The following is a 576716-nucleotide window of genomic DNA, read 5'->3' as shown; positions in this document are numbered from 1 at the left end:
TTTTTTTTCAAGCCTCCATTAATTATTGATTTAATTGACCTGACCTATTCTTATGGATCACTCTTCTATTTGCCCTCTTTTTCATCTTTTCTACATATACTTTTGGGGTTAAGGGTCTTCTTTGCACAACAATAATGTACCTTTTTAAAAAGTGAATCATACAACTTCCTAAGTGATATAATTCGGAAACTTTTTCTCTCCTCTCAAAATTACTTCATAATGCATATTGGCAACTTATATTGCTTTAAAACAGATGAAGCTTTCCTTTTGTAATTTTAGGATAGCCTCAGAAATGCATATACCCTTTAGAAAAACATATTGAGATTCAATATCCATCAAGTACTAATGGCTGATGAAGTTCTTTATGGAAATCAGGCTTTGCTATGAAGAAAAAGAAGGAAAAGCTCAACACTGTCTAAAATCACAGGACAACCAGGAAATTGTGTCCTTTATATACTTAAACATCTCTGTTTCTGGTACAATATTCCTTTCTGGAAGCCAGCGACGTCACCAACCCTGGGGCACGACAGTTTGATCTACAGAGCCTCACCAGCCACATCAGCTCCAGCCATGTCTCCATCCTGGATCTCTCAAAATTGACCTTCCCTTGTACTCCTTTTTTTGGGGGGGAGTCTAACTTTTATCATAAATTAAGATTCTTGAATTTATATCATGTCAATCAAGGAATCTCCCATATAGCATCTAACCAATAATTTACCTCAGATCTGTTTTCTCTGGAAGGTGGAGTGGTTGCAAAAGATAAATAATAAGAATAGTGCTTTGATTTTGCCTGGTTTTAGGGGATTCTCAGGTTGCCTTCATACCCCATACTTGGCTTGAAGTATAGGTGCTGAGCACTCCTTTTCATCACTATAACTTCCAGTTAAATGAGCTAAGATTTATCTTCCTGGTAATAATATATTTCTGACAGGTTTCAATAGGAGTATGAGAGTAACACTAACAAGGAAATTGGCTAAGGGCATGAACGTAAATCACTTTTATTTGGAAGTCTTTTGGCGAAGTGATGGCTGATGTGAAAGGGAGCCCTCCACAGATGCTTGTTCAGTGCCAGGGCCCAGGCAATACAAGGTGCCTTGAAACTGAGAGCTGGGCAGTGGATGGTAATGACAACTCCACCAACATTTCTGTGCAATTAAATAGTGCCCCTAAATTGTGGCCATTTGCTGCACTGTCATTCACTTCTAACTGGACATGCTGTTCAAGGGCCTTCCTGCTCCTCTAAGACTCTACTGATCTCTTCGTTTTTATTACTTTTCTTCTATTATGCTCGTATCTGTTTATCTGTAGGAATTTCTACAAGTCTAAATACAGATCCTCTTAACATTTTCAAATTCTAATCTCTCAAACATAACCTTCCATTCTCTAAGATTACCGGCTTTGAAAATGCAAAGATTAATGTTTGAATCTATTTATTCTTCATTTTGAAATGAACAAATAAATGCCTTATTGTCTTTGATTATATTCTATCACCAATGTCATTATGAATATGAAAATAAATATTCAGCAATTTTCAAGTGTCTGAATAAGTGTAATGAAACTGTTTCAATTTAAGAAAACAAATTTTCTTTTCAGAAAGGGTCAAAGATTACCTTACTTCATGCAAAATGTCACTCTGGTGCTGCTAGAAACAGACTGTATAACACTTTCTGTGGCAGAACGGCTTTTTTTTAGATCACTGATTCTCAATCTGTGTGCTTATAGGAATCACCTGGGGAGCTTTAAAAACACTGAGGCCTAAGTCCCACCCCAGGTTTCTATCTAAGCTGCACACTAGAGCTTATAAAACCTCACTTCAGTTCAATTGATTAATTGATGTTGGGTGAGTCTAGAATTTTTGAGTATTAAAATGCTCTAATGTAAAGCCAACATACAAACCACTGGTCTAGTCCCTTCTTACCCAACTTCCTTGAACGATGTAGAAAAAGCACTGTTCATACCATAACCTTTGTAGCCTGTATTTTAGGACAAACTCTACCCTATGGCATTGCTAATTTGATTTGATAATTTCAAACAACAAATTTTCAATGCCTTTTTGAATTTTTTAAAACAAATATTCATAGAAACGCTTGGGGGCATCAGATTTGTCTTAAGAAAAAAAATAAGAAGTACATACATGCTTCAGCATGTTTTCCCTTCTGCAGAACATAATAAAGTCAAAAGATAGCTGAGCTAATTCGTCCAGATAGTTCTCTAGAATAAATTAATTTATGCCCAGGTAGCAGAAAAATTGCTATAGAATGGACTCATTTACATACAAAATAATAATGCTGCTGCTAGCTATTTATGAAACATCTGTTTTAAAAATTAACTTTCATATGTTCAAAGAAACTAAATGGGAAATAATTTTTAGCACTGTAATTTCCATCTCCATGGGACCATCCTAACTCTATACTTCAAATTTGTTCTTCCAACAGTCTCTTATGAATATTCAGTAGCAGGATTTTTTTACTTTTTTCCTTGTAGTCATAGATCTTAAAATTATATCTTTGTCACAGATATACCACTCCTTCAACCTTTCGTCGCCTGGCAACATTTGTATCTACTGGAAACTTTTTAGAATTTCAAATTCTCAACACTGTCTCAGAACTACTAAATTAGAAACCTTGAATCTGGGGTCCAGCAAGCTATGTTTTAATGAACCCATAATTCGGATACGTACTAAGTTTAATAACCACTGATATACAAGATATAGTCATTTATATTTGTGCTCTGATCCAGATAACTCTTTAGTTTGATTAGGCCCTAAATAATACTTTGTAGATTAGTCTGTCTATTGCTGTCCCTAAACCAGGATCAATAATGACTTATTAAGAAAATCCCTTTGGAGAGCTCAGCCAGGACCACAAGACCTGCATAACTCTTTTAAGATACTTTGACTTCCATTATAGTCTTCACTTCTTATTTACTTTGTAAGTAAATGGCCAAGGTCACACTTATGTTTTTGTTTCGTCTTGGTCTTGACATGAATATCTGCATGCAGTTCTAAAAATCAATAAAAAATTTACAAAGGCAAGAAGGAAGACAGCTTCTTGACAGCCTGCTCTTTTCTGGGAGTCTATATGTGTTCTCTTTCTGTCAACAACACTCTACATTTATTATTCCAAATTCATTACCCTTTCTTGCCCCTAAGAAATATCTCAAGGGAAGCTTAATGCTTAACTCTGGTAATTGCCCTTCCTCATGCTGCTCACATTTCTCTTTTCTTCATCTTCTGTTTCATGTATCTCATGTAACCTCATTTCTCTCTGTGATTTTTCTTATAATTGACATCCTGTTCATCTTCATGACAAGAAATTTCCCTCATCTTCTCAGGATTCTCTCATATAGACAACCTACGACATGCATGCACAAAATTATTAAACACCCTTATCTTAGTACCAGTTCATTAGAAACAAAACAAAACAGACCTTGCAGCAAAACTTAACTTCTGTTTTATTGAGGAGGGTGGGTGTGAGATCCCAGGAAAGTAAGGGATTAGAGAGAGAAGGAACTGAGGGGAAAAAAAATACAAGAAAGAAAGTAAAGTCAATGTAAAGAAATAGTATTATCAAGCTTATCATAAGAAAAGGTAGCTGCTTAATTCATCACATTGGTCATTCCCTGAGAGGCTATATGGAATCATTGTACCTCAGAAGAATATGTGGAAAGAAGAAAGTGAATGGGATTTATCTAACAGAATCTTCTTGTTTACTGCATCACGCTGGTCTTAGTTTGACACACAAAACTTTATCTCCCCAAACCTCTAGGTTGTGTTACTTAGCTTCTTCAGGTAACCACTAGGAGAGTGAGATCCCCCATCCATTATGCAAGACATCATCTAAACCAAGAAGTGGTGCGGTTTGCAATAGCTTCTGTGGGTTGTAGGACTTGAGTGTCTGAGCTGTGATGACTACTGCTCTCAGACCATGTGGAAGCCCAGTATCACCCTTGAAGGCAGAGAGAGCTGGTAGTGTTAGGAGATGTGTCCATTAAAATGATTGATGAGTTTGGGAGGCTGAGGCGGGTGGATCACGAGGTCAGGAGATCGAGACCATCCTGGCTAACATGGTGAAACCCCATCTCTACTAAAAATAAGAAAAAAAATTAGCTGGGTGTGGTGGCACATGCCTGTAGTCCCAGCTACTCGGGAGGCTGAGGCAGGAGAATCGTTTGAGCCTGGGAGGCAGAGGTTGCAGTGAGCTGAGATCACGTCGCGCCACTGCACTCCAGCCTGGGCGACAGAGTGAGACTCCATCTCATATATATATATTTTGATCAGGCTCTTCATTAAGAAGCTGGTCAAATCTTTAGGTGGTTACAGAGAGGCATATAGGTACAAGAGAATCTGGGGGAGTACATAAACTGGGTTAACCAATTGTACTCCCCCAATCTACTTGCACCCTGAGACTGAAGGTGATGATTCAATCTTCGCCAGTTGAAATCTCCTAAAGTTCTAAATATTTGTATAACCGTTGCTTTTACTGGTCTTGAGGTTGTAATAGATATTCATCATCTTTTATTTTACCAGAAGTTCTGATTTCCATCATCATCAGCAAACATTTAGTTTCACATGGGTTTCTTGAATGGTAGGGTGAACTAGAGCTTCATTCCCTAGGAGTTTAATCCCTATTTAGCCTTGCCCCTGTTGACCTGGTGTTACAAGAATTGCCCATTTATACTAATCTCTTAGGTAGGAAGCATCAATGTATGACTCGGGAATTTCTGGCTGAAAGATGAACTCTCCTCTGCCCCTCATTGTGCCATAACATCCTTGCTCTTCATAATAATCAAATTATATTCCATCTCCCAGTCTAGTAACACTTTGCTTACTTTCTCACTGCTATAAGGAGTCCAAAATTGATAAGAGGTGGTTGCACCTTCCAATTCAGTTCCATAATGTACACCTGTCAGGTTATTCCCCTTCTGAGACCTAAGACATTTAATCTGCTGCAGCTAAAGATTCCATAAGTGGGTCAGTAAAACTGAAGATGAAATGGACATATCCTACATTATGTGCATTCTAGATGTTAAATACAAAGGACCATATGTCACCTGTTGATTTAGTGCCTATACTGCACTTGGGACTCCTCCTATCCATGTATTTGGTGACTCATAATGCTGCTATCCATGTATTTGATAACTCAAGTATTTGCTTTGAGTTTAGCTCATTTTGAGAGAGGGCTCTTTAGCATGTCTAGTTTGTGTCATATGTTGCACTGTCATTTGAGTCAAATGACTTAGATCTGATAATGCTAGAGATATCTGGTATGTGAATAATTCTGTGTGGAATCTCTGGCAAAGCCCAATAGAAGAGTTGTATAACAGACCCCTGGAGCTCTGAGAATAAGCTGTGGTCTACACAATGAAGAGCTATTCTTATTTCTAATAAAATAGATAAAAATAAAATGGCTCCTGGCATGCTACTGAACCCTTATAAATACTGAGCAACCTGATGTCAGGTGGCTAAGAGACCAGAGATACTTGCAATAAAGCAACTGCTATCAAGTCCATTGAGTTATAAATTTGAACTGGGTTTTAAAAGGGGAAAAAGGGGAAGAGGCTTATAAGCTGGGTTCAGAATATATCATGTAAGAGATTGTTATGTACTGAATGCTTGTGTTCCTGCAAAATTCATGTTGAAGCCCTCACCCTTAATGTGATGTTTGGAGGTGAGGCCTTTAGGAGATAATTAGGGTTAGATAAGGTTTGGTGATATTAGTGCCATTATGAGAAGAAACACTAGAGAGTTTTCTCTCTCTCCCCAAGTGAACAAAAAGGAGGTCTTATTAGCAAAAGCCAAGAGAAGAGGCATCAGAATGAAACCTACCTTGTAGGTACCTTGATATTAGATTAGCCACTAGAACTGTGAGAAATAAATCTATGTTGTTTAAGTCTGTGGTATTTTGTTATAGCATGCTGAGAAGACTAATACAGAGACCAAAACAAACACAAAAACTTAACAGGTACATTAAGCCTAGAATATTAGAAATAAAAGGGATCTTTGTGAACTTATCAGTTCACTTAATAGTTATTTTGCAGAGTTCTTAAAGGTTTGCAGAAATTAATAGGAAGAGGAAATATTTGATGTCCAAAGCTAAGTAATAACTGAATGGGACTAGCTTAAAGTCATTTACTTTAAAGCAGCTGGCTGCATTTAAAGGTAGAAAATGTAAATCACAGTCTAGAATGCTCCAGTTCATAAAACTTGCTAGGTGGATAAGGGCAATGTTGACAATTCAATTTAACACATCATCCAATACCTCAAAATTGTTACCAAGAGAGGTTTTAATGATGTCACAAAGCATACAACTTATATAAAATTGAATGCTATTTAACTTATACAACATTTTTGTGGAAGAATTGGTAGTTCCTTTTATTTCTAATGAATATGAGGAGCAAAACAAAAGAAAAAAGGAAGGAAGGAAGGAAGGTAGGAAGGAAGGAAGGAAGGAAAGAGGGAGGGAAGGAAGGAAGGAAGGAAGGAAGGAAGGAAGGAAAAATAAATCTGTTCCAGTTAGAAATTTGTTATTGAATAAAAAATTATAGAGATCTTACTCTACCAGTGCTTCATAAATGTTAACACATTAAAGTTCTTGACAGACTTATGAAATTTTACTATTATCCCATTTTTACAGTTGAGAAACTTTGTGACCTTGAACAATTTATTTAATATTTTTATGTGTCTTTTTTTATATGAAGTTGATAATTGCCTGTAGTTGTGCAATAAAATATCCTTATTCTTACAAAATCCAAGCAGGAAGTGGCAGTGGGAGATATTTTATTTTCATAGGTAATACTTAGTGACACAATTAAAAAGTCTTACAATTACACAAATAAGCAAAAATTATCACCAGAGTTTAGTCTTTCATAAGATTCGCAAATGATAAAGGAGGATTAGTGCTCCTGTCATGGCATAATAATTAACTGTTCTTTATTCATAAAATAATGCTAAAACTAAATTCATGTTTTAAGCAACTGAAATATCAGTAAACCTATTGTAAAAATGTGTGTGGTTCAAAAAATAAGTCTACAAACTACACAGAAAAAGAATTTACAGATACTGCAACATATTTACAGCAACAAGAACAAAGCATTTAATCTGAGTTGAAATTGTTAATATCACCACGGAGATCCATTTCTTAGAAAAAAGCTAAAACCTGTTTTCTCCAAAGTTCTAACTCTGATGGAAAATCAGCTTACAGAAACAATAACAATAATGTTGAGAAAGTATCTCATCTGAGAGACTCGGTGGGAAAGAAAACCATTCTTCTGGCTGTTGGCAGATTGTGTTAAGCAGTGGACCATAATATGGAGCAATAACCTTCTACTGTGCACTAAGTGCACAGCTCAGAAATTGCCATGAACTCAAAATTCCCAGTGAGATCAAGAGATGTCAGTGGGAAACTTAACAAGTAGCACATTTTCTAAATAGGCATGTGCCTGTCATTCAGTGTAGAAATGTCAGTACCTTCAGCAAAAGATAATATTTGACCTCCGTCTCCATTCCATGTGATATTTGCCACAGGGAGACAAAATTGGCATGCTGAATGGCCTTGCAGAAGAACAAAGGCTTTCAAAGATTCCTATCATGGCACTCTGGATTGTCCCAGGTGAGAAATGGAAATTTTGTGCTCTCAAATACCTTTGGCCTGGGATCCTTAACTGATGCTGTTGGTGCCATGCCCTTCTACCCTTGGCATTCACCTTAGCACACTAAAGGCAGCTTACTGCAAGCACTTGCTACTCTCTGCCTGAAGGCTTTGTTTGGAGCTAGCTCAGTCTCTGTAGTGGGCAGGACAAAGTGGCCAATAGAGTCAGTACCTCAAGAAGCAGTTTTCAATCAATAATGGGCAGGCCATAAGTCCCCATTGGGCTCAGTGCCAGTTGCTTGAAGTAGAAATTACCTTATAATGTACCATGTATGGCTTCCTCCCTTCCTTGTCTTACTTCCCTAGCCCCTCATGAGTTTCCAGGAAATAACGTCCAAAGAAAATATTTGACTCAGGTTCTGCCTTTGGGGGCCCCACAACACATACTATCATTGAGGTATTTTTAAAGCCTCAAGGAATGGAAGGAACATCCTTGTAGGCCATCTGGCCCAAAGTTAACCATATATAACTTTTCATGGTGACTTTCTTTAGTAAACATGAATTATGCCCTTTAAGGAGAAAAGATCTCACAAGATGAGCATTCAGCTTAAAAGATATTTGAAAGGAAGAGATTTTGCCTGCTTTGGCCTGCTGGCAGAATGGACTCCACATCTTATTACATGCCATATATGTTTACAAAGGCGAGCTCACATATTTTAAGTACCACTTGTAGAAAAATTTTATCCAATTTCTTGACCCTTGCATCTGTACTCCCTGAGTCATTGCTTTACCTAATTCATCAACAAACTCGGAAAAAGACAGGATTTTTGCCAGCTAACATTTTTTAAACCTTAGGATAACCTTTGAATGGATTCCCTTGAAAAGTTGGGAGTTGCATATTCAGGGAAAGGGGATGAGTCAAGAAAAAAGGAAGAAATACAGATTTGAGTTACAGAAATAGGGAAGTCAACCTTTCCAATGTTTTGTTTCCTTAGGATTTAAGTCATACCTCTTTCCACCAATTATCATTGCCCCTGATGAACCACAAGTCTTTTATATTTGGGTTGGTGTTTTGAGGGGAATATTTCATGGGAAATTTTGTCACAATTTTTAATTTTATCAACCTGATAAATATCCTCAGCTTCTCTTGGTAGCCAGGCAATCCTAAACAAAATTCTGGAATAGAAAAATAAATGCTGTGTGTGCTGAAGTCTATGATATTCCTATCCAATGTCTTTCACAACTCATGGCCCTCTCATTCAAGTACAGTCTTGCTTTCCTACTGTGCTCTTATTTAGACCTACTCTTAGGAAATATCTTAACTTCAATTATTTATAAATCTGTTGCATTAGGTCTTGTAAGAGTGTTTAAGTTCTTCTTAATTATGAAATGGAAATTTTTACTTCTCATTAATGATATTTTGGACCAAAGCATGGAAGTGAGTAATGGTTGTGGGGATGGGTAATTTTCTGCTTAGAAAGTATTAACTCACAATTATCTGTTTATCACCTATCACTAGAGTTTTCCACAGCCATTTCTCTATATAATTTATATCTTTAACGGAATCTTAGTAATAACATTCCTTCTGTAATTTTGGTTTAAAGTATCACCATTATTTAACTACGTGCAAACAGACATATTTATTGAACCACCAGAAATGAAAAGTGTAGCAAGGATTATCATTGCTTTAAAATTTACCATCTGATTCTTCATAGCCTTTTAAAAACTAATTTTACTTGAGAGTTCATATATTCATTTTTTGAACAATAAAAAGCATCATAAGTGTTGTCTTCCTGGCCTTTTAGGGGAAAGAATAAAATGGGGTTAGTAGGTCTGCAGGGAAATTAGGTAAACCTAGCAAAGGATATCCACCGCACACTACTATATTGAAAATCTAGGGATCTACATTGGCCCCATGTCTATCCTATGAGGCCAGATGCTAACTTATTTTGAATACAACTTAAGGGAAAAATTTCGAAGGCTGAGGTAGAATGTAGCAATAGAAAAGATTTGATTTCTTCATTGCCATTCTGTAGCATGTATGATTGTTTTTTGATATGTTTTCTTATGCATTATAAGAAAACATTATACTTTTTAATTGATTGTTTCACTAACCTATTTTATGTTTTATTTCTTAAATTTTAATTAAAATGATAATTAAAATATACTTTTTATTAAGTAACCATAAATGACACAAACAAAGGAAACACATCCCATGCTCATGTATGGGAAGTATTAATCATGTGAAAATGGCCATACTTCCTAAAGCAATCTAGAGATTCAATGCAATTTTCATCAAAATACCAAAATTATTTTTCACAGAACTAGAAAAAACAAACTTAAAATTGGGAACCAAATCCAATCCTAAAACATGGAACCAAAATACAGCCCAAATAGCCAAAGCAATCCTAGGCAAAAAGAACAAATCACAAAAAGAACAAATCAGGAAGCATCAGATTACCAGACTTCAAATTACAGTACAAGGATATAGTTACGTAACAACATGGCAATGGTATAAAAATAGACATTTAGACCAATGGAACAGAATTGAGAACCCAGAAATAAAGCCAAATACTTAGAGTCAACTGGCCTTTGGCAAACCATAAGAAAACACAAACTGGGGAAAGGGCAGCTTATTCAATAAACGGTGCTGGGAAAACTGGCAAGCCACATGTAGAAGAATAAAAATGGATCCCTATCTCTCACCTTACACAAAAATCAACTCAAGATGGATCAAAGACCTAAATCTCAGACCCGAAACCATAAAAATTCTAGAATATAACTTTGGAAAAACTGTTCAACTCTTCTGGACATTGGCCTAGGCAAAGAATTCATGAATAAAACCTCAAAAGCAAATGCAACAAAAACAAAGTAAATGGGACCTGAATAAGTGAAAAAGCTTCTGCACAACAAAAGAAATAATAATCAGAATAAACAGACAACCTACAGAATGGGAGAAAATATTTGCGAACTACACATCCAACAAAAGACTAGTATCTAGAATCTACAAGGAACTCAAAGAAATCAGCAAGAAAAAAAATAGTCCCAATTTGTTTAAGGGATACATTATACTTTTTAAATAACGCTAGTCATAGTCCTATTATATTAAATAATGTACACAGCTGCTTTGCATTTAAAAATAACACATGGTGTCAGTAGTTAGTTCAAGATTCCCATTATTCCCTTTGAACAGAAAAAAAAGACTGAAATTCTCTTTTAAAAAAGTAGTCCATAATGTTGCCTTTGAACACAGCAGTGTGACTATATGACAGAATTGCTAAACATAAGAAACACTGGTGGTGAATGACAAATAATAAAATCACAAAAAGTCATGACTAAAAGACAAACCACAGATAAAATGATATCCAATGTCTTCACTTTTTTTTAATTGATTCCTTGTTTTTTTTCACTTGTATTTTAGGTTTGGGGTGTATGTGCAGGTTTGTTATGTAGGTAAACTGCAAGTTATGGGGGTTTGGTGTATAGATTATTTCATCACATGGGTAATCAGCATAGTACCTGATAGTTTTTTGACCCTCACCTTCTTCCTATTGTCTACCCTCAAGTAGGTTCTGTTGTCTGTTTATCCCTTCTTTGTGTCCATATGTGCTCAATGTTTAGCTCCCACTTATAAGCAAGAAGAAGTAGTATTTGGTTTTCTGTTCCTGAGTTAGTTTGCTTAGGATAATGGCCTCCAGCTCTATCCATGTTGTTGGGGAGGATATAATCTCATTTTTTTTAAATGGCTGCATAGCATTCCATGGTGTATATTTACCACATTTTCTTTACCCAATCTACCACTGATGGACATATAGGTTGATTCCTTGTCTTTGCTGTTGTGAATAGTGCTGCAATAAACATATGTGTACAAACATCTTTATGGTAAAAGCAAATTATATTTCTTTGTGTATATACTCAATGATGGGATTTCAGAGACAAATTGTAATTCTGTATTAAGTTCTTTGAGAAATTACCAAAATGCTTTCCACAATGGCCGAGCTAATTTGATTTCCACCAGGAATGTGTAAGTATTGCCTTTTCTCCACAATATCAGCAACATCTCTTATTTTTTAACTTTTTATTAATAGCCATTCTGACTAGTGTGAGATAGTATATCATTGTGGTTTTGATTCACATTCCTCTAAGATTAGTGATGTTGAGCATTTTATCATATGCGTGTTGGCCGCATGTATGTCTTCCTTTGAAAAATGTCTGTTAATGTCCTTTGCCCACATTTTAATGGGGCAGTTTCTTTTTTGTTTGCAAATTTGTTTATGTTCCTTATAGATTCTTGATATTAGATATTTGTTGGATGGTAGTTGGCAAATATTTTCTCCCTTTCTGTAAGTTATCTGTTTACTCTACTGATAGTTTCTTTAATTAGTTGCCATTTGTCAATCTTTGTTTTCCTTGAAATTGCTTTTGGCATCTTCATCATGAAATCTTTGCCAGGTCTTATGTCCAGAATGGTATTTCATAGATTATCTTACAGGGCTTTTATAGCTTTAGGTTTTATAATTATTTAGCCCATGTTGATTTGATTTCTGTATATGTTGTAAGTAAGGAGTCCAGTTTCAATCTTCTATATATGGCTAGCCAGTTATCACAGCACCATTTATTGAATAGGGAGTCCTTTCCCTGTTGCTTGTTATTGTCAACTTTGTTGAAGACCAGATGATTGTAGGTGTGCAATGTTATTTCTGGGCTCTTTATTCTGTTCCATTCATCTAGGTGTCTGTTTTTATACCAGTACCATGCTTTTTTGGTTACTGTAGCCTTGTAGTATAGTTTGAAGTGGGGTAATGTAATGCCTCCAATTTTGTTCATTTTGCTTAGGATTTCTTGTCTATTCAGGCTCTTTTCTGGTTCCATATGAATTTTAAAATGTTTTATTTCTAATTCTGTGAAGAATGTCATTGGTAGTTTTATGGAAACAGCACTGAATCTGTAAATTTCCTTGGGCAGTATGGCCATTTTAAAAATATTGATTATCCTATTCATAAGCATGGAATATTATTCCATTTCTGTCGACTCTTGATTTTTTTGAGCAGTGTTTTGTAATTCTCATCATAGAGATAATTAACCTCCTGGTTAGTTTTTTTTCTAGGTATTTTATTTATTTTATGGCTATTGTGAAAGAGATTGCATAATTGATTTAGCTCTCAACTTGATGGTTGTTGGTGTTTAGTGCCAGTCTTCATTTGGGCCTTCACAGCAGCCATCTTCACTTTTGAATTGAGTGATCTGAGGCCCAGAGATAGGTGAAGTAATCCTGATCATCATCAAAAAGTTGCTTGACAATATATTAGCATTGGGTAATGTTCAGTTTTAATATCATAAAACAACATTTGTGCTCTTAAAGTTCTCTGTGGAGTTATTTTACAATTGGCACTGCCAATATATAGTCACAGAGTTTCACAGGTCAAGGTGTTGATATTACTTTTTGTGTTTAAAATGTCTTAAATTTAATAGTATCCCTTAAACTACAATTGTCCAGAGCACATATGAACATAAATAAATCTTTTACAGATCACATTATTTGTTTTTTTTTCTGACTACTTCCCCTTAAACAACAGTTAGTTGTGTGGGGGATTTCATTTCAGTTGTAAGCATGATGTTATTTCTGATAATTAATATTTCAGATTTTAGAGATTTAAGGGCTTTTTAAACAATGTTCAACAACCTGTTTGTTTTCAGCATTCCTGGTTAAAATATAGTGTTATTATCTGTGATATTCTATAATAAATGAAGTAAATTTTATGTTCTGTGTATCTTTAGATATAAGTAATCATTTGTCACTTTATAGCAGGGCACAGTAGCCTCTTATTGAAAGGGGTAGGTAATATCTCAGGCTTAGCATGCCATGGGGATTCTGTTGCAACTATTCAACTAACTCTGCATTATAGTGCAAAAGTAGTCATGAACATTATGTGAAACAATCACCTGGATTTGTTTTTATAAAATTTTATTTACAAAAACAAGGCAGAGTGAATTTACCCCATAAGTTGAACATTGCTAGCACTTTAGAAGGAAATGTATTTTTAGTAGGACAATCAGAATTCATTAATAAATGGAAAATCTCAGCATTGTCTTCCTAAAGTCTTCTGTAAAGATTTATGAATAGGGTAACCTGTCTACACTCTTCTTTATTCAGATATTACTATTGTACCCATATCTCCACCTCAAACTGGGTTCATAAATGAGGTTCGATTCCTTTGTCACGACCTCAATTTGGTGGGATTAATAATTTTTAATCTTATTTTTATCCACCCCAAACATGTTTCACCTACCATATAAGAATAATGGGAATCATAATTTTGGTGTAAGACATAATTTTTTCAACAATATTACTTTGCTGCTGATTTTCAGCATAAGATGCCTCAGGTTACAAATAAACTTGATTTTATTTGTAAACCATTATATGCTATCTTTTGAAAAACTATGTCTGTGACATATGCCTCTGAGATACATAATGTGAGTAATTGAAGATGTTATTTTACTATTGTTAAGCAAACAAAGAGTATAAATATAAACACCATATGTCATACCTGAATATTAAAGAAAGTAAAAAACATATTCATTGGCTAGATGTATCATTTATTGTAGCAGGATTAATTCCATTGTAAAGGTGTTAACTTGTAGGTATTATTCAATTGTTTATCTTAGGAAACAAATTGAAATTGCTAAAAACAAACTATTTTTATTACGTTCTTTACTGTCAAATAAACATAATTACTATTTAAAAGCCATTTTTTTCATAAATGTAGAACATTCTGATTAGGGCCATTTTATGTAGAAGCACAAATACATACTTGGTGAGGCGGAATCTAAAATATGTAAGATGAATTAATGCATATAGAGATCTGGGAACATAAACCCCAAACCTTGGAAGGTTATTTCTGTTTTCTAAATTAAAATTTATTACTTGTTCCATAATATAAAGACAGTTTTCTTGTAAGAATTTCCAAAATAAGATATTTTCCAGTGCTTAGAATGGGTATACTATTCTGGTCCCACGTGAAAGATGAAATGTGAAAAAAACACAGGTATCCCTGAGTCAGTGGTTATATTAAAACTGGGATGTGCCTCATAAAGTAGCTACAGTGGTTATTCAACTGACTTGGTCATGCACTAAGTGACAGTCTATGTATATTATATTCAATAATCAGATGCACAGAGAGGACTATATTAGAACCTTCTACCCTCAACCAATGTGTGATGCCTAATCTTTTGAATAGTTTGATGCCAACTGAATTCACTGGTGGCATAAGATGTCTGATTCCTACACAGCAGAAAAGACCTGAAAGACTTATGGATACTTTCTCCTTAAAAAGTAAGCCAACCTGAGCCAACCAACCAACAAAAAATGAATACATGAATATTCTGATTCTGAACTGTATACCTTTCTATGAAATTGTAAAGAGCGGTGCAGTAGATGACAGTGAGAATATGTAAAGCCTGTTGAAGTATTTGTTAATATTTCTGTCCATTTTGTAATTGTGTTTTTCTTTTCTTTTGCACTTTTAGTGTTCTTTGTCTAATGTCTTTTTCCATACCAGTGTTTCATACAATTACCAATATCACATGCCTCTCAATTGGAATATGTATGTTTCAATCCATTTTCTCGTTGCTATAAAAAACTACTGAGACTGGGTAATTTATAAAGAAGGGAGGTTTAATTGGCTCACAGTTCCAAAGGCTGTATGAGGAACATGGCTGGGGAGGACTCAGGAAACATACAATCATGGCAGCAGGTGAAGGGGAAGAAAGGCATGTCTGGAGCAGGAGGAAGAGAGTGAAAGGGGAGGTGCTACAAACTTTTAAACAACAAGATCTCATGAGAACTCCTTCATTATCATGAAAACAACAAGGGCAAAATCTGCTCCCATGATCCAATCACCTCCCACCAGGCCCCTCCTCCAACACTGGGGATTACAATTTGACATGAGATTTGGGTGGGGACACAAATCTAAACCATATCAATGTCTTCTGTTTGTCTCACAATTAGACTGGGATTTTGGGTTTGGGAGAGGAAAATCACAAAGATAAATTTTCATTTTATCACATCAGATCAACAACTGTTATGATTATTGATATTACTATGTTTCCCTTGTTTCTTTTATTGTATGTATTTATTGTGTATAATATGAATTTTAAAATATGTATACATTGTGAAATAACTAAGTCACACATACATTACCTCACATACTTACTATATTTTGTGGTGAGAACACTTAAGATCTCTCTTAGTGATTTTCAAGAATACAATGCATTGTCATCAACTACGGTCCCCATGTTTCACAAAAGAACTCTTGAACCTATGCCTCCTGTATAAGTGAAATTTTGTATACTTTGACTAACATCTCCTCAAAATCTGCTCCACCCCAGCCCCTAGTGACCACCATCTACCCTTTACTTCTATGAGTTCAACTTTTTTCGATTCCATACATAAGTGAAATCATACAATGTTTACCTTTCTGTACCTGGCCTTTAATGTCCTCCACGTTCATCTATGTTGTCAAGAATGACAGGATTGCGGCGGGGAGGAGCCAAGATGGCCGAATAGGAACAGCTCCAGTCTACAGCTCCCAGCGTGAGAGATGCAGAAGACGGGTGATTTCTGCATTTCCATCTGAGGTACCGGGTTCATCTCACTAGGGAGTGCCAGACAGTGGGCGCAGGTCAGTGGGTGCGCGCCCCGTGCGCGAGCCGAAGCAGGGCGAGGCATTGCCTCACTTGGGAAGCGCAAGGGGTCAGGGAGTTCCCTTTCTGAGTCAAAGAAAGGGGTGACGGACGGCACCTGGAAAATCGGGTCACTCCCACCTGAATACTGCGCTTTTCCGACGGGCTTAAAAAACGGTGCACCACGAGATTATATCGGGCACCTGGCTCGGAGGGTCCTACGCCCACAGAGTCTCGCTGATTGCTAGCACAGCAGTCTGAGATCAAACAGCAAGGCGGCAGCGAGGCTGGGGGAGGGGCGCCCGCCATTGCCCAGGCTTGATTAGGTAAACAAAGCAGCCTGGAAGCTCGAACTGGGTGGAGCCCACCACAGCTCAAGGAGGCCTGCCTGCCTCTGTAGGCTCCACCTCTGGGGGCAGGGCACAGACAAACAAAAAGACAGCAGTAACCGCTGCAGACTTAAATGTCCCTGTCTGACAGCTTTGAAGAGAGCAGTGGTTCTCCCAGCACGCAGCTGGAGATCTGAGAACAGGCAGACTGCCTCCTCAGGTGGGTTCCTGACCCCTGACCCCCGACCCCCGACCCCCGAGCAGCCTAACTGGAAGGCACCCCCAAGCAGGGGCACACTGACACCTCACACGGCAGGGTACTCCAACAGACCTGCAGCTGAGGGTCCTCTCTGTTAGAAGGAAAACTAACAAACAGAAAGGACATCCACACCAAAAACCCATCTGTACATCACCATCATCAAAGACCAAAAGTAGATAAAACCACAAAGATGGGGAAAAAACAGAACAGAAAAACTGGAAACTCTAAAAAGCAGAGCGCCTCTCCTCCTCCAAAGGAACGCAGTTCCTCACCAGCAACGGAACAAAGCTGGATGGAGAATGACTTTGACGAGCTGAGAGAAGAAGGCTTCAGACGATCAAATTACTCTGAGCTATGGGAGGACATTCAAACCAAAGGCAAAGAAGTTGAAAACTTTGAAAAAAATTTAGAGGAATGTATAACTAGAATAACCAGTACAGAGAAGTGCTTAAAGGAGCTGATGGAGCTGAAAACCAAGGCTCGAGAACTACGTGAAGAATGCAGAAGCCTCAGGAGCCGATGAGATCAACTAGAAGAAAGGGTATCAGCGATGGAAGATGAAATGAATGAAATGAAGCAAGAAGGGAAGTTTAGAGAAAAAAGAATAAAAAGAAATGAGCAAAGCCTTCAAGAAATATGGGACTATGTGAAAAGACCAAATCTACATCTGATTGGTGTACCTGAAAGTGATGGGGAGAATGGAACCAAGTTGGAAAACACTCTGCAGGATATTATCCAGGAGAACTTCCCCAATCTAGCAAGGCAGGCCAACATTCAGATTCAGGAAATACAGAGAACACCACAAAGATACTCCTCGAGAAGAGCAACTCCAAGACACATAATTGTCAGATGCACCAAAGTTGAAATGAAGGAAAAAATGTTAAGGGCAGCCAGAGAGAAAGGTCGGGTTACCCTCAAAGGGAAGCCCATTAGACTAACAGCAGATCTCTTGGCAGAAACCCTACAAGCCAGGAAGAGAGTGGGGGCCAATATTCAACATTCTTAAAGAAAAGAATTTTCAACCCAGAATTTTATATCCAGCCAAACTAAGCTTCATAAGTGAAGGAGAAATAAAATACTTTACAGACAAGCAAATGCTGAGAGATTTTGTCACCACCAGGCCTGCCTTACAAGAGCTCCTGAAGGAAGCACTAAACATGGAAAGGAACAACCGGTACCAGCCACTGCAAAATCATGCCAAAATGTAAAGACCATTGAGACTAGGAAGAAACTGCATCAACTAATGAGCAAAATAACCAGCTAACATCATAATGACAGGATCAAATTCACACATAACAATATTAACTTTAAATATAAGTGGACTAAATGCTCCAATTAAAAGACACAGACTGGCAAATTGGATAAAGAGTCAAGACCCATCAGTGTGCTGTATTCAGGAAACCCATCTCACATGCAGAGACACACATAGGCTCAAAATAAAAGGATGGAGGAAGATCTACCAAATAAATGGAAAACAAGAAAAGGCAGGGGTTGCAATCTTAGTCTCTGATAAAACAGACTTTAAACCAACAAAGATCAAAAGAGACAAAGAAGGCCATTACATAATGGTGAAGGGATCAATTCAACAAGAAGAGCTAACTATCCTAAATATATATGCACCCAATACAGGAGCACCAAGATTCATAAAGCAAGTCCTGAGTGACCTACAAAGAGACTTAGACTCCCACACATTAATAATGGGAGAATTTAACACCCCACTATCAACATTAGACAGATCAACGAGACAGAAAGTCAACAAGGATACCCAGGAATTGAACTCAGCTCTGCATCAAGCGGACCTAATAGACATCTACAGAACTCTCCACCCCAAATCAACAGAATATACATTTTTTTCAGCACCACACCACACCTATTCCAAAATTGACCACATACTGGGAAGTAAAGCTATCCTCAGCAAATGTAAAAGAACAGAAATTATAACAAACTATCTCTCAGACCACAGTGCAATCAAACTAGAACTCAGGATTAAGAATCTCACTCAAAACCGCTCAACTACATGGAAACTGAACAACCTGCTCCTGAATGACTACTGGGTACATAACGAAATGAAGGCAGAAATAAAGATGTTCTTTGAAACCAACGAGAACAAAGACACAACATACCAGAATCTCTGGGACGCATTCAAAGCAGTGTGTAGAGGGAAATTTACAGCACTAAATGCCCACAAGAGAAAGCAGAAAAGATCCAAAATTGACACCCTAACATCACAATTAAAAGAACTAGAAAAGCAAGAGCAAACACATTCAAAAGCTAGCAGAAGGCAAGAAATAACTAAAATCAGAGCAGAACTGAAGGAAATAGAGACACAAAAAACCCTTCAAAAAATTAATGAATCCAGGAGCTGGTTTTTTGAAAGGATCAACAAAATTGATAGACCACTAGCAAGACTAACAAAGAAAAAAAGAGAGAAGAATCAAATAGATGAAATAAAAAATGATAAAGGGGATGTCACCACCGATCCCACAGAAATACAAACTACCATCAGAGAATACTACAAACACCTCTACACAAATAAACTAGAAAATCTAGAAGAAATGGATAAATTCCTCGACACATACACTCTCCCAAGACTAAACCAGGAAGAAGTTGAATCTCTGAATACACCAATAACAGGAGCTGAAATTGTGGCAATAATCAATAGTTTACCAACCAAAAAGAGTCCAGGACCAGATGGATTCACAGCTGAATTCTACCAGAGGTACAAGGAGGAACTGGTACCATTCCTTCTGAAACTATTCCAATCAATAGAAAAAGAGGGAATCCTCCCTAACTCATTTTATGAGGCCAGCATCATTCTGATACCAAAGCCAGGCAGAGACACAACAAAAAAAGATAATTTTAGACTAATATCTTTGATGAACATTGATGCAAAAATCCTCAATAAAATACTGGCAAAATGAATCCAGCAGCACATCAAAAAGCTTATCCACCATGATCAAATGGGCTTCATCCCTGGGATGCAAGGCTGGTTCAATATACGCAAATCAATAAATGTAATCCAGCATATAAACAGAGCCAAAGACAAAAACCACATGATTATCTCAATAGATGCAGAAAAAGCCTTTGACAAAATTCAACAACGCTTCATGCTAAAAACTCTCAATAAATTAGGTATTGATGGGACGTATTTCAAAATAATAAGAGCTATCTATGACAAACCCACAGCCAATATCATACTGAATGGGCAAAAACTGGAAGCATTCCCTTTGAAAACTGGCACAAGACAGGGATGCCCTCTCTCACCACTCCTATTCAACATAGTGTTGGAAGTTCTGGCCAGGGCAATTAGGCAGGAGAAGGAAATAAAGGGTATTCAACTAGGAAAAGAGGAAGTCAAATTGTCCCTGTTTGCAGATGACATGATTGTATATCTAGAAAACCCCATTGTCTCAGCCCAAAATCTCCTTAAGCTGATAAGCAACTTCAGCAAAGTCTCAGGATACAAAATCAATGTACAAAAATCACAAGCATTCTTATACACCAACAACAGACAAACAGAGAGCCAAATCATGACTGAACTCCCATTCACAATTGCTTCAAAGAGAATAAAATACCTAGGAATCCAACTTACAAGGGATGTGAAGGACCTCTTCAAGGAGAACTACAAACCACTGCTCAAGGAAATAAAAGAGGATACAAACAAATGGAAGAACATTCCATGCTCATGGGTAGGAAGAATCAATATCATGAAAATGGCCATACTGCCCAAGGTAATTTATAGATTCAATGCCATCCCCATCAAGCTACCAATGACTTTCTTCACAGAATTGGAAAAAACTACTTTAAAGTTCATATGGAACCAAAAAAGAGCCCACATCACCAAGTCAATCCTAAGCCAAAAGAACAAAGCTGGAGGCATCATGCTACCTGACTTCAAACTATACTACAAGGCTACAGTAACCAAAACAACATGGTACTGGTACCAAAACAGATATATAGATCAATGGAACAGAACAGAGCCCTCAGAAATAACGCCGCATATCTACAACTATCTGATCTTTGACAAACCTGAGAAAAACAAGCAATGGGGAAAGGATTCCCTATTTAATAAATGGTGCTGGGAAAACTGGCTAGCCATATGTAGAAAGCTGAAACTGGATCCCTTCCTTATACCTTATACAAAAATCAATTCAAGATGGATTAAAGACTTAAACGTTAGACCTAAAACCATAAAAACCCTAGGAGAAAACCTAGGCATTACCATTCAGGACATAGGCATGGGCAAGGACTTCATGTCTAAAACACCAAAAGCAATGGCAACAAAAGCCAAAATTGACAAATGGGATCTAATTAAACTAAAGAGCTTCTGCACAGCAAAAGAAACTACCATCAGAGTGAACAGGCAACCTACAGAATGGGAGAAAATTTTCGCAACCTACTCATCTGACAAAGGGCTAATATCCAGAATCTACAATGAACTCAAACAAATTTACAAGAAAAAAACAAACAACCCCGTCAAAAAGTGGGCGAAGGACATGAACAGACACTTCTCAAAAGAAGACATTTATGCAGCCAGAAAACACATGAAAAAATGCTCACTATCACTGGCCATCAGAGAAATGCAAATCAAACCCACAATGAGATACCATCTCACACCAGTTAGAATGGCAATCATTAAAAAGTCAGGAAACAACAGGTGCTGGAGAGGATGTGGAGAAATAGGAACACTTTTACACTGTTGGTGGGACTGTAAACTAGTTCAACCATTGTGGAAGTCAGTGTGGCGATTCCTCAGGGATCTAGAACTGGAAATACCATTTGACCCAGCCATCCCATTACTGGGTATATACCCAAAGGACTACAAATCATGCTGCTATAAAGACACATGCACACGTATGTTTATTGCGGCATTATTCACAATAGCAAAGACTTGGAACCAACCCAAATGTCCAACAATGATAGACTGGATTAAGAAAATGTGGCACATATACACCATGGAATACTATGCAGCCATAGAAAATGATGAGTTCATGTCCTTTGTAGGGACATGGATGAAATTGGAAATCATCATTCTCAGTAAACTATTGCAAGAACAAAAAACCAAACACCGCATATTCTCACTCATAGGTGGGAATTGAACAATGAGATCACATGGACACAGGAAGGGGAATATCACACTCTGGGGACTGTTGTGGGGTGGGGGGAGGGGGGAGGGATAGCATGGGAGATATACCTAATGCTAGATGACGAGGTAGTGGGTGCAGCGTACCAGCATGGCACATGTATACATATGTAACTAACCTGCACAATGTGCACATGTACCCTAAAACTTACCATATAATTAAAAAAAAGACAAAAAAATAAAATAAAATAAAATAAAATTACTAAAAAAAAAAAAAGAATGACAGGATTGCTTCTTTTTTAAGGCTGAATACTATTCCATTGTAAATATATGTACCACATTTTCTTTATCAGTTCATCTATTGATGGACACCTAGTCTGATTCCATATCTTGGCTATTGTGAACAATGCTGCAATAAACATGGGAGTGCAGACATCTTTTTTACATGCTGACTTCATTTCTTTTGGTTATATGCCCAGTAGTGTGATTGCTAGATCATATTGTTAAAGTTAATTTGGATCACTTGATTGAAGTAATATTTGTCAGGATTCTTCACTGTAAAGTTACCCTTTTGTCCCCCTTCCCATACTGTACTCTTTGAAGGAAATCAATATGGGCAAGCCACACTTAAGAAATAGGAAGTTATGTTCTACCTCTTTGAGGATGGAGTGTCTACGTAAATAATTTGGAATTCTGCATGGAAGATTTATCTATTCTTCGATTCTCTTTGTAATTCACTCCTCCTGTAGCCAGCTGTGAAGTTCTCCTCTGTGGCAGGAAAGAATGGGCCCTTACTGTGCAGAGTGGACTCTGGGCAAAGAGGCCAGCTGAGGCACTGAGATCAAAAACTAGCCCAAACAGATATTTAGAGAAAATTATCTAATTCCAGGATCCAAGACTTCGAATCATCAAGTCTTCTTCTTTCTAATGTCACAATAGCCCAGTTCCTTAAAATTTGACCCCTGGAGAGTTTGTGTTTTCCCCCAGTGGAACCCCACAAACCATACTCTCATTTTTAAAAAGGAAACCTGCTTTATGTTACAGATTATTTCTCCTTAATTTGATAAAAATAATTTTCAGAATTCTGGGACAGAAGGTGGGTAATACCCCTGAATTTGTCTGTTTGCTGCGTCAAAAAAACAGAAATAGAATCCTATTATTTATAATATTTCATGTAACTTTGGGGCTAATAATATAGGTTTTCTCTGAAAATAGACCACTGCTCACTAAAATTATTCCCCAGTGCTGGAAAAATGTGACTCTTATCATTCCCATGGTACATCTCAATCTTTCTTTTCAAAAGTTTGGGAATCAACCCTTTCTGAAAAGAAAGTCAAGTCCCTAACATACTAAATAGATTTATTATTTGAAGCCAAATATGCCCTTCATCCCATTTAAACTACAGAGATAACTTTAGCAAGTGCCCTAAATAAAGGATTCTAAACTGTAACATCTATACAAATCTTCTGCATGTTTTGTTAACTTGTAGATTCTGATTCAGTGGGTCTGGTATGGGGATGGAAATTCTGCATTTCTAATAAGTTCCTAGGGGATGCTGGACCATGCACCACACTTTGACAAACAAGGGGCTAGATACCCTGAGTGGACAAATTTATTCTGGTCAAAGCCCTGGCAGGAATGAACTAGCTCAACCTTTATCCCCTTCCATTCTCTGTTTAGCTTGACGTGAGCAAAAGTGACCCATTTTGAGATTAAACTACACAGTTCTGCTATAGATTTAGGTGCTCTGAGGCAGAACCAAATAGAATAATTTTTTGTGAGCTTTGCAGAGAGTTTGGGCTAACTCTGCCTGTGGCCCAAATTGCCACATTTAGCTTTTTGCATGTAACTTGCTTTGAATTGGTCAACACCAGTGTGCTTTCCACCTCCTCCCTTTCCTGCTCCCAGATTCACAAACAACTCAAACATCTTACCCAGCACCCCAGGCCACACACTTTTGGAAAATCTAGCATACACACACAAATGGAGAAGCAAACTGCAAGTTGTGTTTGAGGCCTGTTACCTGCTTTTCTCCCATTTCAGTTGAATTTATTGGACACTTGTACAGGGAAGCCCAGGCTTTTTGATTGCTCTATTCTGAAAACAACAACAACAGCAACAACGACAAAAGACAACTAGGCTGGAGAGGCAACTGCCTGTACAAATAGTCTTCACTCTGATTGGGGTCTTTCTAGAGCATATTGTAGTTGCAACACTGTGCTGGTGAGCATGACAGTATCATGCTTAGTTGTAGCAAATAAAACAAAATAATGATGGAAAAAATTGAAAAGGCTGCTAAGACATTTCCCCCACCACTAGAAGAAGAGGGGCTATGCCATGAAAACTTAGTTGATGGGCCTTATAAAACATTTCATTAGAGGCCAAGTTGGTAGCTAATAGAACTCAGTTCCTCTAACATAGTGTGTCACCTTAAGGGACCTGCAGCACAGGTGATTACACCAAGACATGAGGAGAAGCAAGAGAAGAGGCAGGTATCATTTACAAAGGCTCCTACTAGAATGGCCCTACTTATAAATAAGCAATGATACCTGACTGACTTTCTCTGTGTACTCCGCAAGGGATGTCATGAGGAATGGTGCTTCGAGGTGACATAATCTACAGGATATACACTGCCCACAGCACCAAATTGCTGTTAAGAATGGACATTTCTAGCTACTATTGAAGGAAAACGCCAGAGCCTTTTAATTTCCTGAGCATTATTAGTGTGAGCCTGAAAATTACTGACAGCCAGTCAGAACATTGTTTGCGTTCTTTGCTCTCTGGGCACTTCTTAATTATGAATAATAATTCCATTAATTATGCACTTGAAACAAGTAAATTATCCAGAAGAATATCATAATCAGTTGTATAAAAGAGCCTTCCAGGAACCTCTATGCTGCTTTGTTTTTAACTTCTACATTTGCAGCTCTCCCAGGGAGCTTCAGAAAGTCAGGAGTTAAGAGGCTTGGCTCCTAGCACTGAAAGGCATCTATCAGTGAAAGGCTTTGCAAATGAAGCCACATCCTATAAAAGAATTGGTTGTTATTCACCTTTTTAGGTTTACTTTTAGCCTTCTGACTTGCCAGACTTACCCTTTGGGTTACCACCAGGGCATGCTACAGACTGACAGTGAGCATTTCCTCTCCTTTTCAGAGCTTGCAAAGGACATGTCCTTCCTTCCTTCCTTCCTTCCTTCCTCCCTTCCTTCCTTCCTTCCTTCCTTCCTTCCTTCCTTCCTTCCTTCCTTCCTTCCTTCCTTCCCTTCCTCCCTCCCTTACTTCCCTCCTTCCTTCTAGCTTTTCTTGACACATGAATACTTGATTCCATCAATTTGTAACACATCTTGCTCTCAGCATTTGCTGTGTTGTGCTGAAAAGCAGGTTATCTTTCTGGGGATGTCACTGGTGAGGCAAATCCCAGAAAATGGTCAATCTATTTTTTTTTAATTAAGGTAACATTTCTTCTTCTCAATTTTGTTTTATTTGTATTATCCTTTACCAATAGGAATTGTATTCCTTCTTTCATAAAAAATAGACAAATTAATTTATTTCAAAACCAGAGCCAGATCCATCAGCAAAAGCAAGTGATACAAAAGCTCTATATATTGACATTAAGTGAGGGGGAAAAGGTAAACCTCTGGATAATTAGTCATTCTACTAAATACATTTACTGTGATCCTCCATGGCAGCAGGTGCTACACTAGGCTCTTAATTTTGTGTGTGGGAGGTGAGATTACAATGAAAATATATAAATAGCTGGACAAAGTGGCTCACACCTGTAATCCCAACACTTTGCGAGGCCGAGGTGGACAGATCACTTGAGGCCAGGGGTTCAAGACAAGCCTGGCCAACACAGCAAAACCCCATCTCTACTGAAAATACAAAAATTAGCCAAGCATGGTGGCACATGCTTGTAATTCCAGCTCCTTGGGAGGCTGAGGCACGCGAATCAGTTGAACCCATGAGGCAGAGATTGCAGTGAGCCAAGGTCACGCCACTGCACTCCAGCCTGGCTGACAGAGTGAGACTCTGTCTTACAAAAATAAATAAAGAAAATATATAAATAAGAATAAAAGATAGTACTCTTTGCCAGGGAATCCACACTTCATTTTATCAAAATGAAACTGAAATGTGACACAGAATCTGGCCAAGTCCTACAGTGATTCTTGCTCCATTTGTACTAAATTGGCCCTTCTGAACAGTTGAGCATCCTGGATGTCCAGATGTTTGTCTATATAGAAGTGGTTGTTGAGTATATAATGAAGCACCACAAAAAAGTATCACACTTGTACAATTAAACGAAAAGCTATGAATACAAAATTGAATACACAATCAGTGATGGGAGCCAGGGATATGTGCAGTTAAGATCTCATTTCAAAACAAAACTCACTCTTCAGCTTCAAGGAGTGCAATTGGCTGACAGCGTCCAGCTGCATGACCTTCAAGATCTACTACAGTTTTCCAGCTGATGCCATGCTCTTCTTGGACAGTCTTCAGTCAATGACTATGCAACATGGGGTTACTAAGGCCTGGCACTTCTGCCCAATGCATGGGTACTCTAACAAGCAACCTAGCTCTTCAGCTCCTCTCTGGGTAAGCTGAGACTTTGTCAGATCTGAATTTTGAACTAAGCCCCTCTCTGCCCAATCCTGATCCCTCCTGCATTGTATCTTTTTCAGGAATCATCCCACAATGAACTTCTTGTAATAGCAAAATTTATTTGATTGGCCAAGCTTTGGTCAGGCTTCTGAAACTTCTGCTGAGCCCATCTGAGCACTTCTCTGTAAAATTCAGTTTTAAGGGTGATTCCTGCTAAGTCAAGAACTCCTATTGTTGATATCTGATCATCCTTGATATCTGATCAGGTTCATCTTTCTCCACTGTCCCCCAAGTGATGTTTTACCACTCTGGCCTGTCTTCAGCAGGGATCCTGTTAGATCAGTTTAGCCAGAATATCTTTTACCCCTGATGTTTCCTTTGTTTTTCTTTTCTGCTTATTATATTTGATTCAGGGAGTACATGTGAAGGTATATTCCATAATAGTGGGGTTTAGGCTTCTACTGAACCTACCACCTAAGTAGTGAACTTAGTACCCTCTAGGTAGTTTTTCAACCCTTTACCCACTCTCTCCTTCTTTGGAATCCCGTGTCTATTATTTCCATCTTTGTGTTCATGTGAATCCATTATTTAGATCCCATTTATAACTTAGTACATGTGGTATTTGATTTTTGTGTTTCTGTGTTATTTCTCTCAAGATAATGGCCTCCAGTTGCATCCATGTTGCTGCAAAAAAAAACATGATTTTGTTATTTTTATGGCTGCATATACTGCATGGTGTTTATGTATCACATTTTCTTTATTCAATCCACCATTGATGGACACATATGGTAATTCCATGACTTTTCTATTGTGAATAGTGCTACAATATACATGCAAATGCAAATGCCTTTTTGATAGAATGATTTATTTTTCCTTGGGTAGATACCCAGTTGTGAGATTGCTGGGTCAAATTGCAATTCTATTTTTAGTTTTTTGAGAATTCTCCAGAGTGTTTTCCATGGGGCTGAACTAATTTATATTCCCCCAAACAGTTTATAAGCATTCCCTTTTCTCTGCCTCCTCGCCAACATCTGTTATTTCTTGGCTTCTAAGTAATAGCCATTCTGACTGGTGAAGATGATATCTCATTGTGGTTTTAATTTGCATTTTCTGATAATTAGCAACGTTGAGCACTTTTTGTTTGTTGGCTACTTATATGTCTTATTTAAAAAGTGTCCATGTCCTTTGCCCACTTTTTAATGTGGTTTTTTTTTGTTTATTTCTTTAAGTTCTTCATGTATTCTAGGCATTATTCCTATGTCAGACACATAGTTTGCAAATATTTCCTCCTATTCTATAGGTTATCTATTACTCTGTTCATTGTTTCTTTTGCTGTGCAGAGCTCTTTAGTTTAAGTGGGTCTCATTTCTCAAATTTTATTTTTGTTGCATTTGCATTTGGGGTCTTAGTCATAAATTATTTGCTTAAACCAATGTCCATGAGAATTTTCCTAGGTTTTCTTCTAGGATTCTTAGTTTATGGTCTCATATTTATGTCTTTCATTCATCTTGAGTTACTTTCTGTATATGGTGACAGGTAGAGGTCCAGTTTCATCCTTCTGTATATAGCTAGCTAGTTATCCCAGCACCATTTTTTGAAAAGGGTTTGCTTTCCCTATTGTACATTTTTGTTGACTTTGTCAAAGATCAGTTGGCTGTGGGTGTGTGGCTTTATTTCTGGGTTCTTTATTCTGTTTCATTTATCTATGTATTTGTTTTTGTACCTGTACCATTTGGTTTTGGTTCCTATAGCCTTGTAGTACAGTTTGAAGTCAGGTAATGGGATGTCTCTGACTTTATTGTTTTCGCTTAGGATTGCTTTGGCTATTTGGGCTCTTTTTTGGTTTGACATTTAGAATTATTTTTTAGCATTATGTGAAGAATGGCATTGGTAATTTGATGGGAGTTGCATGAATCTGTAGATTGCTTTGAGCAGAATGGTTATTTTAGCTGTATTGATTTTTCCAATTCACGAGCATGGAATGTTTTTCCACTTGTTTTTGTAATTCATGATTTCTTTCAGTACTGTTTTGTGGTTCTTCTTGTAGACATTGTTCAACTCCCTGGCTAAATGTATTTGTAAGTACTTTATTTTATGTATGGCTATTGTAAATGATATTGCATTCTTGATTGGGTTCTCAACTTGAACTTTACTGACGTGTAGAAATTCTACTGGTTTTTGTATATTGATTTTAAATCCTCAAACTTTACTGAAGTCATTTATCAGGTCTAAGTGTATTTTGAAGGAATCTGTAGGGTTTTCTAGGTATAGGATTTTGCCATCAGTGAGGGGAGATAATGTGACTTCCTCTTTTCCTATTGGCATGCCTTCTATTTCTTTTTCTTGCCTGCTTGTTCTGGGTAGGCCTTCCAGTACCATGTTCAATAAAGGTGTGAGAGTGGAAATCTTTGTCTTGTTCCAGTTCTTAGGTGGCATGATTACAAGTTTTGCTCATTCAGTATGTTGGCTGTGGGTTTGTCATAGATCACTTATTATTTTGAGATATGTTCATTCAATGCCTAATTTGTTGTGAGTTTTTATCATAAAGAGATGTTGGATTTTATTGAATACTTTTTCTGCATCTATTCACAAGACCATATAATTTTTGTTTTTAATTCTATTTATGTGGTGAATCGCGTTTATTGTCTTGTGTATGTTGAACCATCATTGTATCCCAGTAATAAAGCCCACTTGATTGTGGTGAATTATCTTTTTGATGTGCTGCTGGATTAGGATTGCTAGCATTTCATTGAGGATTTTTGTGTCTATGCTCATTAGAGATATTTGCCTGTAGTTTTCTTTTTTGTTTTGTCCTTGCCAGATTTTGGTATCAAGATATACTGGTTTGTAGAATGAGTTAGGGTGGAATCTCTTCTCTTTGACTTTTTGGAATAGTTATAGTAGGATTGGTACCAGATCTTCTTTGTATGTCTTGTAGAATTCAGCTGTAAATCCATTTTTCCTTGATTTTTTTGGTTGGTAGATTATTTATTACTGATTCAATTTTGTAACTCATTTTTTGGTCTTTCCAGCACTTCAGTTTCCTCCTGGTTCAATCTTGGGAAGTTGCGTGTTTCCAGGAATTTATTAATCTCATCTAGGTTTTCTAGTTTGTTGGCGTAAAGATGTTTATAGTAGTCTCTGAAAATCTTTTATACATCTATGGTAGCTGTTGTCACTTCTGATTGTGCTTGTTTGGATCTTCTCTCTTTCGTGCTTGCTTGATCTAGCTAGTGGTCTATCAACCTTGTTTTCCTTTCCATTAACCAACTTTTTGTTTTGTTAATTTTGTGTATGACTTTTTAGTCTCAAGTTCATTTAGTTCCACTCTGGTATTACTTACTTCTTTTCTTTTATTATCTTTGGTTGTGGTTTGTTCTTATTTTTCTAGTTCCTTGAGGCGTGATGTCAGGTTTTTAATTTGCAATCTATCTACTTGATGTAGGCATTTAGTGCTATGAAGTTTTCTATTAACAGTGATTTTAGGCCAAGGTGGGCAGATCACCTGAGGTCAGGAGTTCACGAACAGCCTAGCCAACATCACGAAACCTCGCCTCTACTAAAAATACAAAAATTAGTTGGGCATGGTGGCACATGCCTGTAACTCCAGCTACTCAGGAGGCTGAGGCAGGAGAATCACTTGAAACCAGGAGGTTGAGGTTTCAGTGAGCTGAGATCGTGCCACTGCACTCCTGGGTGGCAGACTGAGACTCCATCTCAAATAAAAAAAGAAAGAGAAAAAAAACAGTGCTTTTGCTGTATCACAGATGTTTTGGTGTATTGTATCTCTATTTTCATTTATTTCAAATAATTTTTGGATTTTTGCCTTCATGTTGTTGTTTATCCAAAAGTTATTCAGAATCAAGTTGGTTAGTTTGTGTGTATTTGTGTGGGTTTGAGACCTTTGTATTGATATCTAATATTGATTTACTCTTTGTATTGTTTTCTAATTTTTTCGACTATGGTCTGAAAAAATGCTTGATATGATTTTTTTTTAATTTATTGAGACTTGTTTTATGACCAAACATGAAGTCAGTCTTACAATATGTTCCATGCTAGGATGCAAAGAACACATATTCTGTGGTTGTTGGATGGAATAATTATTACATCCATTTTGTCAAGAGACGAATTTAAGTCCAGAGATTTTTGTGAGCTTTCTGCCACAATGATATCTCTAATGTTGTCAGTGGAGTGTTAAATTCCCCCACTATTAATGCATGTCCATGTGTCTCTTTTTTCCTAGGTCTAGTAATATTTGTTTTATAAATCTTGGTGCTCCAATGTTGCATGCATATACATTTAGTACAGTTAATTCTTATTCTTGAATTCACCCATTTATCGCTGTATAATGCCCTCTTTGTCATTTTTTTTACTGTTGTTGGTTTAAAATCACTTCTGTCTGATACAAGAATAGCAACTTCTGCTCTTTTCTGTTTTATATTTGCATGACAGATCTTTTTCCATCCCTTTACTTTGAACCTGTGGGCATCATTACACCATGTGAGATTGTCTCTTGTGAGCAATGGTGTCATGTGACATGGGTCTCTTGATGGCAGCAGAAGGTTGGGTCCTTTTTTAAAAAATCTAATTTGTCACTCTATTTCTATTAAATGGAGGATTTAGGTCATTTACATTCAAAGTTAATATTGATATGTGAGGTTTTGTTACTGTCATAGTGTTAGCTAGTTTATTTGTAGTCTCAATTGCATAATTGCTTTATAAGGTCTGTGAGGTTTGTACTTGCATGTGCTTTTATGGTAGTAAGTACCTTTTGTTGTTGTTTTTGTTTGTTCCCATATTTAGAACTTCTTTGACTATTTTTTGTTTTGTAGTCTGGTCTGTTTGTGATGAAATCCTTTAGTGATTGCTTATCTGGGCTAGATTTTTTTTTCCTTTCTTTATGAAGCTAAGTTTGGCTCTATATAAAATTATTGGCTGGATTTTTTTTAAGATGGCAAAAATAGACCCCCATCTCTTCTTGCTTATAAGGTTTCTTCTGGGAAGTTTGTTGCTACTCTCATGAGATTCCCTTTATAGTTAATTTGGCCCTTTTCTCTGGCCACCTTTAAGATTGTTTTCATTTGCTTTGACCTTGGATAGTCAGATGACTATATGTCTTGGGAATGGTTGTCTTGTATAGTATTTTGCAAGACTTCTCTGAATTTCTTGTATCTGTATGACAATCCCTCTAGCAAGATTTGGGAAATTTTCCTGAATTATTAATTTAAATGTGTTTTCCAAGTTTCTTACTTTTTTTTTTCCTTCTCAGGGATGCCAATAAATCATTGATTCAGTTGCTTTACACAACCACATGTTTCAATAAGATTCAGTTTATTTTTTAAAAAATTATATTCGGGCCAGGCACAGTGGCTCACGCCTGTAATCCCAGCACTTTGGGAGGCCAAGGTGGGCAGATCACAAGGTCAAGAGATCAAGACCATCCTGGCCAACATGGTGAAACCCTGTCTCTACTAAAAATACAAAAAATTAACTGGACGTGGTGGTGCACACCTGTAGTCCCAGCTACTTGGGAGGCTGAGGCAAGAGAATCGCTTGAACCTGGGAGGTGGAGGTTGCAGTGAGCCGAGATCGCGCCACTGCACTGCAGCCTGGCAACAGAGCGAGACTCTGTCTCAAAAAGAAAAAAAAAAATTCTATTTGTTTTTTCCTTAATGTATCTATCTCATTGTTCATATCCTTGGTCTAGTCTGTTGTTAAAACTTCCAACTGTATTTTAAAATTTCTGTGGTAAAATTTTTACAATTCCAAAAATTTGATTTGGTTTTTCCTTAATGTAGTTATCTTGTTGTTCATATCCTGGATCATTTTTCTTTTCTTTATATCTAATTTAAAAATTTATCTTGCACCTTGTTGAGTTTCTTTGCAATCCATATTTTGAATTGTAGTCTGTCATATCAGACATTTCAATCTAGTTAAGATTCTTTGCTAGAGAGCTAACATGAACCTTTAACAGTATGAATCACTGACTTTTTGTACTGCTGAATTTCAGCATTGATTCCTTCTCACTTGAAGAAGCTGTTGTTTGTTATTTCTATATTTGCTATCATTCAGATGGGGCTTTTAAAATTATTTTATTCTTTTTCCCTTAAAAATATGACTAGGTGTATGTTGTTTATGATTGTTTAGCGCAATTTCAGGGTGCTTTCCATGGTCCAATGCTTTGTATGAGTTCCTTAGTTGTAGATATCTTTTGTGTGATGGCTTTCTGCTGCTTGTTGTAGCAGTGTATTGAACATAAGGGCCAACACACTATCTCTGGAAGGGTTGATGGTGTGGAAGACTCAGGAGTTTTATCTTGTGGACTAGCATTAAGCCCTTCAGGTTGAAGGTTTTTTATTTGGTGGTGCTTTTCAGGCTGCAGTCAAGTATATGTTGATTAAAGATAATAGCCTACAGGTAGGCTGGTGATTAGTGGACGCAGCTGCCCTGATGTGGGTTGCAGGAAGAGATTGTGATGAGCTGCACTGACGTCTTGGGAGGAGGTGCACCGGCTCCTCATTCTGAACCAGCAGGAATATTATCCACTTCCTTACTGTGCCCCTGTTTCAGGGCTCATGACCTTCAGTTTATAAAGACTTCATCATTTGCTTCCCTGCCTCAGTGAGGCTGTGGGCTGCTGGTAAGCTTTTCTGATGGCTACCACTAAAATAGGGCTTGGAGCGCAGCCATTTTTTCCCAGGCCAGGGCAGGCAACTCTGCGGTATGTCCCCTGTTGCTGGGGCACTGTCATTTTGTGTAGGGATGGGGAGCTGGGCCTCACCCTTCATGAAAGCCTGAGTGGGCACACATTCACATTCAGTTGAGGTGGAGTCACTGCAAGTGGCATGAAAAACACTTTTTTTTAGTTGCACTAGTTGTCTGTCCCCCAGTGGGAAGAACCACTGCTGTACCTGCAACAGTGTATGGGAATGCAGGAGATAACTCCCTCTCCACATCCACTCCTGGGCATAAGTGCTGCCCGCTTCAGTGGTTGGTGCCACACACACTTCTGATTGATTGGAGATCAATTGGTGAGACAGTCTTCTGGACCACTGTTCCAGAACAATGTCAGTTGAAGCTGGCAAAGTCACATTTTGATTCTTAAGGTAAGTGTGCACTTTCTGAAACTTGGTTAGAGTCCTAGGATTCCGTGGAAAAACATGTCCTGGGCTGGAAGGTTTTCTACCTGGGCCCTTGTTCTGTGTTGACATTATTCCCTGACTCTTTGGACTGGTAGTCTCTTCTTTCTGGCTCTTTTCCTGAGTGGGGATTATTCCCTGACTCACTGGTCCTTCTTCCTGGCTTTCTGTGGGGTTTTTCTATTCTCCCTATTCTCTCTGTTGTATCTATTGGATCCTGGTTTTTCGATGAGAAGCATTGTCAAATAAGAAATGCTAAAACTTAAGTTATATTTATGACTATATTATTGATATGAGTTTCCCCCAAATTTCGTAAGATTCCTAGAAATCTAATGTATCAATATAATTAAATAATGTATAATCATTATAATAGTGATTAAATGATATTTAATACTTCCTAGAAATCTATCAGTTTAAAAAATGATACTTTTGGTTATTATGTTAAAATGTTTTATGCCACAAAACTAAGGAAATTTTCTTTTCCTTTACTTCATTATTATAATGAATTCACATTATATTTTTACTGTGGCCATTTTAAGGACATTGTCCTCCATAGACAGTTATTGTTTTACATTAATTATAATGTAAAAGTATTTGCATTCAACTGGAGTCCAAAATTGCTTTTTCTTCAAGGAGATTCATGGAAAATACTCTGATAACTACTCTTGAATACAAATTTCTGGTAAATTTTAATTTTTAATTTTCATGGGTACATAGTAGGTATATATATTTATGGGGTATATGAGATGTTTTGATATAGGCATGCAATGTGAAATAAGCACATCATGGAGAATGGGGTATTCTTTCCCTCAAGCATTTATCCTTTGCGTTTCAAACAATTCAATTATACTCTAAGTTATTTTAAAATGTACAGTTAAGTTTTTATTCACCATAGTCACTCTGTTGTGCTATCAAATAGTAGGTATTATTCATTATTTAAAATTATTTTTGGACCCATTAACCATTCACACTTCACTACACAACTTCTCACTACCCTTACCATCCTCTGGTAACCATCCTTTTACTCTCTATGTCAATGAGTTCAACTGTCTTGATTATTAGATACCACAAATGAGTGAGAACATGGGATATTTGTCTTTCTGTGCCTGGCTTATTTTACTTAACGCAATGATTGCCAGTCCCATTTATGTTGCTGAAAATGACTGGATCTCATTCTTTAGTTATCACTAAGTAGTACTCCATTGTGTATATTTGCCACTTTTTTTTTATCCATCCACCTCTTGGTGGACATTTAGATTGCTTCCAAATCATAGCTATTGTAAACAGGGCTGCAAAAAACATAGATAACTCTTTGATATAATGACTTCCTTTCTTTGGGGTACATACCCAGCAGTGAGATTGCTGAATCATATGTAAAATCAATTTCTAGTTTTTTGAGGGACCTCCAAACTGTTCACTGGAGAGACTGTACTAATTTATATTCCCACCAACAGTGTACAAAGGTATCCTTTTCTTCACATCTTTGCTAGCAATTGTAATTGCCTACCTTTTGGGTATAAGCCATTTTGACTGCAGTGAGATGATATCTCATTGTAGGTTTGATTTGCATTTCTTTGATGATCAATTTTTGAGCACTTTTTTGTATGTCTGTTTGCCATTTATATGTCTTCTTTTGACAAATGTCTATTCAAATTTTTTGCCCATTTTTATTAGGTTATTACATTTTATTCCTGTAGAGTTGTTTAAGCTCCTAATATATTCTGGTTATTAATCCCTTGTCAGATGTGTAGTTTGCAAATATTTTCTCTCATTCTGTGGGTTATCTCTTCACTTTCTTGATTGTATCCTTTGCTTTGCAGAAGTTTTTTAGCTTGATGTGATTCCATTTGTCCATATTTGTTTTGGTTGCCTGTGCTTCTGGGATATTGCTCAAGAATTTTTTTTTCCCAGACCAATGTTCTGGAGATTTCCCTGATGTTTTCTTGTAGTTGTTTCATAGTTTGAGGTCATAGATTTAAGTCTTTAATACATTTTGATTTGAATTTTGTACATGGTGAGAGATAGAGGTCTAGTTTCATTCTTCTGCACATAGATATCCAGTTTTCCCAGCACCATTTATTGAAGAGACTGTATGTTCCCCAGTGCATGTCCATAGTAAGTTTGTCAAAAATGAGTTCACTGAAGGTGTGTGGATTTGTTTCTGGATTTTCTATTCTGCTCCATTGATCTATGTCTCTGTATTATGCCAGTACCATGCTGTTTTGGTTACTATATCTCTATAGTATAATTTGAAGTTAGTTAATGTAATTCCTCCAGTTTCATTATTTTTGCTTAGCATAAGCTTTGTGTAGTTTGTATACTTTGTGTACTAAGTATACTTTCCTTTGACTAGTCTGTGTCTTTTGCGGTTCCATATAAATTTTAAGATTCTGTTTTCTATTTCTGTGGAGAATGTCATTGGTATTTTGATAGATATTGCATTGAATCTGTAGATTGCTTTGGATAGTATGGGCATTTTAATAATATTGATTCTTCCAATCCATGCACATGGAATATTTTTCCATTTCTTGGTGTCCTCTTCAATTTCTTTCAGCAGTGCTTTATAGTTTTTATTATACAGATCATTCAGTTCTTTTTTTAAAATTCCTAGTTATTTAATTTTATGTCTGACTACTGTAAATGATGTGAATTTTTAAATTTATTTTTTATATTGTTCACTGATGGCATTTAGAAATGCTAATGATGTTTGTATGTTGATTGTGTATCCTGCAACTTTACTACGTTTGTTTATCAGTTCTTATAATATTCTTGTGGAGTCTTTAGTTTTTTTTCAAATATAGCATTGTATCATCTGTAAACAAGGATAATTTGACTTCTTCCTTTCCAGTTTGGAGGCTCTGTATATCTTTCTCTTGTCTGATTGCTCTAGCTAGGACTTCAGGTACTATGTTGAATAACAGTGGTAACAGTGGGCATCCTTGTTGTGTTCCAGACATTAGAGGAAAGGCTTTCGGCTTTTCTCTATTCTGTATGATACTAACTGTGGGTCTGATGTATATGGCTTTTATTATATTGAGGTGTGTTCCTTCTATCCCCATTTTTTGAAGGTTCTTATCATGCAGCGATATTGAATTTTATCAAATGCTCTGGGATACATCCTACTTGGTCATGATGAATGATCTTTCCAATGTATTGTTGAATTTGGTGTGCCAGTATTTTGTTGAGTATTTTTGCATAAATATTTCTATGTGTTATTGGCCTCTAGTTTTCTTTTCTTTTCTTTTTCTTTCTTTTCTTTTCCTTTCTTTTCTTTTATTTTTGTGTGTCCAGTTTTGGTATCAGTGTAATACTGGCCTTGTAGAATAAGTTTGGAAGTGTCTCCTCACTCTCTTGCTCCTGATTTTTTCATGTGACATGTCTACTCCCCCTTTCCTTTTGCCATGGTTGAAAGCTTCCTGAGGCCTCCCCAGAAGCAGATGCTGCTACTCTTCCCATAGAGCCCACAAAACCATGAGCCAATTAAAACTTTAAAAAATATAAGTTACCCAGTCTCAGGTATTTTTTCATAGCAGTGCGGGAATGACCTAATATAGAAAATTAGTACCAGGAGTGTGACATCATTATAAAGATACCTGAAAATGTGGAATTGGGTAACAGCATAGGTTGAAATAATTTAGAGAGCTCAGTAAATGACAGTAGGATGAAAGAAAGTTTGGAGTTTCTTAGAGATTAGTTAAATGGTTGTGATCAAAATGCTGATACTGATATGGACAATGAAGTCCAGACTGAGGAGGTCTCAGATGGAAATGAGCAACTTATTGGGAACTAGAGCAAAGGTCACACATGTTATTCATTAGCAAAGAACTTAGCTACATTGTACCCGTGCTTTGGGGAACTAAAAACTTTGAACTTGAGAATCATAATTTAGGGAATCTGGCATAAGAAAGTGCTAAACAGCAAAATGTTCAAGATGTAATCTAGCTGCTTCTGACAGCCTATGTTCAGAGATGGGTGCAAATAAATGACTTAAAGCTGGAAATTATATTTAAAGGGGAAGCGGAGCATAAAGTTTGGAATATTTGCACCCTGGCTGTGTGGTAGAAAAGAAAAGCCCATTTTCAGAAAAAGAATTCAAGTGGACCACTGAGCAACCACTTGCTAGAGAAATTTGCATAACTAAAATGGAGGAAAGTGCTAATAGCCAACACAATGGGGAAAAGCCCTTGAATATGTATCAGAGACATAAGAGGCAGCTCCTCCCATCACAGGTCCAGAGGCCTAGGGGGACAGAATTGTTTTGGTTGTCAGGCCCAGGTCCCCACTGCCCTGTGCAGCCTTGGGACATGGTTCTCTGCATCCTACCCACTCCAGTTCCAGCTGTATCACCAAGGAATCCAGGCACTGCTTGGGCAGGATCTTCAGAGATTGCAAGCCATAATCTTTGGTGGCTTCCATGTGGTGTTATGCCTGCATGTGCACAGAGTGCAAGAGTGAATGAGGCTTGGGAGCTTCCTCATAGATTTCAGAGGATGTATGGAAAAGCCTGGGTGTCCAGACAGAAGCCTTCTGCAGGGGAAGAACCCTCACAAAGAACCTATACTAGGGCAGTACAGAGAGGAATCATGGGGTCAAAACCCCTGCACAAAGTCTCCACAGGGGCACTGCCTAGTGGAGATGTGAAAAGAGGTCCACTATCCTCCAGACTCCAAAATGGTAGACCTACCAACAGCCTGTATTTTCAACTTAGAAAAGCCACAGGCACTCAACAACCTGAGTACAACATCTGGAACTGAACCCTGTAAAGCCACAAGGGCAGAGCTGTCCAAGGCCTTCAGAGTCCACCCATTGCATCAATGTGCCCTGGATGTGAGATATGAAGTCAAAGGAGATTAGTTTGGAGCTTTAAGATTTAATGACGGCCAGGCACAGTGGTTCATGCTTGTAATCCCAGTGCTTTGGGAGGTCAAGGCAGGCAGATCACCTGAAGTTGGGAGTTCGAGACCAGCCTGACCAATATGAAGAAACCCTGTCTCTACTTAAAAAATACAAAAGTAGCTGGCGTGGTGGCACATGCCTGTAATCCCAGAGAGGATGAGGCAGGAGAATTGCTTGAACCCCAAAGGTGGAGGTTGTGTTGAGCTGAGATCATGCCATTGCCTGACCAACAAGAGTGAATCTCCGTCTAAAAAAAATTAAAAAAAAAATTTAATGACTACCCTGTTAGGTTTAGTACTTGCCTGAGGCCTGTAGCCTGATTTGGTTTGGCTGTGTCCCCACCCAAATCTCACCTTGAATTGTAATAATTCCCATAGGTCCAAGGTGGGGCTAGGTGGAGATAATTGAATCATAGGGGTGGTTTCCCTCATACTATTCTCCTGATAGTGAATAAGTCTCACGAGATCTGATGTTTTTATAAGTAGGAGTTCCCCTGCACAAGCTCTGTTTGCCCACCACCATGTAAGACGTCCCTTTGCTCTTCGTCTTCTGCCATGATTGTGAGGCCTCCCCAGCCATGTGAAATTGTGAGTGCTCTTTCCTTTACAAATTACCCAGTCTCTGGTATGTCTTTATTAGCAGTGTGAGAACAGACTAATACAAGCCCCTTTCTTTTGTGCGATTTCTTCCTTTTGGAATGAGAGTGTTTATCCAATGCTTGGAAGTAACTAACTTATTTTTGATTTTACAGACTCATAGGTAGAAATGTCTTGCCTTGTCTCAAATGAGACTTCAAACTGTGGACTTTTGAGTTAACATTGGAATAATTTAAAGCTTTGGGAGATTCTTGTGAAGGCATAATAGTATTTTAAAATGTGAGAAGGACATGAGCTTTTGGAGGTTACAGCAGTGTAATGATATAGTTTGGATGTGTGTCACCGCCCAAATCTCATATTGAAATGTAATATTCAGTGTTGGAGGTGGGGTCTGGTGGGAGGTGATTGGATCATGAGGGCGGATTTCTCATGAATGGTTTAGCACTATCCACTTGGTACTGTCCTCATGATAATGAGTAAGTTCTCATGAGATCTGGTTGTTTAAAAGTGTGTAGCAGGTCTCCCATTGCTCTCTTGCTTCTACTTTCACCAGGTGACATGCCTGCTTCCTCTTAGCTTTCTGCCATGATTGGAAGCTTCCTGGGACCTCCCCAAAAGTAGATGCTGCTATGTTGCTATGTTTCCTGTACAGCCTGCAGAACCATGAGCCAATTAAACTTTTCTTTTTAAAGTAAATTACCCAGTCTCAGGTATTTCTTTGTAGCAATGCAAGAACGGCCTAATGCAATATATATGAGTATAATAATAAAATTTTCCTCATGGGGTCATTGTAAACATCAAATAAGTAAATACAACTAAAGAATATGAGTTGGCATTCAATTACCACAGTGTCACTGTCTGCTGTCCTTATTATTACCAAATATACCACATTTCTGAGATTGTGAAAACACTAACACATAATTTGTGATAATCTTAAGGGTATAAAAATCAGAGTCCTTGGCAGGAGTTGTACACACATATGCAAATGCACACACACACACACACACAGCTCATAATAACAGTGAAAATATGTGACAGACAATCTCGAGGTCTATGATGATTACTATGAAAGAGTCAGAGTGGTCATCAAATCCTTTTCAAATTTTTAATAACCAAGCTTTCTTGACAAGAATTTTTGAGACAAATAAGTGTAAATGAATTTTGCTTTTTATTGCTTGGCACTGTAATAAGTTTACGGGTTATGTGTCTTTTAAGTTAGAATTGAATATAGACACAATACAGATACTGTCAGTTTTAGTTATAGAGCAACTGTTACAAAACGATGCAATGTAACTTTTTTCTCATATCCCTAAGAGGCAACACTTGGGAAACAAAATGCATTTAGACATTCTACTGACCAGAGGTGGATTCCCAAGGAAGTAAATTATGCTTCAGCATCATCAGCACCCTTCAATTGCATGGACCCTTGAGTACATTGGAATTTTCTGGGAGTTGTAGAGTGTTCTAGGTAGAGAGACGAAGTAAATTTGCCAAAATGAAACCTGTCTTATAAGCATCGTTGGCAAATTTCCTGAAGTTTCTGGGAGAAAGGAATCTGGATTTCCAAGAGTATGCAAAAGTGTTGTTATTTATTTTCTTATTTTAAATATATATTCAATTTCCTATATTTTCATAATCTTGTATTATTTTCCTTAAAGGGACACACTCAAATTGTATAAACTTCAAATTCCACAATATCGGGACCTGCCCATGTGATTGACTTCTTATCTTTTGTGTTAACTTCTACTACTTGGTCTCAGACCCTTTCTTTACCCTACTTACCCTGTTTAATATTTGTTAGTCTCTTCAATCCTACTTAGTGTAAGAAAGGCAAATATTTCCAAATTTGTTTCTATTTCAAAATCAGTGAGAGCTGATGTAAACTAGTACTACAGATACGATTTGAAATGTCAGTGAAAAAATATATTGATCTATGTTTATAATTATATTCGAATTGGTGCTAAAGCATACATATATATAACAAATAATTATGTCTCCAAGGCCCCACCATGTGTTAATCAATGGGAGTCAATAATAGTCTTTCCTACTGATTTGAGAATTATCCTATACATTAGTTATTATCACACAGTCTTCATTAAGTTTTGTTACCGCAAAGTTAAGTATCTGTAAACATATTGATGCCAAGTACAGAATTAAATATACGACATGCATTGTGTGGTCAGAATCCTATAGAATAAATCCACTTTTGTCATTTATTTCCTAGATATTCCAAATCAGTCTTAGAATCATGATTATCTCTTTATTGAGTTAAGAAAATCGGTTTTTAGAATAGAGGAAGACAAACTTTTTAAGATTAGAGTCACATGACTGGCATAGGAAGAAATAAGAACCAGCCACTCAATGGCCTCCAGTGTGAATGGCACAGTGCAATTAGAGTTTGGCTGCCTTTCACTTTCAGGGAAAAGCCACTACTCAGAAATGCAGTGTAGGCAAAAATTGGGTCATCAAATGTCCTCCTTTTACTGAAAGTGTTCCAGAAGAATTCTTTTTTTAGACTGTAGCCCTGATTCTGCAGTTTCTAACCAGACTCAGCTGAAACTGTTTAAGGGAGGAAATAGTAAGCATTTTCAGCTATATTACAGTAGCTTAGCTCAGAGACAACAAAAGTCCAGATATACACTAACCTATACTTAGGAATACACATGTTTACACAAATTCTATTTATCTTAAGCAAGCATTGGAAGTATACTTACTTTTTCATTCTCAGAACACTAATGCAGGAGTGCCACAAATCTCTTTATTTACATTGATTTTCAACTGTACACTCCAAAATCATACTAGCTAAAATAGTCCTATCTAAGGAATAGGGGATTTTCACTCCTAAATTCAGAGCTTGTGCTGATATAATCATAGTAACTTTCATCCTTTCCTTGGACACTAACACACAGAAATAAAGGATTTCTCTCACCCTTTTTGATTACACAGCTTTTGACACTGATAGACTAATTTCTTAAGACAATCATCCTAAAATGTTTCCCATTCTATGCCCTAAGGAAGGCATATAGATAATTTAGCTGTTAACAAAAATGAGGATATTTGCTTTTATCATCCTCATCATCATAACCATCATCACCCATTATACATATAAAATAGCATGTATAGCATACAACACATTTAAAGAGCATTGAGGTGAGCAATACAATTGCTAGCCAATATGATGCCTTTGTGTGGCTAGAGGAAGCTCTGCTTCACGTTGCAAGTCAAATTCATCTCTTCCCATGTGCCTCATTCTGGGACACAGACTAAAGGGGCCCTAGCTACCTAGGGCATATTCTCATTATGGCAGAAATACAAATTGCCCGCAAAGGGTGGGTGTAAACACACAATGCCTCCTGACCTAGGTTTGAAACTGGCACACTGTCACTTCAATCCACTTTGTATTGCCAAAGCAACTCACATCGTCAAGTCCAGAATTAATGGGATGGAGATAAATAGACACACTCCTCTCAAGAAGATGGGGTGAGAGATAAATATTTGCTGAAAACTAATGTAATTTATCATTGGCATACTTTTGGTACTTTTCTTTATTTAAAAATATTAGACACGGGCCGGGCGCGGTGGCTCACGCCTGTAATCCCAGCACTTTGGGAGGCCGAGGCGGGCGGATCACGGGGTCAGGAGATCGAGACCATCCTGGCTAACACGGTGAAACCCCGTCTCTACTAAAAATACAAAAAATTAGCCAGGCGTGGTGGCCGGCACCTGTGGTCCCAGCTACTCGGGAGGGTGAGGCAGGAGAATGGTATGAACCCGGGAGGCGGAGCTTGCAGTGAGCCAAGATCGCGCCACTGCACTCCAGCCTGGGCGACAGAGCAAGACTCCGTCTCAAAAAAGAAAAAAAAAAAATTAGACACGTGTCTGATAATGCCAATATTCTTTGCGAAGTTGATATCATAGTTTAATATTTTTGTTGACATTTATTTATGATACTTTGTTTCTCTGTATATGTGTGTGTTACTGTAATATCTTATATTACAGAGCTTTAAGTGGAGTAATTGTTGGAATTTAAAGTACAATCTTTCAGATAGAATTTCCTTTACTTCTGCCAAGTAATTGATGATGTGTTCAGCTTCAGAGGTTGTATGAATTCAAGCTCCCACAGGTTTTGAAGAAAGAGTGAGTTTGTTAGGAAAGACATAGCAGTCAAATTGGCAAATGGGCCAAATATTCTCCTGAGAAAAGATATATATATAGTGTCTGACTTCTTTCCCTCTCAAGGTTCCACATTCTTGAAAATCTTTTATAAATGAACTGGTTCAGAGAGCGGTAGGAAGGAATTTGGAGTGATAATTAAGGCAATTAAGGCCTAAATCAGGCCTTAAACTAATAGGATGTATCATTCCAGGAAGGTTAACTGCCTAACTACCGACCCCTAAATCTTAGTTGCTTAATATGACACAAATCTAGTACTGGCTCATGAAATTGTTGTGTGTGTGTTTGGTGGATGATCTTGCATGGAGAGATACAGGACCCAGACTTTTACTTCTTATAGCACTGCTAACTTGTAGAGCCTCAAGGTCTCCTGCTAGGTTTTCATCTTCCAGGTACCAAAAAAAAAAAAAAAAGTGGAGAATTCAAGAGCACAGGGCCCTGAATAACCTTGACTGATACAGCTCTCCCCACTATCGCTTGCAGTTCTCAGATCAAATGTACCTAGAATGCAGCATCCTAAGATAAGGAGAAATGGGAACAACCCAGGCTTTTTCCTCATTCCTCCTAGAACAGGACTACCTGCAACACTTGATCTCAACAAGCCAAGTTATCTTTGGGGTATAAAACCCAGAGTGGAGTGCTTTTTGGGGTCCCTCAGCTGTGACATAAAGTGGAGTACCCACAGAAAAACTTTATTTGCCCTGGGAAGCTTTCCTGAGCCTTGGGGAACTGGCTCACTGTGGATCCTAGGCCTCTGTTTATTCTTGCTGCCCATTTGTGTATAATAAATTTGCTTTCTCTGATTCATGCAAGTGATGTGTCTCGCTAGACTCATACTCTGACAGCCAGGTTTGTGCAAAACCTCTGCTAGCTGAGTTTGTGCAAAGCTTCCTGCCAGATCTAGGAACTGGTGCAGAAATTGATGAGGCATTTAAAGTCCTTCCCTGGCATTGGTAACTTATGTATAGCGTTCCCCTCTCAAGGACTGGTACTGGTGCACAGTATTCTGTGTCACAAAGGATAGTTCAAGAGATTTATTGATGGGTTAGATCTGGAAGTGGTTTGTATCACTTCTATCTACGTGTCCTCATCTGCTGCAAGGAGGGTCAGGAAAGGTGTCCATGAAGAAAAGGAGGCATGTACAGTGGCTCACTCCTGTGATCCCAGCAATTTGGAAGGCAGGGATAGAAGTGTCGCTGGAGCCCAGAAGTTTGGGACAAGTTTGGGCAGCAGAGCAAGATCTTGTCTCTACAAATAATAAACAAATTAGCCAAGCATGGTGGTGTGTGTCTGTTGTAGCAGCTACTTGGGAAGCTGAGGTGGGAGAATCACTTGAGCCCAGGTGGTCAACGTTACAGTGATCTGTGACTGTGCCACCTCATGCCAGCCTCATATAAGAGTGAGACTCTGTCTCAAAAAGAAAAAAAAGAAAAGGAAATGGGTTTGCTAAATAGCAAACCAGTGTCTGTGATGCATGGAGTGCTAAGGAAAGCAGGTTGAACCTGAAAACTTCCTGTGGCTAAATAACTCAAATACCAGGATATGGTTTAGGGATTAATGGCTATACAGACAAACCCCAGCTTGTAATGATTCCATTTATTTATTTATTTATTTATTTATTTATTTTGAGATGGAGTCTCGGTCTGTCACCCAGGCTAGAGTGCAGTGGTGCGATCTCTGCTTACTGCAAGCTCTGCCTCCCAGGTTCCTGCCATTCTCCTGCCTCAGCCTCCCAAGTAGCTGGGACTACAGGCGCCCACCACCACGCTTGGCTAATTGTTTGTATTTTTAGTAGAGATGGGGTTTCATCGTGTTAGCCAGGATGATCTCGATCTCCTGACCTCGTGATCCACCCACCTTGGCCTCCCAAAGTGCTGGGATTACAGGCATGAGCCACCGCGCCCGGCCTGGTTCCACTTATATTTTGACTTCATGATGGTGAAAAGTGATACACATTCAGTACTTTGAAATTGAATTTTGATGTTTTCTTAGATTAACAATATGTGGTATGACACCTGCTCATGGGGTTGAGCAGCAGCAGCAAGCTGTGGCTCCCAGCCAGCCACACAATCAAAAACTGATACGCTACAGTGTACTGTGTTGCCAGATGATTTTGTCCAACTATAGGCTAATGTAAGTGAGCACATTTAGGTCAGGCTAGGCTAAGCTACGATAACTGTGATGTATTACCATAGGTTAGGTATATTCAATTTTCAACTTACCATATTTTCCACTTGGGATGAGTTTATTGGGAGGTAACCACATGGTAAGTAAAGGAGCATCTGTATATTAATAGTAAAATGACGGGTTATAATGTTGGGAGGCTATGATGGTATGCAGTAGTCACAGCTCACTGTAACAGTGGGAGAAAATAGATCATTTTATCTCCACATTCTCCCATTCCCTCCCCACCTCTTACCTCCAAAATCACCACAACAATAGGAACCAAAAAAAGCAAAAACAAAATCATAAAACCTGAGCAGCCACAACTCGACCAGGAGAGGTATTACTGTATTACAGAAATGATATGTGGCTATTGAAACCACTTTGTTTTTCTGTTTTATTTTGTTTTTTGTTTGTTTGTTTGTTTGTTCTGAGACAGAGTCTTGCTCTGTTGCCCAGGCAGGAGTGCAGTGGCGCGATCTCGGCTCACTGCAAGCTCTGCCTCCCGGGTTCACGCCATTCTCCTGCCTCAACCTCCTGAGTAGCTGGGACTACAAGCGCCTGCCACCTCGCCCGGCTAACTTTTTGTATTTTTATTAGAGGTGGGGTTTCACCATGTTAGCCAGGATGGTCTTGATCTCCTGACCTCCTGATCTGCCTGCCTCGGCCTCCCAAAGTGCTGGGATTACAGGCATGAGCCAACGCGCCCGGCCAAAACCACTTTGTTTTTAACAGTGACACCATAAGGTTGCAATAGCATTAGTCAAAACTGGTGGGTTCTGCTTACCTGATGACCTTGGCAGGGCAATGAAGATTTGGGAATTGTCTCCCTAGATTGCTAGGCACAGACATTGGTCTCTGGCTTCACAGCGAGTGGTGGTTGCAGAATCACTCAACTTCTAGTGGTGTTTCAACTCTAGACTGAAGTAATTTCCACAGCATGCAATATTCCAGTAAATATTCTCCATCCAAATACCAGGAGTGGGATGATCCTGGTGATGTGCCTATGAGGGGAGGGCTGGATAGTCTTGCAGTACTGATAGGGGAATTCATAGAAATGCTGAATTGATTATTGAAACTACTGTTACCATATTTACACCCCTAGCATGTGAAGTAGGCTTTTTTTCTGTTACTGTTAGAATGAGGAAACTTATGTTGCTGCCTGTTATGGAGAGAACAAAATGTATTATCAAAAAGCATACCCATATTGTAGTGCCAGGGTGATGTAGATGTGCACTTCTACAGTTTGCATGTCTGCTTGGCAGGACTGGGATTTCACCATAACTTATGAGTCCTCTGAAGCAGCACATGGACATCTGCAGGGACTCACTTTCCTTCACTCAGAAAGAAATTGACCTTGAACTCTACCATCAGCTGGCAAAGTAATGATCCCATTTCCTGTCAAAACAAGCTATCTATTTGCTCCAAAAATAACTGTTGTGTAAGAGAAAAAAATGCAAAAAAAAAAATACCCTGAATCAAGAATGCTTGAGTTTACAAATTGCATTGTTTGTACCCTGTGTGTTGGAGGTATTATTTCAGGTCAGTCATTCTTCTTTTGATTGTTTCACAAGGCTGCCAGGACAAAATAGTAGCACAGTGATGAGCCAATGGTCTCCTGGGGAAAATATAGTCAAATGACTTTTCATTTGTTTATCCTGCTTTCCCTTGTCCCTGATTTTTCTTCTTGTGTTTTTTTTCCACAGCATCATAGGATATTCTATCTGTTCTTAGTGTGCCTAAGGAATAACCTGACTTAAAGTGGGTTTTTCAACTCTGATGCTCATGTTCTAGGTTGCACATTCTGCAAACTGGATCAGGTTGTAAATCTTTGACTTTTGAGCATGAAAATCTCTATCCCCATAGCACAAAACCATGCTGCTCGCAAAACCACAGATGCTCAAGAGCTGACACAGTGACACTGTTTTATTATGATGCATTGTTCCTTGTCTCTGAGCTCTGAGGATTGTTGACGTTTACAGACATTGTATGTTGGGTAGTACTAGGAATTGGGATCTAGATATTGACCTCTAGACATCCTATATTGCACTTTGGAAGTATTCTGGGGCAAAGAAAGAACTAGGTGAATACATAACCAAGCAAGGGAGATTCACACCTTACATTTTCAGGATGAGATTATCAGTTGGTGCTATATTTAAATGCAGGATTTCGAAGATTAAGCACAAGAAGAGGCCTGCCATGTTTATACTCAGGAAGCAGCCCTGAGAGTAAGCCAAGTGAATGGGGTCCATCACTGAATTCTTAAGAAGAAAGGGCAGGAAGGGCCTTGCATTTGTCCACTCAAGGAGCTAGCCTGAGGATAGGTAAGTAAAAGGCATGCAGGTTGAATTCCCCCTTTTACCTTAAGTTTATATGAATCCTTACATGTTAGATGAGTATCTTGAAGACAGCAGATGTCTGGTTTGTGATTTTTCTTTTTTTGTAATCCATTCTGGCAATCTGCAATTTTGAAGTGGAGTATTTGGGACATTTATGTTGAATGTTAATATTGAGATATAAAGTACTGTTCCATTTATCATGTTAATTGTTACCTAGAAACTTTGTTATTTTTTTCATTCTGTTATTGTTTTATAGTCCCTGTGAATTTTATGCTTTTAAGAGGTTCATTTTGGTGCACATTGAGCTTTTAAGATTTAGAACTCCTTTTAGCATTTTTTTGTAGCATTTGTCTGATGGTAACAAATTTCCTCAGGTTTTGTTTGTCTGAAAATAACTTTTTTTCTCCTTCAATTATAAAACTTAGTTTTTCACTGGGCACAGTGGCTCATGCCTGTAATCCCAGCACTTTGGGAGGCCAAGGCAGGTAGATCACTTGAGGTCAGGAGTTTGAGACCGGCCTGACCAACATAGTGAAACCCTGTCTCTACTAAAAACACAAAAATTAGCTGGGTGTGTTGGTATGCACCTGTGGTCCCAGCTACTCAGGAGGCTGAGGCATGAGAATCGCTCGAACCTGGGAGGTGGCGGCTGCAGTGAGTCAAGATTGCGCCACTGCACTCCAGCCTGAGTGACAGAGTGAGACTCCATGTCAAAAAAAAAAAAAAATTAAAAGAAACTTAGTTTTTCTGGTTGCAACATTTTTGGCTGAGGGTTATTCTGTTTAAGGAGGCTAAAGATAGGACCCCATTCCCTTCTGGCATGTGAGGTTTTTTGCTGAGAAGTCTGCTATTACTCTGGTAGGTTTTCTTTTATAGGTTGCCTGATGCTTTTGTCGTACTGCTCTTAGGATTCTTTTCTTTGTGTTGACTTTAGGTAGCCTAATGACTGTATGCCTCGGTGACGACCTTTTTCCAGTGAATCTCCTTGTAGTTCTTTGAGCTTTTGTATTTGGATATCTAAATCTCTAGCAAGGCCAGGGAAATTTTTCTCAATTATTTCCTCAAATAAATTTTCTGAGCTTTTTGCTTTCTCTTTTCCATCAGGAACACCATTTCTTCTTAGATTTGGCCATTTTACATAATCCTATAGTTCTTGGAGACATAGTTCATTTCCTTTGATTGTTTCTTCTTTATTTATGTCTGATTGGGTTAATTCAAAAGCCTTGTCTTCAAGCTCTGAAATTCTGTATTCTACTTGTTCTAGTCCATTCTTTAAAGTTTCAACTGCATATTGTAATTCCTTAAATGTGTCTTTCATTTCCAGAAGTTCTGACTGGCTTTTCTTTAAGATGTCCATCTCTTCAGAAATGTTTTCACTCATATCCCGTATTTTTTTTAATGTTTTTATGTTATTTTCCCCCTTCCCCTGGTATCTCATTGAGTAGCTTAATAATCAACCTTTTGAATACTTTATCTGGTATTTCAAAGATTTCATCTTGGTGTGGATCCATTGCTTGAGAGCTAGTGTGATCTTTTGGGGTTGCTATAGAAATTTTTTTGTCATATTACCAGAATTATTTTTCTGGTTTCTTCTTATTTGGGTAAACTATTTTTTCAAATTGTTTTTGCATTTATCTTTGATTTGACTGTGTTTTCTTTTATTTCTTTTTCCCCCTTAGGGGATGTGACTTAATGATTATAGTTTATTATAGCCTAATTCAGCTCTTGGTGTTTTCAGGATGAAGACTTGTATGTGTTCCTTGGTTCTAGAGAGTCTTTGTATGATGGCTTTCTCAGATGCTGATTCTAGTGTTAATGTGCTTCATGTGAGCAAATTCACTGTCTTCTATAGGGTTGGAATGACAGAAGTCTCTTGAAACTTATCTCATTCCCCTGTGGTGTGCACTTTTTTATTTATTTATTTTTCCTCGGTATTTTATTTACTGAGTTGAATAGTTCAGGCTTCAGGACAATAGGGGAGGTGTCCACAGGTAAAAATTGCTGACGGTAAAGCAGGTGGGTAAATGTAATACCCAATGGTGGGCAGAAGTCCCAGCCTTGACAGAGGTGGCTGAAGGAGCTCTTAGTGAAAGCATTGAGGTCTTATCAGAGAGAAGAATTTGAGCTACCTCAGCTCCCTTGCCAGGCCAGCAGGAAAGCTGTCCACCTCCCAGACATACTCATGACCCAGTGTTGCATCTATTCAGATCAGACTGGCTCCTCTTTTCATCTCCAGGAACGGTTATATTCCAAGTATAGAGGAATTGTGACTCTAGCCCTCCTGCAAGCCTGCACCTGCAGGGTGCTCCTTCTGTGGGGATGCAGTCACCCTGAAGTGTTCCAGAGAGGCTGTTTATAGGTGCACCCATGCCAAGCTCCCATGGGAAAAGCCCCAACTTTGTCTGTGCTGGTGGATGAGAGGGAAAAGAAGTCCTCTTCTCCAAGACCCTTCACAAGCACTAGAGTTGCCTGACTGTTGGGAGAGAGCTACAGACTTTCCCTGCTGAGCCCAGCACTGCAACTGTGCTGCTGCTGAAAGACACTTCCCACCAGCAGAAATATCTGAGACTTAAGGTTTGTCATCCAGGTTCTTTTGTCCCACGGGGTGTTCCCTTGAGATGGTGCACTCCCTATTCCTCCAGGAGTAGAAGTCCCTGATAACCAGACTACTGTGAATGCTGTTGCAAATTTGGGTCTAGCTACCCAGTGTGGCTGCCATGCTCCAGCTTGGCACTGTGGAATGTCTGTAACAGATTCAGAAATGTGACCTGTCCTCATGTCTCCCAGCAGTGAGTACCAGAACCAGCTCTGATGGGGGTGGTAAGGGAATGATTAAGACTCTGTGAAATTCCTTGGTTATAGATAATGTTAGTGTGTCGGCTTTCTCAAATGTCAGTTATAGTAGTAATAAACAGGTCATGTGGACAGACTCAGCACCTCCTCCTTAGCCAGGGTGATGCACGCAATGTTTATAAGCTGAGGTCACATGCAAGTTTTCTTCTTTCTGGGTGCAGTGTTATTATACATGGAGATGCTGTGATGGACTGTATTTGTTGGCTTCCAGCCAGGAGATGGCATTTGCAAAAGCGCACCAGCTGCAGTAGTAGTGTGTGGATTTGTGCTTCTCTTATGTTACCCAGGGACAGTACTCTGGTTTCTTAGGCAATGAGCAGGGCCATAGAGCTCCCAAAAGTTTCTGTTCTTTGTTTTTAAGTACCAGGGTGGGTTGTGGGGCAGAGCCAGGTGGGTGCTGTTTCTGGCAGGTCTGTGCTCTGACTCTCTGCATGCAGGGCAAGCAGTAGCCCTTGTGGGAGCTGGGGGTGGTTTTCTGACCACTGGGATAATGTTCCAGAAAGGAGTATATCTGCCTCTGCTGCACAGAAGTGTTTGTGCAGGGAGTGGGGAGTAACAGCCTGCAGTAAGCCCTGCTCTGCTCCCACACCCTTGGCAAGACAGATCTCACATCCACAGTTTTTCACTAGCAGCAGCAAGCTAAGTTTCAGGCTATCTATGCTCAGAACTCAAAACTGCCCCAGGTCATAAGTCTTACCCACGAAGACATCAACCTTGACTTTCAACACCTGCCCCTCCCAGTCCACCCATACAACCGGGATGCCCAGCTCCCAGTGCTTGTGGCTGCAGCACACTTTCCACTCACCCCCAAATCTGGCCAAGGGAGTTCTTTCTCACTTGAGGTTATATCATGAAATTCAGCTGGGAGCTTTTCTCAACCTGCAACCATTGCCTGAGTTAGTTTGCAGACGTCTGCAATATCCCCTGTGAGGCAGAATAATGGAGGGCCTCCCTCGATCTGCACTGGAGACTGGGAATGCGCCCAAGGCTCTTCCTGCTGCTGTTCCTACATTTATATTCATCACTGCTCCCTAAATCAGTTCCAGCACTGGGTAGGGTTAAGGCCTTCCCCTGTGGTTTGTATTTCCAGTTTCCCTGGTTGGGGAGTATATCCTCGAGGCAGTCTCCCCTCATCTTACACTTTCGTCTGGCTCATGGCATAGACTGCAGCCTGCCAGTTCTTTCAAAGAATGTGTGTACTTCAGTTTTCCTATTAAGTGCCTGCATTGCCTCTTGGAAAAAATTCACAGTGTGAATATCTATACACAATTTTGCCTTTCCAAGTGGGAGAGGTGTGCTAACACAGTCTCCCATCTGCCATCTTGGAAAAAAGAAAAGTTTACATTTTTTAAGATTAATTTTCTATGACCCCTATTAGTTCCTATTGCTTGAAGGTTGGCTAGATGTATAAATGTCTTATAAAACTTATTTGTGTGTTTTAATGCATTTTTAGTAAGACCTCTAGGTTTCAAAGCTGACTGACCTGGGTTTGCATCTCAACTCCTCTACACACTGTCTGTAGGGTTAGCGGGGGAAGATTTTTAAGTTAATGTCACTAAGCCCCTATTGGTAAAATTAGGACAATAATATAGCTTATCTTGTAGGGTTGTTATGATGATTAATTATATTTTGTAAAGGTGTCTGGTAGACATGCTAAATAAAAATTAGCAATGATGATGAGGAGGAGGATCATGGGAGTGACGATGATGATGATGATGATGATGATGATGATGATGTTGATTACTGTGATGGGGAAGCTGATGGCAAATCATTAAGTGCCTGGTAGGTCAGACTAAAATATCTTATGTAGATGTAATGTGCAGTCAGATATTAGAGATAGAGATATTTAAAGTCACTCTAGCCTTTCAAATCCAGCAGAAGCAAACAGTGAGGAATCAGAATGATGTAATCATGACTTGGCCAGAGTGCCATGGATGTTGTCACTTCACCAGGGCTATTAGATAATTTAGATAGCTCTCAAGCAACAGGAGGTCCTGGTGCTTTCATAATCAACCAATTGTAACCAGATATCACTTCCTGTAATTTCCACTGAATTTCATCGCACAGAGCTACTTAAAATGTATAATTCATAGCAGGAAAAAACAATAGAATTTGTAACTCACAGACTGGGTATGTAACTGCAGCTGTCTTATTCACATAACTAATTTAATGATACATAAGACATTAATGTGTTTTGTTTATGTCAGAGAAGAAGCTCAGTTCTAGATGTATTGAAGGAGAAATTCTAGATCCCAAACGTATGCCAATGTACAAAACCCCAAGTGAAGAGGCCAAGCTGCGCACTTGGTTTCTCAAGTCGCCTGTGCGGCCCTCTTCCAATCTGCCCCTTCCCCTCCCTTCCCCTCCCTTCCCCTCCCTTCCCCTCCCTTCCCCTCCCTTCCCTTCCCTTCCCTTCCCTTCCCTTCCCTTCCCTTCCCTTCCCTTTCTTTCCTATTCTAAAGCTTTTTCATAAACTTCCACTCCTGCTCTGAAACTTACCTTGGTTTCTTCTTCTGCCTTGTGCTCCTCAGTCGAATTCTTTCTTCTGAGGAGGCAAGAATTTAGGTTTCTTCAGATCTGTAGCAACGGATCCTCACTTATATCTCAGACTATGTAATACCCTAGCATTCCATAGTAAAGTGGGGGTGGCTGGTACATGAAGTAGGGGAGATGGGGATTGCTGTAGCTTATGTGGAATCCATCCATCAAAGGGCATGCCTAGTTATTATCCCATCCAGCTGATACTAGGTACTAACCAAGAGCAACTCAGAAGAGGTTATAAAAGTTTTTACTGAAAAATTACACCTCTCTCTCTCTCTGTCTCTCTCTCTCTCTCTCACACACACACACACACACACGCATATATATACACACACACATAAAGAGAGAGAGGCTCCCATTATCATAAAATGGTTTCAGGGTCCTAAAATCTAACATGGACCTTATAATAGAAAGGTGTGGGCAGCAAGCCACCCAGGTGCCGAGGTAAGAGACTGAAGGCACAAGGTGTTCCAGTATAATAAAGAAAATATATACAATAAGAATAGTTATACTAGAAATAGATTATAGATATGATGATATATGAATATTATTAATCATTAGTTTGTAGCATTACTCTTTATTCCAATATTATAATAATATTTTTTCTACAATTATAACCTAGGAAAAACCAGGCCATACAGAGACAGGAGCTGAAGGGACACGGTGAGAAGTGACCAGAAGACAAGAGGGTGAGCCCTTTGTCACGCCCGGACAGGGCCGCTAGAGGGTTCCTTGGTCTAGTGGTAATGCCAGTGCCTGGGAAGGCACCCGTTGCTTAGCAGACCTTGGTCTAGCAGTAGCGCCAGTGCCTGGGAAGGCACCCGTTACTTAGCAGACTGGGAAAGGGAACCTCCCTTTCCCCCAGGGAGTTAGAGAAGACTCTGCTCCACCACCTCTTGTGGAAGGCCTGACATCAGTCAGGCCCACACGCAGCCATCCGGAGGCCTAAACGTGTCCCTGTGATGCTGTGCTTCAATGGTCACACTCCTGGTCCACTTTCATGTTCCACCCTGTACACCTGGCTCCACCTTCTAGATAGCAGTAGCAAAATTAATGAAAGTATTAAAGTCTTTGATCTCTCTGAGGAATACGTAGAAGAAATAATGATGTAAGCTGTCCCCTCTCTCTCTGCCTCGGCTACCAAATAGGGAAGGGCCCCCTGTCTGGTGGACACATGACTTGCGTGACCTTACCTATCAATGGAGATGACTCACACTCCTTAGCCTACCCCCTTGTCTTGTATACAATAAATAACAGCACGGTCAGGCATTCGGGGCCACTACTGGTCTCCACGCCTTGGTGGTAGTGGTCCCTTGGGCCCAGCTGTCTTTTCTTCTATCTCTTTGTCTTGTGTCTTTATTTCTACGATCTCTCGTCTCCGCACATGAAGAGAAAAACCCACAGGCCCTGTAGGGCTGGACCCTACAGAAAGGCATTTAGATGATATTTAAAATCTCAATAACAATAGCATTATTGGAGTAAAATGACAATGATTCACCATGACTTGTAATTCTATATATAGCGTTTAGGCTTTATTATTATTAGTTATAATTTTTGTATGGATTCTTACCTCTGAAATGAGACTCAAGGGCTTTTAACATCACCCACATTGCCCATACACATTTCCTCTCCCCCTCTTTGTTCTTCAGCCAGATCCGTATCTGAATAAACTTTTACCATTTAATTTTTATCAAGCAAGGCAACAACACTGAAACATCTCTCAAAGCCTGCCTAAAGAAAGAAAATAACAAATTGGTGGAATCAAACACTTCTGAAGGGAAAAACAAAACATGACTTTGCCCTGGTAAGTTATGTATTTTTCATAACTATTCTGACTTATGCAAAGCCACACTTGACACGTTTGTCTGTAACTGGGAGAATGAGGTAAGATTGTCTGCAAAGACATTTGTGTAGTAACTGCCACTTGTCTTTTTGCTTTCGACATTTATTATAAAACCAAGATATACGGGCTTCACAATGGAAATAAATGAAGTCCAGTTGCTTTAGTTCCACTAGGCTGTATAACCAACATGACCTCATTCTTGTGGTATTTGGTGATGTCCATACCCACACTACTAAATATTCTCCTTGGCTAGCAGTCGTCATGGTAACTATCTAAATTCATTCCAAGAATACATGACACATGATATGCGAAGTCTCTTCCTCCATATGTGCAGGTGTTTGGAGGAGCCTAGTCTCTTAGTCGAGCCATGCTAAAGACTAAGAAATGTCCTCCCCTCCCACATTTGTTAGAGTTGAGTCACTAAGACTGTAACAGTTGGTGATAATGTAGTTTTCTCAATTATTAAAAAGGGTAAGTTTTGAGATGTCATTTTAGATTGTTCCTTTGGCTGTTGGTATGATACCTTTCTGTTGTTATTTAATTTCCACTTCTGATAAAATACAAACTGTGGTTTTAATTTTTGTTATTTTATTCTCTCCAGTATAAAACTTTATTTTTTCTTATATTCTCTCTCTCTCTCTCCCTCCCTCCCTCTACCCACACACCCCCACATGCTGGGTCTTCAAAAAGTTCATGGAAAATGTACATTATGAAAAAACTATGCATGGATTTTAAAATATTTTTGCACCAAAATAAACTCATACTAACTTCTTATAACATGTATGAACAGGATCTAGTTGTCTGAGGCTCTAGATGAGAAGAAAGATTTCATCAGTGTGAAAAGACCCCCTATCAGGGCAACATGAATGCTGCTGAAATTGAAGCAAGAACAAACATCAAATTTATGGTGAAGCTTGAACGGAAGAATGGTGAAATTATTAATGCCTTATAAAAAGTTTATGGGAACAGTACTCCAAAGAAATCATCAATTTACAAGTGAATAACTCATTTTAAGAAGGGACGAGAAAATATTGAAAATGATGCCCCAGCAGCCCACCATCCACATCAATTTGCAAGGAAAAAATAGTCTTGTTTGTGTTCTAACTGAAGAGGACCTATGATTAAGAGGAGAAACAATAGCCAGCACCATAAACACTTAGTTCAGCTTACACAATTCTGACTGAAAAATTAAGTTGAACAAACTTTCCACTTAGTTATTTGTTAAGAGGTACAAAACTTCAGTCATGAGATATATAAGTACTGGAGACCTAATGTACAACATGGTGATTCTACTTAATAATGTATTACTATTATTATTATTATTACTGAAAATTTGCTACTAGAGTAGAGATCAAGTGTTCTCACCACAGAAAAGGTAACAATGTTAAGTGATTGCTATGTTAATTAGCTTGATTGTGGGAATCATTTTATAATGAATACATGTATCAAAATATAACATTTTATACACTAAATATATACAATTTTTATGTCAATTATATTTTAATAAAGTTATTTTTAAAAGGATAAATTTAGCCAAGTATGGGCAACAGATATATTACAATATTGGATAGATGCAATTTTTTTTTTTTTGAGACAGACTCTTGCTCTGTCGCCCAGGTTGAAGTGCATTGGTGCAATCTCAGCTCACTGCAACCTCTGCCTTCCAGGTTCAAGCAATTCTCGTGCCTCAGCCACCTGAGTAGATGGGATTACAGGCCTGTGCCAGCATGTCTGGCTACTTTTTGTGTTTTTAGTAGAGACGAGGTTTTACCATGTTGACCAGGCTGGTCTCAAACTCCTGACCTCAGATGATCCACCCGCCTCAGCCTCCCAAAGTGCTGGGATTACAGTCATGAGCCACCGTGCCCGGCTTAGACTCAATACTTTTAAGATTTTCAAGCTACTCAAATACATTTATACACGTAATACAAACACAATCAAAATATCAGCATGTTATTTTGTAACAATATACAAGTTTGTTCTAAAATCATGTGGAATTACAAAAGATATAGAATAGTCAAAAATTATGAAAAAAATCTGTAGTATCTGATTGAACTATTATACATTTTTAGTAAGCAAGACAGGGTAATATTGGCACAATATTGACAAATAGTTTAATGCAACAGTATATATAGTCCAGAAATGTATCCACACATATGTGATCAGCTGAATTTCGCAGGTTTCCAACTACTTTAGTGAGTAAAAGAGTATTTTTTCACAAATGCTCCTGGAGGAGTTGGACACTTGGAAAGAGAAACATCTTAACTCATTACATCATTCAAAAAATAGTTATTCATAATGGATCCAATTTAAACATAACTGTTAAAACTATAGCATTTTTATAATAAAATAAAAACTGTAATTAATTTTTAAACATCTTTGCGACCTTAAGATATTTTATATAAGATAAAAACATAAACCATACAATTTAAAAATATTAAACTACATCAAATTTGAAAACCTGCCCTCTTTATTGACCAGTTAAGAAAATTAATAGACAAATTGCAGCTTGGGGGAAAATATTTGCAAAGCACACATTTGAAAAGGGACTGGTATCTCAAAAATAAATGTAAATATTTAGATCTTATATTTTAAAGTAATATACATAATAAATCTATACATTCATTTAAAAATTCAATATTGAGGGAAAAAATGAACAATCATAAATTAGCAAAAAAATTGAAGATATCTTTCAAAAAAGAATATATAAGAATGGCCAGGAAGCACATGTGAATAAAATATCATTAGCAATGAGGGAAATGCCAGTTAAAACCACTATGTAATACCTGTACGTATCTCCTAGGTGACCGTGTCGATAAGGATATGGAGCAACTGGAATTCTCATCATGCTTTGCTGGAGGTAAGGGAGAATAGCAGAATGGCTTTAGATAGCATTTTGGCAAGTTTTTATAATGTTAAAAATATACTATTGCATGAGCCAATAATTTTACTCACAGGTATTTATTCAAGAGAAATGAAAGCATATGCACAGAGAAAATCTTGAATATGAATGTTCTTAGTACCCTATTCTTAATATTCGAAATCTGGAAACAATCCAGTTAAACAGAATATACTATATTCATATAATGGAAAACTACTCAACAATAAAAAAGGGATGAACTGCTGATACACACAATAATATGAGTGAATTCAAAAACATGTTAATTGAAATAAGTCAGCCACACACACACACACACACGTGCACACACACACATGCACACATAGAGAGGCTATCTAATTTTACTTATACATGTATTTATAAAGAGCAAAATTAATCTATAATTATAGGAATTACAGCAGCAGCTCTTCTCTCAGTCAGGAAGTCAGAAGATTGACTTCATGGAGCATAAGTAAATTTTTTGGAATAATGAAAAAGTTTTACATTTTGATTAGAGTGCTAGACAAATTGTACATAAAAATGCTCCAAACTCTGTAAACTGTATGCTTATAATCGGTGTGTATTTTGTATATTGTCAACGTAAAATAAAAGAACTGAGGCAAAATTAATGTAAGTAAACAGTTTATTTGAAACAAGTTTGAGAAGTGCAACGCAGGTGCATGTATTCACGTTGTGCTACAATACACACTCTAATTAATAGCAGTTACAAGTGGGTTTTTAAAGAAAAAGATCAGTTCCTAAGTTGTTTACCAAGAATTTACATTAAAATAGCAATCTATTGATCGGACATACATTATTCTTAGTGTCATAAATTCCGGAAACATGAAGATAATGAAAGAGACAGCCTTTAAACCATTGCTCCTAACATGGGGGCAGAAGTGTGAATGAAATCCCATAGTTTTGTCTTTTTAGGCCTGATAATTTTTGCATACCTCACATAGCTCAAACTTTTCTGAGCTATTTTCATTTTTTTCATTTACCCTCTTTTGATCAATAATCTTCCCATGGAAGCATTAATGATTATCTTTGCTGAGGCTACAGTGATAGACAGCCTTCATCCCTTAGTGCTCAGAAAGCTTATTCCTGAATAGTCGTGTCCTGTGTCAGTGGGTGGGAGGGAGATATGTCTCAGTCAAGAATTTTAAGAGCACTGAAATCTGAATTGGGATGGCTTCACAGGGGGATGGGGTGGCAAAAATAATACTTCGGTGAAGTCAATGATTTATAGAGCTAATTTTGCTTGTTGAATCATCATCTCTATTCCTCGGAATACCACAAGTTTACTTTTCTTGGAAGACGTAAAACAATGAGAGATAAATTAAAAAAATAATTTGTATGCCAAAACAAATTTTAAAAAGATACCTGTTCCATTGGGGAGTCAACTAAAAACATAATGAAGAAAAATAAATCCATATTCTTCTTTAGATACTTGTAGCCAGGAAATAATTGGGAATTCAGTCTAAATTGTAGGAAAATAATAACAAAAATAATTTCAAGACTAGAATCTGATAACAAGCATTCTATACTTGTAGCCAGGAAATAATTCAGAATTCCATCTAAATTGTAGGAAAATAATAACTTAAAAATAATTTCAAGACTAGAATCTGATAACAAGCATTCTATACTTTTCTTCTGAAACATATTTTCGCTCTCTAATTCTCCATTTCTACTGAAGATAAATCTCATTAAGACAAATTTATTTGAAAATAAGTTTTAGTATTATACTTGGCTTGATTATTTGCATGAGTGAAACAAGAATAGTGATTGGCGATGTAGGCTCTTTTAAGTTGGCTTTGATGAAACTTTTTCATAAGGAATCTCAATTAGACTTTCTAAATACATCTTATGGGTAGGAAGCCAAACCAAGTTTTTGCCATTAGACCGTTCTGATAATATCTGTACAAATTGGGTGAATCCCTCTCTTCTCAAGGTCCCCAAAATACCTTGAGTTTCATGGGCCTGTCAGAAAGTGACATTCTTTACTTACACAAATTCAGGAACCTTGTAAGAGAACCAAATAGACAAGGTATGAGGCCAGTTTTTTGTTTTGTTTTCTTTTTGTTTTTGTTTTTCCACATCTATTGGCTTTATCAAATCAACCTCAATTCCTCAAAGCAGTTTGGTTACATTTTAAACTATGACATTTCAGTCAAAGGCCTGATAAAATCATCAGTGTATCCAATATGTCCTATTACAAAAGAAAACAAATTTTTATTGAACATACTCAAATAACTACATTGCCAGAAAATAGCAAAATAAAAATAAAACAAAAAGTAGTTCTGAATTCTGGATAAATCAGGTATAGAGAAAGGAAAATGTTTGAATTTTTCTCACAAAAGTATACTTTACCCAATTGCCGTTAGCTACAGATAGCTCAAAGGAAAAAAGTTTTCTTGACCATAGAAAACTAAATATTTTTAAAAATCAACATTGTTTCACAATAAAGGTCATAAAAATCCTTTCAGTTTTCTATCAGTTCACCAACATGTAATTAATTATTGGTCTTCTTGATGTTGGGTTAGCAATCTTCATGGACAAATCATTTTTGTACTGAAGCTCTGAAAGATTTTACTTAGTCTAATGATACGAATTCCAAAGTTATCAGAAACCTGTATTGAATTGTACTTGTCAGGGTCATTTCTATTAATTTTCTTGAAGAAAAAGCAAATTTTGGACTCTAGCTGACTGTAAACTGTGTTCTGAGAAGAATCATAGTAAAATAAAAATTTTCTGTGGATAGCAAAAGATTTAGAGTAGCCCTGGTTAAGGACACAATTGACATGGAAATTTTCTTATTTCTGTGGCATACAACAATTTAACATAGTAATCATAATTATGACTGATAACATATACCACACATGTCAGAATTTTGGAATATCACAGAATTTTGAAACACGTATTAATAACACATTTATACAAATACAACTCAAAGAAAGTTAAATACCATTTCTTGTTTGACAATGCTTCTCATATAATTTTAACATACCAAATAAGCCTAATACATTTTTCCTGAATTTCCAGGGGTTCCTTTTGGAAAATACTTAATTTTAGAATTTGAAATTTGATTTGGAAACATCAAATATTAACTTTAGAACACTTGATATCAAAATAGGATCACAAATTACTGTAAAATAATGGTAATTCACTTAGCCAAAGTAATAATTCTTAGACTTCATTAAGCGAAGACCTTTACTTTTTGATAGAGAGGAAACTCAGTTCTCAAACAATAAAGAAACCTAGTAAAGATAGCATAAGGCAAACTCTCTCCTCTTTTTTATTTTGCAGTTTACTCAAAGGATAAAGAAAATATTTTATTATCTCTTTTTAATACTATATGAAAATCTTGTTCAAAAGAGAAAACTAAAGTTTACCTTTTCATTCGTGTATTGTTAACATTAAATCTATTTTTTTCTGTCTGAAAAAATAATCCACTTAATTGAAAAACCTGGAGGAGACTACTACACTCCCCCAGATGAGGAGGCTGAAGAGACCAGACCCCTACATCACCTCATAGCCACTTCTGATACACTTCACAAGGCAGCAGGCAAAGACAATTCCCAGGACATCATAAATCTTTTATAACCTCTTACAATTTTTTAAATTCTCCTTCATTTCAACTTCTCTATAGCCTTTCAATTTATTTATTTCATTGTATCCTTTTTTATCCATTCAACTTAAAAAAACTTTTAAATAACTTATACATTACTTTTCCTTTAACAAAAACCACATTCTCATATCTTTCTTATAACATTCATAACCAACAACTTATTTCCCTTTCCTTGTACATTCTGTATATAGAATCATTTCTCCTTTTTTTTTTTTTTTTTGACAGAGTCTCGCTCTGTCACCCAGGCTGGAGTACAGTGGCAAGATCTCAGCTCACTGCAACCTCCACCTCCTGGGTTCAAGCTATGCTTCTGCCTCAGCCTCCCCAGTAGCTGGGACTACAGGCACGCGCCACCATACCCCTCTAAATTTTGCATTTTTAGTAGAGATGGGGTTTCACCATCTTGGCCAGGCTGGTCTTGAACTCCTGACCTCATGATCTGCCCGCCTTGGCCTCTCAAAGTGCTGGGGTTACAGGTGTGAGCCACCACGCCCAACCTCATTTCCCTTCTTATGTCTAGTTTTAATTATTATATATTACTCAGAATTTTAACCCGTATTAACCCTAGTAAGTAATTTTTAACTATTAGTTGCATACTAACAATTTATGAATACACATTTTATAATATTTAGAAACATAGTCTTCCTAATGGAACAATTTTTAAAACGTGGAATAGAACATATTTATTTAAAGGTCTAAATATATTTGTTTCTCTGAAATAAAAAGCCAAAAATATATAAGCTTCAACTCATAATTAGTCATTAATGTCTTAGTATTACATCTTATCTATAAATGATTTAGGTATTCAATGAACATTTATAATTTAATTTAGCTTAGCAAAATCCCTAAAGGAAAAATTACCAAAAGGATTTGAAAAACGTTTTTAAGTAAACATGTTACCAGAAAGGGATCCCAATCCAGACCCCAAGAGAGGGTTCTTAGACCTCGTGGAAGAAAGAATTTGGGGCGAGTCCATACAGTAAAGTGAAAGCAAATTTATTAAGAAAGTAAAGGAATAAAAGAATGGCTACTCCATAGGCAGAGCAGCAGCATGACCTGCTCATCTGATTGATATTATACTTATAGTTACTTCTTGATTATATACTAAACAAGGGGTGGATTATTCATAAGTTTTCCGGGAAAGGGGTGGGCAATTCCAAGAACTGAGGGTTCCTCCCATTTTTAGACCATATAAGGTAATGTCCTGACATTGCCATGGCATTTATAAACTGTCATGATGCTGGTGGGAGTGTATTCTAGCATGCTAATACATTAAAATTAGCATATAATGAGCAGTGAGGATGACCAGAGTTCACTTTTGTGACCATCTTGGTTTTGGTGGGTTTTGGCCAGCTTCTTTACTGCACACTCTTTTATCAGCAAGGTCTTTGTGACCTGTATCTTGTTCCAACCTCCTATCTCATCCTGTAACTAAGAATGCCTAACCTCCTGGGAATGCAGCCCAGTAGGTCTCAAGTTTATTTTACCCAGCCCTATTCAAGACAGAGTCACTCTGGTTCAAACCCCTCTAACAAACACGTTATGATGCAAAATTATAATTAAAATATTTATTCCATTTACATTTACTTAGTTTATTCTTAACAATTATGTTTGGAAAATTTCAGGAGACATTGGACAATTGTAGCTATCATTTCAAGTTACATTTTCCACTATCCATTTTTATATTATTCTATGTCAGGCAAGTATCATAAAAGCATAAAACTTAAATACATGCCTTTTTTTGTTGATTACTCAGAAGGCAGTTGTTTTTATTAAACTGATAATATTAAATTAGTCTTATTGGTTAGAGACATACCTAAGTCATGTGAACTAAAAGATATTTTAGTTTCTGATTTTCTGATAAAATATTTGATTTCAGTGGTTACTTTTTTAAGTCAATCAAAGCACTTTCATATATTTTAGTAGTGAAATATTACATATACATGAAACATACAGATATACATACAGACAGACACACAGGTAGAAGCAGAGGCCTAATAGCTTTATAAGATTCTTCATTTTCCAATTTTCAAATACCTTTTCTCCCACTTTTAGACTATTGATCCCTTGATTAGCGGTTCAAGTGCAGTAAACAATTGTTAGTAAGACAATCCCACATTTGCACTTTCAAAGGCATGACTCAGGTAAAAATTTATATCCCCAAAGCACAGAACTTACATATAAACACTATTATTTGCTGAAGCAAAGAAGGGCATAGGTAAAAACCCAATCAAGACAAGTTTCCTAGGATAATTATCTTGAACAAAGGTAAGGTATTTTATGTACAATTTAAGGCAATGCCTTGCCCCATTATAAAATTTCTAGTAGTTTTGATGCAAAGAGGGAGATGCCCTTACTAATGAGAATTTTTTATAGATGTAAATTTCTTTTAAAAAAGTTCAAAGCAGCCATCTAAATATCAAAAAGTTGTAGGTTGGAGATGGATTCAGTTTAATAAGTGGTCTTTTCTGCTTAGCTTGTTTCTAAATTTGATTACTGACCTCAGCATTGAGCCCTTTAAAGAATAGGGCAAAGAAAGCATTTGTAGTTTTCAGGGCCTAAGATTTAAACATATGAAAAGCAGGCACAGTTCTAAGGCAGGGCATCTAGATCTGTACAAAATCAAGGATCTCACTTTTACACTGAATTCCAGGTCCCCCCCAAAAGGGAAGCACCATGAGAATAGGCCATATAATGCTTCCATAGTGCACCTTACTACAAAGACATTCCGCAAGGCTAATAGGTGACCCAACACCAATCAACCCACTCTGTGATCAACCCATCTCCTGCCAGAGTATTAGTTCTTGGTGGTGAGTGTTTCCATAGCCTCCAAGTCTTCAAACTGTGCCTTTCTTATGGAAATCTACAAAGAAACAAGTATTCCTCTGCAGTGATACCCATTCACTGTAACTGCTGTCAGCAATTTCTGAAACTGCAACTTTTGCCAGTGACTTTTTAGCCACTGCACACACAAAAGTCAAATTCTCTCTCACAGTATAATGTAGTCCCTGGCACCCTGAAAGCAAAAGACATCAGGTAACTCTATGCAAAAGAGAGCAAAGCTTTTGACTGGAGAAAAAAACCTGCCTATGACTGAACTCTGCAAGGAAAACAGAAGACCCCCAAAAGGGAGTAAGTGGCATTTTTTTCTGTACTCCACATAAAGTCTGAGTCACTTGAAGTCTCCTTTGCATTTCTTCATGTGTTATCAAACATGGCAAAGGGATGGAAAAGCATAAGTGGAAAAAAAAGAATACATAGAGAAGCCAATTTGAGGAGATTTTATGCTTTCTGAAAGGCCAAAGAAGTTTTACATTTTTCTCAGCAGTTATACCAACAAGACAGTAAGCAAACAGAGGTATGAAACATTTTTTTAAAAGCTTACCTGACTGAAAAAATTTCACAGAAATATGATCCAAGAGAAAAAAGCAGAACAGCTTTTTATTTTCCCAAAAAATTTGTAGCCTGAATATCCGAATTTTTTTTTTTTTTTTAGAGACAGTGTCTCACTCTGTTGCTCAGGCTGGAGTGCAGCGATGTAATTAAAAATCATTGCAGCCCCGATCTCCCAGGTTAAAGTGATCCTCCTGCTTTGACCTCCCAAGTAACTGGGACCACACGTGCTTGCCAGCATGCCTGATTAGTTTCTGTTGTTGTTGTTTTTTTAAATCTTTTTATGGAGACACGGTCTCACTATGTTATCTAGGCTGAGGTCAAACTCCTGGGCTCAGGTGAACCTCCCACCTTGACCTCCACAGTGTTGGGATTACAGGTGTGAGCCGGTGTGCCTGGCCTTGAATATAAGCTTTTAATTAAGCTAATTTATGACAATAGAGTTCTTAAACAATTATTTTCAAATCTCTTATTTCATCCAGAACAAACATGAAGTAGTTCTCCCATTCAATTTTCTTGTTCTAAAGGTAGCTTTTTCCAGTTATGTGCATTAATACATTATTTAAGCAAGTCAAAGGGCCCCCATTTTGGCCATTTCCGCATATGACCATCCCAGGTTAGGTGAGTCCTCTTTCCTAGATATTTAAAAGAGAATACCCAATAATTGTTGTACATAAAACCAACTGGTATTTAATTAGTTGATGACAAATAAAAAGCCAAGCCTAAATTTTAAGCAGTAGAAAGCAGCTGCAATTTTTAAAGCATGCTATTTAAAACAAGACCACTGTTGCCAAACTGCCAATCTCTTCATCCAAACCTTATGTTGTGAGACAGGTGGAAAAGCAAAATTTCTATGGAGAGCTCTTTGCCTGACCTTGACCCCAACCTCCAGTCCTGAGGCAAAAGCAGAGCAACTTTGACATGAACCAACTGCTGTGAGACAGAGGCAGAGAAAACGCAGTTTTTGTTTTGTTTTTTACTGTAATGCAAATCTGCCCACAGGGAAAACATTAAAAAATCTCTATTCTAGAAAGGAATGGTTTGTAAAAACAGCCCAAATAAAGTGTAGACCTTCCATCAAAGAGTGGGATAAAGTCCATATTTCAGTAAAACTTACCCACAACAACTAATGGGACTCTAGAAGAGAGAGAAGGCAATGGCTTCATGCTGCCATCAAGCACCCCTTTCAGACAGAAACACTGGATGATCTGGGAGAGTCACTTTGAAACATGTCGACTGTACCAGATACATCAACCCAAAGGGAAAAAACTGAGGCAAAAATTAATATGAATAGAGAGTTTATTTCGACCAAGTTTGAGAACTGCAAACTGGAAGCATAGATTCAAGTTGCCCTGAATATGTGCCCTGATTGGCAGTACTTACAAGTGGGCTTTTAAAGGAAAAGGCAGTTCCTAAGTTGTTTACCAAGAATTTACATTAAAATAGCATGAGCTATTGATTGGTTCTACAATGTTCTTTCTATCACCAATTCCAGGAACAGGTAGATAATGGGTGAGTCAGGAACAAAATACCTTTAAACAATTTCCCCCATCCCAGTCACAAGTGCAGCAGGCATGACTGAAGTCCCATAATCATGTCTTTTTGGGCCTGATAAATTTTGCATACCTCATATAGCTCAGACTTCTCTAAGTCATTTTTCTTTTTTCAATGTGAATTATACTTTAATAAAGCTTATTTTGTAAAATAAAATAATTGGACAGGTGAATAACCTTTCTGGTACAGTAACATTCATCTTATTGTCACTTTCAAAAGCAAAAAAGTGAAAAAATTAGAGACATATTAGTTTGCCATGGCTGCTGTAACAAAGTACCACAGAGTGACCTAAACAACAGAAATTTATTGTCACAAATTTCTAGAGACCAGAAATCTAAGATCAGTGTCAGCAGGGCCACATTCCCTCTGAAGGTGCTACAGAAGTATTTCTCTCAGGCCTCTCTCCAAGCTTCTGGTAGTCCCTTGGCTTGTGACAGCATAACTCTAATCTTCTTATGTTCTCTCAGTGTGAATGCATGTCTGTCTCTTCACATGACATTCTTTTCACGAAGAATCCAGTCATATTGGGTTAGGGGCCCACTCTACCCTAGTATGACTTCATCTTAACTAGTTACATCCCCAAAGCCCTATTTCGAAATAAAGTCACAATTTGAGGTACTGGGATTAGGATTTCAACATATAATTTTTTGATGGGGGTGATACAATTCATCTTATATTTAAAATTATGGTGTTTTTATAAATCAGAATGGTAATCAGCTTTAGAAATCATATTTCCAATTGTAGTTAAGGATGTTGTAAACTACTATGTTATATTAAGTATAATCAGATTAATGTCTACATATATAGATATTATATGTAAATATAGATACATAAATATATATGTGTATTGTATGATGTATTTACAGAATTTTTGTAAGTGCAATTTTGTACATAAAATAGGCACCACAATATTAATATTTCTTATCTGGTAGTGGTATAATTATAAATTCTTTGAATGTGAAGTGAACTATATGTATATATTTTCATCATTCATTCAACTTCACATGAAGTAACAATAGCAAATTACTTTAGATGACAGTTGGAAGATGTTCTATTATGTAGAAATAGTCTGTAACTCTTCTATCATGTAGAAATAGTCTGATTAATAGGCCTATTGTATTATTATTAGAAGGAAGTTTCTCTAAATGTCTCTAGGAGTTAGGAGTATAATAGAAACATTTGATTTCAGACAGAGAACATCAACTGATGAGAATTTGCATGATTTTTTCACTGAGTCTAAAAATTCAGATTCTATAAATGAGTCATTAAATTCTCTTAAAAATCAATTTAGCCTAGCTGTCTTTTATTCATAATATTATTTTCCACACAGACCAAAATGTAGCCAAGTTTGACAGGAAAGTAGTAACAAAGACAGAAAACTTTAAAAAAAAAAATAGAGCTCTGTTCCAAGATGGCCGAATAGGAACAGCCCCAGTATGCAGCTCCCAGTGTGATCGACACAGAAGATGGGTGATTTCTGCATTTCCAACTGAGGTACCTGGTTCATCTCACTGGGACTAGCTGGACAGTGGGTGCAGCCCACGGAGGGTGAGCTGAAGCAGGGTGGGGCATGCCTCACTTGCGAAGTGCAAGGGGTCAGGGGATTTCCCTTTCCTAAACAAGGGAAGCTGTGATAGACTGTACCTGGAAAAACGACACACTCCTGCCCAAATACTGCGCTTTTCTCAAGGTCTTAGCAACTGGTAGACAAGGAGATTCTCTCCCGTGCCTGGCTCGGTGGGTCCTATGCCCACAGAGCCTTGCTCACTGCTAGTGCAGCAGTCTGAGATCAAACTGTGAGGCAGCAGCCTGGCTGGGGGAGGGGCACCAGCCATTGCTGAGGCCTCAGTAGGTAAACAAAGTGGCCGGGAAGCTCGAACTGGGCAGAGCTCACCGCAGCTCAGCAAGGCCTACTGCCTCTAGACTCCACCTTTGTGGGCAGGGCATAGCTGAACAAAAGGCAGCAGACAACTCCTGCAGACTTAAACGTCCCTGTCTGACAGCTCTGAAGAGAGCAGTGGTTCTCCCAGCATGGCATTTGAGCTCTAAGAACAGACAGCCTACCTCCTCAAGTGGGTTCCTGACCCCCGTGTAGCCTAACTGGGAGACACCTCCCAGTAGGGGCCGACATACACTTCATATAGGCGGGTGCCCCTCTGGGACGAAGCTTCCAGAGGAAGGATCAGGCAGCAGTATTTGCTGTTCTGCAGCCTCCACTGGTGATATCCATGCAAACAGAGTCTGGAGGGGACCTCCAGCAAACTCCAACAGACCTGTAGCTGAGGGACCTGACTGTTAGAAGGAAAACTAACAAACAGAAAGGAACAGCATCAACATCAATAAAAAGGACATCTACACCAAAACCCCATCTGTAGGTCACCGACATCAAAGACCAAAGGTGGATAAAACCACAAAGATGGGGAGAAGCCAGAGCAGAAAAGCTGAAAATTCTAAAAATCAGAGTGCCTCTTCTCCTCCAAACGATCACAGCTCCTTGCCAGCAATGGAACAAAGCTGGATGGAGAATGACTTTGACGAGTTGACAGAAGTAGGCTTCAGAAGGTCGGTAACAACAAACTTCTACAAGCTAAAGGAGAATGTTTGAACCCATCACAAGGAAGCTGAAAACCTTGAAAAAAGGTTAGACGAATGGCTAACTAGAATAAACAGTGTAGAGAAGACCTTAAATGACCTGACGGAAATGAAAACCATGGCACGAGAACTTTGTAACGCATGCACAAGCTTCAATAGCTGATTCGATCAAGTGGAAGAAAGGGTATCAGTTACTGAAGATCAAATTAATGAAATAAAGTGAGAAAACAAGCTTAGAGAAAAAAGAGTAAAAAGAAACGAACAAAGCCTCCAAGAAATATGGGATTATGTGAAAAGACCAAATCTATGTTTGATTGGTGTACCTGAAAGTGACGGGGAGAATGGAACCAAGTTGGAAAACACTCTTCAGGATATTATCCAGGAGAACTTCCCCAACGCAAATCAATAAACATAATCCATCACATAAACAGAACCAATGACAAAAACCACATGATTATCTGAATAGATGACGAAAAGGCCTTCGACAAAATTCAACAGCCCTTCATGCTAAAAACTCTCAATTAACTAGGTATTGATGGAACGTATCTCAAAATAATAAGAGCTATTTATTAAAAACCCACAGCCAATATCATACTGAATGGGCAAAAACTGGAAGCATCCCCTTTGAAAACTGGCACAAGACAAGGATGCCCTCTCTCACCACTCCTATTCAACATAGTGTTGGAAGTGCTGGCCAGGGCAATCAGGCAGGAGAAAGAAATAAAGGGTATTCAATCAGTAAAAGAGGAAGTCAAATTGTCCCTGTTTGCAGATGACATGATTGTATATCTAGAAAACCCCATCGTCTCAGCCCAAAATCTCCTTAAGCTGATAAGCAACTTCAGCAAAGTCTCAGGATACAAAATCAATGTGCAAAAATCACAGGCATTCTTATACAACAATAATAGACAAACAGAGAGCTAATCATGAGTGAACTCCGATTCACAATTGCTACAAAGAGAATAAAATATCTAGGAATCCAACTTACAAGGGATGTGAAGAACCTCTTCAAGGAGAACCACAAACCACTGCTCAACAAAATAAAAGAGGACACAACAAATGGAAGAACTTTCCATGCTCATGGATAGGAAGAATCAATATCGTGAAAATGGCCATACTGTCCAAGGTAATGTATAGATTCAATGCCATCCCCATCAAGCTACCAATGACTTTCTTCACGGAATTGGAAAAAACCACTTTAAGTTCATATGGAACCAAAAAAGAGCCTGCATTGCCAAGACAATCCTAAGCCAAAAGAACAAAGCTGGAGGCATCATGCTACCTGACTTCAAACTATACTACAAGGCTATAGTAACCGAAACAGCATGTACTGGTACCAAAATAGAGATATAGACCAATGGAACAGAACAGAGAGCTCAGAAATAACACCGCACATCTACAACCATCTGATCTTTGACAAACCTGACAAAAAACAAGAAATGGGGAAAGGATTTCCTATTTAATAAATGGTGCTGGGAAAACTGGCTAGCCATATGTAGAAAGCTGAAACTGGATCCCTTCCTTACACTTATATAAAAATTAATTCAAGATGGATTAAAGACTTAAATGTTAGGCCTAAAACCATAAAAACCCTAGAAGAAAACCTAGGCAATACCATTCAGGCCATAGGCATGGGTAAGGACTTCATGACTAAAACACCAAAAGCAATGGCAACAAAAGCCAAAATAGGCAAATGGGATCTAATTAAACTAAAGAGCTTCTGCACGGCAAAAGAAACTACGATCAGAGTGAACAGGCAACCTACAGAATGGGAGAAAATTTTTGCAATCTACCCATCTGACAAAGGGCTAATATCCAGAATCTACAAAGAACTCAAACAAATTTACAAGAAAAAAAGAACAACCCGATCAAAAAGTGGGCAATGGATATGAACACACACTTCTCAGAAGAAGACATCTATGCAGCCAACAGGCACATGAAAAAATGCTCATCATCACTGGTCGTCAGAGAAATACTACAAATCAAAACCACAATGAGATACCATCTCACGCCAGTTAGAATGGGAATCATTAAAAGTCAGGAAACAACAGATGCTGGAGAGGATGTGGAGAAATACGAACACTTTTACACTGTTGATGGGAGGGCAAATTAGTTCAACCATTGTGGAAGACGGTGTGGCAATTCCTCAAGTATCTAGAACTAGAAATACCATTTGACCCAGCCATCCCATTACTGGGTATACACCCAAAAGATTGTAAATCATGCTACTATAAAGACACATGCACGTGTATGTTTATTGCGGCACTATTCACAAGAGCAGAGACTTGGAACCAACCCAAATGTCCATCAATGATAGACTGGATTAAGAAAATGTGGCACATATACACAATGGAATAAAGGATGAGTTCATGTCATTTCCAGGGACATAGATGAAGCTGGAAACCATCATTCTCAGCAAACTACCACAAGGTCAGAAAACCAAACACTGCATGTTCTCACTCATAGGTGGGAACTGAACAATGAGATCACTTGGACACAGGGCGGGGAACATCACACACTGGGGGGTGGGGAGCTGGGGGAGGGATAGCATTAGGAGAAGAACCTAATGTAAATGACGAGTTGATGTGTGCAGCAAACCAACATGGCACATATATACCTATGTATCAAACCTGTACTTTGTGCACATGTACCCTAGAACTTAAGGTATAATTTTTAAAAAACCACTTTCTGAGCATAACAATAGCAATTATTTGATCCTAAATGTATTTTAGATATTTCACATTTACACTTTGAGGCATGGTACGGAACTAAGACAAGGAAAATTCTGAGATGCACGTATACGTAATACAAAAAACACCCTCTTTTCTTTTAACATTTAAAGATCTGTAAGTGTACTTTTAGTAGACAATGGGCTTGTAAGCTACCTCCAGTACCACAACAAAACTGAGAAGAGAAAAGATTAAGAGAGGTAATGATTCCTGAAATTTTAATATTCATTTTTGTACTTTTTGGATTGGTAGAAGACAGATATCATGGACACTATGTTCACCAAATAGTGAACATACACTGTCATCCTCTACACAGACACCACTATTAAATATACCATGAATAACAAAAACTTCATAATTGTTAATAATTTTATTTCACTTAAAATTATATCCACACTTGCTCTGGAAAAAATATGTAGGGATACTTTTCCTTTTCATCTCCGACCCGACCAGTTAGTACCCCTTACTCATTGGCCCTCCTCACCCACCGCATTATCCTGAAAAACTCTGATGCGTGAATGCTAGGGGAGACTGATTTCAGTAATAATTAAACACTAGTCTCCCTCACAGCCAGCTCTGCATGAATTACTCTTTCTCTATGGCGATTCCCCTGTCTTGATAAATCAGCTCTGTCTAGGCAGCAGGCAAGGTGAACCCCTTGGACAGTTACAATACAGAAAGGAAATGTAGGTTTGAAGCCCCCACAGTTCCACTATGCAGAGTCTGGGGCACTGCGTAGTGGAACTATGTGAAGAGGATTGTCATCCTCCAGACCCCAGAATAGTAGATCGACGGACAACTTGCACTCTTAACCTGGAAAAGCCACAGGCATGCAATGCCAGCCTGTAAGAGCAGCCATGGAAGAAGAACACTGCAAAGCCACAGGAATGCAGCTACCCAAGGCCTTGGGAGCCCACCCTTCACACCAGTGTACCCTGGATGTGGGACATGAAGTCAAAGAAGATTGTTTTGGTGCTTTAAGATTTAATGACTGCTCTGAGGGTTTTAAACTTGCACAGGGCCTATAGTTCCTTTTTTGGCTGATTTCTTCCTTTTTGAAATGGGAATGTTTATCCAATGCCTATAGCTCCACTCTATCTTGGAAGTAACTAACTTGTTTTTTTTTAATTTTAGAGGCTCATAGGTGGAAAGGACTTGCCTCATCTCAGATGAGACTTTGGATTTTGTACTATTGAATTAACACTGGAATGAGTAAAGACTTTGGGGCACTATTGGTAAGGCAGGATAGTACTTTGAAATGTGAGAAGAGCATGAGATTTGGGAGGGTCCAGGGCCTAATGATATAGTTTAGATGTGTGTCACTGCCCAAATCTCCTGTTGAATTGTAATCCTCAACATTAGTGGAGGGGCCTAGTTGGGAGGTGATTGGATCATCAGGGCACATTTCCCATGAATGGTTTAGCACCATCCTGTTTGTGCTGTCCTGATGATAGTGAGTGAGATATCATAAGATCTGATCATTTAAAAGTGTGGTACCTACCTCCTCTCTCTGTCTTGCTCCTGCTGTGCTCATGTAATGTACCTGCTCCCCTTTCCCCTTCTGACATAATTGGAAGTTTCCTGAGGCCTCTCAGATACTGAGAAGATGCCAGCATCATGCTTCTTGTACAGCCTGCAAAGCCATAAGCCAGTTAAACCCCTTTTGTTTGCAAATTATCCAGTCTCAGGTATTTCTTTACAGCAATGCAAGAATGGACAACTACATCAGGGTTGAACTTCTTCCTGGAAATTTTCTGAAACAAAAACTCAAGGTGCAAAAGTTACCAGTGGGTAATTTTTCACTGTGTACCCCCAAACCTAGAGACAGGTTACCATTTCATCACCTTTTAAATTAAAGTAGGAGATGAAGGGGTAATGTAGAGTAAGAGAAGATATGCATGCATGAAACTTATTACAGTAAAATGCATTATAAATATTCTGTGCTTAGTTACATATGTAAAATGTATCATAGATCTCAATTGCTTTGTGTAAGTACCCACCAGCAGAAACTTTGATATGTTAAAGTGTATATAAGAAAGAAAATGTTCCCAAAATCTCTTAATACTATTTATTATTTTGTATCTCTTGTAAATAACAGTACCTTGTGAGGACAGTATTTTTCTAGTGAAAATGTTATAATGGGGAAACCAAGGGGTAAGACTACCTTCCTTTTCTTTAATGTTGTTTTAGAGGAGAGATTTCATAAAACCTTCTTAATATGTACAAACAAAAGTGATTTACTATTACCGTCAAATGGCAAAGACAGGGCTAGAAAGCCTAGGTTCAGGCCATTGGCACACTGTGTCTTAATTTCCTCCACTAATACCTAGCCATAAGTGGAAAGCGGAGTTTATATTTGTATGCCATGCATTTATAGAATGGAAAAGAGTAGTATTTTCCATCTTGTGTAGGTTCTCTGGCTAAAAGCACAAAATATCAAAGAGTAATAACCAAAGCTATATGATTAAAGGACATTAGTAGCTTGCAGGAATTTTTCATCAGTGCACTACTGATGAGTTTTACAAGAGCCCTATGGAGAACATTTCATCAAAGCTGACATCTTGGAGAGCGTAACTTCAAACAGATGAGAGTAATGCTGGGCTCATATGTTGGTTACTATGTTTTCTGACATTAACTATAACATTAAACACATTAGGTGAGCAGCTTAAAGCTGTACAGAGCCTGACAAAACAACCAGAAAACTACTTTAGCAAGTTCCTGGCAACACTGTTAACTATGAATTGAGATTTCAATAGGGTTCTCGGGCCAGAACTCTATTATATTTTCTGGTGTGCAAGCTCAGGCAATGGGTGTTACATTATCACTACTGACAAGAATGAGACACCCTCATTGCTCATGGCCTCATTTCGCTGTGACACAAGGTTTGTAGGCATAAGAGGTACACTTCCCAGAAACAGGGAAGACCAGTGGAGTTCATAGTCCAGTTCAGGTCTTAACACAGAAACTCATCCTGAAAAAAACAGCACATAAAACTACAGTTTTTATGGACAGACCATTGCTTATATTTATTTCGGCAAAATTCTGAATACATGGGAGGAAATTTTGAATGTTTATAATGTTATTTTTAGACTTTTATCATTAAGAAGAATAAGATGTTTAGCTAAATGAGTTGATCCATCAGAATAACTTTCAACTTATTAAAGCTTTGTTTTTGTTTTTTTTTCTTTACTGAACTTGTCTTCTGTGTTCATTTCATGTTATGCTGCTTTAACATTTTTGGAAACATTTTCTTTAGGAATTAGCATATTATTTTAACATACTTTTATAGAGTCAGAGAAGGAAATGAACTGAAGGAGATGGAAATATATGAGACAAATAGGAGCACAAAGGAGGGAGGCTAACCCTTTTGTGGAAAGACGATAAAACTTTTCATAGAGAATCTGAAGTTTGAGCTGATTTTAGAAGTCCTAGGTCATTAGAAAGACAAGAATAAAGGACATTTCTGGCATATGAAATGGCACTTTTGAAATCATTGCAGTGTATAAAGATATTTAAACACACTAAAAGTATTGTGGTACTTGTAGAGAAAAAGATATTGCAAGACCAATGGGTTAGTTAAAGCAATATAATTTGGGCCAAATTACAATATATCTTGAGTACAAAATAAAGGCATTTATCTTTATTAATCATCATATTTATAAACAAACATCATCTATTGCATTAGGCTGAGTAATGAAAAAAACCTGAATGTATACGAAAGAGAAGAACAACATATACTGAGCAACTATCATGTGCCAATCTTAACTTATGTAACAGAATATGTCATGAATTAAATCCCTATTCAGACTCCTACAGGTCAATCTCCATGCAAAAGCTTGAGGAGAAACAACATGGCAACAGGAAGCCATAATTATAGGCCACTGTTGCTGAAATCTGAGTTGTTTAAGAATATTGGCTCCATAGTAGAGCCAACATAAGGTGAATATACCAGGGTTTATGCCCCTAAAATGTTTTGCATTGGATAAGTCAACCTCTCTAGAAAGATTTCCACTAAAAAACATGAATCATTGTACCAGGTGATATCTGGTGTTGTTTCCTGGAAAAAAATGTGAAGAACATTCTAAAATTCATAAGGACTCTCAAGGGATCCAGAATAGCCAAAACAGTCTTGAAAAATAAAAAAGTTGAAGGCCTAACATTTTCTGATATCAAAACATACTACAAAACAACAGTAATCAAGATGGTGTGGTACTGGCCTAAAGACAAATGTATATAAACCACTGGAACAGAATACAGAGCCCAGAAAAATATCTTGCATATTTGTCCAAATAATTGTTGACAAGAATGCCAAGACTACACAGTGGAGAAAAGACAGTCTCTTCAACAAGTAGTGAAGGAAAATCTGGATATCCACAGGCAAAAAAAATGAAGTTACACCCTTACGTTACACCATATACAAAAATTAACTCAAACAGAAAAAATAAAATGATAAAAACCAGAGGGATAAAGTTACAGTATAGAATCTTTATTAATTTTCTTTTGCTTGTTTGTTTCTTTGTTTGGGCAAAGTGTTAAGTTGTTATCAGATAAAAATAATGGGTTATAAGATAGTATTTGCAATCCTCATGGTAACCTCAAATGAAAAATCGTGCAATGGATACACAAAAAATAAAAAGTAAGGAAATAAATCATATCACCAGAGAAAATCATCTTCATTAAAGGATGGCAAGAAGGAAAGAAAGAAGTAAGAGAAGACCACAAAACAACCAGAAAACAAATAAGAAAATGGCAGCAGTAAGTACTTACTTATCAAAAATAATATTGAATTTAAATAGACTAAACACTCCAATCAAAAGATATACATTGACTGAATGGATTAAAAAGAAACAAGTCCCATTGATCTGTTTCTTACAGGAAACACACTTCCCTTATAAATACACACATAGACTGAAAATAAAGTGATAAAAAAAAGATCTTACATGCCAACGGAAACCAAAAAGAGCAAGATTCCCTATACTTATGTCAGACAAAATAGATTTCAAGACAAAAACTGTAAGAAGAGATAAAACAAGGTCGTTATATATTGACAGAGGGGTCAGTTCAGCAAGAGGCTATAACAATTATATGTATATATTTGTTATGTCCTCTGTCTATATATATAGGGGTGTGTGTGTGTGTGTGTGTGTGTGTGTGTGTGTGTGTGTATACACCCAACACTGGAGCACCCAGATATATACATAAAGCAAATATTATTAGAGCTAAAGAGAGATATAGGCCCCAAAACAATCATAGTTGGAGACTTCACCACACCACTTCCGGCATTGGATACATCTTTTGTACAGAAAATCAACAAAGGAACATGAGACTTAATCTGCAGTATAGACCAAAATGGATCTAATAGATATTTACAGATCATTTTATGCAACAACTATAGAATACACATTATTTCCCTCAGCATATGAATTATTCCCAAGGATAGACCATCTGTTAGGTCACAAAACAAATCTTAAAACATTCAAGAAAGTAAAGTAATATCTAGCATCTTCTCTAAGTACAATGGAATAAAATTAGAAATTAATAACAAGAGGAATTTTGGAACTATAAAAATACATGGAAATTAAACGATATGCTCCTGAATGACCAGTGGGTTAATGAAGAAATTAAGAAGTAAATTGAAAAATTTCTTGAAACAAATGATAATGGAAACACAACATACCAAACCTATGAGATATAGCAAAAACAGTACTAATAGGGAGTTTATAACTGTAAGTGAGTACATCAAAAAGAGAAAAAATTCAAATAAACAATCTATGCATCTTAAAGAACTAGACAAGCAAGAGCAAATCAAGCCCAAAATTAGTAGAAGAAAAACATACTAAAGATCAGAAGCATAAATTAATAAAATTGAAATGAAGAAAACGGTACAAAGGGTTATTAAAACAAAAGGTTGTTTTTTTGAAAGGTTAAACAAAATTGACATACCATTAGCCAGACTAGGAAAAAAAATCAAAATAAATAAAATCAGATGTGAAGAAGGAGACATTACAACTTATACTACAGAAATTCAAAGGATCATTAATGGTGATATGGGCAACTCTTTGCCAATTAATTGAAAAACCTAGAAGAAATGGACAAATGCTGAGACACATAAAACTTACCAAGATTTAACCAGAAAGAAATCCAAAATGTGAGCAGAACAATAACAAGTAATAAGATCAGAGCCTTAATAAAACAATCTTCCAGTAAAGAAAAGCCCAGGAACTGACGGCTTCACTGCTGAATTCTACGCAACATTTAACAAAGAAGTCATACCAATTCTACTCAAACTTTTCAGAAAAATAGAGAATGGAATGCTTCCAAACTGATTCTAAAAGGCCAAAGTCACATCAAAAAAGAGACCAGACAAAGTCACATCAAAAAAGAAAACTACAGGTCAATATCTCTGATGGATATTGATGGAAAAATACTAAAGAAAATTGCCAAAAGATTTCTGTTCTTAGGTCTCCCATTTTCTTCAACTTTGGCTAGGAAAAAAGACATTCTTCTTTTGTCTGTGCTTGTCGGCATTTCTGGGATATGTGAAGTTGATTTAAAAAATGGGTTTTATTGACTGAATTGTGGCCTCCCCAATTTTATGCATTGAAGCGCTAACCTCCAATGTGACCATATTTGGAGGTAGGGCCCTTAAGGAGGTGACTGAGGTTAAATGAGGTCATAAGGCTTCATAAATTAAGCCCTAATCTTACACGACTAACGTTTTTATAATAAGAGGAATAGATACAAGAGTTTGCTCTCTCTCTCTCTTTTTACATGTATACAGAGAAAGTTCATGAGAAGGCATTTCCAGTAGTAAGTCTGTACAGCTGTGCAGCACTCTCATTTCTTGCCTCTTCTGAAGAAAGAATTCGACTGAGGGGCATAAGGCAGAATAAGAGACTGTGGCAAGTTTTAGAGCAGGAGTGAAAGTTTATTAAAAAGCTTTAGAGCAGGAATGAAAGGAAGTAAAGTACACTTGGAAGAGAGCCAAGTGGGCAACTTGAAAGATCAAGTGCGCGAGTTGACCTTTTGATTTGGAGTTTTATACATTGGCATGCTTCCAGGGTCTTGTGTTACTTCTCAGATTTCTCCCCTAGGGTGGGCTGTCCGCATGCACGGTGGCCTGCCAGCACTTGAGAGGGGCCGCATGTGCAGTGTGTTTGCCAAAATTGTGCATATGCTCACTTGAGACATTCTTCCCGTACCAGTCCTAATGTTTCTAGAAGGTTGTATACCAATTAAACCTCACCATTTTGCCTCTTAGTGTGCATGCTTGAGCCCACTGGCCCAACTCCTGAGATCTTATCTGGAAGCTGCTGATCACCAGTTTCAGGTTTTTTCTATCTATTGGGAGACGGCCTTTCCTTAGTGCCAGCTGGGACCAATTATTATTTTAGAGAAACAGTGTAGCAACCACCTGACCATCACTTGATGGTCCCCTGACATTCCTGATGGGGGTGGCAGGGATCCCTCTCCTGCCCTGCTCATGCCTGACTAGCTGCCTACTGTAACAGACACAGTACAAAGGTAGCCATGTGCAAGCCAAGGAGAGACGCCTCAGGAGAAATCAACCCTACTGGCACCTTGATCATGTACTTCCAATCTTCAGTTCTTTGAGAAAATAAATTTATGTTGTTTAAGCTACCTAGTAGGTGGTATTTTGTTGTGACACCCTAAGCTAACTAATATACCAGGGAATTCATTGCCATATTGTTCTTCAAGTCGCAAGGTCCCTAGGCAACCCACCTTCTTTCCATGTTTCAGAGTCTTCTCATGATTTTGTGTTGTATTATATCCAGAGTTTAAGTTGTAAGAGGGAGAACCTGGAAGGACAGGGGGGTCTTCTCAGTCTTGGTTGGAACTGAAAGTCTCTTACCGCCTTGTTTGAGAGCAAACAATTAAGGGTCACCAGGAAGAGTAGGGAGTAACTTTATTATGTAAAACCTTTCTAAATTATATGGGTCAAATAAAGCAGGCTGAACATAGATATGTGTCAGCATTAGATGTCTACCTTTACTGTGACACCCTCCCTGCTTTTCAATCTATATCTATACCCTCAGCTGAATGTGAGTAAAGTAAGCATCAAATTCTGTCCACACTTCATTGCTCTTATCTCTTTTAATTTATTCTCTAAATAATAATGTCCACCTAGAGACCTTGACCAGCTGAAACACTTGAATTGTTTCATCTTGGCTAGTGTATGCATCCAGGGAGATTCAACTTGCTTTAAGAAACAAATAAACACCTGTCTTTACCTTTGCTATAAATCTCCATAAATAGAGCATTGCAAGCCTCTTGCTTGCTCCATGTGCAGAATTATTCCAGCTTATTGCTGTAATTTCTTCAAGGATTAGTAAATAACAACAATGTTTTGGGTTTTAAAAAATCAGGTATCTTTGTTATCCACAAGACACTTTAAATCTGCACCAACAGACCATTTGGGATGGAAGGGGCTTCCTGTGGCTTTTTATTGAGGATGGACCCCTTTTTCTTAGCCCTACGCATTACATTCCCTGAACGTAGAGGGCCCAGAAGCATTACAACTTCCTGATCTCCCATTTAATTGCTCTTTAATAGTGACTGAAAGGAGTAAGCAGTGCCAGAAGCGTTATCAGAATCTACAGGGTTACACGGGATGACAATAAAGGAAGTTCTTGCTTGCCTTCTCATAGTTTAATCACATCTGATAAGAAAATGAGCTCCCAGTTTCTTATGTTTCTGAATGAGGCCTTTGCTCACACTCCTCCAGGTCCAACGTGCTTGACTGTCCTCATTATTTTGCTAATATTTGTAAGTGTTCAGCTGCAGAAAGGTCCTGCCAATTGATGGTAGAAATCTGTAGAAAGGATTCTTAATCTCTTCCCCTCACTTCATATTCTCTCTGTTCTCTCTAAACATAATTCAGAGTGGCCAAAATTTCATGACACTGTAAACTTTTTAACATCTTGTGTTGAACCAGAGGAGTGTGGCAGACTTACACAAACTCCTGACAAGTATTAGTGCTTAAAAGTACTTTGCAAATACTTTTTAGGTTCATAAGTTGCTATTTATAAATAGTTATAGTTAAGAACCTAAGTGTTAGTTCTCAAATGAGTTACAGTTATAGAAAATATAAGTCCCCATTCTGCATCAAACAAAAACACACAATTACAACAACACAAGCAAATCACCCCAAGTCATCTAGGCTTAATAGTAAAATCAGTGACTATTGTAATAAGAAACCTGAAACACTTTCTATTTGTAAAGGAAAATTTACATTTCAAATTGTATGTGGAGATGAAAATTCACACTCTCCCAGCTACATACAAAGAACCTATTAATTAAAGCCACAACTGGTTTAATTGTTAGCCCTTTGTATAGTCAACAAAGCTCCCAATTCATATAATTTACCAAATTCTAGATAGTAGTTTCTCAGAGATCATACTTCCTTACCTAATTTGTGTGTTTCAGGGTCATCCTAGAAGGCTAAGGTAGAAAAAGCCCAGGAAGTTATATGATCCAGACCTCATTTGGAGATGAGAGAACTGATATTCAGAGAAAGTATGTGGCTTGTCCAAGGTTGCCAAACCAATTGATCCTGAACTAAAATTCAGATCCCTTAACTTCCAGAATAATATTTTTGTTTCATCAGTGGTTCCCATTATTTAGTCTTGCATCCAAATCACCTGGAGGGCATGTTAAAAAAATAAATTGCTGAAACCCACCCTCAAAGTTTCTGATCTAGTTGATTTGGGATGGTACCCAATAATTTGCATTTTATACCAGATCCCATATAGCTGTTGATGCTGCTGGTCTCAGGGACACCTCTTTGAGAAATACTGCATTGCAATGTTTTCCTCTTATGACTTATAGTATTTTAATTTAAAGTGCTTCTTTTTGAATTTTACATTTTGGAAAATTTTGAATATAAACAAAAGTGGACAGAAGTATACAAGGAATCCTCACAGAAACATATCAAGCACCAACAACCATCCAACAATGGTCAATCTAAAAACTTCTAAATTTACCACCTTATTTTTATTTTTTGCACTTTCTTTGGGAAGACAAGAACTCTCATAAGTTGCAAAAGTTTAGTATAAACAACATTTTGTATTATTACCTTAGTCTGTTTCAATTTGCAGTTATTTAACATATACTATCTTTAAAACTCAATGAAAAGGTGGAGACAGTGGAAACTGGCTTCCATATTACAATGAGGGAAATGGAGATTCAGATCATTGTTAAGTTACTTACTCAAGACTCAAACTGAAGTCTGACTCCAAAGTTTGTCTTGTCAGCAAATGCTTCAATAAACTTCAAATATGTCCGATTTTAAGACAAAAGCAACTTAGCTCCATTTATTTCTGTGTATGTAGTCAGTAATGGTGACACAGCTATAGCACTTGTAGACAAATGTTAAATGATTGGTAGCCCAGGAATATTCAGATCAGTGGACTGGAGATGGCTGCATTTGCAGCCAAACTCCCAATATGATTAGTTGTTATAAGAATTTAAGACACCACCATCTGACTCCAATATTTACGCCAGAGTATGAGGTTATTCTTTCTTCTAAGACCTGAGACTCACTGGAATTCTGCCTTTTGCCTTCAGAAAAATGTATAATCTTTGTCATTTATGAGCCTCCAACAAATTATGAGGCTTAATGAACTATCAAGAGCTTTTTGGATGAGTATTTATTTATAGTAGCATGTGTCTCTACATAGTTTTATGTTATGCACATTCATATTCATATACATCATAAGTAATTTGTGCATAATTATGATTCAGTGTGCAGACCAAATTATAAAACACCCATGTGTGGCAAATAAAATGCCACTGATCATATCTTATAAAATCTTAATATAACTTCTTAATCCTTGTACTATTCTAACAGTTACCACTTTTGAGATGTAACTAATTTCATTAATGTTATCACATGTGATATGGTTTGGCTCTGTGTCCCTGCCTAAATCTCATCTGGAATTGTAATCCCCATGTGTTCAGGGTGGGACCTGTTGGGAAGTGATTTGATCATGGGTGCAGCTTCCCCCATGCTGTTCTCGTAATAGTGAATGAGTTCTCATGAGAGATCATGGTTTTTAAAGGGTTTGGCAGTTCCCCCTTCACTCTATAAATCTCTCCTGCCACCATGTAAGACGTGCCTTGCTTCCTCTTTGCCTTCCACCATGATTGTAAGTTTCCTGAGGCCTCCCCAATCATATGGAACTGTTAGTCAATTAAACCTCTTTCCTTTATAAATTACCCAGTCTCAGGTGATATTTTTTATAACAGTGTGAAAATAGACTAATACAATATGCCTCCCTGATTGTTTGTGACAGACAGCCTGCTCTGTATTTTTGATGATTAGCAGAGAACAAAAAGCAAAAGATCAGAGAAGCTCTGTTGAGCTAAAGCTTGGCAGTTACAGTACTTTCTTACCACTGATGTTTGGCTTTCTTATGTGATTCTGATTTCTTCTCTTCAAGTTTGGAATAATAGTGAATGGTTTTGGGGAATTTTGTGAAATGACAACTGTTTTTACCTAATATGTATGAAAAAAATAAAAACATTTAATTTCTCCCTTTTAAAATTAAACTAGTTCACTTCCAATTCAGATTGCTAACTAGTGTAGGAAAAGGTGTTCAACATCTTAAGTCATCAGGAAATGCAAGTTTAAACTTCAGTGAGGTATCAGTAGGCCACTTCCAGAATAGCTAAAATTAAAAGGACTGAGAATACCACGTGCTGAGATGAGTTCTTGCTGTTATAAAGTAACTGGAACTTTTACACATTGTTGACTGGTGGTTAGATTGGTAAGACGATTTTGGAAAAATTTGTACTAGCAAATGATAAAGCCAAAAACAAATACTCTAGCATCCAGAAAATGTACCCTCGGCTATATATATAATAGAAATGCGTACACATATGCACCAAAAAACATGAACAAGAATTTTTTCTTGGGAGTTTTATATATAATGACAAAAATCCTGGAACAACACAGAGATCCATCCACACATGAAAGGATAAATATACCTAATATGTACATACAATGGGAAATAACTCAGAAATAAAAAGGAATTGAAAACTGATATATTCAAAAATGTGAATGAATCTCACAGACAAAATATTGGGTGAAAGAAAGCCAAACAGAAAAGAGAACAAATTATGATTTCATTTCTAAGAAGTCCAAAACAACCAAAACAATTTCATAGTGATAGCATTTGAAATTGTTGCTACTTTCTGGGGAATATTAAACAGGCACAAACAAGCTATCTAGATAGGGGGATAAATTCTACATCTTGATCTGGTACATATGTAAAAATTCTTTGAGCTTTATATTTGAGACTTGTTTACTTACTAAAATATTTTTAATAGATGTGAAATTATTTATCCAATAGTGTAAAAGATCCTATTTGATACTTCGGGACTGATGATTTCCACATATTCTTTCTGAGTCACCAAGTCATATTTCTGGATCATCTATCTGCATAGGCAATAGAACTTATATGCTGCATTCAGGAGCAAGTGATGCTGAAATGTAGATTTGGTATCATAATTTTCTATTCCTAAATGTAGATGTTAACAACTTAAAAACAATTTACAGCCTGCATATACCTATGTAGCCACCACAATTTACACAACTTCTTGTAAGCTATTGTTTAAATAACTACTACAGGTATCCATTCTTGGAGGACTGTGATATGAGTCTAAGTGAAGAGTGTTATTTTAAATATTTATCTTTTTTGAAATTCATAAAAATACATTATAAATGTCACATTTTTCTTATACATATCTTATTTTCAAATTTACCATATTATTCTTTCAAAAAATGATAAATCATATGCATACCTGTAAGAAAAGCACAGCCCCATTTCCAAACCATGCTTCAGATGGAACTATTTTCTTCTTAGTTTGAACTGTCTTACAAAGGCATACAAAACAGGAAGGTGCTCTAGATGCTGAGGAAAACTGAGACATGAAGACATCTGCCTAGAGGGCCAGGCATGGTGGCTCATGTCTGCAGTTCCAATGCTTTGGGAGGCCAAGGTGGGAGGATCACTTAAGGCCAGGAGTTTGAAATGAGCCTGGGCCAAATAGCAAGAACTCATCTCAAAATAAATAAATAAATAAATAAATAAATAAATAAATAAATAAGTGTAGTGGCATGTGCTTATGGTCTTAGCTACTTGAGAGACTGTAGTCTTAGCTGGGAGACTGAGGCAGGAGAATTGCTTGAGCCCAAGAGTTTGAGGCTGCAGTGAGCTATAATCATGCCACTGCACTCCAGCCTGCGAGATAGAATGAGACCGTGTCTCAATTTTTTAAAAGAAGAAAAAAAAAATATCTGCTTAGGTGTTATGTTTTGCTTCTGTTAAAGTTTTGCATGGGCCTCTGTGAGTGGTTGTCCTAGATATAAAATCACGTAGGGATTCCCAGGGATGAAGCTAAAGTCATAGGGTTTTTTTTGTCTCTGAAAAGCTCATAATGCTCTTTCAGCACTGCTTTTCTGATCTTTGAAATGGAGCAAACCCTTGTTCCCTGGGGATTATTTTTACATGAAAGATATTCTTAAATACCATTTTTATTTTGAGCAGTGTCTGTCCCTTAAATAGTAGACTTGACATATTATTAAATGTGTCAACTCTCCCAGTTAAAAGATCTTGTTACAAGTCAGGTGCTACTCTCAATATTCCCATGACTGAAACAAGGATAATATGGAAGAAGGTGTTTTATGCCCATAGAAGTGGTAAGAGCCCCACCATGAATTGGATTTCCTTTACATGACTCTCTTATGAATCAGCAGATTTATCCAGTTGCTTAAAAAGCAGTTAATACTCCATTAGTGACACACTGTGATCTGTGTCAGCAATATAAGCTATTCTTCAGTCATTTATTTTATTGTAATATGTTATTGCAGAAAAATGCAATTATTGAGTATCTAAGACACAAATAAATACTGAGATAAAACTGGGACATTTTCTTACAGAATTATAGACATAATGTTTGAATCTTCATTTAATCAAAGCATTTGGCTGTTTTATTTTGGTCAGTAAGTTTACAATAAGGAGAGATGAAATGTTTTTTTAAAGAATTTGAAATTTAACTTATATTTACAAAATTTATAGCAATAATTTAAGTATCAATTGCCTGAAGCTATTGAATGAAAAAGATAGGAAATGATTGTTGGGATTTCTCAAGCCTGTATTTGGGGCAAGAGCACTACCAGACAAAAAGAGAGGCCTGGTCTCAAATGCTGGGGAGTCTTTGTGAGATCAGAGCATTCAGAAGCTCATCACTTCACAGTTCCATTCACCTTGACTGCATTGGGCTTAACTTTATGCCCCTAAATTTTAGAATTTCTCTTATGCATTCAGAGGACAGAGGCAAATAGCAGAAAAATTCAAAAGGTGTCTGTCAGGCCGGGCACTGTGGCTCACACCTGTAATCCCAGCACTTTGGGAGGCCGAGGTGGGCAGATCACCTGAGGTCAGGAGTTTGAGACCAGCCTGGCCAACGTGGTGAAACCCCGTCTCTACTAAAAAAAAAATACAAAAATTAGCTGGGTGTGATGGCACATGCCTGTAATCCCAGCTACTTGGGAGGCTGAGGCAGGAGAATTGCTTGAACCCTGCAGGCAGAGGTTGCAGTGAGCTGAGATCATGCCACTGCACTCAAGCCTGGGCGACAGAGCAAAACTCCATCTCAAAAAAAAAAAAAAAAAGAAAAGAAAAGAAAAGAAAAAGTTGTCTGTGAATCACATTGAAAATTGATTTACCATAGAATGGGACTGATAGGTGAATATCTCTGCACTCCTTTTGACTTTTGAAATAAATGGATGACAAAGATACTGGTGGAAATGAAAGCAGCCATGCTATTTTTTTTCTCTGAATTAAATAAATGTAAAGATGGATTTCCTCTTCTGTAAAGATGGAGTAGATAAACTTTTTTCTATTCCTCCCACTTAGTATAACTAAAATAACTTCTAAGTTATTTAAGTGTATAACTGAAATATGGAGAAAAGGGAATAAAGTAGATAAGAAGCTCTGAACTCAGGAAACAACACAGCGGTGAGTTTTCAAAAAAAAAAAAGCCTTCCCTCTTTAGAAAAAAGACTAAGAAAAGGTCAGCATAGCAGAACGAACATTTAGACAGTCTGCTATATTCCAACCAAACACTGTAAAATGTCACTAAGGGAGCCCTCCCCTTCACCTTCACCAATAAGAACAAATGGAGGCTGAGAATTTGACATTCCCACTCACACTTGTCAGACTGTAATGAAGTGCCACGACCCCTCACTGAGGTGGTGTCAGAGAAGCACAAGTAGGGAGCAGGGATTTCACATTCATTCCTGCTCGGTGGTAATAAGGCTCTGCCCCACTCACAGTGACAGAGAAGACAACATGGAGGGCAGGATATCCACTTATACCCTGCAGTAATAAGACACTCCTGCCCTCCTAATTAGGGTGTATTCAAAGGAAGAATAGTGAAGAAACAGGATTTTCATCACCTCTTAACTGTGATGACACCCTCTTTGTGGTGTCACTGAAGGTCATGTGAGTAGCAATAACCAAGTACTTCTGCCTCCCAACAGAAAAGTGTCACTTAAGGTCAAGTGGAGAGCTCAAACTTCTACCCTACCCAGCAACAACAAGAGGCGCATCCATGTTGAATATCAAAAGAGGCCAAGTAAAGAAACTGGACTTCTACTTCCACCTGGCTGTAAAACTGTGGTGTCTCCCTTTCCCTGTTGGACTGTTATTGTATGAAACCACCTAAAACAGAAAGTTTAAATAAGACACAGAGACTCATAACATGATATCTAAAATGTCCAGGTTTCAAATAAAAACAAAAGTATTCTTCATACCCCAAACCAAAAAGCCTTAATCTGAATGAAAAAAGTTGACCAATAGATCCCCACACCAGGATTGCAGAGGTGTTAGAGTGATCTGACAAGTATTTTAAAGCAGTTGCCTTCAACAAATGATAAAATAAAAGCTTCAACAAACATTATGAATATGTTTGAACCAAACAAAAATAAAAACTATCAGCAAAGATAGAATGTCCCAGCAAAGAAACAGGCAATATAAGAAAAAAAAATCAATGAACTGGAAGATGGAACAATAGAAACTATCAAAACTGAGTAACAGTGAGAAAGTAGAATTACAAACAGACTTAGGAACCTTTTAATCCATATCAAAATATCTAGTATTAATGCCATCAGAGTTCTGGAAATAGCAGAGAAAAAAAAAAGGTAGGGCTGAAAATGTAATTATAAAAATAATTAATGAAAAATTCCAAAATTTGGCAAAAGATATACATCTATAGATTTGAGAAGCTGAAAAAACCCAAACAAAAAAAGAAACACAAAAAATCCACACTTAACAGACAGCAAGGTCAAACTAATGAAAATTGAAAACAAAAAATTTTCAAAGTAGCTACAGTAATGTGTGACATCTTACATAAAGAGTAAATATATAAGACCACAAACCTACAACTATCTGATCTTCGACAAATCTGACAAAAACAAGCAATGAGGAAAGGATTCCCTATTCGATAAATGGTGCTGGGAAAACTGGCTAGCCATATGCAGAAGATTAAAACTGGACGTCTTCATTTCAACATATACAAAAATCAAATCTGGATGAATTAAAGACTTAAATGTAAAACTCAAAACTATAAAAACCTTAGAAGACAACCTAGGCGATACCATTCAGGACATAGGCACAGGTAAAGATTTCATGACAAAGACAGCAAAAGCAGTTGCAACAATAGCAAAAATTGACTAATGAGATCTAATTAAATTAAGATCTGCACAGCAAAAGAAACTCTCAACAGAGTAAACAGATAACCTACAGAGTGGGAGAAAATTTTTGCAATGGATTTATCTGACAAAGGTCTAATATCCAGAATCTACAAGGAATCTTAGCAAATTTACAAAACAAACAAACAAACCCAACCCCATTACAAAGTGGGCAAAAGACATGAACAGATACTTCTGAAAAGAAAACATACATGGGGTGAACAATCATATGAAAAGCTCACATCACTTATCATTAGAGAAATGCAAATCAAAACCACAATGAGATACCATTGCACACCAGTCAGAATGGCTATTATTAAAAAGTCAAAAAATAACAGATGCTGCTGAGGTTACAGAGAAAAAGAAATGTTTATACACTGTTGACGTGAGTGTAAATTAGTTCAACCATTTTGGAAGACAGTGAGGTGATTCTTCAAAGATCTAAAGACAGAGATACCATTCGACTCAGCAATCCCATTACTGGGTATATACCCAAAGGACTATAAATCATTCTGTTGTGAAGACACATGCACACGTGTGTTCACTGCAGCACTATTCACAATAGCAAAGCCATAAAATCGACCTAAATGCCCATCAATGGTAGACTGGATAAAGAAAATGTGGTCCATACACACCATGGAATACTATGTAACCATAAAAATGAATGAGACCATGGCCTTTGCAGGGACATGGATGGAGTTGGAGGTCATTATCCTTAGCAAACTAATGCAGAAACAGAAAAACAAATACTGAATGTTGTCACTTATAAGTGGGAGCTAAATGATGAGAACACATGGACACACAGAGGGAAACAAGACACACTGGGGCCTATCAAAGGGTGGAGTGTGGGAGGAGGGAGAGGATGTGGAATAATAACTAATGGGTACTAGGCTTAATATCTGGGTGATGAAATAATCTGTGCAACAACCCCCCATGACGCAACTTCACCTATATAGGAAACCTGCACATGTACTCCTGAACTTAAAATAAAAGTTAAATAAAAAAGAAAATACTTGCAAACTAAACTCTATGTATATCTGACAAATAAATACTATCTACAATGTATTAGAATTTTTTAAGACTCAGCAGTACCCAATAATGACAAAGCAATCTGACTATAAAATGAGACATAAACATAAATATACATTTCATGGAATAGGAATTGTATAGAGCAATTAACCTATTAAAACATATTCAACATTATCAGCCATTTTGGAAATGCAATTTAAATCACAATGAGGTATTATTATACACATATCAGGATGGCTAAGATTAAAAATATTGAAAAGACCAAATTTTTTAAAAATTCAATTTAATTTTAAGTTCCAGGGTACATGTGCAGGAGGTACAGGTTTGTTATATAGGTAAACATGTGCCATGGTGATTTGCTGCACCTATCAATCCATCACGTAGGTATTAAGCCCCGTGTGCATTAAGTATTTATCCTGATGCTCTCTGTCCCCTTGCCCCCTGACAGGCTGCAGTGTGTGTTGTTCCCCTCCCTGTGTCCAGGTGTTCTCATCATTCAGCTCCCACTTATAAGTGAGAACATGTGGTGTTTGGTTTTCTGTTCCTGTGTTAGTTTGCTGAGGTAAGCTCCATCCATGTCCCTGCAAAGGACATGATCTTGTTCCTTTTTATGGCTGCATAGTATTCCATGGTGTATATGTACCACATTTTCTTTATCCAGTCTATCATCTAGAAAAACCCATCATCTCAGCCCCAAATCTCCTTAAGCTGATAAGCAACTTCAGCAAAGTCTCAGGATTCAAAATCAATGTGCAAAAATCCCAAGCATTCCTATACACAAACAATAGAAAAGCAGAGAGCCAAATCATGAATGAGCTCCCATTCGCAATTGCTACAAAGATAATAAAATACCTAGGAATATAGCTAACAAAGGAAGTGAAGGACCTCTTCAAGGAGAATTTCAAACCACTGCTAAAGGAAATAAGAGAGTACACAAACAAATGGAAAAACATCCCGTGCTCATGAATAGGAAGAATCAATATCATGAAAATGGCCATACTGCCCAAAGTAATTTATAGATTCAATGTTATTCCCATTAAACTACCATTGACATCCTTCCCAGAATTAGAAAAAAACTACCTTAAAATTCATATGGAACCAAAAAAGGGCCGGTATAGAAAGACGATCCTAAGCAAAAAAGAATGAAGCTGGAGGCATCACACTACCAGACTTCAAACTATATGACAGGGGTACAGTAACCAACAAAAAAAACAAAACGAAAACAGACACATAGACCAATGGAACAGAATAAAGACCTCAGAAATAAGACCAAACATCTACAACCATCTGATCTTCGACAAACCTGACAAAAACAAGCAATGAGGAAAGGATTCTCTATTTAATAAATGGTGCTGGGAAAACTGGCTAGCCATGTGCAGAAAATAGAAACTGGACCCTTTCCTTATACCTTATATAAAAATTAACTCAAGAAGGACTAAAGACTTAAATGTAAAACCTAAAACTATAAAAACCCTAGAAGAAAATCTGGGAGTACCATTCAGGACATAGGCATGGGCAAAGATTTCATCACAAAAAAATCAAAAGCAATTGCAACAAAAGCCAAAATTGACAAACGGCATCTAATTAAACTATGGAGCATCTGCACAGCAAAAGTAACTATCATCAGAGTGATGAGACAACCTACATAACTGGAGAATATTTTTGCAATCTATTCACCTGACAAAGATCTAATATCCAGAATCTACACGGAACTTAAACAAATTTACAAGTAAACGACAAACAAACCCATTAAATGTGGGCAAAGGACATGAACAGACCAAATGCTTTTGAAGATGTGGAGAAACTGGATTTTACATACATTATTGGTGGGAATGGGAAGCAGCAAAACCACTCTGAAAACAATATGTCAGTTTTTAATAAAACTAAACATGCAACTGCCATATGACTCAGCAACTGCACTCTTGGGCATTCATCCCTAATAAATAAAGTACGTGTTCACACAAAAATCTGTACATGAAAGTTCATGGCAAATTTACTTTTTAGTAGCCAAAAAATGTGAACAATGTAGATATCTTTTAATAGTTAAATGGCTAAACATATTATGTTAGCCATGTGAATATTACAAAGATTCATGCTATGGAATACTACTCTGTGATATAAAGGAACATATTATTTAGGTACAACAACCTGGTTAAATCTCCAGAGAATTATGCTGAATGAAAAAATCCAATCCCTAAATGGAACATACTGGATGATCCCACTTATGTAATATTTTTGAAATGACAAAATTATAGAAATGGAGAACATACAAGTGGCTGCCAGGGGTAAAATAGGGGATTGGGATGGCATGGGAAGGAGCTTGGGTACGAAAGGACAATATTAAAGGAGCCTGGTAATGGCACTGTTGTGTATTTTGAGTATATATATCCATGTCAATATCTTTTTGGGCTATTATACTATAGTTTTGCAATATATTACTATTGGGGTAACTGGGTAAAGGATATATGAGATGTCACTTTTTTATCTTTACAACTGCATGTAAATTTAAAATTTTAATTTAAGAAAGAATATTAAAAACAAGTTTTTAAGTATAACTACTTCAAATTTCTGCCTAGGAGCTTTCTTTCACACATGTGTCAGTTAATGCCCTAAGAAAGTTAATTCTACTAGGGAGCAGTTCTTAGCAACAATGGTGACCAGAAAAATAAGAACGTGTAATTCTAAACCTCTCTTGGATGAAGATACTATAAATCTTTATTAAAAGTTATGTGACTCAGTTGGAAAGAATATGCAGAAATTGGAGCCCTTATACATCACTGGTGCTAATGTAAAATGGTGCAGGTGCTACAGAAAAGAGTATGGCAATTTCAAAAAATTAAAAATAGAGTTACCATACGACCCAGTAATTCACTTCAGGATATATATCCAAGAAATTGAAATCAAAGACTCAAAAAGATATTTGTATATCCATGTTCATAGCAGCATTATTTATAACAGCCAAAAGGAGGAAGCAACTTAAGTGTTCATCGATGGATGAATGCATAAACAAAATGTGGCATATACATACAGTGGAATATTACTCAGCATAAAAAGAAATTTAATCCCAACACATACTACAACATGAAAGAACCTTGAAGATATTATGCTAAGTGAAATAAGCCAGTCACAAAAGGACAAACACTGTATGCTTCCACTTACTGCCCAGGGGCTTTCTTTCACACATGTGTGCGTTAATAGTGTGAGTACCTAGATTAGTCAAAATCATAGAGACAGAAAATAATATGGTGTTTGCCTGGGGCTGTGGAATGGAGAAAGAGGGAATTATTGTTCACTGGGTACAGAGTTTCAGCTTGGAAAGATAAAAAAAGATAGATAATAGTGGAGATATTATATGGTGGATAGATAATAGTGGAGATAGATAATAGTGATGGTTGCACAGCAATGCGAATGCACTTAATGCTACTGAAGTGTGCACTTAAAAATGGTTAAAGGGTAAATTTTATGCTTTGTATATTTCACCATAATAAAAAAATGTTAAAATGAAAATGTACTTGACTCAGGTATAATAAGGTGCCTCATAGTATTTTTTTCTCTATATATCTGGTAATATACTTCATCTTCCTCACTCCAACTTGGTCTGACGTTGGTAAATTGTGGAGGCTGTCAACCTCCTATGTTTTTTTATCCATATACCAGTATTCTTGTGCATCTTCTTTAAATGGGTCTAGAAGGAAATTCATTTGCTAAGTTCATTCAGAGTATAGAATTTATGCTTGAAATTTAAGTGTGAAGGATAAACTTATAAAACTCAGGTATAATCCGTGAAACCCAAGGATAGGCAATACGGACAGACATCCCCAGAATATGAACAAGCCATTAGAATGTCATTAGTAAACAAACATCTCCAATTTGTCTCTCTATGTATATTTGCCTTATTTCTCTATCTGAAGTCAGGAATTATTGATGCTTTTCTTGCTGCATACAGCGCTACCTCTCAGCCCCCAAACTTACCTGAGTAGGTGAGACCAAATAGCTTCTTCAGTTCCAAAGAGAAATGCCTAGAAAGAGAATGTAATGATTTTTTTTCTAGGTCAATTCCATGCCCCTCATTCAATTAACTATGGGATCATGTGGGAGAATAAACATGGATATTGAGGATGAGTCCAGTGAACTGAGCGTTTCATCAGCTACTACTAGTACCTCCTCCATACTTTCTTAATATTCACTGCCTAGTACCTGACAACCTTGTCTAAGGCAAATTTCTGCCTGAAGGCTTTCTTTCACCCATGTGTAAGTTAATGTTCTAAGAAGGTTAGTGCTCTTAGGCAGCAGCCTTTTGAAATGACAAATGGGAATTAGAGGATAAATATTAGATCTGACATTCCCCTGGAAAAGGAAGGGGATAACTCTCAGGCATATATTGTTCCGGATTTCAGATGTCTCCAGTAGAAGTGAGCCCCAGTTGCCCATAGTACTAACCTTGTAATAGCATACCCTTTTCTGGCTTTATCCTCATTTGCATGTCAATTTCTAAATCCCCTGATGGTGGTTCCTTTGGTTAACTTCCAAGTAAACTATAATACCTCAAATTCCCATCTAAGGTTTTATGGCCTTCATTCAGTGCTGGCATGATGGAGGGAAACAGAAGAGGTCAATAATTGATAAAGATAAGAGACGTAAGCAAAAGCCATAAGAAAGCGTTGTCCACAGTGGACACCGCTGAGTCAGTGCACAGAAAGTAAATATGGCTTGAACACTGGAGGAAGACCTGATCTGTGCAGAACAAGAAAGAAGAATTGTTCCAGAATAGGGCTCAAAGTCTTCAATCAGATCATGGAGTAAAATAATTAAGAGGCAAGCCAAGTGAAATTCATCACTTTGGAATCTTAGCAGATTGAAACGTAAAGGGAGAAGGACCCTGCTGGATGTCTGGATACAGAGGATTCCCCACCTATGGTCAATGACTTGAAGCATACTAAGGATATTTCTCAGCTGAGGTCCAGTAGAGTGAATTAATCGATACATACATTCTTAGTTCACTTGAATAAAAATGTTAATCTGTCTATGCAGACTTTATAATATGGCAAACATGGGAAAACCATATAATATGGTATAATATGGTAAAATATACAGTCTATGTCTCAATTTAGATTAATGTAGTGCTTCTTATAAGAGGAAATGATTGTTTCCTTGTAGGTATAATTTTTAAAGATAAGACCTTCAGCTTAAAGCTCAACAAAACACAACATTTTAGGGCTTAAAAACAGAGTACTTCAGACCTTCACTCAGGTACATGTTAATGTACAAGCAAAGATATAAAGATTCAACAACCTGATATTCAGTGTAAATTTTTTCACTCTTGCAGAAAAGGGTATAAAAATTACTTAACCAACACTAAAATGTAGACACTGAGGCTCTTCTCAGTGATAGCTGATGAGGAGGAACCATTCCAATATCCTTAACTAGTTGATTGAATTGCAGTTTTAGATAACTCTTTAAATGCTAAGCACCTCTTGAAACAGAGCAGAAAGAATTTTAGTAATTGATTATCATCTATATTTTTAAATTACTGGATACTCCATAGTCATTTTTACTTCAAAGTGGTTGGATTTCCTTTATGAATTACACTGAAAATCACTAATGGAATGTGAGTTAAAAATGAACCCAGGGACACCAGCAAAAATGGCATGCTCTTTTTCTTCTTTGATGTAACCCCTTCTGCTCTACAAATTTGGCAAAGATGGATACAGTATAAAAATGAATAATCAAAGAGACTTGACAAGATAAACATTTTCATAGACCAGAGACAAAAATAGAAGGCTGAAGTGGTTAACGGAGCTGAAGTACCATATTCCAAAGCAGGCAATAGAAGCTACAACTTCATCTCCTAGGGGCTGGGAAGGACTACAGATCTGTGTAAAATGGAGAAATAAAGTTGGCCTCACTGCTTAAATCCAGGAGCGTATGATTAATAAAATTAGAGTGAAAATATACTGACAACTGGTGCCTGAGGCTACAATTTTTGTGGGGTTTCCAGGCAATGTAAGCCTGAAGATACTGGCAGAGCCTCAGGACAGCCCTGTCCTGAGGCTCACTAACCAGTCTTGTAAATGCTTCATATCCCTACCAGGGAGGAGGCACAACCCTTGATTATAAAATAGCCTCATAACTTCTTGTCAGGGAGGAGGGAGCCAAGGGAATTAAAGAAAAATAAAGCAATGCAAAGCAAAAAATACGTTCCCCTCAAATAAGCCTGTGATCCACAATTCTAAAATGCATGAAGAAATCTAAAGCTAAGAAATACAACCAACATTCTAAGTGTTCTTGCCATGAAAAATAAGTGTTTGAGAAAATGTATGTTAATTAGCTCAATGTAGCTGTTTTACAATGTATACATATTTCAAAACAACATGTTGTGCAGGATAAATATATAAAAATTTTGTCAATTAAAAAATAAGTTAACTTTTAAAAGTAAAAATACAACCAACTAAATACAGGACAGGAATTGCCTCTTGATGTTAATTGTATGAAATAATTTGACAAATATTTTATAATAAATTTGGTTGGTATACTCAAAGAGATTAAAACATACCATTCAGAAATGAACAAGAAAGTATTAAACAATAAGTTACATATATAAAATATGAATATTAAAAATAATCAGGTTGCCAGGGTTGAGTGCACCACTGAATAGATCGCTGAGGGAGCCTAGGGGATTGCTTAGGGATTCTGGCCAGCTGAGTGTTGCCTGGCCTGTTGCCACCCGTTGATGTCAAGATGACTAAGGCTGGATGGATTTTTGTGGTTGTCCTATGAGAAGGCAGAACACACTTCTGAAGCTTCTCATTATGTCAATGGCCACTATGTTATCTTTCTCCAGCTGTCTCTTTGCTGTCCTGAGATTTTAAAGTGTTATCTATGAGGTTAATCCACACTTTAATTATCAGACTACCAGGTTTCTGGCTAAGGAAGAGTTTTATAAATTCTATAGCTTATGTGATGAGAGAGCCTAGTCATCATTGGGATGAATCATTGGAGGAACAATTTACCCAGGCTTAATTAGCACCCCTGCTGCAATCTACCACATACTCCAATTTTTCCACATCACCGTGGACATTCAGAATGTCTGCGTGTCTCCTCCTTCATTATTATTGTCATTGCCACCTTACAAAAGAGCTCAAGGATGCAGGCACTGGGCTTCTTTTGGCTGCTGTGTTTGCTATGGTTCCCACATATATCTTCCAATCTGTGACTGGCTCATATGATAATGAAGGGATTGCCATCTTTTGCATCCTACTCACCTACAATATGTGGATCAAGGCAGTAAAGACTGGTTGCATCTATTGGGAGGCTAAGTGTGCCCTTGCTTGTTTATACATGGACTCTTCATGGTGAGGTGTTGTGTTCCTGATCAACTTGATCCCTCTCAGTCTTCTGGTGCTGATGCTCACAGGCTGTTTCTCCCACTGGATCTACATGGCCTGCTGTACTGTTTACTGCCTGGGCACTATTCTTTCTATGCAGACCTGTTCTGTGGCTTTCCAGCCCGTCTTTTCATCAGAGTGCATGGAAACCATTGGGGTTTTTGGTCTTGGCCTTATCCATGTCTTTCTGGATTACCTGTGCAACAAGTTGAATCCACAGCAAATTGAAGTTCTTTTCCAGAGTGTCCTCTCTCTAGCAGGCCTTATCCTTCTCGCTATGGGAGCTCTCTTCACGCTGACAGAAAAAAATCCCTCCCTGGACAGGGCATTTCTACTCACTGCTGTATCCTTCTTATGCTAAGATCAACATCCCCATCATTGCTTCTGTGTCTGAGCATCAGCCATGACTTGATCCTCATACTATTTTGACGTGCATTTCCTTGTCCTTATATTTCTAATTGGCCTCTACTCCTGCTTTAGCAACTTGTTTGATGCTCAGAGGTTTAATATCATGTATGGTGTGACCAGTGTGCACTTTTAAGCTGTAATGGTGCGTCTAATGCTAGTATTGGCACCTGTTGTGTACATTCTTTCCAGCACTGGAGTCTCCCAAATGTTGTCCACATATAGGAAGAGACTGGACATAAGTCATCTAGACAAGAAAAGCAACAGGATTCTACCTACCTGATTTAGAATGAAGCAGTAAGTGGGATGATATTAATGCCAAAATGGCCTTGGTCCATTTTGGCTTTCTTTCTCATCCCCTACACTTTTTACTCACTCCTGGGTGACCAGTAAGGCCTCCTCTTCTTCTTCCTTCATGCTATATGCCTGGGGTGGATATGGCAGTAGTAGCAAAATTTCTGATGACTACTGAGAAGCATATTATTGGCTTTGTCACAATACTCCAGAGGATGCAAAGGTCATATTATGTTGGGATCATAGCTACCAGATTATAGCTAAGGTGAACTGGACAATTTTTGTGGACAATAACACATGAAATAATACCAATATTTATTGAGTAGTTCAGGCAATGGTATCCACAGAGGAAAACTCTATGAGATTATTAGAAAGCATGAGGTCAGCTATGTGCTGTTCATTTTTGGAGACTTCACTAAGTATTGCTATGATGATATCAACAAGTTTCTTTGGGTGGTCCAGATTGGAGGTAGCACAAACACAGTAAAACATATCAAGGAGAATGACTATTATACTCCAGTTGGGGAATTCTGTGTGGGCCATGAGGGTTCTCCAGTGCTGCTCAACTGCCTCATATACGAGATGTGTTACTACCACTCTGGACAGGTTTACACAAAAGCCAACCATCCATCAGGCTTTGACCATGTCAGAAATGCTGAGATTGGGAATAAAGGCTTACTTTGAGCTTTATGTCCTGGAGAAAGCATATATCACAGAACATTGGCTGGTTAGGAAAGACAAGGTAAAGGACCTGGATAATCCAGGCCCATCAAGGACAAAAATGTCATGTCCAGCTCTGATTTGCTTCACACTGAGTGCATCATATTTAGGATGTTGAAGATTTTTTATATGCCTTTTATAAGAACAGATCTAGATGAGATTAGAATTGTATGCAACTTTTGTCTTAGGCAGTATGGCTGGGCCAAATAAAATAATTTTTACAATTCTAAGCAGGTTAACAATAAAATATCATGGCTTTACTGTGGTCAATTAAAGGGAGGAATAAAAAAATAAAAATAATCTAATCAAAATATGAGAAATAATAATATCAAAACAGAAAGTAATTAATAGGATAAACAGTGCCTTGGAAGATAGCACTGAACACTTCACTTACCACACAGCAAAGCAATGAAAGATGGAAAACATATGTGCAAGCATTTAAGATTCTCACAAGATTTATTGAGACAGTTTACACTAAAACTTCAGGTACTAATCTCCTGTAATCTCTGTTCCAGAATATAGAGAAGTAGACAATGGCAGGGAATAAGTATTTAATATAATATTAGCTAATTTTCAGACATTGAAAAGAAATGCAAGTACTACATGAATAGTGCATTTTAAGTAACAATCAGAATAAAATAATAATAAATATAATTAGATCAATTTCTGAATATGTAATAGAAAAATTTTAGGAAATCAAGAATAAATTAAAAAATCTTAAAAGTTAAAATGGTTACCTAAAAGTTAGTAATTTGGCATTCTAGATTTCTCACTGTCAACAGGAAAAACCACAGAAAATGGGGTAAAAGCTTGAAAGCATTGAGGTGAAAATTATTCATGAACCCAGAATTCTATATTCCAGCAAAAGTGTAATTTGAAAGGAAGGGCAAATGAAGACAGTTTTGGAAACAAAAAAAAAAAAGAAAAAAGAATTTGTTACGAACAAACCCTTACAATATTCACTTTGGTTAAAAGAAAGATGCTAAATGAATGCCATTTTTTAGTTTCCTGAAGGTAAAGTTCAATATTGTGCTTACTGGGAAGTTAGTTAGAACTCAAAACTTTCCTTAAGTTCCTTACAATACCCCTGGCTTTAGTTCATTTTGTGTTGCTATAACATAATACCACAGACCGAATATTTAAAGAAAGCTGGAGATTTATTTCTTACAGTTCTGGAAGGTGGGAAGTCCAAGATTGAGAGGTCAGATCTTGTGAGAGCCTTCTTGTTGCATCGTCCCATGGTGGAAGGTGGAAGGGTCAGAGAGAGAGGAAGGGGGCTGAACTCATCTATTTTTTCAGTAACCCATTCCCTCAATAACAAATCCACTCCTGCCATAGTGACATTAACCCATTTATGAGAGCAGAGCCCTCAGGGCCTAATCACCTCTTAAAGGTCTCATCTCTCAACACTGTTGCATTGGGGATTAATTTTATAACACATTAATTATAAGGGACACGATCAAACCATAGCATTTAGCCTATTGCCACCAAAAATTTATATTATTTTCCCAATGCAACATATATTCATTCTATCCCAATAGTCCTCAAAGCCTTGACTTGTTCCAGCATCAATTCAAAACACCAAAGACCAATCTCTCATTTAAGTAAGATATGGGTGAGACTCAAAACATGACTCATTCTAAGACTAATTCCTCTCCAGCAGTAAGCCTGTAAAACTAACAAGTGACATGCTTTAAAAATGCAATGGTGGGACAGGCGTAGGATAGACATTCGCATTCCAAAAGTAAGAAATAGGCAAGAAGAAAGAAGTAACTGGTCTCAAGTAAGTCCAAAACACCACAGAAAAAACAACATGAAGTCTTAAAGCTGGAGAATAATCTCCTTTGACTCCATGTTCCACATCTTTGGCATACTGGAGCCGGGATTGGGTCGCCAGTGTCTCAGCCAGCCCTGCCCCTATGACTTTGCTGGGCTCAGTTCATGCCACAGCTCTCACAAATTGGAGTTTCCCAGGCTTGAGTTGGATACTAGTGGCCCTACAGTTCTGGGATCTCTGGGTGGCCATTTTCTCTCAGCTCCACTAGGTATTGCTATAGTGTAGGCTCTCTGTGGCTACCCTGACTCCATATTGGTACTCAGCATTACCCTACTAGCGGGTCTCTGTGGTGGCTCCACCCCAGCAACAAGTCTCTGCCTTGATGTCAAGAGTGTCTGCTACATCACTTAAAATCTTGGTGCAAGTCACACGGCCTTACAGCTCATACACTCCACATGTCTTTGGAGTCAGCACCATGTGCATATCACCAAGGCTTACCCTTTGTGTCCTCTGGAGCAGCAGCATAAGCCACACATGGGACAACTTGAACCAAAGGTAGAGAAGTCAATGAACATTGCACTGGAATGCCGGGAGCAGAGACTTGAGGTGGCTAAGGGCAGTGAATGCTGAGGTCTTTTTTGTGCCTCCCTGGAACCTTGCCCTCAAGGTCCTAGCTTGCCTCAAGGATCTCTGAAATACCTTGAGGGTCATCCTCCCGTTCTCTTTGTGAATAACACCTGGATCCTTTTAATCCATATTAATCTCTTTAGAAAATGGTCTCTTGGCCACATCCTTGGTTTGCTTTCCTAAAGACACCTTTTTCACTCTTTACATGGTAAGGCGGTAAGGCTGTGAATTCTCCAAATTTTTCCATTCTTCCTCCTTTTTAGTTGTGAACTTCATCTTTAAATAATTTCTCTCTACTTGCATCTTTCCCTGTTACGTTAAAAGTATTCACATGGTCTTTCCGTATTTTACTTAGAATTTCTTCTGCCACCAGATATCATACTTCATTGCTCTTAAATTCTGCCTTCTATAAAGCCCTTGGACAGGGACAAATTCAGCCACGTTATTTGCAACATTATAAAAAGAATGGCCATAACTCAAATCTCCAATACTTCTTTCTCCTTTTCATCTGAGACTTCGTCAAAATGGCTTTTACTATCCATATGTCTACTAACATTCTGATCATGACACATTATGTAATCTCTAAGACATTTCAGACTTTCTCTACAGTTCTTCTCTTCTGAGCCCACACCAGAATCACCCTTCATGCTCTATTCACAGCAATCTAGGCTTTTTCTATCCTGGTCCTCCAAATTCTTCCAGCCTTGTCTTACTACATTGGTGTTGTAATAAAGAAATACCTGAGGCTGGGTATTTATTTATTAGTGTTTTGGATCATGGTTCTGCTGACTGTACAAAAATCATGACACCAGCATCTGCTTCTGGTGAGGCTTTTAAGCACTTCGACTCATGGTGAAAGGTAAAGGAGAGCCAACACGTGCAGATCACATGGCAACAGAGGAAGTGAGAGAGAGAGGGAAGGCAGGTGCCAGCTTCTTTTTAACAAGAAGTTCTCATGAGAACTAATAGAGAGTGAATTCACTGGTTACCACAAGGACTGCATGAAGCCATTCATGAGGCATCTGTCCCATGACCTAAACACCTCCCATTAGGCACCCATCGCCAATATTGAGATCAGATTTCAACATTTGGAGAGTCAAATATCCAAAGCATAGCATTCTGCCCCTGATACCCTAAATCTCATCTGTTTCTCACATACAAAATACAATCATTTCATCTCAGTGGTCTCCAATGGTCCCCAAAAGTCTTAACATGCTCCAGCATCGATTCAAAATTCCAAAGTCCAAAGTCCAAAGTCCTAAGACTCAAGGAAAGTTCCTTACAGCTATGAGCCTGTAAAATCAAAATCACATTGTTTACTTCCAAGATATGATTCTAAAAGGGAGAAATAGGCCAAAGGAAACTGGAAACAGGTCCCACATAAGTTGAAACCCAGAAAGATAGGCATTAAATCTTAAAGCTCTAAAATAACCACCATTAACACCATATCCTACATCTTGGGCACACTGGTATAAGGAGTGGGCTCCCAAGGCCAGAGGCAGCCCCTCCCTTTGCTGGGTGCAGTCCATGTGGCTGCTAACGTTAGTAGGAGTTGAATGCGTATCGCTTTTCCAGGCTGGGGTTGCATGCTACTGGTGGCTCTATAATTCTTGGGTCTGAAGGAGAGAAGACCTGCTTCCAAGGGTCTACTAGGTACTGTCTTAGGAGAGGCTTTCTGTGAAGTTTGTTCCTGTGTCAGGCTTCTGCCTGGGCACCCAAACTATCTGATACATCCTCTGAAATCTAGGCAGAAGTTGCCACGCACATTCAATCCATGGCTTCCCCTTAACCTTTTATTCCCAGTGGGTAATTATTCCACATCGTCCAGTCTTTTCTCCACGACCTATGCCTTGCTGTGGTTGGCTCAGTGAGGACAGCACCCTTGACTGGAGTACTCCCACCTCAGGAGGAAGATCCACACATATCTCTTTCTAACTAGTTTCTTCTCAGTGTATACCACCTCTTTTTCATTTCTATGCTTGTTGCTAATTCAAAAGTTTTCATTTTTCTGGGTTGTTTTTATGCCTTGCTTCTCTTACTCAATATTTTTTCTTAATGTGTGAACCTTGGAATCATCTGGAGCATGTGTTAAAACATACATTCTTGGATCTCACTTCAAAAATACTGAATCAGAATGAGAGAATGTGAATATTATAAATCTGCATTTTGTAATCAACTCAGATAATTATAATGCATACTAAAGTTTGAGAACTACTGTTTTTTTAATAAACTTTGTCTAAGCCTTGCCTTGTACAGATTGGTTTTTGACAAATAATTAATCAATGAGTCATAAAATTTACGTCAAAATCAAATTCCTGTTCTAAGTTCCATATATCTGTCTGTTAACTGGTCATTTCAATACAAATGCCATATCTTTAAATAAAAATAGCGTATTCAAATTTGAGCTCATCTTCTTACATTTTTATTTCATGTCGTCCCTGAACTAAGAATGTGAGTCACCTTAAGGTCAACTGTTCTCACTTACATTTGTTCCCACCTTTTTCGTCACCCCCTACACTACTTTTCTGAGCTTCAGCCACTTCTTCCTACTCTTGAGACTGGCCATGTTTTCACATGTTCCTCCTCCAAATTCAAGTTGTTTCTTCTTGTTACTCCTCTTCTATACTTGGAAGACTCCAATTTGAAGCCTTTTCTCTCTCCTCTGCCAGATTTCTACCTCTAGGCTTCCACACCAAGCTAATGACAGCACTTTCCACATGTATGGGAACTACCAGCTCATACCTGCTTTCTTTACCATTCAAGAAGCACTGTCAAGAAAGTTTTGATCAGGATTCTTTTCTCTTTTTATCTTAGGATGGAGTACAGAAACTAGTTCTGAGCGGTACTCAACATCTGTTTCTTAATAAAAGGCATAAACCCATGAGTAAATTGGTAAGTATTTAATCCAGGTTCAGAGATTATACAATCATCTTTCAAATTTGCATATGTATTTTGTGTAAGTACAATGTCAGATTTATGTGGAACTTTCAGATTCCCCCCCAAAAAATCTCATCTTCCCTTCTTTTTTTTTTTTTTTTTTTTTTTTGAGACGGAGTCTTTCTCTGTTGCCCACGCTGGAGTGGAGTACAGTGGCATGATCTCGGCTCACTACCACCTCTGCCTCCCGGGTTCGAGGGATTCTCCTGCCTCAGCCTCCTGAGCAGCTGGGATTATAGGCTCCTGCCACCATGCCCAGCTAATGTTTTTCGTATTTTTAATAGAGACAGGGTTTTGCCATGTTGGCCAGGCTGGTCTTGAACTCTTGACCTTAGGTGATCCACCCACCTCTGTCTCCCAAAGTGCTGGGATTACAGGTGTGGGCCACTGCGCCTGGCCTATCTTGCATTCTTCAGAGAATTCACATACTAAGGGGCAATTCGTGATCCCCAAATAAGAAACTCCAAGTAAAACATCTTAGAGTTTTTTATTTCCAGACTGCATTTTTAATATGAAACTATGAATAGCGACATAACATAGCATGTTCTTTGTTCTCTAAGAATTAGAGAAGAATTTTGAGGCTATTAGGACATTGTTAGATCTCTTTATAATCACTCTATGTTTCCCACGTAACTGCTTTAGTCTCTGAATCGGTTTGATGCCATTTAAGAGCCATTGATATTCACTAGTGCTGGACTAAGAAATATCTGAAAGTACACAATGCAAGTTTACTCTCACTGAATCCTTTCCCAATGCCTTTATACTATTAGAATAAAATAAAATAAAACAAAACTGGTCTTTCTTGCAGAATTTTAAGAGGTCTTATTGATTTTGCCCTAAAAGTTACCATAAGAGCTATAATCATAACTGTGTAAAGATGGACATTCTGAAAAAAAGCTTTTACAGGAAATTGAAAATGAAAAAGACTGCCAAAGGAAAAGTTTAATCTTCTGATCTAATTTCAAACCTTTTGAATGTAAAATAGTCCACAAATCGATGGGGCAGGAGAGGGGAGAGTTTGACACTATGACCTTGCCCCTTATGTCTTCTTGATAGCTTAAATAAAAAGAATAAATATCACCTTGAATAGCATGTACTTCTAATCTCTTCTTGTGAAGAAAGTAATCCAGGATCATCTTCTAAGTCCAATGGAAGATTCCATATTTTTGGAATTGTGTTATTCATTCAATTATTCTTTCCTTTACTGCCAGAATTATCAACTTGAACTTGGCCAAATTGTCCCACATCATTCGTTCCAATGGGCTGCTTCGGAATTCAAGAATAACTTGTTCATATTACCTTTATAAAAGAGCAAAGAAGTAAAAAAAAGTGTTTTGAACATGTAGCAACAGTGTAGGCATTGTTTATTCATCCTCTCAAGACTCTTAGTTATACATGTGATAAAGTCACTTTTAGAACATATACATAAACACCAATTAACTTACCTAAATTTCCTGTGCTCTCTTCAATGCAACATGACTGAAAATTCATCATCTATTATCTATATAATAATCATTTATTTTGTGTATTTATAGAAGGGTTCATTAGTGTTAGATAAAAATGGAACTACCACCAGGGATCATAAGAGCAAGCAGAATGTATTCCTATCTTGGCAAGAGTGAGCTGGGAAGATGACTCAAGACACAAGTTCACAGGGTATCACCAAGTTAGAAGAAGAAAGACCGGATACAGTAAAAAAAAGAGTGAGATTTTCCCAAATCCATGGATGTTAAATCCATGGAATATGGACTTCCACTCCCCTCTTTCTCAATTGCTACAGACAATACAAATTAATCCCAAAGATACGTTTCCAAACATTTTCTGTAAAGAGATAGAGAATAAATAGTTTAAGCTTTGCAGCCATGTGGTTTCTGTCTACTCAACTTTGCTGTTGTAGTGCAAAGCAATTACAGACAATATATAAGGAAGTGATTGTGCTGTACTCCAGTAAAACTTTATTTATAGGCAGTGAAATTTGAATGTTATATAATGTTCTGGTGTCACACAGTATTCTTCTATTTATTTTTTCAACCATTTAACAATGTAAAAGTTGTTCCTAGCTAATGTGCTATATAAAAATAGATGGCAGTCTACATTCGTCCCATGGACCATAGTATGCCAACCTCTGTCCTAGTATAGTCCCTTCATTTTGGAAACAAGAAAATAGGGTAAAAAAGGGTAAGCAACTTGCTTAAGAATACATGAATGTTTTGTGGCAGAGCCAGTTTGTGTCAAAATATCTTAAAGCTGGTCCATACTGGCTTCCCTTTAATGATAAGTACCAAGCAACATACTCCCCTTTACTTTGATTAATACATTACTGAAAAGGATCAGACACACATCGAAATGAACTTTCTCCTGGATCTTTTTGAGATATACCTATATTATTTAAATGCTGCAATATAGAAGTAGATGAACTACATACACATATCTACATGGAATTTTTAATTAATTACTTTTTAAATAGCACATAATATTCCAAATAGAAGATATAAGATATAAGCATATATTTTATAAAGCAGATATAAGAAATGGTCAATCCTTCTGTCTTCAGTGCTAATTTAATCATTAATGTTTTAAAGACTCACAAGCAACATCTACATGGGAAATTGAGCTTTAATAGCAATACTAGTATTTGAAATATATACACAATGAGATACCGTTCAGCCTTTAAAAAGAAGGAAATCCTACCATTTGTGACAACATGGATGAACCTGGAAGATATGACATTAAGTAAAACAAGCCAGGCACAGAAAAACAAATACTGCATGATCTCACTTATATGTGAAATCTAAAAATAGTGAACTCATACAAGAGTACAATGCTAATTACCAGGAGCTGGGTAGGGGGAATCAGGATGATAGGGAGATGCTGGTCAAAGTATACAAAATTTCAGTTAGATAGGAGGAATAAGAAGTTCAAGAGATCTGCTGTACAACATGGTGGCGATAGTTAATAATAATGTATTATATAGTTGAAAATGGCTAAGAAAGTATATTTTAAGTGTTCTTACTACAAAAAATAAGTATGTAAGGCAATGCATGTATTAATTAGCTCAGGCTAACCATGCTGCAATGTATGCATATTTCAAAATATGTTGTATACCATAAATATATACAATGTTTAGTTGTCAATTAAAACATAAAGACTAACAAGGAATATCTACATGAGACATTTAGCTTTATTAGCAACGCTGTTATTGGAAATACTGTTGTCATTTAAATTATATTTCGTTTTACCACAAATATACACCTGCACTTTAAAAGTGAACCAATTCCAATATTCGCAACCAAAATACATTCATAACTCACAAATGAAGTATAATATATTCAGAGAACAGACTGAATTTTAAAAGACAAGGAAATATAGAAGGCCTATTATAATTAAACCATTATTCCTCAGAAATATTCCAAAAGATGAAATAATAGTCATCAAAGTTCTACCTGAGACCAAGAAATATTTTGGAAAAAAATTTTATTGATTCTTCACCAAAGGAGCACCCTTGATGGTGGAAGACACCCCGGTTCTTATGAGTTTAGTATTTTCACGGACAAAATTACGTGGACGGACTGGCATGTTGTCATGTGTCTTGTGAGTAGCATCAATTTTGGCTTTTGCATTTTTCGGTGGCATGGTAGTTGGAGTTAATCCATTGATCTCATACTTCCAGTACATTTCTTCTGTCTGGATAGAAAGAGGGAGAAATTTTCATTTGAAATATCCAGGGACTTCAAAACATGTAGGGAAAAGTTCACTATAATTAACATCTTCTGTTCTCCATGTAGAGTATGGAAAAGGTACAAAACTGAAACCACTTAGAGTGACAATTAATGTGGAAAATAAAGAAAGTATTTCACTTTATGAATTAAGAATTATTTACTAAAAAATCTCTCAGAGATTCTCCCTGTAAACTACGCATCCATCTGATAATAAGGGAAAGCAATCTATTTGGCTTGCATAAGACTGTTGTACAGTATGAACCCCAACTAATGGAAATAGTACCTTCCAAGATAAACACATTCATGAGAATTTAAGTGTAACCATAGAAATGACTGGTAAAATAAATTTAGCTGCTTTGAAGATTATGAAAGTACATAGCATGTATAACTATTTATTTATTTATTTATTTTTATTTTTTATTTTTTAGACAGGGTCTCACTCTGTCACCCAGGCTGGAGTGCAGTGGCACGATCTTGGCTCACTGCAATCTCCACCTCCCGGGTTCAAGCAATTCTTGTGTCTCAGCCTCCCCAGTAGCTGGATTTACAGGCATGTGCCACGACACCCGGCTAATTTTTGTATTTTTAGTAGAGATGGAGTATCTCCACATTGGCCAGGATGGTCTCAAAATCCTGACCTCAGATCATCCACCCTCCTTGGCCTCCCAAAGTGCTCAGATTACAGGCATGAGCCACTGCACCCAGCCCATAGTACGTATAACCATTTTAATATACCACAAATGACGTAAGATCATTGCTGACAATCACCATCTAAATCCAAGTGAGTAGAATTTACACAGTGATTTATTTAAACATTCTTCATTTCTTCTGCATATATGTTTATGTTTATACTGAAGTCTCATTCCTTGTGCAGAACTTCCTGAAACCACCTGTGTTTATACTGGTGTCCTCCTAACACTAAGATTTACACCACGTATGCTCAGAAAACTCATTCAGAATAGGTCCAGACAAAGTGAATATTGCAATGCTCTGAGCTTTATATGTAGTGTGATACCTGTCAATTAATATTAAGTGCAAGAATGTCTTGCACAACAATACAAGAATGTATTGCACAACAATACATTCTTAATAGCCTCATCTTAATCATATCTGGACCATTTATCTAGTGTTTGTAATAATTATGTATTCAGAATCAGTGTGTCAAAAGTGGACCAAACCAAGGAGCATAATACGACTGGGTAAAAAAAAATTTTACTTCGTATAAGGATGTTTAATTTGAAAAACAAAGCTATATTTTAGTGATTGTGCATATACATATATTTTCCAGTACATTGACCCACTTGATGGGTAAAAATGAGTGAGCTAAATGAAGAGACCTACACCATGCCTGGCATTTGATACTAATGCCTGAGTTACTGAAGGGCCCTGCGCCCACGGCCAGCATTTAGTGGGTATACATGAGTAAGCTATATGAAGGGATCTATATCCTTATTCAGCACTTAGTGGGTACAAATGAGAGCTAAAAGTAGGGACTTGTACCTTCACCTTCGCCAAGACACTTTGAAAATAATTACTTTTAAAAAATTGTTTTAAAGTCCCAATTATATTTATTGAAATTCAATTAAGATTTAAATTTTACAATAAGTGATGCTGAGTGTGTGTGTGCTTGTGTGTGTGTGCTTCGTGTGTGTGTATGGAAGTTGTTCATACTCTTCATTCCAAACAGCTATACAACATTAATAGCCTTATTTTATGAAATAAAGATGGAACATTATAGTTGTTTTACATATAGCTAAATTTCTTCAGTCTAACCATAAATAAAAGCAACTATCCATGTATATTTTAAAAAATTTAAAGATATAACTTTATATCTTCTATCCCCAATCTCCCTTTGAAAATATAAATAGAAAACATAAGTTAAAATAATATAAGAATACATTAATACTTCCATATTACTAACATCTCATAGAATTACCACATTGATTTTTCACAAAAAATGCCAAATTGACAATTATACTTCTCAACTATTTATTTAAAGAAATTTAAAAAAATAAACAGATGAAACTTCCACATTCAGGTTGTGTCTCTCTGTGTTCTGAAAAGAGATCACCCAAAGTCCGTGATCTCATGGACTGAATAACCAAAGCTGTATATATATTTTTATTTCCCAAGTTTCCATTAAGAAAGCTATATATTTAAGGCATAGTTCTATGAATGGAAACAATTGATAATTATCCATTAGCAGATGTGGTCTGTGTCCACCCACAACCCTCAGGTGTTTTCATATCACTGCCTGCTTCAACTTTCAATTGTAAGATTGAAAGTTGTCTTTAGCCTAAAAGTCCTTACTATAAAATATGTGTGAAACTTCATAGATCAATTTTGTACCTCTTTGGCTCAAGATTGTTCAGAAACCCCAGAAGGCTTCTCTACTGGTGCTAGAGTTTGAACAATCCCTGAGAGCACTCTTCAATCAATGATTGGAATAGTGGCGGTTACTGTATATGTAACCAAACTTTTTTAACCTCTCAGGTGTGAAAACTCTGAGGTATGTGTTCCACGCCATTTCCCAGAGATCTTCCACGGGATTCCTTTCCAGTTGCTCACTGTGGCAGATGCCTGGATAAAGTACACTTTATCGATTTCTTCCCCTTCCCTATCTCACATCCTGTCTTCCCTACATCTGTTAATTGAGATCACATAGCAAATATGGTACTTGGATTTCAATCCTGATTTCAAGATCTGCATCTGAGGAAATACAAACCAAGATATTTACAATGCCATTTCCCACAATTTCATGCTAATGATCTATTCCTTTAAAAGCAAACACAAATTATCAATGTCTGGTTATGTCTCTAGTTATAACAGGTACATCTGTATATAAATATTACTTATATGAATACTATATTACTTATATATTATCAATGAAATCACTATCATATATAATCTTATGTATTATATATTACTGTGTAATATATATGAATAATTTATATAAGTATAAAGATAAAGCATCATATATTTTATGTTAGATAATTCTGATAATCCTCACATTTTCATAAACTAAGATTTATCATATCCACCAAGGGAAAGTTGAGCAGATTTACTACTCTCTTTGAGTAGCACCGCTTTTTGTAAAACAGACGAAATAAGTAAACTTTAGTCTCAAAGTCTCAAAACTAGCACTATATATCTTGTTTACCAGTGGGAAAAGACAGCTTTTAATAATTTTAAATTTGATTTAATGGAATGGGAAATTATGAAACTTGTGAACAAGATTACTGAGGTTTGTTTGGGCTAATACTTAATTAACACGTTCTTTAAAATCATCATTTTTATTTCCAAGTGAGGCAAAATGAAGATAATATAGTTGCAAATATTGACTTAATGTTTAAAATCATTCATTTAAAAAAGATGATAATGCAAATAATATTTTTTATTTGGATAATGCTTTAATGATTTAATGGTTCCATTTATATAATGTTCTAGAAATTACAAGATTAGTGGTTGTCAGGGGTAGGGCAAGAATTACAGTATTGGATATGTTTAGCACAAGGTAACCCTTTATACAGAAGGTGGGGAAGAGAGTAGGCATATAGGTGAAGCAGAATTGGCCATAAGTTGATGAATGTGCATACTGGATTATTAGTGCATGGTGATTAATTATGCTCTCTATTTCTACACATATTTGGAATTTTCAATAATAAAAGTAGAATTAAGAAAATCATGATTTCTTAAACATTTCAAACTCAATTTTCCCTACATAAACTGTATCAAATTGTACCACTTCAGGCTAAAAATGGCATATTCTCTGTTGTTCCCATGTAACAACTTGTTCTCTCACATAAAATCTTTAATTGCACTGCCAGTAATTTGTCAAATCAACACAGAGAAATCAGGCACAGGTTTTGTTGGTAAAGCCTTCTGTTAATTGCAGAACTGTCTACTGTATGCTAGATAAAATGAATATAATTTTAATTTGAAAATACTTTTAAAGATGCCATTTAATCCCCTTAAAGCAAACTGAAGCAAGTACAATATGATCACTTTAAATTATATATCAAGGCTGGGTGTGGTGGCTCACGCCTGTAATCCCAGGACTGTGGGAGGCTGAGGTGGGTGGATCACGAGGTCAGGAGATCGAGACCATCCTGGCTAACATGGTGAAACCACATCTCTACTAAAAATACAAAAAAGTAGCTGGGCGTGGTTGCAGGCGCCTGTAGTCCCTGCTACTCGGGAGGCTGAGGCAGGAGAAAGGCATGAACCCGTTAGGCGGAGCATGCAGTGAGCCGAGATCGTGCCACTGCACTCCAGCCTGGGCAACACAGCGAGACTCCGTCTCAGGAAAAAAAAATTATATATCAATGTAGGCAACAAGGTAGGTGCAAAATGTCAACAAATGCTTTTTCTTCTTACTACCTAGATTGTAAGGACTCTTAGAAAGATGAAAAGAATAGAAATAACTTCCTCAAACAATATTCAATATTTTCTCTCTGTTAAATAAAACAATAAATTTTTTCTGCCTATGGCACTGGCTAATTATTGCTTGACTGAGAAATCTAGAAATCACTTTTGTACCAGGAGTTGTGTGTATACGACAACATGCTTGTGTGCCAATGCTACTGAAAGTAGACAGTGGTAATAGATATCTTTTTAGAAATAGTTTGAAAGTTGTATTTAGCCTGAAAGCTCTTACTATAAAATATGTGTGAAACTTTATAGATCAACTTTGGTTACTGAATAAATGTTCAAAATTGTATTTACCTTAACTGTTAATAAAATGATGACTTTAACAGATGATTACTGGCTCACATCATTTTTTTTCAATTCAAAATAAATGTTATATATTATTCCATTTTTTTTATGTTAGACTTCAACATCTTGCCAATACTCTGCCTTAATTAAGGGCTCCAAAATCCCTATCTCAAATAACTTAAAGTTAATGAAGTCCTTGAATAGGTATGTTACAGAAAGTGACACATAACTATACAAATCACTTTACAGTCATTATTTGTCTCTTCTACAGTTCCTTAATATGGAAGGAAAGTATTTTTTTTAAACTTTCCTCTAGTGTTGACAACTGTTTGTTATATACCATACTTAAAATTCTGCTCTTTGACAAAAGAAAAGTAAACCAAGATGTAGCAGTTGAGATAAGTTGATTTTTGCACAGCAAAATTGTTATTCTTTATCTGTCACCATGTAGTAAAACCTTTTCTTGCTAGTTTATTTAGTGTCTTTAGTTGCATCAAACATCCTTGGCTATTGCCTTTATAGAACTCACCTGTATTACTAATGTTGCTTTATATTTCCTACAGTACATTTTAGGTTTAAATCCTACAGTGATGAGAGTTCCATTTGTGTTAAAAGGAAGAAGTTCTCCAGCCTGAGGTTTTACAAAAAACTCCAGATCACTGCCAGGTAGGAAGTGTGCGGTGAACGGCTCAGGATTTCTGGAACAGAAGTACAAAATTCAACTTAGTAAATTTCATCATTACTTCATTCTCTTTGTGAGAACTTGATGAGTAGAATTTGAATCCTGCTGCAATAGGCCTGGTTAACATTAATGCTGAATGCTTACCAAATAATAGTGAGGAGGCATTTTAAAAAAAATTACTGAAGTCATTCTTCTCAGGGTGACAAAATGAAATTCTAAAGATTCTTAAAATCACATCTTATAATGCACAAAGAGGCTGGGCGTGGTGGCTCACGCCTATAATCCCAGCACTTTGGGAGGCCGAGGCAGGTGGATCACCTGAGGTCAGGAGTTGGTGACCAGCCTGGCCAACACGGTGAAACCCCATCTCTACTAAAAATATAAAACTTAGCCAGGCACGGTGATGTGCGCCTGTAATCCCAGCTACTCAGGAGGCTGAGGCAGGAGAATCACTTGAACCTGGGAGGTAGAGGTTGCAGTGAGCTGAGATCATGCCATTGCACTCCAGCCTGGGCGACAGAGTAAGACACAGCGCAGTGGCTCACGTCTGTAATTCCAGCAATTTGGGAGGCCAAGGCGGGTGGTTCACCTGAGGTCATGAGTTCCAGACCAGCCTGGCCAACAGGGTGAAACCCCATCTGTACTAAAAATACAAAAAATTAGCCGGGCATGGTGGCTCACGCCTGTAATCCCAGTTACTAGGGAGGCTGAGACAGGAGAATCGCTTGAACCCGGGAGGCAGAGGTTGCAGTGAGCCGAGATAGCACCATTGCACTCCAGCTGGGGCAACATAAGCGAAACTCCATCTCAAAATAATAATAATAATGCACAAAGAAAAAAATGTTGAATCTATACAAATTGGAACTATTCAATGTCCTTAATGGAAATTTAGGCATTTGTAAATTAATCCATACATAAAATGACTGACCAGCAAAGCTATCATAATACCTTTTGTTTCTGTTTCTATTCCATGGCGATATTTACTCATCTTCCCTTTAGCTTTTCACTTGCTGAGTGAAATGAAAGCACTTTATAATTTCATTAAACATTCTTGGGCCTGAAAATGGGTTGTTATGATCTGAAGTGAATTGAGTGACATTTAAGATTCAAGTGACTATCTTTATGTCAAGGTTGACTATACTTGAGATAAGGACTGCAAAATAATTTGAAGAATTTCTTGGTAGAATACAGAAGAAGAGCGGAACACTGCATGGAAGTTTTGAGAAATTTAAAACTCAAATTGACAGGAGTGATACTCATAAAAGGCCAAGTTCAGCCTCCAAAAACAGATTCAACAGTGAGACATAGGAGAGGATGCAGAAAGGATTCAGGCTGGAACTCACTGATCTATTCAGCAAATATGTATTGAGTATCATAACAGAAGGTTTGAGAACATGGACTGTGGATTGGAACCATAGCTTTATTTAGATGGATGACTTCGGGCAATTTACTTAACTTTTCCCTACTTTAGTGTTGACATCTGTTAAACTGTTAATAGTCATGGCAAAGCGATTAGATTAGTGCCTGACACACAAAAAGTGCATTATAAGGACTAGCCAATAATACTTTAGTCATCAGTATCGCTGTTGTTCTTATTTGAAAATATTTTATTACCAGTGCTAGGCTATGATGAATGATACAATAAATGAGAATGAATAAGACAGGGCACCTAAGGGAATTACATCAATAAAATGGCACAACAGGAACTCCCAGACCTTCCTTCCACAAATGAAGACACAAATTCAACAACAGTCCCTTTTGTGAGAAATCCAGAAACCAGTTAAGAGGCTTTTGTAGCACAGTAGAGCATACATTTTGCAATCTACCCATCTGACAAAGGGCTAATATCCAGAATCTACAAATAACTTAAACAAATTTACAAGAAAAAATCAAATAACCCCATCAAAAGGTGGGCGAAGGATATGAACAGACACTTCTCAAAAGAAGACATTTATGCAGCCAACAGACACATGAAAAAATGCTCATCATCACTGGCCATCAGACAAATGCAAATCAAAACCATAATGAGATACCATCTCATACCAGTTAGAATGGCGATCATCAAAAAGTCAGGAAACAACAGGTGCTGGAGAGGATGTGGAGAAATAGGAACACTTTTACACTGTTGGTGGGAGTGTAAACTAGTTCAACCATTGTGGAAGACAGTGTGGTGATTCCTCAAGGATCTAGAACTAGAAATGCCATTTGACCCAGCCATCCCATTACTGGATATATACCCAAAGGATTATAAATCATGCTGCTATAAGGACACATGCACACTTATGTTTATTGCGGCACTATTCACAATAGCAAAGACTTGGAGCCAACCCAAATGTCCATCAATGATAGACTGGATTAAGAAAATGTGGCACATATACACCATGGAATACTATGCAGCCATAAAAAAGGATGAGTTCATGTCCTTTGTAGGGACACGGATGAAGCTAGAAACCATCATTCTCAGCAAACTATTGGAAGGACAGAAAACCAGACACCGCATGTTCTCACTCATAGGTGGGAATTTAACAATGAGAACACATGGACACAGGAAGGGGAACATCACACACCGCAGCCTGTCATGGGGTGGGGGGAGGGGGGAGGGATAGCATTAGGAGATATACCTAATGTTAAATGATGAGTTAATGGGTGCAGCACACCAGCATGGCACATGTATACATATGTAACAAACCTGCACGTTGTGCACATGTACCCTAGAACTTAAAGTATAACAATAATAATAATAAAACGAACTATATTGAAGCCAGTAGGAAAATTATTGGCACCCTCTTGCCATTATCCCTCCTCCTGGCACAGTGCCACATAAGTGGGAAGAAATGCTCAGCTTCTGGCTTCTCTGTAGGGAAAGAAAAAGAAGGCTGGACCAGACATCCAATGTTCTGACTTTACAGGAGAGTGAGGCTGCTCAAGGGGCTGGCTTCTGATTTGGCTGGCTCTAGATTTCTGAGGACTACTAAGAACAAAAAAAGGCTGAGTGGTGTGCTGCTGCTTCAGAGGACTAATGGTACAGCAGACAGACACCAGAAGGAACAAGAGACTATAACTTTCTGAAAAAAGAAATAAACCAATACATCTCTGTAAATAGAAATATACATGAACAAGTCCAGAAAAGACACATCCACATAAAAGGTTTGCAAGGCCTCCAGAATCTCTAGCCAGGATGATTGGTGAAAATCTTCCCAGTAGAAAGCCAGTCTGTGAAGACTAAGAGAGACACCACGAACAAGCCCACAGCTGGCCTCTGCCTCCACAGAAGTGTCCATAGTTGGCTCCTGCAGCTGAGTGTGTGTACATTGCTGGCTCTAGCCTCATTGCTGCCTGCCCTGGCCTCTTGCTTCTTGACCCAGAGTCAAGACTAAGGATCTCAAGGGTCTTCACAGGCACCATGGGCATCCCATATCTCTTGCAACCATGGATCATACAGTTGCTGATGTTACAGACTCTAGCTGCCTGAGCCAAAGCAATATTAATCTCTCACAGCCTGAAGCTACTGCATGCCACCACACTTAGAACACTACAGAACTAGACCCAGTGCCACAACACACCCCAATGTACCCTGTTACCCTAAAGGTGAAAGTTTTTATTTACTGAAGCCAATTCATAAAGTCTGGAAAAGATAACTTCTTTAAATGAGCAAACTTCTTAGCAAGGCTAGAAAGATCACGAAGAATCAGGGAAATATTACACCACCAAAGAAACAAAATACTGCACTTTCAACAATGGATAGATCATCCAGATTAGATATCAGTAAACAAACATTGGATTTGAACTACACTTTAGATAAATGTACATAACAGCTATATACAGAACATTCTATCCAACAGCAGCAGAATATACTCTTCTCAAGGGCCACATAATATTTTTCAGGGTGGATCATATGTTAAGCAACAAAACAAGTCAGCAAATTTTAGAACATTGAAGTTATATCAAGTATCCTTACTGATCACAGCGGTATGAAACTGAGAATCTATAACAGGAGAAATTTAGGAAAATTCACAAATACGTGGAAATTAACATGCACCTGAACAACCATTAGGTCAAACAGGAAATCAAAAGGCGTATTAGAAAATATCTTGTTCCCATAACTGCGTGCGCTCTCCCCTCCCATTCTCTTTCTGCCATCTTTCCGCATTGCCGCAATGGTGCTCATGAATGTCCTGGCTGATGCTCTCAAAAGTATCAACATGCAGAAAAGAGAGGCAAACGCCAGGTTCTTATTAGGTCATGCTCCAAAGTCATCATCCAGCTTCTCAGTGTGATGATAAAGTGTGGTTACATTGGCAAATTTGAAATCACTGATGATCACAGAGCTGGAAAAATTGTTGTGAACCTCACAGGCAGGCTAAACAAGTGTGGAGTGATCAGCCCAGATTTGATGTGCAACTCAAAGGTCTAGAAAAACGGCAGAATAATCTGATTCCATTGTGCCAGTTTGGTTTCATTATACTGACAACCTCAGCTGACATCATGGACCATGAATAAGCAAGACGAAAACACACAGGAGTGAAAATCCTGGGATTCTTTTTCTAGAGATGTAATACATATTTACAAATAAAATGCCTCATGGAAAAAAAAAGAAAATATATTGAGACAAATGGAAATGAAAACACAACAAAACAAAACTTAATGGGATGCAGCAAAAGTAGTATTAAGAGGAAATCTTATAATGATAAATATCTACATTTAAAAAAGGCAGGTCTCAAAATAAGCCACTTAAATTATATGAACTAGAAGAAGGACAAACTAAACCCAAAGTTAGCAGAAGGGAGAAAATAATAAAAAATAAGAGCAGAAATAAATAAAATAGAGAATAGAAAAGTCATAGAAATTTGACAAAACAAAGAGTCTTTTAAAAATAAATTTTAAATTGACAAACCATGAGTGAGATTAAGATAAAAAGAGAGAATACTCCAATAAATCAAATAAGAAATAAAGGGGGAGACATTTCAATTGATTTCTCAGAAATATAAAGGAACATAATGACAATTATGAACAATTATCTGTAAGCAAATTGGAAAACCAAGAAGGAAATGTATATATTTCTAGAAACATATAACCTACCAAGATTGAACTAATAAGGAATAGAATGCTTGAAGGGGCCAATTTTAAAAAAGATCGTAGCATTCATTAAAAGCTTCCCAACAAAGAAAAGTTCAGTACCAGATACCTTCATGGCTAAATTCTACTAAATATTCAAAGAAGATTTAATACCAGTCCTTATTAAACTCTTCCAAAAGATAAAATCTCATTTTATGAGGCCAGGATCACCCTGATACCAAAGCCATACAAAGACAACAAGAGAAAAAAAAACTACAGACCAATATATCTGATGAACATGGAAGCAAAAATCATCAATACAGTACTAGTAAACCATTTCTGCCAATACATTAAAAGGCTCTTCGCCATAATCAAGTGGGACTTATCCTTGAGATGCATGTTTTGTTTAGCATATGCAAATCAATCAACATGATATGCCAAATTAAAAGAAAAAAGCTACATGATCATCCCAACGGATGCTAAATAAGCATTTGGTAAAGTTTAACATCATTTCATGATAAACTCTCAACAAATTAAGTTTAGAAGGAAATTTCCTCTCCATGATAAAGGTCATTTATGAAAAGCCTACTGCTAACATCATAATCAATGGAGAAAAACTGAAAGCTTTTCCTCTAAGGTCTGGTACAAGGAGAAAATGCCCCCTCTTTGCATGTCTATGTAACATACTAGAAATATCAGCAAGAGCAATCAAGCAAGTAAAAGAAATAAAAGGCACCCAAATCAGAAAGGAAGAAATACTATCATCTATCCCTATCTGCAGAGGGTGTGTTCCTATATGTAGAAAACTGTAAAGATTACACACACACACACACACACACACACACGCACACATGAAAAAACCTGTTAGAACTAATACATAATCTCAGTAACACTGACATTGATGGATGAAAAATCAACATACAAAACACAGTAGCATTTATATATTCTAACAACAAACTCTCCCAAGAAGAAATCAAGAAAGTAATCCAATTTATATAGCATTAAAAAGAATAAAATTCTTAGAAATGAATTTAGCCAAGGAAATAAAATGTTTATACACTGAAAACTGTAAAATTTGATTTAAAATATTGACAAAAACACAAATGGGAAAATACCTTGTTTTCATGAGATTGAATAATTAACATTGTTAAAATGTCCATACTACCCAATGTGATCTACCAATTTAATGCTATCTATAAAAATTCTAGTGTTATATTTTAAATAAATAGTAATCTCTAAACACTTCAACTAGCCAGAGCAATTCTGAGCAAAAAGAGAAAACCTGGTAGCATCCCACTACCTGATATCAAAATATATTACAAACCTAAAATAATTAAAATAGCATATTACTGTCATAAAAACAGACACATAGGTCAATAGAACAGAATAGAAAGCCAAGAAATAAACCTAAGCATATGCCGTCAAGTAATTTTTGACAAGGGCATCAAGAACACACAATTTTAAAAGGTTAGTGTCTTCAATAAATGATGTTGGGAAACCTCAATATCTATACTGAAATAAATAAAATTTGACCTTTATCATCTATATTTTGGTCAATGATGAACTGTACATACAATGGTTGTTCCATATGATTTTAATACTGTAGGTTTACTGTACCTTTTCTGTGTTTAGGTATACAAATATTTACCATTGTGTTGTAGGTGCCTTCATTATTCAGTATAGTAACATCCTGTGCTGGTTTGTAGCCTAGAAGCAATAGGCAATGCCACACAGCCTAGGTGTGCAGTATGCTATACCATCTAGGTTTGTGTAAATGCACTCTATGATGTGTGCAAAATGATGGAATCACCCAAGGATGCATTTCTCAGAACATATCTTTGTCTTTAAGTGATGCATGACTGTACATACAAAAGAAGGAATCATAGTAAATGAATATATGCATATATGCACAAAATAGAATTACTATACTACGTCAGAATATCACACAACACTCGCAGAAATTTATCAATCATCAAAAAATGTTGCCCTAAGTTAGTTTCCCAAATATTCACCAAGATGTTCTAAATCCACAAAATTTTTAATGAGTATAAATTCATATCAAGTTTTCTTTATATGCCATCATTTTTTTAAAGAAAGTAGCTTTATTGTTATTGTTAGAAATAAATGGAGACTCAGCTGTGGTATAAAAGTGTTAATGAATTAGAGAGGGTTTAAACAATGTGGGCAGCATGATTCACTAAAGACTTCTTAAATTATATGTATTTAGCTGTGTGTTTATATATATATACACACACACATATATACATATACACATAGATACACACATATATACATATACATAGATACACATATATACACACATATATACATATATACACACATATATACACTTATGTGTATATATACACACATATACACACATATATACACATGTGTGTATATACACATATATTACACATATATACACATATGTATACACATATATATACACACATATATATACACATATATATACACACATATATATACACATATATATACACACACCCAGCCCTACAATTAGTTTTCTTAATGAAAATGCTCATCTACAGAAGATTTTCATTTTATAACAAGATAATTTCTATGTAGCATGATCCCAAATGACTATTTCAAAATATGATTAGCTTATATTACTAGGAAACCATTTGTCTCTAATTCCTATACTCTACCAGAATTGAGTTGGACTTAGTGATAGTGGCCAAGAGATGGTGGATTTCTCATTTCCTAAGATTTACATTATAGTTTTTTGTGTAATTCATAATGCTCATTTATATAAAAACAATTTTTAAATGTTATCACAAAGGGCAGACGTTAGTAAAAAGTAAGATATTCAGAAAAATAAGGATTTTATATTTCTCAAAAGTTTTACTTATTGCTAATCACTTATATGCACATAAAATATTTTAGGAATAGGTAACCTATTTTGATACCTTGAACTCTGTTATGTTTTTATACTGATTCTTCAGAATACTTTGTATTATTATGTTTAAAATTACCCCTGGATACACTAACGCTTTACATATTTAATTTAGGAAACAGAGTAGCTACCACCATGGGGTTTGTCATGCGCCTTCGTCCTTCTTTCCTCTCCTTGTATGCCCAGCACACAAGAAAAATGTATAGTCACTAGGACAGGGGGTCATTCCTTTTCAGAACTTATTTTACTCTTGATTCCTTAAAGAAAAAGGAAATATTACTGGGTTCATGAGGAACCAGTCAAATCCTGAATATAATTAGGTCTGCCTGTTTTCCTATCCTATTTTTTTTCATATACGCCCCTCCAGTTCCCTAGATCTTCAAGATAACTTGAAATTTCTAATACCTACCTAGGTGTAGCCTCCTAAGGGCTGGTAAATAAGCTAGAAATATTCAGTAGCTTATTTACATCACTGAATCCTCTAAAAAAAGTTTAAAACAGACTTAATGTAAGGAAGCAGGTAGTTTCCATTTGCTGTAGAAAATAAACCCATGCGAAGACTTGGAACCAACCCAAGTGTCCATCAATAATAGACTGGATAAAGAAAATGTGGCACATATAAACCATGGAATACTGCGCAGCCATAAAAAAGGATGAGTTCATGTCCTTTGCAGGGACATGGATGAAGCTAGAAACCATCATTCTTAGCAAAATACAAGGACAGAAAACCAAACATCTCATGTTCTCACTCATAAGTGGGAGGTGAACAATGAGAACACATGGACACAGGGAGGGGAACATCACACACTGGGGCCTGCTGGGGGGTGGGGGGCTGGGGGAGGGATAGCGTTAGGAGAAATACCTAATGTAAATGATGAGTTGATGGGTGCAGCAAACCAACATGGCACATGTATATCTATGTAACAAACCTGCACGTTGTGCACATGTACCCTAGAACTTTAAGTATAATTTTAAAAAAGAAAATAAACCATGAAGAGAAAGTAAATTCACCTTCTTCTGTAACTTGGTTATGTTACCCATCATGATCTGATCCTTGCCACCCAAAGACTTGCAGCTGGTGACAATACCCAGGAGGAATCTGGACAAAATTTTTTGACTTAGAAGAAGCTAAAAACATTCAAGTTAGCATACTCCACTGTGGCAAGCCTGCACATTCTTTAACAATTTTCCCATAGAAAGGTGGGATCTATGTTCCCTTTCTTAAATCCAGGCCAATATAGTGACCCCTTTGTAACCAATAAAAGGTGACTAGAGTGATTGTTGTTGAACTTGTGTGTGTAGGTCAGAAAATGCCATGCATCTTCTACGTGCTTCTCTCGGAATATGCTCTCTATGGAAAACCAATCACAATGTACAAATTCAACTATCCAGGGCATCCACTAAAGAGTGACTATGTGGAGGCTGTATCAGTCAACATCCAGAGTAAACATCTCCAGTTATAAAAGTAAGTTATTTTGATCATCCAGCTGTGTAAAACCTTCAGATGACTGTAGACATGGCCAACATGTGATTTTAACCACAGGAGTGACCCTATGTTATTAAAATATATCTCAAATCTGCACATTAGAAGCACTTATGGGGGATAATTCCATTTGCTATTGAATCTTTAAAAAAAATCACTCTCCAGCATCAATATTATAAAGGGTATATATAATTATGCCCTTAGAACAAAAATAGAAGAAAATCAAAATCTATACTTTAGAAAATACCCTATTGAGATTTTCAGATTTATCCCTAATTCTAAGTAGTTCATTCAATATAACAGGGTCATAAGGGTTCAATACAGAAGAGTCAGAGTTTGTTTTTTTTTATATTTTGAATGTGTTTTTCATACATAATTGTATATCTTAGAATTTCTGACAACTGCATTTATCCACTAGAAAAATGTTTATTGCAATCTAATGAACTAAGTCTACTGTATATTTCTGTAGAAACTGCCCTTGAACTTAATGCTTGCAGAAATATATCAGAATAGAAGAAACAGACTACTTCTAATTTTAAACCAAACATCTAACAGAATCTTAGTAATATTAATTAAAAATAAACCTGGACTAATCTGATTGTAGTACCACATCAGCAAGATGGCTGACTAGAGTTGCCTGGCTCTCAATCTCTGGGTTTTAAAACATAGGAGACTTAATATCAAAAACATTTACTCTCCCAATATTAGGTTTTGGATAACTGATCAGGTTGATCAAAGATATGAAAAAATACATAATAACAATACCATTTATTGAATATTTAAAAGTTCTTGGCATTGTGGTGAGTAATTTATATACATTGCATTATTTGTTCTCATGGCAACATTATGGGTTATATTTTATCTCCACTTTATAAATGAGGAAATGGAAGCTCAGAGGAACAAAAATATATAGCTAAAAGTCCCACAGGTATTTAGTGGTTGAGCAAAAAATTGTTTCTCATTCTGTTTGACTATGAAACCAATTTTTTTCACAAGAGTATCATATTTTCAAACTGTAAGAGAAATTCCAGGTCATATAGTCCAATATCCACCTGATGTTAGTTTCTTCTACATTACAGGTACTTCTCTGACTTAACATTTAAAACTCTCTAGCAAAGTGGAACATTCTGATCCCCAAAACTATCGCTAAATTTAACTGACTTTACCTCCTTAAAGCCTCTCCAATCTGTCTACTTTCCCTCTCCACTCGCCCTGCAAAAACCTCAAGCAACCTTCAGACAACAGCATTAGCCAACTAACTAATCTACCTCCATTCACTCTTACCATTTTTGCATTTGTTTTCTACACATTTCAGCTAAATATTCTTTTTCAAATATATCACTCTGCTGATTTAATGACTTTTTAGTCTTTTTTGGATAAACAGCAAACATCTTGCCACAGCCTATAAGAACAGTAACTGTTAGGTGCTGGTGTGCTCAGATCTGTCCCAGTTTACCTTGTTGCCAAGCCTAATTATTAATTATCCTCTTTCATTCTCAAAAGGTTCAAGTTTGGACAGTGAATTTTGTGGTTATCCTATCTATAAAGCCTTGCATCACCTGGCACAAGTGATTATACATTTAACTGTTCACCACTCATTTTGACCATAAAGCTGGACAACTGTTACAAACAACCATTTCAGCCCTCGAGAAATGGACCAAATATATACAAAGCTAACAGGTGCTTATTCATGAAAACTACTGAACTTCAGATAAGTATAGTGTAAAAAGTCACATGCAAAAGACTACATATTATGTAATTTCATTTATTTGAAATATCAGAAAGGGCAAAACTATAGAGACAAAGCAAATCAGTGGTTGACTGAGACTGGTAATGAGTATGGGAGTTGACTGCAAAAGGGTTTGAGGGAAATGTGGAGGTAAATGGAAAAGTTCTATATCTGGAATGTGGTTATGACTGCAAATCCTATAATTAAAAACTATTAAAATGTACATTTACAATAAATGAATTTTACGTTATGTATGCTGTACCTCAAAAAGCTGTAAAAGTATATTTTACATGTGAGATTTTAGGTAAAAGTATTGTCAGACTGCCTATGTTAGCACAAACGTAACAGACAGCTATGATAGAAACAAAATTAAACATAACATGGAATCAACGTGGGTTTACCCAATTATTTCTGCTTAGTTAAACCATTTGATGTACCAACACAATTGACATTTGCAGAAAAACACTGAAACATCCTTTGAAAACAAATGGAAATATTAATAGTATCCTATATTTCAATTTTTAATTATTTACTTTTGTTTTTCATTCTGGTCTTCACTTTGTATACCCTATTTTCCAATTGTTAAGTAAAAATTTATGTAGTATATGAAGCTTTGAGTCAGAGAACCAATGTTGCGCTGGCTTAACCAGCAAAAGATGAACTATAGAATTTTCCATCTTAAATTTCATTCCAAAGTTCAGCATATTCACTAAAACAGCTACATACTTTTGTTTAATATATTACCTTGTCTGACTTTTCAGCCTAAGTTCAAAAACAGATTCCTTAAATAAACCAACTCCTTCAATGTCAATGACAGCATCCGTATCAGGCTCAGTAGCGATCAACATTATGGGAAACTTCCAGATCCCTTCTGTTACGCACTCTATTTTCAGTGTTATGTGAGACCTTGAATATAAAAGGAGATTTTAAATGATACTACGTGAAAACAAGTAAAGAGAATAAATATAGCAAACTAAACTAAGGTAAAAATGTAAGTAAACTCTGTGGTTTCAGTGAAAACACTAGGACATTTAATTCTTAAAAATAATGTAAATGACTTTTAATTACATTTTATAAATAATTTTTGGGTCATAGATTATATTTTCATTCTCCCTTTGAAGTAATTATTTTTAGGGTGTCTTATCTACCCTCTAGTTATTTTCTAAGAACCAACAACATATGCAGAATGAACTCTGCAAATTTTCTGTAACCAGCATAGATTATCATAGTGCATAAGAAGGTAAGGGTGGATTTGGCAAAATAGACCCATGTTTTATACTAATAGGTATTCCATTCGGGGATTTTTTTCAAATATGAAACATTATGCGAAAGTATTTTCAACTCTTGTTTCACAAAGAAAAAATACATTTTCTGTGAAAACATGCAAAGCCCATACAATTGACTTAAATGGCAGTTTTAAAAAAATGAAATTGCAATTGGTAAAGACCACATACACCTTGCAGAATAAGATAAAATTGAGTGGCAGCTGAATTAAGGAAGAAAGTTAGTAGAGATAGACTTAAGACTTTCAAAGCATTTGACTATGACAAAGAGTGGAGAGATAGGGCAGTAGCCAGAGTTGATGAATGGTTATCTGTTTGCTTGTTTAGGGTAGAAATGATTCAAACATGTAACAGTGTGGTTTCAATATCATAAGTCAGGATTAGAAAAGGAATCTCATACCGCTTACTTAAAAGTGACAGAAAGAACATTTCTGGGAACTCTTACTCTTCTTAGGTGGGACTATAAAATTACTCAACCATTTTGTGAGCAACTGGATAGTATCTTAACAAATTTGTGTAAAGCAGTGTGGCAATTTCTCAAAGAGCTAAAAACAGAGCTACCACTGGACCCAGCAATCCCATTACTTGGTATAAACCAAAAGGAATATAAATCATTCTATCATAAAGACACATGTACTCATGTGTTCATTGCAGCACTATTCACAGTAGCAAAGACATGGAATCAGCTTAAATGCCTATCAAAGGAAGACTGGATAAAGAAAATGTGGTGCATATACACTGTGAAATACTATGCATTCATTTAAAAAAAGAAATCATGTCTTTTTCAGACACATGGATGCAGCTGGAGGCCATTATCCTTAGCAAACAACATAGGAACAGAAAACCAGAAAACCAAATACCACATGTTCTCACTTATAAGTGGGAAATGAATGATGAGAACACACGGACACAGAGAAGGGACCAATAGACACTGGGGCCTACCTGAGGGTGGAGGTTGGAAGGAGAAAGAGGAGAAGAAAAAATAACTATTGGGTACTAGTCTTCATACATGGGTGAAGAAATAATCTGTACAACAAACCCCCATGACACGAGTTTACCTATATAACAAACCTGCCCATGTACCCCTGAACCTAAAATAAAAGGTTTTAAAAAAGAAAAGAAAGCTTCACTCAGTAATTAGGAGTTCCACTATTGGTACTTTCCTCTGGAGAAATGCCTCTAAGATTTCAAGAAGTGATGTATATAAGGGTATTCATTACTGCATTGTTTATACTGTCAAAAAAAAAGGGAGTAAAATTTTAAAATGTTCTTTCAATAGGGTGCTGCTAAAATGAAGTGTGTTGCATAGAAACAATGGAATACTATGCAGCATAATTTAGTCAATGATGATTAATACATAAACTTAACACATTCAAATATACATTTTAAACCTATACCTCTTTCACATTCTCCTGTCTTTGTAAATGAAACTATATTCCTCTATTCCCACTATTTCAAGACCATTGTTTCAAGAACCAGTTTCTCCACTTCTGCTGTTACCATCTTACAAGAAGATTTCTACAATTTAGAGCTACTGTTTTCTTTTGGTTTTTCTTATTTAACTCCGTGTCTTCCAGTAAACCATTCCAAATTAATTTGGAACAAGGAATGGCAGAAGTAAATGAATATGTGCATATATATATATATATATATATATATGCACAAAATATAACTGTTAAGTTACACCAGGTATCACCTAACACTTACAAAATTTGATGAATCATGTACACACATTTTCCTAAACTAGTTCTCCAAATATTTATTCTTCAATAGTTTTCTATTGTTTCTAATATAAAAGGCCAATGCATATTGTCATGATCCTATGTGAACAAATCCCAGTAAAATTCTCCAAACTTATTTCCTCCTTTACTCGCTCCATTAGAGAAAGATTGGCTTTCTTACTATTCATTGTTTGTGCTAAACACTTCCTGTCTTACGACTTCTGCATTTATTATTTTCTCTGGCTCAAATGCTCTTTCCAACTTTTTTATGTCTGTAAGGTCTTGGCTTAGACATCATTTCATGGAAGCCTAACTATCCACTTTATCTGATGTGCATCCTTTAAAGTTCTCTGTCTCCATTTATTTATTTATTTATTTATTTATTTATTAGGACAATCTGAAATTTACTTTCTTGCTTATTCATTTATTTCTGTTATCTATCACTTTCACTAGATGATACACTCCTAAAGTGCAGGGATTTTGTCTCTTTTGTAGATGTTAAATGATTTTTGATAAATTAATGTACAGGTTCAAATGAACAATGCTGAATAATTCTATTCTGCGAGCGACTTCTTTGAGTTAATGAGAAGTTGCTGAGTCAAAATGTGGGACCCTTTGGGAGAAGACCACAGAATTTCATGGATGACATGGTGAGCCATTTTATGATCAATACTGTAGATTCATAACAATGCATATGTGTGATATTTCTTATTTTAAGTTGCCACCCACAAACTCTGAAATAGAACTTTGTTTCTCATTCTGTTCAGCTCTTGAACAGGTAAAAAGTTCTAGGAAAATGTCAAGCTAAGGTAATTAGCATTTCTGAAGATACCATAAGACAAATGATATCTGTTATTTCATTATTTTAAAAAAGTTACGACCTGTTAAATTAGGATCTTCAGACTGATTCATTACACTCTTAACCATTGTTCTCATATGCTTTTGTATTGGACCCTTGATTTTTATTGGAAAAAGGCCAATAGAAATAATTTTCCTGCATTTCTTTTGTAATACCATCATTTAGCATATTTATTATTATTTTTAGCATGCACAACACTGTATTCTGTGAAAAGATGAATGTCAGAATGACCTAGTATTCACTGCTGTGAAACATGATATATTTTCTTTTTATCAAAACACATAAATGTTCTTTTTAACCTTGCCCACAAAAAAGAACAGAATTGAATTTAGTACTAATTCATTAATCTAGGTAAAGCATGGTATAATTATTTTCCTGTTATTTTTCATAGCTCAATGCTATTGGTGTAATTTTGATTTTTCTTGTTTAATTGTTTCTCTTGCATTGACATTTTGGTCAATGATGAACTGTACATACAATGGTTGTTCCATATGATTATAATACTGTATGTTTACTGTACCTTTTCTGTGTTTAGGTACACAAATGTTTACCAATGTGTTACAGTTGCCTTCATTATTCAGTATAGTAACATCCTGTGCAGGTTTGTAGCCCAGAAGCAATAGGCTATACCATATAGCCTAGGTGAGCAGTAGGCTATACCATCTAGGTTTGTGTAAATGCACTCTACAATGATGGAATCACCTAAGGATGCATTTCTCAGAACATATCTTTGTTGTTAAGTGATGCATGACTGTATATACAAAAGAAGAAATCATAGTAAATGAATATATGCATATATACACAAAATAGAATTGCTATATCAGAACATCACACAACACTCACAGAAATTTATCAATCATCAAAAAATTTTGCCCTAAATTAGTCTCTCAAATATTCACCAAGATGTTCTAAATCCAAAAAATTTTCATGAGTATAAATTCACATTGGCTCTGCCCATTTTCACAAATAATAACATTGTTCCCTTTCTAGTGTTGCTGTAATTTCCATGTCATTATATTAATACATATGAAGCAAAATGTGAAAAAAATTAACAAACATAGAAAACTGTGAAAAATGAAAGAAAATACAAACATAGAAAATGTCAATATGTATGGTATACTTTCTTCTTGTAGCTTGATTTTATTGCTGCTTCCTGAAGATGACCCTGGTGTATTTTCATTATCAAACTACATATTCATAGCCAGTTTAGATGTATGACTACATCGAATACAAGGTTGAACTTTAGAAATTGACTCAGCAATCCCATTATTGGGTATATACCCAAAGAAAAATAGATCATTATATCAAAAAGCCACATGGACTCGTTATGTTCATTGTCACATTATTCACAATAGCAAAGACATGGAATCAACCTAGGTGGCCATCAATGGTGGATTGAATAAAGAAAATATGACATGTACACACTATGGAATAATATGCAGCCATGAAAAAGAATGAAACCATGTCCTTTGCATGCATCCATGTCCTCCTTCCATGGATGGGGCTGGAAGCCATAACCCTAAGCAAATTAATGCAGGAATGGGAAACCAAATACTGCATGTTCTCACTTACAAGTAAGAGCTAAACATTGAGCACCTGTGGGAACAACAGACGCTGCAAACTACTAGTTGGAAAGGGGATAGGTTAAAAAGCTACCTACTAGGTACTATGCCCACTGCCTGAGTGCAACATACCCATGTAAAAAACCTACAAATATACTTCCTGTATCTAAAACAAAAGTTGAGAGAAGAAAAAAGAAATCATTAAAAACACAAATAATATTTTCAATTGTTTTTTCATTGCCAGGCTGTACTTTGTGTATATCATGGTGCTTATCAGTGTCTCTGCATTTAGACACAATAAAGCCCTATTTCATAGTGAAATATCATATAGTGTTTGCAGATGCTGAGTAACAGGTGTCCAGAAAGCAAATATAATGACACTGGATGAAGTTTCCTAGAGGACAGACATCTAAAGGCCACCCTTCGCACAGATTCACTTATATCTTACTAAGGAATGTGTAATGTTATGTATTGAGTAGTAAAATGTAATGAAAGCAGTAGCAATGTAAAATATAGCTTAGGCATTTGCATCATTTGAACTGGTTCTGATAAGCAACATCAAGAAATATCATGTTGCTATTGCACAACGCTAAATCAGCTTTTTTAAAAAAAGATTTTACAGAAGAGACTATTCTATTTCATTAATGTGATACACTAATGACCTTAGGGAAGTCATAATTCTTGAGGGATATCTTAGATTTTCAACCATTTAGACTACATTCTTCTCATGAGAATATTTTTTGTAGCTAGATGTAATCCAGCCCAAAATATTTCTCAATAATATCAAATAAGTAATGCAATTCAAATATTGAGAAATAAAAAGAGAAATCAACATTAATACATTTAAAAGGGTAATACTATTGTTTAAATAAAAAAGAGGAAAGTAGATTTACCTTAATGGTTTCTTTGGTGTGAATACCAGATTGAAGATAAATGTTATCCTTTTAGCCATAATATCGTAAGATTTTTCAATCATATATAAAGCTACACAGGATTCCAACTTAGACTTCATAGCCTCAGATTCAAATTGAATTTCATACTCGAATTCATGTATTTTAGGAATTTCTAGGAAAGTCAAGATGAAAATATATTTCAATTTAATTATATATGCATAGATTTAATATCAATTACCTGTCAAGACTAACAATGCACAGGTATTTAGAGAAAGGGAGGGGGTATATATTATTTAGCTTAATGTCTATAAAGTCTAGCGCATTATCAGGCATATAATGATACTCAGTATATTTTTGTTAACAAGTTAATAAATAAATGAATGCATATAAAAATAAACATAGAAGACAACTCTCACCACTCTTAAATCTTTATAATTCAGGTCTATAAAACAAGAAAGGCCACATGGAAATTAATAATCATTAACAGTCTAATGAAAATAACGATATTTGCTCTATATAACAAATGTATTAAAAACCTATAGACTTAAAACTTATGAAGAAGTCATTTAAAACTTGCTTTGAATTAAGTTTAAACAATATTGAAACAGCATTTCAAACTATTAGATCAGGATTTTCAATTTCTGGTATATTTTGATTAACAAAAACTGCTCCTCATGTTTTAGTGTTGGAGTATACAGACAATATGATGAACAAATATTTTCTTAATGAGTAGGTTACCAAAGAAAAGTAGTGGTTTTTTGTCCCCTGCACATGAAAAATATCTTAAATCCAGAGCTAGCATGTAGATGAGAGGTACAAACATGTATTAAACTTACTCTCCAGTTATATGTAAGGAGCCCAACTCACAAATCAAGAAGTTTGTTGCATATGGAACTTGGAAGAGAGGTCAGAGAACCATGAATTGACTGGATCTACAGCTGTGCTAATCCAGAATCCAACCCTCTCAGCCCAGTGATGCGACATCCCCTTAGCCCAGGAGTTCTTAAACAGGGGAAGGGAATAGCAAAGGGAGAAGCCAACTCTGTCATATATCCTTGCACTAGGCCTGGCCTCATGGACCCTGGTTCCAGGCCTGTCCTTGTAGACACAGGCACCAGATGTGTCCCCAGTCATGGCCCCAGATCTGCCTACAAACCCAGGCAACAGGCCTACACCAAGATGCATTATAATTAAATTGTTGAAAGTCAAAGGCAAGCTACTCTGGGCCACTCTGCTTATGGGATGTCCCTTCTCTGTCTATGGAGCAGTCAAAAACAGTCGAAGACAAAAATAGAACTTTGAAAACAGCAGGAGAAAACTGTCTCATCACATACAAGGGAACTATTATTACACTATCAGTGGATTTCTCAACAGAAACATTGAAGGACAGGAAACAGTGAGATGACACATTCAAAGTGCTAAAAGAAAACAAAAGGCCAACCAAGAATACTACACTTGACAAATCTGTCCTTTAAAATAAAGAGATATTGGGAGGCTGAGGTGGGTGGATCACAAGGTCAGGAGATCGAGACCATCCTGGCTAACACAGTGAAACCCCGTCTCTACTCAAAATACAAAAAAAAAATTAGCTGGGCATGGTGGCGGGCACCTGTAGTCCCAACTACTCCGGAGGCTGAGGCACAAGAACGGTGTGAACCCGGGAGGCAGAGTTTGCAGTGAGCCGAGATTGTGCCATTACACTCCAGCCTGGGTGACAGAGCGAGATTCCGTCTCAAAAAATACAAATAAAAATAAAGAGATAAAAACCCTCAGATGAACAAAAGCTGAACGAGTTTGTCACTACTAGACCTGACTTATAAAATGTACTAATAGGGAGTTTTTCAAGGTGAAATGAAAGGGTGTTCAAAAGCAACATAAAAATATATAAAAGTATAAATCTCACTGGCAAAGTAAATGTATATACAAATGCAGAATAATGTAATACTGTAATAGTGGTGCACAAATAACTTTTAACCCTAGTAGAAATGTTAAAAGAAAGTATTTAGAAAAACTATAGCCACAAAAAATTAGTTAATGAATATACAATAAAAAATGGCTTTTAATATCCATAATATAAAGTGTATTTAGGGGGAGTAAAAGTATTTTTGTATGTGATTGAAGTTCTTATCAGCTGAAAATAGACTTTTCTATATTATGATATAAAATAGTTATCATGCTTGCCTTCTCAAAGCACCTCTATTGTCAGTTGCCTCCCCTTCTGTATACATTTTCATGAACTGCTGATGAAGACCTATAAATTTTTACCTCGGGGAAACTTTATAGCTATGGCTAAATTCATGAATAAGGGGCAAATAATTTTGTTTCCACAGCCAACACCTAAACATACATTAAAAACATAATGTTTTTCTTATCGTTATTTATATTTTCATTTCTTTATTCATTCAGCAAATATTAATTAAAGGTTTTCATTGACATGAGACGTCCAATTCTTGTCCTCATGGAGTTGATGATCAAGAGGAAGAAACTGACAATAACTACTAATGCCACAACTAGTTTTTAAATTACTACTGTGATAACTACTACCATGGAGAAGTAGAGGATCCCATGAGAGCACAGGTCCTGGGAACATCACTGCTAAGGATTCCAGAGGAAGAGACCAACACACCAAACTGAAGGATGAGTAAAGGTTAGCCGGATGTAGAGAGGGGGAAAACTCCTTCTACTCATCAAAGCAGCCTGCAGGAATTACTCAGACTGCAGGAATTGTTCATGGTGAAAACCAGCTGGGCCCACTTGAGAAAGAGCTTATGAGGGCAGAGCAGAGAGGGTGAGAGGAGTTTATCAAACCGTGAAGCAGGCAAAGTAGAAAAGAGCGAGACAATGCAGGGTGTGGTGAAGATGTGGGACTTCTAAGAATAACAGGAGACAACTAGACTACTAGTGATTAGCATCCAATTTCAGACTCTATTCAAGATTAATACTAAATAAAAGAACCCAAGCAGTCTGACTTAAGACTTTACAACTCAGTATAGCAGGTTTGTCATATGGCACAATTGCTGCAGAAGCACCATTAGCACCATTAGCATCATTGTCTGGAAGGGTGCAGGACATAATTTGTGCATAGGAATGTGGTGGCTCTCAGAGCAGAGCCCTAGGGCACTCAAAAAGTTAGGTCAGAAAAGAAAACAACAGAAATCAAGAAGGGGCAACCAGTGTGATAATAAATTAATAAGGTTAGTCATGAAAGCCAAGGGCAGAAAGTACTTCAACTTGATCAACTGGTAAATGCTGATGACATGTGGAACATAGATATGACTGCTGTATTAGGCACACTGGATAAGGTTGGCAGTCTTTTCAAGGGTAATCCTATTACAGTAAGCAGGACAAAGGCTGAATGAAGTAAATTGATCAGAAAAAAACAAAGTGAAGAGAAACAGAGCAAAGAATCAAGGACAGGAGGTCAATATGAGGTCACAGGAGGAACAATGACAGGTTTCTCAGGAGCTGTTTGTGATTACAGGCCAAACCTGACATGGGAGTTTACAAAAAACAGGCAAATACGACACAGGAAGATGACTGGCCTGGGATGAAATGAGACACATATGTCACATAAATCAGAACATCACACAGAAAAAAGACAACAGATTAATCAAAGAAAAACAGTATTGAGCTATAGAACAATTGGGAAATAAAATTAAGGGGCATGACTAAAACTACTTTCAGATAGAAAGCCCCGAGAAAGTCACTGAACTAATCCACAGAGAATTACAAAGAATGCATGGACCAGGAGGTACTTAGGAAGAAGAAATACACTTATAGGAGAAATCTTGCCCACAGAGTAATTTGTAATCTTACAGAAGTGACATTGCAAAACAGTCTAAAAATCCAAGAATAATAATATTTCAATAGGACAATACCAATTGATGTAAATAGTACAGGTGCATAGATTTATCATGTTGAATAAATATTTTTGAAAACCTTAACAACAGAGTACGTGTTTTGCTAATTTTGGCATCTCTGGAGCTGAATGTAGTATCTGGCAGAAAAGATGCTTGCTGGATTGTTGCTGAATGATAAAGATATGAAGGCAATCAATCCCAGTTTACTTAAAGGTATGTGTGATGAGTAAGGATGAAGAGAGCACAGTGGTCCTTGTATTTTCATTTAATGAAGCTTGATAGTTTTATGTGACTCAGAAATTCTATGATGAATATAATGGGAAGGGAATGCTGGGAATTCTTATCTCCTACTTATCAGGTTTACATAAAGAGGCCTATTCACTCTCAAGAAGGGAAAAAGTATAGGAGAAAAATATCTCAGCCTCAATCTGCCTCCTTCATGATGACTTGCCACGGGTGGAAAAGCAACATATCTGATCAGTGAATTTGAGTGAAGGAATGGAACATGAGCAGGTGAGCATACCCTTCTCTTTCTTCCCCAATGTCTTGATTCCAGGATTCACACTTTCTTCTACTCGCTCATGTGTAAGTTGTTTGTTCCTGCAAGGAGTTCACAACTGGCCAGTTTGGCATGAATGCACTCAATTTTGGTGGAAGGTATTTAAAAGCCCAAATTTCTCCACAGTTCCAAGTCATTTTCCAATTCATTTGTATAATTAATAAAGCTAACACTTTGATTTCCATCTGCTTTATTTTTATATCTGCCTCTCAGTTAGTTTCAAACTCAGATGAGAGAAGACAAGTATGTGATTAATTATCACTCTTAAAATCCTATCAGAGTCCATGCCACTCAGTGTAGTGCTTTCATTTCCACTAGAAGGGACTTAGGAGACAACAGGAAGTACAAGACTGCATGGTCAACATGACTCTTATTCTTAATGTGCTGAGTAAACTGTAATTAAATTGCACAGGAGTGAGAAAGGAGCTAGTCTGCTTTTGCATATACTAAAGACTAAAGTAGTATTCAGACTTTCTGGTAAGATTTGTCCTTTCATAAAGAAAAAGGTGTCAAAGGAGGGTCAAGCAGAGAGAATTACAGATTGTGTAGAGAGTTGGCTACACCTTTGGAATAAGGGCAGGGGAAAGGAACCAAGTTATTGCCATATGTCTTTAAGGAGACAATGAGGTCGATACCTTTTTTTAAATATTTAGGCACTATATAGAAAGAACTATGTTAAATTTGAGAAGAGACTGGTCTATTCTTCTATATAGCAGGACATACATCAGGAGAACAAAAAAGATTCACAAGTTAGCCAAAATATGAATGAGCTTGTTGAGTGTGGTGGTATTGAGCAGAGAGCAGAGAAAACAAAAGCTGTTTTAGAGAGAATGACGGGTGGAGATGAGACTGCAAACCTTCCCGACAGTTATTTTCAATAGTAAATATTGTTTTTCATCATGAAAAATAAGGAAGCAGTAAAATAAGAGCCATATCAAAAGGTATATTTTCAAGAGCTATTTTGAGAGAGATTGCTCTCCTAATATGACTTTCAAAGTTCCCAAAATGATGTTGGTAGCTTCTTTCAAGACCCTGATTATCTAGGAGTTAAGTGGATTTTTTAGGTCATAAGTATAATCAATGTATATGATCAGAATTGCAATTTCTTTAGTTTACAACCTGACAAGAGTACAACTTAAGCAATTTAAAGTAGCAAGAACATGTTAAAATGGTTTATATGTATAAGCATTTATTTACCTTCCTTTACAGTTACTGTAACATGAGTTCTGCCCTCTTAATATTTTTAAAGTGCATTTTAAGTGCACCACACAATATTGTTAACTCTAAGCACTATGTTTTACAACAGATCCCTAGAACTTATGCATTTAGTACAATGGAAACTTTATACCCAATGTTCAACTCCCCATTTCTTCTCCCTTCCAGATCCTAGCAACTATTATTCCATATTATTCTGCTTCTATGAGATTGAGTATTTCAAATTTATCATATTAAGTGGTATCATGTAGTTTTGTCTTTCTGTGACTGGCTTATTTCACTTAGGTCCATCCATGATATTGCATATTATAGAATTTCCTCCTTTTTAGGGCTGAATATTATTTCAAGATAGTATATGCTATATTTTCTTTATCCATTCATCTGAGGACATAAATTTAGGTTGTTTCTATATCTTGGCTATTGTTAATAATGTTACAATGAACATTGGAATACAGACCTCTCTTGGAACTCCCGATTTCAATTTTTTTGAATAAATGCCCAGAAGAGGGATTGCTAGATAATAGATGATAATTCTCTTTGTAATTTTTTGAGGAGCTTTCATACTGTTAGACTGTTTTCCATAGCAGATGAACCATTTTGCATTCCTACCAACAATGTTCAAGGGTTCAAATTTCTCCACATCTTTACCAACACTTTTTTTTTTTTGACGTTAGCCATGGTGATAGGTGTGAGGTGATATCTCATTGTGGTTTTGATTTGTATTTCCCTAATTAGTGATATTGAACTTTTTTTCATATAGTTTTCACCATTCATATGTCTTTTCTAGAGAAATGTCTATTCAAGTATTTTGCTTATTTAAAAAATCAGATTGTTTTTTTTTAATTGAGTTGTAGGAGCTCCTTAAGATTAACCACTTATCAGATATATGGGTTGCAAATGTTTTCTACCATTCCACGTGTTATCTTTTTACCCTGTTGATTGTTTCCTTTGTTGTGAGGAAGCTTTTCAGTTTAATGTAGTCCTACTTATTTTATTTTATTTTTGTCTGTACTTTTGGTGTTATATCCATGAAATCATTGCCAAGACCAATGTGTCATGAGAAGACCCTTTGCCAAGCACAGGGTCTTTGGCAAGACGGTGTCCTAAATCTCCCTTAAAGGCTTTGGTAAGTCTGGCTCCTCCTGAAGTGCAAGAAACTTTCAATTAGTTTCTGTTGTCTTACGAAGGGAATTATTGCTGAATTGGTGTGTTTGTGGGTGTTTGGAGGGTCCAGCACTCTCTACTTTCCCTTGTTGCTTATATCACTCAGTTTCATATATTTACCTCAAGTAAAACACCACATATTTGAAGAATTAGATAACCTATTTTAAATTATTTTGATTTTTTTTTAAATTGAGATAGTAAATCTTTTTTTTTTTTTTTTTGAGACAGAGTCTGTCACTGTTGCCCAGGCTGGAGTGCAGTGGCACGATCTCGGCTCACTGCAACCTCCGCCTCCCAGGTTCAAGTGATTCTCCTGCCTCAGCCTCCCAAGTAGCTGAGATTACAGGTGTCTGCCACCACACCTGGCTAATTTTTTATATTGTTAGTAGAGACTGGGTTTCTCAATGTTGGTAAGGCTGGTCTCAAACTCCTGACCTCGTGATCCTCCCGCCTTGACCTCCCAAAGTGCTGGGATTACAGGCGTGAGCCACCGCACCTGGCCCGAGATAGTAAATTCTTATATACAAATCTGGAATATACAGTAAATACGTGAAGCATTATTATTATTATACAAACTTTATTTGGATATTATATCTAATTTATGTTCATTTTCTATTTCTTTACATTAGAAAATAATTTACTCAAGGTTTTGTTTCTAAATTTAAAGCTGCATTTTATGGCATTATCATAATCCTTAAATCAGAAAGAAAGAGTAAAAGAAAAAAACAAAGTTGAGGGAAGTGGAAATTATAGTTACTACAGTTTTCTCTCTTCTCACTATTGATGGAATCACAATCTACATCTTATAAATCTAGTGATAACTGTAACTTGTTATTTTTGAGCTACGTGAAAATAACACACATAACAACGGAACACTCCTTAAGCACTATGTGAATAAGTAGTGAAATGAAAAGTAAATGGACATGGATCTTAATGTAACTGCACAATCAGCAACCTGCAATTCATGGAAACTAAGTTTCTTTTTTCATTTTATTTTTTCTATAACCGTAGTTCTCTTACCATTGGGATCCTCACAAAAATTATGTGAATTTCTTTTTGGAATCACTAAAACTTCTGTCAGATCTGGAGTAAGACTATATCCGAAAAAACCAGCATTCAGTATGATTTCTACCTTCTCTTCTGCCCGCTTCCTGGACTGACATTGTATGACAACTGCAGGAGAGAAATATTTCCAGTTAACTTGACTTGTAGGTGATATGATCATTCTTGAGATAGAAGAAAATGAACTATGTCATAAAAATAAAACTTCCTTTGATATACTTTGACTTGTCATTGTCTCTGGCCACATACACACATATACACACACATTCATGCAATATCTACATCAGTTAACATTTGGGAAGAAAATATGAATATTAAAGACTATGTAAAAATAGCACAGGAAAATAAATCTGTAAGATATATACTAGATTATAAAACATTATATTAGGATATAGAAATTTGATTCGGGAACTGATGTAGTTAGATCCATAACTCAAGGGGCAATTGTAAATGCATGAATTTTTCCCCTTTTGAAATATATGTTCATTGTGATAATACTAAACTTTACTTTTATAACAGTACTATAGAAAATGCCTTCAAATAGTTTAAAAAAATAAGTTCTGTAACACTTATTTTGCAATATTTTAAAAATATTTCCTATTAGATTCATTACGTTTTTACATGTACCATGAAATTCATATTCAAATTAAATAAAATATTTAAAATTATTTTTGATTTACTTTTAAGTTTATAAAAATTACCTTTTAAACACATAAAAGTAAAATTGTAATGATTTAAAATTCAAGTTAAATGTGATTACATATTAATTTAATGTACAGAATTAAATATATATATAAATATATTTCATATGTATTAAATTCCAATATTTTATCATCTCCAGTGGTGAAAAACTTTGTCAGCAATGTTGTGAGAAATCAAAATAGTCTGTTTATGTACAACTACCAATTATATCAAGGAGGAATATCAATGTATTATTTTGACATTAGCTCTGTAACCATGTGTACTGGAGTCCACATAAATAAGAATATTATTTCTCCCAAACATATAAAATGCTCTACTACTATCAAGTCAAATACACATTGAATATAGGGGAAAAAGGAGAATCATAATATAAAAAAGCTTGTGAAATGTATTATGCTATGATTCTGTGGCATCAATAATAATATATTCACACAAACTACAAAATTAGATGATGTCCTCAGATGTATGTGTTTTCACAATACATATATTTGTAGTTTAAAATACTATAACAAATGTAAATTTTATTCTAAAATTTAAAAATTTATATTGAACATTCTGGATTTAGAATGAGTATGTGAAATGTACAATAAGAATACAATGATATATATAAATTAAAGGGTTTAAAATGGCTAGGAAAAACTGTACAAGCTTTTCTGGTTATAACTATCTTCAGTATCAAGGCATTAAATCAGAAATTAATGTTATCAAAGTTACAATTAGTATCATGTCACTGGTTGTGTCCTAGAGGTCCTTAGGAAATTAGTGCTCTGGCAATGTATGGATCACTCAATCACAATGAATTCTCATTTCATTGTCTTTACAGTGTGACAGATAGTAGAGTGTTTTTCCAATTATCTGGCCCAATAGACAGTAGTAGATAAAAATGCACAAAGAGAAAATGTGGCTTAAAGAACAAAAAAGTATCCTGGGTTTGAGAATAACTTGAGTGACAGATACATAAAAAAGAAAAGAATTAATAAACTTTGCTAATGATATAGGTGAGCAGGGAAAGCAGTAGGTTATATCCGATGTTACTAAGAACAAAAAATGGACTACACAGAAAGTAAATGATATGTATTTATAAAATTATACCCACTTGCCTTTCGAGGGCATGTGTAGATAAAAATAATCACCAGCATAGATTTTAGATTTTGGGGAAAATGATTTAATAACTAATACACACTCTATTTCAGAACATTAATGTTACGATAGGTTGTGCTAATCTAACACAAGCTATTTACAGAACTCAGGTTTAATTTAAAATTCAAGTAATTACCGAGAAAAATGACTCAAACAAAAATGCTCTAGACGATGTTTAACTGTCTTTGAAGAAAAATTTGCAAGAAATCTATGTTTTTGTGTTCTCATAAGCATGGTTTTTGACTAAAAATTTGGCTTTAGACCTTTAATCTGGATAAAATGAATCTGTCTGCAGTAGACATGAGCAACAGTATTATTAGCATTCCAACAGAGTACTGTCTAGGGCTTATTATATCACTTTGATCAGATGACTGTGTATTATAAATTTTAAGCAGTTCAGCTATATCAGAAGTATACAATCAACTATCTTCTGGAAGGAAATAAAATAAATTTTATGACAAGTTTGTGAAATATTCTGAAGATAATTTATAATATTTAAAATATTTATCTATGTGTTGATTTTTTAAAGTCAAGAATAAAAATGCTTCAAGGAAAATAAATGACATTTGTGGTCAAAGGTATTACTATATTTGTGGATTTTTACTCCAGTTCAAATTAAACTACATAAGGAAACATGTAGTCTTGATCTTTCTTTACAACCAGTGTATCTGGGGAAATGCTTTACTTACTTACAAGCAAAACTTACTACTGTCTCTTCTTTCTAAGTGTGGTGATATAATTACATCAGTGGAAGTCTAACTCTTTTTTTATTTACAAAGATTGGTATTGGAGGGAGAAAGAAAAAGCAAAATTTCAAGACTTATTTTAACTCATCTGTGTTGCTAAAGGGGGAGATTCAAAATAAATATTCGTTTGCTTTGCAGAGCAATTCAGTGCATCTTAGTGATGCAGAATGCCATCTAGAGCCTGGTAAGAGGTCTGGATACTAAATATCACTGGTTATATAAGAGAAATTTTGTTTCTTAGGCTGATCCTGGGAAGGCAATGGGAAAATCAAGGAATGCAAAAGAACTGAGAAGAGTATTGAGGAAAGAGAACACACAGAAACGTTAGAGAAGTCTAGGGTATGCCAAGGCAAAATAATAATAATAATAATAATAATAATAATAATAATAATAAAAAAGGTCAAAGAGAACAAGAAAGGCATTTAAGGGCAGAGATTTTATATTGTGTTTATTGTGGCAAAGTTAACCTTCCTGAAAACTTCAGTACATTCTGACTGGTTTGGGGGAACACCATAAAGTTTTATGCTTGAGACAATAATAAAGGGATCCACATCTCCACAGCATAGTTCTTAGATGAGATCGAGAGTTACACAGAAGCCGAAAAAGGATGACTAAAAGTGACCTGAGAGCAAGTATACCTGAGAATCTTACAAATCTAGTGCAGAGCTCTGTGGAATAAAGGAGTCTGAAGTTAATTTGATTTTAATTTTAGCCGATATCTGCATTTCACCAACAGGAAGGCAACAAAAAATAGTGTGGTTTTGTGGAAAACTCATTGGACACATTGGGAGAGCATGTTTATGTCATAGAATTCCCACCAGTAGGACTGTTCGCATTACTACCTACTTTCTCTGGACTTCAAACAAAAAAGATGGGAATAGAGAATATCTAAGGTCTCTAAGAATTCTGGCATTCTCTGACCCTAATGTATACCTACCTGGGGGAGATTTAGGAGGTGGTGCTTGTGGGAGTCCAACAATAGGGTATATCCAGTGTATTGCTTGGATTTCTTCGCTGTCAATTCCCACAATACTAATTAGAAATTAAAATATTAAGAGGGAACAAAAGGAGAAACTCCATATTAACAAAAAGCTTATTATTTATTAACTTTATGGTATTTTAGTAAAGCTTGTAAATTCAGACTTTGGTAGAGAGAAACTGATGAAAGAAAGAACATTTTCTGCAAATACTGATTTTATAAACGTTTCAAAGCAAACCCTGGAAAATCATCACAAAGCAAACTGTAATGAAACCATCATGAAATATAAGTTAAAATTGAAGAGCTTTTTTCCCTACTTTAATGAGAGGTACTATAGCCCTCTTGGGATCTATTCTATATCGGATGGGCAAAGCAGAAAACAAAAACTGCCATGAAGTACAGTACTTCAGAATTTTGTGAGGCATTTACTTTTGGAGGATACTACTTAAAAGAAAGGGGGCATTTGTCCAAATATTTTAGGTGCATCATACAACATTAGGAGCACAGCAATATTAGAAAATGTTTATAGGCCAGGTATGGTGGCTCATGCCCGTAATCCTAGCACTTTGGAAGGCTGAGGCAGGCGGATCACTTGAGGTCAGGAGTTCAAGACCAGCCTGGCAAACATGGTGAAAACCCATCTCTACTAAAAATACAAAAATTAGCCAGGCGTGGTGGCACACACCTGTAATCTTGGCTACTTAGGAGGCTAGGCAGGAGAATTGCTTGAACCTGGGAGGCGAACGTTGCAGTGAGTCAAGATCATGCCACTGCACTCCACCCTGGGCAACAGAGTGCAACTCCATCTCAAAATATTAATCAATTAATTAAAAAAATTTATGATCATTTTTGAAGTTGGGATTTTTTTCATTAAAATGAAAGACAAGACATTGCAGGCAAGACAGGTTGAGCATGGGGCTTATGCAAAAGAATAAGATCCCATCCTTAGAAGGCCTTCAAGCTTCTTTAATGCATTCCTGTAACTGTTTTGAAATTCTTAATAGTTTCTGAGCAAAATATTAAGTTTGCTCATTCTCATTTTTCACTGAGACTTACAATTTATGTAGCCAATCTTGACTATAAGAGTGGTGAAAATGCATGGTAGAATGGATAGTAATGGGCCCACAGTAAAGAACTGGCAAAAAATGAAGGAAAGAAATATGCACATGTAGGACAAAGTAAAAATTTATTTTTAACTAAGATTTCCAGATTATCATTTAATTAAACTATAAGAATAGAGAACACATTTAGATTTTGCACCATTATTGAATTTTGCTTAACTTCCAGCTAAGCAAGAAAGATACAAGTAACTTGCATTCTGGCAATGGCAGAATACCTCTAGCCATGGCAGTTTCATATGATGGATGTCATATCCACCTGGCACAGTGTGAATTCCAGTATCATGAATTCACTTCACTCAGACAAGCTGTTTTAGGTTGTCCTCTGTATACTGATTATTTATTATGTTAGCAGTCACTATTTTCCATGTCAGAAAGGAGTCCCTTTGCATGTCTCTGACTTTGATTCACTGATAATGATACTTAAGATTAAAGTTGTTCATCACTCTGAGCTTCAAATCAACCATTAGATATATAAATGTATATATTATTTTCCATACGTTATATATATCCATATGACAAATATATTTCCTCCTCTGAACATATGAATTTCAACAGTTCAGAGAATATAAAATCATGAGCTTGACATTATATATGTATAACATGTAAAAGAAACCTAGCATGTCAGTGGCTGTCAAAATAAAATTATTTTCCTTCAATGTCTTTATTTAAATGTTACCTTTTAAATTTTATATCCAACTCATCAAAATTGTCAATAGGCCAATATTTTCCATTTGCTTTCGTCATCTCAATAATAACCATTGTTTTGTGTAATTTCATAATTTGAGGTATAAATAACAATGAGATATCTATATTTCCTTTAGGAGGCAGTGCAATTCCTGTAAAACACACAAAAATAATTTTTAATATGGTAAATATTAACAGACTATAATTTTAACAGGAGAAAGTAATCACCTAATTTGATTACTGATTATCAATTTTTAAAAACTGCTTCTGAACAAAAAATGCATTATGCAAAATTATAAGTTCGCTTCACTATTTTACCTTAGATGCCATCAACCTTATTTTTTAATTATTATTATACTTTAAGTTCTGAGTTACATGTGCATAACATGCAGTTTTGTTACATAGGTATACACATGCCATGGTGGTTTGCTGCACCCATCAACCCATCACTTACATTAGGTATTTCTCCTAATGTTATCCCTCCCCTAGCCCCCCACCCCACAACAGGCCATGGTGTGTGATGTTCCCTGCCCTGTGTCCATGTGTTCTCATTGTCCAACTCCCACTTATGAGTGAGAACATGCAGTGTTTGGTTTTCTGACCCTGTGATAGTTTGCTGAGAATGATGGCTTCCAGCTTCATCCATGTCCCCGCAAAGGACATGAACTCATCCTTTTTTATAGCTGCATAGTATTCCGTGGTGTACATGTGTCACATTTTCTTAATCTAGTCTATCATTGATGGACATTTGGGTTGGTTCCAAGACTTTGCTTTGTGAATAGTGCCACAATAAACATACGTGTGCATGTGTCTTTATCATAGAAAGATTTATAATCCTTTGGATATATACCCAGTAATGGGATTGCTGGGTCAAATGGTATTTCTAGTTCTACATCCTTGAGGAATCTTCACACTGTCATCCACAATGGTTGAGCTAATTTATACTCCCAACAGTGTAAAAGTGTTCCTATTTTTCCACAACATCTCCAGCATCTGTTGTTTCCTGACTTTTTAATGATCGCCATTCTAACTGGTGTGAGATGGTATCTCATTGTGGTTTTGATTTGCATTTCTCTGATGACCAGTGATGATGAGCATTTTTACGTATGTCTGTTGGCTGCATAAATGTCTTCTTTTGAGAAGTGTCTGTTCATATCCTTTGCCCATTTTTTGATGAGGTGGTTTGTTTTTTTCTTATAAATTTGAGTTCTTTGTAGATTCTGGATATTAGCCCTTTGTCAGCTGGATAGATTGCAAACATTTTCTCCCATTCTGCAGGTTGCCTGTTCACTCTGATGATAGTTTCTTTTGCTGTACAGAAGCTCTTTAGTTTAACTACAACCCATTTGTCAATTTTGGCTTTTGTTGCCATTGCTTTTGGTGTTTTAGGCATGAAGTCTTTGCCCATGCCTGTGTCCTGAATGGTATTGCCCAGGTTTTCTTCTAGGATTTTTATGGTCCTACGTCTTACGTCTAAGTCTTTTTAAAAGACACATTTTCCTGAAGTAAGAAGTTTCTCCTGAAGATGCCACTAGAACTGAGGAAATGTTGAAAGTGATGGCTGAGGTTTCCCAGAGTGATAAAAGAGCCACAAAACCCATGAGTCTTTTCATATCTTAACACATTTTGCAGAGGATAAAGTACAGCAATTTTTGATTCTTTATTTTCTCGTATATGTTTCTCTAGACTATAACAGGTGCAAGTCTCTGCTTAGAGCCCCCAAATTGCTGCCACTAAAAGCTGTTAATTTATTTAGCTGATCCATGAGGAAAGCCAAAGCTTATCTGCGAAAGGGGCATCTGCTCCTAGTTGTGAAAACCAGAAGACAGAAACACTGACAACATTTTCTTGTGGTCCAATGGATTAGAATTTTTCAACATTTACTATGCATGAGTCACCTGAGAGACCTGATAGACATGGAACCTGCAGAGCCTCATTCCAAGAGATTCTGATTTATTTAGGCTGAGCTAAGGCCCAGGAAGCTGCATGATTAAGTAGCACCTTATAGGATCCAAAGACAGGTGGTCATGAGAACTTATTAAAACACACACACACACACACACACACACACACAGAAACAAACAAACAAACAAAAAAAAACCAAATTAACTCTTGGACAAGTTTCCAGAGGTTTGAAGAATGTTAAGCTTCAGGGCGTTTGTATCAGTGAGGGTTTCCAAGCCTATGAATGTCTACATTTAAAGTAACACGGCTTTACAAGATAATAGAGGATTATTGACTACACTCATTTTTTATTCTGTTGTAAGACTGATGATAATCAAGTCATTTTTTCTCAAATAAAATTTTTATTAAACTATTTAAAACATCACAAATGGAAATTAAAAATGGCCCCTTTGCAAAACTGTCCAACTCAAAATTCTTGTAAATTTTCAAATTTTAAATGTTATTCCTTGAGGAAATTAAAACATTCTAAGGCCTAGTAACATTGTTAATAATAATCAATAATTAGTATAATTAACAGTTAATATTTGTTGAGTATTGACTATATTCAGGCTCCGTGCTAAGTATTTTTATACAACAATTTATTTAATTCTCAGAAAACCAGCATAAATTAAATGCTTTTACGTTTCTCATTTTAGAAATGAAAACATTGACACAATTTAGTTAAATAACTTGCCCAAAGTCCCCTTGAAAGATTATGTTGTTTACTAAGATATCTAAACCAGGGGTCCCCAACCCCCAGGCGGTGGACCAGTAAGAGTCTGTGGCCTGTTAGGAACTGGGTTGCACAGCAGGAGGTGAGCAGCAGGTGGGTGAGCATTACCACCTGAGCTCTGCCTCCTGTTAGATCAGTGGCTACATTAGATTCTCATAAGCGAGACCTGTTGTGAACTGCACATGTGAGGGATCTAGGTTGCAGGCTGCTTATGAGAATCTAACTAATGCCTGATGATCTGAGGCAGAACAGTCTCATGCCAAAAATCTCCCCCGACCCTGTACCGCATCTCTGGAAAAATTGCCTTTCATGAAACCGATCCCTGGTGCCACAGAGATTGGGGACTGCTGATCTAAACAAACTCAATTATCTTCAACTTTGTTTTTATGAATTCTATATTTTCATGAATCATTGTTGTATGAAATAGATAAAGTTAATTAATATAAACACATTTCCTAAAAAAAGTTATACATTATGAAGGTCATTACATTTTGTATACACAGAGATATTTGCAAGAACTTGTAAAATATATTTGAACCCAACCTACTCCTTTGCTTTTGACTAATATTTTTATTGTGGTTCTCAATTATTCTTAGTACAATAACATAGATTTTCTATTGTGACTTTAAATCTATAAACCTCCCTTCAAGGTAATGAAAGAGTAAGCTAGATGACTATATATTTCACAGGTCATAAGTGCAAATGTTATTAAGAGCATAGTTTATGGAGATTTCATTATGTTTAATTTCAGGGAAACTATAGATTAATTCATTTTAAAATATGTTCAGATAAAAACAGCAAAGGCTAACTCAAATAAACCATGCATGCATCCCCAAGGAGATAAAGTTTAGAAATTATAACTTAGCCTTACAAAGATTACATTATTACTAAAAAAAATATATTACCACTAAAAATAAACCTAGGCTTTTAGATAGTGAAGATAGTGTAAGAAGTCAAGACAGATAAAAAAAGAGTAGCTCACTACTTATACCATGATTTCTTTTAACGTTTAAATTGAAAGTATAGAAAGATGATGTCATGACAAACATGCCCATTTTATTAAAAATCTAGTACCCCATTTGTGGTTGTAACTTTTTTACCAAGCCTACAAGTAGAACTGAAGTTCATTATTGAATTCACCACAGGTTTCTTTAGCTATTATTATACCTTTGGATGGATAAGAACCACTCTGTAATGCTGTTAACTTCCAAGAAATCACTGAAAATTAACATTGAAAAGAACTTTGAGAATGTATCAAGTTCATTTTTCATCTCACAAATTAGTTTTATTTTCTATGGTTTTCCCATTGCCCTTCACAATACTTTGACTATGGACAGGAAAGCTGTTCTTCCTTCTAATTAAAAATCTATCATTGATGGGCATTTGGGTTGGTTCCAAGTTTTTGCTACTGTAAATAATGCTGCAATAAACATATGTGTGCATGTGTCTTTAGAGTAGAATGATTTATAATCATTTGGGTATATACCCAGTAATGGGATTGCTAGGTCAAATGGTACTTCTGGTTCTAGATCCTTGAGGAATCACCACATTCTTCCACAATGGTTGAACTAATTTACACTCCCACCAGCAGTGTAAAAGTGTTCCTATTTCTCCACATCCTCGCCAGCATCTGTTGTTTCCTGACTTTTTAATGATCGCCATTCTAACTGGCATAAGATGGTATCTCATTGTGGTATTGATTGGCATTTTTCTAATGACCAGTGATGATGAACTTTTTTTTCACATTTGTTGGCTGCATAAATGTCTTCTTTTGAGAAGTGTCTGTTCATATCCTTCACCCACTTTTTGATGGAGTTGTTTTTTTCTTGTAAACTTATTTAAGTTCCTTGTAGATTCTGGATATTAGACCTTTGTTGGATAGAATACTGACCATGGAATACTATGCAGCCATAAAAAATGAGTTCATGTCTTTTGCAGGGACGTGGATGAAGCTGGAAACCATTATTCTAAGCAAACTAACACAGGAACAGAAAGCCAAACACTGCATCTTCTCCCTCATAAGTGGGAGTTGAACAATGAGAACATATGGACACAGGGAGGAGAGCATCACACACCAGGGCCTGTCAGGGGGTGGGGGAAAAGGAGAGGGAGATCATTAGGACAAATATCTAATACATGTGGGGCTTAAAACCTAGATGACAGTTGATAGGTGCAGCAAACCACCACATCACGGCACATGTATACCTATGTAACAAACCTGCACATTCAGCACATGTATCCCAGAACTTAAATTTAAAAAAAGAAACACCATGAATTACGTATCAACAACAAAAAAATCTACCCATGTTTTTTTCTAATACTTGTATGTTTTCATTTTTATAGTTAAATATTTGATCCATCTGTAATTTACAAATGTATGAAGTGAAGAATTTATCTAATGTTAATGATGTTTTAATATGGAACTAATTATCAAAAAAACACACTTATTTAAAAGAGTATGAATTTGAAATGCTAGGTTCATAGCATTTCCATATATATTTGGGTTTATTTCAGGATTTCCTAGAAGTTTGCTTTGGTCTTTCTGTCACTTCATGTGTAAGTATTACATTGTGTCAATTACAGATGCTCTATTTTCTAGTAAGACTAACTGCTTTCTTTTCCAGCTCATTTTTAAAAATAATATTTAAAACTTGCAATGATCTGTTAGCTCCAGGGAGCAGACTGGGGTGGGGGAACAAACGGTATTTTTAATGCCATCACCCTACATTTATACATCAGTTTAGGGATATTCGAAATTTTTGTTCATCCATACCTACCCAAGAACAAAAACATACCATTTATTTTTCTTATTTGAGTGCCAACCTCATTACATAAAGTGTTTCTAGGTTCTTGGAATAGGTTTTCAGCTAGTCTTAGTTTTCAGTGTTACTAGTAGTTAAACACATCTTCATATGTGTTTACCAGGAAGCTGGAAGTAATTACATCAGTTGTTTGTATCTTCTGACTGGGAAATCTAGCTAGTATAATGATTATATTTATTAGATTAAGTAATCTAATAAAACATATTATAAACTCAAAATGTTTGAGCTTTTTTCTTTCTTTTTTTATCCATTTCCATACAGTAACTACATAATTTAACTACAGATAGATTTATTATTTTCTATTACAGTCATCATTCTTAAAGTTCAACTCTACTAAGCATCTTGGGAAAATATGCATATTTAATTTACATAATTTATTTTACACATGTATATATATTTTAAAAGTTATACATTTTTTTTTGAATTTTAGAAACCCTGATAATAAATCATGTTTAGTATCTCAGGAATACTAAAAATAATGACATTATTATTATCATTATTTGTGCTTTGCTTTTAAAATCTACTATAGCCCAATTACAATTAGCATTCAAATTTTATTTGGTGTATATTTAAAACTGCTATTTTGATTGTTCTTTTGATTAAAGGTGTTAGAAATTTTTACTCTTTGATCTCCTATTTGAAATATGGAAATTGTACAGTGTTTTAATAGCTATGAGGTCTTCTGTCTTTCAAGAAAATTTTCTCAAGATAGTAAAGTGAACATAACCCTAATTTTAGTAATAAAATTATTTCAACTTGGGCAATTCATTTTTCATCACTTTAGTTGTATTACATTTCTGCTCCCATTTTTTAATAAACTGTGCACAATTTCTAATAATTACTATGGCATTAGAAATGGCCCATGTCAGATAATCCAAGAGACACTAAGAAATATTCTAGCACCGGCCAGGCGCGGTGGCTCACGCCTGTAATCCCAGCTCTTTGGGAGGCCAAGGCGGGCATATCACAAGGTCAGGATATCGAGACCATCCTGGCCAACATGGGGAAACTCTGTCTCTACTAAAAATACAAAAAATTATCTGGGTGTGGTGATGCACGCCTGTAGTCCCAGCTACTCGGGAAGCTGAGGCAGGAGAATCGCTTGAACCTGGGAGGCAGAGGTTGCAGTGAGCGGAGATCACACCACTGCACTCCAGCCTGGTGACAGGACAAGACTTTGCCTCAAAAAAAAAAAAAAAAAAAAAAAAGAAAGAAAAGCAAAGAAATACACTAGCACCATAAGTAGTACTATTATTTTTGCTTTAAATACAAATTCAAGTTTTCTATTTTTAATTAAGAATACTTGTTTTTATTTTTGAAACATAAAGTGATCAAGAATGTGACTTTTCATTAACCATTTTCAAACATAAAATTGATGTATTTTTCCATTTGAATACTTTGTGTTTCCAGTAGTTAATTTTTTTAAATAAAAATAGAACATAATTACTCTATTGGTGGTTTGAAGGAGAGTCGCATCCTGTAATTTGTTCTTCCTAGATGTTAGGGGCTGAATTGTGCCCCCAACATAAAAATGTTGAAACCTTATCCCCAGTACCTCTTAATGTGATTGTATTTGGAGGTTAGGCCTTTAAAGAGTTGATTAAGTGAAAATTAGGTTATTAGTGTGGGCTCTAATCCAATATTACTGGTGACCTTATAAGAAGATATAATTTGAACACAGAGAGACACTGGGGGCAAATGCACTGAGAAAAGACCACGTGAAGACACAGCTTGCCCAGGAAAGAGGCCTCAGAAGAAATCAAACCTGCCGACACTTTGACATTGGACTTGTAGCCTCTAGAACTGTGAGAAAGTAAATTTCATTTAAGTCACTCAGTCTGCAGCATTTTGTTATGGCAGCCCTAGCAAACTAATTCATGAGACTATCTTTTCTTTTTATATATTATCCCTGAGTCTGTGGCATGGCTGTCATTAAATTTCCTTACAGAGATTCTAACTCCTTGCAGTCAAAACATAGAGCAGATAGAAAAACATCATCTGACTGCCATTTGGTTGCTCTGATGATGGAAAAGCTAGGGATGAATCATTCTCCCTTTCCTACCTATACTCCCTTGACTGAATGGGAGTATCTACTGAATAGTGAGAAGGGCATTTAAGGGATTACATTTTTCTCCTAAAGAATTAGAGACTGTTGCTGTTTTACCTTGTTAACCTTTTGTAGAGCTAGCTAATGTTTGAGATTTAATAGAAGGTTATCCGAAGAAGACACTGTCAAAGGAAATAGTATAGAAAAAGGAAGCATAAGCAGAAGGTCACATTACTCATGCATGCAACTGGGGAATAAACACAAATCCATGCTTCTTAGAAAAATGTTCAGTTTGAGACATGACATAATGCTTTTTAAGTAGGTTTTGGGGTTATTCAGTGCAAATATGATTGCTAAGGTAAACTTTACAACATGGGCTAAGTACCTGTAAGTTAAAGTTTTATGTTTTCTTTTTAAGAATACATTAGCACAAATAACAAAATTATACTTAAAGCAAAAACTGCTTTTACTGTGAACACTTCATTACTGGCTCAAAATGAGTGAATAATCCATTATCAGAGACTGTTGATAGGAGGCACAATGAAGGAGAAAGTTTCCTGACATTGAGGACTGTCAAGCACACGTTGCATAACCACTGACATGTATAACAGGGAAGGGTTTCTGGCTTTACACGTGTGTTTAGAATCTCTTAATGCTTCTTCCATCCCTATTACTCTATGATAACATTTTTCTTTATATGTTGAAAAAACAACTAAGATTTAAAACATCGTTAAGAAACTGTATATTTTTCTAGGCAAGTGGCTGGTTTTAATTTTAATTAAATTACCCACAGATAATTTTAAGATAAAATAATGTCTCCTACTACTACTACTATAACTAACATACCTTATTGATCAATCATCATGTCTTCCTCTTCCTCTGCACTATACTAAGAGGAGTTTAATTCTGTGCTCAGTTACTCACTATTTCTGGGAAACTAGGAAAGTTATTTATATTTATAAGTGAGATTTTCTTCATATAAAAAAGGAAGCTAATATAATATACACACCAAGGTTTTGTTATGGAAAAGGTACAACCCCAGACCTGTCTAGATAATTCCATTTTGTGCAATATGCTTTTTATTCTACATTATTTTATTCTTCTGTTTAATCATTTAGAAAATACTTATGTGTTGTGCATTATAATAAGCACTGAGGATAAAATATTAAAGAAAACACATCTCCTATTTTCTTGAGTCAGAGATTCCAGAATGTGTTGGCAAGTGACAGTAGACATTAACAAATAAATACAATGTATAGCACTTATGGTGTTACGTAAAACAGTTAAAGGTTAGAGAGTGAAATCAATATTAATACAGGGTGTTCCAGGAAGGTCTCTGTGATAAGGTGTCACTTGAGCAGAGCACCTAAAGAAATTTGAGAAGCCTCATAGATATCTGTAGGTGGAATATTGAGATAGCTGGTGGACATATGAGTCTGGATTTAAAGGAGAGGCTGAGGCTGGGGCTATCAATTTAGAACTTGACATTTTATGTGTGAATAAATGAGATCCCATTAGAAATGAATGTGGATAGAAATGAAAAGAGAAGATAGCCTCCAGGAAGTTAGCGGGGCAGGAACAGCAAAGGAGAATGAGCAGGGCTCACTAAAGAAACAGAAGAAGAATAAAGGGAGAATTGATTCCTGGGGATCAACTGTTTCCAAAACAGTGAGAGATCAAGTGCTTCAAGCAGTGCTCATGGATTGAGCAAGATGAGAACTGCATATGATGGATAATTAGATCTGGCAATGTTAGGTTATTAGTTAATTAAAAGAACTGTATCAGAGAGTAAAAGAGAATGATGGTGTATAAAACTGGATTAGCTTGGGTGAGATAATGATATAAGAAGTGAGGGCAGTAAATACAGTCAGGCTTTCAAATAGTTTTGCTATCAAGGAGGATCAGAGAAATGGGATGACAGCTGGTAGGGTCAGGGGATAAAGAGCCGTGTGACTTTTAAACTGAGAGCTATTGTAACATGGGTATGCTGATAAGAATAATCCATTAAAAATGTATTATGGAAGGCTGGGCATGGTGGCTCACGCCTGTAATCCCAGCACTTTGGGAGGCCGATGTGGGCGGATCACAAGGTCAGGAGATCGAGACCATCCTGGCTAACACGGTGAAACCCCGTGTCTACTAGAAATACAAAAAAAAAAAAAAAAAAATAGCCGGGCGTGGTGGCGGGCGCCTGTAGTCCCAGCTACTCGGGAGGCTGCGGCAGGAGAATGGCGTGAACCCAGGAGGCGGAGCTTGCAGTGAGCCGAGATCGCGCCACACCGCACTCCAGCCTGGGCGACAGAGCGAGACTCCGTCTCAGAAAAAAAAAAAAAAAAAAAAAAGGATTATGGAAAACAGAGGAGAAAATTGGACAGCTTCACATGATTGAGTAGGTATGGGATTCAGTAAACTGGTGGAGGACTGGCCAATATGAGCACAGAGTCCTTTTCTGATGTAATGTGAGGGAAGGCAAGGCACATGGATGCAAATAAAATTAAGCTAATCTATTAATATGTAATGACAGAAACAGATAATTTGCCTCTGTTTTGCCTCTATATTCTTAATAAAATAGGACGAATATCAGTGAGAAAAGGGGCAGAAGTGTTACATGTCACTAGTAGTCTTCAGGTTTCAATTCACTGTAGGAAATTTGACTATAGCAAATTTTAATAAAGGAAAATGATGTCCCATCACAAGTTCATCACTCACACACATTTTACCTATTTCTCTACCTCCCTTTCTCTCTACTATCTATATATATCCACCTACTAATCTACCTCTTGTAAAGGCCTGGTATTCATAACTCCTAAGCAGGTATTAGTCCTCTTTTTGTTATAATATTTACCTGTATTTCTGAATTGAAGAAAACTGCATAAAATGACAGAAAAATGACACTGTGCTTTGTATTCCATTTAATAAAACCAGACACTTACAAGTGATTTTAATAGATGCAGTTTCTGCTCTCTTCATAGAAATATTCTGGTGGTATAAATAGGTCTACATTTCAGGTTACAGAGATTTTTTTGAAGGGCAAGCTCCCAGGCATCTTTGCATAATGAGAGTTACGGCCTTGTGTTTTTCAATAAAATCAGCAGCTTCACTGACTAGCTCGGAAACTCACATGATTTAGGCTATAAATCATAATTACAAATCTATATAATTGAAACCTGAGCTAAGTTGGGTGGAAAATTGAATATTTGACATAATAGGGAAGAAGGTTTATTTTAAAATGTGAAACCATGCTTAGCTGCCAATGTAATTTGATAAACTTCCATGACAATTATCTGGAGATCTGGGCATGCTTTATGTAAAGCAGCAGTAAACATCATCATATGTCACTAAACACTGGGTCCTTGAAGACCTTTTCCAATTTATAAATAGTTGCCTTTTATTTCAAAAACATATTATTTTTCAAATAATATTTTTCTTATTTATTGTCAAACTAAATTATACATGTCAACTAAAATCAACATGACATGAGTCACAGCAATTATATCTCCTAAGGAAAGAAAACATAAATGTTTCTTTTCTAAATGCTGATGCTAGAACTCTGACAGTTGAGCTCTGTTTATTAGCAATCATATAAATATAAATGATGAATATTTTATCTTTTAAAAATTAGATATGTTATAATTTTTATTGTTATGGCTCTTTCAAATTTGGTCTTGAGAGCTGTCTATTGCTAGTAGACATTAGCCAAAATAGTCAGTGTAGGAGAGCCCTGATGGGTGATGAGTTAGATTCAGGTGTATGTATCAGGTGAGACACAATGAGGAGGTGAAACCAAATGCAAGAAACAGAAGAAATTTATTATTCACAGGTCCCAGAGAAGTTAGGCTTGAAGGCAGAGGACCAATGGGAAGTTCCTTGGAGCTCAACCAGCTGGTGGAGAATATGAGTGTGTGTGTGTGTGTGTGTGTGTGTGTGTGTGTGTGTGTGTGTGTCTGTGTGTCTGTGACAGAGAGAGAGAGACAGACAGAGAGACAGACAGAGAGAGAGAGAGAGAATGTGTTGGGTTTAGGTTTTGGGTCAGTGGAGATGAGAAACAAGTGGGTTATAATAGCAAACAAACATAAGGGGAGGGGAAGTCTTAACTAGGCCACCTGTATGACTGGGTTTCAAATAACTTATGTCAGGCACAAAAATGGATGCCAAGGCAGCAACTATATTAAACAAATTTATGATAAGATATTACAAACGCCAAGTATAGTGTATGTCTTTATCCTTTACAGTTTTCTCATTATGATATCTTTTTCTAATACAAAAATAGTTGAGATAATTATAGATTCACATACAATTGTAAGAATGAAAGATTCCATGCACTCTTTACCCAATTATCTCCAATGATGACATCTTGTAATATTATAGTGAAGAAAAATCAGAATACTTATATTAATATAGTCAAGATACAGGAAAGTTCCAGCACCACAGGAATCTCTCAGGTTGGCTTTTTATAGCCACCACCAACTCCTACCCCATTCCATTCCTGAATTACTACAACCACTAATCCATTTTCCATTTTTATAATTTTGTCACATCAAGAATGTTATTTTAACAACCAGCTGTCATGGGAACCAACAGAGTGGAAACTCACTACACCCTCCAAAAGAGGGCATTAATCTATTTATGAGTTTAAAAGCTTCCTAGAAGAAACCTTCAGGCCCAGATAGCTTCACTGGTAAATTATAACATTATTTATAAGGTGATTTTTGCCATATAAGGTAATATTCATAGTTCTTGGGATTAGAAAGTTGATATATTTTTGAGGCGGGGGGTATTTGTTAGCTTATCAAACTAGGTGACAGATAAGATGACAATTTAAAGTAGCTTGGTAGAGGTAGATGTCATGTTAAGAAGAGGAATATTCAGGATGCATTTTTAAAAAACGTTGGTAGGGCTTGTTGACACGTTGATTGGGGGATGTGAGAGAAAGGTGAGAGCAAGGATGACACCATATCTCGTCTTAGTATCTATCATGGCAGAGTTGCAATTAATGAGACAAGTAAAACTGAAGGACAAAGTATTTTGGAGAGAGAGAGTTATTTTGTTTTGAGACATGTAAAATTTACAGATTTATATTAGATATTTAAATATAGATAATGTGTAGGCCATTGAATTTTTAAGCCCAAATTTTAAAATGTTTGTGGGTTGGAAAAAAAATTAAAAACTTGAGAATGACTAACATACACATGGCATCTAAAACCATGAGTCTGGATGAGATCACCTATGGTATGAGCACAGATAGAGATCCATAAAATTCATCATAGATTGCCATAAAAGAAACAAACACCATGTTTTGTAATACTCCAACATTTTTAGAGTATTTGAGATCAAAAGGCACAAGCAAAAGAAAGCAACACTTTGCAGGATGTGAGATAGGAAAACAGCTAGGATAGTGTGATATCCTAGAAGGCAAGTGAAAAACTATTTCAGGCTGGAGGGGTTGAGGTGAGGTAAGATTAGGAGAATGAGTTCATAGTTAAATTTGGCAACACAGAGATCATATAAACCTTGATAAGTGTTGCTTTGATACAGTGTTAAGAGATAGCCTGATTGAACTGGCTCAAGAAAAAAAAAGTGGGAGGTTTGGAATCGGAGTACTCAACTCTTCAGGTGTCATCAATTTTTAGGAGCTTTAATATAAAGGAGAGACATAAAATTGGGTGATAACTTGTAGGAGATGATGTGAGGATAAGCATTAATTTTTAATACAAGTAAAATTGTATAACTTTATATAAAAATTAGAATAATTTAGAAGACAAAAACATTTATGAAGCTACTGATAAAAAAGGATATCTGGAGTCATCACAGATGGAATCAGTGGACAATTATATACAGACCTAAAGAAAAGGGTAACAGGAATTCATCCACTGTAACAGGAGGGAAGGCAGACCATATGGTGGCAAGTAGTCGTCTGTTTCATTGAGATTGTGGAAGCTTTTGGAGGTTCTCATTTGATTGCCTGTAGCCTGTATTTTTCTCAATGAATTAGTACTCTAGGTCATTAGTCAAAATTGAGAATGTAGGAGATTTTGGAGGTATGAGGAAGGAGTTAGGTGGATGAAACTGTCAAGAGTGAGAGGGCTCAGGAAATGTAGTATGATCGCAAGAATTCCTTAGGGAACAATTTGTATTTAGTGGTCATGGATTTAATGTGATCCCTTTCAGCACATTTGTATATTTTTATTCAGCTACATTTATCTGAACAGAGACAGGCATAAATGAGGTCGCCATTCACAATTACAAGTATTAGATAAGGTAGGGGAAAGGGATACTGAGGAAGCAAGGAAGATGAGACTATATGCAACAGATTTATTGTACCTATGGACCATGAAATTGATTTGGTGAGTTGAAGGCATGAGAAAGGGCAAGTTGTGAGCTTGTTCCAGAATTGCAGTACTAGAGGTAATGAACTGGAGAAAGAGGAGGTGGGAGTAAGAGAATGAGACACTTGAAATGGAGATTATGGAGGGATTGAAGTTATTGGGAATGAGAGTACAGAATCTGAACATACGCATGGCTAAGTTGGGTAAAGAGCAGGTAATTGAGGGAAAGTACAAGAGTTATAGAAGAGATCAACTATGTGGATATTGACGTCAACAAGGATTTTAAGAAATATAGTGTTGGAGCTAGAGACATTTTCTTTGATGGCTGAAAAATCAAAACTAGAGATTTTTAGGAGACAGGGAGAATGGTCTAGAAGCAGAAACGTAGAAGAAGGAGGACAGCTTCCCTACCTCCATGCCCAGGATTGTGAGTGTGTGGGAAAAAGCCACAACTTAGAAAGGCTGTAGGGAAAGAAGTATCTTCTCAGGGAAGAGTCAGGTTCCAAGAAAGTATAGAGAAAGTTCAGATAAGTTGATGTAGAGAATAGAGGGTATTTTTCTGATGATAGAATATGAGTTTGAATTAATGGTATGGTAAAGTTTTAGGATTAGGAAAGGAGTGAGAATTATGGTAAAAAAAAGGTAGATGTATACTGCTGTACTTTGGGATAGATATGAATGCAAAGATGAAGGATGACCCAAAAGAATTAGTATTCACATGGTGACAGATATAAAGAGAGATAAATGTATAATAAGATGCTTCCACATGGAAGAAAGATAGATAGTGGTAGGAAAATCTCACACCCCCAACTACCTTTTGGAGATGCGACATTGGAGATGGGACAGAATTGATAGCTTTGAAAATAAACATTACATATAAAGATTGCTGATGGCCTGAAAATAATCCACTAATTATTCAACACACTCTAATTACCTAAACCTATGTATATACTTTGCTGCATATGGGCTTGGCATTCCCAAAATTTAGCCCTCACTAATAACACACTAATGTGATATGTGGAGAGTTTGCTAATGTACCCAGGAATTGAGTACTCGGTTGCAAAATAATTGTCTCATCATTTGCCATTTTACCCCTACTAGCTTTCTTTCTGATAGAAGTTGTGACAAATATCACAGCACCATTTATATGCAATAATAAAATGAACAATAGTCAATGATGGCTTCTTCCTCTCCTTGATAGGGGCAGGGATTCCAGTATATGCCCAGTGCTTCAGAAAGGATACCCATTATAGCTACCAGAAGTCAGGAAGAATAACAGTGACAAAAAGTAATGTGTGGTTGTGCCCAGTTAGAATAGGAAAATTCTAAAATGAATGTTTTCATAGAATGCATTCATCATTTTCCTTTTTTGAGATAACCGAAAAAACATAAATCTAATCCTTTCTGTAAGAATTAATTTTGACTTGCCCACAAAGCTGATGACAGTAGAGAGTTTCATTTGTGTACTTATTTCCTACTCATGGAGACGTGACAACTTATATCCATTTAATATTACATTTAGACTTAAATATACATAGGAATGTCAGCTAAAAGAAAAAAAGATAATTTTAGTTCAGTTGTAATTAAATTTTTGACATATCAGATAGGGCTCCAACTACATTTGATGGATTGATTTTCATTTTAAATTCTTCTTATCCAATATATTTTGTTATTTCCAGAAATTTTACTTTAAATTAAATAAAGGTTTGAAGTAATCAAATATTTTAATTAACCTTACTGGTTGAATATAATATCTACATGGAATTGGAATTTGATATATTTTTCCAATCAAAAGTAAATATAATGAGCAACTTAATATTTGTTTATCATAAAACAGAACTTCTCATATTTAAAGTGTACCAGATAGCCCCTAATGCATGGCTTAGAACATATTTTAGCTTATAAGAGTCTGAGAATTAAAACAAAAATGCTAAGCCTACAAAATCACATTACAAGGAGGTTTTAAACAACATGTTGATATGAACCAATTTATTTTTTGTTACAAAATATTACTCCGGGTTCTGTTTGAATAGACTGCTTGGTGCAAGACTGAAATAAAGGAAGCTGTTGCAGCAGCTTAGGTTGGCGTAGATGAGGGTGTAAGTGGTGGAGGTAGTAAGAAGTGGTCAGAAATGTGATACATCTTGATGGCTTTACTATCAGTATTTAATTGTGTTGGAAATTTGCAGTGAGACAAAAATAAATTAAGTATGACTCCTAAGTTTTTGGCAAGATAAAACCAGATAAATAATGGTGCCATTAACTGATATGGAGAAATCTTTGGGGAGTAAATTAGGAAGAGAATGAGGGGGCAAATATATCAAGAATAATATTTAGTTTGATAAGTGTACTGGATATCCACGTGAAGAAGAAAATGTGCTATTATAACTCAGGAGAGAATTTGTAGTTGGAAATATAAATTAGGAAGTCACAATGTATAGATGGTATCCACCAGCCTGCAATAAATGACCAGGAAGATAATATAACTAAAGAAGAGGCAGGAGTGAGTCCACAATCAAGCCAAAATTTAGAGTTATGATGGCATATAAGAGCAGAAAAGAAGACTTAGGAAGAGTGAACAACGACAGATTAGAAAAAAAAATAGTCAAGCGAATATAACATTTCAAGAAGGAGAGAAAAATCAATTATATTAAATGCTATTGAGAGAGAACGTAAGATAAAGAGATTAACCTTTAAATTTTGCAGCATGGAAGCCCTGATTTTTTTAACAAAAGCAATTTCAGTAAAGTTGACAGGATTAAGTCTTCAATGAAGTAAGTTAGAAAATTGGTGGTAAAGAAGTACAGACAGTTAATACGGACAACTCTTTCTAAGAATTTTGATTCGTAAGAGAAGTAACTGGATGATGGGATCAAAGTGTTTATTTATATATATTGATATTGTAACTTGCTGGTATATACTGTAGGAATAATCTAAAAGAGGGAAACATTGATATAGGTAGATATAGGTGACATGAGGGATAATTGAGGGGTATGATCATTGAAAAATTAGAAAAGGCAGAATCTAGGGTTCGAGTAGAGGGGCTGGCTTTAGATGGCGGCACAGACAATTTAGTCTTAGTAACGGAAGTAAAGTCAGAGCTTTCTTTTTTGCTTTCTTTGTCCTCCAGCCACGTTCAGCTATTTGTGTGCAAGTGTAGAAAGGGCAGAGAGCTGGCTTGTGCCTTATGTAGTAGACTGGGTTACTGTTCCAGATATTTCACTCCTCTTTATTATTATGTAATCATGGCCCTTGCTTTGATTTTGATTTGACATTGATGCATCCCATGTTAAGGTAGGCAGAGTATATTTCCCATCTTCATTGATAATGAGTATAACCATGTGACTTAATTTGGCCAATGGAATGTGGATTTAGGTGATAATATACAAGTTGAGAACTTAAGAGGTATATCGGATTTCCACTTGCCCTCTTGTGCATCTTCTAACTACAATGAGAAAAACATGTTCTAGCTATGTCTCAGAATGTGTAAATATATAGAGCAGTCGTTAATCTGATGCAAAAATCTAAAATGCCCAGCTGATAAGCAGATCCATGAGCAAAAAAATAAATAAATGTTTCTGGTTGTAAGACACAGATTATAGGGTTGTTTGCTACTCAGTATTAATGCAGCAATCACTGACTAATTTATCATGGTTCTAGTTTTGCCTAGTGAATATTAATAGAAGCTGGAAGATAGATAATAAAATTGAAAGCATAAGGAAGCGAGTGACTGTAATTATTGAAAATCTGTAAAGATCATTTAACAGAAGTTTGGGATATAAGTGTTCAATGTACTAAAATACACATACTTGTACAAAAAGATATTATGATAGATTTATCCAATGCTTTGTTGAAAATAAAGAATATAATTATCACACATTTTCAAAAATATAAGAATTTAGCAAAATAAAATTAGATTATCATGTCAGAACTTGCTCTTAATTTATCTGTGCTATTGCTACTTGTCATGTTTGCTTTTATTTTAAGCATTTTACATTATTCTAATGGTATATCAAGGATTTTTCCAGGAATGAACATAAGCTGTCCAGTTTTGATATCCTCCTTGTTCTGCTTTTTGTAAAGTAGCAAACAAAACTCATCAAATTACTTACCCAAATTTACCTTAAATTAAAAATAAAACCCTTGATCTTATAGAAATTATATACTATGCAATAGATTTTTAATAACAAAACCAAACAAAAATGATGTCTGAAATAATGCCAGAAATGATATTTTTCAACTGACTTATTTTTTATAACTTATTATTGAAAATGTACACTTATCAGAATGAGGAAATAAACATTGGAACAAGATAATTAAATTATATATTGTATTCAAATTTGTTAATTATTCCACTGCTGTTCTTTCATTTCACAGAATACACTCCAAGATTTCACATTGCATTTAGATGCTGCCATTATCTCTTACTCTCCTTCAATCTGTGACAAGTCCTTACCTTTCTTTGTCTTTTCACGACTTTGTCACCTTTGAAGAGTACAAGTCAATTATTTTATAGAATGTCCCTCAATTTGAGTTTGTCTGATTATTTTATGATAAGATTGAGAATATATATTTTGGAGAATATTATCAGAGAGACTATTTTCCCTTTTCAGTGCCTCTTTATCATGGGATATATGATGTTGATATATTTTATTACCAGTGATGATAATCTTTATCATAGGATCGAGGTGGTATCCTCCAGGTTTCATCACTGTAATATTAGTATTTTCTGTTTGTATTTAATAAACATTTCACGGAAATACACTGAGCCAATGCAAATATTCTCTTTGTCTTTCAGCTTTCACCATCTAATTTGATCATCCATAAGTGGATCTTGCTTGTATGAATTATATATTTTGTATTTCTTGAGAACACAAAACCTCAGTTGATTATATTTGTGTGTCTAAAACTGGGCTTTCCCTTGTGCTCATTTGATTCATATGTCTATCTTTAGCCAATACAAATTTAGGTAGGTTTTAAGTTTATCCTTAACTCTGTTAGTGTACATCTTCCAATTTTGCTCTTCTTTTACAAAATTTTTTGGACATTACTGCTCTTTTGTCTTTTCATATATATTTTATAACAAGCTTGTCAATATCTACAAAAAAGCATATTGGGACATAGATTGGAAATTCATTTGATCTATATGTCAAGTTAGAGAACATTGCCATTTTAACAATATTAGGTGTTCCAATCAATAAACATAATACACTTCCTATTTATTTGGGCTTACTGGATTTTGTTCATCAGATTTTTTAGTATTTAGTATAAAGATCTTGCATGTGTTTTGTTAAATTTTTATTTAACAATTTCAGGGTTTTTGTTGTATTTTAAATGACATTTTTAATGTCAATTCCAATTATCTATTACTAGTATATTCAAATTGAATTGATTTTTGTATATTCAACATAAGGAGTCTTTTTAAAAATAATTTCACCTTTTATATTCTCTACAGAGGGGACATGTGTGGGTTTGTTACATGGGTATATTGCATGATGCTGAGGTTTGGGGTATGAATCCCATCATGCATGTAGTGAGCATGGTACACAATGAGTTGTTTTTCAACTCAATCCCCCTTCCCTCCCACCCTCACAGTGTTTATTGTTTCCCATAATTATGTCCATGTGTACTCAATGTTTCTCTCCCACTTACAAGTGAGAGCATATGGTATTTCATTTTCTGTTCCTGCATTAACTTACTTAGGATTATTGCCTTCAGCTGCATTCATGTTGCTGCAGAGGACAGGATGTCATTGTTTTTTATTGCTACATGATATATATGTACCACATTTTCTTTATTCAGTCCACGGTTGATGGGCACCTAGATTGATTGCATATCTTTGCTATTGTGAATAATGTTATGATGAACATATGCATGCTTGAGTCTTTTTTGGTAGAATGATTTATTTTCTTTTGAGTATATACCCAGTAATGGAATTGCTGGGTCAAATGGACGCTCTGTTTTAAGTTCTTTGAGAAATCTCCAAATAGCTTTCCACAGAAGTTGAACCAATTTACATTCACACCAACAGCGTAGAAGAGTTTGGTTTTCTCCACAACCATGCCAGCATCAGATATTATTTGATTTTTTAATAATAGCCATTCTGACTAGCGTGAGATGGTACGGCCTTGTGGTTTTGATTTGCATTTCTCTAATGATTAGTGATGTTTAGCATTTTTTCATATGTTTGTTGGCTACTTTTACATCTTCTTTTGAAAAGTGTTTTTTCGTGTCCTTTGTCCATTTTTAATGAGATTATTTGTTTTTGGCTTGTTGATTTGTTGAAGTTCCTTATAGATTCTGGATACTAGACCTTTGTCAGATGTAAAGTTTGTGACTATTTTCTCCCAATGTGTTTACTGTGTCTACAGGTTTTTGTATGTTTGTTGGTCTGTTTGTTTCTGTGCAGAAAACTTTAGTTTAATTAGGTCCCACTTGTCAATTTTTTGTTTTTTTGCAATGGATTCTGGTGATTTAGCTGAAAATTCTTTACCAAGGCCAATGTAGAGAAAGATATTCTCTAGATTTTCTTGTAGGATTTTTACAGTTTGAGGTCTTACATATACATCTCTAATATACCCTGCGTTAATTTTTGTATATGGTGAAAGGAAGGGTCCAGTTTCATACTTTTGTATATGGCTAGCCAGTTATCCCCACACCATTTATAGAAGAGAGTGTCCTTCCCCCAGTTGCATTGTCAGGCTGAAAATTTTCCCAAGTTTTATGCTATGCTTCCCTTTTAAATATAAGTTCCAATTCCAAACCATCTCTTTGTGAATTCCTAAAACTGAACACTCTTAAGAGCTCCCAGGTCACATCTTGAACACTTTGCTGCTTAGAAATTTTTTCTGCAGGTACGCTAAATCATCTCTCTCAAGTTCAAAGTTCCGCAAATCTCTAGGGCAGGGGCAAAATGCCGCCAGTCTCTTTGCTAAAGCATAGCAAGAATCACCTTTATTCCAGTTCCTAATAAGTTCCTCATCTCCATCTGAGACCACCTCAGCCTGGACTGCATTGTCCATATCACTATGAGCATTTTGATCAAAGCCATTCAACAAGTTTCTAGGAAGTTCCAAACTTTCCCACATCTTCTTGTCTTCTAAGCCCTCCAAACTGTTCAACTCTCTACCTATTACCCAGTTTCAAAGTCGCTTCTAAATTTTTGGGTATCTTTATAGCACAATTCAAATCAAAATCCTAGCACGTTTGTGTGTGTGTGTGTGTGTGTTTGGAAATTGGCTAGCTGATTCCAAAATTCTTATGTAAGTGCAAAGGATCTAGAATAACTATAAAAATCCTGAACAAGAGAAAAAGTTTGAAGTATTGATGTTACCAAATATCAAGACTTACTATATAGCTGTAGTAGTGGACAGTATGGTATTACTGCAAGGATAGATGAATAGAATATTTGAACTAAATAAAGTCTAGAAACAGGCTCATACATATACTGTTACCTGATTTGGGAGAAAAATCGCACAAAAAATCAATGAAAAAATGTATGGCTTTACCCATAAATGCTGCTAGGAAAATTTGGTATACATAATGACTAAATGGAACTTTGAGTCCTATATCTTACCATACTTGAAATTATGGAGAGTAACGAAATTATGAAAAGTAAACAACAAAGCTTCTAGGTAAAAGAGAACTATATCTTCATGACTTTTTTATGCCCCAGATTATTGAGATTATTGCCAGTATATAGTACCTAAATTTCAGCTGAAGAGAGTCACCTGACCAAGGTAAAACTCCTTTCCTGAGGGCAGAGTGCATTCAATGATGAATTGATGTGGAAGGTGAGGGAGGGATGTGTAAAATCCTGGCATCTTCATCCCAAATTGGGGCAACTCTGAGGAGCTATCCTAGCTTCAGTGCTAGCCATTGTGTGAGCTGACACCTTTGTCCCCACCTTCTCCCCCTACTCAATCCTGCTTCATCCTCTTCCCTCAGTTGTGTTGATCCTCAGAGCACTCCCTAATACACTTCCTACCCACTACCCTCCTTTCAGAGTCTTCTTCCCAGGAAAACTATTCCGTAACAGTGATGTTTAAGATACTTTCGAGTGATACTGGGATCTATATGTTTACATTTTTAAAGTTATTTATTGGTGTTTTATAGAAGTACTGTGTAGAGGGTAAGAGTCCAAGCCCCAAATTCAAACCTAAATTCCAGCATGTACTGTCTGTGAGTTCTTGGGCATAACTCCTATATATCTCAGCATATTCATCTCTAACATAGGAATATTAATGGAATTTATCTTATAGTGTTGTAAGGACTAAATCAATTAATATTTGTAAAGTGATTAAAATAGCTCCTGGCACATTGTATATTGCTATTGTTCATGGTAAATGACACCGTTTTCCATTAGAATGCCTTTAAATTATTATATAGGTGATACAAAGGTATGCCAAAAATTGCGAACGTAACATACGAATAACTGAAATATGGAGAGTCTTTTCTAACAGAAATGTTGAGGAAAAGTAAAATATATGAAGGATTAGGAATGTCAAAAGGAATAAGGCTGGATAATTTTTTATATCTATTTAAATCTAGATATAGATGTAACTGTAGATATAGATATCAACTGTCCCATAAGAAGTTATTTTCTAGAAAACTGGTATTCACCAAGATACCAAAATTATTTAATCAATTAGTAATTTTAGTTTATAAAATTAAAACCATTTGTTTAGGAATTATTTCATCTAGAAAAAAATGGATTTCATAAGAAAAATAACTATTTCTTTCTTTTCCAGTAATGTATTTCCTGGCATGTAACAGCAGGTGAAAGATCTTGTTTCCTATAAAATTGAGGAAAAGTAGAAGTCCATTTTGAAGTTAACCTATTTTCATCTATAATAATCCCAATAACATATATTTGTACATAGTTTTAGTGTTTAGAAATGTCTTCACATACACAATTGTGTATGTTTATCAAAAAGTCTTACTAGGTAAAACTGATTTTTAAATAATGTCCAAAATAGGGTTCTTACAGGATAGAAACTAGCCCAAGCTAATACAGCTTATCCATGTTACAGTCAAAAGAAGAACACAGATTATTTGACCATAATGCTCAATCCCCATACCTTGGCTGCCTTCCTAACATTCTAGGTCTAATTTTACATCTATGTGTAGATTTGTAAAGTAGTACTTTATTCTCTAGTGCTACAGTATGTAACACTAGAGATGTAATAATGCTAAACCTCCAACTTTTTTTAAATGTTAGTCAGATGACCCAGTACGATGTTACAGCTAATGTATTTCCACAAGTTTAATCTTGTTTCAGTAACATTTGATTATTTCCTATTAAAAGAGAAAAAAGAATACTGCAAGTCCTATAACTTTATTAGCTTTGTAGAAGGATGTCCTTTGAAATCACAATTCACCTACACTCTTGTGTCGTTCTTGGTTATTTGACCTAATTAAATCTGTAGACAAGATAACATTTCAAAGTGAAAACCTGGCAGGTTAAGATTCTTCACTGACAGAAAGACCCTTTTCTTCTTCCTGTCTAGTCCTTGTCACCAGTTTTGAATGATAACGAAAAGAACAGTGAACTTTCTAAAAACAAAATGAAGTACTTCACTATCTATAGTATAGTATGAAGCTCATTCCAAGGAAATAATTTCTAGAAATATATATTTGCTTAAAGGAATAAAAGGGCTGTGAACCCTTTTTCCAATGGGAAAAATATAGTGTCAGTGGCTAGAGCTCCAATCTAGGTCAACATATAACTACATCTAGATCTAATTTTACTAAACAACTTTATAAGCACAAGGAATTGTAAACTTTCTGAAAGAAAGTAATATGAGAAATAATTACAGAAATTATTTTTATCCATGTCCTTTTGTAATACAGAGACTAAAATTTTTGTAAAGTCAGATTGACTGGGATGATGAATAGAATGGCTGCTATTATGAAATGAAGCAGTAGCATTCATACTTGAGGAACATATGTTAGTCGTAACAGTTGTCACTCAGTCTCCCTTACTGCCTAATATTGAATAAAATTGAATAGAATGCATTGACACATCATATGGCAAATTAGAAGGTGCAAGTTTAGAACTTCCGTGCTGAATCAGTTTATGAGAAAATAACATTTACAAAAGTATATTTCTTGGCCAAATACATTTTGAAATACATATCACTTCCTGTACCTAAAAATACACATAGCATTAGAGAGAGAGAGAGAAAAAAAAAAGGCCTAGGAAACCCTGCCATAAAGAAACTTTGTTTAGCCAAGTATTTCTCAAATTCATTTAAGCATAGAACTTAAGGTTTTTATTTGTTTTTAATTCTATTTTTGTAGCTACATAGTAGGTGTATATAACTTAGTCGTTTCTGTTTCTTTGTGTTCTTGTTTTTACAAAATACTTAGGTAAACACTGGTCAAGGATAAGGTAATCTTTTCAGTTCTCAAATATTCACCAAGAAAATGTTCTATGTTAATGTAGGAACACTTAGTTTTAAGGGTATAAATGCTTTTTCTGTTACATGATAGTGTCCCTAGAGGTAATTTTTATAATACCAATAGTGCCCCAATGTCTTATGCCAATAGTGATATAAGAAGCCAAACTCCCATTTCTGTTGTAGTCTTAATGTTTTATGTTCCTCAAATAAGCAGAAAAACTCCTACAACTAGTATTATAGCATGTAAAATATCAGAGCAAACAAAAAGTTTCTATAAAATAAACAAGCCCCTTTGGAGATCTTATTATATAGAGCAGCAGGGAGCACATCATGAACTGTCAAAAACACTACATAGGCCAGTGTGCATTGTTCATCTTAGAAAGCAAGTCATGGCAGAAACTAGAGAAGACAATAAGAAATTCACCAAGAAACTGGTTTAAATTTGAAAAAATATTTTATGACAATAAGAAAAATAAAAATTATAATTAATAAACTACATTTAATTTCTATTTTTCAAGCTAAAATTCTTAAAATGGAACACAAATGTTGGTCTCTTTGTTGCATAAAAATTGCATTATATATAACTACTAATTGTAGTATTTAAAATAAAAGTAGTTATTAGAAGGTTTATATTTTTGTTTTGTAAATATAGATTTTATCGGCAGTCATAAATACTGTGTTTCAAAATAGTGAGGAAATGAATGGCCCTGAAAAAGAAGTTTCAATACTATAAAGATGTAGTTGTCCCCAAATGTAATTGCCATTAAATAATTATTGGGATTTGGGGGGGACTTGATAAAAATTTATTATAATTTTTACTAGAAGAATAAGTAGGTAAGAGAAAATAAATCATTTAAAGACACCAGAGAGAAAGAAATAAAATAAGAAAACAAAACCATGGGGTTTAAACTGTATGGCACTGGCATTAGATCTGAAATACAGATGCAGGGAAAAGTATATATATGATCTGAATATCAGATAAGTCACATTGCAAACATAAATAGCAACAAAATAATAATTATTATTCAAGAAAAAATGGAAAAGTGGCTAATTAAGTGAGGGGCAATCAAATTAGGTTTTCATTACACAGCAAAAAAGCACAATATAGATAAATTGAAGGAGTAAAAGTTGCCTACCTACCTGTAACCATTTCCTCATTAAAAACAAAGGAGAAGAAAAAGAAAATGTAGGTGAATTTTCAATTGATTTCAAAATGTGGAATGACATTGATAGTGTAGAATCAATGGAAGAAATGTTAAAAACAGAAAATGGCTCACGTATTCAATGAATCAGTAAAATTAAGTATAAGCAGACGTATAAATAGTTGCCACAAATATAACAATATTATTTGACATGAAGGCAGTTTTCAATTTTTTGCTATTATAAAAAATGCAATATCGAGTATATTTATTCATACATTAACCATACTTTGAATATATCTTTGTTTCAATTTTTAATTTTTGTGGGTATCTGGTAGGTATATATATTCATAGGGTATATGGGATATTTTGATACAGGCATAGAATGTGTGATAATCACATCAGGGTAAATGAGATATCCATCACCTCAAGCATTTACGCTTTGTGTTACAAATAGTCCAATTATACCCTTTCAGTTATTTTTAAATGTACAATTAAATTATTTTTTACTATAGTCACTTTGTTGTGTTATGAAATACCAGAACTTATTCATTCTTTCTATTTTTTGGTACCCATTAACCCTCCCCTCTTCCCCTCATGGCCCCACCGCCACCCATTACTCTTCCCAATCTCTGGTAACCATCATTCTACTCTCCATCTCCATGAGTTCAATTGTTTTAGTTTTAGATCCCACAAATAAGTGAGAACATGAGAAGTCTGTCTTTCACTTAACATAATGACCTACAGTTCTATCCACATTGTTGCAAATGGCAGTATCTCTCTCTCTCTCTTTTATGGCTGAATACTACTACACTGTATATATGTACCATATTTACTTCATCCATTCATCTGTTGATGGACACTTAGGTTACTTCCAAATCTGGGCTATTGTGAATAGTGCTGCAATAAACATGGAAGTACAGATATCTCTTCAATGTACTGATTTCCTTTCTTAAGGTTATATACCTAGCAGTGGGATTGCTGGATCATGTGCTAGGTCTAGTTTTAGTTTTCTGAGGAACCTCCAAACTGATCTCCATAGCAGTTGTACTACTTTACATTGCAACCAACAGAATTGGCATTACTAGGTCAAAAGAATGACAGTTGCAAAGTTTCTTTTTATACATTACAAAGAGTGCTTTCCAAAAACTATGTAGTAATTTGTATTCCCACAAGTATTGTTTGATTATTCCAGTTTCACTATAGAAACATTAGCATTTGTAGTTCCATTAAAAGACAAAAACAAACTTAAAAAAAGGGAAAAAATCTAGATGGTCATTTTTAAAAATCAGTATCTGATTATTAGTGACATTGAACATATTTTAAACCATTTTTTGCCCATTTGTACTTTATCTTTTGTGAACTGTTGTTCATACTCTTTTTAATGCATTGCAAAGAAATAGAAAGAAAAATTTTGAAACACAAAAAGATTCAAGTATGCCATTAAGCAATTATTTTGATTCTGTGTAAGTTAATTTTTCTGAATTGCACTCTCCATAATTCAGTGAGAATAATAATAACATCCACCTGTCCCTTGAAGTTGTAGCAAATGAATTCAATTAATGACATTTAGGATGTTTTTATAAATGGCTATGGCTACAGAAAATTTAAGAGAAATTAATTAACCCATTCTTACTGAAATGTTAGTAGTGGTTATTTATTTCAGTCAGTATTTTTGTATTAATTGTGTTAAGATAATTCATATTTACCAAAACAATTATGTTTTATATTTTTAAAATATTGTTATTGTTAAGCAAATTCATAATTTTTTAGCGTTAGATTTTTAAGAAACTTCATTAGTTCTTAGAATTTTTCCTATTCATCAATACACAGGTGGGGTGGTTAATATATAGAAGAAATAGATATTGGCTGGGCGTGGTGGCTCACCCCTGTAAGCCCAGCACTTTGGGAGGCCAAGGCAGGTGGATCACCTGAGGTCAGGAGTTCGAGACTAGCCTGACCAATATGGTGAAACCCAATCTCTACTAAAAATACAAAAATTAGCCATGCGGGATGGTGTGCGCCTGTAGTCCCAGCTACTTGGGAGGCTGAGACAGGAGAATTGCTCGAACCTGGGAGGCAGAGGTTGCAGTGAGCCGAGATTGTGCCACTGCACTCCAGCCTGGGTGACAAGAGTGAGACTCTGTCTCAAAACAAAACTAAACAACAACAACAACAAAAATAGTCTCAAAAACAAAACAAAACCAAACAACAACAAAAATTTATACCCTGTAATAAATTCGCAGTAAAACAGTAGTTGAAACTACTGATACTTTTTATTAGTATTAAAACTACTGATACTACTTTTTATTAGTATCAATATACTACTTTTTATTAGTACCAGTAGTTTTAACACACTATTTATAATTTTCTGAAATCTTTCTTGACTCATATAACCATGTGTTAAGTGGTATGCTATTCAACCATGGAAAATTTCAAAGTTAAAATACTTGGCAAATCTTACTTATGTCCTGAGGAATTAAAAATAATACAAATGTAATATATATATATATATATGTTTTACCATCCATGTTTTTCTATCAACTTACTAAAATTTGTTCCAAAATTTAAAATTATATTTTTAATTTGTGTTAAATATTTACTAAGGCAACAGACATATATTTCATTATCTCTGAAATGCAACAACAAACAGAATGATAGAATATAAGGTAGAAATCCTGTACCTTTTATTTCACTCGGAGAACTAAATCTGAAGGCAGAACTCTCATAGATGAAGCTATCCCAGCAATGGTCAATGACAAGATTCCTGGGATGTTCCACACCTAATTAAAAAATAAAGAGATATTACACTTCAATGTCACATTCAAGAAGAAAAACAGCGGTGGAGATGGAAATAGAATAAAAATTATCCTGTAATAGGAAACTTATAAGATGAATATCTTTCAAAGTATATTTTAAAATGAGATTTAAATGGCATTTTTGAAGAACATATTTAATAATATAAATGGTTTTATCTATGATGTTTAAAAAATAAACTCATAAATTCTTGGAACTTTCAGGTGGACACAGTGGCATGTGCCTAAAATTCCAGCTACTGGGGAGTCTGAGGCAGGAAGATTGCTTGAGGCCAAGAGTTCAAGGCCAGTCTGGGCAACATAGCAAGACCACATCTCTATATTTTAAAAATCTTGGAATTTTAATTTGAACTACTCAACAAGCAGATATTAAGAGTGAACTACTCAACAAGTAGATATTAAGAGTCTATTTGAGCCTGCTGTTTAAAAATAGATTGTATTGATGAATACAGTTGGCCTTCTGTATCCATGGGTTCCATATCCATGGATTCAACCAAAGGCAGATTGAAAATCTTCAAAAAGATAATGGATGGTTTCATCTACATTGAATATGTACAGACTCTTTTCCTGGTCTTTATTCCCTACATCATACACTATGACAACTATTTACATAGCATTTACATTGTATTAGGTGTTCTAAGTAATCTAGAGATGATTAAAATATATGAGAGTATATGTGTAGGTTACATGCACACACTGTGCCATTTTGTATCAGGGACATGGGGATTTGTGGATTGTGATATCCTTTGGGGTTCTGAAATCTATCCCCTATGGATACAGAAGGATGGCCTGTATATAAATATGCACAAATAAACAACATTTATCCAATGTTAACAATGTTAACAAGTTCAAACCAATAGATACAAAATATGTTTATTAATTCTCTATTAAAAAGATAAGCTCTACTTACATTAAAAATATGAGTTGATAGTGCTAACTGGTTATTTTTCAAATGTAAATATATATACATTGAAGGAAATGCCAAAAGATATTTACTAACAGTGGTATACGATAAAAGGGAAACATGTTTTGAGATCATTGTATATAGATCAGTGTTTCTAAACATGTAGTCTTCTGAAAACCTGCATTGGAATAGCTTGTGATGGCAGGGCCTCACCCTAGCCCCTATGAATCAGAATAAATGAATGTGGACCTGGGAATATGAATTTTTATAAGCTCTCAAATATTGTTTACTGAATTTGGAGTGTTGTTAATCAAGAATCAGATAAAACAAGTTCCAAATGTTAAGATATCTTATCAGCATCTAAAAATAAAATAATTGTAAGCAAGTAGAGTCTCAGATTACTCACTTCAAAAATGGTTATAATTATTCTACATTTACTCTTTATTAGTACAATAATATATTTTTATTAGTACAATAATATTAACAATATGTTAATATGAGCAAAATAAACTAAGACAAATAACCCAATTAAACTAAGTTATAAAGACTTACTATAGGCCAGGCACGGCGGCTCACGCCTGTAATCCCAGCACTTTGGGAGGCTGAGGTGGGCGGATCACGAGGTCAGGAGATCGAGACCATCCTGGCTAACACGGTGAAACCCCGTCTCTACTAAAAATACAAAATACAAAAAAAATAGCTGGGTGTGGTGGTGGGCGCCTGTAGTCCCAGCTACTCGGGAGGCTGAGGCAGGAGAATGGCATGAACCTAGGAGGCGGAGCTTGCAGTGAGCTGAGATCACACCACTGCACTCCAGTCTGGGCGACAGAGTGAGACTCCGTCTCAAAAAGAAAGAAAAAAAAAAACACAAAACTTAATATATTTGATACCCCAACTTCCCTGCCAAAAAGTCTCAAATTTCTCAATACTATTTATTTCTTAATTCAAATATTTTAAAAGTTGCATGTCTGAATTTGGGAGGGATTTTTAGGTTCTGGGAGATTTTCTTACACCAATTTGTCTCTCTTCTTAAGTATAAAACCATGCTTATCCTGATTGGCTATTTGCAATGATTACTACATATATTACATAAATATTTGTTCAACTCTGGATGTACTTTAGATAAGATTCAGAGGACCTCCAGGGATTTTCATAACTAATTCTACCATGTGAATTCCAACATTCACTCTGAGGGCTGGGCGTGGTGGCTCATAAGCCCAGAAATTTGGGAGGCCAAGGAAGGTGGATCACTAGAGGTCAGGAGTTCCAGACCAGCCTAGGCAACATGGCAAAACTTCGTCCCTATAAAAAATACAAAAAATTAGCTGGGCATGCTGGCACATGCCTGTGGTCCCAGCTACTGGGAAGGGTGGAGTGGGAGAATCTTCTGAGCCCGGGAGGTGGAGGCTGTAGTAAGCTGAGATCGTGCCACTGCACTCTAGCCTACGGGACCAAGTGAGACCATGTCTCAAAACAAAAAATTACCCTGTTCCTGTTACAGGTTGAATGTCTCCTTGCGTGAAGAGTTCTATTCCTAAGTTGGGTATGTCACAAAAATATAAAACACAAAAAAGAGGAATTAGAATAATTTTTTAGAAAGTTGAAACAAGATTAGGGACACCATCTGCAGTCACGGATGAGACACAGTATGGTCATGTCACTTACTTGGAATAAGCCAAAATGTTTTCTTAGAAACTAATATACTGAGGAAAAATGTAGCGACATAATCAGGCTCCACAGTACAAAAACCAGACAATTGCTCAAAAGAGGCAACCATTCTTCCTGATACTAACAGCTGATTCTTAAAAAGATTTCATTTAAAAAAGATTGCAATGTAATAAGAAAGCCTTTGATAACATCTCCACCAACATCATGATGACCTCCTTAGAATATTTCTATGCAATCTGGTGTTACGGGTAAATGACATCACAACACAGTGAAATTCACTGAACACAATTCTTAATGTGGTTGGGGGAGGGTGTAGTTGATTTCAAGTACTGGGCTTTTGGCTCCTTCTATTTAATCTGTTAAGTAGATTTCAGACCACTCACAGAAACAGATTGCAAGTCTTTCCTGTAATCCTTTACTATCTCTCCATTTGAGCTTTTCAGTTTTATATATAACCAGGTGAACAGTTAGTGAGAAATTGTTCTGCCTGCTTACTGAGAAGCCATGTGCAAAGGTACACAGAAACCTGGCTTTGCAGAGTTGGGTTTTTAATCTTACTTCCTTCACTTAATAGCTCCATGATCGTGAACAAGTTGTTAAGCCTCTCCATTAATCAATTTTATCCTCCTTAAAACAGATATAACGCCAATTTCAGAGGGTTCCTGTCTTAGTTGGGGTTTCCTCAGAAGCTGTTATTTGGGAAGCGACCTCAGGAAATGCCAGTAGGGAAGAGCAAAAGTGAGACAAAGATTAGAAGGACTCCAATGAATGGTGTATTATAAAGGAAGTTACTACTGTGGATACATGAGGCTCAAGGCAGCTAGGGAACTCTGAGAGCCAGTGCAGAACACACATCTCAAAGGTATACTGCTCAGGGGAATGGGAACTGTAATATTTTTCCACCACTTCCTGTCATCCATAGGTTGAGGAAAAATTAACTCACTAGGGCAGCCAGAGGAAATATCCAAGAGTTACAGGTGTTGGTAGCTGGACAATGGCCCAGATAAATACTAGTTGAATATTTGTTGTCCTGAGATAACTTAAAGAATCACACACATGAAGTGCTCAGTATAGTCTTTATAATTGATAACTATTATGTGTCCCCAGATTCAATCACAACTGTGTATCACCTGTTAAATTACAAGGGCGCCATATGCCGTAACTGAAAGTTAAGTTAAAGGTTGGGTTCACACCCTCATGTGCAAATTGTGGAGCATAACAAGTATTTATGCTTGAGTGAAGGGCAAGCCACTCCACTAAGTAATTCCCTGTGAATGGTGCCAAAATTCTCCTTAGGAAATAATGGTAAGTTTGTTGTAATGCACAGACCAGTGTGTGCCCAAGGTGCTCAATTTCTTCTCCAAATAGCACAACCACATAATATTTAGCATCGGACTATTTTAAGATGGATATAACAAAACACTCATCTCGAGTATTAAAAATATCAGGAATACAGGTAAGCCTTTAGAAACATATTTTTAGGCAACATAGTATAGTTGTCTGAAGAAAAAGTAGTCTGGACACATGAAACATTAAATATGTTTGCTAAAGAAACAGATTCTCAGGCTTTTGGGAAAATTCTAGGTATATACCGTGAGCTTTTCTGCTACCTGTGGTCATGGACTTTTCCACTGTTACTGGCTTAAATCTTCTGAGCTTTGCTTCTCAATTCCAGTTTTCCCCCAACCCATCCATATCAGTCATCCACAAATAATTCTACAGTTAGCGTTCAAATGCGGGTTATAAAGTACAGGTAATCTTTTGAAAACTCTCATTATCTAAAGGATAAAAGTTGGAATCCTTATGATAGTATTTAAGACTTTTTCAATATCGTAACATATCTCCACTCTCTTTTGCCTCTCTCTCTCTCTCTCAGATAGGTAGGTAGATAGATGATAGATAGATAAATAGATAGTTGATAGATAGATAGGCAGATAGATAGATAGCATTAAAAAGTTTAGCCTAAAACTGCCTCCTTACATATTTTAAGTTCAGCCTAAAGGTTTCTCTGTACATAGAGAACCATAAGCTATATGGAACTGTAAACAGACTGTAAGCCTACTCTTGTGCCAATCATTGAGGTTTGGCCAATCAGAGGTTGCCAAGTGTTCAAACCATGTTCAAATAAGGCAAACTCAGAGCTGTAACCAATCGGCTGTTTTTGTACCTCCCTTCTGTTTTCTGTATGTCACTTTCCTTTTGCTGTCCATAAATCTTACACCTCGTGGCTACGCTGGTTTCTGGGCCTACTCTGGCTTTGGAGGCTGCCTGATTTCGTGAATCATTATTTGCTCAATTAAACTCTGTTAAACTTAATACAGCTAAAATTTTTCTTCTATCACTACACAGACAGAGTTAGAAATATATAAAATATATAAAGATCTTCAAATTCACTACTTTTTCCAAGAAGGCAGCATTTTTAGAATTTCAAACTCACTATCAAACTTCTGGATTGCCCAATTCTCTGTCTTTTCTCCTGCTAATGTCTTGGCTATTTCTATTTTTATTACTTCTCCCAGAAATAATGTCTTTTGATATTCCAAAGATCTTTGGTACTTAATTTCTACTGTATTATCTCTAAGTTTTAGAAATTTGGGTATTTTATTTATGGTCCAGTCATTCAGCAGACAAGCATCAAAAGCCTCTTCTGTCTCATTTGCTCAAGTTACTAATAGATCATGTCTGCAAAGATCTCACAAATATTGTGGGATTAACAAATATTAGCTACAATGAGTGTGACAGATATTTAAATCAAGCTATGCACAAGTTGCCATGCTATCCATAAGGGGAAGAAATCATTCCAGGATTTGCAGCTAATGAGGAGAGAGAGAGAGAGAGAAATGAGGAATGCAGGATGCAGGATCTGAAAAGCTGTGAGATTCCTCACACCAGCAAGGAACCATTTGGTGAGATGAGTCTTGTTATCAACTTGCCTAAGAATTTTTTTTTAATTCTGTAGAATCTGTAAGAAAATTTACATCTTCTTTTAAAAGACAAAATGAGATTGCCTACTCCTATCATGAAATAATCTAAAGACATTTCCAAATATTTAAATGAGAAGGTATTTGATATGGTTTAGCTTTGTGTCCCCACCACCCAAATTTCATCTGAAATTGTAATCCCCAGGTGTTAAGGGAGGAATCTTGTGGGAACTGATTGGATTATGGGGCGGTTTATCCTATGCTGTTCTGATGAGAGTGAGTGAATTTTAACGAGATCTGCTGGTTTTATAAGTGTTTGATATTTCCTCCTACACACTTGATCTCTCTTCCCTGCCGTCATGTAACACATGCCTGTTTTTTTTCCACCATGATTGTAAGTTTCCTAAGGCCTCCCCAGCCATGAAGAACTGTGAGTCAATTAAACCTCTTTCCTTTATAAATTACCAAGTCTCGGGTATTTCTTTATAGCAGTGCAAAAATGAACTAATATAGTATTAATCTCTATTTTTAATGAGTATATTTTGCATATATATTAAATCTTTTAATTCTTCTCATCAGCCATGTTTTTCTGTAGACCATGTTTTTCTGTAGATCAAATTGTGAGGCTTAGCCACCAAGGACTATAAGCACAAGTAGATACGTAGATAATGCCTAAAAAAGATACCACAAAAGGGAGAAGGATAGGAATATAACAGAAAGGGAGATGCCATCAGCAACAAAGGGGAAAGAGGTTCTTTTTCACATAGGATAGGGAGACAGAGAAAGAGAAACAAGATATTAAAGGTCTGTGAATCTTCCTTTGTCTCATATCGCCTCAGGTTTAAGGAAGAAGGGGGAGAAAACAAAGCCTGAACATTTGCCCAAGAGCAAGTGAGTTTACTTAAAAGAGACTGTTTTGAACTGCAAAAGACTGATCAATTTTTAATTGTCAAGCTATGTTTTATTGTTACATAGCAGAAAGAAATGTACAGCAATGTTAGAAAACTAGAAAGTCACACATTATTTTAAAATTTATTTTTAATGTTAAAATCTTAATCCAAATTTGTTTTTATAACATGCTCATAGTTATAAAGTCATTTGGCTGCACCTATCCTGAAAATTTCATTCCCTGGAAAGATCCATTGATACGCCTTGTATGCTGACATTCTAAAAATTCTGTGCCCTACAATTGGTATAAACGTCACAAACACATATTTTTTTTGGTGCATATCTAAATTTATGATTTAAATCCCAGCCAAACACAATAACTTTTATATTTAATTTTGTCGGCTCCATGTTCCCTTTTCTCCAACAGTTATTTCAAACCACCACTCCACTCTTCAAATTCTCTACTATATCTCTCTTCCTCAGCAAATAAAAATGTAAATATATGACTGATCCTAATTCCAAAGCCCTTCCACTACCTACCAATTTATTGACACCCATATTTGTTTTATTTTACCCCCACCTAAGGAAGAAATCCTCTCCTGTTCAGCTCTTCCTTTACCTCTGTTCTGATCCCAACCCTCCTAGACCCTTAGTCTATCAGTTAAACCTTACCTCGTTTATATCTTTAACTCCTGTTCAACCCTGGCTTCTCCCTTCTGCTTATACATATGCTCAAGTCTTTTCCATCTTAAAATGCTAATTTCCTTGAGCTTGCAATCAACATTTATTAAACACCACATGCCTCTCCTGATCGCAGCCAAAATTCTTATAAGGGAATTTTACATGAGATGACATTACTTTCTTAATATTTAAAATTATTTCATTCCAAGAAGATGAAGAAATGATGGAAAAGCACCAAAGTGCAACAGGTAAATGACATGTTCAGCTTCAACATTATATAAAAAATTTGCAACGATGATACAATATAATGTTCTTTCAATCAGATTGATGGAGACTAAAGACAATGTTATTACTCAGGGCTTACACAGTTCTGGAAAATAGGTAATGTCTATATTATACTTCTAATTGCAGCATGAATTGCAAAAGTATAAACATTCTGGAGAGTGAGTTGGTCATTTATATAAAAAACCATAAAATATATAACTTTAACCCAATAATTGCACTAATAATAGTTTTAGTAGAAGTAGTAATAATAGTTGAAAAGATAAATTGGTACTGCTCAATATTAGATTGAAAATGTGTTTCAAAAAACTCATGCTGAGTTAATTTTTAATTCAGACTCACATTATTTATTTGTTTAATATAAAGTGATCAAACTCTTCAAATAATCTAATTAAAAACATACACCCTCAATATGGCATAAAAAAGGGACAAGGCTGATTGAAGCCACAATTTATTCCAAATATGTTGTCTCTTTATTAAGAAAATGCAAAAAGGAAACAAAATCACCATATCAGAATTTCTATAAAGTTTTGAGGAATAAGCATTGGCATATTTGAATAATATCATAAGAATCTTACAAATCTACTAATTTACATATTTGGGTTTATAGATCAAATTGGAAGAACTTGATTTGTTATATAGTTATCTAATTCTGATTCTGTACCATTATGAGCTGTGATTTCAGCCAAAATACTGCATCTCTCAAATCTTGTTTTCTCTTTTATAAGATAATTTTCTTTACAGATTTCTAAAGTATTCATTTGTTCTAAAATGTTTTGATTCTATGATAAAATAAGTCTGATAAATACCTATAAAATAACATGTAAAATATAAGAAAAACAACTTACTTGTCAGTATTATATCAATGAGGACATCTTCCATTGTGGGATTTTTGAAAGGTATAACAATAGTTGACTGAAGACCAATGCGTGTGGTTATTCTTTCCATGTCTAGAGGCTGGGGAAATAGTCCTACTCCAGATAAGTAGAATTTCCATTCTGTAAACTGTTTGAAGATAAGTATTCGTAACTTATGTGTCCTAACTGCATATATTTTATTTGCAATACTTAATAAGTATAATGCATATAAAAATTTGGACAGATAAGAAAAGTTTTGTTGTTAAAAAGCATTGTTTTATTTTTCCTTTCTTTTCCAAATTCCTTTTAATTTTATGGAAAAATAATTCTATGTATTTTTACTTTGAGGCAGAAGAGGGCAAAAGTGCAATATTCAAATATCAAACATATTTCAATGCACATAAAGTTATTATAGCAACATAAAAGAGAAAGTTTAATGGAAAACCTGGCACTTCTGTTCAAGTTTTTTTTTTTTAACAAACTTGATACCAAACACTGCATGTAGTTTCCAAACTCTTTGGGTGAATTTCAAATGAAATTCAGATAGCTGCCACATTAAGGCAAAGAAGATGAGGCACAGATTGAAGCTCCAATAAAAGGAAGTATGTACAATTGCATGCCATATTATTTATCTCCATCATCGAGTCCAGTGCATTATCTGTTATCACATGATATGGATAAATGAATCAAAAATTATGTGAAGGAGATTGAATGTGGCTATTATTTTTATCTAAGTTTCATTAGCATGTAAAGCTCTGTTTGAAAATCTCTTTGTATTTTAGGATAAAAGTCCCTTCAGAGTACAGTACACTGTGACTCAGTTCCAGGGTCTCTTAAACTTCTGCAACAAACACTTTGCTAATGTTGCAGATGAATAAAGGGATCACAAACAATGTCCTACTTTATAATCTCTCAAACTATATAGACGTTTTCAAGCTTAAATTCTGATAAAAAGAGGGAAACTTGCTTGAAGATTACTTCAAATAAGGAGAAGTAGTGAAAGAAAACTCATAAAAATCCTGCCTCCTTAGTAGAGAGAATTAAAGGCATATTTCATCTGGATATTATCTTCAAATGACTATATTACTATTAGTCACAGATTTGACTAGCATAATACAAATTAACTATATTTTCAATAATAACGTCCTAACTTGATTCACAAAATTGACTGTTTAAAGTCAAGCATCAGAGTTCAATTAAATTAAAAAGTGGTTTAAGTAAATTATTTACTATTTGGATATTTTATAAAAGAAATCTTAAATGGGAGAACTCGTGTTACTTTAAACCATTGTAAATGAGCCAAGTGACAAAAAGAAGGTCATGGTTTCATGTTTTCTCAAGTCGCATAGAGTACTGGAGTTTCTATGTTAAACCACATCCCACGATTATTGAACACTGACATCCAACACTTTTCCTAGCATTGATTACATTATTCACTTGGGTTCAGAATGGCAAATTAAAAAGTAACCCAGCAAACATATGCACTCAACAATTAATATATTCAGCCCACATTTTTCTCAATCTTCTTCTAAAGGAGAGACATTAAAACTTTTAAAGATACAATTTTGATATTTCTGAAAGAGAAAACAAGTGGATATAAAGGATAGCAAATCTAGTTTGCACACTGAGCTCCAGAGAATTAAAACTTGTTAAGAAGAATCAGAACTTTCCATAGGCATAGGCTACAAAGATCACAGACTCATGCTGGATTGTAAAACCACTGATTTTATAACTTCTTCCTTAATTTTTGCTATTCTGACCTTTAGATGAAACAAATCATACAATCAAATATGAATGAAATAAACAAGGCACCTATCTGAAAATAAAAAGGAAGCATCTGAAAACCAAGAAAGAAAATCTCAGAACATAATCTTTGAAACCAAAGAGAAGTTATAATTTACCACATTTGCTGCTTACTACTGCTCCTCTTATTCTGTTATGTAGTAACGTAATTTAATTTAGAGACTCTGGTTGCGTAAAATATAAGTTTATGATATTTGCAGTTGTGATGTCCTGACCAAATTAATCACAGGATTCAAAATCTGCACAAACAATTTGAACTTAACCCAAACCCTAATCATAACTGAATGGTTAGATTTTTTACATTGCAGAGTTTTTCACATGAATTGAAACCAGAAACAAATGAAGCAGATAATGAACCATAGCCATTTCCCTCAATCCAGCAAAGAGGTACCATCAGAAATAAAGTTTACCCTATAAGAACAGCCATTAGTTGGCTTTAGATTCATCAGCTTATCAGCTGTGTGTGTCAGTTTAGATAGATTTAATCAGTTAAATCAAGAGAGGGATGGAAATCTATATGGCTATTTCCCTAATGGTAAATGTTATTCCAAACTCAGACTTAGAAAAATAAACTCTAAAGTTTATTTTAAAAAATATTTTCTTTAGATGCCTGTTCATACATAATGCATACCATATTTTCAAAAGTTCATTCAATTAATACTTTATGATGAACTAGTTTTTCTTGCAAAAGATGTCAACTGGATGAATTAAATAAAAGAGGAAGACCTAAATGATTCAATGATAAATATGGCAAGAAAAATCACAAAGGTTACAGCAATATATTAAGAAGGTTGAGGAGGTCTAGACCTGATAGCTGAAAGCATGAATTATTGATTGAAGTCTAATCATGGCTGAATCCTTATAGATTTGCTACAAGTTGGAAGGAGATACTCAGAGTGACTGAAATTAACCATCAGTGTTCAACTGACTCATAGAAGGTTTGAATTGATAATATTTTCTTGTTTGAGCCTTTTTGTGTTTGATAAAGAATTTAACATTCAACTTCTAGGCTAGGATTTTTTAAAGCTATTAAGATACAGAACTGATTATCTCCCTGCTGAGTTCTAAGACTGTCCTTGAATAGATATGCTTTCCACCAGAAATGCAAGCAAAAAAATTGCCCCCGATAATTATGATGAAGGGGTTCTAATCCTGCTACGCAGCAATCGCTTAAAAGAACAGCCTTGTTAAAATTACTTGTCTGAAAGAAAATAATCTCCATTATATATTTCCTTCTGTATGAGAAGGATCACTGTTTGTCTCCTTTAATATTTTTGAAAAAGAAGCATATTTCTATAGCATTTGTCTCAGGTAAAGTGTTAGTCATTACCATATTTAGACAAGTTAACAGCCTCAAAACAAATTTTCTAAAAATAAATTACAAATTTTTTGGAAATGAAGATACTTCAGTTACCCATAGGCCCTGTACTGACATGGAGACCCCTGTATTATATTTGATTCCACTGCCCCTCAGATGTCAGGGTTTTGTAAGCTCCTTGATGTCTTCTAAGATATAAAGTACATTCCTCCATTTGCATTCCTCCCCATGAACATTTGAAGAAGTAAAAATAATATAAATGGCAAAATTTTACATAAAATTTTAATTGGTAGTAAGAGAGTTAACAATCACTTGGCTAACTAAGTAGCTGTGAAAAGTAGACATGAAGATGAGTTGAAACCAGATTATCCTGGATTCAGGTCACACCTCAACCTTTTACTGGCTGCCTGATTTTAATTTCTCTGTGTCTCAGATTCCTGATGCATAAAGTAGGATTGATAACAGTACTTCCATTATAGGACTATGGTGAGAATGAATTGGGATAATTCTTAGAATGATATGGGACATATTTAGAGATTGTCAAAAGCGAAAAACTATTGTTTTTAAAAATTAATATTTAGGAAGACTGTTCAGATGAAATGCAGTGGAAAAAATAACAAATATTTACAAATTGCACTCTATATTTTATATTTAAGTTTATGGAAAGTTGAGTAGTAAAACTCAAGTCAGAAAATTAACATAAATGCCAGTGATTTGATATGTACATTGAAATATCTGTGTTTTAAATCTGGGTATACATTTGTCTTTATTCCACTGATCTATGTATTTAAAAATACCTTCTTCAGATGTCTGCATGTACATAATGCATATTTTATTTTACAAAAATCATTTAATTAACTTATAATTAACTTGTTTTACTTGTAAAATATGATAATTGAGTGAATGATGAATTATATTTATTTATATATTGATTTAAAATTTAATTAACTTGGTTTGGTCCAAGAATACTCTATCATACCTGAGTACAGTAGAAGTTGATGGAAGCTTGATGATCAGCCCTTCCAAGTGCAGAAGGATAAAAGAGAACAGGTAATTCTGTGGTGGAGTGAGGAGATATGATCAGCTGTGTAAATGGAAAAAGCAAAGGGGGAACAAAAATTAATACCCAATTGGCTTGAGTTGGTATCTTTTGTGTACTAGCTATATGCAGGGTCGATGTTTGTGTGATTAATGTGTTGTCTTGCACACATTATCTCTTCTCAGTATGCCTGCTCCTTGAATATTGTTCAAAGAGCCCATGTTAAACCGTGTTTGGGGGTGATCACATCATGTTCTTATCCAAGATAATCACCACTTGGAGGACTCATTCTGTACAAGGAAGTCAGGGTTAATTTTTAAAGCTCAGTTCGAACCTTCAATAAAAGACATATACACTTTATGTAAGATCCCATAGCATATTGCCCATCCCAAGGTACATGTCAAACCACCAGTAACTTAATTTGTTACTTTTGTTCATTTCAAAAGAAATGAACTGTTTCTAAGCAAAGGTGTAAGACACGCTTCTTTAATGTGCAAGGAAATTTTCCTCTTCCTCCTACACATTCAAGGTGTGACCTGCTAGGATAACTTGAGTCTGTACAGTATTAGTTTAAGTTACTTCTTTAGAGACTGTGAAAGAAGCCAGTGACTCCATCACAATATAATAAGGGCTTGAGTATATTATGTAATCAAAATGCTACACTGGAAATAATTTAATTTGAAGATAAACACTTACAAAATGATAGCATGAGTGGCACATGTATGAAAAGGAAGTCTATTATTTTACACTAATATATTTTGCCAGAAAAACTTTGAAAAGGCAAAATTACAATTAAGCAGTATCTTTCAATCCTTCTTGAATACAGCAGTTGATGCCCAATAAACTGTGATAATTATTTATGAAATGCAAATGCAAACTAAATTTTATATTTAGAACAGAGTCACCTGTTTATTACACAATTGTAGTTTATCTACATCTAATATGTTTATCTCAGGCTGGCTTGCTCTCTGATATCTTGAATGTTTCAGGATTATCAGTTAATATACACTTTAGGATTATTAATTAATTTCACTGTCAGACTTAGCAAAAATAATAAGTAAAATTGCATTTTATATAGTCTTTCAACTTAGAAAATTTGGAAAAATAGTTTATTCTCTCCATGGATATAAATAGATGGATATTTCTCTCTATATATTTTTCATTTATTATCATTACAATTAATGTGTGCTCCTATTTGTTTTCTAAAATGTGATAGTATTTTTCTCATAAATAGCTTTTTGAGTTGTCTTCTAATATTAGAGTTAATTGCATATTCAGTGCTCAATAATGTTTGATAAATGAATAGAAGAATTAATGGACTAGAAAGCCATGGTTGGAAATGTTAAAACAGAGTTTATATTCTTGATTATGTAATGTAACTTTGGATGTGCAAAATATTACATTTATTTTCCCTTGGACCACAGATTAGACTGTTCTCTAAAAGTAGAGATATAAAGGATACAAAAACACCACTTTCTAATGAGGAATTTCAGTAATATATAAATTATATCCTGAATATCAGACTTCATATAATTTATGGAAAAATGTGGTATTGAATGATATAATAATGTGTGTACACTTTAATATACGCTTTCTAAGATTAAAGCATATACATCAATTTTAGCAATATAGTAATTAGTGATTTCTTTTTTTTTATTTTTTATTTTTTATTATACTTTAAGTTTTAGGGTACATGTGCACATTGTGCAGGTTAGTTACATATGTATACATGTGCCATGCTGGTGCGCTGCACCCACTAACTCGTCATCTAGCATTAGGTATATCTCCCAATGCTATCCCTCCCCCCTCCCCCCTCCCCACCACAGTCCCCAGAGTATGATATTCCCCTTCCTGTGTCCATGTGATCTCATTGTTCAATTCCCACCTATGAGTGAGAATATGCGGTGTTTGGTTTTTTGTTCTTGCGATAGTTTACTGAGAATGATGGTTTCCAATTTCATCCATGTCCCTACAAAGGATATGAACTCATCATTTTTTATGGCTGCATAGTATTCTAATTTGACATATTATGATAGCTAAGAACTACTTTTATATCATTACATAAGTTGGCAACCAGTAACTGACAAGAGACAGATGTTAAGATATAAATAAATCAAAGTGTAGATTTGTTAAACAATCGTTAAACAACAAATAGTAAAAGCCTTTATTTAAATACTACATCTACTAGCAGGGCTTCATGATTTACTTTGAAGTCCCTTGATAAAAACAGTCTATTGTAATTATCATTTTGATGGTTACCTGAAAGTAGGACACTCACTGCAAATAAATGGTGTCCTATGCTTTAGAAACAGAGATAGTCATGCTAAACCTTAGGATCTTATTTTGTAACTTGCAGGAAGGAGAAGAGTGATTTAGTATCGGAAGGAGAAGAGTGATTTAGTATCATTGACTGGACCTAGCCTCTGCCAGGATCTAAGAATGAGAAAGTTGGGCAGAGAAAGAAGCAGAGAGGGCTAGAGTTGTCAGCATTGTCTCAAAGTGTGTGTCTGTGTCAGGGGTGAGGAATGGGGGATGGGCAAGAACTCAGGAAAGGCTAGAAAACAACTGGTCCCTTGGAACCCTGGTAACATATAATGACAATAGAGTTAATAATCATAATACTGGAAACTATTACAAAAACCGATTACTAAAATGGTGAGAAAGAAAACGCAACCAATTTATTAGAATGAAGTAATCATGAGCATGACTCTAGCATATATAATTTTAAAAATTTATATTAACATGATATTGTTTTGTCAATAAATTAAAATTCAAGGGGAGAAGTATATAAAAGAAAATCCTTTTTTTTTTTTTTGATTACTTTTGGAGACAGAGTCTCGCTCTATCGCCCAGGATGGAGGGCAGTGGCACGATCTCAGCTCACTGCAACCGCTGCAACCTGGGTTCAAGTGATTCTCATTCCTCAGCCTCCCGAGTAGCTGGGATTTCAGGCACGTGACACCATGTCTGGCTAATTTTTGTATTTTTAGTAGAGACGGGGTTTCACCATGTTGGCCAGGCTGGTCTCAAACTCCTGGCCTCAAGTGATCTGCCCGCCTCAGCCTCCCAAAGTGCTGGGATTACAGGCATGAGCCACCCCGCTGGGCCTATAAAATTCAATTCTTAAATTTTAGAAATTTAAATCCTTAGTAATAATTCAAGTGATAATACTCCACCAGTGTCCCAAAATCAGAATTGGAAAATGATCTAGCAGCAGTAAATTTCATGGCTCTCTGAATTTACTTACTTGTGATTTTCTGTTAATATCCAGGACAAAATTTTCAGGATTACTGTTTGTTGCTTGCAATTTTAAGGTTTCATGCGTACAATTAACTAAAGGAATGATCTGAGTGACATGCCTAGGAGAAAAAAAAAGCTAGTAAAGTTGCTGGTATTCATAAACTTATTTAGTGTTAATTCCATAAACTTGATGACCCCTAGGATTAAAATATGTCACCCCATAAGATATATTGAAGTCTTAATTCCTAGTACTTCAGAATGTGATATTATCTGGAAATAGAGTCACTGCATATGTAACTAGTTAAGATAACGTCTTACTGGAGTAAGACAGGCCCTTAATCCAGTATGACTGGTGTCTTTGTAAATAGAATCATGTGAAGATACACAGAAGATGGCCATATAACAGTGGAAGTAGAGATGAGAGTGATATATCTCAAGTCACAGAAAGCCAAACGTTGCTGGCAAGCAGAAGAAGCTAAAAAAGACCAGGCACAGTGGCTCATGACTGTAATCCCAGTGCTTTGGGAAGCTGAGTCTGGAGGGTCACTTGAGGCCAGGAGTTTAAGACAAGCCTGAGCAATACAGTAAGAACCTGTCTCTACAAAAAATTTAAAAAATAGCCAGGCATGGTGGCTTGCCTGTAGTCCTACATACTTGGGAGGCTGAGGCAGGAGGATCGCTCTAGCCCAGGTGTTTGAGGCTGCAGTGAGCCATGATTGCACCACTGCACTCCAGCCTCAGTGACAGAGCAAGACCCTGTCTCTAAAACATAGAAAAAAAGAAGAAGAAGAAGTAGAAGCTAAAAGAGGCAAGGAATTATCCCTTACAGGTTTCAGAAGGAGCATGGTCATGGTGAACCCTTGATTTTAAACTTCTAGCCTCAGAACTGTGAGACAATACATTTTTGTGGTCTTAAGCCACCCAGTTTATGATGCCTGTAATGGCAACCCTAGGAAGCTAATATAATGACTTCTTTTAGTTTCAAACTCAAAATAATTATGTATGAACTAATGACATTTTAATCCTTGGTTCTCTATTTTTGAGACCTAATGTTATCCCATATTAGATATTAGAATATATTCCAGTTTTAGGAATAATGTTTACTTATTGTTTTATAATGCTAAATCCAGCCAAAAAAGCTAACACAGTCTAGTCGTAATAACAGAGTGATAAATGCACGAAGTTTTCATTGAGAACATTAACAAGATCCAAATTGATGATGAGTAAATGCCCAAAATATGTGACTATTTATGCTCTAAACAAACAATAAATGAGTGTTCATAATTCTCAACTATCAATTCTAATGGTTTTTAATGTACAGCATCCAGCTTGTCATCTTCATTCTTTCTGTAAAGTATAACATAATAACATAATTTTATCTATGTACGTTTTTCATATCTCTTTACTGTTTCTTGCTTACAATATAGAGTAATTAAGATTAAAATATTTAGGTAGCAAATCTGTAATAAAAAGAATGGAATCATCACCATACATATATTGTTTTTCACAATGTCATGGCCCTGTGACAGAGGAAAATTAGGTAATATGTGCTGAGCAGAATTCAGTTCATAAATTCAAATTATATAATTCAAATAAAGCACCATTTTCTTGTTTTTATATAAAGTATATGTATAAAATGATTCACCTTAAAAAGAACATTATATGTCAGTTTTGTGATTCTAGACTACAAATTTAACAAGTCTCTGTAAATCATGAATTTGTTCTTTCACCAGGGACATATGAAGAAATTCAATGAAAATAACCAAAACTTCATTAATTATAGTGAATAAAATACACTAAAAATCATGACAGATTTCCCATCATTTTTTGGTAAGCATCTGCTTCGTATATTACCAATTTCCCAAGTTTTCTCATACACAATACCTTAGAAAAATAGGAATAAAATATTTTCATACTAGATATCTATGCTACTGTAAGAAAAAAAATTTCAAATGTCATTGTTTTGGCTAAAGAGCTGGTACTGGAAGAATGCAACACTCTTTTGATGTGATAAGGGAGAGAAATTAGTTAAAAGGCACTAATTAGCTCACTACGGTGTATACTCTTTAAAAGTAGGGATTATGCCTTGTTTACCCCTATTTACCAGCACCAAACTTGATAAATAGTAGGAACTCAACTACCTAAATAGGAATGGTCATATCTCAAGGGATCACGGCATTAACCCACTGACCAAATGTTCACAGTTGTTCATTGCTTACCTCTGCTTCACCTTGAGGAAAGTTTGCCAGGTTTCTCTCCTTCCCACCAGCCCCTGAACTCTGCTTGTCCCTAAGCCTAAACAAGCATGCAGACACACAAAGTAACATGACCCTTTGTCAGCTTCTCCTGGGAGTTAGCTGACCACAGTAAAACTCTTTTCCTGTTAGACATCACTGGCCATTTTCCCTTGCTTGTCCAGCTTTCCCTCCAAAGATTCTGTCTATATCTGCTTGACCTTCCTTTACTTTATAAAAGACGATCTTTTTTCTGTTTGATTTTGTAAACCCTTGTAGACTTCTAAGATGGGAGTCTTTCCCTATTGCAATGGTCCCTTTTTATCCCTTGTAATAATCCTTTTGAATAACACTCTTTCCTTGCTAAGTCCTGATTTGTTTTTATTTGACAAGTTTTCCACAGGGTAGTTTACATATCAAACCTTCCCTAGGGGAAAAAAAAATCAATGACTAAAGATATATTTATTCTTTATTTTAGAAACTGAATGCATTATAACAACATTGTAATAGATTAACTATTTTTCTTGCAAGCAGTAACTTTATCTATTAAGTAGAACTTACTTGCCAAGGTCGCACTGTATTTCTGGCATTGTGGTTGGTTTTGGTAATTCAATAGTTAACTTCAGTAAATACCAGAACTCTTCAGCCATTTCAGGCTGAAAAATAATGCTGGTGGAGAGAAATACACAAAATTTTGTCAGCAGTTTTAGTTTGTGTAATAAATTGGGCAGAAGTAGTATACCCCAAACTAGTATAAACAGTTGGTTTTAAATACAACATTTGACAACTACTCTGTAACACATACTACTCTTTTTGTAGATGTATTTTTAATTCTTCGTTTTTGGTTGAGAAAATCACTTCATTATTCAAGAAAAGCAGTGTTGTTGTCATTAATATTTGTTTAATAAATGCCTGTTGGATCAATAAAAATGTTTAAACATGAGTATTTTAAATATCTTGCAGAAGGTGGAACAGTAAAAGCCCTGCTTTTTAACTGTGACTAAGTCAAATTTAGTTTTAGTTGAATGCATGTGCATTTTCATGTGAATGCTATCAAGTGACATATAGCTCTAGAGAACTTCCTTTATGATCAGCACATCCTCAACTCCCAGAGAAGCAGAGCTTGTGACAGTCTAAACAAGTATAACTGGGGACCGGGCGTGGTGGCTCATGCCTGTAATCCCAGCACTTTGGGAGGCCGAGGCAGGCGGATCACGAGGTCAGGAGTTCGAGACCAGCCTGGCCAATATGGTGGAACCCCCGTCTCCATTAAAACACAGAAAATTAGCTGGGTGTAGTGGCGGTCACCTGTAATCCCGGCTATTTGGGAGGCTGAGGCAGGAGAATCGCTTGAATCTGGGAGGCAGAGGTTGCAGTGAGCTGAGATCACGCCACTGCACTCCAGCCTGGGCGACAGAGTGAGACTCTGTCTCAAAGAAAAAAAAAAAATAAGTATAACTGGGATGGTATCTCAGCTCTGTCATCTTTTATTTGTGCAGTCTTGAAAAAGTCACTTAACTTTTTGAGCTTCAATTTTCTCATTTATAAAATAGGAGGAATCAATCTTACCTCTTACAGTTACTATGAGAATTTTATGTTTATATATGTAAAATACACGCCCCAATGATGATAACAGAGTAGGCAGACAGTAAGTATTGGCCAAAAATTTTTTTAATGTATGCTGATAAAGAAAATTCAAGATTCAGTATATGTTCACAAAGCTTGTGCAGTCATATTGGGGCAAAAAGACCAGCCCATATTTCTAATAATAATTTTTTCAGAATAGTATCTTTCATGTTATATTCTTATTTTCATGCTTCACAGAATAATAATTTTTGTCCTTTAAAATTTCACAGATGTATTCATTTATTTACTGACTCATTAAAATAACAATTACTGGTTTCTATTGTAGGATACTGTACTTGAAGCACCAATAAGAGTTATTCTGAAGGATGTTACATTAAATAAAATATGCCAGGCACAGAAAGACAAATTTCACTTATATGTAGAATTTTTAAAAATTGAACTCAGAAGCAGAAAGTATAATGATTATTGTTACCAGGCGCTGGGAGGTGGAGGGGACACAAACTTTGGGGAGAGACTGGTCAACGGATGCAAAATTTCAGTTAGCAGAAATAAGTTCAAGATATTTATTGTAGGACATTATGACTGTAATTAATTACTTTAATTCCTTTATGTCCTCCAAGTGAATTATTTGTATTTAAGAAGAAAAATATATAAGTTAATTTTCATCAAGAAAATTGAAAGTTTAATCCCTAGTCCTCATGCAACTGTTTTCATTTGTTCAGTTTTTGCATCCATAAAGATTTACTTAGTAAAAAGTGAAGTGAAAGGGGATAAAAGGAGAAATGTAGAAATTATTTAATTTGATATTCTGATAAATACTATTTTTGCACTGAAGCAAGCAAAAGCTAACTCTAAGTCAGTACATTTTTTCAGGGACTAGTATTAAACAAAGTTAAAACTATGAGCAAGTGTAATTTTAATGATTATAGTATAAGAAAAAATAAATTTTAAAGGTTAATTTCTAAGGATCAACAATGAAATATAATGCCACACTCAAACCATACCTTTCATCGCTGTAGCCTGTAGTTGCTGGAGAATACCATACAATATATTTGGTGCACTGTAGTGGACTCAGGATAATTTCATTATCCCCATTAAGGGCAGCACTCGTTAACTGCACCTCTAAGTGAAGACCTCTATCTTTTGGATTAGAGAGAGGTATTTCAATGCAAGTGCTGTCCTAGAATTATACAACAAATATGTAATCAACTTTTAGTGTCAGCATGGAGTCATTATACTATGAAAGGAAATGTAAAGGAAATTATTACATAATATAAGGCCATTTGTTTTATTTTTTTACCTTGATACACTATTGAATATATCTCACTAGCTTTGAATCTCTTATATGTTTTCTTTCATTAGCCTTGATAAATTGTAACCTTATTTTTTTTCAACAGCAAATACCACACAGAGATCCATGTAACTAAATGGATGAAAACTATTTGTAAAATTACATTTAAAATATATTTTTCACTGGTATCATTATTTCTATGAGGTCCATTTTTCAGTGTTTACTCTAGGAATGGTACTCAAACTTTATTGCACATAAGAATCACCAGCAGAGTCTGCTAAAAGACAGATTTTTTTTTCTTTTATTATTATACTTTAAGTTTTAGGGTACATGTGCACATTGTGCAGGTTAGTTACATATGTATACATGTGCCACGCTGGTGCGCTGCCCCCACTAACTGGTCATCTAGCATTAGGTATATCTCCCAATGCTATCCCTCCCCCCTCCCTCCACCCCACAACAGTCCCCAGAGTGTGATGTTCCCCTTCCTGTGTCCATGTGATCTCATTGTTCAATTCCCACCTATGAGTGAGAATATGCGGTGTTTGGTTTTTTGTTCTTGGGATAGTTTACTGAGAATGATGATTTCCAATTTCATCCATGTCCCTACAAAGGACATGAACTCATCCTTTTTTATGGCTGCATAGTATTCCATGGTGTATATGTGCCACATTTTCTTAATCCAGTCTATCATTGTTGGACATTTGGGTTGGTTCCAAGTCTTTGCTATTGTGAATAGTGCTGCAATAAACATACGTGTGCATGTGTCTTTATAGCAGCATGATTTATAGTCCTTTGGGTATATACCCAGTAATGGGATGGCTGGGTCAAATGGTATTTCTAGTTCTAGATCCCTGAGGAATCGCCACACTGACTTCCACAATGGTTGAACTAGTTTACAGTCCCACCAACAGTGGAAAAGACAGATTTTTATCCATCTCTCCCCCACAGCCTTTCTTCATCCCAGAGATTCAGTAGCTCTGGGATGGGGTCTGAAATTTATATTTCTAAAAAGTTTCCACATGATGCTGCTGCTGCTGCTGATCCAAAGGAAACACTTAAAGTAGCAACGTATCTTAGCATCAAGTAGCAGGGACAATCTAAACTAAAAAGTCAAATTATGTTGATGATACATCTTTCTGTTTAGATTTCTTCCTTCTGTTCTTGTTCGTCCTGTCCTTCCCCCAAGGTACATTGTCTTAGCCCTGGAAGGCACTCTTTAAGTTCTAAGATATTTCCTGATCCTCATACTGACCCATCCTGGCTAATGACTTATAAAGCATCCCATTTCAGCCATGATCTCCACTACGTCAAAAGCTATAATTGAAGCAAATGTAGTAAAGATAATTAGTAGACAGGACACATCTCAATTTTAACAAATTCCAGTTGCCTAAATGTTTTAACCTAAAGAAATGGAGAAGGTTGAGCATTTCAATTATAAATCAAAGCTTGGTAATAAACGTACTTTAGAACATGGAGCTGTTATGAAACTTATCAAATCATGTTACAGGGGTGACAAAAAATTCTTACTAAGCTTCTGGGAACATATCTTCAAGGCAGACATTACAGCTTTGTCTATGGCTGTTTCAGAGGACCTAGCTCAGAATATTTGCCTGATCACCTCTAATAAATAAATGAGTTGGAAGGATGCTACATTTTAGAGGAATGGAAACAACATTTAGTGTGGTGAACAACATCTGGTGAAGAAAGATGGAAACTAAGAATATATACAAATTAACAATTAGATTAGAGCAGATATCACTTATTAGAAATCAGTGTTGATTATAAATGCAATGAAAAATAGTCTTCTACAATGGTTTCAGGAGACATTAGAATTATGAATTCTTAAAATAAGTGGGCATTTAAACTTCTACAGCAAAATATTCAACGCTCATAATTATAAAGAAGGAAAAATAAAAGTGTAAAATGTAAAATACTGAACAGTGACTAATTTCCTGGGTAACCTGGCATATTTTATAAAGTTGATAGAGGACTTGGCCTCTAAATAATTTCCAATGGTCAAAAATAACAACAACTAGAAAAAAGGGTATGCCAAGGTAACACATACTATCAACCCAATATGAGCCTAGAGATTTTACTCAGGGCATAAGACAGAAGATGGAAATGACACATGTGGCCTAGACATTTGTCCTGGTCTACTACTCAGACATTATTCAGAGAAGATCAGTGTCCGTTCAACAGAATGCTATAGCCTGTCATAGAAGTAAAAATGCTAGAATCTAAACCACTGAGTTTCAAAATGTTTTAACCACAACCCACAATAATTTGTTTTATATCACAATATGGTTCACATACGCATATCACAAAAGTTTTACAAAACAATCCCTGCATTTACCACATGTAATATTTTCTGATACTTTCTACTACATTTTATTCTATTCTATTTCCCACTCACATGTTGAGCCACTCACATGTTGTGACCTACACATTAAATTTAGATTTAGACTCTGGTCTAAAGAGGAATAAATATTGAAATATAGAACGACTTGAAGTCTTATTACATATATAAGTCTTGAAAACAAAATGAAACAAAATCACATTAAACCTACTATTTTCTCTGTAAACTACAACCTATCTAACAAGACCATGCTCTCGTGGTACAAAAGTGTCATAATATTCTACAGTTGGCCAGATCTTAAGAGTGGGAGATACGGATGGTGTCTATGGAGTACTTAAATCACAGCTCCTCCTTGGCATCCTTGCAATATCCATGGCAAATACTATTAACTGATCATTTCACTCTTATTCAGTAGATCTGGACACATCCTCAAAATCCTTTACAGAGCAGCCTTCCAGAGAGCAATTGTTGAATGCTTAGTGCTACCAGTACTGCAATCTCTTGAAAATCTCTGGAATCAAATTATTCAGAGTTTTGAAAATAGCAAGACTCAATAGAAATAAATGTTTCACTATAGTCAAAAGCTTTAAGTTTCTAATTAACTGTACTATATTTCTAGGATGGTAGAAAGTATCTCAAATGTAACTATAATATTACAAAAATGATTTCTAAATTACATTATTGTTTGGATATTATTTTCTTCTAGGTTTAAACAGAAAAAAATCTTAAATGACACCTTTAACATAATGAATAATTTGTATTTTAAATATCCACCTGCCAAAATATCTTCAAAATTTTAGGGAAGATTACTTTTCTAAATATCAATATTTCTTAAGGTTGTAAAATTACATTTTTAAAGTATTTGATATGTTCACTAAGTTAAAGAGAAGAAACTTACGTTATCCATCATTTTATAAGAGGATCAAAATTCATGTTTATTCTTGAAACAACTTTCTTAGGTTAGCTATATGATTACAGAAATGCATAACCATTTTGAGAAAATAACATACAAAATAAAACATTAAGATTATATTTAAAACAAGATTAATTGTTTTGGCTAAGTTATCCTGCCACCTCCCATTCCATTTTATTTTATAAAGAACTCTTACTAAATGAGAAGTACACAGTCCACTGAATTCTGTGAATACGCTATAAAAACGTTTGAAATACTTGGTTGGTGTCTGTTTTGCAAATGGCATATTTCTCCACTTTCATGAGTAGGCTTTTAAAGTTAATTTGTGTTCAGAATTAAACATAAATCAGTTTTGACTGATTTTTTCTTGAAACTCAAGTAAAACAGTAATGGCTGAACATTACATGATGACTTCTAAAGCCTTCTTTCATCTTCACATGCGCTCTTTTAGGTTTAATGATGGAAAGCATTATTTTATAAGGTATCCCAATATTTTTTCTGGCTGGTACTTAGAAATATTGTGGCAAACATAATGGCTGTTTAAAGAAATTGCTTCCATTTCTCAGACTCCTTTACAAGAGGACTAAACAATGCATATTTAATCCCGTGAAATACAAGTAAAAATTTTAAAACAGAAAAGACATTCACAGGATGCTGAAATTGAAAATAATTAAAACATTTAACCACTCATGTAGAAGTGGAATACTCTTTTAAAATATATAAAAACAGTTGTATTGAATTTTGCAAATTATAAAGCTTTTCAGAGGAAGTTTGAATACCTACACACTTTTAAAACAAATATTAGATATTTTCAGCATTTATATATATATTTATACACATACATATTTATTTATTTTTTATTTTCATTTTTATTTTTTTAGATGGAGTCTCGCTCTGTCGCCCAGGCTGGAGTGCAGTGGCATGATCTCGGCTCACTGCAAGCTCCGCCTCCTGGGTTCAGGCCATTCTCCTGCCTCAGCCTCCCAAGTAGCTGGGACTACAGGCGCCTGCCACCACGCCTGGCTAATTTTTTTTGTATTTTTAGTAGAGACGGGGTTTCACCGTGTTAGCCAGGATGGTCTCGACCTCCTGACCTCCTGATCGGCCTGCCTCGGCCTCCCAAACTGCTGGCTCCCAGTGCCAGAAGAGTCTAATTTTGAGGTATTTATAGAAATCTCAAATCAATCAACACTTTCTTCTCACATGCAATTGAAGTCTTCTCCTGATTCTTTCTGGCACCTCATCCTCACCCTCAGGCCTGTCTGGGAATTTTGCACACTGCCTGTGAGGAAGGAGGTAAACATGGCCTGCTCTTTTCAACCCTCTGCTCCAGCTTCCTCTCTTATGATCATGGTGCTGATGTGGCTGGCTCTTTCAGGTTGCAGGATGAAATGAGATGACAGGTAGAAGAACAATACCCACTTACTTAATTGGTGCTACCTGATCTTATCCAGGTGACTATATAAGTTCCTTTTGCCTTCTTCTATCTTGAATTACCCTCATGTAGACTCTCCTGGAGTCTTCTCACCCTAGAAGAATGTTTCTTGCACTGGGTCCTTTCAAATAAGCTCAAGCCTAGCCTTATTTCATTATGTCAAATTCACTTTGGCCCACTACATCTTGACTTGTGCCGATGAAAGTGCATCTTGCTCTCACTCTAACCACCTTCCCTCCCTCTGTGGTCCATTCTGTTGGTAGGAACTCACCAAGAGCCAGGGGCATTAAACTATCAGCTTCCCCTCCTTAAAGAAGACACTCCCACTGTCTGTTTGTTCTGGCCATCACAGATATGAGCTGTAAATGGGTGATGGGCTAAAGATTCCTCCCCTCCCTTGATGTGCCAGAAACATAATGTCTCCATTAAAATCCTATGTTCTCCTTTCTTGGCATGAAGATGTCACTTGGCAGTGGCTGTCCAACTAGAGATTCCATTTCCCAGACCCTCTTTCACCTGGGCATAGCTGTGTCACTAGTTTTCTCCAATTGTATGTGAGTGAAAGTGATGTGTCACCTGTGTGTCAAGGCCATTAAAACTATTGGAAATTCTCTTCTCTCTGCTTTCTCTTTCTCCAGCTATATGTAGGAACCTCTGAGTCCCTAAAAAGGAAGGAATCACAAGATGGAACGAGCCTTGCTCCCTGAATCACAACACAGAGTATGCCACCCACCAACCAGGGACACATTCACTAGAATGTTACAATTGTTAAAAACTTTTACTGTGTTTAGCCATTGCAAATTTAGGGTTTATTTGCTGTATCAGCTAGATATACTCTGAATACTATATTTAGAGAGTCTTAAATAAACAGGACAGCAACCACTTTCATAATATGGAAATATAATTATCTACAGTTCCCAGGTTTGTGACTTCATTTGAAAATCCAGGATAAAAGGAGAACTTCCCAGGAAACATCCTATTTCAGTTATTTTATTTGTTTTCTAACTCCACTAGAATGGTAGCTCCATGCAAATAGGGGCCTTGCTTGTATTGTTCATCACTGTTCCTTAGCATTTAGAACAGTGGCAGGAATATCAGAGATACCCAGTAAATATTCATTAGAAAATAAAATGTGCAATTTATGAGACGATTTAGTGTTTGTGTGTATGTATATACATATTATACATTATATATTATGTATTACATATTGTACATTACATATTACATATTATATATAATTATTGATATGTCTGATATTTTGGATAATCACAACTTTTAACTAAATAATAAAGCAACTTTGTAAAAATCTAACTCCAAAGGAATTTAAAAGTCTCCAGTTAATTCAGCCTGCCTCCTTACTTGAAAGTTACTGGGTGAAGACAGCAGTTTCAGATGGGAGAAAGACTTTATTGCCTTGTCACTTTGTCACTTGGTTGCCAGTTCATACCTACTCTAAGAGGAAAAATGTAATTCACTGAGTGCAATAAACACTTCATCATTTCCTGCTTGGTCAGAATAAATAAAGATTATTTACTTCCACATAACCACTTAATTGAGTCAATGACAATTCAATATGCGCTAGCATGAAGTATTTTCACCATACCATCTCACAGAAGATAATCACAAGTTCATTATAAAAGAATTATTTCTGAGGAGAAAACACACAATAATATTAAGTAAGGCATATTATTGAGGAAATCTTCAATTTTAATTTTATTCAATTTGAAAACATTATCAAGTCAGTAAACAAACAACTAATGGGTATTTTGAAAGTATCATGTAATTGAGAGGAAGTGATCATTATAATCTGGGTCAATAATTTTCCTAAATTGAAAAGTCAGAACTCACATAAACCATGTAGACAGCTATATTTAGAAACACCATTGTCATTCCTTTGCTATTTCCATCTGTACAACACTGTATCTAATGATGTCATGCCTTATACCCACCCCAATCCCCAATCCTCCACCATATGACTTGAAATGTATAGAATGCTGAGATGCAATCAAGGTGGTTTGCTAATGCCAGACTGGGGGACATGTATGTTGAATATGCATTAATAGGCACCTGGGAGTTGTGAAAAAGCCAGAAAACACTGGAAGAGCCTAAAGTTTATTAATTTGTATCCAGACACACCCCATAACCTTGAGAGAGAAAAGAAAACTATTAAAAATAGAAATATTTCTAATTGCAAGGACCGATCCCTAGGAAGTAACCTCCTGCTTAACTGTTTAAGATAGTATTCCACCTCCCCCGCCGTATATGTGTGTATGTATTCTCTATGTATTTATTCTCTACATATATATAAGTATACATATATATGTATATGCATATGTGTGAATTATTAAAATGCTAACTCTGAATGACCATGTAGGCCAGCCATTTTGAAGAGTGTTTGTCATGAGTTAAGCAAACAGTGCTTAGGTACATTACACATAATTTAATAATCGTGGGGTATGGGGTACCCCAGGGGGTAATTCTTGACACAGTGAGTGGGTATTTGCCATGTTTTTTTTTTTTTTTTTGCATGTCAGGTGTTTGAACTTGCATAAATGAATCCAATGTCATGTTCAGTCAATTCTTCTTCATCTGCATTTATGGAAGAAGGCAGAGGCATGAATAGTTCATAATGACAGAGTAGCCAAAAATTGTTTTATTTTGGAATGTTTTGTGAACTTTAATTGAAATAATGGTCTTTCAGATAGCTGTGATGTTGATTTCAACTAATTAATATACTCCTGACTTAAAGACCTACACGAGAAGGAAGGACAATTATGATTTTCTTACCTGACTCATTCCTTTCTATCCCCTAAACACTACTTCACTCAGAAATACAGAGATATCTCAAAACAATTATAATTTTTCATCTCAAAATTTCCAAGGTACAATATGAGTTTTAGAACAACTTCTTAACTCATTATGTAAAATTTGAACTTGCCCACAAAATCACAAATTAGATTGTTTCCATCAGAGCTAATGCTAGCTTTTCCTCATCAGGTACAATAGGCTGATAGTTTGCCATATTAACCCAGGTCACCTCACTCCATTACCTTCACCTAATTTCCAATGCTAAAGCTTTCTAAGCTCACTGCACACTGGGTGGGGTTGCTATACCCTGAATGCAAGGAAAAGAAAGTTCATCTATTTTTTCCAACATACTCTTGTTTTAGATATTTTATTTTATTTTGTTTTGATTCTATTGTTCTGATACAAACCATAGTTTTTGGAGAAAATCTGCCTAGCCAGTGTTAATAACCAATAAAGAATAAATTCAGTTTTCCTCAGCTGGTGGTGGCGACAGACAGAAAACACACACTTTACTCAAGACTTAAACTTCCTCCTAAATTCCTGTCCTATCTCAGCTACTTTAGTGACTTTTCACTGGAATTTAGAAAGCCTTAAGGATGTTCTGCTGTGTCCTTTTGGGGCTACATGAAATTTGATGGGGAGAGCCCCTTGATATTCAATGACTAGCCAGTAAGACTTTTATATTGCTGATGTCAGGACAAGATGGTAAGGACCAAATTCCCTCCGTCTCTGAACTTGGAGTCAGGATGCCCTCTAAGTTTCCTTTTAACCCCTCCATAACACCCAGGAGAACGGAGCATGAGAACACTGAGAAGGAGTTGAATCTGACCTGAGAGGAAACTGAAGCTGACTGAGTTTACCAGAAAGTAAAGACAAACCTAAGTTCAGCTTCTAAAATCAGCTGTTTATCCCACTCTCTGTTTTTAAGAGTAAATAGCTAAATCTCTATTTCCATGTCATTTCTGCAAATCACACTGGTTAACATCGTATCTAACCAGAACAGCATTGTTGGTAATTATGAACAAAGAGTGTCAGTAGAATTCATTATGACTACCTAGATACTCTGTAAATACAGGTCAGCATTCTTGCTTTAACTTGGAATAAAAATTTCCCGAAAAGCTTTGTTTGTTGAAATTCTATACAGAGTCATTACTGGAAAAGTTGTATGTGTGAAAACTAGAAAAGGAATCAGCCTTCAGAGCACAGAGCTTGGCCAGCATAGATGACTTTGATGAAAAAATAAAAAGAACTAAGGTGCGGGGCGAGGGGCGGGGAGGAGGAAGAGAAGAGGGAGGGAGGAAGAGAGGGTGTGGAGGGAGAATGGGACGACTAGGGGAGACTGAGAGAGAAAGAGAGAATAAAGGCACCCTTCCTTTTGGCAGAGCACCTTATTTGGACAGCAGACCCTCCCCCACACACAACCTTTTCCCTTTAATTAGGCACTTCAGTGAAGCACAGACAGTTGGCAATTTAACTCTAGGCACGGCCTTGAGTCCACTCTTAGTTGAAGTGAAAGTGGCTAATTATTGCTGATCTTTAAAGCCACAGACATTATGTACAAAATCAATTCAGAATTTAGAAATAAGTAAATGAATCAGAAAATATTCTGGCAATTAATGTAGATATTAAATCCAAGTATATTAGCTCTATAATTTTAGGAAGAACATTATATCTTTTGGGAGCCAACAAGTGCTTTAAAATTTTTAAAAATAGAGTATAGGCAGATTAAAGATGAGATTTTATCATAATTCTAACTTTTATAGAATATTTTTATATGAGTGTTTTCAACATTAATCAAAATAGCCTCCATAGCTACATCTTCATTTTTTGTATTTAACTCAAATTAGACAATGAGATATTTTTTCCGGATTAAAAAATAGTATTTAAGAATTTTTTACAACTTGTCAGGATAAATTAAAAGCAGAATGCTAATTTTGCTTCCTCAACATTTCATGAGGAAGAAAAATTTCAATGTCATGGACAACACTTACGATATATGATCTTTCCTATAGAAAAATAAAGTATACAAAGTATGAAAGAGGCCCGGGTGTGGTGGCTCACGCTTGTAATCCCAGCACTTTGGGAGGCTGAGGCGGGGGGCAGATGATCTGAGGTCGGGAGTTCAAGACCAGCCTGACCGACATGGAGCAACCCCATCTCTACTAAAAACACAAAATTAGCTGGCCATGATGGCACATGCCTGTAATCCCAGCTACTCAGGAGGCCGAGGCAGGAGAATCACTTGAACCCGGGAGGCGGAGGTTGTGGTGAGCCAAGATCATGCCATTACACTCCAGCCTGGGCAACAAGAGCAAAACCCCATCAAAAAAAAAAAAAAAAAAAAGGATGAAAGAAGAAAATACATTGAAAACAGTAACTCGAAATATATTTTTGAATTTATGGAGGCTAAAACTAAAAACTTTTTAAAAATGGTTGGCAACTCACATGTGTTTTTTAAATTTTTATTTTTTTTACTAGAGACAAAGTCTCACTATGTTGCCCAGGCTGGTCTCAAACTCCCGAGCTCAAGCAAGCCTACCACCTTGGCTTCCCAAAGTGCTGGGATTACAGGCATAAGCCACCGCACCTGGTCTCACTTGTGTTGTTTTGTATGGATGCTTTTATGTTTGACACCAAGAGGATTAATGGTGTTTTTAACTGTGCTTCTCTTTTGCTAGTTTGTGGAGAGATTTCTGGATCTCTTTATTAACAATATAGTGAATTTCATTGAAGGTTGTTTATAAATTAAAAGCTCAGAAAGAAATAAATGATCATGCAATTTTCACTGACAACGAAGTAAGTATTTTGAAGGCTATGGCTGTTTAAAATGTAAATTATATAAAGAGTTGCTCACACACTTAAGTTTTGTTTCCACAAAATATTTATAGCTCAGTGCTATATATTAGAGTTATTGAGTGTCAGTGGAAAGACAGCGGGTTATTGTCATCATTCTCCCATAGCCAAACTATATGACATACAAGAGATTTTTGAGATCAAACAAAATGGAACAGCAGCTATTACATGTTAAAATTTCCAAAGGAAATCCTAAATACTTTATACAAACAGAGAATGGACTACTAACAAGCAAGTATTATTTACTGAGAATGTAATCTGGTTTTGGAACCTGCAGCAAGAAGTAACCAAATATATGTGTTTCAAGATTGTAAGTATTTCTTACATGAACCCTATTTTAGAGAGATTCTGATCAATCATTCATCTGTAGAAAAAATGAGGAAATTGAGTTGAATGTAATAAAAACTGAGATGCAGATAAAAAAATAAGAGATGGCTTAGTATCTTGAGTGTACCATTGCCACATCTGGAGGTATAAAGTTTAAATAAAGTATTTCTCAAATGATTCATCTGAACAGAATATGCAGTCAATAATATTAGGAAATAATATACAAGTGAGGACCACAATTTTAGTATACTTCTGAAAGTAGTCAGAAAGCATCTTCTTCAAAGAATGGACAAAGGTTTCATTTGATGGCATTATTTAAAAGAGATCATACTATCTCTAGTAAATAAATCTTCATGTCTGAAAGTTAAAGAGGGAATAGATTTTTACCTTCGACAATTACGACTAGAAACGTGAGAAAACTTAATAATTTGGCAACATCACTAGCCACGATAGCCTAAGTTGGTAAACTTAGTTGAAAAAGATGTCCCTTCTCAACAAATCGCAGTTAAATGTGAACATTTAATTAAAACAGCAAACCTGCCTATGGTAACAAGGAAACTATCTAGCAGCTGTCATGTGTTAAGAAGTTTCATTCCTGCCTTATAATGTAAAACTACTCAATGAAAAGGGGACTCGATAATTGTGTTTTAATCTAAGTAGACCATGAAAAAATATCATTTAAGTATATTTATGAAATAACTATGCTAACTGTTCATAACGAATAATAAAAGCAAAAATGATAGCAATTAGAAATATATATGTGCATAAGACGAGTTACACATATCCCACTGTGGTGCCAAAACAAAAAGAGGTTTAAATTGAAAACTTATAGGAAATCAGTACAAACTGAATTAGGATTACATTATAATATACATGGGGAGGGGCAAGTCCTTGATGAAAAATGAACAAGGGCCATTATTCAAAAGTACATTATTTATTAAAATAATATATTCCTGAAAGGGTATATGCAAATTTAATTTCATAAATGAAAACATATTTGAAATTTCTCATTCAAAGAGATAAGTAGTGGTTTTTTGGTTTCGGTTTTGGTTTTTTGTTTGTTTGTTTTTGCTTTTTGCTCAATCTTCTTACATATGCACATAAAGTACCCTGATGGTGTGTATTTCTCAGCCTGTGTGACAGTCTTCACCTTTTAAGGTTGAGAGCTATAGAAATCTCAATTTCTATCAGTATTTTCTTGAAGGACTAATAGCTCTTGCAGAAAAAAAAGGCACTTTATACACCATTTAATGAGAAAATGCAACAATTGACCATCTATAATTTATTTTAAAATTGTATTTATTTCTGTTTGTTTTGCATATTTTGTCATGTCTATTCCTATTTTAAGCATATAGTTAATAAGAAAGCCAATTTCTCCTTTTCTGAGGTGCTACATCATGCACTCAATTTTTTCAAAGCCTATTTAAATGTTTTTCTCTACATCTTGATAAAGGGATACATTTTAATGTATATTTTAAAGTAACCTTTAAGGAAGATTTTACACTGCAGTGGTAACCAATTCACAGAAATAAGACATTTTCATTGAGTGAAATGATCCTACTGTCATATTAAATAGTTTTCCACTTAGAAGATAATGATTTTGCAATCTATACTTGAGCACATTTCAAAATTTTAATCATTCATCTTCTATGCCTAAATGGAGATTTACCCAGAAATCAGGTGGGCAAATAATCAATTTGTAAACTTATAGTATTTTAAATCTTTTTTTTTTTACTTTCTATTTATTGGAACCAAAGTTCAAGATTCTAAGTAATCAATTCTATAAAGAAATCTATCCACATATTTAAAAATAAAAATAACATTTATTATTATCAATTTAAATATTTGAGTACTAACAATAAGGAAACTAAATTTAACTAAAACATTGTTAATAGCAATATTGTCCTCATGTTTCATTTAAAATAAGACTCTTAATATTTAACTTTATTAAATAATTTTTGACACAAATTTAGTAACATTTTAGTAATTCACATCAGACAAAATCTATTCCGAGTATTAATGGAAACCCCAAATGTATGCCAGTTGCTCCAAATATGTTTCCAAGTGAAAGGTCTGCTGTAGAAACCAGGAAAAAGCAATGCTGAAAGAGTCTAGTAGCACAATCCTGTTTTTATCATCTATGTGTGAACAAACATGTAGGCTAAGGTTAAGTCTGCTCTAGTAACTCTTGAAACAGATAGAATGCTAATCAATGCAGTCACTATAAGATAACATATAACTAAAAGATGTTTTCCAAAAGCATTTAAAGTCCGTAGTACTAGATTTAAAAATAAAATTGCTATGATTGACTAATTTATCTTAATACAATCATCTGATACAGACCTTTTAAGGGATAGTAAATAATTAACTATACAACAAAAGGTCTGAGTGCTCACAAAATGACAGAGTCTATGAACATGCAATGGGCACTTACCAGAGCAATACATGTCATTTCCATAATCTCTATGGGTGGTCCAGGAGTGCTATGGATCTCAAGATTATACCAGAATCTTAAATTGTTAAAATTATCATCTGAAAAACAAAACAAAACACTTTTTAATATAGACTTCAGAATACCATACTTAACATACACATTTGAGAATCATGAACAGACATCATTTTCAACCTTTTTTTTTAATGGACTTTTTGTCAAGACAGCTGAAGAAAGGGTGAGAAGCTGTTTTTATCACAGTTAGTGAGGAATAAGAGAAGCTCCATCCTTGCATGGCCAAGAGAATGTCCTGTACAAGTTCCTGGCCCTATACCTATGCCAGTAACTCATTAAGTTCTTCCATAAAATGAATTTCGGAATGTTTTACTTTTAAGTTAAGGATTAATGTTTCAAAAAGAAATAACCAATCTTTTTTCTCATTGACAAACTATTCATGTATTTGTACATAGATATATCTAAATAAGTCATTACAATTTACAATGCTACATTTCCAGGACCATAAGAATCTAGTATAAGGAGAAAGTCAGGAAAATGAGATTGCATGTTTCCTGAAAATGTGAAAAAGGATCCTAAGAATTTAGCCCAAGGAAATTCTGAAAGGGACATAGACTAAGTCGTGAGACAATTATTTTTATATCTTGCTTCCCTAATATTTTTAAAAAGCAGGCAATTCTGCCCCTGATGGTAATCAAAACCATCCTCCCTCACGCTAAAACTGGAATCCTCATCAACCAGGCCCTTCATAAAAAGGTTTTTTACGTCTGTCAAATTCACTTTTGTTTTGTTTTGTTTTTCCTCTCTGTTCAGCTTCCCATTTTGATATTCTTTTGTTTTCCTGTGTTGAACTAGGTCATGGCTTAAGATTGTCCTCCAATTTCAGTAAATTGTATACATATTCACATCAGTATTGTCATGTTTAAAAGATTTCAAGAACTGTTATGCTAGATTAACTTATTTAGGTAAATTGCTAACCTCTTTGGGCCTCAGTTTCCTCATCTATGAAATAAGAAGCACAAACTAGTGGAATTCTCAGTGTTTCTCTCTACTGAAAAGGTTTTTCATGAGTCTATGTTTTGCATTGCATTGTACTGTATTGTATGGCACTGTATGACAGTGAATAGCATCGTATTGTGTTGTATTGTATTGCACTGTATGGCATTCGTAGCTTTGTATGGGATGGTATTGCATGACATTGTATTTTACTGCACTGCACTGTTCTGTACCATACTGTATTGTACTATTTTGCATCCTGTTTCAACACTTTAGGTATCTAAAATACTTATAAGATTGGTGGACCTGAGAACAATCCAGATATTTAACATAAACAGCTAGTAAGAGGGAGAAAGAGAAAAAAATAGTTACAATTAATAAGACCCAGTTGAATTCTTATTCCAAATAACTATGAGGAGTTCTTGAGGGCAAATTTATTTCCACATTTTGAACTGACTCCTGTACTTGTTTATTTTTCAGACATCAGTTCATTCCCTTAAAAGCAGAAATGTGCAGAAAATAAGGTTACCAAATTTATACTGATGAGAGATTATTAAGGAAGGCTCTGCTCACATTTGCTCCTTCAATTTTATAAAAGCACTTTAAGTGCTTTTATGACATTTAAATGTGACTTCTCCCAAAATAAATCAAAGTTCTTAAAATGAAAAGTGTTTTCCCTTCTAGGTAGCTTATGCATATTTTATCTGGGCCTTTCCAATATTTTAACCCACACTGAACTCACAGAGAAAATAATTCTGGAAATAAACAGTAGCTATGACTGAGGAGATGCTTCATGACTCTGGGTTAGTGCAAAGATCAGTGGAACGACTCAGAGTTATAAGGCCAGGGTTCAAATCCCAATGTGACCACCATTAGTTGGTGATTTTTGGCAAAGAATCTCAAGAGTCTGCCCATTTGTGGAACAGGGACTATATTTGTCATGGTTCTTCAGAGAGATGGAACTAGCAGGATGTGTAAAGAAGAGCGAGAAAGAGAGACATTTTAAGAAATTGGCTCACAGAACTGTGGAGGCTTGGTAAATCCAAAATCTGAAGTATATTGGGGTAGGTCAGATTTTATTTTACTAAGGTTTTCAACTGATTGGATGAAGCTCAACCACATTATGGAGGGTAATCTGCTTTATTCAGAGTCCATGGATTCAAATGTTAATCTCATCCAAAAAACACTTTCTCAGAAACATTAAAAATAAAGTTGACCAAGTATCTGGGCCCTGTGGCCTGGCTAAGTTGACACATAAAATTAACCATCGCAGGGACAATAACACCTATTATTTATAATTACTGTGACTATCACACGTGGCAGTGTTGTGATGTAGCTGATTTAGTTCCTACAGTACTAGACATGTACATTGAGTATGAATTTATTGATTAGAGTGGGATTGGTGAATGATTTATTGATGAAAACAACAACAAAATAGTGCTTGTTTTTTAACTCTGAGCCTTAAATTAAAATATTTTTCTAATTATAAAATCAATAGCATTCACTATAATGATTTTAGAAATTCCTGAATAGTATGAAAATGAAAGTTCTTCATAATTTCATGACTAAATGACAGCTACTTAATATATTTGTACAAAATTCCAGGCTCAAAATATCAAGAAAGATATGGATATATAGACATAGACACATAAATATACTGGGGTGTATACAATATACATAATTGATACATTCATATGTACATAAAAATATACACATTTATATTATTCAGAAAATACTATTAAAACTTTAGTTTCAATTATTCAATATATCACAAAAGAAACATTCTTAAATGTCATATGTTTTGTATATCTTTGAATATTCTAACAAATTCATTAGACTGAATCATTGGATTGAAGGAGATAAAAAATAATTAAAAGTTTAAATATACTATAAATGTTCTCTTAAAAAAGTTTTTATCAATTTAAATTTCTGTTGTAATGCATGCGATTGCATCTTTTGATCTGATTCTCATTAAAAATGGGTATTACCATTATCTTTCATATTTCCCTATTCGGAAGGTTAAAACATTCTGATTTAGGTGTTGCTTTCATTTCTTTGATGAGAGGAAAGCTAGAAGATTTCTCTAATTGAAAATAAATATACTGTGGAGCAGTCTTTAAAAAAGGATCCATGTTATTATAGGGGAAAAGTTAATTCTGTCTGAGAGTAAGGATATGAAAAGACCTGTCTGAAGAATTAGGGATACCTTTAATGTTGTCAGGTACATTTTTCCTAGCTTTTAATCTATCTTTCAACCTGTTAATATGTAGGTTAGTATGTTTATTAGAGATCAGTCTTTTTTAGCCTATTAACATAAAATCATAATATTTTGATTTTCCTTCAAATTCTTCTGAACACTTTAACCCTCATGAAGGTTTTCCTTCATGGTTCTTCTGCCCTAGATATTAATGAGGATTTAACTTTTAACATAACACATCTACAGCAATTATCTATTCCTTTGTCTCACCTGCATGATTTCACTGAAAGAGACCCTAAACCTTTACAACTCATGTTAATATTGTTTTTTATTCCTAGTTTCAGCTACAAAGATTCAATTGGCAACTGGATATTGCTATGTAAATATCTTGATGTCAGATCAACACCATGAAGTACAAAACTTTGCTAAGTGTTACAATCTCCAAAACTTTTTTCTTTCCTTCTGAATTTCTTTTTTTTTCTATTGACCAAAATACAAACAAACTCTTATTATTATTTTTTAGAATCAATGCCCTTTTTCATTATCTTCTATAAGGACAGTCATCCAATGCTAGTCTCTGAAATATTTCTCATCTTTAGTGATATTTCTATATTTCCATCACCACCACCACCATAAAATACCTGGTTGTCTTCACTTTAAACTCAATTTGCTGTTGTAGTAGTCTAACTGGCCCAACTTCTCTTCCCAAATCATTTTGAATATTCCTAAATACCACTCTTTAGTCCATGGATTCTGTGATGCTTAATTTCATGTGTCAACTTTGCTGGGCTATACTGCCCAGTTGTATGAACAAACACTAGTCTAGATGTTCCTGTGAAGCTATTTTAGAAATGTGATTAACATTTATGTTAGTATAATTTGAGTAGAGCAAATTATCTTCCATTGAGTAGGCCTCCTCCAATGAGTTGAAGGCCTTAAGTGCAACCACTGATGTTCCTCCAAAAAGAAGCAATTATTTCTCAAGACTGTAACATAGAAAGACTGCCTGAATTTCCAGCCTGCCTGTCCTATCCTGGGGAATTTGGACTCAAGGCTGCAACATTGACATTGACTTTTTAGCCTGCTGGCTTGCCTTGCAGATTTTAGATTTACCAGCTCCCACAATGGTGTCAATTGCAAATCTTTCTCTCTCAATACACACAGACACACAAATACAGACACACACACTCCATCATTTCTGTTTCTGTGAAGAATGCTATCTAATACAAATTCATTCAATAAAGATTTCTTCTTTTGTATAACATTTAAAATGTCTCCACAAGTTTGTCCCTGTTGAACCACTTTTCTTTACTAAGGCCTTGCATCCCTGCTACTCACCCATAAAAGAAAAACTCATTCACCCATTTCCAGGAAACCTGCCCTGAGTATTCCAACTTCTCATCACCTTATTTTACTTGGAACTTGTACTAAAAAGACATGATGTTTAACAACATTCAAATAAAGCTTTATAATTTAGGGGGAAAAATAGTGTTTAGTTTCTTTGGCATATGAGGAAGATTGCTAGTATCTCTTATATTGAAGTAAGCAATGCATATTACATTATTAAAACAATATACTCATTAACATTTTATTAGAAATTTGCTGTATGCTTTTGTATAGTGACAGAAAAATACGTAAAGCTTTTCAATTATGAAAGAGTGGGCACCCTTCTAGCTGAAGTATTTTGATACTATTGACATTAATAGCAGTGGAACTCCAGAATATATGCTACATATAGTTAATACTGAAATAATAAAATTCTTACATAAACATGCAATACAAATTTGGATATGTATTATGCGTGTAAACTATTTCATTCAAAAGTGAATGACGATTTGGATTTATGCAAACTAATAGTGAAACTCTGTCATAATAAACTTACATGTGTCTGCATCATCCAAAATGCTAGATTGTTCTGTTATTGAATCAAGACAGGAGAGGGCTTGATCTTGATCTGTGTCTTCCTCATAATCATCATGTTTCCTTCTTGTAGTACATCTTCTTGTAGTAGAAAATGTAATTGTACCTACAACACATAAGTACAAGATGCCCTATTAATCAGGGTTTAGTTTTCTGAAACAAAAGGTAAGCTACAGATATTAAAGTTACTCTAGCTTAAAACATATAAATATAAAGTGAAAATTAATTCTAGATGTCAGTGTTAGAATTAAACCTGATACCTATTCAGAACATTTTAAGGAAAAGCTCAAGGAAAGAGTTTAAGGAAATGTTTTAAAAATCTCCATTAAAATGGTAATTTTTCAACAACTTTTCTAAGATAATTTTAGAAAGTGGAAAATAATATAAACGCATCAACTTTCAGAATACTTATTGCCCCTGGGTAACTGTTCTTATTTTCTTCCTAAGTCATTTTAATGCTCTATTTATTACCCCATTAAAATAATATTTATTTTATTTTATATAATATCACAATATCCCAAGCATGAAATTTCTTGAAAATATTTAATATATAAAATGTTAAACATTTTGTTATAAAAGTTATTAGTGAGGCCAGGCACAGTGGCTCATGCCTGTAATCCCAGCACTTTGGGAGGCTGAGGAGGGTGGACTGCTTGAGGTCAGGAGTTCGAGACCAGCCTGGCCAACATGATGAAACTTGTTTCTACTAAAAATACAAAAATTAGCCAGGCATGGTGGCACACATCTGTAATCCCAGCTACTTGGGAGGCTGAGGCAGGAGAATTACTTGAACCCGGGAGGCAGAAGTTGCAGTGAGCTGAGATGGCACCACTGCACTCCATCCTGGGCGAAAGAGCAAAACTGTCTCAAAAACAAAACAAAACAAAAAAACAAAAGTTATTACTATAAAAAATCATCACTCTGGAATTTTTTTATACTAAAATTGACCTATATAAGTTGGTATTAATTTTTAAATTAAAGTTTATATTCTTATGGAAATGATTCAGAAATGGTCCCTGACCTCTAAATACCAGCTTGACATAAACAAACCTTTGCACACAAAACTGTATGTTTCTAGCCATGCATCAAAATCAAATAGTTTACAGCAATGCCTATAAATACTGTTTAGTTGAATTATGGTAGTATCCACACTTCATTAATTGTAAAGACAAGAGAACTACAATTAAACACCAATATTTTCTTAGTTTTTACTTGAGAGTAACAAACTCTTCCTGAATTTTTTTTAATAAATTCTATTTTTTTTGGAGTGTGGTCTCCTTAGAGAGAGAGCTTGAAGTAAAATCATCTTGAAATAAGACATAATAATGTGTGTATGTAAAACCAACTTGAAATGAAACGCATATGGAAAACAATTAGCCAAAAGCACAGAGCAAATACCCAATAAATGACATCTTTATTTATGTTCTTATTATTCCTGGTTAGGAGATGGTCCCAAACAGTAAGATACTGTTGGTCACATTGCTCTTGAAGAGGACAGATATCTAAAAGAAAGAAATGCCTAATTTGGAAAAAAAATAATATTTTAACTTGTTTCTGGGGGGAGGTGAGAAATACAGGTGTTTCGTGTGTTGACGGGCAATACAGATGTTTCACGTGTTTCATATTTTTACAGAGTTAGACAGGTGACCAAAAGTCCTGAAAGTTGTAACTTTAGACATGTCCTGTACAATATGACAGCCATTAGTCACATGTGACTACTGAGCAATTAAAATGTTGGTAGTCCTAAATAAGATGTGCTGTGTGAAATATACATTATATTCCACAGACTGTGTAAAACAGAATGTAAAACATACTACTAATAACTGTATGTTAGCTATGTTGTGAAATCATACATTTGGGGTCTGTTCCAAGGTGGCCAAATAGGAACAGCTCCGGTCTGCAGCTCCCAGCATGATCGACGCCGAAGATGGGCGATTTCTGCATTTCCAACTGAAGTACCTGGTTCATCTCACTGGGACTGGTTGGAGAGTGAGTGCAGCCCACAGAGGGTGAGCCTAAGCAGGGCAGGGCATCACCTCACCTAGGAAGCACAAGGGGTTTGGGGATTTGCTTTTCCTAGCCAAGGGAAGCTATGATAGACTCTACCTGGAAAAACGGGAAACTCCTGCCCAAATACTGTGCTTTTCCAACGGTTTTAGCAAATGGCACACCAGGAGATTATATCCCACGACTGGCTTGGCGGGTCCCACGCCCACGGAGCCTTGCTCACTGCTAGTGCAGCAGTCTGAGATCGACCTGCAAGGCAGCAGCCTGGCAGGGGGAGGGGAGTCTGCCATTGCTGAGGCTCGAGTAGGTAAAGAAAGAAGCTGGGGTAGCTTGAACTGGGTGGAGCCCACCGCAGCTCAACAAGGCCTGATGCCTCTGTAGACTCCACCTCTGTGGGCAGGGCATAGCTGAACAAAAGGCATTAGAAACTTCTGCAGACTTACACGTCCCTGTCTGACAGCTCTGAAGAGAGCAGTGGTTCTCCTAGCACGGTGTTTGAGCTCTGAGAACAGACAGACTGCCTCCTCAAGTGGTTCCCTGACCCCCGTGTAGCCTAACTGGGAGACACCTCCCAGTAGGGGCCGACTGACACCTCATACAGGCTGGTGCCCATTTGGGACGAAGCTTCCAGAGGAAGGATCAGGCAGCAATATTTGCTGTTCTGCAATACTTGCTGTTCTGCAGCCTCTACTGGTGATACTCAGGCAAACAGGGTCTGGAGTGGACCTCCAGCAAACTCCAACAGACCTGCAGCTGAGGATAGAGACTTGACAAGATGGTAATATTCTATATTTGTGCTATCCAATATGGTAGCCACTAGCCACATATGGCTAATGTAATATTATTTGGTTTTAATTAACTGAAATTGAAATAGCCACATGTTTCCAGTATCTTTAATACTGGACAGGACAGACATTAAACTGAAAACACATTCTACATAGTAAAGAAAGTATTGCTTCATACAAATTTTGTTTCTGTTTTATTTGTAGCTGTGCATATAATAGAGAATATGTATATGTTTGTGTTTATTGAGTCACAATGTAAAATCAATATTTTTTTAAATTCTAGGCCTTAGACAAAAAAGTTTGAAATCCACTTCTTTTTAAAAATGCATTGTCCTCAGGTACATATATGTCCTCACTGTCCAATGCAGTGACAGCAAGCCACAGGAACAGGCCATGAATTTCTCCAGGCACAGATCATGCCTGTTATGGGCTTTGAATACTTGTAAGACATAACATTTACTATCATCAACAGAACATTTGCTGCTTTTGTTTTCCATTTTAAAAGACAGAGGATAGAGACTTGACAAGACAATGTGACATCTTATATTCACTATCAGCTTCATTTTTCCATTATTGGATCACTTTTATGTTTACATGGAATATAACTGCTATTATGAAACTAAATGTGAATAATTTACTGTACATGTCCATGAAATTAAATAATTTCTTCTATAGTTGCAAAATAAATTAAATCAGAATAAGAATATACTGTAAGAAATTGTATGCAAAGAAGCCACTGGAAGGTTCTCACCGCAGTCCTCTCATTGTCCCACAGTCATGGAACTCTGGGAAGTATTCTTTCTCTGTATTGCTTCCGCTAGAAGATTTCTCCTCCCAACTCCCGCAAAATTCCAGGCTTCTTTGAAAAGCATGACATTAGACTATGCTGCCTGCTATCATCCGTGGGTAGTCATGTACTAGACTCAAGATCACCATCCTATATTTAATAATTTTGCACATGGTGTATTGTTCTTTCTCAGTTACTTCTGGACATTAATCTAGTTGTTCAACTCTCACATAAATCTGAGAACCAATTCTTTCTAATGGGTGTGTAGATATGTATTTGTATATTTGTATATTTTTATGTTTATTTACACACACATACTAATATTATTCTAGGCTTAGTTCTAAAATCTGGATGGAATGTGCAACATAAATTACCAAAAATGACTCAAAACATACCTGACACTGACCTAAGCAAATCTGTAAATAACAGAAGATTGTCATGCTACTTAAAATTTTAGAACGCATTAAAGGTAGAGAGTAAAAGTTGTAGTTTAATATTTAAAGCTAAAATAACACATACTAAAATTTAATAAGCACATTATATGGAAATATAGATTCAAATTACTTATACTCCCCTCCAAAAATAAAAAAAGATATTTTTCTTTCAAATTGGCAATTCTTAACACCTTTGGTAACATTCACCTTAGATAAAAATGTTGAGTGACAGCCCTGATCTCAAACACTGGTAGTGAGAGAGAAAACGGGTATTTTTTTGGAGAGTTATTTTGCAAAATCCACAAACTTCAAAGTGCGTATCACCTTTGACATATCAATTTTGTTATTTATCCTATAAATAACTTGTATATTAAATGTTATCCCTACAGGTAAACTAGCACAGTCAGTGAAGAGTTATATACAAAGATGCTGTTGAAATATTATTCATAAATGCAAAACAACAGGGACTTGATTTCAATCTTGGTATGCATGACTAGTGACATGAATTAAGATTATATATATATATAAAATATATAAATATGCTTTTATGCTATGAATTTTACCAAAATAAAAATGATTATAAGAGAATATTATGAATAATTATACACCAAAAAAATGGATTACTTTAGATTAAATGGAAAATTTCTTAGAAACACATAATCTATGAAAACTGTCTCTTGAAGAACTAGAAGATCTGCATAGATACAAAACTGTGAGGATATTGAATCAGTAATAAAAAACCTTCCAACAAAGTAAAGCCCAAGACCAGATGTCTTCCCTGCTGAATTCTACCAAACATTTAAAGAGGAATTAACATCAATCTTTCTCAAACACCTCCAAACATTTGAAGAGGAGGAAATACTTACTAACTCATTCTAGAAGGGTAGCATTGCCCTGATACCAAACCAGACAAAGACACTACAAGAAAAGAAAACTAAAGTCCAGTATCTCTTGTGAACATTCATGCAGAAATCCTCAACAAAACACTGGCATACTGAATTCAGCAACATAGTAAAAGGATTATACACTATGATCAAATGAAATTAATTTCCAGAATGAATGAATGGTCATTCAACATACAAAAATCAATCAATTTAATATACCACAGTAATAGAATGTAGGAAAACACACACACACACACACACACACACACACACACGACGATCTCACTTAATGCATAGAAAACTTTTGACATAATTCAGGTCAGTTGTGGTGGTTCATGCCTGTAGTCCCAGCACTTTGGGAGGCTGAGGTGGGTGGATAGCTTAAGCCCAGGAGTTCAAGACCAGCCTGAGCAACATGGCAAAATCCCGTTCCTACAAAAAATACAAAAATTAGCCTGGTGTGGTGGCACCCGCCTGTAGTCCCAGCTACTCAGTAGAATCACTTGAGCCTGGGAGGTGAAGGTTGCAGTGAGCCAGGATGGTGCCACTGCACTCCAGCCTGAGGACAGAGTGAGACCCTGTCTCAAAGAAAGAAAGAAAAAAAAGAAAAGAAAAAAGAAAGCACTTGACAGAATTCAACACCCTTTTATGATTAAAAAGAAACATTCAATAAACTAGGAATAGAAGGAAACATCCAAAACACAATAATGGCAATGTAGGATAAACTCACACGTAACATCATATGTAAGGTATAAGACAGAAAGCTCTTCCTCTAAGATCAGAAACAAGACAAGGATGCCTGTATTTTTTCCACTTCTATCCAATATAGTACTGGGTGTTCTAGGCAAAGGAGTTATGAAAAAAGTAATAGAGGCATCCAAATTAGAAAGAAAAAATATTTTTTCTTTTTATATGACATGCTGTATACAGAAAACCTTAAGGATTCCACATAAAAACTTGTTAAAGCATTCAGCAAATGTTCATGAACAAAATCAACATGCAAAATCAGTTACATTTTTATACACTAGCAATGAACAATTTGACTAGGAAATTAAGAAAACAATTTAGTCAGATAAAGCCAATATTTAGATAAACCTACATATGTTACACAATATGCTTGGCTTAAAAAGGAAATCTAATCAGTATTTCAAATACTATCAAGTATAGATGTCCCTCAATTTGCAAAGAGGCTTATATCCTGGTAAAATGATCATAAGTTGAAAATATCATAAGTTGACAATGCACTTTAAACTTACCATATTTTATAAATATACAATGGGTTTATACAGCCATAACCCCCATCATAAGTCAAGGAGTGTCCTAAATGTGTATTGCTTTTGCACCATCATAAAGTTGAAAAGTCATAAGTAGAAACATTATAACTCCAGGACCATCTGTACTCTCACAAATTAAAAGTACATATTTTCCATTCTCACTCATTTCAGTCCATTATAGACTCAGCATATTTTTCTTTCCCCTAACTCACTCATTTAAATTTTATTATGTTTTATTATCCCTTAACAAATAGAAATTGGGCATTCATTTGTAAAATAATTTAAAAGCCCTATATGAGTATTACAAGACTGTATATTATAGAACAGAATGAGAAATCGTTAACTATCACAAAAAATAAAAATTGGTGAAGAGAACTACAGAAGCAATTATGTGTTTACTCAGTAGTTCATGTTTTAATTGAAGGAACATTTTTAAACAATATATCTTAGAAGTATGCCATTAATTTGCCCAGATATTTTTCTCATGAAAAACCTTTTTCTTGACAATGTCAATTTAATTTTGTTTCTAAACATTTTTTTCTTTTCCTTTTACGTATATTTTTTATTGTTAATTAGCTACTGTGGAAGAGACACTCAAATTCTTGTCACATATTATAATGAATAATATTATACTTAGCAACCTGATTGTCAGCAGTAAATCTTCAAATGAAATGCAGCAAATAATGATTACGAGAATAATATATTTTCCAAAACATGATAACTTTTTTTCACAACATATGTACATGCTATGTTTTTGGCCTATATTCCACTCTTCAGGGTAAGGTCAATTGTTCCAACAGGAAACAGAAATAAATATAAAACTTGGTTTGCTGGTGCTTGAGTTTGTCAAAGTAATAGGAAAATTATTAGACTGCTTTGGTAAAACTATAAATATGACAGTAATAATACTGGTATCTAAAAGCAACTCCCCACATTAAGATAACAGCATCATTGAATTAATGGAGATTTTCAGTTTGTCTCAATAGACTATGAGGGGGAAAAAATCTAATAGGAATAGCAATTAAACCCATTATGTTTTTAATAGCACAAGTTTTAATTTTGAAAAACAGACTTGTTTCTTTGCTAAACATTAAGTGGTTGATTTTTCAAAATCATTTTTTCACAGTCAGTAAAACATTTTCTAGTATACAAGTCTTTTTTAATCAAGTTTTTTCCAAGTATATATTATCATATAAAAGCCTGAAGTTTAAAGGCTGAAAAACATAATTTTATATTAATGGGTTTTCCTTTGAAAATAATTTTTAAAATATTTATTGAATGCTTACTGTGTGCTAGGCATATGCTAAATGCTTCCTGTTCATCATCTTAGTTAACTCTTGCAAGAAACATAGGAGTTAATTACTCACTGGGCCCATTTTAAAGCTGAAGAACCTGGGCTTAGGGAAGGTTGTCTTTTTGCCTAGGTCACACAGTTAGTAAGTGGCAAAGGCATATATATTTCCCTGGCATATAATATGAGAAATTATAAATTAAATTGTGCTTGAATATCACAAAATATATTACAGAATAACTAGAATTTTGATTGGAAAAATATAAAAATCACTCACATATGAGGGAACTTCAAAAAGTTTATGGAAAAATGGAATTAAAACATAAGAATAAAAATTATATAAATTTTATTTCTCAACATAAGCTATATCAAGTTCAAGACACTTTTGTAAGTGTTGGTATCAGCCATTTAGTTCATCCCTAAGAAAACTGAGGGTCCTGGAAATTTAACCATGTCAAAGCAGTCTTTATTACATTATTAACTGAAGAAAAATACTGCCCTTTAAAGATTTTTTTAAGATGAGGAAAAAAAAGCAGAAGTCAGAAAGAGTCAAATCCAGACTGTAAGGTAGATGCCTAATGATTTCCCATTGAAAGTCTCACAAAAGTGCCCTTGTCTGATGAGAGGAATGAGCAGGAGCATTGTCATGGTGCAGAAGAACCATCTGGATAAGCTTACCTGGGCATTTTTTTTGCTGAAGCTCTGGATAACTTATTCAAAATACTCTCTTAATAAGCAAATGTTATTGTTCTTTGGCCTTGCAGAAAATCAACAAGCTAAATGCCTTGAGCATCCTAAAAAACTGTTGCCATGACCTTTGCTATCATATTTTGCTTTAACTGGCGCACTTCTACCTCTTGCTTTAATTTACTTTGTATTCGAGATTTTGCCGGTAAAGCCATGTTTTACCTGTTACAACTACTTGAAGAAACGCTTCAGAATCTTGATCTCATTTGTTTAAAATTTCCATTGAAAGCTCTGCTTTTGTTCGCAGTTGATCTGGGTGTGACAGTTTTGGCACTCATCAAGTACAAAGTTTGCTCAACTTTAACTTTTCAGTCACAATTCTGTAAGCTAAACAAATTAAGATGTCTATAGTGTTGGCTATTGTTTTTGCCAGTAACTGTAGGTCCTATTGAATTAGGACTCAAACAGGATGAATTTTTACTCTCAACTTGATGTGCCTGCCACTGTGAACTTCATTTTCAACATAACTTGTACATTCTTAAAATGAGTTACCCATTTGTAAACTGCTGACTTCTTTGGTGTATTGTTCCCATAAACTTTCTGTAAAGCATCAATGATTTCACCATTTTTTCCGCTAAAGCTTCACTGTAAATTTGGTGTTTGCTCTTATTTTAATATCAGCAGAATTCATATTGCTTTCATTGGGTCTCTTTCAAATGATGTCTCATCCTACTTAGAATCTCAAACTAGGTCCTGTTTAGATATGTTATGTCAAGTTAGCATGAGTTTATTTTGGTGCAAAAAGTATTTTGAAACCCATGAATAGATTTTTTTCATAATATGCATTTTCATAAATGTTTTGAAGTATACTTGTCCTTACATAACATTTAATTTGACCTAAAGAGATAGAGCTCAGATACTGCACATTAATCACCTAAACTCTCATCCCTCAGAAAACTGCCGAAAGCCAGTTTCCATAGTAATGGGTAAATCTGGCAAAGCATTTTCTGTCTTTGCAATTGGTCCCCTCACACCCACCTTGCATCATCCTTTGACTCCATGCTTCATTGCCTCCAACTGCTAAGGAGACGTACTGTAAGGAAAATCTCTGTATGACTGGGATTTCATCAATTTGTGAACCATGGAAGCAAATTAGTTCAGTCAAGAAGTTTTGGTATAAGTATCTTCTCTGTGAACATTGTATTACATATGATCAAATAAATTTGAATAAAGTTTTGTTTCTCTAATATCATACTACCCTACAAAATCTATAAAATCATTGAAGCAAGACTATAATGGCCTAAAAAATCTTCCACTAATTTTTCTCTTCCTTCTGTCCCTTTCTTTTTTCCACCCTTCATTTTAAGCTTACTTTTAACCCACTTTCTTTTGTTTTATTGCCCCTTCATTAGGGGACCAAAACAGCAAGGTGGGAAAAAGAAAATTACATGGCTGATGAAAAACAGAGGCTGGGGCAAAATGTTAAAGCAGTGATGGTTCAGATAGCTATTAAAACCACATGCTTCTTTCTGATTCATGTAAGAAAAAAGTAATTCATTACATTTCATCAAAATAAAAAACTGCTCTTCAATAGACATCATGAAGAAAAAAAGGCAAGTTGCAGACCGGGGAAAAGTTTATAAAAACATGTATCTGATAAAGGGTTTGTGTCCAGAATATGTATATAAGTATATATATTCATTATATCATATATATACTATATATAAAAACATGTATCTGATAAAGGATTTGTGTCCAGAATATGTATATAATATATAATTATATATATTCACTATATTATATATATACTATATATAATATATACATACTAGACACAAATCCTTTATCAAATACATGTTTAGGGTATCATATATATATATATATATATACAAATTTTAAAACTCTCAAAATTCAACAATAAAAAAAACCCAATGGGGGAGCAATAGGTAAAGGATTTTAAAAGGCATTTTAGTAAACAAGATACATAGATGACAAATAAAGACATGTAAAGATGCTCAATGTCATTATTCATTATGGAAATGAAAATTTAAACTACACTGTGATCGCAGTATCTACAAATTTAAATAGTTAAAATTAGAATGAGTAACCCTATTAAGTATGGTCAAGAATGTGGAGGAACTGGATTTCTCATACACTGTTGGGAGAAATGGGAAAAGAAACACTCTATTTGGGAAACTATCAGGCAGTTTCTTTAAACAGTATAAACTCAATTACCATGTGATCTAAACATTGCATTCATAAGTTATTTCCCTCAGAGGTATAAAAGCATATGTCCATACAAAGACTTATACTTGAATGTTCATAGCAGCTATATTTTTAATTGCCAAAAAATAGGGAAAAAAAACAAATGTTTATCAACAGGTAAATGGATAAACAAAGTATTGTGGTATATCCTCCATTAAATACTACTCAGCATTAAAAGGAATAAACTATTGATTTAGGCACCATGTAGACTGATCTTAGAATAATTATTTTGCACAAAATAAAACAGCATAAAACTGTGCACACTGTATGATTTCATTTATATACAATGTTTGAAATGCATATAAACTGATTGAAAACAGGTAACTGGTTGCCTAAGGCAAGGGTAGTCTAGCATATGAGGGGGAGGGGAAAAGGGATTAAAAATGGGCACAAAAAACTTTTTGGAGTGACAGTTATACTTATTATCTCAATGGCTTCATAGGCATATACATGCGTTAAAATTTCTCAAAATCTATACATTAAGTATCCACAATTTATTGTATGTCAATTATACAGGAATAAAACTGTTAAAATATACACTGCATGTTTCAGAAATTATACCCATCCCTTCCAGCAAGCACTGCTCAGCAGTATGATAGGAATTGATAAATGTCACCCCAAATCGGAAGTATTGTACAAAGTGCAGAAGTGTAGTTAACAGTCACTTATATGGATCTTTCCAACACGAAGCAATGTCATGTGCGAGAAAATTAATGAAGAATAATGACTGAAGCCACCATATTTATACATCCAGGAGAACTGTAATCTATCTGTCTATCACCTGTGTTTGTTTGTATCTATCTATCTAAAATCTCTGTTAGTTGACCTCTCCTCTTAGGTCCTTAAAGTCAAGTATGTCTCATTGGTATCAAATTGAATTGTCTGACCATTTGTTTAGATTCACTACACTTAGGAGGGTGGCTTTCTAAGCCTCTGTGTAAAGTTTTCATTTATTTTTCTTTCACTTTAGTGTAACCTTTTTCTATGAGTTATTTTTACATTAGCTATAAAAGGAATTTTAGTATTAAAAGTATCTTTCGCTCCTTATCCATGCAATAACAACAGGGAGATCACTTTTCACAAAAGCGTGAAGAGTGGCCAGAGTCAAAGGTTTATCAGTATTTGCAAACCTTTTTGAAATACTGACATATTTTAAAAGATTTAAGAGCCAATTCTTCTAAAGGTTCAGAATTTCTGAAAAATTATCTAACCAAATTAGTAAATTCAATAGGTTATGCTTAAATCCTGACATTTAGAAAATTATCATTGAAGGGTATTTTAAACTTGAAAAGTTTCTAATTGAAAAAAATATATAATGAAATACTTTACAATAAACACTTGTATCTGTGATTCTTATGTAACTGCTATATCTGAGATTCTTATGTCTTACATGAGAAAAACCAACAACCTGCCAAATCACATTTTCATTTGACTGTAAATAACTTTCCACAACATACACAAATTCTTTTGATTGAGCAAGCAGGACAGACAGAGAGACAGACAGACATACAGACACACATACACACACAAAGAAAGAGAGAAGTTTAATTTTTTAAATAAAAATGCTAAGCATATCTTAGTAGCTCAAAATTCAACGAAAAATACTTTCTGTAGAATATAATGGGTGGATTCATCAGCCACTAGAACCTTCTTCCTAAAGTAACCCAAATTTATATTCAATAGAGCATCTATAGCCTTCACTTCCAGTGAGAACTATTTATCTAATATATAATCAAAAATTACAAGTGAGTGTTGGACCTCGTGGCAAACAATTAAGTTGCAGGAATGTCTTTCCTTCAGCATGACAGAGTATAGGCAGTTTCAAATTTACTTTTCTTCAAGCAGGTAAATCTTCCTTGTTCTCATATTTTATTGTACTCTTATTATCGCAATACTAAGTAACTTTTAAAATATATTGGGAGCAACTTTATTTTTGAAAATGCATTGCTTCTTCTATTCATTGTTGACTGGACACCTGCAGCTGTATGCCAGAAATTGGCCTGGAGGCCAAGGCCAGGCTAGCAATTAGAGGACAGATCATCTTATGTAGAGGCAGAAAATGCCGTATGTGACATCACTTGTAGATCTATTTACACAAATGAATTCATGTCTAGACAATCATGTGAGTACAACTTGGGGATAGAATTAATACTCATCTTGATTTTGGTATCAAGAGTCAGAAAGAAAAAGTCTAGTACTCACAAACCCTCTAGGGTAATACCATCATGAGACATCAGAGCATAGGCTACCTGGGAAAGCTAAAATTGTAAACAAAAAGAAAAATGTCCAAAGGACCATGAGAGCATCCAATAATACCAAATATACGATCTCCACAATGCCTCAAGGTCTTGCTTTTAAAAATCACTCCTGTCACCTAAAAGAACATGAACCACTTTGCTGGGCGCGGTGGCTCACGCCTGTAATCCCAGCACTTTGGGAGGCCAAGGCGGGTGGATCATGAGGTCAGGAGATCAAAACCATCCTGGCTAACATGGTGAAACCCCGTCTCTACTAAAAATACAAAAAATTAGCTGAGTGTGGTGGCAGGTGCCTGTAGCCCCAGCTACTCGCGAGGCTGAGGCAGGAGAATGGCGTGAACCCGGGAGGCGGAGCTTGCAGTGAGCCGAGATCATGCCACTGTACTCCAACCTGGGCAACAGAGCAAGACTCTGTCTCAAAAAAAAAAGAACATGAACCACTTTATAGCAAACAATAATTATTTTTTCAAAGACCAATGACACCTGATTGGTTTTGTGTCTACAAGTATGGCAGTCAATATTGCTGATGGCAAAAAACCAAAAAGATCCAAATTCAGTTTCAGCCAAGATATTGATAGCACTCTACCTAGTTTTTTTCACTGAAATAAGCTAGGATAGAGAGGGGACAAAAGAAGTTCCAAATCCCCCATATGCCCATATCATATTTGGAAGTTGTCAAGAGAGGTGTATATAATCATCTGGCATTTTTGGCTTTTGCAAATCAAATTAAGAAGGGAACAGTGAGGAGAAAGAAAAACACAGAAAAAAGCAAAATTTACATTAGATAATATCTCAACTGTTCCTGTGGTACTATGGTCAATAAGTTTCTTTCAATGTCAAAGACTTGGACAAGATGGCTAACTAGACACAGCCAGGAAGAACTTCTCTCACCAAGACAGATCAGAATATTGACGAATATGGCATGCGTCAAGCAGACTGTCTGAAAGAATGCACTGAGAGAGGTTGAAGAGAGGGCCCAGATGTTGGGATTGAAGGAGGAGGAAGCTGGGAACCATGCATGGGATTGCTGAGTGGCAGGATGCGTTCCAGGCCCTGAACAGCTCCTGAGGAAAGGGGTGGGTCTGACATATGTAAGCTGCTAGACCTGGAGAGAAAAGGACTGTCTTTTCCATAGGACCAGGGCGAATCTGATCTGCATGCCCCACTGACCTCCCAGCCCCTCCCAGAGTTCCTGCCGGGCCATGCCTACACGCGGTGCAGCCTCAGCTACCCCACCAAAAGGTTTTTTGCCAGCATCTACCATCATAGCACTTTAACCATATCCTCCTGTCACCCCACTGGAGCACTTTTGCTGACATCCTCCCACCAGAAGGCATTTGTCTGCAACCTCACCACTGTCCCTATGGGTCACAATCAGCTGCGGCATCACCACTGTCCCACCGAAGTACTTTCTGACCATGGCATCCCCTGCCAGAAGGGTTCCCACCCACAGTGCCCCTGCCAGAGCACCTCCTACAAATAGTGCCCATGCTGTGCCCACTGGAGCACTTCCAGCCCATGGCCCCCCACCTCCCCAAGTACTTCCTTCTGGTGTCACCCTTGCTGGAGTGCATCCCACCTGTGGCACCCCTGCCACCCCGTCACAGTGTGTCCCATCAGTGGTGCCACCATCAACCCAGCCCGAGTGCATCCCACCCATGGCACCCCTGCTGAAGAGCCTGTCACCTGTGGTGCTCCCAAGTCCCCCACCAGAGCACTTCCCACCCATAGTGCTGTCACCACCCCCACTGGAGCATTTACACCCACCGTGCCCCCATCATTCCCTATGGAGCGCTGTTGCCAATAATCTGGCAGTGCCTCAGCTCCTCCATCCCAGCTTGGGCTTAACCTCAAGGGAACAGTGGACAAAGCCATGGACCCAGTACCAGTCACTCATGGATAGAGTACATAGCCCAGCAATGTGGAATTGAGCACTGGCCCTCTGAAAGCATCCAGAAACCAAGTCATTCAACTATACACAACTTGTACCACAGTCACACCTTCAAGGGCAATAATGACCATAAAAATATAAAGCCCATCCAAATGACAGCAATTTCAAATGATAAAGGAACATCAGCCCTCACAGATGGAAAGAACCAGCACAGAACTCTGGAAACTCTAAAAGTCACAGTATCTTTTTACCCCCCAAAAAAATCACACTATCTTCCCAGAAATGGTTCTTAATCAGATTGAAATGGCTGAAATGTCAGACATAGAATTCAAAATCTGGATGGCAAGAAAGCACATTAAGATATGAGACACAGAAAAGGTCTTCAATAAAATTTATCATCACTTCACATTCAAAACCCTCAACAAATTACTTACCGAAGGAACAAACCTCAAAATAATAAGAACCATGTACAACAAATCTATAGCCAATATCATACTGAATGGGCAAAAGCTGGAAATATCCACCTTGAGAATTGAAACAAGACAAGGACGTCCACTCACACTACTCCTCTTCAACATAATACTAGAAGTCCTAGCCAGAGCAATCAAACAAGATAAAGAAATAAAGGGCATTCAAATCAGAAGAGAGGATGTCAAACAATCTCTTCACAGACAATATGATTCTATACTCAGAAAACTCACAGACACCACCAGAAGGCTTCCAGAACTGATAAATGACTTCAGTAAATTTTCAGGATACAAAATCAACGCAGAAAAAAATCAGTAGCATTTCTACACATGGAAAATGTCCTAATTCACAGCCAAATCAAGAACACAGTCCTTTTTATAATAGGCACAAAAAGTATAAACTACCTAGAAATACAGCTTACCAAGGAGGTGAAAAATGACTACAATGAGAATTACAAAACACAGCTGAAAGAAATCACAAGACACCACAAATGAAAAAACATTCCATGCTCATGCACAGGAAGAAGAAGTCTTATTAAAATGGCCAAATGCCCCAAAGAAATTTACAGATTCAATGTTATTTCTGTGAAACTCTCAACAACATTTTTCACAGAATTAGAAATAAAAATTGTTTTAAAATTCATATGGAGCCAAAAAAGTGCCCAAATAGTCAAAGCAATCCTAAGCAAAAAGAAGAAAGTCAAAGGTGGGAGAGATGGAGCAAGACGGCAGAATAGAAGGCTCCACTGATTATCTCCCCTGCAACAATAGCATTTTAACACTTATCTGCACAGAAAAAATACCTTCATAAGAACCAAAAATCAGGTGTGCCCTCTTAGAACTTGGCTTTATATCTGTGTCACTGAAAGAGGCACTGAAGAAATAGAAAAAAAAGTCTTGAGTCTCCAATGTCACCCGTCACCCACCCCACAGCAATGGTGGCAGTGAGCGGAGAGCATCTCTGGGTGCTGGAGGAGGAGAAGCACAGCAATTGTGGGGCATTTAACTCAGTGCTTTCCTGTTAGAGCAGAAAGGAAAACCAGACCAAAATCAGCTGATGCCCACCCACAGAGGGAGCATTTAAACCAGTCCTTGCCAGAGGGGAATTGTCAATCCCAGTGGTCTGAACTTGAGTTCCTACAAACCTTGCAACCAAGGGCTAAACTGTGCTGGGTCTATAAATATACTGGAAAGGCAGTATAGTCTATAAAGACTGCAATCATTAAGCAAACCCTAGATCTAGCCCAGAGACAACGGACTGGGGGGTGTACGTGATCTACTGAGACACCAGCTGGGTGAGGGAGAGCTGGCATCACCAAAGTCCTAACCCCAGGCTGCAAGGCTCGTAGCTCCAGAAGAGACCCCTTCCTTCCCCTTGAGGAAAGGAGAGGGAAGAATGGGGAGTACTTTGTCTTGCATTTTGGATAGCAGCTCAGCCACAGCAGGATAAGCGTCAGTCAATGTTGTGAGGACCCCATTCTAGGCCCTAGCTCGCAGACGACATTTCTAGACACACACTTGGTCAGAAGGGAACCAGATACATTGGAGGGAAGGACACAGTCCTAGCAGCATTCATCACGTGCTAACTGAAGAGTCCTCGGGCCCTGAATAACCAGCAGTAATACCCAGGTACTACATCAAGGGCCTTGGGTGAGCCTCTGAGACTTGCTGGCTTCAGGTGAGACTCAGCACATCACCAGTTGTGATGGCTATAGGGTGGCTGCTTGAGAAAAGCAGAGTGAAAAGTAAAAGGGACATCAACTTGCACCTTAGGTACCAGCATGGCCACAGGGGCTCTTGGCATCCTTGATTTCAGGACTTGTCTATTGGATGACGTTTCTGGACTCACCCTGGGCAAGAGGAGAGCCCAGTGCCCTGAAGGGTGAGTCCCAGCTCAGGCAGCATTCACCACAAGCTGACTTGAGAGCCCTTGGGCCTTAAAGGAACATTGACTGTCATTTGGCAGTATTCCTTATGGCCTGCAGTGGTTTTAGCTACAGGTGGGGCTCCTCTGTCTTTGGAAAGATAGTTATTGGCCTTAAAGGGAAGGTAAGCAAATAACTATGGGTAGAAAGTTTATTCCAAGGGATAAAAATGGAGAACTTCCCAAACCTAGAGAAAGATATGACTATCCACATTCAAGAATGTTACAGAAACCAAGCACTTTTAACTCAAAGAAGACTATCTCAAGGCATTTAATAATCAAACTCCCAAAGGTCAAGGATAAAGGAAGGATCCTAAAAGCAGCAGGAGAAAAGAAACAAATAACATACGATGGAGCTCCCATGTGTCTGACAGCAGACATTTCAGGGGAAATTATATAGGCCAGAAGTCAATGGCAAATTAAAAATATTCTGCACAGTAAAAGAAACTATCAACAAAGTGAAGTGACAACCCACAGATTGAGAGAACACATTTGCAAACTACCCATCAGACAAGGGATTAATGACCAGAATATATAAGGAGCTCAAACAACTCTATAAAAAACTAATAATCTGATAAAAATGGGAGAAATATTTGAATAAATATATCTCAAAAGAAGACATACAAATGGCAAACAGGCATGTAAAAAGGTTCTCAACATTATTGATCATCAGAGAAATGCAAATCAAAACTATAATGAGATATCATCTCACCCCAGGCAACATGGCTTATATCCAAAAGGCAGGCAATAACAAATGCTGCTGAGGATGTGGAGAAAGGGGAACCCTCATATACTGTTGTTGGGAATATAAATTAGTACAACCATCATGAAGAACAGTTTAGAGGTTCCTTAAAAAATGAAAAATAGATATACTGTATGATCCAGTAATCCCATTGCTGAGTATATATCCCAAAGAAAGGAAATCAATATATCAAAGAGATAACTACACCCCCATGTTTGTTGTAGCACTGTTCACAATATTTAAGATTTGGAAGCAATGTTAGCATACATCAACAGATGAATAAATAAAGAAAATGTGTATATACACACAATGGAGTATGATTTAGCCATAAAAAAGAATGAGATCCTGTTATTTGTAATAACATAGATGCAATTGGAGATCGTTATGTTAAGTGAAATGAGCCAGGCACAGAAAGACAAACATTGTATTTTCTTATTTGTGGATCTAAAACTCAAAACAAATGAATTTATGGTGATAGAGAGTAGAAGGATGGTTACCAGAGGCTGGGAAGGGTAGTGGGGGGTTGGTGGGAGGTAGGAATGGTTAATTGGTACAATAAAATAGAAGAAATGAATAAGACCTACTATTTGATACCAAAACAGGGTGACTATAGACAATAATAACTTAATTGTACATTTTAAAATAACTAAAAGATTGTAATTGGATTGTTTGTAACACAAATAATAGATGCTTGAGGGAATGGATATCCCATTCTCCATGATTTATTTCATATTGCATGCCTTTATCAAAACATCTCATGTACCCCACAAATACATACAACTACTATGTACCCACAATAATTAAAAATAAAAAAATTTAAAAGAAACGCAAAGCCAAAGGCATCACACTACCTGACTTGAAACTATACTACAGGAGGTGGGGGGTCAGCCCCCGCCCGGCCAGCCGCCCCGTCCAGGAGGGAGGTGGGGGGGTCAGCCCCCGCCCGGCCAGCCGCCCCGTCTGGGAGGGAGTGGAGGGTCAGCCCCCGCCCGGCCAGCCGCCCCATCCGGGAGGGAGGTGGGGGGTCAGCCCCCGCCCGGCCAGCCGACCCGTCCAGGAGGTGGGGGGTGCCTCTGCCCGGCCACCCCTTCTGGGAAGTGAGGAGCCCCTCTGCCCAGCCACCACCACGTCTGGGAGGTGTACCCAACAGCTCATTGAGAATGGGCCATGATAACGATGGCGGTTTTGTGGAATAGAAAACGGAGAAAGGTGGGGAAAAGATAGAGAAATCAGATTGTTGCTGTGTCTGTGTAGAAAGAAGTAGACATGGGAGACTTCACTTTGTTCTATACTAAGAAAAATTCTTCTGCCTTGGGATGCTGTTGATCTATGACCTTACCCCCAACCATGTGCTCTCTGAAACATGTGCTGTGTCCACTCAGGGTTAAATGGATTAAGGGCGGTGCAAGATGTGCTTTGTTAAACAGATGCTTGAAGGCAGCATGCTCGTTAAGAGTCATCACCACTCCCTAATCTCAAGTACCCAGGGACACAAACACTGCGGAAGGCCGCAGGGTCCTCTGCCTAGGAAAACCAGAGACCTTTGTTCACTTGTTTATCTGCTGACCTTCCCTCCGCTGTTGTCCTATGACCCTGCCAAGTCCCCCTCTCCGAGAAACACCCAAGAATGATCAATAAAAGAAAAAAAAAAGAATAGTATCTAACTGATAGGGTGGCCTTAAGGGTTCAACCAAATATGAAATATAAAGCATTTGCTCCCAGCACATAGCAGGTGTTTAATAAGCACTAACTATTCCTCTACATCAGTGAAAATGAGCCACAGCTACACTGTCAGTAACCTGAAGGGGAAATAAATTACTTGCAAAAGGAAAAAAAAAAAAAAAGAAACTATACTACAAGGTTAAAGTAACCAAAATGGCAAGGTACTTGTACAGAAATAGACACATAGACCAATCCAACACGTTAGAGAGACCAGAAATAAAGCTGAACACCTACAGCCATCTGATCTTTGACAAAGTCAACAATAACAAGCAATGAGTAATGGACTCCCTATTCAATAAATAGTACTGGGATAATTGTCTAGCCATATGCAGAAGACTGAAACTGTACTCCTTCCTTTCACCATACACAAAAAGGACTCAAGATTGATTAAAGACTTAAATGTAAGACCCTGAACTATAAAAAAACCCTAGAACAAAACCTAAGACATACCATTCTGGACATAGACCTTGGCAAAGATGTCTTGTTGAATATACCAAAAGCAATTGCAACAAAAACAAAAACAGACAAGCAGGACCTAATTAAAGTAAAAAGTTTCTGCACAGCAAGAGAAACAGACAACTTACAGAATGGGAGAAAATATTTGCAAAGTATGCATTCAACAAAGGTCTAATATCCAAAATCTATAAGTAACTTAATACACAAAAAGCAAACAACCCCATTAAAAATGTAGCTAAACACATGAACAGACAGTTCTTAAAAGAAGACAAACATGTAACCAACAAATATATGAAAAAATGCTGATCATAACTAAATATTAGATAAATGTAAATCAAAAACTCTATGAGATACCATCTCACACCAATCTGAATGGTTATTATTAAAAAGTCAGAAAATAATAGATGCTAGCGAGGTTGTGAAGAAAAGGGAACACTTACACATTGTTTGTGGGAATGTAAGTTAGTTCAGCCACTGTGGAAAGCAGTTTGGATACTTCTTAAAGAATTCTGAACTATCATTTGACCCAGCAATCCCACTATTTGGCATATATCCAAAGGGAAATAAATAGTTCTACCAAAAGAATTTATGTACTCATATTGTTTATCGCAGGGCTATTCACAATAACAAAGACATGGAACCAACCAAGATGACCATCAAGAGTGTACTGAATAAAGAAAATGTTACACACACACACACACACACACCATGGAACACTATGTAGCCATAAAAATGAATGAAATTGTGTCATTTGAAGCAACATGGATGCATCTGGAGGCCATTATCCTGAGCAAACTAACACAGGAACAGAAAACCAAATATCACATGTTCTCACTTACAAATGAGAGCTAAAGATTGAATAGACATGGGCACAAAGATGGGAGCAATAGACACTGGGAACTGCTTGAGGGGGAAAAGTGGGAGAAGGGCATTGGTTGGAAGGCTACTTATCAGGTACTATGCTAAATACCTTGGTGACAAAGTCATTTGCACACCAAGCCTCAGCAACATGCAATTTACCCATGTAACAAACTTGCACATGTACTCCCTGAATCTAAAATAAAAGTAGAAAAGGCAAAAAAAAATTAATAAAGAGACAATGTGGTAGAGTGATGCAGAGCAAATACTTTGGAGTCAAACTTCCCAGGTTCTAATTCCAGCTCTGCCATTGACAAATGATGTGCCTAAAAAATTAAGCTGTCTGTGACTTAGTTTCCTTCTTGGTACAACAAAGAAAATAATAGTACCTATATCAAATACTGTTAGAGGATTAGAGAAGTATATGCAGTTGCTGTTAATAGTTATTATTAATAAAGAAATCATGGATTTTTCAATAGTTACTAGGAGACTAAAAATGAAACTGACAATCATAAGCAAAATTCTAATAAGCCTCAAATACTACATATATACATATATATTTATATATTTTGCAAATCTATATGTAAATGGTATATTTTTACATTTGTATCATGCATGCCCTAAGCCAGTTTCTCACACAGATTTTTTTCTAGGACTTGCTACATTTAAAGAATAAAAGATAAATTTTAATAAACACAGCGATTTTGTGCAAATTATGCCCCTAAATGATCTTTTTCAATGTTGGAAATGACTTTTTCCAAATGTGAGGAGCAGATGGGTAGAGTTGAGAGTTAGTGTTTTAAATAAGAGCAATCGACATTAATTGAACACCTACTAAATTAACAGTTTTCATATATTTCCATTTAATCCCCATAGCCACCCTGAAAGTCTAAATATTATCTATATTTCACAAACAAAAAAACCCGACATTCAGGGAGGTTAAGTAAATTACCCAAGATTACACAGTTAGAGAAGGATAATATTGGTAGTTGAAGTGATGTGTGTCAAATTGCAAAAAATAATAAGAATATTTATTTACTGCCTTCTGCATGTTCTATGTTAGGGGCTTCACAGTGCTATCACCCATTGATGACACAGCAACAGGTGATAGAGAAAGTATTTATATTGCATTTCTGTGGATAAAGAAATGGATGCTCTGGGGATGGAATAACCTGGCTGAGGTTCTACAGCCTGAAAGTGGTATCAGGTACATAACCAGAGTCTTTTATTTATGCAACATGGAAATATAGAAAAATAATTATATGTCGATGGTGGCCTTTCATTTTTAAAAAGCTGCATTTATTTGAGAAAATATTACATATTCCTAAGATACATAAACTCACACTGAAACTACATTTTATGTAAAGTTATCCTCAATTGCTACAATATTCTTGTTTGAAGCCCTGAAAATAGTTGTGCATCAATTAAATGTCAAAAATCAAAGATGGCTTATTCAGGATATGTAAATGTAGCTTGGCTTATATTCCAGAATAAAAATAATAAATATTAAAGAGCTCTCATTGTAAAGAAAATTATTTCTTTATATTCTAGAAAGTAATATCTAAAAATTGTTTTATAAAAGTAAAGACAAAATAAGCCTACTATGGATATATTTAGTGTTGAATAAAAACAAAACTTCATATTTCTCAAGCTAACTCTATTGGTTTGGGGATCTTTTACAAAAGCGAAATAAAAGCTTGTTTGCAATTTGAATGAAGCTTTCTTATGCCAGTGTCATAAAAAGATCCCATTCCAGTGTAGCAAGTTCCAAATTGCAAATTTTTAGAAATGAATGTTCTCTATACATAAACAAGCACAAAGTTTACAGTTGTGTTAAGGAACACAATAATTTTTCAGCAAGTAAGAAAGCACTTTTCGGTGCTATTAAACAAAATACAAGCTGAATTTTGACAAAATCAAAATTGATCATTCTTACTTATTTGCTGGAGCTACCAGGCTACTAACGGTCATGGATAATAAGAGAATTTCACACTACTATAGCATGAATGTTGAAGGTAGAAATGAAGACTACTAATATGACTGGAAACCCTTTGGTCCTTTGTATTTAGTTTTTTAGTATGGAGTAAAAATATTTAAAGTACCTTGGTGACTACAGTGAACTGAGTCCATGTAGGGTTATATAAAATCCAAAGACTTGCCACTGTAAGTGCACAAAGTACATACTGTGTGCAAATATTCTTGCTGGCCAGGTGCAGTGGCTCACGCCTATAATCTCAGCACTTTGGGAACCCAAGGCAGGTAAATTGCTTGAGCCCAGCAGTTCAAGAGCAGCCTGAGCAACATGGTCAGGCTCCATATGTTAAAAAAATTCAAAAACAGCCAGGCATGGTGGTACACAACTGTTGTCCCAACTACATGGGAGGCTGAGGTGGGAGGATCGCTGAGTCCAGGAGGTCGAAGCTACAGTAAGCCATGTTCACACCACTGAACTCTACCTGGGCAACAGGGTGAGACCCTGTCTCAATTTAAAAAAAAAAAAAAAAGAAAGAAAAAAGAAAAGAAAATATTCTTGTTGTGTAATGTTTGGAGATAGTTTTAGGCCACCAGGCCATGATCAACATACTAAAGTCTTCTAGCCTGGTTTTGTTCGTATGCTTAAATGGCTCATAATTCAATAAATTATTCTTGTTATATCCTTTCTCTGTTGCCCTTTCATCAATCCTGCGGGCAAAGGGAAGATACTCGATTACTGAGTTCTACCCCCTCTTTTTATGTCCTTCAGGTTCACAAATAAAACATCATTGATGACTGTAAGAAATTCTAAAAACTTTTTCCTTGGAGATGAAACTGTATTTGTTGCTTACATGTAGAAGTTCACAAGAGATAATTATGAAGTCCTATACTAAGGCTTTAAAAAAATCAACTACACTAGTTAACAATAAAATAAAAGCCTTTAAAAATATTCATGGGTTTCTATTTTTATAATATGTTGGAAAGATATTCAGAGAATCCTCTCTCAACTGAAAATTTTGAGTTAAACACACAGAAACTAAAACAGCATGAATCTACTGTAGTGGGTCATCATTGGAGATGACATTTGTTCTGGAATATGTGCTGCTCAGTAGTGGCTGGAATCTTGGCTTTAGGGACCATAAGAGCAAAATCATTAGTTAAAGAGCTCACATTTGCATGGTTTTGGGTACAGTTTTCACATACTTTTGGATCACCAAGCCCCAAATTAATTATTTAGCTTCCTAGCTCTAGACATAGAAAGGGGTCCGTAGAAGTATCTTTACAAGTTTACACAGTTCCCTGTTTGTTGTTTGTAAAACATGTTTTTTAAAGTTGTAGTTTAACCCTGATGTTCACAGGCTGAAAAAAAGCTAAGCTGATTGATGACATCTTCATACAGAGCTCAGAAAAGTCATGCCAGAGACATGAGGTCTATGTAGATTATTAAAGAACAACTGGAGCAAATTATTAGGAAAATGATATGTAAGCTATACCAAATGATACAGTCTTAACTCTTACACTTACAAGTTATTTTGATAGTGCTACACTACAAATTAGTTGCTTTATGTTGTGAACATGCATCTTTATAGCCATCTCTAAATCATATTTCTGAATCATATTATGTTGTTGCAATCAAAATAAAATTGAGAATTACTACTAATAAAGTATATAATCACCACTAAGGCCTACTCATCTTCACCTATATACTAGTCTTGTGCAAAACAAAACAGCTTCTAGCTAAGATAAATGAAAATTTATTTGCATATTTCACCACTGCAAATAAGTAACAGGCCATTACTCTGTGTCTACAGTTGGTTACACACTAATCCTGTAATAATGAACAGTAATAATAGCTTTTTGCATTCTCATATTTATCTATACCAGATAGGTCATTTTACAGTTACAAAAGAAAGAATTAAGCAATCGTGTTTTATTGCTTTCAGTCATTAACACATTATCTCTCTCACACCTGCAAACATGGTGATTTTTGCTTGGATTTGTTTGTTTCTCCTTAAGGTTATATGTTTTTATATCTAGGTTTACTTATTCTATATTGTCATTTTTTTCCAAAATTTAACGACATAAAAAGATAACTCTGAAGTCGAGATAGAACTAGGCTTTCATTCCTAAGCAGTAAACTTACCCTTCTGATTACTTTCCCCTCACAGTTATTGGTTTCACTTTGGTTAGAGTTGCTTACTGTCCGAAGTACATTTGACTCTACTTTCTCCTTTCTTTTTCATATTCAATTTTCATCAAATACAACTGTGGAAGACACTACAATGCACTAATGATATATCTTTTCAGGAATGAGGAACTTACTCCCATAGCTACTGGATATAATGCTGGAAGATGGCCATCAGGTCAGCCCTCTTTATGCATTGCCTTGCTTGAAAAAAAAAATAAAAGCTTCACTCAAGGTCAAACCTCCTTCCACATGTAGCCCACTTTCAATGACTGATCAACACAGTACTGTGAAGGTCTAGTCTCTTTCTCCCAACTCGGGACAACTCTGAAGGGCCATCCCAGCTTCAGGAGCCTTAATGAGTTGGCTGAAACCTTCAGTGGGCCTTCGCCAAAGCTCAGTTTCTACCTCTGCTAAACATACTTTCTTACCTTTTTTTCCCACAAGTGTTGCTCATAACACTTTCCCTAATAAATGTCCTGCATTCTAACTTCCTCTCTCAGAATCTGATTTCCTGGAAACTCAACCTGTTACAGCATCATTTTCCCTCTTTATTTCTCTTGAAGCTGTCCCTCTGTTTCTTAATTCATTATCATTGCCTAGTTTGTTCTGCCCTAACTCTGATTTACAATGGTCCATCTTCACTTTTGGTTCCATGACCAAACAGGCATTTAAAACAAACCTCCACACAGGCACACTTGGAACATGATCGTAGATCACTGCAGGCTGCCTTGAAAATTCCAAATCCGTCCAGTTCCCAACATTTCTTTCTACCAACAAACATACCAAATATAATATTGGTATAACATTAGTACATGCTGTCAGTGCCCTCACAAAAATCCCCCCTGCAGAGAGTTCCTATACACACCAGTGGTTTCCTACAACTCTGCCTGTGGGAACTCACTGTTACAGATCTCTGACCTAAGAGAAAACTTTAATCAATTAGGGGTTAACAGATAAATACTCCAACTCCCTTGCCCTTCAGTATGACAATTCTTTCTGAAGGTCCCAGTGAGGTCCCTCAGTTTTCAGCAGTAACCTGATAACTAGCTTGCTTACTTATTGGCTTTCTCCCTCCAGCATCTCACTTCCCCATTTACTTAGTGTGATTCTCCTGATCACCTCTCAGATTAACTACTTGCAATTAAACTCTTGCCTTAGGGTTTGCTTTTGGGAGTGGGTACACAGAACTGATTACCTTGGATATTGTCAAAGACCCCTAAATGATCTCCCAGATCTTACTGGCCTATCTCACCCCTCCTGTCTGTTTTTTATATTACCTCCAGATTTCCCTTTTTCAAACTCAGTTGACTCATACCTCTTGCCTCCTCAGCAATCTTCAATGGCTCCCAGTGCAATAAGTAAAACAAAACTCTGCCCTAAAATGTCTACCTGCATTGCTAATTATATGTCACTCTGCATTCCCTACCTCACACATGCACTCCAAACACACCCATCTACTTTTTAATTTACAGAAACTGTCTGCTCTGTGTTTTCAATAAGGTTATTTCTCCTGCTGGAAAGTTTCCCCAACCCCCTGCCATATCCTTCAAGGTTCAGATCAAACCCACCATACCCTGTGAAGCCCTCTCAGACCCCCATTGTTGGGATTAATATTTCCTTCCATCAGGCTCCCCAGTGCTATAATTAAACTTTAGATATATCAAAGCATACCTTCATTGAGATGATTTATAGATACCTGTTTCCACCACCAGATGTGAATTCTCGGGAAGAAGGAGCTACGTGATATTCATATTTAGATACAGTGGTAATATTCAAAATAATTAACAAAACTTTATCCCAATACTGACCAACCAGAAAGGACACCTGATCTAGGTCCTGCCTGATCTAGGTCCTGAGGCATCCTGATGCTTTATGTGTTAACACTTTAGGAGCTGCTAAATTGTTGGGAGGTTCCAAGAGTTCTGGGTGAGGGGCTGTGGTATCTGGACTGGCAAAAGTTATTTGATAGTGGAGCTCAAACAACTGAATATTTGCCAACATATAAGAAAAGATCAGTTGTTACAATATTTCAATAAGCAAAGCATAATTAGTTGAATGTCAGCTTTGTTCATAACTACTATGTTTATAAAGGCTTTCCAAATTATAGGTCTTTAGTAAATAATTATTATATAATCAATAACAGAATTGAAAATGAACACAAAATTTTAAAAAAGTATCTGATACATATACACGTGTGTACACATGCATGCACCCATACGTGGATACAGTTCTTTAACCAGCAAAAGCAGGAAAATTCTCATATGTGTGAAATTTTTATAATCTAGTTTTCTTTATATCACTTCAGATTAGTTAGCAGCTGTTCAGAAGCAATTGTATTTATACTGTTTAATCTATAGTTTAAGTCTTCCAATAGTAATATCAATAAAAATTAGAGCTAGGCTCCCTTTTACAGGCTGTTTTTTCCAAAGCATAATGGGACAACTAATTTAACTCTAAGGCACTGCCCTGGGAAGAGCTAACATGATCACGTCTTGTAAATATTTTGCAAAATTATGAAGCCTGTAAAATGGTTTGTATAGCCAGAAACATTAACCTAATTCATTCTCACTTAACAATGTATCCTGCGCTGCATTTAACTTCACCAAATATGTTCCAAATTTTTTCAAACCAACATGTTAATAGTCCATATCAAAATAGTAAAAATATGTATTGAAATATTGTGGTGCCACAAAAGCTGCTAAAACCAACAACAACAAAAAAGATTACACAAAGGAAAGGCCTGCCAAATCTAATTATTTAATTTTTCGTCAGTCTATTCCAATAACTTTAAGAGTTTGATTCACAGACCAGGGGCTTTGTGGTAGCTATAAACATTCCGAATTCAACAATGTTTCACAGTTTGTGGTTTCTTATGTGTTTCTTCTCATAAGTAGTAGAACTCACTGCTTCCTACAGAACAGGAAACTGAAATTGACTATGTTTTATCAAAACTAATTATACCAATTCTGAATGACTTGCTGCCTTTTACAAAAGACGAGTTAAAACTCTAAAATTAAGGAAAATATACCAACTACTAGGACTGTCAATGACAATTAAAATGAAAACTAAAATTTAAATTTCTTTAAATCAATTCACTTCTTATGGATTACCTAAAAAATAGTAAAATATGTTACTTTATTGAAATGTTTGGACTAGAGACATTATAGCTCAAATCTACCTATCAAATGAGGACTTATTAATGGGGTTTGTAAATCTAAACATCTCAAAAACAAGGGGAAGATTTCAGAAGATGCTAACAATTTTTGCTGTGTTGGCATTTGAGGTTAAGCACACTAGAAGCAGGGAATGGGGATTGGCAGCTGTTTCTTCCTACATAAATTCTATTACAGTAGTAATAATTGGATCATTGTGGTTGGCACTCTGAAATTTCCCTTCTGCTTTTTAATAGCATAGGCATCCAGTATGCTCTCTGCACTTTCTTCTTTGCAGCAGCTCTCTATCACTTCTATACTAGATATAACCCTTCCCTCAAACACTTTGTTGAGGTAAGCAGGGATGTGAGGCTAGTACATCCAAGGAGCAGTAGATACCACTACATATGTAAGTGTAGAAAGAATATGTGTATATGTATATGCTTTCTACACTTCTAAAGTTGTATCCACTTATCTACATTATAATAATTTCCTCAACAGTATCCAACTACCATAGGGAATTTAATTTTCTCTCAAATAGGACAACTTATTCCTTTGATGAATCATAATCACTCAGTACTAGCTGTTACTCTTCTATCACTTCTTACCCCTCTCCCTTCAAAAAGTAACAGGAACACCTCTCCCTCCGATTCCCATGTAAGTAATTCTGTTCTGGGACCACTGCGGAAATCTGCATAAATAAATACTTTATTACAGACAAGGGAAGATAAAGGAAAAAATTCACATATATCAAACCTTTAACTTATTTTTCATATATCAAGTAAGCGCATGTGAATGTTTTTATAATATCCAGTCCTGTAAATAAACACTCTCTTAAAATGTCATTGGGTTGATACGCGGGTATAAGTATTTGAAAGTATTTATCACATTTTAAATGTAAATACCCTTAATTAAATATTTTCATTTATAGAAATTTGTTCCACAAATAAATTTGAATAAATGGCCAAGATAATATAGCACTAGACATAAAATGTATGCATCAAAGCCCTGATTACTTAGAAAGCTAATGACTGAAATATAAAATTAAACTTTCTTCTGAGTCATTTAATAGAAAGTGGAAATACAAATTGCATTTCTATTTGTCTCATCATATTTCCATCCTAGCGTAGTAGGAAAATGACTAATATTTTATTAATGGATTTTATACCTTTCAATATACCACGTTTCCAAGGGCGCACATGAATCAGGTACAGAATTTCTTTATAAGGGTATACTGTAATTTGTGGATTTCCCCACACTATTGGAAGATCTGCAGTTACCTATAAGAGATAATTCAAAAACAAGAATTATGTAGTATCAACATAAAATAAGTACACTACACTACATGAAATTACTGTAACAAGTTAAAGCATAGAACAAACTGAAATTTAATTTAAATACTCCCAATAAAATCATTCACTTTTTTAAAAAACAGCAAGCCAGAAAAATTCTACATCCAGTAGAAGAGAAATCTAAGAACAAACCTATTTAAAAATGGAACAAAGGAAATTATTCTTACAAAACAAATAATGCTTATATTCTGTTGCTACTTATATCAAGATCATTGATGCTTAGAAAGTCTGAAGAGCTCTCATCAACCATGCACAATTGTCTTTAGGCAGTTTGATATACAAAAGAGATGAATCATTTCAATAAATTTCTACATCAATATTAATAAAACAAATAAAAAATATTTAAGCAGCATTTGACCACACCCTGGCTAAACCCAACTTTCAGTTTACTGCGTGCTTATATCTTCCTACTCCCCACTGCTCAGGGAAACAATAATCTACTTTGTGTCTCTACATATGAGCCTATTATGAACAATTATTAGTAATGAAATTAAACAGCATGATGTGGACTTTTGTCACTGACTTTTTTATTTAGCATACTTTTAAAAACTTTTTCATACTTTTAATGGATGAGAAATTGTATATAATGTACAACATGATGTTTTGATATATATATACATTGTGAAATGGCTAAATCAAACTAATTAATCTATGCATTATCTCACATAGTTATCATTTTTGTGGTGAACAAAAAATCTATTCTCTCAGCTCTTTTCAAGAATACAATACGTTGTTATAATTATCATAACCATGTTGTACACAAGCTCTAATAATTCTCTTGAACTTATTTCTTCTATCAAACTGAAATTTTGTGTCCTTTCATTCACATCTCTCCAACAACTCCCCCCATCAGCTCCTGATAACCACCATTCTACTCTCCACTTCCATGAACTGAACTTTTTTAGATTCCACATATAATTGAGATCATGCAATATTTGCTTTTCTGTGCCTGGCTTACTTCACTCAACATAATGGCTTCCAGGTTCATCCATGTCACAAATGACAGGATTTCCTTCTGTTTTAAGACTGAATAGTATTTCATTGTGTACATATCACATTTTCTTTATCCATTCATTTGTTGATGGACACAGGTTCAGTCCATATCTTGGCTATTGTGAATAATGCTGCAATGAACAACAAAGTGCAGATATTTCTTTGACATAGAGATTTCAAGTCTTTTGAATATATACCCAGCAGTGGAATTACAGAATCATATGATAGTTCTATTTTTAATTTTTCGAAGAAACTTCATAATGTTTATTGTAATGGCTGTACTAATTTACACTCCCACCAACAGTTTAAAAGAGTTTTCCTTTATCCACATCCTCACCAACACTTGTTTTTGAATTTTCTTTTCTAGGAATTTTCAAACACTCCAGTAATGTAGGGAAAGTCCATATATCGCCATGGACTCTGGTAATACAATTCCATATATTCTATGTTGGTGTATAATCATTTTTAAATGTTGTTGAATTCAGTTTTCTAATATTTTGTTGAGAGTATTTCGGCTATAATCCTAAGGAAAACTGATCTGTAGTTTTCATTTTCCATGATGCCTCTGTCTGGATTTATTATCTAGGTAATAATATTGGTCTCAAAGTGGAAGTTAGAATATGTTTACTTATCTTTTATTTTTTAGAAGTGTTTGTGAAACATTAATATTAGTTCTTCAACTGTGAGTAAAATCCACTATTAAAGCCATCCAAGACTGTGTTTTCTTTGTGGGAAGTCTTACAAATGCTAATTCTCTACTTGTTGTAGGTGCATCATATTTCTATTCCTTCTTGAGTCAGCTCAGTAGTTTTTGTAACTCTATATATTGGTCAGTTTTTTTCCAAATTATCAAATTTATGGGCATACAGGTTTTCTTAGTATTTATCTCTAATTATTATTTCTTCAGGTAGATAGTGGTGTCTCCGTATTCATTTCTTAATTCAGTAGTTTGAGTATTCTCTCTTTTTCTGTCAGTCAAGGTAAATTAGCTTATTTACTGACCTTTTCAAATAACTAACTTTTGTTTTTATTGGTTTTCTCTATTGATTTATTTTCCATATCATTTTATTTCACTCTACTCTCTCTTACTGCCTCTTTGTGCTTGCCTTGTCTTTCATTTGCTTGTTTTTCTAGTTACTTAAGATACAAAGTTAGGTAACTGACTTAACATCTTTCTTCTTTTTTTACTACAGGTATGCACATCTACAAATTTCCCTTTAAGCACTGCTTTAGGTGCACCTCCTAAATTTTGGTCAATTATGTCTTCATTTTCACTCATCTCATATCATTTTCTAATTTCCCTTGTGATTTCTTCTTTGACTTATTGGTTATTTAGGAGTATGTTGTTTTAAATTCCACATATTCAAGGATTTCCCAAATTTATTTCCATTTTTGACTTCTAATTTAATTCCGTGGTTGTCAAAAATCATACTGTACATGATTACCTCACTTTTAAATTTATTAAGGTTTATTTTATGCTATAAGACATAGTCTATCTGGGAGAATATTCCATGTATGCTTGAGAAGAATATTTATTCTGCTGTTATTACATGGAATGTTCCACAGATGTCTATTAGATCTCATTGATTTTTGCAAGTCTTCTATATCTATGTTGTTCTACTGGCTAGTTAATTACCCATTATTGACAGTGGGATATTTAAACCTCCAACTAACATTGTTGTTTCTGACTTCTTAAATTCTGTTGGTTTTGCTTCATGTCTTTTCAGGCTCTGTTGTTGTGTATGTGTGTGTGTGTGTGTGTGTGTGTGATATAATATGTGATATTTTAAAAATACTTCTCTATGCTTTCTTTATATTATAATAAAATTATATTATATATATCAAATATATTATAATATATAATATAATATATAATATGTTATTATATATACACACATATTATAAAGAAAGCATAGAAAAATATTTTTTCTAAAGCATAGAAAAATATTTTATGTTAATACTACATAATTCTTGTTTTTGAATTATCTTTTATAGGTAACTGCAGATCTTCTGATAGTGTGTATAATATAATACATAATACATATATGATATATAATACATAATAAATATAATACATAATACATATATGATATGTGTATATGATAATATATATACACACATACATATACATGTATATACTTATAATTGGTATATATTCCGGATAGATTGACACTTTTATCTTTATAAAATGTCTCTTCATATGCAGTAATAATTTTAGGTCTCAAGTCATTTGATTTCTGAAATACTCCAGCCACCTCGGCTCTATTTTAGAAACTATGTTCATGGTATATGTTTTACTTTCAAACTATTTTTGTCATTTTATTTAAAATGGGTCTAATATAAGCAGCCTAAAGTTGAACTTTTCTTTAAAAATACACTCTTCCAATTTCTGACATTTGAGTGTTTAGACAATTTATATATAATGCAGACAAGAAAACTGAAATCTGCCTTTTTCCTATTATCTATATATCTTATGTCACCTTTGTTCCTGTAATCTTCCATTACTGTCAGATTTTGAGTAAAATATTTTCTAATGTGTCACTTAAATTCCTTTTTGTATATTTTACTCTATTTTTGAGTTATTTTCTAAGATGTCTTGGGTTTTATAACTAGCATCTTATTTTGAAACAATTTGCTTTGTAACAATTCTAACTTAATTTCAGTAGCATACAGAAATATTTTTCCAGTATGCGCCTATCCTTCTAGTCTTCCTGTATGTTACTACTTTCATACCAATTACATCTCTATACATTTTAAGCCTGCCAAGATATTTATATAATTATTAATTTTTAAGTTTTTTAATAATTTCAATTTTTATTTTAGATACGGGGTTACTTGTACAGGTTTGTTACATGGGTATATCGCATGATGCTGAGGTTTAGGTTATGGATCTTGTCACTCAAGTAGTAGGCACAGCACCTAATAGGTAGCTTTTCAACACACCTCCTTCCCTTCCTCATCTAATAGTTTGTGTATCTATTGTTCCTATCTCTATGTCCATGTGTATTCAAAGTTTAGCTGCCACCTGTAACTGACAAATTGCAGTATTTGGTTTTCTGTTACTGCATTACTTTGTTTGGAATTCTAGACTCCAGCTACAACCACATTGCTGCAAAGAACATGATGCTGTTCCTTTTTATGAATGTGTAGTATTCCATGGTATATATGTACTACATTTTCTCTATCCAATCCACCACTGATGGGCACCTGGGTAGCTTCCAAGTCTTTTCTACTGTGAATAGTACTGCAATGAACATATGAGTTCATGTGTCTTTTTGGTAGAGTGATTTGTTTTCTTTTGGGTATATACCTAATAATGAAATTGCTGGGTTGAATGGTAGCTCAGTTTAAGTTATTTTAAAAATCTCCAAAATGCTACCCAAAGTGGCTGAACCAATTTACATTCCCAACAACAGTGTATAAGCATTCCCTTTTCTCTCAGCCACTCCAACATCTGTTATTATTTGACTTTTTAATAACAGCCATTCTGACTAGTGTGAGATGGTGATATGGTTTTGCTGTGTCCCCACCCAAAATCTCATCTTCAGTTGTAATCCCCATAATCCCCACGTATCAAAACCGGGACCAGGTGGAGATAACTGGATCACGAGGGTGGTTTCCCATGCTGTTCTCATGACAGTAAGTGAATTCTCATGAGATCTTATGGTTTTATAAGCATCTGGCATTTCCCCTGCTTGTTCCTCTCCCTCCTACCACCCTGTGAAGAGGTGTCTTCTGCCATGACTGTAAGCTTCCTGAGGCCTCTCAAGCCATGCAGAACTGTGAGTCAATTAAACTTATTTCATTTATAAATTACGCAGCCTTGGGCAGTTCTTTATAGGGGTGGACTAATACAGACGGTATGCCATTTTGGTTTTGGTTTGTGTTTCTCTGATGATTAGTGATGATGAGCATTTTTTCATATGTTTGTTGAACATTTGTATGTCTTCTTTTCAGAAGTGTTTATTCACGTCCTGTGCAAATTTTTAACAGGCTTATTTCTTTTAAGCTTGCTGATTTAAGTTCCTTATAGATTCTGGGTTTTAGACCTTTGTTGGATGAACAGATTGTGAATATTTTCTACCATTCTGTGGGATGTCTTTGTTTTGTTGATAATTTATTTTGCTATGCAGATACTCTTTAATTTAATTAGATCCTTAATAAAATTTTTTATTTGTTGCAATTTACTTTTGGGTACTTAGTCATAATTTCCTTGCCAAGGCTGATGTTGAGAAAGGTGCTCAAGCTAATAAAATCCAGGATTTTAATAGTTTGAGGTCCTACCTTTAAATTGTTAATCAATCTTGAGTTAATTTTTGTATACAGTGAAAGATAGGGATCCAGTTTCATTCTTCTGCATATGGATAGACAGTTATCTCAGCACCATTTATTGAATAGGAAGTCCTTTTACTATTGCTTGTTTTTGTAGGGTTTTTTGAAGATCAGATGATCATAGGTGTGTGGCTTTATTTCTGGGTTTTCTACTCTGTTCCATTGGTCTATGTGTTTGTTTTTGCATCAGTACTATGCTGTTTTGGTTACTGTACCCTTAGAGCGTGTTTCACATTTTCCTTTGCAGAGATCTTCTACCTCCTTGCTTAGCTGTCTTCCTGGATATTTTAACTTTGTGTGGCTATGGTAAATTGGAATGTGTTCTTGATTTGGGTCTCAGCTTGAACATTGCTGGTGGATAGAAATGCTACTGATGTTCATACTTCTATTTGTTTATCCTAAAACTCTATTAAAGTTTTTTATCATTTCTTGGAGCCATTTGGCAGTCTTTAGAGTTTTCTAGGTGTAGAACCATATTGTCTGCAAAAAGACATAGTTTAAGTTCTTCTTTTGTCATTTGGATGCCTTTTATTTCTTTCTTTTGCCTGATAGCTCTGTTTAGATCTTCCACTACTATGTTAAACAGGAGTGGTGAAATTTGGCATCCTTGGCTTTTTCTAGTACTCAAGGTGAATGCTTCCAGCTTTTGCTCTTTCATTATGATTTTGGCTGTGGGTCTGTCATAGATGGATTTTTTGATACCTAGTCTCTTGAAGGTGTTTCCCATGAAGAGATGCTGGATTTTATCAAAAGCTTTTTCTGCATCTATTAAGATGACCAAATGATTTTTGCTTTCAATTCTTATAATGAGTGAATGACATTTATTGATTTGTGTATGTTGAACCAGACTTACATGCCAGGAGTAATGCTTACTTGATCCTGGTGTATTGACTTTTTAATGTGCTTCTGCATTTGGTTTGCTATTATTTTTTTGAGGATTTTTGTGTGTACTTTCATCAGGGATATTGGCCTCAAGTTATCCTTTTTTGTTGTGTCTCTGCCAGATTTTGGCATCAGGTTAATGCTGGATTTATATAATGAGTTAGGGAGAAGCCCCTCCTCAATTTTTTGGAATAGTTTCAGTAGGATTGGTACTAGTTCTTTGTCTGATATAATTCGGCTGTGAATCTATCTGGTCCAGGGCTTTTTTGGTTGGTAGGGGTTTTTATTACTGATTCAATTTTGGAACATGTTATTAGTCTGTTCAGGTCTTCACATTCTGGTTTTATCTTGGGAGGTTGTGTGTTTCCAGTAATGTATCAATTTCCTTTAGATTTTTAAATCTGTATGCATAGAGTTGATGACAATAGTCTCTGAGGATCTTTTGTATTTCCGTGGGATCCACTGCAATGTCTTCATCATTTCCAATTGTTCTTATTTGCATCTTCTTTTCTTTACTCCTGTGTTAATCTAGCTAGTGCACTTTCTATCTTGTTTATTTTTTTAAGAGCCAACACTTGATTTTATTGATCCTTTATATGGATTTATGTGTCTCAATATCATTTAGTTCTTCTCTAATTTTAATTCTTTCTTTTATAATACTAGCTTTGGGGTTGGTCTGTTATTTTTTTCTAGTTTCACTGGGTGCAAAGTTAAATTGATAATTTGAGCTTTTTCTAACTTCTTTATGAAGGCTTTTAGTGCTGTAAACTTTTCTCTTAACATCGCTTTAGCTGTATCCCAGAGATTTTTATAAGTTATGCCTCAAGTTTTATTAGTTTCAAATAATGTTTGATTTCTGGTTTAATTTTTAAGTTTACCCAGCAGTTATTCAGGCGCAAGTTATTTAATTTTCATGTATGTGTGTGGTTTTGAGAAATCTTCTTGATATTAATTTTTATTACTATTGCACTGTGATCTGAGAATGTGCTGGGCATGAGTTTTGTTTTGTTTTTTAACGTATTGAGTCTTGCTTTAATTACTGAACATGTGGTCAATCTTAAAATATGTTCTATGCACAGATGAAAAGAAAGTATTTTCTGTGATTGTTTGGTGGACCATTGTATAGCTTTCTATTAGGTCCAATTAGACAAGTGTGAAGTTTAAGTTCAGGACTTCTTTTAAGTTCAGGACTTCTTTCTAAATTTTCTGACTTGATGATCTGTCTAATGCTGTCAGTGGGGCGTTGAAGTCTCCCACTATTATTATGTGGCTGTCTATGTCTTTGGAACATCAAGAACTTGTTTCATGAATCTGGATGCTCAAATATTGAATATATATATATATATATATATATATATATATATATATATACACACATATAATAGTTAAGTTTTTTGTTGACTTGCACCCTTTATCATAATGTAATGCCTTTTTTTGTTCTTCTTAATTGTTGTTGGTTTAAACTCTATTTTATCTGATATAAGAATAGAGACTTGTACTCTTTTTTCTTTTTGTTTTGCATGTAAATCCTTTTCCATCCTTTTTACTTTGAGCCTGTGGGTATTGTTACATGTGAGACGGGTCTCTTGAAGACAGCAGTCAGTTGGGTCTTGTCATTTAATCTAGCTTTCCATTCTGTGTTTTCTAAGTGGGGTTTTTAGTCCAATTACATTTAGGGTCAGTACTGATATGTGAAATTTTGATACTATCATCATGTTGTTAGCTGGTAATTATGAAGCCTTGGTTGCACAGTTGTTTTATAATGTCTATGGGCTATGTGCTTAAGTGTGTTTTTGTGGAAGCAGGTGTCCTTTCAATTCTATGTTTAGCACTCCCTAAAGGACTTCTTGTCAGTCTCATCTAGTAGTAACAAATTCCCTCAGCATTTGATTATCTGAGAAAGATTTTATCTCTCCACTTATGAAGCTTTGTTGGGTGGGACATAAAATTCTTGGTTGGAATTTCTTTTCATTAAGGATGTAGAAAATAGCCCACCACTACCACCAATTTCTTCTGGTTTGTAAGGTTTCTGCTGAAGGATCTATTGGTAGACGATCAGGTGTCCTTTCTATGTGCCCTAACCTTTCACTTTACCTGCCTTTAGGACTTTTTCTTCCACATTGACCTTGGTGAATGTGATGAGCATGTGCCTTTGGGATAGTTGTCTTGTATAGTATCTAGCCAGGGTTCTCTGTATTTCTTTAATTTGCTTGTCAACCTCTCTAGCAAGATTAGGGAAATTTTCATGGACTATATCCTCAAATATATTTTCCATGTTGCTTACTTTCTCTCCTTCTCTCACGAATGCCAATGAGTCACAAGCTTTGTCTCTTTATATAATCTAATTTTTATCAGAGGTTTTGTTCAACTTTTAAAATTCTTTTTTCTTTATTTTTGTCTGACTGAGTTGACTCAAAGAACATCTTTGAGCTATGAACTTCTTTCCTCAGCTTGGTCTATTCTGCTGTTAATACCTCCATTTGCATTATGAAATTCTTGTAGTAAATTTCTCAGTTCCAGATGTTCAGTTTGGTTTTTTTCTTAAAATGGTTATTTCACTTTTCAGCTCCTTGGATCATTTTATTGGGTCATTTTATTGGATTCCTTGCATTGGGTTTCAACTTTCTCCTGAATGTCGTCAAGTTTCCTTGCCCTCCAGATTCTGAATTCTATTTCTGTAATTTCAGTCATTTCAGTCTGGTTAAGAACCATTCCTGGAGACCTAGTGGGCTCATTTGGAGGTAAGAAGACACTCTGGTTTTTGAATTGCCAAAGTTCTTGCATTGATTCTTTCTTATCTGGGAGGGTTGGTTTTCCTTTAACTGTGGTGTAATTTGGGTATAGTCAGTTTGCTTTGTTTGTGGATGTTTTCAGAAACAATATTTATTTGAGGCTGAATTCTTGCCCTTGGTTTCACAGGGGTGTATGTTAGCAGAATATTTTGGGGGCTGTCTTTTGGGCTGTGATCCAGTAGATGGTGCTTACGAATAATGACTGGTAGATAAGCTCTTACACAGCCACGTGACTCTTTTTCTCATGTTTGCATGTGTGCTCTGTGGTGGGAGAGGGTGGGGAAGAGATGACACTCTCACCAGGTCGATTTCTGGGCCCTAGAGGAGCCCCATTTGATTATTGGCACTGCACCCACATTTCTTTTGTTAGGCGTTCCAGGCCAGGGGGCTCACTTGGGCAGAGGCTGCAGCAGGCAGGTAGGCCACACTGTTTCTAGACTGGCCTTGCAGAGAAAGGAATGTCCCACTCCCACACCAGCTGATGGACTAATGTGTCTCACTGTTCTCAGTGCTCTAAGACTGGGGGCTCCTCTTCAACTTGAGTGCTGGCCAAAGATATTGGCTCAGTACTCCTGAGCTGCATGATGCAACCCTAAGGCATCATGACAGGCCCACAGCTAGGGGTCAGGCTCCAGCTGCTCTCAGGGATCTGAAGTGCTCCCAGGTTGCCAGGAAAGTACTCAGTTGGAGCAAAGCACTCAGCCTGGAGAGTGGAGGCTGTATTGTGCACACACTTCTGTGGGGCAGCCAGGCAGGTGCCCTGGGAGATGCTGGCTAGCAGTAGGGCGTACAGAATAAATGTGCCCCAGTTCCATCTGGAAGCTGCCCTTGCTCTCTCTTGGCCTGGCAGTCAGCTGGGGCTAGAGCTTCTAGAAGGGAGATGGGGATCCCTGGGGCCTGGACACTTACGGCTGCACTCCAACAGAGCTGCTTCATGCAGGAAAGCCCCCGGCTCCATGTTAGCTGAAGTCCTGTCTCTGCCTACTTTCTGAAAACATCTCTTTCTCAGCTCAAACATCCATGGGGACATGGAGTCCTCTGTAGCTGGTATCCTAAAGGTCTGCAGTGAGAATAAGCTGTACCTTAGTCTCTTCACTCTCCCCTTCCCCAGAAGTTGTTTGGGGCCAGGAACTATCTCTAGCACTCAGGTACCCCATGTAGGGTTTCCAGCTTCCTCCTCCTTCAGCCTCAGAGTCTGAGTTGCCTCTCAATCCACTCTCGGTGTTTTCCCTCTGAAGATCTGCTCTAATTATGTTGGCTTACTGGATATTTTTGTCTCTATCAATGGGAACAGCAGTTCTTGGCTGTGTCTATTTGGCTGTATTGTCTCCCTCCCCATTTTTTCTTTTAAATGACCTAGAAGAAAAAGCAGTTACATCTAGCATATATTTATGTTGTATATTCTATTCACCTATACAGTTATTTTTATTGATGCTGTTTTTAAGTTGGTTGAGCTTTTTGGATATGTAGTTTAAAGTTTAATAAAATCTGGGGCTTTTTTGGCCTTTATTTCTTTGAAAACCATTTCTTTTCCATTATATTTCTCTTCTGTAGAACTACTGTAAGTCATACATTGGTATGCTTGATGCTGTTCCATGTATATCTAAAGTTCTGTTCATTTTTCTTTATTTTTTCCTCTTCCCCAGACTAGACAATCTGTATTGACTCATATTAAAGTCTGATGATTACTTCTTCTGCCAGCTTACATCTACTGTTGAGGCTGTATAATTAATAATTCTCATTGTACTTGTCAACACCAGAATGTTGGTCTTTTTCATTATTTTTATAACTATATTTATATGATCTATTTATTGAAACATCATTGTCATACTTTTCATTAATTCTTTAGATGGGATTTTTTTAGTTGCATATACTTACAAAGGCTTATTTAAAGTCTTAGTCTAGTAATTCAACGTGTAGGTCCCCTTAGAGACAGCTTCTAACAATTGCTTATTTTTTGTGCATTGGTCATACTTTCCTGTTTCTTTGCTTCCTTGTCCTTTTGCTTCATCTCATAATTAATTTCTTATTGAAAACTACTTTTTATGTAAGGTAATATAGCCACTTTGGAAATCAGATCATCCCCTCCTAATGGTTTGTTTTCATTGTTCTTGTTTTTGTTGTTTTGTTCTTTTATGGTTTAGTGACTTTTCTGAACTAATTCTGTAAAGTCTGTATTCATTATAGTATGTGCCCACTGAAGCTCTGTTTAGTTGGCTTAGCGGTCAGCAGTAATTTGCCACAGGTTTCCATAAACGGTGAAAGAACCAATAAATCTTCTATCCTTTGACAAGGAGTCCTGTATATGTGTTGTTGTATACTTTAAGTACTCAAGTAGTTTAAAACTCTGATTTAGCCTTAATTTTCAGCTCTCACAGTGTCTGTATCAGCCAGAGGTGAAAAATTAGGACTCTCTCAGGCATGTACACAATCTTGAACATCCGTGCGACCTGCTTGTTTCCCAGGAATATACCAGAGATTCTAAAATCCCCTAAGGGCATCTTATATTCCAGATCTTCCTTTCAAGTTTTTAGCCAATCTCTTATTAGCTGCTATTGTTATTGCAGCCTCAGACAACTGCAATGTTAAACCATTGCTGCTAAATAATTTTGACAAATGCTCTAAGGATAGGACCTATCCATCAGAGCAAACTCTGAGACAAGTCAAATAATGATAATGCCTTCCTAGTGGGATGCTGCTAGCAAACTTGGAAAAAGGTCAAATAGTAATCCATACACTGTCTCTTCTTTTGACTGCAAAGCTGCTGGTTTTCATAGTTACTACAGTTGCAAGACTGCAGAGCTAAAGAGAGAGGGATAAGAATAATTCAAGTTAAAATGCCACAAACCATCCTGCTCTTTCCAGAATTCCAAGTTTTTCTTAAATATATACTTCTTAGATTATTTCAAGTCTTTAATTTCAAGATCACTGAAAAATTCGATTTTGACAATTTTTGCCAGTGTTTTCATTGCTTTTCTTTAAAAAATGAATTTACAAACCTTCTTGCTTCACCTTCGTGGAAGTCCCACATCTCTTGTCTTCTTTATTATATAATTATTTTCTACTACTTTGTTAATTTGATAAAATTCTATAGCATTTTACCTATATCTCATTTATGTTCTCTAGTTTTTAGTTTCTCTTTCATGTTAAAGAGGTCTCAACCTTCAGCAATCAAATGAAATATATATTAAAAAGCTTTTTAAAAATACAAAGCATCATAAAAATAGTTACTAGCACCAATGAAAAATTGAACAAGGAAAACATTTAAAAGAATATGCTGAGTCTAGTCTATAGTAACAGATTATCAAAGTGGAGTGGTATAGCAAGGAGTTGAAAATGAAGGGCTGGAGCTAACATGTACATCTTGAATAAAAGTATGAATTTGGTATTTGTATTTAGATGATAGCCTGAAGCCAGGAAACTGCCAAGTGGGAGGTCATACAGAAATAAGGATGCTTTTGATGCGTGAAACTTGAAATCAGAAGGTTAGAGGAATAAACAGACCAGATAAGTAATAATCAAGGTTTGATTATCACTTGATAATCCAATGTTAAGGAATTAATGTCAAGGAAACAAGAAATGTAGAATAATATAAAATAAAGGGTGAATAACATTAAGAAGGTAGGTCAACAGTGTCAAACTTCACATGTTACTGGCCCTTGAGTTCACAGAGGTCACAGCAAAGGAAACAATCAATGAAATGTAAGGCAACCTAAGGAAAGGACAAAATATTTGCAAATTACATAGGTGATATGAGGATAATAGCTAAAATGTATTAGTCTATTTTCATGCTGCTGATAAAGACACACCCAAGACTGGGTAATTTATAAAGAAAAAGATTTTTAATGGACACACAGCTCCATGTGGCTGGGGAGGCGTCACTATCATGGTGGAAGGCAAAAGACATGTCTTACATGGCAATAAGCCAGAGAGAACATGTGCAGGGGAACTTCCCTTTATAAAACCATCAGATCTCATGAGACTTATTCATTATCACGAGAACAGCATGGGAAAAATCCACCCACATGATTCAATTACCTCCCACCATGTCCCACCCATGACACATGGGAATTATGGGAGCTACAATTCAAGATGAGATTTGGGTGGGGACACAACCAAACCATATCATAAAATATAAGGAAAACACAACTCAACAGAAAAAAAAAGACATTAAAATCCAGATATCCCTATAAAAAAATGGGCAAAGGACTAGGTTTTGATTTTGAAGGTAAGAGATGGCACTGAATAATTTTACTCGGACATGAGAAGATAAGAGTTTCATTTAGAATATTAATTCCATTTGCAATCTAGCAAAAAAAAAGAAGAGGAAAACCAAGGCACATATTTATCAGGGTTACAAAAAAAGCAAAGAGTAAACCCAGAGAATTTACAAACTTCTGTAGTCCCCTCTAAAATTGAATTCAGGCACCTATAATGGGAAGATATTTGAAGCTTCTTTTGAGGATCCTATTGAGCAAATAACTATTTGTGGGTAATTGTAGGAGTGAGTGGAAAATGTTATTTAAAGATTGGTTTAAACAAACCAAGTGAGGATGACAGAGTATAATGCTTCATAAAAAATAAGGATATAGGCCAGGCGCAGTGGCTCATGCCTGTAATCCCAGCACTTTGGGAGGCCAAGGTGGGTGGATAACTTGAGCCCAGGAGTTTGATACCAGCCTGGCCAACATGGTAAAACCCCATCTCTACAAAAAATATAGAAAGTAGCTGGGCGTGGTGGCACATGCCTATAATCCCAGCTACTTGGGAGGCTGAGACACAAGAAACACTTGAACCCAGGAGGTGGAGGTTGCAGTGAGCCGAGATCATACCACTGGCCTCCAACCTGAGCAACAGACAAAAAATAAAATAAAATAAAATAAATAAAACCTAAAACAAAAAATAAATAAGTAAAAGGATGTAAACAATTATGTATTCCTTAATATTTCCACTATTATTTACACTGGTAAATGATAAGCTACACTTCTGAAATTTAGTTTTGCTTACAGATTTCACATTAAAATTTTAAAAGATGTTTCTAAATATTTTTGAAAACATCATTTATTATCATGTACAATTTTTTCAATGAAAAGCACATGACTCAAATAAGTAGATTTTAATGTGCTTTATAGTTATATACAAATAAGACTTATTTCATCCTAATTCAACTTTATAATTGAAATGATATTTAAAAGCTGTTGGACTAATAATAGGTAGGATTGTAGACATCTTATGTGACATTGCTTCATCTGATTAAGTAAAACTAAATGTTTAAAAAATTGTTTGTAATTATTATATTTCATGTGATTCACTATATTCAGAAAAAAACACTTTCACACTAAAAATAAATTCTTACCTTAAATGTTAGGGCAGTATTTGTGAAATGAGGCAATGTTATATGCTTTTGTGTCACATTCCCCACTTGACATTCCACAGTGATGTGTTCCAAGGCCGAAGGTTTTTTCCCAACCCCTTTTATGTCAAAGATGTGCTCCCTACCATCTACTTCATTTTGTAGAATAAGTTTACCCTATGAGAAACCAGACAAATTTCAGGTCTATAGGAGTCATAGTTAAATGTTAAACAACCTCTGCTATCTTATTCTTCTTGTGTCTGATTAATAAAATGAGCTTGTAGAGAGGTGTTAGCCATTGACTTTTTCAGTACACAAATAACTGCTTCTACCGAACACATAAAGACAAATTTCTGGTGAAAAGTCATTTATTTCTGATTACCCTCGCTAAATTACAGAGTGTATAAAGGTATTTTCATACACAGCAATTATATGCATGTCTACTTCCATGTAAAAGAAATATTGTCTTAAGAAAGTATTTTCTGATACACCAATTTCTTTAATGAATAGGAAGGAAAAGTAATTATCTTACTTTGTTCAGCATGTTGTACAAAACTAATTTGAATGCTAGTATTCACAGACAAAAATATTGTTATGTTCATGATGTTTATGCCTCAAATTAAAACATGTATTAAAGTTTTAAGTAAAAATAGTCAAATTCATGGAAAATATTAACTTTTCTGCTAAACAGTTGTACAATCAATTAAAAGACTAATGTCATACATTAGTTTATTAACTAATGATACTATTAATTAATACTGGGGAAAATATCAATGAGTTCATACCGTAATGACACATTCAAAAATAGGTTTGAATGTGAGAGGATACTCCACAATTTCATCTGGTCCAACATGTAAATCAACAGGTCCATAAAACCATTCTCCTTCTATAGTAACTTGAAAGGTCCATTTATCGTTTGTTTGATTTTTCTAAAGCATGAAAAAGGTACAGAAATATCAGAGGGATGATATTGATGAAATTGAATTACATATGAATTCTTGGTAATTTTTATAGCATTATATATTGTATTTTTAATTGTATTTCCTAGGAATCACCAGTGGAAAGTCATATTTGTTAAGAATAAATATCAATGTGCTGGAGCCAAGACGGCCGAATAGGAACAGCTCTGGTCTACAGCTCCCAGCGTGAGCGATGCAGAAGACGGGTGATTTCTGCATTTCCATCTGAGGTACCGGGTTCATCTCACTAGGGAGTGCCAGACAGTGGGCACAGGACAGTGGGTGTAGTGCACCGTGTGCGAGCCAAAGCAGGGCGAGGCATTGCCTCACTCGGGAAGCACAAGGGGTCAGGGAGTTCCCTTTCCTAGTCAAAGAAAGGGGTGACAGACGGCACCTGGAAAATCGGGTCACTCCCACCTCAATACTGCGCTTTTCCACAGGCTTAAAAAAATGGCGCACCAGGAGATTATATCCCGCACCTGGCTCAGAGGGTCCTACGCCCACGGAGTCTCGCTGATTGCTACCACAGCAATCTGAGATCAGACTGCAAGGCAGCAGTGAGGCTGGGGGAGCGGCGCCTGCCATTGCCCAGGCTTGTTTAGGTAAACAAAGCAGCTGAGAAGCTTGAACTGGGTGGAGCCCACCGCAGCTCAAGGGGGCCTGCCTGCTTCTGTAGGCTCCACCTCTGGGGGCAGGGCACAGACAAACAAAAAGACAGCAGTAACCTCTGCAGACTTATATGTCCCTGTCTGACAGCTTTGAAGAGAGCAGTGGTTCTCCCAGCACACACCTGGAGATCTGAGAACGGGCAGACTACCTCCTCAAGTGCATCCCTGACCCCTGACCCCCGAGCAGCCTAACTTGGAGGCACCCCTCAGTAGGGGCAGACTGACACCTCACACAGCCGGGTACTCCTCTGAGGCAAAACTTCCAGGGGAACGATCAGACAGCAGCATTTGCGGTACACGAAAATCTGCTGTTCTGCAGCCACTGCTGCTGGTACCCAGGCAAACAGGGTCTGGAGTGGACCTCTAGCAAATTCCAACAGACCTGCAGCTGAGGGTCCTGTCTCTTAGAAGGAAAACTAACAAACAGAAAGGACATCCACACCAAAAACCCATCTGTACCTCACCATCATCAAAGGCCAAAAGTAGATAAAACCACAAAGATGGGGAAAAAACAGAGCAGAAAAACTGGAAACTCTAAAAAGCAGAGCACCTCTCCTCCTCCAAAGGAACGCAGTTCCTCACCAGCAACGGAACAAAGCTGGATGGAGAATGACTTTGACGAGTTGAGAGAAGAAGGCCTCAGACGATCAAACTATTCCGAGCTACAGGAGGAAATTCAAACCAAAGGCAAAGAAGTTGAAAACTTTGAAAAAAATTTAAACGAATGTAAAACTAGAAAAACCAATAAAGAGAAGTGCTTAAAGGAGCTGATGGAGCTGAAAGCCAAGGCTTGAGAACTATGTGAAGAATGGAGAAGCCTCAGGAGCTGATGCGATCAACTGGAAGAAAGGGTGTCAGTGATGGAAGATGAAATGAATGAAATGAAGCGAGAAGGGAAGTTTAGAGAAAAAAGAATAAAAAGAAATGAACAAAGCCTCCAAGAAATATGGGACTATGTGAAAAGACCAAATCTACATCTGATTGGTGTACCTGAAAGTGACGGGGAGAATGGAACCAAGTTGGAAAACACTCTGCAGGATATTATCCAGGAGAACTTCCCCAATCTAGCAAGGCAGGCCAAAATTCAGATTCAGGAAATACAGAGAATGCCACAAAGATACTGCTCGAGAAAAGCAACTCCAAGACATAATTGTCAGATTCACCAAAGTTGAAATGAAGGAAAAAATGTTAAGGGCAGCCAGAGAGAAAGGTCGGTTACCCACAAAGGGAAACCCATCAGACTAACAGTGGATCTCTCGGTAGAAACTCTACAAGCCAGAAGAGAGTGGGGGCCAATATTCAACATTCTTAAAGAAAAAGAATTTTCAACCCCAAATTTCATATCCAGCCAAACTAAGCTTCATAAGTGAAGGAGAAATAAAATACTTTACAGACAAGCAAATGCTGAGAGATTTTGTCACCACCAGGCCTGCCCTAAAAGAGCTCCTGAAGGAAGCGCTAAACATGGAAAGGAACAACCGGTACCAGCCACTGCAAAATCATGCCAAATTGTAAAGATTGTCAAGGCTAGGAAGAAACTGCATCAACTAACCAGCAAAATAACCAGCTAACATCATAATGACAGGATCAAATTCACACATAACAATATTAACCTTAAATGTAAATGGGCTAAATGCTCCAATTAAAACACATTGACTGGCAAATTGGATGAAGAGTCAAGACCCATCAGTGTGCTGTATTCAGGAAACCCATCTCACGGGCAGAGACACACATAGGCTCAAAATAAAAGGATGGAGGAAGATCTACCAAGCAAATGGAAAACAAAAAAAGGCAGGGCTTGCAATCCTAGTCTCTGATAAAACAGACTTTAAACGAACAAAGATCAAAAGAGACAAAGAAGGCCATTACATAATGGTAAAGGGATCAATTCAACAAGAAGAGCTAACTATCCTAAATATATATGCACCCAATACAGGAGCACCCAGATTCATAAAGCAAGTCCTGAGTGACCTACAAAGAGAATTAGACTCCCACACAATAATAATGGGAGACTTTAACACCCCACTATCAACATTAGACAGATCAACGAGACAGAAAGTCAACAAGGATACCTAGGAATTGAACTCAGCTCTGCACCAAGCAGACCTAATAGACATCTACAGAACTCTCCACCCCAAATCAACAGAATATACATTTTTTTCAGCACCACACAACACCTATTCCAAAATTGACCACATACTGGGAAGTAAAGCTCTCCTCAGCAAATGTAAAAGAACAGAAATTATAACAAACTGTCTCTCAGACCACAGTGCAATCAAACTAGAACTCAGGATTAAGAAACTCACTCAAAACCACTCACCTACATGGAAACTGAACAACCTGCTCCTGAATGACTACTGGATACATAACGAAATGAAGGCAGAAATAAAGATTTTCTTTGAAACCAACAAGAACAAAGACACAACATACCAGAATCTCTGGGACACATTCAAAGCAGTGTGTAGAGGGAAATTTATAGCACTAAATGCCCACAAGAGAAAGCAGGAAAGATCCAAAATTGACACACTAACATCACAATTAAAAGAACTAGAAAAGCAAGAGCAAACACATTCAAAAGCTAGCAGAAGGCAAGAAATAACTAAACTCAGAGCAGAACTGAAGGAAATAGAGACACAGAAAACCCTTCAAAAAATTAATGAATCCAGGAGCTGGTTTTTTTAAAGGATCAACAAAATTGATAGACCGCTAGTAAGACTAATAAAGAAGAAAAGAGAGAAGAATCAAATAGACGCAATAAAAAATGATAAAGGGGATATCACCACCAATCCCACAGAAATACAAACTACCATCAGAGAATACTACAAACACCTCTACGCAAATAAACTAGAAAGTCTAGAAGAAATGGATAAATTCCTCGACACATACACCCTCCCAAGACTAAACCAGGAAGAAGTTGAATCCCTGAATAGACCAATAACAGGCTCTGAAATTGTGGCAATAATCAATAGCTTACCAACCAAAAAGAGTCCAGGACCAGATGGATTCACAGCCGAATTCTACCAGAGGTACAAGGAGGAACTGGTACCATTCCTACTAAAACTATTCCAATCAATAGAAAAAGAGGGAATCCTCCCTAACTCATTTTATGAGGCCAGCATCATCCTGATACCAAAGCCGGGCAGAGACACAACCAAAAAAGACAATTTTAGACCAATATCCTTGATGAACATTGATGCAAAAATCCTCAATAAAATACTAGCAAACCGAATCCAGCAGCACATCAAAAAGCCTATCCACCATGATCAAGTGGGCTTCATCCCTGGGATGCAAGGCTGGTTCAATATACGCAAATCAATAAATGTAATCCAGCATATAAACAGAACCAAAGACAAAAACCACATGATTATCTCAATAGATGCAGAAAAGGCCTTTGACAAAATTCAACAATCCTTCATGCTAAAAACTCTCAATAAATTAAGTATTGATGGGACGTATCTCAAAATAATAAGAGCTATCTATGACAAACCCACAGCCAATATCATACTGAATGGGCAAAAACTGGAAGCATTCCTTTTGAAAACTGGCACAAGACAGGGATGCCCTCTGTCACCACTCCTATTCAACATAGTGATGGAAGTTCTGGCCAGGGCAATCAGGCAGGAGAAGGAAATAAAGGGTATTCAATTAGGAAAAGAGGAAGTCAAATTGTCCCTGTTTGCAGATGACATGATTGTATATGTAGAAAACTCCATTGTCTCAGCCCAAAATCTCCTTAAGCTGATAAGCAACTTCAGCAAAGTCTCAGGATACAAAATCAACGTACAAAAATCACAAGCATTCTTATACACCAATAACAGACAAACAGAGAGCCAAATCATGAGTGAACTCCCATTCACAATTGCTTCAAAGAGAATAAAATACCTAGGAATCCAACTTACAAGGGATGTGAAGGACCTCTTCAAGGAGAACTACAAACCACTGCTCAAGGAAATAAAAGAGGATACAAACAAATGGAAGAACATTCCATGCTCATGGGTAGGAAGAATCAATATCATGAAAATGGCCATACTGCCCAAGGTAATTTATAGATTCAATGCCATCCCCATCAAGCTACCAATGACTTTCTTCACAGAATTGGAAAAAACTACTTTAAAGTTCATATGGAACCAAAAAAGAGCCCGCATTGCCAAGTCAATCCTAAGCCAAAAGAACAAAGCTGGAGGCATCATGCTACCTGACTTCAAACTATACTACAAGGCTACAGTAACCAAAATAGCATGGTACTGGTACCAAAACAGAGATATAGATCAATGGAACAGAACAGAGCCCTCAGAAATAACGCCGCATATCTACAACTATCTGATCTTTGACAAACCTGAGAAAAACAAGCAATGGGGAAAGGATTCCCTCTTTAATAAATGGTGCTGGGAAAACTGGCTAGCCATATGTAGAAAGCTGAAACTGGATCCCTTCCTTACACCTTATACAAAAATTAATTCAAGATGGATTAAAGACTTAAACGTTAGACCTAAAACCATAAAAACCCTAGAAGAAAACCTAGGCATTACCATTCAGGACACAGGCGTGGGCAAGGACTTCATGTCTAAAACACCAAAAGCAATGGCAACAAAAGACAAAATTGACAAATGGGATCTAATTAAACTAAAGAGCTTCTGCACAGCAAAAGAAACTACCATCAGAGTGAACAGGCAACCTACAAAATGGGAGAAAATTTTCCCAACCTACTCATCTGACAAAGGGCTAATATCCAGAATCTACAATGAACTCAAACAAATTTACAAGAAAAAAACAAACAACCCCATCAAAAAGTGGGTGAAGGACGTGAAGAGACACTTCTCAAAAGAAGACATTTATGCAGCCAAAAAACACATGAAAAAATGCTCACCATCACTGGCCATCAGAGAAATGCACATCAAAACCACAATGAGATACCATCTCACACCAGTTACAATGGCAATCATTAAAAAGTCAGGAAACAACAGGTGCTGGAGAGGATGTGGAGAAATAGGAACACTTTTACACTGTTGGTGGGACTGTAAACTAGTTCAACCATTGTGGAAGTCAGTGTGGCGATTCCTCAGGGATCTAGAACTAGAAACACCATTTGACCCAGCCATCCCATTACTGGGTATATACCCAAAGGACTATAAATCATGCTGCTATAAAGACACATGCACACGTATGTTTATTGCGGCACTATTCACAGTAGCAAAGACTTGGAACCAACCCAAATGCCCAACAATGATAGACTGGATTAAGAAAATGTGGCACATATACACCATGGAATACTATGCAGCCATAAAAAATGATGAGTTCATGTCCTTTGTAGGGACATGGATGAAATTGGAAATCATCATTCTCAGTAAACTATCGCAAGAACAAAAAACCAAACACTGCATATTCTCACTCATAGGTGGGAATTGAACAATGAGAACACATGGACAAAGGAAGGGGAACATCACACTCTGGGGACTGTTGTGGGGTGGGGGGACGGGGGAGGGATAGCTTTAGGAGATATACCTAATGCTAAATGACGAATTAATGGGTGCAGCACACCAGCATGGCACATGTATACATATGTAACTAACCTGCAGATTGTGCACATGTACCCTAAAACCTAAAGTATAATAATAATAAAATAAAAAAAGAATAAATATCAAAAATGTAAACATAAGGCATAATGATGACTACATGTTCTTTCTATGTCACATAAGAGCATTGCCTAATAGATCTATCGAAGGATTATTTAATATCTAAAGAAATTCCCTTTGTCTCACTTACTAATTACCATTAAGATGATAAAATGGCCTTAGAGGACACACTTTACTTCTAATTCAAGGTCATTCTAACTGGTAGGTTGCTCACATAGCAAAGATTATATATCTCATCAGAACAAAATTTTGTGCTTCAGATTGACTTTTGTCATGTCTTTAATAATTAGACAAATAAACCAAAAAAGGCAATTTATCCCTCTAAAAAGCCAAAGTTCTTTACAATTATCTTACCTTCTTTTACACTATATTGTCACTTTGACTAATAGGTAGCCAAGCTACAGGCAATCATTGTTCTCAGTGCCTATGAACCCATCTTAACCAAGTGTTAGATCACAACAGAATTTAGAGTAGAGTGACCTGAGAGTCCATAACTCTGCTTGTTGAAGCAAGAAGGAATTTAATGATACATTAAGGACATTGGAGTTAATTGTTTTAAGCAAAGAGCCAGCAGAAGTGATAAATGAGATGAGTAACATAATAACATTTATATTTAGGAAGAGATTCTGACATAAATATGAAGAAATAATTGACAGCAGATAAGACAGTCAGAAATTTGTAATAGTCCAAGATGAGAGGTCTGGAGGACTTTAATTGACACAGTGGCAATATGAATAAAGAAAGGTACCAAAAAAGTTTATACATACTATTGGAATATTCTGAGTAAGGGCTTCAAATGCTGGCGTTTCAAACTCAAATTTGGCCTCCGGTTGTTCTTCATTCACAATACCTTCAACATAATAGGCACGCACATCATACCTTGATTTCAATATAATTTTACAAGGGTAGCGTCCAGGTTGGAGAGGAAGAAATTGCAAAGGAAGTGGAACAGATCCATCTGAAGCTATCAAAATAATTTTAAGACAGTTCATTTAAAATCATATAAAACCTAAAATTCATCTTGGTAAGCAATATTTAATATTATTGTATTAAATTGTACTGCATAACCTAGAATAGGTTTCACTGGGATAACACAATACCTCTAAATCTCCAGGGCTTACCATGCAAGCTTATTTATCAATTAGAGTATATATACTGCACTGGTCAGAGAACAGTCTGCTCCTCAAAGTCACTCAGGACTCCATACTGTGAAAGATACCACCATCTTGCATTTGTACCATAAGAAATGTCTCTGCTCTTTGGCTGAGAGGTCAGGGGAAAAGGAATGGCTGGAAGTTTGCTCAAGGACTTTTCAGTTTTCAGCTCAAAATTAATATACACATTACATTTAACCGGCCAGACCCAGCTATGTGACTCTACCTAATTGAAAGGGGGCTGAGATAGAAGGAAATACATGCAATATTAGATGGGCTTTACTGTCAGCCACATTTCTATGACTTAGAGGTGCTCTGTCTCACAGCAATCAAAATAATTTGCAACTTGGCCAGCAGATAGAAATAATTTTTTCATAGCTAATAACCAAGGGAACCAGAAAAGTGCATGTGTAATTAATACTTCTCATTACACCCCGTTACAACATTTACCTTAAGCTACTAGCTAATTTTACTTCTTACGCTAGGTTGAGCTATCTATTCTCATTCTTTCCTTTCAAGCAACACCACTTTTTCTCTGAAGGTCACCATTTCCTTAGCATCCATAAAATGAGAAAATAGTTATAAAAATTTGGCAACCCTAAAGTAGAATGCAGTATAAGAACATAATAAAAATTTCATAGTTAATGCCAAACTATTTAAATAGTCAACAAACAACAAATGATTTTAAAAACATCTGACGCCTAATTCTGTACAAGGAAGTTCTCTGAAACCAAGAAAACAAATCAAGCATATCAATCAATTGGCCAGACACATATTATGACATTAAATGGCTACAATTTTAATTCTCCCGAAGTGAACACTTCAAATGTGAAAGGTGGCATGTTGTTTTCAAATACAATGAAATGTATATGCCAAGATATGCAAGAACATTTATACGCAAGAACATTCTATGCAAGAACATTAACTACCCTAAATCCTTTATCAAACAAGAGTTTATGTGTGTGTTATAAATTATACATTATGTAATGTTACATATCTTATATTAATTGAATATTATATAGCATATATTCCATGTCTATGTTGCTATATGTAATACAATATATATAATGTATAATGCTACATTGAATAGTACATATTAAAACATGCTGATAATGGATAATATTTGAAATTTGTATTACATCCAACAAGTTCAAGACTATCAGCTGGTCTGAGGAGAAAACAGTTACTCTCAAAGGCTCTCAGAATGTTATTTTTGTTCCATCCTATTCAAGCATAAACCTAATTTTAGAACACATTTTTTTCTTGGCAAAAAGGACTCCAGGCACATTTTATCATCTGTTGTTAATTGATTACTTTTATCCTGAGAGAGGTATTTGTGTTGTGGCAATCTCAATAGAACAAATCAGCACAGAAAATTATTTGTTGTTTTAATAACAGGCATAAAGAGAACTCATTTTTTTTTCTTGGATGAAGAGAATGAAATAAAAATATTTAGAATATGTAATTTAAATAGAATTCTATTAATTTACATTTATTTTATTTATATAAGAATTAAACTGTTCAGACAATTTTAAGAATTGCAGAATATCTATTGTTTTCATCAAAGATAAAAACCTCTTGCTATTTAATGTTACACAATCATTGCAACGCACAAGTTCAAGTATAAAATTTCTGTCAAAAGCTTTATGTTATACATTTCTTTTTCCAAAAAAAAGTTCATTTCCTAATGATTGCTGAGTCTGAAAGTTAAAGCCAAAGACATTCTTAAGTGTACATTTTCCAACTCATGAAATGTTTATGAGCAAGGACTTTAAGGGCTACACAATGTCAGCCCCTCTCTCTTACAAATCCAAAAAGAAAATCATTATAATAGTGGAATTTGTGGAAATTATAATTTTAATTTTGATGATGTATTTATAAATCAATATCTGTTTCATTTTTAAATATCCAAAATAATTTTATTAAGTTGTATAAGAAACATAAGTAGGGGTGATATATATTATAAATAAGAGATTTAAAAACTTCTGGGTTAAGATATTTATTTGACAGTATTTGCATCCCCATCAGATGTAAACTAGCAGAGGTAGAAACCATTTTGATCTTCAGAAATTTGGAAATTTTACTGGACACATTGTGCCATCATATAATAATGGGATATGTTTTCTTAAATCTATTTCCAATTCTGGACTGTAGCAAATGCTGTCCATGCCTTGACATGTCCCCTTCAAGTATACCTTAAAGGGCATGGATTTATGGATATCTGTGACTTCCTCCTTGAAAGTTCTCTCTAGACAAAGAATGGTGCTCAGTTCTCACATAGATCATCCAGAAGTGGTAGTAAAAGCCTGCAGGAGCAGTACCAAACCAAAAATTGATCAAAATTGCTAAAAAACAAACGAACAAAAAAACCTGTTTTCTTGCCCTTTGGTTAGAAGAACTCTGAGGTGAATTTGACACCAACTTCCAGAGGCCCCCAGTGGGACTGAGTCCCAATTGCCTGCAATGATAACCTGTTAATTAAAATCCCCGGAATTGGTTTCTTCTCTTTGCAGTCTCCTACTCCCCTACCTATGCTTTGAGATCACCTCTCAAACTACTTGCTCTCAAGACCAGATCTCAGGGTCTGCTTTGGAATTACCTAGCTTAACACATGCCCTAAATCCCAGGATAGAGAGGTTCCTGTCCTGGTCTCATGCTTTCTAGGGCCTTACTCTGATCCTCCTCTGGCATTGCCTCTCTGCATGTGGAAGAAGTACATGGGCCCAATGGGACAGATCTATACGGATCCCAGCCCCACCCATGGTTCATGTTCATGAGACATTATAATTCACAATCCATAGTTCCTTGATCCTGTTTACAGTGCTTTCACAAGACTCTTCCCTAGGTCAGTCCTCTTGGTAGAAGACTCCTAGAACTATGCAGTAACTAAGAGGTCACTATTAGGAGGGTATGGACCAAGAGTAAGTGTGTGGGCTGACATATCCACATGTTTAAACATAAGAACCATTAGAGTGCATGTAAGAGTTGAAACAAGACAATGGTGTGGGCACCTGACTAGCACCCAGCTACCCTGTGCTGTCATTTTCTAGTGCAAAACTCTGAGGAGTCCAAAAATTCTAAATTCAAACTTGGTCTTCAAGGTTCTTATAAAGTTAGATTTGTTAAAATGGAATAATAGAATGTATTCTATTTTGAAATGTGTTAGTTTGATTTGTAAGTTTTTAAAATTTAGACATATGTTATGTGGGTTTCCATTTGTACTCTTGACTTGGGCATAACAAGTGTTAGGGACTATCTGGATCTGTCCCTTCCATCCCTACTCAACTCAGATGTAGTTAACCTGTATCTTTTCTTTACAAGTGTGGCAATTGTCAAGATTCTATATTTAAAGATAACCGAATATATGTAAATTTACAGAAAAATTACAATTACTGAAGAAAATAAACATAAAGAATTTCTTGAAGTAAAGACTACATCATTTCATTTAACTTTGGTTATTGGAAGAAATCAGTGCTATCTACAGTTTTTCAAATAACCCATAAAAATATACTATGTTCAGATCCTAGAATAGGTCATAGTTGTAACAAAAAATCAATACCATTGTTTTGTTCAGCTACAACTGCATAACAAACTACCCAAAAACTTAGTGATTTAAAGCAACAACCATTCATTTGCTCATAATTCTGTGGCCTGAGCTCATTTGGGACAGCTTATTATCTCCACATGGTACTACCTGGGTATTTTGACCTGTGTATATATTGGGTATTGACTGTGGTCTTTGGATCTCAGCTGGGAATTCTGTCCATGAGCACTCTAATCCTGTATGAGATGAGCCCAATCATTTTTCATAGAGTACAGAAGAATTACAAGCAGCAAAAAAGAGACTAATGTAAAAGAAGCTATCAAATATCTGCCTCTTTCCCATTCCTAAATGATCCTTTGTCCAAAGCAAGTCACGTGGCCACAACCAGGTCAACGAGGAAAGGGAGACTATACAAAACCTGTGTAAAGGCAGATATGATCCACTTGGACTTTTACTGTAATAATCTACAATTCCCTAACTGCAGAGAAACATACATGTATAAAACTTGTGACCTGAAAAAGATAAAATCAACTGAGAGTTAAAACACTTTTTTTCAGTTTTGGTTCCAATTCTACATTGTGTGACCTTAAGCAAACAACTTAAGGTTTTTTTTAAACTCAAGTTCTTTTTTTTTCCTTTCATTTTTCAACCACAAGTTTATTTTCTAAATGTACTCTATATATTTTTAATACCAGAAAAGGGTTTATTTCCCCCCATGGATAGAAGGTAGTCCCTCCCAGATATTTTTGGCATGTGATTTTAAAACTGAAAGCCATCTAAAAATAGTTGTGAAAGTTAAGACATAAGCATTATTTTAATATCCTCCCAACTATTTAAGAACATCGATTTTTAAAACAATTTTTAACTTTATAATTTTTTTAATTTTAGCTTTTATTTTAGATACAGGGAGGTACATGTATTGAATTTTTACATGGGTATATTGGACCAAGGTAGTGGGTATAATACCCAATAAGTAGTTTTTCAACCCACACGTCCCTCCAAACTTCTTAACCTCTTTCAATGAGTGGGATTTGATTAATAGCTTTCAAAAATTTTTATTTTCTGGCTAAGACGTACTGTGTATGAACAATATTTAAAATTGAATTAACATATAAAACAAAGGAAACTGGAGTTAATCTGGTTGAAGTAGAATGAGGAGCTAGAAGTCCCCATTTACTTCCATGGCCTCACTATAGATAAGCCAAAGCACTTCAGAAGAATTTTGGGGCTTCATAGAATATAATTTGATTAACTAATTTATTAGACTTGTTTGTGCCTTAATAGGTCATAATTGTATAAAAACACATCAAACATATGGAAGAGATTAAGTAATATAGTAAGTTGAACACTGCCTTCTATAGTTGTTTTTGGTATATTATTAACAAACAATAGTCAGAGCTTTTAATTCAGAAAATGAATAATTAAGAATGAATAATTATATTTACATGTATATACATAATTGTATAATATTTATTATAAGAAAACATGAATAATTATATTTTAGAGAATTTTTTGGCCTATTTGTTAATCACACTGCCATCTACTACTAAAAACTCAATGTAGGCTTTTTTTCTATTGTATAAGTCAAAAGACTAACTCACCTGCTCTCTTAGGCCATTCTTGCATTGCTATAAAGAAATACCTGAGACTGGGAAATTTATTTAACTAAAAAAAAAGTTTAATTTGCTCACGGTTCTGTAAGCTGTAAAGGAAGCAAGGAAGTATCTGCTTGGCTTCTGGGGAGGACTCAGGAAACTTACAATCATGGCAGAAGACAAAGCAGGAGCAGGCATCTTACATGGCAGGAACACAAGTAAGAGAAGAGAGTGGGGGGAGGTACTATACACTTTTCAACAACCAGACCCTACTAGAACTCACTCACTATCCTGAGTACAGCATCAAGAGTATGGTGCTAAACCATTCATGTGAAACCACCCCTAAGATCTAATCACCTCCTACTAGTTCCCACTTCCAACATGGTGATTACAATTTGAAATGAGATTTGAGCAGGGACACAGATCCAAACCATATCACAAGTAAAGTGAAATTTTTCCCATTTTGGTTATATTATTATATTTTTGTAGGCACATGAGTATCTGAATCACAAATACTCTGGAAAAGTAAGTGATTTTGCGCTAAAAACTGTTCATTACTATTTCCTCTTTAATAAAAATATGAAATGTAGCCATAGACATTAAAAAAAGAATTCAGCAGTTAAAAAATTTACAGTGTTTATTTTGTAAAAAATTTGTATTAGTAGAAATTTTGTAATATGGTCCACTCAGGAAAAAAAACCATTTTCTAAAATGGACTAACTGCTTAAATTGTTATATTTATTATAATATTCAATAAAATAATAATTTAAAATAATAAAGACCTATACTTATTATTGACAAATTCAATTTTTAAAATATTGGTTAAAATTCATTTTATTATTTAAAAAGAGGTTGAACTACTTTTCCTTTTCTATTACCAGGGAGATTTAAAATAATATAATACTTAGGGGATAAAAGACAAAGAGTGATAGGAAGAGAGAGGGGAAAGGAAAAGGAAAGAAAGGAAGAAAAGAAAAAAAGAGGATAAATATAAAGGAGAGGGGAAGTAGGAATTGAGGAAGGAAAATGAAAAGTATTTGGAATGCTAAGAGAATGTCATGTGATCCTTTCTGCCGGACCAACCTCAAATGTCTGAAAGCACTGGACTTGCCTTCCCATGAAGTTTGTAAGTATCTGCCAGCAGGGCAGACTGGTATGCAGTTCCCTGTTACTGAAAAGTTGTTAAGTGCACATTCTCCCAGGTGCCCTAAAGCACAGGGAAAGAAGGTCATAGACAGATACCAGAGTGCTGTAGTATGTAAATGGCAAGGATGGCCAATCATTACCAGCACAGTCAAGCTAGCCTTAAGAGCTATAGAAAAACTTATTAATTTTGTTGTTCAAGTCTAGCAGGGCTTTATTAACCTTCTGTCTGCTTGATCTGTCAATTATTGAGAGAGGTCTAATAAGATCTTCCACTGTAATTTAGGATTTGTTCATTTCTCTTTTCACATTAATTGATTTTGGCTTTATACATTTTGAGAATATGTGTTCAGGTATAAATAATTTCAAAGTTTCTTCTCTAAGTTGGATTTTTCCCTTTTTGAATTAAGTAATACTTTATTTACCACAAAGTCTACTTGTTTTAATATTAATATATCTATGCCAACTATTTTATGATTAGTAAATACCTGGTATAGGTTTTTTGATATTTTACCAGGAAATTTTATAAACAGTATAAAGCTACATTTTAGTTTTCATTGTGAAAATATCACCTTTTATAGTTTAGTCTGTTCATATTTATTGTGATTAATGATATATTTGTGTTTATTTTAACATCTCATTTTTTGCCACACTTTATCCCATTTTATTTTGTTCTTTTCTATTCTTGAATTCTATTGAATTCATCAAGTTTTGTTTATTTTCATTTATGCCTCTACTGGTTTAGAAATTATACATTCTATCCCTATACTTTTCATTGCCCCAAATATTCAACATCTAATACTTCACATAAAAATATCTTACAGTAATTCAACCCTGGTCCCTAAAATGTAAGAACTTTACATGCCTATAATGGCAAACCCTTCCTTATAAAGTTGCTATCTAGTAATTGAGCTCACTTTGTTTTGGTAACACCCGAATTATTTATTCTTATCATTATTTCTACAGTCAAATCCTCATGGGAGTTACCCACATTTACTGATTATTTTAGTAACCATTGTTCTTGGATCCCAATTCTCTCTTCTGAATTCAATTTCCTTCACCAATAAGAGGCCTTCTACTTGTTCTTTTACCAAAATCTCTGAGTTTTAAATGGTCTCAAGTTCATTATTGAATTACAAATGTTTTTATTTCATCTTTACTCATGAGTGATAGTTCACTAGGACATAAAATTCTAGACTGGTAGTTAATTTTCATCAGCACTATAATGCTATTGTCTTTTGGCTTCTAATGTTACTGTTGGTAATTCTGCCTTCAGTATAACTTTTGTTCCTTTAAAAATAATCTGCCTTTTTTCTCCCATTGCTTTTTGGAATTTCTCTTATCTTTGCCATTCTATGGTTTCACTATGACCTATCTATCTACGTGTAAATTTAGGTATTCTTCTATTGTCTTCTGGAATTGTAGACATTTTATTTCTGCTTTTCCTTATTCTTATTTGCTCCTAGTAAGATAAGAAATTTATCTGTCTTAGGTGGTCACTTGTAGAGGACCTCATTCCATATTTACTTTACAGCAATCTCTTAGTTCTAACTATGGAGGTAACTCAATATGCAGCCCTTGGGCCCATTTCCTGTATCAAACAAGCATCTACCTATTAAATGTAGATAGGGTACTTGTTTGTTTGTTTGGTTTTTCATGCCCTGGCAGTTTTGTAATGATCTAAAGAAAAATTTACATCTTAAAAATATATATATAACATATATATGTATACATATACAAACAGGATATATATATATCTTTGTGTTAACAGGTTGAGTATTCCTTATCTGAAATGCCTGGGGCCAGAAGTATTTTAGATTTCAGAATTTTTCAGATTTCGGAATACACGCATATGCATAATGAGATAACTTAGGGATAGGACCCAAGTCTAAACAGGAAATTCATTTACGTTTCATATACACATTATATACATAGCCTGAAGGTAATTTTACATGACATTTTAAGTAATTTTGTTCATGAAACAAGTTTTGACTACCTTTTGACTGTGACCTAATATGAGATCAAATGTGAAATTTTCCACCTGTGGCACATGTTGGTGATCAAAACGTTTCTGATTTTGAGCATTTGGGGTTTTGGAGCATTCAAGTTTTGGATTTCCACGTTGGTTTTACTCAACCTATAATCAATAATGTGAACCCTGAAAATCTGAGACAGGTCTCAGTTAATTTAGAAAGTTTATTTTGCCAAGGTTGAGGATGCACACCCGTGATGTGACACAGTCTCAAGAGGTCCTGACAACATGTGCTCAAGGTGGTCAGGGCACAACTTGGTTTTATACATTTTAGAGAGACATGAGACATCAATCAATATGTGTAAGATGTGCATTGGTTCAGTCCGAAAAGGTGGGCAAAGGTGGGACAACTCGAAGAGGGGAGGGGGCTTCTAGGTCATAGGTAGATAAGAGACAAATGGTTGTATTTTTCTGGGTTTCTGATTAGCCTCTCCAAAGGAGGCAATTAGATATGCATTTATCTCAGTGAGCAGAGGGGTTACTTTGAATAGAATGAGAGGCAGGTTTGCCCTAAGCAGTTCCCAGCTTGACTTTTCCCTTTAGCATAGTGATTTTGGGACCTCAAGATTTAGTTTCCTTTCACAATAAACTCTTGTCCCACCAATAATATTACAGCCAAAAATATAACCCCAACCACTTAGGCAAGTGAACGGACCCCTCTGGGCCAAGGGAAACCTGAAACATTGAATTACCAGCCATGATGGAAAGGGAGGTTGGACATGCTTTGTTATACCCTCTCCCTTTTGGAGTTTAGACACAATTGACCATCATTAAGATTAAATAGATATCATAAGACTGATGAAACAGACTCTTTTTGTCAATAAGATACCATATTCCAAACTGACTCTGGTATAGCATCACATGGCAAATAACAAACCCTGAATGAAATAAAATCATTTTACCCCCAAATACATGTCTTTGACATATTTTGAAATGGCCCTGCAAATCTTCTGTCTTTTGTGGGAGTAATTTTGTATCTGTAGAGAATCTTCATTAATGCATCTAGGCCTTTCCTGATCCAGGAGAGATTAACTAAGCATCTGATACCTTCTAAGGTCTGAAAAAAAGACATTTAGCATCTATTGTCTCTGATGCTTGCTATCCGGAGGCTTCATCTACATAACAAGAACCTTGGCTTCCACAACTCCATTTATCTTAACTCAAGCATTTCTTTCCAAGCAGATTTCCAGGACTGCAAGTCTTCAGCTTAACTCTTTAACCCAATTGCCAATGAGAATACCTTTGAATCCTTCTATAACTGTAATAAGCCCTCCCTGTCCTCACATTGAGATGTTTGACTTTTCTAGGCCAAACCAATGTACACATTACATGTATTGCCTTATGTCTTTCCCTGTAACTTGTCTCCCTAAAATGTATAAAACCAAACTGTAACTCGACCATCTCAGGCACTTTCTCAAGACCTCCTGAGATTGTTCTCCTGTCTATGGTCACTCATATTGGCTCAGAATAAACCTCTTTAAATATTTCACAGAGTTTGGCTTTTTCATCAACAAAATGCACCACAACTCACGTAGACTCTTCCCATCTCTGCCACCACTACTACCAGATCTCATGTGAGATTCTATACATTATTGATAGATTGATGTTCCTCCACATAATCCCCTACAGTTGTGGTCATTTTTGGGAATTCCTCATAGGATACATGTAAATGGCTAGCTGCTGTTGAATTCGGATTTCTGTAGGCCTTCATGGGTCATTTAATGAAAAATTAGGAGGGGACCTTTCAAGGAGTTCTAGCTTGATAGCATTTTAAATAGTAAGTTTTCTATAATTTTCTAAGAAAACAAAATTACCCAAAGAGAACAACTGATGTAAGATTTCACTTTCTAATTAACCCCTCCACACGGAAAGAAGCAAGGGATTGCTGACAGCAAATTAACTTTGTATTTTGCATTTTCATTTCTGAATACCATAAACTTTCTCTAATTGTCCTGTATTAAATATAAACTCTGTTTTGAACAGAGTTTATTTTTAATTTCTTGCAGACTGATTTACTAAGTGTGCAAATTAGTATGAATGTGCTGCTAGCAAGCCAATAAACAGCATGTTTTCTAGGACTTAAAATAATGGAAAAGACTACTGAAATTTCTGATTAAATGCCTCCCTAAATATATAATTGTAGAGCATATGTTTACCACTGAAGACCTAACAGAAAGAACAAGAAACTTTTTTAAAGTTCACTTTTTTTAACTTACCAGCTCTGTCTATAAATATAAAGCAATGAAAGGCAAAGTGAGTCATTTATCAAACTGAAAATAAATTAAAACTATAAGGACAAAGAATATATGCAGTCTTGGATATTACAATTATGTTGAATTGGTTATGTTACATTATTTGACTTAAAGTGTATTTTTTTAAATAACATAGAACACAATCAAATCTCATTGTAGTTTGGTGCATGCAGAGTAGGAGGAAAGAATTTGGATTGGGCAGAAAACCAAAATGTTAGTAGGACATATATTTGTAACTAAACAAAGTACACAGGGCATATATTTGCAACTAAACAAAGTACAGACTCTGACTATAAGAAGATAGGTATGGGAGGGCAGCAGGAGAAAGGCATATCCATCAAGTAACAGTTATCACTGGGGTTATCTAAAGTAAGAAGCAAGCTTAAAATAAGGGGAGTCGCATAGAGAAAAGAAGAAATGGGTAAGGCTGGTATAAAAGAGGCCAATTCCACAGTTAAAGACCCAGGATCCCAAGTTGAGGGAAAGATTCCTATTTGAGGGGCCTAGGGCTATCCAGAACAATGATGGATGGCAGGAAGAGTGTACCAGTACCCAGGGAGGGAGCTGGCAGAAACAAACTAGGCTGTTAAGAAATAAAGTAGAAATCTATGCCTGAGTGCTGGGACAGACATGACAGAAATAAATGTATCACAAAGAAGGATCATGCTGAAACCACCTTTGCAAAAATTACGACTGAGAAAATAATGACAGTGAAAGAAATCTTATCCAATGGAGTCCATCTTTCTTCTAACCTCCAAGCCATTGTTGTTTATTCCTGGGTATGAGCCAAAGTAACTTTGGGAGGAACTCTGTTTATAGTTTAACTTTGAAACAAAGATGGTAACAGCTCTTTCCCAAAACAAATCCCCTTCCTATCTGGGGACGAGACTGCCTTTACAGAACTAACACATTAAACAAAAGATTAGAAATTATGGCTTAGGAGTCATGCAGCTGGAGGCTGCAAGAGTCTGAACCTCCCCAAATTGCTCCTGGAGATAACATCACTATTGTAAAGCCCAAGATCAGTGCTTGAGATATTTTGTAGACCCTGTATCCTGGATGGATCAGCTGCCAGGAGCCAGATGATAAACTGGCTCATCTGGTCTTGTGGCCTCCACCCAGGAACTGACTCAGTTCAAGAGGATGGCTTTTACCCTCTGTGATTTCATCTCCAACCTGACCAATAAGCAATCCCCACTTCTCCAGCCCCTACCTGAAAAATTATCCTTAAAAACTCTGATCCTTGAATTCTTGGGGAGACTGATTTAAGTAATAATAAAACTCGAGTCTCCCATACAGCCAGCTCTGCATAAATTAAACTCTATTACAATTCCCCTGTTTTGATAAATTGGCTCTGTCTAGGCAGCAGGCAAGGAGAACCCACTGGGTGGTTACAATGTAAATGAGGAGCCAGGGCTAACAGATCCAGCATCAGACTGGTACTCACTAGACTGCAAGTAGGACATGGGAGACTGGTGGTCAGCACAGATGGGCCTCTGGAACCCACTCCTGAGATAGAAATTGGCTGAGGACCTGGGATGGAACATGTCAACAGGGATGGTAGGGGGAAGAGAAAGAAATCAGAAATTTTCTACATTTAATGCTACTGACAATGTAACTAGTAGACTTCTTTAAAATAACAATACTACAACTGAGGTATTGCTTCTCACAAGAGGGCATTAGCTGCGGGGCTCTGCCCGCAGACCCTGACCCAAATGATGGATGAATAAAACGTACACTGACACACAGATATTCTATTTTGCCAGTCCTGCTGAGTGTCTGACCGCCTGCCCACCAAGAGAGGTTTGTCACTGCGGCCAGCCCTGAGCAGCTTGCACTCCAGGCATTTATTTCATATACAATTAACAACAGAAGCTCTCAGTCAACACACTTGTGGATAATTAACATGGTTAAGAGAGTAGTTCTCAGAATGATTAAAACTCAGGTACCATGGTCTAAAATAAATACCATTAGGGGGCAACATCCCTAGTTGACCTCCCCCGGAGAGGGCCATCTGGCTCAAAGGTTAGTTAATGGAGGTAGGGTAAACAGACTTAACTGGGGAAGCCTCTATTGTCCCTAGTATTTACCCTATGACCTAATGCTCTAAGGTAAGCACCAGCTGCCTTCAGCCTGTTCAATTATTACAAGCTATGTAACCTTTCGGCCTTCCAAAAGGTTTGTGACTATTCCCTATAACTTTCCCTAATATTTCTGCCACCATTCTGATTGAATCCCAACAGACAACATTTCTGTATGTGATACATTTTATGTGCCTCCTCCAATTTTTTTATGTGCTTACTCCAATTCCTTCGCTGCCACCACCTCCATCAACCTCAGCCACTTGTCTTTTTTTCCAGGTTCCTCTGCTTGGGGGTGACCTATATCTTGCATCAGAAGCAATAGAGCCAACCCCTTGACTGCTCCTTTACAACCAAGCAGACCTGCCCCCATGCTCAGTTTCAGGCTCCTTTTGCCTTGGTAGAGCATGGAATTTGACATCTTAGCTAGAGAATGCCACCTTAAATGCTAGGGCCATGGAGTAAAGTTTAGCAAACAGGAACAGGAGACAAGGAAGTAAATATGCAGATAAAATTCCTTTTCTTTTCTCTCTCACATTGATTGCTCAAGGGTACTTTGCAGAGACACCTGCTGAGCAATCTGATGCATATACAGTCATGCACTATCTGGTCAACCACTGAGTGCCTATATGATGGTGGTCCCATAAGATTATAATGGAGATGAAGAATTCCTATTGCCTAGTGACGTCATAATGTCCTGCTGCAATGCATATTATGTGGTGATGCTGGTGTAAACAAACCTACTGAGCTGCCAAGTGGTATAAAAGCCTAGCACATACAATTATGTACAGTTCATAAAACTTTATGGTAATAAATTACCAGAATTTATTTGCCATGGCAAATAATTACCAGCCTGTGTTGTTGATTTATGTATTTATTATACTATACTTTTTCTTGTTATTTTAGGGTGTACTGCTAAAAATTAACTGTAAAATAGTCTCAGGCAGTTACTTCAGGAGGTATTCCAAAATAAAATATTGTTATTATAGTTATTATAGGAGATGACAGCTCCATGCATGCTATTGTTCCTAAAGAACTTCCAGTGTGGGACAAGATGTGGAGGTGGAAGATAGTGATATTGATGATCCTGACTCTGTGTAGGCCTAGGGTAATGTGTGTGCTTGTGTCTTAGTTTTTAACAAAGAAGTTTAAGAAGTAAAATAAATAAATAAATAAACTTTAAAGTAAAAAAGTTTATAGAATAAGGATATAAAGAAAGAAAATATTTTTGTACAGCTACATATGTTTTAGCTAAGTTTTATTACAAGAGTCAACAAGTTTAAAAATACTAAGAAGTTTATAAAGCAAAAAAGTTATAGTAAGCCAAGATTAATTTATTATATAAAATTAAAAAAATAAATTTAGTGTAGCCTAAGTATCAGTGTTTATAAAGTCTACAGGAATGTACAGTAATCTTCTAGGACTTCACATTCACTCACCACTCATTCACTGACTCTCCTAGAGCAATTTCCAGTCCTATAAGTTCCATATATGGTAAGTATCCTGTACAGGTATATCTTTTTTAAAATATTTTATACCCCATTTGTACTGTACCTTTTCTAGGTTTAGATATGTTTAGCTACACAAATACTTAGCAGTGTGTTACAATTGCTTACAGTATTTGGTACAGTAACTTGGTGTGCAGGTTTGTAGCCTCAGAGCAACAGGTTGTACCATATAGCCTAGGTGATTAGTAGGCTATACCATCTAGGTTGGTGTAAGTACACTGTGATGTTCGTACAAAGATGAAACCACCTAACAAGGTATTTCTCAGAATGTATCCCCTTTGTTAAGCCATGCATGATTGTATTCACAGAGGTAAGTTGTGGATACTGAGGCAACGGCTCATGTATCATGCATTGCTTTACCTCCCATCCTTCCCTTCCTTGTTTCTATTTTTATTTTTCCACTCTCAGTGCCCTGAATTTGCATCTCCCAAATAAAGTATTCGTATTTAATTATTGCTTAAGGTTTTATTTTCTAGGGGACTCAAACTAAGACAATTACTAGAGTAAGAATAAACAGCATTGTGATTTCACATTTTGTGCAGCATAACATAATGGAAACAGAATAGAGGAAGACTTAGCAGGCTTACTCAGTGTACTTACTCTAATTACTTAGTAGACTTGAATGCTTACTCAGGAGACTTGATGTGATCTCCTACATGGTCTGTGAAGACACTTAAATTTCCTGGGCCTAACATTCTCCCTTTTACAAATGGAGATGTTGTACCATGGTGGCATTATGCTGTGCAAGTGGTGGTTCCCCAATTTATTCTAATACATGGATTAACTACACAAGTGATCTGGGCAGGGAGAATTTTGATAATATAGGTTTCTAGACTCCTTCCAAACTGAGGATAATTCAGTAGGCCTAGAGTTGGGCCTGGAATATGTATTTTGTTGCAGGTACCCAGGTACCACTGATGTACATCCAGGGTTGGTGACCACTGGCAAACAACAACCAAAAGTGAGCTGGAGTGGCTATACTACAATTATAAATGGGCTTTAAGTCAAAAAATGTTAAAAGAGCCAAAGGACATCATTATAGAATGATGAAAGTTCCATTATTTAAGAAGATACAGCAATTAGAAACATATATAACCATAAAATGTAATCCTCAAATATATAAAACACATTGACAGAATTAAAGAGAGAAATAGGCTTTTTAATAATAATATATAATAATAATAGTTGGAGGTTTCCATACCTCACTTTCGATGCGGTGGCATGATCCTGGCTCATTGCAACCTCTGCCTCCCAGGTTCAAGCAATTCTCGTGTTTCAGCCTCCGGAGTAGCCGGGATCACAGGCTTGTGCCACCACGCCCAGCTAATTTTTGTGTTTTCAGTAGAGACGGGGTTTCGCCATGTTGGCCAGGCTGGTCTTGAACTCCTGGCCTCAAGCAATCCGCCCACCTTGGCCTCCCAAAGTGCTGAGATTACAAGCATGATGAGCCACTGCTCCTGGCTGTGTATAGTTTTTAAATTGGTGTCCTTGCAGAGGGGATGATCAATGGAGGCTTGTATTCTGCCATCTCGCTCTGCTTATCTCTGATACACTTTCAATATACAAAAATATTGTGTTTCTATATATTTGTAATGAATAATTTAGCATGAAATTAAGAAAGCAATTACTTTTAAGATATTATCAAAAAGAATAAAATAGGAATATATTTAACTAAAAAAAGTGTAAAACTTATACTCTGAGAAATATAAAACCCATTTAAAAAAATAAAGAATTTCTAAAGACATAAAAAAAAATTCCAAATTTCTGATTCAAGACAATATTGTTAAGATAACAATCCTCCTCAAATTGATCTACAGAATCAATGCAATACTTATCAGAAGGCCCGTAGGCTTCTTCTTATAAATCAACAAGCAGATTCTAAAATCCATTTGTGGTTGGGAAGGGTCTGGAATAAGCAAAATAATCTTGTTAAAAAGAAAAATATTGAAGGACTCACACTTTCTGATTTCAAAACTTACTACAAAGCAATAGTAATTAGACCAGTTTGGGACTGGCATGAGGACAGACATGTAGACCAATGGGATAAAATAAAGAATACAGAAAAAAACTATGTATCTATGGTCAATTGATTTTTTTATTTCAAAAATTGTTTTTACTTAGAAGCATTCAGAATGTCAACAAAACAGCTGAAACTGTTTCTTTTTTGCAATTAGAGAGATATTCAGTTAACAGAACAATTATTTTGTGTTAGATGCATCACAGACAATTGAAGAAGAAAAAACTACCATCCCTATATATAACTAATTTGTGCTGTGCACTAACGAGAATCTGATTTAAATTTCCACGCCAATTTACAACCCCCATATTCTACCTGGCAAGGTTAGTGGCTATTGTAAATACCACCAGAACAGGGCTTTCTAAAGACACATTCAGTAGTGTGTTAACTATACAAAAAAAAAGACACTGTACAGTTAAAAAACAAATCTTACACAGCCTTACATTTCAATTTTTTTTCTTTAAAAGAAGGGAGCTGTGTACAGGGGGATTAAATGCTTTATAGACAAGAAAAAAAGACTACACTAGAACCAACTTATTCATCATCATCATCTTCATCTTCTTCCTCCCCTTGATCTTCATCTTCTTCATCTTCCTCCTCTTCTTTCTTTTTCTTACTTTTTTCAACCTTTACAACTCCCTTTTTTTGCTGCATCAGGCTTTCCTTTAGCTTGATATGCAGCAATATCCTTTCTGTATTTTTCCTTCAGCTTCACAGCCTTCTTTTCATGAGGCTGCTTTTCATCTGCAGCAGTGTTATTCCACATCCCTCCCAGTTTCTTTACAATATCACTAGTGGACTGGACAGGATGTTCTCCTTTGATTTTTGGGTGATACTCAGAACAGAACAGAAAAAAGGCCGAAGGAGGCATCTTAGGTGCATTGAGATCCTTGAACTTCTTTTTTGTCTCCCGTTTAAGTAGGGATATATTTTCATTTCTCTTTCATAACAGGCCTTGTCTGCCTTTGCCATGTCTTCAAATTTTCCTTTCTCTTTAACAGACATGGTCTTCCACCTCTCTGAGCAGTTCTTAGAAAACTCTGAGAAACTGACTGAAGCATCTAGTTGTTTCTTCTTGTGCTCCTCCTGATAAGTTTGCACAAAAAATGCATATGATGACATTTTGCCTCTTGGCTTCTTAGGGTCTCTTTTGCCCATGTTTAGTTACTTTTCTTCAGTGAGGCACAGAATTGCCCAGTGCCCTTCTGGCTCTCACTTGCCCTGGCACTGTCTCTATGGAGATCAATGTACTGCAATGGCTGTGAGAGGGTCAACTGATTTTCAACAAAGGTGCCAAGATCATTCAATGTGGAAAGAGTAGTGTTTTCAACAAATGCTGCTAAGACGACTTGGTAGCCACATGCAAAGGAATGAAGTTCTCACAGGATATACAGATATTAACATAAAATGGATAAAACACCTAAATGTGAGAACTAAAGCTATAAAAGTCTTACAAGAAAGATAAGGATAAATCTTCATGACCTCACATTTGGCAATGGATTCTTAGATATGATCAAAAGCAAGAGCAACAAGAACAACAAAAACAGTTAAACTGGACTTCATTGAAATAAAAAACTCCTGTGCTTCAAAGGATACTATCAAGAGAGTAAAAGGACAACTCACAGAATGGGAGAAAATACTTGCAAATCATATGTCTATCTGATAAGATATTGTATATGAAATATAGAAAGAACACTTGCAACTCAATGATAAAAAGACAACTCAATTTTTAAAGTGGGTAAAAAATCCGAATAGACATTTATACAAATAAGGTATACAAATGGCAAATAAGCACATGGGAAGGTGCTCAACATCATTATTCATCAGGAAAATGCCAATGAAAACCTCAATGAGACACTACTTCTGCTCACTAGGATGGCTAGAATCAAGAAGTCAGACAATAACAAGTGTTGCCTATGATGTGGAATAATTAGAATCCTCATACACTGTTGGTGGGAATGTAAGATGGTTCAGCCACTTTGGAAAAAATTTTGGCAGTTTCTCAAATGGTTAAACATAGAGTTACCCATATGATTCAACCCTTCTACTCACAGATGTATACCCAAGATAAATAGAAACATATGTCTGCATAAAACCTTGTACACAAATGTTGACAGCAGCATTATTCATGGTAGCTAAAAGGTAGAAACAACCCAAATGTCCATTAACTGATGAATGGATAAACAAAGTAGGGCATAGTCACAAAATGGAATATTATTTGATCATTACTAGAAATGGCATACTGCTACGTGAAGAAGCCAGTCAGAAAATGTAACATACGATTCATTTTACATGAGATCTCCAAAATAGGCACTTCTATAGAGATAGACATTAGATTAGTGACTGCTTAAGGCTGATGGGATGGTGGAGGATGGAGGGGCATGGTATCTAAAGAGTACTGGGTTTTTTTTGAGACCATAAAAGTGTTCTAAAATTGACTTTGTTAATGACTACACATATTTATAAATATACTGAAAACTATTGAATTGTACACTTTAAATTTGTGAATTGTATGGTATGTGAAAGATATCTCAACAAACCTTAAAATCAAAACACATAAATAGAGGATTAGAGATCTGAGTGTGAGCACAGGTGAATATCCTTTTATTTTTTACTTGATGTAAATTCAAATGACAAGTATCCTTTATGGTTATTTTTGCAACTCTTCTAGGAAGATAGACTATAATAAAATTTATTATATTTATAATTAAATTTACATTTAAAGACCAAAAACAGAGTTGTCATTTCCTTGCTCTTGCCAATTTGGGTTTGCTAAAAAATTTATTTTTTGATCTTATAAGATTTAAATGTAGTATATGGGTTACTGATTTTCTTCCAGAATCTAATCACATTCTTATATAGACTACAATTGGACAGGATGCTTTACAATTGTGGCAATCCTCTCTGAAAGATACATATAAATTATATTTCTAAGTGAGTTAAAGAAATTCAATTTTAAATTTGTTTTGCAAATTTGAAGAGTTTTTGCCAAAAACTAATGTGATGAATATAATAACACAAGCTTAACCCTTGTTATTTTGAGAAAAATTAACTGACTCATACTTTTAATATTAGGTAAGTTTTGGCAATGCTAACAATAAAGTATAATAGATTTGTTCCAATTAAAGTCAGCTTACATCACTAAAACTAGCATTTAATTTGATATTCTGTTAAATAAAATTTATTTTTTATCCTGTTTGAAATGTATTTGTGGTTATTCCATATAACACAGAGATGTAGAGTTTATTTACAAAGTATATTTCATAAGTTTTTTGGTTTTTTTGTTTGTTTGTTTTTATTTTTGGGGGGACAGAGTTTCTCTCGTCGCCCAGGCTGAAGTGCAATGGTGTGATCTCGGCTCACTGCAAACTCCGCCTCCCAGGTTCCAGCAATTCTCCTGCCTCAGCCTCCCAAGTTGCTGGGATTACAGGCACCCGCCATCATGCCAGGCTAATTTTTGTATTTTTAGTAGAGACGGGGTTTCACCATGTTGGCCACACTGGTCTCAAACTCCTGACTTCAGGTGATCCACCCATCTCGGCCTCCCAAAGTGCTGGGATTACAGGCATGAGTCACCGCACCTCGCCTATTTTATAAGTTTTAAGGATTAATTTAGTTTCATTTTTTCACAATTTTTCAATTATATTTTGAGGCTGAAGAGTAATTTAGCTATTAATGTATTTAATCTTCGTAAAATGAGAACTGCAGTTGACCATTGAACAACACGTATTTGAACTGTATGGGTGCACTTACATGCAGATTTTTTTTCAACCAAATGTAGACAGAAAATACAGTGTCTGTGGGCCGTGAACCCGTGTATACCCAGGGCTGAGTTTTCTTATCAGTGAGTTCCCCGAGATCCATTGTGGGACTTGAGTATGAGTGGATTTGAGTATACACGGGTGGTTCTGGAACAAATCCCCTGTGCATACTGAGGGATGACTGTACATATAGTATTAGTTATTGATAATAAATATTTTCTACATATTTACAATTACGTTACACATTAAAAGTTGTCATGGATGATTTACTGGTATTTCAGCCACCAATTTAACTGCTAATTATTAGTGAATATTTTAAAATTAGGGAAATTAGAATTAGGTGGGAGAAGGGACAGAAGGATAACAGTGCTCCTACAATATGCTCTTCTAACATGTCTGTCACATTAGAAGATCAATATTTAGATCAATATTTTGAATTAATCTAATTTCTTCTTCTTCTCCCAAGAGAGAAGGAGCAGAAGAAATTACAGCGATACAAAATACTAGAAACTGAAGTCATTAACACTTAGGAATGAGGGTTTTGAGCTCCATATTAATTGATCAGCAAAACCAGCCCGGAGCATTTTGTTTGAGTGCTTTGGCAAATATTGCTCATATAGGACTCTGTATATTGGGGAAGTGATTTGGATAATTGCTAGTGGAAACATAGCAGGTCTCCTGCTTAGCTATGCTAGCAATTTAAGGCCAATAAAGCTCTGCCTGTCCATAAATTTCAACATCCCAGGAACCACATGTAGAAGGGATTGTAAGTCAATATCTACACCCAGGTTCAATTCTGAGTTTTGTGATGCATGAGGTTGTCACAATTTGTGGGAGGGGCCTTCCAAAAGAGCAATAATGTAAAATTAGAAATATAAAAGTAGGTACAGGGACTAGGAAAGGGGGTCAAAAAAGTAAAAAATCATAAAGCTTCTGCTCCTTTGGTATCACAGTAAATCCGTCCCTAAAATCACTAAATGTTTCAGTAAAGACTGATTGACAACATTAATGTGAGAGGAAAGAAAGCCACTTTTTTAATACCTTAAAACTAGCTTCTTTTGATGAGTTTAGAACTTCAAGTGATCATAAATATGGCCCTACTTCTACCTGTCTTCTGCAGTTAGGGGAACACTGGGCTATCCCTGGTTCTCCAGATAAATTCTTGTCATTTGTTTCTTTCTCCATGACACCAAAAGAAAAAAAAAAAGTTTTGTTTCAATATTGCCATATTTATTATCAGAAATTTGCTTGTTTATTCTCCTAAAATCAGTTTATACCATAAAAATATGTTTTCTAAACACATAACTCTAATCTTCTAAGGCACAAATTCTAATAGAATTCCATTTATTAAAATTACAATGCTTGCATCCCATTCCTTTTCATTATTCAAGTCCACCTCTGAACAGCAGAATGCACAGAGTTTAGGGCATGCCTTTTATTTCATTTGTTACTATCCTGAGTTATAATATCCTATTTTTGAAAGTTTCCTAATATCTTTCTTCTTAAACTTACTTCATTTAAGTGCCTGTTTAAGGCAGTGAAAACAGAAACATAGGATGAAAAGATCCCTTTATAATCTCAGCTGCACAGAAAATCGAGTTCACATAAACCATGATAGCCCAACTACATTTAAAACGTTTTATTAATGATAATTCAAAATTGTTTGCCATTTTATTTTTTCATATTTTGACAGTAATCATCTTACCAAAATGGATAATTAATAATTGATATGAAAGAAAAAATCAGCCTTAGAAAAATATCTGAACAGATTTTTAAATGTAGATAACTTAAAAACTATTTAAATATGACACAGTCTTCATGAGTGTTTAATAAGGCTATACTTCGAGTTTTAAGTCAATTCTATGCTGTGTATCCTTGGTTATACATTTTCTCAAAGTGAAATGCTTTAACATTTGAATTATCCTATATAGTCACCTGAATTAATTCTTAATTTTATTTATAAACACATTCTATATGTGTCTATATATAACACTTATCTCATTGTATTATAAGAGCTACTTATCTGTGAGTCCACCAAAGGAAAGAATAAGGCAATTTTTATCTTTTTGCCTAGGGGAATTGATGCTCAACATTGTCGATGAACGAATGGCTGAATAAATACATTCACAATCCTCTCTGTGTTTTAAAGTAGATGCAGCTTTATCCAGTTATCTCAAAAGGGATTAAAAAGTTACTAAAACAAGTTATCCATTTAAAATTCTAATAGCACATTGAAAAGCTGAGTTAATAAAGATTTTAATAAGATAAAGACTTACGATGAAGGGTTTCAAACTTATTGCTGGTAAGCCAAATATCCCTCCGTAGTTGTTTGGCTGGCTCAGGTTATTTTTATTTTTACTTTTTGAATGTGAATGTTTAGACAGGGCATCTACTCTCTAGTTCACCATAGGATCTATCATCCCTATTACCTTAGACCAGACCTAACTCTTAATTCCTTGTTATTTGCATGGCCACTTAGCATTTGAGTCTGGGATCTCAGTTCTCCTAGGGAGGGAAAGTAAACAGACTATCTTGTAATTTATAAGTTGTAATCACCCTTTCAGGCTTACAAATATTTTGTAGCCAACACAAATCCATACTAGAATGACAAATGAAGATTTAACAAAACCAAATTTAGCAAAAGCATAAGTGAGAATCCATGATACTGGAATTGTGGAACATTCTAGGAATAGCCTTAGTGAATAAATTACATTCTTACTATTATCCAGTTGTTTGAAAAGAACTGAAATGAAAAAGAAAGGTAATTTTGAATAGTTAAAAATATTTAGTCACTTGTTTATGTCTTATCACTTGTATTTAGTAATGCTAGTATATCAATATTCATATTAAATTTGGATTAAACCTTATTGATAATGGCAACAGAATAAAGGGGCACCAGGAGATCAAAAATAAGTACAGTATTCAATAAAAATCCTGCTCCAGATCAAAGATAAGTTACTCACAAATAACACATTCTTCTCCTCTGATAACCTCTAGCCATCAACATTTTTCCTTTCTTTTAGAGCCAGCCTAAGCCTCAACTTCAGCACAACTTCCATAACCAAGTTCACTCTCAAAGCAAGAGCTCACCTTCCTCAAAGTGCACTTATTATCTTTATCAGATTACCACTCTTTAACAAATTTATAAGCCTGTAAGTTTCAGTACCAGTAATTTAGCACCCAAATTCAGTACATAATTTCGATTACTGTGATGTAATATGTTGATTATATGTAATGCAAAGCATCATTCAATAATTGGAATTTACTTCACTGAAACTCTTCAATTATATTATGAACACTTTGTCAGTAAAAGTGTAATCTCTTTTTGCCTCAACTGTGAAGTGAATACATCATCATTCCTGGAACACTTAGATTTTTAGGCCACACATCACTGATTACCTTTTGCTTTTGACAGTTTAATTACTTGAGGTTCTGGAATCCAAGGAATGGAGATTTTCTCAGGGATATAAAAATACTCTGGAAGGCTCACTTCTGTTGTGTATGAAACGGTCTTAGGCTTCCTCAACTTTGAGATACGAAAGAGCATAAGAGTCTGTGAACAAACAGTAAAATTAGAATGTAATTTTCTTAACTTTCACCCCCAAAACACAAAAGACAGCATTATGTATTTAGACTATACCTTTGGGAAAAAAAATCCATCAAGGATAGAATTTGATTATTTCATTATTTTTATTTAATTGGTGGAAAACAGTACAAACACATTTCAGAAAACCAGTGGAGTCCTCTTTTATTGAGAGATGACCAATGTCCCCCGTGCTAATGCTTTCAGTGTTGAGAAATTCATTGCCTTAAGAGGAAACTATTCCACCGCTGACCAGCATTTGAGAAAGTGCTTTTCTCCTTTAGTTGAAACCTGTACTCCTTCATATCTACCCATCAGATATATCAGATACATTCTTTTGTTTTTATTATTATACTTTAAGTTTTAGGGTACATGTGCACAACATGCAGGTTTGTTACATATGTATACATGTGCCATGTTGGTGTGCTGCACCCATTAACTCGTCATTTAGCATTAGGTATGTCTCCTAATGCTATCCCTCCCCCTCCCCCAACCCCACAACAGTCCCTGGTGTGTGATGTTCCCCTTCCTGTGTCCATGTGTTCTCATTGTTCAATTCCCACCTATGAGTGAGAACATGCGGTGTTTGGTTTTTTGTCCTTGCGATAGTTTGCTGAGAATGATGGTTTCCAAGCAATGGCAACAAAAGCCAAAATTGACAAATGGGATCTAATTAAACTCAAGAGCTTCTGCACAGCAAAAGAAACCACCGTCAGAGTGAACAGGCAACCTACAGAATGGGAGAAAATTTTTGCAACCTACTCATCTGACAAAGGGCTAATATCCAGAATCTACAATGAACTCAAACAAATTTACAAGAAAAAACAAACAACCCCATCAAAAAGTGGGCGAAGGATATGAACAGACACTTCTCAAAAGAAGACATTTATGCAGCCAAAAAACACATGAAAAAATGCTCATCATCAGATACATTCTCATTAGTAGCACAGACTGAGGCCTCCTATTTCACTAAAGACAATTTTGTGAATTTATAAAAATAACTGGGTCCCACCTCTCCACAGATGTTCAAAAACTCTCTTACCTAGGTTTGTTATTTTTAGTTCCTCAATGATTACTCATATAATGGGGGTTACAACAACTCACCTCCATGCATATGCTCCTCTAGACAAAATGTAGTTCAATACTATTCTTCGTAAAGTGGACACTTAATATAAGCCCAGGTCTCTAAGTGTAAGTGAAGCAAGTTAAAAGTGACTTTTGTTTCTTTAGGCATATTTTCAATTCAATTAAACAACGACAAGGCTCATATCATGCATAAGATGTCAAAGGATAGACCAAAACACGTGAGAAAAGTTCTTAAGATTCTAGGATTTCACAATCTGACAGGAGAAACAGTTAAACATAAAAGTAAATCCAATAAAAACATAATTTATTAAATGTAATAATAAACACATATGCTGAGTTCCAAGGAAAAAGCTAAAGGAAGAAGGAGAAAGAAACTATATATATGCACACACAATGAAAAGGCTAGTCATGGACAAAATAACACCCCTCTCAACCATTTGTAATTTAAATAAAATGTTTTGACAAGAGGTAATAATGAAGAAAATGAATTGAAAAAGAAAATGGGAGGGCATTATGACAGGCTTAAATTTTGAAATAGCCACTAATTGAAAAATTTTAATGTAATAGTGTACTGAAAGTTGAACATAAACCTTCTGAAATCTATTGTTCTATATCAGAAAGAAGTGGTTTGGTTTGAGCTAAAGAAAACCATCAACTTCTTAGAAGCACGGTACAGTCAAGAAAGTATCAAAGCCTCAGGATTTAACATTTTTTGAGCCAATCAGAAATTCAAAATCCAGGTCATTTAAAAATATCATCACCAATTGTTAGAAATCTGGGATTAGGCTGTATTGATTCTAGCATTCTGACAAATAAAAAAATAAATAATTTCTACAATGCCAAGTATTTTGATATATATAACTGAAGATAAATCTTAAGAAAGAAAAATGTATATAAAAATGTGTGTAAGTTGCTAAAACAAAACCTCATTTATAGCTTTTTTTCTTTCTCTTTTTTTTTTTTGAGAAGGAGTTTCACTCTTGTTGCCAGGGCTGGAGTGCAATGGTGTGATCTCAGCTCACTGCAACCTCCACCTCCCAAGTTCAAGCAATTCTCCTGTCTCGGCCTCCCAAGTAGCTGGGATTACAGGTGCATGCCTCCACACTAGGCTAAGTTTTTTGTATTTTTAGTGAAGACCAGGTTTCATATTGGTCAGGCTGGTCTTGAACTCCTGACCTCAGGTAATCCACCTGCCTTGGCCTCCCAAAGTGCTGGGATTACAGGCGTGAGACACCACGCCTGGCCAGTAAGAGCACTTTAACAGACACCTGAAGTAACTGAGAGAGGTAGCCCACTAATGTGTAGGGAAAAGTAACAGAGAAAGTTCAAAGGCCATGGGGAAGACACCTGGCATGTTTGAAGCAAAGCAACTAGGCATGTGCTGAGGGAGTGGCCTTAGAGAATGGACTCCAGTAGAAAAGGTGAGATGAGGGAAGGAAGAGGAACTGATGGACTCCTACATGACGGGTCATGCAGATCATCCAAAGGATATGGGCTTTTAACAAACATTAGCTGGAAAGCCAGTAGAAGAATATGCACACAGGAGCAACATGAGCAGGCTTGCGTTTACAACAATCGCTTTGGTTGCTCTGTGAGAATAGATTGTACCTAATTCCAATCATAAAAATAGATTGTACCTTATTTTAAGCTGTAATGATAGAGTCTATAGCAATAGTTAATAGTAATAGTAGTGTACTATTACTATAGGGTAGTAATAAGTACCTCAATATCATGCATAAAGAGTGCACTTATTATATATACGAGGTAAGCATTTTATGCATACTTATTTCAGTTTTTACAAATTACCAATATCTCCATATAAAAAAATATAAAAATTTAGGCTTGAGGAGGTTTAAATAACCAGCCTACAGTCACACAGCTAGACAGTGTTAGAGTCTGAATTCTCAGCCTGGCTATCTGACACCAGAGATGATTCTACCTGGCTACACAGCAAAATACCCTGGGCAACTTTTAGAACATATTCCTACCCACCCCCTCCTAGTGATTCATATTTAATTTTTCTTGAGTGGGGCCTGGGTATGGGCATTATTTTAAGTTCTCCAGGGCACTCTAATGTGCAAATAGAAGTGAAAACTACTGTGAATTAATGACTACATTGTAATGCCTTAAATTACATAGTAGAATGCTTTGTTTCAGATTCATTATTTAACGAGGTATAAAGGAAAAAATGACAACTGAGCTGTCCTTCAGTACTCACTACTTTTCCTTCTAAAAATGTTATTTAATCAAAATAATATTTTAAATAGTAACAGCTCTGTAACTCTGTGTACTTTTAAAGAGAGAGTAATTGAAGTGAATCATCTATTACTCCATTCCCACCTCGATCTTCGTCAGTCCCAGGAGGGCGATGGCCACACGGATACTACTGCTCTCTAGAGTGCCTGTGATCAACCTTCGCTCATACTCAATACTCGACATCTGTTGCTGTGCTGCAAAAGCCAAAGCCTTTTCCTTGGCTTCATTAGTCATTGGCAATTTAAGGTCCACATACAGGATTTGATAGGGTTTGCATTTCAAATACAGAACTGGATATTTCTTATTAGGCCCTGGAGGAAGAAAAAAAATATTAATGAATACAATGAACATTTATGCCCTTGACATTGTCATCCAGGATGGACTTGGGAGGTTTGAAATATAAAATTGCAGTTATGGTCATTATGAAACAGAGTAAAAATAAATGCATAGCACATGTCTATTAGTTCTAATTCAGTAATTAAAGAGCAAGTTTTCAGGAATTAAAGATTATTGGTATTCTCTAAGAGATCTAGTCAAATGACTGGTCCATATAAACATCATCAACATGCTCAAAAATTCAGTGACCATTGTGCTCCTATCAGTGATAGGTAGGGGGAGAGTAGACATAAATGTGAAAAAAAAAGACACCTGTCAAAAACTCCCAAGAACTGCCATTTTCTTTCACTGACAACATTTTAATGCTTAGTTCCTTAAGGAAAAATAATCAAGAACTGGAGGCCAGGGTAAAATTCCAGGTTATATAACATTATGTAGATTTTTTGAGAGTAAAATAATTTCCAGATTATTTGAGAAATGGAAAGTGTTGCCAAGTAAATATTTTGTATGCCAAATTCCAATATTTAGCTTAAGACTGGAAAAGGAAGACTTAAAAAATCACCATTGAAATTTTTTAATCGGTAAAATGGTGCTCTATTTCATGGATACTGATATAATAAAGTTAAAAGAAGCCCTTTCGAAATCTAAACACACAGAAGAGAAGCTTGCTATGAGTATGCTTAGGTAACTATATGAGGAAAAGTCCATTCTTCAACATTATAAATGAAATAAAACACATGTGTACTCTACCTTCTTCTCGTGTACTGCTGTAATAAACTGGACTTGAAGAAGTATTCATTGGAAGGCAACTGGAAGGCAAGGGGGTCATACCTTTTCCTTCCGCAACATATATTAATTGTCCAATCTAAAACACAAGACATTATAGTATTAAATTTCAAAATCTCTCATAAAAATATAACTTTTTCTGCTACAAGGGAAATCTGCATACTATAAGAACTACCATGCATTGTGCTTTTATAAGCAACACAGCCTATAAATGGGTAAACAAAGGTAAGGCACAAATATAGTTCAACCATAGTATGGGAGAAACTTTGCCTGCAACCAGAGCACAGGGATTGCTTAAGAAGGTCCCAGGATTGCATTGATAGCAGTTGATCTTCCCAAATATCCTCAGGCAAATGCTGTCTTAAAATGAACAAATGAGGAAGCAAGAAATTTTTTTCCTTTAGTCTGTAACTTATTATTGGACAGGAGCGACATCAGTTTTGCCAGGCATCTGAGTCCCCAAAACTCTACATTTTAAAGTGCAGGCTTTCAAAATGAACATGGAAAAGTCTAAATTTTTTTTAGAAAAAATAATTAGACCAGAAGTAGAAAAGGCTTAAGAAAGAAAAGAATCTTTTATTTGATTAATAAAAGCCCTCTTTAATTATCCGTCCCAGAGAGGCATTAAAATGTGACAGCAGTTGAGTTTCACATCCCCTTGAGCTAAATAATTACTTCTTGAGGCCACTTGATATGTGGTCTCTACGCTAACTGAAGCCAAGTAGCCATAAAATGCCATATGCTAGAAACCACAACTCATACTCTATAGTTCAAACAATGTATAGCCAATCATTAGCCAATATTATTTCTATAAATCAGGGAGGATTCCTGTCAAACAACTTTGTATCAGCCACCCTTGTCCCTTTTTGCCTTTAAAAATCTGTTTGTAACAAAGAATGAAGGGAGCACTACCCAAGGCAACCTGGAAGTAAGTCATTTGCAGCCATCCTGAACCTTGGCCCAAATAACCTCTCTATATTAATGTTGCCTCAATTTCTTTCTTTAGACCAACAGGCTAAAGAGATAAGGCAAAAACAAAAGCAGGAATAATGCAAGGGCAGCAACATGATATAGTGAAAGATCAGCAGAGGTGGACATTTCTGGTTTTAATTGGCACTGCCATTTCTTAGCTACTAGGCTTCAAGCAAGTTTACTAAACCTCTGAAATCCAATTTCCTCCTCTGTAATATGGGATGATCAATACCTTAATTTTAGGAACCTAGAGTTTTAATAAAAAGGAATAGGAGAGAGGGAGTCTCAAAAGACATATGCAATCACAATGGTTGAACCTTATTTAGATCCTGATTCAAAGAATCTTAAAACAAAGTGACAGAAAAAACATACAAATAAGTATAAGACAATTGGAGAAATCTGAAAACAGCTTGGATGTTTGGATGATATTAAGAAAAATTTTACCATATTTTTATAGCAAGGATATCTTTGGCAGTGTCAAAAAAACGCTTTTGTTGTAGAAACACTTACTGAATTGCTTATGAATAAAATTCTGTGATCACTGGGATTTGCTTCATTATAATCATGAAACATCTAGATAAATGATGTAAACCAAAAATAAAATTCTAAGATCCCAACTAACTAAATGGATCCCTGCCCAGCCAAAGGCATTCCAAAGTTAACCTGAAAAACTAGTTCAAGCCATGACAGGAAGTGGGGGAGTCCAGACATGCCTCATTATACCTTCCTCCTGTTGGAATTCAGGCACAGCTTACCAGCATTAACATTACAACAGAGACCTTAAGACTGAAAAACAGACTCTAGCAGGAAGGTATCAACATGAAATAGCAGGCCCTGAAAGAAATCAAAGTATTTTATCTCAAAATAGATTTCCTTGACATTTTGAAATGGCCCTGCAAAGCTGTCACTTACGGGGATAACCTACATTCTGTAGAGAATCCCCTTTCCTTTTCCGGGTCTTTTTCCTGATCCAGGAGAGAATTAACTAAAGAGTTTGACATCTTTTTAAGGAATTTGCTATCTATTCCTTCTGAAGCCTGCTATCTGAAGACTTCATCTGTATAAGAAGAATCTTGGTCTCCACAACCCAGTATCTTAACCAACATTCTCCCTTCCATGTATTCCAGATCTTTAGATATACTCTTTCAACCAATTGCCAATCAGAAAATCATTGAATTCTATGACCTAGAAGTCTCCACTTTGTGTTATCCTGCTTTCTGGACAGAACCAATGTATATCTTACATGTATTGATTGATGTCTTATGCCTCCCTAAAATGTATAAGACCAAGCTGCATCCTGACTACCTAGGGCACATGTTCTCAGGATCTCCTGGGGCTGGGTCACAGGCCATGGTCATTCATATTAGGCTCAGAATAAATCTCCCCAAATATTTTAGAGTTTGACTCTTTTTGTCAACAATGATATAAAGGTAAACTGATCATGCCAAAAATACATATTCTAAAATATTACAAATCTAGATAACAAATGAAACAGAAATTAAAAATCTATAAACAATATAAGAATGAAAAATTTCTCACTGTGAGGTCTATTATTTATAGCTTTGTTATCTCCCATTAGGATTTGTTTATAATTCATTTGGTGGTCTATTGCTGTATGATAATGTTCCCTAAAATTTTATTAATTAAGACCCACAGTTATCTATAGTTCATGCTGGAAAAAAGAATATGAAAAACTTTGAATGCTTTATATTATTTATCATTTAAGTCTATACACTCCTGGCAATAAATACTACACAATACACAATTTTCATATAGTATATTTTCTTAAGCAGCCACGTACTTTACAAGCAAAAATCCAAGCTAGCCATTTGAAATGTGATTTGTGTGTTTGTGTGTTTGTATGTGTTTCCACACAAATACAACTGAATGATCAACAATTAAAGATGTAAAATATTCAGTAATTCAAGTAGAGGAAAAATGCATCAGTTAAAGACTGAAGATCTTTAGATAAAACAAAGAAATTAGATAACTAATTACCTAAAAATTCGATGTTTTACCAAAAATAAAATATGCATAAGCAATTAGACTCATTGAGTGTAGAGTTATTATAACTATCTGTTTCCTTTAATGTGTGCCCAAATTAAACCTGAACTAGGGCTTGTCTACCATGTGAAAATGAATACCAACCTATGGGAGTCAATTTAAAAGGAGTAAATGGCTATTTGCCAGAATATTTTCCTCAAATATAAATTATAACACCTTCTCAGCCATTGATTCATCAATTAAAATATTATTAACTAGGACTCCACTCAATTTCCACTAAATTCTACATCTTACACACACAGTATATTACCATATCTCAAAAAATTATTTTGACTAACATGTTCAATATCAATATATTCTTTGTATTAAAAAATCACTTAATATAATTGAAAATAATGCTTATCTTGCCTGTGTCAGAACATTATTCAGAAGAGCCATAATCTCTACTATAGTTTGATTATTTGCTTCCACTTTTTCTTGGAATAAAATTAGACCATGAAAGGCACAGAAATGCAATAAATAAAAAGCTGTTTTAAAGTAGAAAATCCTCTCATATTCCAAATCTAGAAGCTTTGACAAGGGAAATGAAATTAGTTGACACTTCGCAGACGCTTGTCATCATGAGCTGTTCTAATAATCACCTATACAAGTTTTTCCTGCTTTTAATTTCATAACTTCCGTTTGGCATGCTTAATTAGAAATATATTGTATTTTCCAGAAAGATGCCAAAGCTCATTGTCAATTATAAGAAACTTTTACAGAAGATATTTTGTTCCTCTTGTGTATCTAGTTAAATGCAGTCCTCAAATAGCACAGTTACATGCAAATTTGCAAGAAGACCAGCTGTTAATTACCCAGAAAAGAGGGATACAAACACTGAATTGGCACAAAAGTTTTAATCCCAGCTCTGCCACTAATTAGCTGGGTAACCTTTGACAAGTCACGGATGCCCTCTAGATACAAATAACCTCAATCTTCCCCCAAAAAAGTGCATTTACCTAGACAGAAAATCTCCATGATTTTTCATAGGTATTAAATCGTATTTATTCTCTTATTTTGGGTTCGGATCTTTCCCGTTTTGTGATTTATTTGTTTGAGAAGGCTGAGCAATATTATAGTATTTTGATGGCTAAACAGGCACATGGAAGTTAAGCTAAAATTCTAAATGTTAAATTCCATATGCTAAAGAGAGATCATTAATCATTATAGGTCACTATTTGGCTATCAAAATTATAATATAAACCTGATTAGTAAGAATAATCACTGTTATTTAAAATTATATTTTTATAGAACAATTTATAATAATTAAGGCAGTGAGCTAGGAGCTAGGAAACTCAGTGAGGGTGAGAAGACTCATGAAAAGATTTGTATACCTGCACTTAAAAGTTCAATTTTCTTAACAAAATTTTGACACAACATTAATTGCATGCCTTACAGATTATTCCACAGACATTTTGAGAAGATAAAATATATTTAAATGACATAAACTATTAATGGATTGTTTAATAATAATTGGTGGTATGTTTTAGGACATTATTTCCTCAAAAACCTGGAAGCTGTCCTTAGACTTTAGAAGTCATGGTGGCAATGAAATCTACAGTCTCTCTTTCCTTTTATCACCACATTTTTCAGAACTATTTCACTCAAATGTGTCACCAATTTGCTCTGCAAGTGAATGAAAACTTCCTTCCCTTCAAATGCGAACATCACTCAAACTGTCATTAAGTTTGATCTTTATAGCAATATAAACTGTGGTCCTTGGAATCCCTTGCTAGAATTACAGAGGGAATAGCCAAGGGCAGTATAGAAAGGGAGTATGTGAAGCAGTGTAACACAATACAAAAGTCACCTAGCCAGTCTCCCTATCTCCAGTTCCTTTCTCCAACCTGTAATCTACTATCTGTTTTGGCACCAAAGATGCTTTCTAAAACAAAGATGAAATCAGGCCCTGCCTATTCTTCCACTGGATTCCTGCTTCAATAATAATTATAATGATTATAAATAATTCAACTTAAAATTAACTGTCCTACTCAATATCAGTCTGATTTATCCATCCAACCCATTTTCTATCACTTCCAAGAAACCATTCTCAGAATCATTAATCCATGTGTACATGAGATTTCATACTTAGCTGTTTTGCTGTGTTCATAGAATCTTCTTGGGAGTACCCATCTCTCCTGCCCAGTCTCTTTGTTTTATTGGCAACTCATCCTTGATCAAACTCCTGTATTAATCAATTATCCCTGTCTTCACTATCATATAGAAATGAATTCTTCTTTCTATTCTAGAAATTGTCACAATCTGTCTAACTGTTTTATAGAAATTAGTGGACATGTTTCAGGACACTGTGTATACTAGCAAAGAGTATGCCTTGCATGGGGGCATTTTGTCAAGGACAAGGATGTCCCATCACAAAGCAGCATCCACTGAGTAAGAGATGCATTTTTCTAATTCATTTGACTGTGTCATATGTTCAGTAAGCTTCTCTAATTCACCAGGAGGAGGCACTTATATTTCAAATCCATGCAAAGTTTCTGTGTGAGGTAGGCCAGCCCTATGCAAGTTTGCCTTCTCCACTGGTGATATAGTTTGGCTCTGTGTCTCCACCCAAATATCATCTTGAATTGTATTTCCCAAAGTTGGAGGTGGGGTCTGGTAGGAAGTGATTAGATCATGGGGGTGGTTTCTAATGGTTTGGAACCATTCCTCTAGTGCTGTCTCATGATAGAGTTCTCACAAGATCTGGTTGTTTCAAAGTGTGTAGCACCGCCCCTTCACTCTTTTTCTTTCTCTCTCTCCTGCCAGCCATGTGAAGACATGCTTGTTTCTCCTTCTCCTTCTGCCACAATTGTAAGTTTCCTGTGGCCTCCCCAGAAGCAGAAGGCTATACAGCCCGCAGAACCATGAGCCAATTAAATCTCCATTCATTACACATGACCCAGTCCAGGTAGTTCTTTATAGTAGTATGAGAATGAAGTAATACAGAAAATTGGTACCAGAATTGGGGTATTGCCATAAAGACACCTGAAAATGTGGAAGGGACTTTGGAACTGGGTAAGAGGCAGAGGTTGGAGCCATTTGGAGGGCTCAGAAGGAGATAGAAAGATGAGGGAAAGTCTGGAACTTCATAGAGACTTGTTGAATGGTTGGGACCAAGCGCTGACCAGTGCAAGAATGGACTAATACAACTGGAATGTGAGTCCCTTGAGTGCAGGGATCATGGATTTTGCATATGTTCACTCTCTCTCTGCCTAGAAAATTGGCTGTATACTGTTGGTGAACTAAACTATGTTGGGAAGAGTGAGCAGAATAATAAAATGAAATTATTAAAATCCAGCTTGAAGGATACAAACTTTTTAAAATGTGATATAGTCATTCTCTATATTCTACAACTTCTTTGTAGAATGTGAGGGTCCATAAAAATAGTATTGATTTTGGAAAATAGCAATTACTGTTTCCTCAGCTGTGCCATGTTATGTGAGGTGATATTCCCTAGAGCTAAAATGTTGGTACCTCAGGCATGTGGACTCTTTACAGTCTATCTGATAGTACCATTGATAAGGAACCAAGAGAGTAGCCCAAAAAGAAATAACTGACAATTAGGTACAAAATTCTAATTTTCAGATTTTTCTCTTCATGTTTATCTTGAAAAAGTCTGCACTGCTTATTGTAGGATGAGGGTTTTCTGGTTAATAGGAGAAAGGAGGGTGGCTGAAGAGCAAAAAGGCCTTGCACTATGAAGGGAGCTGAGAACCTTTGTAACTTTGTGAGTATATGCCACATTGACAGAGACTTCAAGGTTGACATAACCTGCCCCCATATTGGCAGCAGGCTTTATGAGGTTAACAAATGCTTCAAAGCAATTATAGGCCAAATGGGATTTCATCTTGCCTATGTTTCCCCAGGAATTCAGGGGTGTTACCTGTAGGGAGGTGTGTAGTTATCCTCATTCCCCAAAAAAAGAAAAAAGTTGTGATAAATTGAATAAAAAAATCAAAGGACAAATGAAATAGGGCTTGCCATTATAAATCATGAAAAATAAAAAAGAAAGCATCCTCAAATAATACTCAGTTCCTCAAGCTATAAATATATCTCTAATAAAACAAAAGTTAGTCTGCTTAAATATAAAATCACATAAAGATTTTAGCATAATATAGTTTAATGTTTTTACCTTCACATTCAATAAACAAGCAAAATCAATACTGTTAAATTCTGTATTAATGTTATAAACATTCATTATAATTGAAAAAAGTTGCACATTCTTGGAAAATATTTAAATATATGCATATTAGAGACTGCCAACTTAATCTCTGCATCACCAGACACAGGAAGACACAAAAGACTGAGAGAGAATGAAATGACTGAGAGTGGAAAGAATCAGAGGAGTGGCCCTATTGATTTATGCAAATATATGGGAGATGGCCAAAGTGACATTTAATATACTTAAGAACTGGTGCTTAATACCCTTAGGCTAAATTATTATAGACCATAAATCAACAAGAAAGCCTTGCAGGGTCTTCTACCTGGGAGTGGGCATGCTTTCTCTGTTAACCTCCAACTTGACTTGGCAAGGCTGAAACTCACTTTGGTATATGGCACCCTGGTGTGGGCCTGACCAATTCACATAAGTTATTCTGGGATGCTGACCTCCCTTCTGGCTTCTTCAATTCAGCAATGCCTGGACTTTGGTCTCAATTTGTTCTAAGCAAGGTTTGTAGACAGAGAACAAAAAAGGCCAGAAGATAAATCTACCAGGTGGAAGGGAGGCTCTGGGTCAAGTCAATAAAAAACACTGAAGGTTTGTTGGGAGGGGGCTGGCTATATCACAGCAAATGGCTGTAACTGGAACCCGCTGTTAACTCAGCCCCCAGGTCAGGCATCCTCTTTTATACCCTTGCCTCCCTTACACAGGTCAGCTCAGCAATGCCAAGTGGTTTACTGCATAAAAACCCAGGATCACACAGAGTGGGTGTTCACATGCTAGACACTACAGACACTACAGTGAAGACAGAACCCCAAGGTTTTATCAATACATAATTGTGTGTTTTGCAACGTCTGTGTGCTTTGTAAAGGGGTCTGTCAACCCCTCCTCCTAAAAGGTACAATTCATCAGGGACTGGACACTGATTCTGCTTGAAATTCCTCCACCTAATTTGCTTCATTCCATGTTGGAGCAAAACATTTTTGGCTCTGTAGCATTTGATAGCATGAATTTTCAGGGCTTTCATAGGTTTCTCCCTTAGTTAAGAATTTCTATGAACACTAATGTAAGATTTGTAAAACTATTCTGTTTTTAAATAGTTGTTCCTTAAATCTTTTCAACTTTATTTGAAAATTCAAACAGAAGAGCCAGAATGAAAGAAATAGTCTTTGCTTGATAACAGTGTTGGTAGCAATGTTTCAATTTTATACATGGAAAACTATCAAGTAGAGGTCTAATTTCAGTTTTCGATAGGTGGTTTTTGTTGTTGTTGTTGTTGTTGTTTGAGACAGTGTCTCACTCTGTTGCCCAGGCTTACAGTGCAGTGGCATGATCTCGGCTCACTGCAGCCTCCACCTTCCAGGTTCAAGCAATTCTCCTGCCTCAGCCTCCTGAGTAGCTGGGACTACAGGTGTGTGCCACTATGCCCAGCTGATTTTTGTATTGATAGTAGAGAAGGGGTTTCACCATGTGGCCAGGGTGGTCTCAAACCCCTGACCTCAGGTATTCTGCCCACCTTGGCTTCCCAAAGTGCTGGAATTACAGGCTTGAGTCACTGTGCCCGGCCAACAGGTGGTTCTTAATGGTAAAGCAGTTACGGCCCGTTTAAAAAGAACAGTAGCTAACTAGGTGAGCTTGCATGTTTGATTAACTATTATATTTTTAATATCATTAGCAATGTGTAAAACAATAGATCTTCTTCATGTAAGAAACATTAGTTCAATGCAATACTTTGTACTGAGGGCATTGTTTCTCAATTGATAGCAGTATAATTTCAAGATTGTTGTTTTATTTTAATGTTTTCTCTGACAAGGAGAAAACATACGTAAGCAAGATTTAGTTTTTAGTAAATTGAGATAACATGTTAATTATATTTTGATTAATTATATTAAATTTGTGTAAGCTAATATTAATATTCCAATAGACTAAGTCAAAGAATAAAATCAACCTTGTTACTATGCTATTGAGAATTAACTCTAGTATTTTGTTGGGTCATATTACAAATTAATATACAAAAGTGACTGTGAAGTATTTGATCAAACTACTGGTCACAATATAGTTATTACATTTCACAAATTATATATGCAGGAATTTACTTAAATCCTGATCTCCTTTAAAAGAATTTAACAAACAAGTTTCAGCATTACTATAAAAGGCATTTTTTTCCTTCTAAGTGGTAATTTTAAGTGTAAAATTAAACTATATTTTACATTTCTGATAGGTATATTATTTTTCACATGTAAATACTGCCATAGACACCAGGTAAGTACAATACTTCTTTCCAATTACCATTTTTCACTGTATATGTATTCAATTTAGTGTACATATAACTGATGATAAATTTGGGACTACATCCTGGGGGTTAAAAATTTCTTCCTAAGGTCAACACATGGCAGTATCTCTCTGGAAGCAGGTAATGCTATAAACCTTCCCTCAGTGGTGGCTCTAACTCTCTCTCTCTTTCTCTCTCACATCTGTCTCTCTCCCCCTCTCTAACCCTCTCTGTCTCTCTCCCCCTCTCTAACTCTCTCTGTCTCTCTCCCTTGCTAGTTTTGAAAATGTAGGTGGCATGGATCCCAGAGCCATAAGGAAATGAATTTTGCCAACAAGTTGAGGGAGTTTGGAAGCAGATCCTTCCTCAGTTGAACCTCTGAAGAGAATCCAGCTCTGGTCAATCCCTTGAATGGAGACTTGATAGACTGTCCTCAGAATATCTATCTAGGTCATATCTGGACCTGTGACATACAGTAACTGTGAGATAATAAGCATGTCTTGTTTTAAGCCACCTGGTGTGTGATAATTTGTTACAAAGCTATGGATAACTAATACAAACAGAGCCACAAAAAGGTCACTCTGCTCCCATGGGACTGCTTTATGCAGCTATTAATAAATTTACCCACAACTAGTGTAACTGTGGATATTCTTGAGGATAAGCTCTTTGCTTAGTAACTTGAGAGCCGAAATCATCCACATTTCTAGAGTCTCCAGTTGCCTTCAAGTCACCTGCTGTTCGTTACTCCATTAAAGTGGCAGCTCGTGATAAACACACAGATCACAATTCTGTTCTCACCTTTTTGTTGCTCAAGATGATGACACAGTAGCGCACGTGCATGTTAAAGGGAAGAAAGCGGAGCTCTAGGCTTGAAGTTCCTTTCACTCCCAGGTGAACAGTATGCATGGAGCAGAAGAACTCTCTGATAAAAGTGGACTTAATTGCTAGCAAAACATAAACAGAGCTTGTTGACATATAATTTTGTAAGTGCTGTTCATTTAGTGATTAAAGTTTTGGTATCAAAAAATGTTCATAACATTAGCATGTAAGATTAGAAGATGATACATACATTTGTTAATGAAAATACAGTGACCCTAGATCAACCTTGTTATGAAACAATGCTTAATTATGACCCTCTATAAAGATTCCTTAATATATAATTTCATTACGAAGAATTTCACTAATGTGTAAAATTAGCCAGGATATGTGAAACAAAGTGGTCATCCAAGAATCTTCAAATTTGTGTGGACTATGCAATGTTTCACAGGGTACAATGGATAACTTAAACTGGAAACAAAGGATGTATTATCTATATGTTTATCTATCTAAGTATGGCACACTAACTTATTGTGCCATGGAGCTTCATTTATCTATCTAGCAGTTTTAAAACATGTCCACACATTATCTGATATTGCCTTAAATATGATGATGTAGTGGGCCAGCCTTAGTGACTTGATCCTTACAAATTGTATGCTAGAATGCAGCAAAAGTGAAGCAGTGTGATTTTTGACACTAGATCAAATAATGTAACTGAATTCTGCCAACTCTTTCTTTTTTGGTTCACCTCACTTTAGAACTTAATGAGGTCCCATAAAGAAGCCTGGGCCACATAGAGAAGCCATGAGTAAGTGTTCAGGCCAAGAGCCCCAGCAGATGTCCCAAACAAAAGGCAGCATTAACAGCCAGACATGTGAGTGAAGAAGACTTTGAAAGGACTCAAGCTCCAGCCTCCATTTGACCGCGAGCTAGAGTCACACAGCTAAGCCCAGTCACCCCAGATGTATGAGAGATAACCATTATTATTAATTTTTGTTGTTTTATGCCAGTATATTTGGGGTGGTTTGTTCTCCAGCTCTAGATAACCAGAACATTCCTATGTCCATTTGTTCTACCGATCATTATATCCTTCTTTTCTAGACCTATAGTTATATCATAAAGTAATTTTATGAAATAAAATGCTCCCCTTACAACTCTAAACTTGGTGATACCTGTCCCCAAAATAAGTTTAAACAATTTGGAATAAGCCAGAAGAGACATATAGGCCATATATCTAAACACATTATTTGTACATTGGAGGGAAGTAGACTGGCAGTGAAAGGAGAGATGTGTGCAGAGTTGTCCAAAGGGTCATCAAGGGAAAAGACTCAGGACCTATGCTTCAGCCTCAAATCAGCCAGCAATCCCCAGGGCTTACTACTCTCTATTCTTGTAACCATCCCTGTTGAATATTTCATTTCATATTAAGCTTTGCATATAAAAATCAGACATGAAAACAAACAAAAACTTTTATTTAGGTACTCACAGGTATGTAAGACATGTGGGGAATCGCAACAGCCCTGATCAGTGTCACTCCCACTGCTACTCATATCATCACTGACACAAGAAAATAGGAAAACAACATCAACAACACAAACAAAACTCAAAAACAATTCTTCATATTAGTTAAATCATATAGAGCCTTGAAAGTTATGGCTAAGTACAAATGATATGAAAAGACCATAGACATATTTCAAATATTATTTGATGTTCACATTGTTTTAGAAATTAAAAAACATAAAAATACAAAAAGAAAACTAACAAACAACCATATTTCCACAACTCTTTTCAAAAAAATTGATAAAATAATTATTTTCACTTTAAAATACAGTACCATAGAGAAGTGCAAATTTGATAATAATAGAAACCCTAATCCAAAGACTCAAAATGTGGATGATCTCAATTTAGGACTAAATAGGTACTTTTTCCAAAAGTGGTTCTAGAAATTGCTTTCTTGATAAAATTTCCTTCTCTAAGTTTATTATTTCCACATTTGCTTGTTTCTTAGGTATAAGAAGACTTCAGAATTTGATTAATTTCTGATTGCATTTCTAAAAACAAACTAGTAGATCACAGCCTGAAGCAACTGCCTCCCTTGAAAGGTTCCAGGTCTTCCAGAACCCAACAATTTCACCCATAACACTCTTCTTGTAGTATTCATGATTATTTTGCTCAATAAGCTGTCAATTACTATTTTGGTTTAGAGATATTGATTACGTGATTTTTTTCTGAGAACACAAAACCCCATATTTGCTCACTTTGACATCTGCTTTTCCCTGAATTTGATGCTGTAAAATATTTTGACTCTTTACATGAAAAGTTATTCTAAAGTTATCCATTCCTTTTCACCATTTGATTTTGATGAGTAACACTGTACTGTATTTTCTTTACACCACATTTGTAATGAGGTTACTTACCACTTCTTACAGTTATTCTGTGGCTTAATTATACTCACAGGTATTCTGGTTAGCACAGTAAATTATATCTTTTTTAAAAAAAGGTAATACCTTTTTAAAATAAAAACATTTATTATTTTACATAATTTGCACATTTGATAAACATTTTAACACTGCTATAGACACAATAAATGGATATCTTAGCATTTATAAGGGAGACCACACAGAATAGAAAGAATAACAAAGACTGCTTATTATTTCTCCATATTTGGCTCCATTGCTATTTCTTTGATATTGGGGCTCTGGGTAGAAAGCCTGATTAAAATATACAGATAATTTCCAAACCTCATTTTGTTCAATCCTTGTAATCTCTAGTTCAATCATTTTTATTATAGTGAGTAGAAAAGCAGACCAATTTGGGCTTCATATCTTTTTCCTTGTCTTTACCTATTTTGTTGGAAACAAGTAAGGAAAGTACCTTTTGAAGAAATCAGAGTTGCCTCATCCCCAAAAAGAGACTCTCAAACCCAGAACAATTGATTGACTGTTTAAGCTAAAGATAGACAGAACACATTGCAGACCTAGATATTTGTTTTGACTTGCTAATGAATCCAATGGTTATCATGATTACAAAAGACATCAGAAAATAATTTGATGAAATAATTTGACTGGAAAAATTCTATTTTACCTGATGAATGTTTCTGAGTCTAGAAAGCCAGTGATAAATCTAACATTTTTACAAAACTTCAGGGTCCCAAAGACAGAATGGAAAAGAACTTTATTTACCTTTTTGTTAATCCTTGCACCTCAGTCCACACTACCACTTTCTAAATGCTCATAAACTATTCTTGAATTAAAAGAAGAGTAAGTCTTTAATCTTAGGGAAAAAATAAGAATCAAAAGAGGCTAAAATTATTTAAAAAAATACTGTAGAACAACCAATGAAATATTTCCTGCTAACCCAGTAGTGGCCCAGAGTCAGGGAGTGGAAACTACTTTTGAGGTGTGAAGGGCTAATATTTCTTTTTCCTCTGCAGTAGTGGTATGCATCACTTTTCAAGCTAAAATGATAAAAATGGCATTGGATTGATTTGCTTAAGGGTATGACTAAATCAACCCAAAAAGTGATTTCCTACTCAAACCTCTACCAAAAGGGTTAGGAAGATGTTTATCATAAGCCTTCATGAAGTTAATTCAGGACAGACATTCAAGGCTGTATCTCAACCAAATAGCAAAATGTCTGGTTCAAGTCGAGTTTTGATGTATCATGCCCTTTGAATGCCACATGCATCATGAAAACTAGAGAGCATTAAGTTTCAGATTCATTCTATCTTGATATACATAGGTGTTTTTCAATAAAAGGCCCAGTGGATATCTAGAGGCAAGTAAAAATGAAATATTTGCTGTTTTTTGCACCACCTTGACCCCTGAGCAGTTGAGAAGTGTCTAAAGCAAGGAGTCCTAAGATAGAAGGGCAGAGCTGATCTACAAATTTCAATGGGGAAAAAATTTCAGCTTGACTTCCACTAACTTAACAACAATTTAAATCAAACCACAGTAGTATTAAGCATATCTATGATTTGGTCACCAAATAATCACAGATATGTTTATACCACATCTCAGTTCATATCTTAAGATATTATTTATGTTCATCACTGCTTTTAAAGTATAGTAGGCATTAACTTCACCATTATGTCTATTAATAAAGAAGTATATATTTTATATACTACACTCTTAAAATATTTTGATAATCTATTGTAATATTCATTTCCTTTGTGCCATGGACTGCATGGTGCCCTTCACCCCCAAATTTATATGTTAAAATCCTAACCACCAATGTGACTGTATTTGGAAATGAGAAATATAAGGGGGTAATTAAGCTTTACTGAGATCACAACGGCCTTGATCCAATAGAATTAGTGTTCTTATAAGTAGTGATACATGAGAGCTCTCTCTCTTTGCCCATTCTCACATGTAGAAGAGGTCATATGAGCACATAATAAGATGGCAGCCATCTACAAGCCACCAGAAGAGGACACAGAATAAAATCTATCTTGCAGCACCCAGATAATGGACTTCCCAGCCTCCAAAACCATGAGAAATAAATTTGTGTTATTTAAACCATCCAGTCCATAGTATTTTGTTATGGCAGCCCATGCAGACTAAGATAGTCTTAATCCTTATATCTTATCTTATGTGTTTAGAAAACACTATTCTTCAAAGTGCAATTGCCTTCATGAGAACCAAAGAGCCTGATAACATTTTCAAAAGTTAAGAAATCCTAATCTGGAAGAATAGGATCATGGAAGATAACTACCATACTTGGCCTTCAATTCACTCTGCTTTCTTTAGAGACTAGCTACTACAGACTGAATGTGCTTCCCCTGCCCTGACCCCCTCAATTCATTTGTTGAAATCTAATCCCCAGTTTCATGGTATTAAGAGGTGGGGTCTTTGAGAGGTGAAGACCTCTCAAAGGTCAGAAAAGTAGAGTCTTCATGGATGAGATAAGTGTCCTTATAAAAAAGACTCCAGAAAACTCCCTCACCCCTTCTGCCATGGGAGGATGCAGCAAGAAGACTGTCTTCTATGAACCAGGAATTTGGCCCTTACCAGACACCGAATCTGCCAGTGCCTTTATCTTGGACTCACCAGCCTCCCAGCCTCCAGAACTGTGCAAAATAAATATTTGTTGTTTAAGCCCCTCAATCGATAGTATTTTTTATAGCACCCTAACAGACTAAGACCCTTGCCTAATTCTAATTGTTCCTAATTATTCAGTATAGTAAAAAGAAATATTTTAAAATCATGAGTCTCCAGAATCCAGCTTTCTTTTTTTTTTTTTCTGAGACGAAGTTTTGCTCTTGTTGCCCAGGCTGGAGTGCAATGGCACAATCGTGGCTCACTGCAACCTCCGCCTCCCAGGTCCAAGCGATTCTCCTGCCTCAGCCTCCTGAGTAGCTGGGATTACAGGCATGAGCCACCACACCCAGCTAATTTTGTATTTTTAATAGAGAGAGGGCGTCACCATATTGGTCAGGCTGGTCTCGAACTCCCGACCTCAGGTGATCCTCCCGCCCCAGCCTCCCAAAGTGCTGGGATTACAGGCGTGAGCCACTGCAACCAGTCTTTTCTTTTTTTTTTTTTTTTTTAACAAAAATCAAGACCCAGAAAATTATCTCTATCAGGGCCTTCTTTCATTTTTGGTTGCAATTCTGAACCAAGGTCTTCTGAGACATAGAGATTAATGATGAAGCCCCTAAGCTCATGGAGCATACAGTCTACAGTAAAACATAGGTTTGTGAGAAATACTTTCAAAGCAGAATGATAAACACTTTGTTACCTTCTCAACATTAATTCCTATGCTCCTATATTGGCCCTGCAGTTTGTATGTCTTTTATTTCCCCTTGCATGCCCCTACCCATTGCTTCTGGAATTCCCTCCACCCATGTTCCTATGCTCATAAGAAAGTTCTCCTCCTTCTCTAGATTCTGGCCATCAAGATCTTACTCATATTTCAGGCCACAATTTGTTTATAATAAGAGAAAATACCAAAATACTTTTTTTAAAATGTCTTCTCTTCCATGAAATTCTCCATAACATCTAGATAGTAATATTCTTAAGCAATCAGATCATAGAGTATTTTTGTCATCTAATACTTTCATCTAATACTAACAAATACTTTCTTCACTGTAAAACTTCCTCCACTGGTAGGGATTTTTGTTTTCTGCTTGATGATTTGTTCCTCGAGGGCCAGATAGGTGACTTATTTATCTTTATGTTTTTCCAGTGCCTGAGTTGCCACTTAATAAGAATATGTTGAATGATTAAATAACTCAATATTGCTGGAAAAAAAAACACAGCAGGTCTTATAACCATTAGAAATAATTGCCAAAGTACTCATTTCTGAGCCCAGCTGTTCCATTCATTAATTTCAAGGTTTGGCTAAAATCAGTTGCCTACACTGATACGTTCCTGATAATTCCTTTGGGTTTCATTAGAATAAGAACTTACTAAATGCTCTCATTATGCTCATGGATCATGTCCCCACAAAGTAAAATGTGTGATGAATATAAAGTTTTATCATTCATGTGGTTCCAAATGGGTTATTTTATAATATATGTATCTGATTGCTTACAAAGAGCAGCTCATGGAGGCTTTTTAAGTAGACGAGTCTATCATTATTTTAAAGCCAGTTTAACAATGTTTACTATTTCATACTTTACTACTCACTTAAGAAGAGAAAATGTAATATTTGGAGAGATATTAGCTTATGTGAATCTGAGGAAGAGTATCAGTTAATAGTATAGGCTAGGTCATGCTGCAATAACATACAACCTCATGTATCAATGGATTAGCACAATAGTTTATTTTTGCTAATGCTACATGTCTATCATGGTGGAGGGTACACTCAGGGATCCTTGGTGAAGGAGGCTCCTTTCTTCTTTATTTTTATTTTTTGAAATAGGGTCTCACTCTGTCACCTAGGCTGGAGTGCAGTGGCGCAATCTCATCTCACTGCAACCTCTGCCACCCAGGCATAAATGATTCTCATGCCTCAGCCTACCAAGTAGCTGAGATGACTACCAGTAGTGGCACCCGCCACTATGTCCAGCTAATTTTTGTATTTTTAGTAGAGACAGGGTTTCACCATGTTGCCCAGGCTGGTCTTGAACTCCTGAGCTCAAGTGATCTGTCCACCTCAGCCTCCCAAAGTGCTGGGATTACAGGCGTGAGCCAGCATGCCTGATCAGGAGGCTCCTTTCTATATTTGTTTCAACAATAGTTGTGGCAGGAGAAGGGAACATGAAAAATTTCTCACTGGTTCTTAAAGCTACCATTTGGAAATAACATACAGCACTTCTCCTCACATACCATTGGCCAAATAGGCTATATGTTGACACATAAATTCCACATTGGTGGAGAAGTGCAATATTACCATGAGCCTAAGTAGAGGAAAACAGGAACATTTGAGAAAACCTCTTTAAAAAATCCAGTTTATTTATGGAGTTTTTTAAAAAACATTTTCTTGTTTTACTTGCTACCATGCTGGTTAAACATAGAGATTATACTAGGATTTTATTGAGACAATATAATGATTATTATATGGTGGACTGCATAAGAAAATTAATCATAGAGGCTTTCATTCTGGTCGTGATTTAAAATACATGTTATTAAATTTCAGTTTGTATATGGAAATCTCTTCAAGATAAACAATAAAAAGCTTTTAAAAGTAATGTGTAACATTACTAAGTATTATTTTATTAAGACATATTTAAAGATAGAAATGCCTCATTATGCCAAAGAAGCCAGATTGATGAAATATTAGATCGTTTTGTGCTACTTGAGGATAAAAGTCTTTGTGTCCCTTCATGGTGGAGACTTGGTTAATTACCCCAATAATCATTTTCCTTTTCTCCTCACTGACAAAACCCTAATTTTATTTAGATGTGTATGGAGAAAGGAGGTTTCCCAGTCTTTCCTCCAGCTAGGTTTGGTCATTTAATTAAAATCTGGCCAATGGGCTACAAACAGAAGTGCTGTGTGGTATTTCTGGCAAACTTCCCTAATAGAAAAAGGGCACACTCTTATCCTTGTGCATCTTCCTTTCCATTGCCTAAGAAGTGGATTTGATTGTCGGAGCTCTGGATAGTTTAATCAATCCCTCAGAAACTGAATACAGATTTTCGTGCTACATGATCTAGAGTCTGGAGGTGTTATACAGGAAGCAGGCAGAATTCCAGATGAAGGAGCCATAGTAACTTCTTCTCTTTAGAACTGTCAGAAAAACAACCTTTTGCATGAACTTAAGACTACTTTATCTCAATTCAACATACGGACTTGGGCCTCAGCCATCATCTCATGCTAGTCCCTAAATGATAAACCAAGAGCTTGCATTAATTGACAAGCCCTCTTCCTTGAGAAACTTTGTGGCTTTTGCCTTTATAAGAATTGCCTTTGCCTTTGATTTAGGAGACAGTCTTCACAGGGGTACACATGAGTAAATCCGCAGTATTTTAAATGTATGGCTCTGAGTTATTCTTGCAGAGTTAATCTGCGTGAGCCTGACTGCTCTATTTGGGATCAATGTTCTCTCTGACCCAACACTCAATGTCTCAGCATCTTTAAGTTTTTCTTGGCTGTTATTTTGTTTTGTTTTTCATCACAGAAAGGCTTGAGAGAAGAACTAAGGAAGTATAGCATTACAAATAAAATGTATGACACTAATTAGAAAGAATGATCAATAATGCTTGGGACCATGACAGGCACACTTCTTAAGCTATATTTCATGCTGAATTGGTAATTATTTGGGATGAGTACTTCCAAGGTTTCCTTTCCTGGAAAAATTAAATTGTAAATGCTTTTATAATTGCTTGCTCTATTTTCTTTTTGATTTGGGGAGCAATACCACAAAAAAGATAACCTTACTTGTAGCTTTAGATTCCATGGCTTCAATAATCCAAGAACTCTGGATCTAATCAAACCCATTCCAGAGTATTATATAAAGAAAAACATGATAAATTTGAGATGCAGAAATCATATTTTGTATTCTAAATCCTGAAAGTATACTCAATTTTTCTGTTCATTACACTGATTCAATTTTGAGTTATTTATACTCACAGATATCTACAGTGTTACTTCAAGATCTGATTCTAATTTACCATATACTATAAATTTTACACAATTAAAGTGAAGAAGTTATTTGAAGTCCATTCAGGCAAAATCTACAATCACAAAGCAGCCACTTAATCAAGAAGAATCAAGGGGGTGAAAAGATAAAAATCTAGGAGAACTGTTTACAGAAGTGTTTTTAGCAATACTTCAGTAAAACTTGAATTTCACATCTACAAAGAAATTAACATAAAATACCTACAATCCTCTTATTCTTTTGGTATCTTTAATGCTACCTTATAGCTCAATACATCAATTCATATTTTATTGTTCACTAAAGCAAAATGTGAAAGCAAGACTTCAAAAGCCCTAGGTAAGCATGACATTGGCATTCAATAAAATAAATTCAGTGAGACAAAAATGGTTTCTTCTTTAATAACTTTTCTCACAGAATAACCATTGAAGGAATCAAACATCTCATAATAGATGCAACTCATATAATCTCCCAAAAGTGTTAAGTTAAATACAAGTCACTTTTGAAAAAAAAAAAAAACTATACTCATTTTAATCTTAGCAAGATCTATACAAGCACTTTAACGTTTTCTAATGACACTGGGAATTCCTGTCATCTAAGTTGACAAATTCTTGCCCCTTGATACATTTTTGGATCTAAAAGGATGATACTGATGCTGTCAAGCACTATACAAAGACAAACAAGGGTGTGAAATAAACTAAAAACATAGTAGTAATGGTCAACATAGGCATGCATTTCATTAATAGACATCTACATTATTTTCTCTCTACTGAACTTTCTTTAACCTTGATAACATTGTTTTTAATTGTACTTAACTTTATATAGTGATTCTATAGTGTAAAACAGAGGAGCAACATAAAACAATCAATTTTTAAAAAATCCTGTTTCATTATTCAGCAAATTTCTTTATAAACTAAATAAATATAGCCCTCATAAAGTAGGTAGAATAAATTTAAATACTGTCAATCCTCATTATCCACGAATTCCATATTTGCAAATCCACCTACTTCCTAAAATGTATTTGCAACCCCAAAATCAATACTCGTGGTGCGTTCATGGTGTTAAAGGACATGCACAGAGTGGTGAAAAGTTCTCATCACCGGTTGCACCAATTCGCAGCTGAGGTCAAACAAGGTGACAAGGGGCCTTCTTATTTCAATCCTTATAAAAGTATAGAGATGACAAGAGGTAGAGACAATAGTGGGCAGTGCAGAGTAATGCAAGACACTCAGGCCTAGTGGACAGGGTTTGAATACCTTCTCTGATGCCTTTTATTGGGGCAGTGTCAGGAAAGTCATCTGATACTTCTGAACTTTGTTTTCATTTTGTAAAAAAAAAAAAAGAAAATAGAGTCTTCCATGACGGGTTATTTTTAGAGTTTACTATTGTAATCTGTATGATTATATGTGTTTCTTCTTGGAATAATGGTTCAGTATTCACAAACATAATATGTGCAGCAATTTTATAGAACATAACTACCACAAATAATGAAAATCTACTATATTTAATCAAGTTCAGATTTATTCAGTTTTTATGCACATGAATCTAGTAACATATAAATATATATTTGGATACGAGTGTGAATTAGGTAAATTAAACATTTTGAATAAATGAAAACTATTGTGTAATTATATAACTAGTTTCCTTGAGTACTTATTTCTCAAAACTTTTTCTCAGATACTTATGAGTACAAAATATAGACACTTACTCATGTTTCGGGTATTGCCTGGATTCAGTTAACTTTGTTGGCGAAGAGACAAATGTTGAGGATTCCACCAAAATGACACTGGAATAAATGAAGAAATAATTATTTTTAATTGATTGCAACAAAATTCCGATAACCACAAAACATTCTTCTTTTATTTTTTCCTATCATTCACAAAATATCCTTAGAATCAGAATAAACTACAGTTTAAAAAAATCCATGTGCTTTCATTCTGCAACTCAAAAGATATATGTTACAAAGAAGGGAAAGATCGGGAATGGAAATATGTGAAACATAGTATCTTTTTATATGGAATGGCAGCACTGAATTCTCATAGCAAGGACATTTAGAAGATAAGTGACTGGTCAAATTATATTCCAGAAACAAACAGGAAATATCACACTGGTCTTACACATCACCAGAGCTGTACACGTTTCATAATTTCTAAACCTATTTCCATAAAAGAAAAATGTTTCTTTCAGGAGTGGACATGAGATGTGGGTAGCTAGTCAATCAGTATGTTAATAATTATGCCATCTTCTGAAATCACACAGCAATGGAAAGTCTTCCTATATGACAATGCTCATATATTCAAGAAATAGTTATAGAGACGCATTTGTTTCTTACTTGCAGGACATGAGGTTCTGGAAACACAAACATTTTTGCCTCAGGCTGCTCACATCATAGGGTAGGAATAGCATACAAATGATGCCCTAGCAGTACATTAAAGATGTCATGAAAATTCATGTCACGAATGGCTAATTCTACCTTCAGAAGTGAACAGATTGTGTCAAATATTGTTAAGAATAAAATATCCAAACTTGATTTATCAAAAGAAACCCCTTTTATTATGTAACAGTTATTGAGATCCCAAAATGCTAGCTTTTTGACAAAAACTAGGCTAGTAATAAATTAATCAAAAGTTTTAGTCTTGATACACACACACACACACAAACACACACACAACTCTGCACATATATATAAACTAAAACACATTTTCCTACATCCTAAAATTTATTATTTTTCTTATTCTATTTTTTTCTTTAGTCAAATTTTTATTTTTTATTTTATTATTTTTAAAACTTTCAACTTTTATTTTAGATGCAGAGAGTTCATGTGCAGGGTTGGTACACAGGTATATTGCATGATGCTGAGGTTAGGGGTATAATTGATCTCATTACCCAGATAGTGAGCATAGTACCCAATAGGTAGTATTGCAGTCCTTGCCCCTCCATCCCTCTGCCCTCTAGTAGTTGCCAGTGTGTATTGTTCCCATCTTTATGTCCATGTGTACCCAATGTTTGGCTTCCACTTATAAATAAGGACATGTGGTAATTGGTTTTTAGTTTCTGCATCAATTCTCTTAGGATGATGGCCTCCAGCTGCTTTCATGTTTTTGCAAAGAACATGATCTCTTTCATTTTTATGGCTGCAGAGTATTCCATGGTGCATATGTACCACGTTTTCTTTATCCAATCCACCATTGATGGGCACCTAAGTTGATTCCATGTCTTTCTTACTGTGAATAGTGCTGCAATGAACATACGAGTGCATGTGTATTTCTGGTAGAATGATTTGCTTATCTTTGGGTATATACCCACTATTACGATTGCTGGATGAAATGGTAACTCTATTTTAAGTTCTTTGAGAAATCTCCAAACTGCTTTCCACAGTGGCTGAACTAATGCCAACATCAGATTCTGTAATATTGTTTTAAATTGATATTTCTGATGCTTTCATATAAGAATTGTAAAGAATTATGTGAATATTAAATACTAAAAATTTTTCAACAGACAAAATTAAATATAGTAAAATGTAAACTGTGAACTTTGTGAAACATCTGACAGACTACCAGATTCACCTATATTATTATTAAGTCACAATTAGGCAAATACATAAAGAAGAATTCCTCTCCAGAGAGTAATTTACATTTAAAGTCAGCTACTAAATTCTAAATTCTCATCTAAATTTCATAAAATTATGAGGCAGAAGAATATTCCAACATTTATTTATATTTCTATAAATCCAAGGTAACTAATTGGAGAAATTTATTTTGGTGATAATCTGTTCTGGCTAAAAAGTGGTCACAAGGATCATAAAATTTGACACACAAATAAAATGACTAGCCCAACGCAATAAATATCATATTTTTATACACTGTACATATACCATTTTGAGACAAAATAGCAATCTACATGTGTCTGAATCATCCCTGCTTAAATACAAAGAACACGTTTTCCTAAAATATATAGAAATATTAACTGTAAAAATGCAATATGAACTACCTGTTAAAAGAAAAAAATAATCCTACTTGATAACTGCAGTTTCTAAATCAGCAGCTCTCACACTTCAATCTGCATAATAATTACTTAAAGTTTGTTCAAAATGCAGATTTCCAAAGCTCTACCTATATGAATTCTAAGCAGGTCTGGAATGAGTTCCAGAAATCTTTATTTAAAACAAGTTCTTAAGATGCTTTTAATATAGTTTGCCCATTTATTTAATTTTTTTATTTTGACTTTTTTAGACGGAGTCTCACTCTGTCACCCAGGCTGGAATGCAATGGCACAATCTCGGCTCACTGCAACCTCAGCCTCCAGGTTCAAGTAATTCTTCCACCTCAGCCTCCCAAGTAGCTGGGATTACAGGTGCATGCCACCATGCCCAGCTAATTTTTTTGAATTTTTGTAGAGACTGAGTTTCACCATGTTGGCCAGGCTGGTCTTGAACTCCTGACCTCATGATCCCTCCGCCTTGGCCTCCCAAAGTGCTGGGATTACAGGCATGAGCCACCAAGCCTGGCCTCACCCATTTATTAAACTTTGAAACCTGCTGACCTAGAACAACATGATTCTAATATTAATGTAAAAACAAATCTTCTGGAGATGTTATTAAATGCAGATTCTGACTCAATTGGATTGAAGTGGGCCTCAAATTTTGTCTTTCTAGCAAGCTCCCAGGTGATGCTGGTGCTACTGATCCAAGGATAACACTTTGAGAAGCAAGAGCCTAAGCTAAAACATAAAATAATTTTCAAATTACAAAACTAGACAACCAGTGAAAGAAAAGCAGAGAATTACAGACTTAGAACCACCATACAGTTGGAGGAGCCAAGATGGCCGAATAGGAACAGCTCCAGTCTACAGCTCCCAGTGTGAGTGACGCAAAAGACGGGTGATTTCTGCATTTCCATCTGAGGTACGGGGTTCATCTCACTAGGGAGTGCCAGACAGTGGGCGCAGGTCAGTGGGTGTGTGCACCATGCGAGAGCCGAAGCAGGGCGAGGCATTGCCTCACTCGGGAAGCACAAGGGGTAAGGGAGTTCCCTTTCCTAGTCAAAGAAAGGGGTGACAGACGGCACCTGGAAAATCGCGTCACTCCCACCCGAATACTGCGCTTTTCCGATGGGCTTAAAAAAGGGTGTGCCAGGAGATTATATCCCACACCTGGCTCGGAGGGTCCTACGCCCACGGAGTCTCGATGATTGCTAGCACAGCAGTCTGAGATCAAACTGCAAGGTGGCAGCGAGGCTGGTGGAGGGGCACCCGCCATTGCCCAGGATTCCTTAGGTAAACAAAGCAGCCTGGAAGGTCTAACTGGGTGGAGCCCACCACAGCTCAAGGAGGCCTGCCTGCCTCTATAGGCTCCACCTCTGGGGGCAGGGCACAGACAAACAAAAACACAGCAGTAACCTCTGCAGACTTAAATGTCCCTGTCTGACAGCTTTGAAGAGAGCAGTGGTTCTCCCAGCACGCAGCTGGAGATCTGAGAACGGGCACACTGCCTCCATAAGTGGGTCCCTGACCACTGACCCCTGAGCAGCCTAACTGGGAGGCACCACCCCAGCAGGGGCAGACTGACACCTCACATGGCCGGTTACTCCAACAGACCTGCAGCTGAGGGTCCTGCCTGTTAGAAGGAAAACTAACAAACAGAAAGGACATCCACACCAAAAACCCATCTGTACATCACCATCATCAAAGATCAAAAGTAGATAAAACCACAAAGATGGGGAAAAAACAGAGCAGAAAAACTGGAAACTCTAAAAAGCAGAGTGCCTCTCCTCCTCCAAAGGAACGCAATTCCTCACCAGCAACGGAAGAAAGCTGGACGGAGAATGACCTTGACAAGCTGAGAGAAGAAGGCTTCAGACAATCAAATTGCTCCGAGCTACGGGAGGACATTGAAACCAAAGGCAAAGAAGTTGAAAGCTTTGAAAAAAATTTAGAAGAATGTATAACTAGAATAACCAATACAGAGAAGTGCTTAAAGGAGCTGATAGAGCTGAAAACCAAGGCTCGAGAACTACGTGAAGAATGCAGAAGCCTCAGGAGCTGATGCGATCAACTGGAAGAAAGGGTATCAGCGATGGAAGATGAAATGAATGAAATGAAGTGAGAAGGGAATTTTAGAGAAAAAAGAATAAAAGGAAACGAGCAAAGCCTCCAAGAAATATGGGACTATGTGAAAAGACGAAATCTATGTCTGAGTGGTGTACCTGAAAGTGACGGGGAGAATGGAACCAAGTTGGAAAACACTCTGCAGGATATTATCCAGGAGAACTTCCCCAATCTAGCAAGGCAGGCCAACATTCAGATTCAGGAAATACAGAGAACGCCACAAAGATACTCCTCGAGAAGAGCAACTCCAAGACACATAATTGTCAGATGCACCAAAGTTGAAATGAAGGAAAAAATGTTAAGGGCAGCCACAGAGAAAGGTCAGGTTACCCTCAAAGGGAAGCCCATCAGACTAACAGCTGATCTCTCGGCAGAAACTCTACAAGCCAGAAGAGAGAGGGGACCAATATTCAACATTCTTAAAGAAAAGAATTTTCAACCCAGAATTTCATATCCAGCCAAACTAAGCTTCATAAGTGAAGGAGAAATAAAATACTTTACAGACAAGCAAATGCTGAGAGATTTTGTCACCACCAGGCCTGCCCTAAAAGAGCTCCTGAAGGAAGCGCTAAACATGGAAAGGAACAACCGGTACCAGCTGCTGCAAAATCGTGCCAAAATGTAAAGACCATCGAGACTAGGAAGAAACTGCATCAACTAACGAGCAAAATAACCAGCTAACATCATAATGACAGGATCAAATTCACACATAACAATATTAACCTTAAATGTAAATGGACTATATGCTCCAATTAAAAGACACAGACTAGCAAATTGGATAAAGAGTCAAGACCCATCAGTGTGCTGTATTCAGGAAACCCATCTCACGGGCAGAGACACACATAGGCTCAAAATAAAAGGATGGAGGAAGATCTACCAAGCAAATGGAAAACAAAAGGCAGGGGTTGCAATCCTAGTCTCTGATAAAACAGACTTTAAACCAACAAAGATCAAAAGAGACAAAGAAGGCCATTACATAATGGTAAAGGGATCAATTCAACACGAAGAGCTAACTATCCTAAATATATATGCACCCAATACAGGAGCACCCAGATTCATAAAGCAAGTCCTGAGTGACCTACAAAGAGACTGAGACTCACACACAATAATAATGGGAGACTTTAACACCCCACTGTCATTATCAGACAGATCAACGAGACAGAAAGTCAACAAGGATACCTAGGAATTGAACTCAGCTTTGCACCAAGTGGACCTAATAGACATCTACAGAACTCTCCACCCCAAATCAACAGAATATACATTTTTTTCAGCACCACACCTATTTCAAAATTGACCACATACTTGGAAGTAAAGCTCTCCTCAGCAAATGTAAAAGAACAGAAATTATAACAAACAATCTCTCAGACCACAGTGCAATCAAACTAGAACTCAGGATTAAGAAACTCACTCAAAACCACTCAACTACATGGAAACTGAACAACCTGCTCGTGAATGACTACTGGGTACATAACAAAATGAAGGCAGAAATAAAGATGTTCTTTGAAACCGACGAGAACAAAGACACAACATACCAGAATCTCTGGGACACATTCAAAGCAGTGTGTAGAGGGAAACTTATAGCACTAAATGCCCACAAGAGAAAGCAGGAAAGATCCAAAATTGACACACTAACATCACAATTAAAAGAAGTAGAAAAGCAAGAGCAAACACAACCAAAAGCTAGCAGAAGGCAAGAAATAACTAAAATCAGAGCAGAACTGAAGGAAATAGAGACATAAAAAACCCTTCAAAAAATTAACGAATCCAGGAGCTGGTTTTTTGAAAGGATCAACAAAATTGATAGACCGCTAGCAAGTCTAATAAAGAAAAAAAGAGAGAAGAATCAAATAGACACAATAAAAAATGATAAAGGGAATATCACCACTGATCCCAGAGAAATACAAACTACCATCAGAGAATACTACAAACACCTCTACGCAAATAAACTAGAAAATCTAGAAGAAATGGATAAATTCCTCGACACATACACCCTCCCAAGACTAAACCAGGAAGAAGTTGAATCTCTGAATAGACCAATAACAGGAGCTGAAATTGTGGCAATAATCAATAGCTTACCAACCAAAAAGAGTCCAGGACCAGATGGATTCACAGCCGAATTCTACCAGAGGTACAAGGAGGAACTGGTACCATTCCTTCTGAAACTATTCCAATCAATAGAAAAAGAGGGAATCCTCCCTAACTCATTTTATGAGGCCAGCATCATCCTGATACCAAAGCCGGGCAGAGACACAACAAAAAAAGACAATTTTAGACCAATATCCTTGATGAACATTGATGCAAAAATCCTCAATGAAATACCAGCAAACCGAATCCAGCAGCACATCAAAAAGCTTATCCACCATGATCAAGTGGGCTTCATCCCTGGGATGCAAGGCTGGTTCAATATATGCAAATCAATAAATGTAATCCAGCATATAAACAGAACCAAAGACAAAAACCACATGATTATCTCAATAGATGCAGAAAAGGCCTTTGACAAAATTCAACAACCCTTCATGCTAAAAACTCTCAATAAATTAGGTATTGATGGGACGTATCTCAAAATAATAAGAGCTATCTATGACAAACCCACAGCCAATATCATACTGAATGGGCAAAAACTGGAAGCATTCCCTTTGAAAACTGGCACAAGACAGAGATGCCCTCTCTCACCACTCCTATTCAACATAGTGTTGGAAGTTCTGGCCAGGGCAATTAGGCAGGAGAAGGAAATAAAGGGTATTCAATTAGGAAAAGAGGAAGTCAAATTGTCCCTGTTTGCAGACGACATGATTGTATAGCTAGAAAACCCCATTGTCTCAGCCCAAAATCTCCTTAAGCTGATAAGCAACTGCAGCAAAGTCTCAGGATACAAAATCAATGTACAAAAATCACAAGCATTCTTATACCTCAACAACAGACAAACAGAGAGCCAAATCATGAGTGAACTCCCATTCACAATTGCTTCAAAGAGAATAAAATACCTAGGAATCCAACTTACAAGGGATGTGAAGGACCTCTTCAAGGAGAACTACAAACCACTGCTCAAGGAAATAAAAGAGGATATAAACAAATGGAAGAACATTCCATGCTCATGGGTAGGAAGAATCAATATCATGAAAATGGCCATACTGCCCAAGGTAATTTATAGATTCAATGCCATCCCCATCAAGCTACCAATGACTTTCTTCACAGAATTGGAAAAAACTACTTTAAAGTTCATATGGAACCAAAAAAGAGCCCACATCGCCAAGTCAATCCTGAGCCAAAAGAACAAAGCTGGAGGCATCACACTACCTGACTTCAAACTATACCACAAGGCTACAGTAACTAAAACAGCATGGTACTGGTACCAAAACAGAGATATTGATCAATGGAACAGAACAGAGCCCTCAGAAATAATGCCACATATCTACAACTATCTGATCTTTGACAAACCTGAGAAAAACAAGCAATGGGGAAAGGATTCCCTCTTTAATAAATGGTGCTGGGAAAACTGGCTAGCCATATGTAGAAAGCTGAAACTGGATCCCTTCCTTACACCTTATACAAAAATCAATTCAAGATGGATTAAAGACTTAAACGTTAGACCTAAAACTATAAAAACCCTAGAAGAAAACCTAGGCATTACCATTCAGGACATAGGCATGGGCAAGGACTTCACGTCTAAAACACCAAAAGCAATGGCAACAACAGCCAAAATTGACAAATGGGATCTAATTAAACTCAAGAGCTTCTGCACAGCAAAAGAAACTACCATCAGAGTGAACAGGCAACCTACAAAATGGGAGAAAATTTTTGCAACCTACTCATCTGACAAAGGGCTAATATCCAGAATCTACAATGAACTCAAACAAATTTACAAGAGAAAAACAAACAACCCCATCAAAAAGTGGGTGAAGGACATGAACAGACACTTCTCAAAAGAAGACATTTATGCAGCCAAAAAACACATGAAAAAATGCTCACCATCACTGGCCATCAAAGAAATGCAAATCAAAACCACAATGATACCATTTCACACCAGTTAGAATGGCAATCATTAAAAAGTCAGGAAACAACAGGTGCTGGAGAGGATGTGGAGAAATAGGAACACTTTTACACTGTTGGTGGGACTGTAAACTAGTTCAACCATTGTGGAAGTCAGTGTGGCGATTCCTCAGGGATCTAGAACTAGAAATACCATTTCACCCAGCCATCCCATCACTGGGTATATACCCAAAGGACTATAAATCATGCTGCTATAAAGACACATGTACACGTATGTTTATTGCGGCATTATTCACAATAGCAAAGACTTGGAACCAACCCAAATGTCCAACAATGATAGACTGGATTAAGAAAATGTGGCACATATACACCATGGAATACTATGCAGCCATAAAAAATGATGTGTTCATGTCCTTTGTAGGGACATGGATGAAATTGGAAATCATCATTCTCAGTAAACTATGGCAAGAAGAAAAAACCAAACACCACATAGTCTCACTCATAGGTGGGAATTGAACAATGAGAACACATGGACACAGGAGGGGGAACATCACACTCTGGGGACTGTTGTGTGGTGGGGGGAGGGGGGAGGGATAGCATTGGGAGATATACCTAATGCTAGATGACGAGGTAGTGGGTGCAGCACACCAGCATGGCACACGTATACATATGTAACTAACCTGCACATTGTGCACATGTACCCTAAAACTAAAAGTATAATAATAAATAAATAAATAAATAAATAAATAAATAAAAAGAACCACCATACATTTATCCCTGTATATAAGCAACAAAAACCACTGGTAAGTGTTGTGAAAATTAACTTTTTCAGAACAGTGGTAAATACAGAGAGGCATGCAACAATCTCAGGAGTAGTGTTTATCCAAGAAAAACTCCAAACTTTGGTAAGATCAGTGGAGTTTGTTGCATTGGAACTTGTGTGTTGTAACTCCCATCCTCCTTTTGACAGCTCTGCAGCAGCCTTGCATCCACGGAAGTTGTAAAACTCTGTAGCTTACAACCTGAAGAAGGGAAAGAATGAGATTGGACTTCTTCAAAAAAAATCTTATTCTTGAGCACTGTTTTTATCTAACCTGTCTTGCTGCTTCCTGGAAAACTTCAAGCCTTAATTTGTAATGCATTTGTCTTTATTTGACCTGACTTAAGGGAGAACACCTACCACACCAGGATGTTTGCTGAAATCAATCCACAGCAATTATGTGTGAGATTGCTGCAGCAGTTGGGTCAAACAAAAGCCTGATGAAACATGAGAGGAACATATGGGGGAAAAGATGCCCATGTGTTGGATTAAACTAACTTGCCTGATCCCCAAAATATGTCAAAGATCTTTAATGCTGCATATGAGATACAATGATGTGTCACCAAATAGACAACATCAATCAAATAGATAGAAATGATACAAAAGAACCAATTAGAAATTCTAGAATTGAAAAATAACATCCCTGAAACTAAAAATTACTAGAGGGGCTCAACAGCAGGTTTGGTATGGCAAAAGAAAAAAAGAAGCAGTGCATTTAAAAATACGTCAATTGATATTATTTATTTTGAGGAACAGGGAGAAAAATAATAAAGAAAAACTAACAGAGCTCCAGATGCCTGTGGGACACCAACATAAGTCTAATGAGAATTTCCAAAAGGCAAGAGAGAGAGAAAGAGGTAAAAAAAAAAATTTTTAAAATAAAGAATGAATACTTCTAAAATTTGATGAAAAACATTAATTTCCACATCCAAGAAGCACAAAGAACACTTTGTAGGATAAACTTAAGGCAATACACATATAGATAATAATAATCAAACAATGGAAAGGCTAAGATATAGACAATCTTGTAAGTAGCAATACAAAATTGACTCAGTGTCTACAGTGGCTCCTTAATATGATTAACAGCTGACTTTCCATCTGAAATGCTGGAAGATAGAAGACAATAGGATTATGTATTCAGTACACTGCAAGAAATAGAGTTGATGAAGTACAATGTACACAGAAAAAACTCTCCTTCAAAAAAATTTTTAAAAAAAGAGAAGAAAACAAAAAAACTGTCCTTCAAAAATGAAGGAGAAAAGATATTCTAAAGTAAAGAAAAACTAAAACAATTCATTACTAGCAGAACTGTGGCACAAGAAATATTTCAGCTGAGATAAAAGGACACAAGAAATTAATCAAAACCACAGGAGGTAATAAAAGGCATGAAGAAAGGTGACTACACTGGTAAATATATATTTAAAAACAAGCTATAAATTTTCATTTTCTTTGCAACTCTTTATATTTGCCTTTCTCATTTAAAATAAGCAGGAGTGCTGGGTGTGGTGGCTCATGCCTGTAATCCCAGCTCTCATGGAGGCAGAGGCAGCAGGATAGCTTAAGCCCAGGAGTTCGAGACCTGCCTGGGCAATATGGCGAGACCCTGTTCTCCACAAAAAGGAAGAAAAAGAAAAAGACACACAAAAAAAATAAGCATAAAATAAGCAGGAGTAGGACAATAAGTATAAAACTGCTTTATGGGCTTATAATGCATTAAGATGAAATTGGTATAATAACACTAGGGAAAGGCTAGGAAAAAGAGATACATTGCAGATACAAAGTTTCTGAGTTATATTGAAATTCAGTTGGTATTAATCTGAGTTAGATTGTTTCACATTAGATGCTGATTGTAATCCTCAGGGTAACTATTAAGAAAACAATTAGAAAATCATGAAGTAAAAGGAACTAAAAGGAATTAAAATGGTATACAAAATAACTATTAAAAAACTCAGGCAGTAACAGAAATAGATGAACAAAGACATTAGTCATATATAAAGGAAATATAAAAGTGACATATAAAATCTACTAGATTACAGATTGACTTAAATTTAACAGACTAAACACTTCAATCAAACAGGAAAGATTGACAAGATGGGTAAAATAAAAGAGACAAACTTTGGGTTCAAAAACACAAACCACTTGGGATTAAAAAGATTTAAAAAGGAATACCATGAAAATAGTAATAAAAAAGGAGCTGGAGTGGCTATCTTAATAACAGATAAAATACAATTTAAGACAAACATTAAGCCTGACACCATGAGAGATCCTTGGACTCTCACCCCAAGCAAATGAGTAAAAACAAAACAAACAAACAAGGAAACCCCAAAAAACACTTTGAAATTCTCTGGAGATGGTTCTAAGGGCATACAGCAAATTAAGAAAAATCTTTAAACAAAATAAACTAAAATATAATAAGAAAACCAGTAGTCTGTGATATTTGAACCAAGAACTCTATCTCCTTCTTCCTTTCAAGCTCAACAAAAAAGAAATTTTGTTTCAGACTGTTTTTGCCAAGAACATAGGGCTCTTCCTTCCCCTGGCTCCCATTTGGAGGCCTATGTTTCTGGGAGGCATGGGATATCAACATCTTCACCTCAGTACATGTTGCTAAGGCTAGGTTCTGGGCAAGCGCAGTTGAGAGACCGTGAGAAGCTCTTTTCTTCTACCCAGCACCCACTCATGGACTGAAGCTCTCACGAGTGTGGCACTACTGAAAATACTGAAACCCCAACTGCCTTTGCCCAGTTTGTAAGGTGGTAGTTCCACATTGGGAGAAGCAAGTCAAAAAATCCTGAGGCTATTTTGCCGCCTTGCCCACCTAGCACTCAGCTCCTAAAATGGAGGGTTTGCTGAAGAAAAAGTGCACCATTGTCCCCACCCCTAGCTCTAGAGTCATGGATCAGATATTTTCCCTGAGGAGAGAAGCGGGCTTCAAAATGAATAGCTCCTAATCGCTTCCCAAAGTACTGATTTCATTTTCAATAATGTGTGGAGAAATTCAAGCGAAAGTTGAATTTCTCAGAAACAGTGCCAGTTATGGTGAAATACAATTGGATGGAGATTGGTAGATCAACAAAGATGCAAGCTGAACTACAGGCCGGTTAGTTTGCTGGAGAGAACTGGTGAAGGAGACTGCTAGAAGTCCTCCTGGAGTCAGAAAAAATCTTAAACAATGATTTATAGAACTGTTTTTTCAAAGAGGTCTGAAGTTGACTGAATTAGCTTGAAGAGTAACTTATCCACCCCCACCCCACGCAGGGAATTTAACAGAAGGGTGTGGTCAGGAAAACACACAGGGAGCCCTGCCAAAACCACTGTAATCCCAGGGTAATTGTGGGCATGCCAAAGACGGTGGCCTTTGACAAGCAACATCAGAGCCTTAACACTATGTGTGTGTAGGTTTGAGCAGGGGGAGATAGACATCACCAAAATAACCCAGCCAGTCAGTAAAAAAATTAGAAGTGCAAAGAACATTAGCAAGCCTGGGGCAGATAGAACACATATGTAGAATTGGCATAATACATTGTCTACAATGTCTACTGTATTTCATAAACATGAAACACACACACACAAAAAGAAGAAAAGTAACAGACAGTAGAAACTGCCTGTTAGAGTAACCCAGGTATCAGATTGAACAGAAATCAAATTTAAAATAGCCATTATAAATATCTTCAAAGAAATAAAGGAAACTATAATTAAAGAAGTAAAGGAAAGCATGATGACAATGTGGCATCAAATAGAGAATATCAACAAAGAAACTGAAATTATAAAAAAAAGAAACAAATGGAAATTTTGGAGATGGAAGCTACAATAAGAGAGAGAAAAATTCACTCGAGGGCTTAATAATAGATTTGAATTGGGGGAAGAAAGAACTAACAAACTTGAAGATTGGTAGAGATTACACATTCTGAAGAACAGAGAAAAAAATGAAAAAAAGTAAATAGAATCTGACATATGTATGGTAGGCACACCATTAAGAATAAAATGTGGGCAATGAAATTATCTGAATAAAAAAAGGAGAGAGGAAAAAGAAGAGAAAAAATGTTCAAAAAATAAAGTGGGTGAGATGAAAGCTGGATCAGGTCACAGAAATTATTCTATATGGTAGCACCAATCCATGCGAACAAATGAAGAGAAATGGAAATAATAAATAGGAAGGTTAAAATATAAAAAACTATAGATATATACTTGCTGTTTGTTATGGGCTGAATTTTGTCCCCTCCAACTTCATATGTTGAAGCCCTAACCCCGGTATCTCCAAATGTGACTGTATTTGGAGAAAGAGCCTTTAAGTAGATAATTAAGTTAAGGCCCTCAGGGTGGGTCCTAATCCAATCTGAATTATGTCCTTATAAGAAGAAGGAAATTTGAAAACACAAAGAGATATCAGGGATATACATTCACAGAAAAAAGACCAAATGAGGAGACAACTATCTGTAGGCCAAGGAGAAAAGTTTCAGAATAAAGAAAAAATGACGGTGTTTTAATCTTGGACTTCTAACTGCCAGAACTCTAAGAACATAAATTTCTGTAGTTTATTCCATCTGATCTGTGGTGTTTTGTTATGGAAACCCTAGTAAACCAATACACTTTCTCCCAGCTTTCTCAAAGTCATACAAATTATATAAAGTAATAATTATAGCAATATATTGTTGGGTATGTAATATTGATGTAATATGTATGACAATAACACCAGGAAAAGAATGGAAAGGGAATAGAGCTATATAAGAGTAACACGTTGTGAATCTTACTGGAATTAAGTTAGTATATATCTGAAGTTGATTATGATAAGTAAAAATGTCTATGGTAAACTCTGGTGCAATCATTAAGAAAACAAATTCAAAAATATTTTGAAAAAGCCTTTAAAAATTAAAATCCTGCATTGAAAAATATTCACTATTATTAAAAAAAGAATTCATGGACTAATAGAGAAACAAACAAAAAGACATACAATATAGCAAACTAAATGGAAATTGGCAAAAGTAAAATCAACTGTGTCAATAATAACAAATTTATGAATTGATTAAATAATGCAATCTAAAGCAGTGATTAATATACACATACAATAGAAAATTATTCTGACTAAAAAAAGAGGAAGTCTTGCATCTGTAACAACGTGGATGAACCTGGAGGACATTATGCTAAGTGAAATAAGTCAGTCACAGAATTATAAATAAGCATAACTCCATTGATACGAAGTGTTTACAGTAGTCAAACTCATAGAAGCGAAGAAGGCCATCATGACTGACAGTAGCTGTGGGTTTACGGAAATGGAGAGTTGTTGTTCAATGGGTATAAAGTTTCAATTATACTTTTAGATGAGTAAGTTATAGACATCCACTATAAAATATAGTGCCAATAGTTAACAATATCATGCACTTCAAAATGTAAGAGGGTAGATATCATGCTAAGTGTTTTTACCAAAAAACAAACAAACAAACAAACCAGAAAACCAAAGGGACACAAGAGAACTTTGGGAGGTGTTGGAAATTTCTGTTCCTTTGATTATGGTAATGGTATCATGGGTGTTTGCACATGTCTAAACTCATCAAAATGTACACAGTAAATACCTGCAGTTCTTTCATATAAATGTTATCTTAATGAAGCTATTAAAACAAAACAAAACCCCCAAATCTGACCATATGCTATATAAAGGAGACATACTTTAGATTGAAAGATAAAAAATAGATTGAAAGTAAAAGGATGAAAAATTATATATCATACATACAACCACAAGAATGTTGAAGTAGCTATACTAATACAAGACATGATAGAATTTGAAACAAAAATTGTAACTATAGATAGAGACATTTTATATGAACAATCAGGAAGATAAAATTACTATAAATATATATTCACTGAATTTTAGAGCACCAAAAGACAGAAAGTAAAACTGACATAAGTGAAGGGAGAAACGAACAGATCAACATTAATAGTTAGATAGTTAAATACTGCCCTTTTAATTATGAATAGAAAAATTTAGGCAGAAAATATGTCTTATACAATATTATAAACCAACTAAAATTAAGAGACACCTATAGAACACTTTACTCAACAACAGCAAAATATAGATTCTTCTCATGAGCATTCCGCAGTATGGACCTTATGATATGCCATAAAACAAATCTTCATAAATTTAAAATGATTTAAATAATACAAAGTATGCTCTCTAACTTGAATGGAATAAAATTAGTGACAGAAAAGTTGAAAATTAACAAACATGGGGAAATTAAACAACATACTCCGAAATAACTGGTGGGTTAGCAAGAAATAAAAAAGAAATTAAAAATAATTTAAGATTACTGGGCATGGTGGCTCATGCCTGTAATTCCAGCACTTTGGGAGGCCAAGGTGGGTGGATCACCTGAGGTCAAGAGTTCGAGACCAGCCTGGCCAATATGGTGAAACCCCATCTCTACTACAAATACAAAAATTTGCTGGGTGTGGTGGTAGGCGCCTGTAATCCCAGCTACTCGGGAGGCTGAGGCAAGAGAATCACTTGAACCCGGGAGGCAGACGTTACAGTGAGCCGAGATCACGCCATTGCACTTCAGCCTGGGGGCAAGAACATAACTCTGTCTCAAAAGTAATAATAATAATTTAAGATTAATGAAGATAAAAATAACACATTCCAAAACATATGAGATGAAGCTCAAGCAGTCCTTAGAGAGAAATATGTAGATAAAAATGCCTATATGAAAAAAATCTCATAATAATAATCTAAATTTTCACCTTAAGAAGTGAGAAAAAAAAGAGACATCTAAACACAAAGCAAATAGAAGGAAATAATTAATATCCAAAAAAGTTAGCACAGAAATAAAATAGAGGATAGTAAAACAATAGAGAACATCAAGGAAAGCAGACGGAATTTTTTTAAAAGATCAGTGAAATGACAAATTATTACCTAGACTGATCAAGAATATAAATGAGAAGAATTAAATTACTAAAATAAGGGATAGAAGGAGGAACATCACTATTTGCCTTTCAGAAATTAAAAAAGGATTATAAGGGAATACTCTGAAAGCCTCTGTGCCAACAAATTAGATAACTTAGAAGAAATGCAGACATTTCTGGAATAAAATAAACTAGCAAAACTGATTTGAGAAGAAACAGAAAATCTGAACAGGCTCATAACAAAGAGATGGAATTAGTAATTATATAAACTTCCACAAAGCAAAGCTCAGAACCAGATGGCTTCACCTGTGAATTATATCAAACATTCAAATAACTAATACCAATCCTTCACAAAGTATTCCAAACAATAGAATAGAAGGTAACATTTCAGAAATAATTCTATAAGGTTAATATTAATCATACAAAAACAGACAAATCACTGAAAAAGGCAATTACACTATTAAATATTATAATTGTATAGGCAAAATCCTCAATAAAATACTGTACTAGCAAACTAAATCTTATCAAATATAAAATTAAAAAATAGCATTATAGAGCATGAAATAGTGGTGTTCTGCAAAAGAAGAATTTGAGAATCGCCAGTCTGGGAGCAAGGCATGGGAATTAACAACCTGGTCAGCTAATCCTATCTCTGTTAAATATAGACTGGATTGCCTTATTTGTTCAAAGTAATGTGAAATTTTGATAAAACATGATCAATTCTTGTCACTTATGCATACAATATTGGGGAATATATGGGGATATTTTTATTTTATTTTAAAGTATGTTTAATATGAGACTGCTAATAATAACCAAGTCAATCATTTATTAACTGTAATATTAAAAACTGGGTCACTTGTTATATTGGTTATAACTTAAAAATAGTTTCTATATTAATTAATTGGTCAAATTCCTTCTTATTCAATCTATTTTATTATGTTAAAATTTCAAACATAATATATGTCTCTTACACAATATTGGTTTTACACATTTTGAAACTGGTTTTACATTTTTGAGTTTATTTGTCCATTGCCTAAGTTTGAGGGACATATTCATATAAGGAAGGATATAGTTAAAATCACTTGATTAACAATTTTGCTTCCTATCAAACCACAAACCCCTTATAAGCATTAACCATTTTAATTAAATCTGAGATACAACATAAAGACATGTTAAAATATTACTGTTATTTGAGAAATATGTATCTGTAATATTCTCCCAATTTCTGGAATATCCAGATTTTCTTTCTGCTTTAACAATAGAATGTAAGACTAAATTTGTTTGATCCTGTTTTTCTCTGAGGAACTGCAGTCAGTCATTTGGTCTACTTAAGGGCATACTTTAGTACTGTGTTAACACACCATATATTCTAAAATTTTGTGTTTCTTATACTCCAATATATCACTTTAATAAAATTGCACTAAATCATATTGTCTCTCACATGCACGTAGGAACCAGGTATTTACCAATCACTGTTTCAAAACAATATTTTTTAAAACAAAATGACCAAAATTATTAGAGAAAGATAAGAAATTACAAAAATCCTTTACATACAGTGATTAAAAGAACTGGAAATTATCAAATAGTAAAATAATAAGCATATTATAACTTCCGGTTTCAATATAAGTATCATAAGAATATGATAGCTGAAGCTGGAAAAAAACAGAGTTCCTAGTTTAATCAGCACAGAAGGTATCACCTTCCGTCGTCTTCCTCAACGTGGTGTACATTTCCAGGAAGTTACTTTTCTATTGTGTCATTAAATAATACTTGAAAATTTTATTGTCTTTTTATCACAAATATGTATTTTTGTTATTATTATTAAATCTTAAGATGAACACATGCACATTGATTGTGCAGTATAAATTAGTTATGATGCTCTAAGTAAAAATGTTTTTTTCTGCTTAAATTGATATTTCAATTTTGGACATGTACAGAATAAAATTAGAAGTAAAAAATCTATTAATTATACATATTTTTTAATAATTGAAAGAACACTGAATTTCAACAAACAACTTGCAGACAAAACTCATAAATTTAGTATGATCATTTCAGGAAAACTGATTTACTTTAATTAGTTGTTTAATTTTTTCTGATGGTGCTTAGAAGTTTATAGGAATTTGAACACATATAATTTCTGCTCGAAATGGTTCATGTTGAAGAGATGAAGAAAATTATGGCCAGGCGCGGTGGTTCATGCCTGTAATCCCAGAACTTTGGGAGGCCAAGGCGGGTGGCTCACGAGGTCAAGAGATCGAGATCATCCTGGCCAACATGGTGAAACCCCATCTCTACTAAAAATACAAAAATTAGCTGGGTGTGGTGGGGCACCCCTGTAGTCCCAGCTACTTGGGAGGCTGAGGCAGGAGAATCGCTTGACCTGGAAGGTGGAGGCTGCAGTGAGCCAAGATGGTGCTACTGCACTCCAGCCTGACCACAGAGCGAGACTGTCTCAAAAAAAAAAAAAAAAAAGAAAGAAAGAAAATCACATATGTCTCTTCAGAGTGGAGATAGAGCTAATTGCAATGAATTTACACCAAAACAATAACTTACCTGAAGTCCCCAGCCGTATGGAAGGGGTTTTTCACATTTACAGTGACTTCCTGAAATTGATAACATGGGCTTTCGCATTTTATCATGTCCTAAAGTAAAAAAATAAAATCTTACCACATGATAATAACAAAAAATGAACTTTCTGAATTATAAAATATAATCTTAAAAATCTATAAACCGTCCATTTAATATTACACTGACAGTACTTCCCACTATCAAAAGAAATTCCATGGAGAAAAACTTTCTAGCTATTCTATAGTTTCAGAAAGATTATTTTACTGTTTTATTTTATTTTGTTTTTATTATCTAATCTGCTTCCCAGTGACTTAAGACCATATAGGGGCAGATGGGGAAGTAAACAGTTGCATGTCTACCCCCAGAACCACCAATGACAGGCTAAGCCCAGCCATATCTCTTAGCCACATGTGACAAAACAATGTCTTGTTTCAGATAATTTGTGTGAGAGGGTTGGGAAAAGTATATGTTCATTATTCAGGAGGAAATAAGATTACACATAGGAAGTGACAAATGCCCACTTCCTGTTCTGAGCATCATTGTCTCAAAAGACAGTCTGTCCATATGAGCATCTCAGTGCCCTCCTCAACAACAGGCCATCACTCAACCATCCTACAGTCATTTTCTCTGCTTACCACTCTTGCCCTGCACACCTAAATTTCTTTATAATCCATTTGGAAATCTGGCAATCTAATGAATTTACTTATTCTGTACCATACATCCATTGTAGAAATTAATATTTAGAAGAGATAATGGCTACAAAAAGTCAATCACAATAATGTCACAACCATTTTATAAAGATTTAAAAATCTCTCTTCCCCACCCTTTGAAAAAGAAATACTTAGAACTCTGTCTGGAACATCGTCACCTCTCAATAAATGCCAGCATTAGTCTTATCTTTATAATAGATTTGATCTACAGGACACACAAGATAAACTGATGAAAGTTCCTGCCAGAGAACAGGAAAGTCCTTTTTTACTGCATAAACTATCAACCCTTAGTCCAGCAAAAACATAGACACAGGCCCAGAACTGCTTTAACTTAAATCACAAGTATCCATGGCACAGGGATGACTCAAGAAACAGCTGCCTAGAGATAAAATGTATAACAATAACATGCTTTTGATACTTCATGGTCTGATAAGAGAAGCAAAGACAGCGTAGGTAAAATTTACTTACAATGGCTTTAAAATCGAGGACTTTGCCTTTAAGAGCAAAAGTCATTGTAATTCCTCTTACTGCATTCTTGGGTTTTGAAATTAATAGTAGTGAAGCTTCAGCAGGACGAATAAAGCGACTGGTGAATTTCAGAGTGACATTAATTTCATTTCTATTTAGTAAAAGATAAAAGAGAAAACGTTTTAACAAAAAAGACAACTTACAAGCATTTGTTTAATGTAGACCATGTGTCTAGTGCCTACATCCCCCTGCAAGGTACTCACTTCAGCTGCAGTTATCAAGAAGCCTACAATCTAGTTATTGTCATCAGTTAAGCTATCGTAATATATTTTGTAAAATCTGAAGTTAACTTTCAAATATATAATCTCTCAAATAAAGGATTTTCTAACAGCAAGCCACAGGAAACCATGTATGAATTGTTTTGAGGGAAATTCATAGGACATTCTGTGCTACTGTTTAGGCAAATACTTTGTCATGTCACTGGTCTCTGGTAACATGTGGAAACATTAAGAAAGTAAAAATTCAAAAAATGCATAAAATCATTAGTGAAAATAACATTCAAAACTCATAACCAAATAATGGCAGATAATAATAACATTTAATTAATTACAAAAAGGAATAAGGAAAATATTTTCATCCTCCTTAATCTTCAATTTGGCAGTCTAAGACATAGTATAATGGTGAAGAGGCTACGGATTTGGAGATTCCATTCACCAGTCTGTAGGAAAATGACCGCACCATGGTACCCCAGCAACCTTGCATGAGTCCACATAGGCCACATATGCACTGTAAAAATGCAGCTGACAAAAGTCTTGGCAGAAACCCCATGATCCTCCTGCAATATAAGAGCATGGAGGCTCACGAATTGCTGCTCTAGGAACATTTCTCACTTGCCTCCCTAATCTCCCCTGAGAGACTGTCACCAGACAGTTTATCATTGCTTCCTGGATTGTGATGAGGTGTGAGGCTTGCTTCCTTACTCCTTTTAGGATAGAGTTACAGGCCATGAAGCTTAATGACAGCGAATTTAGCTCCTCAGCAAGAGGGTGTCTTACCATCCATGAGGCAGTGATCTGACCCCTTTTATTTTGATATTGCCCTGTACAAGGGACATGTGAATCTGGTACATTTGATTACTCATGCTTTCACTGTTTAAATAAGTTATACACTCTAAATTAAACAATGGACTCTCTATTTTGTTACTGGATCAATCTTTCAATCTTGCCTTGCCTTGATACAGCTGTAGGTGATAAAACTTGCGGAAATTTTATCTCTGCTTTTCCTCTGGTTTTTAGCATGGTTACCATTATACATCCCATAACAGTTATTCTTTTGTACCAACTACTACCTATTGTCTTCGCTTAGAATACACATATTTAAGAATGGAGATGGGAATAGATTCCCTTGGTGTCAAACCTTGACCTAATTGCGCCAGAACTTTTGTGCAGTTGCTGTTGAATGGGTGAGACTAGGAAGAAACGAGGAGTGAGATGAATGAGGGGTTTTCAAAAGCAATAGAAATGTTCTCAAAATAGTTTTGTAGGGAAAATTACAGCTCACATCTTGCAGGAGTGGGGGTGATTTTAATTTAGATATGTGTCCTCAACAATTTCAATTGTGTGCAAAAGGACTCTTATGAAAACTCATGGGCATGAATTTAACTGAGAACAAAGAACATTTGACCTTGAGGTCTTTTTCCAGGTATATAGGCTCAAATTATTTATTAAGATAACAGTGAGTGATTTAGAGTATTTCCAGTTATTCTAAAGTACATCACTATATAAGATCATTTATCCATTAATTCTTTCATGCAATTGATATTTTTAGATAATTTATAATGTTCCAGGCACTCTTTTAGGTTTCTGAGATACAGTAATTAGAAAAAAAAAACACCACTATTCCTGCTCTCCTGGATAGTACAAACGGTAGGACATGGCCAACATTCTACCATCACAAAATAAATGTGAAAATTACAAATTATATATGTGCTGTGAGAGCATACAATGGGGAGTGTGACATAGTCTGAAAGGTCAGAGAAAGTGATATATTAGGTGGAATGTGAAGGATCAGAATGAGTTAACTAGATTGAACAGGGGATGAAAGAAGGCATCCAAGGCCTCTGGTATGGGGAATTAAAATGTGTTTGAATAACTAATCAAAGGCCAGTAATGCTAAGTCTTAGCAAGCAATAGGGGTAATGATGCAAAATATAGCCAAGAGCAAGCTGCGAAATCATAGTGACTGTCACAAAAGTGAAAGTGTACTTTGGACCATGTTAAGCATATTCAATCTATATCCAAATGTTGATGGGAAGCTGAAATATTTTAAGCACCTTTTTAAGTTTCTGTTAAAGGTTTAAATTTCTGTTAAAAATTAGCTGTCATTCTAATATAGAGGATAGATTTCAGACAAGATTTTTAGGAGACTATTGTGGCAGTCTAGTATAAAGATGATGTTACATTAAATCGGGGTGGAACAGTTGAAGAAGGGAAAAAGAAACAAGGCTTATGACACAATTGGTAAAATCGATAGGATCTGGTAACGGATTGGATCTCGATGGAAGCTGATGAAAAGAGAAGCATTCAAGAATGACCATCATCTAAAGAACATGAATTTAATGAAAGATTTTATGAACCTATACTTAAGTCTTATGGAATACATTTCAAAATAGAGTATCCTTTTTATGAGATAAATAGCTGGTTCCATGAACAGCCTTCTCTTAAGTATAGGTAATTATTTTTTAAATTTTGTAGTTATGCTGAAGCATGTAAATGACCAGCACTCTTTTCTGAATTTGTTAGAAACTTCAGAATCAAATGTGTAGTCTACTTAGAGTAAGTTTCCTAAGTCTCCAGGCATTTCTATCATAACTATAGGTTTCATTTTAATTATTTTACCTTTTATTTTCTTTTTGCTCCAATTGCCTTTCTCTGATTTTTTTTTTAAAAAACCTCCTTGATATTACATATACATTGTAAGCTACTTCAATTTAGCCTTTGGAATAGATGGAGAATAAATATACAACACATCAATGTCAGTGCACATATGGCTCAATGAAAATAATGAGAAAAAAAAGAATGGTTTGCTAAATTTATACTTTCACTTTTATGACAGTCACTCTATGGTTATAGCTAAATGTAGTCATAAAGTTAGATGCAGAAGTAAATATGTTTGTTTATATGCTGGTGTAGCTGTTTAACATTTTCTATATAAGTAATATGTCTGAGAATTTAAATCCATAGCTGGCAGAAAGAGACATTATTAACTGTGATCTAGACAGTATCTAACAAAGAATGTGGCACACATAAATATATAATTATATAATATCTTATAATGATAAAATTACTCATTTTTTTGTTTAGGAAAACAAAATGTTTTCTGAGTCGTATTTGTAAAAACCAAATCCTATGAAATTATTTAGCCTAACTAAAGAGAGCCACCTAAAATAACAGCTACCTAAAATAATTTTATTTCAAGCCTACAAAATAAAATGCATTTAGATAAGTGAGTAGTTGTTTTTTATATGTGTTCAGAATTAAGCATTACTTCTTCTGGGAACCCTTCCTTGGTTTCCTCAAGAGTAGGCAGGCACTTCTTTTTCAGTTTTCATCTAGTTCTATACACACATAATAAATAAAATAATTATTGATTTATATCTTCGTTATGTATTTGCTTGCCTGGCATTGGGATAGATTGTAAGCATTTGCGAGTAGTGTTGATATATTTTAATTTGTGAGTCACCAGTACTCCAAATTGAGGCGGTCATCCTTATTAATTGCTTCCTATAAGTTCCATTATGGTACAAGGTGTTTTGCCTACATAATCATATTTATTACTGACAGCACTGTGGGTAAATAGCCTTATCCACATTTTTCAAATAAGGAAACTGAGGCTGGATCATAGAGCCTTTACATGTCAAGACTGAAACATAACATTTAATTGTTAAATAATATAAGAGGAGTTCTAAACCACAATGGCATCTGAAACCCAGATTCATCATTTCTTTTCCTAAGAAAAATCTCATGAAAATTATAATAAAGAGATTTTCAAAACACAGCTGGTTAGAGGAAACCATCACCACATAAAGGGCAAGATGGGGTTCAGACAACCCTACTCCCTTCAATGCCATTATAAAATGTCAGACAATTGGGCATAAAAGCAGAATGGTTTTTCACCCTAATGTGAAGCCTACCAATTGACACACCTGTGCACATACAGTACAGAAATTTACTTTTCTATTGCCATGTTATTACATATGAATGAATAACCATGTGTCAGGAGGCATTTGAGCGAATCTTTTAACAGGGAACACTAAGATCAAGGTAAATAAAGCAACTGACTTTAGAGAAAATTCAAGGATAGATGAGAACATAAAAGTCAGAGACAATTATGAAGATATGGTACCTCAATTTAAGAACAGGATGTCATGAGATAGAAATAGTCAGAGAACAAGTGCTCTTAGCAATTTATATATATAAAAATTCATACATATATGAACCAGAACTCAGACCCTTGCCAGACACTGAATCTGCGAGCACCTGGATCCCTTGGACTTCCCAGACTCTAGAACTGTGAGAAATAAATTTCTGTTGTCTGTAAGCTACCTATTTTATGGTTTATTGTTATAGCAGCCTGAATGGACTAAGACGGCAAATTAGTATTGAGAAGTGGGTGGGGGTGCTGCTGTAACAAATACCTAAAATGTCAAAGTGGCTTTGGAACTGGGTAATAGGTAGGGGCTGGAAGAATTATGAGGTGCATGCTGAAAAAAAAAAAAAAGCCAACATTACTATATAAAGGCCATAAAGGGTGATTATGGTGCAGGCTCAAAATAACACAGCTGTACAGAAAGCTTGAACATTCTTAGAAATTACCTAAAAGGGTGATTCTGGTAAAGCCTCAAAAGAATAAAGCTGTAGAGAAAGCTTGAATATTCTTAGAAATTACCTAAAAGGGTGATTCTGGAAAAGGCTCAAAAGAATAAAGCTGTAGAGAAAGCTTGAACATTCTCAGAAATTACCTAAAAGGGTGATTCTGGTGAAGGCTCAAAAGAATAAAGCTGTAGAGAAAGGTTTAACATTCTTAGAAATTACCTAAAAGTTCGTGAAAAGAATACTGGTAGAACTATGGACAGTAAAGGCCATCCTGATGAGGTCGCAGACAGAAATGAGGAGCAAGTTACTAGACAACAGAGGAAGAAAACCCATGTTAAAAAGTGACAAAGAAGTTGGCTAAATGGTGTTTGTGTCCTGGTGTTTCCTGGAAGGTAGAACTTGTGAGTGATTAAATAGAATGTCTGACTAAAGAATTTTTCAAGAAAGTGTTAAAGGTGTGGATTGGCTTCTATTGAATGCATATAGTAAAATGGAAGAAGAAAGAAATGATTTAAAAACAGAATTTTTAACCAAAAGGGAAGCAGAACTTAAAAGTTTGGAAAATTCTTAGCTTATCCATATTGAAAAGAATGAGAGAACAAACATGTTTAGGGGAGAACAAGGGTGTGGGCAAGGAACTGTTTGATAAGGAGATTAATATGGATCAGGAATCTCCATGAAAACCAGATGATATTCATTAAAACTATGGAGAATTACCCCAAAACATTTCAGAGATCATCCTTGCTGCCTCTCCCATCATAGGCCCAGAATGCCAGGGCCTGAGAGACAGAATAATTTTAAGGAGAAGGGAGTATGAACAGCTGTGAGACCCTGGCGTTTGCTGCCCACCAATGCCTCAAGGCTCTACTGTCCACATTCCAGTATCATGCTCCTTGGTTGCCCCAGGTGCTGCTTCAGCAGACCCAGGTGTGGCTTGGAATGTGGTAGCTGCCCCTCTGATGGGCACAGACAATAAATTTGGGAGGCATCCATGTAGTACCATTTCCACTGGTGCAGAAAGCACAGAAAGTGCATGCCTTCACCTATATTTCAAAGGGTACCCTGGAGAGTCTTGGGGTTCAGTTAGAGAATTGCCATGGGGAAGGGCCACTGCAGAGTTCCCACTAAAGCAATGCCCAGTAGAGCTCTGGAGGCAGGCCTCCCTGAAGACCTCACACCAGTAGAGACATTGGAGCAAGATTCCAGCTCAGGGTAACCACAACCACAAGACCCAGGCATAGAATGACCACAGCAGTGAGGCTACTGCAGAGAACTGACATGTTCTCAGACACAGAGCTGTGGCAGGCACTGGGCTGCCTCAAAGCCATCGGGGGCAGGACCACCAGTGGGCCTGGAGAACAGAGTTTCAAGTCAAAGAAGATTATTCTGGTGCCTTAAGATTTAATGTTATTTGTCCTGTTTAGTTTTGGACACACTTAGGACCTGTTATCACTTTCTTCTTTCCTATTTCCCCCATTTGGAATAGGGTAGAAGTGTCTACCCTACGCCTGTTCCATCATTGTATTTTGGAAGCATATAACTTATTTGACTTCACAGAATCACAGCTGGAAAGTAATTTGCCTTAGGAAGAATCATACCTTGAATCTCACCCATATCAGACTTATACTTTTATTTATTTTTCTAGGCAAACCCTAAATACAAGACTTATATGATAGGTGAGAATTAAGACTTCAGACTTTTGAGTTGATGTTGAAGTGAGCTAAGATTTTGGGGGGCTATTGGGATGGAATGAATATATTCTTCAGGCAAGAAGACATAAATTCTGGGGCTACAGGGTAGAAAGCTAAGGTCTAAATGTTTGTGTCCCCCCCACCAAGTTCACATGTTTAAACCTAATTACAAGAGGAGTGACATCATCAGAACAGCAGAGTAGGAGATACTAATCTTCATTCTCTCCACATAAAAACAATAATTAAACAGCTATCTATGAAAGAAAATAGCTTAGAGAGGGCTCAAGGTTCCAGTTAAGACCCTGAAGTAACACAATGGAGCAATAACCTGACGAAAACCACACAGAAAGATCATTAGAGAGACAGGCATACTTGAGCTGTCTAGAGGTGGCTAGGAACAAGGAAGGGCAGGGCTTATCATTATCAGCCACACAGTGGGTGCTACTTAGGTCCCCAGTAAACTGCTCTACAGAGTATGCCAGCAGCTTTCACTCCTGTCATAACCAATAGGCATTCCTGTTGTGAATCCCTTGGAAAGGGAAATGCTGTTGGGTCCTGTACCCCATCAAGGAAGGAGCCACTGTTGGGTCAGGTGGTGGAGAAAATGAGGAGATACTAATCAAAGGGTACGAACATGAAGATATAACTTGAGTAAGTTCTGGATACCTAGTTTATATCAAAGTGACTATAATGTCATTTACACTTGACAGGTGTAAAGAAAGTATATTTTAAGTATTCTCATAAGACATATACAAAAGGCAACCTTTTGAGGTAATGAATATGTCAATACCTTGATTGCTGTAATCATTTGACAATGTATATGTATACCAAAACATGATACTCTATACCTTGAATATTTATAATTTTTATTTACCAATTTACCTCAATAAAGCTAAAAAAAAAAGAGAGAAGAAAACCTAATCACCATTGTGATGGTATTAGGAGTTGGGGACTTTGGGGAGTGATTAGATCATGAGAGCAGAGCTCTCATTAATAGGATTATTACACTTAGAAAAGAAGCCCCACAGAGCTGCCTCGATCCCACCACCACGTGAAGACACAGAAAGAAAGTACCATCTATGAACTAGAAAGCAAGCCTTCACAAGACACTAAATCAATCTGTGGGTGCTTTGATCTTGAGCTTCTCAGCCTCCAGAACTGTGAATAATACATTTCTGTTGTTTGTAAGCTGCCTAGTTTTTGGTGTTTTGTTATAGCAGCCCAAACAGACTAAGACACAATTATATCACGGATCTTCAGGATTGCTTAGAAATAGTCAAAGTAACATTATATTGAATGCAAAGGGCTTTGTTGAATGTGACACAGACACACAGACAGACAGACACACACACACATACACATGCACAAGATATGTGCAAGTGTCAGTTTAATAAAAGTGCCAGCTCTGAATTTGTATTGACTGGTCTTGAATCTCTACTTTGGCATTTAATAGCAGGGAACATTGGGTAATTTAATGTCTCTGTGTCCAATATCTTCTTCTGTAATATGAGAACACTAATAGGGTATTAGGAAGATTAAATATGAAGTGCATACTATATAGATATTGACATATGAAACAAAGTTCATATGATATAGATATTTTTATATAGCAAATGTTTAATAAATATTAAGTATGTTAATATTTACATATAATGCCTGTATTATGTAAATACATAAGTATGCATATGTTATAATAAACCTATGTGTGCCTATGAAAAGACTGGAAAGAAACGAACTAACAAACTGTGTTTGATGTAACTCTAGGTGATTTTTGTTATCCTGTTTATTTTTCTATAACTCAAATTTTCTACCGTGCACATTTATAATAAAAATAACAAATATGAACTTCTTTAACAGGAAAAGTAATCTTAAACTAAATTATCAGAGGTTTATTGTGGTTATTAGGAAGAATTTCCACATAGTGAAAGCTTTGAAATACTGGAATAGGCTTATCAGGTTTATGAGTGGAAAAAATGCAGGAGAAACTTCATCCTTTTCACTTGTATCACCCTATTGGAAGAGTGGAGTATAGATCTCAAGTTTTAAAATCTTTGACAACAAAATAAATGGTTATGTGACAATGTCCAAATGAACTTGTGTTATTATCATTATGTTTTTTAATAGACATATTAGAAATTTAACTATTTTATTATGATCTTGGAAAATGGGTAGGTTCTTTTTATTATACAAGGAATTTTATTCTAATATTTTATTTATAATAAAGAAGCAGGCAACTATAGATTTTTTCCTCAGGTTTACTTTAGGTTGAATTAAGATCTTTTATATGCCCCTTTAGCATGGAGTAATAACTGAAGAAAGCTAACATAGGCTAATGACACGAAACAAGGGCACTGTTGAAAATGGGTTACAGGATATTTTAAGTACAATTTAAAATGGCCCTTTTTTATTATTATTTCTGTGTTTGATATACTAGTACAGAAATAAAGACTACAGCTTGAAAAGTTACTCAATTTAATGTATAGTTAAAATCCAAAGAGATAATCAAGCAAAGTAACTTTAGTAGTTATCTATCACATTTCATTGGAGAAAAATAATTGAATGCAAAGGCAATGACTAAAATTCAAGACTAGTTAAAGTTCATTAGTAGTTATCAAATTTGTCAACTGCTATGGTACTGACACAGCTGTTCTCATATCATCTTTGTATTATTTAATAAACAAGAGTATTTATGTCATTAGCATGTGTTGGCATATCCAACATGATTTGTTGATCTGGGAAGACTCACATTATGCTCAGATTTAATTTCCCAAAACTATTCTCTGGAGGTTTCAATTATACTTTATTTTTGTGAGTGGGATAGTAGTAGAAACATTAAATAAGTATGAGAACACAATTAGATAAAAATGACACATATAACATTATCAAAATTTGGGAGTATATTTACATGTATATATATCATCTATCTGTCTATCCATCATTTACACACACATACACAATGACTATGAGGGCACAGAGGAAAATGGCAACATTGGGACTTCTTTGAGGTAGGATTATGAACCTTTTATTTTCTGGTTCTTCATACTTTCATAGTCTCTAAATTTCCTATAATTAGTACATGCTGCCTTTATAATCAGCAAAAACTATATATAAAATATATATAGGCCGGGCACAGTGGCTCATGCCTGTAATCCCAGCACTTTGGGAGGCTGAGGTGAGTGAATCACATGAGGTCAGGAGTTCGAGACCAGCCTGGCCAACGTGGTGAAACCCTGCCTCTACTAAAAATACAAAAATTAGCCAGGCGTGGTGGCAGGCGCCCGTAATCCCAGCTACTTGGGAGGCTGAGGCAGGAGAATTGCTTGAACCCAGGAGGCAGAGGTTGCAGTTAGCCAAGATCGTGCCACTGCACTCCAGCCTGGGCGACAGAGGGAAACTCAGCCTCAAAAAAAAATAAATAAATAAATAAATAAATAAATAAAATAAAAAATATATATCTTTAAATTATATACATGCATACTTTTAGAATGCACTGGTTTCAGTTTCCTGCAGGAAACAGAATGGCAGTACACAACAAACCAACTTATAGTCTTGTTTCTATGACCCGTATGCATAAAAAACAAATTAAAATTAAATGCATATATAAAACAGCTGTTTTATGTTGTTAGAATTGTTTCAACAACTTTGGTGAGGAATTGTAGAAACATACGAATATTTGTCTGACTGTGAGTGACAATCGTTTCATTAAATATCTATCAATATTAAAATCAAAGTCACATTTTATAATTATAACATTAAATCTTTGGGGTTGATATGTCTGATAATGTAAAATTTAAAAAAATACTTACCTTGGAGAAATTGTCACAACATTCCCTTTTTGGGAAAGGGAGAATTCAGCAGCATCTCTTCCAACAATTCTAGCATTATACACTAAGTTTCGCGAGCTGGAATTTTTCAGTAGAATCTATGTAGAAGTAGAAGAGGATATAAGTAAGATTATAAAATTAAAAACTATGCAACTATATCATTTCTTATTTTTATCAAAGATAGCAATAGATTTTAGTCATAAATATACTTATTTATAATGTACACCAACTGGACAAAGCCAGAATTTGTATTTTAAAATAACAACTACACACACACACACACACACACACACACACACACACATACAGTTTAGCTGAAGTGGGCAAAGAGAAGGAACCTTCAACAAAGGGAATTACAAATGCAAAAGCATCTTATCACCAGTGATTTGAAGATCAACATTTGCAGCTTGGATTTTATTTTTATTGCAAAGGAAAACCATTGGGGAATTTTAAAAAGGGAACTTATATGTCCAATTTACAAAAAGGATACTCTGGCTGCTCAGTGTAGAAGGTATTATAAGGAGTATAGATTTAAAAACAGTTTCAGGCTGAATATAATGGTGGCCCAGTCTAGATGTGGTAGTTCAACGAAGGGTTGGCTGTCTCTTTCCTCCTGATCCAGAGACATGGGGAGCATTAGAAAATGAGTTGCTTTATTACAAAAGAGTACTTCTTGAAAAACGTGAGTACACAAAGTGTTTATGTAAAATATAATGGAGATTCAAAAAACAATCTTTAGGAAGACTGACAAAGATTTTCTTCTCAACCACACTCCAGTAAGGCTTGTCTGAACTCTTTTTTAACTAGGCCCCACCTTTGGGCATGTCCTCAAGAGCCCAATTTTAGCAAGAATCCTGCTAAATCAGTTTAACCAGAATTCCACACCTTCAGTATCTAATCACCCTTGATATCTAACCAAATTCCTCATCTCCTGCCATTGCTCAGGTAATGTATGATCACCCTGGCCTTCCTTTAGCAAAAATCTTATATTGGTTTAGCCAGAATCCCCCCTTACCCATATGTTTCCTCTTAGTCATTTCCCACCCACTGATCTCCATCCTGCTCCTTGGCTATAAATTCCTGCTTTTCCTTGTTTTATTTCGAGTTGAGCTCAATCTCTCTCCCCCACTGCAAAACTGCTTTGCAGTGGTCCCTATAACTATCATAATAGTCCTGAATAAAGTCTGCCTTACCGTTTTAACAAGTGTCATGAATATTTTTTTTTTATTTAACAAGATGCCAAGGTATCACCAAAAGTTCTGACCCAGAGAATGGTGAGGATGGGGGAAAAGGATAATTGGTCAAATTAGAGTGAATAAAAGGTCACTGCAAATTATGAAGTTCAGGACCTATAGTCATAGATATTCGAAGAGTGAAAAAGTAGCAGTAGGTATGGTTATAGTGAGTCATAAGGAATATGATGAAAATCTGGTGAAAGATTAATTATTTTCTTAGTTCAATGGAAACTTTGGTAACCAATAGAACAAGTGTGTTGTTGATAAAGCGTTTCCAACTTTAGTTTCTTTAAGGATTTGGAGGCCTCATGTTCTCAAATACTTAAAGACATCAATAATGGGGGCAAGACCCCCACTATAGTGTGGTACCCCACTGTGGTGTGGTAATCTTTTTTTATGTACATACATTCATACAAATGTATGTATTTCAAATATTCATTAACAGACCAAGTGATTTTAAGTCCCAGAGAGCTAATTCCTATTGTTTTGGAAGGAAATGTTGAAAATTATAGTAGATTTGTTGTGAACTGTTTAGATCATAAGGAAGCCATTCATTGTCACTATATCATACATATCACACATATGACAAAATGGTATTGGACTCATCTGTGGTCAGACAGTCATACCACCCAACTCCAGGATTTCGTGTAGGGGTGATGAGGAGTAGATAGGAAGAAGAGCTAGCTGTTTAAGGGAACAAAAGAAAGTTTTAAAGTCTCAATTCCTTTTTTGCAATGACAGACATTCTTTATTCTGCTTCTGTGTAAATTTTGTTTCAAAAGGAAAACAAAATTCAACTGCTTTTTGAATGTCTCGGAAAATCACTGCACTCTATGTTTTTTCACTGACCACTACTTTTTTGTACTTGTTCTAGCAGTCTATGTTTCTATTATTTGCCCATAGCTACAGAAATACTTTTTTACACTTTGGAAGGCCGAGGGGGGTGGATCACCTGAGGTCAGGAGTTCAAGACCAGCCTGGCCAACATGATGAAACTCCGTCTCTACTAAAAATACAAAAAATTAGCTGGGCATGGTGGCAGGCACCTGTAATCCCAGCTACTCAGGAGTCTGAGGCAGGAGAATCGCTTGAACCTGGGAAGGCAGAGGTTGCAGTGAGCCGAGATCGTGCCACTGCACTCCAGCCTGGGCAACAAGAGTGAAACTCCGTCTCAAAAAAAAAAAAAAAAAAAGAAAAGAAATACTTTCTCAATTTTGTAGCCATTTCTGGAGATTTTGCTATATTCTGTAACATTGATAGGGTTGGTGGTAAGAACGACTTTCTATGACTTAATGCACTGCCATTCATCGTGTTGATTCACAGGAGCAAAATACATAAAAGATTCTCAGCAATTTCCAAATCACTAATTTTCTTAAATAAAAGTTAAAATCAAGCTTGTTGTAATTTGTTTTATCTTGCATATAAATTTTATTTATTTCTTCTTTCAAAAATTTTTCTTACATTGTGAAAAATGAAGGGTATATTTGTATAATTTTATCTATAATCTTAGGTATGAGCATTATTTCTAGCAAAATAATAAAATGAGAAAATAAATCATGTTCTATTTAAACATGATTTAATTTGGTTTTTAACATCATAATTTAAATTTATTTTTAAACGTTAGCTAGCATTAACATTAACTACTTAAAAACATCAATAACAATTAAGTGATATGAAGGAATACAATCATGTAGACAGAAATAGAGAATTGGTAATAATAGTTAACAGTAATAAATTATACTGAAATCAAATTTACACTCTTGTCTCCTGCAGGCCTAAGCAAAAAACTTTTAACTCTTCTGAAATGTTATTTTGAAGTCAAAAATTCAATATAATTATAGCTCAAGGCTTGTTATTTATCCAAAGCCCTTGGATATCATTGCAATTAGCGAATTATCACAGTAAATACTGAATTCTATGGAGTTTTATGTCTTTTTTTTGACAAAAAAGGAAAGAAATAAAGTAAATAAAAGAGATTGAACCTCAGTATTTACTAACACAAACCAAACACAAAGAAGAGGAGGCTTTCTTTTCACTAAATTCAGCCCTCTACATTTTGAGATAAGAACCTGGGTTTTGTTTTTTTTTTTTCAATTTTTAACTAAATCCTTATCAACTGATGCTCACACCATCATGGAGGCTACAGTTATTTTCTCAAAGAAGTTACAATTACAGATCAAAGATCACCGTGGCATATCTTTTGAAGACCACACATGGATGAGTTTTGCATCAAAAATATAAAATTATCCTCCTTCCCAATCATATATTAAGAGAGACACACATAAAAGAGCCTGAAAAAAGGAATAAACATGAATCTTATCAAAGCAGTAAATTAACTTGTATACAGAATAATATTATTTTAAATCAAATGAAAATGAGTAAGAAAAGAGTCATCATTTCATTGCAAGTGGTGATTACTCTTAAGCAAAAATTGCACCTTTCGCTCATCTAGACCTTTGGCTTAGAAGAAGCAACATTTGATAAGGCTTATTCACTTTTAATAAAATTATTCCTACAGACGCTTGGTGTTAATTTTGGGTTGGGAAAGAAATATCTAAAACCTCTCTTAATTGTGTAACTCCTTATGCATTTTGACCCCAAAATTATCCTTACCTTATTCAGCACTGTGTCATGTAGAGTACATTCAAAGGACACCACCTTCTTAGGGAGATATGTAGGGAGTCTTTCATACATGTAGACACAAAGCATGAGCATCAGGATTGGATTTGGGTCACAGATGTCTGTGGCCTGGTTTCAAAGAAGATAAATCGAAATTAGAGGATGCATTAGTTAGAGTTCTACATAGGTAGAGAACCAATAGGATATATATCTGTATATATGCACATACACACACATACACACACACACACACACACACACACACACACACATATATATATATATATAAATGGGAATTTATTAGGAAGAATTGGCTGAACAATCACAAAGGCGAAGTCCCACAGTAGGCTGGCTACAAACTGCAGAATGACAGAAGCCAATAGGGGCTCCCAGGGAAGCCAGAAGCATGGCTCAGGCCAAGTCCCAAATCCCCCAAACCAGGGAAGCTACAGTGCAGGCCCCATTCTGAGGCCGAAGGCTGAAAGCCCAAAGGAGGCTGCTGGTGCAAGTCCTAGAGTCCAAAGGCTGAAAAACCTGGAATCAGATGTCCAAGGGCAGAAGGAGAAAAAAATGCATCCTGCTCCAAAGGGAGAAAGAGATCACGACAAAAATAAAAAAGAACAAACAAACAAAAAAACAAGCAAACTGAATATCCCCCTTCTTCTGTCTCTTTGTTCTGGCCACTGCCACAGCCAATCGGATGGTAACAACCCACACTGAGGGCATATCTTCCTTTCTCAGGCCACTGACTCCTGCATCCATCTCCTTTGGAAACACCCTCACAGACACACCTAGAAACAAAACTTTGCCAGTCATCTTGGCATCTTTCAATCCAGTCAAGTTGACACCTAATATTAACCATCAAATAAGATAATAGATAAAAATATAAAAAGAGGAAAAGCATAGTAAATCAATTATTGAATTACTTTAAAACATTTAAAATATTTGTGATTGACAATGATACTGAAATATAGATACAGCAATAATACCGCTCTGAATCAGAAGAGCTTGACCTAAGTGTTAAAAAATAAATGTGTCCTAAGTAGAACACTGATCTAGTAACCTCAGACTCCGTAAAAGCTAGTCGGAACTCAGAAGAACACTACACTCTAGAAATTATGACTAATGTGACTATTACTCCTGAAGTTAAAGATGGCAAGAGATTTTCAAGCAAAGGCCCACAGAACCAATGGCACATTAAATGGGCCTTATAGAATGCTTGAACTTCAAATATGTATTGGATGTGAGGAAAAGAGTGTATTTTTTCAGAAAAGCAAATCACTATAGGATGAGGAGATAGAGAAGCATAGTGTTTGTTCAGTAAAGAACTACCATTTGGGTCACGCATAAGAAAAGATGGGACAATTAGTGAGAAAAAAGACTAAGGAGTGCCAGGCTACATTGTGGAGGTCTTAGATGGCAGGGTGAGGGACTTGATTTCTGAACAAGAAATAACATAATAAGAGCAACAATTCAGGCAGATCAGGTAGGGGGCAGTTGAAGAAGTACTTTTCCCAGAACAGATAAACAATAAGGCAGAGGATGTAATTACTCTGATAAACAAAATACATTAGTAATGATTACTGGAGTATATTTGAGATAAAATCCAAAATTACAGCGCAATGATATCAGGACAATAAACATAGCCAGAACGTAAGCTGAAGCCAAAAAGTAATGTCAGGAACAGAAGAAGATAGAAGCAGTGGGGAAAAGTTATTCACAGCACAAAAGTATTGGGGTTGGTGTGAGGGATTCGAAGACATAAAAAACACCATTAATAGACAAACAACTCTGTCAGTGTCAATATACAGGGAGCTCTCTGTACTTCCACAAAATGGAAATGAAGGTCTGCTATGACTTAATGGCACATATTCAAGTTAGCAACTGAACACGATCTGAGCCCGGCCTAGAAATGCAAATAGTGTGAAAGCCAAGGACACCCAATGTGCTTGGTGGAACTAAGGCACTTGATTCTGAAATTTGGCAGCAGTTTTTAGAGAATGATGACAACCCCACTGGTGATCTGCTAGTCCACATTTCCTCATGCTCTCTTATTCTTCTCGGGAAAATAGAAGAGTTTGTTCTTTCTTATTTTGTTAATTAGAAGTAAGGCTTACCAACGAAGGTGCCTGGGCAAAAGACTGACAGAAAGAAAACTGGCCTGCCTTAGCAGGGTAGAAAGCTAACTGTGAGTATAATTTGAGGAAAACTTGGAAATATACCAGGACCATAAAGTTTCTCATCAGTATTTTGTGGTCTCACATTCTTTAAAGACGACATTAGTAAATAGATGTAGAAAAATGATTTAAGATAAGAACAAAATAAAAAAATGCAGAGTTTAATTGTCACATCCACTTTTGAAGCCTAAGAAGGTAAATTTTTAAGTGAAGAATGTGTGGCTCTGCTGGGCCCTGTGTTTGGAATCAACATATAGGGTATGATCCGAAGAGGGCTATCTAGGGTGACGGGAGGTGTGTTTACTGGGGAAAAGAGGAGTACTAATGGCAGAACACTCTGGGCTCAAGTCTGGGATGAATCAAAGTCTTTTGAACCATGTTTTAGTAAGTACCCCATAAAATGATATAAATAGCAATATAAAAATTATTTCAAAAGCTAAACTTTGAAAAATCCAGCAATTTGGCAAATTAAAAAATACATTTTTAATGGGAAACTATATTTAATAAGACATTATACTGAGAAACCAAATAAAAGAGCATTCTTACCTTTCCTTATACATTTAAACAAAAGTGACCTAAAGCAATCAGACTTCTGTCAACCTTAGGCTAGAAAGCCAAATGTTAAATAAAATAAGTTAGGTTTATTTAAAACTAAAATTTCATGTGAAAGTACTTTTAAGGACATAATCATTATTTTCGCTATATAGATCTAACCAAAAATAACTTCAATTGCATTGGTCCTTTTTTTCCCCTTGATGACTATGTTTTCCTACTAGATTAACAAAATGCAGGAATGTAAACAAACAAAAAAATCATAAAAATCATAACAAAAAAATCAATAAATCTGGTAAATTAATTCAAGTCCTGCTATGACACAGTGCCATGCCCTTGATTAAGACAATTGAATTTCCTGGGCCTCAGTTTCATCATCAGTAAATAGAAGGGGTGATAAGATCTTGAGTTTTATGCTGGATTTAATGTGCCATATCTTTTAAGGTATCACTAACTTTCAAATAAGACACCAAATATAATTAGCAGTACATAATGATATACTATAATCCTACAAAGACAGCTATTGAATGCCTTCCCAACAATCATTTTCCCCTTTCTTCTTTACTAAGAACCTAACTTTTTGTGAATATTCTTTTTTTTTTATTTTTAATCAACCACTGGTTAGCCACAAGAATAGGATTCAATTCCGGTCAATGATATGCAATGGGGAATATGCCATGGGGCCGCTGGGAAAGGTTTACCTTCTGGAAAAAGAGAAGCACAAGAAAAGACGCCACTCAGCCAGCCCCAGACAGAACTGTATGAAGGTGTTATGTGAGACTTCTGCAGAAATTTGGGAGTTATTTGTGCAGAGTCCTAAAACAAAGCTAGTAGGTCAAGAATGGCTGAGCAAAACTGAATCTCTGATAACTTTGTTAAAAAACTGAACAATTATCCTTATAATCTTTGATTGTCTGGCTTTATCTTTTTATAAAATATTAAATTTCCTTATTTTTAAACCACTTTTACTCAAGAATTCTGTTCTTTAAAGCTGAAAATTTCCTAGTGATTGTGAAGGTTAATTTTAGGTGTCAATTTGACTGGATTGAGGGATACCTAAATGGCTGGTGAAGCATTGTTTCTGGGTATCTGTGAGAGTGTTTTCAGAGGAGGTTGAAGCTGAGTCAGTGGACTGAGAGAGAAACATCTGCCCTCAATGTGGGCAGACACCATCCAATCAGCTGGGGCTGGGACAAACAGGCAAGAAGAAGGAGGACTCTCTGCTTTCTCTCCCTTCCAGAGTGAGACACCCTTTCTCCTCCTGTCCTTGGACATCAGACTAGGTTCTTCAATTTTTAGACTCTGAAACTTGCACCAGTGCTCTCTGGGGGCTATCTGGCTTTTAGATTTGGACTAGGGGCTGCACCATTGGCTTCCCTGATTCTGAGGCTTCTGGACTGAGCGATGCCACCAGCTCTTCTGTGTTCCAGCTTGCAGGCAGCCTATCATGAGACTTCTCTGACTCTGTGTTCATGTGAGCCAATTCCCCCTAATAAATCCCCTCTCATATATCCTATTGTTTCTGTGTCTCTAGAGAACCCTAACAAGTGATTAAAAAAAAAAGAAACAAAAAAATTTAAGGACAAAATTAGAATATCTATTCACCCTTAGCTCCAATCACTACTCATTAAATTATGTGTACTAAAGCTCCATAAATGCTTATTATATGTATTTTGTTATCTATCTTTGCATGAGGGAACAAAACATGCATTCTACGCTGTGGTCAAACAATTCCATAGTATTTTTGCTTCAAATAAAAATCATGTCATGAAAAGGAGAATATGTAATATGTAATAACTGTATATTCCTACTGGCAGGATTCTCCAAAAAGACATAACATTACCCCAGCAACTTATGAAGCTAATTTTCAGGCTGCAATTAAGAACATAATAAAGAAGAAACTTAAGCATTAATAATTAAGTCCGTTGCTGAATTTTACAGGATTCAAGGGTGGACCAGTACAAGCACCAGCATTAATTCATTATGTATAAGTTCATTAGAGGGTGATGGTTTTAAATCTGCCATTTAGTGTGGTTGGTAAATCTGGGCTAATAAACAGTTAGGGCATTGGAATTGGCTGATAAAGTTTTGGTCATTTTCTGCTAAGCCTACTTTCAATTACTTCATTCATCAAATCTTGGACAACTTTTCTGCATTTTTATCTAGTAGATACTTATTTTTAAATTATTTTTGACTATACAATAAAATAAATATATTGAGCCAACATATGTGAGGAAATCAAAAAGCAAAGGAGAGAGTCACAATGTATGGTTTTTCTAAACAAAGGTATTTTAAATTTCTTATGAACTCCTACCACACTCTCAAGGGTCAGCTTAAACTCTAAGTGTTCTGTGCAAATTTTCCTGGTATCCTTTTTAGAGTGACTTCTCGTCTCCTTTGAGTCTCATAGCATATTATTTCTATGTCTATTGTGACATTCACTGTCGCTTTGCATCAGCCTTGTTTCATGTAACTTGTGATGATTAGTCTGCAACACCTTTGAAGGCATGAGTGTAGTTTTGTCACATCTGCACCCCTGAAGGATGTATCCAGTGTCTTTCATGAGGGAGGTTAAATAATTTGTTGAATTTATGGGAATTGTAATATTTTTATTCTTCAAAACCAAAGACTTTTATTAGAGTTTGTCCTTAAAATTCTACTATTAGAACTCTCTGACTAAAATTATTGATTGCAGTTTCCCTTTACAATTGTACCAAAAAAAAAATGAAAAGAAAATGAAATAAAAAGAATACAAATGTCAGGAATGGTACAAAGTGACATTAACATGCAAGTGACTTCAATACAAAGAAAAAAGTGAGCAATTATAAAACTCATTTCTCCAGCAGGTGTAAGATATCATTTTGGGCACTAGTGTCATCAGTCTTTCTGGATCACAGAATGAAAAACTCAGAGTTAGTTATAATAGTCTTTCTCCAATGCCCTTCTTTTGTGGCTGGTCACCAACTCTAGCAAACCTCATGATTTTTCCTACATCAGCTTATTATGTTTTAATCCTAATTAAAATGATAACAGTAGAGAAAGTAATTACTGTACTCCTTGACCAGTTCAAATTGCATTGCGACTGGTCTGCGTTCCCTGTCACCAGTTCCTCTCCTCTCGGTCCATCCTGACGATTGTTGTTGCAAGAGTAAAGGCCTTTTATCCCCCATAATGCCCACAGGATAAACTCCCGATTTTTTTATGCTGATATTCAGTATCCTAGTATATGCCTATGTCTCTGTTTCCAATACCAAACTTCAACTGGGGAAACCTATTCACACAATTTCCTTAACGTATGTCACTTTTTCACACTCTACATTCTGTTCATGTTACTTCCTCTGAGCAAACAACTTTCTTACCACTACCAATGCAAATCCAATTCACCCTTCCAGATGCCAATTAAATTCTGTCTCTTCCACACTGTCTTTGATGTATCAGTCTGCATCACATTGATCTCTTCCTTCATCTGAATTCTATACTTCATTTTTTTCATAGACCATTATTAACAATTAAATAAGTAGAGCATTATCTTTTAACAGGCAAATATCTTGATAATTTAATGAATTTATATATTCAAAGTCAGGAATCATTTATTTTACCATTTTATTGCCCCTAAGTAACAAACAAAAGGCTCATAAAATAGTAAGAATCCAATATATTTTTGATTATTGCTATTGAGGTCTTCATGTGAAAAGCCAAAAGGAATTACAACTTGAAGGTCAACATACAATTAAAACGTATATTGCCATTATGACCTCTACACAAACATTTATTTTAATACTAAAGTGAAAATTTATTTTTGCTACTAAATTAGAAGATAATAATATGACATCTATATTTAAATAAATATGCTCTTTTAGTTCATTCTTAGATTTTGAGTAATGATTATAATTCACTCAATGTTTATTTTTGGGGTTTCAGGCACTTGGACTGGAAGTACTTTCCTATTATGCACAGCTGGATGTATATAATTATACAAATTTTAAAATATCCAGTCGATTTCTGTGGAGTCATATTTCGATTTCTACATTTTAGCAATGTCTCATCAAAAGCCTGTTTCAATTTAAATTTCAAAAATATGAACAAAGCAATATTATAAATGAGCAAGCTATCAAAAGAAATTTATAAAATGTTTGTAGAATGTTTAATATAAAGGCACCCACCTGTATTTCCATGTCAAAGTCAATTTCATAAAGAGTATTTACAATAATCAGGCAATTGTGCAGATACTCTTCAGGACTTTTTGGTTGCGTGTACATATTAATAAAATGAGACTCAATCTGTAAAAAAAAGAAATCAAACCTTTTGGTAATGGAATAAAAAATTCTGTTTTTTAAGTGTTCTCTATAGTTAGGCAAAGAATCATTTAAATATTAATATTTGTCAGTAATAAATTATTGCAATCAAAATGCAAGAATAAACAAAAAGGTAGTGCTGGCCATGCAGATTCAGGCGTTTGACTTGAATGTAAGACATTCGAAATAATCTGTTTACAGAAAATACACTTCAAATTTTAATCACTAAGTTTTTATAAATAATAGAAGATCATTATGCATAAAAACGACTCTTACCAAGAATGGGCAATAGGCTCCCAACTGTGTTGCAAAAACAAGACCATCTGAAAGGTCTTTGTCAAAATTTACTATCCATCTCTCAGAAGGGATAACATCTGTTTCAAAAAAGAGGGAGAGTAAATACAACAATAGTTTTACTTTATTAAAAGATACCTATGGAAATTTGAGCAATAGTAAAAGAAAATTTTGCTTCTTCTTGGAAAACAAAAAGTATATTATATTGGAAATAAAAACAAATTTTAAGCCTCAGAAGATTAATACTATGAGAGTTACCTGTAAGGCTTTATAAACAATTGCAAGCTGTCTTCTTTATTTCTATATGAGCTGCTTTGAAAAATACACTACAGTGTCGTAATGGAATAGAAATTCAATGTTTCAAAATTATCCATTCTGTTGAGAACCTTGAGGTTCAAATGTTTAATCAATGATCATCAACATGGGTAAGGAGACTGAAAAGGCATGGAGTTACTTGTAACTTTAGAGTGCTAGTGCCAGTTTCTTTATTTCTTGCAGAAATTCATCCACATGGCAGGAAAGTATGTGAAAGGAATTCAAGATTTATGGCTTAAAGAAACCAAAATTGACCTATAAAAGGCAATACAGGATGGAGGAGTAGTAAAAGGAATTTTCAATTACAGACATGATTACTATGCTGAGTCTGGAACAAAAAGAGGAAGTATCTGAATTTTAAGTGAATATCTGAAATACTGACCTATATTGGGTGGAGGTTAATTTTAAACAGTGGAAATAATCCCTATGTTGAATGTGACATTTTCTTTTTCAATAAGTTTCCAAATAGCCTAGATTCTTCATGGTGTGAGACAATTTCTTGTCTGAAAACAAGGGGCAAATGGTGATCTTTATAAATTCCCTCAAATCTCTCTACTCCCATTTTCTGTGAAGAAGAAAAACCATGACATGATACACCCATGACATGTATATTAGCTTCAAAACCAGGATTGCTTTACACCTGGAATTGGAAGACTTAATTTTCTCTTGAATCACAGATGTCCTGGACACTTCACAGACAATGTCCAGTACTTTTTCATCTGAGAAGCTATGACATTGAACATTTCTATAGGATTTCTATAGCATATTGTCACAAAATCAGTCTAGCAAACACAGATCACTAAGGATTTTCAACTAATGCATAGCAAACAACCTCTGTATTTTTCAAAGTATTATTTCCTGATCGAAACTTATAAGTAACATTTTTGATATAAGATTCAATGTAATCGAATTAATGATTTTAAATACACATTGCCAGTTGGCTGAATAATGATAACCTACATGTGCTTCTCTTTTTTGTCCAGCTTTGATGTATAATTGGCAAATAAAGAGTATATGTATATAGAACATAAATTGTGTTTTGATATAAGTATACCTTGTGTAGTGATTCCCAAAATCAAGCTAATTAACATATTCATCACTTCACATAGTCACTATTTTGTGTATATGTATGTGGTGAGAACCTAAGATGTACTCTCTTAGCTAAGTAAAATGTGCTTCTCTGAATGTATATTTGCCACCCATAGCTATCAATAAAAGCAAAATATTTCACTTTTGTAGTTAATATTTATTTTTCTCTGGACTGGAAGCAATGATAACTTTTGATCTGAAAAAGATAATTTACTAGCCTTTTACATTGATAGAGAATCAGTCAGTTAGCAGTGGACATAGACTGTATCCACCAGATAGCACATCCTTGTCTTGTACAGACATTAGAGGAGGGACAGAAATTGTCTTGAAGGAGCTTAATATCTTGTTGCAGGAAAATCACATCCATAACAGGAAAACAATGAATTAAAAAAAAATCCTCCAAGCAGAAGTCAATGAATACATAACAATACAGCAACAACTAATTGTTATCCTGTTATTTCCCACTCCACCAATCACAACTCAGGACCACAGAATTCATTATGACACCCGCCCCACCTTATTTTGTCAACAGTGAAAAATCTCAATCTCATTATCTACAATATTTTTATGTGTTGGTTAAACTCTAGTATGTATATAAAGTGCTTTCAGAATTGCAAAGCCATACCCCTGTGAGAAACTAGAGTAAGGTGTGTATGTATAGATAGTTCTTTACACCTTTAGTCTTAGACTACACAGTCATATTTCTTTACAATTAAATAAGCTCATTTCTTTTTCATTACCATCAGTGAGGTTGTCCAACATTTGTAACCCAGTTATATTCATTTGCCACAGCCTGCATTTTGTCCTTAAATACTTACATATGTTGGTTGATTTTATAAAATTACTTACGCTAGCATTCACTCTTTGTGGTACACACCTATAGGAACTTGAGGAATACATTTTCACGTACCTGCCATCACATTTCCATAAAGAAAAGTGTGATCACCCCCAAAATTCCAACGTGCTGCACCTTTGTAGTCAATCCCTACCCTCATCTGTTAGCACCTGGCAAACACTGATGTGTTTTTAATCTCAATAACTTCACCTTTACCAAAATGCCATAAAAGTTGAATCACACAATATCAATATGTAGTCTTGTGGGGTCTTGTTGTTTTGGCTTCTTTTACTGAGTGAAATTCATTTAAGATGCACCTATGCTGTGTGAATCAATAGTCGTTGTTGTTTTCATTGTTGAGTAGTACTGTATTTGATAGATGTCACAGAGATGAGGTATTCATTCACCAATTGAAGGGCATTTGGTTTGTCTTCAGTTTAGAGGCAATTATGAAAATCTGCTACAAATTATCTCATGTAGTGCTTATTGTGATCAGCAATTCTTTTTTTTAAAAAAGTTTTATTTCCATAGGTTTTGGGGGGAACTGGTGGTACTTGATTACATGAGTAAGTTCTTTAGTGGTGATTTGTGAGATTTTGGTGCACCCAGCACCCAAGTAGTATTCACCGAACCCAGTTGGTAGCGTTTTATCCCTCACTCCCTTCTCACCCTTTCCCTGCGAGTCCCCAAAGTCCATTGTATCATTCTTACGCCTTTGCATCCTCAGAGCTTAGCTCCCACTTATGAGTGAGAACATACGATGCTTGGTAATTCTAATGTATTTTGGTGAAACAGCTGGAAAAGAGATTTCTGGATTATATAGTAATTGTATTGGGCAACTTATATATGTCTTTTTTCTATCTTTCTATCTTTTTTTGGTGATGTATCTTTTCAGAACTTTTGACTATTTTTCAAATTTGGTTGTTTATTTTCTTGTTGTTGAGTTTGGAGAGTTCTTTATGTATCCTGCATACAAGAAATTTGTGGAATATGTTATTCAAAAATACTTTCCCCCAGTCTGTAGCTTGTCTTTTCTTTCTCTTAATAGTGTCTTTCATAAAGCAGAAATTTTAATATGGTAAAGTCCAATACATATAGATATGTGTATACATGTATATATGTGTATATATGTATGTATATAAAAGTTGTGTGGGTTTACATTTAGATCTATGATCTACTTTGAGATAATTTTAGTACAAGATGTGAGGTATAGGTCAATGCTCATTTTTTACATATGCACTTCCAATTATTCAAGTAATATTTGTTGAAAACACTAGCCTTACTTGATTTAATTGCTTTTGCACTTTTGTAAGCAAAAACACCCAGTTGATTATATTTGTGTAGATATATTCCTTGTCGCTCAATTCTTTTCTTTTGATCTACACATCTATTCTTTTGTCAATACCACCCAGTCTTAATTATTGTAGTTTCAAAATTTCTTCCGCCTTTTCAAAATTGTTTTGGCTATTTTAATGGCAATGCCTTTATATATATATTTTAGAGTCAACTTACTTATATTGATCTATAAGAATATGTGATGGTATTTTCACTGGAATTGAATTGAATCTATAGATCAATTTGATAGCCTAACAACATTTAGTTTTCCAACGTCATGTGCATGCTATATTTCTCTATTTAGTTCTCACTGATTGCTTTCATCAGTGTTTTGTAGTTTATAGCATATATATCTCTAATTTATTTTGTTATACATACTTATACTAAGTACTTAATATTAGATACTTAAGTATTTCTTCTATGTTAAATGGTATATTTTTATTTTAAATTCCAATTGTTTACTGCCAATATATAGAAATATAATTTAATTTAATTGTATAGTGATCATATATCCTCTGACTTTGATAAATGCATATAGTATTTCTAGGAGCTTTTTATAGATTGTTTGGGATTTTCTACTTGACAGAAATGTTGAATTCCAGCCCCTTTCTCGGGGCAAGAGGTGGTTTGTTATTTTCTTTTTTTTCCTTTTTCTTTCTTTTTCTTTTTTTTTTGAAACTGCAATGAGTATTCACCAGAGCCCTTTGGGGGACAGTATCTGTTGTCCTTAAATTAACATAGATGAACACATCTGTTCTATAAGGTATTGCTATGGTTTGAATGTCCCCTCTAAATCTCATGTTCAAATTTCATTGCCATTTCAATGGTTAATACCAACCGATAGAAGTGGGACTTTTAGGAGGTAATTAGATCATGAGAGCTCTGGCTTCATGAATGGATTAATGGTGTTATCTCAGGAGTGTGTTAGTTACATTGGGAGTCTGGCCCTCTTTTTCTCTCTTTCTTGCATGCTCTTACTTTTTATCATCTTCTCTAGCTATGGGATGCCTACCATAATGTAATAATGCAGCAAGAAGGCCCTCATCAAATGCAACCTAATTATCTTGGACTTTCCAGCCTCCAGAGTCATGACCCAAATAAACTTCTATTGTTTATAAATTACCCAATCTGTAGTATTCTGTTACAGCAACACTAAATGGACTAAGACAGATATACAGAAGTCGGAGTGAATTGCCTGCCCCTACACTAGGTACTAAGGAGTACACATTCTCCAGACTCACTTTAGTCATTTCTGTGAGCAACATGTGAAGTTTGTGGAGTAAACACCTACAAGAACATGCAGAGTCTATAACTGCGGCCACTAGGAGTTTCATGATCTCTCACTAGTGTATACTTGGCCTCTACCAATACGCCAATCACCCTAACTCAACTATTCTTAATGGCGTCTAGCTCTATCTACAAGTAGACCATTGCTATCATCTCATTTCTTCCAGTAAAAACCAAGTCTCTCTTTGTTGCCCTGCAATCTCAGCTTTATGTTAAGGTTCAAGAAAAACAGAGAATTTGCTGCTTGTCTGACTTTCATTGTTGTTATAAGGGTGGGAGAAAACAGTTTCCAGTTCTCTATCTCCCTGAGTAGAAACCAGGGCACCTATTTTTGTTCAACCCATCACAACTTTGAATCTGCTTTGATATTCTTACTTGTTGAATACCAGTAGGCATGGGCTGTAGCTGTTCAAACAAGGCTCTCAGTAAGAATAGGATGACAATGATTCTTCCAAGGCGATGATGTGAAAAAGTAAAGACAAAACTTCAAAGCTCTTCTCTAATCTCTGATCGTATGCCTGTATCTTGTCTTTTATACTCAAGGCTGCTGCCAAGCCCTCATCACAGTTTATCACAGCTTTGATACATCAAGGATTTTCTCTACTTTTATGATAGTTCCTTTGATACAAGCTACTCTCTCTTCTATACTCCCTCTAAGGATTTGCTACCCAAAGTGAGCTAAGTGAATCAGCAGCACCTACATCAAATGGAAGCTTGTTGAAAATGCAGAATTTCTGGCCTCACCCAACACCTAGCAAAATATAAAAACATATTAGCAAAATCTCCAAGTATTCACATTATCTTCTGAGACGTGTTGGTCAATGGTTGTCTTTTTTTGGAGACAGAACCAGCAGTCTAATGTAGTTGTCATTTGTCAGAAACCAGAAAATTCAAGTGATGCTCCACACATTTTTAAAATTTTTAATTGGGAAGTTATGTTTTTATCCAGTTTTATATTACATCACTTCTGATATTCAGGTATATTTAAGTAGCAATAAAAATACTGGTCTTTATAGTATTATGAATTAGAGATGTGTTTGTTAAACACAAAATTTAATCAGAAATTTTAGAAAAAATTAGTCAATTTACTTATTCTGAATATAATAATTGTCACATGAATTTTATGTTAGATGACTATAACAGTACATTTTTATAAAAGTTATATTGAGATATAATTCACATAACACAAATTTCATGCAATTCAATTGTTCAATTCATTGTTGTTTAGTATAGTCATATAGCTGTGCAATCATTACTACTATCTGCTTTTAAAATATTTTTATCAACACATAAATAAACTTGATACTCATTAATTGTCACTTCTCGTTTCTCTCTTCCCTCATACCATGGACATAAATGAATGTACATTCCGTCACTATGGATTTGTCTATTATGGACATGTCATAGAAATAAAATTATAAAATATGTGCCCTTTTGTGTTCTGTTGTCTTTTATTTAGCATAATATTTTCAAGGTTCATTCATGTTGCAGCGTGTATAAGTATTTCATTTCTTTTTATTGCTGAATAACATTCCACTTTGGGAATATACCACATTTTCTTTATGGATATTTGTGTTTCTAATTTTTGGCTATTGTGAATAATGCTGCTATGAGCATTTATGTAAAAGTTTTTTGTAATCATATATTTTCAATTATCTTGAGTATAAACCAATGAGTGGAACTGTTGAATCATATTGCTAATCTATTTCTCAAGAGACTTCTTTTTTATAGCAGTTTTACATTCACAGCAAAATTGTGCAAAAAGTGCAGAGATTTCCCATATGCTCCCTGCCCCCATGCATGCATAACCTCTCTCATTAGTTAATCTAATTTTAACATTTTGAGAAACTACCAGTTTTGCAAAGTGGTTGCACCATTTTACAATCCCTCTAGCAACACATGAGGTTTCCGATTTCTATGAATCCTTGCCAACACTTGTTATAGTCTTTATTTTTTAAATTCAAAAAATTTAATTTCTGTGGCTACATAGTAGATGCATATATTTATGGGGTACATGAGATGTTTTGATACAGGCATTCAATGTGAAATAAGCACATCTTGAAGAATAGGGCATCCATCTCCTCAAGCATTTATCCATTGAGTTGCAAACAATCTGATAACACCATTTTAACAAGTACAGTTGTTATTGACTATAATCACCCTGCTGTGCTATCAAATAGTAGGTCTCATTCTTTCTAACTATTCTTTTTTGTACCCATTAACTATCCCCACCTCCCCCAGCCTCTCACTACCCTTCCCAGTCCATGGTAACCATTCTTCTACTCTCTGTCCATGACTTTAGTTGTTCTGATATTTAGATTCCACAAATAAATGAGAACACGCAATGTTTGTTTATCTGTGCATGGCTTATTTCACTTAACATAATGATTTCCAGTTCCATTCATCTTGTTGTAAATGACAGGATATCGTTCTTTTTTATGGCTGAATAGTACCCCATTGTGTGTATGTACCACATTTTTTTTTATCTGTTCAACTGCTGATGGACACTTAGGTTGCTTCCAAATCTTGGCTATGGTGAACAGTGCTGCAACAAACTGTTAAGTGCAAATATCTGTTCAATATACTGGTTTCCTGTCTTTTGAATATATACCCAGCAGTGGGATTCCTGGATTATACTGCAGCTCAATTTTTAGTTTTTTGAGGAACCTCCAAACTGTTCTCTATAGTGATTGTACTAATTTACATTCCCCCCAACAGTGTACAAGGACTCTCTTTTCTCCACATCCTCACCAGCATTTTTTATTGCCTGTCTTTTGGATATAAGCCATTCTAACTGTGGTTAAATGATATCTCACTGTAGTTTTGATTTGCATTTCTCTGATGATCAATGATGTTGAGCACCTTTTCATGTGCCTATTTACCATTTGTATGTCTTCTTTTGAGAAATATCTATTCAAATTTTTTGCCCATTTTTTATCAGATTATTAAATTTTTTGTTCCTATGGAGTTGTTTGAGCTCCTTATATATTCTGGTCATTAATCCCTTATCAGATGAATATTTTGCAAATGTTTTCTCCCATTTCTGTGGGTTGTCTCTTTACTTTGTCGATTGTATCCATTGCTGTGCAGAAGATTTTACATTTGACTTTTTAAAAATTTTAGTTACAGAAGTTGGTGCCAAATGCTAAATTACTGTGATTTTGCTGTGCATTTCCCAAATTACTAATTATGCTGAACATCTTTTAATGTGCTTGTGGGTCATTTACTTATTTTCCTTTTAGAAATGTCTATTCAAATATTTTGCACATTTTTAAATTGGGTTGTCTTTTTATCACTGACTTGTAAGTGTTTTTTATATATTCTTCATACAAGTCTCTTGCTAGATACATAATTTTGCTGTTACTGTGTCCATTGAAATATTCCTTTTTCCTCATTTTTATTTCATTAATATGATGTACTACTTGGACTGGCATTTATGTTAAAACAACTTTGTACTCCTAAGATAGATTTCATCTCCTGATTATATTTTATTCTTTTTCTGTATTGCTGGATTCCATTTGCTAGTAATTTCAGATTTCCATGTCTATCTTCATAAAATATAATAGGGCATTTTCGAATTTTGTTTTGAAACACTTCTGAAATGCAATGAGGTATATTCTTTAATGCAGACATAGATAATCTTGCTTGTAAAGGTAGTTGAGTTATGAAGATATGTGAACTCTAAATCATTATAAGATCAGTCACATATAATAGTTATGAGTCACATGAAATGTGATATAAAGTAATGCATATAATACTTGATATAACTTCTACATAAGTGAACAATAATCTGGAAATTAAGTAAAATATTTTCAGTATCAAGATAAAAATTGCTATGGAGAAAGACTGAATTAAAACAGAAGATGCTATAAGAAAAAAATTGAAAATAAAAAGAAAACAATTACAGAAGTTGCATATAATAGAATAGATACAATAATTTATGAATAATTTTGTGCTAGTATTATAAAAATTTAGATAAAGCTCATTAATTTCACAAAAATATGTTACAAAATCTCATTCAAGGAACAACAGAAAATAAGAATAATCCTATAACGATTAAACAATTAACTTGTTATTTAAAATCATCCTACAAAGAAAAAAATCTAGATGGTCTTATCAGTGAATACCATAAAATTCAAAAAACAAGAAATATCACTAACACAGAAACTCTTTCAATGTCTCCAAAAAAAGAATGTTCTCCAGGCAATTGTTTAAGGTTTGCATTAACTGTATTAAAAAAAATAAAATGGTAGAAAAAAATTACAGATTAATTATCATTCAAGTAAGTTAAAGCAATCAACTAAAATAACAGTAAATATTCTTTCTGGTAAGTTAAATAAAAATAATTTAACTATCATGGAAAATTTGAGTTTGTGCCAGGATGCAAGGTTAATTCACATTTTTAAATAAATTTAATTTGACAAATTAATATATATATATTCAATATTATTCATCATAAAATTCCTAGAAAAACTAAGGAGAGGAGATAACTTTCAGGATGTAATGAAAATAATCTGCAAAATAATCATATAGTAAATACCATAGTTAATAATTAAATGTTAAATATGCTCTGTTTAAGATTATACAAAAATATCAGGTATAATACAAGAGCATTTATGTTAATAGAATATTCTAAAAAGCATCTTCATATCTGAGTTTCAAGCAATATTGTAGAATTTAAATGAGCACCAAAAATATCTTATATGCCAAATTTACAAAGAAATGTATATTTTAGAATAGGTTTTAAATCCTTCAAAACCTCACTCATTTTGAGAATATAAAAAAGTGCAGAACAACGCAAAGCAATTCACTTACAGTGTAGGAGTTATCAGGCTGATCTCAGTTTTTCACAGCTACTTTATAGGCATAACATAGTGAGGGCACTGTGCACAGTGTTCAGAGAAAAATAATAACCCCCAAATTTTATACTTAGTAAGATACTATTCACATATAAATCACACTAAGATAGTTACAAAGAGAACTAAGAGAATAGAGATTCTTGAAGTGGTTAGAAAAATAAAATTATTATGCCCTCTCTCACCACTCCTATTCAACATAGTATTGGAAGTTCTGGCCAGGGAAATCAGACAAGAGAAAGAAATAAAGGGTACTCAAATAGGAAGAGAGGAAGGCAAATTGTCTCTGTTTGCAGATGACGTGATTCTACATTTAGAAAACCCCATCGTCTCAGACCAAAATATCCTTAAGCTGATAAGCAAATTCAGCAAAGTCTCAGGATACAAAATCACTGTGCAAAAATCACAAGCATTCCTATACACCAATAATAGACAAAGAACCAAATCATGAGTGAACTGCCATTCACAATTGCTACTAAGAGAATAAAATACCTAGGAATCCAACTTACAAGGGATGTGAAGGACCTCTTCAAGGAGAACTACAAACCACTGCTCAATGAAATAAGAGAGGACACAAACAAATGGAAAAACATTCCATGCTTATGGATAGGAAGAATCAGTATCATGAAAACGGCCATACTGCCCAAAGTAATTTACAGATTCGATGCCACCCCATCAAGCTACCACTGACTTTCTTCACAGAATTGGAAACAACTACTTTAAACTTCATATGGAACCAAAAAAGAGACCGCATAGCCAAGGCAATCCTGGGCAAGAAGAACAAAGCTAGAGGCATCACGTTACCTGACTTCAAACTATACTACAAGGCTGCAGTAACCAAAACAGCATGGTACTGGTACCAAAACAGATATATAGACCCATGGAACAGAACAGAGGCTTCAGAAACAATACCACACATCTACAACCATCTGATCTTCAACAAACCTGACACAAACAAGCAATGGGGAAAAGATTCCCTATTTAATAAATGTTGTTGGGAAAACTGGCTAGCCATATGCAGAAAACTGAAACTGGACCCCTTCCTTATACCTTATACAAAAATTAACTGAAGTTGGATTAAAGACTTAAACCTAAAACCTAAAACCATAAAAACCCTCAAAGAAAACCTGGGCAATACCATTCAGGACATAGGCATGGGCAAAGACTTCATGTCTAAAACACCAAAAGCAATAGCAACAAAAACCAAAATTGACAAATGGTATCTAATTAAACTAAAAAACTTCTGCACAGCAAAAGAAACTATCATCAGAGTGAACAGGCAACCAACAGAATGGGAGAAAATATTTGCAATCTATCCATCTGACAAAGGTCTAAAATCCAGAATCTACAAAGAACTTAAACAAATTTACAAGAAAAAAACAACCCCATCAGAAAGTGGGCAAAGGATATGAACAGACACTTCTCAAAAGAAGACATTTATGCAGCCAACAGTCATATGAAAAAATGCTCATCATCACTGGTCATTAGAGAAATGCAAGTCAAAACCACAATGAGATACCATCTCATGCCAGTTAGAATGGCGATCATTAAAAAGTCAGGAAAAAACAGATGCTGGAGAGGATGTGGAGAAATAACACTTACACACTGTTGGTGGGAGTGTAAATTAGTTCAACCATTGTGGAAGACAGTGTGGTGATTCCTCAAGGATCTAGAACTAGAAATACCATTTGACCCAGCATTCCCATTACTGGGTATATACCCAAAGGATTATAAATCATTCTACTATAAAGACACATGCACATGTATGTTTATTGCAGCACTATTCACAATAGCAAAGACTTGGAACCAACCCAAATGTCCATCAATAATAGACTGGATAAAGAAAATGTGGCACATATACATATGTGGAATACTATGCAGCCATAAAAAGGATGAGTTCATGTCCTTTGCAGGGACATGGATGGAACTGGAAACCATCATTCTCAGCAAACTATCACGTGAACAGAAAACCAAACACTGCATGTTCTCACACATAAGTGGGACTTGAACAGTGAGAACACATTGACATAGGGAGGGAAACATCACACACCGGGGCCTGTCAGGGGGTGGGAGCCTAGGGGAGGGATAACATATAGGAGAAATACCTAATGTTAGGTATTGGGTGATGGGTAGATGGGTGCAGCAAACCACCATGGCACGTGTATACCTATGTAACAAAACTGCACGTTCTGCACATGTACCCCAGTACTTAAAGTATAATAAAATAATAATAATAATAATAATTTTGAAGGGAAAAATGAAACAAAAGCAAAAAAAAAGAAAAAGAAAATTATTATGGTATTTATCCATCTAATAGTGAAATGCAGTAAAAATGGAAGTTCCAGGTAACATTACGCATGGTTGAATAGTAGTAACAGAATATAAGTGTTACACATATTTATAACGCAGGCATAATAAATGTAGCAAAAATGATGACACTGAGGGAGGAAGGTGAGAGGAAATGAGAGTACTATTTAGCCAATACATTAAAAGGTAAGATTTCTTCAAAAATGAATTATCTACACAATAACTCTCAACATTATGGAATATGATAGTTGCTTGTCTCTCATAGTTCTTAACTTTCTATTTACAATGATATCACAAACACTGTTGTTTCTCTGACCATTACAAAGGGTGACAGTTAGTCCTGATAATGGGATTAAGGACAGAAGACAGCTAAATTGGAAATCACTGGAGTCAGGCATGGAAACATTGATAAAACAGTTGGCGAATAAACATATATTTACTTACGTATTTTTCTATATTAAAAAATGCTAAATTATATGTGGATGTGTATATGTATATTTATGTAATATTTATAATTCTTTTGATTTTTTGTAGTTCAATAAGCAACCAAGAATTCCAATTATAAATATAATAAAAATTTTATTTAATCAGCTTGTGAATGTATTGTGAGTGATAAACATTTCCACCTGCTACTCAAGAGACTAGACTAATTTCCAGGGCCGATGCAGCTGACTTGCTTCTTTTTACTAGAATTTATCTGACATGATAGAAGGGATTTGGGCTCTTTTGTTCACTACTACATCTCTAATCCCTAGAACAGTGCTAAACATATAAATTGGTGATTAATAGATATTTGTTAACCAAATAATAGTTTTAGTGGCTTCTGTCCTTGTGAGGATTATTTTAAATAAATTATCATACAACAATCAGATAATGATTCACTTATTTTTCCTTCAAGTTATTTACAATCTTGGCATTTATTTATTCATTTTCGGTATATGGTATGTAATACAGAGATAATTTTACCTGTATTCCAAAGTATCAGCCAATTGATCTAGCTCTATTTAATGACTGAAGTAATATTTATTATGGATTTTGAAATGTCACTCTCATTATACTAAATTCTATTATATACATTCATTGTTCTGAGTTCCCTATTGTGTTCAATTCAATTGTGAATATTCCTAAAATTTTAAAATATATATTTTTTATGAATCGAGGGTGGAACAAGATAGCAGAATAAATGGCTCTACTGATCATCCCCCAGCAAAGACACAAATTTAACAACTATCTACACAAAAGAAACATCTTCATAAGAAGCAAAAATGAGGTGAACACTCACAGAACCTGGCTTTAAATTCATATCACTAAAAGAGGCAATAAAGAGGTAGGAAAAACAGTCTTAAATTGTGGACACCATCCCTCCCCTAAGCCTTGGCAGTTGCAGTGTGGGGCAGAGAGCATTTCTGTGCACTGGGGAGAGGGATATTGCAGCAATTGTGAAGCACTGAACTCAGTGCTGCCCTGTTATAATAGAAAACAAAACTGGACTGAACTCAGTTGATGACCAGCCACAGAGGGAACATATAAACCAAGCATAGCCAGAAGGGAATCACCAATCACAGTGGTCAAAACTTGAGCTTGCACAAGGCTCACCATCACAGACTAAAGTCCTCTTGGACCCTAGGTGAACTTGAAAGGCAATATAGGCCACAAGGACGGCAACTCCCAGGCAAGTCCTAGTGCTGAACTGTACTCAGAGCCAGAAGACTTGGGGGCTGCAACCTATCGAGACACCACTGTAGGCATCACCTCTTCCCTACCCCCATGCTGCACAGCTTTTGTGGCTCCAAAGGAGATTCTTTCCCTCCACCTGAGAAGAGAGGGAAGAGTTGGGAGAACCCTGTCTTGCATCTTCAATACCAGTTCAGGCACAGCAGGATAAGGAACTTTTCAGAGTTGTGAGGTCCTCTTTCTAGAACTCAGCTCCTGGACACTACTTCTAGACACATCCAGAGCCAGAAGGGAACCCACTGCCATGAAAGGAAGGTCCTAGACTTAGCAGGATTCATCAACCACTAACCAAAGAGGCCTTGGGCCCTGAATAACCAGCAGTGATACCCAGGTACAATGTTGAGGAATTTGGATGAGACTCTGAGACTTGCTGGATTCAGGTGAGACTCAGCACATCCCCAGGTGTGGTGGCTATGGGGTAAGACTACTTTCACCTAAGAAAAGCAGAGGAAACAAAGAGAACTTTGTCTTGCACCTTAGACAGTAGCATGACCACAGTGGATAGAGCACCAAGTGGGCTCCTGGAGTCCCCGATTCCAGAACTTGACTTTTGGATGGCATTTCTCAACCTGCTCTGGGACAAAAGGGCACCCACAGTTCTGAAGGGGAAGTCCCAGTCCATGCAGAAGTTACTACAAGCTTACTGAAGAGCCCTTGGGCTCAGTGGTCTGGCAGTACTCACTGTGAGCCTGTGGTGGTTGTGGCCACAGGGTAAGGCTCCTCTGCCTTCGGAGAGGGGAGGGAAGAGTAGGAAGGACTGTGTCTCATAGTTTTAGTGCCAGCTTAGCTGCAATACAATAGGACACCAGGTAGACTATAAAGGTTTTTGACTTTAGTCCCTGGCTGTTGAACAGCACCCCTGGACACACTTGGGACCTGGGGGAACTCACCACCCTGAAAAGAAGGGAATAAGCCTAGATGGCTTTGCCACCTGATGATTGTAGAGACCCAGGACCTTGAGCAAACATAAGCAGTAGCTAGGGAGTGGTTACAGCAGGCCTTGGGTAAGACCCAGTGCTGTGCTCACCACAGTCCTAAGACTGGTAACTACAGAGGTGTCTGTGTCACTACACCCTTAGCTTCAGGTATCTCAGAAAAGAGAACAAGACTTCATTTGCTTGGGAGAAAGTAAAGAAAGAGAACAAGAGTCTCTGCCTGATAATCCAGAAAATTCCTCTGGATTTTGTCCAAGACCATCAAGGCAATACCTCTATGAGTCTGCAAGAACCATAACATTGCTGGGCTTGGGTGCCCCCTAAAGCAGATACAGCTTAGAACATGACATTGAAGTCCTTTTGAGTATCAGGAAAGCTAATCCAAGAAGTATGGGTACAAACAAGCCCAGACTGAGAATAGTACAATAAATGTTAAGAGTTCTTCAACTCCCAGTCACCGAAGAACATATACAAGCATCAACACTATTCAGAAAAACATGACTTCACCAAATGAACTAAATGAATCACCAAGTACAAATCACAGAGAAACACAGATAGGTGACCATTTAGACAGATAATTCAAAATAGATGCTTTGAGAAAACTCAAAGAAATTCAAGATAATATGGAGAAGGAATTCAGAATTATATCAGGTAAGTTTAACAAATATTAAAATAATTAAAAAGAATCAAGCAGAATTCTGGAGCTGAAACATACAGTTGGCATACTAAAAAATACATCAAAGTCCTTTAATAGCAGAATTGATCAGCAAAAGAAAGAATTACTGAGCTTGAAGGTAGCCTATTTGAATATAAACAGTCAGCAGAGACAAAAGAAAAATGAAAAAAAAGTAGCATGTCTACAAAACGTAGAGAATAACCTCAAAAGGGCAAATCTAAGAGTTGCTGACATTAGAGAGGAGGTAGAGAAAGAGATACGGGTATAAAGATTATGCAAAGGGATAATAACAGAGAACTTCCCAAACCTAGAGATAGATATCAATATCCAAGTACAAGAAGGCTATAGAACAGCAAACAAATTTAACCCAAAGAAGACTACCCCCAGCAATTTAAAAATCAAACTTCGAAAGATCAAGGATATAGACAGAATCCTAAAAGCAGTAAGAGAAAAGAAACAAATAACATACAATTGTGCTCCAATAAATCAGGCAGTGGACTTTTCAGCAGAAACCTTATAGGCCAGGACAGAGTGGCATGACATATTTAAAGTAATAAAGGGAAAAAGGAAGAAAAACAAAAAAAAACCTTCTGCTCTAGAATAGTATATTCAGCAAAAATGTCCATCAAACATGTAGGAGTAATAGAGTTTATCAGACAAACAAAACTTTAGGGATTTCATTAACACCATACATGTTCTACAAGAAATGCTAAAAGGAGTAACTCAATCAGAAAGAAGAGGATGTTAATGAGCAATAAAAAAATCATCTGATGGTACTAAACAAATTAGTAATAATAAGTATACAGAGAAATGCAGAGTATAATAACATTGTAAGTGGTGTGTAAACTCCACTTTCAATGTATCAAGACTGAATGATGAGCCAATTAAAACTAATAACTACAAAAACATTACAAGACATAGACAGTACTATACAATATAAAAAGAAACAATAAAAAGTTCAGAAGATGGGGAGGGATGAAGTTAAGACATAGAGTTCTTAAGGGCTTTCTTTTGGCTTGTTTGTTTGTTTAGGCAACCAGTGTTAAGTTGTTATCAAGTTAAATAATGGGTTATAAGACAATATTTGCAAGCCTAATGGTAACTTCAAACCAAAAAACATGCAATGGATACACAAAAAATATAAAGCAAAACACTAAATCATATAATCAGAGAAAATCACCCTTGCTAAAAGAAGACCAAAAGGAAAGAAAGAAGAAAGAGAAGACCAAAAAACAACCAGAAAACAAGCAACAAAACGGCAGGAGTAAGTACTTACTTATCAATAATAATATTGAATGTAAATGAATTAAACTCTCCAATCAATACATACAGTGTGGCTGAAAAGATAATAAAAAACAATACTCAATTATTTGATGATGAAAAAAACACACTTCACCTATAAAGGTACACATAGACTAAAATTATAAAGGGGTGGAAAAAATATTCCATGCCAATGGAAACCAAAAATGAGCAAGAGTCCCTATACTTACATCAGACAAAATAGATTTCAAGACAAAAACTATCAGAAGACAAAAAAGGTCACTATATAATGATAAATTGGTCAATTCAGCAAGAGGCAAAAAAATTTTAAGTATATATGCACCAAACACTAGAGCACCCAGATATGTAAAGCCAATGTTATTAGAGCTTAAGAGAGAGATATAACCCAATATAATAACAGCTGGAGACTTCAACACCCCACTTTCAAGCTTTGACAGCTCTTCCAGACAGAAAATCAACAAAGAAACATCAGACTTCATCTGCACTATAGACAAAATGGACCTAATAGACAGTTACAGAACATTTACTCTGAAGGCTACAGAATACACATTGTTTTCCTCAGCACATGGATCATTCTCAAAAGCAGATTATATGTTAGGGCACAAAAAGCCTTCAAACTTTAAAAAAAAAATGAATCATATCAAGCATCTTCCCTGAACACAACGGAATAAAATGAGAAAGGAATAATGAGATAAATTTTGGAAACTATACAAATACATAGAAATTAAACAATATGTTTTCAATGACCAGTGGATTAATGGAGAAATTACAAAGGAAATTGAAAAATTTCTTGAAATAAATTATAATGGAAACAACATACCAAACCTAGGGGATACATCAAAAATAGTAGTAAGGCCAGGCGCGGTGGCTCATGCCTGTAATCCCAGCACTTTGGGAGGCCAAGGTGGATGGATCATGAGGTCAGGAGATTGAGACCATCCTGGCTAACATGATGAAACCCCGTCTCTACTAAAAATACAAAAAAAAAAAATTACCTGGGTGTGGTGGCAGGCACCTGTAGTCCCAGATACTCGGGAGGCTAAGGCAGGAGAATGGTATGAACCTGAACCTGGGAGGCGGAGCTTGCAGTGAGCCAAGATCATGCCACTGCACTCCAGCCTGGGCAACAGAGCGAGATTCCATATAAAAAAAAAAAAAGTTGATGTGTTGAAAAGGTAAACAAAATTGACAAACCTTTAGACAGACCATCTAAGAAAAAGAGAAGAAGGAAAGAAGAGATGAAAAAGTAGACATTACAACTGATACCACAACAACTCAAAAGATCATTAGAAGACACTATGAGCAACTATATGCCAATAAATTGGAAAATCTAGAAGGAATGGACAAATTCCTAGACACATATAACCTACCAACTTTAAACCGTGAAGATATCCAAAACTTAAATAGACCAATAACAAGTAACATGAATGAAGCCATAATAAAAAGTCTCCCAGTATTGAAAAGCCCGGAACCTGATGGATTCACTGTTGCATTCTACCAAACACTTAAAGAACTAATATCCATCCTATTTAAATTATTCTGAAAAACTGAGGAGGATGGAATAATTCCAAACTCATCCTACAAGGCCAATATTACCCTGATATCAAAACCAGAGAAAGACACATCAAGAAAAGGAAACTACAGGCCAATAAATCTCATGAATATTGATACAAAAATCTTCAACAAAATGCTAGCAAACTGAATTCAAGAATACATTAAAAACAGCATTAATCATGACCAAGGAGGATTTATCCCTGGGATGTAAGGATGGTTCAACATAGGCAAATCAACAAATGTGATACACCATATCAACAGAATAAAGAATTAAAAAAATACCATTTCAATTGATGCTGAAAAAGCATTTGATAAAATTCAACATCCCTTATAAAAACCCTCAAAAAGCTGAGTATAGAAGGGACATAACATAATAACAGCTACATATGACAGACCCGAAGCTAGTATCATACCAAATGGGGAATAACTGAAAGCCTTTCCTCTGATGTATGGAACACAACAAGGATACTCACTTTTAGCACTGTCATTCAACAAAGTACTGTAAATCCTAGCTAGGGTAATCAGACAAGAAAATAAAGTAATAAGCATCCAAATTGGTAAAGAAAAAGTCAAATTATCCTTGTTTGAAGATGATATGATCTTACATTTGGAGAAACCTAAAGATTCCTCAAAAAAACTATTAGAATGAAAAACAAATTCAGTAAACTTGCAGACTACAAAATCAACATGTACAAATCAGTAGCATTTCTACATGCCAATAGCAAACAATCTGAAGGAGAAATAAAAACAGTAATATCATTTACAATAGCCACAAATAAAATTAAATACCTAGGAATTTCCTTAACTAAAGATGTAAAATGTTTCTAGCATGGGCGCGGTGGCTCACGCCTGTAATCCCAGCACTTTGGGAGGCCAAGGCAGGTGGATCACAAGGTCAGGAGATCGAGACCATCCTGGCTAACACGGTGAAACCCCATCTCTACTAAAAATACAAAAAAATTAGCCGGGCATGGTGGCGGGTGCCTGCAGTCCCAGCTACTGAGGAGGGAGGCTGAGGCAGGAGAATGGTGTAAACCCGGGAGGCAGAGCTTGCAGTGAACCAAGATCGCCCCACGGCACTCCAGCCTGGGTGACAGAGCAAGACTCCATCTCAAAAAAATAAATTAATTAATTAATTAAAAGATGTAAAATGTCTCTATAATGAAAATGATAAAGCATTTTTGAAAGAAATTGAAGATGACATAAAAAAATGGAAAGATATTCCATGTTCATGGGTTGGGGAAATAAATATCTTTTAAATGTCCATACTACCCAAAGCAAACTACAGATTCCATGCAACCCCTATGAAAATACCAAGGGCATTCTCCAAATAAAAAGAAAAAACAATTCTAAAATTTCTAAAATTTCTAAAAGACCCAGAATAGCCAAAGTTATACTAAACAAAATGAACAAAACTGGAAGAATCACATTATCTGACTTCAAATTATACTACAGAGCTATAGTAACCAAAATGGCATGGTATTGGCATAAAAACTGACACATAGTCCAAGGGAACAGAATAGAGAACCCAGAAACAAATCCACACATCTACAGTGAGCTCATTTTTGAGAAAGGTGTTAAGAAGATACACTGGGGAAAAGAGAGTCTCTTCAATAAATGGTTCTGAAAAAAGTGGATATCTATATGCAGAAGAATGAAACTTGGACCAATCTCTTTTCGTATATAAATATCAAATCAAAATGGATTAAAGACTTAAATCTAAGACCTCAAACTATTAAATTACTACAAAAAAACTTAAGGAAAACTGTAGAATGCTGATCTGTGTCAAAATTTCTTTATTAATACCCCACAATCACAGGCAACCGAAGCATAATGGACAAATAGAATCATATTAAGTAAAAAAGCTTCTGCACAGCAAAGAAAATAATTCACAAAGTGAAGAGACAACCCACAGGATGAGAGAAAATGTTTGAAAAATACCCATCTGTTAAGGGATTAATAACCAGAATATATAAGAAGCTCAAACAACTCTATAAGAAAAATGGAATAATCCAATCAAAAAATGGGCAAAAGGTTTGAATAGGCATTTCTCAAAAGAAAGCATACAAATGGCAAACAGAAAATGTGTTCAATATCATTGATCATCAGAGAAATGCAAATCAAAACTATGAGACATCATCTCACCCCAGTTAAAATGGCTTTTATCCAAAAGTCAGACTCTAACAAATGTTGGCGAGGATGTGGAGTAAAGGGAATCCACCTACACTGCTGGTGGGAACGTAAATTAGTACAATCACTATGGAGAACAGTTTGGAAGTTCATTAAAACCCTAAATATTGAGCTACCATATGATCCAGCAATCCCGCTGCTGGATATATACCCAAAAGAAAGAAAACCAATATATCAAAGAGATATCCGCACTCCCAGGTGTGTTTTAGCTCTGTTCGCAACAGCCAAGATTTGGAAGCAAATTAAGTGCTCATCAAGAGATGAATGAATAAAGAAAATGTGATACATATACACAATGGAGAACCATTCAGTCATAAAAAGAACAAAGTCTTGTGATTTACTAAAACATAGATGGAACTGGAGGTCACTATGTTAAGTGAAATAAGCCAGGCACAGAAAGACAGACTTTGCATGATCTCAGTTATTTGTGGGAGTTGCAATCTGAAACAATTGAACTCATGGAACTATAGAGTATAAGGATAGTTACCAGAGGCTAGGGAGGGTAGTGGAGGAGTGGGAGGGAAGTGGGGAGTGTTAATGGGTACAAAAATAGTTAGAAAAAATTAATAAGACCTAGTATTTACTAGCACAACAGGGTGACTATAGTCAAAAATAATTTAGTTGTACATTTAGAAATAACTCTAAGAATATAATTGGATTGTTTGTGACACAATGGATAAATGCTTGAGGTGATGGATACCCCATTATGTAATTCACACATATTGCATGCCTGTATCAAAATATCTTATGTAACCCATAAATATATACACCTACTGTGCACTCACAAAAACTAAAAATAAGAAAAAGGCTAATTTAATGCTATTCCACACTGCTTTAAAATGTCCACTAAACAAAAAATTCTAAACTAGCTAATCAGTTTATTCTCTGACTAATTCTTGGTATGCCCAACTGGCATCTCACCAAAACACCTAAGCTCGTTAACTATTATATATTTAAATGTATTGTAAGGAAATGTATATTGAAATTCGAACCACACCCAGCAATAAAAAGAATGAAATCATGTCCTTTGCAGGAACGTGGATGGAGCTGGAGGCCATTATGCTAAGTGAACTAACTTAGAAACAGAAAACCAAATACCACGTGTTCTCACTTGTAGTGGGAGCTAAACAATGGGTGCACATGGATATAAAGATAGAGATAACAGACACTGGAGACTCAAAAAGGGTTGAGAGTGGGAGGAGGTCAAGGATTGAAAAATTACCTATTGGATACAATGTTCACTATTTGGGTAATAAGCACACCAGAAGCCCAATCCCCACTGGTATGCAATATATTCATGTCACAAAAATGCACAAGTCCCCTCTGAATCTAAAGTAAAATTAAATTTAACTCAAAAAAGAAACTGCAACGGTTACAGTGTGAAAAAATGTCTAACATACTACTTGGTCTATTTCAAAACAAATAACTTGATAGGAGAGAGAAAGAGATGGGTTGATTTATTCAAACTATAAAGAAAAGTTGAGAGTTCAGAGTTATTTACTCTTTATCTCCAGATGAAAAACTACAGATTTATGTCCTATTAGATGCAGTTATTCTTCTGAAATATCTGCGATGAATCAATTTTTGTGAGGAGAGATGTATTTTCAGTGCACAGGCATGCTATGGAAATGGCTCTAGTAAAGGTAATAAACATTCCAATTTTATATCTGTTAGCTATTTTCATATATAAATCCACAGTTTAAATATCAGCTTTTAAAAAAACCTAATTTTGTCCATAACTGTATCCTGTTCCTCCCTCCATACATAGGAAACTTCAAAATAAATAAATGATGAAGTTCATAATGGTCATGCCACCCTCCAGTTTCACCTGTCTGAATCTCTGGAAGGTCCCAGTGCTTGATTAGCATAGTACATATTATGTCAAATTTTAATACAATAACTTCTCATCACAGACACTATGGTGGTGTAGTACCTTGCCAAACAATATTGACTTGTTTGATTTTTATTATCCTCATAAATATTTTTAACATTAGAAATAAAAACTCTCTACAGATGTTTATTTGACAATAATGTTCCAAGTGTTGTGATAAATAATATGAGTAAAGAGCTTACCATAGAACCACTTAGTAAATATTCAATATTTTTGTGATTATGATTTTTTATTTTTGCTAATAATAAACTAGAAAAACCTCTGCAATAAAGGACTTAAATTCTTATGGGAGAGAGAAACAAGTAGAAACAAATGTGAAAACCATATGACAAACACTTTAATAAGCTTACATAAAGTATGCTACAAGACAAGGAAGATGTATTCCATCTAGTCTTGGGGAGATTGTGGGAAGGTTTCCTAGAAGAGCTGATGTCTATAATGAGACTTGAATTGTGAGGATAAAGAGACACTGAAAAGAGATTCCAGACAAAGCAAAAAGTACTATAAAATTTAAATGCAGAAAGAAGCAGACAGAGTCACCAGTAGCGGCCTCCTTGCACTCCAAAGCCAACTTGCCTCCACCACTGGAGTGAACACCTGCATGAAGGCAGGAATCCCAGCACCCACTAGCACCCTAATGCAGCTGATATGCATGCACCCCATCATGCTGCTGCTGGCACGTATAAATTAGGAAGGATCCTGTTGCCACTGCAGTATGAAAGGCTTCAGCCGACACTACTCACCAGAGTGTAGTGACCAGCAGTCTGGGAGCACCTAACCCTCCACCCCCACCCAGTGCAGTCCATTCCTAAACTCGAGGAGCCAGAGAACAAAGTCAGGGCCTGGCACATATTCCCCAGAGTTAGAGCACGCAGTCTAGGAGTAGAGAGCTGAGTGCTGGCCTTCTAAAATCTTCCAGAAATGAAGCCAATCAGCTGAATCCACCTTATACCACAATCAAACTCTCAAGGTCATAAAATAAGATAAAAGAAAAAAGAAAAAACACCCAAAGGTGAGCCACTCTAAAGGCTGAAGAAACATCAGCCCACAAAAATTTGAAAGAACCAGTTCAAGAACTCTGACAACTCAAAAAGCCAGAGTGCCTTCTTTCCCCAAACTACTGCATCACTTCTCAAGGATTATGAACCAGGCTGAGTTGGCTGAAATGACAGAAATAGAATTCAGAGATGGATAGGAATAAGGATCATGGAGATGCAGGAGTATGTTGAAACACAATCCAAGGAAACTAGGACTCATAATAAAATAATACAGGAGCTGACTGACAAAATAGCCAGTATAGAAAAGAATGTAATCGAGGTCATAGAGCTTAAAAACACACTACAAAAATTTCATAATGCAGTCACAAGTATTAATAGCAGAATAGACAATGCTGTAAAGAAAATCTCAGAGTTTGAAGACTGGCTTTCTGAACTAAGACAGTCAGACTCGGGAGGCCAAGGCGGGCAGATCACGAGGTCAGGAGATCGAGACCATCCTGGCTAATGCGGTGAAACTCCATTTCTACTAAAAATACAAAAAAATTAGCTGGGCGTGGTGGTGGGTGCCTGTAGTCCCAGCTACTCAGGAGTCTGAGGCAGGAGAATGGTGTGACCCCAGGAGGCGGAGCTTGCAGTGAGCCGAGATCGTGCCACTGCATTCCAGCCTGGGCGACAGAGTGAGACTCCAAAAAAAAAAAAAGACAGACAAGAATAGAGGAAAACATATTTCAAGGAAGGAACAAAACATTCAAGAAATATGGGATTATATAAAAAGACCAAATCTATGATTCACTGGTGTCCCTGAAAGAGACAGGGAGAATGTAAACAACTTGGAAAACATATTTCAGGGTATCATCTATGAGAACTTCTCCAACCTAGCTAGAGAGGCCAACATTCAAATTTAGGGAAGGCAGAGAACTTCAGTAAGGTACTTCACAAGAAGATAATCCACAAAACACATAATTGTCAGATTCTCCAAGGTCAAAATGAAAGAAAAATTGTTAAAGGCAGCTAGTGAGAAAGGTCAGGTCACCTACAAAGGGAAGCCCATTACACTAACAACAGACATCTCAGCAGAAACCCCACAAACCAGAAAAGATTGGGGGCCAATATTCAATGTTCATAAAGAGAAGAAATTCTAACCCAGGATTTCATATCTGGCCAAATTAACTTTATAAGCAAAGGAGAAATAAGATCCTATTCAGACAAGCAAATGTTGGAATTTGTTACCACCAGACCTGCCTTACAAGAGCTCCTGAAAGAAGCACTAAATATAGAAAGAAAAGACCTTTACCAGCCATTACAAAAGCACATGTAAGTACACAGACCAGTGACACTATAAAGCAACCACACAAACAAGTCTGCATAATAACCAGCTAACATCATGATGACAGGATCAAAGCCACACATATCAATACTAACCTTGAATGTAAGAGGGCTATACGCCCCAATTAAAAGGCACAGAGTGGCAAGCTGGATAAAGAACCAAGACCCATTGGTATACTGTCATCAAGAGACTCATCTCATATGCAATGACACCCATAGTCTCAAAATACATGGATGGAGAAAAATCTACCAAGCAAATGGAAAACAAAAATAAAAGTAGGGGTTGCAATCTACATCTCAGACAAAACCAAAGCAGATCAAAAGAGACAAGGAAGGGCATTACATAATGGTAAAGGGTTCAATTCAACATGAATGCCTAACTATCCTAAATTAATATATACCCAACACAGGAGCACCTAGATTAATAAAGCAAGTTCTTAGAGACCTTCAAAAAGACAAACTCCCACACAATAATAGTGGGAGATGTTAACAACTTACTAGTAGTATTAAACAGATCATCAAGACACAAGATTAACAAAGATATTCAGGACCTGAACTCAGCACTGGATCAAATGAACCTGACAGACATCTACAGAACTATCCACCCAAAAGCAACAGGGTATACATTCTTCTAATTGCCACATGACACATACTCTAAATCGATCACATAATTGGACACAAAACACGCTTCAGCAAGTGCAAAATAGCTGAAATCATAACAACCACTTCTTGGACCACAGAGTAATAAAATTAGAAATCAAGACTTAAAAATTCACTCAAAACCATATAATTACATGGAAATTGAATAACCTGATCCTGAATAACTTTGGGGTGAATAATGAAATTAAGGCAGAAATCAAGAAGTCCTTTGAAACTAATGAGAAAAAAGATACAACATACCAGAATCTCTGGGAAACATCTAAGGCAATGTTAAAAAGAAAATTTATAGCACTAAATGCCCACATGAAAAGTTAGAAACATCTTGATTTAACCACCTAACATGACAATTAAAAGTACTAGAGAGTCAAGAGCAAACAAACCCCAAAACTATCAGAAGACAAGAAATAACCAAAATCAGAACTGAACTGAAGGAAGGAGATTGAGGCACGAAAAACCATTCAAAAGATGAACAAATCCAGGAGTTGAGTTTGTGAAAAAACAATGAAATAGACCATTAGCTAGAATAATAAAGAAGACAAGAGAGAAGATCTGAATAAACACAATTAGAAATTACAAAGGGTATCAGTCACCCCATAGAAATACAAATAATTATCAGAGAATATTATGAACACCTCTAAGCACATAAACTAGAAAATCTAGAATACATGGATAAATTCCTGGACACAGACACCCTCCAAAGACTGAGCTAGGAAGAAATTGAATCCCTGAGCAAACCGATAATGAGCTCCAATACTGAATCAGAAATAAATAACCTACCAGCCACAAAAAGCCCAGGACCAAATGGATTCACAGCCAAATTCTACCAGATGTACGAATAAGAGCTGGTATCATTTCTACTGAACTTATTCCCCAAAATTGAGAAGGAAGCCCTCCTCCCTAACTCATTCTATGAGTCCAGCATCATCCTGATACCAAGCCTGGCAGAGACACAACAACAACAAAAAAATGAAATCTTCAGGCCAATATCCTTGATGAACATCGATGCAAGAATCCTCAACAAAATACTGGCAAACTGAATTCAGCAGCATGTCAAAAAGCTAATCTACCATGATCAAGTAGTCTTTATCCCTGCAACATAAGATTAATTCAATGTATGCAAATAAAAATATGTGATGAATCACATAAACAGAACTAAATAGAAAAAGTGCATGATTATCTTAATAGATGCAGAAATGGCTTTCAATAAAACTCAGCATGACTTCATGTCAAAAACTCTCAATAAACTGGGTATGGAAGGAACATACCTCAAAATAGTAAGAGCTCTCTATATTAAACCCACAGCCAATATCATACTGAATGGGCAAAGGTGGAAGCATTCCTTTTGAAAACCAGCACAGATCACGTATGCCCTCTCACTAGTCCTATTCAACATAGTATTGGAAGTCCTAGCCAGAGCAATTGGGCAAGAGAAAGAAATAAAGGATATCCAAATAGGAGGAAAGGAAGTCAAATCTTTCCTGTTTCCAGACAACACGATTCTATATGTAAAAAACTCCTTAGTCTCAACCCAAAAACTCCTTATGCTGATAAACAACTTCAGCAAAGTCTCAAGACACAAAAGGAACATACAGAAAAATCACTAGCATTTCTAAACACCAACAACAGTCAAGCAAGAGCCAAATCAGGAATGTAATCACATTCACAATTGTCACAAAAAGTATAAAACACCTAGGAATAACAAGGAAGGTGAAAGATCTCTACAAGGAGAATTACAAAACACTGCTCAAAGAAATCAGAGATGACACCAACAGATGGAAGAATCATTCCATCATGGATAGGAAGAATCAATATTGTGAAAATGACCATATGACCCAAAGCAATTTATACAATCAATGCTATTTCTATAAAACTACCAATGGCATTCTTCACAGAACTAGAAATAACTATTTTAAAATTCATATGGAACCAAAAAAGAGCCCAAATTGCCAAGGCAATCCTAAACAAAAAGAACAAAGCTGGAGGCTTCACTGTATCCAACTTCAAACTATACAAAGGGGCTACAGTAACAAAAAGGGGATGACTGGTACAAAAACAGATACATAAACCAATGGAACAGAATAGAGGTCAGACATAAGGTCGCACACCTACAACTATCTGATCTTTGACAAAATTGACAAAAAAAGCAATGGGGAAAGGACTCCCCATTCAATAAATACTGACAGAATAACTGGCTAACCATATGCAGAAGATTGAAACTGGACCCCTTCCTTACACTATATACAAAAATTAATCCAAATTGTATTAAAAAGTTAAATGTAAAACCCAAAAGTATAAAAACCCTGGAGGACAACTTTGGCACTACCATTCTTCATGTAGAAATGAGAAAAAATTTCATGACAAAGACACCAGAAGCAATTGCAACCAAAGAAAAAATTGACAAATGGGATCTGTTTAAGCTAATAAGCTTTTTTTGCACAGCAAAAGAAACTACCAACAGAGTAAACGGACAACCTACAGAATGGGAGAAAAGTTTTGCAATCTATGCACCTGACAAAGGTCTAATATAAGGAATATAAGGTCATCTATAAGGAACTTAAATTTACAAGCCAAAAAGAAACAACCCATTAAAAAGTAGGCAAAGGACATGAACAGACACTTTTCAAAAGACATACATGCAGCCTAGAAGCATATGAATAAAAGCTTAACATCACTGATCATTAGAGAAATGCAAATAAAGACCACAGTGCAATACCATCTCACACCAGTCAGAATGGCTCTTATTAAAAAGTCAAAGAGTAGGCTGGGCGCGGTGGCTCAGGCCTGCAATCCCAGCACTGTGGGAGGCCGATGTGGGTGGATCACGAGGTCAGGAGATCGAGACCATCCTGGCCAACATGGTAAAACCCCGTCTCTACTAAAAATACAAAAATTAGCTGGGCGTGGTAGCGTGTGCCTGTAATCCCAGCTACTCAGGAAGCTGAGGCAGGAGAATCGCTTGAACCCGGGAGATGGAGGTTGCAGTGAGCCAAGATTGTGCCACTGCACTCCAGCCTGGTGACAGAGCTAGACTCCATCTCAAAAAAATAAAAAATAAAAAAAAAAGTTGAAAAGTAACAGGGGCTTGAGAGGTTGCGGAGAAAAAGGTACACTTATAAACTGTCGCTGGGAGTGTAAATTAGTTCAACCATTGTGGAAGACAGTGTGGCGATTCCCCAAAGACCTAAAAATGGAACTACCATTCAACCCAGCAATCTCATTTTTGGGTATATACCCAAGGAATATGATTTGTTCTATCATAAAGACACATGCAGGTATATATTCATTGCAGCACTGTTCACAATAGCAATGACATGCAATCAACCTACTGCCCATCAACGGCAGACTGCATAAACAAAACATGGCACATACACACCATGGAATAATATGCAGCCAGAAGAAAGAATGAGATCATGTCCTTTGCAGGAACATGGATGGAACTGGAGGCCATTAACCTTAGCAAACTAATGAAGGAACAAATATGACATGTTCTCACTTAAAAGTGGGAGCTAAATGATGAGAACACACAGACACATAGAGGGGAAGAGCAGACACTGGGGCCTACAGGAGGGTGGAGGATGGGAGGAGGGAGAGCATCAGAAGAAATAACTAATAGGTACTAGGCTTAATACCTGGATGATGAAATAATCTATACAACAAACCCCCGTGACATGAGTTTACCTATATACTCATGTCAAACCTGAACATGTACCCATGAACTTAAAATAAAAGTAAAAAAAAAAAAAGGAAGCAGCAGCCAATCAATAGTTTACAGCGCTGAAGTATAATGTGCAAAAGTGAATGTAAAGAGTTATGGTTATAAGGTATGGTAGATATTGAAGTGAATAAAATACCATTAAAGGATTTTAGGCAGGAGTCTGATGCTAAAATTTGTGTTTTATGAAGAACTAAGTATGGCTGTGTGAGCAACAGATGGGCAAATGGCAGGACTGGATGTGGTAAATATGAGAGGGTGACATCGATTGAAATGATAAATTACAAGAGTGACAGAAGAGCTAGAAAAAAGTAGGTAGATTCAGAAGATAATTTGTGGATAGAATCAAAATAAATTGTTCGTTGGTGATTAATTAGATGTAAGAAGGAGGGATGCCTAGATTTTTGACCAGTGAAATTTGAGGTGCTTATGGGACATTTTAATGAAGGTGTTCATAAGGAGTAAGATATACAGAACTGGAGGTGAGGAGGTAGGTCTGAGGTAGATTTGGATCTGGGAGGCATTGGAAGAGTAACTTAAAACCACAAGAGGATATAGATGGCCAAAATGTGGAGGAGGTTTGGAGCAAAGACAGAAGAAGGAAAATATCAATGTGATGAAGGAAAGAGACCTTGAACAGAGAATGCTAAGGAGGGTCTTGAGAGCCACAAAGAAAGCCAAAATGTTTTAGCTAGCATACAAGGGCAAGACAGGAAATCTGAGGGAAAATGGTGTCTGTATATCAGAGGGTAGAGGAAATGCCTCCCTTTGAATCTGAACAACTCTAATGCTCAAAAAGCTTGTAATTTTTAAGCAGAAGCCACAGTGAGCAGTATCTTCTGGAAACACTCATAGTTAAAATTCAAGTGTTTATTCCCTGAATGGTCAAGGTAAAAATAAATAAATAGAGATTGAAGGAGAGGTGTAAGGCACGTAAAGGAAGATATTGAAAAGAAAAGAGACGTAAGAAAAAGGTAATATAGAAATAAGAATCTTAGGTAAATAGCAAGATTGAGGAAAGTAATGTGGGAAAAAGAAAGAATGTTATATATGGTAATAAATGAAGGAAAATAGTAACAGAGGAAAAGAGAGAATGTATAAGATGAGAAGAACAAAGCCAAGACAAGAGTGCACATCAGCACATCAACACAAAATAAGTCTGTATAGAACACTGTTTATAGGTTAATTATATCCTCAAGGGAAAAAGTATAGTATTTGATACAATAATAAGCTGTTGGCTTGTCTCTGTTCCTGTCAGATGTTCAGCTTTTCAACTAGTTTTAAATACTTGAACATCTTTTCAACTTCTTTTGGCTTTATCTATATAACCATCCATTTAGCCATTGATTTATTTAAGAGATATTTATTCAGCACCTTCAACGTGCTCACATAGGATTTAAAGCTTGGTGCGGAGTTTACAGATATTTGCTATATTAATATTTTAGAAAATATGAGTTGTATCTAACATTATTAAAGACTTAAAATTTAGATCAATGATTACCTAAAACACACAAATAATTTTACATAAATTGCAATGTACTGAAGTTTATGAATTTTCTGAAGGACTTTTATACTGTACAGGTCATCAGAGCAATGGATTCATATTTATTAGACATATTGCTTAATGAGTCTAACAATGGAATTGTTATTTTTTGCTTTAAAAAATGTATTACTAAATTATTTTTAAATAGACAGTTTTTTTAAGCATTTTCAGGTTTGTAGCAAAATGAATCAGAAGTTACAAAGAGTTACCACACACACAATCCTCCCCCACTATCAACCTTTTGCACTGCAGTGGTGCATTTATTACAACTGATGAACCTACATTAACAAACCATTATCACCCAAAGTTCACAGTTTACATCAGGGCCCACTCTTCATATTATACATTCTATGGGTTTTAACAAATGTATAATGACATGTATTCATAATTATAGTATCAAACAGAGTAGTTTCACTACCTTAAACGTCCTGTGTACTCTACCTATTCATCACTCCTTCCCCACTAACCCCTAGTATCCACTGATCTTTTTCCTGTCTCTATGGTTTTACATTTTCCAGAAAGTCATATAGTTGAAACCGCACAGTATGTGGCCTTTTCAACTTGGCTCCTTTTACCTAGTAATACATCTATAAGTTTACTCCATGTCTTTTCATGCCTTGATAGCTCACTTCATTTTACTGCTGAATAATACATTGTTCTTTGATGGAGGGAGTTTATCTCTTTTGTGCCTTCTGCCACGTGAGGACACAGTGTTCCTCTTGTTTGGAGTGTGCATCATCTAGGCACCATCTTGGAAACAGACAGCAGCCCTTATCAGACATAGAACCTGCCAGTACCTTAATTTTGGACTTCTCAGCCTTTAGATCTGTGAAAGATAAATTTCTGATCTTTATAAATTACCCAGTCTATGGTATTCTGTTATACCAGGACAAAGCTAAGACAGTATGTGTCTGTTATTTTGTTAGGCACAGTTCTAGGCTCTGGGAATAAATGAGACAAGATTGTTCCTTGGCTAATTAAGAAGGTCACATTCCTAATTAGTCAAAGAGCAATCTTGTCTAATTTATTCAGAAGGTCACATTCTACCGGAAGAGACAGACGATAAACAAATACATTTATGTTTACAATTACATTTATATTTAAAAAGTGCTGTTGAGAATAAAAATAGAGCAGGAAAGAGTAGGACTGAAGGATATCCTGTTTTAGAGAAGATATTGATAAACCTTCTCAGATAAGGTGACATTTAATCAATGACTCGAATGAAATGAGAAAGGGAACCATGAAGATATCTGGTCTAGTCAAAGGGAACAGGAAGCACAAAATAGTCAAAGGGAACAGGAAGCACAAAAGCTTTGTAAAGGCATTGGACTCAGTGTGCTAAAAAACAGCAAGGAGGTAAATGTCCATAATATATTATTTGGGAAAAATGTGGCAAAATCTTTGAAATTAACTGGCATAGGCCACTGTTTTGGTAAAATTAGAACCATAATACTTTTATAACAAATTAACACGTTAATTTTTAATACACGCACATATTTTATGACACCCTGGTCAAAGTGTTACTCTGCAATAATCAAACTAATTTTTACGTGTTTTTGTGTAGTTCACCTTAGCATTATTTATTTGTACTTTGTTTTGTATTTTAATGGGGCAAATATATTTTTATAAGATATAAATTTTGATATTTTCAGCATGTCAATTAGAAGGTAATAAAGTATTCTATGTTTGCTGTTCTCAAATACCAACATGTCAATATATCTTTTTCAATCTTGGTGTTTTCTTGAATGTTTTCTAAAATAACACCTTCAATTTAAGGGCAATCATAATTCAAAGTCTCATTTTTAAACTGAACTCTTAATCTTCCCCTTACTTGTAAAGTTTGAACTAAATTCTGCATATTGGATATTAAAAAGTTATTTCATGTTAAAAAACAGTCTACTTTGAACACAACAGGCTTGTATGTACTTGGAAGAAAGGAGTTGAATTGAAGCTAAAGGAACAATGACCGTGCGCACTGTCCTTAGTACTATCTGTGAACACCAACATGTCTCAGCACCACACTGTATAATTTACAAGAGGCTTATGACTCGGTTAAAAAAACTGCATTTTAAGGACAGTTCTGTTAGAATGTAAATTCATCTAAAACACAAGGATGTGAAATGACTTTATTTCATTGTGAAATACCTAATATGACCTACCCTCCAAAGAATTCATGAAGCATTATTACTCTTAGTGATTTCCAACATGATCCTCATATGACATGTGAGATTTTTTCTAGGAGATTTTACTTGATCTCGACTAGTTATATACTAAGTTTGAGCAGTGTCACCTATATATTTAATACTCTATACAGTTGAAAATGTCAGCAATGATTAATGCTTTCATTCTAGAGTTCCTCCATATGCTTTTAAAATCAGTTATTCTTCAAAATAAGTTAAAGAAGCACCTTTTATTATTTCCACTTTATATGTGAGGAAACATATCCTGAAGATGTTAAGGAGGCATCATTTTTGTAGAACAGAAAGTAAATGTTGGAGAGGGGTCTAGAATCCATGGATTCTGAGTCGATTGTGTATCCATGGCTCCTTCTCCATCATCACACTACAATTTGCAATAATTTGTTTAAAGAAAAATATCACTTCTCACCTTTGTGACAGTTTTTCCATATCACATGTCGAGTATTCTCATAATTTATGTTCATCCAACTAAGCAAAATTCTTTCAGAATCAGAATATATGTTGCTGGATGCAAAACAAGGATTGACTTTTGGTGTATTTTGCACACATATGGGGGGCATATTATTGCTGCAGTATGGTACTACACGGGATAGAACCAAAACCTGAAATTGGGAGAGATAACTTTTATTAGATGCAAATGGAAAAATAGCAAATTAATATTTGAAGAGAAAATTTTAAAAAACATGACAGGAGATTAAAGAGGGCACTAGTATTTTCTGGTTAAATGGATTCAATCAGAAGTAAAAGAGTAGAACAGATGTGTTCCAATAATGCTCATTTTAAATTGACAACTTTTTGCTTCTGTGGTATTTAGTCTTAAGGAACTACACTTTATAATTTACAAGAGGCTTATTGTACATTTAAAACATAACTGCATTTAAGAACATTTCTGTTAGGATGTAAATTCATTTAAAACACAAGGATGTAAGATGCCTTTCTTATTTCCTTACCAGCTCATGCAGCTTAGAAAAGCCAAAGTAAAAGTAAATAAGTTAACAAGTCAAAAATTATTTTCTTACATTTATTTAAGAGGTCTGTTTTAAGATGATAAAAGTGTACAAAATTTGTCATTTGACATATTGTTACCCTATAACTTAAAGTGTGGTATATTCACATCATATTACCATTCACTACATGTACACCACATGTTTTATTAGGTAGCAATGCAACTGGATTTAAAAATAATTTTAGTGATATTAAGATGAAGTAAAGAACTCTGTGTCTGTCAGTAAAGTACTATAGTACAGAGCTACTCAAAGTAACACTCTACTAACCATTGTCTACAAGTTCTAGATGAGATGAACAGCTTGTGATCTGCTACCTCACTATATATATCTCAAGAGTTTCTGAATGGAGCATTGGTTCATATTAAAGTACATAGTGTAAGCTCAGCTCCTTGATTTATCCCAAACCTTTAATAGATGGTTTTCCAATGGTATGGGTATGAATACAACAATTTGAGTCATATGTGCTATAAAGATACTCTTGATACCCTGCTCATATCTCCTTAGTTCCACCTTTACATTCTGAAGCTTGCTTATTGTGAAAACCTGTAAGTCTCTGCTTGAGGGATTTTTTTTTTTTTTCTGGCATATGAGAGCACACTCAGCTCACAGAGGGCAAGGTAGGAGCGCCAGAAGATAATGACCCCAGCAACGGCCCCTTACCAAAGATGGTCAGGGAATTGGTAGTTAATTACTCCAGATTCCTCACTAGTCAGTTGAGATAAGTCTGAGACATGTTCTAAAATGTATCCTATTGGTCCCCAGTGGCACTGAGCTTCAGTTGCCCACAGCGAAACCTGATTGAAACCACAACTGTTACTGACTTCATTATATTATCTGCTTTAATTCCCTACTCTACTACTGATGATTCTTGGGAGCACTTCTGAAATAAACGATTTGCACTCAAATACTTGTCTCAGTGTCTGCTTTTAGGGGAATCTAACCTAAGACAAGCACTCTTACAGTCAAGTACATGTGAATAGTAACTGAAAAAGTGCTCTTTTTCTAAGTAGTGCATATTTATGCCATGCAGTGTTTCAAATAACTACAGTATACAGATTGTTAAAATACCTATGAGCATCCAAAACTGTTCTTTTGTTTGCCACTATAAGAAGTACTTTAAAATTTGATTTAAAAAAATCCATTTCTGAATGTTAGCTATTTATCTAGCATATGTGAATTGTATCATTTTAGCATTTTGTATAGATGTTTAATGGAACTGCCTTCTTTCATTCTGGCAGTTTTGTGGTCTAGAAGTCCTACATTTCAAATCTCACGTATTATAAAAATGCAATTTAAAGCCTTTGAAAAGGACCCCCATCAATTTCTGTTTATTTCTGGGAAATACCAAATGATAAATTACTTGAGTACAGCTGATGAGATATATGTTTGGGACTAATGACCTGAACTGGCTCAGGATTCATCTGTCATCTGTCACTTCTACTCTGCAAATAAGACAAGATCTGCAAGTGACCCTTGACTAAGAATACAGATTTAATGATGGACCCATATGGAGCATGGTTGTAACCTTTAGTATTGGAAGAGCCATTACACTGAGTGCTTAATTCTACAGCAGTGTTTCTGAAATTATCGGTGGTAAAAAAAAACTTATTAATTTTCTCTTTACCACAGAATGATAGTTTTGTAAAATACTCTGAAAATAAATTGCTAGAAAAATAAAATGAAGAATTAAAATGTACGCAAAGTCCAAGACTCCATCACTTGCAAATCCAAATACACCTGGGGCAATAAGTGTTACTATTTATCCGTTAACATGCAAACCACACCAAGCATGAGTTGAAGGAATGGAGTAAGAATTACAGAGGCAAGAACGTGCTGTGAGCCGTGCCAGCTAAGATGAAATTTGGGTAAACCATATTTCGTGATCCATACTCAGGAAATTCTTTCATGACCTCAGAAAACATTGTTTCGAATTATCTTTCATTTTTGTTAAAGATTTGATTCAAGAAATGTAATAGCACCCTTTAAAGTCAATACATTGGCCACAAAATAGAACATAGTCCTGGGCTATCCCACTATGTCACTATGGGACATTTAAAAGACTTCAGAACAACAATGACAAAACTACTACTAATAGTATACATTTACATATATTGAGCGCTATCCCACCCCTATCATATGCACTTTCAGGTTCACATGAACTTTGCTATTATATTTGGCTTATTGTTTATTAATGACAACTTTTTAAATTATGTGTTCTTTTAACCCACTGGCTTAGAAAACATAATGTTCACTTTTACTTGTCCATAAAAATCTCTGTATTTTTGAGACTAATGAGATATTTGGATTTGTTCTGAAGAATCATCTTGACCAGGCTTATGTTGACCCAAAAAAAGAATCAATTGTCAGTTTATGTATGATCTTTCCTTTAGATTTAGAGATGCCTGATGGTTTAACACTTATTTGGAGTCTCTTTAAACCCCCTTAACTAAAGAAATGTATAGCAATACATTTATAGGACATCCAAGTTACTTGAGAATCCAGATGAGGATAGTGTACCAGATCAAGCACTCATACCTCATTGTCAGTGTTTTGTATTGAGTAATGAGAAATTGCTCATTACTCTGAGGGTGCTGCATGACTAGAAAACTGAAAAGATTTCTCAGACTTGAAGGCTTTCCTGTATTGAAATGGTCCTTGCCCACCATATTCCACTTCCTGTAACCATTTCTGACGTGAGTGTGAAGTGAGTGGGACACTGGAAGCTATGCTTTGAGTCACAGCTCTTGGCTTCGATGTTGGTGTGCATTCTGTGTTATAACTATCTTTTGTACTTCCTTAAAACTAAGTTAACATGTTGCTGTGTAAAATCTACTGTATTTCACAGTTTTGATTATCAAACCAAACCCAAGACCATGCTTCTGGTGAAGCAGAGTAGGCCCTATATGACTAACAGTGCAAAGGATCATATTTCCAGCATTAACAACCAGTCACCAATGAAATGAATTTTTGCACAAGAATTCTCTTCTTACATTCAGCAAGAAAGATAGTTCAGGTTGATGGTGAAAAAGAGAAGCACAGGAGGAGCAAGTCAGGAATCATGCAGAAGAAGGAACTCTCCAGAGGGTGATCTGGGTGGCTGACTCCAAAAGAGACTTCAGACTGCCAGGGGGCAACATGAGGGCCCTGGACTCCTGGGCCCCAGCAGAGAACAACATGGAAGAAATAAGCACTACCTGCATCAAATTGTTGCATATGGTCAAATTCATGTGATCTTGACAGAAAGAATGTGTGCCTGTGACACTCAGTTTCTTCATTGCTAAATTGAGGATTTCAGTTGTGAGGATTTAATATTAAAAAATTTATTGACAGAGTCTTACACATACTACTCACTATTCAGCTCTTAATTTTGCCCTTTCCTTTGAGTCACTAATTCCTGATTCTATTCAATTCCTCCCTTGTTCTAACTCTCAGTCCTACAGCTCACCCGTCTGGGGTTGCAAGGTGTGAAGACAGAACAAAAGCCTCCATTGGTCCTAGTGGACAAGACCTATAGTGCTATATTTGAAAACCTAGGGAATTATTCAAGCACTGAAACCAGGACTTGTTTATGCAATAAGGGTATAGAGTATAGAGGTATAATTTACGCTATGTTAATCTACCCACAAATGCAATTTGGCAGGAAGTAAGTTCGAGAATCTCATAAAAACCTTTTGCCTATAGTTGTATGAATCTTAGTGAATATAGTTTTATAGCAAGAGACTACCGTGTATTAGATGTGGAGACAATAATTTTCACCAGTACTCATTCTTTAATTCTCCCTTTTAGTACTAGAATATTCCTGTAGCTACTCATTCTAGAGACTGTATTTCTCAACTTTTTTTGCAGTTAGATGTGACTGTATGACTGAATTCTGCCTAATGAAATCTGAAATGAAAAAGACATATTTCACAGGTCACATCCTTAAAAGGTAACTCCTTGCCTCCAGTACTCCTTTACCTGCTCTTCCTTCTTCAGAGAAATCAGACCCATACATGAAAGCCTAGTACTGAGGAGGAAAGAGATACTCCAGAAGCTTTGACCCTCTCACATCTCAGCAGTTCCATGAGAAAGCAATAAAAAAAAAATCTCTCGTTTAAGGCACTGTGTTTTTGAATCTTTCATAGCAGCATTGTCTATACTTTAATTAATATATGATTCATATTAATCAACAGAGAAGCAGCGAACAATAATGGAAATGTTACCTTGTATATTTGTAGAAATACATCTGTCCATGCCCGTTTACTCCAGGCTTCAAATTTAGACATTTCTATAACAATAGAACATTTTTTCTTAGGTGTACAGGAACTCACAGGCATCGTATTAGTGGAAGACTTTAAGAAATAAAATAGTACAACATTAATTAAAATTTAAGGCAAATTTAGCATATGAGTTTTTTTTTTCAAAACATGTGGATGCCTTTTCTATACTTTAATCAAGAGCTCTAATTTGCAATGTGCCAATAATAGAAGATATCAACACAGGTAACTTTATGGAGCACACAGTCTCTTATTTAGATCGTACATTTATTCATTCAATGCACGTACTAGATCACTCTGCAGAATAAGTGGCCGAACACGATACGAAGTTCTTCTGATTGCTGAGCCAAGAAAGAATCACACCCTTTGGATAAGGCAACAGGACCTCAGCATAGTGCCAAAGAACAGGCAGGCACCTGGTTCTCTACGATTGTCACATGGCAAGCATAGTGAGAGTCCTACAACCATAGTTGCCTCAAAGCCTGCAGACTCCTCAAAGACCACTCCCCTCTCAGTAGGTTACCACAAAGTAAACTATATATTATGACAAAACTATATATTTCTTGCTTCATTTCTATTTTCCCCTGAAAACGAAGAAGAAAAGTGGCACATGGTGGTGAAATAAAACCAGTATTTTATTTGGAAAATATATATTCTAAAAGTTTAAAAATAAAATTTACATAACCCCACCTTATTCTTCATTTATAAATTCTCCAAAGTAGGAATTGTTTATATATTTAAGAAAGCCATGTAATCATTTTTGCATAGGAACTCCATAGAGATTTTTAGACAAATGTACAAAAACATATGGGTTATCCAAAAATTATGATCCTAATAATATTTTGTATATAAAACTCAACAGTCTGAAGTAGAATATTCTAACATAGGCCAAATACCAGTACATACAATAATAACTGTGTGGTTTGTTCCAAGAAATTATATTTTCTTACCATAATTTCAATCCACCTCTTATAATCTTCTGGTTCAAGCAAAAATTCCGGCAGAACATGTGAAATACATCCTCCTTGAGCACTAAAATTAAAAAAGAAAAACTCAAATTATAATATAATATACATGTTCTATATATGATTTGCATTGACCATCAATTAAATATTTCAAGTCACATTTGTATATATGCTAGATTTTATTTTTCAAATTTAAAAGTTATATAATTAGCCAGAGGTGGCAGTGGCCACTGGGTGAAGCTTCTCTGCCTTTGGAAAGGGGAGGGAAGAGTGAAAAGAAAGTGTCCTATGGTTTGAGTGCCAGCTCAGCCCCAGTACAATATAACACCAGGTGGAATTCTAGTTTTTTTTAACTCTAGTCCGTTGCTCTGAACAGCACCTCTGGACCCACCTGGGGTCTGGGGGAACTCTAAGCCTTAAAGGAAAGATATAGGCCTGGCTGGCTTTGCCACCAGCTAATTGTAACTCTTCAATGCCCAAATACAGATACATATTTCCAAGAATCAAGATGATACAGGAAAACATGAGCTCACCAAATAAATAAGGCATCAAGGACCATTCCTGGAAAAACAGAGATATGTGACCTTTCAGAGAGAGAATTCAAAATAGGTGTGTTGAGGAAACTCAAAGAAATTCAACATAACGTGGAGAAGGAATTCAGAATTCTATCAGATAAGTTTAACAAACAGATTAAAATAATTTAAAAAATCAAGTAGGAATTCTGGAGTTGAAAAATGTAATTGGCATACTAAAGAATGCATCAGTCTTTTAATAGCAGAATTGATTAAGCAGAAGAAAAAGTGAGCTTGAAGAAAGGCTATTTAAAAATAGATAGAGGACACAAAAAAAGAAAGAATAAAAACAATGAGGCACACCTACATGATCTAGAGGATGGCCCCAAAAGGGCAAACCTAAGAGTTACTGGCCTTACAGAGGAGGTAGAGAAAGAGCCGGGGGAAAAGAGTTTATTCAAAAGATAATAGCAGAGAACTTCCCAAACCTAGAGAAATATATCAATATCCCAAATCAATATCCAAATATCCAATATCCGAATGAATGTTAGAACACCAAGCAGAGTTAACCCACAGAAGACTACCTCAAGGCATTTAATAATAAAACTCCCAAAGCAGGCTACCTCAACACATTAAATAACCAATCTCCCAAATATAAAAATTTTAAGAAATGATCCTAAAGGCAGCAAGAGAAAAGAAATAAATAACATATAATGGACCTCCGATATGTCTGGCAGTAGACTTTTTAGTGGAAACATTACAGGCCAGGAGAGAGTGGTATGACATATTTAAAGTGCTGAAGAAAACAAAAAACAAAAAACACTTTTACACTAAAATAGAATATCTAGTAAAATTATCCTTCAAATATGAAAAAGTAATAAAGACTTTACTAGACCCCTAACAGTAGTTGAGAGATTTCATCAACACAAGACATGCCAACAGGAATACTTCAAACAGAAGGAAAAGGACAATAATAAACCATAAGTAATTATCTGAAGGTACAAAACTCAAAGGCAATAGTAAGTACACAAAAAAACCCACAGATTATTACAACACTGTAACTGTGGTGTGTAAACTACTCTTATCTTAAATAGAAAGACTAAGTAATCAATCAATCAAAAATAATAACTACAAAGCCATAGAGTACAATATGATATAAATAGAAACAACAAAAGTTAAAAAGCGAGGGGTTGAAGTTAAGGTGTAGAGTCTTTATTAGTTTTCTTTTCGCTTGTTTCTTTTTTGTTTGCTTGTTTATGCAAACTGTGTTAAGTTGTTATCAGCTTAAAATAATGGGTTATAAGATACTATTTGCAAGCCTCATGGTAACCACAAACCACAAAACATATGACAGATACACAAAAAATAAAAAGCAAGAAGCAAAATCACATTACCAGAGAAAATCATCTCATTAAAGTTAAACAGGAAGAAAAGAAAGAAGAAAGAGGAGACAATGAGAAAAGAAATTTTAAAAAGGCAGAAGTAAATCCTTACTTATCAATAATAGCATTGAATGTAAATGGACTAAAGTATTAAATCAAAATATATAGAGTGGTTGAATGGATGAACAAAGATCCCATGATCTGTTGCCACAAGAAACACACTTCACCTATAAAGATGCACATAGACTGAACATACACGGATGGAAAAAGATACCCCATACTAATGGAAATTTAAAAAAAAGCAGGAGTAGCTATACTTGTATCAAAAAAAAGTAGATTTCAATACAAAAACTATAAGAAGAAACAAAGAAGGTCATTATATAATGATAAAAGGGTCAATTAAGCAAGAGGATATAACAATTGTAAATATATTTGCACTAAACACTGTAACACCCAGATATATAAAGCAAATATTAGAAATAAAGAGCGAGATAGGCCAATAGATAATAATAGCTGGAGAGTTCAACCCCACTTTCAGCATTTGACAGATATTCCGGACAGAAAATGAAAAAAACATCAGACTTCATCTGCACTATACACCTAATGGATCTAATAGATATTTCCAAAAGTTTTCATCTAATGGCTATGGAATACCTACTGTTTTCCTCAGCACATGGATCATTCTGAAGGACAGACCACATGTTAGGTCACAAAACAAGTCTTAAAACATTCAATTATATATAAACATTCAATTATATCAAGCATCTTCTGACTACAATGGAATAAAACAAGAAATAACAAGAGGTATTTGGAAACTATACAAATATGTGAAAACTTAAAAATGTGCTCCTGAGTGACCAGTGGTTCAATGAATAAATTAAGGAAATTGAAAAAATTCTCGAGATAAATGATATTGGAAACACAACATATCAAAACCTATCAAATATACCAAAAGCAGTACTAAGAGGGAAGTTTATAGCTGTAAGTACATACTTCAAAAAGAAGAAAATCTTCACACCAACAACCTAACGTTCCATCTTAAGGAAAGAGAAAAGCAAGAGCAAGGGAAATCCCAAAGTAATAGAAGAAAAGAAATTATCAACATCAGAGCAGAAATACATGAAATTGAAATAAATAAATCAATAAAACAAAGGTTGCTTTTTTGACAAGATAAACAAAGTTGACAAACCTTTAGCCAGACTAAGATAAAAAGAAAGAAGATACAATAAATAAAATCAGAGGTGATAAAGAAGGCATTACAACTGATACTGCAGAAATTCAAATGATCACAAGTAGCTACGATGACCTATAAATTGGAAAATCTAGAAGAAATGGACAAAGTCCTAGACACATACAGCTGACCAAGACTGTAACAGGAAGAAACCCCAAACCTGAACAGACCAATAACAAATAACAAGATCACAACCGTAAGAGTCACCCAATAAAGAAAAGCCCAGGACCAAATGGCGTTACTGCTGAATTCTACCAAATATTTAAAGAAGAACTAATACCAACCCTACTCAAACTATTTTATAAAATAGAGGAGGAGGGAATGCTTCCAAAATCATTATATGAGGCCACTATTACCCTAATGCTGAAAGCAAAGAAATATAAAAAAGGAATGCTACAGTCCAATATCCCTGATGAATATTGATGCAGAAATCCTCAACAAAATATTAGCAAACCAAATTCAGCAATACAGTAAAAAGATCATTAATCATGACCAGGTGAGATTTATCCCTGTTGAGTCAAGAATGGTTTAATGTATGCAATGTATGTAATACAATCAATCAAGTAGAACACATCATCAACAGAATAAAGGACAAAAATCATATGATAATTTCAACCAATAGTGAAAAAGTATTTGATAAAATTTAACATCACTTTAAGATAAAATACTCTAAAAAAACTGGATATGGAAGTAATATACCTCAAAAGAATAAAATCCATATATGACAGACCCACAGCTAGTATCATACTGAATGGGGAAAAACTAAAAGCCTTTCCTGTAAAATCTGCAACACAACAAGGATGCCCACTTTCATCACTGTCATTGAACATAGTACAGGAAGTCCCAGCTAGAGCAATCAGACAAGATAAAAAATAAGGAGCATACAAATTAGAATAAAAAAGTCAAATTATCCTTGTTTGCAAATGATATGATCTCATATTTAGAAAAACCTAAAGACTCCACAAAAAAACCTATTAGAAATAATAAACAAATTCAGTAAAGTTGCAGGGTACAAAATCAACATACAAAATTCAATAGCATTTCTATATGCCAACAGTGAAAAAACTGAAACAAGACATTTTAAAACAGGAGTCCCATTTACAATAGCCACAAATAAAATTAAGTACCAAGGAATTAACTTAACCAAAGAAGTAAAATAGCTCTATAAAGAAAACCATAAATCACTGATGAAATATGTTGAAGAGGACACCAAAAAATGGAGAGCTATTCCATGTTCATGAATTGGAATTATCATTATTATTAAGATGTCTATGCTACCCAAAGCAATTTACAGATTCAATGCAATTTCTGTCAAAATACAAATGATATTCCATACAGAAAGAGAAACAAAATCCTTACATTTATATGGAACCACAAAAGACCCAGAATAGCCAAAGCTATCTTAAGCAAAAAGAACAAAACTTGAGGAATCACTTTACCTGATTTCAAATTATACTACAGAGCCATAGTAACCAAAACAGTGTGTTACTGGTCTAAAAACATACACATCGACCAATGGAACAGAATACAGAAACCAAAATCAAATGCACAGGCCTACAATGAACTCATTTTCAACAAAGGTGCCAGGAACACACACTGGGGAAAAGACAGTATTGTCAACAAATGGTACTGGGAAAACTGCATATCCATATGCAGAAGAATGAAACTAGACATCTGTCTCCCACCATATACAAAAATAAAATCAAAATATAATAAAGGCTTAAAGCTATATCCTCAAACTATGAAACTACTACAAGAAAACTTCAAAGAAACTCTGAACGATACAGGTCTGGGCAAAGATTTCTTGAGTAATATCCCACAAGAACAGGCAATTAAAGCATAAATGAATACATGGCTTCTGCACAGCAAAGGAAACAATCAACAAAGAAAATAGACAAATCCTATAATGGGACAAAATATTTGCATACTACCCATCTGTCAAGGGTTAATAACCAGAATATATAAGGCGCTCAAACAACTCTGTAGAAAAATATCTAAAAATCCAATTTTAAAATGGGCATAATATTTGTTTCTTTTTAAAATTTTTATATTTATTTTGTTTCTTTTTTTACCTTCAATCAACTCACACCATTTTTTGTTTTGTTTTTTCATTTTTGTAGTTTTCTATTTCTCATTTCATTTTTTAAATGGGCAAAATATTTGAAAAGGCATTTATCAAAAGAAAACATACAAATGGCAAATGGCCACATGAAAATGTACTTAACATCATTGATCATCAGATAAATGCAAATCAAAAGTATAAAGAGATATCATCTCATCCCAGTTAAAATGACATTTATCCAAAAGACAGGCAGTAACAAATGCTGCTGAGGATATAGAGAAAAGGGAGCCTTTGTACACTGTGGTGGTAATGTAAATTAGTACAACCATTCCAGAGAAAAGTTTGGAGTTTCTTCAGAAAACTAAACACAGAGCTACCTCAAAATCCAGCAATCCCCTTGCTGGGTATATAGCCAAAAGAAACGAAATCAATATTTTGAAGAGATAATCTTCACTCCCACATTTGTGCAGGTTTGTTCACAATAGCCAAGATTTGGAAGCCACCGTAGGTCCATCAACAGATGAATAGATAAAGACAATGTCATACAAATACACAATGGAGTACTATTCAGCCATCAAAAAGAAAAAGATTCAGTCATTTGCAAGAACATGTATTAACCTGGAGGTAATTATATTAAGTGAAATAAGCCAAGCACAGAAAGACCAAAGTCAGATGTTCTCAATTATTTGTGGGATCTAAAAATCAAAACAATTGAAGACATGGAGATAGAGAAGAGAAGGATAGTTACCAGAGTCTGGGAAGGGTAGTCAGGGGGTGAGGGGGAAGTGGGGATAATTAATGGATATGAAAAATCATTATAATTAATGAATAAAGTGTAGTATTGGATAACACAACAGAGTGACTCTAGTCAATAATAATTTAATTTTTCATTTTAAAATAATGATAGTATACATAGATTATTTGTAACACAAAGGATAAAGGGATTAATACCCTATCTTCCATGATAAGATTATTATGCATTGCATGCCTGTATCAAAATATCTCATGCACATACTATGTACCCCCAAAATTTAAAATAAAAAGTAAAAATAAAAATAAAAGTTACATAGTTAACTTTTAAAACCTCCCTTAATTCTAAAATGTGCCTACGATGTTTTCTTTAGAGAACTTGATAAATGAGAAAGAACTTACTTAGACCTATAATCAGCTACATCAATCCCTACATGGTAACAAAACACAAAGAGTTTTATGAATTGGATTTGTAGTCAATGCAGTAATCATTTTATTCCTGTTATAATATTATAAAATTGAATAAAACATCTGGAAATGTTTGAATACAATAAAACATCTAACAGAGAGATCACTAGTCATCCAATGTTTATTGAGTACCTATAACCACAAATACCTAAATATAGAAAGCTTGTGTAAGGTAATTCATTATCTATTTATTCTAAAGAGAATATCCAAAAATTGCAGACTCTGATTATATTCTTGTGGTAGCATATTTGAAGCAGTAAATATTTATTTATATCATTTAATACATTTTAAAGCCTATGTATGTACATATTTATATGCCTATAATTTACCACATTTATGTTTTTATATATACTTTTTTCATTGTCAAATTCATTGAAATAATTTTAGCCAAACTCTTCATATGAATATCCATCCCCATCAGAGCCACTGTGTAGAAATCTAGTATTTTGTGGCAAATATTTCCTAATGGAGATTCAGATATTCAGGTCTAACTCAGTTAGTGAACCTAGAACACCACTCACCAATTAACATTTAATAGGAAAGAATCCTACATCTAGTTCTCAATTCTGGAAATGCCCTCAGAATTTGCAGTCTTGTGATTACAGAGAAGTTAGAAAAAGAAAAATGGAGGCTTAAGATGATTCTGAAAACTCAAACCTTGAAGATGGTGCAGATGACTGAGAAAATAGAAGTGAGGAAGGGAACTCTTCTTGGGTGGAGGCAGTGTCCCCTATTCTAGAGTTAAGTTTGACATGGCCCTGGGTCAGTCTAAGCTAGTAGAAGAAATCATACTGCCTACATAAAGTTCCTTTGTTGGGAAATAAAACATAAAACTTTCTTTTTGATTTTCACACAATTCCTGTCCTCATGCACATTACTTCTGTGAATCTTCATTACAGTCAAATTGGTATAGATTTAAATAAGATCTAATTTTACGTAACACCACTCCTCAGCAAGATTAGCCAACCTACAGCCTATGTAGAAATGCAATGAGATGATGTCTCCATTAAGTTGAAATCCTCTAGAGTAAAACAAAACATACAACTCAGAGGCATATGAAGAAACTGGAATATTTTCTTGTGCCCAAAGCCAAGACAGAATTTCAGTGTGTAAGTGGTCACTTATATCAAACGTTACTGAGAACTGGAGGAAAATATCAGGGAACCATTAAAATGGGAGCTTCTTGAGGAGGGAGCCTACATGTTATTTATTTGAGTATTCCAAAGTGTCCACCAGATAGTAAACCCTAGGTAAAATTGAGGACAAGAAAAATGCATTTTTTTCATTTTAAAGGCTGAGACTGTTATGAAGACTTGTTTTATGCTTTTCATTTTGAATCTACCTCAAGGCCTAACTTCATCAGTGCATAAGACAATATTTACCTTTATGTCTTATCAATAGATTTTACGTCTTGTCAGTAGTTTTATAAAGAGTTGACTTTCCTAATTGATTTCATTAAACTTTTACATAGTAGGTTTTTTATTTGAATATTTTTTCCAAGTTCGCATTGGGTGGATCAAAACATAATTAGGTGCAATTAGTTAATAAATGCTAAACTTAATCTTCAAAAAATTTGTTTCTTAAAAAATCCTAGCTTAATCCCTAAACATAAGTTGCTCATTTATTGCAGAGTAGATATTTCATGTGTATAAAAGTTCTTACCTATTGTATTATCAAATTTAAATGGGGAAGCTGATAACATTTATGATTATTTTATATTTGAATACATATATTTCCATGATGAAACATATGCACATATCTTGAATTAATGACCCAATTTTATTAACCATACTGTCACTTTCTAAATGTTAAGTCATTTTATCACAGTCAACATATCCTGATAGGCATGTATTTGCAGATAAAGAGCAAATAAATCTGAATGGCGTGGCTTTAATGTCAAAATTATTCTTCCATACCTGCATCCTCACATCATAAAATGTCATAACACAAATGACCCATGTTAATGTCAACACTACTGGGAGCTGTGCCAAAAAGAATTCTACAAGAATAACACAACGATTGCAAGTTCCATAGAGTTTAATGATGCTGTCACAAAGTTGTTTGATTTCCATTATATGCATACAATCAGGATTGACTTAAGTATGTAAGCCTCCTTCTTTTGCTCACAGTTAATATTTATTATATTTTCAGAGTAAAACTAACTTTCTGAAAAAAATGCATTCAGGTTTTGGACTTATTGAATTAGAGCACTTACCTTATTGAATCAATTATTGAGGACCAAAAGTAGGAAGTGGTAAAATTAAAAGCTATGTGCTTTCTGTTATAAACTTATTAAAATTTAAATAAAGTTTCCATTCAGTCTAATAAATGTGAGGCTATAATTGATAAATACTGGCTTTCTGACATTTTTATGTCAACAAGACATTTATTACTCATAAAATGGATTTTTAAAATAAATATTCCATTTCAGTGATAGTGATATCACAAGAATCAGTTTCAGTATGTCACTAGTGGTTACTATATTGGAATAGTTTCAGGAAATATCTAAGCAGGTGAAAGCCTTAGGCCATAATTCATTTCATTTAACAACAATAACAATAACAATCTACTATATGTCATGTGATTCACATTATATTATTTCTAATTCTTTTTTTATTTAAATTTTAAGTTCAATAGTACATATGCAGGTTTGTTATATAGGCAAACTTGTATCACGGGGGTTTGTTGTAGAGATTATTCTGCCACTCCAATATTAAGCCTAGCATCCGTTAGTTATTTCCCTGATGTAATTCTTCTAACAACCAAGTTAGTTATGGAATTATCACCCTTAATTTTACATATTGAACTTAGAGCTAAAACGGGTGAAGTAACTTGTGCAAGGAAGGTCACAGGAGTACAGAAGAGTTGGAATATAAGCCTATATCTGCATGATTCAAAAGCCATGTTCCTTCAACCCAGTTCAGTGCACCCTTCCAGGATTACTTCTTGGATTGTTTCTTTGAAATATTTTCATTCTTAGATGCAATTCCATTAAATAAGATACTATAATGGTCATGCATAAGTGAGAAGGATATAACACTTTAATTTTTTATTTTCTTTTTTTCCTTTTTTTTATTTTTTGAGATGGAGTTTCGCTCTTGTTGCCCAGGCTGGAGTACAGTGGTGCGATCTTGGCTCACTGCAACCTCCGCCTCCCGGATTCAAGTGATTCTCCTGCCTCAGCCTCCCGAGTAGTTGGGATTACTGGCGCCCACCACAGCGCTCAGCTAATTTTTTGTGTTTTTAGTAGAGACAGGGTTTCTCCATGTTGGCCAGGCTGGACTCAAACTCCTGACCTTGTGTGATCCACTCACCTCGGCCTCCCAAAGTGCTGGGATTATACGCGTGAGCCACCGCACCCAGCCCAGGATATAAAATTTTTAAGGATAAAAGTGAAAATCACAAGTGGAACTACATTTACATATAAGGGGATGTGAGTTGCTTTTTCTAAGTGTATTTATTTTGGTGAATTAACTATCTATTTAAAAACTTAGTGGAATTTAAAAATAAGAGTTATAATAGCTTTATATTCTTCTGATGGTCTACTTTTTAGTTACAATGTACGGCAGAAGATGTTGATATTCTGTGTCGGTTTTAGTTTTATACTACACAAATTATAAATTTTTAAAAATTTTATTATTTTCAATGAAAATTAATCATAAAATGATAATAACTATAAACAAGTGAAATTGTATCAAAGGATGTTAGATATGATATTGGTAAGCTCAAGCTGCCATAAGAAAATACCACAGGATAAGTGGCTCAAACAAGACATTTATTCTTTCACCATTCTGGATGCTATAAGTTCAAGATGAAGGTGCCAAAAATTTGGTTTTAGGTGAGGCCTCTTTTCCTGGCTTGTAGATGGCCATCTGCCCACTGTGTACTCACATAACATTTTCTCTATAATGAGAAAGAGAGAGAGAGAGAGAGAGAAGAGAAGAGAGAGAGATCTGGCATCTCTTCCTCTTCTTTAAAGGACATCCATCCTATTGGATTAGGGCCCTACATTTAACCTTAATAACATCCTTAAAGGCCTTATCTCCAAATAAAATCACATTGGGGGTTAGGGTTTCAACATATGAATTTGGGATGGGGCACAATTCAGTCCATACCAGACACAAATGACAAGAAATATATTACTGCAAATATATCCATACAAAATTTATTATAAAATATAACATCCAATTACAGAATATTGTTTCATAATATAACATATATGGTATTGCTATGGTCTACATTATACCCCTCCACAAAGTTCATATGTTGAAACCATAAATTTCAGGACTTCAGAATGTGACTGTATTTGGAGTTAGGGTCTTTAAAAAGATAACTAATGTAAAATGATGTAATTAGAGTGGTACCAAATCCAGTTTGGCTTGTGTCTTTATAAGAAGATGAAATTTGAATACACAGAAAGACACCAGGGAAATGGGTACACAGAGGAAAAACCACGTGAGGACACAGCAAGAAGAGTTTATCTGCCAGCAGAGAAACCTCGGAAGAAACCAACCTTGACAATACCTTGATCTTGGACTTCTAGCATCCAGAACTCTGAGAAAAAAAATTTACGTTGTTTGCTCCAACTTGACCCTCTCATTTGTTACATTCTCCTTCCTGAAATGCAAATTTTTCACCCTTTCTTTTACCACTTTTTATATTTCACAGCATTTTCTTCATTCTTATATAAATGTCCTGCGATGCAATTTCCATGTTTTATTCCTTATACCACACAAATTCAAAAGGTAAATCTCTGTGAAAGAAAATGTTAAATATGTAATGAACATTGGCCCCATTCCATGCTCCCAGTGATCCTGGGTGTTAGAAATTCCAGATGAATGAGATGTGGTTTCTGCCCTTAAGATGCTCACAGATTTGTAGGATTCACTGACTCAGGGATAAGTCAGCGGAGTTGAAAGTGATTTACAAAATTCCACATAGCTGTGTTATTTCCTTAACTGATATAACCATTCTCATTCTCCCATTTAGATTGCGTGCAGAAGGATACAGAGAAAATGCAAAATTGCATCTCCATGTATCTTTAGGTCTTCTACCCAAAGAATCTCTTTACAGAAATTCTGTTATTTGTGATTAACAGGCAAAATTTCACCCCCACCTATCCATGCCAGATGGCACCTGAGAAAAGGTAGACTCATTGTCAAATAAATACCGTTTTAACTTCAGGTTTTTTTACTTTCATGATTACCTTCTAAAGCCATGTATCTAATATTTATATTTTTCATTTGCTATTTTATATAGAAGGGTTCCTCAAATTGTATTAAGAACTCTCAGAATTAGGATCATCCATGCTGGATTTGGGCTTACACGAGACAGGGAGAGGGATTCCTATATTTGTACATGAAGGTCGGTGACTGCATTTCTGGATACTTGTTCTTTTTTTGCTGTGCCTCTTCTCCACCTGAAATGTCTGTGTCATGTGGGCATATGCTGCTGATGTCTGAGATGGGGATCTTCTGTCTCTGCCCTTAGGCCCGTCAAGGACCAAGAGGTCTCCTATAACTGACTCAGCCACTCCTTAGTCCTCATATATTTGTCATTCCTATTGTGGCATCAGGGCCAGACAACTGCCACTCTTCTGCCTCTCCAGTGGCGTCCCTCTAACATCCCAACACAGAAGCCGCCATGACAAACTGCCTGGATCTTGATTCAGTCACCTTAAGTGATTTAGAAACTTCTAGCTACCTTGCAATCCACAAGGAACCAAGCCAGTCTTGCCTTATTACCATGATATTGAGAGCCTAAGAAATGAAAGAAAATATTTTAAGTAACATGTCAAAGTTTTAATACACAGTATCACTAGGGACTCAAAAATCCTGATTTGGAAATAAAAAATTGAATGTCAAATCTTTAATTTGTATTCCTGCTATAAGAGTATTCTTCTTGCGCTCCATCTCTATTCCTGCTAGGATAGATGAACATCTCTGAACAACTATGGAGCAGATTCCATAAACAAAGAAGCAAAAGAGAAAATCACAATAATATATCTAAAAATATATTAACCATATTACATAAACAATTATAAGTGATAAATGCCATTTTAATTGTATAGGAGCATGGAAGAGGGAGTAATAACATGTTCAACTCGATGCTAAATAAATTACTGCCAATGGATGTGGGATGTTTCAGTGTACATGGATGTTGCAAGCGCAGGCTAAAGAAGCAATGTAAATTCACCAGTACTCTTCTCAGAATGTAAATGTACATTGTTTTTCCATTTCTTGGCGACTTGCCATTTAATCTTTGCAGAGGAACACAGATATTACAATTATTTTTCCTACCTTTTGCATCAACCATTTAAAATTCCTTTCGCCTTCCTACTATTTTAATATTAAAAGACTTTATCTATGCAGACTAAAAGTCCCCAATACCCATAAATTGAGATGATACTAACAATAGTCTGAGAAATAAAGCTTGTTGGTTTCATCCCTTTTTAGCTAAATGGATTTATGTATTTGCTGTAGACCAGGATTTTCAAAATGAAGGTAATGGATCAGAAATATCAGCATCACCTTGAAACTTGTTATAAATGAAAATTAACTTTGAAAAACTCAATGGGTAAGGGTCAGTAAACTGTTGTTTTAACAGACCCTCTCAGTGATTTTGATGCATGATAAAGTATAAGAATGATTGCCTTAGATTAAAAATCCAATACATCATAAAATGCTTATTGGCTATTAAGCATTATATATTTTTCAAAATGTGTGAGATATATATACTTTACCATATATATATACGTGTGTGTATATGTATATGTGTGTGTGTGTGTGTGTGTGTGTGTGTGTATTTGGTTAGAAAGGAAAATAATATCAAAGTCTATCTATCTGCTCATTTATCTAACTATCCAAGCCAGAGTTACATGCTTATATGAGCACATCCAGGCACTTACTTGAGAAAGTCCAGAAGTGAGGAATGTTGCAAATGGAGTTGAATTACCCTTTTTTCATGGTTATCTACAGGTAAAGATTGACTTGAATTAATTCCAGGTGGCATTTTTCCACTCAAATGGAGCAGCACATCATAAATGGTCTTATTATATTTGGAAAAGTCATTCTGTCTGGAAAACTTTTGGGGTGGCGAGGTTGATGAGTAGAATTGCATTTTATATACATCCCTATGAGAAAAAGACTTAAAATTAAAAACAGTCTCAAAATGTTATAGTATGAGGGAAAAAAACATGTTCAATTCAATGACTAAATGAAACTCTATTAAAATCAACTAAGTAAGAAACTCCATAATACACTTCACTAGGCTACCATTTGTTGGTCAAAAAAGATTTGTTAAATATTATCATAGATTTCCAGTATCTCATTTAAACACACATAATTATCTAATGTTGCAACTGTCAAATCTGAAGTATTAGATTATGAATAGATTGGATCTTGAGAAACAGAATAGAGATTGAATTTAAACCCATCACCTACTAGCTGAGTGAGTATGGCAAGCTATCTAAACTCACTGAGCTCAATTTTGCATGATATAAATTGGAGATAATGAGGTCTATAATAGTTTCCAAGATAGATTTCAAATGTTTATCACACATGTATATACAAAAATAATGTACACACATTTTCTCAGTATTTGCATTTTAATGCTTAGAAGGGCAAATCCTGCACATTGGCTTAATAAGCAGGGATTTTCATTTTAAAGATAAAGCCCACAGATAACATATATTCCTCTGTTCTTTAAATCAGATACTGCAATCTCTAATTCCTAGTAATATTGCACAAGGTTGTGATGCATACTGACTTTAAATGAAGTTAAAAATTACCACTATTCTTGCTGTCTATAATTTATTAAATATCTCACACCACATTGTCTAACTGTTAGCAATGAGAGTCACAGATGTATCACTTGCTTAGATTGACAAATAAGTACCCGAGGCCATTTTGAATGGCAGTTACCCACTTTGGTAGATAGGAAGTTCACACAGAAGAAAATACGTTCCACTGGGCAAGAAATAGACTACCACTGCTCAAAATATGGCTCTTCCACTTATTGCATGACATTATAAAAGTTACTTGACTTTTCTGTTCCTTAGTTTCTTCATAAGTAATGGGTATGATAGAGCTAGTGTATCCTGAAGTTACCAGCAAAGAAACAAATATTTTATGGAGAAAATTAATACCACTATTGGTCAAGATTAATGCAAATTAAAAGGAACAATAAGCAATAAAAATAGACATTCAGGGATCCCAGGTATTATAGTTGTAAGACACAGGTTTTAAACTAACCATATGTACTATGTTCAAAATTGATAATTTTGCCATAGAACAATAAGTTATATAAAATTTGACTAATGGAGCATTCACAAATAAAAATCTGAATAAATAAAATTAAGAAATCAATGGATGAGTCTAACAGTAGATTAAATCAAATAAAAACAAAATTACTGCAATGAAATATAGGTCATAGAATAGTATTCATACTGCAACATTTGAGAAAATAAAAATCATCCTACCTGCAAGACTAATGATGCAGAAAAAAGAACAACGATGTTGATAAATATATAGGCAAATATGAACTGATTAAAAACCATAATTAAACAAAAATAATAGTATTAAACATTATTAAATCATTATTGTTTAATAACTCCATAGTTGCCTCTATATAGTTTAACTATATTCATTTTGCTCTTACATATATAGTAATATGTTAAAGGATTTTGTTTATTTTTCAATTATGAGAATCCCCTATTTGGAGATTGAAAATATTCAAAAGTCTCACCCATCACTATCACCAGCAAACATGCAGTAAAATGATTAACAAATAAAACTCTTTTAAACATAAGAATTGTAGAATATCTCATTATTGTTATACTAGTGTGCAAAAGTAAGAATTCAAGGAACACAACTAGAATGAGTTATTATAGTCATTTTCATTTTAATACTTAGCTTGAATCTAAAGTCAAGTTTCTATGACTTTGTTGGACACTGTTTACAGTATGAATGGGCAGGATGCCCAGAAATGGAGGTGACACTTCATTTTAATACTATTAAATTTATCAGTGAGCTTGCCAGCAGCTCAAAGCTGCAAAGAGAAAAGCATGCTATGCTATATATATGTGCATATATATACATACATATATAAGTATATATGTAATATATAAGTACATATACACATATATGTGTATACATATGTACATGTATACATGCATGTATACATGCATATATGTATACTACATCTATATGTATGTATGCACATGTGTGTGTATATATATAAATAAAAGTCAAATGTTCCTGAATCAAGCTGGGGAAACATCCTGCAAAGAAAGGTGAAATATTATTAATAAAACATAATTTGGAAAAGTGCTCTCTTGAAAATGATGAGTTTTAAACTGACTCTCTACTGCCAAATACAAAAAGAGTTGGTGAATATGATTAATGAAATTAGAAATACATAACTATATTAACATAATCCTAATTAAACTTATTAATAATAGCTAAGATTTACTGAAGACTTACTAGGTCCTAAGGTCTGCTCTGACATGCATTAAATATATTATCTCATAAATGTTACAACAACTGTATTGGTTAGGTATTATCATTATCTCCTTTTTTACACATGAGAAAATGGAGGCATAGAGGAAATATTTTCCTCATTTCAGATCCTCTTGTTATGAAAGATAAAACATTCTACTGGATGGATTTGATTTTCTATAAGATTCTATGTATTATACTAAATGAGAGGCTCTGGGATGGAATAGTTAGCTTTGGAACAAGCTTTCCTTAAGCTTCCCCTTAAGCTTCCTGACTGGCATTCTAGGATGTGTTATTTGTATGTGGCAGCTGCAGGAAGCTTCATGCTAGAGTGGAATCCTGGGACAGCACCTACATGTACTGCAATTACTTCTCTCAGAATAAGTGGGACTTCCAGTATGATTCAAATGACTCTATGATTAGTTGCTTAGAGATCTTCCCAGCGGTGTTTATAGAAAATGTTATTTGTACAATTCACCCAGCTTGAAAAGAATAGACTATAATATTTACTACATTTTCTGTGATTATCTCTGAAACATAAATTGTGTTTTCTTGTCTATTTCAAGGGCTACTTCTATCTTCTGGTGATTTGGGGAAGAGCAAAAAAGAAATAATACCTAAGGGCTTCTAGGAACTGAAAACAGACTGATGCCCAAAGTCATTAATTATAAAGGAAGTACAAATTAAAATCCCAACGAGATATTATCTCACGCCTGTTAGATTGACTTATAAGAAATATGAACAATAACAAGTTTTGGAGAAGATGCGGAGAAAAGGGAACCCTTGCACACTTCTGGTAGGAAGGTAAATTAGTACAGTGATGTAGGAAACATTATGGAGGTTCCTCAAAAAATAAAAATAAAACTAGGGTTTTCTAAGCATAAAATCATAACATCAGTGAAGACAGAAGTAAGACTTCTTTTATTTGGATGCCTTTTGTTTCTTTCTCTTGTCTGCTTGCTCTGAAAAGGACTTCTCATACTATTTTGAATAGCAGTGGTCAGAGTGGGCATCCATGTTTTGTTCTAGTACTCAAGGGAAATGGTTCCAGCTTATGCCCATTCAGTATGATATTGGCTGTCATAGATGGCTCTTGTTATTTTCAGGTATGTTCCTTTGCTGGTGACTCTGTTGAGATTTTTTATCATGAAGGGATGTTGGATATTATTGAAGGCTTTTATCACATCTATTGAGATGATCACACAGTTTTTGTTTTTAATTCCTTATATGTGGTGAATCATTGACTAATTAGTGTGTGTTGAATCAACCTTGCATCCCAGGAATGAAGCCTACTTGATCATGGTGAATTAGCATTTTGATGTGCTACTGGATTCAGTTTTCTAATATTCTATTAAGGATTTTTACATCTATGTTCATCAGGAATATTGGCCTATAGTTTTCTTTTTTCAATGTGTCTCTGCCAGGTTTTGGTATCACAGTGATGCTGGCTTCCAAGAGTGTGTTAGGGAGGAGTCTTTCCTCCTTGATTTTTTGGAATAGAATCAGTATAATTGTTAACAGCTCTTCTTTGAATATCTGGTAGAATTTGGCTGTGAATTCTTTTGGCCCATGGCTTTTGTTAGTAGGTTTTTTATTACTTATTTAATTTTTGAAATCAATATTGATCTATTCAGGGATTCAATTTCTTCCTGATTCAATCTTGAGAGGATGTGTGCTTCCAGGAATTTATCTACATTCTCTAAATTTTCTAGTTCTTGTGCACCGAAGTGTTCATAAACATCTCTTAGGATCCTTTGTATTTCTGTGGGATCAGTTGTAATGCCACATTTAGTGATTTTGATTGTGCTTATTTGTATATTCTCTCTTTTTTTCTTTCTTAGTCTAGCTAGTAGTCTATCAATCTTGTTTATCTTTTCAAAAAACCATGTTTTGGTTTTGTTGATTCTTTGCATATATTTTTGAGTTTCCAGTTCATTGAGTTCTGCTCTTATTTTAGTAATTTATTTTCTTCTGCTAGCTTTTGGGTTAGTTTTCCTAGTTTTTCTTTTTTTTTAATTATACTTTTAAGTTCTAGGGTGCATGTGCACAATGTGCAGGTTTGTTACATATGTATACATGCGCTGTGTTGGTTTGCTGCACCCATTAATTCATCATTTACATTAGGTATTTCTCCTAATGCTATCCCTCCCCCATCCCCTAACCCCACAACAGGCCCTGGTGTGTGATGTTCCCCACCCTGTGTCCAAGTGTTCTCATTGTTCAGTTCCCACCCACGAGTGAGAACATGCGGTGTTTGGTTTTCTGTCCTTGTGATAGTTTGCTCAGAATGATGGTTTCCAGCTTCATCCATGTTGCTGCAAAGGACATGAACTCATCCTTTTTTGTGGCTTCATAGTATTCCATGGTGTATATGTGCCACATTTTCTTAATCCAGTCTATCATTGATGGACATTTGGGTTAGTTCCAAGTCTTTGCTATTGTGAATAGTGCTGGAATAAACATACATGGGCATGTGTCTTTAGAGTAGCATGATTTATAATCCTTTGGGTATATATCCAGTAATGGGATCACTGGGTCAAATGGTATTTCTAGTTCTAGATCCTTGAGGAATTGCCACACTGTCTTCCACTAATGGTTGAACTAGTTTACAGTCCCACCAACAGTGTAAAAGTGTTCCTATTTCTCCACATCCTCTCCAGTACCTCGTTTCCTGACTTTTTAATGATCGCCATTCTAATGGATGTGAGATGGTATCTCACTGTGGTTTTGATTTGCATTTCTCTGATGACCAGTGATGATGAGCATTTTTTCATGTGTCTGTTGGCTGCATAAATGTCTTCTTTTGAAAAGTGTCTCCTCATATCCTTTGCCCACTTTTTGATGGGGTTGTTTGATTTTTTTCTTGTAAATTTGTTTAAGTTCTTTATAGATTCTGGATATTAGCCCTTTATCAGATGGGTATACTGCAAAAATTTTCTCCCATTCTGTAGGTTGCCTGTACACTCTGATGGTAGTTTCTTTTGCCATGTAGAAGCTCTTTAGTATAATTAGATCCCATTTGTCTATTTTGGCTTTTGTTGCCATTGCTTTTGGTGTTTTAGACATGAAGTCCTTGCCCATGCCTATGTCCTGAATGGTATAGCCTAGGTTTTCTTCTAGGGTTTTTAAGGTTTTAGGTCTAACATTTAAGTCTTTAATCCATCCTGAATTAATTTTTGTATAAGGTGTAAGGAAGGGATCCAGTTTCAGCTTTCTACATATGGCTAGCCAGTTTTCCCAGCACCATTGTTGCTTTGACAATTTGACAGAAGTAGGCTTCAGAAAGTCAGTAATAACAAACTTCTCCGAGCTAAAGGAGGATGTTCGAACCCATCTCAAGGAAGCTAAAAATCTTGAACAAAAGATTAGATGATTGGCTAACTAGAATAAACAGTGTAGAGAAGACCTTAAATAACCAGACGGAGCTGAAAACCATGGCACCAGAACTACGTGATGCATGCACAAGCTTCAGTAGCCAATTTGATCAAGTGGAAGAAAGGGTATCAGTGATTGAAGATCGAATGAATGAAATGAAGCGAGAAAAGAAGTTTAGAGAAAAAAGAGTAAAGAGAAACTAACAAAGCCTCCAAGAAATATGGAATTATGTGAAAAGACCAAATCTACGTTTGACTGCTGTACCTGAAAGTGACGGGGAGATTGGAACCAAGTTGGAAAACACTCTGCAGGATATTAACCAGGAGAATGTCCCCAACCTAGCAAGGCAGGCCAACATTCAAATTCAGGAAATACAGAGAACACCACAAAGATATCCTCAAGAAGAGCAACCCCAAGACACATAATTGTCAGATTCAACAAGGTTGAAATGAAGGAAAAAATGCTAAGAGCAGCCAGAGAGAAAGGTCGGGTTACCCACAAAGGGAAGCCCATCAGACTAACAGTGGATCTCTTGGCAGAAACCCTACAAGCCAGAAGAGAGTGGGGGCCAATATTCAATATTCTTAAAGAAAAGAATTTTCAACCCAGAATTTCATATCCAGCCAAACTAAGCTTCATAAGTGAAGGAGAAATAAAATCCTTTACAGACAAGCAAATGCTGAGAGATTTTGTCACCACCAGGCCTGCCCTAAAAGAGCTCCTGAAGGAAGCACTAAACATGGAAAGGAACAACCGGTACCAGCCACTGCAAAAACATGCCAAATTGTAAAGACCATCATTGCAAAATAAGCAGCTAACATCATAATGACAGGATCAAATTCACACATAACAATATTAACCTTAAATGTAAATGGGCTAAATGCCCCATTTAAAAGACACAGACTGGCAGATTGGATAAAGAGTCAAGACCAAGCAGTGTGCTGTATTCAGGAGACCCATCTCATGTGCAGAGACACACATAGGCTCAAAATAAAGTGATGGAGGAAGATTTACCAAGCAAATGGAAAACAAAAAAAAAGTAGGGGTTGCAATCCTAGTCTCTGATAAAACAGACTTTAAACCAACAAAGATCAAAAGAGACAAAGAAGGCCATTACATAATGGTAAAGGGATCAATTCAACAAGAAGAGCTAACTATCCTAAATATATATGCACCCAATACAGGAGCACCCAGATTCATAAAGCAAGTCCTTAGAGACCTACAAAGAGACTTAGACTCCCACACAATAATAATGGGAGACTTTAACACCCCACTGTCAACATTAGACAGATCAACGAGACAGAAAGTCAACAAGGATACCTAGGAATTGAACTCAGCTCTGCACCAAGCAGACCTAATAGACATCTACAGAACTCTCCACCCCAAATCAACAGAATATACATTCTTCTTAGCACCCCATTGCACTTATTCCAAAATTGACCACATAGTTGGAAGTAAAGCACTCCTCAGCAAATGTAGTTTCTCTACTGCCTCAATGTGTGAAGTTTAATTTGAGATTTTTCTTTTTTTTTTTCTTTTTTTTGAGACTGAGTCTTGCTCTGTCATTCAGGCTGGAGTGCAGTGGCACAATCTCAGCTCACTGCAACCTCCGCCTCATGGGTTCAATAAATTCTCCTGCCTCAGCCTCCCTAGTAGCTGAGACTATAGGAGTGTGCCACCATGCTTGACTAATTTTTTGTGTATTTTTGTAGAGATGGGGTTTCACCATGTTGGCCAGGCTTGTCTTGAACTCATGACCTCCAGCAATCCGCCCACCTCAGCCTCCCAAAGTGCTGGAATTACAGGTATGAGCCATTGCACCCAGCAATTTGGAATCTTTCTAATTTTTGAGGTAGGTGTTCAGCATTATAAACTTTCCTCTTAACAATGTTTTTGCTGCATCCCAGAGATTTGCTGTAACTGACAAATTACTTCAGTAAAGTTTCAAGATACAAAATCAATGTATGAAAATTGGTAGTGTTTCTATACACCAATAATGTTCATACTGAGAGCCAAATCAAGAAGGCAGTCCTATTTACAATAGCCACAGAAAAATAAAATACCTAATAATACATCTGACCAAGGGGGTGAAAGATCTATACAAGGAGATCTATAAAACACTGCTGAAAGAAATCATAGATGACACAAACAAATGGAAAAACATTTTATGCTCATTGATTGGAAGAATCAATATAGTTAAAATGGACTTACTGCCCAAAGCAATCTACAGATTCACTGCTATTTCTACCACATTACCAATGCTATTTTTCAAAGAATTATAAAAAAAAACTTTTCTAAAATTCATATGTAACCAAAAATAAGCCCAAATAACCAAATGACTCCTGAGCAAAAAAAAAAAAAAAAAAAAAAAAAAAAAAAAAAAGCTGGAGGCGCTGTATTACCTGACTTCAAACTGTACTATAAGGCTACAGGAACCAAAATTGGATGGTACTGGTATAAAAACAGACACAAAGACCAACATAACAGAATAGAGAATCCAGAAATAAAGCTGTATAGCTACAGCCATCTAATCTTCAACACAGTCAACAAAAATAAGCAATGGAGAAAGGATTCTGTATTCAATAAATGATACTATGATACTTGGCTAGTCATTTGCAGACGATTAAAAGTAGACCCCTAACTTTCACCATATACAAAAATTCACTCAGGATGGATTAAAGATTTAAATATAAAGTCCCAATCTATAAGAATTCTAGAGGAAAACCTAGGAATCACCATTCTGGACATTGGCCTTGGGAAAGAATTTATGTCTAAGTCCTCAAAATCAATTGCAACAAAAAGAAAAAAGTGACAAGTGGGACCAGTTAAACTAAAGGGCTTCTGCACAGCAAAGGAAACTATTAACAGAGTAAACAGACAACCTACAGAATGGGAGCAAATATTTGCAAACTATGCATCTGACAAAGGTCTAATATCCATAACCTAGAAGGAACTGAAACAGTTTAAAAGCAAAAAACAAATAACCCCATTAAAAAGTGGGCAAATAACATAAACAGACACTTTTCAAAAGGAGATATATAACTGGCCAACGAACATATGAAAAAGTGCTCAACATTACTAAACATCAGAGACATACAAATCAACATCACAGCGAGATACCATCTCACACCAGTCAGAATGGCTATTACTAAACAGGCAAAAAAAAGAGATGTTTGTGAGGCTGCAGAGAAAAGTGAATGTTTATCACACACCGGGGCTTGTTGTGGGGTGGGGGGAGGGGGGAGGGATAGCATTAGGAGATATACCTAATGTTAAATGATGAGTTAATGGGTGCAGCATACCAACATGGCACATGTATACATATGTAACAAACCTGCACGTTATGCACATGTACCCTAAAACTTAAAGTATAATAAAAAAAAGGAAAAAAAAGAAAAGTGAATGTTTAATACTATTGGTAGGAATGCAAGTAAGATCAGCTACTGTGGAAAGCAGTTTGGAGATTTCTCAAAGAACTTAAAACAGAAATACCATTCAACCCAGCAATCCCATTGTGGGGTATATATCCAAAAGAAAATAAATCAGTCTACCAAAAGCCATATGCACTTGTATATTCATCACATCAATAGTGATAGCAAAGAGACAGAATCAACCTAGTTCCCCATCAATGGTGGACTGGATAAAGAAAATGTGGTATATATACACAATGGAATACTATGAAACCATAAAAAAGAATGAAATCATGTCATTTGCAGCAACATGGATGCAGCTGGACCATTATCTTAAATGAATAAACACAGGAACAAAAAAACCAAATACCGCATGCTCTCTCTTGTGGGACCTAAATATTGGGTACTCATGAACAAAAAGATGGCCACAAAAGGCACTCAGGACTAACAGAAGGAGACATGAGGGAAGGAAACAAGTGTCGAAAAACTAACTGTTGTGTACTGTGCTCTTTATTTGGGTGACAGGATTATTTGTATTCCAAACCTCAGCATCACACAATATATGCATGTATATTGCACATGTACCCCTGAATCTAAAATAAAAGTTGAAATTATTAAAAAATAACAACAGGCTGGGTGCAGTGGCTCATGCCTGTAATCCCAGCACTTTGGGAGGCCAAGGCAGGTGGATCACGAGGTCAGGAGTTCTAGACCAGCCTGGCCAACATAGTGAAACCCTGTCTCTATGAAAAATGCAAAAATTAGCCAGGCATGGTGGCAAGCACCTGTAGTCTCAGCTACTTGGGAGGCTGAGGCAGAAGAACTGCTTGAGCCCGGGAAGCGGAGGTTGCAGTTAGCCGAGATTGCGCCACTACACTCCAGTCTGGGTGACAGAGAGAGACTCCATCTCTAAATAAATAAATAAATAAATAAATAAATAAATAAATAAAAATAATACATATAAAATTAAAATTAAAACATTAAAATAAAGCTACCACATGATCCACCTATCCCAATACTGGGCATCTATTTAAAGTAAATGAAATCAGTACATTGAAACGATATAATCACTCCCAGGTTTATTACAGCATTATTCACAATAGGCAAGATATGGAATCAACCTAAGTGTCAATCAACAGATGAATGGATAAAGAAAATGTAACACTCCTCAGCCTTAAAAAAGAGTGAAATCCAGTAGTTTTTGACAACATGGATGAACCTGAAGGACATTATGCTAAGTGAAATAAGCCAGGCATAGAAAGATGAATATTACATGATCTCACTCATACATTTTATCTAAAAAAGTTGAATTCATTGAAGCTGAGAGTGAAATGGTGGTCATCAGAGGCTGAAGGTTGAGGGACCCGAGAGATGTTGGTCAAATGATACAAGGTTGCAATTATACAAGAGAAATAAATGATAAATACTTAAGATGATGAATATGTTCATTACCTTGATTTAATTATTCCACACTGTACATATATATACCATATTAACGCTGTGTACCGTATAATTATATATGATTGCAATTTGTTCAAAAATTTGAAAAAACTCCATAAGTCATCTAATTCATTAACTAGATCCCAAAATATGTTTATGAAGAAAAGTTATTGTAAAAGACAAAATATAACTTAATAAAATTTTCATAGCCTTATGAAAAAGAAAACAGACTAAGAATTATCAATAAATAGGAAATCCCCTCAAATAATTTCTTTGTCTTCTGCTATTCTACTTGTATATATCTCAGCAATCAACAAATGAACCGGGCCTTATCTTCCTTATTGCTGTGAAGTGGTGTTTCTAAAGAGTGAAATTACGCAAGGTACACATCAACAAAGAGCATTTCTGACAATCTCTATCTTCAGGTTCAAGAAAGAAGATGCACAAACATTCCAAAAAAAGTTTCAATAACAAATGATTTTATGATGAAAACTATAAATTTTCAGGGTATCAATTGCATTAATTTTCTCACAGCAGGGACAAAGATGAAATATTAGCCAGTTCATTCCATGAAGCTAGGTTTGTCCTATTAATTAAAAAACCTGAAAAAGGTAACATATAGGAAAACTGCAGCCTTAGTTTTACCTAGGTCACTCGAATATAGAGCAGAAATTCTATAAATAGCCCATAGTCCACTATAGCTATGAGTACTGTACTCCCCGCCGTGGTTGCAGCAAGTTACCTCATTGCTGAGAAAGCAGGTAGAAAAGCTCTGAGAACATATCACACCAACAACATTATAACCAGTAACAGGCCTAAACTCCTGTTTAAATTAACAACAGAATTAAGTCACTTGATATAATCAAAACAGTTGAACTATTTTAGACATACTGAGTAACAAAACAGCACATGAAAGAAGGGAAGTAAATGCACTGTAAAAGAGGAAATCAAGTCAAAGAAAAGTGAGCCCTCCTTGTTCATTAATACCATTACCTGTCTACCTGGCTATAATCTCGATCTAGGGCTAATATTAAAAGGGCTTTCCTACTCACAGTATAACCTTCCTCATATCACAGATGAGGAATGGGAGGTTCAGAGATGTTCAGTGCTTGCCTAAAATTATCAGATATTTAAAAGAAATTAAAGATGACATTATACTAAAAAATTTGTGTTTGCATCATTTTACTCTTCTTGCAATAACAACAATAAATTATGAGATGCTTCATAATATATCAGTTTAGAATAAATTACTTCATATTGTATTTCACTTAATAATCTCAATCAATAGATTATATTTTATGATGTGATATGAAGCAAGGAATTTAGAGAAACATGGGACTCTCACCTTCTTATAGTCTCTGGAATAGAAAAAGAATGGGGTCCTTCAGGCCAGCCAAAGAGACTGAACCAGGTCTGTGCTGCATTTACAACCTTCTCAAAAAAGTAGTGTGCCTTTGTTCCTTCTTCAAGAGAAAGGAATTGTTCATATTTTTCCTTTTCCAGAGACCCATGATCTTCCTTTGATGTTTCACTTTCAACCAAGTGCAAATTTTCAGGCAGTACTTCCACTCCTAAAATTCAAATTAGTTTGTTAAAAAAGGGCTACTTGACCAGGAGTAAAATACTCTGTCAGTTATTGTCATTTGTATGCAGACTAATAGAACCTATTCTACAAATTATTCTATGCTCTCAAAGAAATTCTGAGTCAATTTACTATATCTTAAAGTAAACAATGAAAATACATTTACTTTTAAGTACCTAAGAGAAACATTTTAACAATAGCTGGATTTCAATACATAAAAGTTACATTTTCTTCTTGCCATAATGGTATGTGAAAATATTCCCTGAAGTGGAATCTTTCATTTTTTATTACATTAGTAAAATGTATTGACAATCTTCAGCATTATGTATTAGAAAAAATGTAATCTCATCTGAAAAAATTATACAAAGACAATATGGGTTTAGATCCCAAATTACTTCCTATCCAAATCAAGTACTTTAATAAAACAAAGCATTTTCAAGTTAAAGTAATTTTCAAGAATATAAAATGATTTCATCTTTTTTTTCCAAAAATATCTGGTTATATAATGGCACAATCACATACTCACTAAAAACCTCATATTATTTAATTTGGTTTGGTCCATTCAATAAAAAGAAAAATGTTCATTATTACCTACATCTAGAGAAATAAATATTTGAACAGTTAATGGTAAATAATAGTATGAAACTCACATATTTATCTGTGCTGACCTCTTTCTAAGACAGGAAACCTTGGCTACAGTTAGTTAGATAATGAAGAGACAAGTCCTTAGTTCTGCAGTTCCCAAACTGTGCACAGAGAGTGCTTGGGATGTCACAGTGAATTTACAGAGGCTACACAGGTATTGACGTTTTTGTTAAATATTACTGCAACATCTATTAGACAGCACATAAGTACTACTCTTACATTTTTGTCCCAATGCATTTAATAAATGGAACTATGTGCTACATTTTGGCATTCAGAAAAGTAAATACTGAAACAGTAAGAGTGCTGTGAACCAAGAACATTAGAGAATCTCTACTATTGACCCTTGAAGACAACTCTCCAAACAGATGATCCATTTAAAATTAATGACAAATTCCCAATTTTCTTCATGAATTTCTTGTTATTTGTAAAAACCTAACCTTAAATTAAGTGATATTAAGGAGATCATGTCATGGACTAATTTTGGAAAGTACACTATATATTTGCTACATACCAATAAATAAGTTTCCCTTTGCAGGTTCAGCATCATTGAATTTGCTAGTGGTGTATGTCTTTTTAATTGAAGCAGGAGAGGGTGATTTAGCATCCTGGTAGGGAGGCAAAACACCATCTCTAGTCTTCTTAAGATATTCATCCTTTTCTACAAATGACACATTGGATCACAGTAAGCAAAACATGCATTCACGTATTTCTTTATACCATTATTTAACCTGAGTTTATCTATTATCTATTGATGTATCTATCTATCTATGTATCCATCTATCTATGACAAAGTAAAAAAAAAGTCTAAACACCCACTGTACATCAAATAAGATGTCAAATAGGAGAAAGATAAAAGTTGATACAATTTTCTAAACTAAATGAATTTTTTTGGTAAGGCAATTGTTATGGTACATCAAAGTTATTAGAGAATGAACAATGTTCAACTTTAGCGTAAAAAAGAATATGAAAATATTTTAAATGTTTCTACATCCAAATAAATGAAATTATTACATATGCTGTTCAAAATAAGATATAGGAAAAGAGTCACCAGAAAAACTAATATCTTCCTAGTTAACTCTCTGTAATAATATCACAGCTTGGTTATGAACTGATACTATTTTTGTACAGATTTCAATCTCGATTTCAGTTACAGTTGCTATATATGTATATTAGGGACTGCCACAGTGTAAATCTGAATCCAACCAAAGGCAGTGCTGGCCAAGAAAAGCCAGTAGGTGTGACCTAAGGCCAAGCCTCAAAATACATACGCAATTTACATATAGTCATAGTCTTGATGCAGGACAGGTGGGCCACAGAGTGGATCTTAGCCTGCAAGGGTTCTTGGCTTTGCCCAGGAAAGAATTCAAGGGCAAGCCAGAGGTAGAAGTAAACGGCTTAATTGAAGAGTCAGTGTTACACCTCCAGCAATATTACAGCTCCGTGACCGCCCTTGGAGAGCAGGGCTAGCCCTAGGCAGAGGGTAGCAGCTCAGGGCAGTTTTGCAGTCATATTTATTCCCATTTTTAATTGCATGCAGATTAAGGGGTGGTTTATGCAGAAATTTCTAGGGAAAGGGTAGTAATCCTTGGATCATTGCCATGTAAAGGGGCGGTAACTCCCAAATGTTGCCATGGCAATGGTAAATTGACATGGCACACTGGTAGGCATGTCTGATTGAAAGCTGATTTTGCAGCCAGGTGAGGTGGCTCACGCCTATAATCCCAGCACTTTGGGAGGCCAAGGCGGGCGGATCACCTGAGGTCAGGAGTTCAAGACCAGCCTAGCCAACATGGTGAAACCCCATCTCTAGTAAAAATACAAAAATTAGCCAGGTGTGGTGGCACGTGCCTATAGTCTCAGCTACTCGGGAGGCTGAGGCATGAGAATCGCTTGAACCCAGGAGGTGGAGGTGAGCTGAGATTGTGCCACTGCATTCCAGCTTGGGAGAGAGATGGAGACCTTGTTTCAAAAAAAAAAAAAAAAAAGGAAAAGAAAAAGAAAGCTAATTTTGCCCGCACTCTGTTTTAGCTAGTCCTCCATATGGTCCATTGTCCAAGCCTCCAAGCCCCACCCTGGTGTCAAGTCCCAGCTCCTAATTCAGTCTAATTCTGTCAAAAAAGCATAGACTCTGCAGTTAGAAAAATCTGATTTGAAAACTTGGCATGCCTACTCCTACTCACAGTTAAACTGTGAGTGTGTTATACAAATTATTTAAAACATGTATTTATCCATAAAATGAGACCAAAGTTTCTGAGCTCATGAGTTTGTTGTGAAGATTACATTAAAGACAATAACAAATATAAATGAGCTATTATATGCTAAGTTTCTTGCACTCTTTCATAACAGAGTCATTTAGAATTTGCCTGAGACTCTGTAGTCAATAGGTGTGCATTATTTCCAGAATGCTACACCACTATAGACTTCATAGAATTGAGCCTCAGAGAACTCAATGATAAAATTATTTGTGGTAGATGCATTAGGCTAAATGTTTTTAACTTGCCATTAAATGATAAAAAGTTCCTAGTGGAATGCAAAGCCACATCTATACACTTTCAACTAAACTCAATAATTCACTTTTTAAAAGAATTTTGCAGATGAACTATACTAAAATAATCATACTGCTTTACTTTTAGATATACTTGATATATTTTAAGATTTTACCTTTATTGATCATAGCACACACTACCAAAGTGTGTGGGAGCTGAGGCCTCAAATTTCATTAGAATTCCCTGGGATAAGCTGCTCACCCTCTCTACATATTCAGATTTTTAATTTGTAAAGTGAGATATATAAGGGCATCTAACTCAGAACTTCTGGGAGGACTAATTTAAAGGACAAATATAAGGCACTGAGCAGAGCACCATATACCTGGTAAGCATTAAATATATATTAGAAATTATTACTATATATTTCTAAAGATGTTTTAGGATATTTAAGAATTATAATTTCTTTCTTTTGAAATATTTCCCCAAATGGATGCATTATTTTCACACATAGACTTTATGCTTAATAATCTAACAACAAGGTTTTATGTATTTATTTTAAAGAGATAACAATATTATTTATTGCCCAGTAATTAATCATTATTTTCTGGAAGTAAATTATAAAGCATATAAAAATGATAAAGCAATCACAACCACAGTGATAATAGCAATAATAATGAAATATTATTAATAACAATAATTTCCATGTATTTGCAGTCTATGGGTCCTCACAAAAGCCCTTTTAAACAGGTAAAACAATTATCAGTATTCTATTACTGTTCTGTCATGCACATTTTGCTTAATAAAAGATGGTAAATTTGAAGATTTGAGAATAAAAGATAAAATCATATGGCATAAAAGTGTGGTTAGAACACAAATGAGAATTGCCATCATCCAGTTTGTGTGACTCTTCATAACTATTATGTTGTATAATCTGAAATCCTCCCCCTGGAAGTACAGTGGAATATAAAAATATTATGTCAATATTAGTCAAAAAAATCTTTTTTCTTTTTTTTTCTTTTTTTTTTAATTGAGGAGTCTCGCTCTGTCACCAGGCTGGAGTGCAGTGGCATGATATTGGCTCACTGCAACCTCTGCCTCCTCGGTTCAAGTGATTCTCCCGCCTCAGCCTCCTGAGTAGCTCGGATTACAGGCACGTGCCCCCATACCCAGCTAATTTTTGTATTTTTAGTAGAGACGGGGTTTCACCATGTTGGCCAGGATGGTCTCGATCTCTTGACCTTGTGATCTGCCTGCTTCAGCCTCCAAAAGTGCTGGGATTACAGGCCTGAGCCACCGCACCCGGTCAAAAAAAAAAAATCTTTACATTTTGACAATGTGTGTTAAAATTTTGAGATATCTATCTCTCCCTATATATCTCCACTCTGCCAACTGCATTATTCCATAAATTGCTTTAAAATAATTTTTTGGTGTTCAGAATATGCTATTTCACATATAACCCATTCTTTTATGAAAATATATAGCTAAAAGATGCCTTCCTGATGGTTTATGATTCAAGTAATCCATTTTACAATACTGAATAGATACCTTTTATCTGCTAAACACTGTGTGAGGCACTATGGACACAAGGGTGAAAAAGAGAGAGGTGATTCCTACTCTCACAGACTTTATAGATAGCAACATTTAGAAAAAGACATTGATAATAGGCAGGTTAAGTCAAAATGTAGTAAGGGCTATGACAGAAGAATTGCACAGAGCTATGAGGATACACCAGAGAAACACATAATTTTTGCATGCAGAGGCAGGGATCTTCTATAACTGTGTACGGTGTCATGGGTAAAGTGCTCCAGTCACAAGAAAGAATATCAGTAAAGATCAAGATGCTCAAAGAACTTGCAGAAGATTAATGTGGCTTGAGCATAAAGGGAAAAATGTCCAGAAATGACAACTAAACCACTTGCTAACATGTGTGGTCTTGTAGGCTTCATCCACCTAGCAATGATATTCTATGGAAAGATTTTATACCTGGGAATTAAAGAATGAATTTTCAGTCTGTAAATATCACCGTGGCGGCCAGGCGCGGTAGCTCACGCCTGTAATCCCAGCACTTTGGGAGGCCGAGGTGGGCGGATCACGAGGTCAGGAGATCGAGACCACGGTGAAACCCCGTCTCTACTAAAAATACAAAAAGATTAGCCGGCCATGGTGGCGGGCACCTGTAGTCCCAGCTTCTCGGGAGGCTGAGGCAGGAGAATGGCGTGAACCCGGGAGGCGGAGCTTGCAGTGAGCCAAGATCATGCGACTGCACTCCAGCCTAGGAGACAGAGCGAGACTCCATCTCCAAGAAAAAAAAAAAAAAAAATCACCGTGGCCATTGTCTGAGGGTAGCTATGTGAAAGGGGAGACCATTGTAGGAGGAAGGAGAACAGTTTAGAAACCCCTGCAACAACCCTGGAAAGGTATTATGGCAGCTTGAATGTTTGTAGTGGCAGTGGAGAGGGAGAAAAGTGAATGGATTTGATAAATATTTAGGCAGCAAAAGGGACAGGAATTGGTTGACTGGAAGTGGAGTGTGAGAGAGAAGACATTGCCAATGATGGCACTCAGGTTTCCGGATTTGGCACCTGTATGGACTATAGGTACAAACATAGAGATGGGGTATATAGAGAAAAAAATGTCAGAGAGATGACTTCAGTTTGGGTTATGTTGTTTTGGGGGTGCCTATGGGAATACAAAGAATGGTATCCAGAAGACAGCTGAATTCTGAATTCCTGACTCTCTGAGAGGAAACAAGGCTAGAGGTATAGCCCATGGATTATAGCTGAAGTCATGGAAGGAAGAAGAGAGGGGTCAGAACTCCTATTGACACAAACAATTTAAAAGTACAGATAGAGGAAGAGGGAGGAATCTATGAAAGATGCTCAGAAGGAACAGTCAGAGAGGTTAAAGGAGACCAAAAGAAGTATGGTATGTGGAAACCCAGAGAAAGTTTGAAGATGGAGAAAGAGAATAGTCAAGTCTTAGCTGTGCTCAGTAGTTTAGTAATGGCAGCATAATGGATAAATTCTTCTTCCTCACCCCTGAATTTTTTTTCCTGTTAAAGGCAGTTGAAGTATTCTAATTGTTTAATTTCCTCTGCTGCTTTTCTCCTTCTCCCTGGGAAGTTGAGTGATTTATTTTACTGTTAGATTTGGAAAGAATTAATAAGGAATGCATGGCCTGAAGCTACCCTTTTTGCTCTTTGGGAATGAGCCTGCTGGCCACTGGGAAAATACAGTCTCCTTTCTCCTTTCTACTGTCTTCCTAGATGCTCACTCAAAGCAGCTAAGAGGGAGACAGAAATGAAAAGATAAGCAAGGTTACTTGATTGAGAAAGGTACCTGGGTAAAGGGATTCAGATAAAGGAATAAGTTAAGGCAAGAGAGAGCCCTGGCTCCCAGCTTTGTGACCAGTAAAAAGAGTCACGATAAATGCTTGTGACTTGCTTGTCACAATCCAGTTCCAATCCAAGAGGGTATTTGGAAGTTCAGAGTGGTACTGCTTAATGGCCTCTATTTCTTCTGAATAGTAAGAAAAAAGAGTCATCCCCTGAAATTAAGGTAGAATAAGACTAAATATGTTTCATCAGAGTTGTAAATATTTGAAGAAACAAGTGAAGAATATGAGAAAATTGGTTAAAAACAAACAAAAGACCTCTAATTCAGCACTGAAAATTAAGACCTTGACGATCTACACAGATGGGATTTTTTTTTGTTACCCACTCTCCCTCCTTTCTCTAATGTACTCCCCTGTTTCTTGCCTTTCATATTTCTCCCTGCTCACTAGCTTGTTTAGTATTCTTAGCTTCTGTCACAATTTCCCCTGCAGCAATTCCAGGCTGGTCTAATGACCACACTCTGTCCCACTTTAATTCATCACACATCCCAAGAATTGTTCCCTTTCTAAACACTGATACTCAAAAAATGACAGAAGGTTCCCACTGCTACAGAATAAAGGGCATAGCATTATGGTCCTGTACCTACATTTACTGCCTTACACCTCCTGTCACACCTGCATGTTTTTGCTATATTGTCTTTTGCCCAAATCATTCTATTCAAACTAGATCGTCAACTTTTGGAATTAAGAGACATACAGATTCTACTCTCAATGACAAGCACAGCTTCTATCAGAGGCAGCTGTTTAATAAACAATTGATAATTTTAAATTCACTTTATTTCTAGATGTTGGCCAAGTTAGGGATACAGTGAGAGTTAGGGATAAATAAGTCATACGTAGCTTACCATTCTTTAAAATAATGTTTTGCTTATCCAGATGAATTGCCATATATGGGTAAATAGTAAGAATGCAGTTTTCTGCTGTTGCAGTAACTGGAAGTGAAAACCTGAAAGTGAAAACATTGCATTTCAATACAATAAAAATTTCAGATGCAGTAAATGCTATGCATTTAAGTATCCCAGATGCCCTTAATGATGAAGACATGATTTATTCATTTTTTCTTTCTACTTACTTTGTTTTTTTAACCATCTACTCAATGTTAATGATTTTTAAAATTTTTACTTCTAAAGATTTTAATAGATAGTATAAATTTCACTGTCAAGTGTGCTATAGAACACAGCCTGTAACTGTGCAGGTGCAAAAACACAGATTCAGGAAAGTTTAGAGTTGAAGGTGTCTCATAGTTAATTTACTCCATTCTTCTATGGAGTCCCTGACAAATGGTATGTAGCCTTGGATGACACTATTAGGGAGACACTACCAGATGACATTCACAACACAGAAACAGCCCATTTTATATCTGGAGAGCTGTAACTTCAGAAGTTCTGTTCCAGCCCAACATAGAAGAAAACCTACAATCTGAACCTCATTACAGTTCTTCAAATATTTAAATACAGTCATTATTTTTTCTCTAAGGTTTATGTTCAGATTTCAGAAATTTAGAACATTCGAGGATTCTTTCTACTGCCAGGTCTCCAAATCTCTTATATATCAGTCTCATTTATTTAGATAACCTTTTGTTTTGTGTTTGTCCTTCTTTAAATGTGTCTGAGGACTGAAAGCAATATATACTACAAAAGTTATTCAACAAGTACAGAGTACTATTACCTTCTATAACCTCCATACTCTATTTTATGAAAGCATTGTGAAATTGTCTTATTATGTTTACCAACCACAAAACACTCTTAAACTATATTTGGGCTGTCTATCTTATATGACAATTCTATTCTTGTGCAACTGATTTTTTAATAGAAGGGCTATATTTTATAACTATATCACTTTAATACTGCCTTATTAATTTCAGATCTGCATTATAGTATACCAAGAAAATATCACTGTTGAATCAGCCATCTATCATCTACTAGTACTTTATGGCCACTAGCTGAGGTAAAATGCCAAAATCCCATGTTTTAATGCAAGTAACTATAAGTAAATATAGAATAGGATGAAAGTAAAAAAATGTTCATAGCTGAAATATAATAAGTTATCAAGTAAATTAATGGTAAACATATATTACATGCAATTGAATGATTTCCACCTCAGTTCTGCATACAATATTTTCCAGTAAGAAAGGAACTACATTTTTCTCTTTATACATTGATATAAACATTGATATTAACATTTTATGTAAAATACACACACTCAACATCATCTTGGTTAACAAACACTAATCTTATCTTTCTTTGCTATGGATCCTAAGCACATGTATCAGATAGCCTTATTCAGGATTACATTTCATATCTATATGTAATTTTTACCATATGATATCATTCTTAAATTTAAATTTCCTTGATAGCATAAATCAGTACTTCTACAAATTGTGCACTTGTGTCAAACATAGTCATCAATCAAAATTTCATTAGCCAATTATCTATATTTAACCAATAATTTTAGATTAAATAACATAGTTTACATACAGGCACCATCATCACTACCACATAGAATAAGAAATATTACTTTTTGTTTTAACTATGACTACAGAAGGAAAAAAAGACCACTGTAATAAATTCTGTGGATGCTCTGCCCTTATACTCATATCCCCTGTGATGTACCCTGGGGCAGGCCCATAGCCAACACCTGTGGGTATGGAAGTTTCAAATCTCAGCTCCATCACCCTAATCACAACAAAAATTGTGATGTCATTTCAGTTCTGGAGAAACCTACAGGATTAGGTTGCTGTTGAGATTTTGATTTAAATGTCACATTTATGTGGAGTGATCAATTCCCCGTTCTACTTCTCTTACCCCATTACTTGTTTTTTTGGGGGGGAACATTTCCTTAATGCACAGACCCATGAATCATCATCTAAAAGTGAGCTTGTGGACAAAGTTCCCTAAGACAACTACCAAATGAACAAACCAAAAAAACACTATCACTTGAAATATTTCTAAAATGGTAAAGAATTAAGGAAAATAATTATGAAAATAAATTTTATCCCAAGAATGAAGTGGAAATAAGTATAATGTTTATTTGTTTCTCTTACAAACCTAGTTTGCAGAAGATAACATTTGATTTCAGATGTTCCTCATGGTAAAAAATAGCCAAACATATACAAAACTGACTTGACCACATTCTTTTCATACAGCATATAATATAGAAATTATACAAGTAATATGGCATGGGACTATGGACACTTCACTCATTGATATTACTATTAAAAATATATTAAAACAGAAAAAAGGACATACAGTTGGTAGTACCAATAGCCTATATTTTAATAAAAATATTTCTGGGGAAATAGAGCAATTTGTGTTACTTCATCAGGGGACAATGGTAATATTTATGAATTCCCTATGCCAATGCATACAGACACAAATGGTTACTGACAGAGGAATTGCTCTAAAAAATACTCAGTATTACAGTAACAATGAGATGAAAAGGCCCTTTGATATTATGAGTTTCAATTCCATTATAAGATTCAAATAGCTACCTCAGGCATATGTGATTTAAAATAGTTCTACTGGGTAAAAGTCAGAATGAATATTCCTGGCAATAAGAGGGTCAAAGATATGATGTGAATGTTAATGAAAATGTAAATGGGCTTGTACTGTTTTTGGCCGTGTTTCCTGTTATAAGTAATACTGTGTTTGGTCATTTGGTTATGGTGGTGTCCACCGGATGTCTTCATTTCTTTTTACAGCAGCATTAGACATGTAATTTACATACCATAAAATTCATCTTTTAAAGATGTACAATTCAGTGTTTTTTAAAAATATAATCACAGAGTTGGGCAACCATCACCATTATCTAACTTTAGAAAATTTTCATTGTCCTTAAATGAAACTCTCTACCGCTTAACAGTCACTCTCTATTTGCAACTCCACCCCACCCCCAGCCCCTGAAAACAACTAATCTGTCTACGGATTTCCCTATGCTGGAAATTTCTCTTTTGGAAATTAGTAAGTATTCTGTGGATGAAATTTGGAGACCATGTGTACATCCTTTTCCTCACCAGTCTTTCATATTTTGATATTGAATGGTATGATGACCACATACAATTCATTAAATAAGGTGTGAAAAGTCTCACAATTCATCTCTCTGGGCATTAGCTAGTGAATAATTAATACTCTAATCACACATCACTAATTCTTTCCACATCATTAATGAGACTGAGAGATTTTATGGTTGTCTGAGCAATTTTTAGGAATAAAACTTTGAAGCTTCATGTTAAATTTCCATGATAACTGGCCTTGTATTTATAATATTTTGCCTTGTATTTATAATATTTTAGCACTTCCCATTAGCACACAAAATACTGTGATGGCATGTCAAACACATGTCAACATCATAAAAAATATTATGATATTATATTTATCATCTTTACTAAAGTTCTGCTCCCATCTATACTATTTCAAGGCAGATCTTACATTCTAAAAGCAATCTTACTTAGCATGATTTTAATTCACAGAGAAATGGACAGAGCAAGAAAGTCTCCAGGTTTATAGAAACATGTCTCTCTAGTCTTACTATGGTTATCTGACTAAACTTTTTTCTGCAAAGCAGCTAGAAAAAAAATTATATGTTGGTAACACTGGCAGTGGCTACGAAGGGTTAAAAGAAGAGGTTATGGTAACATTGCTTTTGATTAAGGAACCATATTTCTGTATATAGGTTTGAATAAAGTGAACAACAGGTGAAGGAGAGGAAAAGACGCTGGGTTGGTGTTTTGAACATGCTTTAAATTGTGAAACCAATGACCACCCCCATCACCATAAAAAACAGATGCTTACAGAATTCATATAGCATTTAGGTAAAGACTTAAAATCAATGGAATAAATTCAGATGACTATATTTCCTTCAGGGAAATTTATTACACAAAACAAACTTCCTTGAGCAACCATTCTGATGTGGTTTATCCATACCTATTTACAATTTTTCTCAATTTCAATAACCATTAGCAAAATATTTCATATGTAACTTTACTCACATGCACAAAAATCCATTGATATGTGTCTTAAATATCTAACACTTGCTATAGCTATTACTTCATGTCAATTAAGTCAATTGATGGGACAAAAGAATTTTAATCCTGGTGCTCTTATGTATATTTATAACATACATAGAGCTCATTGAGTATGAGTAGAGCTCATTCATTATGTTGCCAGACACAAGAATCTCTTGATCACAAGTGAGGACATCATATGTCATGTTGTTAATCAGTAATAGAGTTACGAAGTGTATTAGTTCATTCTCGTATTGCTATAAAGAACTACCTGAGGTTGGGCAATTTATGAAGAAAAAGGTTTAATAGACTCACAGTTCTGCACACTGTACAGGAGGGCATGCCTGGGGAGGCCTCAAGAAACTTACAGTGATGGCAGAAGGTGAAGAGGAAGCAGGCCTGTCTTACATGGCCGGAGAAGGAGGAAGAGAGGGCAGTGGGAGATGCTACACACTTTTAAACAACCAGATCTTGTGAGAACTCACTACTGCGAGAACAGCAAGGGGAAATCTACCCCCTTGATCCAATTACCTCCCACAGGGCCCCTCCTCCAATATTGGGGCTTACAATTCCACATGAGATTTGGGCAGAGACACTAATCCAAACCATATCGCAAAGTCTGGACTTATTTATTTATTTCTAACAGATAAAAACAGACTGGACATACTTTTTATTATAATGTGATTGTCACTTGTTTTTCAGTGTCTTTAACTTGAATGAGGAGGAGGAAGGGAGTAAAGTTATAGCTGCTCTTCTGGGCATTGCAATAACCCATAATATGTTAGCTGTAGCCCATCAAGAAATTGTTATTTATAAACACTAATAATTCTAGAAAATATGCGCTATGAACCAATTTCGTGCCCTAAAATAGACTTTAGGTTCTAAATCCCCCTAAGTCCAAGGAAGTATGTTTCACATATGAATGTCTTCCATTGATTTGTACCACAGCAGAGTAAGATAAAGGAAGAGAATTCTTCTTCAGATCACATGAAAGATCCATAGATATTCATCAAATATAGAAATATATGTTCATTTAGCAATTCTATAAGTGTATATTAATTATTTTCACATGAACCAGCTCATTGGTAGTATGCCTTTTTCTCTGGAAATGATGCTATAATTCATGTAAAACATTTTTGAAATTTCAAAATCTCTCTTTAGGGTCTATTTGCACAATTTTAAATTGTGTTAACATCAATCAGTATACATCAGTATATGTTTTATTTGTAATTCAGTGATTTTATGAGAAAATATAACAGATTTTTAATGCTGTTTCAAATGAAGTTTCCAGGAAGGAATTGGGGCAAAAAGTAAAATTTATCACTTCTAAAATGTTTATACTTAGAAATATTATATTTTGTGTATATATATATGTTCACACACACACACGTGCACAGAAATACATGGACATTGTCTTAGTCTGTTTGCATTTCTATAAGAAACACCTGAGGTTAGGTAATTTATAAAGAGATTTATATGGCTCATGGTTCTGCAGGGTGTACAAAAAGCATGGAAACAGTATATGCTTCTGGTGAGGGCCTCAGGCTCCTTCCATTCATGGTGAAAAGCAAAGAAGAGCCAGTGTGTACAGATCACATGGTGAGAGAGGAAGGAAGAGAGGGAGGAGTGAGGTGCTAGGCTCCTTTTAAGAATCAGCTCACATGGGAACTATCCTGGGTACTAACAGAGCGAGAACTCAATCATTACCTGAAGGACAGCACCTAGCCATTCATGAGGAAACCACTCCATGACCTAAACAATTCGCATTAGGCCCCATCTCCAATACGGGGGATAAAATTTCAACATAAGATTTGACAGGGCCAAACAAACCATATCCAAATCATAGCAAATTTATTAGTGTGTATGCACAGATATACACATTATTAATGTATAAACCGTATGTGTTTTTCCTTGAGTTTTTTTTTTTAATTTTTTATTTTATTTATTTATTTATTTTATTTTTTATTATACTTTAAGTTTTAGGGTACATGTGCACATTGTGCAGGTTAGTTACATATGTATACATGTGCCATGCTGGTGTGCTGCACCCACTAACTCGTCATCTAGCATTAGGTATATCTCCCAATGCTATCCCTCCCACCTCCCCCCTCCCCACCACAGTCCCCAGAGTATGGTATTCCCCTTCCTGTGTCCATGTGATCTCATTGTTCAATTCCCACCTATGAGTGAGAATATGCGGTGTTTGGTTTTTTGTTCTTGCGATAGTTTACTGAGAATGATGCAAAGACTTGGAACCAACCCAAATGTCCAACAATGATAGACTGGATTAAGAAAATGTGGCACATATACACCATGGAATACTATGCAGCCATAAAAAATGATGAGTTCATATCCTTTGTAGGGACATGGATGAAATGTTTGTGTTTTTATGAAGGCATATACATGTATTATATTCTAAAAATACACAGAAGGAATCTAAACTTTAATCAGAAAGAGATTAACATATTAAATGGCTGTGTCTTTACCTCAAAGAGTAGAACTGCTAAATATCACGCCTTGACCTGTAATGCAATAAGTACAGCAATGCCTAACAAAGAAAAATTATTTCTAATCATTAGCTGTTCTGCTGTTTGCATGCTTATCTACTTGAAGGTTAATTTCACAGAACTTAGAGCATAGGCACTAGCTATTACATACCCTATATGGGTTAATATTTGCAGCCTGATGGAACCAAACACTAAAACTCCGACATGATGATATGAAGTCACACAAAACAGTAAGATCATTGTCATTTTCATTCCAAGAATAGTGTAGTGCACTTTATTGACTTTATAAGACAGGAATGACCTATCCAAACCATGCTTTTTACAGGCTCTTCTCCTTATATCTCTTAGGATATTTCAGGATATATGTAACTAATTAAAAAGGAATAGTTATACTTTGAAATGGCTCGATTCTAATTTTTTTATAAACAAAGAATAGCACAAAAACAAGGTCAGAACTGGCCTTAAAAGCTGAAGGACATTAACTCCGTGTAATGCTAAACTTCCTCTGATAGAAATACTTGTTAAAATTATTTTCCCAACTGTCTGGCCAATGGTCTGAATTCCTACCATGAAATATGTATTCTCATTAGTTAGAGCAGTACAATCCGAAATAATATTTGTTGATTATAAATTAGTAGCTTGAAGATTAGCTATTAACATTTAAGCAAGGGCTCAGCTATTAGAGACCAACTAAGACATGATGAAATGACCATAGGAAATTAGGAAGTTAGGTGACGATCTGACATCACTTTCAAAGGGAATATGATTGCATATGGGTGAGTGCCTCAGCTGGGAACTCCTGGCAATAAGAAAATGGTACAAAAGGGAAGGGCAAAATAAATCAATTAGGAACTACAATATATTCAACACAGCATAAAATACTCTCTTATCTCATTGATTATTCCAGAGTTAGATGATCTCTTTTATAATGTCCCCATTGGATATAAGGGCAATAATAGAAAGATGTGTGAACTTAATAAAAATAAAGTTCACATATTGTGTTGTATTGTTCCTTTCAAATGAGAGGTCAATAAAATCCATCCAAAATATAACTGCATTATTAGTAAGAGACTCGGAATGGTAAAACTACTGTTTCTGTAATCTATGAAAATGGTTCCCAATTTCTAGGCTGCAGGCTCTTACAAAGCAGCTGAGGGTGTACCTGCAAAACAGTCAGTTTGATAAATAATTTTTAATACGTCTTTTAAAATGACTTTACAAATGTCATTATATACTCTAAGAGGTAATACAATTACATTTTACTTTAGAGTTTATCTGAATTTATAGTAATGTTTGGTGATATGTTTTCTCAAAAAGCAGGTAATAAAATGTAAGTATTTTCATGTAGAGTGGCTAGCAAATGGTTTGAGCTTAAAAAGCATGCAGGAATTGAAAAGAATGAGATCACAGCTCTTCAGTTTGAATGTAGCAGAATATAAATCATGCTAATATTTCATTAGTTTATGCAAGACTGAAATAAAAATCATTTAATGTTCATGGAAGTCAGATGTCACTTCAAGCCTTAAAGTAGAATTCTGAAGTACTATTTTCATTTCAGCATGGAAGAATTAAATCCAACTTCCTGCCATTGATGCTTCTTTATGTACACTTATCCAGTAGTAATAGGAAAGTACCATGCCCAGCAAACTACTGGAAAAGGTCATAAACACCCATGTTCTGGCTACAAAAGCTTAGGTTGGTGCTGTTGGAGACTGATTCTCACAGTTACACAGAATACTATTAAGATTATGGGGCTAACATTTGCTTCCAGATTTAGTAATTGGGAAACAAAATGTTTAAATTGTAATAAGCCTGAGGAAAACAGTTGCCAAGAGAATAACAGAGGGTGAGGATGGGAGGAAAGAGAGGCATTAAAAAAATTATAAAACATAATGAATTTGCATGCCCATTTCAATAAATTGACTTAGAAGGTTTGCAGTTTTACCAATCACTGCAAGGTCTATATTTTTAGTAGAATATAGGGTATTTTTTAACAAAAGTTAATAAATATTCAATTACAGAAAACAAACTAGAGTCAGCTATGCAGACTGATTTGTGAAGGTGTAGCACAAAATTGACATGTATATATGCTGCCTTTTTATTTTCTTTTATTTCACAGGGTTGTTGATGTTTGACTTGCTATCAATCACCATGTCTTAATATTTATTCCATCTAAATCACTTCTTCTTTCCCATTCACAGTTTAATTTTCATTCTAACAACCACCACTCTAATTCTGCACATTTCCACAGCATCAACCTGGAATAGCTTATTCATTGGTCTCTTTACTTCTGCCCTTTGTCATAATTACCTTGCACATAAATATCTTACTCATTATGTCTAGCCTCTTAAATGCAAAGATAAGCATACAGCATGTAAAAAAGACTGCAATATGAGTGTATGGATGGATGGAGAAATTGACATCCTCATCTGTGATACATTTGAGCTACTGGAAAAAAAAACTACTTTAGACATCAGTGGGGATCCTACATGTATAACATTCAATCCCTAATTGTCATAGGTTGAGTTTTCTAGAAGCAGACAGTTTGGAGTTTAAGAGGATTATTAGGGAGTAACACGTGTAAGAAATGGAGATGGAACCAAATGAAGAACAGAATGAAGTAGAACAGCTATGCAAGCCCAGTGAGGACTTGTTCAACCAGGCTGGGAGCTCTGGATTGCCTTTCAAAGTTTCTGGTATCAGGCTGAAATGTGTAGTCCTCTAAACATGTCTTAATCAGTTAAAAGAGGCAGACTTGCCTGGTAGGGTGTCACCTTAGTCAAGGTGGCACTCTTCAGCTGAGAAAGATCCTGTAGGAACTGACAAAAGGAGGCAGGTAGCTGATAGCATTTCACATAGCTAAGCACCAAGTGCTAACATGAAAAGGCATCTGGAAAGTTCAGTTCCACATATTTCAAACTAATCAACTCGTTTTTATCCTAATTTCCAAATCATAAAAAAACTAACAGTTGTGATCATCCATTATAGCAAGCTGTATCATTTGCCAACCCCACACACTTGGTGCTTTTGGTGTGTTTTAGGACAGAGAGATACACGCTGGTCAGTACACCATTTGAGCAGCCTTCCTTAAGTGAGGAGAGACTGAGTAGCCACTTGAGGATTTCATATCCTTGTAAGTCTGCGAAGCCCTTTGTAAAGCACAGCTTCTACAGGCATTACTTGAAATTCTATCGAGTATAAATATGAAATGCCCTTCTTGGTCAATTTTGCTCATAGCCAATTCTTATTCATTAGTCAACCCATGTTGTATATGTCACATATCACTCTTTTTTTATACGTATTGTTAGGATACCTAATTACCAAGATGACACATTATGGTTTTTAAAGTTATGGTTTCATCCAGTAGGAACCACCACAATGCAAGTAGATGATACTTTTATTTTGAAAGTAAGAGCTTGAAAATAAACTATCATCAGAATGAGCAGACAACCTACAGAATGGCAGAAAAAATTTTGCAGTCTGTCCATCTGACAAAGTACTAATATCCAGAGTGTACAAGGAACTTAAAGAAATCTACAAGAAAAAAACAACCCCATTAAAAAATGGGCAAAGGACATAAACAGACACTTCTCAAAAGAAGACATTCATACAGCCAACAAACATGAAAAAAAAAGCTCAACATCACTGGTCATTAGAGAAATGCAAATCAAAACTGCAATGAGATACCATCTCACGCCAGTCAGAATGGTGATTATTAAAAAGTCAAGAAACAACAGATGCTGGCGAGGGTGTGGAGAAAAAGGAGTACTTTTACACTGTTGGTGGAAATGTAAATTAGTTTAACCATTGTGGTGATTCCTCAAAGATCTAGAAGCAGAAATACCATTTGATGCAGCAATCCCATTACTGGGTATATACCCAAAGGAATATAAATCATTCTGTTATAAAGACATATGCACATGTATGTTCACTGCAGCACTATTCACAATAGCAAAGACATGGAATCAACTCAAATGCCCATCAACGATAGACTGGATAAAGAAAATGTGGTACATATACACCATGGAATACTATGCAGCCACAAAAAGGAAGGAGATCATGTCCTTTGCAGGGACATGGATGGAGCTGGAAGCCGTTACGCTCAACAAACTAATGCAGGAACAGAAAACCAAACAACAAACACATGTTTTCACTTATAAGTGGGAACTGAATGATGGGAACACATGGACACATGCTAGGGAACAACACACACTGGGGCCTGTCATTGGGGAGCAGGGGGAGAGAAAGCTTCAGGAACAGCTAATGGATAATGGGCTTAATAACTATGTGATGAGTTGATCTGTGTAGCAAACCACCATGGCACACATTTATCTACGTAACAAGCCTGCGCATCCTGCACATGTACCCCTGAAATTAAAATAAAAATTGAAGAAAAATAAATAAATAAATAAACTGACCATGTCTACATGGTGTTAAATTTAAAAAAAAAAATAAGAAAAAATAGTAAGAGCTGGCTGGGCATGGTGGCTCATGCCTGTAATCCCAGCACTTTGGGAGGCCGAGGCGGGTGGATCACGAGGTCAGGAGATCGAGACCATCCTGGCTAACACGGTGAAACCCCGTCTCTACTAAAAATACAAAAAATTAGCTGGGCATGGTGGCGGGCGCCTGTAGTCCCAGGTACTCGGGAAGCTGAGGCAGGAGAATGGCGTGAACCCGGGAGGCGGAACTTGCAGTGAGCCAAGATCACACCACTGCACTCCAGCCTGGGTGACAGAGTGAGACTCCGTCTCAAAAAAAAGAGAAAAAATAATAAGAGCTTGAATGAGTTCTCTAAGATTCTTTATAATAATATTCATCTTTAAATAACTTTCAAGCATTAAAATGATGAATTTTAAGTCTGCTGAAATTCTGAAAACCGTATTACAAAAGCATTTTTTATATTGGTTTCTATTTGGTTGAAAAAACTAAAAATGTTCAGGATAAAGGTAAATGTTAAATAGATTTAAATAATTAAATTACATAAAATTAAGGACATTAAGAGAAAACCATTCAATACATTTAATAAAATATTTAAATGAAGAATTGATATAAAGTTGGTTTTAAGTTGAACAGAAATTTTTAAACAGAAAAAATATTTAATTTAATTGTACACATTATTGTTTTCTTTTTAACATAAAGAAAAGTAAATGCATTTTGATTTCTAATAACACCCTTTGTAAGCATAAAGCATACATTTAAATATCACCTATCTAATATGAAATGCCCAAATTACAGACAGCAACACTTATGGATAACTAATGGCTAAGTAATTTATTGAGTAATCAGTTCAGATTTACAAATAGGTGAGAAACTGGGTAGCCACGGTGGGGGTGGGTCTGAGGAAGATAAGATGGAGAGGGCTGTACTAGGAGGTCCTAAGGTAGCAGTTGACTGCATGGGCATCCACCTTCTAGGAGTTCTGTGAAGAACAGCAATCAGGAAGGTGCTCACAACCAGTAAGGGAGATAAAGAGGACAAGACATTGGAATTTCCTTTAAAATGAAAAATCTCTAAGCAAGGCAGAGGTTCTCCAACCAACTTCACAGATCCCAAAGAGGATGGGGTTAGAGAAAAGAAAAAGAAGGATATTAGAAAAACTACATCTGTGGATAACTCTTTTATTCTGCTACCTGGTGTTAAAAGTACTATAATTTTAATAATCTGGGAAGATGTGGTAAATATTACCTTGACAGTTTCTCAGCTTTTGCATTTCTATGCAAATTTTAAACTCCACCATTTTGCTACAAGTAAATGATGAATAACTTCTAGTTATGAACATCGTATGTTTATAGTGTATTATGACACACCAGTATTATACTTTTTGTTAAATATAAATGAAACATTCTACCTTGTATAGAGACTATGGTTTGTTTGAATAGATTAACCATGAAAATAACGCTCTTTGTAGGATGAAGGTGCCATTACAAACAGCTTTTCACAGGGCTAGGACAAATAATACAGAGCAGATGATTATATCAGAACACAGAGCGGTCTCATGTGAACTCTACTCCCTTCCTCACTGCTTATTCTATCTACACACACAACACTAAGGAAGGTGGACAAGTGTATGGTATTATGCATAACTCATCCCCCCAAACCATGACAAATAATGTTTTGAGGTAATATTACCATACTGACTTCAGTTATGAACAATTAAATGGATACTAAGATTTTCCATTGCCTGCCTTTTGTTGCCATGATGCTAAAATTTGAGATGGACCATTGTAAATGGTTTGCATTAAGAACGGAGTCTCCAAAAGATGAATCTATCCTTAGTAATTCTTCTTAATCCATAAGGAGAGCTTTGAGTACCTCAAAAGTTGCCTGTAGCTACCTGGTAGTATCCCTCAGAGGTACGCAACTCACATTACTTGCTTATTATAAGCCTTAATTTAAATATATATTCAAATATATCTACATACTTATTTTAAATATCCAATATCAAATATCCCAAAAAGGCACATAAAAAGCAGGTATTAATTTACACTACAGTTCCTAAGGTAGCATTGCCAACTTGAGTGAATAAGTGCTTTCAAACTGATTTGACTCTGGATCTGATTCATTCTCTGCTAGTCTCCTTTATGTGATGCAGTTTCCTACCCATTCAAAAACAGGAAGGTATCTGAAAGAGCCATGCTAAATATACATTTTAAAGTACTAGGGACTGACCCAATGGTGCCAAGCACACTCTACCCAAATGCCAAATTATGCACTGAGCAGAACAATATTTAGAATTACCTTCATTATTCCTCAATTCTAATTGTATTGAATGCTTTCTAAAAATAGTATAATTTCCATTTAAGTGATTGTCAATGAGAGTAAGTATAAGAAGCTTTATTATGCAGCAAAAGTGTTTATAAACCCATAACATGGTTGATAAAATGCTACTGAATAGAGGAAAAGAGGTAATATAATTAACAGCTGTATATTCTCAGTTTTAAACATCAGATCTGCCTATTTAAAAATATATTTCTCATGAGAAAAATGTTAAGTACATTTGCAACAAAGTCTATGAGTTTTATCTCTAAAGTTTGAATGTATTGATTAATTAAAACCTCAATGAAAAATGTAAGATTTCTAATTTTTATTATTTAAAACACTTATAAATGCATTAATTTATCTTTATGTGCAAAATTTTATTGTACCTGTTTTAAAAGCAGAGGATATATATAATCCAGTTCCTCAAATGTGGCAACTTGCAAAATTAAGCAAGAATGTGGTTAGTTATTTTTAAGAAAAGGTCAATCATTCTACTATGCTATATCTCATCCATGATTAGGAAAACAATCAATTTTTATTGGCTTTGAGTGGACAACTAAATCAGGTACTTTCCAGGAGTTTCTGTGCCAATAAATTCATAGAGCAGACACTTCAATATCAGCTTTGCTGTTAATGACACTGTATTAGTCCATTTTCATACTGTATGAAGAAATACCCAAGGCTGGGTAATACATAAAGAAAAAGAGGTTTAATGGACTCACAGTTCCACATGGCTGGGGAGGCCTCACAATCATGGTGGAAGGCAAAGGAGAAGCAAAACACGTCTCACATGGTGGCAGGCAAGAGAGTGTGTGCAAGAGAACTGCCCTTCATAAAACCATCAGGTCTTGTGAGACTTATTCAATATCATGAGAACAGCAAGAAAAAACCCACCCCCCGATTCAATTACCTCTGACTGGGTCTCTCCCATGACATATGGGGATTATGGGAGCTACAATTTAAGATGAGCTTTGGGTAGAGACATAGCCAAACCACATCATTCCACCCATGGCCCCTCCCAAATCTCATGTCCTCACATTTTAAAACCAATCATGCCTTCCCAACAGTCCCCCAAAGTCTTAACTCATTTCAGCATTAACTCAAAATTCCACAGTCAAAGTCTCATCTGATATAAGGCAAGTCCCTTCCATCGCTTAGCTTGTAAAATCAGAAACAAGTTAATTACTTCCTAGATATAATGGGGGACGGGTATTGGGTAAATACAGCCATTCCAAATGGGAGAAATTAGCCAAAACAAAGGGGCTACAGGCCTCATACAAGTCCGAAATCCAGCAGGGCAGGCAAATCTTAAAGCTCCAAAATGATCTCCTTTGACTCCATGTCTCACATCCAGGTCACACTGATACAAGAGATGGGTTCCCATGGTCTTGAGCAGCTCCACCCCTGTGGCGTTGCAGGTTACAGCCCCCCTTCTGGCTGCTTTCATGGGCCGGCATTGAGGGTCTGCAACTTTTCCAGGTGCATGGTGCAAGCTGTCAGTGGATCTAGGGGCTGAAAGATGGTGGATCTGGGGTCTGGAGGATGGTGGGCCTCTTCTCACAGCTCTCCTAGGCAGTGCCCCAGTGGGGACTCTGTGTGGGGGCTCTGATTCCACATTTCCCTTCCACACTGCCCTAGCAGAGGTTCTTCATAAGGGCTCCACCCTGCAGCAAACTGCTGCCTGGACATCCAGGTGATTACATAAATCATCCGAAATCTAGGGGGAGGTTCCCAAACCTTGACTCTTGACTTCTGTGCACCTGTAGGTTCAAAACCACATGGAAGCTGCCAAGGCTTGGGACTTGCACCCTCTGGAGCCATGGCCTAAGCTATACCTTGACCCCTTTTAGCCATAGCTGGAGCAGCTGGGACACAGGGCATCTCATCCCTAGGCTGCACACAGCAGGGGTACCCTGGACCTGGCTCAGGAAACCATTTTTCCCTCTTAGGCATCCAGGCCTGTGATGGGAGGGCTGCTGTGAAGATCTCTGACATGCCCTAGAGACATTTTCCCCATTGTCTTGGTGATCAACATTTGGCTCCTTGTTAGTTATGCAAATTTATGCTGCTGACTTGAACTTCTCCACAGAAAATGGGTTTTTCTATTCTACTGCAGTATCAGGCTGCAAATTTTTCAAACTTTTATTCTCTGCTTCCTCTTGAACACTTTGCCACTTAGAAATTTCTTCTGCCAGATACCCTAAATCGTCTCTCTCAAGTTTAAAGTTTCACAGATCTCTAGCGCAGGGGCAAAATCCCATCAGTCCCTTTGCATAGCAAGAGGGACCTTTACTCCAGTCCTCAACAAGTTCCTTACCTCCATCTGAGACCACCTCAGCCTGAACTTTGTTGTCCATATCACAATCAGCATTTTGGTCTAAGCTATTCAACAAGTCTCTAGAAAGTTCCAAACTTTCCTACAACTTCCTGTCTTCTGAGCCCTCCAAGTCTCTAGGAAGTTCCAACTTTTCACACATTTTTCTGTCTTCTTCTGAGCTCTCCAAACTGTTCCAACCTCTGCCTGTTACCCAGTTCCAAAGTCACTTCCACATTTTTGGCTATCTTTATAGCAGCACCCCACTCTCTGTGGTACCAATTTACCGTATTAGTCCATTTTCATACTGTTCTGAAGAAATACCAACATGGGGCAATTTATGAAGAAAAATAGGTTTAATGGACTCACAGTTCCACATGGCTGGGGAGGCCTCGCAATCATGGCAGAAAGTGAAGGAGAAGCAAAGGCACATCTCACATGGTGGCAGGCAAGAGAGAGCGTGCAGGGGAACTGTCCTTTATAAAACCATCAGGTCTCATGAGACTTATTCACTATCACATGAACAGCACAGGATAACTCACCCCATTATTCAATTACCTCCTACTGGGTCCCTCCCATGACACGTGGGGATTATAAGAGCTACAATTCAAGATGAAATTTAGGTGGGGACACGGCCAAACTGTATGAGACACTAACACTTCTGAACACCGGCCAATAACAAATGTGCGGGTCCATTGCTCCTGATGTCATTGGAACCACAACAACTACGTTCTTTGAATACACAGTCACATTTCACATTTGTTTGATTTTATGCTATAACCATAGAGACGATTCATGAGATTTTGCCTCATTAATTAATATATTGAGCAAAATAAATTAATAATGCCTCAGTACTTATTGAGTAGACTGTAATTCTATCATTACTATATGTGGAACACAGAAGTTTCACTAGTGTGTGTGTGTGTGTGTGTGTGTAAGAGAGAGAGAGAAATACATGCAGAAGAGTAGGAAAGAAAGAAAACATCTCTTATTCTTTGGAAAATCTATATATGACATATAGTAGTGTAACCCTCAAAAATGCATGCTTATTATAAAAATTTCTATATAATTATTTATAGTCTAAATGGTATTTAAAATAAGGTGACTAAGTGGAAAATCTTTGGAAACCAAAATATGGTTTACATTCTTGACTCCCCCATTTAATGTTTGAGTGAGCTTGGACAAGTTAGGTCACACTGTGAGCCTTAGATTCCTCTTCTATAAAACAGAGATGATAATCTAGAAACAAAAAAAAAAGACAAAAAACCCACTTCTCAGGACTATTGTGTGGATTCCATGAGATCTAGCCTATGAGTAGTACCTGACTTGTATTAATTAATAGCTGTAGACCTTATGCTTCCTGTATTTGTTCAACCTTGATATCCATAACATCACACTCTCCTGGTTCTCACCCTATTTCTCACTCATGGATAGCAAAGCAGAGCATGGACGACTTTCATAATCTGTTCCTGCTGCCTTTTCAGTTTCATCTCCCAGCTAAGTCTTGCCAGAATTCACCAAACCGTAACACCAAAAATGCCATTAAAATATGGGTTGCTTTAGCCTCCATACCTCATGCTTCATTTTACTGTTTATAATACTCCTTATTCACATCACCATTTCTCACACAGATATATATTTAGGTTGGTGCAAAAGTAATTGTGGTTTTTCTGACATTGAAAATAATGGCAAAAACTGCAACTGCTTTTGCACCAATTGAATAAAACTTCTATCCCCAGACTTTTTGGGGAATTTGGGTAAGACGCAAGTAGGGTGTACAATCTCTGAGCTGGGAGCACATTATTGTGGATGGGAAAGCAGACAGATTAGCAGAAAATATTTATTCCTGCTATTATTCACAGATTTCCAGCTGGTTGGGCCAATCCAAATGTGACAAAATCTAAAGAAAACAAAATTAAAAGCCAAGCATGTTAGCCCCCAAGAGGAGCCACATTATGAAAGAATCTTACAAAGTAAAAGAAAGCAAAAAAATCAAGAAATCAGTGTTATATTTTTAATTAGGCCCATGGGCTTCCATATGAACAAACCAGATGCAAATAAAGGCTTCAACACAGGGCAAAAAACCTACCACACTGACATCCATCAAGGATTTGCCCCCTTTCTTTACCTAAATCTTGGGCAGAGTACACACATGGTTTGCCTACAATAAATATATGCTAATAGATTACCAATAATAAATGAGTATAATTTATTTCATAGAAATTCTAAAATGAAAAGGAAGCTCTTGAGGAATTCCTTTCTGGAAGACCTCATTTATCTCAATGAGATCAGAAATGGGATGCCTAAAGAGAGAAAGGCAAGGACAGCATTGGAGAGTAGAGAAGAGTAAGAGGATCTGATCATATTCACTGTAGAAAACCAGATAAGGAGTTAACCAGTCACCAGTAAAAGGATTTGCCAGTATTAAGGCTCTGGGGAATGCTTATGGCCTTAGTGCCTTGTTTATCTGGGTGTATAGAAAAGTCTTTTGTTGCTCATCTATGATTTGCAAAGTTTCTAAATTAGTTCCAATAGCTCTAATTTATCACAAATCTGCTGATGATTGAAATGGGATGTTGTGAAATATGATGTATTAAGAAGAAGATATTTCTATGTATTAAGAAGAGAGATGTCCCTCTCCTAATGCCAAACACATGAATCAGTCTTTTAACTACAAATATACAAATGACGCCTCTAAATGTTAATAAATGAGCACATAGAGAACATACTCTGACACTAATTTTACTTTTCATTATAAGCCTTTTAAACAAACTTTATAGCTCTACACTTCAACCTCTTGCCATTTAGTTAGTCAAGTTATTTCAGGATATGATGTAAAAATGGTATTTCTGGTCCTACAAGATAAGATATCCAGAAATATCATTTTACCAAGGGGTATTTGAAATCTCCTCACCCTGTTAAAGTAACATGCAACAAAGCTATATTGTAGGGAAATCATTATGTTGATATTTCTCACTTTCAGTTGACACTTATTTAGCATTTCCTTTGGGTTATTTCCTGTCCAATTGCTCAATAATTACTAACTCACTGTACTTTTCATGATGACAGATGGGATAGGTTCTGCTATTAGCTCCATTTCATAGATGAGGAAACTGAGTCTCAGAAGTAATGTTAACAAAGCCTGGATTTGACCCCAGGCAGTCTAGCTCCAGAGTATAAATTGGTAGCCACTATTATGCTGCTTTTTGTGAGAGCACACTTACATTTGGAATTTTAGAAATAATCTTTATGTCCAAGGTTATTATATTAGATCCCTCTCTTTTTAACATTTTACCATGGTGTAAAATATAAATATGTTATTCTTTAATGTCAGATACAAAATAATGTACATTTAGATATCTTACCAGTTTTTTCTGTCATCACAGAAAAGAAGATTGGTAAAAAATGACACAGGTTTAGATGACTTGAAACTGAGGTGGCAAGTGAGCTTATTATTAATTCCACTGTGAGAGCCTGGGATGACTCTGCCTTTTGGAAATTTCACAGAAAGAGGGCGAATCTCTTCACCATCAAGAAGCCTTACTGTGGGAATCTGGACACATAGAGTTGAATTTCTGTTTAAAATAAAAAAAATGTTTCATTAGCTCAAAATACCTGCCAGTCATTGGCTTTAAATGTATATTTCATTTTTTTGAATCCTCAAGAAAATTAAAATAAGAAATATTTGTAATCATGTGCCTAATTATTAAAGATATCTTTGTATCATCTCTTATTTTCTGATCACAATATAAGATGGATGATAACTAAGAACCACTTGAGATGATCAAATATTCCTTTTGTTCTATAAGGATTAAAAAGACATGTGACACCTGATTAAACACAATATTTCTTAATCACCATCATGATATAAATTACTGTTTTTAAATGTATTCTGATGAAAATTTACCAAAAGTTATCACTTTAATAGGTACAAACTTAATGCATATAGACTAAATAATAATAACAGATGCATATACATGTAGGTAGATATTTGAAAATTTGGATACTATTAAGCGCATATATACATATACTATGAATGTTTTTCAATCATTACCATTCAAAAATTCCACTTAATGTTGACATACTTAATTATACATTTATAATTTTTATAGCCATTCCAAACTGTTTATTTTTAATATAAAAATATGTATTAATAGTATTCACTTTAAAATTGAATTACTACTTATTATTTTTAGTGACCAATAAATATTTAATCATATTGTTTACTTATATATGTAAAAACTTACATATCTATGGCAGATAAGAGGTATCATCAAATGGAAATTATATATCCTTGCTATTTTAATCAGTGTGAGAATTATTTAGCTAATAAGAAAAAATAAAGATCTAAAATTGTATTAGTTAAACCTATATGCTACCTTGAATAAAAACATGGAAAGTAATTTATAAATCCAGTTTGAAAATAATTCAGTTATTACTTAGCTAATTAACTTATCTTTGCATAAGTGATTAATGCTGTTGATTTTATTACATATGTATAACTTGGACACTGCATTACATTATTTCTTCAGTACCTCTCATATTCATTTCATTATACCATATTTAGCAAGACTCAACTTTTGAGTTGAAGTAGCTTTTAAATTGATACCTTTATACATTAATTCCAAAGTTGAAAAATTAAGAGATTAATTCATATATTAGAAAATGATTATTGATTTAAAACTGCTTTCTAGCACAGTTTAATTGAAGCCACTACTATTTCCCGTTTAAACAACAAAGGTTAGTGTCTATTTATAAGATAAGGTCTTAAAGGAACTGCAAATCCCAAAGTTTTGATGATGTTGAACATTACCTAACAAAGTAAATGACATTTTGAGCGAGCCCCATGGAGTCTGTAAGTACTCAGTCCTGGCAGCATTCATCACCTGTTAACTGAAGAGCCCCCTCGGACCCTGAATAACCAGCAGCAATACCCAGGTACTACACTGAGGGCCTTGGGTGACCCTCTGAGACTTGCTGGCTTCAGGTGAGATTCAGCACATTACTAGCTGTGGTGGCTATGGGGCAAAACTTGTTCTGCTTGTGAAAAGCAGAAGAAAAAGCAAAGGAGACTTTGTCTTGCACCTGAGGTACCAGCACAGCCACAGCGGAGTAGAACACCAAGTTGATAAATTTCATTACCCCTTCATGACAAAAACCCTCAAAACACTGGGGACAGGAGAAACATACCTCAGCATGATAAAAGTGATGTATGACAGACCAACAGCTAATATCACATAGAATAGAGAAAAACTGAAAAACGTCTTCTAAGATTTAGAACACAACAAGGATGCTCACTTTCACTACTGTCATTCAACATAGTAATGGAATTTCTAGATAGAGCAATCAGACAAGAGAAAGATATAAAGGGCATCCAAGTTGGAAAGGAAGAAGTACAATATCCTTGTTTGTAGATTATATGAGCTTATATTTGAAAAAGACTCTGCAAGAAAACTATTAGAACTGATCAATTCAGTAAAGTTGCAGGGTACAAAATAAACATAAAAAATCAGTAGCATTTCTACATGCCAACAGATAACAATCTGAAAAAGAAATAAAAAATAATAGAATTGGTACTAAGGTAGTGGGGCATTGCTGTAAGATACCTGAGAATGTGGAAGTGACTTTGGAACTGGGTAACTGGCAGTTTGAAACAGTTTGGAGGGCTCAGAAGAAGACAGGAAGATGAGTGAAAATTTGGAACTTTCTAGAGTCTTGTTGAATGGTTTTGACCAAAATGATGATAGTGATGTGGACAATGAAGTCCAGGCTGAAATGGTCTCAGATAGAGATGAGGAACTTATTGGGAGCTGGAGTAAAAGTCACTCATGCTATGCTTTAGCAAAGAGACTGGTGGCATGTCGCCCTTGCCCTAGAGATCTGTGGAAATTTGAACTTGATGGAGATAATTTAGGGTATCTGGTCAAATAAATTTCTAAGCAGCAAAGCATTCAAGTTTTAACCAGGCTTATTCTGAAAGCATTCGGTTGTATGCATACACGAAGAGATGGTTTGAAATTGGAACTAATATTTCAAAGGGAATAAGAGCATAAAGGTTTCGAAAATTTGCAGCCTGACCATGTGGTAGAAAAGAAGATAGCATTTTTCTGAAGAGGAATTCAAGCCAGCTGCAGACATTTGCATAAATAATGAGGAGCCAAGACAATGGGGAAAATGTCTGCAGGGCATGTCATAGATCTTCATAACAGCCCCTCCCATCACAGGGCCAGAGGCCTAGGAGGGAAAAATGGCTTTTGGGCTGTGCCCAGAGCCCTGCTGCTCTGTGAAGCTTCAGGGCTTAGTACCCTGTGTCCCAGACACTCCAGCTCTAGCTGTGGCTAAAAGGGGCCAAGGTACAGCTCAGCTCATTGCTTCAGAAAATGCAAACCCCAGGCCTTGGTGGCTTCCACATCGTGTTGGGCCTGCAGGTGCACAGAAGACAAGAGTTGAGCTTTGGGAACCTCTGCCTAGATTTCAGAGGATGTATGGAAACACCTGGATGTCCAGGCCAAAGTCTGCTACAGGGGCAGAGTCCTCATGGAGAACCTCTGCTAGAGCAGTGCAGAAGGGAAATGTAGGGTTGTATGTGCCACACAGAGTCTCCACTGGGACACTGCCTAGTTGAGCTATAAGAGGGCCACCATCCTGCAGACCCCAGAAAGGTAGAACCACCAACAGCTTGTACCATGTGCCTAGAAAAGTTGCCTGCACTCAACATCAGCTTGTGAAGGCAGCCACAACAGCTGTACCCTCCAGAGCCATAGGGACAGAGCTGCCCAAGGGTGTGGGAGCCCACCCTTTGCATCAGCATGCCTTGGATGTGAGACATAGAGTCAAAGGAGATCATTTTGGAGCTTTAAGATTTGACTGCCATGCTAGGTTTCAGACTTGCATGGGGCCTGTGGCCCCCTTGTTTTGGCCAATTTCTCCTATTTGGAATATGGACATTTACCCTGTGCTTGTACCCTCATTGTATCTTGGAAGTGACTATCTTGTTTTAGATTTTTACAGGTTTATATGTGGAAGGGACTTACCTTGTCTCAGATGAGACTTTGGACTTGGACTTTTGAGTTAATGCTGGAATGAGTTAAGACTTTGGGAGACTGTTAGGAAGACATGATTGCTTTTGAAATGTTAAAAGGACATGAGACTTAAATGTTTTTAATACTTATTTGTTTTTAATACAACTATATATATTTGTATATATTAATACTTAAATGTTTTTAATACTTAGTTTCTACATTTGGCCTTTCATATTTAAGCTTTTAATACATTTGTAATTAATTTTTGTGAATTGTGTGAAGCAGAGATACAATACAATTTGGAATATTTCATACAGATATTCAATCATTCCATCATTTACTGAATAATAACTTTCTATCTCCAAAGAACTTCAATAACATCTTCATCATAAATCCAATAACTATTCATCTATGAAACTTTTTTAAGGCTATTTTATTCCTTGGTCATTTTATCTACCCCTGTACCACTATCATATTGGTGTAGTCTTGAGGTTCCCTATGGAAAGCACTTCCCATCTTATTCTTCTTCCTCTTGGGGAGCTTAGCTATTCTTGATCCTTGACCCTTCCATATAAAATTAAAATTTTACTTTTCAATCTCCATGAAAACTTTAGTTGAATTTTTATTGAAGTCACATGAAATATGTAAATTTATTTGTGGAAAACTTTTTTTTACAGCATCGAATATTCCAATCCATGAATATTGGTGTATTTATTTGAGTTTATTATTTATTTATTTGAATACAGGCATATTTAACTTGAGTTTTATAATTTTCTTTATACAGTTCCATACAGCTCATTCATATCTTTATCTATTATATTTATCTATTATCTATTATCTTTTAATCTATTATCTTTTAATTGTTGATGTTATTATAAGTAGTAATTTAAAGTTGTGTGCTCTATATATTATATGCTGAAATTATATTGAATTTTAAGTATTTAAGTTATATTTGCCTATTTTGATAAGTGATCTTCCCAGTTTTAAAAAATCTTCTTGTAGATTCTTTGAATTTTCTATATGAAAAAATAATCTAATATACAGATAATGACAGTTTTGAGTTTTATTTCCTAATCCTTACACATTTTGTTTTTCTTATCCCCCTGCCATGTGCTAGGTTCTCTATTAAAATGCTTTAGGGAAGCAGTGATAATAAGCATTGTTGACTTTTCTCTTGTTAAAAGGTAATTCATGTATATTCCAGTTTCAATAATGATATTTGCTCTAGGCTTATGATAGGAACCTTAAACAATTAAAGAATATCTATTTTATTACTGTTTGTTGAGAGTTTTTCCATGAATGATTTAAAAATTGTATCACATACCTTTATTCTCAATCTATGAAAATGATCATATCATTATTCTCTTTAATGACATTTTAGATTTTTTGATGATAGACAAGCCTTGAAATACTGGAATACAAACAAGTTGGTCATGATCTATCTTATATACACGTTGTTTGATTCTTTTTTTTTTTTTTTTTTGAGATGGAGTCTTGCTCTGTTGCCCAGGCTGGAGTGCAGTGGCGCAATTTCGGCTCACTGCAACCTCTGCCGCCCAGGTTCAAGAGATTCTCCGGCCTCAGCCTCCCAAGTAGCTGGCATTACAGGCGTGTGCCACCATGCCCGGCTAATTATTTTTAACATTTTTAGTAGAGATGGGGTTTCACCATGTTAGCCAAAATGGTCTCGATCTTGTGACCTCGTGATCCGCCCGCCTCGGCCTCCCAAAGTGCTGGTAGATTCTTTAAGGATAATTATATGTATGTTCTCATAACACAGTTTAGCCAATAATTCAGCTTTCCTATACTGTCATTTCCTGATTTCATAATAGAAATTTCTGAGATCATAAAACAAATTAGGCCGCATTATTATTATTCTATAGTTTGATATATCTGTTTCCTGAAAGTTCAGTAAAACTTGACTGTAAAATCATCAGAGGATGTTTTCTCGTGACGTTTCAAGTATTAACCCAAAGGCTTTCTACTTATTCCCAGTATATTTTTAGTAAATTATATACTTCTACAACTTTCATATTTAAGTTTTCACATGTATTAGAATAGACCTCTTTATAGTATTTTGATTATCTCATTTTTTTCTTTGGATTTATGGTTATGCTTCCTTATTTCTAATATTATTTAACTGTCCCTTCTCTGTTTTGTTCCTTGTCAACTTCACTGTATTAGTATCCATTGTATTCCTCTTTCAAAGAAGAAACTTGGTTCCACTGAGTTTCTGTTTTGTATATATTTTTATATTCCTTTAATTTCTACTGTGTATAATTTTATCTCACCTTCTACACTCCATAGGTTAGTCTAAGAGGCTATTATTTGTAATCTTACTTATAAAGTTGAATGTTTAAAATTTCCAATCATTTTTTTCTTTCCTAATATCAGTATTTAAGGTTATATATTTCCATGTATGGATAATTTTGCTGTACTTTATTAAGGTTTTTTCTTCAATCACTGAAATTTTGATGTTTATTTAATAAAACAGATAAAGTAAACAACGATGCCAGCCTAATTCTTTTTCTAAAGGAAGTAGTAGAAGTCCCAGTAGCTGTTTTAAGTTTAGTTTTCAGCTCTAATGTCCACATGGTGTTTATAGTACTTGATTGTATTATACACTCCTGATCCTCAGTGAATGTTTTCAAGATTTGAAATCTAGTATTTTAATTATTATTTATTTGTGAAATTCAGTATAATTTCTTCTTTCACTCTGTAGATTTTTTTAACATTTTCTAACTCATGGTGGATCTTGTTATCTTTTCTTTATTGACTTTTAGTTTATTATATTTATTTTTGGAGAACATAGTCTATATTATGTCAACCCTTTAAAAATTTTTGAGACTTGACTTATAACTATAGAATCATACATTGTCAATTTCTATAAATGTCTCATGATTGATTTAAAAATGTGGATTCTCTAATTGTAACGTGCAATTTATACATGTTAAATGAATGAAGCTTGTTACAAATATTGTTCAAATATCTTGTCTCTGGACTCATCAACACTTCTGAAACACGTTTTAATATCCTAGAGTTATGAAGGACTAGTCATATTTTCCCAATTTTAATTTGGAGGTGACACATTTTAAGACTATTTTAATTATACATAGAATTTTAGAATTCAGTTGGCTTTCAGGTGAATTTAATCTTTTATAATTATTTGATGACTTTTATATCTTAAAAACACACTTTACCTATAGAGGTTATTGCATTTGAAATTAATACTGCTACCCAGCTTTATTTTGGTTATGCTGTTATATCTCTTCCTATCATTTCACTTTGGTGCTTTTCAGCTGAGGGTGATTTTGCTCCCCAGGAGACAAGTAGCCATGTGTAGAGATACATATTTTCTGTCATATCATGGGGAGGAACACTATTGGATAGAGGCTATGGATGCTGCTAAACATTCTACAATAAACAACATAGCCTCCCACTATATATATTTATAGACTTTTCAAGTGTAATTAAGGTCTCTGATTAATTGACTTTGAATAAAGAAAGAGGGAAATTATCATGGATGGGTCTGACATAATCAGTTGAGATCACAAAAGAGGGTTTGAAAGTCAGAAGCAGAGAAGTCTGAGAGATGGTATACTTTTGGCCTTGAATTAGTTGTACACCATGTTGTGAGGATGTGACCACATGGCTAGGACTTGAGGGTGGACTGAGTGTGTCCCTAGGCAAAAAATGATGCTTTAGTTCTATAAGGACCATGAAATTAATTCTGTCAACAACTTGAGAGCTTGGAGGAAGACTGAGCCTCAAGTGAAAGTGCCACTCCAGCCAACACCTTGACTTCTGCTTATTGAGACACTCAGCAGAGGATGCAGCTAAGACAGCTGGACTACTAAGTCAGAGAAACTGCAAGATAATAAACAAATTCATGTCGTATGAGATATCAAATGCATGTTTTAAGGCACCACGTTTGTGATAATTTTTCACATAGCACTAGAAAACTAATATATTGAATTTTTAGGCTTGCTTATTACTTCATGAAGAGAGACACAGCAAAAGAAAATTTACAAGAAAATTCAATGACTAACTGTGAGATAATTAAGAAAGATTTTTTGTTTTTTTTGTTAAATTTTAATGTATGGTTAAATATTTTAATAGTTCTTTCCAACTATAGAAACAAGCCATTCTTATATAATTCTTATATAACACAGAAACAAACAAAAAAGCACATAAAGAAAATGTGGTAAATTCACATTGAGTATTTACCTGAAATAGTTTTGAGGTAAAATGTTGATATCCATCACAGTTGTTATATCCAAAGGAACAGGAGTGAAAAATATAAATGGAGGGTCAAACAATAACTCTGGTGATTTTACTTCCCCAGTAAGACATAATATTTTATAGCAAACTGGAATATAATTTAAAAGCATAGGAATATCTGCTGTGTATGTCCCAGGACGATCTAATGAAAAACATATTTTAAGGGTATTTTAAATTAGTTAAAACACACAAAAAATTTACATAGCTGAACTATTACTAAATTTCAAAATGTACGATGATGTTACAACTTAATGGGACAGAATAAATTACCCAGAAACAAGATTTAGCTTGCTGAAGAACTTAAGACACGTAATGAGGTGCTGTTGAAAGAAAACTATTTTAAAGTACAGCTTGACTAGAAATGGAGCAAGTCTCTTTAATGTAGATTTTCATAATTTGGAGAAAATAAATATACCCTGGGAAAGCAGTGCAATTGAACATTTAAAAAAGTATTTTCTGTGTTTTAATAGAAGCTTCCCAGGCCTTTAAAATATGCAGTATGAAGATGAGGATAGATCATTGCCATAAGGATCCCAGGGGACTACTGAGAAAAGGAGGTCCTGAGATGAAAGGAATGTGCTGTATCCCAAATTTTTAAGTTTAAGAAATACTACCAGGGTTGACTGGCCAATTTTACCTGGTAGGAAAGGACAGGAAATTCCCATGCCATAGCTTAATAAGAGAAAAGGTAGTTTGCGTTAGAGAGCAGGGCTCAACACGGGAAGCTGAAAGCTAGTTTCTGAGGACAGTTTCCATCACAGCGAGTGATCAATATCCTTTCACATCGAAATCTCCAAGCATAGTGTGTGATAGAGAGAAAAGAGTGACCCAGTGATTGTGATTTCAAGCTGATATCTTAGAACCCTCAAATGGGACACCAGTGCACCTTAGCAAAGATTGGGGCCATCAAGGGTATCTTCAGAGCAGAAAATGACAGTGCACTGGGTGATGCAAGACCATGTTCAAAAGTGGCACTTAGTGCTAGAAGCAAAAGCAATGGACTCATTGAAATCATCAGCCATACTAGTGCTCTCTGTACTGAAGGCCATTACTTAATCAAATAAGCCCTTTAACTGATCAAGTAAGTAGTCTAGGGTTCTTGGAAAAAGGGAGGCAGCTGGAGAGGAAAGGAGAGGAGGAATAGAAAAATAATGGGCTCCCTACTAATAATGACAAATGAGTACTGGAAAGACTATGTGAAAAATTTAAATAAATTACGTATACTTTGAGCTGATAAAATAAGCTATAAGAGAATGTATGTATTTAAAACATTACAAATCTATAGGGAAATAATGGTTTCATTTCATAAATTTGATATTGTTAAATTTGTTTTGGGGAGAAAAAATAATTTCAGAGTTAGGGAAGGTTTTAAGATTTATTGAATTCTGGATTTTGAAAGGCCTACTTTGAGATTATTTCAGAATTTCAGACCTCTTAAATGGTTCTAGGGTGATAGAGAAGGGGATTCTTTGTATAACTTCAGACTATTGGAGATTCAATCATACCCTTTTTAAGCTGAGAGTGTTTTCTCTCTCCTCTGAGAGGTAATTTATAAAGGCATTTTAAGCATGTTTAATTCTTAAGAGTTAGGTTGTGTTAGCCAGGCATGGTAGAGTGCGCCTCTAGTCCCAGCTACTCAGGAGCCTGAGGCAGAATAATCGTTTGAACCTGGGAAGTAAATGTTGCAGTGAGCTGAGATCGCACCACTGCACTCCAGCCTGGGTGACAGGGCGAGACTCCATCTCCAACAACAACAACAACAACAACAACAAAGAGTAAAGTTGGGAGCCTAATAAAAGAAACCACAGATATGACTGCTAGGGCCCAGTGCATATTGAAAGAAAAGTCAAATGGAAATTTTTTTTATTTCCTTCTAGATGGACCAGTCCAGTCCATTTTATCTGAGTATAAATGTTGACAGGCACATAAAGGAGAAGTTCTGAACAGAAAAATGGATGGTAGGTTCAGCTGGAATAGACTTTGTGCTATTTCTTTCAAACCAGAATATGGAAGAAATGGAGACGAAACTAGAGAAATACATAATAAAACTTAATTATTTTTACTAAACAAATTTCAGAATGCAAAGAATAGTTGGTATTTTCTATCATATTTTCAGAGATTTAAAGAGAGGTAATAAAAAGATTAAACATTTTTAAGCCTACTAATCATAATATGCTATGAGATGTTTCTCACACACAAAGCTAAAATGATTATACAATGCCATGCTAATAGATATAGTAGAACATCAACTTAATGCAACACAGTGCTAATAGAATATTATTGAGAGAGAGAGAGCACACTTCAATGAACTCTCTAATAAGCTTTAAAGCTATAATAGATTCTTACCCTGCCTGAACTTCTACTGATAACTGAGCCAGTTGTGGGTATTTTATCTAGATTACCACATGTGTAAAACTTAGTGTCCTCGGAATTTGGGTATTTTATAAGTCTAATAAAATGAAAAACAGATTACATTGCACTATAGTGGCTGAATGTGATAAGCAGAATTCTGAGAACGTTCCTCAAAAAATTAAAAATAGAACTACCATATGATCCAGTAATCTCAAAGGAAATGAAATCAGTATCTCAGATATCTGCACTCCTATGTTTATTGCAGCAATATTCACAATAGCCAGATTATAAAAGTGTCCATTGATGGATGAGTGGATAAATAAATTGTGATGTATGTACACAATAGACTATTATTCATCCATACAAAAGAAGAAAATCCTGCCCTTTCCAAAAAAAAAAATGATTGAACCTAGAGGACATTATTGTAAGTAAAATAAGTCAGACACTGAAAGACAATTACTGTATAATCTCACTCATATGGAATCTAAAAAGTCAAACTCATGGAAGCAGAGTGTAGGGCATTGTCTTCTAGGGGCTTGGGAGTGGGGGAAATGGGGAGATGTTGATCAAAGGGTACAAACTTTCAGTTATAAGATGAACAAGTTTCTGGGGATCTAATGTACAACATGGGTGATGATGGATATGTTAAGTAATTTCATTGTGGCAATCATTACACAATGTATACATACATCAAATCCTCACATTGTACACCTTGAATATATACCAACTTTGTCAATTAAATAATGTAACATTCAAAAATGAGATTAATAAAATTGCATTATTTATAATTATTCAAATTAAAAGAAATAACAATCTAAATTTCTGTATACATAATAAAACAATTTCATATATGAAGGATAAATTGAAAGTATAACTACAAATATAGGAGAAAATATCTTACTTGGACAGAAACTTATGGAAACATTATACTTTTCATTTGGTCGTAGAATCCCATTCAGTACACTGAACTTGAATGTGCCATCTTTGAAAAGTTTGCCAGTATTACTAAGATCCAAAGTCCATGTCACATCGTGTTTGGTAATATTATATAAAACAAGATTCTGCTCACACACACAAAAAGACAAAAAAAGTTTAAAACTATAGCATGCAATCTAAAGTTTAGTTGTATTACCATCTCAATTTGATGAGCCTATGTATAAATTCAAATGATTAATCATAGATAAAATGCTTTAAAATGATATTAGACAAACAAAGGGGTTTTTAGTCTGATGAAACTGTTCTCTATGGCATTGAAGTGGTAGACACATTATTCCATGCATTTTTCAAAACCCAAAGATCTTATGCAAACTTAAATGTATGTAAATCAAAAACAAGCAACCCAGCTGTAATACAGTGCATCACAGTCTGTAATCCACCTTGGAATGTTGATACACTGTCTTACAAATGTGTGAAATAACCTCATTGAATGTAGTTAGGGTAGGGAGAAATTGACGTCAGTAACTTTGAAAAACTGTGTTTTTGACTGAAAGCTACAAGGCTAAAGAGTAAGAATTGTGTATGAATAATATACTCTAGGTGATAAATGTGTCAGCAATTTTAATAGGCTACAGGTTAGAAATTCTGAAACTTCTTTATTTGAAGTTAGGATTAAAAAATAAGTAAATAAAGTGTAAAAACTGAGAGGCAGATTTCTCACTGTCAGAGAAATTAGTCAAAAATGAGTAAGAGAGAAAGATGGGAATGGACATTGTGGGGCTAGATTAGAGATATCAGTCTGAGCTGGTGTTAGATGGATGTATGGATAGATAGAGAGAGAGAGAGAGGGACACATATATAAATAATTATAGGTATATGTGTCTATGTGGATTAGTATATATACACATATTTCCTGACTCTATTTGTTGAAAGGGCCTAGAACCTGTGACAATGCAGTAGCAACTCTTATACACAGTACTTAGACCTTGGTTTCTAAATATCATTCTACAATAAAAAGTACTAGGGGATCTTGGAGAAATGTTGATTTTAGAGCTGGAGCAAGTAAAATAAAAGATGAGCCTGGAACATTTGGTAGTACCACTAAGAAAATACTTCAAAATCACAATGATGGGAGCCTGTCAAAGGACCAACGTAGAAGAGCTTATAATGGCCAAAGCAGAAACAATTTTAGCAACAAAATAAAAAATGTAATATTAAATTATAACTGAAAGTATAAAAATAAATATATGTGTGTTCATGCTAACATATTATGTAATAAAATAAATAAACAGGGAGAGGAAATAATCTTTTTTAAAGAAAATTTCCAAGTAATACATGTAATATATAAGTAGAGCTTAACCTCCTACCACTTGATTGTAGGCTAAAATTGATCACACACTTCCAAAGGATAGAGTATGGAAAGTCAAAAATAGTAACTTCACAGTGGAGAAACCTAGCAGACATCACCAGTAATTAGTTATTTTCATATCATGTATTCCTTTATATGATGTGATAAAAAAATTATTTCACCTCAGTAACATTCTTCTCCAAAACCCATGGAAAATAAAAACTCAGTCTAATCAGGTGAAAAACACCAATCTCAAATTAAAAGACATTTTCAAAAAATGCTGGACAAATACTCTTTAAAATCGTGAAGATAATAAAAAATAAGCAAGATTGCGAGCCTGTCACAGGTTGGATGAGACTAAATGCAATGTGCTATCCTGGTTGGACCCTGGGACAGTAAATGGACATTAGTGAAAAACCATTGATTTCTGAATAGAGTCTGTTGTTTAGTCAATAATGTTGTACTAATGTTAATTTCTCATTTTAAAAAAATGCCCTATGGTAGTGTAAGGTAATGTTAGGTAAAGTTGGGTGAAAGCTATCAGAAATTCTCTGCACTAGCTTTGAAACATTTTAGTAAATCTGAACATTATGGGCCTGACTTGCATGCAGACTCATCTTTCCAATGTAATCTGCTATTAAAATAAAACTATCAACCAGGTTTTTTCATTAACTTTACTCTTCAAATATTTGAAGACTATAGAATGAGCCATACAATTATCACCACAACAAAATACATACCTCATTTCTTTCTAAAGCATGATTGATTTAAAACATATAGGATAAACAACGAGCCAATTTTTTTCCCAAGCCTTGAAGTACTCAAGCATCTATTTAGCTCTAATGTTGGTACATCCTAACTATAAAAGGTTAATTTACACATTCTAAAGAAAACAAGATGTTTCAATACAGAAAATGAGCACAAAATCATACCAGCCATTTGAAGCTTAATTTTTGTCATTTTAAAATGAGGAAAAGTTATTATACTTCCAAAATACTATCTACCTTCTATATCTTATAATTCTGAGAAATGAACTGATACAGTTATCTATAAAGAAATATTGGTTAATTTGTTCAGTATGTTTAGTGTTATTTTTTCTTTATATTTTTGTCAAAATGATATATGTATGCAGCTTACACAAAAAGTTCAAAATGCTTGTTTAAAAGCAGTTGTCCCACCAAATTCCTCTTCATCAAAAGTTCTGCTTCCCAGAAGCAACCAATTTTAGCCAATTGTGATTTGAGTTTTTATCTAAATGTGACGCCAATATGGCTTATGTTAGTTTTCTGTTGCTGCCATAACAGATTACCACAAACATAGGGACTTAAGAAAACACAAATATATTGTTATATATCACAGTTCTGTAGATTAGAAGTCCAACGCAAATATCATTTGGCTAAGATCAACGTGTTAGCAGGAACTGTGTTCCTTTCTTAAAGCTCTAGGGAAGAGCCCATTTCATTGCCTTTTCTAGTTTCTAGAGGCCAGCTGCATTCCTCAGTTGGTGGCCTTCTTCCTCTAAGTTGAACACTGCATCACTCTGACCCTTCTGTCATCACATCTCCCTCTGAGCACAGTTAGAAAAGGTTCTCTGCTTTTAACCACCCATGTTATTAGATTGGGGCCACCTAGATAATTCAGGAAAATCCTCCCTTCTCCAAGTCCTTTACCATAATTACGTCAGCAAAGTATCTTTTGTGATATAAGGTCATGTATTCACAAATTTTGGAGATTAATACTTAAGCATCTTTGGGGCCATTATCTGCCTGCAGCATGAGTATTTTATGGTTTATCAGCTTCAGATATTGTCTTTTGACTGCCCACTAGGAAAAATGAAGACTCAGCTCCACTTCCTATTTTTTTCCTATTTTGGATATTCATATTTTTTAAAATTTTAAAATTCTTCCATTAGTCAACTTGGTAATTTTAAGCAAAATATATATATATCTTGTTTTTCTTTTTCTCTGTACTTTAGACAATATCCTTTAATTACCCACTATGTAAAATGAATTTTATTTCTTTATTCCAAAATCCTTAAACCTTCAGTCAAATTAACCTTCCATAAACATATTAAGTCTTCTCTGTACCATATATCTTATATATTATGACTGCAAATATCATTCATGGGAAGTTTAAGTAGAAGATTAGAGTCACGTTTTTTTTTTCTCCATGGGGCCAATGTCCCTCTTTCTCCTCAAAAGAGAGAATGCTATTGGTGTCTAGATCTTCTTTGCTTACATCGATTGAATAAAATTTCAATGATATAAAATAATCTCACATTTATGAAGGTATTGTTTTTATCTGAAATCCATTAAATTCAGTTAATTAAAGTTGCCTTTCTAGCCCCACACATAAGGTCTTTGTATCCTTGAAGTTCTATTCAAAGTAGTTTTCTTGACTTTTGATACTCTAAACAGTCACATTTTAATTTCAGTAGATCCTTTATTGATCTCTAACTATAATTTTATATAGCACTCTATTTTTTTATTAATGCAAGGCTAAATATTCTCTCCATATAATTTTTCTTCAATGCTATAAAGGTTCAAAATTGGTTACAGGTATAGCAATATATAAGACAAAAAGGGGCAGTGCAAATACAAATTTCTATAATGTGTGCTGAGCTTCTTTTTTATGCATGTCTCTCTGTTTTCCTTCCTAATTAGAAGAGAGGCAGAGATATCCTTTATGAAAAAATAGTAACTCAATAGAGAAGCTACTTTATTATTATTATTATTATTGTTCAGATTTATTATTGCCTCCTAGCATATTTTCTTTTATCTATGGAATATATTTCATATTAATTTAAATCATAGCTTCCATTTGTATAAGGAGAATGGAATAATTTAATTATATTAAACTTATTTTAATATTCTTATTAATTATATGCGTATATGTATTTATAAATAGCTGTATATGTATTTGTATATTTTGAAAATTACTCCTGAGAAATTTTATCTGTAAGTTTTCTTAAAAATGCCACTATTCTTGCTCCAAAGAGCATAAACAATTGGGGAGAAATTAATCATAGGGAATAGTTCATATCACTCATGCTTATGAATAATCAACTTAACAAACTAGAATTCATAATCATGAAAAGAATTGTAAACTGTATCACTTCTTTATACATACCTGAGTTTTTGTGACCTTGTTATTAGGATTCATCTCATGTAAAGGGATTTCAAATACAAACTTAGTACTAGATAAGTTCAATGGTGATTGCAATGCTGTGAGAGGAACATAAATATACTGATAAAATGTCAACAGATATAAGCCCATAGGTACTTTTTAGTATACTTTAAAACATTAAACAATAAGAAAATAAGATTTGTTTCTATATATTTTTATATTCCCAACCAGAAAATAAAATAACATTTAAAAACATTTCTAAAATATCTTGGTTTATTGAATTAACAAAGTTCCCTTCTGTGGAATTTTTTTAATGGTAATGAATTATAAGTAAAATAGGAAAATTATCCTTGAGATAATAAAAAAGATGATATTGAGCTAAAAAAAAAGTAAACAGAGCTAAAATGATCTCCACACTAGAGTTTGAACAACACAGAAGTGAACAGAAATGCAGAAGGAAAATTTATTGGAATACAGAGAAAATATTTAGCTGGCATAGTATGTAACATTTCCTAGATAAAACAAGAAAACTCTGGGAGTAAATGGCTATTCTATGGAAGATTAAGAAAAGGGGTATCTGTAAAAATACTCACTGCATTAGAGAAGATATTATAATCTACTGGAAAAAACCTATACTTCTTGAAACTTACCTCTAAGACATTTGTAATTCTTAATGAAAACTAAAGGGTATCACCAGCTTTTGAAAAAAAAAAGTAAATAAAATAAAACAATTTCTGATCCTAAAAATGTATGTATCTTACACGTGTTTTTATTATGCCACTGGAATTAATGGATGATTTGACAGGGGGCCAGGACATGTGGGATAGGAGAAAGTTATGGATAGTGCTCATCCTTGTGTTACTCCCAAAACCTGTCATGTGAAATCCTAAAAGAGACAATGTTACCACAGATATATAAAAAGTGGCACATGTAATATTGTATTTCCATTTACAAATTGGCATCTAGGAATAACCAGTGAAAATAATATGTTGACTATAACTTTAAAAACAAAGCATTGTTCTGGCATATTACTTCACCATTTAGAGAGCCTTATTTCATTAAAACAAATAAGTTATACTCTGCCTATCACAAATTTTTATAGAATCATTTTCTGAAGAAACCAAACCACCTAAGATTAAAGATCACAGACTAATTTCCCAGACATACTTCCTAAAATTAAAACATTCATTAGTATCCTGATTGCCAGACAGTGATATAATATTTAATGATAAAGCCAGCCTTTTGAGAGGTATTAATAAACATGAGCAAACAGGCAAGGGTCAATAGATATTAAAGAACTATTCAACATGAAAGAGAGACATAAAGGAAGAAATAATTCAGTAAAAATAGTGAAAATGTAGTCAACAGAAAAAAGTCAATGAAATCATATTATAATTAGAAATAAAAGGTATTATTTTCCAAAAATAACAGGCTATAAATAAAGAAATAATTAGTAAATACTAAGAACTCTTGCTAGTTTAAAACTGCCAAAATAAGATTTTAAGATTTAGAAAAGTCAAGTAAGAAAAATATTGGGAAATTCAATAAAAAGATGAGGAAAATGGCAATAAGAGAGACTGCCTAAGATAATAAATAAATATATATATGCATATATATACACATATATGACATAATCCATAAAGTATAAAATCCAACCAATAGTAATCTGAGAATATAGAAAACGATGATTGAAAATTTTCAGGAAATAATTTATGAACGCTTTGTAGAACTAAAGGACATGAGTTCCCCATTTGAAAGAACACAAAAATGGAACACAATAGTGAAGATCAAAACCTGTGGGTTATAGCAAAAGCAGTGCTAAGAGGGAAGTTTGCAGCATTAAGTGCCTAAATCAAAAAAGAAGAAAGATCACAAATAACCTAATTTTACACCTTAAGGAACTAGGAAAACAAGAACAAACCAAAGCCAAAATTAGCAGAAGAAAAGAAATAAAGATCAGAGCAGAGCTAAATGAAATAGAAACTAAAAAACAACAAAAAGGATTAACAAAAAGAAAAGCTGGTTCTCAGAAAGTGTTTAAAAAACGGATAAGCTATTATACCAGCCAGACTAACAAAGAAGGGAGAAGATTCAAATAGACACAATCAGATATGAAAACAGATACATTACAACTAATATGACAGACATGCAAAAGATCATCAGAGACTATTATGAGCAACTGTACACTCACAAACTAGAAAATCTAGAGGAAATAGACAAATTCCTGGAAACATACAATCTCTAAGATTGAACCAGGAAAAAATAAAACTCCTGAACAGACCAATAATGAGTAATGACATTGAATCAGTAATTTAAAAAAGAAATCTACCACCCAAAAGAGCCCAGGACCAGTGTATTCATAGCTGAATTCTACCAAACATACAAAGAATTATACCAATCATCCTAAAACTATTTCATGTAAGAACTGGAACAAGACAAGGATGCCAGCTTTCACACTCCTATTCCACATAGTACTGGAGTCCTTACCAAAGCAATGAAGCAAGAGAAATAAATAAATAAATAAATAAAAGGCACCCAAACTGAAAAAGAGGAAGTCAAACTATCCCTGCTCATTGATAAAATCTGACATCCTTTAAAGACTCTACTAAAAACCTCTGAGATTTGATAAATGAATTCTGTAAAGATTCAGCATACAAAATTAATATACAAAAATCAGTAGTGTTTCTATATACAAACAATAATCTAGCTGAGGATCAAATAATGACAGCAATCTCATTTACGATAGCTTAAAAATAAATAAAATACTAACCAAGGAAGTAAAAGATATCTATAAGGAGAGCTACAAAACACTGATGAAAGAAAACACAGATGACACAACAAATGGGAAAACATTTAATGCTTACGGATTAGAAGAATCAATTATCATCAAATGGCCATACTGCCCAAAGCAATCTAGAGACTCAACACAATTTCTATCAAAGTACCAATGTCATTTTTCACAGAATTAGAAAAAACAATCCTAAAATTAATATCAGAATAATGAAACTGGACCCATACCTCTCACCATATACAAAAATTAATTAAAAATGGATTAAAGACCTAAATATAAAACCGTAATCTATAATGATCCTACAAGAAAACATAGAAGAAGCTCTTCCAGACATTGACCCAGGCAAAGAATTCATAACCAAGTCCTCAAAACCAAAAACAACAAAAATAAAAATGGACAAATGGGACTTATTGTAACTACAAAGCCTCTGAACAGCAAAATAAACAAGAGAAAGAGTAAACAGACAACATACAAAATGGGAGAAAATATTAACTATGCATCTGACAAAGGACTAATATCCAGAATCTGTAAAGAACTTAACAAATCAAGAAGAACAAAACAAATAACCCCATTAAAAAGTGGGCAAAGGACATGAACAGAAACTTCTCAAAAAAAGACAAACATGCAGCCAACAAACATGAAAAACATTTCAACATCACTAATTATCAGCGAGGTGCAAATTAAAACCACAATGAGATACTATCTTACACTAGTCAGAAAGGCTACTATTAAAAACTAAAAAAACAACAGATGTTAGTGAGGCTATGGAAAAAAAGTGAACACTTATATACTGTTGATGGGAATATAAGTTAGTACAACATTTATGGAAATAGTGTGGAGATTTCCCAAAGAACTAAAAATTGCATACCATTTGATCTAGCTATCCCACTAATGGGCATAAACCCAAAAAGAAAGAAATCATGACATCAGAAAGACACCTGCACATGTTGGATAAAGAAAATGTGATACACACATATGCACACATGCATGCACACACACACACACATACACGCACACCATGGAATAGTACTCAGCCATAAAAAAGAATGAAATCATGTATTTTGCAGCAACATGGATGAAAGTGGAAGCCATTATCCTCAATGCAATCACTCAGAAACAGAGTCAAATACTGCATGTTCTTACTTTTAGGTGGGAGGTAAACGATGGAGACACATGGACATACCCCATGGAGTAATAGACATTGGAGATTACAAAAGGTGGGATGGTGTGAGATGGCGAGGGTTGAAAACTTACCTACTGGCTACAGTGCTCACTATTTGGATGATGGGTACCCTTAAAGCCTAGACTTCACCACCATGCAACATAGGCATGTAAGACATCTGCATTTGTATCCCCTAAATACATATTTATGTGTATATATATATATAATCATATATATATATATATATATATGATGACAGATTCACATGAAAGTCACCAGTATAAAATAATGGAACACCAGGAGAAAAGAGAAGTTTCTAAAAGCTTCAAAGAGGAAACACTGAGTAGCATATAATGGATATAGAAGAAAAATAACAGATTTCTAAATACAAGAGAAGATAGAAGACAATAACCATAGTTTTAAAATTTTGAAGAAAAATTATTTGAATACAAAATTATATATTCAATCGAATTATATCATTCAAATGTGGGAGGAAAAATGATACTTTCAGACATGAAAATTCTCAAAAAATTAACTCCCTTGGAGTTAATGATGGACTTGATCAGAGTTTTTTGTTAACATTGAAATGGTGTTCACAGTGGACTTATAAGAAGAAGGCCTTTGACATATCTGCCTAGAGAGCTTATCAAAAATACATAGAATTTATGAATTTATGGAGCATGGATGACAAGGAGTAGAAATTTATCATATAGGCATTTTGTATCTATGTAACTATTAAGAGTACAAAAATAAGGAGCATCAAACAAAAATGGCATTCTTTGGGAACAAGGTTTATAGAAATGTCATTCAAACTGATCTAATAAACAGCATGAGGACTAATGTTAATTATATTATATTGTGTACTGGAAATTTCCTAAGAGAGCAGATTTTAAGTAATTTTGCCACCAAAAAATGTAACTGTGTGGGATGATGGATATGACGGATATGTTAATTTGCTTGACTATAGAAATCATTTCACTATGTATATGTATATCAAAACATCATGTTGTACATCTTAAATATACACAATAAAAATTTAAAAACTCACCTGTTAATTCAAAATAAAAGGAATCCTAGGGCGGGAGAAAAGAACAATTTGGAAGATGTGTCTGACAGATCTCATCTTCTTGAAGAAGAAATGCTACATCTTAGCCTAATTTTTCTTGTATCATTTGAATCATTAGTGAACTTTGGTTTTGGTTAAGTTATATAATACAAGTCTGATTTTACATCTCAAATTTTTGTGGAAGGACAAAAATAACTGTAAATGCGTTACATATGTACTTTTTGGAAGTACAAAATGTCTAATAAAGTATTACATATTTACCAACCCTCTAGCTGACAAAGACATTCTAAATTTTCAAGCAATGTTAGACGTCATGAACAAGAGAGATTTTCCATAAATTTAACAAAGAGATCTATCGGAAAATGAATAATACTAAAGGCAAATAACAAATCTTGGAAGACATTCACATTAAATATAAAAATAATATAAACAGCTCACCCAAATCTACCAGACAAATACAAAAACTTAAAAAGCAAAGGTACTTTACTTAAAGGTGAAGTATATGAACAGACAAGTTACATAAAAATATACAATTAAAAGCAAAGGTAGGAAATTCTCATCCTCATGAGCAATCAAACTGAACATTGAAATAATATATTTTTAATCACAGAGAAAGATATACAAATTCTTTTTTTTTTATAGACACCGTCTTACTTTATCACCCAGGCTGGAGTGCAGTAGCAGGATCATAGCTCACTAGTAGGTTCAAGAGATATTCGTGCCCCAGCCTCCTGAGTAGCTGGGTCTACAGATATGCGTCACCACATTCAACTACTTTTTTTTTTTCATTTTTATTTAGAGACAGGGTCTCACTGTGCTACCCAGGTTGGTCTCGAATTTCTAGCTTCAAGGGACCCTCTAGCCTTAGCCTCCCAAAGTGCTAGGATTATAGGTGTGAGCAGAAATTACCAGTCAAGATAGCCAATTTCTTTAAGTCAACATTAATAAGATTTTACACCAAGGAGGGAGTAAAACGGTACAACCCTTTAGAAATGTTCTGTGACAATATTCATCTAGAACCTTTAACATGTATGCACTTTAGAAATAATAAAATCCATTTTGAGAATCTCTCCAAAAAATTCTAAATAAGAAAAAAAGTATTATACAAAAAATTTTCACTACCACAATATTTATATTAACAAGAAGGTAAAAGGAAGAAACAACCTAAATGCTTATGATGATGTTTAGGTCACCTAGAAGAGACACTTACGGGATGAATTTTTTTTGCACTAGCTCTCTGGGTTAATTTAAATAATTAATAAGGAACTACAATATCCAAGTAAAACATTCTATTAAGATTAAACAGAGAGAGAATGAGTGCAGCAAAATGTTGAAACAGAAGGTCCTCCCTGCAAGGTCACCATTTAACAAGTATCTACACAAAAAAAGCAACTTCATAAGAACCAAAAATCAAGTGACCACTAACAGCACCTGGTTTCAACTTCATAACACTGAAAGAGGCTGAAGAAGTAGGTAAAACAGTCATGAATCACTGACATCACCTGTTCCAAATACCCGGCAGTGGCAGTACGGTACTGCCCTGTTAGAGCAGAAAGTCAAACTGGATCAAACACAACTGACATCTACCCATGGATGGAGTGTTTAAACCAGCCCTAGCCAGAAGTGAATCACTGATCCCAGTAGTCGAAAACTGAGTTCCCACCAGTTTTCCTCGCCACCTCAAAATAAAGTGCTGTGGAACCCTAGATGAAATTGAAAGGCAGTCTAGCCCACATGGACAGCAATTCCTAGGTAAGTCCTAATGGCCGAGCTGGGCCCAGAGCCAGTGTTCTGGGGAGGCACGTGACCTAATAAGACACCAGCTGGGGGAGCTAAGTAAGTGCTGGCATCACACATCCTCTAACTCAAGGCTGCAGAGCACACAGCTCCAAAGAGATCCCTCTCTTTTACACTTGAGGAGAAGAGAGGCAAAAGCAGGAAGGACTTTGTCTTACATTTTGGATAAGAGCTCAGCTGCAGCAGGATAGGGCACCAGTCAGGGTCATAAGCTCCTTTTCCAGACCCTAGCTTTCACATGACATTTCTAGAAACACCATGGGCCAGAAGTACACCCTCTGCCTTGAAGGGGAGAACTCAGTCCTGGCAGTATTCATCACCTGTTAAGAGCCTGTGGGTCCTGAATAATCAGCAGTGACTCCCAAGTTCTACATCAAGGGCCTTGGGTGAGACTCTGAGACTTGATGGCTTCAAGTGAGACTCAGCACATTAAGAGCTGTGGTGGCTATAGGGTGAGAAAAGCAGAGGGAAAAGTAATGGGGACTTTGTCTTGCACCTTAGGTACCAGGTCAGCAACAGTGGGGGAGAGCACCAAGCGGGCTCTTGGGATTCCCAATTCCAGAACTTGGCTCTTGGGTGACAATTCTAGACATGCCCTGGGCCGGGGGGAGCCCACTACTCTGAAGGCTGAGTCCCAGGACAGGCAGCATTCACCACAAGCTGACTGAAGAGCCCTTGTGCCTTAAGGAAACATCAGCAGTAGTCTGGCAGCACTCCCTGTGGGCCTGTGGTGGCAGTGGCCACATGATGAGGCTCCTCTGCCTTTGGAATGGGGAAGAAAGAGTGGGAAGAACTGCATCTTGTGGTTTGTGTGCTAGCTCAGCTGCAGTATAATAGAACATCAGAGAAACATGTAAGGTTTTTGACTCTAGTTCCTGGCTCCAGGACACCTCTGGACCCACCCGAGGCCTGGGGGAATTTGCTGTCCTGAAGGAAAAGACACAAGACTGGTTGGTTTTGCCACCATCTGATTGTACAGCCCTAGGGCCTTGAGTGAACATAGGTGGTAGCCAGGGAGTGGCTATAGGAGGCATTGGGTGAAACTGAGTGCTGTGCTTCAGGTCTGACACAGCATAGTCCTAGTGGTGGTGGACACAGAAGTACTTGTATCACTCCACTCCAACTCCATGTGTCTCAGAACAGAGAGAGAGACTCTGTTCATTTGGGAGAAAGTAATGAAAAGATCAAGTCTCTGCCTGATAATTCAGAGAATTCTTCTGGATCTTGTCCAAAATCATCAAGGTGGTCCCTCTCTGATTCTGCAAGAATCACAGTGTTATTGGGCTTGGGGTGCCCCCTAAAGCAGACACAGCTTAGATCACAAAACCCAAGTCCTTTCAAATATCTGGAAAACCTACCCAAGAAGGACACGTACAAACAATCTCAGAATGTGAACACTACAATAACTACATAACTCTTGAATGCCCAGACACAGACAAACATCTACAAGTATCAGGACCACCCAGGAAAACATGGCCTCATCAAATGAACTACATAAGACACAAGGGACCAATCCTGGAGAATCAGAAACATGTGACTGTTCAGAAAGAGGATTCAAAATAGTTATTTTGAGGAAACTCAAAGACATTCAAGATAATAAAGAAAAGGAATTCACAATTCTATAGGTAAGATTAACAAAGAGACTGAAATAATTTTTAAAAATCAAGCAGAAATTCTGGAGCTGAAAAATGCAATTTGCATCAGAGTTCTAATGGGAGAACTGATCAAGCAGAATAAAGAACCAGTGAGCTCAAAGACAGTCTATTTAAAAATACACAGTCAGAGGAGATAAAATAAAAAATAAATAAAAAAAATTAAGCATGCTTACAGGATCTGGAAAATAGCCTCAGAAGGACAAATCTAAGAGTTACTGCCCTTAAAGAGGCAACAGACAGAGAGAGGGGTAGAAAGTTGCTTCAAAAGGATAATAACAAAGAACTTCCCAAATTTAGAGAAAGATATATAAATATCCAAGTTATAGAACACCAAGCAGATTTAAGCCAAAGAAGACTACCTCAAGGGATTTAATAATCAAAATTCCAAGATCAAGGATAAAGAAAGAATCCTAAAAGCAGACAAAAGAGAAGAAACAAATAAGATACATAGGAGCTCCAACATGTCTAGCAGCAGATCTTTCAGTGAAAACCTTACAGGCCAGGTTGGAGTGGTATGAAATATTTAAAGTACTGAAGAAAAAAAAACTTTTAGCCTAGAATAGTATGTCTGGCAAAATTATCCTTCGAACATGAAGGAGAAATGAAGACTTTCTCAGACAAACAAAAGCTAAGGGATTTGATCAACACCAGAATTGTCCTACAAGGAATGCGTGGAGTACTTCAATCAGAAAGCAAATGGTGTTAATGGGCAGTAAGAAGTCATCTGAAGGTACAAAACTCACTGGGAATAAGAAGGACACACACAAGTGCTCACGTCGGAGGCACATATACTAAAATTGGAATGATACAGAGAAGATTAGCATGGCCCCTGCAAAAGGATGACATGCAAATTCATGAAGTGTTCCATATTTTTTGGAAGCAACCCAAATGCCCATCAATGATATACTGGATAAAGAAAATGTGGCACATATACACCATGGAATACTATGCAGCCATAAAAAATGATGAGTTCATGTTCTTTGCAGTGACATGGATGAAGCTGGAAACCATCATCCTCAGCAAACTAACACAGGAACAGAAAGCCAAACACCACATGTTCTCACTCATTAGTGAGAGTTGAACAGTGAGAACACACGGACACAGGGAGGGGAACATCACACATCGGGGCCTGTCGGGGGTGGGGGGAAAGGGGAGGGATAGCATTGGAACAAATACCTAATGCATGTGGGGCTTAAAACCTAGATGATGGGTTGATGGGTGCAGCAAACCACCATGGCACATGTATACCTATGTAACAAACCTGCACATTCTGCACATGTATCCCAGAACTTAAAGTATAGTAAAATGAGTAAATAAAAAATTTAAAAAATAAAAACACAAAAAATTAGCCAGGCATGGTGGTGCATGCCTGTAGTCCCAGCTACTCGGAAGGCTGAGGCAGGAGAATCACTTGAACCCAGGAGGTTGAGGGTTGCAGGGCCAAGATCACGCCACTGCACTCCAGCCTGGGCAACAAAGCAAGACACCATCTCAAAAAAGAGAAAAATTAAAAAAAGAAGGACACACAAAAAACAAATATTATAGCACTGTAACTATGGTGTGTAAAATACTCTTACATAGACTAAATGATGATCCAATGAAAAATAATAATTACAACACCTTTTCAAGACATAGTACCATAAGATATAAATAGAGACAACAAAAAGTTAAAAAGCAGAGGGATGAAGTTAAGGCATAAAGTTTTTATTAGTTTTCTTTTTGCTTTTTTATTTGTTTTTCATGCAAATAGTGTTACCTTGTTATTAGCTTAAAAGGAAAGGTTATCAGATACTATTTGCAAACCTCATGGTAACCTCAAACCAAAAAAATACAACAGATACACTAAACATAAAAAGTGAGAGACTAAATTATATCACCAAAGAAAATCACCATCCCTAAGAGGAAGACAGGAAGGAAACAAAGAAGAAAACAAAGACCACAAAACAAGCAGAAAAGAAATAACAAAATTCAAGAAGTAAGTCCTTACTTAACAATAATAACATCAAATGTAAATGGACTGGCTGAATGGATAAAAGCACAAGACCCAGTGACCTGCTGCCTATAAGCAACACACTTCATCTATTAATATAAAGACCCACATAGACTGAAAACAAAGTGATGGAAAAGATATTTCATTCCAACAGAAACCAAAAAAGAGCAGGAGTAGCTACACTTTTATCAGACAAAATAGGTTTCAAGCCAAAACCATAAGAAGAGACAAAGAAGGTCACTATATAATGATAAAGGAGTCAATTCAGCAAGAAGATATAACAATTATAAATGTATATGAACCCAACACTGGAGCACTCAGATATACAAAGCAAATATTATTAGACCTAAAGAAACAAATAGATCTGAATGCAATAATAGCTCGAGTCTTCAACACTCCACTTTCAGCATTGGACAGATCTCCCAAACAGAAAATCCAAAAAGAAGCATTTGACTTAATCTACACTATAGACCAAAAGGATCTAATAGATATATACAGAACATTTCATCCAATGGCTACAGAATACATATTCTTCTTCTCAGCACGTGGATCATTCTCAACGAAGAATCATATGTCAGGTCCCAAAACAAGTCTTAAAACATTCAAAATTTGAAATTATATCAAGCATCTTCTCTGACTACAATTGAACAAAACAAGAAATCAATAATAAGAGGAATTTTGGAAACTATACAAATTCACAGAAAGAAAACATAACATATCCAAACCTATGGGATACAGCAACAGCAATACTAAAAGGAAAGTTTATAGCTATAAGTGTCTACATCAGAAAAGAGGAAAATCTTCAAATAACCAAATGATGCATCTTAAAAAACTATAAAAACAAGAACAAACCAGAATTAGTAGAAAAAAAGAAATAAGATCTGAGCAGAAATTTTAAAAAATGAAATGAAGAGAGTACAAAAGATCAACGAAACGAAAAGTTGTTGTTTTGAAGAGTTAAACAAAATTGACAAACCTTTAGCCAGACTAACTAAAAAACAAGAGAAAAGAGCCAAATAAATAAAATCAGAGATTTTTAAAAAGGCTTATTACAACTGATACTGCAGAAATTCAAAGGGTCATTAGTGGCTACTATGAGCAACTATATACCAATAAATTGGAAAAATCTAGGAGAAATTGATAAATTCCTAGACACATACAATGCACCAAGATTGAACCATGTTGGGGTTCAGTCAGGCTGGTGGGAAAAATATTAAAGATAGTTATAGTAATAGCGACAAACTCTCTTGGAAGGCCTGAGAGTTTGCATAGCTTCACATTGCTTGGCTGAAGGCAGCCAGGGTCTCTTTGCAGGAGCCAGAAAGATTAGGGTGCAAATACAAAGGAATGTGTGGAGTTTATCTTACCAAACTGTTTACTTATATGCGCCTAAGACTAACCTTTGTCCTACCACAGGTGCTTAACTGCCTCCTACTCGGGGGAGGAGGTCCGCAGAAGTTTATTACCTGCAAATCGTGTTTGCTTTAGGCCTAGGAACCTGGCCTTGAATCTTTACCCTCTAGTGATGTTTACTCAGGACCTTTTAATCTTTACTAAATAAATGCAAATCTCACTGACTGATTGAGGCAGCAGTCTCAACTGTTTACAGGACTCTGCTGGAGTCTGTAAGAGGCTCAGACATTCAGCTGGACTGGCAAAGCAGAATATCTGTGTGTCGGTATACTTCATTCATCTGTTGCTGGGTCAGGGGTCTGCAAGGGACAGACCCCCCCCACAACTGGTGCCCCCATGTGAGGAGCACTACCGCAGAACCAGGGGGAAATTCCAAACTTCAACAGACCAATAATAAGTGATGAGATTCAAGACATAATAAAAAGTCTCTTAGTAACGAAAACCTGGTATCATCACTGTTGTATTCCACCAAACATTTAAAGAACTAATACCAATCCTCTTCAAACGATTCTGAAAAATAGAAGACAATGAAATACTTCCAAATTCATTCTATGAGGCCAGTATTCCTCTGATACCAAAACCAGACAACGACGCATTAAAAAAAAAAAGATAGGACAGGCCAATATCGCTGATGAATATTGATGCAAAAATCTTCAACAAAATACTAGCAAATCAAATTCAGCAATATATTAAAATGATCATTCATCATGACCAAGTGGGATTTATCCCTGGGATGCAAGAATGGAATAATATATGTAAATCAATCAATGTGATACATCATATCAACAGAATGAAGGACAAAAACCATGTGATCATTTCCATTAATGCTGAAAGAACACTTGATAAAATTCAACATCCTTTCATGATAAAAGCCCTCAAAAAACTGGGGATACAAGGACAATTCCTCAACGTAATTAAAGTCATACATGACAGACCCACAGATAGTATCAAACTGAAAGCCTTCCTCTAAGATATGAAACATGACAAGGATACTCACTTTCTCCACTGTTACTCAACATAGTACTGGAAATCCTAGCCAGAGCAATCAAACAAGAGAAAGAAATAAAGGCATACAAATTGGAAAGGAGGAGGTAAAATTAACCTTGTTTGCAGAGCAACATTATCTTGTATTTGGAAAAATCTAAAGACTACAAAAAAGAATATTATAAATGACAAATTCAGTAGAGTTACAAGATACAAAATGGACAGAAAAACCAGTAGATTTCTATATGCCAATAGCAAGCAGCATGAAAAAGCAATTTTAAAAGTATTCCCATTTACAATAGCCATAAATAAAATTAAGTACCTAGAAATTAACTTCATCAAAGAAGTGAAAGATCTCTACAATGAAAATTATGAAACATTAATGAAAGAAATTGAAGAGGGCGCCAAAAAAATGGGATGATATTTCATGTTCTCGGTTTGGAAGAGTCACTATTGTAAAAATATCCATATTACCCAAAGCAATCTACAGAGTCAATCTAATCCCTATCAAAATACCAATGACATTCTTCACAGAAATTGAAAAATCAATCCTAAAATTTATATGGAACCACAAAAGATCCACTATCTTAGGCAAAAGTTCAAAACTAGAGGAATAACATTACCTGACTTTATACTACCTAGCTATAATAATCAAAACAGACGGTACTGGCAGAAAAACAGACACATAGACAAACGCAATGAAATAGACAAACCAGAAACAAATCCACACACCTACTGTGAACTCATTTTCAACAAAAAAGCCAAGAAAACACAATGGGGAAAAGACTCACTTCAATAAATGGCACAGGAAAACTGGATATCCATATGCAGAAGAATGAAACTACACCACTATCTCTCACCATATACAAAAATAAAATAAAAAGTAATTAAAGACTTAAATCCAAGACCTCAAACTATGAAACTTCTACAAGGAAATATTGGGGAAACTCTCCAGGACATTGGTCCAGGCAAAAATTTCTTGAATAATACTCATAAGCACAGGCAACCAAAGCAAAACTGGACAAATGATATCACATCAAATTTAAAAAGCTTCTGTGCAGCAAAGTAAACAATTCACAAAGTGAAGAGACAATACCCGAATGGGATAAAATATTTGCAAACTACCCATCTGACAAGGGTGTATCTGTACCACATTTTCTTTATCCAGTAATCTGTTGATGGAACCTTAGGTTGCTTCCTAATTGGGCTATCATGAACAGTGCTGCAACAAACATGGAAGTGCAGATATCTCTTTGATACACTGATTTCCTTTCTTTTCAGTATATGCCCAGCAGTGGGATTGCTGGATCATATGCTAGCTTTATTTGTATTTTTTTGAGGAAACTTCAAACTTCAAATGGGTTAATAACCAGAATATGTAAGGACCTCAGACAACTCTATGAGAAAAAATCTAATAATCCGATTTAAAATTGAGCAAAAGAATAGACATTTCTCAGAAGAAAACATACAAATGGCAAACAGACACATGAAAATGTGCTCAACATCATTGATCATCAGAGAAATGCAAATCAAAACTACATGAGATATCATCTCCCCTCAGTTAAAATGGCTTTTGTCCAAAAGATAGGCAAAAACAAATGCTGGTGAGGATACGGAGAAAAGGGAAGGAACCCTTGTATACTGTTCGTTGATGCAAATGTAAATTAGTAGAACCACTATGGAGAAAAGTTTGAAGTTTCCTCAAAAAAAAAAAAATACTGGCATAAGATCCAGCAATCCCACTGTTGGGCATATACCCAAAAGAAAGGAAATCAGCATATCAAAGAGATATCTGCACTCACATGTTTGTTGCAGCACTGTTCACGATAGCCAAATTAGAAAGCATCCTAAGGTTCTATCAACAGATTACTGGATAAAGAAAATGTGGTACAGATACATAATGGAGTGCTATTTATCCATAAAAAGAATGAGATCCTGTCATTAGCAACAATATGAGTGGAACTGGAGGTCATTATGTTAAATGAAATAAGCCAAGCACAGAAAGACAAACATCACATGTTCTCACTTATTTGTGGGATCTATAAATGAAAATGATTGAACTCATGGAGACAGAGAGCAGAAGGATGGTTACTACAGGCTGTGAAGGGTAGTAGGTGGATGAGGGGCAGGATGAGGGGATGGTTTATGGGTACAAAAGCATAATTCGAAAGAATGAATAAGATTTAGTATTAGCTAGCACAACAGGGTGACTACAGTCAATAATAATTTAATTATACACTTAAAAATAACCAGAAGAGTATCATTGAATTGTTTCTAACACAAAAAATAAATGCTTGATGGGATGGATACCCCATATTCCATGATGTGATTATTACCCATTGCATGCCAGTATCAAAACATCTCATGTACCCCATAAAGATATACACCTACTATGTGCCCCCAAAAATTAAAAATTAAAAAATAAAATGAAACAGAGCTGGTTTCAACTTAGCATAAGCAGTAAGATCACAAGCATATTAAAAAAATACATTAACAAAAGGGATGTATAGAACAAAAAAGATATCAAAATATTAAGAACACTTTAAATATTTGAATTTCAGATATTTTTGCTTCTACATTTTCCAATTTTAACAATGCTATCTTAATTTTTAATTTTCAAACAAGTAAATGTTTTGAAAGCTTATCTACCTAATTCAGGAAGCAATATTAGATTATGATTACTTTCCAAAAGAAATTCTTAATTCAAAGGGAAAAACTTTAACTTCATTGAGCCTCCATATCAGCTGTGGAATTCCTAATTCTGGATTTTAAATGAGAGTGAAATATTTTTATCATGTGCATGCTATTTTCGTGAGACCTCTCTTACTAGTTACCAAATGCAATTATTAACTGATATGATACTCCCTACTATTTTATAATTAATGACAATTTAACTTAATATCAGAACTATAAAAACAAAATATAGACTTCTTTTCTTTTCATGAAAAATACACATATATAATTGAAAGCAAAGCCAACTTGCAAAAATGTAATTTGCAGAGTACATCAGTTTTTATCTTTCAATATTTGAAGAAAATGAGTAGATAAATATTCAGCAAAATTTTCAAATTTATAAAATACTTCTTCTTTTCATGTACTCAGTCTTTTAGTAACCTATCCCTTTGGAATAGAGATATGTTCTTAAACAAAATTCTTATTATTTTATTTTATGTTAAATGCATTTTGTAATATTTTAATAATTTACATTTTGTCTTAATTATTTAAAATTGACCACATAATAATGTACTAAATTGGCCTGATTTTAATTCTATTCTCTTTTTTTTTAGCAAGTTGCTTGCCAGAGATTATATCTACGCTGTTTGTCAACATTCAAATCTCATAGACTCAATTTAAGTGACACACAAAGGAATCCTCTTAAAATTTTATTTTCTAATATTTCCATTTATGAAAAACAAATAGCATATTCTATTTTTTATCTTTTAGACACTTAAGTGTAAATCTTTGGCCTACCCACACCAATTGATTATTTTATATTACATACCAGTAGCTTGAACGTAACATGGTCGGATAAGTGGTACTGTTTTTGGATTCGAAGGAGAAGTGGACAAATATTTAGTGTAGAGCTTTGAAGACTCAAAGAAATTAATCTGAACTTGAATGATAAATTCAACTACTGTCACCTGATAGAAAAAAAATACATTATACTTGTTAATTTTTGTTTTGCGAAATATGGGATACTATTTATTTAGCCAAACAGCAGTTTTTAAAAAGCAGTTTTAAAAAATAAAATTATCTTGCAACATTGAACTACATTTTTTAAAAAAAGATGGTTCATTTTTAATGAGTTCAAAAATAATTCAAAAAAATAAAAATAAATTTTTAAAATAATTCTTATTCATTCAAAATGAACCAGATTTTAAATATAAAATCCAAAGCGGTAAATATTTAGGAAGAAATTATAGGAAAAAAAATCCTTGTAATCCTTGGGTAAGCAAAGATTCTTAAATACAAAAGCAACCATCTATTAAACTATCTATTAAAAAGCAATTAAATTGTACAGTATCAATTGTTTAATCTGTTATTTTAAAAGACATTATTAAGAAAATAAAAGTATAAGTCAAAAACCCATTTCTCACAAAAAATCTATCTTGTATCCAAAGTACATAAAGAATACTCAAAGTTCAATTTAAGAAAATGAACTAATGAAAAAAGTTGGTGAAATATTTGAAAAGACACTTCAGAAAAGAAGCTATACAAATTACACATTAGCACATGGAAAGATGTTTCATACTAAGGAAATGCAAATTGAAACCATATGAGATATCACTTCACACCTATCACAACTGCTTAAACAAAAATAACATGTGAACACGTAAAACACATACATTGCTGATGAGAATGCAAAATTTTATAGTTACTTTGAAAAACAAGTTTCTTCATTATTACAAAGTTAACTATATATTTCACATAAAGCTCAGGACTCCCAAATTTAGGTGTTTACCCAAGAGAAGTGAAACTTATTCATACAACTTATTCATTATTGCCAAAAACTGAAAATAATCCAAATGCTCTCCAAATGGTGAATGAATAACAAACTTACTTTTCAACAATAAAAGAATGAACTACTGTTGCATACAATAATGTGGATGAATTTCAAATTTATTATGCTAAGTGAGAGAAGTCAGACTGAAAACCTCATGATTACCTTATGAATACCTTATGATTTCACTTATATGACATTCTATAAAAGGCAAAATTATGGGGTCAAATTCAGATTAGTGTTTGCCATGGACTAGAGGTGGAGGAGGGGATGAATACTAGGTCTTAATTCATTCTTTTTAACTATGTTTTTGTACCCATTAACCATCGATACCTCCCCCTCATTCACCTAGTACCCTTCACAGCCTATAGTAATACACACAAGAAAATGTACAGAAGGTAAGGCAACTGTTCTCTATATTGATTTTGTTATTTTTTGCCCAATTGTATACATTTGTTAATTGTTCATATATCTGAAAGAGACTTTTAGTTTATGCACATTTTTTAAAAAGTTAAAGCGAATTCCTTGGCTGTGATTTTTATACATCTGGATTCAAAACCCGAAATGGACTGACAATATCGGCACCCAGGCAGGTGAATCATAAAACAATTAACACTCAGAGCTACAAAATATATTTGCAATTATATAGTGCTAGCCCCTCATTTTGAAAAAAAGAATATGTGGTCCAGTCTAGATGAAAACACAGAGTCTGCATCAAAGAGAAAAGAAAGAGTCGATCTTCATGTTTGGGGGCTGTATCAAAACTGAAAAGGTTGGCTTCAGCCAAATGGTAAACAGGCAGCTCCAAATGTCCATGGCCCCACAGAAACGTCAAAAACATGTAAAAACTGTCAGGAACCGTGTTGTCAGAACTGGAAAAAAGTCAAAAGTTTACAGCAATCAAGTGAACACTGAATCAAAAAAAAAAAAGACAACTTAAAAATAGTAGGAAAGCTTTGTGGCACTTTTACTTGCCCTTGTGCCACTCCCTCTGACTCAGCAGTTGTCTTGAGGCTAGCAGACGTCATTCCCCAGTGCAAGACCCTGGGACCTGTTTTCTTTATTTTTTTAACTTAATTTAATTTTTTATTTAAGTTCCAGGATACATGTGCAGAATGTGCAGATTTGTTACATAGGTATACTTGTGCCATGGTGGTTTGCTGCACCTAACAACCCGTCATCTAGGTTTTAAGCCCCGCATGCATTAGGTATTTGTCCTAATGTTCTCCCTCCCCATGCCCTCCAACCACCAACAGGCCCCACTGTGTGTTGTCCCCCTCCCTGTGTCCATGTGTTCTCATTGTTCAACTCCCACTTATTAGTGAGAACATGTGGTGCTTGTTTTCCGTTCCTGTGTTAGTTTGCTGAGGATGACGGCTTCCAGCTTCATCCATGTCCCTGCAAAGGGCATGCTCTCATCCTTTTTTATGGCTGCATAGTATTCCATGGTGTATATGTGTCACGTTTTCTTTATCCAGTCTATCATTCATGGGCATTTGGGTTGTTCCGAGTCTTTGCTATTGTAAATAGTGCTGCAATAAACATACGTGTGCATGTGTCTTTATAGTGGAAAGATTTATAATCCTTTGGGTATATGCCCAGTAATGGAATTGCTGGGTCAAATGGTATTTCTGGTTCTAGATCCTTGAGAAATCGTCACACTGTCTTCTACAATGGTTGAACTAATTTACACTCCCACCAACAGTGTAAAAGCATTCCTATTTCTCCACAGCCTCACCAGCATCTATTGTTTCCTGACTTTTTAATAATTGCCATTCTGACTGGCATCAGATAGTATCTCATTGTAATTTTGATTTGCATTTCTCTACTGACCAGTGATGATGATGTTTTTTTAATGCTTGCTGGCCACATAAATGTCTTAAGTGTCTGTTCATATCTTTTGATGGATTAAAAACTTAAATGTAAAACCAAAAACCATAAAAACCCTAGAAGAAAACCTAGGCAATACCATTCGGGACACAGGCATGGGCAAAGCCTTCATGACTAAAACACCAAAAGCGATTGCAACAAAAGCCAAAATTGATAAATGGAATCTAATTAAATTAGAGAGCTTCTGCACAGCAAATAAACTAGCATCAGAGTGAACAGGCAACCTACAATATGGGAGAAAATTTTTGCAATCTACTCATCTGACAAAGGTCTAATACCCACAATCTACAAGGAACTTAAATAAAGATACCTGGTTTTTGATGAAACAAAACAGACTTCATTCAGAAATTACTGTGTTTATCTCTTCTAACCTTCCTGGGGGTACATGAAGGACTGATGCAATGTGCTTGCCATGTTTTGCCTATCTTTGAACTCACTCAAGGAAGAAAAGCAGTGAAATTGTTAAAAAATATTGTAAGATAAACAAAAAACCCAAAGCCACCTGACAGAATATTATGGTTGAGACATGCAAACGCTACCTAAAGTCTGGAAATAAAAGTAGGGGAGCTTTTGGAGAAATTAAGGCATTTAAAAGTGCCCTGGAGAATTTAGAAAGCATCAAGGACACTCAGAGTAGGACATGTGCTCAGAAAATACCTGAGAAGATGTTAAACTTTCATCTTTGTCTGACTCTAGGCTAAGTGCAAGTGGTAAATAAAAACTAAGAAATTGTTGTAAACAACCTCGCTAACTGCTGAAGAAGTGCCTCAGGACACTCTATCCAAAAAGACTATGATAGGTGTTTTTGTTTATGTGTCTGATTATTTTAGTTCCTGGCATTCAAGGAAATATATTTCAAAACACTACTCAACACCAGCTAAAGGAACAGACACTTCAGTGACCATGCATAGCAAAGAATGTATTCTTTGCAATAATAGTTTTGAAAAGTCAATAAACAAATGGATGACTACAGCCTTCAATAAGCAAGAAGAGTAAACCCAGAGAAAGGAGGATAATCTGATGTACAGAGTTACCAAATTATAATATTCAAATGTCCAGTATTCAATAACCAACAAAACAAAACAAAGATTATGAAGAAATCCCAGCCATAGGACTTATTAGAAAAAGACTTTAAAGCCACTGTCTTAAATACGTTCATAGAACTAAAGGAAACCATAGAAAATAACAAAAGAATATCATGAAAATAATGTATACACAAAACGAGAATATCAACAGAGAAATCATAACAATCAATAAAACAAAAAGTTGGTTGTTTAAAAATATTTTTAAAATGACAAAAGACTTTGGGAGGCCAAGATGGTTGGATCATGAGGTCAGGAGATTGAGACCATCCTGGTTAACACAGTGAAACCCCATCTCTACTAAAAATACAAAAAAATTAGCCAGGCGTGGTGGCGGGTGCCTGTAGTCCCAGCTACTCGGGAGGCTGAGGCGGCAGAATGGCGTGAACCCGGGAGGCAGAGCTTGCAGTGAGCCGAGATCATGCCCCTGAACTCCAGCCTGGGCGACAGAGCGAGACTCCGTCTCAAAAAAAAAAAAAAAGACAAAACTTTAAACTAGTCTGACAGTAAACAAATGAGAGGAGAAATGAATAACTAAAATAAAAGATGAGATTATAGACATTACTATCCACCATATAAAAAAGGGTTAATTCAAAGAGAATACCATTATTATGGCTCTAGATCCAAATCTCAATTTTGAAAATAAAATTATAAATTACATAATTTATTAGAAATTTAAATTGATAAAAATAAAATTGATCTATACTAAAGCTAAAAATGCTACAGAAGTAATATCACTGCTAAAATATTTATATATGTATGAGAAAATTATTATTGCATTTCAAGTTACATTACAGATAATTTAAAATAAAAGTTCATTTTTTCTAATGACATGTTTTTAAACTTTGTGTTGATTTTTTTTTTACCAAAACCTTACATTATTTATGTTTAAAAAATATTAAGATGGTCAACCCTGTTACTCCATGGTACCTTGGTAAACTTCTAGAGGTGGGAGGTAGAAAACAGGCAAGAATGTGAATATTTTAAATGTGAAAAGGGAAGAATAATAGTACTTCTCACATGCCAAAACCTCCAAGGTCATGACAACAAGCATTGATGGGTTCAGAGGTACATATATCTAGTGCTGTGCTATACTCATAAACTCAGTGCTGACAATCTAAACAGTTTTAAATAAAATGAAGAGCTGAATATTATAAAGTGCATATGTTCAGCTCTAGTCATTCACATTGCCCTAATAGGCAAAACACTTGGGTTTCTATTTTTATTTAACTTTAACTGGCCGTACCACTGCCAATTCCATTTTCTGTCATAGAATCTTATATACAGTCCATTCTTATAACCAAATTATAGAAGCCTAAAATATTGCTCATATGTTATTTTCCTGGAGGTTTCAACTCTTTTGTCAAAACAGCAAGCAACTCCTTCCCATGATAATCTATTTCTGCAGTGGCACTAGCATGCAGACATCAAGGAATAAATTGCATAAAGATGTAGTATTTCATGTTCAAATACAACCTGTTTTGGTATTTCATAGATAAGAAAAAACAACAACAACTTTGCTTGATCTTATTTCCCTGGAATCTTAGCATTTAATCATCAGCAGCTGGTTATATTTTGCATCTCATTTTTATTTTTCCACTTCTGGTTCATCTGCTTTTTTTCTTAATTTGATTATTAATATCATACATATTATAATATTACTATTATTTTAGGCTATTATTTTATTTTTAAGGCTTTTTTATATATTAATAATATGGACTCATATTTTAAAGTCAAATACTGCCAAAGAGTATGTTTCCCAAACTGTCATCTTCATCTGATTGCTGGATGGACATTAGTCTTTAACAGAAGCTGAGGGGACTGGAAATGTGAAGAAAAGGGAAATTATAATGATAAGACCCATCTTTTCTTTCAATGTGTCACTTAGTTTCTTCCACATCAATAGAAATGTGAAGAAAAAGGAAGTGTGAGGCCAGGGTTCTGGATAAACCTCCATGTGGATACTGAAATCACTCAGAAAATGAGATGAGTAGGGTACCGGATATACTATGAGTCTGGCTGGCAGTGACCAGGAGCATGTCTGGAGATGACTATTCACAAGAGACCACTCACCAGAGATTTCAGAGGGGAACTGGCAAAGTCACACAATACAAAGTTCAAAGAAGCAGGCTTTTTAAAATTATTTATTTTTTTATTTTTTATTTATTTTTCTTTTGAGACAGAGTCTCACTCTGTCACTCAGGCTGGAGTGCAGTGGTGTGATCTCGGCTCACTGCAGCCTCCTCCTCCTGGGTTCAAGTGATTCTCCTGCTTCAGCCTCCCTAGTAGCTGAGATTACAGGTGAGCGTCACCATGCCCGGCTATTTTTTGTATTTTCAGTAGAGATAGGGTTTCACCATGTTGGCCAGGCTAGTCTGGAACTCCTGACCTCAGATAATCTGCCCACCTCGACCTCCCAAAGTGCTAGGATTACAGGCATGAGGCACCACACCCAGCCAGAAGCAGGCATTTTTAACAGATAAGGACCCTCTAGAAAAATCACCCCAGGGAACAAGGCCTCCAGAAAGGATCACTTCTAGACCCACAGCAAGATTCATAGGAAATGCTATTTTAAAAAACAGTGCTATTGAGATAGCCAGGTTCCCAATGAGAAGAAATCATGAAGAAAAAGGAAGCCCAGAAAACTACAGAGGACTTATAGAAGCGTAGGGACACTAGAGGGCAGAGAAAAAGGGAAGGGAAGCTAAGTGTGAGGGGAATCAGAGCTGACAGGGAAGAGAAGCTATTCACAGGATGCTCCAATTTTGGAGAATGACTGAAATAAAGAGGAATCTGAGTCATGATGAATTGAGTCGACAGTTACTGGGACTTGAGTCTTCACTGTCTGTCTTCGAGTCTAGTGCTGGGTCCCAAAGTTAGGGATGATAGGAGTGGAAAGCTGAAGTTATGGGATAGGTTTAGCACAGGACCAGACTGAGGGCTCTATTTTAAAATGTCTGATGCTGTCTTTGTTGATGACTGTTGGTGACTGTCAATGATAATGACTGTTGGTAATTATCGAGATAATTCAATGTACTCATCTCAGCCCTTAACTGTCTTTTTTAAGTATGAAGCCTTTCTCCCTCCTGAAACATACAATTTTCCTAAAACTGTGTGGTGAATTCACAAGGCTAAGGGTTAATCCCTGCCTTCTCTGATTATCAAGTAGGTATAGGTGAAAAGTCATACTGGACTTGTCTTCTCTTAACTGACATCTTCACACACAATTTGCATAAAATATGTTTGTATCCAAAGTAGGTCTATAATTACACAGAATGCCAAATTAGGAGGTTCCATGATTCCTTTGCCCATGGAAGTCTTCTCCCTTCAACAAAACTGCAAGAATACAAGACTTATCTTTTACACAGAAACTAAATGACACATTGAAAGAAAAGACGAGCCCTATCATAAAATTACTGAGGTATTCAATGAGGAAGGAAAACTTTGAACGTTTTGTGATGTGTGATATTTTAAGTGATTTCCCAGATGTTGTCATTCAAAGACAGGAATACCTCAAATTGAAAAGGATATTCTAATGAAGTCAGATTTCAGTACCCAGTCCAGTGTTGGTAGACAGACATGTTTATGAATTGAAAAGGAGCAGGTGTCATTCAAATGTCCTTTCCTTTAATCCTTGAGGAATTATTCTTAGCTTCCCGTAAGAATGATTGTAAATCTAGAATAACCGTTATGAAAGGTTTACCCAAGGTTCTGCATATCCTTAAATCGCAGATCAAGGCTAGTGGGAAAAATTAAAAGCATGAACAATTCTCCCTCACATTCAAAAACTGCAGGGAAAATACAGAGCAACAAAGATGAAAGTTGCAAAGAGCTGCAGAGTAACTAAGGCACTGAAGATGAACCAGCCTGTGCTTCAGGGCAGAACCTGGGTCATAGCAGCAGGAAAAATAGGAGTAATAATAGGGAAAGATCTATACTAGTGCTGTCCAGTGAAACTCTGTCATGAAGAAAATGCTCTGCATTGTACAATAGCCACGTGTGAATCTACAGAATGAGAAATGTAGGTATTATGATAAAGAAACAACATTTCTGTTGGGCTTAATTTTAATAAATTTAAGCTTTAATTCAAATAGCCATATGTAGGTAGTGACTACCATATAGGAAGTACAATTCTATATATTGACCAAGAAGACACGTTAGTAGCCCACAAGAAAAGGAGGAGCTTGAGTGACTTACAGAAAATAAACAAATCCATTTGAAAATGCCAAATACAACTGCATTTGACTACTAGCACTTCAGGTTGTGCTCAAACCTGGTGCAGTGTAGGAAAGGAAGGTTTACAACTAACAATAAATCAATCATGTATTGTTGATTTCACATTTTCCTGCTACATAGGTCAACCAAGAGAGCATCAATTTGCTATTTACATTTTGACACATGCACAAAGATGGACAACTTACACCTAGCAATAAATATAGTGGAGGACATTTGAAATGACTGGAAACCAGATAATCAATCTGCCTTACTGGCACAGATTTATAGAATAAATTCTCAAAGGGTGTGCTGTCTCTGCAGGAGTTTATATGTTCTTCTCATTGTTGAAGTGAATTACACTCCAATACACTAAGTAAATCTTCTTTTAAAATACCCAGTTAACGTAGAATCATTCAGAATCTAAGCAAAGTGTGGCACTTCACAGAAATTTAAATATATATAATTAATTTTAATTTTATGATCAATTTCTAGAATCCTAAACATTAAGAAATACTTAGAGCTTTTTAAATTGCTGACAGTGTTGGTGAACTATTGTCTAAATATATTATATATAATACATTCTCCAAAAAAGTCATGTAAGATACTTAAATTGCATTATAGATTTTTCTAATTTTCAATGATCCTTAAGTAAAATGTTTTATATACATTTCAATTATATGAAAATATAAAATCACAATATCGACTTATTAGAAAAATACATAAACTTGGCCTTAAAATAATTTTTAAAAATCTATAAATTACTGCAGAACATTTAGGTTTTTTCTTGTTGAAAGTGTGTGTGTGTGTATGTGTGTGTGTATGTCTGCATACTTCTATGTACATGTGAGATATAAACATTATATAGGTGAATGACATACCTTAATTTATCAGAATACTAACTTGTGAGAAAAGAATTACTTAGTTTCTTTTTATTTAGAGGGTTTTTAAAAATCATAATAATAAGAATACATATTTGAAAAAATAATCTTACAAAGTTTATTTTTAAAATAATGAGCATTCCCCTCATTTCACCATTGCACACATGTGCACACACACAAACATACACATACACATCCAGATGGAATCATTAGTTGTTTTATACTTACTGCAACATAGTTAAATAACCTACATAGAGTGTCATGAAACAAGCTGCAATAAATTTAAAGTGATTTAAATGAATTAATGTGTGTTCTCTAACTATAAGGGAATTATATTAGAAATCAATAAGATAAACAAACTAGGTAAATGCACAAATATGTGGAAATTAAACGAGACACACCAAATAACTAATAGGTGAAAAATAAATTATGTGGGAAATTGCAAAATATTTTGAAGAGTAAAAATGAAAATAAAACATATCAAAACTTTTGGGGTAAATGTAAAACAGTATTTAGAGGAAAGTATGTAGCCATAAAACCTATATTTAAAAAGTGAAATATCTCAAATCAATGCCCTAACATTTCACACTTAAAAATAAGAATAGAAGATCAAATCAAACAGAAAAAAATGAATAATAAAGATAAAGTGGAAATGAATGAAATAAAGAATCAAAAATAATACAGCAAATCAGAAATACCAAAAGTTGGATCTTGAAAATATCAAAACAGACAAAACTTTAGATATGCTGACCAAGATAAAAAGAGAGATAGCTCAATTTTATAAAATCAGGAATGAAAGAACGAACTAAATTATTACCTACCTTACAGAAATAAAAAAAAACCCATTAACACATATATATCAATAAATTAGGTAACTTAAATGAAATTTCTCAAGAAGAAACAGAACATTTTATAAATACAGACCTATAACAGCAAACAGATTACATTAATAATTTTTTTACAGTTCTAACAGCTGTATTGAGATATATTTCACCAAAAGGGTACAATTCAATGGTTTTTAGTAAATTTACAGAATTGTGCAATCATCACCATAATTAAGTTTTAGAATGTTTCCATCAACCCCAAGAGCTTCTTCATGACAATTTGCCTAACTCCAGGTAACCACTGATCTACTCTATAGATTGTCTCTTTTGGAAATCTCACATAAATGGAATCATACAAAATGTACTCTCTTTTATCTAGTTGCATTCACTTAAAATAACATTTTTGTGGTTTATTCATCTAGCAGGACATATTAGCAATTTGTTCCTTTATACTGCCAAATAATATTATAGTGTATGGATATACCACATTGTGTTCATTTACCAGGTGATGGACATTTGGGTTGTTTCTACTTTTAAGCTATTGTGAATAATGCTGCTATGAGCATTCACATAAAAGTCTTTGTATGGACATGAATACACATTTCCCTTCTTTTGGGAAGAAATACACCTCCCTGGTTAGCAATATTCTTAGATATTTTATTCTTATGTAGCAATTGTGAATTAAATTGCATTCCTGATTTGGCTCTTGGCTTGGTCGTTGGTGTATAAAAATTCTAGTGGTTTTTGGTCTGGTGCAGTGGCTCACGCCTGTAATCCCAGCATTTTGGGACGCCATGGTTGGCAGATTACCTGAGGTCAGGAATTCGAGACCAGCCTGGCTAATATAGCAAAACCCCATCTCTACTAAAAAAATATACAAAAATTAGCCGGGCGTGGTGGCACATGCCTGTACTCCCAGCTACTCGGGAAGCTGAGGTAGGAGAATCACTTGAATCGGGGAGGTGGAGGTTGCAGTGAGCTGAGATCGCACCACTGCACTCCAACCTGGGTGACAGAGTGAGGCTCCATCTAAAAAAAAAAAAAAAAAAAAAAAGAAAGAAATGCTAGTGATTTGTACCCTGATTTTGTATCCTCCAGCTTTGCTAAAGTTGTTTATCAGCTTAAGGAGCTTTTGGGCTGAGACTATGGGATTTTCTATATATAGAATCATGTCGTCTGAAAACAGGGATAATTTGACTTCCTATTTAGATGCCCTTTATTTTTTTCTCTTGCCTGATTGCTCTGGCCAGGACTTATAATACTAAGTTGAATAGGAGTAGTGAGAGAGAGCATCCTTGTCTTTGCTGGTTGTCAAGGGTCACACTTCCAACTTTTGCCCATTCAGTATGATGTTGGCTGTGGGTTTGTCATAGATGGCTCTTATTATTTTGAGGTGTGTTCCTTCAATACCTAGTTTAAAATTAATATTTTTTTTAAAAAATGCTGAGGACTAGATGACTTCAATGATGAATTATAAGACTAATTTAAATAATTAATTCAATCCTTCACAAATTCTGCCAAAATAGAAGTGGAGACACCACTCTATAATTCATTCTAAGAAGCCAATATTAGCCTGATATTCAAAACAAAGGTATCAGAAGAAAAAAAACAATAAGGCTAACAAAATACAGACCAATGTTCCTTACAAGTATAGATGCAAAAGCCTTCATCAAAGTACTAGGGAATTGGATTCAGCAATATATAAAAAGAATTATATCTTATGATCTAGTGAGATTTATTCCACAATGCAAGGTTGGTTTAACATTAAAAAAATCAATCAATATAATATACTATATTAATATAATAAAGGATAAAAATGTGACCATCAAAGTGGATAATAAAATTAACAAAATCCAGGTCTCTCAAAATCAAAATACTCAATAAACTATAAAAGGAAACTTCCTCAACCTAATAAAGGAAATTTTTTAAAAAAGATAACTGTTGCTAACCTTATATTTAAAGGTGTAAGATACATGCTTTCAGGAACAAGACAAATATGTTTTTCTATTCAACATTATCTTATCTCAACTGAAGTACTGAACTTCAAAATAGCAAAATTAATCTTTATCATTTTCTAATATTCAAACTCATCCTCAAACTTTATTTTTTCCATCTGAAAGCCAAATAACAGCTTACATTGTTCCTGAAATAAAATTTAATCTCAGTAAAAATAATATTACCAAAAATTAGATTATTAAAGATAGCATTTAGTAGCATTCAATACAATTTTATTGTGTTATTAGTTATTTTCTCTTAATTCTAATCTATACCTATTGAGCAGAATCAATTTAGTTATGTTGGTGTATTAAAAAAAAGTTTTGACATAAGAATCTTATACTCTGATTGCCACATAGAAGTTTGATTCTTGCTTGGAAGGATACACTAATATGCAGTTTTTTGTTTGTTTGTTTGTTGGTTGGTTGGTTGGTTTTTTGAGACGAAATCTCGCTCTTGTTGCCCAGGCTGGAGTGCAATGGCGCGATCTTGGCTCATTGCAACCTCTGCCTCCCGGGTTCAAGCGATTCTCCTGCCTCAGCCTCTTGAGTAGCTGGGATTACAGGCGCCTGCCACCACGCTAATTTTTGTACTTTTAGTAGAGATGGGGTTTTGCCATGTTGGTCAGGCTGGTCTCAAACTCCTGACCTCAGGTGATCCGCTGGCATCGGCCTCCCAAAGTGCTGGGATTACAGGGCTATATGCACTTTCATATCATGCGTAGAGAGAAGCTCTCTCCTTGGGCACTTCTGTTAGAGAATCTGTGAAGCAAAAGCCTGCTAGAGTTGGCTCCTGAAACCTGACCAGTGGTCTCCCTTCCTTCTGGGCACATTTCAGAATAGGTTTTTTGTCTGTTTGTTTGCTCTTGTTTTTAAATCACTAAACATCAAGGGGTACAATATAAAAGGAGCCAATATCATAGCAACTCCTCTTAAATCTTCACAATATGTCTTTGACAATTTCAGGTAGTGGTTCACAGAGCATACACCACTCAAATATAAGTACAAAGCACCAACTGCCTGGAATATAACTTTCCTCTCCTTCAAAATGTGTAATAGCTTGAATTTTCTAGATAGTATAACAAAGACCACACAATCATAGGTCCCCTGTACATGCCCTCCACTCCTCTTGAGGCACTCTGCAGCATGAGCCAAACCCTCCAGCAATCGTTTTACTGAATTAAGGTATACCCAGGCATGCTTACAAGTCAGAAAGAAAAACCCTCCACAGATAGATCTTGGGTGATCTTTAATAGGTTATTGGTTCGGAATACCCATAACTGCAGTAATATGAGGAATAGAAAACTGAACTTACTTGTTTGGGAGAAAATGTTATGCTACATTCCAGAGATGTATTTTCCTCTAATTCCAAAGAATATATATAAGGAACTGCAGGATCTTTAAATTCTTCTGTAAGAGGTGAAAAAGTACATATATTCATAACAATCAAAAATCAATTTCTAAAATATTTGTGCAGGGCTATGTGAAGATGCTCAGTAAAGAATTGTTCTAAATACCAAGATTCTAATTAGCAAAATTGATATCTATACATGGAACAAATATACATTCAATTGGCAAAACAGTGACAGTAAACTCATTAAAAAATAACTCCAAAGTTCAAGAAGCATGTTATAGTCATACTCAGATGAATATAAATAGGAATAAAGGGCAAGGTCAAGTAATTAACTAAATCTTAGGTCCCAGAACAGCTAGGAGACCCCCTTTCCAGTGAAAATTGATCAGGGAAGAGTCAGATCTCCTTTGATGTCTCAAAGAGTCCGTAAGTAATACAAATGCATATCCATTACCTCACTGATATACTTACTTTTCACTTTTTGAGGATATGTAAGATGTCTTACTTATTTTTATGGACTCAAACGCTACTATCTTGCCTGTAATTGGGATTCAACAAATATTTAATGAATAATAAATGACTAAACCAATGATTAGGAAACCTTCTGTAAGAATCCAGATAGTAAATATTTTAAGCTTTGTGAGACATATAGTTCCTATCACAGCTTTTCAACTCTGCCAGTATAGCATAAAAGCAGCCATAAGCATTATACAAACAAATGGGTCTGTGCGTGTTCTAATAAAACCTTATTTATAAAAACAGGTGATGGCTCATATTTGGCTCATAGGTCTTATTTTAACAACCTATGGAGTAAACTTACAAAAATGCGTATTTTCTTTAAATCTAATTTAACATCAAGATATCTAATACATGAGTAAACATATAGAGATAGCTCCCCAAAGACATTTATCTAAAATTATTGAGCAATTAAAACAAGCGATTCATAATTTTATGTTCATTTAAGGCATATACTTATATATAACATACTTAGCATATTTAACACACTAATAAGAACGGTTACGTTTCATGTATTACCAAAGTGTTTTGATATTAATAATGATGTATTTCTACAAATAAAACCATGATGAGTTACAGAGTGTAAGAAAAACATGCAGTGGTCATTAAAAACATTTAAGAAGAACTTCCCTTGATTGAATTAGTTTTAGAAATTATACCACAGGGCAATTTAAAACTGTTTTCCTTTTACAATAATACCATTATATACAAAATATATACCTGATTTGTCTTTAAGATCCATTGAAAAATCCGGAAAGTCTTTTAGATTAAACTCCACTCTGGCACGTGTTATACCTTTGTTTTTTATTACAAATGGAATAATCTGGGTACCACCAATATAGGCGCCACTGAAATTAAATACATCCTAAAATTTAAAAAATAAAAATAATTAGAAAACAGAATAATAGTTTATGAAAATGTAAACTAAAACTTGCAATATTACATTTATCAAGGAAATTATTAACTACAAAGCAGAACCCTATAAAAATTTGTCACATTTTCCTTCCTCTCCCCCACCTCCTCTATGCCTCCTACATGTAATAAGTTAATAAATCCTATTAATTCTTCCCCTTTCTTCACCTCTTGTCCATATTGTAACTGTATGAAATTAGTAAATCATCACTTTTCATTTAGTTTCTAGCTTTTACTTTTCTCAAACTCTCCCCTTCATAATGAAGCCATATTTAAACTAATTAAGAATTTGATCATATCACTTCTTGTTTTAAAATTTGATGGTTTCTCACGATCTACAGGACCATGTCCAAGCTCATTAGCAGGGCTCATAAAGTTCACCATGGTCTTCTGCTGCCTCATGTTCCAGCTTCAACTAGCTCCACTCTATTAAGTGATAACTTAATATTTCAGCAAGCTGTATGACTTGGTATTTCCAACCAACACCTGATGCTTCACCCTTCTGTGTCTTCACCCTTTTGGTGCCCCTTCTATCAGGAAAGCCTTTCTGTAACTTGCAATTGCCTAATAAAATATTACACATCCTTCAAACCCCAGACGGATAAACCACAATTAATCATGCTGTGCTCAGGACCAACTCTGTTTCTTTTATTTACTTATATTATGATATCACGTAACTTATTTATGTATTTATTTACTTATCTGTCTCTTCTACTGGACCTTAGCGTGATTCATTTTTGTATCCCTAGCACCTATCCAACATCTACCTTAAATAAACAAGGAATGTTTATTAAGTGTATCTGAGCTGTAGCTCACACACAAGGCATGTGCTTATATCACAAAACTCTTTAGAATTCCTCCTTGTAGTAGAGTTACTAAAATACCATGGAGTTTCTTAGTGATAGAATTACATACAACATTTAAAGGAGATCGAGACAACAGCATCCTAATATTGAGGAGAATTCCGTATGAAAGTAGACTGGCTACTATTTGTTTCATTTAAAATGTCAACGCAGTTGTATATGTAAAATTTGTAAAATCCAAAATGGAAAATGAAAGTTTGATGTTTTGTATATGTAAAAATAATCACTCTTGTTATCCCATTCAAATGAGCATATATGCAAATGAGCATTGTATATGTGCTCATTTGAGTAAAATGTCCTAATTGTTATTAAGACACATAGTCAATGCCTTAGCCATTACTGTATAGTTAATAAATGTATAGCTAAAAATATCTAGTGATGTGTGAATATTATTTTTTAAAGTCAGCTATGTCTAAAATGCTATAAAATAAGGGAATATTGATAAAATATATTAAAGTCCTATAAATTATTCAGTTGTACCATAACATGCAAAGCATGCCCAAAATGACTTTAGGATGAGAAAAGAAAGAGATAAAAGACTCAATATTATCTAATATTTTTCAAGGAAGGATGCCATAGTAATGCAAAAAACACTGTGGATACTACAGAGTTTAACCTCCAGGAATCACCACAGCCTTGGACAAGCTAACTTAGTATTTGTCAGTCTACCTGGACTTATGCCTTCACCACTGAATAAAGAAAGGTTATAAAAGTATAAGTTAAAGCCATACACTGGAATTTTGGTGATGCCATTTAAATGCAGACTAGCAGTGAGCCCCCTACCTGAGGCAGCAAGCTGACCTCTTTATCATCAATTTCTGCTCAATTTAGCTCCACACCAGTATGGTGGTAGATGTTAACAGTACTAGTGGGAGAAAAAACAAAAGTACAAATAGCCCCAAAATAATATGACAACTGCTCTGATGGTGATGTTCCCAGGGTATAAGATTTCTGTAATACCTTATAAATGTCACAATGAGGGGGCCCTACTTTGAAGAATCAAGGAAAGTTTCTTTGAATAGGTAAGTCCAGATCTAAACACTAAAGCGCTGGCAAGAACAACAACAAAAAAGTGGTGTATGTGTTTGTCTGTGTGTGTGCACTCTATCAATTATAGAACAAAATTTTTTCAGGGTACATACAATAATGCAAAAATAAATGTGATTCTAGTTCAGAAAATGAAAATCAATACCACAGTGAGGTATCATTTTATACTCAATAGATTGGCAAAATTTAAATCTGACAATATAACTTGTAGAATAATAGAATTTGAAGCAATGGAAATTAGAGAGGACATTTTAGGAATAGTCTTGTGAAGTTAAACACACTCATAACTCTATGTCTCAATAACTCCATTCCTAGAGAACCTCTTGTATGTGTACCTCAGAAGATAAGCATATAAATGTTCACAGCTACAGTTTTTGTGTTTAAAAAAAACCCAGAAATACCTATTGGGATGAACAACTGAATGATCATGTAAATTATAGTATGTCTACACAAATAACTATTATGCAGTATGACAATGATTAACATACCATTACACCCAATTTAGGTGAATGTTGAAAACACAATATTTAAGTAAAAGTAACTCACCAAAGGCTACAAATAGTACATCTTTGTTATAAAGCTCAAAAACAAACAAACTAAATAATCAACAATGAAAGCATTCATATTCATATTTATGTGGTGTCATTTTAGGCAAGTGGTTATCTCTTATAAGGGACAGGACCATAATGAAGATGATTTTAATGGTACTGGTAGTGTTCTGATCCTTACATTCAGTGGTAAATTCTTAAACCTTCATTCAATATTCTGTTTCAACACTTATATTTATATGACATATATTAATTTTTATTAATTTTTAACTTTGTATATAGTAATTTTTAAAAATTATACATTGGAAAATATTTTTAACATAAATGGGCTAACTAGAAACACATAACAAACAAAAATCACCACACTCAGAGTTTCATCACACAAATAAGTAACATACTCACAGGATTGATTTCTACATCAGCAATTTCAGCAGATCCACCAATCCTAAGGTCTATAACATTCGCATGACGAATAGAAACCTTATTTAGGAGAAATAAAAACTTTGTAGAAACCACATTAAAATATAATCATAAGTTGCTGAAGTATTACCCGGCACTTATATAACTTTTTTCATTTAAATAATAGTAACATATTATAAATGCACAAGATTTTTTCTGGTAATTGTCATCACATTTCTTGTTTTGCAGAATTGATACTCCTAAGAAAAGTGAGTGTTTGACCCCTTAGAACCACCATAAATGTGATTAGCTGATGGTTTGTGAATTTGAACGCAGAGCTCTACCTATTTGACTAAACTTTATTGCCACTCCTTGCAGTACAATTTTTATTTATCTAATTTCAAAGCATTATTCAAAATTTTTAAAAAACAACAGGAGAATGGTTGCAGTATATATCTTCCCCTAGAAAGATACAAATATGCACAACAACCATAATAGTAATGAGACTAACTAAAAATTGCTGTGTATATGGGTCAAGTACAGTGAAATCCTTTTTAGTGCTCAGTATTCTATTAGATAACGACTGTTAATACTCCTAATTTTAAACTGAGGAAACTGACTCTTGCAGAGGCCAAGTATTTTGTCTTTTTCATGAGATCACAAACTTGAAAGCAGCAGCAGCTAAACTAAGGGCTGCCTGAACATTTTATTGCTTTCAAGAAAATTAAAATAGCAAATTAAGAATTTAGTTGTATAATTCCTACAAAATAAGAACTATAGAGTATCTGAGCATATAGTTGCTCAAGCAAAGTCTCAGAAGTGTAAACCTATAATTCCTTGGAAACCCTGTCTGTATAAGCACAGGAAAGAGTCAAGGTCTAGATTTAAATTTAAATGTATATTATATCTAAGAAAGCAAAGCGAGTGTATTTCACTCTTCCACAATCACTGATACTGTTTATATGCAAAGAAACCACAAAATACCATTTTTCAGAATTACTGGGGAAATCAATATGCCAGCTAGATAGCCTTATTAAAGTAGCTATACTCATAATGCTATATGATTGCCACATTTTATTCAGGGTATATAATACATAAAAAACATATTTGACTAAAATCAAAAGAAGCATAACTTAATGCTTCAGAGAAAATTACAAATTGATGTGTTCTTCATTAATAAACCCCATACACAAGTCCCAACTCCCTATGGCTGCCTTTTACTCACCTCCCTATCATTCCTTATTCATCCAAAACTCCTGGCTGTCATAGCTTATTCACCACCCTAGACCACTGGTCTCTTGACATTTTCATCTCTAGAGACTTAAACTACACCCTGGACAACATCACTCCTCATAAATGCACAACCTCTGAAACCATAAATTCATTCATCTGTCTCATTTTTACAACTCCCTCCCTCCCTTGCGTTCTCACTCATTTTCAGAGAGAACAGTTCCTGGATGTCACATATCGAAGAGACTTTCAAGCCTGTGATGTGTATGTAATATTCTCCCAATCAACCCCAATTCACCTTTCTCCTCTATATTTTCCTTTATTCAATTTCTTTCAACTTTTATCATTCCAACTTCTCAATTATATATTTGGTTCACTTACACACATCTGGACCCATAGAGCGACAGTAGAAACATTCTCTTTCATCTCTATGATGAATCGTTAGCCTTCAGACCAGTATATATATGTGGCTGCCTCTTTACTAGACATCTCTACAATCAAAAGATGCCTCCAATTCAAGCAAACATTTTCCTCTAACAGGGTGTTACTCACACTCTGATCTCTTTCTCTCTAAATGTTGCCACCATCTGCCTCACTCTTGACATACCCATTTTATTTACATGGGACCCCTTTTCAATCACCAATCCCCATGTATTTATCAGTTTCTCACCAGTTTCTCTTGCCTGGACCTCTTCACCAGACTAATAACTCTGCATTCCATCTTTCTGGTCCCAGCTTACTGCTCTACCACCAAAGTGATCTCTAAAAAATGCAAATCTCATTGTGAAATCCCCGTAGTTAAAACTCCTACCTCTTAAAATGAAGCCTGGATTTCTTAATGTTGATAAGGCCCTGTATGATCTAAAACTTACACGGGTCATATAAGTACATTTTTTCCCACTATCATCCATTTGGTAGTATAAGCTAGTCATGTTAATCTTTAAGTTTCTTATGTCTGCATTGCAGCTCTCTCTCTCACACAAGCCTTAACACATGCTAGCCTTGAATAACCTTTCCTCCTCTCCCCTTACACCCCACTACCATCCTTTTAATCTGGCTTATTCTTAACTTATTCTTAACTTCAGGTGTCTTTTAGATATACCTTCCCCTAGGGAGCTGTCTCTGATAATTTAAGACTGGGTTGTGTATCTCTCCTGTGTACTTCCTTAGCCTGCAACATTTCTTCATCACAATACTTATGATAGTGTATTCTAATTATTTATTGAGTTGTTTATATTACCCACCAGATTGTAGGCTCTTTGACATCAAAGACCCTGGTTATCTTGTTCATCATTGCATCCTTAACATTTACAAGAGATTAGTGCATAATGTGAATGTTGAATGAATGAATAAATGAGTCTCATTATACTATAATGTTAATAAAGGTAAGATTAGAAAAAAAACCCAGCATAATCCTCTAAAATATAGTGAGAATTAAGTTTAGTAAAACCTACATTTTTGGTGGCCATTTTTTTTATTTTTCCCAGATATTGTGTTTAAAAGTATTCTACCCAAGTCTCAGATAACATATCATAATATATAATTTATAAACATTTTCAACACATTTATTTATGAAAATAAGATATCATTCTTAAGTGATTTGTTCAAGGGTTGGGGAAATCAGTTTTTATTATATTAAGTTACCTATTATTTACTCATGTATTGTTATGGTCTATTCAGGGATAACATGTAAGATATACTTAAAGTTATTCATTTTGATCTGATAACAGTGTATGTATTATTTTTAATGTGAGTAAATACAAACAGTTGATCATAAGATTGACCAAGAACACTCTAGTCTTTGAGTTTTACAATTAAATTTTACACATACCTGTCTTACATATTTTATTTATCACTTAGAGAAGTGCCTAATATCAGGGTAATATTTTTCTTTCTTTCTTTTTTTTTTTTTTTTGAGACGGAGTCTCGCTCTGTTGCCCAGGCTGGAGTGCAGTGATGTGATCTCAGCTCACTGCAAGCTCCGCCTCCCAGGTTCATGCCATTCTCCTGCCTCAGCCTCCCGAGTAGCTGGGACTACAGGTGCCCACCACCACGCCCGGCTAATTTTTTGTATTTTTAGTAGAGATGGGGTTTCACCATGTTAGCCAAGATGGTCTCGATCTCCTGACCTTGTGATCCGCCTGCCTCAGCCTCCCAAAGTGCTGGGATTACAGGCGTGAGCCACCACACCTGGCCCAGGGTAATATTTTTCATTTACATAATTCCGAGAACATAAAGCAGTAAAACATTTTATGTGTGCTCTAAAATATAGATGTTAAAATCATATAGAAATTACATATAATTCATATTATTAAGACTATTTAGAATTAGCATTGCAAAATTGATTTTTTTTTCCTAATCTACCTAACTAATGCTTTGAAAAAAGCAACCCTCTTCTCTGTGGCTATCTAGGTTCATCAAAACTCAGAAATGACAACTATCATTTCAATTTCATAAGAAAGTGCCTCATATTGATGGAAGGTATCCATTTCAACTTAGTAGAAATTTCCATTACCAACTTCATCAAAAATATTTTCTGCAAATCCTCTCCAAGTTCTGCTATCCAATTTTTCATTAGATGATAAAGCTAAGTGCTTTTTTAAATCTCCAAAAACTCTACTTCTTTAAAGCTAACTTAATTTCTAGAAAAATAATATACTTTTTGAAAATTGCTCTTTAATGTCATAACTTTAAATCCCATTCCCAATAGAAGAAAGAATTAAAACAAGTTTTCTAATAATAAACATGTGTACTCCATTTTGTAGCATTATACCTACCATTATAGATAAGTTAAACAACCAACAAACCCACATAGACATATGTAAGGTGCAAAAACTCATATGTATGGACATACCTTTGCTCTTGTATCAAACTTTTCTGCCACAGTGGGTTTACAGGAGATATTGAGAACAGTTATTCCCCCAAATGGAACTATTCCTTGCGATGGAATAATATTAATGATAGGCAAAAGACTCTGACTACAAACCTGTAATTGAAAATTTGCAGAAATGATACATTATTCTTTAAAATTATAGTTTCAAAGCTTTCATAGGAAAGCTTCCATGCCACTACCTAGAGAGAAGATCTCCAGGCACAGGACATAAAATGATTTTGTAATAGTGTTTGAAAATACCAAAGGTACAAATAGTTTGGACTAAAACAAGAAACTGCAACCCTATCCAAGAAAACAGAACCTTTGGTAGTGACAACTTCCAATTCAAATAGGATGCTGAAGTTTATTATCTGGAGTGCTTTCAAGACAGCAAAATTTATAAAGATGATACTTCTGTTCGAGAAGATGACAACATTCTAGATACTACTTTTGAGAGTCTGTCTTTCCCTGATCCTAAAAACTCAAAATAATGTTAGTGAGGAGGTAGGATGATGAAGTAATCTCTTGTTTATTTCCTTGACAGAAAGCCTAATGTCTAAGATATCATTTTGATCTTCAGAAAACTTCTAAGTAACTTATCAATTATTTATTCTATGGATTTTCATAGGCCAATTTAAACCTATTTACCATGCTTTAAGCTAGCATAATTTAAAGGAAAAATGGCCAAGAGGTTTTTGGGACTAAAGGAACAAATAGACTATGTAGGTAAGAATTAATTCTAAAGAAGCAGAGTAGAAAAGATCATCCTCATTTTTCAGTTTTGCTAAAGACTTAATTTGGGCAGAAAAAAACACATTAATGTAAAGCTTGAATGGAAAATCTCAAATGCTAAACTCTATTACCATTACTGGGAGGGGAAGCCGGTCTTACTACATTTTTCAATTAAAAAAAAAAAATCACCACCTTGCTCCTCTTTCCATTTAAATCAGGAGCAACAACCATAAACATACTCTCTCCAGAATGGCCTTGATCTAGCTCCCAGGTGCTACCATCATGGCCCTGATTACAGACTGAAATGAAAAGGAAAATCATATAACTAAATATGGAGTGTAACATTAATTAATAATGTATATTTTAAAACATAAACATCTATTTTTTCAATAAAACCAAATAACAGAAAGAATAAAAGGGAAAAGAGAAGAAACAGAGAGGCTAAGGAAGGTAGTGAGAAAAATTGTTCTTACAAGAAATTAAGAGGACAAACTAGATGAACTATACTCAGGTAAATTTCATGTGAAGTATCTAAAAATTAGCAAAAGTGAAGAATAAAGTATTAACTTCACAGCATTATGACCATGTCATCTGATCCAAATAAGAAATTACCAACATCCTATGTTACCTTGAAATAAGCATGGTTTTGTCCTACATTTTGAAGAATGGCTTTCCTCCAAGTTGTTAAACCTTGAGGGCAATTACTAAAGAGTATCCTTGGCTGCAAAAGTAAAACCTTGGTGCGACCAAGCTAATAATGAGAGGAGGAAAGAAAAAACACAATTGAATTAATGGTAAATAAAATACTTTGTTTAATTGTTTTGGTCACAAAAATAAAGTATTCTAATTTTAAATATATATTAACCAAAGATATAAATACTAAAAGAAAATAAAAATTATAATACTCCTATATTCTTTATTCAGTATGTTCTAACATGCAAAATAAATCACAAATCAGGACTTTATATGCTAGTTTTGATGAAAAAGTACCCAAGGTATAATAATTTTATTTTCCAAAATTTAAACTAAATCTGTGATAATCTAGTTAAGATGGGGTAATAACATCACAGGAGATATTTTATTTAGATATTTTGGCTGTAATAGTAACTAAATATTTAGATATTTAGAATTTAGATATTTAGATATTTTTAGGTAAAATATCTAGATACTGGTGGTAATCATAAATAATGGGGATAATAGTAATAATAATATTATTGTGTACCCAGTATTAACCAGATATATGATTAATTTTTACTTACATTTCCACTATGGTCTACTAGTCCAGAAAGTGCTCAGAGGGAAGCTAGACTATGCTTATGTTATCCATCTTTAAATACACAGAGCCTATATGGGGCCTAGTACAGTGTAGGGGCTCAATAAATAAATGTTAAATGAATGAATGGATGGTACTATCACATTTTACAGTGGAAGAAACCAAAATTTCGGGTGATTAAGTATTTTGTCTAAGTCATACAATGATTACATAACATTCACCAGCTCCACAAAACATGTATAAATATATTTCAACAAACATATGCAGTTTTTAATGTGTCAATCTTGTGTGGTCTCTTTACAGCTGAAAAAACTCCTAACTATGAACAAGGAAGTAAAGTCAATTCTCCTCATGGGGAAAGAAGAGAAGGTAATGAAGCTATAAAAAATACATTTTTCACTTTAAGCCATGACACAATTTTTTTCAGCTTCATAGTGACTTTTAAAATAAAAAGTGTTACCAGATTTTGTGGAGTGCTTAAGAGAAAGGAAAATGAATGGAATATTTAAAATATACTCCCAAACTAGGTAAGGCAAGAGGAATAAGATAATTCTATTAAGAAAGTAGACCCATGACTAAGAATTGTGTAGATTAATCACTGAAAGGGATCTTAGACAGTATCTAAACAACTATGTACAAGGTGTTACCATGTGCAGTGCAAAAGGAAAGAGTTGAAGGCTCACCTAAGTATGGAAAAGAAGGTGTCAAATGAAATTATTCAGGCATGTTTCTACTAGAAGTCTACTCATGGGGCTTAACATACTGATAATGAGCACTTTGCTTATCGAAAAATGGGGATTCACAGAATTACTTAAGGTCAGGACTCCCCCTCCTCATCTCACACAAAGCACCTCACAGAACTAGTGCAACATAGACTGATTTTTGGAAATGTTGGTATCATCCACCTCTTCGATTTTTCAGGAAAGCAAGCAGTAGCCAAAGGGGAACTAGAATCCAAGTTTTCCAACTTCTCATTATGTGTTCTTTATATCAGACCCTATTGTCTTCACGTATGAAATATTATTTGTTATTGTCATAGGTTTTAATATACTCTATAATTACATTTATTTGAAGAATATTATCCAGGCAATTGGAATAATAAATTTTCAAACAAAACTAACAGAAGAGTAAACAGACCAATCAGGCCTTCATATATGAATGACAAACAAATGAATATTTTATTTAATCACTTCATGTTTCTCCACATACACATATACATATGCATGTTATACTTCAATAGAAAGTTTTTAAAAAATAAAACTAATTTACACATAATGAAAAGCAGTAGGACCCAGCTTATTTTAGGCTTAGAAGAAAAACCATACTGAGTTCTGTCACTTGCCATCACTAAAAGTAGATGAATTTCTCATCTCTTGAGGCTAAAAACTCCTCCACAGCTGAAATATGTAAGAGTATCATCATGTCCTAGAAATATAGATGGGGTTTAGTAAAAGAGCATTTGGCTTCTTTAATATTTCTAAGAACATTGAGTGGGAAATTTGGTACACATGTAAAATCATGCTTGGTGATTGAGTCATGAATTTAAGGCCCTCTGGACTATATCAGAAAAAGGTTAAAATTGCATATTACAGCTTTCCCTCTACTCACATTTTTAATCCATCAAGTATATTCTCTGAAAATACTTTTTGTGTCTCTTAATAAAATAATTTCATTTCAATGGCTCCCATGATGATATTACATATTTATAGAGGCTCTAACAAAAAAACTAGTACTGTTGCATGAAAGTCTTGGGTTTTACAGTTAATTCTAGATATAGGTAACTATATACACCAGTGTATACCCAACCAATTCATAGCCCTCAAAACAAAAACCATGTTCAAGGAAAATAATTACATGTGCAACACATTTTAGCTTCAACACGTTTCCTTGAAAGACATGAAGAATAAATTCTCCTTCTTCTGGAGAACTGAAGCCCTGCTGCCAAGTTACTTCACATTCCAGTGAGGAATATGCTTCAACAGTGCCTACAGAAAATGTAGAGAGAGAATAAGACATTTTCCACATTTTAATTGTATTTCTTTTTGTTAATATCCAAAATAAGAGTTAAGGTAAAAATGTGATTGCATTAAATAAACTATTAAAATTAAACTCCAAAAACAGAAAAATGCTAAGTGAGATATTATCAAATGAGTATTGACCTATAGGGTTTGATTAAAATAGAAAATGCCTGCCTTATTTTTCAATGTTAATAGGCAAATAAAATATATGAAAAAATATGCCAATATTTGGAAAACAATAGAAAATTTAACAATGAAGCAAACACTCTATGATTAGAGATAAATTTACATATAGACAGTAGAAAATCATTTGTGGTTCCTAACCAAATTGCCCACACCACATGTTTTCTGACATTCTGGAATACTTGTCAGCATCATTCATTCAGCTTTCAGAAGGAAGAATTATCATTACCACAGAAGTTTTTTGAAATACATACATCCCTAGAGATGTAGCTTCTGATTTAGCTATCGGTAATTAACACATTGCTATAATTCAAATACATTGAGAACTCATGTGGTATCAGGTACATTTGGAGTGAGCTGTTTTATCTGTTTAGATTCATCATTTCCTTTGGAGAAAGGAAAATATTACTTAATGGAAACAATAACTTAGATGTTCTTCCTTCGGAAAGGCAGAAGCCCCTGAGATTCAAAGGCACAGGATACTGAATGAAAGAAATCAATTACCATCACAAGAAAACTTTGCCTTGGATCAGGTTGACTGTCATGGAATGGAAGTTTTCTAAATCTTAAAAACTATATACTGCCTAGCTCCCTCTTAGTTTTGCAGTGGCCATATAGGGAGATAACAACATATGTATGGGGAGTAACATAGTGCATGATGCCCGGAAAGCACCTAATATCAGATATTTTTAATACTCTTGAATGCCAACACTCTGTTAGGCACATTAATTTATAAAAAGAAGAGAACTGGTTATGGAAGTGCCATCAGCTTAATCAGGGTCCATCAAGATTACATTTGAATGTAAATAACAAAAAGTCCTGCTTCAGTGGATTAGGTAGGTAAGAGTTTATCTTATGCAATTAAAATCCCAAGGATAGGTATTCCAGATCTGTCTTAATAGGTTGACAATGCCTTCAAAGACCAGTGAGCTCCTGCTAGCTTCCCATATTAACATTCCTTACCATGTGGCCTTCCTCAATGTAAAAAGGTATCATATATCATGGTGGTTAAAAGAGCACAAATTTGAATTCCCAGGCAAGATGGCCGAATAGGAACAGCTCTGGTCTGTAGCTCCCAGCGAGATCAATGGAGAAGGTGGGTGATTTCTGCATTCCCAACTGAGGTACCCAGTTCATCTCACTGGGACTGGTTAGACAGTGGGTGCAGCCCACAGAAGGCAAGCCGAAGCAGGGTGGGGTGTCACCTCACCCGGGAAGCACAAGTGGTCGGGAAACTCCCTCCCCTAGCCAAGGGAAGCCGTGATGGACCTTGCCGTGAGGGATGGTGCATTCCAGCCCAGACACTACACTTTCCCCATGGTATTCACAACCCACAGACCAGGAGATTCCCTCAGGTGCCTATGCCACCAGAGCCCTAGGTTTCAAGCACAAAACTGGGTGGCCATTTGGGCAGACGCCAAGCTAGCTGCAGGAGTTTTTTTCATACCCCAGTGGTACCTGGAATGCCAGTGAGACAGAAGGGTTTACTCCCCTGGAAAGGGGCTGACGCCAGGGAGCCAAGTGGTCTCACTCAGCGGATCCCACCCCCACAGAGCCCAGCAAGCTAAGATCCATTGGCTTGAAATTCTCACTGCCAGCACAGCAGTATGAAGTCGACCTGGGACACTGGATCTTAGTAGGGGGAGGGGCGTCTGCCATTACTGAGGCTTGAGGAGGCTGTTTTCCCCTCACAGTGTAAAATAAGCCTCCAGAAAGTTTAGACTGGGCAGAGCTCACAGCAGCACTGCAAAGCTGCTGTAGCTGGACTGCCTCTCTAGATTCTTCCTCTCCGGGCCGAGCATCTCTGAAGGAAATGCAGCAGCCCCAGTCAGGGGCTTATAGATAAAATTCCCATCTCCCTGGGACAGAGCACCTGGGGAAAGAGGCAGCTGTGGGCACAGCTTCAGCAGACTTAAACTTTCCTGCCTGCCGGCTCTGAAGAGAGCAGCAGATCTCTCAGCACAGTGCTCAAGCTCTGCTAAGGGACAGACTGCCTCCTCAAGTGGGTCTCTGACCCTCGTGCCTGCTGACTGGAAGACACCTCCCAGCAGGGGTCAACAGACACCTCATGCGGGAGGGCTTAGGCTGGCTTCTGGCGGGTGCCCCTCTGGGACAAAGCTGCCAGAGGAAGGAGCAGGCAGCAATTTTGCTGTTCTGCAGCCTCCGCTGGTGATACCCAGGCAAACAGGGTCTGGAGTGGACCCCCAGCAAACTCCAGCAGACCTGCAGAAGAGGGGCCTAACTGTTAGAAGGAAAACTAACAAACAGAAAGCAATAGCACCAAAATCAACAAAAAGGACGTCCACACAAAAACTCCATCCAAAGGTCACCAATGGCAAAAACCAAAGGTACATAAATCCACGAAGATGAGAAAAAATCAGTGCAAAAATGCTGAAAATTTCAAAAACCAGAATGCCTCTTCTCCTCCAAAGGATCACAACTCCTCGCCGGCAAGGGAACAAAACTGGATGGAGAATGAGTTTGACCAATTGACAGAAGTAGGCTTCAGAAGGTGGATAATAACAAACTCCTCTGAGCTAAAGGAGCATGTTCTAACACAATGCAAGGAAGCTAAGAACCTTGATAAAAGGTTAGAGGAACTGTTAACTAGAATAACCAGTTTAGAGAAGAATATAAATGACCTGATGGAGCTGAAAAACACAGCACGAGAACTTTGTGAAGCATACACAAGTACCAACAGCCCAATCCATCAAGCAGAAGAAAGGATATCAGAGTTTGAAGATCAACTTAATAAAATAAAGTACGAACACAAGATTAGAGAAAAAAGAATGAAAAGGAACGAACAAAGCCTCCAAGAAATATGGGACTATGTGAAAAGACCAAACCTACATTTGATTGGTGTACCTGAAAGCGACGGGGAGAATGGAACCAAGTTGGAAAACACACTTCAGGATGTTATCCAGGAGAACTTCCCCAACCTAGCAAGACAGGCCAACATTCAAATTCAGGAAATACAAAGAACACCACAAAGATACTCCTCAAGAAGAGCAACCCCAAAAGAGCACAAATTCTAAGGTCTTCCTAGTTCAAATTTCAGAACTGGCACTTACTACCTGAGACCATGGGCAATTTCCTTAATTGCTCTGTAGCTCAGTTTAATTACATGTAAAATGGAGATAACAATTCTATTTAACTGAGAGAATCACATTGTGGGGATTAAATAAGCTAATGATGGCAGGGAGAGCCGCTTAGGAGGAAGGGGCAGGACTCCAGGCTGTGTAGAGCCCCGAGGGTTTGGCATGGGAACTGCCACAGTTGAGCACAACTTGGGATCCCCACACTCCAAGGCCTACAGTGATCCTCTAGAATAATTTAGCCTTTGGGGAACTATTAGACTTGGGCAGAGCAGGGCTGTCTTGCTCATAGGACAGGACTAGTCTGATCTGAGCAACTTCCTGTCTACTGTCATTTCCAGTAGCCCTAGTCTGGCCATGCCTGCTTGCACCACAGCCTTGGATGCCCAACCAGGGTGCTTCCTGGGGGCCCTTATCATAGCTCCTTCACTGTCAGACTGTGCCTGACCATCAAGGAACTATAGCAGACCAGCTTCCACTGAAATGTACCAGCCCACCTGCACTCTCCCCCCCATCACAGCCTTCCCCTGCCACTTTGCTGGCATGTACTCACCCACAACTTGTTCCACTGCTTTGCCAGGACATGTGTGCAGGCAGATCTCCCCTCTCCTCCCCTGCTGGCATTAGTGTCCATGTGCACCCCACTACACCACCACTGCTAGTACAAGTGCATCCCACCACCCTGGCCCCGATGAGGTGCTTTTGACAGCACCCCCAATAGGAATGTTGTGGCCAGCAGACCAGGAACACCTCAGTCCCTCCAGCACGGATGTTCCTAATCTTGAGGGGCCAGAGAACAAACCTGGGGCCCACTACCAGCTCCCAGAGTTACAGCACACAGCCCAGGAGTGCTGAGATAAGCCTTTGTATATGTACCCAAAACAGGAGCACCCAGATTTATAAAACAGGTTCTTTGAGACCTACAAAGAGACTTAGATAAACAAACTAATAATGGGAGACATCAACATCCCACTGACATTATCAGACAGACCACTGAGGCAGAAAACTAACAAAGATATTCAGGACCTAAACTCAAAAACCTAACCAAATGGACCTAACAGACATATACAGAACTCTCCACTCCCAAACATCAGAGTATACATTCCTCTCATCTGCACATGGCATATACTCTAAAACTGACCATACAATTGGCCATAGAAAAATTATCAGTAAATTAAAACAAAATCAAACAAAACACCATCAGACCACAGCACAATAAAAATAGAAATCAACACTAAGAAGGTTGCTCAAAACCATATAATTAAACGGAAATTAAACAACCTGCTCCTGAATGACTTTTGGGTAAAAAATGAAATTAAGGAGAAATCAAAAATTTCTTTATAACTAATGAGAAAAAAATACAACATAGCAGACTCTCTAGGACACAGCTAATACAGTATTAAGCAGAAATTTTATAGTGCTAAACACCCACATTGAAAACTTAGAAAGGTCTCAAATTAACAACCAAACATCACAACTAGAGGAACTAGAAAAACAGCAAACCAACCCCAAAGCTAACAGAAGACCAGAAATAACCAAAATCACAGCTGAAGTGAATGAAACTGAGACATGGAAAACCATACAAAATATAAACAAATCCATGAACTGGTTATTTGAAGAAATAAATAAGATTGATGGACCATTAGCTAGAGTAAGAAAGAAAAAAAGAGAAGATCCAAACAGATGCAATCTGAAATGATAAAGGGGACATTAACACATACCCCACAGAAATACAAAAAAAAACTTATATTACAAACACTTCTGTACACAAAAATAGAAGGCCTACAAGAAATAGATAAATTCCTGGAAACATACAACATCCCATTATTGAACCAGAAAGAAAGTGAAACCCTGAACAGATCAGTATTGAGTTCTGAAATTTAATCAGTAGTAGAAACCCTACCAACCAGAAAAAGCCCAGAACCAAAAAGATTTACAGCCAAATTCTACCAGATGTATAAAAGAGAGCTGGCACCATTCTTACTGAAACTATTCCAAAAAATTGAGGGGGAGTGACTCCTCCCTAACTCATTCAACAAGGTCAGGATCATTCTAATACCAAAACCTGGCAGAAATACAACAAAAAAGAAAACTTCAGGCCAATATCCTTGATGGACATAAATGCAAAGATTCTTAGCAAATTACTAGCAAGCCATATCCAACAGCACATCAGAAAGCTAATCCACCATGTTCAAGTAGGCTTTATCCCAAGAGACACAGGTTGGTTCAACATACACAAATCAATAAATGTGATCCATCACATAAATAGAACTAACAATATAAAACACATAATAATCTCAATAGATGCAGAAAAGGCTTTCAATATAATTCCACATCCCTTCATGTTTAAAAGCCCTCAATAAACTAGGCATTGAAGAAACACATCTCAAAATAATAAGATCAAAATAATAAGAGCCATCTATGATAAACCCACAGCCAACATCATGCTGAACAGGAAAGAGCTGGAAGTATTTATCTTTAAAATTAGATCAAAACAAGAATTTCTATTCCCATGACTTCTATTCAGTGTAGTGCTAGAAGTCCTAGCCAGAGCAATCAAGCAAGAGAAATAAATAAAAGACATCCAAATAGGAAGAGATAAAGTCAAACTATCTCTGTTTTTAGATGATATGATTCTATACCTAGAAAGCCCCATAGTCTCTGCCCAAATACACCTAGATTGGATAAACAACTTCAGCAAAGCTTCAGGATCCACAATCAATGTATAAAAATCAGTAGCTTTTCTATACAACAACAATGTCTAAGCTGAGAGTCAAATCAGGAACGTGATCCCATTCACAATAGCCTCAAAAGGAATAAAACACCTGGAAATACAGTTAACCAGGGAGGTGAAAGATCTCCACAATGAGAATTACAAAACGTTAGTGAAGGAAATCAATGATGACACAAACAAATAGAAAAATATTCTGTGCTCATGAATTGAAAGAATCAATACTGTTAAAATGACCAAAGCAATGTACAGATTCAATGCTATTCCTATCACACTACCACTGACATTCTTCACAGAATTAGAATACTATTTTAAAATTCATATGGAACCATAAAAAGAGCCCAAATAGCCAAGACAATCCTAACAAAAAAGAACAAACTTGGAGGCATCACATTATCCAACTTCAAACTATACTACAAGAATACAGTAATGAAGACAGCTTGGTACTGGTAGAAAAACAGACACATAGACCAATGGAACAGACTAGAGAGTCCAGAAATAAAGCCACACATCTACACTGATCTGATCTTTGACAAAATTGACAAAGACAAGCAATAGGGAAAGGACTCCCTATTCAACAAATAGTGCTAGGATAATTGGCTAGCCATATGCAGAAAATTGAAGTTAGACCCTTTCCTTACACAACATACAAAAATCAACTCAAGATGCCTTACAGATTAAAATGTAAAGCCTAAAACTAAAAATCCTGGAAAATAACCTAAGGAATAGCATTCTGGAGATAAGCCCTGGCAAAGATTTCATGATGAAGACAGCAAAAGCAATTGCAACAAAAACGAAAATTGACAAATGAGACCTAATTAAACTAAAGAGCTTCTATACAGCAAAATTAACTATCAACAGAGTAAAAATACAACCTACAGAATGGGAAAATATATTTTCAAACTACGTATCTGACAAAAGTCTAATATTAAAAAATGGGCAAAGGATATGAACAGACATTTCTCAAAATAAGACATTCATGCAGCCAACAAGCATATAAAAATTCTCAACATCACTAATCATTAGAGAAATGTTAATCAAAACCATGATGAGATACCATCTCACACCAGTCAGAATGGCTACTACTAAAAAGTCAAATAATAACCAATGCTGTTGAGGTTACAAAGAAAACAGAACACTTATGCACTGCTGGTTTGAGTTTAAATTAGTTCAGCCACTGTGGAAACCAGTTTGGTATTTCTCCAATAATTTAAAAAAGAAATACCATTTGACCCAGCAATCCCATTATTGGGTATGTAGCCAAAGGAATATACATCATTCTACCATAATGACACACGCATGTGTCTGTCACTATTAACCATAGCAAACACATGAAATCAACCTAAACACCCATCAACACTAGACTGGATAAAGAAAATGTGGTACATATATACCATGGACTACTACACAGCCATAAAAAAGAATGTGATCATGGCCTTTGCAGCAACCTTGATTGTAGCTGGAAGCCATTATCCTAAGCAAACTGATGCAGAAACAGAAAATCAATACTACATGTTCTCATTTATAACTAGGAGCTAAACATAGAATACACATGGACACAAAGAAGGGGACAACAGACTTTGCGTACTACTTGAGGATGGAGGTTGGGAGGAGGGTGAGGATTGAAAACTTGTTGGGTACTACGCTTATTAACTGAGTGTCAATCTGTACATCAAATCCATGTGACAGGCGGATTTTCCTATGTAACAAACCTGCACATGTACCCCTGAACCTAAAATAAAAGTTTTTAAAAATGTATATTTTGTCTAATTGTTATATCATCACTCCAGCTTTCTTATGTTTCCTGTTTGCAAGTTTTTTATCCTCTTACTTTTATCCTGTTTCTCTGGATTTAAGCTACTTTTGTAGATTGTTTGTGGTAGATATTTCAGTTTTTGCTGTTGTTTTAATATCTAGTAGACAGTCCTTGCCTTTTTATTTGATACTTGTTTAATGCTTTCATATTTAGTGCTAGAATTGACATATTTGAATTTATATCTGCTCTTTTATATTTTGTTTTATGTTTGGCTCATGTATTTTTATTCTTTATTCCACCTTTACTATGTTCTTTGGTACTAAGTGAATATTTTCCACTGACATTTTAATTTGTGTAATTATTTCCTCCTTTATGCTGTTTGTAGAACTGTTACTCTTACATAACTTTATTCCCCTTTTCCTCCTTTGTGTGGTACTAATGTTATATTTATTGTATATTTATGTTACAATCTCAACAATATATTTTTATAGCTATTTCTTTATGTAATTTTGTTTTAAATAAGCTGGAAAGACAAAGAGAGCAATTTCATATATATATATATAAAATCACAAACATATATATACACATATATGTTTGTGATATTAAACGTATTATTGTCCAAATAAATAAGTATGATAATACATGTAAAAAATACTTGGGGAAACAGTTTCAAGTACATAGGAGGAGGGTGAAGCTAAAGAAAATTTATGTCCATAGCAAAAGATGTTTGCGGAAGAGTTTTTTCAGATGAGAACATTGTTGCCCTAAACAAAATGAGGGTCCTGTTGGGAAGAGGAACCAACATCAGATATGGATTTAGCAACGCCTGCCAAAATAAGAGACATATAAAAACAAATAATTGTTGATGACATAACAAATGCATAATAGGAACAGAAATAAAGGGTAAAAATAAATAAATTAGCCAAAAAGCTAGAGGAAACTTCATTATATGGAGGTGGCATGTGAATTGTGACATGAAAGATGATCAGGAATTCTGCAGAAAGATAAATCCTGGGGAATATGTAAAAGTCAGGTTACGGAACAGCTTTTTCCTGTTCTTTGGGGTTTGGGGAAGATTGTGATGGGAAGTAATTTCTGCAAAGAAGATTCAGTCCTATAAATAAAGCCATCTTAGTGCCCTGAGAAGAGTTGAAAGCAGTGAAAGAATTATACATCCATATAGACAGGTCAGCTTGAGAAGAATTTTCTCTCTCCAATGAGCACAGTTATATATTTTTTCTTCAGGAATATTAAGTATATCAGGGGTATGGGAAAGAAACTGGATGGCTGTAAAGGAAAACAAAGTATTTCTCCCCAATATATTAAGATTGTTAAATTAAAAACACAGGAGAACACTGGGCCTCAGCCTCTGTTTTCCTGATGTTGGGATGCAAATCCTTCCTTACTGGAGACATCACTTGCTTATTGCCCCAGAGAAGACATCAGCAGGCACCAGAGAAATCTGGGAGCAGATTTTAGGTGTACATTTAAGATATTCTAGATAAACCTTCTTCAGTTTGTTTGAACAGGTATCAAACAGTGGTTGTTGTATTATCGGCATTCCAGCTATAGGTTCTGACCAACCATCTGATACTGTGTTAAGGTTTAAAAAGCTCAATACCCTATACTTTTCCTTGTATTAATATTTCTCTATTCTAACTAGGGAGGAATGGGCTGGGCTTGCCTTACGGCTGCCATGGTAAAATCTACCTTCTTATATTTTCCTGCCTTTTAAAAGACTGGAACTGCATTCTCCTTTGTCTTACTATGCTAAGATTTATTGCTCTTTGTTAAAATACTATTTAAATAAGACCTCTAAGCCACTGCCTTGCGAGATACTTTTGAACTGAGGCCTCTCCTATGTGATCAGTACAGCATGCATCAATAAATTTCTGCTGGTTTTTCTTTTGTTATTCTGACTTTTGTTTCGAGAGAGTATCTCAGTTAAAAATTTATGAGGATTGAAAAAATAAATTAGATTTTCTCCCCTTCAGCTGGATTGAGCAAGGCTGGGACTGGTAGAGCTGGTACTGCATACAACCAAGGAGTGAGAGAAGTGAGAAAGAGAGTGGGAGTTAATTGATCAAAAACAAGTTCATGGATTGTGTGATTCAAGGTTTTAGTAAGGATAAAGATACCAGACAAAAACAAAACAAAACAAGCAGAAGCATGAAAAATACCCACAGAAAAAGTCAAATTAGAATTGAATTCTGTCTTAGAAAATATCAGTCCACTCTTGGCCAGGCACGGAGCCTCATGCCTGTAATCCCAGCACTTTGAGAGGCCGAGGCAGGCGGATCACCTGAGGTCAGGAGTCCGAGACCAGCCTGACCAACATGGAGAAACCCCGTCGGTACTAAAAAATACAAAATTAGCCGGGCGTAGTGGCACATGCCTGTAATCCCAGCTACTCGGGAGGATTGAGGCAGGAGAATCGCTTGAACCCGGGAGGTGGAGGTTGCAGTGAGCTGAGATGACGCCATTGCACTCCAGCCTGGGCAACAACAGTGAAACTTTGTCTCAAAAATAATAAAAAAGAAAATATCAATCCACTCTTATATTCTCCCCTTACAATATCCACTATCAAACACAAACAAAAAACCTATCATGCCTCAGGGAAGAAGGACAAAGACAATATAAATTTTAATTTGGAATTATTCATTTCAGTTTATAAAAATATAGAGAGAGGCATATGATTAAATGTATTGTCCAGGATGCAAAACTGATACAGCACAAGAAAAATATCTTGGTAAAAAGTCACTTTCTGTTTATAAAATGGTAAAAACAATATGAAATTGAGTAATCATTATAAATATTCTGAGGAAAGGAACATAAGCAAAACTGTATATGCTACAAATTACAAACACTTTTTTTAATGCTATATGAGATAGATTTGAGGATTATATTTTTGTATTCTTAAAAAGAACTTAAGTACTAATGGCATTCTTACACAAAAATTTTATTTGAAATTAAATATCTTTGTGTGTTTGTACCTTGGTAATTGTTTGTTTAAAAATTATAAGAGGTGTCATGAGCAACCAAAGAAAATAAAAGTAAATGTAAAAACCTCTACTGTAAAAATAAGAGTTCTAAAGACCACAAGAAGCATAACTGGTACTCCAGCTTATAATATCATAATTCCACTTCTCTTTTACAAAAATTAAGTATCATCATTGCATTTCCATGGCAGCCATAAGGCAAGCCCAGCCCATTCCTCCCTAGTTAGAATAGAGAAATATTAATACAAGGAGAAGTATAGGCTAGTGAGCTTTTTAACACTCTTAGCACAATATCAGATGGTTGGTCAGCACCTGTAGCTGGAATGCTGATAATACAACAACCACTGTTTGATACCTGTTCAAACAAACTGAAGAAGGTTTATCTAAAATATCTTAAATGTATAGAAATATGTTCTTTCTTCTCTAATTACTCTCTCAGCATTTCAATAGATTGAGGCAGGATCCAGTATTTTCAGTATTAAAATTTATAAAGAGCTCGGTCAAGGGAATCTGTGAAATGTTGATGAAAGTATATTTCAGATACTTAACAAATTATGATCTAGAATGGTGTTAAATCAATCCACATTAATAAGAAGATTAAATAGCTGTGTTAGTGATCTCCAAACCTAATGAAAGGACTGTCCTACTCTTCCACTTGTTAAATTTGTCAAAATCTCTATCTACACATCCACACTAAAATTAAGTGAACTTAATACTTAAGATTGTTTTCATAACACTCCCTGTTACAAGCACTTTTAGAGCTATGTAAAATACTGATTTGGAAATGACTGATATTCACAAGAAAATATGTTTAAGGCAAGATTTCTACAAACCAGGACTCGTCTGAAATATGAAGTATAGTATATTTCTATTTAGACCCTAAATAATTACTGTTGCTAAATTAGACTTAAAGAGGGAGGGAGAGAGAAGGGGAAGGGAACTAGAAAGGGAACAAAGGAGGGAGGAAAGATGGAAGAAAACAGGAAGCAAGGGTTTTCTAATGAGGATGGATGGAAAGGTGCAGGATAGGTTATTACCCTGAGGATTGTTTCAGGAAAAAATTCCAAACAGATTTAGAAAATTTTCGTAATAAAATGGCTATCCATTTATTTGGCACCTACTCTTTGCCAGGCATTAGAGAAGTTTCTCACACAATTAATCTTTGAGATGTAGTCATCTCTCCATTTCACAGATGAGGAAACTTGTATTCATAGAGTACTTTGCTTAAGTTAAAATAGCTAGTGAGCAGCTAAGATTATCCAAAGTCTGTTTTACTTTCCATTCATGCAAAATTGGACTTCGGCTGTTATAAAGCACCAAATGGGTCACTATTGATACAAAGATCCAGCCTTTTCATCTAGCTGGAAAGGCACGACATGTACATAAAACAAAGATACCGTATTGATCATTCAACTTCTTAATTGCTATCTTATTTCCTAAATGATAGCTTGTGCCATCATGAGGTCCTCACAGCACATCACAAGGATGTTTGCCAAATTTGACAGGCTACTAAATAAGTCACAGTTTAGCAGTTACGAGTGTTCATGTTACAGCGGGTATACTATGTGGAATTATAGACTCCAGGGAATGGCGGAAACAAGGTTAAGAGGATGGTTCACAAATACAGGGCACATCAAAAATGGTATGTCTGAGATTGTCTTCTATTAATTAAAAATCATCTTATTTAAAGTTCTTAATTTTATTAATTGGATTTTATGAGTTGTATTAAATATTGGCTATAAGTAATTTCTAGATCTTTCTAAAAGAATTCATACTAGAAAAATATGTCATTCTGAATCATAGATTATCATCATTATCTAACTAAAACTAAAGAAAATTTATTTTGTCCATAAGTATCTGTGATGATCAATTTTATCTGTCAACTGCTCCAGGCTGTAGGGCTCAGTTATTTGGTTAAACTCCAGTCCAGATGTTGTTGTGAAAGTGTTTTTTTAGATGTAATTAACACTTAAATCAGTAGGCTTTTTGAAACAGTTAATTGACAAAGACTGTATACATTCAAGGTGTACAACCTAATGAGTTGATATGCATATATAGTATAATAATTATCACAATCAGTTAATTAACATGCAGATTACCTTTCATAATGCGGGTGGGTCTCATCCAATTATTTGAAAGCCTTAACAGAAAAGACTGATGTCCCAGGAGGAATAATAAATTCTGCCTCCAGAATGCCTTTAGACTCAAGACCCCACCATCAACTCTTCCCTGTATCTCCAGTCTACCACCCTGCCCTGCAAATTTCAAACTTGCCAGGCCACACAACCACACAACCTGTGAGCCAGAACCAGTTCCTTAAAATGTCTCTCTCTTTATCTCTCTCTCTCTGTCTCTCTCTCTCCCTGTTGGTCTGTTTCTCTGGAGAACCCTAACAAGGGTTCCATATTTCCAAATCATATTATATCTGTAAAAATAAATACCCCTGATGACAGTATCTGATTTACTTCTATACTCTTGGCACCAGTACACAGTACACACTCAATAAATAATTAATACCAGAATACATGAATACATGAAAAAATAAATGTCTAAATCAAACAAACAATAAACCGTTACCTTTAGCTGGACAAATAGAAAATGCTATCCCTCTTCCTGTGTTTACGGGTTGCCATTGAAACTGAGCACAACAATTCTGACGATTATACAATCTAACTGTCCCCCGAAAACATGTTTTCATGAAGAAGCCTCGTGGTCTCAATACTAGCTCATTAGAAGATAGCTCAAGTGTTACTGGCTGGACAACTGCCATCACTAGGATGTGTCCACTGGGTACATTGTTCACTGTAAAGGTGAAAGACCTGTAATGCAGCAAAAGCATCCAAATTTAACTGATAATAGTTATTTGTGATTATAGAATTCAGCTACACGTAAAATGCACATAGCATTGATTAACATCCACAATTCTTAGCATGTAATACTTTAATTATGAAAGATAATTAGATTGCTACTAAACTATCAATCTATATATCTAAAAATTGATGCACATATAGCTTCTATGTTTGGAGAACAAATATAATATACAATACAATTATTCAGGAAAATAAATACATATTCTACAGAAGTACACTTTGATTCTAACAAGCAGAAATTCAAAAATAATTCCTACTTCCAAAATTTTCCAATGGTGGGAGAGTCAAATACCATTGAAATATAAGTACTGGATGTAGGTGGAATCACATATGAAAATTGGTTGGTCTTCTGAAGTTCTTCTAAATCAGTATCTAACTGGAGCAAAACATGCATAGGTAGCATATTAATAACATGAAGTAGATGAGTATTTGGAGAGTTCACACAAATATTACCAAAGTTAAGGACAGAAGGCCCTGAAAAAAAATGAAAAGTATTTTGTTAAGTTTAAAGATGGCAAATGAGTTCATTTACTTTTTAAGTTTTCAAAATATATTTTGATCAACCAATTTGTATAAAAATGAAATTTTAAAAAATATTTACAATAATATCAGGAATTATTAAGTAAGCATTTTTTTCTAGATGACCATGATTAAATGTTTGGACATTATTGGCTACAATTCAATATAAATATATTCTAATTATATGAAAAATTATATGACTAAATGAGAACCATTCACTACAACTTATCTTAGCACCTTAATTTGCAACACTTCAACACCTCCTCTATTCCCATTAGTGCAAGTATTTTGTTCACTTATCTATAATTTACAGAAACTGGTAAATTTCCCATGACCCATTGCTTAAGTTTTCCCCTTAAAATGCCCAGGATTTTATATCAAAGCAATTTTAATAATTTTAAGTTTTGCCCTGCCTTTAACAGCTTAATTAGTTAAAACTGGCATATAGTAAACTGAACATATTTAAAGTATAGAATTTCATTAGTGTTCGTATATGTATACACCTGTGAAACAATCACCACAATAAAGAGTGAACATTTATCACTCCAAAAATTTTGTGCCCCTTTACATTCCTTCTCTCCCACCATTCTCCATGTTTTATATGCTGAATTCCCCCCTAGAGAGAGAATCAGCCCATCTACACCAATCAATCATCCTTTGTCCACATCTCCCTCATGGCCACCTTAACTGTGGTTAGAATGAAATGAGAACTCCCACTTTAGACCATTATAGCCACTACTTCTTTAATCATAACTGTCCTTCAATCACTTGGTGAAAACAGACCTAGAAGGGTATATTGTATAGCACTTCTTCAAGGTTAAAAAGGAGTTTTCACTTGTTCTCCTAACTCACAGTCAGCCCAGATGCCTCATGTCTTTACCTCACACAGGTATCTGTCTCTGCTCAAATATACTTCTCAGAGATGCTAACCACCTGGTAAAAGAGACTCTCCATGAAAACATTCTATTATTCTCGATCTACTTAACCTGGTTTATGTTTCTTCATACCTTGTATACCAATTATGTATTATATAAGGAAAGGTTTATTATCTCCCTCCCACCCCAGCCAAATGTAATCTCTATGACAGCAGGGGCTCAGTCTGTTTTCTTCATTGCTGTATCTCCAGAACCCAGAACGGTGTCTAGTATATGGTGGTCATTCAATTAACACTTATAAAATGACTGAATGGATAAAGGAATTACAATTAGACTTTAAGCATTTTCTAATGCAGCATACTCATCTTATGGATGAAGTGTTTTCACTAAAACTTTCTAAACACTTATTATGTGTAAGGCACTCAGTTCACACAATTATACTATGGGGTAGGCAATATTATCACTTCCCATTTCACAGATGAAGAAACTGAGACCCATAGAGGCAAACCCTAATGTCACTGCACTAGTAGGTTGCAGAACCAAACCCAGTTTGGTCTCAGTACAGAGCCTTCCTACTCTATAGCACACACGGTGTTCTTGAAGCACACAAACACAATTCCAGAGAGAACTAAGCTAAGAATCCAAGTTGCAGGCATATCTACATTATGCTACAGATAAACACATACACAGAACATTTTCTATAATAAGAAAGCAAATATTTGAATAAAAAATTGGGCAAAGAGGCCGGGCACGGTGGCTTACGCCTGTAATCCCAGCACTTTGGGAGGCCGAAGCGGGCGGATCACAAGGTCAGGAGATGGAGACCATCTTGGCTAACACAGTGAAACCCCGTCTCTACTAAAAATACAAAAAATTAGCCGGGTGTGGTGGCGGATGCCTATAGTCCCAGCTACTCAGGAGGTTGAGGCAGAAGAATGGCATGAACCCGGAAGGCAGAGCTTGAAGTGAGCTGAGATCACACCACTGCACTCCAGCCTGGGCGACAGAGTGAGACTCCGTCGCAATAAATAAATAAATAAATAAATAAATGGGTAAAGAATTTAAAAGGCATTTCTCCAAAGACTATATATGACATACATAGACATTTCTCTAAGTAAGTACATGAAAATATATTCAACATATTATTCATTTAGGGAAATGAGTATCAAATCCACAATGAGATAACACTTCATACTCACTAGTAGGTCTATAATCAAAAAGACAGAAAATAACAGTGCTGGTGAGAATGTTGAAGAACTTGTAACCCTTATACATTGCTGATAGGATTACAACTTTGTGCAATCACTTTGGAAAACATTTTAGAGGGTTTTTTTAAAGTTAGATATAAATTTATTGTACAACCCAGCAATTCCACTCCTAGAAATCAGAGAATTTTATGTGAATGTTCATAGCAGCATTATTGATCATAGCCTCAAACTGAAAACAACTCAATGTCCATCAACTGGGGAATTGGTAAACAAAGTGTGGTATACTCATAAAATGGGGTGCTGTTCCAATAGAAAAAGGACCAAAATATTGATACTACCTACCACGTGGGTGAACCTCAAAAACAGTATGCTAAGTGTAAGAAACAATATATGAAAGGCTAGATATTGTATGATTCCATTTATTTTCAGAATAGGCAATTGTATAGAGATAGAAAGTTGATTAATGGTTGCCTGAGGCAAGGGGTAGAAATAGTAACTGGGCGGGGTGCGGTGGCTCACACCCTGTAATCCCAGCATTTGGGGAGACCAAGGCTGGTGGGTCACTTGAGGTCAGAAGTTCAAGACCAGCCTGGCCAACATGGTGAAACCCCATCTCAACTAAAAATACAAAAACTTAGCTCGATGTGGTGGTGCTGCACCTGTAATCCCAGCTACTTGAGAGACTGAGTCAGGAGAATTGCTTGAACCCGGGAGGTGGAAGTTGTAGTGAACCGAGATCATGCCACTGCACTCCAGCCTAAGCAACAGAGTGAGACTCTGTCTCAAAAAAGAAAGAAAGAAAGAAAGAAATAGAGAGTAACTGCATATGGGCATGAGAGTGATGGCAGCATTCTAAAATTAAATTGCGAAGGTGGTTATATAACTTTAAATTTACTAAAGTTCATTCTCTCAGTCATACTTAATAACTATGACTACTCTGAGGACTTCTTATATTTCCAAAGTTGATACTTGCATACTTTAAATTTTATGAAATATAAATTACACTTTAAGGAATCTTTTTTATAAAAAAATAAAGGCTGTAGTAGGTTTTTGTGTATTCTCACCAACAATTACTTGATGAATTTGCTTTGGTGTCAAAATTAAGCTGCAATCATGTTTTTCTTGTGGAGTGGATGGTTCTGATTTAAGTCCTTTGAGAACCTGTAAAAAATCATATTTTTCCAGAATTATTCATTATTAGCAAAAGCTATTTTAAGAATTCTCGTGGAATAACCAAATGTAAAACATTGCACGTGCCTTTCTTCTCATGGACTCTTCCTCCTGAGATGCTATACTTCTGGTGGTTAACAATCGATTTGCTCTGATTGGATTCGCTGCTGAAGACAGCTCCTCTTCTATTTCCGCTTCTGAGAGTGAGGGTGACTTTAGACCTGATCCTGGCTCTAAGCCTATGTCTGTATCATCATATGAATACATGTGCTCCCTATAAAATTAATAATAATAATAATCAGTAATTGAGGTCAAGTCATTCAAAAAATGCATCTGTAAATTCAAGCCTTTCCCATAGTGCATATTGCTGCTGCCTCACTCATATCCACTTAACCAGACTGGTGCACTAATCCACATAAAATTGTCCTCTGCTGAGGAGACTCCCTTCTCAAACATCTCATCGAGGAAATTATGCTCATGCCTGCCATACCCAAGGGCAGCCAATGACTGATATGGAACACAAAAGACAAGCCCCTTTGGCTCAAGCCAGCAACAACTTTGTGGTAAAATTTAGTCTCAAGAGACCCTGAGTGTCAACTTTATTTGAAACACATTTTTCCTCAGCTCTCACTCCTTCCCTATTCTGCTTCCCTCATTCTGTACAGGTTTCTCCTGAGAGCACACACTCCATAAATCATAGGCACCGGAATCCCTGTCTCAAGATCTGCTTCTGGGGAAACCCATCTAAGACAATTCCAAGTCAAAAGGTAACAAAAGAAATAATTGTAGTTAAAGCAGCTCAGTGTTTTGCTTTTATCACGTATTGAAATGTAGTTTACAACATCTAAAATAAAAAGAAACCAAGGAGTTAAAAAAAAAATTCTGACTCTGTAGACACCATGATCTGTTGCATATTTTTTGAGGAACTGAACATTACCTCTCTGCTTGTTTCTTCTGCAAGCGCACACTTCTTAAATATTTAAGATACATTGCATAATAGTTTTCATGTAATTTCTTTTGCTGTTTTTCAAATGTAGTATATGCAAAATCATGATTCACACAGTTAAATCTTGGAACTTTTGTGAAAATTGGCCTGCAATATAAGCAAGTCATGTTAATATTTTTATATATGCATTTGTTCAATCAGTATTTATTGAGAGCCTCCTAGCCAATTTCTATATCAGGTGTTGGATGTGGAATGGCAAATAGGACAGATTCTAGTCCTTCCCCTCATATGCTGTTCTATATCAAGACATGATTGAATGTAGAACTAGAGTGAAGCCTATTTTTTCTTAATCTAATAAAAAAAAATCTGTTGTAAGGTCACTGGGATGTAATGGTGGCTATTCTAAACCCATCTTTGAAGAATTAGTCAGTTAGGCAATTTGGACACTGCTAGATTACAGATAAGACTCCAAGAAACTAGATCTGAATCTGACTAGTGTTTCCTAAAAGTGAACTGTTTTTAGATCATTATGATCAAAATCAGAAAAAAAAATGTACAATAATGAATCTTTTTGCTAAACATGCTACCTCCTTTAAACTTCACAACTTATGAAATAACCATCAACAATAAGCCTATATAGAGGAAACAATTCATAAAAGAACTGCGAATTACTTTATATCTAATATTCACTCAACTGGGTTTATGCTCTTCCTTTTTACCCACCATATATTTTCAATTAAAAAAATGTGCAAGTATTCACACCTTCTGGCTTTGGTCTACCTCAATCTTCAGCAAATGTTCTTAATCATTAGGATATTCACCCTCAGTAATTAAAACATAAGTATGGGGGGAGGGGGAAGGGATAGCATTAGGAGATATACCTAATATAAATGACGAGTTAATGGGTGCAGCACACCAACATGGCGCATGTATACATATGTAACAAACCTGCATGTTGTGCACATGTACCCTAGAACTTAAAGTATAATGAAAAAAAAGAAAAAAACCATAAGTATGAAGATATTAGTCACAAAGTCAAATGAAAATTAATTTTTCTTCTTGTCTTCAACAATTCCTCAATGTTTACAGTAATACAGCTTTAATTGTGTTAATTTCTTTAAGAGAGTGAAAAAACAAGACAGGAAACAAATGCTTTGTTGTTCAAAGATGATTTTTGATATTTAAATTTTCCTTCAAGATCTGAGACACTTAACCACCTTTAGAACCTAGAAATAATTCCTACATATATTTGAAGTCCTGATACCTCTAACAAGGAGAGAAGAATAAGGAAAGAAGTAGTGGTGTAAATGCCTTAAATGAGAAAGAGCTGACTATTAACATATCTAAATCCTTATCAGCTCCTTAGAAAAACATCTAGAAATGTAATCTCTGCAGCTTAAGGAGGATACGTTTTTTAAAATATGCAAAGAACAGGGGACAAAAATTACTATGGAAATAAAATATTTTTCCTCATTTATTTATTCAAAAAATATTTACCAAATGCCTACTCTATGCCTGACACTGTTCTAAGCACAAGGCATACTGCAGTAAATAAAAACTAGACAAAAATCCCTCCCTTATTTTATTCTCAAAAACTGAAAAGGTAAAATGTATTAAAATGAAATAGAAATTACAATTATCAACAAGTAAATACACTATAAAACTTATTTCATTACTTAAAGTTACTAATTGCTGGCCAGAAAACATAAGGACTAAATACTGCCTTAACTATTAATATGAAAAAGTGTTCATTGAGAAAAATAATTATGGTCAGGGGATAAATAGTAAATACTTGGCCTTATTTTTAAAATTCTGCTATTTTCAGATCATTTGATTAATACAGAGAGACAGAAACAAAATGTTAATATTAAATTAACACATTATATCTCTATATACATATATAGATATATACATATATACATATGTAGATACATAGATATATCTCTATATAGATGTGTATAACCTTAAGAAAGAGTTGAAAAAAGTACATAAAAAATTATTGCTAGAAGCCACCTCTGCAGGGTGGGAGTGAACAGAATGAGCCAGAGGAAAAAACAGAATTTTCTTTTCTATAATATGGCAATTATTTATAATGGAGTCTGAGTGGTTTTTATGTTTCTGTGTTTTATGGTACTTGTCAAGTAATAATTTTTAAAAAGGCTAATTTGGATGGAATTTGTAAAATAATAAGATAGACTATAGAAAAACCTGGGCTTTTCCTATCATAGACAATAAAACAATTGTATCCTAAAAATCAAATGGTATTGCAAGAAAATGTCTGCAGAATTAAGTGAGCTTAATGACTAACCAAAGCTAAAAAGACAAGTGCAGAAAGCCCAGAGCCATTATAAAGTTTAGATACTTTACTAGTAGCATACAAGCAGGCAGAAAAAAATAAAAAAATTTATTCTGGTCTCAAATGTGTAAAAACTATTCCTGGGCACAGGGCCCAGATAAGCATATCGGGATGCCTGGTTCACTTCTCACTAACCATTGGAAAGTTAGTAATTTATTTGAGATTTGGATAAATATAAACTGAGGTTGAACACTTTTTATCATCCTAATTGGGGAGGTTTAAGTTCACTTTGTGGAAGATTATTAAAAATGTGCCTTTGAAGGGGGTCAAACAAAGATGACGATGATGAGGATGATGATGATGATGATAACCATGATTGTTTTACACAATTTTATTTTTTAGCTTAAATAAACTCAAGCTTTCAACCATACTTAATAAACATTACTACTCTGAGGACCTGTTACATTTCCAAAGATGATTATTTGTATTATTCTTCTATACTTGTCAATAGCATATTTTAAGAACATTTTATATACCATTCACTTCCAGGCAAGTACATATTGAGGTGAAAAGAGGTTCTAACCTAAAACAAACACAGTGGCATTCAACAACCATGTCACTCCATGTAAAAAAAAAATGAAAAGATAATTGCAGTTTTATTATTATTATTATTATTATTATTATTATTATTATTATTGCAATCATTAGTGTTATACAGCAGGATCTGATGAAACTTCTGCATGTCATGTTGTCCATTAAGCTTTTCCAAATTTCAGGGTTTTAATATTTCATGTTACCTGAAATGTTTATGATGGTCTTTAGACCTGATAGTTGCAGCTCGGTCATTGGGAAAGGCTAATAGCATATCCTTCACTGGCTCCTCACATGAGCGATGATTGTGAGTGCGTGTCATGGCTGATTGAAGCATTGCTACAGGTGCATAATTCTTGCGTTTTGCCAAGTCTTTGACCACAAACTTTCCCGTGGGATTACGGATCGAAGGCAATATACCTTTTATAGAATTGAATATAAGTTTATAGATGGTATTTTTAATTTCAACTTTAAAAACAATAACCATGAATTAATTAATACACTAGATAATTGATTCTAACTTAAATGCTCAACTCCTAAACACATTTGGAAAATACAAATCATTAATAAAAAAGACCTACACAACACAATTTAGCAAAATAATAAAATATGAATAATAAAAATGCATATATAAAAATATAAAATATGATAACTTGAAGGATTTAGGTTTACCCATATGAAACTAAATTTTTTGTTGGTCCAAAACAGTTGAATATCAGCAACTTCATATGGTTCAACATATAAAAGATAATGAGGAATTAGATAAAACAGTAGCAACAAGTAAATCCACAGAATAGTCAAAAAGTTTATATTATAAACTCCCTCAACAACAAAACTAAGAAGAATAAAATATAAAAACCATGAAAATATTAAATAAACTGTATACATCAATAAACCAGTGCTACTCAAAGCGCAATCCTCAGAATGGCAGTAATGGCAGTGTCAGCATCTACTGGGAACATTGTAAAAATGTGAGTCTTTGGGCCGTAACACAGACAAGCTTAATAATCATTGCTGGGATGTAAGCCAATGACATGTGTTTTAACAGGCCTTTTAGGTGATTTTGATGCATGTTAAAAGATGAGAACTCCTGAGTCAGACCACATTATTTTATATATATACATATATATATGTCTTTAGACCTGATAGTTGCAGCTCGGTCATTGGGAAATGCTAAAAGCACTTCTTTCACATATATGTGCGTGTGTAATTAAGCAATTAGTATATTAAAATAATCTTAAATTAACAACAGTAACAACAAAGCCAGGTGGGCATTACACAATAGCATACCAGGATCAAATTTCGTCACAACTTTCTTGGTGGAAGCTTTACAGATGCTGTTGAAAGCTAAATATACGTGATGGAAAGATTTTACCGATAAAGATTGCAAATCTTCTTCTGCCACTAAACCAATAATCTCTATCATCTGCTTCACTTTGAAGACTCCAAGTTGATGTGGAACAAATGAACACATCACATCCTAAAAAAAAAGATGAAAAGTAACCAATAATAAATTGGTAGAAAAAAGTTAAAAGCAAATCTAAAAAAAAACCAGTTAATAAAATTTCAAGGAAAGCTAGTTCATAATGGTAATATGAAAGTACTTCAGAAATATACAGCATTGACAAACTTTTAAAATATCCATTACTTTTCTTAAATAATTTTTTAATAAAAATTATTAAAATTTTTTATTTTTCTTAAATATTAGTAACTAATATTTCTTAAATATTAGTAACTTTAAGTAATGAAATTATTTTAAAAATTATTTTAAAAATTATTTTTCTTAAATAATTTTAAGAAAAATTAAACATAGTACCAAAGCAAATTCAGAATGGTGGATTAAGGACTTCCAAAAACCTACTTCTCCAGAAGAGGAAAGAGAACACTGGCAATAAAAATTGTCAAAATGTAGTCCTTTCAGATATTCGAAGATTACCTAAAGGCTCACAAAAATCCAAGGAGTATTTACTTAAAGAAAAAAGGTTGAATCTCTGAAGGAATAGAAGACTGTGCCATTTTTACTTGATGTAATCCCATTCTTTAAAATTCAGCTTTGTGGTCTCCTTGAAAAACAACAGCCTTGCAACTGTGTGTGAAAACCATTAGCCTAGTAGCCAAAAGAGGGAAAAGAATGAGTTTGGAACACTCCAAACGCCTCACTACCAGAGAGATGTACGTATTTGTTTTGTCTCACATGATTCAGAGTTCACTCTGTGTGCACAATTCTCTCTCCAGGGTTCTGTCAAATATATAGGTATATATTACTCTGTGTATGCATATATGCAGCAATTTTTTAACTTCTCAGTAACTTGAGGTGGCATTACCATTTAAGGCTAAAAGAAGGCTATTCATAATAAATGCACATATAGAAAAGTTTAAAAATCACTTGAGAACAAGATATTCAGATGGTATTTGAAAAGCTCTGAAATATTCCTGGGAACCTAGATTGTGACACACATCTGCAGGACTGTGTATATTCCCAGAAAAGATTTAATTAAGTTCTCATGTCTCATCTATGGCTGAATTTGAGGCTCTTTACAAGGAAGAATTAAAGTCTAGAAAGAGTTGTAAACTACTTGACAGAATATTGAAGACATGCCCCAACATACTTACTTATACAGAGGCTCTTGATATAGGCTGTGAGACTTATTGATTCAAGGAATTTAAGGGAACCTCTATCCAATCATTAGCTGAACACTAAATTAACTGAGTAGAGACTTTATTGGCTGCACACAATAAACAAAAAGCTTTCACAGAATTAGTCTAGAGAATCACTAAATAAACAAAACAACAACAAAAAAGCAACAATAAATAATGCGATGATTTCCATAGTTGCCAAGTTATATTATGTACAATGCCCAGTTTTCAACATGAAAAAAATATGAGACACCCAAATAATCAGGAAAGTATGGCCAATACCTAGGAAAGCTGTAGTTCATAGATAATGTCCCTATGGAAATCCAAATGGTGAACTTATTAGACAAACATAGTAAGTTAACTATTGTAAATATTTTCAAAGAACTGAAGGGAAACAGGTCAAAAGAATTAAAGGAAGTATGTGAACAATGTCTCACAAAATACACAATTTCAATAAAGTGTGGAAATTATAAAAAAAACAAATAAATGTTCTGGAATTGAAGAGTAATGTAACTAAAATTTTAAATTTACTTAAGGGACTCAATAGCAGATTTGAACTGGCAGAAAAACTAACCAATGAAATTGAAGACAAGACATTTGAAATTATTCACATTGAAGAGAGATACATAAGGATGAAGAATAAAGAACAGAGTCTCAGAGACTTTGGGGACACAATCAAGCATAGTCACATATGTATGATGGGAGTCTAAAAAGGAGAAGAGAGAAAGAAAAGGTCAGAAAAAATATTTGAAGAAATAATAGATGAAAAGTTCAAAAACTTGATTAAAGACAATCTACATATCAAAGAAACTCAACAAAACCCAAGCAGGGTAAATCAAATAGATCCACACCTAAACACAACAAAGTCAAACTATCAGAAACCAATGACAGAGAATCTTGAAAAACTACAAGAAGAAAGGTAATCATCACATGAGAAGGATTCTTTAGAAATGAACAGCTAACTTCTCATTGGAAACACTGAAGGCAAAAAGGCAGTGGAGAGGTGTGTTCCAATATTGAAGGAAAAAGACTGTACATGCAAAATTCTATAACTGGCAAAACTATCATTCAAAACTGAAGTATAAATTAAGACATTTCCAGATAAATATAAATGAAGAGAATGTATCATTAGTAGATTTTCATCACAAAAATATAAAGGGAATTCTTCACAATGAAGTAAAAGGACACTTGTTAGTAACTCAAATTCAGACAAGGAAATTAAGAGCACAGGCAAATGTAACTACCTACATAGATAAATATAAAAGCATAAACGTACTTTTGTTTGCAATGCTTTCCTGCTCCTATCTGATTTAAAAAGCAATGCATACAGAAATAAGTATTAGAGTATGGATGAGCTTTTAAAGAATAAGCACATATTATTTGTATGACAAGAATAGCACAAACAGGAGACAAGAACCATAATTCTATTGGAGCAAAAGTTTTTGTATACTATACAAATTAAGTTGACATTAATGTGAATGAGACTGTTTTATGTTAAAGATGTTAAATGTAACCCAAAGGGCAGTCACTAAGAAAATAAAATGTTTTTAAAGTTTCGTAAAATAAATAATGACAAAATTAAAATGGTATATTACAAAATATCTATTTAGTACAAAATAAAGCAGTAATGAAATAATAGAAAATTAGGAGGATATGTAATTATAGAAAACAAATAGAAAAATAGCAAATGCAAATCCTATGTTACTAGTAGTTACATTACATATAAATGGATTGGCACATATTTACCTATGTAATAAACCTGCACATCCTGCACATGTAACCCAGAATTTGAAATTAAAATTAAAATTTTTGAAAAAAGTAAATGGATTTTCTTTACATTTCTTTCCCCCAGCTCTATTAAGGTACAACTAATAAATAGAAATTGTTTGTATACAAATATATAGTAAATATATAGTATTTAATATGTAATTTTGATGTAATTTTGAAACAATTAAATAAAGCTAAATAATATATCCTTACTGTTTTGTGTTGAAAATATTTATACCCTTTTATTAACCATAGTCGCCATTCTGTACAATAGACTCTCAGAACTTATTCATTCTGTCTAACTGAAATTTTGTATTCTGTGATTGACATCTTATTCGCCATCCACTGCCCCGGCAACCACAATTCTACTATCTGCTTCTATGAGTTCAACTTTGATTCCACATATAAGTGTAGCCATGCAGTATTTCTTTCTGAGTATGTCTTATTTCACTTAGCATAACATCCTCCAAGTTCATCCATGTTTCGCAAATGACAAGATTTCCTTATTTTTTAAGGCTGTATAGTATTCATACACATACACACACACACACACACACACACACACACATTTTATTTATCCAAGGGGAATGAAATCAACATGTTGAAGAGATATCTTCACTCTCATGTTAATTGCAGCATCATTCTATAGCCAAAATATGCAATCAACCTAAGTGTTCATCAATAGATAAATGGATACACATAAATGGATTAAATTGTGCAGTCAAAAAGCAGAGATTGGTGGAGTAGGCAAAAACACATAACCTATATATTTCCCACAAGAGGTACACATTGTATACAAAGATACAAATAGGTTGACAGTGAAAGGATGGCAAAATAATATGTCATATGCAAACAATATCCAAAAGAGTGCAGGGTGCCCATACTAATATAAGACAAAATAGATATTGATAGAAAAAGTTCTACATTGAAAAAAGAGCATTTTATAATGATAAAAGGGTCAAGACATCAGGAATGCATATTATAACCATATATGCACCTAATAGCATCAAAAAACTGACAAAAGTGAGGGAAGAAATAGGCAATTCAACTACAATAGTGGGAGACTTTGATATCCCACTTCCAATAATGATTAGAAAAACTAAGCATGTGATCAACAAAGAACAGAGAACTGAAAAACATCATAAGCCAATTAGACCCAAAATATACCTGTAGAACATTTTACCCAACTACAGTAGAATGCACATTTTTCCAAAGTACACATTCGCACTTTGAATGAAACATTTTAAATATAGACTATGTTAGTCTGTGAAATAAGCCTCAATACTTTAAAAGGATTGAAATATGTGCAGTATGTTTTCCAACCAAAATGCAATGAATTAAAATCAATAAGAGAAGAAAATGTGAAAAATTCACGCATTTTGGAAATTAAGCAATACATGTCTAAATAACCAATAGATTAAAGAATAAAACCACAAGGGGAATTCAACATTATTTTGGGATGAAGAAAAACTAAAACACAACATACCAAAACATATGAAATGCAGAAAAAGCAGTGACAAGACAGAAATTTATGGTTATAAACAAATGTATTTTTTAAAAAGGACTTTAATCAATATTCTAACCATCCACCTTAGGAAATTTGAAAACAGAACAAAGTAAGTTCAAAGTGAGTATAAGGAAAGGAATAATAAACACAAAAGCAGTAATAAATAATAAAGATAATAGAAAATGTTAGGAAAAAATCAACAGTCCTGAAACTATATCTTTGAAATGATTAACAACACTGAAAAAATTTTAACTAGACTTAATAAGCAAAAAAAGAGATGACTAACTTTGCTAAAATCAGGAATAAAAGAGAATACATCACTACCAACTTTACACCAGTAAAAAGGGGTATAAGATTATGTGATCAACAACTGAATACCAACAAACCAGATAACCTAAATGACATGGGCAAATTCTTATAAAGAGAAAGACATAAACTACTGAAACTGACCCAAGAAAAAATGGATAATATGAATAGCCCCACAACAAATAAAGGGATTGAATTAATAGCCAAAAAATTTCTGACAAAATCCCAGGACAAAATGGCTTTGGTGGTAAATTCTACCAACCGTTTAAAGAAGAATTAGTGCCAATCCTTCACAAGCATTTACAAAAAATTTAAAAGAAGAGTGTATTCTCAATTCATTCTGTGGCACCGGTTTTATTCTGATGCCAAAATCAAAAACATTTTTTAAAAATCTGCATTCTTATGTCCCTTATGAATATATATGCAAAAATCCTCAACTAAATACGATCAGACTGAAACCAGCAAAACATAGAAAAGATTATATACTATGTACAAGTATGATTTCAAGTTTAATATCCATATGTCAATGTAATGCACACTCTTAATAGAATAAAGGACAAAATCACATTATCATTTTAATAGACACAGAAATAGTGGTTGACAAAATACACTTCCATAATAGAAACATGCAACAAACTAGGAATAGAAGGGAACTCCCTCAAGTTTATAAAGGCAGTCAATGAAAAACTTACAGCTAACATGAAACTTGATAAGAGACTAAATGCTTTCCCCTCAGATCAGGAGCAAGACAAGATACCCCTTTTGCCATTGCTATTTAATATTGTACTAGAGGTTCTAGCTAAGACAAGTAGGTAAGAAAATAAGTTAATAAAATGAATCCAGATTAGAAAGAAAGATGTAAAGTGACCTCCATTCACAGGTGACATGATCCTGTATCCCAAAGAATCCACCAAAAAACTACCAGAACTAATAAATGAGTTCAGCAAATTTGCAGAATACAAGGTCAATATGCAGAAAACAAATGCATTTATATGCACTAGCAATGAATAATCCAGAAATAAAACTAAGAATTCTATTTCATTTATATAGCATCAAATAAGGATAAAATATTTAGAAATAAATTTTTAAAATAATTGCAAGACTTGTACATTGAATACTACAAATATTATTAAAAGGTATTAAAGAAGACATAAATAAGTGTAAAGGCATACAATCTTCTGGATCACAGGATTTAATATTGTTAAAATGGCAATATTCCCTAAATAGACTTACAAATTCAACACAATTCAAAATTCCAGCTGTCCTTTTTTTTTTTTTTTTTTTTTTCAGAAATTAGCAAGCTAATGTTAAAGTTCATATGTATTTGCAAGCATCCCACATTAGGCAAAAATTTTCTTTAAAAAGAAAAAAATTAGAAGGCTCATATTTCCCAAATTCAAAAAATACCATAAAGCTGCAGTAATTACAGGCCGGGCGCAGTGGCTCACACCTGTAATCCCAGCACTTTGGGAGGCTGAGGCGGGCAGATCACTTGAGGTCAGCAGCTTGAGACCAGCCTGGCCAACATGGTGAAGTATCTTGTCTTGAAAAAAAGAAAAAAAGAAAGCTACAGTAATTAATACATTGTAGTACTGACATAGGATAAATACAGATATGCAAAATAGAATTTTTAGTCTAGAAATCCTTATATTCACGTTCAATTGGTTTTTTTATATATGCGACAATATTCTGTGATAACCTGACATCTCTATGAAAAAGAATACATTTCAACCTCTAAATCATGCCATTTACAAAAAATAACAAATAGTTTTTTTGTTTTGAGACGGAGTCTCACTCTGTCACCCAGGCTGGAGTGCAGTGGCACGATCTTGGCTCACTGCAACCTCCGCCTCCTGGGTTCAAGTGATTCTCCTGCCTTAGCCTCCTGAGTAGCTGGGATTACAAGCATGCGCAACCTCCGCCTCCTGGGTTCAAGTGATTCTCCTGCCTTAGCCTCCTGAGTAGCTGGGATTACAGGCGTGCGACACCACGCCCAGCTAATATTTGTATTTTTAGTAGAGACAGGGTTTCACCACGTTGGTCAGGCTGGTCTCGAACTCCTGACCTCATGACCCGGCCGCCTCGGCCTCCCAAAGTGCTGGGATTACAGGCGTGAGCCACCGCGTCTGGCCAACAAATAGATTTAACAGTTTGAGCTAAAATTCTTACAGAAAAACATGGAAACAAAACTTAATGACCTCAGACAGTATATGACTACTTAGATATGATACTAAATGCACAAGAGACAAAAGAAAAAAATAGATAAATTGAACTTAATCAAAAGTATTACTTTTATCCTTCAAAGGTAACTATCAAGAAAGTGGGAAGACAATCCACAGGATGGAATACAATATTTGTGATTTCTGTATCTGTCAAAGGACTTGTATTGAGAATATATAAAGAACTCTTGCAATTCCATAAAAAAAAAGACAGCCCAATTAAAAAAATAGTAAAATGTATTCTATTAGTTTTCTATTTTGGCAATAAAAAATTACCAAAAATCTTGTTGACAAAAATAACTCAATTTCTTATCTTACACTTGTCAGAAGCCTAACACAGGATGAAAATCAAGGTGTCAGCAGGACTGCTTATTTCTGGAAACTCTAGCAGAGAATCTGCTTTCTTGCCTTTTCCAGATTCCAGAAGCCATCCCATTCCTCAACTTATGCACCCCACCCCCTTCCACCTTCAGAGCCAGAAATCAATGGACAGTAAAGTCTTCCATTACTTTGACACTGACACATTTTCTGTCCTCCATTTCCACTTTTAAGGAACCTGAGAGTATATAGGGTTCACCTGGAAAATCCAGGCTAATTTTCCTATTTTAAGGTGGGTTGATTAACAGTCTTAATTTCAAGTGAAACCTGAATTCTGCTTTGCCATAGAACATCACATGTTCATAATTTCTAGAGATTAGGATAGAGATATTTTAGGGGGCCATTATTGTGCCTATCATAGATATGCATAAATATTTCTCCAAAGAAAATATACAAATGGACAATAAGTACATGAAAAGATATTCATCATCATTAGTTACTGGGGATATTTAAATGAAAACCATAAGGACATGCCACTTTGTAGCCATTGGGATGGCTATAATAAAAAAAGAAGTACATTAACAAGTGTGGTGGAGGGTATGGGTAAATTGGAATGTTCATTTATTACTGGTAGGAATATAAAATGGTATAGTCACTTTGGAAAACAGTATGACAGTTTCTTAAAAAGTTAAACATAGAGTTTTCATATGACCCCAACAATTCCACTCTTAGGTGTATTTCAACAGTATTAAAAATCTGTCCACACAAAAAGTTGTACATGAATGTTTATAGCAGCATTATTCATTATAGCCAAAAGGTGGAAACAACCCAAATGTCCCTCAATTGATGACCGGATAAACAAAAGGTGGTATATCCATAAAAAATATATAATTTGGCTATAAAAATGAAGCATTAATACATATTACAATGTGCATGAACCTTGAAAATATTATGCTAAATGAAAGAAGCCATACACAAAATGCCTTATATAAATATAATATTTATAGAAAATGACCCAAACTGGAAAACCTACTGACAGAGAGAATAGATTAATACTTGCCAGAGGCTGATGAATGAGGAGAAGGGGAATGACTGTTAATGGACATGGAGTTTCTTTTTGGGGTGAAGAGAACGTTGTGGAATTAGTGCTGACGTGTGCAATCTCTGAACATATTAATATCACTGAATTGTATACTTCAATGTGTGAATTTTATGGTATGTGAATTACATATCAATAAAGTTGTTATTTAAAAAGAATAATCTTATCACACTTCTAAATAGTCAAAGGCCATTTGACCAGTCTGTGCAGGCCACAGTTCTCCAGTGTCTACTATACTTCTTACATTCGCATTTTTACTAATTTGAAAATTATTAGTGTTGGAAAAATTCATAAATGTAGAGGGTTAAAAATAATATTGGGGAGTTAGCTATTAGATATGTTTTGAAAGATGCATATGTTACTGGAGAAAAATAATTGAGTCGGTAGGTTTAAGAGACTTGGACTACAGGAAATCTAGGAAGCAGTTAAAAAGAAAACATTTAGTATAAAGTGGCTAACATTTGTTGCTATTCTTTGAAAACTGATAACATCTATCCAAATTTGGAGGGAGAGAGTCATACTAATGAAGCAGTAAGATATAAATAGGAGCTGCATGTATATAAACATGTATACAATAGTTCTTAATTGCAATTGGAAGAAAGCTTCCTTCAATAACTTTATGAACTGCATCACTGCAGTGGAAGAAATATGATAACATAAGAAACTGAGGAGAAACTGAAAGCACTCATGTTTGCTATATTTAAGGCAGGGTTCAGCAAACTCTTTCTGTAAATTGCCAGATAGTGAACACTTTAGGCTTCATGGGGCATAGGTTTTCTCACAACCACTTAAGTCTGTCTTTTTTTTTTTTTTTTTTTTTGAGATGGAGTCTCACTCTGTCACCAGGCTGGAGTGCAGTGCTGTGATCTCGGCTCACTGCAACCTCCGCCTCCTGGGTTCAAGCGATTCTCCTGCCTCAGCCTCCTGAGTAGCTGGGACTAGAGGCATGTGCCACCACGCCCGGCTAATTTTCATATTTTTAGTAGAGACGGGGTTTCACCATGTCGGCCAGGATGGTCTTGATCTCTTGACTTGTGATCCACCTGCCTCGGCCTCCCAAAGTACTGGGATTACAGGTGTGAGCCACCACGCCCAGCCAACTCTGTCTTTTTGTATGAAAGTAGCCTTAGACAATAGGTGAACAAATAAGAGTGGCTATATTCCAAAAACACTAATTACCAAAACAGGCATCAGGCCATATTTGACCTGTGGACCATCGTCTTTTAACCCATGGTTTAGAGGATATGGGAAAGAGTTACCTGTGCAGCAATTAAAAGAAAAACAGCTCCTGACAACCAGAAGCTGACCTAGTGCTCACAGGTATGCCTTGGCATTCTCTTTTTCTGCTTTGTACCAGCAGTACAAGTTCTAGGCCTGGTAAATATCACCAGTTTCAAACTTCAAAATTCTACTCAAGCTTCAATATCTGGCTCATACATTACTCTCCTATGGAGACCTTTCTATCTGGTTAGAAGTAAACATTCTGTTATTTGAGTTTCTATATCACCTTGTTACAACTTTAACATGTTTTATATTCTCCTTAAGCCATACCTACCTGTGTATATGTCTAATATTTTAGAGGAAGTAACTATGTTTTGCATTTCTTTAAATTCCCTAGTGCCAAATGCTTTCACTGGCACATGACAGGCACTTAACAAATCATTATGGATTCTATATGAGTACCAATACAAAAATCTTCATAACTAGGCTGCAGAAGAGAAACAATTTATAAACACTGGTAGAACACATGTTGTTTCTAATCCTCTGCATAGCATTTTAGCACACCTTAAAATGTTAGCTGCCATGTAAAAGCAAAGAAAAATTATCTTACCACCATACCCCCTCCAGTAATCTTGCCCTTTTCAGGATCAATTTCAAAATTTGCAGTTTTTTTAAAGTGGTACGTCACAGGAAGTAATTCGCATTGATTTTTTATGATGCACTGAATTTCTGAACGTTCACCCATGAAACAAGGTTTAAAATTAAGAACCGGTCCTGGATCAAACTGTAGTAAAACAGGAAGTCCTGTGCCTGTCAGTGCTAATTCCACTTTCTGAAATCGTTCACCTGTAAAAGCAATAATAGCTGTTGAACATAAAAAGTGTTTGGGGAATCCAGAATATATTTGCTTAGTCTATTTGTTGTCTGAAATACCTAATGCAAATTGGGTAGCTCATTCAATCTTTTCATTCAACACAATTATTGAGTGTCTTCTCTGTGTCACGCCTTGCGGATACAGCAGTGAATAAAAGAGACAACATTCCTGCTCTTACAGACTTTACATTCTAGTGAGGTGACATTGACAATAATCAACCAAATAATGTTATATGTTTACACAGCATTTCATAGAAAATAAGTATTATGGGTAAAGGTAAGACAGGTTGAGACAGAGTACAAGGTCTTGGGGATTCTGTTTTATGTAGAGATGTCCAAAAAGGCTTCTCTGATAGGGAGATACTTGAGCCAAGATATAAAGGGAGTCTGGAAAAAAATGTGAAAATCTAGGAAAAGTTTATTCCAGGCAGAGAGAACAGCAAGCACAAATACGCTAAGGCAGGAACTTGTCTGTCATGTTCAAACGCCTTTAAAGAACAAATGGCTGGAGGAGAAGAGTAGAAAAATGGAGAAAAATTGTCAGATTTTTAGATATATTTTTGAGGGTAGGCTTAAGAAGATTTGCAGATATATTGGACACAGAATAGGGAAATGAAGAAGTGATAAAGGATGACTCTAAGTTTTTTGCCTTAGCAACCAAAATGATGGAATTGCCATTTCTTGAAACAAGAGACTGAAGGAGGAGCCGGTTGTGGAAAAATCAGGAGTTCTGTTTGGGACATGTTAAGTTGAGATACCTAGTAGATATTCTTATGGAAATGTCTACTAGACCACTCTGTGTTCAAGCTTACAAGTGAAGACGAAGGAGGAAAGAGTGGAGACTTGAGGAGAGAATAAAAGGTGTGTGATATTCATCTCAGATTGTGTAAGAGTGAATGAATGGGTGAATGCAATAGGGAATGCCAAACAGCTTAAAGAACTCACTTGGGATTAGTGATTATAGATACAAAGTGAAACCTCTCAACAAGGTTGTGTGTTTTTCTCCAACACAATCAGATCCCCATGTGCAGACCCAATGTAAGCTGAAAGCTGAATTTCATAGAATTAGAGGCTTTTCACTCAGTCATTGTGGGAGACAGACCAACAGATATAAGTGCACATGAAAAAGAATAATTAGAAAAATGGACAATGGAATAGAAGCTCGGCAAAAATATAAACATGAAGTTTTTTGGAAACTAGAAAGATGATAACAGAAGAACAATTTTGCAGAGGGAGAGCAGTGTAACTAGAACCAAAGAAAAAGAGTTTGCATTTTTTCACTAATGCTCTTAGTAGCCAATCTTAGACTAAATTACCTTTAAGGCAAACCTAGTAACTCCATCCCTGGCTATTCAAAACTGGATTAACCTGTAAACTTTGTACAAATGTGGAATTCTCATTGCTGTCTAGGATCAGCAGACGTAGCTCAGTATCACATAACACAATATAAATAGTAACAAAACAATCCATTTATGCCCAAGGAATACAGTTAAATCCTGCTCAATATCACTTATACTGACATACTCGATTTGCATAAATATCCAGGATGGTGATCTAATCCCTCCTTGGTATAGCTCATTTTCCTGGATTTGATTCCTAACCTTCCTAATTCTCTATTTTCTCTTTGATCTGTCTTGCTAAGCTGAACTCCAAGTCCCATTCCATTTTTTTCCTCACTACAACCAACCTAATATAACCTGAGAATATAAAACATATAAGGCATATTGACATGTGGCCTGCAAAACATGTGCAATTATCAGTATCCAATAACATTGTCCTGTACCCTACTAACTAGATCTCTAGATCTTGTTTTTTACTGTTCCTATTTGTAGATTCTAAGAGAGCTGAAGGATTAGTAGAGATGGAAAGGGTCATTTGTCCCCATACCAATCCCTGAGAAAAAACCTAGGCATACATAGAAAACAAATCCGGGTTTTCTTTTTCTTATTCCTTAAACTCTAGATCATCATGTTTATCTAACATCATTTAAAATTATAACCTAACTTCTAATCTGGAAAATTATTATGTAAATGATTGTGAAGTTGACTTCTTAACATGCCACAGATGACACTTTAAGGTCTCTTGAACATGTTTGCTTTTTTTCTGTTCAATAATTATATATTTTATTAGATTGTCTCTACAGATATTCATGTTCAAATTTTTAAACAATTTAAATGGCTACGGATTTGATAATTTTGTTAATTTCACACTTACTTTTGATGGTTTTATAGTCATCATCTCTCAAAAATCCATCTTTACTTCCTACGGACTCAAATCTCAAAAAGAGAGCATAGTCCTGTCTGTATGAAGGTCCAATATCCTTTTTACCAACAGCCATTAGCCTGTAAAAAAATCACAATGAGTTATTTTTAAAGCAAAGGTGATATACTTTATCACCTTGTAAGAGGAAATATCAATCCAATCTTTAAATCTATGCAAGCAAATGAATGTTAAGGAATGAAAATACAACTGTAATCCATTATCCAAATTTACTGCACAGCCAGAGAGATTTGCCAAAAGAAGGCTACAGAGTATAAAGCTGAGAAAAATGAGTTCGTGCCAACATCGTCAAGACAAGAGTAATTTAAATATACCAAGTCATCAAGGTCTAGCTCAAATGCCACTTTCTCTGCAAAGAATTTTCTTTCCAGGCAAAATTCATCTCTAACTAAGGACTCTGATTAATTCTTTACAATAGTCCATCTTACTCTTGGGCATAATAAAAAACATTTGTTACAAATTTGTCTTCCCCAATGTACTAAGTGCATATTGCCAGCCATGCTCTTGTTGTGGACAAGTAATTTGGAGAACAAGAATTGCTAACAGTTAAATTTTGTTTGAGGAGAAAAGGAAAGGAAGGCTAGGAAGAAGGGAAATAGGAGTAAAGGCAGAGATGGTTTATGTCATAGGTCTGCTCATTGGCTATTTTTACCTGCCTTACCTAGAGGTCAGCTCTCTAGTAGTGCAAACTCAACTACATTTACAAAATACTGACATGTAATATTAAATACGAATACAAATAGTGTCGTCAGAACACATTTAACTAAGACTTCAAATCATACATATACCTATGATTCTATGCTAGACTCTCAAGTTAACATGCTGCCATGAAAAAAGAATAGAATATTTGAAATTTCAAAGATTGTGTATTAAATAGAATCTTACAGATTCACCAAAGAAACTACTTGTATGAAGGTATCATTAATAAGGCAATTGTGGATTTACATATAGAACAATTACTTGATTTATTAACCTCTTTAAATTAAAGCAAGCTCAATCTTCAACAGGCAACCCTGTTCCACAAACAAGAAGTACATTAAACATTACCCTCTCCCAAACAAGGGAAAATATTCTTGCAATTGAATCAGTTCACACATATTACAACCTATCAAGGTGTCACTGAAATTGCTATTATATATTTAAAACAGCATGCTCTTCAAATTTAATAACAAAACAAAGTTCATGGAATTATGAAAAATGTACACTGGCTTAAGTGCTAAAAGTCTGTATGAATTTCAGCAAACAAGTTTGACTGATCCCTGGAAGGTGCTATAGGTTTAATACTTAGGATAGTCAGCAATAATTTTGCCCTGCCAGAAGCATTGCATCCTCTTTGGAGGGACCTACGACATGCTGCATGCACCTGACTATTCGTGGGGACAACAAGGTCTTGACTGCACAAACAATTTGGGGCCACACTCCAAAACAACTCAAAACTTGCACTTCCACCACCCCATTTCCACAAGGTCTAGGGAGATTTTTAACTTTACATGAAGTATTTAGAACCATATTTAGAATTATTAGAAATATTACTAACCATGTTAGAAACATCTAGAACCATGACAAGAAAAATCTGACTTGTGCCTTCTGGCAAGTTTTACTATTATAGTATTAAAGTGAATCTGATTAAAGTGTGGTTAATATACTTTCCATTAATATTTAACATTACAATGAAATTAATTTTTGCTTACTTTGGGGTGAAACAAAATGTAATTACAGTCTTTTGATAAGGTTGTAAAGTCCCTTCATTAGGAAGACAGGAGATAATGATAGTAGTATCTATGTCCTTTATTTTTCTTATGTAGGTGAGATTATTTAAAGCAATATCTGTTCTTTGTTGAATATCTGTACCCTGTAATATAAAGTCAGATATAAAAGAGTATTAAGGCAAAACACAAAAAAATTTTTTGAGGAGGTTACAAAATAATTATTGAAATTCCAGAATCTAGGAAATAGCAAATATCTATCTTTAAAGTAACATTTACACATAAATTTGACCAAGGCACATCATACAATTTGAAAAAGGATTAAAAAATTGATGAGAACAGAAATACCTTCAATTAGCCACTGATCTATAAGAAGCACTTGTCTGGTTTACTTCAGATATATATTACTATAAATGTTAGCTTAATTTCTGAATTTTTTGAGGTTGCTATTGGATACACATAAAATCAAATCTATCTGCCCATGTTAAAAGATATTTTGAATAATTAAAAAGCTTGTTGGCTATTAGTAGATTTAACACAATCTCTTTTAAGTCATAATACCTGATATCCCCGTCGCACCATTTACTTACCAATTCTTCTCCCACGGCATCATCTTGTATTATGGCCACCCAATTTATGGGCTCTGGGCTATTATTGTATATACGTGCATGTTTAATTTTTGATGATCCGAAGAAAACAGGACCAAAGTGTATGCATTCCAGCCTTCTGTCACTACTCATGTTTAATAATTCAATAATCTGCTCAACCACATGAGCTTTGATACTCAAGAGCAGCTCAGGTTGACCTTGCAAAATCACTCTACGGGATAATAAGATATGCACATACATACATATTTTAATTAGAATTCTATATACTTTTTTTTCTCCCACACATTTCGACAAACAGAAACTTTATAGAATCACATTATCATTAAAATTCAGTAGCCTAAGAGTAGTTCCTTTCACGTACATACCAGAGGTTATCAGGTTCTTCTGTATATCTGAATCTACAAAATGGAATGGCATATGTGCAGCCTAATTCACTGTCTTCAGGAAACAGTAAAGTTGTAAAACAATCTCATGAATTGAACCCAGAAAAAACTCAATGGCATATTCATATTGCCAATTATTTAAATGATTTGTATGGTTACCTCTAGCTCTCAAATTCTGAAATTCTTTTCTAATTCTTCTCATCTCCCAAGTCCAACAGCTTATCTTATCCCCATCCTTACACCTCAATTCCTTACAATCTAACGTACCTCAGTAAAACCCACTGCTGCCTGGGTGTGATCTCACACCTGTAATCCTAGCACTGTGGGCAGCCAAGGAGGGAAGATTGCTTGAGTCCAGGAGTTCGAGACGAGCCTAGGCAACACAGTGAGACCCTATCTCTACAACAACAACAACAAAAATTTAAATAGCCAGGGATGGTGACACGCACCTTAAGGTCCAGCTACTCTGGAGGCTGAGGTAGGGGAATTGCTGGAGCGTGGGAGGTCGTGGCTGCAGTAAGCCGTGATTGCACCACTGCATTCCAGTCAAGGTGACAGGAAGAGACCCCATCTCAAAACCAAAACGAAACAAAAATCCCACTTCTTTGCTGAAATAAACATTTCCCCATTAACTTCACTTCTCAAATGAATTTCAGTTCTCTTTGGGAACTGCTCTTTCATTTTATCCCACTCTGGCATAAATGCAATCTTTCAATTTAGGCCCATCAGATACCACAGATAACTGACTACTCCACAACTATCACCTAACCCTTATCTTACACTATATCCTATAACATTGGGCATTGAATTGCTCCTCCCTTAGCTTCCTTGACACCATAATTTCAAGGTTTTCTTTTAACTCACTCAGGCCCCACCTTCTCACTCTTCTAAGACTGGGACCTTTTTTAAACTTGATAAATAGTTAACATGAATAGTAGTGTTTTTTCTCTTACTGTTTCTCATTCTACTCTCCTTCTCAAAGTTATTCTCAACACTTCTGTTTCTTCTACCACTTATACACTGATGATCTTCAACCCTATACAGGCTGAGTATTCCTAATATGAAATCCATAATGCTCCAAAATCCCAAACTTTTTGAATGCTAATATAAAACTCAAAGGCAATGCTTATTGGAGCATGTCGGATTTCAGATTTTTAGATTAGGGTTACTAAACTAGTAAGTATAATGCAAATATTCCAAAATCCAAACAAAATTGAAATCTAAAACACTTCTGATCTCAAGTATTTTGAGTAAGGAACATTCAACTTGTACATCTAAATCAAATTTCTTTCTGGGACTCAAGATAATTTAATAAGCTGCAGCCAGCTCCACCAGGAATCTGAAAAGTAAAACCATTCCAACATATCAAAACTGAATTTAAGATCCTCTCCCATAACCCTGTTCCACCTTTTATCTTCCTTTGCTACAATCAGTCACCAAATCTAGTCAAATCTACTTCTACAACCTATCTCCAATTTGCACACTTCTATCAGTCTTCTCAGTTGACCTTATCTCAGACCTTTATCATTTTCCTCTTGCTTTACTGTAATTTCTAGTCAAGCTTCTCACTCCACATTTGTACTCCCTGGTCTGTTTTGCACACTGCCACTAGCATGACCTTTCTAAAATACAAACTAATCATGACACTCTCATCCTAAAACCCTCCTAAGACTTCATAGCCTTCACAATAAAACCCAAGCTCCTATCAGGGTTCACATCTGTTTATCACATATTTATGACTGTGACCTTCAGTAAAAAAAGTATTTTATATTCCAATGCCGGAACACACACACACACACACACACACTCCACAGATGCATTCTGATATTTTTAAGTCGTTTGTTAAAAATACTGGTGATGGCCCATTATATTGACTGCACATTCTAGCAATGAATTAAGACATACCGCACAAAAATGTTGGACTACAAAGCCCTTCAAACTAGACATTCCATTTGGTTTTTCTGGTCTTGTCTCCTGTCACTCCCCACCTCCATCTTTTTAATTCTACGTTGCCAAAGATGCCTTGGTGTGCAATACTGTCTTTTTGCCTCTAGGATTTCCAGTATGTTACTTGCTCTGCCTGAAATCCCTCCTCTATGCTACTCCCATCACTAACTCCCACCACCCCTACACACACACACACACACACACACACACACACACACCAAATCACATCACTGCTCTTTGCCTGGCTAATTACTACTCACGAAAAAGTATTTGATTCAACTATCACCTTGTTAGTGGAGCCCTTCTCTGGTCCACTCTCTCACCTCAATGAAATTCAAAATAGAAGATCCTGTTATGTGTACCCATATGCTATCCTCTAGTTCTTCCCATTTATTAAAAACCTGCTGCTTGGCAAATAGTAGAGACTCAATGAACAACGCTGAATGGAAGAACAAAGGAGCTAACATACAATCAAAGTCACATCTGCAGGGTTAAACGGGAAAGCATTGAGATCTGTATTATAATTTTTAGAACCACAGTATATACTCACATTGCCTCTTCATCTACAATTCTTGGCTGGTCTGCACAGAAATCTACTTTAATAACCATTGACGACTTAGCATCCACGATACCACTAGTTGGAAAAATGAGGATGGGTAATTGGCCGTGGTATTCTGCCTTAAATATGCCTATAGGGAATAAGAGCAGTTGATTTACATCTGGACCCTTACAATGTTGCATGTACACTCTCAGTAGGGGACCAACATACTTTACCCAGTAGACCAAGCTTGCCTAACCCATGGCCCATGGGCCACATGCAGCCCAGGACGGCTTTGAATGCAGCCCAACACAAATTCATAAACTTTCTTACAACATTATGAGATTTTTTGAGATATTTTAAGCTCATGAACTATCATTAGTGTTAGTGTATTTGATGTGTGGCCCAAAACAATTCTTCTTCTTCCAACGTAGCTCAGGGAAGCCAAAAGATTGAATACCCCTGGAGCAGATGGTCTACAGTGTACCAAGAATTAAAGCTTTAATTGTAAGTCCAATCTCTGAGGTCACCCAACAAATATGATCCTGTTGTTAGAATTCAAGTCTCACCAATAGTTAAAATTATCTGCTTACTACGTTCAGACACTTATGTTAAGAGCTCTGCATAGGTTATTTAATTTCCATAAATAATCTATGATATAATATTTTCAATCATTACCTCCATTTTACAAGTAACAAAATAGAAGCTTTGAAATGATGAATGACTTGTTCAAAGTCACACAACTACTGTGGTAGATTAGCTTGCTGACCACAATTCTTCACCTTTTTCCACATTCATATCTTTACCCTATTGTTCCAGAGTTTCTCACTGCAGGTCTGTGGGTCAGCTGGGTGACTCTGCTCCACATTTGCTCATTCTAGGGCATGGGCCAAAAGGACAGCAATTACACAGGATAAAACACTTCCCACCTCCATGGTAGAAGTGCATCTAGGTTGGAAGTGGCATGCTATCAATTACACCCACATGTTATTAGCCAAAGCAAATCACATGATCAAGCCCCTTGACTTTGGGAAGTGTTTCTCCTGAGTAACTGCTGTCCTTTTGGCCCATGCCCTAGAATGAGCAAATGTGGAGCAGAGCCACCCAGCTGACCCACAGACCTGCAGTGAGAAACAGAACAGGCCCAGCTGCTTCAGCTTGAAGCAGAGCACCCAGATGAGCCCAGCCTAGATCAGTCAAGTTCCAGCCAATCTGCATACACATAACCACATGACCAATTAAAAAATAACTGCTGTTTGAAGATATTTTAGGGTGGTTTGCTATATAGCAATAACTACTACAGTTAGTAACTAACTAATGAAGATGAGATTTTCACTTGGATATTTCTGACCACAGGTTCATACTTATAGTTATCACCATTCCCTAGGAGATGAATGTATCCAGTTCACACAGGATAAGGGCAAAGGGGATTGGTTTCTGAAATCAAATGGCATATGAGAAGGAGGGTACAAAGATTCTTATTCTGAAAGCAGAAATGGTTCATAATTTATGGTAATGTTTTGTGCCTATATTAGAGCATGTGGTCCTTGAAATCAGATACAATCTCTTTCTCATGTCTGTGGTCACAGCACCCCACACACTGCTTAGCACTAAGCAGTACTTAAAGTATGGCCAACAAATAGAAGCAGCCAATCACTAGTCCCTTTATTATCATTATAACACAAATGAGCATGGTGCCAAAATAAACAGTTTTGCAAATTCTGAAATCACCAGTCTTAAATCACATCTGATGATATTTTCCAAACGTATTCATTTAATTTAGGAAAACAAAATGTTAGCACAATAAAAGTAATGAAAATATTAAAAAGACAATATTTGAAAATGCAAAGTAACAAAATTGGTCACTTCAATCATTTCATAGATGTGCTAATAGCATAATATTTGAAGTTAATTTTCTATCATAAATCAAAAATATATAAAATTATATCCATTTCAAATAAATAGGTATTATTGACTCCATTCTGCAAGAAAAAAAAGGTATATAAATTTAGTTAGGACTGAGTCAGTGAAAAAGTTTCCCATATTGTAACCACTTAGACATAATTTGACAAAAGAGTTTAAGTGAATATTTCAAAAACTTATTCAGAAGCAACACAAAATACAAAAGAATATTGTTTAATTTTCTAAATATGTTTAAATTGCAGGTATGTCAACATTACTATGTCTTATTTAACTTTAATACAAAAACCATTTGTTTGGCTTTTTAAATTGCTAACAACAGAAGCAAGAATATCATCCTAAGAGAAGAGAGTTATTGAAAAAAAGAATGTTGGCCAGGTGTGGTGGCTCATGCTTGCAATCCCAGCACTTTGGAAGACGGAGATGGGAGGATCACTTGAGGTCAGGAGTTCGAGACCAGCCTGGTCAACATAGTGAAACCCCATCTCTACTGAAAATACAAAAATTAGCTGGGCATGGTGGCACACACCTGTAATCCCAGCTACTGGGGAGGCTGAAGCAGGAAAATCGGTTGAGCCTGGGAGGCGGAGGTTGCAGTGAGCCAAGATCATGCCGCTGCACTCCAGCCTGGGTGACACAGCGAGACTCTGTCTCAAAAAAAAAAAAAAAAGAAGGAGAAGAAGAAGAAAAAAGAATGTTAAAAATAGAATATTTGTGATCAAATTTTCATTTCTTCTCAGATATGGCACTGGCTAATGTGTGGGAAATAAACTAAAAGGAAGTAACGTCAGGAAAATAATTTAGGTTAACGTAGTTATTCAGCAGGGGAAGATAATGGCTTTTTGTAAAAAAAGTGGCATTGGGCAGAGAAAAGTAGTATTACTGGCTTAATTATGAAGTGAACAGATAAGATTTACTAATTGACTAAGGGGGTAGGAAGTGAAAAAGAGAGAGGTGTTGAAAATTTTGCCAAGTTTTGGAACTGTCCAAATACATAGTGGTAACATTAATTGACAAAGAAAAAAAGTATTGGGGGAAGCTGTTAAGTTTGAGAAAACTGAAGGATACCCAAAGGATTGTATAGATCTAGGAGTAGTCAGTGAAGTAAAAGGAAGGGAAGTGATGGTCCAAGGAGAGTACCTTGACTGAAGAAACATAAGAGTCTGTGGCAAACCTTAGGAAACATTCACATTTAATACACCACAAAAAGAAACACCAGTCTAGGAAAGAGAACTGAAGAGGGCAGAGGTGGTAGAAAAATAATAATTATAACATAAATAGCTAATATTTACTGAAAAGTTATATATGCCAGAGAGTGTGCTAAGCATTTTATTAATCATCACCACCATTAGAGGAGGAAGGTACTATCTTTATCTCTAATGTGTAAGTCAGACAATGGATGTTTTGGAAGTGCAAATTCCTTACCCAGGGCCTCCCAGATAGTAAATGATGCAACTAAGATTTGGGCCCTATTCAACCTCACTTCAGGACCTGAGTTATTAATTAGCATTCTATATAAGAGAGTGAGTTGTCACAGAAGCCAAAGGGCTTTGAATTGTTTTTGTTTTGTTTCCCCAAGAAAGTGGCAGTGGCTAACTATGTCAACTTTTGCCAATAAGCCATGTAAAACAGACCTATAGACTTGCCCACTGATAAGACTTAGTGGGGGCACATAAAACATAAGGGTACCCACAGCTACAGCTGCGATGAGGGGTCCCTCACACAAATCTGTGTGATTTTTGAATCTGGATTCTTCTATCTTCTCTAGAGAAGCAAATTAGACACTAAGTGGTGCAGTATACATGGTTACACCGTCTATACTCCTTGAAAAAATTTTTAAGAACTGCTAAGCAGATTTTTGCCTCAGAGTATCTGTAAGATCAAGCCAGGGTAACCAGATTCTGTAGTTCTATAGAACGTTATTAAAAATCAATTGTCATGTACCCCAGGCTATTGCTATTTCTTATGATTTTTTAAAATTCCCTTGGTTCTAAGCACACTAAATATGTATGAGGCTCCACGTTTCCAAATGACTAATTTTTAGAGATTCTTCAGAATGCTCATATGGATTTAACAGGTTCCTTCTGGGTTTAATCATCTTTCATTAAAAGCTTCATAGTTCTTTAGTGAAACTCCAAGAAATCACTAAACCAAATAAATTATGATTATGTCGAAATATATAATCCTATAAGTTAGGGTTATGTTATGCATGAAGAATATATGGAGATGCCATGGCATCAGTTTCCAAAAAAAATTGAAGACAAGAATTATGCACTGAGATAAGTAGGGGGTGCTTTTGTGAGTTACTAAGGAAGATACCCAGGACCACTTCTGGGTTTGGTACAGTTTGACAAATTTCCTGGTTTACAGTTGATTCCAGGATATTTTAGACAATGAAGTAGAGAAATGATGCTGCTGATTAGGGGAAAAGGCAGAGTGGGCCTTGAGAGCAAATGAAAGGTCATATATTTTGGACAAAGTAGACCAAATAAACCTAAAGGATGATAAGTTCTGAGGCAGATGTTCAAACTCAGAAATGATATGTAAGGCTCTCACTTAGGAATTTGAGAGACTGTTCTATGTTATAATACTGTAGTAGAAAAAGTCTACTCAACATTCTCCATGATGTACTTATTTCACATTGGATGCCCGTATCAAAACATCTCATGTACTCCATAAATATATACACCTACCATGTGCCCACAAAAATTTTAAAAAATAAATAAATAAGTATGCTCACATTAAGGAAGAAATGATTTTAATTCAAGGCATGCTAAATTAATAATTTCTTTTTCTAATCTTCAGTGATAAAAGCTGAGAAACAATAGTGGTATTATCAAGCCATAAAATCTTAAAAGTAAATATGGAATTTATTAACCTACAAAGTACTAACATTAGAGACACCATAAAGAATGGACCATGTCTTCAGAAAGAAAAGATGAGCACTGCTTTGTACAGTCAGGGGTAAATTTGGGAACCATTTCTATAAAGGATGAGGAAACAAAAGTTATTCAACAACATATGGCTAGATCCATGGATGTTTACTCCATAAGAGGCTATTAAAATAAATCATCAAGGAGTTGTTACACACATAAACTTTGGGGGTCTATAAAAACAAAGGTTATAACTGCAGTGATACTACCAGAGAGAGAAAACAAAGATGTGGAAATGTTAAATCTGCCAAGTGTTGAGTTTTAAATATCCTATTAAGTATACATACAAATTTGTAAGCATTTGAACTTTGACTCTAAACCTACAAAAAATTCACCATATAAAATGCTTTTTAAAAATGTTATTAAAATCAACTTTGATGGCTGAATCTATTTTCAGAATGTTTTTCTTCATGAATATACATTGCTATTATCATGAACATGTATATATTTTGCTTGTAGATGATAATGACTTTATGACACTTTATAGGCACTAGCTAATCTGAATGTAATATACACTATCAATTTTGATAATAGTAGAAAAAATAATCTGATTTGATTCCAAGCATGTGGGATAAAGTCAACACTAAGAAAATGTAATTCATTGATCACAATTTGCTTCAGTTTGTAAGGTAATAGCCGTTAACATTTCACAGTACTCAATTATAATAAACCCAACCAAGGTATTACAAATACTATATACACATAAAATACTAACATAATCCTAATAGCCAATGCACAGTATTTTTCCTAAAACATTATGTATTCCGGTCTGCAGCTTAATTATACTTATTCTAATTTATTGAGTAAAATTATATTAAATATTCAATGAAAAGTAAAACCATATTCCTTTTTTACTTATAGAGAGCTTTCATATGAAATGAAACTGTAAAATTTGGTGAGATTTTAGAACAAAAAGGGAATATATTATTGGTATCAAAACACTGAAGGTTATTGAATATACAACAGTTAAAAGAAATTCTGGAAAGTAAAATAATACAAATAAAAATACCTTAATTAAATATCAGTGCTCTAAAATATAACTAGAGTGTTTAAAGGGTCATATTGCCCATATCACTTGCTGTAAGAGACTTCCTCCTTAACACTCGAGTCAGGCCACAAACGAGCCTAATTTTATAATCCCACAGGCATCAGACATGCACTCATTTAAAAACCAAAGCATAGAAAGTGAGGTGAGTAACATCCAATGTGGAACAGTTATGAGTTTTATTCCTTTGTATCCTAAGAAGAAATCAGTAAACTGACAGACTGCCTTTGTCTTCATAATTCCCAATGCTCAATCAGGTGGCCCCAGAGAACACTCTCAGTTAGTGGAATAGAAGCTTGGATTTAAGACCTACTTTATATATTCAACAAACAGTCTCAGATAGAAATACCCTCCCTGTCTGGAGCTAGTCCTCATTTTAGATTGGGAGAAATGGCAATCTTGCAACCCCACATGCCATTGAATCAGGACACTGAAGGGATAAGCAATCCTATGCTTATTGTATGCTATCAATTTAAAGTGTATATGAATATACACACACAGAGACACACACACACACACACACACACACACACACACACACACACATCCTTATGTAAACTCTTAGGCCACAGTAAGAATCCCTGGAAATAATTAAATCTGAAAAAGAGAGAAGTATTTATTCTTTCAAAAAAGAATTAGTAAAAGCCTTCTGGGGAGTTTGACATTAATTTAAAGTTGAATATGATTGAGAAAGAAGACAAATATTTATTAAGCATCTATGATGAGCCAAGTAACATACCACAGTTCAAAGTATGTACATAATTCATCATCATACATTTTATCAGCACCCGTTTATAAATGAGGAATCTCAAGTTCGAAATCCTTAAAAATACTTGCCCTAGATCACACAACTAATAAGGCGCTGTGCTCTAATTCTGTCTCTGAACTATGTAACTTCTCTGACACTATCCTGCCTCCTATCCTGAGGGATTTCACCATTTTCTGACTGTATTAATCAGGATCATAAGGAGGAAGGTTCATTTTTCTTGGATTGTTGCCTATCAGTCTTTTACAGTAATACTATTAAGGACCTTTGGTTTTGAGCTATTTGAAACGATAGACCTTTTTTCAGTTAAATTAGGTAATCTATTACACAAGGTATACATTTCAAATAATACCAACTCTTCTAAAAGTATAAGTAAATATGACAGGAAGGATTTACCTGGAGCTTTGCCATGGTTAGTGATAGTAATCTCTTTAGAATATACTTTACTATTGGCAACCAGTGTGCCAAAATTAACTACTGATTCAATTTCCAATTGACAGGATGGAATCAACCTAGGGAGGAGAAAAGAAGGCCACATAATTAATTTAACAATCATAACAGCCTGATAGCTAAATATGTAGGGGAATATAGATGGACACTTAAGCCCTTAAAAGACATTTCAGTTTATTTACAGGTCTACTGGCGGCATGTTTGTCAATAAAAGGAATTATGAAATAAAGATATGAAAACAAGGTAATGGGTTACATTTTTAACAAAGAACTTTATGCATCTAAGTGCATGGTATGTCATCCCAAATAAATAGTTTGAATGTCTCCAAATCTTATGAAATAAAAGAATGCAGTGATGCTGTAACATATCATTTAGGGTCTAAAACAAGATGTAAGTACAAGATGTAAGTACTTACAAAATGTAAGTACAATTTATTTTCCATATGTATTTCTTAAAAATTCACTGTAGCATATTTGTAGCATGTGTTCCTACAAGTTTTTAAAAATCCATTAACATCTTATATACAAACCTCATAAGGTTACATACATTTTCTATTTGGCTAGACATTCGTGATTAAAAAGTACCCCTAAGTATATTATCATACTTTGGATATAGGAAAAGGTCTTAAGAATAATTTCTTGGGAATCTCCACACTTCGCACAGAGAGAGAGAGAGGGGGAGAGAGAAAAAGAGAGACAGAGTCTACTTCAGTGTTAAGATTTTGGTAATATATAATGATTTCTCTGCATCTCCTGTTAGTTTCTCTTCCTCTTGTAAAAAAATCTTGAAATCTTGTTTTGGCTTCATACATACCACAGCATATAAAGACAGTTGACCTCTGAGGACAACAGAGTATCTAGTCAGCTATCAGAGGAAGTGCCTATCTAAGGACAATAGTTAAACGTTAGACCTAAAACCATAAAAACCCTAGAAGAAAACCTAGGCATTACCATTCAGGACATAGGCATGGGCAAGGACTTCATGTCTAAAACACCAAAAGCAATGGCAACAAAAGACAAAATTGACAAATGGGATCTAATTAAACTCAAGAGCTTCTGCACAGCAGAAGAAACTACCATCAGAGTGAACAGGCAACCTACAGAATGGGAGAAAATTTTCGCAACCTACTCATCTGACAAAGGGCTAATATCCAGAATCTACAATGAACTCAAACAAATTTACAAGAAAAAAACAAACAACCCCATCAAAAAGTGGGTGAAGGATATGAACAGACACTTCTCAAAAGAAGACATTTATGCAGCCAAAAAACACATGAAAAAATGCTCACCATCACTGGCGATCAGAGAAATGCAAATCAAAACCACAATGAGATACCATCTCACACCAGTTAGAATGGCGATCATTAAAAAGTCAGGAAACAACAGGTGCTGGAGAGGATGTGGAGAAATAGGAACACTTTTACACTGTTGGTGGGACTGTAAACTAGTTCAACCATTGTGGAAGTCAGTGTGGTGATTCCTCAGGGATCTAGAATTAGAAATGCCATTTGACCCAGCCATCCCATTACTGGGTATATACCCAAAGGACTATAAATCATGCTGCTATAAAGACACATGCACACGTATGTTTATTGCGGCACTATTCACAATAGCAAAGACTTGGAACCAACCCAAATGTCCAACAATGATAGACTGGATTAAGAAAATGTGGCACTTATACACCATGGAATACTATGCAGCCATAAAAAATGATGAGTTCATGTCCTTTGTAGGGACATGGATGAAATTGGAAATCATCATTCTCAGTAAACTATCGCAAGAACAAAAAACCAAACACTGCATATTCTCACTCATAGGTGGGAATTGAACAATGAGAACACATGGACACAGGAAGGGGAACATCACACTCTGGGGACTGTTGTGGAGTGGGGGGAGGGGGGAGGGATAGCTTTAGAAGATATACCTAATGCTAAATGACGAGTTAATGGGTGCAGCACACCAGCATGGCACGTGTATACATATGTAACTAACCTGCACATTGTGCACATGTACCCTTAAACTTAAAGTATAATAATAATAAAATTAAATTAAATTTTAAAAAATAAGGACAATAGTATAAGGAATCTCTAGACAAGAAGAGAATGACAAACACAACAAGGCTAAGTACAAGTGGTCATTAAACTCAGGGATGCCCTAATAGGTAAACAATACCTTCCAATGGTATAAAGGCATCTTCTCATTTTACTATCTCATTAGGTATATTTGCTGATACAAATAGAACAAAGAGGTCTATGCATATTTTGTTTTCTCAGCCCATTTTTCACAATTCCTCTCCCATTTATTTATACAAAAGGAGAAATAGATGTCATCTTTTCTTAATTTAATGGTGATGCATTGCTTTGGAGTGGAAACATCTCTGGGACACGAAACTAAGGGACAATTGAAAATATTGGTGTTGATATTGATAAAGTGAGTGACCAAAATTACTAGGTAACAAATCCATTTACATAAATGTGTTTATCCAGTTTCCTTTCATCAACATTAAAAGAGGGGAATACAACTGACGTAGCTGACACATTGTTAAAAATAACACTTGATAAACAACTGCTGTAATTTTACCCTATAACTTTACAGAGTTGAAAAAATTGAGAGACATTACTACAATAAAATCCTTTCATTCCAATCTACTCATTATGGAGACAACTTCTCTCAGCATCCATATCAAAAAATTTTAAATAGGGATAAAATGCATGTGGGATTCACATAAGCAATAAGTAGCTATCATCCATAAACATGCTAACTAAATAAAAGTTTAAAATGCTCCATTCATCTGATTATAAATATTTCCAGTAATACTTTGCTTTTCTGTTGAAAAAAAAAACTCATCAAACTTAGTTTGATATATGGAGTTTAAATCAATTTGTATTAATAATATCATTTATAAGAATTATTAAAAATATGCATGGATTTATGACTATAGCAAGTATATTTAAACACATAGCTGTTTATTTGATGCACACACATAGGTTCATATGTACATATACATATATAGACATAAACTATAGACAAATTGCCTATGCACTTTATTCCTGGTGATCATGAAAAAAACTTCTAAGCATAAAAATGTAATACATTAGGATGTGATGCTGTGGTGAAAAATGGAATGGAGCTACAAATTTAAGAGGAAAAGAAAAGAGGTAATTTTTTCACCTGCTAACATATTATTGATATTTTCATTCTATTGGATACATTTTAAAAAGGCATATAAGTATTTTATTTTTAAATCGTAACACTTACTATATATAAGCCATTACCTCTTTACAAGTGTTCAAACTAATGATGAAAATCGTAGATATTTTTAAATATAAAAGAAGGTCATAGTTTTGGGAGACACATAAAAGAAAAGCTCTGAAAATCACTAATTATATCATCTACCAACTAGGGCACTTTGGAAGTCCAGGCTGATGTACGAAAATGTAGAAATCAAACATGTAGTTTCTGTTTTCTTTCTTCTTTTTTCAGGGTTCACTCCATAACAAATAGAAGGTTCATTACATGTCTGATCCATATACAGAAACTCTGAAGTAAAAATAAATGTGCTCACTCCAACACAGTTTTTTTAATCACATTCCAGTCATGCCATTAGGGAGTAGTTCAGATCCAGTTGGACTAACTTTATTCACAAAACATTCACTGAGTATATACAATTTAGATTATAGAAAAAAATAAAACTCCCCTGGACCTCAAGAATTTTACAATCTAATGGAGAGAAACAAACAAATACAAACTTCTGGTCCAGAAAAAATAGCATAAACCTATTTTTTCCTGTTCCTTCTACTAAACACAACTATAAACCCTGAAAATGGTACACGAGGCAAGCAAAAGAGAATGATGAAAGGTGGTGAAAAGGAGAACTGGCTGATTTAGAACTCTGGGACTGGAGGAACAATAGCAGCAGGGTGTCTTACAATTCCCCAACCAACAGAGAAAGGCCACGCAGACCCAGTATTCTTTGCCCGCTGACCTAGTTAGAATCATTCTTTTTCTGGATCAAACAGGAGCCCCGCTGAACACACCAGGTGAGCCAGACAATGCCAGCCTGGGGATCAATTAAGAAGTATACCAATCATAAGTGACAAGGGGAAGCACTCTCCTTCTACTCCAGGCCTGAGATCCTGCAGAAGAGGAGTTCTCTTTCTCAGGAGTTTTCTGTCCAAAGACACCAAGGTAGTTTGAGGAAACCAGGAAAAAAAAAAAAACAGCAATTGCAAGCAGCTATATCTGAAAAGCCTCTTTGTCACTGCTGGCTCAAACCTTTCCTTTTTCACTCAGGGACACTGGAAAGGTAAGCGGGACTTGCAAGAGATCTAGATACAGCAACTGGCCCAGTACAACAAACTTCTTTGCCCCATAAGTCAGATTTTTCTATCTGCTCAGAAGACCTGGGCAGCCAGGGGGGTACTTGTATAGCGTTCTCACCACATTTCTCCTCTATCAAGAGACGTGTGGCAGCCAGGCCTGGGAAAAAAAAATGCCTCCACTCCTTCAGGAAGCACCAGCAGAAGACAGTGGGAGCGGTAGTGATAACATATAAATAAAATGGATCAAAATAATACCACAAACATACTGAAAACTAAATTGTCATCACAACCACAGCATAAAAAATAGGCTAAGAAAAACATGCTGAACATAAATGGCGTGTGTGCCTGTTAAAATAACAGATTTAAATAAGACCCAGAGTCTCCTAACATAACAGAAAAAAAAATTTAGCATTCAATCAAAAATCACCTGTCATATCACGAACCAAAAAAATAACGATTTTGATGAGAGCAGACAATCAACAGATGTCAACCAGATGAACCTCAGGTTGAAATTATCTAGCAAGGATTTTAAAGCAACTGCCAAAAAAAAAAATGCTGCAACAAGCAATTTCAAGTTTTTTTGAAACTAATGAATAAATAGAAAATCTCAGCAAATAAATACAAGTTATAAAAAAGAATCAAATGGAAATTATAGAATTGAATAATACAACAACCAAACTAAAAACATAGTGATGAACACAATACCAGGATGGAGATAACAGAAGATAAAATGAGTGAAATGGAAGCTCGATTAATAGAATTCACCCAGACTTGACAAAGACTGACAGAGAAAGAGAAAAAAATGAGCAAAGTCTCAGAGGCCTGTGGGACAATAACAAATGATCCAATATTTGCATCGTTAAAGTCTCAGAAGAAGAGAAGAAAGAGAATGGGGCTGAAATAATAGTTAAATGCAAATAATGGCTAAAACTTCCAAAACTTGGCAACAGACACTGACATACAAATTCAAAAAAGCTGAGTGAACCCAAACCTGATAAACTCAAAGAAAATCATGTAAAGGCATATCATAATTGAACTTTCGAAAACAAAAGATAAAAAACAAAAATCATGAAATCAGCCAGAGAGAAAGAATGTGTTCCATATAGAGAAACACCAAATTAAATGAATGCACGTATCACATCTGACTCCATGGAGTCCGGAAGGAAGTGTCACAATATTTTTCAAGTACTGAAAGAAAAAGAAAACTGTCAACTGAAAACTCGATTTCTGTTAAAACAATGTTTGATAATGAAGGGGAAATACAGACATTAGACAAAGAAAAACTAAAGGAACTTGTCACTAGCAAACACCCCCTTAAAGATCACCTAAAAAAATTCTTCAAGTGGGCAGAGGAAGAAGGCTGAATAGAAGGCTCCACCTATCATCCCTCCTACAAGGACACCAATTTAACAACTATCTATATTTAAAAAAAAAGCAACTTCGTAAAAACCAAAAATCAGGTGAGCACTCACAGTACCTGGTTTAACTTCATATCACTGAAAGAGGCATTCAAGAGTGTAGGAAACACAGTTTTGAATCACCTCTGTCAACCCTCCCCAACCCCCAGCAGTAGCAGCATGGCATGGAGAGAGAATCTGTGCATTTGAGGGAGGAAGATCACAGCAATTGTGAGTCACTGCATTGAACTCACTGCTGCCCTGTCACAGCAGAAAGTAAAACAGGGGAACTAAGCTGATGCCTGCCCATGGAGGGAACATTTAAACCAGCACTAGCCAGAGAGGAATCACCTATCCCAGTGGTCACGACTTGAGTTCTAGCAAGCCTTGCCACCATGAGCTAACATGCTCTGGGACCATAGATTAACTTGAAAGGCAGTCTAGGCCACAAGGACTGCAACTTCTAGATGAGTTCTAGTGTTAAACTGGGGTCAAAGTCAGTGGACATGGGGAGACACACAACCTACTAAGACACCAGCTGGTGTGGCTAGGGGAGTGCTTGTGCCAACCCTTTCCCCAACCCCAGGCTGCATAGCTCATGGCTCCAAAAGAGACCCCTTCCTTCTACTTGAGGAGAGAAGAGGCAAGAATAAACAGGACTTTGTCTTGAATCTTGTATACCAGCTTAGCCACAGTAGGATAGAGCACCGGTCAGAGGCGTGAGGCCACCTTTCCAGGCCCTAGCTCACACATAACATTTCTAGACACACCCTGGGCCAGAAGGAAACCTATCGCCTTGAAGGGAAGGATCCAATCCTGGCAAGATTCATCACCTGCTGACTAAAGAGCCCTTGGGCCCTGAGTAACCTGCAGTGATACCTAAGTAGTGTGCCATGGGCCTTGGGTGACACTTGGAAACTTGCTGGCTTCAGGTGAGATTCAGCACATTCCCAGCTGTGGTGGCTACAGGGCAAGACTCCTTCCACCTGACATAAGTGGAGGGAAAAGTAAAAGGGTTGTATCTAGTACCTTAGGTATCAGCTTGGCCACAGAGGTATAGAACACCAAGCAGGCCTTTGGGGACCCTGATTCCAGGCCTTAACTCTTGGATGGCATTTCTGGACCTGCCCTGGGCCATAAGGGAGTTTACTGACCTGAAGGATGAGTCCCAGGCCAAATAACATTCACCACAAGCTGACTAAAGAGACCTTGGGCCTTAAGAGAACATCAGTAGTAAGCTTGGCAGTACTCCCTGTGGGCCAGTGGTGGTGGTGGCCATAGGGTGAGGCGCCTCTGCCTCTGGAAAGGGAAGGAAAGACTGGGAAGAACATTGTCTTGTGGTTTGAGTACCAGCTCAGCCACAGTACAATAGGTAGACTTCCAAGGTACCTTACCCCAGTCCCTTGTTCCTCGATGGTACCCCTGGACCCACCCAGAAAACTCTTCAGAACATTAGACTGAGCAAAGATTTCTTGAGTAGCACCCCACAAGCACAGGCAACCAAAGCAAAAATTGGCAAACAGGATCACATCAAGTAAAAAAGCTTGTGCACAGCAAAGAAAACAATCATCAAAGTGAAGAGACAACCCACAGTATGGGAAAAATATTTGCAAACTACACATCTGACAAAGGATTAATAACCAGAATATATAAGGACCTCAAACAACTCTCTAGGAAAAAACCAATAGTTAAATTTAAAAATGGGCAAAAAATTTGAATAGACATTTCTCAAAAGAAGACATACAAATGGCAAACAGTCACATGAAAAAGTGCTCAACATCACTGATCATCAGGGAAATGCAAATCAAAACTACAATGAGATATCATCTCACCCCAATTAAAATGTCTTTTATCCAAAGGTTAGGAAGTAACAAATGCTAGCAAGGATGTGGAGAAAAGGTAACCCTCATACGCTGTTGGTAGGAATGTAAGTTAGTACAACCACAAAGCAAAGGAGAACAGTTTGGAGGCTCCTCAAAAAACTATAAATAGAGCCACCATTAAGATCCAGCAATTCCACTGCTCAGTATATACCCAAAGAAAATAAATCAGTGTATTGAAGGGATATCTGCACTCTCCTGTTTATTGTAGCATTATTCACAGTAGCCAAGAATTGGAAGCAACCCAAGTGTCCATCAACAGATGAACTGATAAAGAAAATGTGCTACATATACACGATGAAGTACTATTTAGCCATAAAAAATGAGATCCAGTCATTTACAACAACATAGATGTAACTGGAGGTCATTATGTTAAGTGAAATAAGCCAGGCATAGAAAGACAAGCATTCTATTTCTCACTTATTTGTGTGATCTAAAAATTAAAGCAATTGAACTCATGAAGATAGAGAGTAGATGGATGGTTACCAGAGGCTAGGAAGGGTAATTAGGGGTGGGGAAGAAGGGGGAGGGTTAATGCGTGCAAAAATATAATTAGAAAGAATAAATAATAAGACCTAGTATTTACTATCACAACAAGATGACCACAGTAAAAATAATTTAATTGTACATTTTAAAATAACTAAAAGACTATAACTGAATTATTTGTAACACAGGGATAAATGCTTGAGGTGATGGATACCTCATTTATCTTGATGTGATTATTAGTCATTGCATGCCTGTATCAAAATATCTCATGTAAACCTTAAATATATACACATACTATGCACCCATAAAAATTAAATATGGCCAGGCATGGCAGCTCACACCTGAATGCCAGCACTTTGGGAGGCCAAAGCGGGCAGATCACAAGGTCAAGAGACTGAGACCATCCTGGCCAACCTGGTGAAACCTCATCTCTACTAAAAATACAAATATTAGCTGGGCATGGTGGCACGTGCCTGTAATCCCAACTACTCAGGAGGCTGGGGCAGGAGAATCACTTGAACCCAGGAGGCAGAGGTTGCAGTGAGCCGAGATCACGCCACTGCACTCCAGCCTGATGACAGAGTGAGATGCGTCTCAAAAAAAATATATAATAAAGTTCTTCAGAAAGTCAGGAAATAATAAAAGAGAGAACCTTGGAGTATCAGAAAGAAAAAAATGGAGCAGGCTGAGCATGGTGGCTCACACCTGTAATCCCAGCATTTTGGGAGGCCAAGGTGGGAGGATTGCTTGAGCCCAAAAGTTTCAGACCAGCCTGCACAACATAGTGAAACCCCACCTCTACAAAAAATTAAAAGTGCGTGGTGGCGGGTGCTTGTAATCCCAGCTACTCAGGAGGCTGAGGCAGGAGAATCACTTGAACCTGGGAGGTGGGGGTTTCAGTGAGCCGAGATTGCGCCATTGCACTCCAGCCTGGGCGACAGAGGGAGACTCCATCTCAAAAAAAAAAAAAAAAAGAAAGAAAGAAAAGAAAAGAAAGAAAGAAAGAAAGAAAGAAAAAATTAGCCAGGCTTGGTGGTGCATGTTTGTAGTCCAAGCAACTTGGGGGGCTGAGGTGGGAGGATCATTAGAGCCCAGAAGGTTGAGGTTGCAGTGAGCCATGTTGACACCACTGAACTCCAACCTGGGCAACAGAGGAAGACCCTGCCTCAAAAAAGAGAAAGGAGGGAAGCAAGGAAGGAAGAAAGGAAAGGAGGGAGGGAGGGAGGGAGGAAGCCAAGAAGGAAGGAAAGGAGGGAGGGAGGGAGAGGGGGAGGAGCAATGGAAATAGCAAAACACTAGCTACATACAATCAGCTATATTTTCCCTCATAAGTTTTATAAATTATATTTGATGATGAAAACAAGAATCATAACACCCTTAGATATTCAAGACAGTAATATTTAAAAGTAGGGAAAGAAAAAAAGACTCGAATGGAAATGAAGCTTCTACACTTCACTTAAAGTGACAAAATGTTTATGCCACTAGAATATTATATCATGTATGCATATTGAAGTATCCAGAAAAACCACTACAATAATTATGCAAAGAGATGCACACAAAACAGTATAAATAAATCAAGATGCAATCCTAAAATAACCTTCAATTAACCTACAGGAATGCAAAAATGAGAAACAGAAGTATGAGAAACAAAGAGAACAATGAGAAAACAAATAATAAACAAGCAGACAAATTATAGCATATACAAATTAACTTAAATATAAATAGCCTAGATACAACAATCAAAAGACAGAGGTCAAAAATATGGGGAAGAGAACCATTGCCCAACTATATGCTGCTGCTTAGAAAAAACTCAGTTTAAATTCAAGGCCATAGTAGGGTGAAAGTAAACGAATAGGAAAAAACATAGTATTCAAATTTTACTTAGAAAAAAAAGTGGAAAAAGCTACATTAATATCTACTGGAGGCTTCAGTGCAAGAAAATCACCATGCACAAAGAGGGATATTATATATAATAAAAGGATCAATCTACCAGAAAGGAATAACGATCATAAATATGTCCATAATAAACCTGTAGAAATTAACACACTTCTAAATAATCCAGGAGTCAAAGAGAACCTTTAAAAAAATTAAATACATAGAACTGAGTCAAAATAAAAATATATAAAAATTTGTAGGACACAGCTAAAGCAGTGCTGAGGGTCATTTATAACATTACATGCTTACATTAGAAATGAGAAATTTTCTCAAACTCATTATCTAATTTCCAATATCAAAAACTAGAACAAGAGCAATATTAATTCAAATCAAACAGAAGAAAAGAAATAATAGAGAGCAGCAATCAACGGAATTTAAAATAAAATGAAAGTCAATGATAGAAAGCTGATTCTTTGGAAAAAAAATCAATAAAGTTGATAAACCACTAGCAATACTTTTAAAAAGGACAAAATACACACATGTTCGACATCAGAAATGAAAGAAAGGATATCACTACAGATGCAGCAGCTTATTATTTATTTAAAAATAATCAGAAAAAATTTCTAACAGCTCTAAAATAATAAATTTGACAACTTAGAATTGGAAGAATTCCATGGAAATGAGAAACTACAGTAACAACATAATAATATAGGCAGTATGAATAGCCCTATAAGCATCAAAAAACTAAATTCATAATTTAAAACGTTCTGAAAGAAAAATTTCCAGGCCAGACAGTTCCACTAGAGAATTCTACCATTTAAATAATTGCTATCAATATTAAATAAGCTCTTCTAGAATATAGAAGAGGGAGCATTTCCAAATTCATTTTATGAGGCTGGCACTATCCTGATAGCTAAACCATACAATGACAATTAAAAAAAGCAAACAAATCAATCAATCAATCAAACTATAAACCAATATCACTAATAAACTGGGACACAATAATCCCTAATAAAACATGAGCAAATCAAATTCCAGGATATATAAAAAGAATGATACATGATGACTAAAATGGATTTATTTCATGTATACAAGGGCAAGACTGATTCAACATTAAGAAATTAGCCAATGTAATCCATCATATCACTAAGTTATGGAAAAAAAATATGATCATGTAAATTGACACAGAAAATGCATCTGACAAAATTTAACACTCCTTTATAATAAAAACTCTTAGCAATTTAGAATAGTTGGGAATTACTTCAACTTGATAAAGGCCATCCAAAAATACTGACAGCTAAAATCGTCAGGAAAGGATGTCTCACTGTTTTTTTTCGTTTGTTTGTTTTGTTTTGTTTTTTTGAGACAGAGTCTCACTCTGTCACCCAGGCTGAAGTGCATTGGCATGATTTCAGCTCACTGCAACCTCCACCCCCCAGGCTCAGGTGATTCTCGTGCCTCAGCCTTCCAAGTAGCTGAGATTACAAGTGTGCACCACCACGCCCAGCTAATTTTTGTATTTCTAGTAGAGACGAGGTTTCTCCATGTTGGCCAGGCTGGTCTCGAACTCCTGGCCTCAAGTGATCCGCCTGCCTCAGCCTCCCGAGGTGCTGGGATTACAAGCGTAAGCCACCAAGCCCAGCTTCACCACTCTTACACAACATAATACTGAAAGTTATAGCCATGGAAATAAAGAAAGAAAAAAAGGTAAAAAGCATATGCTTTTGAATGGGAAAAAACACACAAACGAATTATCCCTGTCTACAGATGACACGATTATCTACATATAAGATGGCAAGGAATCTAAAAAACATACAAAAACCTCCTAAAAAGGGAGTTCAGCAAGGTCAGAGGATACAATGTCAACAAACAAAAATCAATCACTTCTCTGTATATAGCAACAAGAAATATGCAGTAACCAAAATTAAAAACACAATATTATTTGCAATCACTCCAAAGAAAATGAAATAGTTATACACTTAACAACACATGTAGAGAATCTCTGGGCTGAAAATTACAAAATAGTGATAAAAGAAATCAAAGAAGACCCAAATAAATGGAAAGACATAGCACATTCATGTTTGGGGAGAATTACTATAGTAAAGATGTCTATTTCCCTCAAATTGATCTATAAGCTAAGCTCAATTATTCTCAAAAGCCCAGCAAGTTATTTTTTTTTGGCAGGCTCAGAAAGATTATTCTAAAATTTACATGGAAAGGTAGAGATATTTTGATAACTAAACTAATGGTGACAAAGAAGAATAACACGTGAGGAATTATTCTACATGATATTAAGAATTACTATATAGCAAAGGTAATTAAGGTAGCATGATGTTGGCAAACGTATGGATACACAGATGAATGGAAAAAAATGCAGAACACAGAAATAGACCAATGCAGATTATGTTGAAGTGATTTTTTTCAAGGGTACACAATTCAATGGAGGAAAATAGCTTTTTCAACAAATTTGGTCAGAGCAATTGAACATCTATAGGCAATAATTAGAACCTCAATGTAAATCACACTTTATACAAAAATTAACTCAAAATATATCATAGACTTAAATGTAAAACTTTAAAAGTTAAAAATAGAAGAAAATCTTCAACCATTATGATCAAGGATTAGGCAAAGAGTTCTTAGACTTAACACTAAAAGCAGTACTAATTAAAGGAAAATTGATAAATTGGACATTATTGAACGTTTTAAAAAAAACCCTTTTGTTCTACAAAATACCCGGTTAAAAGGATGAAAAGTCAAACCTCAAACTGGGAGAACATATTTGCAAGCCACATAACCATCAAAAGACTTGTATCCAGAATATACAAAGAAATTGTAAAACTCAATAATAAAGAGCAATGTAATCAGAAAATGAGAAAAACACATTAACAGAGATTTCACTAGAGAGGGTACTCAGATGGCAAAGAAGCACCTGAAAATATGTTGTCAACATCATTATTCATTGGGGAAATGCAAATTAAAACTATGGAGAGATTCCATTAAATATCTATCAGAATAGCTAAAATTTTTAAATAGTGATGAAAGCAAAAAATACTGGCAAAGATACCGTAAAAGTGGATTACTCATGTATCACTCTTTGAAATGTAAAATGGTACAGGCGCTCTGAAAAGCAATTTGGGATTTTCTGTTAAACAAAACATGTAATTACTATATGACCCTACAATTACACTCATGAGCATTTATCCCAGAAAAAATAAAAACTTATGCTCAGACAAAACTTGTACAAGAATATTAAAGCAGCTTATTTGTGATAGCTAAAAACTGGAATCTGTCCCTTTGTTCTTCAACAGGTCAATTGTTAAACAAATTGTGATATATATATATATACATATATATAAAATAGAATACTACTCAGCAATAAAAAGGAGCAAAATATTGATACATTCAACAACTTGGCTGAATCTCCTGCAAGATTTTGCTGCAAGAAATTTTGCTGCAAGAAAAAAACAGAAGGCTACATAGTGTGTGATTCAATTTATGTAATATATTTGAGATGACAAAAATTTGAGATGTAGAAGACAGATTAGCAGTATCCACAGTTTAGGGTTCGTGGGTGTGAGGCAGAAGGGAAGTAGATACAGTTGTAATAAAGCAACAGGAGGGACTTTCTTGTGGTATTGGAACTGTTCACTATCTTGACTGTGGTGGTGGATACAAGAACCTACACAGGTGATAAAATATGTGTAGAAATTAATAACACACATGCACACACACACACATACACACACACACACACCCCTTCCTTCAACCCTGTCCATCACACCAAAAGAAGGGCAGTGCTCTTCTTATATTGCAACCATGGTGAGAAACAGACTTCTGATGAGAGAGGGCATATACTCTGGAAACAAGAAAAAAATCTCTGTTTTCAAGGACAGAAGCATCTTCAACCTGTCTCTCCATACATACCACAAACAAGCAAATCTGAGTGCCAGTCATAGATATGTCAAAGTGCAGAATGCATACAAAATGGTTCTACTTAAACTGCAAAACACGAATTAAATATTTATACTGGGTTAATAGCTTTTTTTTTTCCTACCATGTGTCTACTGTTTGATTCCTATGCAAAAATGGGATGATGTGCTAAATCAGAACTTCTCAACAACACAAAGAAACAAAATAATTGAGGATCTAAATTCAGTTTATAGAAATGAAAAAGAAAGGGAATTTTTTTTTTTTTTGAGACAGGGTCTCACTTTGTCATCCAGGCTGGAGTGCAGTGGCGTGATCTCGGCTCGCTGTAGCCTCTACCTCTTGGGTTCAAGTGATCCTCTTGCCTCAGCCCTACAAGTAGCTGGGACTACAGTCATGCGCCCCCACTCCCAGGTTTTTTTTTCTTTTTTTTTGTATTTTTTGTAGAGGTGGGGTTTCACCATGTTGCCCAGGCTGGTCTCCAACTCCTGAGCTCAAGTGATCCACCCGCCTTGGCCTCCCAAAGTGCTACGTGCTAGGATTACAGGCATGAGCCACTGCACCCAGCCTGAATAGAAGGGAATTTTGTAAAAGGTATATATCTAATACCATGTAATCCGCAGAAAATATTCCAAATTAATTCTGTAGGTGGTGGGCAAATAGAGGCAAAAGAAAACACCTATGGAAACCACATTCTGCTGGGGAAAAGGAGGATCATACATGTATGTATATAAATAAAGAAACACTTTAAATTTTAACACTAACTTTGATAGATAAATTTATGATGAACAGAAATATACTTTTTAATATTAAAAAACAACAAATGAATCATCATTCATCCTGGTTAAATAAATAATTTGTAACAACCAAGTCAGTCACTTAGCTCTTTTTTATACTTACATCCATCCATATTTTTCAACCAGTCTCAGAAGAACAGCATTTTGATTTTTTTGACACCAAACATTTGCCTAATTTAAAATTTAGTGAAGTGAACCTGACAATACTTTAAAATTAAATTAAAATGTGAATACAAGTTTGCAAAAATTCAATTATTAATACATTCAATTGTTGAATGTCTTTTTTTAATAAAAATAACAGAGAATGAGGTTTCATTTCTTACAAACACTACTATTTTCTAAAAATGTGTCCTTTAAGTTCAACTGTCAGGAAACTATGTCAGAAAAAATACAAAATATTACTTTGACCCTCATTTTTATTTAAAGAGTATTCAAAATGTCAGCATGAACTATGAAGATTACATACCCAATTAGAGGAATTTCTGTTGTTTTATTTTCTATTGAAATAAGTAGTCGGTCAAAAGTGTCTTCGTCTTTATCAGGATGATATTCCACCATAGCTGTCATCTGAAGGCCAGAAGCAAGTTCTTTATCCAGACTGGTCAACATCAGTTTGAACTTCAGTGGGAGAAAGAGAGTCAAATTATACATCTTAACTCCTTATAAAAAAAAAATACCATGGCTGGGCACAATGGCTCACGCCTGTAATCCCAGCACTTTGGGAGGTGGAGGCCAGCGAATCATGAGGTCAGGAGATCGAGACCATCCTGGCCAACATGGTGAAACCCCTTCTCTACGAAAATACAAAAAACTAGCCGGGCGTGGTGGTGTGCAGCTGTAGTCCCAGCTACTCAGGAGGCTGAGGCAGGGGAACTGTTTGAACCCAGAAGGTGGAGATTGCAGTGAGCCGAGGTCATGCCATTGTACCCCAGCCTGGGTGACAGAGCAAGACTCGGTCTCAAAAAATAAATAAATAAATAACGTTAGCAACTATAGTTAGGAGTGTTATATTATTATCAAAATACAGGCTCTATTCCTGCCCTAATGCCAAAGACTTTCTAATTTTAATTTTATTTTTAATTGACAAATAATTGTATATATTCGTTGACTACAATATGATGTAGTAATACAGGTATACATTGTGGAATGAGCAAATCAGGCTAATTAACATATCCATCACATCACTTATTTATTTGTACTGGGAACATTTAAAATCCATTCTTTTAGCAATTTTGAGATATACATTATTATTTTTTTTTGAGATGGAGTCTCACTCTGTTGCCCAGGCTGGAGTGCAGTGGCGTGATCTCTGCTCACTGCAAGCTCCACCCCCTGGGGTTCACGCCATTCTCCTGCCTCAGCCTCCCGAGTAGCTGGGACTACAGGCACCCGCCACCACGCCCAGCTAATTTTTTATTTATTACTTATTAATTAATTTATTTATTACTTTCACATGTAAGTGAGAGCAAGTGATATTTGTCTTATGTACCTAAAGGCAAAGACTTAATGCTCATGTTTATACCTATCTGATTCTAAATATTTAAGATATGCTTTCAAGAGTACACAACTTGAATCTGACAATGCAAGTAGCTAAGAAACATATAAATGCCGATGGACTACTTTAAAAATATAAGATACTTATAGAACTAACGTGGCTTCTATTCTAAGAAGCTTAAAATCTGAATACAGAAAAAAGGAAGAACAACCTAATAAAAATGTTGCTCAATCATATACATACATAATACATATACACATATATGTGCATATATACACATATATGTGCATATATACACATATGCGTGCACGTATATACACATATGCGTGCACGTATGTACACATATGCGTGCACGTATGTACACATATGCGTGCACATATGTACACATATGCGTGCACATATGTACACGCATGTGTGTACATATACACGCATGTGTGTACATATATACGCATGTGTGTACATATACACGCATGTGTGTACATATACGCACATATGTGTACATATACACGCGCGTGTACATATACGCACATGTGTGTACATATACACACATGTGTGTACATATACACACATGTGTGTACCTATACACGTATATGTGTATACATATACGTATATATGTACATATATACGTATATGTACATATATACACACATATATATATACACACTTTTTTTTTTCAGACGGATTCTCGTTCTGTCGCCAGGCTGGAGTGCAGTGGTGCAATCTCAGCTCACTGCAACCTCCACCTCCCAGGTTCAAGCAATTCTCCTGCCTCAGCCTCCTGAGTAGCTGGGACTACAGGTGTGCACCATCATGCCCAGCTAATTTCTGTATTTTTAATAGAGACGGGGTTTCACCATGTTGGCCAGGATGGTCTCAATCTCTTGAACTCGTGATCTGCCCGCCTCGGCCTCCCAAAGTGCTGGGAATCACAGGCATGAGCCGTCGTGCCCGGCCCTCATATGTATATTTTATATGCTTTATCCATGGGAATTTGAGCTTCATAACTTGGAGGAAAAATAAAAGAAGAATACAACAAAGAGGATAAAAACACTTTTGTTCTAGTAAGACGTTTGCTAGATGCCAGGAAAAATATAAAGGGAGAAAAAAGAGAAATAATATCTATTATGCATTTATAATGTGTCAAGCATTTTACATGTATTATCTTATGTAAATACACTTCCACAGTCCTGTGAGGCTGATATTAAGGCTCTCAGTATATAGATGAGAGAACTGGGACATGTAAAGTATAATCAACGTCTGAAGTCACTCAGGAAGTGAAGACTCAAAAACATATCTATCTGACTCTAAATCATAAGCACTTCCTCCCCTTCAACTAGAAAGAGTCCCTCTCCTGAATACATAATCTCTTTAAGGAAGCAGACTACAAACCCCTTGAAAATTAAATATAAGCCAGGGACTAGTTAAGCACCATATGAGTGATAGAGACATAAGTGTCAAGAAAATCCATGAGAGGACATGATTATTGTGGGCTAGAAAGGAGTGTACCTGGCCTAGTCTTAGAGAATGGACATTAAAGGTGGAGAAGAAGCGAGGAAGGTGCTCATTATAGGTGTAAAAATATCTCAGACACAAGCAGAAACAAGAATAAGCAAAATAGTCTCTCAGAAAGCAGATAATAAGCCAGCCTCCCTGGGCAAGAGTCTTCAATCAGAAACAATGGAGGTTATGTTGAAAATGATTATTCAGGGATTCTAATGTGAGGCTGAGTCTAAATAGTGCTTTGCAGCAATTAAGGATATAGAGAAGTGGAGTGATTTGGAAGTAACACTGATCTGGGAGCTTCATGCTTTCAGCAAACAATGCTGATACCTCCTAACTACCACATTCGAACTCTCAACCCTCCTGCAATTTATAGAACAGAAGGAAACAAGGGATACAATATTTTCCACATAAGCCTTTGGGTGTTGGAAGTCCACATATCAGGTTTGACTATCTTCTTGTAAGTAACCTATAGTTTCAAGAAGGAAAACCAATACTTCAGAACCATGTGCTTTTGGTCAAACTGCATGTTGCTGAGCACTCTTAGTGAGATGCAAATGTGTGCAAGGCACCATCCCTACTCTTAGCAGTTTATGAGCTGAAAATGGAGGCAGTACTAACATTTAACAAGAGGCATAGGGACACAAATTCAAACTATAAGGAATGTCTGTAAATGAAAATGGTATCCAGTAAGACAGAAATAATTTGGGGATAAAATAATAACAGACTTCTTAGAGAAAATGAGAACTCACATTGACCTTAAAAGATGGATGGGATTTGGAAAGGGATGATTTTTGCAGATGACAGGGTATGAAAATGTGGGTGAGAAGGAAAAGAAGTCTGAGTCATAAGGGAGAGGGGGCAGGTATGAGTAAGGCTGGTCTGACCAGACCAGAGGCCACACAAGCCATAAAAACACTCTTAGATGGATAGTGTTCGTGAGATTGAAGGATGTTATTGAAAATCAGTAATAGTACTATCAATTCTATTTTCTTTGAAGATAAAGTATGTGTCTTCTTATTTTTCTACCAGCAATCTATGACACATAGTGGATATTCAATACATAGGGTCAATGCAGGTTCTTGAGTCTGGGTGAAAAACAAGCACTGCTGTATGTTAGAGGAATCATTTTCTGAGTAATTATAATAGTGATGATGACAATGAGCTTTCCACAGCACCTTGTTTTTACTTTTTCTTATCCCCCACCCCCACAAGATGCACTTTTCACTATTTATCTAATTCCCTTTATGAAGGATCAGGAGTGCATTTCATAGTCTTGCAACAAAGGAAAATTCACACTGATATTGGCTTCTAACTACTAAGCATATCTAGATGTTCTCTTGTCAATGTCAAGACTTGCGGAATGAATTGTTTTCCATTATATCCTAGATATAAACTGAAATAAAACCAATTATAATATTTTTCTTGTTACTGCACAGAAACCATCCACACAAATGTTCCCTGAACATCCATAAAATAGTGGTTGTCCACATCCAAACATTATTACCACCAGCTTGTTTCAAAAGAAAGTATTTTCAGATACACATGTAATTGTTCAATAAATATGTGCTAAGGTAGTGAAATAACACAGGCTTTCCCTAATTTTACAGTGTCTGGAGTAAGCAAGTACTTTTTGATTTAAAGAGGAGTTAATAGTCTCTTGAGATATACTTTTTAATAAAAATATTTAAATATGAAAATCATTAAAACCTGATTCCATTTATATGAAAGCCAAGGAGAGGCCAAACTAATCTACCATGTTAGAAATCAGAATAGTGGTCAGTTCCACAGGGTGATTACTCCAGGTACTGTAAGGAAGAAGCACTGGGGATCTTCTGGGGTGGTGAACATATTCTATTATTTGATCCAGGTGGTAGCTAATGGAGATTATCTATCTAGCTATCTAGCTACACACACACATTTTTTTTTTGTAAATTCATCAAACTTTACTTTTGAGATCTGTGCACTTTAGTAAGTAAATAATACATCGATTTTTTTAACAGAGCAAAAATTAGAACATGGAAGTCCTTTTTCTCATTGCTCTTCTAATCATTAACATAGGTTTTTCTACATATAAACAAAGAAATATATGTAAATTTAATCTAAAATTACGGACATCTTTTTTTTCTGCACATATAGTCCAGCTGTATTCAACACTACTTTTTATTAGGAATATCTCTTGAAGTTTTCAGTTATTTATTGCTTACATTTCAAAAATTCTTATCGCATTTCCTATATCAAAAATTTGCCTGAGAAAATGTGATCATACTGAACTAATAACCATCCATTCACACACATGATGTAAAATAACACAGTGAGATACAGAGGAAATTCTGCCCACTTTAAATTAGAAGATAGAAACACCCTCTCAGAACATTAACTTTCTTGATGGTTAGATCTGTACTAAAACCCCCTCATTAGTTTCTAAGTTCTATGAGGGCAGGGCTGTGTCCATTCTGTATTCCTCATGTCTATTACCTGTTATATAGTAGGTGCTTAACAAATGTTTGTTAAAATATGAAATAATGAACCTTTCCACTAATCCTACAGTTCCTGGAGTTATCAGGCACTTTATGATTCAAAGGGCAGTTAATAGAGAATTTTGTTCTCATAATTCTTAAGGCAACAGCAAAATCATAAAACCAAGTTGCACAGATTTTGGGATTGTTAACAAGTTTCTAAACCCAGGTTGAAGAAATGGGGAGGCTCTAGGTCAGCTTTTCTCCACCCTGCCCTCCCCATCTCCTAATCCTAAACAAAACAGAAAACAAAGAGAAAAAAAAAGAGCACACACACAGAAACCTGTCACTGTTTCCCGGGAAGCCCAATCCTCCCTCCATCCCGGCAGGAGCCAGATGACTACTCCCTGGGGCAAAGAGAGACGCCGTGTGAGGAGGCGCTCTCACAAGGTCCCGCTCCCAGCACCCCTTAGTGTGTCACCTGTGGCTTGACGGGCTCCTTAAATCGGATTTTCTGGTTCCAGCGGCAAAGATTATGCACAGTAATCGGGAGGCGGTACACCCTCCCGGCCATCGTGTCCAGGAACTTCACCTCAGCCGGGATCACCCGCAGCTGCATGTCTCTCCCCGAGCTATCCATATCCCGGGGGACGAGGGAACCCCTTTGGATGCTCATGGCGAGGGAACCTCTGTGGACGTTTATGGTGAGGGAACCCCTTTGGGTGTTCATGGCTGCCCTCTCGGTAGCCAGAAAACAGATGTGGATCGGTCTGGCCAAGGATTAGCGTCGACGACCGTCGCTAGGCAACCATCAGACGCCAAGCGCTAGTTTCAAGCCCTGCTCTCATTGGCGCCTCCCAACCCGCGCGAGTTGCTAAAGCGAATAGAATAACCCTCAGGTCACAGGTGTTACCAGAGTAACTGAAAAACACGCTGTGGCAGCCCAAACGTCAGAGGCACCTCACTTTGCCATGGCCTGGCACGGTATTAAAATCACAGAGGCTTAGTGGGCATTTTCCTGGACCTCTCGTAAGACAAAGTTTAAAGTACCATGCATTTTAAAGAAATCTGCCCACAGATGCACTGTAAACTGGCCTTATAATTCAATTAAAATTTAAATTTACAAAGAAAAAAAAGATCAGTGAAAGTGATGTGCCCACGTGGTCTATTAAGGCAGCAAGATATAACAGAAAGGGAGAAGTATAGGAGAAACAAAGTCAGTGTCTCCTAGATGTCCTGCTCAGAGGTCTTTACGTCAGCGTTTCTGAATCAGAATGTTTCTTACAATAGCAAAATATTGGATTAATATGAATACCAATCAGTAGCGATGGATACAATAACTTACTGTTTATTTATGATGAATAATAACGTAGATCTGTGTTGACATAAGAGATATCCATTATACGGTATTAAATTTTAAAATTGACCAAACAGTATGCATATTGTGACACCTGTATCTTTTTAAATGCACACACACACACACACACACACACACACAATGTAAAAGCAATCCTCTGGGTCTTTTGTTAAAATGCAGATTCTGTTTCAGTATGTCTGAAGCAAGGTCTAAGTATCTGTATTTATGACAAGCAAGCTCCCAGGTGATTACAATGCTTCTGGTTCCGGGGCCACACATTGAATATAGAGGCTTTAGGAACCTTGTTAACTGTTCCAGGGTCCTCACTTGTGAAATGGTGTAGATAGAGATCACACGTCTTCGCCGCTAGATGAGGACTTTTCCAACAAACTCATATTCACATTGCCCAGTCCCTACTCTCTCCTCGTCCTTCTTCTGTTATCTCAGAGTTTCAAAATATACCACACGCTTTCATTTACTCCTTGCTACTGCACATTATGTTCACTCTGAGGAGAATGGCCTCTCCATCTGCCAGCCAAACAGTTAGTCATTCTTCAACAGTAAAACCTTTCCCACAACACTTTTACAAGGTTCTCACAGTACCAAGATGATAAAGAATTTCTTGCTTCATTTTCCACAAGGATGCAGAGATTAATAAGTAGTTCTAAATACAAAGACAAGTAGTCACATTTCTTGGAACTGCTGTCAATAGTTGAAAAACAGCAGAAGTGGTGATTATTATTTGTAAATTCATAGGAATTGATAGATGCAAACCATCGACATTATCTTGCACAATTTTATAGATCTTGGTTTAACAAGTGGGAGATGTGAATCATGGCTGGAATTTTTATACTAGTCGCTACTACCATATCACAATACAAATCCTGTCCATGTCCTGAGCCCCTAAGCAGGACAATTTTACAGCATTGAAATAACAATAGCTCATATAACTTGACTGAATCAAGACCACAGCTCATACAAAGCCCCTCAATCAATTTCTGAAAAAACTGGAAACTGCGAAGAAGCCTCAAAACTCCCTAATTTTTTACTCTCAAGGATAAAAGCCAAGTCTGGACTTCTGTGTATAATCCAAAGATATGGCAATAAAAATCAAATGAAGAACAATTTTGTTTATCTGTTCTGTTGGTATTCTCATCAACAAAGGAGGAATGTCACATAGCTCTACAACTTCAACAAGCCTAAAGCTCAATCCATTGTCCTTAGTAACTATACATCAACCTTCTTGGCTTCTTATATATTCTTTTATCCACTCAAACTATTAATTTTAGATGAAATAGTCTAATATTTGCATCACATGTTTAGCTCTAAACTCTCTTGTTCAGTTTCTATTTTCAAAGAATGGCCATATAAAGACTTTTTAATTTTTTCAATTTTTAATTTTTGTGGGTATATAGTAGGTGTATATATGTATGGGTTACATAAGATGGTTTGATACAGGCATATAATGTGAAATAAGTACATCATGGAGAATGGGGTATCCATCACCTCAAGCATTTAGCTTTTGTGTTACAAACAATTCAATTACATTCTTTTAGTTATTTTTAAATGTACAATTAAGTAATTATTGGCTATAGTCAAGTCACCCTGTTGTGCTAGCAAATAGTAGGTCTTATTCATTCTTTTAAATGATTTTTTAATACACATTAAACATCCCCACCTCTCCCAGTGCCCCCCACTACCCTTCCCAGCCTCTGGAAATCATCCTTCTACTCTCTTTATGCATGAGTTCACTGTTTTGATGTTTAGATCCCACATATAAGTGAGAACATGCAATGTTTCTCTTTCTGTGCCTGGCTTATTTCACTTGACATAATGATCTCCAGTTCCATCCACATTGTTGCAAATGACAGGACCTCGTTCCTTTTTTTTATGTCTGAATAGTTCTCCATTGTGTATATGTACCCCATTTTTCTTTTTTATTATTATACTTTAAGTTTTAGGGTACATGTGCACAATGTGCAGGTTAGTTACATATGTATACATGTGCCATGCTGGTGCGCTGCACCCACTAACTCATCATCTAGCATTAGGTATATCTCCCAATGCTATCCCTCCCCCCTCCCCCCACCCCACAACAGGCCCCAGAGTGTGATGTTCCCCTTCCTGTGTCCATGTGTTCTCATTGTTCAATTCCCACCTATGAGTGAGAATATGCAGTGTTTGGTTTTTTGTTCTTGCGATAGTTTACTGAGAATGATGATTTCCAATTTCATCCATGTCCCTACAAAGGACATGAACTCATCATTTTTTATGGCTGCATAGTATTCCATGGTGTATATGTGCCACATTTTCTTAATCCAGTCTATCATTGTTGGACATTTGGGTTGGTTCCAGGTCTTTGCTATTGTAAATAATGCCCCATTTTTCTTTATCCATTTATCTGTTGACGGACACTTAGGTTGCTTTCAAGTCTTAGCTATGGTGAACAGTGCTGCAGCAAACGTGGGAGTGCAGATGCCTCTTTGATATACTGATTTTCTTTCTTTTGGGTATATACCCAGCAGTGGGATTGCTGGATCACATGGTGGGTCAGTTTTTAGCTTATTGAGGAATCTCCAAACTGTTCTTCAGAGTGATTGTGCTAATTTACATTCCCACCGACACTGTATGAGGATTCCCTTCCAGCATTTATTATTGCCTGACTTTTGGATAAAAGCCATTTTATTTGTGGTGAGATGATAGCTCATTATAGTTTTCATTTGCATCTCTCTGATGATCAGTGATGTTGAACACCTTTTCATGTAACTGCCATTTATATGTCTCTTTTTGAGAAATGTCTATTCAAGTTTTTGTTCATTTCATGATTGGATCATTAGTTTTTTTTTTTCTTATAGAGTTGTTTGAGCTCCTTATATATTCTGGTTTTTTGTTTTTTGTTTTTTTGTTGTTGTTGGTTTTTTTTTTTTTTGAGACGGAGTCTCGCTCTGTTGCCCAGGCTGGAGTGCAGTGGCGCGATCTCGGCTCACTGCAAGCTCCGCCTCCCAGGCTCACACCATTCTCCTGCCTCAGCCTCCGGAGTAGCTGGGACTACAGGCACCCACCACCACGCCCAGAGAATTTTTTGTTTTTTTTAGTGGAGACGGGGTTTCACCGTGTTAGCCAGGATGGTCTCGATCTCCTGACCTCGTGATCCACCCGCCTTGGCCTCCCAAAGTGCTGGGATTACAGGCGTGAGCCACTGCGCCCGGCCTATATTCTGGTTATTAATCCCTTGTTAGATGGGTAGTTTGCCAATATTTTCTCCCATTCTGTGTGTTGTCTCTTCACTTTATGGATTACTACTTCCTTTGCTGTACACAAGCTTTTTTACTTGATGTGATCCTATTTGTCAATTTTTGCCTTGCTTGCCTGTACTTGTGGGGTACTACTCAATAAATTTTTGCCCAGAACAGGACCCTGGAGAGTTTTCTCAATGCTTTCTAATAGCAGTTTTATAGTTTGAAGTCTTAAATTTAAGTCTTTAACCCATTTTGATTTGATATTTGTATATGACGAGATATATGGGGTTTGTTTTCTTCTGCATATGGATATCCAGTTTTTCCAGCACCATTTATTAAAGAGGCTGTCTTTTCCCCAGTGTATGTTCTTGGCACCTTTGTCAAAAGTGAGTTAACTGTAGGTATGTGGATTTGTTTCTGGGTTCTCTCTTCTGTTCCATTGGTCTATGTGTCTGTCTTTATGCCAGTATCATGATGCTGCTTTGGTTACTATAGCTCTGTAGTATAATCTGAAGTAAGGTAATGTGATTCGTTCTGTTTCTTTCTTTTTGCTTAGGATAGTTTTGGCTACTATGGGTCTTATGTGGTTCCATATAAATTTTAGTATTGTTTTTTCTATTTCTGTGAAGAATGTCATTGGTATATTGATAGGGATTACATTGAATCTGCAGATTGCTTTGGGTCTTATGGACATTTTAACAATATTGATTCTTCCAATTCATGAACATGGAATAGTTTCCCATTTTTTTGTGTCCTCTTCATTTTTTTCATTAGCATTTCATAATTTTAATTTTAGAGATCTCTCATTTCTTTGGTTAATCCCTAGATATTTAATTTTATTTGTGGCTATTACAAGTGGGCTTACGTTTTAAATTTCTTTTTCATATTGTTCACTGTTGGCATATAGAAATGCTACTGATTCTGTATGTTGATTTTGCATCCTGCAATTTTACTGAATTTGTTTATCAGTTCTAATAGGTTTTTTCCTGGAGTCTTCATATTTTTTTTCCAAATATAAGATCATATCATCTCAAACAGAGATAATTTGACTTCTTCCATTCCATTTATTTCTCTTGTCTGATTGCTTTAGCTCAGAGTTCCAGTATTATGTTGACTAAGAGTTCAAGGCTTTTTACTGAAATATAAGCTGTTTTTAGCCAAATTTTCAACAATGTGTATTTATGTAATTACTTTAAAGTTGAACAAATAACACAAAATGACAAGAGATTTTGCATAATCATAATTAAAATATAAATAGTATTCTATATGTTATACATATAGATATATATTTATATTTTTTTAAAAATCTTCTGGGGGCTTCATGAAGAATAATGTTGATTATATACCATGGATTAAATATGCATGTGCATTTTTGTTCACATTTCCAAGACAGCATAGTTGGCAAGAACTTGTATGTAAAAGTCAAAGAAGGTGTTCTTACTGAAACAATGTATATATTATAAATAAGGTTAAACTTTATTTTATTATTATAGTGAATGATGAACAGTACTATTACGGGGCCATTGAAGTTAAGGAGAGACGTCCTAAATGTTCAATTCAGACTTGCCATTCTACTCTGAATTAATTTATGAAAAAATATAACTCTCATCTAATAACTATAAACGTTGCCATGTGAACTAGAAATCGAAGGCTCTACTTCATATATAGCTAGAGGAAATTCTAATGAAGTGTAGAGTTTCTGAACACCAAGGCAGGGATAACAATGAGGAAGTATGCAAAATTATCCTTAGTAGAATGTTTGGATATTTACTTTTAGATCTGCTTAAAGGACTGAAAAAAATGATTTAAAAGATCAAATAATTCATTTAAAATGCAGTCTGCATGCAATCAAGAAAAATCTACTATAGTGGTTAGAGTACTGACTTAGATGTTACTGAAATAGGATAAAAAGATTTCTTCCAGGCACACATCCATAAAACGAAACAAAATAATGGCTTT

At 35.6% G+C, this 576716-nt stretch overlaps 1 protein-coding gene, 1 non-coding gene and 3 pseudogenes across 2 annotated transcripts; 3 read left to right on the top strand and 2 right to left on the bottom strand.

Annotated features, from left to right (window-relative positions):
• The first annotated feature begins 51458 nt into the window (after positions 1–51458).
• On the top strand, positions 51459–98585 carry LOC100986800 (dolichyl-diphosphooligosaccharide--protein glycosyltransferase subunit STT3A-like; annotated as a pseudogene).
• Positions 98586–103691: 5106 nt separating this feature from the next.
• CFAP47 (cilia and flagella associated protein 47) lies at positions 103692–571014 on the bottom strand. Its single transcript, XM_003805971.5, has 64 exons — positions 570643–571014; positions 565174–565325; positions 549971–550086; positions 542923–543061; positions 540025–540253; positions 539420–539580; positions 537663–537790; positions 535186–535421; positions 524792–524981; positions 523708–523921; positions 520606–520761; positions 519756–519942; positions 519563–519659; positions 516154–516370; positions 515604–515845; positions 502099–502229; positions 499600–499722; positions 498222–498353; positions 494141–494218; positions 491089–491233; positions 489814–489908; positions 476617–476755; positions 460260–460354; positions 455748–455907; positions 452441–452636; positions 444557–444766; positions 425452–425552; positions 419239–419385; positions 417846–418071; positions 405686–405910; positions 392359–392440; positions 391355–391483; positions 386555–386747; positions 353406–353503; positions 352998–353114; positions 346100–346234; positions 342234–342349; positions 331863–332013; positions 330670–330758; positions 312016–312093; positions 302752–302822; positions 301248–301393; positions 290965–291079; positions 289963–290189; positions 286353–286506; positions 262634–262830; positions 255392–255535; positions 254610–254783; positions 240071–240182; positions 210819–210962; positions 205732–205829; positions 192316–192491; positions 190286–190393; positions 187498–187609; positions 184191–184295; positions 180082–180238; positions 171758–171856; positions 143652–143811; positions 141813–141907; positions 138246–138398; positions 130428–130599; positions 124854–125015; positions 112773–112941; positions 103692–107492 (listed from the first exon to the last, which is right to left on the bottom strand). The coding sequence occupies exons 1-64, from the start codon at positions 570889–570891 to the stop codon at positions 107283–107285; spliced, it is 9564 nt and encodes a 3187-aa protein (XP_003806019.4). The 5' UTR covers positions 570892–571014; the 3' UTR covers positions 103692–107282.
• On the top strand, positions 117083–118454 carry LOC106634288 (small ribosomal subunit protein uS8-like; annotated as a pseudogene).
• LOC100981458 (high mobility group protein B1-like) lies at positions 279369–280350 on the bottom strand (annotated as a pseudogene).
• On the top strand, positions 469495–469601 carry LOC112438500 (U6 spliceosomal RNA). The gene has a single exon (XR_003026917.1). It is a non-coding gene; the product is annotated as a U6 spliceosomal RNA (small nuclear RNA).
• Positions 571015–576716: the final 5702 nt, after the last annotated feature.

Source organism: Pan paniscus, chromosome X (assembly GCF_029289425.2).
Source record: "Pan paniscus chromosome X, NHGRI_mPanPan1-v2.0_pri, whole genome shotgun sequence".
Classification (NCBI taxonomy): domain Eukaryota; kingdom Metazoa; phylum Chordata; class Mammalia; order Primates; family Hominidae; genus Pan; species Pan paniscus.
Note: the sequence above shows the minus strand (reverse complement) of the source record. Positions and strands in the feature narration are given on the sequence as shown.

Coding starts and splice junctions, on each gene's coding strand:
- CFAP47 (XM_003805971.5), bottom strand. CDS start 570,891: ATGAACACCCAAAGGGGTTCCCTCACCATAAACGTCCACAGAGGTTCC. Junction 330,759..331,862: donor TCCTCGATTTTAAAGCCATT/GTAAGTAAATTT, acceptor TTTTTACTTTAG/GACATGATAAAATGCGAAAG. Junction 205,830..210,818: donor TTTGGATGATGCAGACACAT/GTAAGTTTATTA, acceptor TTTGTTTTTCAG/ATGATAATTTTAACAATTTA.